Consider the following 576,716-nt stretch of genomic DNA (forward strand, 5'->3'; position numbering starts at 1 on the left):
AGTCAGTTGGTGTAATAGTAGTGACTGCTTTTGTCGTTTTTGTATATAGCTTGACTAGCTAAATAAACGATATTATTATTATTATTAATTACATTTAAATTATACTTTTCGTCGAGTTGATCGATTTCACTATCTGAAATTTCAGAATTAAAAATGTGTTCTAACCTTAAAGAAGCCCTATTTTCAAATAACTTTTTTCAACTTTTTAGACATGAAACAAAATGGTCATTTCAACGACTTACATTATGGTAGAACCCATGAGGACGCTTTGTCACTGTCTGGTGGTAAACTTCTGTATTTCCAGCACTGGCATGCAGAGGCGTGTGCTGATTCTCTCAGGCTGACGTGATGCAACACTTCCAGTTGATCCCGGATTGTTATCCTCTTTCCAGAAATCGGCTCGGTTCGATTTGTGGCAGATAGCGCGATAAAGATTTTGTAAAATCACTTCCCGGCAACGACAACTCGATGAAGACGGATTTGCACTATCCTACCGGCTGCGCCAATTAAAGCTCAATTCTGATTGAAGATGTTTTAAAAAAACGATAATTTTTTTAACATAAGGGCACTAACTAACTAGTGAACGAACTAGTTAAACGGCTACAAATAGTTAGCTTGGCTTTGACATAAGTACTGATGCTGATGCAAGCGCAACAAATGGTTTTATATAAACATTATGCTTACTGTAGCAGTTTGTAGCTTATTCGATTGGATTTAGGGACATTTCTCGTGAATAAATAATGGTTTAAGTCACTTATAGTATCAATAACGATTTAACAATACGAATTTCTGTTCGTGACAATATGTCTACACTTATAAAATGAAAACTTTTTAAGTCACCGGGATATACTCAAGCTGGAAACCATGAAATATCAAAGAAAGTATTTGAAAGTAATCTAAGACACGAGTGAATTTCAATATGACGTCAGAATTAATGTCGTCATTGCCACGTCCCATGGGACAAAGAATACTTTTTTAATTAACATCCGGTTCACGATACCACAATAATGCTAAAATTTCCATTCCACATTTCCATGCACAAGTGTACGGATACAAAATTGTGTGATGCATCTTTGGTGTACGGTTTGCCTTATGAAAACGCCAAGAAACTTGATTGTTTAGTAGAAAACGAAATTGATCTAGAGTGGCAAAAGTTTCACTTTATGCTTTCAATATCAGTGGCCTCAAAAAAAAAACTATCTAAACAGGATGTTTGATTAATTTTTATTAACTGACTAGATATAAATACATCAATACATAGACAAAAATAAAAAATGCAATATATTATACTAATAAATTTATATAAAAGACGTACTTTTACTGTATTTCAAAACATAACTGAAAAAAACTTTCTAAAATCAAGCTTGGAGAATCTGTTTTACTTTCGTTGCCTTTTAGGACAATATACAAAAACGCAATACAATTAAAATTTTAATCACATCTGATGCATAAATGTCTTTCCTGGACAATTAAGATGAACAAATTACAAACACAAATTTGCGATACTATGTCTTGCAAACAGCCTGCGGGGCATATTAAAGATTAAATAATTATTATTATGGATTAAGCATGAGGAATGTAACAGAAATATGATACAGTTTGCTGCCAGTGGTATAAAAATAAGAAAAATAGCGTTTGCAAACATTTCGTCAATTCACTAAAATAAAATTACTTGATATTCTAATATCATTTACATCACACCGTAAATGTTACTTTCCACGCATCACAAGTGCAGTCTTTAAAATTTCCGACTTCCCGGAAGAAAACATAAACCGCAGTACATTGAGAAAAATATGCTCAACAGTCAACTAAATTCTATATTTTCTACTCACCCTATGCAAGCACAGAAGCTAAAGCCATCTACACAGAGAAAAACGGAACATCCTACAATTCTATAATATTTATTTAGTAGTTGATAAATCTGAATTACTACCAAAAGTTGTTATCTCTGTCAGTATTTTTTCACGTCTAGAATTGATCTTCATAGTAAACACAGGAGATTCTAAATTTGTTGGACGGTTTCTCAGTACTACTTTTGACGCAACTAAAACGGTAAAAACAGTGCTTTTATCCTATTTACGACTAAGTACTGCTGTCCATTTCGGGATCGCTTTCTACGTCGGATCCGGAACTGACTGCCAAATCGCCGGCCATTGCGACTCTAGCGTATTCGTCTTTATCAATCGACTTGCAAAAGTGGATGGCATATTTTAGTTTTTGCTGCAGCACGTGCTGGAAAAAAAATACTCTTATATTCTCCAATAATAGATTAAAGTTTTAAAATTGTGATAATAGCTTTTCTTAATGCCTGGTTTATACCTCCAAATAAAAAAATAAATTAATTTAAATTGCATGTAAAATTAAAAGAAAATGAAAATTAATGTGGTTTATATGCCCAGTTTATACCTCCAAATTAATACGTACAATCTGAATTTAGCACTAATCTGATCAAATGGAGACTCAATTTGGAGGAAGAGATCGCAACTTTACGAAAGGAAATCATGAGTATTCGCGAAGAACCGTAGAAACCAGTCGAGACATCTCCGGCAAAATTCAACCGAATGCGATACTGAAACATTATAAGATGCCAAAGTTTGACGGGGAATCTTCGTGCGATTTATACAGAAGACAATTTGAAGTTGTTGCTATGGCTAATGGGTGGACTGAACATCAAAAAGCCACCGAGTTGGTACTGGCGTTGCAAGGTAAAGCTCTCAAAATACTTCAGAACATCCCGGGGAGTAACTACTACTCCCTTACAAATGCGCTGGAGCTAAGGTATGGGACCAAACACTTGACACCGGTGTACCAAAGCCAACTGAAAAGTAGATTGCAAGGACCATCAGAAACCCTACAAGAATATGGGACTGAAGTTGGACGGCTAACTCGACTGGCATATCCACAAGCACCCAAAGAGTGTCTGAATCAGATTGCTGTGCAAACCTTCATTGATGGTTTCAGATCTACAACTGGCGCTTCGCCTTGGCCGTTTTAACAACTTGACGGATGCCTTAGTTTACAGTCTGGAGTTCGAAGTTGCAAAGAACCTCTCCCATAAAAAGATAGTGTTAATACGCCAAATTTCCGGAAGATCAGTACCAAACGGGAAATGTAGCTGCTATGGAGTTAATTGTAAAGAAGTTTAGATGAACTTTCTCATCGTCTTAACCAGAACATCAGAATAAATCACCGGTACTCCTCTGCTAAAAGAAACATTACGTGTTATTATTGTGGACGTAAAGGACATTACCACTGGAATTGCAAACAGCAGTATCGTTTACCGACCCCGCAGAACTGGCGTAACAGGAGCAGGAAATGAAGAACCCGGAAGGACAATTACCACGATATGTAGAGGATCGTCAAGCTTTTGATAGTGTCTTAAGGCACCGGAAAGGACAAATTTATGATGGTTGGTCAAATTGCGAAGGTGACAGACAAAGAGGCTACGAAAAGAGTGAAGAGCAAGAGTAAGGAAGATATAATAAAAGGACAGCGCTCAGACCCTGATTTGAAAGTAATCAGAATATGGTTGGAGAAGAATTTGAAACCGGATTGGCAAGACATTTCCAGCCATGCACCAACACTAAATGGTTGCAATGGGATTCTCTAGACCTGCGAGATGACTTAATTACTCGAAAATGGGAAAGTCCAGACGGAAAATGCTTTGTTTACCAAATAATAGTGCCAAATTTCTGCAAAGAGAATGTGCTGCGAGAACTACATGACAGTCGCGGAGGAGAACACTTTGGAGTAAACCAGACTTTGGCTAGAATAAGAGATCGATTTTACTGGATTAACTTCAGAAAGGACGTTGAGGAATGGTGTAAACGATGTGACCAGTGTTCGTTACAGAAGGGATCAAGCACAATTCAGACAGTGGCGGCTCGTAGTAAATTTGAAAGGTAGTGCAGTAAACCAGGGCCAATTAGCGCCGCAGGCGAAACATTTTTTGAGACCACGCCCAAAATTTTAAAATATGTAATTGTTTTCAAATATTGCACACTAACGTTAGGAAATACTGGAGGCATTTTAAAAAGTCGCGAAGAAAAATAACACGTGACTGATAAGAAAAACCCCGAGTGCACGATCTAATTGTGCACACGGGCCAGCTTAAAACATCGACTGACTCTAGACAGTCGCGGGGTACAGAGGGGGCGGACGGCGGAAGTTCGACCAATCAGATTTACTATACCCATGAGCTGTGCACTTGATTTTACCACGGCACACGGTGCACGGTGGCGGCGGTGATCCGTAATTCGTCCAGATTTCGTTTATTTATTAATAAAAGCTTATTTATTTCCAAGATTAATACTTGGTATTAATAGAAAATTATTTCAATCATTATAAGATTTATAATTAAAACATGCATTTTTGGACTCAAAATTTGGGAGTGCACGTGCACATGTGCACTTATTGAGGAGCCGCCACTGAATTCAGAAACTTGAGAGGGAGAAGACGAAACCAAACAGCGACCGTATGAAGATGAGACTGGACCACAGACCAGCTGTTGGCAAATATAAAGAAGGGGATGCTGTGAGGTTGTATCAACCCAGCAGAAAGAAAGGATTGAGCCCAAAATTAGTAAAATTACAACGACCCTGGGAAGGACCATACAGGATAGTGAAGAAAATAAACGATCTAGTATACCGAATTCAACTTTCAGCAAGATCTAAACCAAAAGTAGTTCATGTGGAGAGACTAAGTCCATACAGAGGAAGGAATCCGCCATCTTGGAACCTTCAGAATGACGCTATCCGGGACGAATAGCTTTTAAAGAGGGGGGCAGTGTTACAAAGGCCTCATAACCAGATTAAGATTTCCTGAAATTTAGAGAAAAAGTGCACAACTTGGCAACACCGCATCCCAAACTTGCCCCCGTAATACGAAGTCTCAATCCTCTAGGCCTTAAAATAAGGGAGTTACCCATTTAACCCCATGTAAAATGCAAATCCACAAAACAACTACTTTTGGACATGTCCCGGTATCATTAAACTTGGATCGGCGCATCGGATGGAATGTTCGCGATCATAAATAATATGACACTGTCACTTAATATTTATGAAACCAGTGCTAAATTCCTAACCAAAATCAATGTAAACCAACGGGGAAATAACAGCTGGAATGCCCGAAACTGTTTTCAAAACTGATCACCAGAGGGAGTATCTCTTATCTTGAGACGCCAATAGCGGGAACATTCCGTACATACAGGAAAGTTCGAGAATCGATCATCCACACATTTACAGGGTGTCTCTAAAAGGTCTGTACAAAATCCTATGACATATTCCTGACATCAAAATAAGCCGATTTGAAGCAACTTACCTTAGTCCGAAATTGCTCTGTCTTCGAGATACAGGGTGGTAAAGTTAAAAAATATTTTTTTAAATATAATGTACATTTTGTAACGTATTACTTTCAAATCTGGTACTCATTAGGGGTTTTTTGTGATGCGAAACCCGAATTTGGACACATTTTTACTGCGGCCGGTAGAGGGCGCTTTACAGTGTACTTCTGATGGTTTTAAGTGACCGTAACTTCTTTCTCGGTGTAATTTTCTTATTTATTTTTTACGGAAATGATGTTTTAAACATTTTAAAGCAAAAAAGGTACTCCTGCTAAGTTGTTGTTGTCGAGATATTTCGGTTTTTAGCGTTCGATACTGTACCGAAATACTGTCACCTGAAATTTGTTCAAATTGCAAGTGTCTAAATTAGGGTTTCGCATCTCAAAAAACCTCTGGCTACCAGATTTGAAAGTAATATACAAGCTACAAAATGTACAATAAATTTAAAAAAATCGATTTTTATTTTTTAACTTCACCACGCTGTATGTCGAAAATGGAGTAATTTCCGACTAAGGTAAGTTGCTTTAAATCGGCCTATTTTGATGTCAGGAATATGTTATAGCATTTTGTACAGACATTTTAGAGACATCCTGTATAATAGTGACAAAAACTACCTTCTTCTGACATGTAATCGACTACTATATTATTCGAAGGAACAATAAACGATTATATTATTGAAAAAGTACCCAAATTACAATGCCTAAAAAATAGAGTAATGATAATGCCACTATTAATATACGGCAACCCGGCCTTGCTATCGCAGATTTCAACACAAATGAATTTTTCATCACAGACCCCTTTCGCAATGAGATCTACAATTACATATAATAATTTTTTGAAATTTTTTTCAAAATACCATCAGGAAGAAAATTTATCACTTGACAAAGATGGAAGCTTGGTTTTAAAAATAACTCAACTGAAAAAGACTCGTACAACTGTGGCGTTTATGTTGCAGACTTTTTTGCAACAAACAAAAATTGCAATCCACGTAAAATAATTTATTCGGTCCGAGTAGACCACCCATTAAAATTGTCTGGTTTTGCCGACAAAAACTCTTTGATCTCACTTCGTCTGCCCCTCCAAGTGTTGCTATTTTAAGGTTCGCGTGCCCGACCGGCCGGGTAGGGAGAGACATAAGTTAACATTTTTTAATCGAAAAGAGTACGCAATTAGAATTGGTAAGCGAGGCATCGCTGACACCGGACACCGGCACTTGTTTTTTACGTAAAACTTTCTCATTTCTGTTGCATCTCTGCAAGGAGTGAATTTATTGGTTTACCCTGTGTCAAAATTGACACGGGCCCCTATACTCTCGCATTCCTGAGTTGCTGGACATAGAAGTGACTGTCCTGTTGGTGATTGAAGCCACAACCCCTTACGCAGCCCACAACCCTGACTTGTTTAAGGGTTTGCACTATATTGGCGTGCTTTGACGGGCACAACGCTCAGGGCAGGAAAAAATCTGGTTAGCCAGGACCGGCTTGGGAATTTAAAAGGAAAAAATTCTCTGGGGGCTGACGCACGGACGGAAGACGGATTGACGTTTGACGTCAAAAAGCTGTAAGTTTTTGACTCACTTTGTGTTGACAGAAAAAATGTTCATCAAAAACTGATGGAAGTGTTGTGTTAGAAATAATATCATAATTGATTTATCATTTTCATCCCTATTTTAATTTTAAGATTTAAGGTAATTTTTTTTGTGATTTTGCGTTGAGAGGATCACTGGAGAACGGGTGTTTTGTTTATTTTACAAAATGTTGATTTTATTTTAATATATGTTATCAAAGGACGGTGCAAAATAAAACCACGGTGGAAAAATAGCCGCTTTTATTAAATTTTGGTTACGTCACAAGGGCAAATTGTGCGTCCCTAGGTAATTCCATTGATAAGTGTCAACACTGTCAAACGCGAATTAATTCAGTTTATGTAATATACTTTTTAACGCTGATTCTTTCAGAAAAGAGTTTTTTGACTTACTCTTAACTAATTCGGACGATGTTGTGTTTCTACTGCGGAACATTTGCAAATGACAGCAAACCGACCTTGAAATGTAAAAGTTTGCCACAGAATAGAACATCAAAACCAAAGATGTGCGGAACTAAATGAATTTAAGTACGGTTTGTGCGCCATATGTCAAAACTATTAGCTATCAATTTCTCCTAGATTTTTCAAATAGCCGTTATAGTCACTAAATTTTATTGTTAGTAGTATTGTAGTAGTAAAAACCCATCTAATATTAAAAAAGCGCTCCTCTTAAACTAAACATTTTACAGCCTGCCACATCCCAGGTTGAGTTGCTTAAAATTTTATTTTATTTTTTTGGAGGTTCTTGTAGACCGCGACAATAAAGTATTGGTACTTCTGAAGGTTCCTTAGGAAGTAACCAACCCATCTGAGAATATTAGAAAAGCGCTCCTCTTAAACCAAATATTCTACAGCCTGCAACATTCCAGGTTGAGTTGCTTAAAAATTAATTTTATTTTTTTGGAGGTTCTTGTAGACAGTGAAGTGGTACCCACAAGTACCAAACTTGTGGGGTATCCACAGGAAATGCCCGCCCCACCTCCGCGATTGGTTGGCCGTGTGATATATAGTAGTCTCTTATTGGTGCGGATCGAAGTGACACATTTTATGGCTGAACATTTATGGATAAGTTCACGCTAATAACAACTCATTTAAAAAAAAACAAGTACCTAAGTATACTAGGCATAATTTTTTGACAAGTGTGGCATATCATTAGTTTCGGGAGGTCTCTAGCTACTAAAAAACGAAATAAAAAGTCCAGGTTCGTATTTGAAAATTTGTAGTTGATGATGGTATCTAAAAAACGAAACGTCGTAGCTAAATACTAACATTATTTTCTTGAATAACATAAAAAGGTGCCTCCAGAAGGTGCCATTGATTTTCCAAAATAATCAATAATAAAGTGGTAAAAAAATAAAATATAAATTTATCTTTTTCGGTTTTTGTGAGATATCCTCAGATGTAATGAAAATATTTTGTATTTTTGGTTTACCAAATTATTTAGCAATGAAATGCGCAACTTTGCCTCCATTCAACTAAAGCTCTATCAACTATAGTTTCTGAGATAGCAAGCAATGCTAATGCATCGAATTTGTAACACCCTGAATAGGTGGTACCAATGCATTTTTTATATTAAGCACAAACACATGAACAGCATAACATGTTTAAAATAATGTTCTCACCTTGCACGAATATCTTGGCATTTTCAATAAAAAGAAGCAGGTGTAGCTCTCTGGCAAAAAATGATCGGGTGGCGAGTACTTGTCGATAATTTGGATCACAAAATCTCGACCACGAAAATCGGCAATCGTTCTGGGCAACCTAGTTCTGCCCCATACAAAACGCAAAAATAATGATCGCTCCTGATTTGTGAAGTCTTCCATCACTTCCCAGAACCACTGTATCAACGGCGCTGTACTGTCAATTCCTAAAACACAAAAAAAGCAAATTTTGTACTACTTTTATATATTAACATTTTTAAATTTTCTAAAAATAAACAAAAGTGCAATATTATTTTAAGTAGTTCATTTTACCAGTACCTTTGTAAGTGGCAACCGACTTCAACAAAAATAAAGGAATGTCCGGTGATCCACACACCATTGTTTCAAGCTCGTACCCACTAAAAAGACTCAACAAAGGAACGGGTACCACTTTAGACATTCCATCTCTCACAGCCTTGACTTGTTCGTCAAATTCGTGAAGTCTGTACAATGAAAGAATAAAATATTAGCTCAGTTGGAACATCGAATATGTGAAATGTCGTAGTTACCTAAAGTTTAAAGCCAGTCTCACATATTCGAGTCTATTTTCGTACGTAATCTCTTTGTATTTGGTACTCAAAGGAACGTCCGCTCCACACGAAGACGGAGTGCTAAATGGCATTTCCAGATTCTGGAAGAAAGGCTCGTTTGGACACGCATCTCTGATACAGAGAAGTCCAGGAACGTAGTCTCTATAACAATTATTATGTAAACTTAGGATTGGATTGTTTATTACTAAACGGATTAAGTTATTTTATTATATTTATAATAAAACCTTAGACATTATTGAATGGTGATAATAGTAGGTACCTGTCAATTTCAGTTAAATCAGCTGGTGTTAAATCCATTCCGGCCAGTTGCTTCCACACAGGTTCAGCTAAATTTAGGCTGAGAGGTGAGCCAGTTCGAATGGCAATACCCATTAAAACTCCCAAAAATCTGTAATAGGGACAATTACACGATAAATATGATAACAAATTTCGATGAAAACTACACCCGAGAAATTAAACATGTTCAGCAGGGGTTTCAATACCGAGATACATTTCTAGAAGCTCAGCAACGGTAAATTATACAGTGTCGGTTAAATTGAGCCTCTTTCGCAATGGACGTAAACATAATGTTTCAGTTATTTTTTTAACGCTATGTATAAGTTTTGATAAACTAGAATCTGTCAGGAAAAGCAGCATTTAATTGGGAACAAATTGCTATGTTTTAGTAAAATTATCTTATTCATTTACGTTCATAGTTATGTGGTTTGTATTACGTTTACGTTCATTGTGAAAGAGGCATCAACATTTATTAGATTCCAGTGATATCAAAAAAATACAACATTTTGGTAAATAGTATTGTTACAAAGGCCTCATAACCAGTTTAAGATTTCCTGAATTTTAGGGAAAAACGAGGGGGTCACTATACAGAATTTCCCTAAATTTAGGGGAAAAGTGTACAACTTGGCAACACCGCATCCCAGGGGTGTCCCAAACTTACCCCCCTAATACGAAGTCTCAACCCTCTAGGCCTTAAAATAAGGGAGTTTCCCATTTAACCCCATGTAAAATGCAAATCCACAAAACAGCTACATTTGGATATGTCCCGGTATCTTTATACTTGGATCGGCGCATCGGATGGAATGTTCGCGATACGAACGAACGTTGTTATTGGACGTATAGCGGGAACATTCTGTGCATACAGGAACATTCGAGAATCGGTGACCCACACATATACAGGGTGTCTCTAAAAGGTCTGTACAAAATCCTATGACATATTCCTGACATCAAAATAGGCCGATTTGAAGCAACTTACCTTAGTCCGATATTGCTCCGTCTTCGACATACAGGGTGGTAAAGTTAAAAAATAAAAATCGATTTTTTTAAATATAATGTACATTTTGTAACGTATTACTTTCAAATCTGGTACCCAGGGGTTTTTTGAGATGCGAAACCCGAATTTGGACACATTTTTACTGCGGCCGGTAGAGGGCACTTTATAGTGTACTTCTGATGGTTTTAAGTGACCGTAACTTTTTTCTCGGTGTAATTTTCTTATTTATTTTTTAAGGAAATGATGTTTTAAACATTTTAAATCAAGAAAGGTACTCCTGCTAAGAACCGTTAATGTAAACCGTTGTCGAGATATTTCGGTTTTTAGCGTCTATTTTAGTGTAATATCTGACTGATTCAGATTCTGAAAATCGGCTTTTCAAACCTTCCAATGCTTTCAGAAGGAGTTTTGTGTGCAGCATTTTGAATGGCTTTAAAAGAAAAAATAAAAGATCACCATTCTCATCAATCTGATATTCTAGAACCTGGACGATAACATTTTGTGTAAGCCCCAAATACAATTCGGCAGTTATATTTACCGGCTTTACAATTCGGTTTTTTAAAATTTTTGTCCAAACATGATATTTTTGTAAATTTTTCACCTCAGTGCTTAAATTTACATTGCTCGACACAGTTGAATACAAAATTCTATCTCTATCGCTATGAGGTAGATTGCGATTTGATATTTCAAAGCAAAATTAATCCCTATTTCAACCGTCGTTCTTTAAGCTAAGCTAAATTGGCCAATTAAAACTTTTTTACAACAAATACGGCACGTCTCTTTCGACGAATGATGCTAGTATCTTGGTTATGAGCACCATTTTGTAATTAATAATTTTCACACATGCATGTATATTGAGATTCAGATGAATCCTGTTTTTCAAAGTCGTTGCGTTATCAAAAAGCAATATGACGAGTAGTTACGGATAAGTTAATAATCAAGACAATACAAAACTAAAGCACGAGTTTTACAAAATTGTAAATAGTGTAAAAATCGAAATTCAGTACGAGTATAATAAATATATCATACCTAAACATGTTGAGATGCAGACAAGTTTTGGCTGTTGGATTCAAAATGAAGCAATCGCGATTGGCACCCGCTTCGTCTCTTCCATTTGGTGTGGGAATCAACAAAGGTAAACAACCATTTTGCAATTCATCGCACATTTCAGCTATAGATTCACTGTAACCTCCTCCGCAGTCATCTACACTTTCACCTAGATAAAAAAATTTAATAGTAATTTACAAGTATTACCAACAATGTAATTCTTAAATAATAAACTAATTAATACTAAAGATACCTACCTACAAATTCAACTTTCCATACTCGATGAGGTAGGGCAAGAGCCTCTGATGTTAATAGAGGCAGTTTGGTAACCATTTGTCCAAAAACTGATTTCATGCCATCAACTCCAGCTAATCCACCTCGTGATCGGTATTTCTTAACTTGCAACCTTTAAGTATGAAACATATATTTAACAAAAGATATAAATTTGACTTTTCGGATAAGTTAACTGTTGGCTGATGGTACAGGGTGACCCGTTTATGATTGGCCAAAAAATGATAAGGTGAACAGAAGAGGCTAAAATATGAGTATCTAACAAAATATGCGTTAGTAAAATGTCGCTGGTTTTTTTTTCAAAAAAGCTACAGCGCGGTATTGTTTTAAAATATTTTGAGAATTAATTTGATTATTCAACCACTATTATAGTTATTGAAAATGGACTAAAATTTGATGCTTGGGATTTTAGACAGTGCAAAATCATAATTAATGCGCTTAGTTTTACGATAACTAGTAGAGGGCGCCACTTACGCATATCCTTAGAGCCTAACCTAACCTTACAACTGTTTTATACGCAGTCTGAATAGAATTTTGACCAGTCATTTTGACAGATTGACCAGTTTAAAAAAACTAAGTAAGTATACATGTTTGAAATGGATACAACGAACCGTTATAGAGATATACGCTTTCATACAATTTTCTGCGAGACTACGGATAATTTAATATGGTGTTCACGGCCAACACGGATAGTATTTAACAAAATTTAAAATGAATTATGTATCCATGATACATCAATATACCAACAAGTCAACATTAGATGTACTGGAGAAAGTAAAAGAAATCAGTAGACATCGCAGTGGGTTAGAGAATGACCAAGCGCGTCAAAATAGTGGCTGAAAGAGCATGCTCTATGTACCTCAATTTAAAGAGGACAATGCCAATGGCAGGAGAAGCGAGCTTAATAGAGACAATAAACTAATTCTCGTGAGTGCAGTCAGATCAGCCAAGACATCAGTTGCTGGACGATAAATGACAGCACTGAACACCCGACTATGACCTCACCCGGATTTGACAACACCCGATCATGACTTTAACTTCAGTTTAGAGTAAGTTATTACTAACATTTTCTGTTTTTATGTTTCAGGTAGCAACCATGACCAATCTAGCCAAGATAAAGAAGACCACCCACACCAATGACTTTCCGCCGGGTGGCGAGATTTTATTCTCAAAACTTGGGTATAACCCAACCGTAGCTAACTCGGTGCTAACCGGGTCTGGCTACACCTCCCAGATTTCCCCCCTCCTGCCTACTCGAATGATTGCTGCAAACATCATTCTCAGAGGATAAAAGTCATGGTTTGCGCGCTTAATACATAAATAACTATTAAACTAGTTTGAGATTCACAAACTACCTTTGCAAGCACTACATTTTCCAAACACATACCTGTTTAACTCCACCACGGGTCCATGATGTTTTTCTCGAACCATGGTCGCCTGCACAACTTTTCTAAACGTGGCTTCTTTGATGTAATATATCAAAATATTCCTTAAGTTGTGCAAAGAATCTTCACCGGTTATAGGAAACATCGCAATACAAGGACAGATCAGTTCAGTAAAATGATGCAAAAGTACCAGTCGTCTATGCAAGACCCAAGTGGGAATATCTTGTAAAAGATCATATTCGATTGGGGATACTGATGGCAACCGCGCACTTGCCGAACTGTCAGTAGACCACGCCAAAGTGTGGGCCGAACCACAAGCAACGTTTGTAATTTTTTTCACGTTTGCCTGAAGAGAAGTTATCAATCGCGGCCTCTGTATTCCATTCGTAGTGCCATCTCCTAACTGACCTTCATCGTTATCACCCCACGTGAATACCTTGAAATAATAAGTTTATCATGACGCAGGGTGTCCCGTACACACATAATGAAAAAGGCACTTTAACATACTTTAGATCAAAGATTGACGATTCAATTTAACTGTCATTAGAAAAAAGTCTCTGGTCATACTGCTACAGAGTGTAATAAATGTTCTTAAAAAACAGTTCCTATAGCCTATTCGCGTTCTTTTTGGATCCACTCTATCCATGGAATTTTCCCTTTATAATATATTGGTTCATGATTCAAGTCACCCTGAACGTTGTTACCAGAATTGTCGATACTTGGATTACTTTAATTGGGAAATGTAATTCAATTACTTTCTTATTTAAGTAATTAAACTACTATGTATAATTGAATTACTTTTCAAAAACAATATTTTTTTAATTACTAAACAAGTATTTTCTTTTGGTAATTGATGTTACAGCTCTTTTAGTGGTTCAACTACTTTCACAGTAAGTAATTCAATTACTGTTATCATTAATAAGTTTTTCGAGCCTTATAGTATATTATTAACCAAGGTTTAGACAGAAGCTTTTATTGACCGTATGTCAAGAATCATTTTTTCCACTATTAACCATATTTTTTATGGACCTTTTATTGAACATTTATTATATTATATGAATGTAGTTTATTACCTTAAAAATAACTTCACTTACTTCAGTACGGAGCCACAACTATAAGAGCATAACCTACTCGATTATTTTGCATATTAGAATGATGAAATATGAAAGTTATCCGGGCTTATAAGCCGTGGTCCAATGGAATTTTTTCCTAACGTTTCGTCTACATGTGCGGCGGATATTATCAAAGGATGACGTAACGGTCGTTGCACATAACGGTTACGCATCGGATTTAACAAGGTGATATCTTCCTTTCTGTTGATGATGTTCTCGTGGTTAAGGATCTCAATGGGTTCTCTAGTTAATCTAGGGTAGTAACGTTGTGATCGATGTAAAACCTCCACCTGTTCAAAACAAATATTGTGCCCTCTAGAAAGTGCATGTTCAGCCACAGCTTATTTCTCGGTCTGTCCAAGTTTGCAACTTCTCTTGTGCTCTACTATTCTCGTATTGACACTATGTTTAATCGTTCCAATATATACGGATTCACAGCTGCATGGGATCCTGTAAACTCCAGAAGCTGGTAAAGGATCCCGTTTGTCTTTGGTCGATCTGAGACTCTGTTGTATCGTGCGTGTTGGTTTAAAGACCGTCTTGACCTTGTGCTTCTCTAAAATCCTTCCAATCCTATTCATGATCTTGTGTATGTATGGCAAGCAAGTCCAACCAACTTTCTCTTCAACATCCCCCGTTTGTTGTCTACGTAGTTCGATGTTTTTTGGGCGAGTGGCTCTGTTGAATTGTTGTCAACTGTACCCGTTCCATCCGAAAACCCTTACCAGTTGTTTAAGCCAACTCTGATGGTCCGCAAATCTTTCTTGTCCGCTCCGATAGGATTTTAATCACTCCTCTTTTTTGGCTAGGGTGATGATTAGATCCACTATTGAAGTAACGATTCGTGTGTGTTGGTTTTAGATACACCGTGTGGGACAGTGTTCCATCAAGTTTCCTTGTCACCATAACATCTAGGAAAGGTAGACGTTCTTCTTATTCAATCTTCATAGAAAATTGAATTCTTGGATTTATGGAGTTTAGATGTACCAAGAACTTCTGCAGTTCGTCTTTACTGTGGCTCCAAACTACAAAGGTATCGTCAACGTATCGAAATTAGCACTTTGGTTTGTTTGGAACGGTGACGAGAGCATTATTTATTTCGAATGTTTCCATAACATAGTTTGCTATTACCGGACTGAGAGGGCTTCCTATTGCTACACCATCATTCTGTTCAAAGAATTCACCCTGCCATTAGAAGTAAGTGGTGGTTAGGCATTGTCCAAACAATTTGGCAATGTCCAGTGGAAAGCTTCCCACCGGTATAAATACGACCAACGCTCCAGCAGTCGAGCCTAGAGAAACAATTTCAGGAGAACGACATCGACGACGATGGCTGCCGGACGACCAGCCAATCCGGCACGCAACGTCAGAGGAGCTACAGGAAATCCTGCGGCACCTCAACATCAGAAAGGCACCTTGGGAAGAGTGGCAGAAGTTATCATCCTCAGGAGGCTAAAGGAGCAAGAAGAGGACCTGCACGTCATCCCCGACGAGCAATTTGGATTCCGGAGGACACTATCAACGGAACTCTAAGTCCTGAGGATGACCGAGTACATTACGGAAGGATTCAACAGGAAAGAAGCGACAAGAGCCGTGCTGCTAGACGTCTCCAATGCCTTCGACAGGGTTTGCCACAGAGGACTTCTAATAAAGATGCTTCAGCTCGTGGCTTTCGAGTCAAAATCGACAGCGTCCATTCAAGTTATACGGAAATGGAAGCAGGAGTGCCGCAAGGTGCAGTACTGTCGCCATTTCTCTATAACATTTATGTTTCAGATCCGCCTAGAACTCAGCGAACCAGCTTAGCACTCTAAGCGGATAACACTGCGATCATGGCCCGGAGCAGGAGCGGCCGACTCCTGACCCGATACCTGCAAGAGGAGATCACAGCATTGGAGAAATGGTGCAACACATGGAAGATTGACCTAAACGCGGAGAAAATGCAGACCATAATCTTCAAAAGAAGACTAAAGTTGAGGATAGAAGGCAACGTCAGGTTAAAAGACGTGGACATAGAGTGGCGCAACGAGGCGACGTACCTTGGGGTCAAGTTGGACCAAAAACTCACGTGGGGTAGCCACACAGAATACGCCAGACAGAAAGCCAGAGCGACCAGAGCAAAACTGTACCCCATGACATGCAGGACATCGAAGCTGGCACTTCGGAGCAAAGTGACGCTCATCAAGACGGTTCTTGATGGGCCTACGCGGCCAAACCGCACCTGAAGAAACTCCAAGCTGTGGAAAACATTGCGCTTAGGACAGCGGTGGACGCCCCATGGTACGTCAGAAACGTGGACATCCAGCGAGACTTGAAATTCATCACCGCAACTGAAAGGATCAAACAGAGCGCAGTGAAGATATTCCAAAAAGCGGAAAGCAGCGAAAATCAGTTACTGCGAGAGGCAGTAAACTACGACCCGGAGCTAGAAGCACCCCACAAACGACCCCGATACCAGCTACTGCATAACGGGTAACGGTATTAATAATAATAAGTTGTCTTTCTGTTTCAGATAGATAACAATTCAGGACCAACCAGCCAAGAAGAGGACCGCAAATTCCCCCAAGACCTTCCCCCCGGATTGCGAGAACTCATTCTCAACAACTGGGTAGAACCTTTCCGCAGCTAACCTGGTGCTAACTAGGCTCTGGCTGCACTCCCGGCATTTTCCCCTGCTTTGCTATGCAAAAGGGGGAAAACCATCCCCCACTCACCAGACCCTAACTCCCCAAAACTTTAGAATGTAAAAACAGACGGACGAAAGCCGGCTGTTTGGATGCGGATGTAACTCTGGGAACTTCCCGAAAGGGAAAATTCCTGGACTTGCAGCGACTTCCTCTTCCAGACCTATCTTTTGGTCTACGGCGATGGGAGGGTAAAAAGCAGTAGTCTTGCTTGACCCGTCTATCTGAGGCCGTATTCCCTGCCAACGAATACAGGCGCGCGCGCACAGTCGAGCCAGTCATCGTCGAGAGGTACGGAAGAGCACTTCTACCGTTACGCCATCGCCTTTGATAATGTCCGCCCCAGATGTGTACGAAACGTCAGGAAAAAATTCCATTGGACCACGACTTATAAGCCCGGATAACTTTCATATTTCGGTTTTGACCGGGCCTGAAGCCCTTCATAGTATATTAAAATGATATGTTAGTAATTACGGAGAATAAAGGTACAAAAAAAAGTAATTAAAACCACGCTCAGTATATGAAAAGTACGAGTATATATTAATACATCATCTGAAAGGACAATGCATGATTTTCTACAAAACTAATATGGTTTTGGGTCAGCAAGTTGGTGCAAGACACAAGACCTCAAAAAAGGTTACAATAATAAATAATAACAAACATGTAATAAACACGACGTTCTTAGTGGCCGTTTTCTGAGCCCTACCTTTAAGAGTTTCTTGAGCTTTTAAAAGCTTTAAAACGTTTTAAAGCTTAGTTTTAGGGTGAAATTTATAGGAATCCATCTTGTGGAGAGTTTTAATTGCCAACCATCCCCGAAGCACTTGATTGGTTACCTTCGGAGACAGGTCAACATAAGCACTTTAAAATGGGTCGGTGGGTTAAAACATTCTATTTTAACTCATGTATTGGAACATACCTAGCCGATCTTAGCCCATTTATCCCCAGTAGTGCGTTAGCGAACCAGGACAATTTTTTTTATGTAAATATTTTTATTTTTGTAAGCTAATTTGCCAGTAATACTTCAAATTACTTGCAAAGTATTGAGAAATTATACGTATATTAAATGAATATTACTAATTTTAAGAACTTATTGTCTTGACTAAATGTTACGTCATAGAGCCTTCTGCTTGATTAAGGCCGCATTTGGTTTCACGTTCGATGGAGCGAACAGAGCTTTTTTGACGTCACAATGACGTAATTTGACAATTGGTCAAATTATGGTTTTGCCAAATTACGCCATCGTGAGGTCAAAACGCTCAGCTCGCTCCATGGAGCTTGAAAACGAATCCGGCCATGCCGGGTTTTTTCAATAAAAAATTATAAAATTATGTCAATTTTTATTGCCAAAACCTCTCGTAGCTTCTCGAAGCTCTAAATTGCTTCACAATCAGGTTTAATATTTACTAAGTTGTCGTTTTCTGTGTTCCGCCAGTGTTTTTATTTTTTAAATTCTCTGAAGACGGTGGTAGATTTTCCACCGAAACGTTAGGTTTTTTAGGTATCAAGACCGAGCCTAAGTAAGTGGTCTTGTGTTGGGACGACTAGTTGAAAATAGTGCAAAATTCTATATACCTATATACAGGGTGTCCCACGACGAAAGACATCGATTGATATTGGAAAAAGTATAAATAGGAGAGTTTTGAAAATTTGGCAGGATACTGATGTGGGCATGCCCAATCCAACTAAAATATTTTCAAGATGGTTGCACTTCCGTTTATACCGGAAGTCGATCACAACTTTCTTATTTTAAATAGAACATCCTATATATTATTACATATTTGGATTCCTCACAAAATTCCACCAACTTCATTCAGACCAACTTTTGTATAGAATGCCCTATGCCTATCTCTAGCCGTTTTCGAAATATTTGATGTTTTTCCAAAAAAGTGACAATTGCAACGCTCAACATATTTTTGTACTATGTTAAAACCGTATTTCATTTTGTAATGAAACTTTGGGTTATTGTAAATAAAGGATCGTTTTATTAAACTGAGGGTGCGTAATGACTCATTTGTATACAGGGTCGTCAAAAAAAAATCATAAACTTGCCACTAAAAAAAATGAAAAATCTCAAGTTTTTTAAATAGAAGCCCACATTTTTTATGACGGAATCATTTTGAGCATTAAAAATTACTATAAGTTTCAATTTACTTGCCTATACCTAAATCCAACCCATTTCGTTTTATTTGAGAATAAATTTTTTTTTATTATGCTGCACGGTTGGGATTATGTGGTGTTCTAGTTGGTCATGCTTTTGACATACGGTGATATTGGAGACCTGCAGGGCATGTTAATAACACTAGTTTTGAGTGTTTTGACAACTGCAAATATGCCGTCGCGGTTACGTTATTCAAACCAAGATTACTTAAATCAGCAGTCGGATTGCGAACACTCGATACGAAACGAGTCTGTCTCGAATCATGATTGTAATTGCTGTTTTGTGATACTCTGTGAACTCAACTGAAAACAAGTCAGACACTAAAGAGAACGCTTTATCAAATATGCTATCAAATATTTCACTTTGTTTCGAACTCACAAAGTATCAAAAAAAATCATTTAAAATCACGATTCGATACCAACTCACTTCGAATCGAGCGTTCGCAATCCGACTACTGTTTATTATTTACGGAGAATTTGATAAAGTTGTGAGTAGAACATGTGAGGTATTTGCCGCTCGTTATCCAGAAAAACCAAAGCCATCACCAAAAGCTGTCAAGCAAATAATTGAAAATTTTAAGAATACGGGATATGTGAAGATAAAAGCTATTAAAACAAAACCAATCCTTAATAATACAAATGTAGAAATTGCAATTTTGGGCTATTTTGTTGCAAATCCAACTTTAAAAATGGTGAGGTTTTGTTTTTTGTTTATCAATCCCAATCCTCTGACCGGTTTCGCCGTATTACGGCTCATCAGAGAGGCTATAGGGCTTGATAACCAAAGAACAAAACCTTCGTTCCAGTATAGTCAACTGGATGCCAGAAATGATAGTTGTGTGCAACATCTGGTGACATCTGTACTCAACTCTATGAGTTAGAAAAAACAAAAGAACAATAAAAAATTGTATATTTGTATTTTCTCTCTGATGAGCCGTGCAACTATCTTGAAAATATTTTAGTTGGATTGGGCATGCCCACATCAGTATCCTGCCAAATTTTCAAAACTCTCCTATTTATACTTTTTCCAATATCAATCGATGTCTTTCGTCGTGGGACACCCTGTATAGGTATGTCATGGCAGTACAGATTATAGAGTAAAGGTGAGTTGAGGTGAACCTTGCGGTAATCCCTGCTCAGGACTGAAGGAAAAGGAGAGTGTGTTGTCTATTCGAACGTGCAGTTGTCTGTCTTCCAGTTAGTTTCTGACAGTGTAAAAGTAGGTATTGTGGTGTGTTAAGTCTATGTAGTTTGTAGAGTAGTCCCTTATGCCAAACACTGTCAAAAGCTTTGTTTATGTCCATGAATAAACAAGCCGATTTATTGTTGTTGAGGTGTGTTTTTTGTATGTTGTTGGTTAAGATGAAAAGTGGGTGTATAGTCGAGTGCTTTGGTTTAAAACCAAACTGGTATGGTGGTATATGTTGTCCGATCTGTTCTTGAAGTCTATTTTTAATAATAAGTTCAAGCAGTTTACTAAGTACTGGAAGTAGTGTGATGGGTCTGTAATTTTGTGTTTGTGTGTTGTCGTCCAGGTTTTGGAATGGGTATTATTATATCAGTTTTCCATGTATCCGGAATTGTGTTGGATTTTATGCAGTCGTTAAGTGAGTCTAGTATGAGTTAGTGGGTTTTACAGTATTTCCATGTTTACATATGAATTGCCAGTCTCTGTATGTTGGTTTTTGTTTCTACAAACATGCAGCAGTCAGTTTCGTTACGTTCAATGTAATTGTAGATTAAATGTTTCTTGTTGTTCAGTCCGTTAATGTTGACGTAAAGTAGTTTTAGATTGAATGTTCTATGTTCGTAATTGTTTGTCTGAGTTGGTCTTGGGGTTCTGTCGGGGAATTTTTGTTAGGGAGGAGCATATCAAACATAAGTATATACATGTGATTGCCAAAGAAGACAACCGAAGTGTAGATGTCATAATCTTCCACAAACCGTTTGAGCATTTTTTTCAACAGTTCTTCACGATTGATATTAGTGGGTTTGTTTAGTTCATTCAGAAAGTACATCTGACACCTCGACTGTCCGCTTATTAAGACACTTAATTTTGACGTTGGGTATAACGTTGATCGGTGTGGTCGACCTCTTTGGATACTTCATGCTCCATGCAGAATGATCGTCAGATTGGCAGGCAGCACATTTGGGGGGTAGTGGAGACTTACAAGAACCGGTCGCATGCGGCCCAAAGCATTTGGTGCATTTGACCGGCGTCCTGCAGTTCTCCGTCCGGTGTTCAAAGGAGTTGCACCTGCTGCACGGAGCAGGAATCGGGGCTGGTGGTTTACTTTCTACCACTCTAAATACGCGTCCAAGAAAGTGTACCGAGCGGTCATTCATGAGCTTCTCATAAGTAGTGAGGTCGCCAGTTATGAGTCGCATCATCAGAGTTGGGCTGTTTCTCTCCCTAGAGATTATACGTTTGGAGAATCTGACTTTCAGACCCAAGTTGTCCAGATGTTTTAAGAACATTTCGTCTGTAATATTTAGGTCTACCCCAGTAGCCACCACAGAGTAGGATGGTGTGATATTACGGTTGGTTTTTTGATGTTGAAAAGTTGCTGGGTTGTCAGTTAATAGTAGTTTAAATGTCGTGATTAGATTGTCTTGTTGGAGATGATGTAGAATCTGAATTGATTTGTCTTCGTCGTTCGTTTTGATTACGAAACAACTTTCCTGTTTAATTATGATGTCCTTGTTGTTGGGCTTCAGTTCTCCCCACTTTAATGCGAGTTGAACCCAGGTAGTTGTTGGTGCAGCATTAACAATGAAGGTGTGGCTGAATACCGGATGTTTATTGTGTGGAGCTCTTGTAGTTGGTGGTTGTATTGTTGTAGGAGTTTTGGTCATATTAGATGTTCTCTAAGCGCAATTCTCTTGGTGTCCTGAGTTGGTGTTGTGGGAGTAGGGACTGGATTTTTTGGTTTCCAACCACGTTTTTTAGACGCTGGTTTAATAAAACCACCGTCCTGGGAGCCATAGTCCGACGACTCGGAATCCTGGGAGCCCCCAGAGTGCATCCTTCTGATTATTATAACTTTAGTTGCATGTCATCAAGGTGAAAATGAGCGGCGTTGTCAATGTTATAAAAAACAAACCGAAATTGAAGAATATGATTTTACTTTCAAATGTGACATGGAATGTCAGAACCGTGTTTGTTTACATTTTGAATTGAATTTGCAGAAAGGTCTGAGTGGTTTTTAGTGTTTAAATTAAACTTTTGGGGTATTGAGAATGAGGGAAGCATAGTTTAATCGTGTTTAGAAGACCCTGAGTTGAGGGGTTTCAGATCTGATGTGTTTTACTCGGCATCTGTGTTTAAACTTTGAATAATGATGACTCGTTAGACACGTTTATTTGCGTAGATTTTCAGGTAGGGGCTTAACAATTCAATATTTTTTATTGGTTGAATAAGCTTACTCATGTTAGTAAATAAATGGTAATACACCATTTTTAGATCAAACTATAAACGTAAGCTCCACACAAAAATCTAATAGAATAAAGTTGCTTGGAGCCAGGATTCGATGATATTGGTATAACAGACAACTACGTGACAGGTTGTTTATCCACAAGTAAACCGGTTAATGACAGGAACATAAAACAGGATTACAAGTCACAACAAATTTCGAAAACGCTGATATTTACGTCAAACACTTTGAGACGTATAACGATCGGGTGAGATAATCGGTGATCGGAATAGACCGGTATCAAGAAAATCGAAAAACAGACGACAACATTGCGCACTATTGCCAACATAAGATGGGTAATTTAAATTTCCGTATCTATGCAATGTTATTGTCCAGTGAGTTCGGTTGGCAATAGAATCACCTGTGTTCTGACGTGCAACTAAAGTTATAATAATCAGGGGCTAGTAAGATATTGCTTATGGGATAGATTTTGGTAAAACTACAATAGTTCCATCTGCCCGCAGTTTACAGAAGTCAATCTACTTTAAGCTCGAGAACGAATGACAATACAGGTTTCTTTTATATCGCGGCAAGTGTTTTTGCACTAATTTTTAAAAATCAAAAAATCAGGTTCGACTTTAAAATTTAATCGCCACTACAAGGTCAACTGCAAGCGCGGCTACCGACTATTCCAGTCGACCGAGTTGACTTAAAATATATTATATTATATTATATATTATATTTTAAGTAACAGATGTCGCCACGTTATTCCGCGATGTTCTACGATGGAAAATTTAAAAATAAAGGAATGGTTTAATTTCATTTTGTTATATGGCTCAGCGCATGCAAAACAAGTCGATGTCGCCCTCAACGAGACAAGCAGAATCATCACCGGATGCTTGAAGCCGACTCCCCTGAACAAAATCCACCACCTAGCTGGCATCGCTCCTCCTGCCATCCGTAGGGAAGCAGCTGCACTCAAAGAGCGATCCAAAGCAGCAACATCTAAACGCCACCCCCTCTACGGCCTTCAACCGGCCCACCAGCGACTAAAATCAAGGCGAAGCTTCCTGAGATCGACAGAAGATTACGAAGAACCTAAAACCAGAGTGGACCTCTGGAGGAAGACCTCAAATCAACACTGGATGAAGCCGAATGAAGAGCTGGCACCAGGAGGCGGTGAAAACTGGGAAATCTGGAAGGCGCTGAACAGACTGCGGACGGACACGGCGAGATCGAAAGTCACCTTAAATAAGTGGGGCTACCCCGTGGACTCCGATCTCTGTGATTGTGGAGAACTGCAAACCACGCAACATATGTACACCTGCCCGCTGTGCCCCGCTAGATGTACCATAGAGGACCTTATGGCAGCAAAGCCGAACGCAATTGACGTCGCCCGCTTCTGGGCACAAAGTGTTTAGCTCACGTCTGTGATTATAGACATTTGATATAATGTGTTAATTAACTAGTATGTATTTATTGTTATATAATGATGCTTCTGACACGAATAAATAAATAAATTTTGTTATACAAGGCCTATATCTATCTACAACGGTTTTCGAGATATTGAGGTTTTGAAAAATGACATTTTTAGATTTTGGAGTGTCATAGCCCTTAATCAGAATGAGATAGAGCAAAACGGCTTGCATGTTCCTATCTCAACCTTTTGGGGTCGACCTCTACCTTTCTGGGGTAAACCTCTTCAATTGGGATGAACAAACTGAATGCGAAACAAAACGTTTGCCTGATTTTCATTTCATGTCTGAATGCCAAACACTACTTCTGTTAAACGGCGATACGCAGTTCTATTTCAAAAGTAATAATATAGAAATTTAGCACCATCGTTAATATAATAAGTAAATTAATTTCAATGTCAAAACTACAACTTTTGGTAATTGGAAATGCGGATGGGCGTGGTTGTTTCAACAAAACATGAGCGTTAGTTAAAAACAAAATCACAGCAAGTTTCACTAAAATCGGTCAAAATAAAGTTCAGTCACATCAAAAAATGGACTTTTTTTCAAGATCATCAATAACAGAGTAGAATCAGAGACCAATGACGGTTACCTTCCCTAAATCGTCTTCTTTCGATCTAGAGTTGATCATGTGCATATTAAATTCGCAATATTAAAAGTAACCATTATTATTGTCAAAAAGCAATTCTATAAAAAAAACAAGATAAAGAAATATTTTTATTACCTCTCCATCATCGGAACACGCCACACAATGTAACGACCCAGTAGCTATTGAAACTATCTTCTTCCCTTGCAAAGCGGCTACTTTTTTAGGCCGCCGTATATGATCGGTAGTGCCATGACCCAAACGATGATAATCACCCTTGCCCCAAGTATACACACTGCCGGATCGAGTCAGCGCTATCGAAAATTGAGACCCACATTCCACTTTGACCACTCCAAGACCTGCTAGGCTCTCAATTTTCATAGGTATTTTACATCCGTCTGATCTAAATAGAATATAAAAGTCAGAAAGAAGAGCTATGGACAAACAAAACACAAACCCTCCTCTTCCCAGTTTTCCATAATCGCCATCGCCCCACGACCATACGTTGTCATCATCCGTGATGCAAAGGGTCTGAGCGTCGCCTGATCCGCAAGCGACTCCCACTACTTTATAACCGACTAAAGCTTCCACAAGTTTGGGTTTCAATTGGTCCTCGCTGTCTCCATGTCCCAACCTACCATATCTCCCTTTACCCCACGTGTATAGGTGACCGGAAGCTGTGATTGCGGCTGAATGTGCGCCTCCGCAAGCAACATCAATGACTTCAAATCCTGTAAATGTATTTAGAGATAGTTAATTTTAATTTTAGAGTAAAAATACTTAGGATTCACTTTTCAATCCTATTATTGGATAAAACAAAATTGGCAAGTTTTCCATTAAGGGGGACACTCACGATACTGCGGCGTCGCACAGTGGTAGCAGCAATATTATTCCGCTGCCAAAAGTCAAGTAAAAATAGTATATTCTATATTAAGAGCGGAAAGTATATATTTGCCGCTTGCACATGAAATTTGCAGCTTGAGGCGAAGCCGAACGCTGCAATCATGTAAAAGCGGCAAAAGTACTTTTGGCTCGAAATATAGACGATATTTTTTCGACGACTGCTGTGGGGTGGATTAGAAGGACAACTCACATCATTTTCGTCGCTCGAACTCATTGTCACCGATAAATCACTTTGACGGAATGTGGTTATTTCAAACAGGTATGTCAAGCGTTGTTATGGAAACGCCGAAAAAAGTTGGTGAGTAGATTGTTAGTAGAAAGCGAAAACGCTCTAGAGCAGAAAATCTCTTTCTGCTCGCGCGCGGCAAATAACCCCTTTCTGCTTCTAAATGGAAGCGTACATGAGGTACTTTCAAAGTAAGTCGTCGAAAAATTATGTTTAAATTTTAGTTTTTCTATAGTTCCTATTAGAAAACTTTCCTAGTAAACTAAGAATACTGAACAAAATATAAAAAAATACCTTTTTGTTCAAACGGACGTGAAGTACTCACTTCACGTACAGTTTAGCGGCCGTAAAATGCACTTTTACGGCCCTACGTCCAAAAAAAAATACAGGGAAAAAGTAAATTAACAATCACTATGTCACCGTCTACGCTTATTATTGCTTGCTGGTTACGATTTCTCTATGTGACCACTGTGTGCACCAATTACAGCAGTACACCCATCCATATCAGTACAGCAATCTTCGTCTCCCAATTTCATTTTTGCGTACCTAAATGAAAAAATGGAAAATATTTCTGACAAGAGTCAGTCTATTATTTAACGTCACATCAACAATGCATAACCAGCAAACTTAACGATAAACGTCACCGGGATTGCTAGACCCTTCTCATTTTATTTATCAAAAATTAAGAATTTCTAAATAAATATCGTTTGAACAAAAAATTTTGTGTACAGGGTGCTGCATTTTCGATGGTTTTACGGGATACAGAGAAAACGGTAATAGATAGAAAAAAAGTAGCATACGTGTTCCGATCTCATTTTCCGAGCTGAGATGACTGGCGAAGAGTGGGCTGCGCAAACTTCTTTTGTTTCAAAGATACGGGGGGTTTTTGAAAAATGGTCATTTTGGAACCTCCTCTGTATTTCATTTGCTATAAAAGTTATTAAAAAAATAAAAACGGGATCTGGTAAAACTTTTCACGTAGAATCCAATGACGTAGCCGGTTTTTTTTCTATTACGTTTAGTTTTTGACATATGGCAGTAAGTTACATATTTTTAAATGGAACACCGTATATATTTGTACGTCATTTAATTCTGTTAATTTTTACCTTTTCAACAGTGTATTACAACATATAAGTTTGTAGAGGTTAATCCTCTTATTTAAAAAAAAGTCGTTTGCTAAGTTAAAAAAATGCCAATATCTAAAATACGAAACAAAAACAATCGGAAATCATATAAACTAACACATCAGAAAATTCAATATTTTTAATAAATCCTATAATTAAAAAAATCTAAATTACAAACAGTTCTACCGTCGCTTTAATAAGAAAAGTGAACATTTTTATTTTCTACTATTTTTAAGGTTGAAGTTAAAAAAACACTGTTTATAAACGACATGTAACATGTTAATATGAACATAGCCAAATTTTGTTTCGACTGTGGGTATTTTTATACATATTATTTAGCCCGTTTTTGTTAAAGAAACGTCTTTTTTCTAATTACCAAGATTAACATTTACAAACTTATATGTTTTAATACACCGTTGAAAAAGTAAAAATCAACAGAATTAAATGACATAAAAATATATAGGGTGTTCCATTTAAAAAAATATAACTTACTGTCATATGTCAGAAACTAAACGTAATAGAAAAAAACTGACTACGCCATTGGATTCTACGTCAAAACTTCTACCGGAAACCGTTTTTCCTTTTTTGATAACTTTAATAGCAGATGAAATACAGAGGAGGTTCCAAAATGACCATTTTTCAAAAACCCCCTGTATCTTTGAAACAAAAGAAGTTTGCGCAGCCCACTCTTCGCCAGTCATCTCAGCTCGGAAAATGAGGTCGGAACACGTATGCTACTTTTTTTCTATCTATTACCGTTTTCTCTTTACCCCGTAAAACGATCGAAAATGCAGCACCCTGTACACCTCGGCCGTGAAATAATTTTTTCGTCCTCAAGATTGTTGTCCTCGGCCGTAAGACGGCCTCGGACGCCAAACTTTCTTTCGGCCGAAAAAATACCATTTCACGGCCTAGGTATACAAATAACTATTTATCTACTACTAGCACGGAAATGATCCATTACATAGCTTCCTTTGAGTTACGTAATAAGGGATTTTACAGTCACTAGTGCGATAATAATTGATTTCTTTGCACTAATGCGGTAAATAACTCTAAAGAGTACAATCATTATTGCACTAGTGACTGTAAAATCCCTCATTACGTAACTGAAAGTTAAAGTTAAAAATTGATAATTACTGTGTTAATCGTAGATAAAATTCTGTATAATACTCGTGTAAGTCGTGTGGTATGGCAAATTAATAGACTCGTGTGATCACCACAACTCGATATAATGCTTCTGGTGGCTATAAAAATGCTATATACCACACTAGTAATGTAAATAACTATTATCATATCAGCACATTTGTTATCACATACCTTCGCATTTCGCTAAAAACTTAAATTTCATTATTTTTGTGTATCAAAGAATTTGTAATTTTTTTATTATATTAGTTCAGAGGCGCTGATTAATAATTTGTTTTTTCTAGGATTGAAGCAAAAAACCTTTTCTTACAATGAAATAATATCACTTATAGATTTCCAAAGAAATAAACTATGGATATGTTTTTACCTCGAGACTTTGACACATTTAAAAAAATAAGTAATGCACAAAATAGCTTGCGACGCTTTACGACTCTTCAATTTTAGAACTGATGTAACCTCTAACCTTTCTCCGTATCTATCAATATTTCGGCAGTTGCCAAAATTTGCCTATTTAGATTTTATATCGTATTTAAGCCACTAATAAAGATATCCTGTATTAGAGAGATATGGTAGAAAACTTTAGTGACTGCTTTTTAATAACTCCAGGCTGTTAAGGTAAAAAAGGTCAGGCAGTGTTTATACAATTTTGTAGTACTATGGAGATGTCAACTATAAGGAGTTGTTATTTTAAATTCTAACCTAAGAATTGAAACGAAAATCGCCGAATATGATACGGAATTAACCGAAGTACAATAAGGACTCTTTAAAGCCAAGCATGACCAAGTCTTATTTTACGGCAGGCACAATCCCTATTAGTGGCTCGCCTTATTAAAATTGAAAAACGCATGCTCAGATTTCAACATAAGGAGGACACTATTAGGGACAAGGCTTGATTTGCACATCCATATCTCTCTAATCTCTGCTTGTACCTTACAACACAGATTTATCAAGCGTATGTGATGGAAAAAAGCTGTAAATTTTTATATGAGTGAGTAGTTTTTTTTTATATAAGTGAGTAGTAGTTTTTCATAAAACTTCTTGGTATTTAAAAAATTTGAGAAAATATTAACTAAAATTTAAGGTTTTATTGGGTTTTTGTAAAATTCTTTTTTTTTTCCTGAAATTAAATAGTGAATTACTAAAAATGTGGCCATGTTTTTTTTTACAAACAGATAAAATTATATTTTTATCAAATCTCAAAGATCCGAGCAAATTTTCACTTATTAAAAGTAGTGTTTTATATTATGACCGCGGGCATCCATAAGAACGTACCAATGTGCGTCGTACGACAGGATTGTATGACGCCGTTATACGATTTGATTGAATGACGAATAAGAATCAATGACATATTAAGAGAATGGACCGATCTTTTGTTTAACGAGTTGACGCCACCACTGTGCGACAGAGACAAGCATAGAAAGATGGAGATAGTACAGGACAAGGATAGTAGAGAGTGATAAAGGAATGATAAGGATTGCTCAATTCCATAAGCGCAACGTTGTCCGTATTGGGTTTGCCAGGTGACGATTTTGATGTTACCCATAGACCACGGATCACGTGATCGGGCCATCGTCTATAGCGCGATAGCAGACAATTGTTCACGAACATTAATAGTACGCTATCTTGCGGACATTATCTACAGGAAACTGAAAACATTTTCTGCAGATTCTTTGGACCGAGATTGCCGAGATATCAACATTTTTTTCTTGAAGCTCTGTGGGTAACTACTTACTACTAAATTGTTTATTAGTGCTTATTATGATTACTATTTTACCTTGTAGAGCATCTATCAATTTAGGTTTTTCACATAAAAGCCTGTTTCCATGTCCTAGTTTTCCATCCTCGCCTTCACCCCAGGAATACACCTCATTATCAGCTGATAGTGCCAAACAGTGCTGGAAAACAAATTTCTCATTTTACTTTACACACTAGGCTAAACCTGGACCTAAAATATTTCTCATGTAATTATTTCCAAACCAAACACAATCCCAAAATACAGGGTGGTCCACTTTTAAATCTCAATAATTCACCATTCTATAGCCCATCAAATAATAAGTCAACAAGCATTATGCCATTTTCCTGAAAAATGCCTCCTAAGGAATATACAGTCGTCCAAATTTCACCTTAAAAAATCGGATTTTTGACATGACAACTGTCAGACCGTTGGAGCAATTTTGATCAAATCTAGAACAAGCGCTTATGAAATTAATACTCCCAATTACGTATGTGATGTTAATGACGTTTGTCAAAATTGCCCAGTAGCGTAGATATGATATATATGGCTAATATGGTTTTCATTTTCCGCCCATATTTTCTACATCACTGGATACTTCATGATGATCGAAAATTACTGTTTCTTATAATTTCTTTTTGTAAACAACCTCTTATAATTTCGTGGTTCAATTTGCAAAAGAAAATATGTATCTCTTGTAAAATTCTGATTTGAAACTTCGTTTACGAAATAATTGAGTTGTACGGTTCAAAGCCCAAAACAAGACTGATATCTGGGCTGGCAGAAATTGGATAATTTATTTTATAAAAATTTTTACTGCAACAGTGATGGGTCCTTCAAGAAATAAGTCATAAGTAATCAGTAATCATTTAAAAAACAGCCCTTCAAAGTTCAGCCTCAAAAATAGTGTTTTTTTGTCATAATTCTGAGACCGTTGAGAGAATTTTGATCAAAGAATGAGTGAATTACAAGGTACAAGTACAATTTATGAAACTTTACACACGACGATTTTTCTGAACTGTAGAGGGCCTTTAGGATGAGTTCTTTTTAAAAATGACAACATGCATGCCAACTTATTTTTAGACAAACGTCATTGACATCACATAATGGGTAGTCATTTCATAAGTTCTTGTTTCAAATTTGATCAAAATTGCGTCCTTGATTGATTGAATTTTAACCACCCCCTTAACTTCCGTATTTTTGATTTTAGTAAAAAAAACTAGTTGTAGCAACAGTTATACATATTTGGGTATACTTTTACTCTTAGATAAACAGTTATTATACAGGCTGCCCCAAATTTGAGTAACTAAATTAACCCTTAATCACATAGTCGAGGAAACATTGTTAAAGTAACAGATGCTGCGGAAACAGTTGAATATCGATACAGACATTTTACATCAATTAGGCCTAGAATTTGACGTAGAATTCAAATATCGGATAAAAAGTTGGTCATCGTATTTAAAAAAAACATAAGTTTGGTTTATTACTCAAATTTGGGACACCCTGTATAATAACTGTTTATCTAAAAATAAAGTAGACCTAAATATCTACTGGTTTTGTATTTAACGTTTTTTGCTAAAATCAAAATTAAGAAAGTTAAGGGGGTGGTCAAAATTCAATCAATCACCCTGTACAGTTTTTAATAATAGTTATTTATGCAACAAGTGTAAAAAGTACATCTTTTTTGCAGGTAAGTAAAATCCAGGTAAATAAATTGCAGGTAAGTAATATCCATTTGCCCACCTTTTTATGAAATGTTCGAGCGAAGGAAAAATTAGTGCGGAAAAGTAACTTTTCCCGCACTAGTGTGAAAAAGTTAGCTTTTCTCAATCATTTTATTTTTCAAATAAAAAACAAACTTCCATTCTTAGATATTCTAATCAAAACAGACAAATAGATATTTAAACTACAAATCCAATCATACAATAATGGTAAAAAAAGGTATTGTAAAAAGTTTATTTGATAGAGCCAAAATTATTTGCAATAATGAACAATTTAATAAAGAAAAATTGTTCATTAAAAATGTTCTAAAAGAAAATGACTATCCTGAAACATTCATTAATAATAATTTATTAATAAATGTTTTAGGGATTTAGAACATCCAAAACCATCTGGAAATCAAAATCAAATTTTACCTTTTACAAACCTTTTTATACCTTACATTCCAGGTATTTCTGACAAAATCAAACGAATAGCTAAAAAATATAACATCAGAACAATATTTAGAACAACAAACAAAACACATTAAGATCACACTTAACTAAAACAAAATCTCACAATGAAAATGAATCTACAAGAAACGTGATATATAAAATTCATTGCCAATGCAATCAATTTTATATAGGTGAAACCTCCATACCTTTAAAAAAACGAATTAAAGAACATCAAAATTATTTAGGAACTGGAGACTTTCACAAATCTAATACCTATATGCCAACACGCGTTTGATAATGAACTCCTGTGTTGCGACATCCTCTATTAATATTGACCAAACTTGGTTAAATATTCTAGAGGAGCAGATAACACTTGGTCATATATATTTTGACTTTTGTCATATTGGAATGACAAAAGTCAAAATTTATGTCAATTTTCATTGACAAAACCCTTATTTTCAACTCAAAAACTTGAACAACCCTGAAAACATCGTTTAACGTTAAATATGTTTTTCCAACGACTTTTCTTTCTAGATTTGTTCTTTTTTACTCGAAAGGCATTTTGGACACATAACTACTCTATTTAAGACGACCGCGCTGTTTATCACGAAACTAATAAAAACGTCAAAATAATCTGACATTAATTGAACCGTCAAACTGGCAACAACTGGTAGTATAATGTATTATGATTGAAAATGGTGAGGTTTTGTTTTTTGTTTATCAATCCCAATCCGGTTTCGCCGTATTACAAAATATTATTAATTATTATTTTGATTGGTCGAAAACATTTATATTCGATCTTCGTTTAATGAAATGAACAAGGGAAGTGACGTAACAGTCAGAAGTCACTGAAAATTTTAAATACACTTCATTCAAAAATGATCAAATCAGCACGACCTACATAAAGAAATATTTTGATGATTTTTTTATTTGCAACATTTGATTAACATTAATTGTTGCAAATAACTAAAATAAGAAATAAACATAAAAATGTAAACAAACTTACCTTTCCGCCGGAATTTACGGCAAGTTTTTTCACAAAAACGTGCTGAATCGATTCCAAAAGTGTGGGAACCAATACGCTGTCACAGCCGCCAATACCCAAACGTCCTCCTGCTCCATAGCCGGTAGCGTATACCTTTCCGTCAGCGGTAACAGCAAATAATGTTTGTTCTCCACCAACCAGTTGCACAGGTCTCAATTGAGTCAGAGCTTCACAGGGCGTAGGTGTTTTTACTTTCGCTCCTTCGACCCCACCTAGTTGACCACGATGATTGTGACCCCAACCGTAAATAGTGCCTAAAATACAAATAAACTTGTTTAGAAACAGTGATTTAAATGAACTGAAAGTATAAAAAATTTACTTTAATATTTAATTGTGGTAGAAAATTTGAAGTGTATTTTAGCGTATGCAAGGTCAGTTATTTTGAAGATTTAAGTTCTGAGTGTGATTTCATTCTGTCTAAAATTAAATTAAGCCTTAAACCGTCAAAATGTCTGGTGGTGCATACCGCTGGTACGATGACCGGGTTCGACTTCGCTTAAGATATTAAGCCACTTTACACTCGAGGTTGTTGTGCCATTTGCCGCCATTTAGAATTTGAATAGTTTATTCTGTCTCTTGTGTAGTTTCCACATACGTTTTTAATTATTGCTGAAGCCTGGTTTTGTAGTGTTTTTATAGCAGCAGACGTAATCACATTGGAAAAAATAAGTTTATGGTGAAAAGAAAAAAGTCTGGTTCATCACCAAAAAAATTCAAACAATTTCATATAACAATACAGCAAACAACTCATTTAAGCAAAAAATTAAAATGAAAGCTAAACATTTCAAAATCCAAGTTAATTATGAAAAGTTCTATTCCAATATGCAAAAATCCAATATGAATAGGATGGTAACTAAGAACCGAAACGTCGGTTCTAAAATTTGATTTTTTCATGTTGAGAGGAGAAAAATTGGCAATGGTGAAGTGTCATTTATTTTCAGTGTTCTTAACCAATAAATTATTAAAAAATTTTCTTCGGATATTTCCGGAACAACTAAGAATTTTTATTTTTAAAGGGGCATTTTACTCGACCCCAAATTGCGCAAGTTTGCCCTAATTTAAACTTATTTGCATCTCTTTAAATAGCCAAAATTGCCATGTTGACGCTTGAAAAAGGGACACCCTGTATAAATACATTCCAAACATTGTGACCAGAACTTTTCTTTGATGGTATGGCACTTTCATTAAGATACAAGTTCATCTTCACCTAAAACCCAACGCAATAGCAGTTTATCGGAAGTTTCGTACCATCACCTTGGCTGTACAGGATCCATAAAAAACTGAGCTGGACCGCCTCGATGGTCAATAATGTAATTTTGACGCAAGTGGAATGCTCACAATGGTCCACATTAATTGTCGTAACCCGTCGAGCGAATGGCAAAATCAGACTCTGTGCTGTCTACTCGACTGGCCTCAACGAATTACTTTAGGACGACAATTATCCCATACCTAACATCAATTTTTCAAGGCACAATTGAAACTTGTCTATGTGGAATTGATGGAATTCTCGTCTACCTCGACAATACTCTTGTCGCCTGTGTCCTAACAAAGAACAACATGACAAACGGCTTCACAAAGTTTTCCAGCGTTTGCAAAATTGAGGTTTTCGTCTCAACCTCCCAAAATGCAAGTTTTACCCTACGCCTACGTCCGTAAAATACCTTGGAGTCATCGTCACAGCAAATGTAATCAGTGCTGACTCTGCTTGTGTGAAAGCTATCGATAATTTACGCCATCCAGCCAAAGGAAGTACGATTTCTCCTAGAATTGGTCAATTATTATGGCAAGTTTGGAAATCCGTTACATCGCATCAAAGGTCCTCTTGAAGAAGCAGCAAACCGTTTCTTCACATTACAAAAATAGGGTAATAGAACCTCTTCTGTAATTTCTCCTTCTGCTATATATCCCTTTTTTTTCTCCAGTTGTTAAATTCCACCAATTCTTTTTCGTATACACTATTACTTTTCGCTGGTAGCAGGCATAAGGTTGCTTCTTGATGGATTTCAGCAGGAATAAAGAGATTCTCACTCATTTTTTGATGATGCCGATTATGTAAACGATTTCAAGGCTTTGTACTGTTTAAGTAAGGTAACTTTTAACCTTGCCCGTAACTTGTTTGTCCGTGATTCAGAGTTAACATCAGCTGAATCGTCTTTAACATCTGTATACTTCCATGGTCGTGACAGTTGGTTGTCATTCTTGTCGTGCCGGTCAGTCTATGTCAATAGTGTCGATAGAGTTCAGGCAAAATGAGGCATCGCCAACTTGAAAAGTTTGTTCGCTGAGATTCTAGAATTGTGCAAGTCTATAAAAGGCCAATTTGTCATCTGGCCAGTTCTTTTTTCACGCTGACTATCGAGCGAGATCCACGAATTTGGTGTTCGATTTTGTGACACGCGTGTGTGTGAGGTTATTTCCGCCATTTTGGTAAGTTGCCTTAATTTGCTAGAAGCAACCCAGGTTTTAATGTTGGTTTTATTTAAGGGTGGCCGTATTCCAGTGGTTGGAAGCGGGCCGTTTTGCTTTTTCGTCCTTTTTTGGAAATAAAAAGGTAATTTTCTTGACATGTGTTAACCTGGGTATTTAAGGTTAGATTTATCTGAAGGGCCCCTCCTGGTTGTGGTCAAAGCCTGTCTCCTGGAGTCATCAGAGCAGGGTAATTTGCTGGAAACAAGCAGGGAGTGGTACTTGGTTGATTTGCCGTGGACGGAACCACGCGGTAGCTACGGAGAGCTAAGAGTTCGTGGATTGGTGGATTGGAAGGGAAAAAGATTCAGGCACCATTTTGTTTTCCTGCTGGATAACTGGCCAGTGGATAGCCACGTGCTAAACCACCCAGAGTGTGGTGGCTGTTTTGGAGGGAGCATTTTGCCTGGTTAGTGGGTTGTAGTTTTATTGTGACTCAGAAAGCAACTGGAACTGAACTTGATAGCATTTAGAGTAATAGTTACTGTTTGACTTTTAAGGTATTGACCTTGGCTTGGTTAACCCTTGTAGTAACCACTAGAAGTGGTCCCTTATTCTGGCTTATTGCCACTTAACAGATTAACCGACCGGGTCAAAGTCAGTTAGCTTATTGTTTTTGGGTGCTGTTTGCTGCTCTTGATTTCTGCCTAGGTATTCTACAACAACGACATTGGCCTGGAGGATCGTGCTGTAGCGCTGCATCCCGATTCGTCCCCGGCTCCAGTAAATCTGGCAGTAAGAGCGGTATGTTTTAAGTTAGGAGTTAGCAACAGCCCTAGAACTGTGTTCGAGTAATTTCCTGAGTGAATTTTAAGCCTTCAGCCTTAACTGTTTTTATTCTTTGTAATTTGTAAATATAGATTGTACATTTCACCTAGTTCAGTGTATGTTTTCGACTACCTTAAAACCCAAAAGTGTGGCTTAGCAGGGCTATCTCATGATCAATTATCCACGCCCGAGATAAGTTTAATTTTATTAACAATAAGTAAAAAGATTGTAACACACATTGTTGAGTTTAATATTATTTTTGTAAAAAATATTTCCGCCGGAACTGCGAGAAAACTGTTCATTCTATTGTGGTTTTCGATTGGACGTGACATTGACAACACGCAATTTTCAAATATTCAACAAACACACTTACCCTAGGCAACGACATTCTCATTTTTATAGTCACTTTTGTTACGCTAACTCTCAATAAAATGGCGGGTATTTAACTTTTTTTAAAAGAAACTCCTGCAGTGTGAGGAAAACCGTTGAACGGCACACCGCCGATACGTAAATAACGCACTCCGTTTGTTCCAAACATCGCTTGTTTTTTACCCGTTATCGGCCTTGTATCGTTAATAACTATTCTCGAAACAAATAAGATAATAACTATATCGTTGACTCACCTTGTATGTACAACTGTGTAATTTAACTATTATCACAAAAACTAAATTCATCTTCACATTAGTAACGAAGTTTCATATTATAAAATGAACATCATTAATTCTAAAACTTATAAAACAAATTAGCTTTCTCTTCGCCTTCGTCACTTTAATGAGCCATAATTAACTTCATATTTTGTAAAAAACGACGAGAAGTAAGGTTTGTACTTACCAGAACCACCCCAACTTAACGTCCAGTCTTCCGGTCGTCTATTCAACCAAACAAGAAGCTGCTCGTCGTGCTCTTTCTTAAATACACCATGATCTTCGTGCTCCAAATACTTTTCCGAAGGCGCGTCCAAACTTTCAGTATGACTGTCAGTAAATTTTTTACGCACTTCTAAGCAAAAATGCATGGGTAGAGGCGTACGATGTATTAAAGATTTTGCAACCCGTGCGGCATTACAATATCTCCTAAACCATACCCTGTAATTAAACGATACCTGCATTAAAGTAAAAAGTCTTATATGAAATAATGATTTACCACTTGTGATTATCCATAATATCGCTGGTTTTGTCCAATTCTAAATCACAGGCTAAAGCAACTAATACTTTAAAAAAATCGGAATGCATCAAGTGCAGGCCCGCTCTGACAGAACTATCTTCGTATTCAAACTGTCTTAACATGGCCTGAGGTAGTTCTTCTAAGAAACTGCCTAAAGTTCCATCAGGAGAGCTCAGTTTCTTGAGCTGATTTATAGCAGAATTGGTTTTGGATTCCGTCAGTAATCTAAACAACGTACACAAAATAACAATTAGCACTCTCAACTAAAATGAATTACTTAAGTTACACACTACCTATGTAACGTCTGAAGAGCCCACATCCGTTGGTTGCCAGACAAAAAACTTAACTGGGAGCAAGCGGATAAAGCAGCGGCCAATCGAGACATAAGCGTGGGATCAGCGGAAGTATACAGACGCCGATCTAATAGGCACATGACCATATCTATCGACGGTTGGCTGAGAATGGCCCTATCCGAGCCTATCTCCATAATTCTAGAAGTAACAAAAAGTATCACTATGTGAAATCAAAATGTTGCCAAAGGATGACTAACTAATTAATATGAATTCCAATTTTACTACTAAAGCCAAATTTATAAAAAAAACTTTAGCTGTAACTTTAGCATTAGTAATAAATATAGTATTAATTTTAAGAAAGAAGAGTGTCTATAAAACTCCTCAAGTAGCCTCTACAGTTTTCTGAAAACTAAAATCTAACATTTTGTTTTTTTTTTTCCTTAATTTAATGTTAATGCAACATTACTGCATTAAATCAATTGTAAAAGGTTAGATCTTTTATAAAAACACAAATTCAACCTTAACACACAGTCTTCAACATTAAGGTTTAACTTTAGTCTTAGCTGTAAAAAAATTTTGAATTTTATGTAAATCGAAGATCAGTAAAAGCTAAATCTATAGCTACATTAACAGTAACGTTTTGTTTATGAACATCTTAATTCTCAAAGTTCTAGTTCTAAATCTAATACTAAAGTTTGTGACGCGTTTTTAATATGCTCTCTTTCACAGCTTAAAACTCGGGCGCCACCTACTGAGTTGTTGAGTGCCAGTAGGAACACGATTGCCTTTGGGGCCCCTTTGGCGCTTTTAAACAGTGGAGAACGAAGTTTCTGGGTTTGTGAGCTCTGCAAAGTTGAGTGAAACAAACTGGTAACAAATCTACTCTCTTTATTTGAAACATAACCACATATCTTGTAACGAAGTTACGAATAATTTTTGTTTTGTTTTCTAAGTCGTCCGTTAGTGCCGTTTGTTTTGCGGCGATATGCAGATAAATAAACTATTAATAGAAGTCGGTTAGCAAAGTAGCCAGTGCTAGTGCTTTGCCAAAATACGATAAGCCGTGTTTTTTAATTTATTACATTTTCTCAGGATTGGCTAGTCGAATTTTTACCGTTCTTGTTGGAAACAATTAGTAGAATTACAGGGTTTACAACAACGCTGAAGTATGATAGCGCGTAATAGGAAATTAATGGTTTACGGCTTTCCTTGTAATTATAATTCACGAGTTGACGTAGCCGGTTAGGTTGGCCGAAGCGTACCGGTTTCCTGCAGTACTGCGGTTCTGTACGCGTCACTTGAGTAGGGCCGTGTTTTCCACTACCCGAAAGTGGGGGACCGGACTGTCTATAAAACTGGCGTGCGCCGCCAGTTCGTGGTCTGTTGAGATCGCCAGCTTTCCCAAGCAACATCTCAACCTCCCAGCAGCACCGCCGCACCATAGTAAGTATACCTGTTTGGTGGCTAGCCCTCCTTAGTGCACTGTGTTCCCCCCTTGTTACCGGGACTACTCGTTAGTACCGAACCGCCCCCTTCACCCCGTACTGCTGTTTTCTGCAGGCTTCACACAAACGCTACATGGTTCGATAGACCGGGCGTTTGTGTCATTTTCCCAGTCCGGCCATTCTACGGCCCTATTAGTTTCGTAGCGTCGAGGCTCGACAAGACCGGGCGCTACACGTTATTTCCGCATACAACACAAACGCTACATGGCTTGATAGACCGGGCAATTGTGTTTCCTGGTTCACATTTCGAAAACTCTAACTACTTTATTGAAACCAGGTGGCGCCCGAGGCAACTCTCAATAATTTTGGTTCTAAAACTCACTTTAATTAGAACTCCCGAATAAATAGCGTCACAATCTTACATACGGGAAAACTTAAAACAGACTTAAAACTTCGCACAGTGCAAGAAACTTAAGTAGCATTCACATAACATGCAGTGCATTTGTACTGTTAATGGCAAGTGCACTCCAAGAAGTAGACAAATGACATCATTCACAATAAACTTAAACCTAAAATAAAAAAATAGGAATCAGGTTAGGATTTCAGAAACACAAGACATAAACGTCATACTAATAATAGTAACCATCCCCTAGACATCGAGTATTTGTTTCAAAAACGATAATTAGGTATAAACTAAACAGACATTCATAAACAAATACAAAAAAGCATTCTTTCAAATTTTCGAATAGGAAAAAAAGGTGGGTTGAAACAAATGCCAATGAAATGCGAGTATTTCTTGGTACTTTATTGCACATGGGACCTTGTACTTTTCCTACAATTGAGCATTATTGGTCACAAAACCTTATGTACAGGATGTCATTTTGGGGACAAGTAATTAGCAGAAACCGATTTCAATTATTATTGCGCTTTTTGCACTTTGCCGATAACTCGTTGAATGCCACCACCGAAGATCGACTGTTCAAAATTCGACCGGTTTTGAACCATTTCAATAAACTTATGCAGGAGCAATATGTTCCAAATAAACACCTATGCATCGATGAAAGCATGGTCCTTTGGCGCGGCAGACTATTTTTCCGCCAATATATAAAAAATAAAAAACACAAATACGGAGTGAAACTGTATGAACTGTGTGAATCCAATGGAATGGTGTTGAAAATAAAAGTATACTGCGGAAAATCAGAAGTCACCGAAAGTGCAAATGGGTTTGGCCATGCTTCAAACGTTGTCCTTCACTTAATGGAAAGTTATTTAGACAAAGGATATGTTCTGTTCACAGACAATTTTTATAATTCAGTGTCTCTCACTCACATGATGACATCCAGAAAAACGTACATCTGCGGTACTCTACGAGCTAACCGAAAAAAAAAATCCTAAATATGTGACTTCTAAAAAACTAAAAAAGGATGAATTTGTGTGGCAGAGAAATAAATCCGTTGTTGTGTGCAAGTGGAAAGACAAACGGGAAGTCTTAACAATATCGAACATGCACAAAGTGGGAATAGTCGAGGTTCAAAATAGAAATAGAAAGGTGTCCCTAAAACCAAATATTATCAAGGATTACAACGCTGAAATGTCAGGAGTCGACCAATCAGACCAGATGCTCAGCTATTACAGTGCTCTAAGAAAAACTGTAAGGTGGCCGAAGAAGATAGTTTTACACATTTTCGAAATATATATACATAATGCATATTTGCTGAATCGCAAGTCCAATGGAAACCAAATGAAATCATTAAAATTTCGAGAATTATTTGTTGCGTCACTTATTGGCAATAAAATGCCAGTAAATGACCAAAAGTACAAAAGCCAGCAAAATAATTTTCACTATTTAGAAGCTATTCCACCAACTGAAAAAAAACAGCGACCAACTAGGGCCTGTCGTTTCTGTACCACCCAAAACCGCCGTCGAGAAACACGATATTTTTGTCCTATTTGTGTAGAGAAGCCTCCATTGTGTGTGGAAAATTGTTTTAAACAATACCACCAAAATTAGAATCTCAATGAATAATGTGAAGATTAGTTTTTTTGTTGTAAACAAACCTTAGACTTTGTTTCTTGATTTCCAGTGTTGAACTATAATAAGAAAAATAAAACTGTATTCTAGTGCCACTCCAGTATTTACTGATCCCTTATGGACGCCCCAATACTAAAATTTCAACGAATTTAGCACGAGGGAACTCGTGGCTGGCACCGTCAAATTAACCTTTGAAAACGAGATAACTCGTGGTAGGCGTTTCTGAGGGGAGGCCTTACCACGAGTTATCTCGTGTTTGGCAGTCAACGTGTTAGGTATAAACTGAACAGACATTCATAAACAAATACAAAAAAGCATTCTTTCAAATTTTCGAATTTTGAACAGTTAATTTAACAACAAAAACACGCAAGTGTCAAACGTCTGAAATGACTCACCTTCTTGGTTGCTTGTATTAAGGTGGTAAAACTTAAGAGTAAAAGCGTAAATCTATAGTTGGATTTTTACCTTTTGAGAATGACGTCATCTTTTTACATCTTTGTTTCTCGCATATCAAACATGTGAAATAAACAATTTTAGCAAAAAAGGCACGTTGTTAATTTTGTCTTCCTGTCAAATTAAAAACGTTGATATTTGACGCACTAATTTTTCAAAGCATTTGTAGGTTAAGACTTGTGATCTAATTCCAGACATGCCTGTTTTTTCACCTGCTTGACGTCATTCTCAAAGGATAAAAATTTGACTATAGATAGGTTTTGCACTACTATTAAGTTATTAATTCCGCAGTATACAAGTGTGAACAGTACATTAATTTATAATGTATCTAACCTTTAGCAGAACACATACCTTAGCATTGCAATAGCCATAAAGTTTATGTGAATGATGCTTAAGAAGTACCCCTTAACCATAAACTTCCGGACTCAACCTAGTGAACGCGTACTTAACCTACGGTGCAGTCTATCCTAAAACTAACGTCTTTCTCATTGACCTAACTTTTTCACCTTTTTAAGATTATTTTCCTTTTTAAACTTGGGACAAACTTTTGAATTGGTTTTTTGAAAAGTTTCATCCTGAAAAACTATAATTAAAATTTTTTAAATGGGTTTTTTGAAATGTTTTATCCCGGAAAAACTATATATATTTTTTCATAACACTACCCTAGGTCTGCTGTCCCCTTGTTTAAAATGACAGCCAGCTGTTAGGCTGTTTAGTAAGGTAGGCTTCCTCTTGATATTGTATGATGTACGTTATACTTATTTGAGCGTTCTTCTAGCCCCTGATGATGAGTAGCTATTGCACTATTGCACTCGAAACATGTTGGGCGTTTTCTGAAGGTTTAAAGACCAATAAATTTTTTATGGAGACGATTGTGTGTTACTCAGCTACCCCTATCTACTACAACTCCACTGGGTGACTATGGACTACTACTTTACTCTTTTAATTGGGTTTCCAAAGTATAAAATTGTGGAACTGATAAGAATCGAACAGATATTTTTGTGGTTAGTATGCCGAAAACGATTTGGTCGCTAGCACGCTGTCCAATAGCATGGACAATTTCCATGACTTCTTCATCAGAAGAAGAGGAAACACTGAAACATTTGATAACGAATTAACAACACAGAAAATCTATTTAGAATATCTGTTTAGTTTAGCCGTCAATACACGTGCGTCACTATTTGTGGATCAGATATCTAGTCGTTTTAGCTGAGATATCTTTTCTATAATTGATGAAAGCGAAAGGTGTGTTCAGAAACCGGGCATTAAACCTGTTATTAGGTTAAAATCTTGACATTGATAGTGACAAGACAGTTATTGTTATAAAATTGATGCAGGTAAGTAGTCGTCATAGAAAACCTAACATAAATAGAACTAAATCTGCAATACTAAGCGGTGAGTCACTGTTTTGCCAGTTCTTTGAAGAATTTATCGTCGCTAGATGGCGCCAGCACCACATATTGATTAAAGAGCCATCTACTGGGTGGTAAAAGAATTATAATGTGGCAGGAAATTTAAACGGTTCTCTTTATAATTTATGACGTTAAATTTATGGTATGATTTTGCGACTTTCTTACGTCGATGTCGATTTTTGCGTTGAATCTATAAGGTAAATCAACACAGATCTATAGCATCGACGTATAAAAGTTACAAAATCATACTTAGTAGGTAAGTATGTAATTTCAGAGACATTGACTGCATTTTCTGTCACATATGTAGCAACTAATGATAGATATAAATGTATTTAGTAAAATAACAGGAAATAAATAAAGATAGCAGAGGATACTGCAATATAATATTGACATCTTGATTAACACTGTTGTTTTAATTTAAAAAATCTTTGTTTGGTTGGGAAACGTAAAGCTGCTACCACAACTGTCTGGTTTGCAACCAGGAATCACAGAACCAGCTTTTCCCATGTTTTTAAAATAACCCATTAAGGAAACACTCACAAAACAGCAAAAAATTACAACCAATACAATTGCTTTCCTTAGAAACGCAGGTTAGATGGTTAGAAATAGGAAATAGGGTTAGGATTTAGAAAAAAAAAATTAAACAGGTTGATTTTGATGTATGACATGACAGTACTGACACAAGTAAAATCTGACTGGCCCTCTTGCGGTCATTTTTTCTTCAAAGAACCTTCATATGCCTGGCTTCAGGCTACTCTATCTCAGTTTAGTGTCTATTTTCAGGTTGTCTATGGTAGTTGTCGTATTATGACATTTTATGTGAAGCGCACTGGAAGAATGTCAATGTGTTATAACCGATTTAAGCTGCAACGAGCTCATATTGTAGCATAAAATGAGCATATAAAATCATTCCATATTGGATAGTAATCTAACACACATTTTTATACAAGAAATAATACGTTTTTGTTAGCGCACCGGAAAACCCACCAGATAAAAACAGCGCACCGAAAATGGACATTTTCGTGCGTCCTCACGGAAAAGATACATTTTCTCGACTATGAATCAGTCGAGAAATAGATAGTTTTCAGAGTCGTATAATGAAAAATGCATTTTTTAATTTTTTAACGTTACGTTTTTCTAATAAGAGAACACCATTTAAGGCTTTAAAAAAAATCCAACACTTTTGTGTTTAACTTTTCTAAAGGCACCTGTACTGCACCATCATACTTAAACCAAGTTTGAAAATTAAAATGAAAAAAAAATGAACGTCTGAACTGACCTTAACTCCAACTTGGTTTAAACTCAGCTTAAAGTCGACGGTGCAAATGGCGGTAGCGATTTCATGATTATGTAAAATAACAGGAAACTCACCCATGATTTGGCACAACAGGATAAACAGTAAACCGCCATCCCCAACCATTGACCGAGCTGTCACTGCAAAATGTCCAATTCAGTTCGTCACCGGAAATGCGCAACTCGGACGACCAATCGGACCACTCTCTGCCACTGCGCATAGCTACCACTCTACCAGAGCCATCAGTAATTGTCAACGGATCGTGGCGACGCTCCGTAGAACATCTTCTATCGAATTCTACTCTTAAAGCTTCTGCTCCAGGAAGTCGAACGTGTCCGCTCAATTTTATATCATCAAAATAGGGATGATTCGATTCCTGAACGACAGGGTGAGGACTGGCTGAATACGGTTGAGTACTATTGGTTGTGTCTTCCAGTTCTGTTACGCAAAGTTCCAGCAGCATGGAACCAATGGAAGGGTTTGCTGTGCCCATGGTTACCAGCGTAGATGCTAATATCTAAATGATAAGTGTTATCCTGAAGTTGTACTAATATTCTCAATGACTGTCTTAGTTTGTCAGGATAAATTAAAATGAGATAATGTGCCTTCAGAAATGATTTAGAACCGAAATGATAAATCACTTATATACAAATTTTACTTTACGCAGCTAAATAGTTGCGTAAAGTAAAACTTGGAAAAATTTGGTTATTCAACATTTAATTAGAAAACCTTTGTTGTCAACACTTCTTGATACGATTTTGTTAAAGTAGTACTTTAAGACTTCTTACTTCTTTAGATTGGTCGTCTTCAATCCGGTCCGCCACCGCCAATTTCAACAGATCAACAAGCAATCTTGAATCGTTCTCCGATAACAACGAGGTGAAATCATCTAATCCGGCTAATCCACCATCTCCGCAAACCTGTACATATTATTTGAATCAGAGATTATTTCAACACTCGAGAAAATGTTATAAAATATTGATTCAAAAAAAGTGATAAGTTATTTCGCGAAGAAAGAATCTGTCTCGCGAGTGAATGTATGTACAGGGTGGCCAACTAAGAAGGCTAGCTACAGTATCTAGCAATATCTGAAACACTATCCATGGTAGAGGCTTGGGGTAAAAAAATGGGGTTCTGAAATGGTCGCTAGTGAGCGTAACTGCAATCTTGAATAAAAAAGTGATTTTCTGCGAATTTGACTACCTAATAAAAAATACCTGGTCATTAATGTATCGAATAAGCTGAACCTTGCTTGTTGGACACTTTTTAATGGAGAACATAAATAACACCCTGTATCTTTGAAACCTGGTAAGCCGATTCAAAGTTGATCTCGTTGAATAAACCTATTCTTGGCTACAAATAATATAATTTTTTGTATTAAGTTTTGTTTTGTTAGTGAATGTGTTTATTTCAAACAGGTATATCAAGCGTTGTTATGAAAACGCCGAAAAAGTTGGTGAGTAGATTGTTAGTAGAAAGCGAAAACCTTCTACAGCAGAAAATGATTCACTTTCTGCGCACGCGCGGCCAGTAATCACTTTCTGCTTTTAAATGGAAGCGTACATGAGGTACTTTCAAAGTCAGTCGTCGAAAAAATATGTTTTCTATGTAAAAAAGGTATACTAGTTGTAGATCTTACAAGTTGACCGTTTTCGAGATATTTAATGTTTTAATATTGCATGTTAAAGAGTAAAGTGCATTTACGTAATTCATACAAATTCTAAAAAAACTAATTAGAAGACCTTTTAGCTAAATCACAGAACACAAAGGCCGATGAAAATAAATGAAAAATCCATACGTATTTTCAGTAAACTTTGTGAAACAACTTACACCACAAACCACTGGAAATTAAAGTCTTAGCATTAAAAAAAGGTTTCTTTTGGACAAGTGTTCTACAAAGACAAAATAAAATCTTACTTTGATAAAAAAATATTTACTAATTTGAAAGTTGCTGTATGCAATATCAAAATATCGGATATCTCAAAAACGGTCAACGTTTAATACTTAGAACAAAGTATACCTTTTTCACGCAGAAAACATATTAGAATCATATTTTGAAGTCGTGTATCTATTTCAGTGGCGTTGAAAAAAGTTTCAGTCTTTTTAAGCAGCTGAAAAGGTTGCAGATAGCGCCCCCTATCAGCTACTATAAAATAGATGAATGAATCGTAATAAAATAATCGTGCAAAAATACAGACTTTTCCGCACTAGTGCGTAAAGAAATCATTTATCATTTTCCGGCACTAGGGTGGGAAAAGTAAATTATGTTAATTTATGTATCATATTCTAAATAGTTATTCCATATAATAATTGTTCATTTATTAATATTAGTAAGAAGTAAATTAGAGGTAATGCATCACATTAATAACTCATTTATGGTAATCAAGTTTGTAGGTTGTAATCATGTTTTATTTTTGTACTTATTATTTTTAATATGCGGTTATATTTTAGTTACATACATATGAATATTGTTACGGTTTGGGCCTACTATGCTCGATACTCCATGAAACCGATGCGCCGCAATATCTGGCCGGGCGCGTATTAAAGTAGGCCACACAGTTAGGAAGCGCTACCTGGAATATTCTTGAATGGTCAAGGCAACCCGCGAAGCGTTTCGCGGTCATTCTAGAACGTGGTTTGCGAATATAAAAGAAGCGGAGTTGACGACGGCGTAGTCAGTTAGTAGAGTTGTGTAGTAGTGAATTTGGGAACGCGGTAAAGTTTAAATAGTGGAATAATTGTGGAATTGTAGTAGTGTTTTTAGTAGCTGTGTTAATTATTGTACGGAGTGTTTTGAAGTGTAATAAATTTATTAATTGTTGAGTTAAACTGACTTTGTGTGAACCCACGGGAAAATCGTAACAATTGGTGTCAGAAGTGGGATCAGACGTTAGTGCGACGTGAATTGGAACTAAACTTCGGGTTAGAGACTTGTGTTCAGAACCGGACTAGAGATTTTCGGAACAGTGGTGTGTTAAATTTATTTTATGACAATAACAAGACGTCAAAGTGCAAACATGGAGGCCCAACTTGCAGCTATTATGGCAATGCTTGGAAAACAAGAAGAGATTCGACAGCAAGACAAAGAAGAACAAGAAAGGATTCGACAAGAACAAGAAAGGATTCGACAACAAGACAAGGAAGAACAAGAAAGGATTCGACAACAAGAAAAGGAAGAACAAGAAAGAATTCGACAACAAGACAAAGAAGAAAAAGAAAGAATGAGACAACAAGATATAGAAATGCAAGAAAAACGTAACGTAGAAATATTGAACGGTCTAGCGGGGACCAAAACAGAAATCCAAGAGTATGTAACCCATAGTCTTAAAAAGATGGAGTGTGATGTTGAGGAAAAATTAAAGGATGTTCGGGAAGACATTAATGATGTTCGGGACGACATTAGTAAAATTCAGATTGATGTTCGGGAGGACATTAATAAAATTCAGAATGATGTTGAGATAAAGCTACGCGACTTAGAGCAGAAAATTGACAGCAGAGGAGCCAGCTCTACAGTGATCACCGGAAACGGGCTCAACAAGATCAAGCCTCCCACATACGACGGTCAAACTTCATGGGCAACGTACCAACTCCAATTTGAGGCCGCTGCAAATGCAAATAGATGGAGTAACGAGGAAAAGGCTGTAGCACTAGTAGTGGCATTACGAGGACCTGCATTGGAGCTGTTACAGACGGTGCCTATCGCCCAACGAAGCAACTATGAAGCATTAGTAGCTGCATTAGAACGTCGTTATGGGGATCAACATAAGAAAGGACTGTATCGAACGCAATTAATGTCAAGACAGCAGAAAACTGGTGAAAATCTAGAAGAGTTTGAAACCGAAATTCGTCGCCTTGTGCATCTGGCTTACCCAGCCGTCCCGGATGAAATCCAAGAAGAACTTGTGGCACAGTATTTTGTAGATGGGATTCGAGATCCGGAGGTAAAGAAATGGCTGAAGATGTTCAAAGGGAGCAACAACAGCGAATTACTGATTCGAGCGCTGGAAATTGAAGCTGCGTGCAATGACTTTCAGCCAGAGACTATTCAAGAGGAGAGAGAACCGCCAGCCGATCATGTTGCTACATCAATAAATAAAATTGAATCAATGGTCGGCCAATTAGTGCAACAAATGGCAGCATCAGCAAATGGCCAGTCCACACAGTTAGAACGGTCACGCCCGATCACGAGAGTGGAGTGTTATCGATGCGGACGTACGGGACACATTAGAAGGAATTGCAGACAGCGGTCTTGTTCTCCAAACCCACAGTGTCGACGAAATCAGGACATCAGAACAAATCACCGGAACTCCTCTGTTAAAAGAAATATTACATGTTATATTTGTGGACGTAAAGGACATTACCAATGGAATTGCAGACAGCAGTCTCGTTTACCGACCCCGCGGAACTGGCGTAACCAGGAGCAGGAAATGAAGAATCCGGAAAGACATTTACCGCGATATGTAGAGGATCGTCAAGCTTTGGATAGTGACTTAAGGTACCGGAAAGGACAAATTCATAATGGTTGGAGGATTGGTCAAATCACGAAGGTGACAGATAAAGAGGCTACAAAAAGAATGAAGAGCAGCGTTTCTAAGGAAGACATAATAAAAGGGCAGCGCTCAGACTCTGATTTGGAAGTAATCAGAAGATGGTTGGAGAAGGATTTGAAACCGGATTGGCAACAGATTTCCAGATATGGACCAACAGTAAGGGGTTACTGGTTGCAGAATTCGCTTCGACTGCGAGATGACTTAATTACTCGCAAATGGGAAAGTCCAGACGGAAAACGCTTTGTTTACCAAACAATAGTGCCCAATTCCTGCAAAGAGAATGTGCTACATGACAGTCGCGGAGGAGGACACTTTGGAGTAAACCAGACTTTGGCTAGAATAAGAGATCGATTTTACTGGATTAACTTCAGAAAGGACGTTGAGGAATGGTGTAAACGGTGTGAGCAGTGTTCGTTACAGAAGGGATCCAGCACAATTCGGGAACTTGAGAGAGAGAAGATGAAACCAAACAACAACCGTATGAAGATGACACTGGACCACAGACCAACTGGTGGCAATTATAAGGAAGGTGATGCTGTGTGGATGTTTCAACCCAGGAGGAGCAAAGGATTAAGTCAAAGATGGCAACGACACTGGGAGGGACCTTACAATGTGGTAAAAAGGTTAAACGACGTCGCCTACAGAGTCCAACGCAGCCCCAAAGGCAGGATGAAAATTGTCCATCTGGACAGACTCAAGAAATACCAGGGATTAGATGAAGCGGATCGGGACGATCAGCTTTAAGAGGGGGGCAGTGTTACGGTTTGGGCCTACTATGCTCGATACTCCATGAAACCGATGCGCCGCAATATCTGGCCGGGCGCGTATTAAAGTAGGCCACACAGTTAGGAAGCGCTACCTGGAATATTCTTGAATGGTCAAGGCAACCCGCGAAGCGTTTCGCGGTCATTCTAGAACGTGGTTTGCGAATATAAAAGAAGCGGAGTTGACGACGGCGTAGTCAGTTAGTAGAGTTGTGTAGTAGTGAATTTGGGAACGCGGTAAAGTTTAAATAGTGGAATAATTGTGGAATTGTAGTAGTGTTTTTAGTAGCTGTGTTAATTATTGTACGGAGTGTTTTGAAGTGTAATAAATTTAATAATTGTTGAGTTAAACTGACTTTGTGTGAACCCACGGGAAAATCGTAACAATATGTATAAAAGAATAAGATTGTTAAATTCAATATTATTAAAAACTGCTTTTTTAATTTTAATTTATCATTTATTTTCAATTGTCGTTCTTTACAATTACATATTGAAAACGCTCGTAGAAAAACTTCAGTAAGCGTGCGGGAAAGTATCACTTTCCCCACTTGTTAGGTAATAGTAGTTTTCCTAACAAGTGTGCAAAGTAAGTTTTGAAGGCACGATGGCTAGATATGCACCAGACAAGTGCGGACAAGACACTTTGCACAAGAGTTAGGAACCATATTTTTTCTACGAGGAACCGCAGACTTAATTTATTTTGCAACACAAATATAAATTTTGCGTTGACACACGTTTGTCACGCACAGTTTTTTTTTAATCCATAACGAAACAAATGAGTACCTGTCCAAATTATTTTAAAAAATTGAAAAAAACGCCAAATGATTACTTCAAAATGATGAACAATCAAGCCAACTTTCATATGAGTTTTATTTTAGTTTATAAAAATGATATAAAAATTTGTTTATAAAGATTTATAAAAAACTATTTTATAAAATCGTGCAAAAAAGAACACTTAAAAAACGAAATGTCAACGAAAACAGAAATACAAGGAGTCAAAGTTATTTTTTTAAAATGGTCTTTTTAAATTTACTCAGGAATATCTTGGTAAAATTAGATATTCGGGGGTTTTTCAAGATAGCAAATTTGATTATTAACGCAGTTTTAAGCCAGCACGTAGAGGTCGCCACCTGCAGAAAATAATTCGCTTTAAAATCGACATGGTTGAAATGACTGTCTATTATTGTTCGAAAATGTCTCAACAGCATTTTATGTTGAAATTAATAACTTGCCTTGGTTATCTATTATTTCTTCATACACAAAATGCTTCAGGTAAACATCTGGAGGACCAATTTTCGAACTTGGTGCTGGTCATGATATTTGACTTCTCCGACCAATTCAACGATTCACAAAATTTTTGTTTAAGTAATTTATCACTTGTAATGAGAAATGATATTGCAAAAATTTTTTTTCAAAGATTTTAATTGCAAAAATATCTCGTAAACTGTTGATATTAAGGATGCCAACTAAGTATACCTTTTTTGTTAAAAAACCGATACTCAGATTTCAGTTGTCACTTCGCCTTACCAGAAAAAAAGTTAGAGTGATTTTAAAGCAAATCACTGGTTTTAGATGGCGACCTCTATAAGCTGGCTTAAAACTGACTGAGTAGATAATAAAATTTGGCACCCTCGAATACCTAATTTTAGCAAGAAACTCCAAGGGAAGCGCGTGTTAAGTGAAAAAAAGCATTTAAAAAAAAATAACTTTGACCCCTTGTATTTCTGTTTCTGTTGACTTTTTGTCTGAGGTAAGTTGTGCTAAATCGAATTATTTTGACCGCATAAATACGTCATTAAATTATTTACCATTACTTATGAGACACCCTGTATATTAATAGTTTTTAAACCGGCGCGGCGAGAAAAAGGCGAAGTAAGCGAACTCGCTCTAAAGCTAAGTTCTCATAACCGCGTTTTGCGTCTTGCGTCTGACGTCACTTATTTCCTATTGGTAGAAACAAAATTTGAAAATGACAGCCCGCAAGAAGCTGAAAATCTTCAACTTCTTGCGTCTGTTTCTAGTGTTTTGACATTTTGGACGACGCAGAGGGCAAAAGTTATATCTGAATGGCAAAACTGAAAAAAAATGAATAAACACGGCAGTCACAGCAGAAATGAGGTAGGTTCCCTATGTTTATATTCATATAAAATATAGGTTAATATCTCTACTTCATTTTTAGTTTTTATGTGGCAATTGCCATGGAACTTTGAGAATAGAAGATATTTTCATTCATCCTTGTTTCCAAGGCGACAAGAATGAAGCATACACTTCTGCAAAACATGTTGAATTAGCCTCGGAATTAGCTGAATAGTAGAATACCTATTTAAAACTGTAACAGTTAAGTTAAAAAAATAAACAAAATATTGACAAATTGTGACAACTGACAATTAAAAATATCGTGTTTAGAGGCAACTACTGCGAACAGGGAAAAAAGTTTTGCCAGATCTGTCAGCTGAAAATGTACTGTTGACCAATAGGAAATAAGTGACGTCAGACGCAAAACGCGGTTATGAGAACTAAACTTAACGCGGAAAAGTATTAACGCACTAGTGTGATAAAATCGCTCATTACGTAACTCAAAGTGAGTTATGTAATGAATCATTGATATGCCTGTAGTAGATAACTAACTATCACTATATCACGTACCTCTGCGTGGCTCGTAAGTGTGGCTGCAATAACACTCATAGCGCTGGTAGACATTTTGCTATGTTTTGAGGAAACGCTGGCCGAGCAACTACTAGCGGTCATTGATTGCAACAAAAGAATAGGATTTTCCTCCTGTTCCGGACTGATCTGAGCCGTTACATCAGCCAATTCCGAAATCGGAACTGGTGCTTCCCCGCCGCCCGATAAGGCGACTGTATCAATGAAATTGGGTGGATTGATTTGAACAGTAGACGATCTTCTTCTGTTACAGAATAAATAATGTAAACCAACTATAATAACAAATATAACTGATAAGTTATAACTTTAGTTTTTGCAAATGGAATAAACACTCCTTTAATAAAATCGTGCAAAGTACACTTTTTTAATGATTTTTAGGGCAACACGTAAGTGCAAAAAAGGCTTCATTCCACTATTTGCCCTAAAAATTATTGAAAAAAATGTACTTTTTTGCACAATTTGATAAAATAGTGATCTATGCAACAATTGTTTAAAGTACATCTTTTTTGCACTCAAGTGAAAGTTGTTATACGAAACCGAAGTATTATACAGGGTTATTCACGTTATTCGACACGGAAAATTGTGACTAAAGTATTCACTTTCAACAAACTTTTGATTCTGGGATGAATATAGACCTATTGGAGGTAGCTTTCAAAAATATTTTCAAGATGTACCGGTTGTCTCAAATGCAGAAAAAGTATCGGGGGCAATACCATAAGAGCTCAGATTTAGCCGGATAATTTTTGTGCTTGTCTTAGAACACTTTCTTTTTGGTGTAACTGCACGAGTCCTGTCGAGTTTTGTACCATAAAGAAAGTATGAGAAGACAAGCGGAAAAATTATCCTGTTCAAAATCTGAGCTCGAATGGTATGTGATAAGACAATTTCATGAATATAATCAATAATATAATAAGACTGTGACTGCCTTGTACTGGCAGAAATACATTTTTCTGGTTCTTTTGATTTTCTGCAGTAGAACTCTATCCAAAGCGAGCCATAACCAAAACAATACGAACAAAAATCAAAATTGACATTGCCAGCAAAAATCTCAAGGTGAGACATTGCAACAATAGAAGTGTGGTGAAAATCCGTGGAAACGATGAAATCAACAGCAAAATTTATCCGATTTTTTTATCCGCTAGCAAACTCTCTTCCTTCCTTATTAGCCGATAGCAAACCGTGTTTTGATGACGTATATATGGCATTTTTTGTACATGAGTGGAATTGTCAAAGTTATAATTTTTCAAATGGAATACCTAGTATTTTATTTGATTTTCAGAGTCTACGTTGAAAATAAAGGGTAATTACATTGACGTTTGGTACGTCTAAACTTTACAGTTTGTCAGATATTCGTTATTTTGTAAAAATTTAGAACAAATTTTAAGGTTTAATCACTCAACCTCTGTTTGATTTTTATTAATGAAAATTGGCTTGGGAACTGCCAAATGATCAAGTTTTAGGATCCTTGGGTGAGAAATTGTCTAGCTCATACAGAATGTCTCAAAATTTTTACCCAATAATTGCAACCTTTAAACTTTAATAACTTGTCAAAATCAAATTGAACACCACTTATTTAATGGTTAAGGTAGATGCAAAATTTAATTATCTATCGAAAATTATTGAGATCTCCTTTGGCTAACTATTCGCGTTTCCTTGGAAAGTCCACATTTCTCGAACTCGAATCGCGAATTAGAGAATTTTTAAGAGTATATCCATTAAGATACTTAATAATGTTGCTGAAGGATTCAAAAACGGGGCAGGTATGTTTGTGTTTGTAGTCGAATGGATGCCGTTTTAAACATTTTTATGAATTATTTTTGTAACTTGTATAGCAAATTTACAAAGTATTAAGCCACTATTTTATTCTAAGCTTTACTTAGATTAGAACGATAGATATGTAATTGGAAAGGATACCAAGTGATCTTTGAACGATATCAAAAATCAAAGTCAGCTCTAGTTTAAGAAATGTCGATTTTCCAAGAAAACGTTAACAATTAGCGGTATCAAACCTTAATAATTTTCGATAGGTAATTAAATTTTGCATATACTGTAACCATAAAATTAGTGGGGTTCCATTTGATTTTGACAAGTTTATACTACTTCAAAATTTTAGTTTTTGAGTAAATTTTTTGAGACCTCCTATATGAGCTAGACAATTTATCACTTTTGGATCATGAAACGTAATCTGTTATCAGCGCTCAAATTTTGGACAATAAATCTCAAATGAAGGTTGAATGTTTAAATGTTAATATTTGTTATATTACCTTTTCTTTTCAACGTAGATTCTGAAAATAAAGTAATATACTTGGTGTTCCATTTGAAAAAACTTTGATACTTTTTCTGCATTTGGGACAACCGGTACATATTGAAAATATTTTTAAAAGATTCCTCCATTAGGTCTATATCCATCCCAGCATATCTGGAATTAGATCACAAGTTTTAACCTACAAATGCTTTGAAGAATTAGTGTGTTCAGAAGTGACTGATGATCAAGTGCCTTGAAAATCACATGATCATGAGAGTTTCAGTTTAATCATCATTCATTCAGTGAATAGGTGTGCTTGCACTCACTGAAAGATCTCTTCTACTCCTAATAACATAATATATTATTAATGTTCATTGATTTTGTGTTGTGTTATTGTGCTGTGCACAATAAAGCGAAGATAGTAATTTGGCATACCAACTTCTTTGTTTTTCATAAAAGCGGTTATTTTGGTTTTACTGACCGACATTGTCTTAGAAATGTTGGTAAAATAGGAGTCGTCAGCTGGAATTCCAGCCTTTTTCATTCGGCATAGAGTAGCAGTACTCACTTTTAAAGCCTGTGATGCTCTATCATACACATTGGAATAATCAATTGGAATGACATCTGGAAACTGTTTCTTTTCGTACTCCAAAAAAACCAGCACATTTCGAATTAGCATTTGGGCTTGCTCATTGTAGCACAGCATTTTTATATCTTTGATATTTGTTTATATCAAAGTGACAGTAAATGTCAACGTTTTTAATTTGACAGAATGAATGATGACAAAAGTAACAACGTGCCTTTTTTGCTAAAATTGTTTATTTCATATGTTTGATATGCGAGAAACAAAGATGTGAAAAAATGACGTCATTCTCAAAAGGTAAAAATCCAACTATACAGGGTCTCCCACGACGAAAGACATCGATTGATATTGGAAAAAGTATAAATAGGAGAGTTTTGAAAATTTGGCAGGATACTGATGTGGGCATGCCCAATTTAACTAAAATATTTTCAAGATGGTTCCGTTTATACCGGAAGTCGATCACAACTTTCTTATTTTAAATAGAACACCCTATATGTTATTACATATTTGGATTCCTCACAAAATTCTGACCAACTTTTGTATAGAATGCCCTATGTCTATCTCTAGCCGTTTTCGAAATATTTGGTGTTTTTCCAAAAAAGTGACAGTTGCAACGCTCAACATATTTTTATACCCTGTCAAAACCGTATTTCATTTTGCAATGAAACTTAGGGTTATTGTAAATAAAGGATCGTTTTATTAAACTGAGGGTGCGTAATGACTCATTTGTATACAGGGTCGTCAAAAAAAAATCATAAACTTGCCACTAAAAAAAATGAAAAATCTCAAGTTTTTTAAATAGAAACCCACATTTTTTATGACGGAATCATTTTGAGCATTAAAAATTACTATAAGTTTCAATTTACTTGCCTATACCTAAATCCAACCCATTTCGTTTTATTTGAGAATAAACATTTTTTATTATAAAAATTCCAGATTTCTTGAAAATTTCTCTCTCTAATTACCTACGTGTGGATTTATGTCACACCAGTAGTGTGAATTATGTCTATTGAACATTTTTAGTGAATTTGGCCTCGTCGCTCCAAATAATATTATTCAAAAACAATTCATCTCCATAGTGACTAGTCAGCAAAAACTCACTAAAAACAACTCTCTTCGGAAAGTCAACCTCTTTTAAGTGTTGCACTAATTTAAATGAAAAAGGGTGAAATTTATGTTTCTTCAGGATCCTCTGAATTGAGCTTTTGGATATGCCTGATTCTACGGAAACTTGTCTTATTGACAAAGTTGGATTTGCAACAAAATAGCCCAAAATTGCAATTTCTACATTTGTATTATTAAGGATTGGTTTTGTTTTAATAGCTTTTATCTTCACATATTCCGTATTCTTAAAATTTTCAATTATTAGCTTGACAGCTTTTGGTGATGGCTTTGGTTTTTCTGGATAACGAGCGGCAAATACCTCACATGTTCTACTCACAACTTTATCACATTCTCCGTAAATAATAAACAGATTTAAGTAATCTTGGTTTTAATAACGTAACCGCGACGGCATATTTGCAGTTGTCAAAACACTCAAAACTAGTGTTATTAACATGCCCTGCAGGTCTCCAATATCACCGTGTGTCAAAAGCATGACCAACTAGAACACCACATAATCCGAACCGTGCAGCATAATAAAAAAATGTTTATTCTCAAATAAAACGAAATGGGTTGGATTTAGATATAGGCAAGTAAATTAAAACGTATAGTAATTTTTAATGCTCAAAATGATTCCGTCATAAAAAATGTGGGTTTCTATTTAAAAAACTTGAGATTTTTCATTTTTTTTAGTGGCAAGTTTACGATTTTTTTTTGACGACCCTGTATACAAATGAGTCATTACGCACCCTCAGTTTAATAAAACGATCCTTTATTTACAATAACCCAAAGTTTCATTGCAAAATGAAATACGGTTTTAACATAGTACAAAAATATGTTGAGCGTTGCAACTGTCACTTTTTTGGAAAAACATCAAATATTTCGAAAACGGCTAGAGATAGGCATAGGGCATTCTATACAAAAGTTGGTCAGAATTTTGTGAGGAATCCAAATATGTAATAATATATAGGGTGTTCTATTTAAAATAAGAAAGCTGTGATCGACTTCCGGTATAAACGGAAGTGTAACCATCTTGAAAATATTTTAGTTGGATTGGGCATGCCCACATTAGTATCCTGCCAAATTTTCAAAACTCTCCTATTTATACTTTTTCCAATATCAATCGATGTCTTTCGTCGTGGGACACCCTGTATATGCACAACAAAAAACTGTTAATAAGTCAGAAACGGTTGAAGTTAGTTATAAAAAAAGTATACATAAATTTGTTTCGGTTGTTCATTTAATGTTCTTTTATTACAAACCATAATACATTGGGGGTTCCATTTAAAAAAAGAACTTCTGGCAGTTTTTCGATCTGTCCGACATTTAACATACCATCAGCGTGAATCACCCTGTATGTAGATAACTTACAACAATTAAAGTAACTTCGTTTTCAATTTATAATGAAAAATATCGTTCATAATTCGTCCAAAATTAGGTTTTCCGTGATTGCATCACACGTGAATTGGTCATACGCGCACGGGAAAAGCCTTATTTTTGTCCTCCTAGGGCCGGTATTTCCATCTGCTAATAAAATTCTTCGTAAATATATTAGAAAAATAAAACTTAGTTGTGTATATCAATCGACAAACATACTTTATTTGACCAATAACCCAGTTTATTTGAAGGTTTTTTTCATTTGTCACATCAAAAGCCTGTATTTTGATCTGCTAATAAACTTTCCTATCAATACATTAGACAAATAAAACTCAGTTGTGTATATCAAACGTGGAATAAGATTTATTGGAGGAATAAAGCAGTTTATTTGAAGAATTTTTATTTGATACAGGCGTCCAGAAAATGAAATGTGTCTTGCTCATTTGGTTTGGGTCTTCAAAAAATCATCAAAATCAAAAATGGGTTATTAAAATAAACATTTTAACAACCCTTCTATTGTATCCATCTGGATGCATATTACTTTACTGTAGGAGATTTTGAAAAAATCAATCAGGTACTGGCAAAGCAAGTAAAAGTAAAATTACAAAACCAATTAGTTCCATTTACAAGAAGTATCTAAGTATATTTGTTTACTCACAACAGAAAGTTAAATTGCATATAGATAACCGTTTTATAAAATTGCTTGGTTCGTTTGATTTTTTTATTGCATTGAATTTTCTTATTAATTCGGACAATATTAAAATTGAAAGAACATTTTTAAGATACGAGTACATTGAAGAAGGTTTATGAGAATGGATGTCAATCCTCTTTCAATTTTATAGTATCCTAATTTGTTGATACATTTTTCTCTAGTAAAAAAGAGGGTTATTTCCTTCTTCAATACATCATATACTTCCTTTCCAGAACTTAATCACTTTTTTAAATAATAATTTTGTACAATTTTTGAGTAATTCTAAACTGATTATTCCTCAAGCTTCGTTTTTGGCTTGCAAGTTTTTTTTTAATTTCTAGACTTGAACATAGTTGGACAAGTACTGTGTCTCTAATAATTACATAGGGACACCTGATAATGATAAATCTTCTAAGTTACTTCTTCTTATTTGGTTTTCCATTTTATGTACACGAAAAACAAGTCTTTACATTTTTCAAAGATTATTATTTATTTAGATTGTCTTTGGGGGGCTTAATTAAGACAGATTCCGAGGAAATGACAAATCAGACTAATCTGACAATGACAAAACTTCTTTTTTAATACCAATTCATCAAACAACAATTCGACAATTCTTTTGTTCTTCAACAGTTCTGCTTCCGTAAAATATAAGGACGTAAAACATAATGCTACGGTTTTCCCGTGGGTTTACGCAAAGTCAATTTAACTCAACAAGAAATAAAGTATTTACACTTCAAAACACTCTGTACAATAATTAATTCAGCTACCAAAACCACTACTACAAATCCACAATTATTCTCCTATTAAAACTTCACCGCGTTCCAAATCCACTACTCGTCCACCGTCGAGACCGCTTCTTTTATATTCGGTAAACCACATTCTAGAACCACTCTGAAACGCTTCGCGATTTGCGTCGAACCTCGAAGATGCTTCTCGGTGTATCGCTATCAAACGGTGGCCTACCTTAATACGCGCCCGGTCAGATATTGCCGCGCATTGATTCCATCCCGAATCGAGTGCTCGTTCAGAAGTATCGAGCATAGTAGGCCCAAACCGTAACACTGTCCGCCTCCCCTTAAAGCTGATCGTCCCGATCCGCTATCTAGTCCCTGGTATTTCTTGAGTCTGTCCAGATGGACAATTTTCATCTTGCCTTTCGAGTTGCGTTGGACTCTGTACACGACGTCGTTTAACCTTTTTACCACATTGTAAGGTCCCTCCCAAACCGGTATTAATTTCGGTGATTTGCCTTTCTTCCTCTGAGGGTTAAACAACCAAACTTTCTGGAAAGTAAAAACTTTCGCCAAACCTTCTGGAACCCTCCCGAATTGGCCCTAAGATCATAACGAGCTTTCATCTTGTCGCTAGCTAGATTCAAACGTTCCCTGACCAGATCATGGATGTTCAGTAATCTGTCTTGCAACTCGTCAACGTAGTTCTCAATGTTCGTGCTTTGGCCTGTTGGAGATCCGAACACCACATCACATGGAAGTCAAAGTTCTCGACCAAACAGAACTTTAGATGGTGACTGTCCCGTTGAGTTATGGACTGCTGCTCTATACGCCATCAAGAAGAGCGGAATATGCTGGTCCCAATCTTTCTGATGCTGATTAACAACCTTTGAGAGATGTTGCTCTATGGTCTTATTAAATCTCTCGACCATTCCATCCGACTGAGGATGAAGCGGCGTTGTTCGGGTCTTCCTAATGCCTAGCAGGTCACAGAGCCTCTGAAAGAGCTTGGACTCAAAGTTTCGTCCCTGATCAGAGTGTAACTCCAACGACACACCAAATCTACTGAAGACATTTTCGACGAGAATATCAGCGACTGTGCTGGCTTCTTGATTTGGAATCGCAAACACCTCAGGCCATTTGCTGAAGTAATCCATAGCAACAAGAATGTACTTGTTGCCTCTGTTGGTCTCAGGAAAAGGCCTAGCGACGTCTATGGCCAAACGTTCGAATGGCAATCCTACGTTGTACTGCTTTATAGGTCCCCGGGATCTCGTCTGTGGTCCGTGGCTAGCTGCACAAATGGAACATTGTCGACACCATGATTTCACGTCTTGGTAGTAGTTCACCCAGTAAAAGCGTTGCCGGATTTTGTCCAAAGTCTTATTTACTCCCAAATGAGCACCAGTCTTTCCATTGTGCATTTCCTCCAGTACGTTGTTGACCCTTCCTCTGGGAACTACCAGCTGCTTCCTTATCTCTTTTCCATCGGCACTCTCCCAAGCTCTTTTTAGCAAGCCGCCTTCAACCACAAGCGAGTCCCACTGAGCCCAAAGGGCTTTGAACGTCAGGCCTTTGCTAGAGATTTCTTGCCCTGTTGGTCTTGGCTCGCTTTGTTCCTTTCTCAACAACAATGGGCCTATGTCGCTGTCTTCTAGTTGATCCTTCCTAATTTCATCGGGACTCCATTCATCATCGGTCTTCAGCTGAACCATTCTGATGGACACAACTCCTTCACGTTCTTCCGCTTTCTGGCAATGTTTGCATTCTTCGGCGCAAGGTCTTCTTGATAGAGCTTCTGCGTTATTATGCAGCTTCCCGGGTCGATCCTTGAAGTTGAAATTATACTGCTGGAGTTTTTCAAGCAATCTTGCTACTTGCCCTTCCGGTTGTTTCATTCCAAGGAGCCACTTGAGTGCCGCATAGTCAGTCCTTATCAAAAATTCCTGTCCGTACAAGTACTTGTGAAAGTGATCGACTGATTTTACTATTGCCAGTAGCTCTTTTGTCGTTACACAGTAGTTCCGTTCTGCTTTGGTAAGTTTCCTACTGAAGATTTGAGACAATACAGCTCCAATACCAGAATTACTGGCATCTGTGTCTAAAATGAACTTTCCTTTTGGTTGTGGATAACTGAGGATGGGACTGGAGCAAAGTGATGCCTTTAACCTTCTGAACGCCTGATCACATTAGGTATTCCAACAGTAGGGTGTTTTGTCCTCAGTAAGTTGATGTAGCGGAGCTGCGATGTTGGCAAATCCTTCCACAAACCGTCTGTAGTAGGTGGCAAGTCCTAGAAAGCTTCTGAGTTCGTGTTTATCCTTGGGTACTGGCTGGTCTCTGATTGCTTGAATCTTCTGGTCGTCCGTCTGAACTCCGTCGACCGACACCACATGCCCAAGAAATTCGACTTGCTTTTGGAAGAACCAACACTTTTTGGCGTTCAATCGAAGATGGGCGCACCACCTATTCTAAAAATCTCTGGTCCGCTTCTGAACACAAGTCTCTAACCCGAAGTTTAGTTCAAATTCACGTTGCACTAAAGTCTGATCGCACTTCTGACACCAATTGTTACGGTTTTCCCGTGGGTTTACACAAAGTCAATTTAACTCAACAAGAAATAAATTTACTTACACTTCAAAACACACTGTACAATAATTAATTCAGCTACCAAAAACACTGCTATAATTCCACAATTATTCTCCTATTAAAACTTCGTCGTCTACCGTCGAGACCGCTTCTTTTATATTCGGTAAACCACATTCTAGAACCACTCTGAAACGCTTCGCGATTTGCGTCGAACGTCGAAGATGCTTCTCGGTGTATCGCTATCTAACGGTGGCCTACTTTAACACGCGCCCAGCCAGATATTGCGGCGCATCGATTCCATCCCGAATCGATTGCTCGTTCAGAAGTATCGAGCATAGTAGGCCCAAACCGTAACAATAATTACATAAAACGAGAAACATAAAAAAAGCCTTTCATTCATAGTTTTGCCGTAAATCCGTAAAATGTAATCTGTCATTTTGCAATAGACACTTTAAGTGGCAAGAAGACGTAATACGTAATACTTAAGATGACGTACGTATTTAAGAATTTTGAGTTTATGTTAAAATTGACTTTAAGTTCGTTTTAAGTTTAACCTTAAACGGTATACGCTATTTCAAATATCAAATGACAATATAAGTCAGGACATCTGTCAACCTCGTGTTTTCTCTTAAATTTTCTTTGATATTTACTGTTTATGTGTACTGTAGGCGTTCTTGTTTTCTTTGTATGTTGTATACTTATAACACGTATGCTACATAATTAATGCCATTTTTTTAAGTTGCCATTCTAGATTTCGACTCGGAAGATGAAGACGACTTGGATGATTTCATGCTTATGCACTTGCATAATGAAAATAATATAGTGATAAGAAAAGAGCTCTATGGCTCTCCCATCTCTTGGAGTGTTTACATGGCTTTTGCCCATACACTTCTCTTGCCAAAAAATGTAAATTAACTCTTTTGTAAATCTAAAGCGCAATGATTGTTCCATGTTTTGTTTGAAAAATGACATGAATCATAAAACGTTGATTGACAGAAACCTGTTTGCGGGTTACGTATAACGTACACGTTATAGTCCGTAAAGTTACGTTACACCGCAATACGTTAAAGCCGTTATCTGTTATTGTTGCATGTGTAGGTGGTGAAATAACGTATTAGATATAAGGTTTTGCTGCCACTTAAAGTGTCTAATGACTTGTAACATTTGGCAGCCAATATTGGTATAGCGTAGTGTTGAATCAAATTAATGAGTAGGTGGTCTACCTCTCCTTCCATTTTGTTACACAATTTAACACAAACTTAACTTCTTAAAACCCACTACCAAAGTAAAAAAAACAACGCGCAACATTGACATTGACGTTTCGAAAACATACGATTGACGACCGACGGTATCCGATTCGTAAAAACGTAAGAACATTAGCATAAGAAATGAAAATGGTTCATTTCTTATGTTTTTGTGTTTAACGTTATGTTTTTGTTTACGTTTCAAACTGTGAATTAGAGCATTACAATTCCATGTTTTAATTTTACGTTTTTATGTTTTACGACTGTATGTTTTACAGAAACAAAACTATCAATCCACCTTTATTCGACAATTAATCTTTGGGATAACCTTTAGTGGCCAAATAACTATTAATTGCTACTTTATAAGGCGGACCCAGAAACACTTACTATTGCTATCATAATCTACTATTGCTGACCTTTCTTGCTTCTTATTTCCATTTTAAGGTTACGAAATACGTCCCTTCTGCTTATTCAAACAGATTGCCCTTAGAGGGCTTAATTAACCGTCACGAATTCCAAAGGAATGACACATCAAACTCATCTGACAATGACAAGACATCTTTTTGAATTTAAATCTATCAAATAACAATTTGACAAATAAATTTCCAATAAAATAGGGATGCAACTTATTCGACAATTAATCTTTGGAATACACTTTAGTGACCAAATAGTTATTAGCCGATGGAAATACCGTCCCCTAATGAAATACACTATTCATATGTAATTATTCAATTTAACACAATAAAAAAGTGTACAACAAATCTAGTATGTGTTCGTTTCTCTTGATAACTCCCTTTCCTCATTTAAAGAATTTAGGGCCAGACTAGAAGTATGGTTAAAATATTCTATTTCAACCATTAGCATTATATCTACTGCATTATCCCTACATTAGAGAGGAACATAAAAAAATAAGTAAAGTTTAATCGAACCTGTCTTTTTCCATCTCGAAAGTGCCACCTGATTTCAGCGATTGATTTTTGACGTTAGTGTGGCTGCTCAATGCTTTAACTATTGCTTGACGCAACTGTTGAATATGCATGGCATTTAAAACGTGCTGTAATGCTTGCTGTTTAGCTGTGTTACTCTCTAAGGACATTACAATGCTGCTTAAAGATGGATTGTCGTCACTACTCGGTTTGGTTGGCGTCTAAGTTCAACAAAAAGTCACAACTAACACCATACCCAAAACATATTAAGTTAACCTACTTTTTCTCCGCTGTAAAGACCTAAAATTGATGAACCGAGTGGATCCTTAGGCACTGAAAATATTACGGGTTCCACCTAAAGAAATAACAAAATCTGCTTACTGCAATTACCTAATTGTTTTCTTTCTAAATACCTTGGTCACAGTTTGAGTATCTTGTAGCGTCCAGGCAATAGAATGTGAACTACCACAGGCTACTCTATTAACATGAACGTCTTCCAGACCTTGTACTAAGGCTGGCTTTCTGTTAACGACAGTAGTACCATTGCCTTGCTGGCCATGGTCGTTATCACCCCATGCATATACCTGCAAAGTTGTTTTTTGTCTAAGTAGTCAAACTAAAAGAAACTTGCTGTCTCTAATTATGCAAGAGAGGGGGATCGACCTATCATTAAAATCTTGGAAACGGTAATAGTTACAGGGATCTTTAAATAGAAAAAGTTATATGTATACATACAAGGTACTTTCAGATGTTATCGAATTATTTCAACACTTTGAAACCTTGAATTCTATATTTATTTGTAAATATTCTGTCACCAACCGTTGACATTCCAAGAAAATACCAAATACAAAAAACATATGGTACCTTTCAAACTATATCCATCTTGTATAGTGTAACTTGCATTTTCCACATGCTTATACAATAAAGTAAAACGGTTATGAAGACCTACCTGACCAGTATCGGTGACCGCTAAACAGTGTAAAGCTCCAACAGCAACATGTATAATTTTCCTGTCTCTGAGACTTTCAATCAAAGTGGGCTTTCTAACGTGTTGATCAGTACCATGGCCTAACCGAAAGTAATCGCCTTTTCCCCAAGTCCAGATATTTCCTGATTTTGTCAGAGCCAGCGAAAATTGTGCACCACATTCTAGACAGAAACAAAAAAATATAATACAACTTGTCATGGTGAGAAACAACAGTGAGAAATAGTTGATTACAAAAGGAAGGGAATGACACGCAGTCGTCTCCACAATACTTTAAATCTTCAAAGGGTAAGGTCTGCTCTACTAGTTTCGGACATATAACTGGCCATCTTCAAGAGCTCAACTCAAAAATCAATGCGCCGGCTGTCTTTTTAAAAGGGGAGAGACAGTGACCCATGTTATAATGAATTAGTGAATTTAAAAAGTAGTTTAAAGGGGTGGATAAAGCTCATTATGGAGAAAAAATCTGACACTACATATTTAATGACATTAAAATTAAATTTCCTTAAATTAGACCCAATTTTAAGGGCTGGGTGAGACCCTATGGGGAGAAAATGATAACTTCAGATTTAATCCACCATCCACGGCAGAGGCGATCAAACAGGCGATCGAACTGCTTGAGCTCCTGAAAATGGCCATTTATATGTCCAAAACTAGTAAGGCAGAGCTTACCCTTTGAAGGTTGAAATAAAGTATTGTGGAGACGACCCTTCTTTTTGTACTTGTACAAGTCCACTGAAAGAATATGGACTACTACTTCTTTTTGAAAATACTTATTTACCTAACAAGTGCGAGAAGTGACACTTTTCCGCACGCTGATTGCAGTTGACCGAACCACGCAAAGCGGAGTTCGGTCTGCTATCGAGTGCGGAAAAGGTACTTCCCGCACGTATTAGGTACAATATTTTTCCTACGATCCTGCAGAAAACTACAATACGAACATTAGCATTGAATTAGTATTTATGCCATGCAGCACAGCGTAAGTCTCTTACGAAATGCAATTTATAGATTTGATTTTATGCCGTTACAACACAGGAATTTTAACGATTTGGACATGTGACAATTCTTCAGTTTTTGCTGTTTCGGGTTTTAACCCTTTGACATGGTTTTAGCGGTAAATTTAATGAAAGTCTATATTGAAGAGATATTTTAATTTGATTGATTTCACTCTTATAATTAGTTTTCCTTTTGATTTATCCTGCAGTGTCTATTGTTTGATGATCTAAAAGTGTTAATAACTTTAAATAGGTAAGTTTAGTTATCATCAACAACAGGTTTCTTCTTTACCCAGAAAAATAACCTATTTTCATTGGCTAGACGCGAGGTGCACAGCGTAAGCGTAGCGTAAAAGTTGAAAATTACCAAGTCTTGCGCTGCGCTGCGTTGTACTTATGTTGTGCTACGCTTCGCTTGGGCATCTATACAGGGTAATTCAAATTCGACCCTCACCATTGGGATCTCGGAAACTATAGGAGATACGAGAAAGTTTAAATTGGGGCAAAGTTGCGCAATGTAAAGCTCAACCAAATGCAGTTTTAAAAATTTCGATTTTTCGACTACTTCCGAAGATATCCGAAAAAAACTGAAAGTTTGATTTTTTGTTTTTATTTATTTCTAATCTTATTTGAAGAGATATTCCAAAACTAAAAGCACCTTTTCATTGCCACTTTTTCTCAGCTATTCGATGATGGATTCAAATTTGCCACACGACGTTTCGTTTTTTGGCAGCCATCATCAACTTTCTTTTTTCTTATGGGCGCCATATTGGATTTTTAGCCCACCAAATAGTACGTTTTATTCTGATTTTAGTGATGTATAATAACTTATGATTTGCTTCACAAATAACAAAATAATTCAATAAAAACTATTTTTACTTTAGTTATTGGCTTTGAGTTAATGGGCCGTTTCATAAAATGTCATTATTTGACAGTACTTGTCAAACACGATAATTCGGACGATCATTAGAGCTTTTAGAGATTTTACCTTAGTTAGCTTTGAGTTAATGAGACGTTTTATGAAGATTACTTGGTAGTACTTGTCACACGCAATTGGCCTGAACATACTTAGTCACAAAAGTGTACACGTGACTTAAACCGGTTTATTCACTCGAAGAGCTTAGGCCACTCGCTACGCTTGTGGACCTATTTGTTCTTTTCGTGAATAAAAAATGGTTTAAGTCACTTGCTGTATAAATAGCTATTAAATCACTCTGAATGACATTCGCCTATTTACAGATGTAAACAAACAAACATCAATGTTACATCTACGGGGCGCGGTGCAAATTTAATAGAACTGTAATTTTAGTTTTTTTTTAATATAAGAAGTCGAAATTTAATAAAATACTGTATAAGACACGTGACAAACCGGTTTATTCACTCGAATAAATATGAATGAATAAAAAATGGTTTGTCACTTCCAAAATAAATAACTATAAACTAGCACTTAACATTATAAAAATTGAAATTTGGCAAAAAATGAAGTTCCTAAAATGATGATCTTTCTGTTGGAAACATAAATAAGCCTTTTAAGTTAGAGATAATGCTAACAAATCTCTTTTTCTGATTAACCTAAATAGTTCAGCAATGCTTGTATAATAAGAACATTTTCTGCGGGGGTTTCTTTTCTAGATACATTTTTAACTATAATTGACTCTCTAATGATCGTCCGAATTATCGTGTTTGACAAGTACTGTCAAACAATGACATTTTTTAAAACGGCCCATTAACTCAAAGCCAATAACTAAAGTAAAAATAGTTTTTATTGAATTATTTTGTTATTTAGGAAGCAAATCATAAGTTATTATACATCATTAAAATCAGAATGAAACGTACTATTTGGTGGGCTAAAAATCCAATATGGCGCCCATAAGAAAAAAGAAAGTTGATGATGACTGACAGAAAACGAAACGTCGTGTGGCAAATTTGAATCCATCATCGAATAGCTAGGAAAAAGTGGCAATGAAAAGATGCTTTTAGTTTTGGGATATCTCTTCAAATAAGGTTAGAAATAAATAAAAACAAAAAATCAAATATTCAGTTTTTTTCGGATATCTTCGGAAGTACTCGGAAAATCAAAATTTTTAAAACAGCATTTGGTTGAGCTTTATATTGCGCAACTTTGCCCCAATTTAAACTTTCTCGTATCTCTTATGGTTTCTGAGATCCCAATAGTGAGGGTCGAATTTGAATTACCCTGTATACTGGGTAAACGAGAAAGTTTAAATTGGGGCAAAGTTGCGCAATATAAAGCTCAACCAAATGCTGTTTTAAAAATTTTGATTTTCCGAGTACTTCCGAATATATCCGAAAAAAACTGAAAATTTGATTTTTTGTTTTTATTTATTTCTAACCTTATTTGAAGAGGTATCCCAAAACTAAAAGCATCTTTTCATTGCCACTTTTTCCTAGCTATTCGATGATGGATTCAAATTTGCCACACGACGTTTCGTTTTCTGTCAGTCATCATCAACTTTCTTTTTTCTTATAGGCGCCATATTGGATTTTTAGCCCACCAAATAGTACGTTTTATTCTGATTTTAGTGATGTATAATAACTTATGATTTGCTTCATAAATAACAAAATAATTCAATAAAAACTATTTTTACTTTAGTTATTGGCTTTGAGTTAATGGGCCCTTTTAAAAAATGTCATTGTTTGACAGTACTTGTCAAACACGATAATTCGGACGATCATTAGAGCGTCAATCATAGTTAAAAATGTATCTAGAAAATAAACCCCCGCAGAAAATATTATTATACAAGCATTGCTGAACTATTTAGGTTAATCAGAAAAAGAGATTTGTTAGCATTATCTCTAACTTAAAAGGCTTATTTATGTTTCCAAGAGAAAGATCATCATTTTAGGAACTTAATTTTTTGCCAAATTTCAATTTTTTATAATGTTAAGTGCAAGTTTATAGTTATTTATTTTGGAAGTGACAAACCATTTTTTATTCATTCATATTTATTCGAGTGAATAAACCGGTTTAAGTCACGTGTCTTATACAGTATTTTATTAAATTTCGACTTCTTATATTAAAAAAAAAACTAAAATTACAGTTCTATTAAATTTGCACCGCGCCGCGTAGATGTAACATTGATGTTTGTTTGTTTACATCTGTAAATAGGCGGATGTCATTCAGAGTGATTTAATAGTTACTTTGCAGCAAGTGACTTAAACCATTTTTTATTCACGAAAAGAACAACTAGGTCCACAAGCGTAGCGAGTGGCCTAAGCTCTTCGAGTGAATAAACCGGTTTAAGTCACGTGTACACCTTTGTGACTAAGTATGTTCAGGCCAATTGCGTGTGACAAGTACTACCAAGTAATCTTCATAAAACGTCTCATTAACTCAAAGCCAATAACTAAAGTAAAAATAGTTTTTATTAAATTATTTTGTTATTTATGAAGCAAATCATAAGTTATTATACATCACTAAAATCAGAATAAAACGTACTATTTGGTGGGCTAAAAATCCAATATGGCGCCCATAAGAAAAAAGAAAGTTGATGATGGCTGCCAAAAAACGAAACGTCGTGTGGCAAATTTGAATCCATCATCGAATAGCTGAGAAAAAGTGGCAATGAAAAGGTGCTTTTAGTTTTGGAATATCTCTTCAAATAAGATTAGAAATAAATAAAAACAAAAAATCAAATTTTCAGTTTTTTTCGGATATCTTCGGAAGTACTCGGAAAATCGAAATTTTTAAAACTGCATTTGGTTGAGCTTTACATTGCGCAACTTTGCCCCAATTTAAACTTTCTCGTATCTCCTATAGTTTCCGAGATCCCAATGGTGAGGGTCGAATTTGAATTACCCTGTATACATTGATCAACATATTCTGGATTCTGGATGATTCAATTTTCTTACGCTGCGCTAGGATTGCGTTGTGTTACGCTACGTGAATCTATAAATCCGGCTTTAAAGTCATGGTTTGCTCGCTTAATACATAAATAACTATTTGACAACGTCTAAAATCTCAACTGACAACCCACCTGCAAGAAATTCAATTTTTTATATTGTAACCCCTTCATCTACAAATAGCATGACATAAACACTAATTGTAAAATGCGAATGTTCTCATTATAGATTTCTGCAGGATCGTAGGAAAAATATTGTACCTACTACATGCCGGAAGTGTATTGTTCGCACTTTTATATTTTTCACAAAAATACATTTAAATCAAAAATAAATAACTGTATACAGGGTAACTCAAATTCGACCCTCACCATTGGGATCTCGGAAACTATAGGAGATACGAGAAAGTTTAAATTGGGGCAAAGTTGCGCAATGTAAAGCTCAACCAAATGCAGTTTTAAAAATTTCGATTTTCCGAGTACTTCCGAAGATATCCGAAAAAAACTGAAAATTTGATTTTTTGTTTTTATTTATTTCTAATCTTATTTGAAGAGATATTCCAAAACTAAAAGCACCTTTTCATTGCCACTTTTTCTCAGCTATTCGATGATGGATTCAAATTCGCCACACGACGTTTCGTTTTTTGGCAGCCATCATCAACTTTCTTTTTTCTTATGGGCGCCATATTGGATTTTTAGCCCACCAAATAGTACGTTTTATTCTGATTTTAGTGATGTATAATAACTTATGATTTGCTTCATAAATAACAAAATAATTCAATAAAAACTATTTTTACTTTAGTTATTGGCTTTGAGTTAATGGGCCGTTTCATAAAATGTCATTATTTGACAGTACTTGTCAAACACGATAATTCGGACGATCATTAGAGCTTTTAGAGATTTTACCTTAGTTAGCTTTGAGTTAATGAGACGTTTTATGAAGATTACTTGGTAGTACTTGTCACACGCAATTGGCCTGAACATACTTAGTCACAAAGGTGTACACGTGACTTAAACCGGTTTATTCACTCGAAGAGCTTAGGCCACTCGCTACGCTTGTGGACCTAGTTGTTCTTTTCGTGAATAAAAAATGGTTTAAGTCACTTGCTGCAAAGTAACTATTAAATCACTCTGAATGACATTCGCCTATTTACAGATGTAAACAAACAAACATCAATGTTACATCTACGGGGCGCGGTGCAAATTTAATAGAACTGTAATTTTGTTTTTTTTTTTTAACATTGTAACGAAGTTTTTACCGTTTTCTTAATTGAATCGATCAACCGGAATCCTAATTTTAATTGCTAAGGTTCCCACAGTCGGATTTTCTCCGTTCTTGTCAGTTTAGGATCGGGACGTCGGTTACTTTTCGTTCGGGTCATAGCGATGTGTCGCGGAAAACCGCTAATTGATAATTACGTGGCTAATAAGTTTTGCGCGGCCGAATGTTCAGCGGCTCTAGTACCGCAGTTAACCTGCAAAGGCGTCCTGCCGGCACCCAGTGTGTGGCAGTGCGCGCGGTTCCGGTCCCCAATACATGGTACGTAGGTGAGTGGGAGATTGCAGGAAATAAAACTGGCCTGCACGTGGCAAAGGGCCTCTTCCACCTACGGTCAGCCGGTCAGCGTCCGAACCAGTCAGCCTGCTCCGACTCGACCAGCAGTAAGTACCATTCAACCACGTGTACCGGTCGGCATCTGTTCTGGGCCTATACCGCAATACCTGTCCGTTCCTTTTGATTTTTTCCCCGTAGTTAGTATACCGTAGTTAGCGGTAGTTTGGACTCGTATTGACCCGACGGATTTTTCCCTGTATTTAGTACACCGTAGTTAGCTGTCGTTTGGACTCGTATTGACCCGACGGATTTTCCCAGTAATTAGTACACCGTAGTTAGCCGTCGTTTGGACTCGTATTGACCCGACGGATTTTCCCTGTATTTAGTACACCGTAGTTAGCCGTCGTTTGGACTCGTATTGACCCGACGGATTTTCCCAGTAATTAGTACACCGTAGTTAGCCGTCGTTTGGACTCGTATTGACCCGACGGATTTTCCCAGTAATTAGTACACCGTAGTTAGCCGTCGTTTGGACTCGTATTGACCCGACGGATTTTCCCTGTATTTAGTACACCGTAGTTAGCGGTCGTTTGGACTCGTATTGACCCGACGGATTTTTCCCTGTATTTAGTACACCGTAGTTAGCTGTCGTTTGGACTCGTATTGACCCGACGGATTTTCCCAGTAATTAGTACACCGTAGTTAGCCGTCGTTTGGACTCGTATTGACCCGACGGATTTTCCCTGTATTTAGTACACCGTAGTTTGCCGTCGTTTGGACTCGTATTGACCCGACGGATTTTCCCAGTAATTAGTACACCGTAGTTAGCCGTCGTTTGGACTCGTATTGACCCGACGGATTTTCCCAGTAATTAGTACACCGTAGTTAGCCGTCGTTTGGACTCGTATTGACCCGACGGATTTTCCCAGTAATTAGTACACCGTAGTTAGCCGTCGTTTGGACTCGTATTGACCCGACGGATTTTTCCCTGTATTTAGTACACCGTAGTTAGCTGTCGTTTGGACTCGTATTGACCCGACGGATTTTCCCTGTATTTAGTACACCGTAGTTAGCCGTCGTTTGGACTCGTATTGACCCGACGGATTTTCCCTGTATTTAGTACACCGTAGTTAGCCGTCGTTTGGACTCGTATTGACCCGACGGATTTTCCCTGTATTTAGTACACCGTAGTTAGCCGTCGTTTGGACTCGTATTGACCCGACGGATTTTCCCTGTATTTAGTACACCGTAGTTAGCTACCGCTGTACCATTAGATATTAACCACTAAACAACAATTATATATCTTCTAAGAAACTCTCTTAATATTAAAGGTAGTTGAAACGATCAACTGATTTATAACACCGGGTGTCCCATGTTTTAATCGGGAAATTGCAATAAATAAAGTGCAAAAAAGAACATGTTGGTTTTAGATCTCTATAAAAGATTCAGGTCAAAATTGTATGCCACATTTGTTTTTTTAGCTATTTTAATTCTGGGTCTTCGACTATACGGTCTTTGTCCTTTAGTTTTAGAAGCACTTACACAAATTAGTTGTCATCCATAATCGGCTGTTTCAAGCTTCAAATCGGTCAGTTTTATAGACAGAGAAGCAACAGTCAAATAAATAGATACTGTTATGTGAGCAAATCAACGTACAATATCTTTACAAACAGAAATATTGAACGGCCTGTATGTACAATTTGATATGCGTAATATTGCTGGTTTCATATCTTCCACAATTTGCAGAAAAAAGTCGAAGTTATAAACTCTTTTTTACTTATTAGTACACCGTAGTTAGCCGTCGTTTGGATTCGTATTGACCCGACGGATTTTTTCCTGTATTTAGTACACCGTAGTTAGCTGTCGTTTGGACTCGTATTGACCCGACGGATTTTCCCAGTAATTAGTACACCGTAGTTAGCCGTCGTTTGGACTCGTATTGACCCGACGGATTTTCCCTGTATTTAGTACACCGTAGTTAGCCGTCGTTTGGACTCGTATTGACCCGACGGATTTTCCCAGTAATTAGTACACCGTAGTTAGCCGTCGTTTGGACTCGTATTGACCCGACGGATTTTCCCTGTATTTAGTACACCGTAATTAGCCGTCGTTGGACTCGTATTGACCCGACGGATTTCCCCAGTAATTAGTATACCGTAGCTAGCACCCGAATTTCTCCTGTTCTTGACCGCCAGGACAGCTGCCGTAGACACCGTTAACGCGTACACTTTTTATTTGACCGCTTTTATTGGTACGTTTAACTGCTTTGTCACCCGCGTCCCGACTTACACGCTTTAGGTGGAAATTGATCACTTAAAACAAAGTTACACGCTCTCTCTCATTTTTACACTTGCTTTTGTTTCTGTTTAAGACTTAAGATACCGTTAGGGTTCCGACTTTTGTTTCTCCGATTGGTTCTGTTCGTTAACCACCGTAGGTCCGTAGTCATAATTTTGGTTAAGTGTTTCAGTGTGTTAATTTCTGTTTAGTTTATTTGGAAACACGACCCGGTGAGTTTGTAAATTTACTTTTGTCTTTCATTGGGCCTGTCAGCCTTGCAAAACCTTAGCGCCCGCTTACCTTCTTCGACTGTCTTAAAAGTTACCCCGGTAGACGGAGCGTTTTCCTGGTTTACGCTCCGCGGTTGTTTGAAACCAGGTGGCGCCCGAGGCAATTAAAATCAGACTAGTGTCAAAAGGGGTATTTCCTTTGCCCCCAACAAAAGAGCGTCACAACATAAGAAGTCGAAATTTAATAAAATACTGTATAAGACACGTGACTTAAACCGGTTTATTCACTCGAATAAATATGAATGAATAAAAAATGGTTTGTCACTTCCAAAATAAATAACTATAAACTTGCACTTAACATTATAAAAAATTTAAATTTGGCAAAAAATGAAGTTCCTAAAATGATGATCTTGGAAACATAAATAAGCCTTTTAAGTTAGAGATAATGCTAACAAATCTCTTTTTCTGATTAACCTAAATAATTCAGCAATGCTTGTATAATAATAACATTTTCTGCGGGGGTTTCTTTTCTAGATACATTTTTAACTATGATTGACGCTCTAATCATCGTCCGAATTATCGTGTTTGACAAGTACTGTCAAACAATGACATTTTTTAAAACGGCCCATTAACTCAAAGCCAATAACTAAAGTAAAAATAGTTTTTATTGAATTATTTTGTTATTTATGAAGCAAATCATAAGTTATTATACATCACTAAAATCAGAATAAAACGTACTATTTGGTGGGCTAAAAATCCAATATGGCGCCCATAAGAAAAAAGAAAGTTGATGATGACTGACAGAAAACGAAACGTCGTGTGACAAATTTGAATCCATCATCGAATAGCTAGCAAAAAGTGTCAATGAAAAGATGCTTTTAGTTTTGGGATATCTCTTCAAATAAGGTTAAAAATAAATAAAAACAAAAAATTAAAATTTTTAAAACAGCATTTGGTTGAGCTTTATATTGCGCAACTTTGCCCCAATTTAAACTTTCTCGTATCTCTTATGGTTTCTGAGATCCCAATGGTGAGGGTCGAATTTGAATTACCCTGTATACCAGGTGTCCAAGAGCACCCTGGACATAGAAGATTAACATGGGAAAATAATTTTGATTTTTTTGGCGCCTGTACGGTTCATTTAATGGAAAAACGCTTTTGATAAAAGTTGTAGAGCACATTTGCCGCTATCAACTTGTAATTTTTTCAATACCGTAGATTTGACCATTAAGACGAAAAACGGATCTAAAATTCGGAAATTTTAAATCTCGCACCAAGCGGTCGTTAAGGAAAGTTTATATCCGGTCGTGCTAGCAACCTTTCAAAATCATAATAAATCGCTGTCAGTCATTCTGTAATCAAAACATTCAAAACAAGTTTATTTAGTAATAATTTTGAGTTACTACCCACATAATGCAAAGAAAATACAAATAAATCGTGATAAAAATACTTTATCAGTAGCCACAGCCCAAAAATCTGGTAAGTTGCGTTTATAACCTCATTCAATGTCTCTACTCAACTTATTTACTTTGTAGCAAAATTCTTTAAGAAAACACTGGTTTTGCTTGTAAATATTTAATGAGGATGACGGAATCACCTATCTCAAGCCTCTTCATAACACTACCAAACGATTTAAAGTGATAAAAACAATGGACTAGGAAGCCGCTCTGCAGGCCAGATGTTTGAAGAAAAGTTGCTTTACTATACAGGGACCACAAAAGAGGACAAATACTTCCCTCAAAAGTGATGCAATTTAGTGACCTATGAGACTGCTAGTTTTATTGTATCCTTCTGTTTTCCAGGGTTATCAACACACCATAGTGTTTAAGTGGTTTTATATTGTATGATGTTAATAAAAAGGCATTTTTTATAACTGATTATCAATGTTTTTTCCCTAGTTCTACAGGGTAAGGTAAGTACTGATATTTAATTAGCTCCATTATGTAGTGGTTTGGGATATGTTTTTTTTTTCTGTATATGAATTGTTATTGTAATGCTACTTGCGGGCTCCATGGAAGAACGCTATTGCGAATGGCCAGCCTTTTGTGTAAGATGTAGATATATTTTGCACAATAAAGATTATTATTATTATTATTATTATTAGTTAACTTGAACATCATTCACCTACAAGGATACTTGTAAAATGTCTACTAACCAAAAATAGTTTATTTGCAAGTAAGGTGTAACTCGAGTTCACATTTGATTAGTAAAGGTATGTCCTGTGAAATGGTGTATTGAATTAGAAGCAAATTGTTTCTCTTTAGAGACTTTCAATCACTACATTTCACCTACCTTTGCTAATTTGGAACTCCACTATTAACCAAACAAATATTAGGTTAGTAAGACAAAGTTGTTTTCAGCATAGCTTGTATGGTAAAAGGTACACCCACTCACACTCAATCTGTGGAACAATCACTGTTTAAGTGGTAAGACCACTTTTCTTTGCTACCTATTGTACCTAAGCTTTTCACTTGAAGAAAATGTGTACTACCTTACCTACCATACCTTGAACTGTGAATAAATAATTAATACAAACGTTCAGTGTACAAAGTTTTATTTGGAACAATTGAGTGTGTGGAAAAAAGAACACAATTATAATGTTAATAAACCTAGAACAGCTCATGTAGATAGCGCAATTGAAAAGTTGGTTTTTTGACAATACCTACCCATATACAAAAACTTTTGTCACCTGACTGATAATTTGACTGTGTAAGTCCATATTCTGTTCCTAGAAGGGATTTCTCAGAGGTTTTATAGCCAGTTTAAGATTCTTCACATTTCAGTCAGAACAAATTTTGAGATCTAAGTCAGATATCAACACTGAATCATTTTAAGTTTTAGTTGCAACACTGATGAAGACCCTCACTGGTGATAGTCCATGAAGTTAAGCACATTGAAGCTAAATCACACCACTTTTGAAGGAAGTATTTGGCCCCTTTGTTGTTGTCCCTGTACAGTAGGAAACTTATCTTCAAAGATCTGGCTTCATTATCCACTGTTTTTATCACTTTAAATCGTTTGGTAGTGTTATTAAGAGGTTTGAGATAGGTGATTCGGTCATCCTCATTAAATATTTGCAAGCAAAACCAGTGTTTTCTTAAAGAATTTTGCTACAAAGTAAATAAGTTGAGTAGAGACATTGAATGAGGTTATAAACGCAACTTACCAGATTTTTGGGCTGTGGCTACTGATAAAGTGTTTTCATCACGATTTGATTGCATTTTCTTCCCATTATGTGGGTAGTAACTCAAAATTATTACTAAATAAACTTGTTTTGAATGTTTTGAGTTTTGATTACAGAATGACTGACAGCGATTTGTTATGATTTTGAAAGGTTGGTAGCACGGCCGGATATAAACTTTCCTTAACGACCGCTTGGCGCGAGATTTAAAATTTCCGAATTTTAAATCCGTTTTTCGTCTTAATGGTCAAATCTACGGTATTGAAAAAATTATAATGTGATGTGAATGTGCTCTACAAGTTTTATCTAAAGCGTTTTTCCATTAAATGAACCGTACAGGCGCAAAAAAATCAAAACCGTTTTCCCATGTTAATCTCCTATGTCCAGGGTGGTCTTGGACACCTGGTATTTGATTTCTCAATTAAGAATACACTTTTAATCATCTTTGCAAACAGGAGCTTTCCTTCCGGTGTCGGACTCTTTCGCCACAAAAATATGAAAATAAACTCATGCAGTTAAGAGATAACAAGTTTTCATGCAAAATTATAGGTAATTTTTATGCACTCGTCCAATTACACCCGATAATTATATCTGATGCTCAAACGCAGCGAGAGAGGGTCTAACACAAAAAATAACAGATAACTACAGTCAGCTTGCTGAAAAGCATCACTTTCCGCACTTGTTAGAAAAATAATTATTTACATACCGATTTGCATTACTCCTAAATGGTTCAGTCTTTCAATGTTGTGTGGCACATTGCATCCTTCTGAACCACCGCGACCTAAAATAAAACAACAAACAGTAACCGTTGCAATTTCATTCTTAATTATCAGATTCTGATGTACTGATTTAGCGGGTTAAGAACAATAATTGACAACTTCTCTAATCGAAAAATATGCCGACGTTGCAACTTTTAATTTAACAATTTTAAAAATGAGATTGACCTTAACTTTAAATTAAAGCCGAAACGTCGGCATATCTCTTAATTAAAAAAGTTGTCAGTTATTGTCGTTAACCCGCTAAACCAATATTTCAACATATATTTCTGGTTATTATACTTTTGTTATTGAGTATCTATCTATTCACAATTGCGTACCTAATTTTCCAAAGTCTCCATCTCCCCACGAAAACACCATTCCTTGATCGGAAAGAGCCAGTGTTTGAGCATCACGGCTACCACAAGCCACTTGAACTATACGGTGTCCCACTAAAGCCTTGACCTGAAAACTAGTTGTTACTAACTCTTCTCTTCTAATTTGCAGAAAAAACATATTAAACACACCAATTTAGGTTTAAGCTGGGTGATATTATCCCCATGTCCTAGCCTGCCATATTCACCTAAACCCCAGGTGTAAAGCTCACCACTGCTGGTTATAGCAGCGGAATGTGAACTGCCACAAGCAATATCCCTTATCTTTTTGCTTTTTAAAGCTTCAATTAACTTCGGTTTATCGAGATTTAATCTATTTCCATGACCTGTGAATTAAAAAAAAATCTCGATTAGCGCCGGAAAATTTTCCCCAAAAATACGTACCTAGCTTTCCGTCTTCACCTTCGCCCCAAGAAAACACTTTACCGTCCAAAGTTAAAGCCATCGCGTGTTTGCCACCTGAATGAACCGCCACTTTCTTAACAACGTACTGGCTGAGAAACGGAACAGGACGCGGATGGGGAACGTTCAAGCTGTGTCCTAATCCTAAACGTCCGTTGGTTCCTTCACCACATGCATAAAGCTGTAAATAAATACAGAATTAATACAATTAAAGAGTACAGAAAATAGATCAGAAACACAAATAACATTTTTGTGGGAATAGGAAAAACAAAGTTTACAGTCTCAGATTAATTACCACAGTAATATGATGAGAACTATTTTTAGCTATGGCATTGTAACTAATTATTTTGTTATACGTCATTTAGTTTGAAAGGTCTATATCATATAATAAGTTATGCCCAATTTTTACTTCTAAATTAAGAATTAAACTAAATTTGCATTAAAATCAAATTAATTTTATTTACAACCATATACAGTGTGACCCATTTAGAATGGAAACACCCCTATAAAATTTTAGGTTATTAACCGATTTCAACGATTTTTTTTTTAAATAATTAGGAATGAAATGTCTATTACGGGAGAAAATTTTAAATATTTATTTCAGTTTTCAGATCATATTACGATACTTTTTCTTGATAGAAAATGGAGAATTTTTATTAGCGATTTTTTTATTGAAAAAATTACTACGCCACTGGATCTATAGTGCTTTCAAATAGCTGTGACGAGAAACTCTTCCCACCTCGGTGTGTAATATACTATTGTTTTCCCCTCATTCCCTATTTATTGGTCTTACCCAATTTCTCCCAATCTCCCAATTTCTTTTTCAACGTTTTATCAAGGATACACTAATTTAGTAGTGTTAGTAGTTTATTATTTTAATTTTACAAATAATAATTTTAGAGCTGAACTTTTTCATGAATGAAATCATAAATTTTTCATCCTCTTTAGGTTAGCAAGAAAAGTATAAACCGCATTAATTTTCAATTAATTTTACATGCAATTTATCCTCAATTCTGTAGTAAGTAAGTATTATTATGTGCTTGTTTCAATGTGACGTTTGCGTCTTTATTTGTTTGTCATATTCAAAACATTTACCTTTCTAGTACATTTGTCGACCGCTATCCCATTTTACTTTATTATTTGCCTTAATTATGTCACATACCAATTCAACACAACAATAAACTTACCTTTCCTTCCTGTGAAACAATAAACAGCGACTTTGAACCTCCCGCTATGTGAACAGGTCGAAGTTGAGAAAGGAATTCTGACTGAATAGGAAGTTTTACTTTCGAACCCTTCATGCCTCCTAAACGAACAACATCAATCATATTCAATATTCTACTTACATTAATACTTCTTACCCAATTGATCTTTGTCATTTAATCCCCATACATACACTTTACAACCAACTATATTACTAGAAGTACAAAAATCATCCTGAGAGACACTAACAACCTGTAAAACGGGATAAATTAAAAAACGCCTTTTTTAAAAAACTGAACATATTCTTCTCTAGCTAATGATTGACTTGCTAAATAAAATTATATAAATACATCACAAAAAATGTATTTTGATATATCTGTCTTCAAGTATCTTCATAATTTGTAAAAAAATGTTTGGAAAATTAAACAAAAACAAAAAGGCGTAACAATGAGACAGATAAATGTTTTGAATGTGATGGTTACCTCTTTATTTGTCACATTCAAATAATTTACATGTGTATTACATTGTTATGTCATTCCATTATTGTCTGATTTTCCGCATATGTGCTTTCTCCATTTATTGATCTAATTTGATTTTAACTTTTTTATAGAGATGTAAATATTTCAGAATTCTACTGAGTTTACACATATAAATGACACATAATAAAAACACACATAAATGTGTAGTACACTTACAGCGGGACCGGAAATTGCCTCCTGATTTAAGTCCCAATCGTTCGCCAAAAAAGAAACAGACGTCCTGAAGTCGCCGCAAATTTGACGTTTTATCCCAACAATATTAACTCCATGAATTTTGCAGTCGATGCCATTATTGCGACATTTAGTAATGTTGATTTCAATTATGGGATAGTATCGGTCCACATTTGATAAAAGTACTACTGATGTTTCGTGACTTTTTACTGACACTGAATTAAGCTCAGTAAGTGATCTTACATTGCTTCCACCTTAAAAACAAATACAGTCATTATTTTTATGAAGTATAAGTGTAAATAAATTACTTTTTTGCTCTGAGAGTGATATTTGTCAATCAAAAAATAATGCTCTATACGTCTATAATTTAATACACAACTATGTAAATTTAATATCGAAATCAAACTGATGACACTGACATTTTCATTTTTTATTTGCATTTTGGTCTTTTCTATACACAGCAAGCAATTATAATATAGTAGATCTAACAATTCAACCGTTGCGCGTCATTGACGTTTAATTTCAGATTGCTGCACAAAGTTGGCAAGCCGAGCAGAACAAATAATTTTTATGGAAGTGAGGGATTATTTTTATGAATTTTCAGGGAGTAAGTTATTTTGACTACTAAATGTGTACTTTTAAGTGGTTTAAAATTAGAAAACTACATTCGCTACAGTGATCATAGTGAAAAACTGTCATCATCAGAATCATCTCTTTCTGCGTATGTCAGATGAAATTTCTCAAAGACACAGTGTGCCTTTGCCCACATACTAAAAGCTTTTAATAGATCTAAAATTGGATTTTCACCATTTAAGATAAATAAAACTTTCCGGAAATCATCTCAGTGTGCGGATATAATAATATACATAATGTTGGTTATACATATAATCGGATTTTTTTAGCATTAAAGCTAGATACAGAGACAAAAGATTTCCACTTTCAGTGTGAATGAACGATGAGTGGACCTACTTCTTGATGCGCCATTTTTTCGAAGCACTTGCAGGTTTAAAATTTTGACTATATCTGATCGTTTTGGATGAAATATCTTTCTCATAATGTATGAAAGCGAAAGGTTTGTTTAAGAAACCCAAATTGGACAAATTAAACATTTTATCGAATCGACATTCTTATGTGAAGGATATCTATTGGTTCAGAAACCAGGCATACAGGGTGTTACAAAGTTGATGCATTAGCATTGCTATCTCAGAAGCTATAATTGATAGAGCTTTAGTTAAAAGTTGCGCATTTTATTGCTAAATGGAGAATTTCAGCAGGGGAAAATTCCAAAAGTTAGGGCTATTTGGGATAGAATAAGATATTGTACACATACAAATCTTATATTTTTGTCTCCCCCTGGTGTCGGCCGATTTGCTGGAAAAATGTATAGTTTCTTTCAGAGATTTGAATCTTTCATTGATAGGGTAAACAGAGTATCTGATGGGCAAGTATTGCTTCTTAGAAATGCTCGTGACGCAAGAGGGAATCTTTGGAGGAGGCGTACAGTGGGTCTAGTGGTGGCAAGTTTAGATTTGATAAAACATAAGGTAACGGGGAATCTGATTTTTGTTCTTACGGTGGACGGAAGTGAATTATTTAGAAATGCTAGTGAGCATGAAAACTCTGACATTACTGAGACTATTGAAGAGTCTGTTCGGATAGATATGCTACCGGAGGAACGCAACTCGGATTTTTTGTCCCCAAGAGTAACAATGACTGTATTTCCTTAGTTTTGATAAACCTGCAGTCATGTAGAAATAAGCTGAACGAATTGAGTATATTGTTAGATAGTTTTAATTTACCGACGATACTGTGCATGTGTGAGCACTGGTTGAAACCGCATGAAAAGCTTCTTAGCCAATTATATGGTTTTAGATATTTTTTGCCGCTCAGAAGGGTACGGCGGCGTAAGTATTTTGATTCGTGAAGACTTTTATTCGGAGAATTTATTTAAATCAATTAATATTTTTGACAATCTCAAGGTAGAGCGCTCATTTGAACTGTGCTGTGTATTGTTCTAGAATAAGACTGTACGTTATTTGTGTTTATCGTTCACCATCTGGTGATGTGACCAACTTTCTGATAAAATTAGAATCAGCTATTTCTGTTCTCCCTCCGAAGTCAAACATTATTGTTTGCGGCGATTTTAATGTGGATTTCCTCTGCTTTGGATCCTAATAGTAATGTGTTACACAATTTAATTGATTCTTATGGCTTAAGCATGCACGTTGAGAGGCCTACACAAGTTACATCTCATTGTTCAACACTGATAGATTATGTTATCTCCAATTTTGATAGGGAGAGTGTCAATTCTTGTGTATCAAACAGTGCAATCTCTGACCATGAGATAGTGCACTGCGGTTTTTTAATTGATAGAAAAAAGACTAAAATAGTGAAGCGCCGTGGCAGAATGTTTACTAAAAAAAGTTATGATAGGTTTTCGCGGCTGGCGGTTTTAAGGGATTGGAGTGCTGTGTTGGGCTCTGAAAGTCCTTTGGAGGGTTATCATGCTTTGTTGACAGATATTTTTAATACTTGTTTCCCTATCAAATCTATAAAGCCAAAATCACGAAAATCTTGGATTACTAAGGGCATAAAGGTATCAGCCAGGAACTTCAGGTCGCTCCCCTACATTAGAAAATTTAATATGCAGAACCCAAACTTTATTACATATTTTAATTTATATAGGACCACATACCGTAGACTAATAAAAACCGCGAAACAACTTTATTACAAAAATAGAATTGATTCTTCTTCTGACAAACAAAGAGAAGCCTGGCGTATTGTAAATGAACTAATGGGGAAAAAGAGTAGCAGTACAGTAATGGATTTTAAACACAATGCAGATGACTTGAATGATTTTTATTGCAACGTGGCCCAACACTTATCGGGACAGATTAAAAATGATGTAAATTTCCAAGAGTTTTTGAGAGGTGGATATGTGCCTGATACATTCTTCTTTGCGCCCACTAATGAACATGAAATAAGAAAAATTATTTTAGAATTGGACAGCAAAAAGGTTCCAGGCTGGGATGGAATTTCAGCCACAATATTTAATAAACTTTCAGATAATACTATTAGAACTCTGGCGGAGGCCGTGAATCTCTGTTTTGTTTCTGGCGAATTTCCCAGTTGTTGTTTGAAAGTTGCCAATATAGTGCCCCTGTACAAGAGTGGAGATGAGGAAAACTATAGACCTGTGGCACTGTTGCAACGTTAGCGAAAGTGATAGAAAAGCTGGTGAAACAACAACTAATAAACTTTTGTAAGATAAAAAATATTTTAACTCCGGTACAGTTTGGCTTCCAAGAGAGGAAGTCAGCTGGCGACGCTATATTTGGATTTTTGGAAAGCCTTTACTTGCGCGTAAATGATCGGCAGGCTGTCGCGGCGGTGTTTTGTGATTTGGCAAAAGCCTTTGATTGTGTCAATCACAGAATACTACTGCGGAAATTGGAGACTTACGGGTTCCGAGGTACGGGCCTCAACTGGATCCAGTCTTATTTGGACAATAGGGTCCAGTTTGTCACATGCAATGGAGCAAGGTCAAACCGACAGGGCTTGAGCAGCGGCGTGCCGCAAGGTTCGGTTTTAGGACCCATTTTATTCTTGCTTTATATAAATGACGTTGTGAATCTTGACATGTATGGGCAGTTTACACTGTTTGCGGATGATGCAACTATTCTGTGGAGTGGCACGGATGAGCAAACATTGACTCAGCAAATAAACCATGACTTGTGTCTTATGAAGAACTGGTGTGACGCTAATAAATTGTCGCTTAATATTCTAAAGACAAATGTTATGTCATTTAAATGTAATTTGGGTCCTGTGTATGTTGAAAACCAATTATTGAAAGAAACAACTCTTGGAACCGGTGTCCCTGATGCATAAGAAGTACGGCACGACCCTGTATGAGAGTTTGTCTGCTTATGTCACCAGGCAGTCATATATGTTGCCATTACCTATTCCGGTGACCTCTCACGTGCTTACTTAACTCATTGGTGTATAATGGACGTGGGCTGTTCAATCATTTGCCTACTGGCATCAGAAAGATTTCTGAGGGGTACAGATTTAGAAAGGAGGTCAAGATGTTGCTCATTGAGAGCCTACTATAATGTTAGTGAATATTATGCGGAACGGTTTTAAATTTCTAATTGTCTTTATGTGCATATGTACCTCTAAGTTATTGAAATTGTTTTTATACTAAACTTTTATACTTACATGTAATTTGTTAGTGATAACGTGACTGTGGGTTGGTGAATTTGTATTTTTATCTTTATTTGTATATGTATAGTATGGCTTTGTTTACAACTATTTTTAGTTAAAAAACAATAAAGCGTATTTTGATTTGATTTGATTTGATTTGAAATAATTTGGTATAAAAAAGTTTTTATTACATCCGGAGATATCCGACAAAAACCGAAAAAGTAGAATTTTTATTTTATTTTTTACCACTTTTTTACTGATTTGATTTGAAAATCAATGGCACCTTATGGAGACACCTATTTTGCTCTTCAAGAAAATGGTTTTAGTTTTCAGCTCCGACGTTTCGTTTTTTGGATACCATCATCAACTTCAATTTTTCAAATATGGACCTGTACTTTTTATTTCGTTTTTTAGTAGCTACAGACCTTCCGAAACTAATGATGTGCCACACTCGTCGAAAAATTATACTTAATGTACTTAGATAATTGTTTTCTTTAAAAAAATACGCATTTGAAATTCATATGTTGTCATAATAAGAGTAGATAATTTAGTTTGATATAATTTATTAATTAGGTTCATTCCTCCTTCAAAAAAAAGAGAGAGAGTTTTTTATGGTACTTTTTTTTATTAATTTAAAAAAAAATATGCTTTTGATTAAATATTTGTTTTTTCAGATACTCACATGTTTAAATTCCAGGTTGAGATTTGATGAAACAGCTTAAACTTTATTTCTAGTGTTAAAAAGAGCAAAACCTAATTATTAAATATATCAAACTAAATTATCTTTTCATTATGACAACATATAAATTCCAAATGCATATTTAAAAAACAAAAACAAGTAATTTAGTACATTCACAAGCTATAATTTTTTGACAAGTGTGGCACATCATTACTTTCGGGAAAAATGTATGTATTTGAAATTGATGATGGTATCTAAAAAACGAAACGTCGAAGCTGAATAGCGTAATGCCTCCAAAAGGTGCCATTGATTTTCCAAAATAATTAATAACAAAGTGGGAACAAAATAAAATAGAAATTTGACTTTTTCGGTTTGTGTCGGATATCTCCGGATGTAATAAAAAAATTATGAATTTTTTACCAAATTATTTAGCAATAAAATGCGCAACTTTCCCTCTTTTTAACTAAAGCTCTATCACTTATAGTTTCTGAGATAGCAATGCTAATGCAACGAATTTGTAACACCCTGCATATTATCAGACTATGAAGGCTTTTACGGCCGGTTAAAACTAAAATCCCAATCGTCTTGACCTTGTGCTTCTCTAAAGTGGAGGGGGCAAGAAGGATTTGCGAACCATCAGAGTTAGAAAAGGAGCTTAAACATCTGGAAAGGGTTTTTGGATGAAACGGATACAGTAGACGACAATTCAACAGAGCAACTCGCCCAAGGAACAACGAACTACGTAGACAACAAACGGGGGATGTTTAAGAGAGGGTTGGTTGGTCTTGTTTACCATACATACACAAGGTCACGGATAGGATTGGAAGGATTTTAGAGACTTTAGAGATTGGAACGACTAAACGTGGTGTCAACACAAGAATAGCAGAGCACAAGAGAAGTTGCAGACTAGGACATATCGACAATCAGCGGTGGCAGAACATACACTTTCTAGAGGAGATGATATTCGTTTTGAAGAGGTGGAAGTTTTGGATCGATCACAACGTTACTATCCTAGATTAACTAGAGAAGTCATTGAGATCTTTAAGCTCGAGAACATCATCAACAGAAAGGAAGAGATGAAAGGAAGAGGCTTATAAGCCCGGATAACTTTTGTATTTCACCCTGCATATCATACATCGTGCGACATGAAACCAAAAAGTTTAGTTCTACTCTCGTTCAGTTATAAAATTAAGTTCTTTCAAAATTCGTAAGTGAATAATCCAAAAATCATAGTGTTGAAAAAACCTTTCAATTTCTTGCATTAAAAAACCGTGTCCAAAAAATACGTTAAACTCAGATTAGCGAAGTAGAACTAAGACGTAGGAATCGTACCGTACCTAGCTGAGAATTATCCATATTTCTGGTTCGTGAATAAATGTTTGAACCGAAATTGGTAGTTGTTTAGATAAGGAAAAAGTGCTTGCCCTTAGAAACCCAAAAAATAGGCCTGTAAGACTCAAAAAGTGAAAGAAAGAATTTTCTGGCCATTACACCACAGTGCAAACAGATTTAAAATGTGAGTGTCGCCAGTTGTGATTCAGTTTATCGAGCTTTTCGTCACTTTTGTATGGTCAAACTTCATTCTTAGAGCATAAGTCGTACTTTTCGCACTTACAATTTTTACAACATAACAATTTTTTAATTCTGACTATAAATAACACTTTTGCATAGTATAAAGGGACTTACCATTTACAACTATCAATGAAGGCATGTAGCTATTATCCGAAGGATCCACTCCCACGTTTAAACTCTTAATAATGACATTCGGTAATATTTCCAGTCTAATCCAGTGTTTTCCTTGCGACCCGTTACTCTGCCAAACAGATCCTGGTAAATCGAATCTCGCACCATATTTGGACGAAACAGTCACACTTTTCACTATTCTATTCCATTCCGTGACCACTTCGCCTTCCATTTCGGTAGTGTCCTGTCTATAATACCTAAAATACATTACAAAAATAGTAGCTTTAACACTTGACAACAGCGGTTAGTACCGACCTTCCTGCTTTTCCTGCGTAAACTTCAGGACTCCCAGGCTCTTGGATCCGAACAAAACTATGTCTATGGTTCTTTTTCGTGTAGAAACAGTTATCGCACAGATCGTATCCTTCGCAAATCTTACACTTGAATCGGGGACCTAACACAATAATTATTGTTCAGTAAAATAAATATTTTGCATCACAATAAGGAATACCATATAGAAAAAATGTAGTCCTCAGGAATGTACAAAATAACGATAAACGGAAATATTTAAAAAAAATAGTTGAATTGAATTGTTAATATGTAAATAACCAACATTAAAAATAAATAAATAAATAAATAGCCAGGTATTTCCAACAGGCCTCAGGCTCCAAGGCTCACATCCAGGAAATTCAAAAAGAAGTGATTATATTTTCTGTAGAAACTGAATATAAAAAAGGAAAAAAGAAATGAGATAAAAAAACTAAACGTAATTCAAATTTTATAAAAAAAAAGTAATAAAAATGATACAAATACAAGACAAATACGAAGGGGAAGGTTGGTGAAAAGGTATTATCGAGAGTATAATAGACAAGGAGTGTGATAGTGGACAACAGATTTAGCAGAAAAAGCCAGAGAAAGTGCGAAATTTTATTAACAAAAACGAAAGTTACTTGTACATGGTGTTTCAAGACTAAAATTTAAGACTTGATATGGAAGTCACCAAACTCAACGTTTTTCGATTATAAAATTTGCTCCGTATTTCTGTTTGCACGTCATTATCATATTTATTGACTTAAATTTTAGTTATATATTCACTTACCTCGAATTGGCTGTACGCAACATCCGTTACATGAAACACCTTCATGGCACGATGGAACAATTTCCATCTCGGACAGCAATCCGGTCCAACTTTGTTGCTTAGGAAAATCAACAGTGACGTCGTGCCCGTTAGATGAAATAGCAGTCACAATGCCAATACTATCGTGTGTTACGTAGCCCCATTTATAGCGAGGAGTTGTAACTGTGGGTTTAACGCGCACTTTGTCTCCAACCTTGATAGAAGCGGGCGTGGGCATGGATGGAGGAAAACCAAGAAGTTCAACGTGAATAAATCTGACCCAATACGTGCTGATCTTGTGTTGCCAATTAACCTAAATCACAATGATTACTAAAACCTTAACAAACAGGTTGAGGGGTTCTACCTGTAGATTAAGGTCATGAAGTCCTTCACGGTCAATTTTAACCACTTTGCCAATATCGCCAAGCTGCACTTCCTCGTAATTTTTACAACATCGCACGAGCATTCCTACTTCTACGTTGTCCCTCACGTACATCGCATACTCATCGTTTGATAAAAATTGCGAACGCCTACAATATTGCGCGTTCGCATCTTGATCGTCGCCCTGAAAATCTAACTATGTTTAGAAACTGTGGGAAATGTTTGTGAATTTGATAGTTTTTTGGACAATGTACAGGGCCTTTCACTGGGGACTGACCAACGCCCTTTTTCTGTCTCGAAAAAACTGAAATAGCCATTTAATGTAGTTTAAAAAGTTGAATCCAAAAATGACCACAAAATTTTCAATTTTTTTTTCTTTTATTTCTTAATATTTTATTTTAGTTTTTGTAAAATTGTAAAGCATCTCTTATATTCTACACATATGGCTATGATTCCAGAGTTATAATTCAGGAATGGTCCTCTCTATAACTTTTTAAACTACATCTCAATCTCAATTTTTTTAATTATTACATACAGGGAAGCCTAAAAAGGGGGGTTGGTCAGTCCCCAGTGAAAGATCCTATACAAATTAAATGGTTTTACAGGGGGTATCACCCAAACTAGCACAGATAGAGCGATGCGGTTTTCGCACCTGTGCTATACTCGATTTTTGTGAAATGAATGAGGAGCAGTTGTACTTTCCACAGTTGTCCCCGTTTCTGAGCTACAGGGTGATGAAAATATGTCATTTGGTATTTTCACAAATTTTCTTTATTGTTAGCGACATACACGAAAAATTACGAATGGTTTCCAATAGACTAACTCAGAATTTTCTGTTTTAGGCTTAAACATTAAAAAAAAATCAAAATCGGCTAATGACTTTCCGCTTGTATGTGGCATTTCTGGTTATGGAGGTTTAAAAAAAAATAAATAATCATCCTAGAATAGGTATTTACTTAATTACTAAACCAAAAATCCATCCATGAACTGAACTTTCCAACGATATAACTACTTTGCTTGACTGGTCGAATGGTTTAGCCGCTAAAGGGCGTCAAAGTTGACCAATGTTTCGTGTTCAATTTTCATGCAGTGTTTGATTGGAACCTCAATAACCATATTATTTGAAAAATAGGCTTTGTAAAAATATGACAACTTTGGTTAATTGGATTGATGGTTTGGCCGCTAGAGGGCGTCAAAGTTGATGAATTTATTTTCCACTTTTTTTAGTGCAGTGTTTCATTCAATCCTAAATAACTCGCTTATTTAGTACACACTATATAAACTTTTGTACGTCAATAGATAGCCAATGAAATGGGCTTTATAAAGATATGACACCACTTTGGTAGGTTAAACCGTTTGGCCGCCAGAAAGCTTCCACCTTAACCAATTTTTCTCTCAACCTTGAGAATCTAACCAACTGAAAACAGTTTTCAAACTGCTCGTGACATTTTAAAAGATCAGAATCCACTAATGCGATTTTGCTATTTTGGTGTTTCTGACCTGCAAAAAACGTTTGAGAACCTCTGGTAATACTTTCAAGATTCAGAAGACAGTTTGAATGACACTGGTAGTTGGTGACATTTTGGTGTTTCTGAGCTACAAAAAACTATTTGTAGTCCTTCTGCATTGCTAATAATAAAAAAATACGAGGGGGTTCCAATCGGTAATAGTTTCAAAATCATCCTGCAGCTCAGAAAAGGAGGCAGTTGTGGAAGGTACGACTCCACAACTTTCTTTCACAATAATCGAGAACAGGTTCGCAAAAACCTTATTGCTCCACCATTGCTACTTTTGAAGATACCTGGTAAAACCATCAAATTTGAGACACCCTGTACATTCTCGGCCGTAATTTTGATCTGTCGTATCTAAATCAAAAAACAGTACTTACATAACAAAGACATTGTCCAAGGGCGTTATCATATGAAATTGACTCCGTATCCGATTCGTATACAGAACTCATTGATTCTGTGTCTTCAGCTGCTACTTCCGGATGTTCCAATAACCATCCTACTATTGATTCAGGGCTCATCAAATTATCAGGACTGATTGCTAAAAAATTACACAATTCATTTTATGAAAATAGAAATCATCAAAAAACATGCCAACCTAAAGATTTGATGGCGCATTCCACTGCCTTCCTAGTAAAGCCCATTTCAGATATTTGATTAACCAGAGGGTTAACCGGAGCGTCATCTTCCAGTTCCATTCGCTTGCTAGTTCTCTCACTTACAACACTTTTAATTGAACACTCGCTATTTGGAGTAGCAATTTCACTTGCTGCAAGCAACAAAGAATTATAAATGTTCACAAACATGTTTCTCTAATTCAACTTACTAGCTTTCACTAGTACATTAGCCGCGTTAGGTTTATCATTATTAATGCCACAAGGAATTTCAAAATTGCCTTCTGCCGCTAAATATTGACTCAAATTTAATGCAGCCAATTGCATTTCTTGCAAACTGAAACCGGGTTTTAATGGACTAGGCTGAGTGGCTTTTGCCAGAAGCTTTTGTATTAAGAGTACTGGCTGTTGATTCAACTCCTCTTCGATTGACTGCTGTTCCTGGGATTGGTCCATGCCATTAACGGGGTATTTTAAGACCTAAAGGTTTTTGGAAAGTAGATATTATTTCACTTTTAAATAAAAAAACTACCTTTCGCAGTCTGTGCTGGTTACTGTGGAGCACTCTAGTAGCATTAAGTGCGCTTAATATATTTTGCTGTGTTCTCAAGTAGGCCAAATTCACTTGCCCATGGTAAGATCTTCTATCGTGAGCGTTTAGAGAGCTATGTCTGATCAGAAGCAAGTTGGCCCATGTTTTCACAGAACTGTCGTTCATGGGCATTTTATCAAAGTTGAATTCCGGTGATGGCAATAGCTTCAAGTCACTGATCGACACCTGATAACAATAATTATTTATACTATACAAGTGAATAAACAGGTCTTAAGTGGTCCTCACACGATCAGTATTACTAATCGTTTAAGGTCAAATTTTGACATTACAAGTATACTGGCGAAAAACCTTAGTATTTTACATTCAACTTAATACTGATAAAGCTCGCTTCAATTTTGACCGTTTGAGGACAATTTCTATAAAATGATGAAAAACTGGCAATATTCAATACTGACTGTATACTGATTGTGTGAGGGCCGTCTAAATCACGTGTTCTATACAATATTTTATTAAATCTGGATGTCTTATATTACAAAAACTAAATTTATAGTTCTATTAAATTTCTACCGCGCCCCGTAGATGTGACGAAGTTTGTTTGATTACATCTGTAAATAAGCGAATGTAATGTCATTATTCACTAGTGAATAAAGTTTAAATCGTTGCAAAGCGTTGAATAGTACTAATACAACTAATAAAAGGACAAAATTTAATAAAAAATATTAATACTGCGCGTGGCAAATGTTTTGAACAAATTTATTTAAAATTCCGCAAACCGTTTATCAAAAAACTGCTAGAGGACACGTTAAATTTTATTTTTGGCTTCGGTTTTACAAAATGAAAATTATATATTAATATTATTAATAATTAATAATATTTTTTATTATATAATTTAATAATTAATAATATTATTAATTATTTATTACTTAAAATTTTTTCTTTACAGATTTTATTATAAAAAAGTTGCAGAACCATTATGGAAATCAGCTGGTCAAAACCAGTAGAAAGTAGTCTGCTTTCGCAATACTGAATACAAAATCTTGTCCCAGCAATGGTATAAATCCAAAAAAGCAAACGATGAAGAAGAACGAGCTGACATCCGAAAATCGTTTTCTTGACCTATCTCACTGAACAGTGTAATGATTTACGGAAATACTGCACATGTAAACCCTCATGCTAAGACTACATTTGTAATGGTAAGTCCACACGTGCAGTATTTGCGTAAATATTAGCACAGGGGTAGTTTGTGATTGGTCAAAAAAGCAGCTTTTAGCTTTTTTTTTATCAATAACAAAACTACGGACAGTGCTGTGATTTACGCAATAACTGCACATGTGAACTTACCATTAGCATGCAATTTTTGACACAAATTACTGCGGTTAGGCGAATTGACAATTTAACTGACAATTCAGTTCAAAAATATATATTTTATGTTATTTTATAATGTTTTTGTCGCTTATTTATATCATTCTACTTTCCGTGAAAGCATCAATGCACACTGACGAAACCGAAAATAAGGTTTTGTCAGACAACCAAACTACAATAGAAACACATACAGAAATCAAAGAAGAAAAAGACGGTGTTCTTAGTACAAGCACCGATATGCAAGAATTGGAGTCAAGTCAGGAAGGTGAATCTTCTGCTTCACTTTTTACAACTTTACCAATTGATCATCATGCTGAAACTGGTGCGCTTGAATCTTCTGTAGAGACGAATACATTAGAAACCCTTTACGAAGACGACTTAAGTGAAGAAAGTACTAGAGTCACCGATATTGACGAATCTATTTCCTCTCACATAAATCAATATGAGAAAAACTCCCATGAAACGTTTCCTACCAATGAAAATTTTCCCACCGAAGAAACAACCAGTACTATCTTATCCACGGAAATACAAAGTGCAACAGAGGAAGCTGAAAACGAAGATGACACTGAATCCACTAGTAACGAAAACGGAAATGAAAGCATTAATTTCAATAGCAGCAAGTCTACAAACAATATAACAAATGAAGAGGCATCGGAACATGTAACTCTTAGTACAGCCAATAAGAAGGAAGATTTAACCGAAGGACCAAACGCAGAATCAGAAGAAACTGCTTTGAATACAGAGTTAACGAACAAGCATAATGAAAGCACCACACATACATCACATGTAAGTTTTTTATCCATTTAAATTTTAAACTATAAGTGAATTCCGTAATTCAGTCACAGATCTCTGAATATTTCATCTTTTCACCTTAACAACAACAATTGAAACAAAATATGTCTAGACCAGTTGGAATATATTTACCAAACTCAAATTTTGTGAAGGAAAAAGATATCTTTTGACGTAAGAATTGAGTGTATCACTGTCATTCTGAAAACTCGGCTCTATTTATGTCAGAAATTTATTAAGGGCCTCCTTAAGAAGTTATAAGGCAAAAAGTGACAGGGTGTAACAAACTGTTTTTTTAAACTAACTCCGTTTCGACTGAGCGTAGCTCCGTAATTTGACAGCGCTGTCACTTTTCCTCCTCTACAACGTGGCAATTTCATTTGAGATCCGACGTTTCGGTTTTGGGTTACCAAAGATGATGAATATTATTTTTAACATACTTTAAGAGTTTATATGCAAACTCCACGATGTGCAAAATACCACCAGAGCAAAACGTGGCAATGGTAATTTCGCGGCAATCACACTAGTCGTGCTTTGCTATAATTCGTTCCTGATTGGTCATAACTAGGCGTTTAAAAGTGAAATGCATTGGCTATTACCTGATTGAGTAATATGATCCATCAGTTATCACTCGTGCATCAAAACGTACTCAGTAAATGATAACATTCAAGCAGGTTGAACAGTTGCCATTTTCACTTATCGTCCAACGTCAGATCTGGATAATACGACAGACATTGATACTCATTCAATCCTTCTCTACACTATTCATCTCCCTCATACTCATTCTATCATACCAATCCGTATAGACCAAATATTCTCTCTCTGTCCACCATTTTCCTACGTTGGCATATACCTTTATTTTCTTTTCTCTATGAGCCTTTCTTATTAGAGCCTTCAGTCTGCATCTTCTTTATAATATTTCAGTGTATTCGACTATTCATTGTCTGCCCTCTTCTCACCCTTTAGCTCATTCATAGTTTCTCAAACATTCCTTCTCAGACTGACAGTGACATGTTCAATTAATACGTGGAAAAATAAAAAATAAATAAAAATTTGAAAAATAAGTTGGTATCAATGCATTTTTTAATAAACATGATAGATCTCAAGTTATTTAGGACGACTTGTTTCATCTGGAACGCACTTATGTTAGCACAAACGCGTTTCAGGCAGAACATCATCAAGAAAAATTAACTAGCCATGTTGAGGCATCTTCTGAAAGCAATGAAGAGCAAATCACATCAGAAGAACTTACAACGTCCACAAATTTCGAAGAAAAAGAAAATCGCACAACCGGAAGTACTGAAGAAAACAGTTCCTCAGAAAACCTAACCAACCAACTAAATGAGCATACAACTAAATTAGAAACTACTGTAGTTAAAACAGAAGAAAACAATACCGCAACCAGATTGGAGCATTACAACGAAACATCTGAATCAACAATCGAGGAAATTAGTGAAGAAACAAGCAGTGCAACAGCTTCCACGCTATCAACAAACAAAGAAACAGAAGATTTATTTAAAACAAGTTTAAATTCTAGTTATAATGAAGAAACCTCTGAAACAACCACAGAAGAAAGTGCAGAAAACGATATCAATTCAGAATCAATCGAAAAGTTGAATCAAACCGAGGAGCATTCGGACAAGATTCATACTACAGCTAGTTATAGCAGTGAGGAAACTGTAGGGACCTTAGAAACAAGCGTAGAAGAATATGAAGAAAATAAAACAACATTGGCCACCCATGAAAACAAGTCAGAAAGTACGAGTGAAGGAACCAATCACGACTTAACGTCAAGCTTAGAAGAAGAAACCGCAGAATCAGCTACTACAAATACTCCCAACAAAGAAGTAGAGACATTTCAAACCACACTGGAAATGTCAGAAAACACTTTGGAAAGCATTTCAGAAGAAAGTCACCATAAAGAAGTAACTTTAGAGACAACAGCAACTACAAATGGAAATCTTATTAACTCAGAAAGTGCAAGTGAAGAAACTGAAGTAACAAAACCACAAGTATCCAAAATGGAAACTTATCCAGTTACAACAACAACAGAAGAAAATAATGTAGAAACAGAGTATAGCGAGGAAGTAGCAGCACAAACATTAGAAAGTTATAAAGAGTTTGAGATAAGTACACTGGAAGACCAAAAGTCAAAAAGTGAGCATCATGAAACTTCCACTACGCATACAAATATCGGTTCAATCCACACTGACTTAAACTCTCTGAATATGTCGCATGGAAGTGATACTACCCCAATTACGGTTGCGGCAACTCATGAAATTGAAAAGCAACCATTAGATTTTGAAACACCGGTATGTGATTACTGCGATCAAATATCTGATCTATTAAAAACTAAACTTGACAATGCCAAAAATAGCGAGAGTTCCAACGAACTTAGTACAACTATACAGCATACCGTATTAAAAGCAGAAAAGACCACTGAACATTCTGTCAGTAACGTTTTAACCACAATCGAAATGGAAAAAAATGTGATGGAAATGGAAACTACCCCGTGTTTGTATTGTACAACACATATTTCAGAAATTACCAAAGAAAGCCAACAAACAGCAAAGCACAGTAGTCGAAAACCCGTAACACATTCGGAAATCGCACAAACAACTAGCGAAACTAACTCTGTAGAGACTTCAACTCTAGCAGAACATGGATGTTCTCCTGAAGGCGGCACCAGATATGAAACACATTCAGAAAAGGAAAAGCAAAACCAATCAAAGCACAGTACTACTATTACTACTAAGGAATCTTACGGAACGCAAAAAAGTTCTAAAGTCACGGAACATGGACATTCTACCAAACATACAAGTCAAATGGCAAACGTCACAAAAGAACAAAATGAAGGATCAAATACACCTAGTAGAGAACAAGCTAAGGAAGCGGAAAGTGAGACAACAAATGAGAATATATTCACATCAACTCAACTTTATCAAACTACAAACCCCAGCCAAATTGTAAGCAAATATTGTATTTAAATAGCTCTGGTATTCAAGAGTTTCATGAGGGAAGGGCAATATTTAGAGTTCTTATTCTGCGCCCAAAAATATATGAACACTTTATTATGCAGGGTGTTCTTTTGCATTTACAGCCTATTAGGCTAAAGTCGATTTAGTGTATCAGTAAAATGTAAAACTTAACACCGCTAGACCATTACAAGTAGTGTAATTGTATTGTAAAAATAACGCTCTAGGGCATTATTTCTTAGATAATTGACCTTAATAGGTGTCATTATTTAAATACGAATAATAGCCCTGTTGGACATTAAAGTCTTAAGTCTTACACCTGAGTGTGTGTACCTAGTGATACGGAACTATAAATCGGTCAGAGATCAAAAAATGTTCAGAATGACTTTCTGCACCCACTGGACTAGATTTACACCCACTCAAAACCGGATAGACAACTGGCAGAGCATTCCAACTGTATTCTGCTCCAATGAATTAAGTTTGCACCCACTTAGAGACGGCTAAACGCCGTCACAAGTGATGTTGAGTGTTTACCGTAACAGGATTGAGCATATCCAAGATATTTAATTTTAATTTTAGCTGTTTAACTCTAGCTGTTTCCGGGATATTCAACTTTTCTTATTTGATTTTTTTTGGACAATTGCATCAAAATTTTGAAAATTCCGTATCTCTGCAATATTTAGGATTTTAGCGACTGTAAAAAGCTCAAAATGTTTATTTTGGGGTGCATAATGTCATTCTAAACATTTTTGGTCTCTTGCAAAAGTTTCGTAACTCTAGCCGTTTCCGAGATATTTGACTTTTTTATTATTTCTTTTAGAACATTGCATACAAATTTTGAAAATTCCGTATCTTCGCAATTTTTGGCAATTTCAACGACCTTAAAAACTCAAAATGTTTGTCTTGAACTGCTATTTCATCTTTTGCTAACTGCAACCCAATTGAACATATACAGGGTGTTCAAAAAACAAAAAAGTCCACAAGCAAATATTTCTGTTTGGTTAACTTTTTAAGGAAAACGAACTTTCATCGTTATTTTTCGTCGTTCTTCAAATATCACTTACAAACTTTCTGACAATCTTAGTCGATAAGATTGGTTGTTAACAAGATCGTCTATTGAACAATATGTCAGAACAAGTCAAGAACAAGATAGGTGTATCGAAAACGCGATAAGATTCGATTTTGACGGATACGAGATTAAAATATTGTCCCTTCCTCATGAAACACCATTGTGTTTTACAAAAGAGCAATTTGTAGGTCAATGAAACGAATCATGAAGCTGCAAGCACCGAAAAAATACTCTCAACCTCAAGAAAAACAGAAGAAGAATCAACTACCGGATCTAGCGGACCATTTAAGAGTGGTGAAACGACAAGTAAAATTACAAAAGAAGTCAAAAACGGTTTTCACAATCCTATTATCATTGTGGTCAAAGTATACAAAGAGCAAAAACTTAACAAGTCCATCTTGGAGAACATTCTCAGTTCACCTCTTCCCGAAGTTAGCATTGAATATGCTGACCTAAGAACAGAACGAAATTCTTCTGACCATACGGAACAGTACTCAAATAATGCTGAGATTGATAAAACTTCTAAAGAAATTAACACTCAAAAACATGTTGAATTGAAAAACGAGTGTACTAAAGATGATTTTAAAAATAGAAAACATTGTTTCTGCAACATTTCTGACTATTTGACAACTTTAGAACGTAAAATTGAAAGTAGTGAGAACATTAAATCAAAAGTTAATTACTGCAACAGTTTCTTTAAGGTGAAAAAGCTGGTGTTAAAAAAAACTTCCAGTTCTAGAACATACAGAAGTTTGATAGCATTGGATCACACAAAACCTATCGGAAATGTAGAATTTGAAGGAATAGAAGGAATTTTTGAACACAACTTTGACTTACCCCACAAAGGTAGAAATTTCTATAACTTACCTAGCGAAACCATAAAAATACCATGTACTAACGAGTCCACATATTCAAGCGACTTGGATAAAGAAATTGCGTATACTTGGTCATTTCATCCATTATCTGCTGCAACCAGTGAAACACTGCCCGACAAAAGTAAAGACATTACTTTACACGGACTATCATTAAGTAAAGCAGGTAATTACACTTGCACTATAATGAAAAAGGAATCTATAGAAGGCAAGGTGTGGCACAAATTGGAAATAATAACATTTCCAATTTATGAAATTAAACTGAATATATTCTACAGAATCAATGACTCGTGTAGTCTACAAACGGGAGACGATTTAAAGACGTACCTTCCCAAAGTTATGAGCCCAATATTGTGTGCAAATAAACGTGAAATATGTCATTTAGATATGGAAAGACCTCGATGTTTAACTCGCGAGGATGATAATTACTACAATGTTTCCATTCAAGTAAAGACTAGCGCAGATGTAGTTTTCCTAATCGAGTCAAACTGTGATATAAACTGCAAACTTGCATTTTATGAAAATATCGTCAGTATGATATACCGCAATGCAGAAATGGTTGAGCACATATCAGTCCGTTCGGAAATTAACAATCTGGTACAAACTATTTTTACACCCCACTTGGAAGGTAATAACAAAAGCGCCGTTACCACTAAATCTCCGCAAGTTGCGTCCATTTGCCCTGCTGGATTCGGATTAGAAAGAAGTAAACAAAGGGTGTGCGTTATTTGCCCAAAAAATACATTTAGCAGAGAAAATCAATCTTTTTGCAGAGTGTGTCCTAGTGGACAATATCAGCCTAATGTGGGATCGGAGTTTTGTATTCCCTGTAACTCACCAGTTGACGATACAATGTGTCTTCGCATGCTGTACACATCTACTGCTATATTTAAAATATACGTTGCCGCTGCATTTGGCATTGTGACTATTCTAATTATTGTCATCATAATATGGACGTCTGGAATGAAAGACAATCCAGAAGAAAAAGGCGATTATTTTGAAGATTCTTTGATACGAAGACCAACCAATAAGCATGGAAATCGAGGAGCTAATGCAAGAGTTCCGCCACAAATTCCACCGCCAGACTTCTGACTACAAAGTTCAACTAACAAGTAATTAAGGGAAAGTCATTATTATATAAGATTAACTGCACTGAGCACGTGGCCAAGTATTATAAAAGCATTTTGTATTACGCTAGATTAAAAAGAAAATGTGCATGTATACAAATCTGAATAAAGATAATGCAAATTCTTCAACTGTCAATAAACAATATCCCATCAACAAGTTTTATTTGTTTAATTTACAGCTTATAGGTATACAAAGCGATTTAGAAATTAAATACCGGGTGAGTTTTGTAAGTGTAACACTGAAATGTTCAAAACAAATAATATTATTATGTGAAGAAGAAAATTTTTGACGTTACCACAGTTTTCATGTTATCTTCACCCAATAAATCCATCCAGGTTTAATTAACGTTGATTTTCAATTGATTTGACGTTACACGTTAATTTTAACCTTTTAAGGATTATTCGTTCAATAGGACTTGATTTTTTTATTTCATTTCTAAGTATGGAGATTAAAATGGTTGGCGTACATTTTCAATTTTTTGGAAACTGTTTAAAAAAAAATTAGATTTTTATTTTTTTGGTGCTAAAGCGCCTTAAATAGTTAAATAGCAAACTAATGTAGGTAATCAAAACCACACATTACAAAACAAAATACTGTAAATTAATGATTCTTCCAACCAAAGAGTTATGATTTGCTTAGAAGTCTTATTTAAATTAAAGAGCTTAAAAAATCCAATCCCGCTGATTATTACCACAGTTTCCACTTACTAGACACAATATAACAGAAAAAGATTTATTCTATACACAAACAATTTTATCACAATCTCAAATTCAATGAAAGCAATAAAAATAAACAAATGCTTTATTGTTATTGGCGTTTCAAGTTAAGATTGCAGCACCAGTTGAACTAAAATCGGGCAACCCCCCGTTTCCTAACCTAACATCATAAATAATATGACACTGTCACATCATATTTATGAAATTAGTGCTAAATTCCTAACCAATATCAATGTAAACAAATGGAGAAATGACAGCTGGAATGCCCGAAACTGTTTCCAAAACTGATCACCAGAGGGAGGAGTATCCCTTATCTTGAAACGCCAATAGTTATGTTTTTTTGAAATGTCAAACTGAAAGCGCAAACGTCAACTGTCTGCAGATTTGCCAGCTAATGCAACATTTGATTGGCTATGGGCACGTCGACGTCATGTGGTGTAGGGCAAAGCATGATAATTTTAAGTTTTTAATATATTTAAAACAAGAAATGCTCAACCAAAACACATTCTTACCATTCTCGAGAGCTATATTTTTTGATGGATACCTCATCCAATGCAAATGACAGGACATACAGTGTGTCCAGGATAATGAGGGTCACTATGGCAATCTTGAAAACGGTTAGAGATACTGATTTGGTTAAACTAATTACACTTCTCCATAGCAACTTTTTTTAAAGTGGCAGTATCAGCTTTTTATTCCGACACGTCTCGCGTTTGCGGAACCATCATCAACATGATTTTTTTAAATGTTCTTAAGTTTTCTTTACAGCAAATTTTGAAAACTCTTTTTATTCCGAATTGAATAAAGTATTTTATGGTTTAAATGCGTTTTACTCTGGTTTTTTGACCTTAATAAAGAAATGTCCTATTACGTATCTGTAAATTATTTTTTTATTGTTTTTATTTTATAATTAAATCGTTCATCCAAAGAAATCTGCCTGGTCAAAGTGAAATAAAAAATTTTGATTTTTTTTGAAAGTTTGCCAGGGATGCTCCTTTGGAAAAATTAGAGAATACGAATATTTTTACAGCCAAACGGTGCATTTTACAAGAAAATTGTATACCATGTCCAAGAGAGCACCCTGAACATAGGAGATTAACATGGGAAAACGATTTTGATTTTTTTGCCTCTGTACGGTTGATTTGATTGAAAAATCGTATTAATGAAAGTTGTAGTACCTATCACGGACCAGTTTTCTGTATTTTTCAGATCTCTAACTTGAGCCCTTTCGTCGTAAAACACGGACAAAAATGAGAAAATTTAAACTTTTAGCCTGCACTGTATAAGCGGTTATCGAGCAACGGATAAACAGGTCATTGTTGCTGATACGGTACTCTACAGTAATCACCGGAAACGGGCTCAACAAGATCAAGCCTCCCACATACGACGGTCAAACATCATGGGCAACGTACCAACTCCAATTTGAGGCAGCTGCAAATGCAAATGGATGGAGTAATGAGGAAATGGCTGTAGCACTGGTGGTGGCATTACGAGGACCTGCATTGGAGCTGTTACAGACTCTGCCTATCACCCAACAAAGCAACTGTGCAGCATTAGTAGCTGCATTAGAACGACGTTATGGGGATCAGCATAGGAAAGGAGTGTATCAAACACAATTACAGGCAAGACAGCAGAAAATTGGTGAAAATCTACAGGAGTTTGAAGCCGAAATTCGTCGCCTTGTGCATCTGGCTTACCCAGCCGTCCCGGATGAAATCCAAGAAGAATTTGTGGCACAGTATTTTGTAGAAGGGATTCGAGATCGGGAGATGAAAATGCTGAAGATATTCAAAGGGAGCAACAGCAGCAAATTACTGGTTCGAGCGCTGGAAGTTGAAGTTGCGTGCAATGACTTAAAGCCAGAGACTATTCAAGAGGAGAGAGTACCGCCAGCCGATCATGTTGCTACCTTAATAGATGAAATTAAATCAATGTTCGGCCAATTAGTGCAACAAATGGCAGCATTAGGAAATGGTCAGTCCACACAGTTAGAACGGTCACGTCCGATCACTAGAGTGGAATGTTATCGATGTGGACGCAAAGGACACTATAGAAGGAATTGCAGACAGCGGTCTTGTTCTCCAAACCCACAGTGCCGACGAAATCAGGACATTAGAACAAATCACCGGAACTCCTCTGTTAAAAGAAACATTACGTGTTATAATTGTGGACGTAAAGGACATTACCGCTGGAATTGCAGACAGCAGTCTCGTTTACCGACCCCGGAAGGATATTTACCGCAATATGTAGAGGATCGTCAAGCTTTTGATAGTGACTTAAGGTACCGGAAAGGATAAATTCATAATGACTGGAGGATTGGTCAAATTGCGAAGGTGACAAATAAAGAGGCTACAAAAGGAATGAAGAGCAGCGTTTCTAAGGAAGACATAATAAAAGGACAGCGCTCAGACTCTGATTTGAAAGTAATTAGAAGATGGTTGGGGAAGGATTTTGAAACCGGATTGGCAACAGATTTCGAGATATGGACCAACAGTAAGGGGTTACTGGTTGCAGTGAAATTCGCTTCGACTGCGAGATGACTTAATTACTCGCAAATAGGAAAGTCCAGACCGAAAACGCTTTGCTTACCAAACAATAGTGCCCAATTCCTGCAAAGAGAATGTGCTGCGAGAACTACATGATAGTCGCGGAGGAGGACACTTTGGAGTAAATCAGACTTTGGCTAGAAAAAGAGATCGATTTTACTGGATTAACTTCAGAAAGGACGTTGAGGAATGGTGTAAACGGTGTGACCAGTGTTCGTTACAGAAGGGATCTAGCACAATTCAGGAAGTTGAGAGAGAGAAGATGAAACCACACAACGACCGTATGAAGATGACACTGGACCACAGACCAGCTGGTGGCAATTATAAGGAAGGTGATGCTGTGTGGATGTTTCAACCCAGGAGGAACAAAGGATTTAGTAAAAGATGGCAACGACCCTGGGAGGGACCTTACAATGTGGTAAAAAGATTAAACGACGTCGTGTACAGAGTCCAACGCAGCCCCAAGGGCAAGATGAAAATTGTCCATCTGGATAGACTCAAGCGCCACACCTGGAAGAATCTTGGACGTTCGATGCAAATCGCGAAGCGTTTTGCGGTCATTCTAGAACGTGGTTAGGGAATATAAAAGAAGCGGTGTCAGACGGCGGGAGTAGTGTAGTAGTGAATTTGGGAACGCGGTAAAGTTTAAACAGTGGAATAATTGTGGCATTTGTAGTAGTGTTTTTAGTAGCTGAATTAATTATTGTACGGAGTGTTTTAAAGTGTAAATAAATTTATTAATTGTTGAGTTAAATCGTAACAATATTATTTATTTTCGAATAAATAAAACGATGCAGAAACAATGCTCAAAAATCGACTTGCCCAGCTTTGTTTGGAGTAACTCCGCTAGGGGACGCCGCACAATTGTCTTTGAGCAATTGGTGAGCAATAAATAATTTAGGTTATTATTAATTGAAATGTAAAATAATGACAAAAAAATCTATTTTTCTCCAATACCAAAAGTAAAAAAGTATAAAGTTTCATACAAACAATTCAGAATTAAAAGGGCTCTCACAATCTAACATAAAAACATCAGGACCGTACTTAAAAATAAAAAAGTTGATGATGGTTTCACAAAGATGTAACGTCGGAATTTAAAACCGACAACGCCAGTTTAAAGAGCATTAAAAGTGGCTGTAGAGAAGTGTCATTAGTTTTGAGCTAGGTTCAATATTAACGTCACAAAAAATTAAAACGTAAAATAAAAAAATATATTTTTTCCAAAATATGTATCTCATAAACCGAAAAAAATTCAAATTAGATGTTTTCTATCTCTAATCGTTTTCAAGATCCCCTTGCTTATACAGGGTGTCCCACGACGAAAGACATTGGATTGATATTGGAAAAAGTATAAATAGGAAAGTTTTGAAAATTAGGCAGGATACTGATACTGGTACTGGCTATGCCCAATCTAACTAAAATATTTTCAAGATGGTTGCACTTCCGTTTATACCGGAAGTCGATCACAACTTTCTTATTTTAAATAGAACACCCTATACAGGGTGTCCCACGACGAAAGACCTCGATTGATATTGGAAAAAGTATAAATAGGAGAGTTTTGAAAATTTGGTAGGATACTGATGTGGGCATGCCCAATCCAACTAAAATATTTTCAAGATGGTTGCACTTCCGCTTATACCGGAAGTCGATCACAACTTTCTTATTTTAAATAGAACACCCTATATATTATTACATATTTGGATTCCTCACAAAATTCTGACCAACTTTTGTATAGAATGCCCTATGCCTATCTCTAGCCGTTTTCGAAATATTTGATGTTTTTCCAAAAAAGTGACAGTTGCAACGCTCAACATATTTTTGTACTATGTTAAAACCGTATTTCATTTTGCAATGAAACTTTGGGTTATTGTAAATAAAGGATCGTTTTATTAAACTGAGGGTGCGTAATGACTCATTTGTATACAGGGTCGTCAAAAAAAAATCATAAACCTGCCACTAAAAAAAATGAAAAATCTCAAGTTTTTTAAATGGAAACCCCCATTTTTTATGACGGAATCATTTTGAGCATTAAAAATTACTGTAAGTTTCAATTTACTTGCCTATACCTAAATCCAACCCATTTCGTTTTATTTGAGAATAAACATTTTTTTATTAGGCTGCATGGTTGGAATCAAGGACGGTAAACAGTAAAGGAGTGCTTAATCCCATAAGCGCAATCTTGCCGGTATCGGCTCGGGCCGGTGACGATTTTTACGTCACCATGGGTCTCTCGCGTTCGCGCGATTGTTTTGCGCGATGCGCGATTGCAGTCGATCACTCACGAATATGATCTCGTACATAGCATCTCGGGCGAATATTAAGCGTATTGTGCACCCACTGTGACGTCAGAATTCATTCGCCGCCGGGAAACAAAATCGGCCGATCGAGCAATCCTTGACTGTTTAATATCCTTGGGTTGGAATTAGCTGGTACTCTAGTTGGCCATGCTTTTGACACACGGTGATATTGGAGACCTGCAGGGCATGTTAATAACACTAGTTTTGAGTGTTTTGACAACTGCAAATATGCCGTCGCGGTTACGTTATTCAAACCAAGATTACTTAAATCTGTTTATTATTTACGGAGAATGTGATAAAGTTGTGAGCAGAACATGTGAGGTATTTGCCGCTCGTTATCCAGAAAAACCAAAGCCATCACGAAAAGCTGTCAAGCAAATAATTGAAAATTTTAAGAATACGGGATCTGTGAAGATAAAAGCTATTAAAACAAAACCAATCCTTAATAATCCCAATGTAGAAATTGCAATTTTGGGCTATTTTGTTGCAAATCCAACTTTGTCAATAAGACAAGTTTCCGTAGAATCAGGCATATCCAAAAGCTCAATTCAGAGGATCCTGAAGAAACATAAATTTCACCCTTTTTCATTTAAATTAGTGCAACACTTAAAAGAGGTTGACTTTCCGAAGAGAGTTGTTTTTAGTGAGTTTTTGCTGACTAGTCACTATGGAGATGAATTGTTTTTGAATAATATTATTTGGAGCGACGAGGCCAAATTCACTAAAAATGGAATGTTCAATAGACATAATTCACACTACTGGTGTGACATAAATCCACACGTAATTAGAGAGAGAAATTTTCAAGAAATCTGGAGTTTTAATGTTTATTGTGCTGTGAGGAATGACCAAATTGTTATGATACGTTTTTATGAAGAAAATTTAAACGGTATATCGACGATGTTAAACGACAAATTGTGAAGTTCTGAAACTTAATTTAATGCTATGTTTTTATTGTAGGTGATCGATATCTAGCTATAATTCAAGATTTAGAAAGGGAATACTTGGATAATTTACCTCTAGCCGACAGAAGACGGGTAATTTATCAGCATGATGGCGCACCTCCTCATAATGGTCATATTGTCAATAATTTTCTACAAGCTACGTTTGACGACCGGTGGATTGCTAACAACGGACCGTTTCACTGGCCACCCCGCTCGCCAGACATGTCAGTTTTAGATTATTTTGTATGGGGGGCAATTAAAGATGAAGTTTACAATCTTCCTTTAACAACAAAGGAAAATTGTATTGAAAGAGTGAGAAACGCGTTTCGTGGTTTAAGCCCAAACGCAATAAGAGCAGCAACCATGAGCAGCTGATCCTAAGGTGCGCAAAGTGTCACGAAGCTGAAGGTCGAAATTTCGAACATTTGTTAAATTAATTATTAATATAAGTACAAAAATATGTTGAGCAATGCAACTATAACTTTTTTGGAAACACATCAAATATTTCGAAAACGGCTAGAGATAGGAATAGGGCATTGTACACAAAAGTTGGTTAGAAATTGCAATTTCTACATTTGTATTATTAAGAATTGGTTTTGTTTTAATAGCTTTTATCTTCACATATCCCGTATTCTTAAAATTTTCAATTATTTGCTTGACAGCTTTTGGTGATGGATTTGGTTTTTCTAGATAACGAGCGGCAAATACCTCACATGTTCTACTCACAACTTTATCACATTTTCCGTAAATAATAAACAGATTTAAGTAATCTTGGTTTGAATACGGCATATTTGCAGTTGTCAAAACACTCAAAACTAGTGTTATTAACATGCCCTGCAGGTCTCCAATATCACCGTGTGTCAAAAGCATGGCCAACTAGAGTACCAGCTAATTCCAACCATGCAGCCGAGCATGCAGCCTAATAAAAAAATGTTTATTCTCAAATAAAACGAAATGGGTTGGATTTAGCTATAGGCAAGTAAATTGAAACTTATAGTAATTTTTAATGCTCAAAATGATTCCGTCATAAAAAATGGGGGTTTCCATTTAAAAAACTTGAGATTTTTCATTTTTTTTAGTGGCAAGTTTTTGATTTTTTTTTGACGACCCTGTATACAAATGAGTCGTTACGCACCCTCAGTTTAATAAAACGATCCTTTATTTACAATAACCCAAAGTTTCATTGCAAAATGAAATACGGTTTTAACATAGTACAAAAATATGTTGAGCGTTGCAACTGTCACTTTTTTGGAAAAACATCAAATATTTCGAAAACGGCTAGAGATAGGCATAGGGCATTGTACACAAAAGTTGGTCAGAATTTTGTGAGGAATCCAAATATGTAATAAATAATATATAGGGTGTTCTATTTAAAATAAGAAAGTTATGATCGACTTAACCGACCGGTATAAACGGAAGTGCAACCATCTTGAAAATATTTTAGTTAGATTGGGCATGCCCACATCAGTATACAGCCTAATTTTCATAACTCTCCTATTTATACTTTTTCCAATATCAATCGATATCTTTCGTCGTGGGACACTCTGTATATACTATTACAGATAAGCTTGAATCGAAAACGCCATTATTTATCGATGAAATACAATATCAAACATTAAACTTACCTTCTTTAGTTCTCCACTATCATGAAGCTGCACACATAATTTTCCTTTAGGCGTCACTCTTGTTACGGTACCAGGAACACTGTCAATTTCAGTCAGAGCTCCAACTCTTGGACGAACATCCCATGCTCCGATAACATTTAAGCAAGCAACTACCATGTAGTGTTGCTGGTCTGAGTTAACAGCTTCATGCATTGTTGATAAATCACTGAGGAAGTAGCTATAAGTGATAAATTAAAAAAAATCATTAAAACACGAGAAAACTCTGTCATGGTCTTATTATTTAAATCGGTATTAGTGTCGCTAAAGGTTGTGCAATAACAGTATTACATACTCAGGTGGAAAGTGTTTGATTTCTGTCAACAAATTATGAAGTTCGCCGAGATCTCGGGACAAAAATTAAACTTTCTACCGTGCTTTGTAATACTATTTTATTGTGAACCTTTTACCAGAATCTTATCTAACTTTTAATAAATCATTCAGTTGAAATATTGATCGCTAATATGTCTCTAGCAATAAGGTAGTATAGGTACGAGTAGTTATGACTTCAACCATATTAAACTGGTGATTTGTTTACAATTTTGAAAACGTCATTTTTCTGTCTTTAATATTTAGGCCTGATATATTCCTTAGCATGTTTTTAACATGGAGATTTCTGAAAGTTGAGGTTGCGCAAGAAAGTCTTTTACCTGTAAAAAGAAAGCCCAGATACGAAAAAATATACATTTAGATTCAACCGGGTGTAAAAGACAAGATTGTTCACATAAGCAAAAATCTAAGAAATAAATCAAGCCGTTTACCTACTATTTTTTTTTGGACATTTCTGGAAAAATTCGTGGAAAATTATTTTTTAAATTCAATTTCCTATTGGCGTTTCAAGTTAAGATCGCAGCGCCAGTTGAACTAAAATCGGGCAACCCATTCCTAACCTAATATTGTAAATAATATGACACTGTCACTTCATATTTGTGAAACCAGTGCTAAACTCCTAACCAAAATCAACGTAAACAAATGAAGAAATGACAGCTGGAATGTGCGCAACTGTTTTCAAAACTGATCACCAAGGGGAGTCTCTCTTATCTTGAAACGCCAATAGGTTATGACTCTTGATCTATCGTTTAAAGGTGGTATCAAGTTTGCTATTTTAAAAGACATCCTGTATATTATTGTACTTTTCGATCCACTATTTAATTTTAATTATTTTTGCATCCTTTTCCTATTAGCCCTTTAGTAGTCAATTAAAAAAAAAGTTTCGGGCATCCTACCTATCATTTCGTTATTTGTTTACGTTGACTTTCTAAAGTTGCCAGATTATGAAATTTTTCCCAAAAAATAAGGGATTTATTTCTTTGGGAATATTTTTTCCGCGGAATTTCTCCTGGCAAAAAATATTTACCAGGTTAATAACTAGGAAAACCACCCCTTTTGGGAAAATTGAAAGTTTATGAGGAACGCACTATACCTTCCAAATCTGTGGAAGAGAGAATACTAAAGTTTTTTTGTTCAAACGATATCCACTTAGAAATTATTAAATTTTGATAAATAAAATGAGCGGGGTCGAGCAATCGCGGTGACGTTTATTGTTATGTTTGCTGGTGACGACGATTGATGTGACGTTAAATAATAAACTGACTCTTGTCAGAAATATTTTCCATTTTTTCATATACGCGAAAATGAAATTGGGAGACGAAGATTGCTGTACTGATATGGATGGGTGTACATGGTGCACAGTGGTCACATAGAGAAATCGTAACGCAACCATAAGCGTAGACGGTGTCATATTGATTGTTAATTTACTTTTTCCCTGTATTACTTATTTTTTCCTTTTATTTTTATGTTTCACCTTTACGTTATGAATACGTAATACCTTGGAAACGGTGTAGGTTATAGTGTTCATAACAACCTAAGGGCATTATAGGCGGGCGTTATCATAACGCCCGCTTATAATGCTTTGAAACCTCGTTTGAAACCCTTTCTATATTGGCAATGGCATTTTTATTCTTTTATGCCATAAAAACTACGTATTCCCTATCTTAGGATGCTCTTGACTTTTAGGTAATAAACTTTCGTTAGCTTTTGCTTGCTCTTTTCTTTCTTTTTGCACGAGCTACTTGACGTTTAAACTAACCTTCTAACTGTTACAGGGACCAAGTTATGAGCTGTCAAATTATGACATCTTCAAAAACTTGTTTACTTGTACAGGGTTATTCACGTTATTCGACACGGAAGATTGTGACTAAACTATTTACTTACTTTCTGGGATGGACCTATTGGAGATATCTTTTAAAAATATTTTGAAGATGTACCGGTTGTCCGAAATGCAGAAAAAGTATCAAAGTCATATTTTTTCAAACGGAACACCTAGTATATTACTTTATTTTCAGAATCTACGTTGAAAATAAAAGGTAATTTTATTGAGGTTTGATAGGTCGAAACTTTACAGTTTTTCAGATATTCGTTATTTTGTAAAAATGTAGAACAAATATTAAAATTTAAACATTCAACCTTCCTTTGAATTTTATTGACCAAAATGGGCTTGGGCGCTAATAACAGATTAAGTTTCATGATCCAAAAGTGATCAATTGTCTAGCTCATAAAGGAAGTCTCAAAAACTTTACTCAAAACTAAAATGTTTAAGTAGTATAAACTTGTCAAAATCAAATGGAACCCCACCTATTTTATGGTTACAGTATATGCAAAATTTAATTACTGATCGAAAATTATTAAGGTTTTATGCCGCTAATTGAAAACGTTTTCTTGGAAAATCGACATTTCTTAAACTAGAGCTGACTGACTGATTTTTGATATCGTTCAAAGATCACTTGGTATCTTTTCCAACTACATATCTATCGTTAACTAATCTAAGTAAAGCCTAGAATAAAATAGTGGCTTAATACTTTGTAAATTTGCTATACAAGTTACAAAAATAAATCATAAAAAATGTTTAAAACGGCGACCATTCGACTAGAAACACCAACATACCTACTCCGTTTTTGAATCCTTGAGCCACATTATTAGTATCTTAATGGACATACTCCTAAAAATTTCGCTAATTTGCTATTTAAGCTGTCATTTAAAACAGTTTGAATCTGTGGTAATTCCTTAAGGGTATTAAAAATCACTCAAAATCGGTGCAAATTCGAGAAAGGTTGACTTTCCAAAAAAAAAGCGAACAGTTAGCCATAGGAGACCTCAATAATTTACGATAGATAATTAAATTTTGAATCTACTTTAACCATAAAATAGGTGGTGTTCAATTTTATTTTGACAAGTTATTGAAGTTTAAAGGTTGTAATTATTGGGTAAAAGTTTTGAGACATCCTGTATGAGTGAGACAATTTCTAACCCATGGATCCTAAAACTTGATCATTTAGCAGTTCCCAAGCAAATTTTGATTAATAAAAATCAAACAGAGGTTGAGTGCTTAAACCTTAAAATTTGTTCTAAATTTCTACAAAATAACGAATATCTGACAAACTGTAAAGAACGTTTAGACGTATTAAACCTCAATGTAATTATCTTTTATTTTCAACGTAGATTCTGAAAATCAAATAAAATACTAGGTATTCCATTTGAAAAAAATACAACTTTGATACTTTTTCTGCATTTGGGACAACCGGTAAATCTTGAAAATATGTTTGAAAGATACCTCCAATAGGTCTATATCCATTCCAGAATCAAAACTTTGTTGAAAGTGCATAGTTTAGTCACAATCATCCGTGTCGAATAACGTGAATAACCCTAGATGTCAGAAAAGTAAACCAACCGTCTCCCTGCTACAGCCTTCCTAATATTTAAAATTTGAATAAAATAACGGTAAATATCTCGAAAACTATAAAATTTAGAGAAATACTTCGCTTGTGTTTCGAAGTGTTTCGCTTGACCCTTTTAGTTTTTTTTTGCCGTAAGCCTCTATAATGGATAATTTTCAAAATACTGTACCTCGGATTCTTAGTTGACCACCCGCTACAAGCACAAAAATAATTTCGTGATATATTACTTACCCTGCTAAGTTTAATTTCTGGTTCAGTATGGCGTTCAGTACTTGATTCCAACCTACGAGGTTATGTAAACTTCGTAATAAGTTGATTATTTCCTGAGCTAAAGTGCTGCTGTGGCTTTGAGTAAGTGACACTAGAGACTTCTTAGTGGAGACTGGCTTATTGCCCACATCATATGAACACGTTATTATTATGCTACCTAAAATGTATTTTACATGTTGAGCTATAATATGACAGGGGTTTCAAAATCGAGGCATATCATCAGGGTCGCAGCAACGGTAAAAATACAAGAGACTCGATTGTTGACAGTTATAGAAAGAGAAATTGGGCGTGTCCCTCTTGTAATCGATTAGGTGGTATTCTTGATCTGTCTTCTATTGAAATTTCGTAGAACCTGGTCCCCGGAATTGTTCGACTGGTATTTTATTGGGCAAACTCGAGTTTTATTAACATTTTAGCAACTAAAAGTAACAAATTTAACTTTATTTAAGCGTTTTAGCATTTTTTGTTGTGGGATGTATACAGGGTGTCCCACGACGAAAGACATCGATTGATATTGGAAAAAGTATAAATAGGAGAGTTTTGAAAATTTGGCAGGATACTGATGTGGGCATGCCCAATCCAACTAAAATATTTTCAAGATGGTTGCACTTCCGTTTATACCGGAAGTCGATCACAACTTTCTTATTTTAAATAGAACACCCTATATATTATTACATATTTGGATTCCTCACAAAATTCTGACCAACTTTTGTATAGAATGCCCTATGCCTATCTCTAGCCGTTTTCGAAATATTTGATGTTTTTCCAAAAAAGTGACAGTTGCAACGCTCAACATCTTTTTGTACCCTGTCAAAACCGTATTTCATTTTGCAATGAAACTTTGGGTTATTGTAAATAAAGGATCGTTTTATTAAACTGAGGGAGCGTAATGACTCATTTGTATACAGGGTCGTCAAAAAAAAATCATAAACTTGCCACAAAAAAAAAATGAAAAATCTCAAGTTTTTTAAATAGAAACCCACATTTTTTATGACGGAATCATTTTGAGCATTAAAAATTACTATAAGTTTCAATTTACTTGCCTATACCTAAATCCAACCCATTTCGTTTTATTTGAGAATAAACATTTTTTATTATAAAAATTCCAGATTTCTTGAAAATTTCTCTCTCTAATTACGTGTGGATTTATGTCACACCAATAGTTTGAATTATGTCTATTGAACATTCCATTTTTAGTGAATTTGGCCTCGTCGCTCCAAATAATATTGTTACGGTTTGGGCCTACTATGTTCGATACTCGATGAAATCGATGCGCCGCAATATCTGGCCGGGCGCGTATTAAAGTAGGCCACAGTTAGGAAGCGCCACACCTGGAAGATTCGAAGCAAATCGCGAAGCGTTTCGCGGTCATTCTAGAACGTGGTTTGTGAATATAAAAGAAGCGGCGTCGACGAGAGAGAGAGTAGTAGTGTAGTAGTGAATTTGGGAACGCGGTAAAGTTTAAATAGCGGAGTAATTGTGGAATTGTAGTAGTGTTTTTAGTAGCTGTGTTAATTATTGTACGGAGTGTTTTGAAGTGCAAATAAAGTTATTAATTGTTGAGTTAAATTGACTTTGTGTGAACCCACGGGAAAATCGTAACAATATTATTCAAAAACAATTCATCTCCATAGTGACTAGTCAGCAAAACTCACTAAAAACAACTCTCTTCGGAAAGTCAACCTCATTTAAGTGTTGCACTAATTTAAATAAAAAAAAGGTGAAATTTATGTTTCTTCAGGATCCTCTGAATTGAGCTTTTGGATATGCCTGATTCTACGGAAACTTGTCTTATTGACAAAGTTGGATTTGCAACAAAATAGCCCAAAATTGCAATTTCTACATTTGTATTATTAAGGATTGGTTTTGTTTTAATAGCTTATATCTTCACATATCCCGTATTCTTAAAATTTTCAATTATTTGCAAAGAAAAACCAAAGCCATCACCAAAAGCTGTCAATTTTGGTGATGGCTTTGGTTTTTCTGGATAACGAGCGGCAAATACCTCACATGTTCTACTCACAACTTTATTTAAGTAATCTTGGTTTGAATAACATAACCGCCACGGCATATTTGCAGTTGTCAAAACACTCAAAACTAGTGTTATTAACATGCCCTGCCGGTCTCCAATATCACCGTGTGTCAAAAGCATGACCAACTAGAACACCACATAATCCCAACCGTGCAGCATAATAAAAAAATGTTTATTCTCAAATAAAACGAAATGGGTTGGATTTAGGTATAGGCAAGTAAATTGAAACTTATAGTAATTTTTAATGCTCAAAATGATTCCGTCATAAAAAATGTGGGTTTCTATTTAAAAAACTTGAGATTTTTCATTTTTTTTAGTGGCAAGTTTATGATTTTTTTTTGACGACCCTGTATACAAATGAGTCATTACGCACCCTCAGTTTAATAAAACGATCCTTTATTTACAATAACCCAAAGTTTCATTGCAAAATTAAATACGGTTTTGACAGGGTACAAAAAGATGTTGAGCGTTGCAACTGTCACTTTTTTGGAAAAACATCAAATATCATCGTCATCAAAAACATCGTCAGAATGTTGTGAGGAATCCAAATATGTAATAATATATAGGGTGTTCTATTTAAAATAAGAAAGTTGTGATCGACTTCCGGTATAAACGGAAGTGCAACCATCTTGAAAATATTTTAGTTGGATTGGGCATGCCCACATCAGTATCCTGCCAAATTTTCAAAACTCTCCTATTTATACTTTTTCCAATATCAATCGGTGTCTTTCGTCGTGGGACACCCTCTATGTTTAGACTAAGTAGCAAGTTGGTTGTGATTTTATGATGCCACTAACAATATCTCTGATAATAATTAATCCAACAAAGAGCCTACAGTCACAGTAAAATTAACCCAAAATATCACTCATCATCTAGAAATACAATTTCCTGATCATGTGAAGTTTTGTACAATTATGATTGATGAAAAACACCACTGTGCGTATTTTTTTATGAAACGATCCCTCTTTCCGGTTCCAGGAATAAAATAAATTAAAATGTAAAGCTATAAATGGCTCTTGTTAAAATTTAAAACCCACTAGTGTCATAGATAATATGGTAATGGTAATGGTAGGTGTGGATGGTGACAGATGTACTGCGACCTGATTAGATCTATTGTACCCCATCTTCTTCTGCTATCTCAAGGTTTGCTTGTTCATAGCAGCCCCTCAAGATTTAGTTCCTTTAGGAATTTCAGAATCTTGAGTGGGTCTGTTCGAGGTATTTCTTCCACAGCCAGCTGGGGTAATCCCAGTGTGTTTAATCTTCTGTGGCGTACAGCATAACACTCCAGCAAGATGTGGCCGGGTGTTTCTGGTTCTTCTCCGCAAAACCTGCAAGTACTGTCCTCTGCTAGGCCTAGCTTCCTTAGGTGTTCTCTGAGTCGACAATGACGCGTTAGAAACCCCGTTAATGCCTTGAGACTAATTTTTCTGAGGTTCTTCAGTGTCTTCGATCTTGCTCGGTTAAAATTGCCGAAGAGATCTTTGGCCTGCCTCAGTCCTGGAAGTCTTTGCCAGTGCGTTGCTCTTAGTCCTTCTTCAGCTTTATTAAGTACTTCCTGGACATATGCTTTTCCAATGCCGCAGAATGGTTCTGGCCCGATCAGTGGCGCTGATGCTCCTTTTCGTGCCAGAGTATCTGCTTGTTCGTTACCCTTTACTACGACGTGCCCCGGATTCTCTGCTCCAATCTCTTTTGGTGCTCAGTTCCGTTAGAAATTGTTTTTCGAAACTAAACTTTCTAATGATTTCGTCGGTTGGGCGAGGTGTGCACTGCCAGTAGGCAGTGAGTCCCTTGCACTGTGTGCTCTCCTTTTAAATCCGGCCTTATCCAACCTGAGATGTGCTCCCCAAGCAGTTCTTCTCACCATGATGTGGAGCGGTGTGAGGTCGAGAATTACCTCTAGTGCTGCCGTGGGGGGTCGATCTCATTGCTCCCGTTATTCAAAGACATGCATGTCATAGATAATATACAAGGTGTCCGACGACGAAAGTACCAGTTTTTATATCAAACAGAAGTTCAAAACGTTATAAAAATGTCTGTTTTGGTTCATAAAATCCATTGTACGGGAAACAGTTAACTTTAGAGCAATGAACCAAGAATATTATATTTCACCAGTTCAGAAAAACGGTTTTCCCGTGGAAAGCGAAGCCGACACGAGAAGTCATGTCAGAGAACGGGAAAAACCATTTCAGACGAGTAATGAACGTGTGTGTGAGGTTATTTCCGCCATTTTGGTAAGTTGCCTTAATTTGCTAGAAACAATCCAGGTTTTAATGTTGGTTTTATTTAAGGGTGGCCGTATTCCAGTGGTTGGAAGCGGGCCGTTTTGCTTTTTCGTCCTTTTTTGGAAATAAAAAGGTAATTTTCTTGACATGTGTTAACCTGGGTATTTAAGGTTAGATTTATCTGAAGGGCCCCTCCTGGTTGTTGTCAAAGCCTGTCTCCTGGAGTCAGAGCAGGGTAATTTGTTGGAAACAAGCAGGGAGTGGTAGTTGGTTGATTTGCCGTGGACAGACCCACGCGGTAGCTACAGGGAGCTAAGAGTTCGTGGATTGGTGGATTGAAAGGGAACAAAGATTCAGGCACCATTTTATTTTCCTGCTGGATGACTGGCCAGCGGATAGCCACGTGCTAAACCACCAAGAGTGTGGTGACTGTTTTGGAGGGAGCATTTCGCCTGGTTAGTGGGTTATAGTTTTATTGTGATTCACAAAGCAACTGGAACTTAACTTGATAGCATTTAGAGTAATAGTTACTGTTTTGACTTTTTAAGTATTGACCTTGGTTTGGTTAAGCCTTGTAGTAACCACTGGAAGTGGACCTTTATTCTGGCTTATTGCCACTTACAACACAACAGATTAACCGAGTCAAGGTCAGTTAGCTTATTGTTTTTGGGTGCTGTTTGCTGCTCTTGATTTCTGCCTAGGTATTCTACAACAACGACATTGGCCTGGAGGATCGTGCTGTAGCGCTGCATCCCGATTCGTCCCCGGCTCCAGTAAATCTGGCAGTAAGGGCGGTATGTTTTAAGTTAAGAGTTAGCAACAGCCCTAGAACTGTGTTCGAGTAATTTCCTGAGTAAATTTTAAGTCTTCAGCCTTAACTGTTTTTTATTCTTTATAAACTGTAAATTTGTAAATATAGATTGTACATTTCACCTAGTTCAGTGTATGTTTTCGACTACCTTAAAACCCAAAAGTGTTGCTTAGCAGGGCTATCTCATGCTCAATTATCCACGCCCGAGATAAGTTTTAATTTTATTAGCAATAAGTAAAAAGATTGTAACACAGACTCTGAAAAACGTTTACATCATTTAAACATGTTATTAGGAAAATACTTTGACATTGATAGTGACAAGTTGTTATAAAATTCATGCAGGTATTATGACATTTTATGTAAAGCACACCCAAAAAATGTCAATGTGTTTTAATCGATTTTAGCTGCAACTTGAGCTCATGCTTTTAGCATCAAATCATCATAGTAATCTAACACATCAGACTCTTAAAAAAATGGTTTTTATGGAAGAAATAACAAGTTTTTACCAGCGCGCGGGAAACCTCACCAGTTAAAAACAGCGCACCGAAAATGTACACCTTCTCGCTTTCGTGCGTTCTCGCGGAAAAGGTAAATTTCATCGACGATAAATCAGCCGAGAAATAGACAGTTTTCAGAGTCGTATAATGAAAAACTCTTTTCTTAACTCTTAGCTAACAATCTCTCAAATAAGATACGAATAAAACAAAAACATCTCTAAATATAATCGGAAATTTTGAATGTTTAAGGTGAATTAGTGAATTCCAAATTTGTCCCAATTTAACCGGCTCTATATATCTCTTACCGTTGCTTAGATCTTTATGACGTGCCTCAAACATTCTGTACAGTAACACAATTTTTAAAATCTCTTTGTTAAAAAATAAGTCTAATTTTGAAAACTTACCAAGGATATTCAATAATTTATCCAATACTGTCGTTATATCAGGATTGTCCATATCCCACGAATATAATACTGTTAGTAACAGTCTTATAGTTAAAATCTAAAAATTGATAAAAGAATAGTATTAAGTAAAAACCAAAAAGTTTGTCACAATTATACCTGTTTCGGTAAGTTAAACTCATTTCCGCCGCTAGTGTTGGAGTGGGTCAAAAATCCGAGCAACGTGTTGATCCAAGGCTTGGTGCTGAACGCTTTGCACAGTTGGTGAGTTTGGCAGATGGAACGAATAAGCGTCAAATTACACCAATCCGGATTATTCGAGTTTAAAACGGTACAAAATAAACTGCTGAGCCCGTGGAGTGAAGTGAAGTGAAGATTTTCATTTGATAAACCGGCGCTAATGGTCAGGTTGCGAAGAAAGTTGATGCTAGCATCTCGAAGTAGTTTTATCAGTTGATTATCTTTAACTAGTTGTGAACCTAATTAGAAAAAATGCATAAAAAACAACAAAAGCCTGCCAAAAATTATGCTGTAACGATATTTTTCGTGCGCAGTTGTTGTTCTTGGAAAAAAATAAGGCGATCTAGGCAAACTTACCTATATCCGTTAAGTTGCTTTATTTTGCCGCTACAGGGCGCCAAAGTTCTCAAATTAATATCGATTTTTCCAAATAATTTATAAAGGCGCTTATCAATTTTCACGAGATTTAGGACCAAAAATTACTACATAAATTGACATGTTTTGACCTAAACGAAATATTTTTTCAAGAGGAAATAATAACAATTACTTTAAAAAATAATAAAAACTACTGTTGAGATTGTATTTTTGTTATCCCTGTATCAATTGCTTCAATATTTTTTATTAGCTGACTTTATTTTGAAAAGTTGATGTTAGGATTCGGGAGTTGGATCATCAATGTTTTGAAATCAAAATTTTTACATTCGAAACAAAGAGACTCAGAGTTCATATTAGATATCAAATAAAAATGACAAAAATAAACAAGTATACAATACAAATTCGACGCATTAGCATTGCTATCTCAAAAACTATAGTTGATACAGGTTTAGTTAAATAAAAAAAAGTAAAATTCAAAACATTTTCATTACTTCCGGTGACATCCGACAAAAACCGGAATATTCAAAGTTCTATTTTATTTTTTTACCACTTTATTTCTGATTATCTTGGAAAATCAATGGCACCTTCTGGAGGCACTTTCTTATGCTCTTCAAGAAAATAGTTTTAGTTTTCAGCTCCGACGTTTCGTTTTTTAGTTACCATCATCAACTTCAATTTTTCAAATACGGACCTAAACTTTTTATTTAGTTTTTTGACCAAAAAGCTGTGAAAACCATCTTTTAAAGTGATTTAACAGAAATATTCACTTTCATAGCACCTTGTATAAACTGTGACAACGACATGTTATGATGGATGTCGCCCATATGTTTCTACGGAAATGCATAAAAACAGGGAGTGATGAAATGAACTATGACGAAAAGTATCACTTTATGTAACTAGTTACGAAAAGTAAAACGTTTTGTCTCTCTAATCAGTTTTGAAAAGTGTCACTTTATATGCCAAAATTAGAAAAAAGAATTTTACACATTTTATATAGTAATTTAAGTTTTAAATGTGTAAATAGTGTGAAAGTTGTGTAATGTGTTTTGTAAGTTTAAAAATAGAAAAAGTAACAACCTCGTGTATGTCTCCAAATGTAACAAAAAAAAAACGATATACGGAATCAAAAACAACAGCTTGTAGTGTGTTTAGTGATGAGTTGCAAAGTATTGTATTTTTTTAGAAAAACAATAATGTTGTAAAAGGCGAAAAAATTTCAAAATAAAGTCAGCCAGTAGAAAAAACAAATTATTAAAGTAATTGATCCAGGAGTCACAAAAATAATAACTTTTATTTACGAGCCACAAGTAATTTTTACTATTACCTCACAAGTAAATAATAAGTAAGTAAATAGTAGTAATAGTAGTAATTGTTGGTCCCAAAACTCGTGAAAATCTGTAGCGACAAAATTAAGCAACTTTGGACTTGTAAGTCTGCCTAGATCGCCTTATTTTTTTCCAAGAAATTTGTGGTTAAGCGTTGTACACTCATTTCAGGGACACCCTGTACAGGGTGCGCAAATTTCGATGTTTCTATAGGAGATCTCGAAAGCTACAAGAGGTAGAAGAAAACTGATATCCAGGTCTCGATGTCTTTTTTTGAGATATGTTTAATGCTGTATTCAAAATTTTTTAAGAAAAATTAGTTTTTGAGTTAATTGCAAAAAAACGATTTTTGTTGATTTAAAAATAACATTTTAATTTCGTTATTTTGGATTGTAGCTAAATATAACTGTTACATTATTAGGACACTTTTTCGCATAGATTCCAGTGACGTAGATGAAATTTTTATAAACTAATTGTTTTTTGAGTTATCGCAAAAAGTTGTATTTTTTCAAATAAAAGGTATAACTTCAAGAAGGGATTTCAAGAAGGCGCGCCCTAAATATTCTTAAAAGGCCTAAATTCAAGCCTTATGTTATTAGGAAGCGACACCATCTTCAGCCAACAGATTCTCAAAGAAGATTGGAGTTCTGCCAGTGGTTTTCTCAGAAAGTTCGTCAAAATCCAAACTTTTCGCGAAATATAATTTGGACAGATGAAAGTTTTATCACCAGTGTCGGAATTTTTAATAGGCATAATGCTCATTATTGGTCCGATGAAATCCACATCAGGCAGTCTATGTCCGCGTTTTAGCATATCAAAATCTCAATGGCCAAAGATATTTAGACATTCTACAACAACATATTTTTGAATATGTCCCCCTACCATTAATCGAGGCGAGTAATTTGTTCTTTCAACAACATGGTGCTCCAGCCCATAATACCAGAGCTGTTATAGATGGATTAAATTTAAATTTTGGACGTAATTGGATTGGAAATAAGGGACCCGTAAAATGGCCACCACGGTCACCTGATTTGACCCCGCTTTTGATTTCTTTTTTTGGGGACATATTAAAGACAAATTATATAGAAAATGCAACAACAACCTTGAGATACTTCTAATTTATGTCAGACAAATAACGGACTACAATTTGAGTATTTACTTTGAGTTTTAGTATACGATCATTTAAAAAAAAATAATGTAAGAGTTTTTGTTTGTATTTCCTAGAACTAAGTTGTTACATTTCCTAGCCTTAAGTTTTTTTGACATTGACAGTGTTTTACAAATCAAGAATGATATATTTTATTTTTTATTTTGCTTCGTTGTTTTTCTAAAATTAAGTTTCTTAAGTAACAGTTTTTTCAATATAAAACCCTACTTGTTATAAAATGTAAAAAAAATGTCTTTTTAATCATGTAAGAAAAAGTTATACCTTCTATTTAAAAAAATACAACTTTATGTGATAACTCTAAAAACAATGAGTTTATAAAAATTTCATCTACGTCACTGGAATCTATGCGAAAAAGTGTCCTAATAATGTAACAGATATTTAGCTACAATTCAAAATAACGAAATTAAAATGTTTTTTTTAAATCAACAAAAATCGGTTTTTTGCACTTAACTCAAAAACTAATTTTTCTTAGAAAATTTTGAATACAGCACTACACATATCTCAAAAAAAGATATCGAGACTTGGATATCAGTTTTCTTCTATCTCTTTCACTCTCTCTAGTTTTCGAGATCTCCTATAGAAACATCGAAATTGGATGTATTTAAATGGAAAGTGCTTTTATTTATAGAGATAGGCAAAAACTGATGTCGGTGTCTGAAGCTCAAATTTGATAGAAAACCTAATGGCGAAAACCGTTGGTTAATATCTGTCACCGTTTGACAGGTGCTTCTGAAAGTTCGTACTTTTCTTCAAAACTGTCTAGCGTCTTCCAGGTGCATTGTTTTTTATTTCTGAAAATACATTTCTAGAGCAACTTTTTGCGTAGAATCCAGTAGTGTAAATAGTTTTTTCCTATTGGACACGGTTTTTGAGATAGGCACATAAAAATTGTTTTTTTTTTTAATGAACACCCTGTATATTATTTCATTTTTAAAAAGATCTTAAAATTACCATCCTAACGACATATAAAACTTGATATTTGAAAATTGTTTCTTTTTAACGATTCTTTTGTGCGTATCTCAAAAATCGTGTCTAATAGAAAAAAACTATTTACACTAAAAATGTATGTATGTATTTTAATTTAATGAAATATAAAATAATGCACAAGAAAGTTTTTAAGAAAAGTACGAGTCAAAAGGTGACAGATATAGTCAGACTTTTACCCTTTGAGAATGACGTCAAGCAGGTAAAAAAACACGCATGTCTGGAATTAGATCACAAATTTTAACCTACAAATGTTTTGAAAAATGAGTGCATTCGGAAGTGACTGATGATCAAGTGCCTTGAAAATCACATGATCATGAGAGTTTCAGTTGACATCTGGAAACTGTTTCTTTTCGTACTCGAAAAAAAGCAGCACATTTAGAATTAGCATTTGGGCCTTCTCATTGTAGCGCAGCATTTTTATACCTTTGATATTCGTTTAAATCAAAGTGACAGTAAATGTCAACGTTTTTAATTTGACAGGACGACAAAATTAACAACGTGCCTCAGTGCGACATCAGTTTTTGCCTATCTCTATTAATAAGAGCACTTCCCATTTAAATACGTCCAATTTGGCCCACCCTGTATAGTGAATCTATTGGTATGTAAAATATAGCAGAGCAACACAGTATGAGAAAAATAGGCCATTATCACTTACTTTTTTCATAAGAATCATCAGTAGTATCGCTTTCAGATGACACTGGTGAAGGGGGCGCTGCTAAAGTTAAATCGTATTTGCCTTCGACGCCCATTCGGTAACTGTTTGTAGTCCCATTGGCCCACTCAACGCGGATCCAACCGTCTTCACCTAGTTCCGCAATGACGCGACCTTCAGCAGGCGGACTACCATCCTGTGCATCATTTATTATAGATTCAGTTTGATAAAACAAACACGCTAAAAAAATAATACCTGGTCGCCCCATTTCCAGTCAGCACCTCGAATAACTTTAGTGCCCACTTTCATATAGCTGGCCAATTCTGGGCCACTTAAGGACCTCAAGCTAGGTTTATTTGAATCAACGGCGTCCGCGTAAAGTACGTAAAATTCCGAAACTTTCCTAACTATTGTTTGGTCACATCCAGTTTGCTTTAGCAAGGCTAAAACTGACGATATGACCCCACTGTTTATTAAAGGATTCAGTTCCAGAGCGTTATAATAATCGGACGCTAAAATTCCCAATAAAGCTAGTAACATCCGCGCTCTGGGTATGTCTCTCAACAAAGTGTACGTTCCAAAATTTATTGAAACTTTCGAGTTTCCTTTCATTTTTGCCGATTTTGACGAGATATCTCTCAGAATATAGTTTCTTAAATTTTTTATACACCATTCGGTAATCTTCAGTTGAGCTAGGAGCATGTCAGTTTTTATAAAAGGAGTAACAAGCTGGATATTTTCTAAACAGTGTTTAACTTGGGTTTCTTCTTTCGTCAATCCCAAATAACCGTTAATTATTGAGTATTTAACAGATGTTAAAAGAGAAGTTTCATCGAATAATTCCTTTATCATGTTAAGCCCAATTTTTCGAATTTTTGACCGTTTAACCTAAAACATTGTTATCCAAACAAGTATTTAGATATGTAGCTTAAACTTACCTGAAAGTACATGACTTTTCTTAAAATATCCACATCGCAATTTGAATTAATTACAAAATCCAGGATCGAGCTCATTAAATCTAAATTATCATTACAAACTTTGGTCATTTGTTTTTCCGTTAGTTTTGAAACTATGCCTAATAAAATATTAAATAAACGTAACACTGCATTAAACTGTTCAAGTAACTAACCTGATAAAACAACTTCAGCTTCGAGTTTTCTCTCTTTCTCTTCTTGGTTGGGTTCAATCCTTACAGCGTTCTCCGGCTTTTCAATGTTCCATTTCTCATCTACTTCAGACTTTATTTCGTCAACGGGATTTTTTGACGAATTTGAGGAAAAAGACTCGGTTAAAACATTTCGTGCGTCACCTACAAGAGTCTATTCGGTACTAGATTTCGTAAGTTGAGGGTGTCTCAAAATCGAGGCACATCATTCAACAGTAAGAAGTTCAGGGTCGGTTTAAAGCTTAGTTCTCATAACCGCGTTTTGCGTCTTACGTCACTTATTTCCTATTGGTCAACAGTAGATATTCAGCTGACAGATCTGGCAAAACTTTTTTCTCTGTTCACAATAGTTGTCTCTAAACACGATATTTTAATTGTCAGTTGTCACAGTTTGTTAATATTTTGTGTATTTTTTTAACTGTTACAGTTTTAAAAATAGATATTCTGCTATTCAGCTAATAATTGTTTTGCAGGAGTGTATTCTTTATCGCCCTCATTGTCGCCTTGGAAAGAAGAATGGATGGAAATATCTCTGAAAGTTCCATGCTGCATTCCATGAGTGCTGAATGTGCGTGTAAAGAAATAAATCTTACCGTACGCCGGCCGTTAAGTACTCTTTATTGTGTCTACTTTGAGGTATGTTAAATGCAAATAACAGTACAGTGTGATAAAAACGTATTAAAGAAAGCATCAAAATGAAAAAAATAAATGGAGAATCCAAATTTTAAGTAAATACACTAGACCCAACTTACATTTCTGAGCTCCATTTTTTATCTCATTATTCATATCGTCCGTTTCGCTTTTGCTTTCCGCAATTTTTCCTTCAGATGGTGCTCTTTTCATCGCCTGTTTCACTAAGTCTTCATGAGATTTCCTTTCTATACTCTGAGACTGAATGGTTGCGTTAACAATGTCTTCAGGTTTTTGAATATCCGAAGTGTGACGACCACACTTTAACTCTTTAATGACCTGCAAGTATTGCTATGAAACATAATCTCAAGGATTAATTCAAAAATTGGTAAAACCTTTTTGACCAACGTTCTAACACGTGGTTCTTTATACAGTACGTTGACTTTTCTAAATGCTTCCATTTCAACACTAACAGCAGGTTTTACTTCATACAAAAGGAAACGGCACTTTTCCAATAATGGAATGCAAATTTCCTTGTAGCTTTTGTTCGCTTCCTGTCTACTTTTTATAAGACCCCACTTGCTTTGATGCACTAATCGAATCATTTCAGAAATTGCTCTTGGTACTTTTAAATTATTCGGCTGGGACGCATCTAAAATTCGTTGTTTCTCGTTTTCAATTAAATTCATTAACAAGTATGCACCAGAAACAGTTGAATCTAATAAATCACTTACATGCGTCTAAAACTGGCAAAAGAACATAGCCCAATCCTAAATGTTTTATTAAAACAGCAAAAAGAACTCTTCCGATTTCCTCTACAGGATGTTCAAAAGAAAAGTCAACTCTAGTGAGGTAATTGTTGGCTTTTGAATGTTGCTCTACCACAGCTAGGAATGCTATAACGTACTGATCCTAAAACATAGAAGGAAACAAAATATATCTAGTATTTTAACATAAACTGTACTACCTAATACACGGAAAATAAAACTAAATCAGCAAATATGAAAAACTGGTGCCAACTAAAACTAAATATGAATGTCTGAAACATGTCGCATTCTAATTTTTCTATTCGCTTTTTCTTTTTTCCAATCTTTGACAAACAACAAATTGGTTCCACAGGTATCGGGATCTCGGTAATGGTAAGAGCTACAGAGTCGTTTAAATGAGGAAAGTTTTAGAGAATTTTATGTGAAACTTATTCCCGATTTACAAATTAAATTATCTTTCTCCGTTTTCCAGAAAATCTGAAAAACGTCAAATGTTGCATTTTAAACAATTGTTTATAGCTTGTTAACAAAGCCAAAAAGCGTTTTGAAATCTAGACGTTATTAGGGCACTTTTTTACGTAAAACACGATGGCGTAATTAAAAAAATCTATCGCCATTGGTTTCCGAGATATGGATGATAACTTTGTAAACTCTTATGGCCGCCATCTTGAAATTTTGTAGGTATTTTCGGAAAGCATATTTAAAGTCTATGTATGTTATTAGCTGAAATTGCCTTCAATCTCATTTGCAATTTTTTGGGAGTAGTACCTCTCTACAAAAAGTTGTCTTATTATAAAAATTTAGAGATATAACCAAACTTATAACAAACAGTGTATTATTTGTTTTTCATAATGGCGGCGACATTTTCCAAGACTATTTATGACAAAAATAAAAAAAAAATTCTGCACTTTAGAAACTAACTAATACTATCATCAAATATATAATTGAAAATATTTTTTTAAGCGCGTTCCAAAAATGCAAAATCTCAAAATGGGCGGCCATAAGAATTTACAAAGTTATCATCCATATCTCGGAAACCAAAAACACGATAGATTTTTTCTAAATACGCCATCGTGTTCTACGTTAAAAAGTGCTCTAATAATATCTTCGTTTCAAAACTCTTTGCCATGTTAAGGAACTGTAAGCAATTGTTTAAAATCGAGTAAAACCGAGTAAGATAATTCAATTTGGAAACAGGGAATAAATTTCCCATAAAATTCTCTAAAACTTTCCTTATTTAACCGACTCTGCAGCTTTTACGGTTACCGAGATCTCAATACACACTGTATGTGACAAATGCCCGGTTTCTGAACGGATAGATATCTTTTACATACGAATACCGATTCGATTAATTATCCTACTTGTCCAATTTGGGTTTCTGAACAAACCTTTCGCTTTCATAAGTTGTGAGAAAGATATCTCGGCCTATCTACAGTTTTGTATTTAACGTTTTTTTTTGCTAAAATCAAAATTAAGGTAGTTAAAGGGGTGGTTCAAATTCAACCAATCACTCTGTACATATTCAATTTTTTTCATATTCATATTTTTCTGTGTATATTCAACTAAATTAACTATATTTTGGTTGATTCTTATTGCCCAAGAAATGCTCTTTTCAACAATACCGAATTTGTTAAAATTAGTCAAACCGTTAAGAAGTTATTGCAAAAACAATTGAAATTGGTTCGCTTTAAAAATGAGGAAAAAAAACTCCAGTTTATTGTGCAAAATTTATAGAAAATGCAATTTAAAAAATTTAAGATGGCAGTTACGGCCTCTGGTGGTCATTTTTAGAACTTGAAAATATTTTCCAGCGATTCTTCATGGCCGATTTATCTAAAAAAAATGTTACCCCAAAATCATACGACGAACGGTTCCCGAGATATGGTCGAGGAACAGTCTTATTGGGTCACACGGTACCTGGGGTTGGGTACACAAAAGCCACAAATGGGCTCAAAAATTCGGATACTGACGATCCAGAAAAAATGCTAAACTTTGCTAATTTAAACTATTCGATCAAATCAAAATTAACGAAGTTAGTTATCACCCTGTACAACACTATTAAGTAACGGGTGTTCAATAATTGTTATGGTCAGGTCGCCTATGGATGGCAATTGTCACAAAAAGCGTATGTATTAGATAACTTTGCAAACAATTATTATATGACAGCTGTCAATCCGCCGGTTTGATTTCAAACCAAATACGAACTTCTCAACGGCCCTACGTTCATGCTAGAACGAGAGAACCACAGCCAACTACAACCATAACAATTATTGAACACCCGTTATTAATAATTCTACAAAAACAACGCAAACATCTATTTTAATAACTATTTCTCTCTAGCGGGAGTTGTAGAGCATGATAATAACTGTATTTAAAAAATATTAACTATCATTCGGAATAATGGAGAACAAGAAGATCTAAAGTTTACCTCCAAAATTCCCTAAAAAACTTCTCTATCCTTTTTTCCTTTGCTTTATGCTTATTTGTCCATTCATATTTTTTTTACGCAAACTACAAAAAATGTACACACTTACCGATAATCTGCTTTCAGCTAAGGCATTAATAAACGAATTGATTCTCTCTATTGGCAACCGAAAATTCTTCAAAATTTTCTGAGAAACTTTACTTCTGTTCGGCTCAGTCGGGGTATTGTCAGCAGTAGAATTTGTACTTCTCGACTCTCCTTTTTCTTCTTCATACGGATTAGGCGGCTGATCGACTTGTAAGCCGCCAGAAAGAAATACCGCAGCATTCCATTGTTTAGACTGTAGTTCCTCTTCCTTTGGAGGTATACTTTGACGCAGATTAAAGGCATGCAAACCTATTTTAGCGTAACGTATAACACACTAACAAAATTTTAACTAACTACTTACCCAACAGAAATCCTAAATGTCTTTCACAGTCCAACAACATAAAACAAACATACATATAGTCCACGTTTCCACTAAGAGAAGGTTCAGGTTCCGGAAGACAGTAATTTCCAACTAAATAATGTTCCATTAACGAAATCAAATGCGGATAAGACGTGTTAATCACGGAACTAGCATCTTTTCCGGTATATTTTTGAAGAATATCAGTGATTGCAGGATTGTCGCTACGAAAATCTTGCACGTCATAGACTCGATTATTTAACACAAGCCATCTTCAATGCAAAACAAAAAAGTTAAATACATTACAGTTAAAATAAAATTATCACAAGTTTAACATACCTCCCACCATCTAAATTGTGATTTTCCAAATCCGCTTTTCTGATCAGAGGTAAATCATCATGCAACTTATGAGACACATTCTGCACTTTTGTCTGCAAGACGATTTCCGTAAAAACAAAATTGCAACTTGACTCAACAGTACCTGTGATACTCCCGGCCAACCGATATCATCCAAATCAATATTTTCTATCTCCGGAGAAACTCTGCATAATTTGTCCAAATACTTAAGAGTGTCTTTGAAATAAGCTAGCCAATCCATCGACGCTAAGAACATGGTTAGTTCTTGTTCCAGAAGGATAAGACTCACTACTAGTTCAGGAAGTAAAGTACCTAAAATACAAATACCGTATTTGTACTTTGATAGATTATATTTTCTGTTTTATTTTATAAATTACATAATTTTTTTTGTATATCTAACTGTGGTGAGTTCTTGGAGTGTGGTCCATTGAAAGAAAAACAAGGTTCAAAAGATTAGATGCTTGAAATTAAACGTTTGGAATCTGGTTGGCTTCTTAATTAGTAAGATTGTTAGAAAATGTCAGTGCCACCAGATTGATTCCAATATTAAATTGTACATGGTGTCTCAAATTCGATGATTTTATGGGGTAACTCCCAGTAGCAAAGCTACAGTAATGCGGTTTTCGCGAACCTGTGCTCAATTTTTGTAAAAAGAACGATGGGGTAGTCGTACCTTCCACAGCTGCCTCCGTTTTCAAGCTACAGCCAACCAATAAATCAACCAACCAGTGTTGCCATATCGTTAGAAAGAACATTTTATTAGCTGTCCATTGATGTATAAAAGTTTACACAGAGTGTACCAAATTGGCGAGTTATGTATGCAAAGTAGTTATTGGAAAGCCCATTGGCCATCCATCGACATATAAAAATCCATACAATGTGTGTCAAATAAGATAGTTATCCACGATTGAATGAAAGAGTGTATGAAAAGTTTTAAAAAATGTAAATTTGGCAAAACGTGTCACGAGTTCTAGAAAATACGTGGAAAAATTGACCGGCAAAAAAAATCACGTAACCTTGGAAAAACTGGTTGGAATAAAGCAATTAAATCATGTCAAAATGGCGGAAATGTCACGTGATCTTGAAAAAAACTGGTCATAACCATTGTCAAAACCGGTTTGAACATAAAATTTTGGTAGTTCATCCAAGTGTAACTCGGTTATTTAGAAAAATAAGAAAAAAACGTAAAAGGAAAAAGTTGTAGGAATTTCACTCTTTACCAGATTGCATTAGGTCACTTTTGCCATAAAGGGTCTTCTCAGGGAGATATTTTAGAAAAATTGTGTTAACGCACAAAAAGTGCTTTAAAAGACTCTAACCAAGTTTAACTAAGCGTTACACAATTATTACAATATCAAAAAAGTGTACGACAAGAAAGTTGCATTGCATTTCGTCCTCAAGAAGATTGCATTAGGGCACTTTGGCCCTAAAGGGCCATGTCAGGGAGACATTTTCTAAAAATGTGTGTTAACGCTCATATGTGTTTGTATTATAAGTTTGGCAACCGCTGCAACGTATGTAATCGTATCCCAAGCTTTGCCGCCGAAGAAGACGACCGTGGGGGAATTCGGCATGGCGAATTCGTTGCGAAAGGTGTAAAAAAGTGTTTATGGAACACGGTGTTGTTTTTGGGTTTTATTAAACCGTTTGAAATTCAATGCATGGTGTTTTAATTAGCACGTTGGAAACGTTAATGTGTAGAAATGTCAGTCTTCGCCCTAGAAGCTTTGACAATGTGTCAAAACACAAAAAAGTGTTTTAAAAGACCTTAAACAAGTTCAACCAAACGTAACTCGGTTATTCGGAAAAATATTAAAAAAGCGAAACAGGGAAATTTCTACGTTATATTTCAACGTAGAAAAATGTGTATACTCGGTAACATGAAGAGCTAGAGAGGCCAGTTCCGGCTCATTTTGTAGTACTTTTTATCCGTACAGGGTAATTCAAATTCGACCCTCACCATTGGGATTTTGGAAACTGTAAGAGATAGGAGAAAGTTTAAATTAGGGCAAAGTTGTGCAATTTAAAGCTCAACCAAAAAAAATCATTTCTAATTCAAGTGCTCTAGCAGGGTGAAAGCGGGGAAAAGGTAACAGGATTGTCTGATCTGTGTTGTTATGCATAGTGGATTTACAATTGTCCAGTTGTTTGGGTTAGTTTTCCACTTGGTCTGTAGTTGTAGGAGTCTGTCAGTTATTTTGGTCATGCTCGTACGTTCGTAGAGAAGTTGGTAAGATGAGTTGTGTAGTGGGTTTGCAGGCTGTCGTATTTCGGTTACCTACTAGTCCGAGCAATCTGTTCTGTAGTTTGCGTGTCTTTATTTTGTCAGTAGCGTTTACTCTGAGTATGTGCCCGTAGTCCAGAATGTCTACAGATGGATCTGTATATTTTAGTTGCTGTTTTCGTGCGAATACCATTGTTTTTGTATGTTAATGACCTAAAGTGTTTTGTCACTTTTAATAATTTCAGTCCGTGCATTTTTAAGGTGTTTAGTAAATTTTAGCTTTTAGTCCAGTGTTACCCCTAAATAGAAAAATGTGTAATTTTTAGCTTTGCCCAAATCTACATAAATACAGGGTGTTACAAATTCGATGCATACAGTTGATAGAGCTTTAGTTAAATGGAGGCAAAGTTGCGCATTTTATTGCTAAATAACTTGGTAAAAAAAATTCAAAAAATGTTCATTACATCCGAATGTATCCGACAAAAACCGAAAAAGTCGAATTTACATTTTATTTTTTTACCAATTTATTATTGATTATTTTGGAAAATCAATGACACCTTCTGAAGGCAGTTTTTAGTTTTTTTGGGGGTACAACAGCAAAGTGTTTACAAGATGAAAAATAATCCGGAGCAAATTCAAAGTAAAAATATTTGGTCCTCATCAAGTGCCGTCATTTGTCACTAGTCTAATTATTTGGTCCTCGTAGAGGAGTAAACGTAGTAATCGCAGATTGTTATGAAAGGTGTATATTTTACCATATAAAAGGTCTTTTTAGTGTTACCAGTGTTACCACAGGCGCGTGTAACAGCATATTTTATATCATTTTACTACAAAGCATCGCTTTTGAGTAAAGAAGACAAAATTTACTTCAAAAATTGAATATTAAATATGTGTACGATTTATGAAGTAAAATCCAAATAAAAAATTATAATTATAAAAATATTTTCATTACACGTCGTGTACTTACCGATTATGTCGTTCTTTAAGACTTGCATGGCAGAAATGAAATTCTTAGGATGTATGATGCAAATATCATTGGCCAGAATTAATGTTGCGTTGACGTGAGTGCTGAAGCATTCAATGTACTTTTCCAAAAGCGTTTCAGCTGCTTCCCGAGAGTCACCATTTTCCAAAATTTTTCCTGAAAATAGTAATTGAAATAATAGCCACTAAGTACAAAAAAATTCAAACATTTTGGAGTTATAAAGTGAGCGACTTATGTATTAAAAAACCAAAAAAAATTTATAGGGACCAGGTGTCTCATTATAAACGGCTCCCCTTTTAACTGCTTTGTTTATGATTTTAGAAAACGCAATTTGAACACAACTTACATGAATTATACAGGATGTACCAAAAAAGTGTGACAGACCAAACTTATGTTTTTTTTAAAAAGGAACACCCTGAATATTATTCAACTGTTGAATAGGGCACGTCGAGACGATTTCAACGATATATGATTTGTTAAATTTATCTGTAATACTTTTCCCAAAAAACTGAAATAAAAAACGAGTCTTAACAGACGAATCAACATATTCCATAGTGAAAATACCTAAGTAAATGATATAGATGATGTTTATAGGTATAGTAGGCTGTTAATCTGATCGACAAAAACCGGATTGAATTAAGGATTATTCAATCGAGTATTTATTATGTTTTACTTACATTTGATAGTTTTGGATTATTGGATGCATTCGAAAAAACCCTAAGGATCGAAAAAAGATCACTATTCAAGCAGAACGAGATAACAACATATTCGTAATCTATCAGCAGTGTCACAAATGTTACAGAAATATAGGTATGTATTTTACCTATAAAAAATCCACCTTGTCAGCAAATCAACAAATCCCCAAATCTGTTTCGCATTAACGCAAACAAAACCCAAAAAGTTTGGTAATTTGAATTTGAGATTAATGATGGGTTTATGCTCACTTAACATTTAAGATTTATCACTTAAAATTTAAGATTTATGCAGTTAAATGTGAGGTTAACCTACTGAATCCAATACCCTTTCATGGTCATTTAATATTTAAAATTTATCATTTAAGGAATTGCCTTGAAGTTAACTAACTTTTAACTTAAGATTTAAAATTTAAAAGACCCAAAATGCTTTTGGAAAATTTGATCTAGTTAGATATTATTTGATGTTTTTCATTTAGAAATCCGTGTAGTTGATAGCACTAACACATTTTGAACAGTTAACTTTCAACAGTATTTTCTGTTTCGTTATTCCCAATATAATTGCAAGTAACCCAAGTGCACCAGTGTATTTTACTTTACCATTTGTGAAAATCATGGGATATTAGGTAAATTTTTATTAGCTGCTCTGTATGTTTAAGCATAAACGGACTGGATACTGAAAAACGTTAAATCTTAAATGTTAAGTGAGCATAAACCCACCATAATAGTACACTTCAAATAAAAAATGCCAACCGTCCGTTAAATTAATGTGTCAATGTCAAGTCAATCATCTGTTTACATCAGACATCCATGGCATGGACGTCACCGTTTCCATCAGATAGAGCATTTCAATCCTGTTATTTTTTAGGATTGACTAGTCAATCCGAACCGTTAATAATAAAAAATAAAATAACCCCGTCGTTTATATCGAGGATTTTATGACGGTTTACATGATCGGATTGAATAAGCGGATTCAATTTGCTCGATATAAACGTAGTCAATGAATTCAATGTTATTCATTTATACAGTGTTACTTACCCCCGTCTTTACTGAAAAAAGAATTTTTTTTATAAACAAAATAGTTAATAATAGTTATTAATAGCCTTGTTAATATCTAAACACTTGATTTGCTTTTTCTCATTTTTTGACAAAAGTATTACAGATAAGTCCAACAAACCGTATATCGTTGAAATCGTCTCGACGTGCTCTATTCAACAGTTGAATAATATACAGGGTGTTCCATTTAAAAAAACATAAATTTGGTCTGTCACACTTTTTTGGGACATACTTTATAGTTCAAGTTGCGTTCAAATCTTTAGAACAAATTCTACAACTATTGTATAAACATTTTTTTTTCTAAAATCATAAACAATAAAGTGAAAGGGGGGACGTTTATAATGAGAGTGTTTTGACAGGAAAACCCTATTTCCCGGATGGATAGGAAAAAACGTATAGAGGTCGATTTTTGAGAACAGATTAATAGCAAAAACCATATTTCGATATCTTGTCAGTTCGCGGCGTTAGAGGGCGTTTTTCAAATTTTGCCCATTTTGACAACCCTACACAACTTTTTTGTTTATTAAAATATCAAAGTGAAACAAAAACATTCTTAAAGCACTTTTTTTTATGTGATTTCAGTGGTGTGCTTGGTTTTTTGCTAATGTCTTCCGTTTTCTCAAAAATTTACCTCTCTTTATTATTTTAAATGGAAATGACAGTTGGCTTTAACTTCAATAAAATGTCCAATTTATGCCGTTTACTACAATGCAAGTATGTCTATAGTTAATCTTAAAAATAACTGAGATATTATACTTTTTTGTTTTTATTCAAGTTGGCTTTGACTCAGGTTTTGACATCAGCTGTCAAATGTGACGTTTATTTATAAAAAGTAATTTGTTATTGGGTCTATATCTGTTACTTATTGTAAGTTAGCTTCATATTTCGGTTATTTGTAGGAATAACTATATACATACTTACATCGTAGTAAATGTTTAAAAATAGACATTTTTTAAAGTTATATTCGATTATGAGTTCCATTCCAGGTTTTGGCCATTAATCTTTTTTCAAAAATTGAACTCTAGACATGTATACTAGTTTTTCCTTATCTAGCCGGGAAATGGGGTTTTCCTGTCAAAACACACTACCCTGTACACGCAGTGAACAAAAAAGTTATGATAGCAAGGCCGACCTTTTTTAAAGAGAAACATTTCTTCTTTATAATGTCATTGAATGGCCTATAGAATTCTAATATTTTTTAATTTAACATACATTATTTATATCTTTAAAGATTTTCTAGCAAATGGCCTATAAGGGTGCATAAAAATACTGGTATGCACAATTCTTAGTATAAAGATATAATACTTAAATACTTAAAAATGCGAAGAACTAGGTAAATCACATTCAACGGACTCTGACGTTACCTACTCCTTGGATATTTGACGCCGGCAACATTGTAATTGTATTAAAAAAGGTTAACAAGAAGCTTTTCTATACGATTTTCAGACGTCATTTTCTGAAAAACGATCTGAGAAAAATTACGTCACGGAATATGGTACAGTACAAAACTATTCGTATTAGAATCACTATAATACTTCTTTTACAGGTTTTTTACTTTGTGGGTAAACTAGTACTTACCTATAAGCAATCGCTGAAACCGCTGAAGCAATTTCAAACTGGGCGAAGCCATGCACTTCTGATTAATGTTCTTACCACCCGACGCGTATTCCTTGAGGGATGTTTGAGTTGTAATGCAACTATTTCTACAAATCAACGAAAAATGTTAGTTAACTTTGATGAAAAACGACTTATTGCAGACAAAGTTATTTTTTTACTATTTTAATATTATTACGTTTTTCGTAAATAAAATTTATATTTCTATTCAAACTTAAATTTTACATAGTGGTTATTATTATTCTCTATTTTTCACTAAATATGTGTTACGGTTGGTGCTGGGTATGTAGACGACGGTTGTTTCAAGCTGAGTGAAAACACAAATGACATACTGTTCTCGCGAAGTGAGTTTACCTGTGCGTCATCCCCCTGTGATATACAGTGTGACCCATTTAGAATGGAAACACCCCTATAAAATTTTAGGTTATTAACCGATTTCAATGATTTTTTTTTTGAAATAATTAGGAATGAAATGTCTATTACGGGAGAAAATTTTAAATATTTATTTCAGTTTTCAGGTCATATTACGATACTTTTTCTTGATAGAAAATGGAGAATTTTTATTAGCGATTTTTTTATTGAAAAAATTACTACGCCACTGGATCTATAGTGCTTTCAAATAGCTGTGACAAACATTTTTTTTTGATTTTATTTTTATTTATTTTTTTGATTTTTTTGTTTTTTTTTTATAAATTAATCAATTAATAATTAATAATAAACAAGTAAATAGTAACACCATTTCTAAGGCAACAGTTGATGCAGGGTGTTCTTTTGTGACCGTTAGCTTAGAGGATTTTTGAATTTTAATTTGTCATAACTTGTTTTTTTTGTTATTAATGAATGGATTTTCATGAAATTTTCACACCTATTTGAAAGCACTATAGATCCAGTGGCGTAGTAATTTTTTCAATAAAAAAATCGCTAATAAAAATTCTCCATTTTCTATCAAGAAAAAGTATCGTAATATGACCTGAAAACTGAAATAAATATTTAAAATTTTCTCCCGTAATAGACATTTCATTCCTAATTATTTAAAAAAAAAATCATTGAAATCGGTTAATAACCTAAAATTTTATAGGGGTGTTTTATTATATTTATATATATTTTATTTTATTATACCCATTCTAAATGGGTCACACTGTAGAAGTAGACATGCATTATTGACTTCATCCTTGTCTATTGTTAACTTTCAAAAAAGAAATCATTAAAATGGATGTTCGAAATACATTATATGATATGTACAACGATAGTATGTTAATAATAGTAAAATAGGTATATCTACTTTTGTAAGAAACATCTATAAACATTTAATTTTTTCCAGAGACTAAGATTTTTGGGTTGCATTATAGATTTTTCATAAAAATTTCTTGAAACATATTAATAATAAAGTCATAGAAAAAATAAAATAAGCGTCTAAAATGTTTTCCAACGGGTTTAAAATAAAATAAGTGGATTGCAACCTGAAAATGAGATATGAGATACTACAGCATCACTCAGAATGTCTTATTGAATTTTTAATTTGTAGTATATGTATTTATTTTAGAAAAACATGTAACCATCAAGAACCTAAATCAAGAGCTTAAGGTTAAAAAAATACTACATATTGGTGATACATTTCTGCGAATTTTGGTAAATGAATTAGGTTTCAAATTTAGAGGGAATTCTATGAACCAAACGGAGACTTCTCATAAATAAAAAATATTATTTCGCTCAAGATATTTTTGATTCGCTTTGGTATAAGGTAGTTTTAGTTCAAATTTGCAGCCAAAAATCTCTACTTTCTGACTGATAATACAAGCAAAATTTTAAACGTGACGAAGCTTTAGACACGCCCGTTTCTATAATATGAACACAACAGCGTGCGTATTCTTGAAACGAAGAAGGGGAATTATCAAGAGAAAGACCTGTAGAATGTGACCAGAACCCGCCATGTGTCAGCTTCTTCTGCCACATTCTATCAACAATTCTCACAAAGTATGAACACAACACAAAGTATAGTAGGTAAGACGAAATGAACTAAGACTATACGAAGTAACACAAAATAACTAAGTCCATTTCGTAACACTGTCTCCCTCCTAAAATTGATCTTCCCGATCAACACTTGGACCAGCTTCGGGTGGTCAGAAACGTTTAATCTAATATATGCACTTTTTTTTTGAAAAAGTTTCTTTATCTATGATACTACATTCGTTCCATTTGACTCTATGATCATTATCAAAGGCGTGTTGGCATATATTAGGTTTGTGAAAGTCTCCAGTTCTTAAATAATTTTGGTGTTCTTTAATTCGTTTTTTTAAAGGTCTGATGGTATCTATATAAAATTGATTGTATTCGCAAGGAATTATATCACGCTTCTTGTAGATTCATTTTCATTGTAAGGTTTTGTTTTAGTTAAGTGTGATCTTAATGTGTTTTGAATTCTAAATATTGTTCTGATGTTATATTTTTTAGCTCTTCGTTTGATTTTGTCAGATATGCCCGGAATGTGAGGTATAAAAAGGTTTGTAAAAGGTAAAATTTGATTTTGATTTCCAGATGATTTTAGATGTTTTAAATCTCTAAATCATTTATTAATAAATGTTTCAAGAAAGTCATTCTCTTTTAGAACATCTTTAATAAACAACGATTGGCAATATACTGACAATAAAAAAAATCTGTCATTATAAATATTATTAAAATGTGTGATAATAGTTATTTACATTACTAGTGGGGTATGAGCATTTTTATAGTCACGAGTGGAAGTGTTGCCACGACGAGGTCGTAGACCGAGTTGTGGTGATCACACGAGTACGTTAATTTGCCATACCCCACGGGTGATGTACAACATTTTATCTACGACCATCAGAAGCAGCGTAAAGTAAGAAAAAAATTCATATTTTGTGCAATGTGAACTATTTAGGAACGTCTCGTATATGCTTGCTACGGGTAGTTATTTGTTACCCTTAAATCTTGTCATCTACGCTGTACTGTTTTGGTGTTGTTGCTATGGTGGCCATTTGTTTCCACATATCACTTAAGCGACAATTTAACAGTGTCAGTCACAAATTTTTAAAAGTGCATTTTGTTATGAACATGTCTGAAGAACTTCCGTCAGATATTGAAGAAGCTGCCGCAAACGTGGTATCTGGCTTGTTGCATGCCAAGTCAAAGGAGAAATATGAAAAAATGTATCAACGTTTTGTCACCTGGTGCGAGACCAAGAACATAAAGAGTCCCTTTCAAGAAAAAGTGTTACTCATGTACTTTGAAACCTTGGCAGCAACCTATAGTTCATCCAGCCTTTTTTTTTGTGTAAATTCGATCCAAGAACTTTCTAATTCAGGAATTCATTTCACTTTTAATATTTAAAATAGGTCTGTTCATGGTTTTATCAAAGTTATGTTTAAATTCAATAAACAATTACAGCAGAAATTTTTATTTAAAGTTGTTTTATCGCACTAGTGCGATAAAATCGATTATTATCGCACTAGTGCGGTAAAATCGCTCATTACGTAACTCAAAATGAGCTATGTAATGAATGATTACCATGCTAGGAGTAGATAAAAATATTTTTGCAATATTTCTGTGCTACTAGGGAAGGTAAGCAACAACCCTCTGTATGTCACATGAAACATCTCATATCAGCCGCAAAATCAGCCACTGTCTGCCCTCACTGAATTGTTTACACATTTTCGGTTGCCGAAAGTATCAAAACTTGAAAAACACAAATTCAACACACATAAAATAATAACCTAATAGATAAATTTAGGTTGCAACGAAAAAAGTTCGATAAAACTATCAACAAACGCCAAACAACAAAAATTATAAATTTTACGAGTAAATGGCGTTGCAGGCAGCGTCAACGCCGAATTTCGGTTAGTTAAAGATCATACGTTAATGACGTCAAAATTCCGTCTTGCTCAGTTCACAATTAAAAGAAAAGGAACGACAATAAGTGAAGTACATATTGTTGCGAAAAGGACTCTTTCTTAGAGTAAGCAGTAGGTAGTTATTTCGTGTTACCTCGTATAGTATTGATTCATTTTTTGTTACCCCGTATTTTGATTGTTTATGTTCTCGAACGTCGTAGTTCAGCTGTTTGTAAGAGAGAGGGACTTATGTCATTGTTTGAGGTTTAAAAGAAAATGCCAATTTCATGAATATTCTCGAATTCCCTCGAATCCATGGAAGCCTATATAAACAACTGGGCTAGGACTGGTTGAGTTAGTTGTTGTGATTGTTAAGAGAGTTGTCAGTTCGAAGTTAGACAGAAATTGTCAGTGTTTTTTTGTAAACAAACGATAAATATACGGTGCGAGTTAAAAGTAACACGTGGTGTTTTGTGTGAAAAATCGTTACAATATCTTTCTACCTTGACTTAAAAGTGATGTGATATGAAACTTTCCTTTATACATATATTATTTATATATTTTGTCTACTTTCCGGAACAATCGTGTATCATCTGTAGACCAATTATTAACTACACTTAGGTAGTTAACAAGTCACTACACATTTGACCAACGCTGTATATCATACCGTTTCCGAGATCCCCATTCTTACACACAAATTTATGGCACCCTGTATAAAAATACAGGGTGCCATAAAATGCACATACAAAATCATATAAAGTGGAAAGATGTTTCAAAGTTTGTTTTGCAAAACATGACATATCTCGAAACGGTTAATCGAAGAGACTTCGTTTGAGGGGCATTTTAAAAAGCGTTTTTCAGACTGTCCAAAAAACAAACGTTCCATTTAGTTAATTAAGTTTCAGTTTCAGTTATTCGGAAGAGGATGTTTTTCCAAAATGTACGCTTTCATCCTATCTATCTTAAAAAAATCGAATGCAATGGTAGTGCTTTCTATTGCCTATTTTTTAAAGTCTGATTTTATCTATCGTGGTGTGAAAACTGCTGTAGGTACTCTAACTCATCTGTGACACGAGATTCAGGAAAAAATCGTTAAAAAGACCTTTCTCTAGTTGAAAACATTGCTTTATTGATTAAATAAGATTAATATATGTTTTAAATAAGGTGGTATGTACCCCGGCTTCTCTATAAGATGTTTACATTATGCAGGATTACGGCCATACACTAAAAAAACAAATATGCTTAAAAACGAAATAGAGTTGCATTTACTAATTACTTTACTGCCATTATAACCAGCCAATTTGAAACATATAGCAGTCTCATTTAGTCAGTAATATAATGTTTACACCTGAAAAAACACTTTTTTAACGATTTTCGCCCCACAATAGACAATCGGATTCTTTGTGAAATAAGTAATAGAAACCAATGCAATTGCATTTGATTTCTGGCGTAAAATTTGTAAAAACGCCCTCTACCGGTAGACCGAAAAGTAATTTGAAGATGTTTCGGGGCAGAACAAGGACAGAAAATGTTCTTTAAAATGCCGCAAAAACGAGATCGCTACGATTAGCCGTTTTCAAGATATTTCATTCCTTTCAAAGCAAACTTTGGACCACCCCACCACTTTATATGAAGAAATAGATAAAAAAGTTAAATAGCATAATAGTTCGTCGAGAATGAGCAATTATGATCACCGAATTTTAAAAGTTGGTATACTTTTTGAATGATATTGCATACTTGCGAACCTCATGTCACACTTTATACCTCATCCGCTGTTAGATAATAAATTAAACGCAAACTTTGAGAAAAATTAAATTAATAGTTTAGAACGAGATATTTGCAATATTCCAGACTTTTTAGACTTTGTATGTATTTTTACTTACCTAATCAGTTGCCGAACTAAATAGAGAAGAGGTATGCTGAGGGGTGAAGATCCGATGTCATAATTTTCATCTAAGTTGCCTACTTCAGTAATATCAATACTAAGGAACTCGTCCAAAGCACTTTCTAACCCTCCGTCGGCCATTAGTGACCAAACCAACAGATCGGTCATAAAACGGTGACCGGATTTACACATTTTCGATTCCATATCTGTAAATAACACTGTGAAGTAGTAGAGAAAAGGTTATTTTATAAAAATTATAAGGATTATCAGTAACGTTTGACGTTTTTAAAAATTGCTGGGGATGGTTGAAGATAATATTCTTACCTGAATTAAGCAATAGAGTGGACAAAGTTCTTGCTCGACCATTTGGAGTTGGCAATAAAACTGACCATCCGGCTTGAAGTACAGCCTGGGCCGCAGTTTGGACAGTTGCCAATATATTTGCGCTGCTAGCCAAATGCACTACTTTGGACTTGATTGAAGCAAGCAATTTGCTATTAGGAGACAAACCTTTATAAAAAAACAAAGTCAAGAACATTTTCAAAAGTATTATCATCAAATAACTATTTACCAGCACATTTCGGGTCGATACTGTTGCTTATTATACTGTAAAGTTGTAAGTGTAAAAGATTCAATGTTGAAACAGCAATACATTCTTTATCCTGGGTAGATGGAAATCCAACGGTGACTACGCTAAGGAGCTGATCTAAATATCTAAAAAAACTATGTTTTGGTATTTTGACTTTTTTATTAAATATCATACTGACTTGAAAGTATTTTCTGAAAGATCCATTACAAAAGCCATAGAAGTTAAAGGTGTAAAACTATTTAAGTCAGTCCAAGCAAAACTCTGAATTGGTCCACAAGCTATTCCTACGATTCGTTGACTTTTTATTGCTTTCACCTGCCTAGGTTGATGTATAAAAGGTTCACTGGTGTCGTCTAAAATTGAATACGTTGAAACTTAACACCCACAAAAAATATTGTGTGGGTTACCAATTTGCCTGTTTTCATTTTTGCCCCATCCCCACACTTCCCCTTCTTTTGTTAATGCTAGACAATGCGAGATTCCAACTGAGACAGAAATAACCTGTTTATCTTTCAAAGCCTCCACCAATTCAGGTGTTCTAATGTGATCTTCCGTCGGATGACCTAACTTCCAACCTTCGCCCTATTCAAGTTTATTATATGACATCAACTGTTTAGATACTAAACAGTTACAAGTTGTTTATTTAACTTACCTTTCCCCAACTATACACTTTTCCTTCTTTACATAGGGCAATACTAAAATGTGGACCACACCAAACGTTAGTAATTTCAACCTAGAAAAAAAAATTGTTTTTAACTTTGTGATTTTCCAATGATGCTTGTATAAAATCAGATAATTGACTTTCGTAGAAAATGTGAAATTGTAGATTATCTCAATATTGCTCGGAATTATTTAAAAAAATTAGTTTAGGTGTAAAAGTTTCTAATGAGCCTCGAACTTTCATTATTTATGACTTTTCTCAATCAACATATCAGCAATATGTTACAAATCGGCTTCAAAAATGTCTTTTGGGTGATATTTCACTAAATTATTTGGCTTCCAAACTGAATCTCAAGCGAGACGTACTCTCTGTTCAGTGACTACTGACTGTTGCGTCACATCCCTTATCTCGCTTTATCAGACAAAGATCGAATAAAAACGGGTGCATTATAAGACGATAGTATAGTTTATACGAAGTCAGTTGGGACAGGTCAAAATACGGGGTTCGATCAACACACCACATAAAGCATAGGAAAAAACGAGCAAATTTGTATGTGATTGTTCCTCATAGTAATTTACGAGGAGTCAACGTGGACTTGACGAGTAGGTGTCACAAATAATTTTAAGTGTAAGCACCGTAAGACCGTTTAATTGGTCACCCCACAGTTCTTATTGGTCGGCGGCTTAAAATCTGTTTTTAGTTTCTTTCTATGCTTTAAAGGCAGTGCAGTCCGGTGTTTATAGTTTGCATTGGAGTAAGCAATTAATAAGCGTTTATGTACAGAGTCCCTCAATATGTTTTATTTTCACGCCGCCCATGTTCAACAAAGACGCCGACTATTTTGGTTTTTTCAGTTGTTTCAACTGACTTCGTATATACTATACCAGCTATTGTCAATTTGACGATTTAGCAATGTCATCGTATTTTGATACGTTATTTCAACCGCATCAAACGAGACAAAACTTGTCCAAAACAGAGAAAATCATTGGATTCAGGCGAAGTTTTTACTACCATTGACGACATGTAAGTGCAAAGTGCAAATGCAGACAATGGGGTCATCAACCAATTTTTTTTTATTTTGTTAATCGATAGCGCTTCAAAAAATATTTAACACGTATTTTTTGTTTTCGGCTTTAGAAGCATTTAAACCTAAAAAACCTGACAATAAAAATTTTATTTGGTTGTTTCGCCCTATATACATTTAATCCCGTTTGACGTCATAAGGGGACTAGTTTTTGACGTAAAACGGTGTTCGCTGTTTCTTTTCAGCTTAACGATCCTCGAGCGAAATAGAGCATATGAACGTACGTCAGATATTAGCAGTGGTCAGTCGACAATGAAAGCACTGAAAACTGACACTACCGACAGTGGCGACAGTTCTCTTTTTCTCTCTCGGATTTCCTTCCTTCAAATAAAATGTTACTTACTTCTTGTAATTTCTCAACAAGTCTCGGTACTTTACTACCTTCCGCACCACCTCTACCGAGCTTGCCATAATCTCCATCGCCCCAACTAAAAACCCATCCTCTAGAGGTTACGCAAAGTGTATGGGCATCTCCGGAACCAAGCGCAACTCCTACCACATGCTGACCCGACAATGCCGTAATAGGAGTGGGAATAAGAACATCTTCGAAAGACCCATGGCCTAGACGGCCATAATTGCCACGGCCCCAAGTGTAAAGAACTCCATTCGAAGATATGGCAGCACTAAAAAATGAGTTAAAAATATATTATACGCAGAAATAGCTCTGTAATGTTTTTATCACGCACATAGAAGTATTTGACCGGAAAACTTTTTGGTAAAATGTAGTGGTCTTATTGATGTTTTTCTAATCAATCATCTCAAAGAAAAGTATAGAGGGAAATGTTTGGAACACAATTGTTGACTTAAACGTTGTAACTTTGTTTGGACTAATTAGAAAGTGAATTCAAATCAATATCAAAAGTTTCCGGCCGTAGCCCTTAAGCCGGATTGGAGGAGAACTTTTAAGTATCATTTTTCGGGTTTTTATTAATATATCCGAAACTATGTGTTCTGATTAAGCTAAAGCTGATTCAATTTGCTACAAGTTTTACTCCGTCAAGTTTTTCCATATCTTTTATAGTTTTGACATTCGCTTTGAACGTCGGCAATATTGAAAAAAAATGTTGTTTCACATGTTTGCTCCTTTGGATCGAATAACTCATAACTCAACTCAGTCTCATTTCTCGATTTTCTGCTTATATTTCGGAAACTATGCGTTCTAAACTATAATCCTCCTAATCCTGGTAAAGTCAGAAATGCACTATTTTCAAAATCTGGGGACTATGGCACTGAAATTTGCTGCGTAACCAGTAAATTGACCTTAAAATCCACTGTATTTTTTCCATAAACAAACCTTACTTTACGGAAACTGTGACCAGTACCATAAAAAATGTCAGTTAAAATGCAATGAAACACAATTTCAGTCCAGCTAAATTTCCTAATTTCGCACTTGAAGTCAGAATAGTTTCGGTCTAATAACAAAGGTATTAAAAAATTAATTGAATACCTGTTTTATCAAAAAACTGTAGGTATAATAAAGTTGCGCAGATAGGCATATTTTATAAAATTTACTTTTGGCCGGGGTTTAAGGTCAGATACTCTTATGTGCGACTTAGAGCTTTCAATCATTTTTACGCCCCGTATCACAGGACAACGAACGGTGAAGCTACAAAAAAGCCCGTTGTCATTGATAACGGGCGGTAAAGTAGAATTGAACCATACCAAAACCAAACATCGAAAACGTGGTATGTATATCATGGGCCGAAAGAAGGACTACACCTGTGGCTAAAAAAAAAACCTTCACTTCGTGTCCCATCTTAAACTTCTTTAAGCCCTTGTACGTAAATAACTATTACAATGTTTTTCTTAAATTCATTCAGATAGAAGTTGTAAGTTACAGAATCTTAAGTAAAGGATACAAAAACACTAAACTATCAAAACTTACAGTAAAAATAAAATAAACAATATGACTACCTACATACCTGTAAGTAGCGCCGCACTCTATAGAAACGATGTTTTTATCCAGTAATGCGTCAATACGGGTAGGTTCATCTTTTGCCATTGTATCCCCATGGCCTACAGTATTAAAAAGCGATTAATTATTGTAATAAATAAGGATTGTCAACTTTCATTACTTTTGATGTAAAGTTGGACTGAATAACAAGGCAAGGTAATTTTTTCAAAAAAACACCATGTGAGTTTTATGCTCTCGAATGATTGCTGCGCTCCACTTTGTGTCGCTCAGCAAACTTCATTCTCAGAGCATAAAAGTCATGGTTTGCGCACTTAATACATAAATAACTATTTTGTTCAAACGGACGTGAAGTACTCACTTCACGTACTGTTTAGCGGCCGTGAAATGCATTTTTTTTTTTCGAGATGCAGAAGAAACGGTTTTGCTAGCATATTTTGCAAAACTCGCTGCAGAATATTCTGCTTCGACCTTAGAATTGAAGGAAAGAATGGAAATCGACAAATACAGCACTTTAATATGTTTTATCAAGAAGAAAAACGTCGGATATAGAGCAAAAAAGGTATTTACAAGAGAACAAATCAACGAATTTGTACGATCTGCTCCAGACAAGGAGATTTTGATTTTAAAAGTGGCCTTTCTAATTGGAATTGGAGGAGCCTGCCGAACCAATGAACTAACCAAGAAGTCCACGGATGATGTTGACGTTTTAGAGCACAAGCTGATTGTTACTATTCCCGACTCCAAAACCCACAAGAAACGGACGTTCGCGATAGTATCTGAGGGCGAAGTCAATCTTGTGCTTCTATTTAAAAAGTATGCAATGTTAAGGCCAGCCCATGTTACTCACCGAAGAATGTTTCTATCATATAGAAAAGGAAAATGTACAGTACACCCTGCGGCATTCATTTCTTCGCTAAACTACCTCAAAAAATAGCTGAGTATCTTTCACTTGAAGATCCTAATATGTATACTGGTCACTGCGTTAGAAGATCTTCGGCAAGTTTTCTTGTTAATGATGGAGGGGATATATTGGATTCACAAGAACTTGGTGGATGGGAATCAACAAAGGTTGCTAGAGGGTATCTAGAAGAAAGTGTGTCCAAGAAAGTTTCCATTGCTCACAAAATTCAAATCGGCGATGTCTCCGGCAGTGGATTAAGCCGCCCTAGGAAACCGGATGAAATGGAGAGGAATGCATACTCGGCCATTAATCAGCCTTCAGAAGACATAAATATGATCGTGGACTCCAAAGGCAGTAGAGTATTCGTTAAGTTTGAAAACTGTCAAAACATTGTTTTTGTACAGATGTCACCAGATGTTGCACACAACTATCATTTCTGGCATCCAGTTGACTATACTGGAACGAAGGTTTTGTTCTTTGGTTATCAAGCCCTATAGCCTCTCTGATGAGCCGTAATACGGCGAAACCGGTCAGAGGATTGGGATTGATAAACAAAAAACAAAACCTCACCATTGTTTTGAATATTCATGAAAAGTCGTTGTAATATTATTCTGTTATCGAACCTGTTGTCCTTCGTAACTAACGTATTATTAGTAACTAAGGTTTTATGAAGGAATTAGTACATTTATAATGTTGATAATTATTAATAAAGATTTCATATAAAATCGTTTTAATCTTCAATGATACGATAAAAATGTTTAAAAAGTTATCTGAGATACGGGAGGTACCTCAAAAGTGATATTTTTCAACTTTCCTGCATCGCGAGATATTCTACAAAAGTGTCGAAAATGGGACACTGTACACCTGCCGTTGACAAACTTTAAGAATTTGTATTTGTAATAGTGGTAAAAGTATTTACATAATCCGGTGTCATTTGTTCTGTAAAAAATAAATAATGCTCTTACCTAATCGTCCGCCGTCTCCATTTCCCCAAGAATAAACGATCCCGCCTGTTTCCAAAGCCATAAAGTGTTTACCCTCAACGTGGGTAGCAATCGCTACAATCTCTTTGCCCTGCAATGACTCTATTTGCTGGGAACACTGAGTTTCTGAAGTGTAGTACATGAAGTGTACAGCTCCTGACCGAGTTAAAATCAGGACACCTAAAATTATAGTTACTATAGTCACATTCACACATTATTCTGTGCTATAGTCGGTCAATAATTCACATACAGAGGATGTGCAAACAGAACATTTTGTAACATATTTTTCTAATGCAACTTTCAATATAATTCTGATAATTTTGTTACCGTTAGCATACAATGTGTATGCTCTATCATACACATTGGAATAATCAATTGGGATGACATCTGTAAACTGTTTTTTTTCGTATTCCAAAAAAAGCAGCACATTTAGAATTAATAATGTGCCTTTTTTGTTAAAATTGTTTATTTCACATGTTTGATATTGTGGTAAACTCGTAGGTCAAATTCTATTGGACCTACGGTTGTTCAATGAAGGGTTCTATAGTTCCAGTGCATAGGGCTAGATTCAGTGAAACTCGAAGTACAACAATAACAACAACTTTAATAACTCCGCCATTAAGAACCGCACATAGTCACTCTACAGCAACGCGTACCGACTGTACGCGTGCTCGCGCGCTGCGCGAGCTGTTCTTTTAACTCCCCGTTACTACGATCAATCGCTCTTTTATCTACTCAGTATGTGTTATCTTACATCAGGTTTTTGGGGTCGATTGCCTCCTAAAACCTTCAACAACATAACCCATTATCCTTTTGCTTGAGCGTTGACCGCATGGAGAATCACGTACTCACTTCTTAAACGTGCTTTTGAAGTGATTCCGTGACTCGACCAATAACCCAGCGAATCGGGTTATACCCTTGCCTGGGTCATTCCCTTACAATATGCGAGAAACAAAGATGTAAAAAGATGACGTCATTCTCAAAAGGTAAAAATCCGACTATACCAAACCGAACAACAGTAAAAAAGTGGAGGAAGGAAGGGAGTGACCAAGAAAAAAGTATAAAGAATGTGACAGAAACCTGCCATTGTCAGCTTCTTCTGTCACATTCTATCAAAACTTCTCTTGAGAGCCTTGATCCCTGCTTTCAACAATTAGGACCCAAGTGGTAACAGGTGTTAGGGAAACACTGTGTCACCTACAAAATACGTTGAGCTGTACGTGCTCTTAGAAAACGAATATACCAAATTAACGTAGTGTTCGATTGTTACGTTATACCATTTTACATTCTTTTTGTCACAGCAAATTGCAAAAAATAGTTATCATAAGCTTAGATACCAGACGAGTTTGGCGTGGTAACAAAAGGTCTAAACTCAAGAAAACATCACTCTGTATATGTCTCTAATGATTGAACAAACCTATCCGGGTAGAACATGTCACATGCATATGTCCTTCAAGAACTGAAATCTATGCATTAAGTCGCATTCAAGCTGTAAACCAGGCAACGCTTACCAAATATAGTATTTTAATGATATTAAGACACTAATTATGAAAGCGGTTTAAAGCTGACGTTAACTCTTGTGAAAATTGACCATTCAGTTGTAGTTCTGTTTCAGAATTTCAATACCAAAATGGTGCTACATCAAGTCAAAAAAAAGTATTAAATAAATTGTTAAACTTACCTCTTTCAGAACATTTCATTTGTTTAATACCGAGTTCTGCTAAAGTCTCACATAACTGTGGTGTTGGATTAGAAACCCAACTCAACCAGCCCCAAGCCCACAACATTTGTCCATTTACGTAAGACGATGTCTGCAATAAGATACATCAAATTTGAGAGTACGTAAAAAAGAAATACACTTATTTACCTTGTTAAAACACAGCGGTAACATATGAGGAAGAGCAAGTCGATCCAGATGACACATAACAAAAACCGAAGCTTGTTTCAAATCAACTTCAATTTTATCGTCGAGCGGCAGGTCTAGCATGTCAAGAAATAGTTTTGTGCAATTCAATTTTTCGTTATCTGCGCTGTCTTGAAGTTGACGGTGGTTGGGTGGAACCGCCTTAACTTCAGAGAAACGATGTAGAAATGGAAGCAATGGAGCGCAAACATGTTCCACCGATGCTCTATAAAAACAAAGCTGTAAAGTTAAAGCAATTTAATTGAGGGCTGCTCTATAAAATACCTGTTATCTAGTTGGTGGACGCGCCTATCCCACAAACTCAACATTAACAAAACCATCTCTAACACTCCACTCAGAGTACCTCTTTGAAGAGCAAATTCAAGAAGAATATTAAGAGATGTGTGCTGATCTTCAATGGGAATAGTATAATTCTGTCTATTAACCGCTGACATTTCTCTTTAATTGTTAAACAATTATTTTAAGTTGTTTATTTCAATTAAAACTTATTTAAAAAAAACGTACCCTTCAACGACTTGTCTTAAGAACTTTGATGATTTTTCCACAACTTCGATCCAAACTGGAGAAACATTATCATGTTCATACAGAGTACATATAGGCAATATCCTTAAAGCTTCTAGAGATTCAGTTAACAGTTCGCTACACAATTCAATATCTTCGCCTAAAATTAAGAAAATACCTGTAATAATACTGCATTGAAACAGCTGAATTAAACATACCATTGAAACAATTTTTTAACAAAAACTTACAGTGACATTCGTAGTTCGTATTTTATACCAATAATTTTACTAATCATAGGCGCTCTTTGCTAAGAAATAAAATGCTGGCCAAATAAATCAACAACATAAATGTACTAATTCCTTTATAATAAAAAAGTCTAAATTTATGTCAATTTTCATTGACAAAACCCTTCTCGGAGTTCCAAATTGAACATTATCAGGTTTAATATTTATTAAGTTGTTGTTTTCTGTGTTCTGCCGTTGTGTTCTTTTTTAGATTCTCTGAAGATTTTCCACCGAAACTGTGGTCTTGTGTTGGGACGACTAGGTTAATGTTATTTTCAACTTAGTTAAAAATAGTGCGAAACTCCATTTTCCCAACAAATCTTTTTTTGTGTGAGACAGAAGACCCAATAAACAAAGGAAAAAAAAATTGAAAAACGTGCTTGATTGAAAAATTGCCAGAATCCTCTAGAGCCAGAGGCCTCTAGAATCATTTTGAAAGTGTCAAGGACCGCTAACTGCTACTGAAAACCTTCTTCAAAGTGCGAGAGAGTTCTACAAGCTTTTTAAACCTTCCTAGAATTGTTTTAAATTTCCATAGGTCTTTATAGCAGCATCCAATGCTCTGCAAGCTCTATAATGCGTGCCTGACCAGTAGAAGAACAACTTCCCAGTGGGATCGAGCAGTAATAACAATCATGCACAAGAAAGGTGATATAACAAACCTAAACAATGATCGTCCCATTAGTCTGCTCTCCCATCTGTACAAGTTGTTTATGCGAATAATTACCAAGCGAATCACAAATAAATTGGACTTCTACCAGCCACGCGAACAAGCAGGTTCCCGATCGGGATTTGGCACCAACGACCATCTCCAAGTTGTTAAAGCTCTTATCGAGAAATGCATTGAATATAACAAACCCCTGGTTCTCATCTTTGTTGATTAAGAAAAAAGCATTTAATATAGTATATCAACAACAAATACTGTACGCACTTGCAGAATGCCGTATAGACTACAGATGCGTTAATATCATTAAAAACGTATATGAAAATGCCAAGGCTTGCATAAAACTGCATGACTATACGGAAGATTTTCCCATTGGAGGAGGTGTGAGACAGATTGATGTTATATCTCCTAAACTTTTTACGACCCTATTGGAATACATGTTTAAAAAGATCGATTTTGAGGATATGGGACTAAACATAAATGGAGAGAGACTGAACCACCTGAGATTTGCGGACGATATTGTCTTGGTTACAAACAGAATTGACGAGGCGAGGGAGATGCTCAGGCGATTGAACGATGCTTCGGAAACGGCAGGTTTAAAAATCAACTTTAGTAAGACCCAGTTTATGACCAACTTGGTAGTGAGTGAACGAATTTCCCTGGGTTCAAGTCATATTGAACAAGTAGTCTCATATAAATATCTGGGACATGAAATTCTTATAGACAGAGACAACAAACCCGGGAGATAACGCGAAAAATCGGCTTAAGCTTTTGGAAAGCTAAGCAACATTCTAAAGTCGGACATTCCAACCTGTCTAAAGAGGAAGGTCTTCGACCAGTGTGTGCTTCCTGTGCTAACGCATGGAGCAGAAACTTTAACACTAACAAAGAAAACCATAAATAAAATTAGCGTAGCACAGAGAGCCATGGAGAGAGCAATGCTGGGAATATCATTGAGGGACAGAGTCTCTAACATCAGACGTCGCCGAATGTCTGGAGTTACCGATGCAATTGACCGAAGTGGAACTGGGCCGGACATGTGGCGAGGGAGGCCTATGTTCAGCAGTGTACGCAGCTAGGCTGAATGATGATGATGATAAGGTCTTTATAGGTCTTTTAGGAGCGTTTTGAATGTGCCAGATCCTCTAAATTCTACTGAGAACTTTCTAAAAAGTGCATCTAAATTCTACTGAGAATCTCCTGCAGTTGTCTTAAACCTTCCCATAACTGTTTTAAATTGCCAGAGGCCTCTAGAACTATTTTGAAAGTGTCAGAGACCTCTAAATGCCTGTAGGACCGGTTTGAATGTGCCAGCCCCTCTAAATTTTACAGAGAACAAAATGGTATCTAAAAAACGAAACGTCGGAGCTGAAAACTAAAACTATTTTCTTGAAGACCATATAAAAGTGCCATTGATTTTCCAAAAAAATCAATAATAAAGTGGTAAAAAATAAAATAGAAATAAGACTTTTTCGGTTTTTGTCGGATATCTCAGGAAGTAATAGAAATTTGTTGAATATTTTTTTACCAAATAATTTAGCAATAAATGTGCAACTTTGCCTCCTTTTAACTAAAGCTCTATCAACTATACAGGGTGGTCCAGTTTTAAATGTCAATAATGCACCAAACGATAGCCCATCAAAAAATAAGTTGACATGCATTATGTCATTTTCCTGAAGAACGCTTCCTAACGAAGACACAGACCTTTTAAAGTTCAGTATAAAAAATCGTTTTTTTGCTACAACTGTCAGACCACCAATTTTGAAACAAGTAATTATGAAATGAGTACTCGTATGTAATGTGAATTAAATTTTTCAAAATTGTTTAGACGCGTCGATATAGGAGGATCGTCTTTATTTTATACGCTCACTGGATATTATTCAAAATTGACAAAAAATGTTTACTTGGGTTATTGTATTTTTTACTTTAAAATGGTTCAAAAGGATTCAAATCTGGTCATCTGTGAGGTTTACGAGTTTTAATTTTTGACACTGAAAATAGTAAAAAAACATGATTTTTGGACTAATGTTTACTGGCGTTCAACTTTTTAGACTCATCAATGAAGAGTCTGAAACTTAACTTTTACTATAAAAAATAGCTTAAAATTAGATTTTTCGGTCTTAAAGCACAGTGAAGCGTCTAGAAGTCAATTTAATACTGACAAAGCGTGAAATGGCATGTTTAAGCCTATGGAAAATAGTTTTTAAGTCAGCTATGTCAAAAATTAGGTGAAGATAACCCTAAAACTCGATTTTCCAAGCTGAAAGCAGTTTTAAAGCCCTAAAAATAGTCCAGAGTTATAAGAAAATGAAAAGCAAAGTAAAAAAACTTGAAAAGTTAGTCTTCAAGTCAATTTTTATGAATTTAATGTCAATATTCTGTATTTAAGACTATTTTCAAGACTAAAATATTGAAATGTATTTTCAAATTATGCAAACTTACTTCAAATACAAATTTTAAGCTTTTGATGTCACTTTTCATTGGTTCAGAGTCACTTTTTGGTGTCCAAGTCAATTTCCAAGGTTGACATGTGTGAATTTGTAGTCAAAAATTCTAGATAAAGTAGTTTTTCCACCTTGTCCAGTGTCCACCTTGTATGTATAGGCATAGACTAAATGATAAGTATAGACAAACAGTGGCAATGGAACTGAAAATTAATTTAAGTAAGCAGCGTGAGATGGCACCACTGAACGCATATTCCCATAATTTTAAAGCCAGACACAGCAATCCGGATCTTTTGACTGTTGGAAAACATCAGTTTTAATGCGGCGTTGTCTAGTTGACAAATCACATTTTTTGTTTTGTTTCTAGGCAAAAAATAACAGATTTTTGTGTGTGTTTTCTTTAATTATTGTGTTTCACTTTGTTGTATTTTTAGTTTAGTTATTTGCTATTAGTATTTTTAATATTCATCAAAGTTTTATTTTATACGTAATACATTATGAATTCCATGTTTAATCTTAAAACAGTCACGTGACCATTTGTACCTTAAAATGAGTCACGAGATTTAGAGTTTAAAACTAAAAAACGGTCACGTAATCTTTAAAATTAAATTTAATTATTGAAAATAGTCACGTGACCCGTCAAATAATATTTTGTCATTTACAGTCACGTGAACTTCAGGGTTCCGTTTTGGCATTAAATAAGAGTCACGTGACCTTTAAAAATAAAATTTGAGTATTGAAAATCGTCATGCGACTTTATGAACTGTAAAAAGAGTCACGTGACTCTTCAAATAATATTGTTACGGTCTGGGCCTACTATGCTCGATACTTCTTAACGAGCGCTCGCCTCGGGATAAAACCGATGCGCCGCAATATCTGGCCGGGCGCGTATTAAAGTAGGCCACAGTTAGGAAGCGCTACCTGGAAGATTCTTGAATGGTCAAGGCAACCCGCGAAGCGTTTCGCGGTCATTCTAGAACGTGGTTTGCGAATATAAAAGACGCGGTGTCGACAGTAGAGTGGTAGTATAGTAGTGAATTTGGAAACGCGGTAAACTTTAAATAGTGGAATAGTTGTGGAATTGTAGTAGTGTTTTTAGTAGCTGTGTTAATTATTGTACGGAGTGTTTTGAAGTGTAAATAAATTTATTAATTGTTCAGTTAAATTGACTTTGTGTGAACCCACGGGAAAACCGTAACAATTGGTGTCAGAAGTGGGATCAGACTTTAGTGCGACGTGAATTGGAACTAAACTTCGGGTTAGAGACTTGTGTTCAGAACCGGACTAGAGATTTTCGGAACAGTGGTGTGTTAAATTTATTTTATGCCAATAACAAGACGTCAAAGTGCAAACATGGAGGCCCAACTTGCAGCTATTATGGCAATGCTTGAAAAACGAGAAGAAAGAATTCGACAACAAGAAAAAGAAGAACAAGAAAAGATTCGAAAACGAAACAAGGAAGAACAAGAAAGGATTCGACAACAAGAAGAAAGAATTAGACAAGACAAAGAAGAACAAGAAAAGATTCGAAAACGAAACAAGGAAGAACAAGAAAGGATTCGACAACAAGAAGAAAGGATTCGACAACAAGAAGAAAGAATTCGACAAGACAAAGAAGAACAAGAAAAGATTCGAAAACGAAACAAGGAAGAACAAGAAAGGATTCGACAACAAGAAGAAAGAATTCGACAACAAGACAAAGAAGAAGACAGAGAGCGGCATGAAAAGCGTAACGTAGAAATATTGAACGTTCTAGCGGGGACCAAGACAGAAATCAAAGAGTATGTAACCCATAGTCTCAGTAAAATTCAGAATGATGTTCGGGAGGACATTAATAAAATTCATAATGATGTTCGGGAGGACATTAATAAAATTCAGAATGATGTCAAGATAAAGCTACGCGACTTAGAGCGGAAAATTGACAGCAGAAGAGTCAGCTCTACAGTGTTCACCGGAAACGGGCTCAACAAGATCAAGCCTCCCACATACGACGGTCAAACTTCATGGGCAACGTACCAACTCCAATTTGAGGCCGCTGCAAATGCAAATGGATGGAGTAACGAGGAAATGGCTGTAGCACTGATAGTGGCATTACGAGGACCTGCATTGGAGCTGTTACAGACTCTGCCTATCGCCCAACGAAGCAACTATGAAGCATTAGTAGCTGCATTAGAACGTCGTTATGGGGATCAACATAAGAAAGGACTGTATCGAACACAATTAATGGCAAGACAGCAGAAAACTGGTGAAAATCTAGAAGAGTTTGAAACCGAAATTCGTCGCCTTGTGCATCTGGCTTACCCAGCCGTCCCGGATGAAATCCAAGAAGAACTTGTGGCACAGTATTTTGTAGATGGGATTCGAGATCCGGAGGTAAAGAAATGGCTGAAGATGTTCAAAGGGAGCAACAACAGCGAATTACTGATTCGAGCGCTGGAAATTGAAGCTGCGTGCAATGATTTAAAGCCAGAGCCAATTCAAGAGGAAAGAGAACCGCCAGCCGATCATGTTGCCACATCAATAAATAAAATTGAATCAATGGTCGGCCAATTAGTGCAACAAATGGCAGCATCAGCAAATGGCCAGTCCAGACAGTTAGAACGGTCACGTCCGATCACTAGAGTGGAATGTTATCGATGTGGACGCAAAGGACACTATAGAAGGAATTGCAGACAGCGGTCTTGTTCTCCAAACCCACAGTGCCGACGAAATCAGGACATTAGAACAAATCCCCGGAACCCTTCTGTTAAAAGAAACATTACATGTTATACTTGTGGACGTAAAGGACATTACCAATGGAATTGCAGACAGCAGTCTCGTTTACCGACCCCGCAGAACTGGCGTAACCAGGAGCAGGAAATGAAGAATCCAGAAAGACATTTACCGCGATATGTAGAGGATCGTCAAGCTTTGGATAGTGATTTAAGGTACCGGAAAGGACAAATTCATAATGGTTGGAGGATTGGTCAAATCGCGATGGTGACAGATAAAGAGGCTACAAAAAGAATGAAGAGCAGCGTTTCTAAGGAAGACATATTGAAAGGACAGCGCTCAGACTCTGATTTGAAAGTAATCAGAAGATGGTTGGAGAAGGATTTGAAACCGGATTGGCAACAGATTTCCAGATATGGACCAACAGTAAGGGGTTACTGGTTACAGTGGAATTCGCTTCGACTGCGAGATGACTTAATTACTCGCAAATGGGAAAGTCCAGACGGAAAACGCTTTGTTTACCAAACAATAGTGCCCAATTCCTGCAAAGAGAATGTGCTGCGAGAACTACATGACAGTCGCGGAGGAGGACACTTTGGAGTAAACCAGACTTTGGCTAGAGTAAGAGATCGGTTTTACTGGATTAACTTCAGAAAGGACGTTGAGGAATGGTGTAAACGGTGTGACCAGTGTTCGTTACAGAAGGGATCCATCACAATTCGGGAACTTGAGAGAGAGAAGATGAAACCAAACAACAATCGTATGAAGATGACACTGGACCACAGACCAACTGGTGGCAATTATAAGGAAGGTGATGCTGTGTGGATGTTTCAACCCAAGAGGAGCAAAGGATTAAGTCAAAGATGGCAACGACACTGGGAGGGACCTTACAATGTGGTAAAAAGGTTAAACGACGTCGCCTACAGAGTCCAACGCAGCCCCAAAGGCAAGATGAAAATTGTCCATCTGGACAGACTCAAGAAATACCAGGGATTAGATGAAGCGGATCGGGACGATCAGCTTTAAGAGGAGGGCAGTGTTACGGTCTGGGCCTACTATGCTCGATACTTCTTAACGAGCGCTCGCCTCGGGATGAAACCGATGCGCCGCAATATCTGGCCGGGCGCGTATTAAAGTAGGCCACAGTTAGGAAGCGCTACCTGGAAGATTCTTGAATGGTCAAGGCAACCCGCGAAGCGTTTCGCGGTCATTCTAGAACGTGGTTTGCGAATATAAAAGACGCGGTGTCGACAGTAGAGTGGTAGTATAGTAGTGAATTTGGAAACGCGGTAAACTTTAAATAGTGGAATAGTTGTGGAATTGTAGTAGTGTTTTTAGTAGCTGTGTTAATTATTGTACGGAGTGTTTTGAAGTGTAAATAAATTTATTAATTGTTCAGTTAAATTGACTTTGTGTGAACCCACGGGAAAACCGTAACAATATTTTTAACATCTAAAACAGTCACGTTACCTTTAGGATTCCGGTTTGACGTGAACACGTTTTTAATTGAAAATGCATTATAAAGAGAGTAACGTGTGTCTTTAAAAATATCAGTTTAAACTGAAAACGATTACGTGATCCTTCAAATGACATTTAAAACTGTCATGTGACATTATAAATTCCATTTTTAATCTTAAAAAAATCACGTGACCTTCAGGATCTGTTTTGACTTTAAAAAAATCACGCGATTTGAAAACAAATTGTCTAAACTCTCACGTGACGTTAAAACTGATATTTTAATCTTACAAATAGATACGTGATTTAGTGTATCAGTTTAAAACTAAAAAACGGTCACGTGACCTTCAGGATTCTGTTTTGACGTTAAAAAAGAGTCCTGTGACTTTTAAAATAAATAGAATCTTTATTATCGATACCTCAAACCAGAAATTCTTATCTTGTTTAGTTTTAAAAAGACGAGTAATTTAACTAAAATTTATTTGAAAAAATCAAGCTTTCTTACGCAGTTCAGATGGGATAGCAAAAGAAAGCGGATTAAAGGAAATACTGCAAAAGTTGGCAACTATGTCTGCAATGACGAGCTGTATTAGCACCGTCTCTTTAGACTTTACCTACAACTGAAGCGGCCGAAATACATTAGGAAGCCCTTGAAGCGTAAACGGCTTCCTTTTTGGGTGCCACTTTAATTACATTGCGCTGGTTGTCTGTACTTATCATTCAGTCTATGGTATAGGAAATGCCATTAAAAAAACAAATTTTGGATCGAACCTGAAGAATCTAGTCGAGTTTAAATAAAGTACCTACCTACACCAGTGGACACAACAAAAGTTGCTATGAAAAGGTCTTTTAAAAAATAAGAAATAACGCACGTGGGAAAAATTAGAGGGCAAGAACGAAAAGCGCAGATTTTGACAAAGACCCTGTATCTGTCAAATGGTGTCGCACATCAACAAACCGTTTTGCCCATTAACTTTGTCATAAAATTTGAGCGTTAGAGACCAACCTCAGTTTTTTTCTATCTCTTTTAGAAAATGGTGTTTACATTTAAAAACATTCAATTAGGCCCACCCTGTACAAGGATACCTATTTATGCACGACGCTGAAAGTTGTGCCTATATTTCGTTTCTTACTCTAGTGAACATCGAGGAAATACATATGATTACATTAATTAAAGAACAATAAATTAAAAAACATCCGTGACGTATACCTGTTTAAAAGTATCGTAAAACTGTGAAAAGTATGTTGAAATATCTAAAAAAAGACTTACCTAATCGCCATGCGCGTCTTAGAAATGCAAATGAAAAGTTTAGCGCAGCCCTAGATCCTACTCTAGCTAATCCTATAGCTGGGTTAAAATCGGGTGTCTGTAACAACAAAAATTCCTTCAATAATAACTTTTTCTAATTTTGGCATATAAAGTGACACTTTTCAAAACTGATTAGAGTGACAAAACGTTTTACTTTATGTAACTAGTTACATAAAGTATCACTTTATGTAACTAGTTATGAAAAGTTCATTTCATCACTCCCTGTTTTTATGCATTTCCGTAGAAACATATGGGCGACATCCATCATAACATGTCGTTGTCACTGTTTATACAAGGTGCTATGAAAGTGAATATTTGTGTTAAATCACTTTAAAAGATGGTTTTTACCGCTTTTTGGTCCAAATTAGAAAAAATTATGTATGCAACACGTTTCGAAAATGTCTTATTGTGTAACTCATTCAAATTGTAGGACCTCGCTGGGCTCGCCCTACAAACATTCATTCATTACACAAAATCGATCTTTTCGTAACTGGTTACATAAATAGCTATTATGCAATTTCAAAGTAGCAAACCGCACTGACCTTTTTATCATTGTTTTCTTGACGTTTTTCATTGATTGGCTCTTTCGCATTGATGCCTTCATCTGTCAATCTCATACTTTGAGTAGTGACTCCTTTTTCATAATCAATATTGTATGGCACTCGATTCAGTGCAATAAAATACCTCTTCAAGATTATTAGTTTGTAATAAAGAAATGTTGAAGATAAAGTGGTGTAGGCTGCCTCAGAACATAAAGAAGATTGTTCGTTGTTTAAGCTCTGGATACACAGTCTCAGTTGATCAGGAGCTAAAAGAAAACAAAAGTTTAATAACTAATAATAGTACAGTTCATACACAATAAAGCTTCCTTATAAACTGCTAAGATGAGCTTACTTGGTTGTGGCCCCCAGGCCCATTGATTTAAGAGAGTATCCATGTGAGGAACTTTCTCCTTTTTACTTGTCTTCTGTTCAGCTTTTTCCACATCCAGTTTCTGGCAAGGTAAACAATTACACCCCGTCTGTGGTCCGCAAATTCCATCGCAACAAGTGCAAGTCAACATCTTTAAATTGAAATTTAAGTCAACATTTTTTAACTGTTCATACAAATACTATACTGAAAATAGGACAAAGTCAGAAACATTAAATCTACTCCAAGTTAATCAACAACAAAAAGAAAAACATTGTTCCCAGTAAAATCAAATTGTACGTAGAAGTGCATCGTTTTTCACGTGTGTGTGCATGTTCCTATCTTATTTTTCTGAGATCTGTATTATGATAGCATTTTCAAAGTTTTGAATTTTTTTGAATAGGGATTATAAGATAAGAACATGCACACCGTTTTGTCCTAACCGTTCGCCTGCAACAGCCTTCCAAATATTGAAATTTTCAATGTTTCAAACTGGGTTTCCAATTGCAAATCCATGAATCACCATTAAAACAGTGTTCTGTATTAACAAATGTTTGACTCTACTTTTAGAAAGCCGCATCTCGCACTGCAAGGCTCGCTCGCTCATATACGCAAGGAAAGAATTGTAAAATCGGATATCTTAAAATCGGTTTAATGGTAAATATCTCAAAAACTACAAAATTTAGAAAAAAACTTTTCAGAACAAATATTGAATTTTGATGCCTTCTAGCGGCCAAACCATCTAACCTTCGATCCGAGTAGGGATATTTCTAGAAAGTTTATTTCAATGGCCATCCATTGACATATAGAACTCTACAAAAAAAGTAGTGCAAATAAGCGAGATATTGAGGATTAAACAAGAGAATGCATCAAAAAAGTGTTAGAAGAAATGGTCAACTTTAACGCCCTCTAGTGGCCAAACCGTCTAACCTCTCAACCCAAGTTGGTATATTTTTGAAAAGCTTATTTTATTGGCCATCCATTGACATATAAAACTGACTCTACTAAAAATGCTGCAAATAATGAGTTAATCAAAATTGAACAAAAGGATGCACCAAGAAAGTGATTAAAAATTGGTCAAATTTGATGCTCTATAGTGGCCAGTTGGGATACTTTTAGAAAGCTTATTTGACGCCCATTGACGTATAAACCTCTATTAAAAATTGTTAAATGAGTCAAACAAACGAGTTATTCAAGATTAAACAAAAGGATGCACCAAAAATAAAATGAAAAAATTGGTCAATTTTGACACCCTCTAGCGGCCAAACCATCTAACCAATCAACCCAAGTAGGATTATTTTTAGAAAGCTCATTTCATTGACAATCCATTGACGTATAAAACCATATCAAAGGTAGTGTAAATAAGCGAGCTTTTGAAGATTAACCGAGAGGATGCACCAAAAAAGTGATAAAAAATGTGACGCCCTCTAGTGGCCAAACCGTCTAGCCTGTCAACCCAAGTTGGAATATTTTTATAAAGCTCATTTCATTGACTATCCATTGACGTATAAAACTCTACTAAAAATTGTGCTGCAATATCTCAATGCAACAAACTGAAATTATTAAACTCCTTGATCTTTCCTATTGCCACATATGCCTCTGAGACCTGGACTTTAAAAATGGCCAATTGAAGAATAATAGATGCTTTTGAAATGTGGGCCTACAGAAAAATGCTGTGAATATCATACACAGGACATCGTACTAACGTGTCAATCCTTAATAAACTAAAAGTCACCACAAGGCTATCAACGAGTATAAACCATACCTACGATATTTTGGACACATCTCAAGGAGAACAAATGGGCTGGAAAAACTTATTGTGGAGGGAAAGAGTAATGGTAAACGACCACGAGGAAGATCAAAGAAATCATTGGTCACGGTCTGCAAGAAGCTTCTCTTGCAGCTCAGGACAGAGGAGGATGGAAAATACGATCCGAGCTATAGAAACATGATGTCACCATGCTCTCCCGAGAGCAAAAAGGACAAGAGAGAGAGGAAAATTGTGCAAATGTACAAACAAGTTATTGCATCAAACAAGTCATAAAAAATTAGTCAACATTGACGCCCTCTAGCGGCCAAACCGTACCACTAACCAGTAACCAATCGACTTTTATACGTAAATGAAAAGCTCATATCATTGACCGTATTTAAAATATCTAAAAAAAAATATGTGAGGCAGGCGAAAATTTTTCAAGATATAAGGCATTTACGAAAATTATACCTGCTAATTCCACCGTTTACCACAATCGGTGTAACTTTTAAGGATCTGGTTCATTACGGTTGAATGAATTTTAGAACGCGATTGGTAATCCTATGTCTTTGAGATCTGGCATCCAGATGTTCATTGTTGAAATGTTTTATAATATCGGCATACTCTCCCTCCATCTCGCAAACAGAACATATTCCAATATCAATTTTAATTTAACAGGTCACTCTCCTAAGCTTGCTAAACTGTGGAACAAACCGCCAAACCGTCAACCATAAACTAATTTTTGAGGTTATGATTCTAAATTTTAAGGGAAAACCTGTCACAAGTCACTTTTTTCTTAATTTACCGACGGAACTTCTCGATCCATAAATCATAAACCGGGTACATATATTCGGTATATGGGTAAAATTTCAGAACGGCAATGGTAGTTACCAAAAACAATTTTCGAACGCTCTAGGTTAAACGGGTATCTACCGGTATCTACCGGTAGAATATTCGTAAATGCCTATAGTTCAAATGGTTTTGATGGCATATAGTACTCTACTGTATGTATACAGGGTAATTCAAGTTCGACCCTCACCATTGGGAACTCAGAAACCATAAGAAATACGAGAAAGTTTAAATTGGGGCAAAGTTGCGCAATTTAAAGCTCAACCAAATACAGTTTCAGAAATTTCGATTTTCCGAGTGCTTCCGAAGATATCCGAAAAAAACTGAAAATTTGATTTTTTGTTTATACATATTTATTTCTAACCTTATTTAAAGAGATATCCCAAAACTAAAAGTATCTTTTCATTGCCACTTTTTCCCAGCTATTCGATGATGAATTCAAATTTGCCACATGACGTTTTGTTTTTTGACTGTCATCATCAACTTTCTTTTTTCTTATGGGTGCCATATTGGATTTTTAGCCCACCAAATAGTACGTTTTATTCTGATTTTAGTGATGTATAATAACTTCTGATTTGCGTCATAAATGGCAAAATAATTAAAATAAATAGCAAATTTCTTGAGCCCTCTGGCAGCCAAATAAAGGAACCTATCAAAACAGGCAACCAAAAGCCCATTTTATTTTCCATCAAATGACATATAAAACTCTACACAAAGTGTTGCAAATAAATGGCCACATTCATAAGAACAAATCGATTAGCAATCAAAAAATCACATTTTGAATTTGCTGAGCAAAATGCTTTTTCGACCAGTAAAGGATTTATGTCAGTGCATTCATAACAAAATTGCCTAGGAATTGCTAATGGATGAGTTCTAATGAATGCGGCCAATGAGTTATTTACAGCAAGTTATTTGACAATACAGTTTTGACTGAGTTTGACAGCTACCACTTTAACCTTCAATAACTCATCATAAGGTGGTTCAATGTATTAATTTAAAGAATGATTGTTTTAAATAAGTGACCCAATACAAACTTAATTTTGAACAAAGAATCAGACAAAATTATAAGAATAAGGATCGCGGGTTCCATTTGAAAAACTAGACTTTCTGTCTTTTTTAGAACTGATTTTTTAAGCCCATTTTTGACCACCACATATCATGTATTTTAAAGTTTTTCTGCATCAATTCTTAGAACAAATCTTGTTTAACAGGACAAAACACAAACACCAAGAAAAAAAATGTTTTCCAATACCTATGTGTAAATTAAATTTGTTATGGAGACTGAAAATATCAAATTTCACATAAAATGGTAAATATCTCAGAAACGGATACAGATATGACATTCACATTGTGAAACATAAAATCAAAAATTGCAAAAATATAAGATGTCCCATTAAAATAAGTAGCAGTTGATATCTACTTCCAGTTAAATCTTTGCACCCACTTTGCTTTTAACTTCTTTTAAAAAAGACTTTTTTAGGCTCTCCAGTTGTGGTAATTCAGAAATGACTGGACAAAGAATTAGTGCCATTAGTGGGCATTATTGGCATATTAGGAATAAGTGTACAACATTTTAGCAAACATTTTAGGCAGCGTTTTACCCCTTGAGGAAAAACTTTTTTCACTTTATTATAAGATTGGGACTTTTCTGATTTTTGTAAAAAACCCTTCATTTTTTGAAGGAAGGAGACTGATACTGGTAATTTGTCATACAGAGTATATGAAATGTTTTATAAGTATAGTGGAAAACTGGGCATTGTCCCGATTATCTAAATTATACATGAAAGACCTCTCCTAACAAAAAAGCTACAAAATATATAATTAAGAGTAATAATATTATTTGTTTTGCTAGATATTTACTTTATTTTACACAGACCCCCAAACACCTGACATAGATACTGCTGTTAGACTATTTAATTTAATACATACCCTTTGTCCACAATAGTATTTTCCAAATTCACCTTCTTTAGCCATAACGCCCGCGCTGTTAAGCAGCCCAGTGGAAAAATTTCCTGTGATTTCTCCATCAGTAATAAGAGTATTCCAAGTGTTCACCAAATTTTCATTGGTAAAATAGATGTTCTCTATGTTGGTCTTCAACCATTTTATATCAAGTCTAGGCTGCGCTCTCAAGTGAGTGTCCCAATGGCCCATTCTAAATTGTAAACTATTACAACACTTTTCTTTCAGAAAAAATCATTTCTCTACTTATTTGTAATGTAATTTGTATACAATATAAAATGAAGATGGATCAAACTATTATTATTTTTATTCAGTTTGATAGATGTCAAATCTAACAGTTGACAGCATTTTCACAGTGATCAGCTGATTTGAAGTTTTTAACCATTGTAATGTATACCTGTATCCTAGATCTGGCACGTACTAATTGAAATGTTGGCACGGGTGGTAGCTCAGAGGGATGATGAATACACAAGTTCCACAGGTAAACCAATTTATTCAGATTAGGAGTGTTTAATTACAATGATTCTTACCCCCAGATAACCAAGATGGCTAGGATCATGACGGAGGGGGTTGTAGGGTGCCTGATGTGTGCATGAGGGGCATACGTTATATTGGAGATGAATGCAACCCTAGACTTCTGTCCCAGGGCATTCACCAAAAAAAGGGAGATAAGTCGCACGCCCGTGCTATTTCCCTTTTTTCAGGCCGATTCCCGGGTTATTGCACTTGGTCACCAACTGCTTCGTTACACAGAACGCATACCCAGACTAACCCAGAGATCAGTGACCTTCCCCTGGGAAGGACCCCAGAGTTCGGTGGTTTTAGAGAGAGTCATCTTTTATATTCGTCATCAACCCCATTATGCTAACTATGCTGGTTACTGGGTGTGCACCATAACTACTCACACGATATTAGTGTGACAATATTAGGCCCTTTTCGCAAAAATGCATATTATAGCTATTCATGTACCAAGATCGTTAGAGAGAGAACATAATGTCCTGAAGGCCGAATCAGTCCATAAGTAAAGTCCGTAATAAGCCCATAATAAACTCAGCTCATAAATGATTCATTTGCTACTGTGTGTTTTTGGTTGATAAATTGTGCAACCGATTTTTGTAATGCGATTGTGGAAGGGCTGGCCAACATTTTGTCTGTCCTTTTTATACTTTAGTGTGAAGTGTGTTTGTAATCTGAAATTTGATTAGAGTTCCCTTATTGCATTTGCACGCGCCTCTTCAACCGGGAAAGTGACTGTGAGCCAGATAGAAAACTTATAATCGTCTGGGTTTCATACTTATTTTGGAATGTCTAAACGATTCTTATGCTTAATGTAAAAATAGCAGACATTCATAAACATAAATTGCATGTACTGTCATTATATCCAGACTCCACAACTCACCCTTACAGCTTTCCAGGTACTTTTTTTTCTTAACTATTCTTACAGCACGTTTTTGTGTTAGAAAAACGCTTTGAATCAGTGAATGTCGTTCCCAAAAATTAACACCATACTTCATAACAGACTTAAAGTTTGCCAGATACACCATTTTCAGGATTTTTTCTTCCATGTACTTGCCAATGACCCACACCAATTGAATTGCGCTATGGAACTGTTTACACCCTGTAAGCAAGTTAATGTCGTTTGCAAAATGTGGTCTCAAAATACTACCCTGCGCCTGCGCTATTCCTGTATCGTTCTGCAAAATAGCGGAACGTTGAGTTATTCCATTTTTAGGTACGCTAATACATTGTTTTCTGTTTGTTAAATAGCTACTCAGCCAATTATTTGCGTTGTTTCTAATACCATTTACTTACAGTTTCAGTTTCTCAATAAGTATACGTCTATTCAAACAATCATAAGCTTTAGACAAATTAATGAACATACCATTTGCAAGCTCATTTCTTTCTAGGTAACTTAATATACGCGTAATAAATTCAAAAACAACCGTCTGAGTTGATCTATCTTTAATACCTAAAGCCGTGTTAACAATTCCTGAAAGCATCACATTCACTCAAACTAGGTGACAAACTTAAAGACCTGTAACTGTATAGACTTTCAGGATCGCCAATCTTATACCTATGTATATGGGTTTTATGTGCAATTTTGAGGTTGGGGTATTATACCTATATTATCACAGGTGTGGCCAGTATTACTATACTTGTTGGAAGGTCATCTATCCCGCTACAATATACTATGTTTAATTTTTAGCTTTTTCTTGTCAATCTCTGATTCAGACCCCTCTCTCTATTAGTTTACAGCGATGGGAGGGTAGTCTTGCTTGTCTGAGAGCATTCTTATTTTTGATAATCAATAATATAGGCACTACGTTTTAGTGCAAAACTAATGTATTTGTATCCTGCTCTAACAAATGTCATTGAAACAGTATGTCAATACACTGGTTTTGCACTTAACATGCCAATCAAAAACTCCATAAGCTCGGCAAAGATTGCCGGGTGAAGTTTTGCCCGGACAAGCGAATAATATGCTGAAAAACTATAGAAATTGTAAACGATCACCTGGTTGAACTTTTCGATGATAGATATTTAGGTAACCTTTGTCCTTACTCGAATTAGGGCTAATTACACCGACATACCTATTTAAGGGCACCCTAGACTAGGTTTTAATTTGACTATGATATTTTACACATGATCTGTCACAGTCAAATCACAACTTAGTCTAGGTCTAGGTGAACCTTAGGGTGTCCTTTATTACGTCGGTGCAATCCTCCTTAATCCCTTAACTAGATATTTATTTTTCATTCAGGAAAATGCAATGTGGCTGTCCAAGCTTGTTTAGCTGTTTGCAGAGCTGGTCAAACCCAAGAAAAACAACAAACTGAAAAAGTATGGCAGATTTGTAATAATTAAAATGGTTAATTTTGATAATAGTTATGAATGTTATAATAGTAATGAAAACGCCGGTTTTTGGTATTCTAATACTTCAAATTGTCTAAATCGCGGTGTAAAACTTTGAACGCCATATGCCCGACCCGATCCACTCCGTGTCTACTACAGAAAAGAACGCACCCCTACGAAATAGTAAAATAGCTAGTCGCCATTCGTCGGAAAAAGAAGAGAGTAACACTTTGGCTCTAACCCCACTTTTGGTTTGACTGATTGTGATTGTTGATGTTGAGGCTTGTCAGTATTTTAAAATGTTTTTAAAAACCATTTTTAATTTATAAAGAAACTGGTGAAATAACTGGCTCGTTAATAAATTTTAGCTTAAAAAGTGTAACTGAAGGACTGTTAGTATAAACTATGGATTCCTTTTATGATGCTCCTAGACGTCCACCACCTCAAATTTCTAGAGAAAAGGTAATTTGTTTTATTCTACATTTTGTTGCCTTAAAAATCCTGCTATAATAGGTCTGAACAATGTTGAATATAGTGTTATAGGTTTCCCTGCCATTATAATGAAAACAAAATATAAATATAAGGATGAAACATGGAATCAGATAAAAGTCAATAAATCCTTTCTGTCTGTTTGGATAGATTGGACTAAATATCTAAAAGAAAATTTAGAATTTTATGTAAAACCAAGATCAGCAGTTACAGCTAAATTTACAGTTAAAATTAAAGTTAAATTTTGTTTATGAACATCACAATTTAAAACCACTAGCTCTATTCTTAATGCTAATACTAAAGTTAAATTTTGTTTTATAAACCAGGCTTAAGACAACACCTAAGATTTATAAAGTTTAAAGAGGTTAAACGGTTAAACCATTAGGTAATAATCATTCAGTTATGTTAATGTTTACTAAGTTCACTTAAAACATACCTATGAGAGAGAACTTCAACTTGACTAAATAATAAAATAACTAAGCATATCAAAACTCTTAGGCTCGGTTTATGCAATTCCATAAACTTAATTAATAAATATAAATATAAGCTTAATCATAAAATTATTCCTTAATTTACTACATTTACGAGAAAGGTGTTTATGCAATTTCTTAATCTTAATTCATAATTTTTTTTTTCTGTCAAATATCAATTATCAATTAATAACACAATATTATTCATTTTTTGGTTATGAAACTGGTCCTGTGGGGGATTCCTATGTTGTTTTTGTTTTAACTATTCAAAATATAAAAAGTTTGCCATCTAACCAAAAAATTTCTTCTTTTTCTTTTCTTTTAGTATTTGACAGATTCAGATTTATTTCTTATTGATAATTGTATTCTTAAAGTTGAAATTAACGATCTTTCAAGGTCATTAGTTATGAATATGTTTATGGATATAATTATAAATTTTGTATAAACCAATACATTGCATTAGGGACTTTAAACTTTAAGGTTACAACAAGAAAATGTGCTTATGATTATGAATTAAGTCTATGTAATTGAATAAACCCAGCCTTAGCATCTGTGACAATAGTAAGTTGAACAAAACAAAAACAAAAGAATAGAGAAGTTGTATTTTTTCATTGTCCAAAACCCGCTACTCTGTTCAACTTAATAACTAAGCATTTCTGAGCTTGATAATATCGTGCATTTGCCACAACTTGTCAAGGTTTAAAACTATCAAATCATTCAATCAAATTGTACTTTATTGTCTACAAAAGCGAGTTCTAAACAAACATCTAGGTATTATTGGTTTAGACTGTTGTTCGGTAAAATAGTTGTTCATGTTGGTAATGTTGATATAATCGAGGAATTTGAGGATGTAATTAAAGGGGCAGTGGGAGTTGATATTTTAATAATAATGCTCAAAATCACAGGACAAAAAACTCATATTGTTTAGTTTAGTCTTTGTTCTTATCCTGGCTCCACACATTAAGGCCAATGTTGGCCCCAACAGTATTCATCCAATGTGTGGGCCAAGAAAATTGTGTTGGTGCCAATGTTTTTGTTGCTGAGGGCAACATTGGAAGTTGGCTGCCTGTTGTCAGTTTGTGACCTGCTTCAAAGAGATACAAAGGGTACAAATGAATGAATTCGGCAACGGCAACTTGTCCCAATATGTAGATGCTATACAAAAAAATACCACAAAGATAAGCCAACATTGGCCCCAATGATGCAGCCAATGTGTGGAGCCTGACTTAAATAGAACTCTGATAGGCCTGCAGCCTGTAGCATACACTGGTTCTGATGAGTGATTCTTAAGTCAAAGATTTTGGGTGTAAAGTCTCAGGTGATTTCTTAGTTAGCATCAAAACCACCTTTAGTAAAAAAAATACACATAAACATGCATTTTTTTAGTAATACAAAAAATATTTGTTTTTTGGATACTAGCACAGTAAAGCATTTAGCATAATAAAGACTTTCAGTGGCAGCAAAACCTTATACAGTGAGCAGCAAATGCATTGCATATACATTTTAAAAAATCAGGTATTTATTTTTGTTTTTAGTTGCACATTTTTGAAAACAATTTTTATTTATACCTACGGGTACCCAAAAAAAGTTATGAAAAAAAGTTTTGATTGTCAAGACCAACTTTTTTAAGAAAGAGAACCCCCCTTTTTGTAATTTTATTCAGTTCTCTACAAAATTGTAATTCCTAATAATAATAAATAATAAAATCTTATTTTCAAAATTCTATTATTATTTCTTCTATTTCAAAATTATGTTATGACAACACAAAGTGAAATAGCGTCAAAGAGACAAAGCATGCTCTTCTTATCTTCTATAAGTTGCTGTAAAAGAGTAAAAGTCTACTAAACTATATGGTTCTAAATCAATCAAGTATTGACTTAGTTGTTTTTTCAATGGTTTGGACCCCTTGTAATAATAATAATAATAATAACTAGTTTATAGTTTATTTACATTGTTAAATAATCATCCGGAGTATATGGCTCCAGGCTAATAAGCAACTTTTTTAAAAGCAGCTACACTTTTATTTTGTCTGAGTTTTAAAGGCAATTTATTGAACAGTTTTACGCAGATATACTCTGGACTCTTTTGACTCAAGTGCAGTCGGTGCCTAGAGTAAGAAAACAAGGCTGATCTTGTATTATAATTCTCAGAACCCAATGTTTGAAACAAGTTTTTATTTCTACACAGAAACATGAGACATTCAAATATACAGGGTGTCCCACGACGAAAGAACTCGATTGATATTGGAAAAAGTATAAATAGGAGAGTTTTGAAAATTTGGTAGGATACTGATGTGGGCATGCCCAATCCAACTAAAATATTTTCAAGATGGTTGCACTTCCGCTTATACCGGAAGTCGATCACAACTTTCTTATTTTAAATAGAACACCCTATATATTATTACATATTTGGATTCCTCACAAAATTCTGACCAACTTTTGTATAGAATGCCCTATGCCTATCTCTAGCCGTTTTCGAAATATTTGATGTTTTTCCAAAAAAGTGACAGTTGCAACGCTCAACATATTTTTGTACTATGTTAAAACCGTATTTCATTTTGCAATGAAACTTTGGGTTATTGTAAATAAAGGATCGTTTTATTAAACTGAGGGTGCGTAACGACTCATTTGTATACAGGGTCGTCAAAAAAAAATCATAAACTTGCCACTAAAAAAAATGAAAAATCTCAAGTTTTTTAAATGGAAACCCCCATTTTTTATGACGGAATCATTTTGAGCATTAAAAATTACTATAAGTTTCAATTTACTTGCCTATACCTAAATCCAACCCATTTCGTTTTATTTGAGAATAAACATTTTTTTATTATGCTGCACGGTTGGGCTTATGTGGTGTTCTAGTTGGTCATGATTTTGACACACGGTGATATTGGAGACCTGCAGGGCATGTTAATAACACTAGTTTTGAGTGTTTTGACAACTGCAAATATGCCGTCGCGGTTACGTTATTCAAACCAAGATTGCTTAAATCTGTTTATTATTTACGGAAAATGTGATAAAGTTGTGAATAGAACATGTGAGGTATTTGCCGCTCGTTATCTAGAAAAACCAAATCCATCACCAAAAGCTGTCAAGCAAATAATTGAACATTTTAAGAATACGGGATCTGTGAAGAGAAAAGCTATTAAAACAAAACCAATCCTTAATAATACAAATGTAGAAATTGCAATTTCTAACCAACTTTTGTGTACAATGCCCTTTTCCTATCTCTAGCCGTTTTCGAAATATTTGATGTTTTTCCAAAAAAGTGACAGTTGCAACGCTCAACATAACATGCTTTGCAGTTCTCCAATATCACCGTGTGTCAAAAGCATGGCCAACTAGAGTACCAGCTAATTCCAACCATGCAGCCGAGCATGCAGCCTAATAAAAAAATGTTTATTCTCAAATAAAACGAAATGGGTTGGATTTAGGTATAGGCAAGTAAATTGAAACTTATAGTAATTTTTAATGCTCAAAATGATTCCGTCATAAAAAATGGGGGTTTCCATTTAAAAAACTTGAGATTTTTCATTTTTTGTAGTGGCAAGTTTATGATTTTTTTTTGACGACCCTGTATACAAATGAGCCGTTACGCACCCTCAGTTTAATAAAACGATCCTTTATTTACAATAACCCAAAGTTTCATTGCAAAATGAAATACGGTTTTAACATAGTACAAAAATATGTTGAGCGTTGCAACTGTCACTTTTTTGGAAAAATATCAAATATTTTGAAAACGGCTAGAGATAGGCATAGGGCATTCTATACAAAAGTTGGTCAGAATTTTGTGAGGAATCCAAATATGTAATAATATATAGGGTGTTCTATTTAAAATAAGAAAGTTGTGATCGACTTCCGGTATAAGCGGAAGTGCAACCATCTTGAAAATATTTTAGTCGGATTGGGCATGCCCACATCAGTATCCTACCAAATTTTCAAAACTCTCCTATTTATACTTTTTCCAATATCAATCGAGGTCTTTCGTCGTGGGACACCCTGTATACAAGCCATACACCGTTAAGATACCCAATTGCTTAAATACTGTTACGATTTTCCCGTGGGTTCACACAAAGTCAATTTAACTCAACAATTAATAAATTTATTTACACTTCAAAACACTCCGTACAATAATTAACACAGCTACTAAAAACACTACTACAATTCCACAATTACTTCGCTATTTAAACTTTACCGCGTTCCCAAATTCACTACTACACTACTCTCTACTAACTACGCCGTCGTCAACGCCGCTTCTTTTATATTCGCAAACCACGTTCTAGAATGACCGCGAAACGCTTCGTGATTTGCCTCGATTCTTCCAGGTATGCCGCTTCCTAAGTGTGGCCTACTTTAATACGCGCCCGGCCAGATATTGCGGCGCATCGGTTTCATGGAGTATCGAGCATAGTAGGCCCAAACCGTAACACTGCCCCCCTCTTAAAGCTCATCGTCCCGATCCGCTTCATCTAGTCCCTGGTATTTCTTGAGTCTGTCCAGATGGACAATTTTCATCTTGCCTTTGGGGCTGCGTTGGACTCTGTATGTGACGTCGTTTAACCTTTTTACCACATTGTAAGGTCCCTCCCAGTGTCGTTGCCATCTTTGACTTAATCCTTTGCTCCTCCTGGGTTGAAACATCCACACAGCATCACCTTCCTTATAATTGCCACCAGTTGGTCTGTGGTCCAGTGTCATCTTCATACGGTCGTTGTTTGGTTTCATCTTCTCTCTCTCAAGTTCCCGAATTGTGATGGATCCTTTCTGTAACGAACACTGGTCACACCGTTTACACCATTCCTCAACGTCCTTTCTGAAGTTAATCCAGTAAAATCGATCTCTTATTCTAGCCAAAGTCTGGTTTACTCCAAAGTGTCCTCCTCCGCGACTGTCATGTAGTTCTCGCAGCACATTCTCTTTGCAGGAATTGGGCACTATTGTTTGGTAAACAAAGCGTTTTCCGTCTGGACTTTCCCATTTGCGAGTAATTAAGTCATCTCGCAGTCGAAGCGAATTCCACTGTAACCAGTAACCCCTTACTGTTGGTCCATATCTGGAAATCTGTTGCCAATCCGGTTTCAAATCCTTCTCCAACCATCTTCTGATTACTTTCAAATCAGAGTCTGAGCGCTGTCCTTTTATTATGTCTTCCTTAGAAACGCTGCTCTTCATTCTTTTTGAAGCCTCTTTATCTGTCACCTTCGCGATTTGACCAATCCTCCAACCATTATGAATTTGTCCTTTCCGGTACCTTAAGTCACTATCCAAAGCTTGACGATCCTCTACATATCGCGGTAAATGTCCTTCCGGGTTCTTCATTTCCTGCTCCTGGTTACGCCAGTTCTGCGGGGTCGGTAAACGAGACTGCTGTCTGCAATTCCATTGGTAATGTCCTTTACGTCCACAAATATAACATGTAATGTTTCTTTTAACAGAGGAATTCCGGTGATTTGTTCTGATGTCCTGATTTCGTCGACACTGTGGGTTTGGAGAACAAGACCGCTGTCTGCAATTCCTTCTAATGTGTCCCGTACGTCCGCATCGATAACACTCCACTCTCGTGATCGGACGTGACCGTTCTAACTGTCTGGACTGACCATTTCCTAATGCTGCCATTTGTTGCACTAATTGGCCGAACATTGATTCAATTTTATTTATTGATGTAGCAACATGATCGGCTGGCGGTACTCCTTCCTCTTGAATAGGCTCTGGCTTTAAATCATTGCACGCAGCTTCAATTTCCAGCGCTCGAATCAGTAATTCGCTGTTGTTGCTCCCTTTGAACATCTTCAGCCATTTCTTTACCTCCAGATCTCGAATCCCATCTACAAAATACTGTGCCACAAGTTCTTCTTGGATTCCATCTGGGACGGCTGGGTAAGCCAGATGCACAAGGCGACGAATTTCGGTTTCAAACTCTTCTAGATTTTCACCAGTTTTCTGCTGTCTTGCCATTAATTGCGTTCGATACAGTCCTTTCTTATGTTGATCCCCATAACGTCGTTCTAATGCAGCTACTAATGCGTCATAGTTGCTTTGTTGGGCGATAGGCAGAGTCTGTAAGAGCTCCAATGAAGGTCCTCGTAATGCCACCACCAGTGCTACAGCCATTTCCTCGTTACTCCATCTATTTGCATTTGCAGCGGCCTCAAATTGGAGTTGGTACGTTGCCCATGAAGTTTGACCGTCGTATGTGGGAGGCTTGATCTTGTTGAGCCCGTTTCCGGTGAACACTGTAGAGCTGACTCCTCTGCTGTCAATTTTCTGCTCTAAGTCGCGTAGCTTTATCTCAACATCATTCTGATTTTTATGAATGTCCCGAACATCAATCTGAATTTTATTAATGTCCTCCCGAACATCAACCTGAATTTTATTAATGTCCTCCCGAACATCGTCTAATTTTACCTGAACATCACACTCCATCTTTTTGAGACTATGGGTTACATACTCTTGGATTTCTGTTTTGGTCCCCGCTAGAGCGTTCAATATTTCTACGTTACGCTCTCTATCTTCTTGACGCATTTCCATATCTTGTTGTCGAATCTTTTCTTGTTCTTCCTTCTCTTGTTGTCGAATCCTTTCTTGTTCTTGTCGAATCCTTTCTTGTTCTTCCTTCTCTTGTTGTCGAATCCTTTCTTGTTCTTCCTTGTCTTGTTGTCGAATCCTTTCTTGTTCTTCCTTCTCTTGTTGTCGAATCCTTTCTTGTTCTTGTCGAATCCTTTCTTGTTCTTCCTTCTCTTGTTGTCGAATCCTTTCTTGTTCTTCTTTGTCTTGCTGTCGAATCTCTTCTTGTTTTCCAAGCATTGCCATAATAGCTGCAAGTTGGGCCTCCATGTTTGCACTTTGACGTCTTGTTATTGGCATAAAATAAATTTAACACACCACTGTTCCGAAAATCTCTAGTCCGGTTCTGAACACAAGTCTTTAACCCGAAGTTTAGTTCCAATTCACGTCGCACTAAAGTCTGATCGCACTTCTGACACCAATTGTTACGATTTTCCCGTGGGTTCACACAAAGTCAATTTAACTCAACAATTAATAAATTTATTTACACTTCAAAACACTCCGTACAATAATTAACACAGCTACTAAAAACACTACTACAATTCCACAATTACTTCGCTATTTAAACTTTACCGCGTTCCCAAATTCACTACTACACTACTCTCTACTAACTACGCCGTCGTCAACGCCGCTTCTTTTATATTCGCAAACCACGTTCTAGAATGACCGCGAAACGCTTCGTGATTTGCCTCGATTCTTCCAGGTATGCCGCTTCCTAAGTGTGGCCTACTTTAATACGCGCCCGGCCAGATATTGCGGCGCATCGGTTTCATGGAGTATCGAGCATAGTAGGCCCAAACCGTAACAATACATTTCTGCAAGATTGGTTAAAGTCCATTTTCTTAACAATTATTCTAAGTACCCTTTTTTGAGTTACAAAACACTCCTGATTGCCTGCATCCCTCCCCTAAAAAATTATCCCATACTTTAATCTGGATTCAAAGTTTGCAAAATCTTCTAGATGGGACTGTTTGGTTCTGAAAAATAGTACCGTTGTTTTTTGAGAGTTTAGAATCAGTCTATTTTTTACAAACCATTTGTATACTGTCTCAAGAAAGTGGTTGGTGTCATTCAAAAAGTGAGAAACATTCTTGTTTGTAATTAGCAGATTGGTGTGGCCCATAGTTAATTATTATTTGACTGGGACTTTTTCTAACAGAATATATGTCGTTTATAAAAATTACAAACAAGAGGGGTCCCAGTATACAGGGTAATTCAAATTCGACCCTCACCATAGGGATCTCAGAAACCATAAGAGATACGAGAAAGTTTAAATTGGGGCAAAGTTGCGCAATTTAAAGCTCAACCAAATGCTGTTTTAAAAATTTCGATTTTCCGAGTACTTCCGAAGATATCCGAAAAAAACTGAAAATTTCATTTTTTGTTTTTATTTATTTCTAACCTTATTTGAAGAGATATCCCAAAACTAAAAGGATCTTTTTATTGCCACTTTTTCCTAGCTATTCGATGATGGATTCAAATTTGCCACACGACGTTTCGTTTTCTGTCAGTCATCATCAACTTTCTTTTTTCTTATGGGATCCATATTGGATTTTTAGCCCACCAAATAGTACATTTTATTCTGATTTTAGTGATGTATAATAACTTATGATTTGCTTCATAAATAACAAAATAATTCAATAAAAACTATTTTTACTTTAGTTATTGGCTTTGAGTTAATGGGCCGCCGTTTTATAAAATGTCATTATTTGACAGTACTTGTCAAACACGACAATTCGGACGATCATTAGAGCGTCAATCATAGTTAAAAATGTATCTAGAAAAGAAACCCCTGCAGAAAATGTTTTTATTATACAAGCATTGCTGAACTATTTAGGTTAATCAGAAAAAGAGATTTGTTAGCATTATCTCTAATTTAAAAGGCTCATTTATGTTTCCAAGAGAAAGATCATCATTTTAGAAACTTCATTTTTTGCCAAATTTTAATTTTTTATAATGTTAAGTGCAAGTTTATAGTTATTTATACAGCAAGTGACTTAAACCATTTTTTATTCACGAAAAGAACAACTAGGTCCACAAGCGTAGCGAGTGGCAAGTAATCTTCATAAAACGTCTCATTAACTCAAAGCTAACTAAGGTAAAATTAGGGTTTTTTTAATCATTTTGTTATTTATGAAGCAAATCATAAGTTATTATACACCACTAAAATTAGAATAAAACGTACTATTTGGTGGGCTAAAAATCCAATATGGCGCCCATAAGAAAAAAGAAAGTTGATATGGCTGCCAAAAAACGAAACGTCGTGTGGCAAATTTGAATCCATCATCGAATAGCTGGGAAAAAGTGACAATGAAAAGGTGCTTTTAGTTTTGGAATATCTCTTCAAATAAGATTAGAAATAAATAAAAACAAAAAATCAAATTTTCAGTTTTTTTCAGATATCTTCGGAAGTACTCGGAAAATCGAAATTTTTAAAACTGCATTTGGTTGAGCTTTACATTGCGCAACTTTGCCCCAATTTAAACTTTCTCGTATCGCTTATAGTTTCCGAGATCCCAATGGTGAGGGTCGAATTTCAATTACCCTGTATAGCATATCCCTAAAGGCGCTTATCGATTTTTACGAGATTTAGGACCAAAAACTACATAAATTGACCTAAACAAAATATTTTTCTATTTAGGTGAGGAAATAATAAAAATTACTTGTGTAATGTGTATCATAAATAAAAGTTTATATTTTTGTAGTAGCTTTTTCTTTTTTGGAAGTTGGATTGGGTTCACCTAGAATCAAACTACAAACAGTTTAGCCGACGTTTCAACGAAACATTCAAAAATTTTGACTAGGATTTACCAACCAAAAACAGCGTGCCCTGATGATGCAAAAATAATTTTTCGAAACGTCGGCTAAACTGTTTGTAGTTTGATTCTATGTGAACCCGATCCAACTCCCAAGAAAGAAAAAGCTACTACTTACTACCAACCGAAGATCGTAAACCAAAAATCTTTATATTTTTGTTAACCCTGTATCAGTTAATTCAATATTTTTTTTGCTACTAACTGACTTTATTTTGAAACTTTTTTGTCACCTGCAAAATTATTGTCAGACATACGGTTTTCCTAAAAAGAAGTACAATATCTTGCAACTCATCACTAAATTTTTAACCAGAACAAACAAAAACATACACAATAATTACCAAATAGCTAGACGAAAAAAAATTGAAATTCTTTTCAGCACATAGTAAAACAGTGAACATTTTGAATATTTATTATAAAGTTTAGCTAATTGGAAGTTATTTCGTATGTTTTTGTGGTCTCGGTTTAACGTTTAGTGATGAGCTGCAAGGTATTGCATTTTTTTAGGAAAACCGTATGTCTGACAATAATTTTGCAAGAGGCAAACAAATTTTAAAGTAAAGTCAGCTAGTAGCAAATAAATTATTAAAGTAATTGATACAGGGGTAACAAAAATACAAACTTTTATTTACGAGCCAAGCCAAAAGTAATTTTTATTATTTTCCCTAATTGAAAAAATATTTAGTTTAGGTCAAAACATGTCAATTTATGTAGTAATTGTTTGTCGTAAAAGATGTAAGAAAGTGTAATCTCGTAAAAGTCGATAAGCGCCTTTTATAAATTATTTGGAAAAATAGATATTAATTTGAGAACTTTGGCGCTCTGTAGCGTCACTGTAATAAAACGGGTGTAATAAAAGGGTGTCCCTGAAATGACTGCACAACGCCTTACCACAAATTTCTTGGCCAAAAATAAGGCGATCTAGGCAGACTTACCTATATCCAAAGCTTAAAGTCTGCCTAGATCGCCTTATTTTTGGCCAAGGAATTTCTGGTTAAGCGTTGTGCAGTCATTTCAGGGACACCCTGTATACTCTCACATCTTATCTCTAATGGTTTTTCAGAAAATGGCGTGTAAGGAAATTACTGTTTTGCAAATTCTTAGAAAATTGAGGTATACTTAAATGCAGAGAAATGAGTAAATTACTGACTTTGAAGTTACCTACTATAGTCCAAATTTAGTTTTGACTATAGTAGGGGTTTTGAATGCAAAAGTTGAGTTAGTAGCGATGTTTTAGTATGTTGTTAGGCTTGGGGCCCTAATAAAATATATGTATGTGTATGCGGATTTCCGGCATATTTCCACAAGATTCTCTAGTCCAGTTGCCACACACAACCGAACACTTAAGTCCAGCCTTTCGGCACCTGCCTGCCCCAACACACCCCTTTTTGCAGTTACAAGATATGGATTTTAATAAAGAATCGGGAGCTGGTTTTTCCGTCATTGCTATGGCGCCATGCTTCCGACCCCAGTGTTCAGGATTGTTGTCTATTCCTCTCCATTTCTGTACTTAGTGGTACGTTCTAAAGACGTGGAATTCCGCCGCGTATTTTCTAGGTGGCAAAGAGGCAAGATTAAATTTGCTTTTCAGCGTAGATTTGGCGAAGCGTTGGAAACGAATCTCTTCCGAACTCTCTATATCCATGTTGTCACCATATAAAGCGACAAGAAAGCGTATTCCGGCTTCGGCAATCTCTTCTGGCGTGGCATCTACTTGGTTGAACATTTCAATTATTTCATGAACTGCTCTGTTCTGTTTTCAGCTTACAAAAAGAACATCGGCAGATAGTGCAGATACGTGCTTGTTTTGATCGACGGATTCTTTCTGCGGTCTTTGTATTATTTGTATTGCCACCATCAGTTGGATATCCATCAAAAACAACAATTGCATGGGAACCAAAATGATCTTGCACATATCGAACTTTGTGTAGGAGGTATCTCCCATCCACCACATTGATTCGGTTATCAATGGTTCTGATAGTTCAACTTCACGGAGCTGTAACTCCTAACATAGGTATGCTATAAAAAAATGTAGGAAATTTTGTCATTTTTAAATTTGAATATAGCATTTTTTTGTCGTGAAAGCCACCAATTGTGAGTTAGTATCAAAAAACCAAATTTTTGTACCTAAAATTCCAGATGGCGGCTCGAGCGAGAAACCATGACTTTTATGCTCTGAAAATGAAGTTTCAAGAAGAATCATTCGAGAGCATAAAAGTCACATTGTGCGCGTAATACATACAATATTTTTTCAACAAACATCGCTAAATATCTAATACAACTAAATTTACTGCGTAGGTACTCAAAAACAGGATCAAAACTATACACAATTGAATACTGATATCAAACTGATGGTGACACTGACATTTCCAATAATGGCATGCATTGTGGCCGTTGCTCTGGACAGCAATCGAAAAAATGTGTATCGCTCGCTACCCTTGGCAACGCGCGATAAAGTAAACTCTCAGTAAAGGGTAAATTTTCGTCTAGATTATTGTAGTCACTCTCATAATGAAGTTTATTGTTGCTTCGTGTTTTGCCGGCTATTTATTGTAGTCATTGTGTCAAAAGACTAATTTTGCATTATGATTAATTTTTTTGACATAAACATATACATTTGACATGACATATTATATATTTTTTTACATTAAATTAAAATATTATGTTTTTGTAGTTGTCTGGCGAGCCCGTGGTACCAGAAATATCACTTTTAGTTCCACCGAATTTGCCTCAAAATAAATTCACTCCGTATTCACAGTGGAAGCGACAGCAAACAAACCAAAATGGACTATTCATTCAGAACAAAGAAAATCTAACCAGTAACATTCCAAACAGTATTCAAAATAATTCAATTTTGAAAAAAGTCAGATTTGAGAATCACCATCTGGCACAAACACAAGATAACAACAAAAATGCGTACTGTATACTGCGGGAACACAATATTAACAAACCTATTCCTGCTAAAGTAGAAGTACCATTTGAACAAATGTATATGGCTAATATACCAAGTAGACAGTTAGACCTTAGCGTAATAGATATCCCCAAAAAACCTGCAAGTCCATGTCTGGAATCTCAAGCACAACATACCGAATCTAAATGTAAAGAATCACCAAAAACATACAGAGAGTATCTGCAATCTCAAAAGAAATGCAGAGAAGAGCAGAAAAAGATTGTTTTAGAGGACACAGTGACAGATATTTTTAATTACAAAAGAAATATTCCAGATAATTCTTTTGGCGATAGAGATCCAATTAATCCTGGTACTTCAATGGATGTTTTCAAAAGTAGAGAACAAAGTGATAAATTTATCATGAAATCTACACCCGATAAAGTGAATTATATTGACCATGTGACTTCTGTGCGACCAGATTTTGTGTCACAGAAGAATCAAGTAAAAGAACTACCTCAAAAGGAAAATGTTAATAGAGTAGATCATAAGAATTTTTATGAACCATCCCCTGTCATTCATAAAGAAGTTAGTTTGCTGGCATCTCAAAAAGATGGCTTTTACTCGTATAATAAATTGGCTCAAAAAGACACCAAAAACAATACAGACATTGTATACAAAAATCAAAGTTACGAAACTCACAATAGTCCTACTTTTCAACAGAAAATAAAATATGATTTTTCACCTAAAACTCACAACAGTCAAGACGCTTACTGTAAATGCTATTGTTGTGTAAAACCTGAGAAAAAATCTGAAAAAAGTGATGACAACTTAAGCACCAGTGATCTACTAAAAATAATATCTCAACAAAGTCAGCAGATTGCGCAACAGAATAATCAACTGATGCTGTTGCAACAACAGGTTTCTGAGCTGGTTTCCATTCACAAGAACTATGAAAAAGACAGACAGCAGTTTATGTTACGCGGACCACAAGATGAAAATGTAATTAAATGTATTGAAAGACAGCCTTGCTGTCAACATGTCTACCATGAAAAAGTTGCAGACCATGGGAATGTTCAAGAAAGATATGTGACCAGTACTCAACACAACGTCGCTGAACCTGACTTTTTTGACCTTGCGAAGAAGAATAGGAATCACAGGCCTAATTTTTCTATTGGTCTCACAACTAGTCTTGAAGTTTCATTTCGGAGACCTATGGTGAGTATTTTAAGAGATTGTTATTGCTTATTTAGTAACTTTGTAGTGCAAATAATTTTATACACCAAGTTAATTAATACACGGTCTGGCAAAAAGACCTCCCATATTTTAATCACTAATGAAAACTCTTTCTGAAACTTTCCACCACTCGAGCAGTAATTTGAGGCAATATTCTTTGAATTTTTTGGCATATTGCTGCTTTCAATTCTTCAATGGCTCGGGGATGGTGTTGAAAAACCTTCGCTTTCAGGTAGCCCCAAAAAAAAAGTCGCATGGTGCATGATCGGGTGAACGCGCAGGCCATCCAAGATGTCCACGTAACGAGATTACTTGTTCTGACAACATTTTCCTTAAAACGTCCATTGTTCTTCTTGCCGTATGAGCCGTAGCTCCATCCTGTTGAAATTGGCAAAGTGCGAGCTACCAACCAAATACTCTAAGCTCTCCCTCTCTCCAGTATTTCGGGTACAGTGGCGTTACAAAATGTGGGAGATCACATCATCAAAGTTTTGCCGGACCCTGTATTTGTGCTGCAAGAAGCATAATATGTAGGCTAAGATTGGGTTCAAGCTTAGAGTTAGTCACAAATTTTGAGCAAACACCGCAATATTATCATAACATCGTTTCCTTGCAATCGAAACATGTCGACCACAAGCTCTAATAAAGAAACATTTTATTTGAAAATACATTAACAATAACAAAAGTGTGGTGAAGACAAAATTCAATCGTAATACCACCCACAAGAAAAAAGAAAGTTGATGAACGTCGGGCGGCGAATATACAGGGTAATTCAAATTCGACCCTCACCATTGGGATCTCAGAAAGCATAAGAGATACGAGAAAGTTTAAATTGGGGCAAAGTTGCGCAATTTAAATCTCAACCAAATGCTGTTTTAAAAATTTCGATTTTCCGAGTACTTCCAAAGATATCCAAAAAAAACTGAAAATTAGATTTTTTGTTTTTATTTATTTCTAACCTTATTTGAAGAGATATCCCAAAACTAAAAGCTTCTTTTCATTGCCACTTTTTCCTAGCTATTCGATGATGGATTCAAGTTTGCCACACGACGTTTCGTTTTTTGTCAGTCATCATCAACTTTACTTTTTCTTATGGGCGCCATATTGGATTTTTAGCCCACCAAATAGTACGTTTTATTCTGATTTTAGTGATGTATAATAACTTATGATTTGCTTGATAAATGACAAAATAATTCAATAAAAACTATTTTTACTTTAGTTATGGCTTTGAGTTAATGGGCCGTTTTATAAAATGTCATTATTTTTGACAGTACTTGTCAAACACGTTAATTCGGACGATCATTAGAGCAAGTCAACTAACCTAACCTAATCTAACTTAAACAGCTCATTTATGTTTCCAAGAGAAAATCATCATTTTAGGAACTTCATTTTTTGCCAAATTTCAATTTTTTATAATGTTATGTGCAAGTTTATAGTTATTTATACAGCAAGTGACTTAAACCATTTTGTATTCATTCATATTTATTCGAGTGAATAAACCGGTTTAAGTCACGTGTTTTATACAGTATTTTATTAAATTTCGACACCTGATATTAAAAAAAAAACTAAAATTACAGTTTTATTAAATTTACACCCAGCACCGTAGATGTGACATTGATGTTTGTTTGTTTACATCTGTAACTAGGCGAGTGTCATTCAGAGTGATTTAATAGTTATTTATACAGCAAGTGACTTAAACCATTTTTTATTCACGAAAAGAACAACTAGGTCCACCAGCGTAGAGAGTGGCCTAAGTTCTTTGAGTGAATAAACTGGTTTAAGTCACGTGTACACCTTTGTGACTAAGTATGTTCAGGCCAATTGCGTGTGACCAGTATTACCAAGTACTCTTCATAAAACGTGTCATTAACTCAAAGCTAACTAAGGTAAAATTTGTTTTTATTGAATTATTTTGTTATTTATGAAGCAAACCATAAGTTATTATACATCACTAAAATCAGAATAAAACGTACTATTCGGTGGGCTAAAAATCCAATATGGCGCCCATAAGAAAAAAGAAAGTTGATGATGGCTGCCAAAAAACGAAACGTCGTGTGGCAAATTTGAATCCATCATCGAATAGCTGGGAAAAAGTGGCAATGAAAAGGTGCTTTTAGTTTTGGGATATCTTTTCAAATAAGGTTAGAAACAAATAAAAACAAAATCAATTTTTCAGTTTTTTTCGGATATCTTCGGAAGTACTCGGAAAATCGAAATTTTTAAAACGGCATTTGGTTGAGCTTTATATTGCGCAACTTTGCCCCAATTTAAAGTTTCTCGTATCTCTTATAGTTTCTGAGATCCCAATGGTGAGGGTCGAATTTGAATTACCCTGTATATCCATCATCGGATAGCTGGGAAAAAAAATCCCCAATTTAAACTTTCTCGTATCTCTTATAGTTTCCGAGATCCCAATGGTGAGGGTCGGATTTGAATTACCCTGTATAGAAACACGGCGCAGCACAGACCCATTATGTCGTATATGGTTGGTTAATCTCGCCATCAAATGATTCATCGAGGGCCATGCAAATATTGGGTGTTCCATTTAAAATAAGAAAGTTATCCTATATAAATTTCAATAATTAAAAATTACAGATTTCAAATCCTACTACAATTTTTGTATTCAGCTTTTTTTTTTCGGTCGTTCAAAGTTGACGAAATAAGAGGATAAGCCAAGATAAATTCGTTACCATGTACAGGATGTTCCAATAAGCCGTGCACGCGTCTGTTTCTCGAAAACTATACATAGTAGCCCTTCAGGAAAAAAATCTGTATAGTAAATGTGGCTACGAGAAAATACTGGAAATATATCGGTTTCTCTCTAAATGTCGTCGTACTCGAGATTGACTATTAATCATTGCAGTTTACATGTTCCCTATCTTACTTTTTTAAGATCTATCTTGCATAGTATTTTTAAAATTTTCAGTAAAATTAAAATTTGGAGTATTTTCTGTTTTTTTTTGAAATTTTTTAATATACCATCATAAGTTAGATCTCAAAAAAGTATGATAGAATCATGTAAATAATTTTGCTCTATCTTCAACCGTTCGTCAGCTTTAGCCCAAATAGTGAAATTGTAATGTGTGAAAAGATTTTTTTCCGGGGGACTTACAGGTGCATCCAGGTGCGCGACAGTTTTGTCTAATGTGTCCTTCGGGACCACAATTGTAGCAGCTGGACCATTCCATCTCTTGATTGACGAGCTCATGATTCTCTGTTTTGCTCGACGTGTACTGATTTGATAATAACTTCAAGTTGTTGAGTCAAGTTTTGATGTCCGGGTCCGTCGCCTTCGTCAACAAACTTGACTTCCCTGATCTTATTCTTTCAAGAACTGATGGCTTTCTTCGCCGCCTCAAACTCAAAAGTGTGGATAACCGCATCAAGGTAGGAAAAATTACGTAGGAGAAGCGCGGGCTGCATTTCTCTGACTAATGCCAGCACCAAACGGCTGGACACTGAGTTGTTGCCCAAAATGTACTAGTTTATACGAGTCTCACCATGCTTTCAATATTTGTTTGGGATTCAAGTGCTCCTTTTTGAAACTATTCGGTTGTTAATTGCCTCGGGCGCCATCTGGTTTCAAACAACCGAGAAGCGTAAACCAGGAAAACGCTTCGTCTACCGGGGTAGCTTTTAAGACAGTCGAAGAAGGAAAGCTGTCGCTTTCCTTGTTACAATAAAAGTCAGCAATTAGTTTACAATTTAACCGGGTCGTGTTTCCAAAAAAAAAAAAAACAAATAAATTCCAACACATTAAACTCTTAGGTCTCGTTCATATTGGCACCGCTGGAGCAATAAGCGTTGAGCGGTGTCGCTGCAGCGGCAACGCAAAATTATTTAAACGATCGTATTGTTACAGTTTTCCCGTGGGTTTACACAAAGTCAATTTAACTCAACAATTAATAAATTTATTTACACTTCAAAACACTCCGTACAATAATTAACTCAGCTACTAAAAACACTACTACAATTCCACAATTATTCCACTATTTAAACTTTACCGCGTTCCCAAATTCACTACTCCCGCCGTCTGAAACCGCTTCTTTTATATTCGCAAACCACGTTCTAGAATGACAGCAAAACGCTTCGCGATTTGCCTCGAATATCAAAGATGCTTCCAGGTGTCGCTTCCTAACTGTGGCCTACTTTTACACGCGCAGAAAATCCGTCGGGTCTTACGAACACGCAACGGCTAACTACAGTATACTAATTACGGGAAAATCCGTCGGGAACGGAGCCTTAAAAGGAACGGACAGGTATTGCGGTATAGCACTAAGACAGATGCCGACCAGTATAGGCGGTTGGACGATACTTACTGCTAGTCGACTTTCGAGTCAAGGCAGGCGGACTGGTAGAAGAAAACCTTTTCCACGTGCAGGCAAGTTTTATCACCCGCAATACCCTACTCACCTACGTACCATGTATAAGGGACCGGAACCGCGCGCACAGCCACACACTGGGTGCCGGCAGGACACATTTGCAGGTTAACTGCGGTACTATAATCGCTGTGCATTCGGCCGGGTGAAACTTATTAGCCACATAATTATCAATTAGCGGTTTTCCGTAATACCTCGCTATGACCCGAACAAAAAGTGACCGACGTCCCGATCTTAAACTGACAAGAACGGATAAAACCCGACTGTAGGAACTTTAGCAATAAAGTCAATGATTCCGGTTGATCGATCCAATTAAGAAAAATGGTAAAAACTAAGTAACTTCGTTACAAGGGCCTTGTGTATGGCTCTTTAATTGGCTTTGGTAAATTTTGCTAAGGTGTTGGTTGCCAAACCTAAGCTTTAGCATGTTCATGAGCGTCAAATAATCCGGCTGGCTCTTCTTAGACCACACACCAGTATGGTTGCTTTATTGTTGTTCTATCCGTTTAAAATTGCCGCCGCTTTCAACTGATGCTTATACATTTTCCGGGTGGTTTCAAGTTTGACCTGGGCTTTGATTGGCTACTAGTAATTCCCGTCTTCCCCTAGTCTTCTCCATCATCTAGTCCCTGTTGTCGAAAATCGGCCAATAACTGCTGTAGTATTTTCTGATCTCTTGACTTTCTTTTCTTCTTCTTCTTCTTGACTTTCTTTCAGTATTCGGTCTTTTTGTCTTTCTCTTTTTTCAGTCTTTAATCTTTTTGGGCATCCATCTTTTGTAGTATTGTCGCCAGTTGTTCCTCCATCTTTGCCGTTTGTTTCCTGATGTTCACTGTAAAGCAGCTTCCACTTACTTATTCCACTTCTGGCACCAAATCCTCCACTGGGATCCATAAAATAAGTTAATAGTAATTAGTACGTAAAACAATTTAAACGATTTATTAAATACTTATATTTAAAAATTAAACAAACGTTAAATTCAAATGTTCGCTCACGCACTACTTTCTTATTTTCACCAGCGCAATTCACTTTATTCTACTCTCTCTGCACGCCGCTGCGTTTACCTTATAATACAGGAAAGTGTCTGCCCTGGTCCTGAATTAACTCGAACATTCGGGCAAGTCCCAGGTCCCAGGCTCTTCCTCACAAGTCACAACACGCGCTGTTCGGTCCTCTCACTCCGAAGAACCAGATAAGAAACCAATATTTTTTTAAATCATCAATATCAATCGAAAAAGCAAGATTAGGGTAAAATATGACCTTGTACCTTTTTATTGGACAAGAACGTGATGAACTACATGCGTTTAAAATTTGAACTAAATATCTCAAAAAGTGTAGTCGCTATGGAGAAAAATTAAAAAACAAATAAAACTTTCACGCTCTTTATTTTGGTAACAAAGCAGTTTGTTCTAGCCTAATTCTAAACTGCTTCAATATTGAATAGAATGACATTTTTCATTTTCAAATTCACAAAACATTTATTTTTTTTTATTTCCAGCTTGCTGGGAATTAATTCCTGAAAAAATTCTTATTTTAAACATTTTGCTAAGAATTTGAATAGGTTCTGACTTTTTTATAATAGAAAACTTATAACTAATAAAATGGTGGGAATGGACACGTTTGCTGGCATAGGTGACTAAGCTCAGGCTATAAAATTTAATTCAGTATTGTATAATATCGCTGTCTTAAATCGCTTAATTTATTTGATTTGTATTTTCTTTCGCAGACTGAAGCAGAATCGCAAAATAATAAAGTGGTCTACGAATATCAACCTCCAAAGATTCAAGAAGTTACAGAAACTGAGTTGACTCAGTCTAACGTCGCAAGTGAGAACCGACACGCAAACAGCGGCGAGAAGAATAGTTTTAGAGAGACGTTAATAGATACTTCGATGGTATTTAAAGAACCTATTAAAGTAAGAGAAACATGTCCGAGTCCAGAACCTAGCATCAATATCAATATGAACGATTTTGAGGACACTGATTCGTAAGTTTCTATTCACTTTCATTACGTCATTATTGTAAGCTGGGTTTTTATAGTGATGATGAAAGTTCGCAAATTGGAGCAACATTCTATAGGAATCTTATGGTAATACAGTTTTATCACCATCATCTGCAATAATTGTTAATTTAGGCCATTTTACAGGCACAAGTGAACAAAGTTCTTCAAAAAGCTCAAATTGATTCCATGGAGAAGATAGTTTATGACTCACCCGGCAGTTATTTAGATAACAAAACAATGCATAAAGTGAAAGAAGCAACTTTAAAACATTTAAAGAGGATTGGAGTGAATTTGCCAAATGAAGGAAATATTTACAGTGAAAGGTAAGTGCTATACTCAATAAAGGGCAGTCCTCCGGGAGCTGCATCAATCGATTATGGAAAACGTAAAAATATTTTCAAGATGGAGGCAAAGTTCTAAACGTATTTTATGAAACGTTGCATATATCGAAACGCTACGGTTTTCGAGATAATAATGATTAAACAAGCTGATCTAAGTATAATACAATTTATGCAGACGGTGCAAACTATAAAATGATAAATAATTCAAATTAAATGTTCAAACTGATATCCACCAACTTATTGATAATAAGCAACCTATATGAATACATTTTTCTTCTTAAACATGGTGTTCCAATAAGCCGTTCACTAAACCTACACATACATGTTGCGACAAAGATGATACAAACGATTGGGAATAGAAATTTGTCTCATAAATGTGGCCACAAGAAAATGGGTTTCAGGTTTCTAAATCCACGGCTAGGGGGCATTTCTATACCACCAAATCAAATGCAGTGATATTGCTTTCTATTACCTATTCCTTAAAGTTTGATTCTATCGTGGTGTGAAAACTGCAGCACTTTGTCTCTTCTGTAATCTTGTGGTATCTATCAGTGAAAAATCGTTAAAAAAGACATTCCTATAGTTATAAATACTATAGAAACCTAATAATACTAAGATTAATAAATGTTTTAAATATGGTGGTTATAATGTACCAGGATTTTTCTATAAGATGGTTACTCGCTCAAAATTAGGCTCATAAACTCAAAAAACAAACAAAAATAATTCGAAACGAAAAGGAGTTACGTTTAGTAATCACGTGTACTGCCATTATAACCAGCGTATTTGAAACATACATGGTGCCCAAGTACCTTAGACATTTAAAGAGATCAGAGCCTTAATTCTTGAAAACAGGAAACGGAATTCTCAAGTGAAATGTTGATAGAATGTGACAGAAGCAGCTGACAATTGCAGGTTCCTGTCATATTCTACACACCTTTCTCTTGATAATTTCCTTCCCTCCTTTCAAGAATACACACCCTGGACGTACCGTCATTCAGAAAATTTGAGTGTTTAGGTAATGAGTAACGCTCTAGCCATCTAAAATGTATATCGTTTTATCATTGCCACGTTGCCGCATGTTTTACAAATAGCAGCAACTTTGTTATTTTAAATGGAACACCCTCTGTAGATTTTTATAAATTCTGAACTGCAATAATTTTTTGTTAATACGACTTTAGGTCTATCTTTTACCGTTTCCGAGATTTTTCAACATTTATTGTTTTTTTTATTACACTGCATCAATAAAATTGTTTTTGTTATCTTGATTCGTAGAAAGAAAACAGTTTGGTCGCAATTTAATAAGGAATAACGAACTAAACTACGCGCCACGTTCACCGGGACAGTCGTTTTTAAAACCTCGCCATTTCGAAACAAATCAACGGATTTAAATGCGATTTGGACTGTTATTGGGCTTGATTTATTGGCTTTCTGCTGACGTGAAAACTATTACCGTAATGCACTGCAACTGCCCTATACAGGGTAATACAAATTCGACCCTTACCATAGGGATCTCAGAAACCATAAGAGATACGAGAAAGTTTAAATTGGGGCAAAGTTGCGCAATTTAAAGCTCACGTAAATGCTGTTTTAAAAAGTTGGGTTTTCCGAGTGCTTTCGAAGATATCTGAAAGAAACTGAAAATTTTATTTTTTGTTTTTATTTATTTATAACCTTATTTGAAGAGATATCCCGGAACTGAAAGCATTATTTCATTACCACTTTTCCCCAGCTATTCGATGATGGATTCAAATTTGCCACACAACGTTTCTTCTTCTAGATTTTTAGCCCACCAAATAGCATGTTTTATTCTGATTTTAGTGATGTATAATAACTTATGATTTGCTTTATAAATGACAAAATAATTCAATAAAAACTAATTTTACTTTAGTTGGCTTTGAGTTAATGAGACAAGTTAATGAGAAAAAGATCATCATTTTAGGAACTGTCTTTTGCCAAATTTCATTTTTTTATAATGTTAATTAAGTGTTAATTAAGTTAAAAAGAGCTGTACACCTGGAAACACAGAGTTAAAATCCAAGCCTTGGTTGTCTAGTAATGCCGTCAGATTACTTGAAACACGAAAAAACCTAAATGCCTTACCTACAACAACATCTGACAAAGAGCTGAAATTAAAAAACATCAGTAAAGAAATAAAAAATAGCTGCAGAAAAGATAAAAACACACACATACACAAAATCTGCAAGAAAATAGAAAGACACTCCGCAACCAACGAGTCTAGGAAATTGTTCAATAAAGTAAAGTACCTCTCTCGCGAGTTTAAACTTCGCACACAAATCATACAGGATGAAAATGGTAAAACGATTACTGATCCAGATGGCATTGCTGAGGTCTGGCGTAAATACTGCAACAAACTATACAGCGATGATGAACACTCTAACAACATTAACCATTCAAAGTTTATTGAACATGAACCTGAGATTGTTAAATCGGAAGTAGAACACGCCTTAAAGCGACTCAAAAACAATAAAGCTCCAGTCATAGATGGCATAGCTGCAGATACTAAAGGCAATGGGACAGCCAGCAATTGATGTGTTACATTTTCTGTGCAATCGGGTTTGGAAGACAGGAACTTGGCCAGACGAATGGTGTAGTTCACTCTATATTCCATTATATACAAAAGGTGATCCGACAAACTGCAATAACTACCGCATGATTGCATTAATACCCCATGCATGTAAAATTCTCCTACAGATCCTTAATAGTAGACTCCGACAATATCTACTACCCCAGATTGCAGAAGAACAAACGGGCTTTATGCTTGGTAAGGGAACAAGAGAACAAATAGGGAACGTACGACAATTAATTGAGAAAGCCCGAGAATTCAACATAAAAACGTACCTCTGTTTTGTCGATTACTCTAAAGCGTTCGACATGGTAAAATGGCCAAAAATGTAGCAAATTCTCAAAGAAATGGGAGTCCCTGACCACTTAATCCTACCTATCCGAATTCTCTATGAAACCAAATTATGGCCTTATAAGAACAAACGAGGTCGCATCAAACAAGCTTCAAGTAATGAACGGTATTAGACAGGGATGTATTCTCTCGCTGCTATTGTTAAACATATACACCGAGTACATAATGCGTGACGTGCTCGATAACTGGCAAGTTGGTATATCTGTGGGGGGAAGGAAAGTTAACAATCTGAGATATGTCGATGACACACTAATTATAACATCTAGTGTAGAAGAAATGTAATTTATTATGCATTGTCTACACTACAGGAAACTAGTGCAGAGTTTGGATTGAAATTAAATCCCAATAAAACTACAATCATGATTGTAGACCGACAAAATAACAACCAACCCCACGTAAAAAACATAGCTGGATATATTGGTTAGGTTAGGTTAATAAATACCTGTATTTGGGATCTATCATTGAAAACAGCGGTGCATGCAATGGTGAAATAAAACGAAGAATTGCACTATCTTGAACAGCTGTAACTAAGTTAAGCAATATCTGGAGAGACACAGCCATCACTAAAAACACCAAATTAAGATTGTTGAATTCACTTGTGTTCCCGATTGCCACTTATGGAGCAGAAACCTGGACAATGAAGAAAAACGATAGAGAGGTATAGATAGATAGATCGAAATGTGGGCATATAGACGGCTGCTGCGGATACCCTGGACGGCCCACCGTACAAATGAGTTTGTTCTTCAAGATTAAAATACTGCTACAGGAGCATCATAGTCACTAATCCCTTCTAAAGCTACGTTTTCCTCCACGGTCGCCAGTCGTCAGCGACCGCGACTCGGTAGCGACGATTGATTCGTTCACGATTTTCGCTCCGGCTTCTGTTTGTTTCAGAGAGAGACATAATGTTAAGTGCAAGTTTAAGTAATTTAATATTGAATTTTTAAAAACACCAAATTGAGCCATGTTTTGGTTTTGGTTTTTTTTTAGCTTTAAGTTTTAACTAAACAAAGTAATGTGGCTGTTGGCTTACTGATTACAGTTGGCTTGCTCCATATACTAAATGATAAGTATAGACAAACAGTGGCAGTGGAACTGAAAATTAATTTAAGTAAGCACCGTGAGATGGCACCACTAAACGCATATTTGCGTAATTTTAAAGCCAGACGCAGTAATTCCGATCTTTTGACTGTTGGAAAACATCAGTTTTAATGCGGCGTTGCCGTTGTCTAGGTGACAAATCACATTTTTTGTTTTGTTTCTAGCCAAAAAATAACAGATTTTGTGTGTGTTTTCTTTAATTATTGTGTTTTACTTCGTTGTATTTTTAGTTTAGTTATTTGTTATTAGTTTATTTTTAATATTCATCAAGGGTTATTTTATACTTAATACATTATGAATTCCATGTTTAATCTTAAAACAGTCACGTGACCATTTGTACCTTAAAATGAGTCACGAGATTTAGAGTTTAAAACTAAAAACACGGTCACGTAATCTTTAAAATTAAATTTAATTATTGAAAATAGTCACGTGACCAGTCAAATAATATTTTGTCATTTACAGTCACGTGATCTTCAGGGTTTCGTTTTGGCATTAAATAAGAGTCACGTGACCTTTAAAAAAATAAAATTTGAGTATTGAAAATCGTCATGCGACTTTATGAACTGTAAAAAGAGTCACGTGACTCTTCAAGTAATATTTTTAACATCTAAAACAGTCACGTTACCTTTAGGATTCCGGTTTGACGTAAACACATTTTTACTTGAAAATGCATTATAAAGAGAGTAACGTGTGTCTTTAAAAATATCAGTCTAAACTGAAAAACGAGCATGTGATCCTTTAAATAACATTTTGACATTAAAAACTGTCCTGTGACATCAAATCAATTTTTAATCTTAAAAGAGTCACGTGACCTTTAGGATCCGTTTTAAAGTTAAAAAAGAGTCACGTGGACTAAAAATTAAACTTGAGTATTGAAAATCGTCACGTGACCATTTGCACATTAAAAGGAGTCACGTAATTTAAAAATAAAAAACTCAGTTCAAAATGAAAAACGGTCACGTGACTCTTTAAACATTATTTCGCTATTTACAGTTACGTAACTTTTAAAAAAAATGTTTGAATATTGAAAATCGTTATGCGACTTTATGAACTGTAAAAAGAGTGACGTGACCTTTAAAAATATATTTTATTTTTGAAAATCGTCACGTGACCATTTGCACATTATAAGGAGTTAGGTGACTGTTCAAATAATACTTTGACATCTAAAACAGTCACGTGACCTTTAGGTTTTCGTTTTGACGTTAAAATAATTGAAAATTGTCACGTGGCCCTTTGCACTGTAAAGAGGGTTAAGTGTCTTTAAAAATATCAGTTTAAACTGAAAAACGATTACGTCATGTGACATTATAAATTCCATTTTTAATCTTAAAAGAGTCAAGTGACCTTCAGGATCTGTTTTGACGTTAAAAAAGTCACGCGATTTGAAAAAAAATAGTCTAAACTGTCACGTGATGTTGAAAATTATATTTTAATCTTACAAATAGATACGTGATTTAGTGTATCAGTTTAAAACTAAAAAACGGTCACGTGACCTTCAGGATTCTGTTTTGACGTTAAAAAAGAGTCCTGTGACTTTTAAAATAAATAGAATCTTTATTATCGATACCTCAAATCAGAAATTCTTATCTTGTTTAGTTTTCAAAATACGAGTAATTTAACTCAAATATATTTAAAAAAATCAAGCTTTCTTACGCAGTTCAGATGGGATAGCAAAAGAAAGCAGGTTATAGGAAATACTGCAAAGGTTGGCAACTATGTCTGCAATGACGCTGTTAGCGCCATCTCTTACAGTTTACCTACAACTGAATCGGCTGAAATACATTAGGAAGCCTTGAAGCGTAAACGGCTTCCTTTTTGGGTGCCACTTTAACTACATTGCGCTGGTTGTCTGTACTTATCATTTAGTCTATGCTTGCTCTCATATTATTAATTTTGTATCAAATTTGTGATGAAGCTTAAAATAATATTGCCTCGGTTTTCCTCATTGTGACTGAAGTATGTTCAGGCCAATTGCGTGTGACAAGTTCTACCAAGTAATCTTCATAAAACGTCTCAACTCAAAGCCATAAGTTATCGCTAAAATCAGAATAAAACGTACTATTTGGTGGGCTAAAAATCCAATATGGCGCCCATAAGAAACAAGCAAGAAGATGATGACTGCCAAAAAACGAAACGTCGTGTGGCAAATTTGAATCCACCATCGAATAGCTGGGAAAAAGTGGTAATGAAAAGATGCTTTTAGTTTTGGGATATCTCTTCAAATAAGGTTAGAAATAATAAAAACAAAAAATCTAATTTTCAGTTTTTTTCAGATATCTTCGAAAATCGAAATTTTTAAAACTGCATTTGATTGAGCTTTAAATTGCGCAATTCTCGAATCTCTTACAGTTTCCGAAATCCCAATGGTGACGGTCGAATTTGAAACCCTGTATATTTAATTTCGGAACAGGACAAACAGCAAATCGCGAACAACGAGAACTACAGAGTTTATTTATTACTACACCAAATCTTTAGATAAATAAATATAATAATAAAATATAGATTTTGTTTTTGCCAAACTTTTTCACACCCAGGCCATGTGAATTCTCATCAATACTGTTATTTTTTATATCATTAATGTTTGTTTAATCTTCACTAAATATTTTTTTAGTTCATCAGAAGAATCAGCAGGAGTATCTTACACCCAAGACGATGTTAGTTTTGCTGTAAAGCAATTACTAATGAAATATCTCCCATCTGATCATTTGGCAAAACTGGCTTCAAAAAAAGAACATAATAAAGACGAACTGGATCTCACTCCCAAACAAAATATTGGAGCTATCAAAAGTCGACCAGAATTTTCATTTGCCAGTGTTCAGTATATGAAGAAGTATAATTTGATTGCAAATAGTCAAAAAGGTAGGAATACGGTTGTTACAAAATGAGATAAATTTGATTATTATTGATTTTGCAGAATTTCCAGGAGCTCGCCGGCAAGCAGACACTCAATCACCTAAAATATTAGACATAACAAAGTTGAGGCAGCAACCTAAACTGCTTTAACATCTCCACTTATGTTGGATAGGGTTATGACAATAAGAAGAACTAATGACACGTGACTTTATATGACTTTATGTTGTTTATTCGAACAATGTACACATTTTGTAGTTATTTTAATAAATAACAATCTCTTTGCATTGGCAACTCCTTTGAAACAATTTGCAAATGTCGCAGCACTATATTTTTTGGTAAACCCCACTGAACAGTTTCAAACCGCACTAGATTTGAAATAAGCCTAATAATAATTTAAATTTACTACATCACTCTAACACAGCTATTCAAACATTATCACACACTAAAGGATTCACCACAGCCACAAGTCCCTTTTATGTTTGGATTATTGAATACAAACTCTGAACTTAGCTTATTTTGAACATAGTCCATTTCTGTTCCAAGTAAAGTAAGTTGCGCTTTTTTATCTATGAACACTCGAACACCATCTTGGGTTACTTCTTCATCTAGCTTTTCTGCAAAAAAAAACAATTTTGAAGTGGAGTTCTTAAGGCGGCTCCAGACTCGCAACATTCGCGGATCACGAGCGTAAAATTTGAACCGGACAAAAATACGCAAAGTACGTGCGCACGTACATGCACTCTGTAAAGAGACGGGGTATGATTCACCCCAGAACGGTAAGCAGTAAAGGATTGCTTAATCTCATAAGCGCAATGTTGCCCGTATCGGCTCGGGCCGGTGACGATTTTTACGTCACCATCAAGTCAGAGATCGCGCGTATGCGCGATTGTTAACCGATCATATTTAGTGTATTGTAGTGATAGTGATAGTGTATTGTAGTAAAATTCAATGTGACAGGAAAATTTACCAGTAAATTTACGGGTCTAATTGAAATTTGCTTGAAAAATATCATTTTTCTAATTTTGGCATATAAAGTGACACTTTTCAAAACTGATTAGAGTGACAAAACGTTTTACTTTATGTAACTAGTTATGAAAAGTTCATTTCATCACTCCCTGTTTTTATGCATTTCCGTAGAAACATATGGGCGACATCCATCACAACATGTCGTTGTCACAGTTTATACAAGGTGCTATGAAAGTGAATATTTGTGTTAAATCACTTTAAAAGATGGTTTTTACCGCTTTTTGGTCAAAATTAGAAAAAATTATGTATGCAACACGTTTCGAAAATGTCTTATTGTGTAACTCATTCAAATTGTAGGACCTCGCTGCGCTCGCCCTACAAACATTCATTCGTTACACAAAATCGATCTTTTCGTAACTGGTTACATAAATAGCTATTTTCCTGTCCTGACTGTCATTAATTTGAAAAGTCATAAATCTGTATCACTATACTTTTCATGCACCCCCTGTATAGTAGCGGCACTGACGGACTGTGAAACTCCAGGGATGAGTTTAGCAGTTCTTTACGAAAAGTTCTGCTTTCTTTCAAATTTTTCGAGTTATTTAGGAAAAACTGGTTTGGTGCAACAAATTTTCAAATCAGTTGAAATTCTGGTTTAAAATTTGAACAGCCTGTAATTCGGTTATTTTTTGGGAGTTCAGGGAAGTTGTATCGCTTAAATTAGCCGTCTTGAGCTCCTCTTTCCAGTGGTGTTCCAGGGTGACCGAAAACATTCAGTCACCATACTTTTCATGCACACCCTGTATACTGGAAGCTATAATGGTCCTGCAACCTAACGGTGCTAAGTTAAGAAGTTGATTAGGAACATTTTTGGTCTCCTGCAATTTTTTTTTAACAGTCACAATCTGTTATTAATCTCAATTTTTTAACACATCAATAATTGTGATCTACATTTTGAAAACGGTTTAAAGGACTAAATTGCCTGTAAAACCCACTTGGAGTGACCGAATCATATTTTTAAGCAGATTTTTCTAATTCTCATTAAATTTCAGTCAGGGAGAAAAGAGGTGTGAAAATATAAAATGCCAGAGACACAATTTGAAAGAAAAGTCACGGACAAAATCGCATGTAAAACCCACTTGGAGTAAGAAAATGACTGTTTTATCCAAATTTTTTAAATCCTTATTAAACTTCCTATCTGATAACATAAAACAACACTACAAAATTTAATACAGTCAGGGGAAAAATGGGTGTCAAAGTTTGAACACCGTTTGAATAAACAGTCACGGACAAAATGGCTTGTAAAACCCACTTAGAGTGAGAAAATGACTGTTTGAAGTACATTTTTGGAATCTTCATTAAATTTCCTATTCAATAACATACAAAAAATACCACAAAATTTGGTACAGTCAGGGAGAAAAGCGGTGCCAAAGCTTGACCGGCCAGAAACACATTGTTTGTAATTTACAAAAAATTTTCCTGGTAATGTAAAATATTTACTTTATCGGTAATTTACCCATCACTCCGAGCCCGAGACTTTACTGTGACGTCAGGATCCATTCGCCGCGGGGAAACAAAATCGGCCAATCGAGTTTCGAGATCGCCTTTACTGTTTACCGTCCTTGAGTATGAAGTACGATTTTATACGCACTTTAAGGAGAAACTGCTGATAAGTCAGAAACGGTTGAAGTTAGGTATAGGAAGAATATACAGGGTGTTACAAATTCGATGCATTAGCATTCCTATCTCAGAAACTATAGTTTATAGAGCTTTGGCTAAATAGAGGCAAAGTTGCGCATTTTATTGCTAAATAATTTGGTAAAAAAAAATTCAATTTTTTTTTATTACTTCCGGAGATATCCGACCAAAACCCAAAAAGTCAAATTTCTATTTTATTTTTTTACCACTTTATTAGCGATTAGCAAGCTGTTTTCTTGAAGAGCATAAAAAAGTGCCTCCAGAAGGTGCCATTGATATTTCAAAATAATTATATAAACCATTTAGTCAAAAAAGCCGAGAGCCACTTTTCATTTGCACACCCTGTAGAAAATACTGGAACTAGAAGGCATTACAATATACCTATATTAAAACAGTATGGTACAAATGTATAGAACTTCTTCAGTTTAAATTTAGCAGTTAGCTTTTTAGAAAACCCTGGGGCAAGTCAATTATTGTCATTTTTGACTGCTTGTTCTGATAAGAAATTTACATACAGGTGTGGTAAATCCAAAAGCGACCATAGGAAAACCGTGTAACGGACAGAGAAAGTAAGTAAGTTTGTCGAGGGTATTGAATACTTACGGCGTTTGGCAACAGCGCGCTAAAAATATGGCCTTGATATTTTTTTCGTTTTCTGTCTTTCTCCCGCGCATGCAATTACCTACGTTTCTCTGTCCGTTACACGGTTTTCCTATGGTCGCTTTTGAATTTACCACACCTGTATACAGGGTGTTACGATCATCGACAAGTTCTTCAAATAGAAAGTCTATTTTTTATTTCATTTTCGAATTTTGCTTTGAATCTTAAATAGGTCTCAATAGTATGATTTTACTTCTAAAAAGAAAATTAATTTGTTACAAGACAAGAAATGCTCAAACTGATGGCTTTAAGCAATTATGTAATGGGGAATGGGGCATACTATAGCATTTCTCAGAACTTGATTTATTGGTTTTTTCTGATTTAAAAAAACATAAAGGAAGTGTCGTTTAGGTCAATATTTTCAGATGTTTTTGGGTGTTTCACTAACTTAAGTATGGAGGATGAACAAGGAAACTCAGTTATTTAAACATACAGCAGAAAACATGTTTTATGAACACTTCTCTTGAAATCCCAATAGCAGTTGATATTTTAATGAGTTTTATGAAAGTAGTCACTAAGTTCTTGTAGCACTAGATAGAAAGAAGAAGTGGTGTTTTTCGAAGTATGTTAAAGAGAACTTAAATTAAAAATGACACATATGTTTACATTGATACTACTAAGGGGTGTTCAATAATTGTTATGGTCCTAGTTGGCTGTGGTTCTCTCATTCTAGCATGAACGTAGGCACCGCCTTCTATACAAGAAAGCCTAAAATGTCACTTTTAATGGCGGCGTTAGCGGTTTTTGTTTTATACACAAACGTATGCAGATGCAGTAAAAAATATGTTTTTTTATTGTTTCGTGTAGTTGATGTAGTTGTGAAAAATCAAAAAAAGGTTAATTCCTGATTCAGATATGTATAGAAAGAGCTTTTTTATACACAATCACGTCCAGCCTAAACAAATTGGTTAGAACATTTGTCCTGGAAAGTACAACACACAGCAAACTAGTTTAAACCCTGTTCAATACAAGAAAATCTGTAAATCCTTGAAACTAGGTAAGCAAACCTGGTAAATGGTTCTTATGTTATTACCAAGAACCTTCATTCAAAACTATTTTTGTTGCTCTCACAATGAAGGATGCTTTAAAATGTAACTCACATACCTGTGCATGTAACAAGTACCTAATAAGTTTACTGTACTAGAAAGCACTTGTACCTACCATTGAGTATAGTGTTGGAGTAAAATCAAAGTGTTCAACCACTGTTGAGTGAGATCCGGTTTTTTGTAAAGTAAAAAACTGACACAGTTGGGCGTTTTCCTGAATTGCTGTTACATGTGGCTTGAAAAACTTATGAACGGCAGCAAACAAAAATAGGCAAATAACCTCAAGCCTTGATTTTAAACCGTAAAAATTCGTCTAATCTTTAAAAAACTCAATTTCCACAATACAAACTGTCACCACTATTTCCGCCATATTGGAATTTTTGACAATCAGCTTTCTAGTATAGTAGGCGGTGACATAGGGCCATTGATAAGTTTGTATATGGTTTGAAATATAAAATAAACATATAATAATTGTTTGCAACATTACCTAATGGCGAAGTCGACTGGGAAGCACCAGTTCAATTCACATTTTCTCAGTGCCATGTAAAAGTTGCTCTAACTCGGATTAGGTGCAGTTAGCACGCGGCACTAAGAAAGTGCGAGCCACACCAGTGCAGTTATTAAAACGAGGTTGATTCGACTGGGATTGACAATTGACAGAAAATTTATCTAATTTATCAAATTGTCCCGAGCAAGCTAACCACTCTTCATCCTTGTAACCACTCTCTCTGCTAGATGACGTGTTTAATAAAAAATCTTCAAGTAAAGCCCTTGACACCATTTCTATTTATTTGTTTTGTTTGTTTTTCTAGCCAGAACTGAACTAGAACTATACTAGCAGCACAGTTCTAAAATTTTAAAAATTTAAAATTTTTAAAACACCGCACCGAATGCAAGCCAGCCGAATTCTCACAGACCGCACTAAATTGGTGCATTTCCGAGAAAACATAAATATTTTCAAAACCAGTGCAGAACTTTGTTAGTCGAACAACCAGCACCAAGCGAGTGCGCTTTCAGTGCAGATTAGTGCGCACTAGTGCCAGTCGAATTCGATATAAGACATACGCTTTTTGTGACAATTGCCATCCATAGGCGACCTGACCATAACAATTATTGAACACCTGTTAGTTTTTAGAATGTATGGGATTCCTTTATCAATGTACTATAGGTACCTACTTGTTTAGTAGCATAATCTTTCATTTTAAGGTATATAAAATACAAGGAAACCGGTATATATCAACTTCATATACCTAAAGTCTAAAGTAGACATCCTGAAGAGATATAATTTGCACACCTTAGAAAGTCGTAGATCTGTAGCATATTTGGTGTTTTTACACAAACTGATTAATAATAATATTGAAGACCCTAATTTGTTAGCTTTAATAAGTTTTCATGTGCCAAATTATCGAACCAGGAATCCAACAAGCATGTATGTTGATACTGCATGAACTAATTTTTATTTTAATTCTCCCATTATAAGTATGTGTAAATTATATAATCAAGTTAGGGACCAGTGTGATATTTTTAATATAGATTTGAATAGATTTAGAAAGATGATTCAAGAAATGCTGTAAACTTATTGCTTGTTACTTTGTATATTTGCTATGTACATTAATAATTTGTCTTTAACCAACCTACCCTATAATTGGATGTATTTCTGTGGGGTTTGTAATCAAATAAATAAATAAATAAATTTGAGCCCTCTATGGAGAAAAAGAGATAATAATTTTTTTATACTTAACACCATACTAAACATACAATAAACACCACCAGTTCTCCTTTTAAAAAATCATAATAATTTTGTTGCCATTTTTAGGTGAAAGCAAAAGACATATTTGTCAAATGGTATTCCAAAAATCCATGAATGGGGGTAAAGACCAGTTGTCTATGCTGGAAGCAGTAAGGAGCACAGTATGAAATGAAAATGATTCATTTCTTGCTGTTTACTGCTTGTGGTTTATGTGACTTGCACTTATTTGCCCAATTATGAATTAGAGTATTACAAGTATATTGTTTATTTTTACTGCAGCTTACTGATTACTTCTTAGTTCTTGCAGAACTAGAACTCTGAATCCAGCTTTACCCCTTAAGTGCTTAGAACTCACCTTTATTTGTTGCATAATCCAAAGTGTATGAAAGACCATTACATCCTCTTTGTCTCACACCAATTTTTAGTCCTATCTGAAATTTCAAATAATTAATGAAAAAAACAAATTTTTAGCTACAAAACAATTTTGTTTTTGTTTGTTTTTACTTACATATTCGTTCCTGTCCTTCAAAAGTTCTTTTATCCTGTTTACAGCAGCAGGAGTCTACAAAACAGTGGCCAATGGCCAAATATTAACAAAAACAAAGTTAGAGGTTAAAAAGGATTTATATAATTTTTCTTTTGGAAACCTACCAAAAGCAATGCTTGCCTGGTTGGAAGTAACTTTCTTTTCACAGCCCTTACTGTAGCAGTAGCTACAGTCTTTGCTGCCATTTCAACTTAACTGAAATTTTCTCCACAAAATTTACAACTCAAATATTGTCCTAATTTGATGTTTATTTTTAAATTTCTGTTAACAGCTGCAAACATCACGTCAGGACGTCACTGCACCATATGATATTGATCAAAATAAATTGAAATACGGTCCTGTCCAAAGTACAAAATGACGTTGACAGCGTTGACATTTTTCCAACACCTGATTTTTAGGGCTTTTTGGAAATGGAAAGAGTGATCGAATGAATCAGCAGTCGGCCGGCACGAACTAGAAACAATTGACCCCCTATAAATCGTAGGCTTAATCAAGGCGCTTGAATATAAGCGGCTTGAAAAACTGCGATATATCAAGCTGCTATCTCAAGCGGCTTATTCAAGTCAAGTCAAGTCTCTTTTTGAATAGGGTTGAACTTACCATGTCTATTTGAAGCGGCTTAGAACAAGAAGACAATAATTGCGTTGAATACGGATTGTGAAGTTTTTAAATCTTTCTTTTTTTTTAAGTCTTTATATTTTTCCAATCTTCAAAAAAGCTGCGATAACTACGAGGCTTAAAATGGCTTAACCATTGTCTTTGCTTAACTGAGCCGACTTGGTGAAGCGAATACATCTACGATGTATAGGGGGTCATTTTCGAGCACTGTCATTTAATACTACCTGTTATTACTTTTACATATTTCATATTTCACTCGATTTACAATAATAATGGTGCGTGTAGTCATTGTCTATACCATTGTTCTATACTGTTCATGGCAGATTACAAAGTACAGGTTCGTTTGATCACACTCTCCGAAAATACCTAAAGTAATGTCAATTGTCAAATGACCCTTTAAAATCTGTCAATATTGTGACAAGAGTGACAAGTAAAGTGAAATAACAGTATCTCTATCTCTGTCAGTCTGTCAGAGTCTGTTTCCTTAGTCCAAACAAAAACCCATTAATTATTAATTTAAATTTCATACTTTGTAAAGGTGTGGGGCTGTTTGTACTAGTTTTATTTTGTGTTTATGTTTTTTTAACTTACTTTAAAACCAGTATAATAAGAGTTTCGTTCACTTTCGCTTCAGAATGCCTACCCAACTAGTAGAAGAGAACAATAATGAAATTAGGGCAAAAATCGCCTACAGTGGGGAGGTTCTGATCATATACATCAACTGTAACATAACTCTGGAGGAGTTATGCCACGAAATACGAGAGATATGCAGATTCTCACAGGATCAAATATTTACAATGAAGTGGGTGGATGAGGAAGGAGATCCTTGTACAATTTCCACTCAGCTTGAGCTAGATGAGGCTATAAGATTGTATGAAATAAACAAAGACTCTGAGTTGACTATTCACGTCTTTCCAAATGCACCAGCCCAACCTGGAATGCCTTGTCAGGGTGAAGACCGCAGTATATATCGTAGAGGAGCCAGACGTTGGAGGAAGCTCTATAGAGTGAATGGTCATATTTTCCAAGCAAAAAGGTTTAATCGAAGAGCATTTTGTGCTTTGTGCAAAGTTCGAATATGGGGCTTAGGAAGACAAGGGTTTAAATGCATACAATGCAAACTACTAGTACACAAAAAATGTCATAAAGCTGTTAACATTCCATGCTCAATTGATCACAGCAGAGATACTTTACCACATGAACATGCATCACAAGAAAACAATGGAGATATGCAGCATGATGTTACTCAAACTATAAAGAGTAACCAGCATCAAGACTCATTAAGAGATAGTGAGTATAATGAATCACCCCCAGATGTTACAGGTGAGGCAGTGCCTGTTGAGGATCCCAACAGGCCATTAGAAGACCTAGAGCCAGGGTCACAAAGACAGTATTCTTTGAATGATTTTGACCTATTTCGAGTTATTGGGCGAGGCTCCTATGCTAAGGTTTTAATGGTAGAGCTAAAGAAAACTAAAAGAATATATGCTATGAAAGTTATTAAAAAAGCTTTAGTAACTGATGATGAAGACATTGATTGGGTTCAAACAGAGAAACATGTTTTTGAAACAGCTTCCAATCACCCATTTTTAGTTGGTCTACATTCCTGCTTTCAAACACCTTCAAGGTTATTTTTTGTAATTGAGTTTGTCAGAGGTGGAGATTTAATGTTCCACATGCAAAGACAAAGAAAGTTGCCAGAAGAACATGCCCGATTTTATGCAGCTGAAATATCCTTAGCATTAAACTTCCTACATTGCAGAGGAATAATCTACAGAGATTTGAAACTTGACAATGTTTTGTTGGACCACGAAGGACATATCAAATTAACTGATTATGGCATGTGTAAAGAGGGAATCAGGCCTGGAGATACCACTTCAACTTTTTGTGGTACACCAAATTACATTGCTCCTGAAATACTGAGGGGTGAAGAATATGGCTTTTCTGTTGACTGGTGGGCTTTGGGAGTTTTGCTGTATGAAATGTTGGCAGGTAGATCACCATTTGACATTGCTGGTGCTTCTGAAAATCCTGATCAGAACACTGAGGACTATTTATTCCAAGTGATTTTAGAGAAAACTATTCGAATTCCTAGGTGAGTTAATTGAGAATTAATTCTTGCTATTTATGTTGTTCTATTGTGGTCTTTAATGTTATCTGGTTTACAGGTCATTAAGTGTAAAAGCAGCTAATGTTTTGAAAGGATTTTTAAACAAAAATCCAGCTGACAGATTGGGATGTCACAGTACTGAATCTTTCATTGAGATTACAGGTGAGTTCCCTAAATCTTTTTTTTTGTATCAAGCCATTGTTTTATTTTCTACCTAAGACCTCAGTGTAAATAGCTAATTAGGCATAGTTTTCCTTACCCACCAGTTGTTGTTTGCTATTGGATATAAAGTAGTGTGTCCCAAATTGGTTCTACATGTATTGGAGATTCGGTAATCGTAAGCTAAGAGCTATACAGTCGGTTAAATGGGGAAAGTTTTAGAGAATTTTATGTCAAACTTATTTCCAGTTTCCAAATTAAATTATCTTTCTCCATTTTCCAGAAAAACGTCAAAGGCTGCATTTTAAACTACTGCTTACAGCTTTTTAACAAAAAGAGAGTTTTGAAACTAAGACATTATTAAAGCACTTTTTTACGTAAAACAGGATAACATAATTAGAACAAATCTATTGTCATTGGTTTCCGAAATATGGATGATAACTTTGTAAATTCTTATGGCCGTCATCTTAAATTTTTGCATTTTTGGAAAGCGCTTAAAAAATCCTTTTTGATGATGTACTTGATGATGGTATTATTTAGTTTCTAAAGGCAGAAAAACGTTTTTTAAAGTTTTGTTATAAACTGCGCGCCACCTCAATGGAGACAGTGATTTTTTTGGGGCATTTTTAAAACCTTGCAATTTCTAAACAAAACAACAGATTTCGATGCAGTTTGGACTATCACTGAGCTTAATTTATGGGATTTTAGTTGATGGAAAAAACTGAGGGGTAGATCACCAAGGTAATTTGGTGTACACACTTGAGGTATTATGAGGCACTTTCCCATTATTACGAAGCATTGTGAGGTATTACAAGGCATTCATAAGGCATTTGAGAGTATTTTGAGGCATTGTCTGTATATTTCAAAATGTAGTGTATCAATATAACAAAATTGACTGAAAATTGATCAGAACAGCATAGGCACATGTAAATATTATGGTAAAATCTTTGTTACATGATATTAAGTTGAAACAATGTTCATTACAAATTATTATAATAATTTACCAATTTCTCAACATTTAAACTACATTTTTAAGGTCACGTGACTGTTTTTGACAGGTGTCAACTGGCTTTTACAGTGATGCAAGTTCAAAATTGTATTATTAACGTCACGTAACGTGTATTTTACAAATTCAGCTTTTATATTTGTCTAAATTGAATTTACCAAATGATCAACATTTAAATTACATTTTAAAGTCACCTGACTGTTTTTGACAGAGTCAGTTGGCTTGGGTCAGTGTTGCAAGCTCTAAAACGGCATTATCAAAGTCACGTGAATTGCAATTTTAGCTTTTATAACTGTCTAAAAGAGTCTAAATTTAATTTACCAAATTTTTAAATTTTAAATCACATTTAAAGGTCACGTGACTAATTTTGACAGATGTGAATGATGAACATGCAGAATTGCATTTTCAACGTCACGTAACGTGTATTTGGCAATTTAAGTTTTGACAACTGTCTGTCTGTCTACCATTTTTTAAAGTTTAAACTGCGTTTTTAAGTTCACGTGACTGTTTTTGACAATGTCAACTGGCCTTTACAATGTTGCATGCTCAAAAATTGAATTATCAAGTGACGTGACCTAGTTCTTACAATTTTCCTACTGTCTAAATTTAAATTACCAATTTTTCAACTGTTTTTTTTTTTAATGATAAATGTCTTTATTTGACACGTGCTAACCTGGTTACTAGGACAGTTAGAAGATTAGTGCAAACGTCAAAATATAACCCGTAATTTTAGGCAACCGTATAAAAAATTTTTTTTGTTTGTCAGAATTTGGAAAAAAAGTCACCTGCCTTAGAAAATCAATTTAAAGCTTTGGGTACAAGCTCAAATCAAGTGTCAAAAAACCTTTACTTTGTCACCTAACCTAACCTAAATACTGTCACGGGACCTTTAAAAAAAATCAATTTTAAGCTTTTGGGTCTTTAAAAATTTGGAAAAACTGTCACGTAACCTGCGGAAGTCATTTTTATTGAATCATTAATCCTTATCGACATTTTGACAATAGTCAAAAGTCATGTACCAATTGTAAAAGCTCGGAATAGTCCAGGCAGCTGAAGGCCGTAAAACCAAAAAAAAAATTGTAAAAGCAGGTATGCTACTTAATCCAACCTAAAAACTGTCACGTGACCACAAAAATTGCATTTCAAGGGTGTATTTCATCAAGATTTATCATTATCTCAATACCAGGGGACTTACTAAATTAAAGAATGACACAAATGTGTAAACATTTGAAGGTATCCTGACTCTCCTGAGGCAGTTTAAATAATTAAGGCATTTTGATGTATTTCAAGGCAGTTTTAAGGCATTAAAGCAATAATAGAAGCATTGCGAGGTATTATAAAGGCATTTCTAGGTATTTGTATCCAAAAAGGCATTTTGGGGTACAAAAAAATATCGGCGGTCTACCCCTCGGAAAAAACTCTGACTTAAATGCATGGCCACTGAAGTATAAAGGGTGGAAAAGAAGTGCGTGTAAAAAATTTTCAAGTAGTCCCCAATTGATCAATAATTTGTTTTGGGTTTGTCTTAACTTAAGGAAGTGTTGTTTAGGTCAATATCTCGGGACATTTTTGGCCGTTTCCCAATTAGCATCCTGTGACTCAAGAAATAGCGATGTATCCAAAAAATGCGACATAGCAGTGCTCAATCTTGAATTAAGGCAGTAGCTTTGAACTGTCATATTAAGTCACGTGTAGGTCCCATATTATGTGTTGCATAATTTTTAAGTCAACTCTTTTAACCGATAGAACCATACATGGTGTTTAGACAGTTAAAGTGGAAGAACAATTTGTGCAAACAATTTCAAGTTTCACTCACTGTCGCTGGACACCTTGTAAGGTCTTACCAAATATGGGGCTTGTCCTGAAAAGTACTCAGATTATGTAACAGAAAATGTTGAACATACAACGGCATTTGAATGATATCCATTTTCCGGAAAAATCGATATTTCTTCGGACACATGACGTTAATTAAGAAACGCCCAAAAACGTCCCGAGGTAATACCCTAGAAACAAGTTCCTATGTAAGAAAAAAGTTAAAATTATTTATTAGTAAAGTGGCTGTAATTTAACTCTTTTTTTTGCGCACCTTCTTGTCCCACTTTGATTGTCTTTAGCAACCCTGTATGGTCTCATTGGTCATGCTGTTGCTTCAAAAATTATGTTAAAGGTAATATTGGATCTACAGCCAACTAAAATGACACATAAAAAGCTGCTGCCATAACTTAATTCGAGCTTGAGCACTGTAATGTCGTCTTTTTTGGATAAATCAATATTTCTTGAGACATGGGACGTTAAGGGAAACGCACAAAAACGTCCCGAGATATTGACCTAAATAATACTTCCTTATGTAAAAACAAAACAATTTTTTTTACTACTTGAAAATTTCACTTTTTTGCACCCACTTCTTTCACACCCTGTATAGGGGAGTTAGAGTGCAGTAAAGCAAAAGTTTTTTACATCAGTAAAGAGCCAATAAACCAAGCTCAATGACGGTAGAAACCGCATTAAAATCTGTGAAATGCTACTAATGTCTGCTAATTCGTGAAACCTTCCTCACTTTTCGTTGGGATAAAATGTGAAACTTTATTTTTCGACTACTGACTTTGAAAGTACCTCATGTACGCTTCCATTTCAAAGCAGAAAGTGGTTATTTGCCGCACGTGTACAGAAAGTGAATCATTAACTTTTTCGGCGTTTTCATAACAACGCTACGACGACATACCTGTTTGAAATAAAGCCATTCCGTCAAAGTGATTTATCGGTGACAATGAGTTCGAGCTACGAAAATGATGTGAATTGTCCTTCTACTCCACCCCACAGCAGTCGTCGAAAAAATATCGTCTATATTTCGAGCCGAAAGTATCTTTGCCGCTTTTACATGATTGCTCGTAATATTGTTTTTTTACTTCATCCCTTGTTTATCGGTCTTACTCCATAATAATTTAATAATATTTTAATTTATTTTTCATCGTTTTGTCAAAGATACACCAATTCCGACTAGTGCGGTAACCACAGCTAAAGAAAACTTCTTCCATTGTTTATTATTTTTAATTTTAGAAATGATTATTTTATAGCTGAACTTTTTTATGAATGAAATCATTAATCTTTCACCCTCTTTAGGTTAGAAAATACGTCAAAGTCGATAACACATCAACGTCATTTAATTTAGCATATCTTGAAAAGTATACTGCCCGGTTTATACCTCCAAATTAAAAAAAAATATTAAATTTAAATTACATGTAAAATTAAATGAAAATTAATGTGGTTTATACTTTTCAAGATATGCTAAATTAAATGACATAGATGTGTTTTTGATTTTGACGTATTTTCTAACCTAAAGAGGGTGAAAGATTCATGATTTCACTCATGAACAAGTTCAGCGATACAATAATCATTTGTAAAATTAAAAATAATAAACAATGGATGAAGTTTTCTTTGGCTGCGGTTACCGCACTAGTCGGAATTGGTTACTTGCCTCAATCCAAAAGTCAATAATTTCGGAGATACAGAGTGTCAAAAGTTCAATTTGGTTTTAGTTTATGTGTATTGCCACAAAATTTGGCTGAGGGGTTTTGAGGTGTGAAAAATTCAAATCTGCTCCCGAATAACTTTTTTGAGTAAACCTGTATTTCATTTTTCAATTAAAATTTTTATTCTCCAACGTCTTTTACCTAAAAAAGGTATACGTGGTAAGAGTTGATTTGAGCAGCCGTTTTTGATGATGACAATGTACTTCATGATGACTAGGTGTTTAATTAAAATATCTCATTAAATAGTAAAAAAAAATACATTAAATGTGTTGTTAATTTTATTATCTAGTAAAAATGACACCCAATTTATCAACAAAGAGAGAGATTTATCAACAACAAAAATTTAAACATTCTAATTAAAAAAAAGCTTTCAACAAATGTTTAAAATAACTTCCCATTTTCGTGTCTACAAAGATAAATATGTTTTAAAAAAATACATTGAATTTTCTGTAGTGTAGTGTATTCATCATTTTTCATAACGTCAATTACAGTTTGAATACGTTTCCTTAATTCATCTTCTGGACATTAAATCCAGATATCACAAAAACTACTGCCCAAATCAACTCTTACCACGAATAAGTTTTTTTAGATAAAAGACATTGGAGAATAATAGTTATTTATACAGCAAGGGACAAACAATTTTTTATTCACGAAAAGAACAATTAGGTCCACGAGCGTAACAGGACATAAGGCAGGTAGATAACAAAATACAAAATTGAACTTTTGGCACCCTGTATCTCCGAAATTATCGACTTTTGGACTGAGGTAAGTTGGACTATATCGTCATACTCTCTTTCCCAGTGACGCAATAAATGGTGACAGATTGAAATTCACTCATGTCTTAGATTAGTTCCAAAGGTTTTCATTGATATTTTGCGGTTGCCAGTTAGAGCGTTTCAGATTCCCGGTGATTTAAAAAGCTTGATTTTTGTTAAGCCAGACATATTGTTAAGTTCGGGTATAGAGCATTTAAAAAAAAATATATATTTTTTTGCTATCGATAGATGAAGCCGTATCCAGATTGATCCGTGTCAGTGCAAGAAAGATGTTTTCTCTATTAATACCTTTTTTACGAGAGCATTCGGCAACATGGCATCAGTGTGTTTTTAAGGTTAGCAAAGGACAGAAACAGTAGGCAATCCAGCAAAACAGCTAACTTACGTCAAAATTTTAAATTTTAAATTTTAGCTACTGCAAACACCGTATAATTCAGTGTGGTGTCTTATGAGTTTTATTTGCAGCCTTCTTGAAATTTTGAGCTTTTTAAAGCAGTAAAAAGTGATTTATATATTTTAATCAGAGAGAGGATAAAGATGAGTAACTATTATGTTAAATTATGCTCCGATTACCCGGATGTAGCCGTTAGGTACAAAGAGAAACTAAAAGCTGTTAACAGTGTAGATCCATTTGAGCTGGATGGGTAATACGAAATTTAGCATCAATCTAGCAAATTTTACTCAATATTGATAGTTCAATTAATACACGTGGAATGCGGAAAAATCTTACATTGCCCCTGTTTTCTCTGCTTCCATACTTAAATCACACAACAAAAACAACTCACACAAAATAATAACCTAATCGATAAATTTAACTTGCAAGGGAAAAAGTTTGAAGAAACTGTCAACAAACGCCAAACAACCAAAATTATGAATTTTTAAATGGCGTTGCGGACAGCAAACACACATTTTGTATTTCAAATATACACTCGGTGTATTAAGGCGGGTACTCATTGGCAAACTGTGACCGCATTCGTTTTTACGCTTCAATCATCTTGTAAAATAGACCTTTGAAGAATGTGTTATTTCAGCATTGTACGCATTCTAAAAAACATCTTTTTACAGGACATCAATTTTTCAAGAGCATTGATTGGGACTTGCTGGAGCAAAAACAAGTACCGCCTCCTTATAAACCCCGACTGGATTCTGACAGAGATTTGGCCAATTTCCCGCCCGAGTTTACTGATGAACCCGTTCACCTCACTCCTGACGACCCGAGAGTTATTGAGAAAATTGACCAGTCAGAATTCGAAGGTTTCGAGTACGTGAATCCCCTTCTGATGTCACTCGAGGACTGCGTGTAACTTACCTGGGAATTTGGTGGTTGGTTTTTCAATCTCTTCTGAGATGCCTTTTATAACTTTGGTATGTATGTTAGTTTTTACGGCTACATTGAATGTTGATCGTTCTTCAAATAGTGTTAACAGTGAACACTTCTGGTCAAAGTTTACAATTTTTAATTCTAAAAGGCCATACATTCCAACAATAAAGTGCTTTTTTAATTTCAGCTGAGAATTTATTATTATTATTTAAAGTTGGTTTTTTACAAGTTACACTGTATAAGAAATAATTATGTCTGTTAATTTAGTTCAATATCTTAAATGTTTTTTACGTTACGGTGAAAGTATAATATATTTAGGCAATGTTGCTTTAGACAGGAGTTTATGCACCATTTATATTTAATATGAGACTCACTCACTGACACTGAGCAATACAGGGTGTCACAAATTTTGAAATAATTTTTTTTCTGATTACGGTGGTATGTTATGGTTCAGTGGAAAGAACAAAAACTATATTTTTATTACTGTGGAACTAATTCAAATTATTTTAGATAGTAATTGAAGATACTTTTTGATTATAATGTTAGATTTGTTATTTTGAAGAACTGTCACACTTTTTTTCGAATTCTAACCTAACTCTCAAACAAACAAAATAAGTGTTGTACATCATTTAAATCTTTTTACAATAACAATACTACTTTCAAAGTCACTTATATTTATTGTACCTTCTTAAAAATATTCCAAAAGTTTTCCAGTTAAAATTTGACTAAAAATACGAATTTTAGTAATCTACCGATTTTCCAAACATCAATTTTGTGGCCTAAATTTACAAGAAACAACGTTTCTAAGGATATTCCAGAAATTTTTCTCTTGAAATTTAGCCTTAAATGACTAAGTTCGGAAATCTTACTTAGGTATAGGCATAATACCCACTTACAAATGTGCGTTAAAACATTCAAGGCACATTTGTGGTTGGCCAGGGCATTCAGAGCAGAAAGTTTGCACCATTTTTCCGCGATTTCGCGCAGTTTTCCGATCAACTTTTTTCTTGAGGGCAGCATAACAAGAAACATACTTTCTTCTTATTTTTCTCCCTTCAATCACTCTCTGCAGAAGGTGATGAGCAGTATTCATAGATTTGCTGGTGGATGCGGTAGGTTCATTTGTAGTTTCAGTATTGTTGACACTAGCTGGTCTGAAAAATTAACAATTTTTATTTTTTATTTGTAGCACGTCTGGACAAAATTCAGGCATTTACGACTGCTGTTCCCAGCAAACAATGAAATGCTAGTTTACGATACCACTTTACACCTTTTCGTAAACAGGACGCGTAAGATGTCATTTGATCTGAGATATCTATTCCTGCTTTTTCCTTATTGTATTCTAATATTTCGAGCGGCTTCTCAGTGGCTTCAAGACTGACACTTTTGGGCTTTTTCCTCAATTTCTGATACAATTTGGCTTGAAAATCTTATGAACAGGAAGCAAGCAAAAATAACTTTAGGCAAGTAACCTCAAGTCTTGCCTTGAAAACCGTAAGAATTCATCTAATCATAAAAAAACTCAATTTCCACAATACAAAAAAATTGCAAACTGTCACCGGTATTTCGAACATATTGAAATTTTTGACAAGCACCTTCAGTTCAATTGTCTTTTGTAAAATCGGTAGATTACTAAAGTTTGTCTTAAAAGGTCAAATTTTAAGCAAAATACTGTTTTGATAGCTGATATGCCTATACCAAACGCTTTTCCGACTTGGTTTGCTAGATCAAACCACACTGCCTTTGCGACTAGGATTAGGATTGTGATTATTGAAAACTTGAATAAAATTACATCACTTTCAACACACATGGGCTTTATCTCGAAGGTCAACACAAACGGGCTTTACAGTAACGTGATTAATAGACGAGTCGCCGTCCCGGTAGCGGGGTAAAAACGGAACTGATTTGTTCTGATTTGAATTAATAATTTGCATTTCTTAACAAATACTTCTGAAAATAAGGCCGGTTATTATTATAAACTTAAGCAAACCTCTAGTCTAGGCAAACCTCTCCTCAGGACGAATACTCTCGAATAGTAAATTTAGGCCACTAAATTGACATTTGTAAATTCGCTAAATTACTAAAAAGTACCATTTTTAGGCCAAATTTCGAGTGAATATTAATTTTAATATGGCGTCCATATGAAAAATGAAAGCTGATGATGGTAACACCAAAAACCAAAATGTCAGATCTCAAATATGACACTACCACGTTGTAGAGAAGGAGTCAATGGCTGTATTCGTTTTCAGGCTCCATGGAGCGAGCAGAGCTTTTTAGACGTTACAATGACGTAGTTTGACAATTGGTCAAATTATGGTTTTGCCAAATTACGTCATCGTGACGTCAAAAACGCTCTGCTCGCTTCAAGGAGCTTGAAAACGAATACGGCCAATAATATCAGTCACTCTTTAGGTGATTTATCTCCGAATGAAATTTAAAAAAAGTTCTGTAAAAAAACATATTTTAAGACGGTATATTATTAAACTCCAAATTACGCAATTTTGCCACAATTTAACCATATTCTGTATCTCTCACTGTTTTCGAGATCCCCATGCCTACACATGAATTTGTGGCATCCTGTATATCTTTTAGATTGACTGTTATGCATTGTTAGATAATTTCAAATGGAATTATTCTGATGAGCAACGTGTAATACTTAATTTTGTATATTACTTTTTGTATTCCACATTCCTAGCTTATAATAGGAGTCTGTGGTGCCTTAATCTAAGACTGTGCAATGACTGATTACTGGCAATAGGACATTATTTGTTATAGCCACCTTTTTGGTGTTCTTATAATATTTGTTCTGTTACATTCCAATTTGTTATTCCGCAAGTAGAATAAAAATTCCATAATCAGTATATTCTTTCCATAAAAGTGTGTATTAAAATTGATTTTAAAATATGAAAAGTTGTTCTATTAACCTCCTCAAAAAAGCTTCCAGCTACATACAGTATGTCCAAGATTCGATTCTCTATACAGGGATCTCGCTTCCCGTAAGAGCTACTGCAAAGGTTAAATGGGGAAAGTTTTATAGAATTTAATAGGCAATCCAACATTGTTTTAAAAATATTTAATTTTTGCTTCTTTTTTGAATTATTTTCCAAAAAGCTAAAGCTAAAAACAGTAGTTTTTAAGATTACGTTAATGCAAAATCTAAACGATTGGAAAATGGTGAAAATGTAGTATGTAATTAAGAAGCTATTTAACTAGCTTTCAATCTAACTAAACGTAACTTAATCTTAATCTGGTAAATTTTCAAAATGTCTCCCGTTCGCTCGTGGACACTTTTCGCAATTCTTTAGGACCCTACTTATGACTGCCAAGTGTATTTCGGTTTATCATTGCAAAAGTATTTATTACCCTTTCTCGGAGAACATCAACATTTGTAGGAGGTTCAAACTCATAAATCTCATTCTTAGCATGACCTAAGAATGAGATTTATGATTGAGATATGAGAAGATAAAAATATAAACGGGATAGGTCTGGTGATCTAGCTGGCCATGGGATTGAACCGTTTAATGCAATGACATTGTTTCCAAAATTTTCTCTAAGAAAATCCGCAACGGGCGCTGTGATGCGCAGGACAGCCATGAAACCATAATTTTCTAAAATCAGCTTTTCTTGACACAATTTCTCGAAGAGCTGGTAAGATCTCGGCTCTCAATGAATCCAAATACCTCCTTCCATTAAGATTATAATCAAATGTAAATGGCCCTATTAAACGATTTCCTAAAATAAGAAACATTGCTCAGTTACTGAATCGCAACTTTATTATATTAAAAGTAATATTTTATTTGCATACCATTGATTCCACACCAAATATTTAAGCCAAATCTTGTCTGCATCGGTCTTTGAGCAACCTCATGGGGATTCTCTACAGCACAAAAATGTCTGTTGTGCTTATTAAAAGCACCACAATTAGTAATCCTGCTTTCATCGGTCCATACAACAAAATTAGAAAATTCTGGGTCCTCATTACATTTATTAATCTACCAGTTCGGGAAACGCAGTCTTCTGGGATAATCGGTCTCCAAAAGTGCTTGTACAACTGTTGGCTTATAAGGATGATATCCAGAAGTTTTAAGAACTTGGTGAACAGTTGATTTTGGTAAGTTTACATCTTGTCTTACCATTCTAACAGATGCGGTTTGCAAAATATTGCGATTTCGGATTTCATTATGAAGACGGTATGATCCCCTCGGTTGTTCAAAAGCACCGTATTCTAATAAATTAACAACTAGATTTCTAAAGTGGGTCTTGTGAGGTTGGCGTCGTTCTGGATACGTCTCCAAATACCTAATTGAAGTCACGTCTGCGTTTCTGTTGGACTGAAGATACAGTGTCAGCATGTCAAATTTCTCTTCATTTGAATACTTATTTTGTGGCTTTTTAATACAAGTATTAATTACAACCACGAACGAAAGCTTATCTGTGCAACAGTTTTGAAAAACCAAATAAAAAAAAAATAATGTCACTGTCATATTCCACAATGTATTTTTACGGCAAATGGCCACCTTAGAATCAAACTGTTTTTTAGCTTTTTTTTTGTAACATGTAATAGGTACATCATTTTAATGCAAAAAACGTGCTCTTTGTAACTAAATAAAAAACAAAATGGCGTCCATAAGAAAAAAAGTTGATGATGAAATCTCGAGACCGAGACTTCGGAATTGAAAACGAAATACACAGAAAGATAGTCCTTAGAAAGTTGCTCTAACAATGTTCAAGTCAAATTTTAAAATTTTTAAAATTAGCGAAAATACAGCACTTTTTTGAAAATGGTCGTTTTGGTTTTTCGAAAATAATTCAAAAACGAAGCAAAAATTTAATATTTTTAAAACGGTGTTGGATTGCCTATTAAATTCTCTAAAACTTTCCCCATTTAACCTTTGCAGTAGCTCTTACGGGAAGCGAGATCCCTGTATAGAGAAACGAATCTTGGACATATTGTACTCATTGCATTTGATCTACGACCTCGTCGTGGCAATACGTATTCAAAAGTGGACGATTTAGCGCGCGTTTGAATTGGCTAATTGTTTTAATTTGATTATTGCTCGGATTATTGTCATTAAATGAAAATTTAAACAATAAGCGCAAAAAGTATGACTTTATTTCGCTGAGAATGAAGTTTGCCGTGGGACGCCAAGCGGAGCGCAGCAATCATTCGAACGCATTGTTGAGATTTGGAAGCGAATGCATCATTATTGAATATTTGTAGAAAAAAAATTACGCTGTGTATTTAACCGAAGTATTACTAATTAGAGCAAGAAAACCAGAGCCTTTATGCCAAATGTACGAGCTTTGTTTGTTGGTTTTTTTTAATTAAATTTACATTTCAGTAAGGTTATAGTAAGTTCAATCAAACTTTTCTTAATCTGTAAGTTTCAGTAGTTGTAGATACGATTTTATATTCTTATATACACTTTTAGTAGTTTATGTTGCGCCAACAAGTTTTCTGTATGTACTTATGATATTAAATGACTAGTATTGATTTGTTGGGCTTACAGTTTATAAACCTGGTCAAGTATTGAGTTTATATTTTTTATATGGTGAATATAATATATTGATGCAGTTAAATTTTTACTGTTTTGTTTCTTTTGAATTTCCTCGATTATACCACTCGAATCCGTTGAATTGGTCAATAAGGCCAGTTTATTTTAGCGATTTAAGGATGATTCACATGACACGGCCAAACATCTATAGAATACATTTATATGAGCTAATTCACAGTTGACCGAGCCGAGTTTACGACCGGTGACGACACGTTGTAATTCTTCTTCTGAGTCCCGTTTTCTCCAAGCAAGATGTACACCCCATTGTCTTTTTCTGGTTTCAATTCGTATTTCCAATACTTCCTCAACAAGAGCAATTGCAATAGCTACCAGCTCAAGTTGTGGGAATTTTATTACACCATACTTTTCTCACTCAGGCAACCAACGACTTCTAGGCAAACGCGTAGATTTGGCCAATCAGGAAAAAATATACTGAAAGCACTACTAGTGGAATTGTCGGTCCTCTAAATGTTGTAGTTTTCGAGATATTGACTATTAAACATTAGATTTTTCACTATTTGGAAGACTGTAGCAGGCGAACAGTTGAAGATAGAGCAAAACGGCTTACATGTTCCTATCTTACTTTTTTGAGACCTATCAAAAAATACTCAAAATTTGATTTTTTTTAAATTTTGAAAATACCATGATGAGATAGATCTTAAAAAAGTAAGATAGGAACAAGAAAACCGTTTTGCACTATACTATCTTTAACCGTTCGCCTGCTATAGGCTTCAAAATAGTAAAAAATTCCAATGTTTAGCAGTCAATATCTCGAAAACGACGAGTTTTAGAGAGATACTGATCAGAACAAAAACTCACTAGATTAAGCAACAGAATCAAGAAATAGCATTAGTTACTATAGGGTTATTGATTTCGAAGCTCCCTCCGGGATCGGTTGCAGGCTCTGATCGCTGTTTTAAGAAACACTGGTGAGCTTGACGTGGCGGTGGAACGGCTGAACACCGTCATTTTAGAGGCCTACCACAGCTGTTCACTCAAGGTAAGACACAATGACAGGGACAATGACTCCTTGGTGGAACAACACCTTGGAAAAAGAAAGAAGGAAGGTACTCTTTAACCGTGCTAAGCCAACAGGCGCCTGGAACACTTACCGTAGTGCTCTAACTGACTACAACAAGCATATCAGGGATGCAAAGAGGGTTTCGTGGAGGAAGTTCTGTGGAAGGATAAAAGACCTACCGGACACACACAGAATCCATAATCGTATCACCATAATCCATCGGTAATACAGGACCCGGGCTCGATCAAACGACCCGATGGTTATTACACCGCCTCTAGGAAAGAAACGTTAGAGCTCTTGGCACAACATCACTTCCTAGGTTGCCTGTTTTTGACTGGAGATGACCGCCCTTCAGAGTGGGTCCGTAAAAGCCGGCCTTCTCCTGAGGATTGGCGGACCTCCAAAACTACAGTCAACGCCAGTACCCTTAAATGTGTCATCGTCATCGACACATTTAAGCCATACAAATCTCCAGGGCTGGATAGCATATTCCCGGCGCTGCTCCAGCAGGGCGACCGACCCTGCTTACGATTCTCAGAACCAGCTTAGCCTGGAAACATATACCGACAAGCTGGTGCCGGGCAAAGGTAGTGTACATCCCAAAAGTCGGAAAAACAGACCGGAGCCCGAAATCCCTTAGGCCGATTAGCCTAACGTCTTTTCTGTTGAAAACCATTGAAAAGCTGGTCGACAGGCACCTGAGGGGCAAAGCTCTGCTATCAAATCCTCTCAATGCCGAGCAATATACATACCAAGCGGGCAAATCAACAGAATTAGCCTTGAACAACTTTTTTGGGAAAATAGAAAAGACCATCGATAGTAAAGGAATAGCAGTTGGCATCTTTCTAGATATAAAATCTGCCTTTAACAATGCACTCCCCTCATCACTCACGGCGGCGGCCAAGGCGAGGGGAGCAGAACCCAACGTTTGTGGACGGATCGAGGCTCTGCTAACGCAAAGGACTGTAACGTCCGAGCTGCAGGGAGAGATGGTCGGCTTCTGTTCTGTGAGGGGTTGCCCGCAAGGAGGGGTTTTATCTCCCTTGCTGTGGTGTCTCTTGGTGGACGATCTGCTGGCCAGCCTTGCTCTTTGAAACGTCGAGGTCCAGGCTTATGTTGCCGATCTAGCCATACTCATAAGAGGACTCCGGGATGACGACTATTTGCCCATCGTACAGGAGGTCCTCAAGGTGACACAAAGCTGGTGCGAGAAGAAGTGCCTTAGGGTAAATCCGCTCAAAACAGTAATTATACGCTTTACCAGAAGGAGGAAGTTGGAATTTCTTAAACCGCCCTCCCTCTCTGGTAAGACGAGATATGCGGTGCAGGTGAAATATCTGGGGGTCATTCTAGATAAAACACTCACCTGGAACCCGCATGTGGACAGACTAGTCAGTAGAGCTAAAATCCTGCTTGGATGTCCTGATGCAAAAGCATCTGCAGGAAATCCTAGGGTCTAGGGCCCCAGCAGCTGTACTGATGGCTTTACACCAGCACAATTATATCTGTGCTGACCTACGGGGCCTTAGTCTGGTACGGCAAAAGCCGCCAGAGCTCCGTAGCGAAGAAACTGTCTTCAATACAAAGACAGGCATTTTAATCATAGGGCGTTCAAGACAACGCCCTCGTCCGCGTTAGAGTGCCTCTTTAACTTACCCCCCTTCAGCTCCTGCTGAGGCAAGGATGGCCTCCTACCGGCTCTTTCATATTATATATACAGGGTAATTCAAATTCGACCCTCACCATTGGGATCTCAGAAACCATAAGAGATACGAGAAAGTTTAAATTGGGGCAAAGTTGCGCAATATAAAGCCCAACCAAATGCTGTTTTAAAAATTTTGATTTTCCGAGTACTTCCGAAGATATCCGAAAAAAACTGAAAATTTGATTTTTTGTTTTTATTTATTTCTAACCTTATTTGAAGAGATATCCCAAAACTAAAAGCATCTTTTCATTGCCACTTTTTCTTAGCTATTCGATGATGGATTCAAATTTGCCACACGACGTTTCGTTTTCTGTCAGTCATCATCAACTTTCTTTTTTCTTATGGGCGCCATATTGGATTTTTAACCCACCAAATAGTACGTTTTATTCTGATTTTAGTGATGTATAATAACTTATGATTTGCTTCATAAATAACAAAATAATTCAATAAAAACTATTTTTACTTTAGTTATTGGCTTTGAGTTAATGGGCCATTTTAAAAAATGTCATTGTTTGACAGTACTTGTCAAACACGATAATTCGGACTATCATTAGAGCGTCAATCATAGTTAAAAATGTATCTAGAAAAGAAACCCCCGCAGAAAATGTTATTATTATACAAGCATTGCTGAACTATTCAGGTTAATCAGAAAAAGAGATTTGTTAGCATTATCTCTAACTTAAAAGGCTTATTTATGTTTCCAAGAGAAAGATCATCATTTTAGGAACTTAATTTTTTGCCAAATTTCAATTTTTTATAATGTTAAGTGCAAGTTTATAGTTATTTATTTTGGAAGTGACAAACCATTTTTTATTCATTCATATTTATTCGAGTGAATAAACCGGTTTAAGTCACGTGTCTTATACAGTATTTTATTAAATTTCGACTTCTTATATTAAAAAAAAAAACTAAAATTACAGTTCTATTAAATTTGCACCGCGCCCCGTAGATGTAACATTGATGTTTGTTTGTTTACATCTGTAAATAGGCGAATGTCATTCAGAGTGATTTAATAGTTACTTTGCAGCAAGTGACTTAAACCATTTTTTATTCACGAAAAGAACAACTAGGTCCACAAGCGTAGCGAGTGGCCTAAGCTCTTCGAGTGAATAAACCGGTTTAAGTCACGTGTATACCTTTGTGACTAAGTATGTTCAGGCCAATTGCGTGTGACAAGTACTACTACCAAGTAATCTTCATAAAACGTTTCATTAACTCAAAGCTAACTAAGGTAAAATCTCTAAAAGCTCTAATGATCGTCCGAATTATCGTGTTTGACAAGTACTGTCAAATAATGACATTTTATGAAACGGCCCATTAACTCAAAGCCAATAACTAAAGTAAAAATAGTTTTTATTGAATTATTTTGTTATTTATGAAGCAAATCATAAGTTATTATACATCACTAAAATCAGAATAAAACGTACTATTTGGTGGGCTAAAAATCCAATATGGCGCCCATAAGAAAAAAGAAAGTTGATGATGGCTGCCAAAAAACGAAACGTCGTGTGGCAAATTTGAATCCATCATCGAATAGCTGAGAAAAAGTGGCAATGAAAAGGTGCTTTTAGTTTTGGAATATCTCTTCAAATAAGATTAGAAATAAATAAAAACAAAAAATCAAATTTTCAGTTTTTTTCGGATATCTTCGGAAGTACTCGGAAAATCGAAATTTTTAAAACTGCATTTGGTTGAGCTTTACATTGCGCAACTTTGCCCCAATTTAAACTTTCTCGTATCTCCTATAGTTTCCGAGATCCCAATGGTGAGGGTCGAATTTGAATTACCCTGTATATGGAGACTCGAGGGCCACTTGCGGAAATTCTACATCGCGAGTTCCTTGCTATGCCTTCCGATGTTCTGCCGGGCACGGCTGCCACCGATTTCTACTACAGGACCCTCGTACCATCGAGAGTGGACTGGGCAGAACGGGCCGATGGGGAACGATGACCTACTCCGAGCAGATATCTGCTGGTTTACGGACGGCTATTGGAAAATCCAACAGCGTTACCCTGATGTGGATTCCGGGTCACTCCAAATTCACAGGAAATGCTAAAGCCGACGAACTGGCTAAGCTGGGTTCGGAGGCGGCCTACATCGGCCCAGAACCGGCACTCGGTATGGCGCACGGTGAAGCAAAGAAAATCATCACGGAGTGGTGTTATCAGGAACACTCCGACCTATGGCTAAGAACTACAGGGTTGGCTCACTCCAAGGAGTTTATTAGGGGCCCTCTACGAACAGAACCAACAATCTCCTGCAACTCAGCAGACCACACCTGAGGGCAGTGACGGCGCTGTACACCGGTCACTGTCAGCATTGAAATAGAGCAGTTAGAAGGAAAGTTAAGAAAATCAGACAGACAACTGGTCAATATAAAAAGAACAACAACAGCACTCTCATAAATGAGCGACAGCAAATTCTTAGTAGCACAGAAGAACAACTACAGAAATGGAAAAAATATATTCAAAATCTCTTTGTAGATGGTAGGAGTTTTTCACACAATATTGCTCTGGATGACGGGTTAGATATTACTAAGACATAACTTTTACACGCTATAATAAGTGCAAAGAACGGAAAGGCACCAGGACCAGATAGAACACAAATAGAGGTTTTAAAAATATTGGAAGAAGACAGGGCACTTCCACTTCAATTAAACTTACTCAACTGTAATACAAAACCGGAGTAATTCCTAAAGACTGGCTCAAATAAACATTCGTTACTACATCAAAAAAGACTAACTGCAAGTATTGTAAAGATTACAGAACGATCAGCTTAATGAGCCATGTATTAAAGAATTTTTCCTGAAAATCGTTCATTCCAGAATATGCACCAAATGCGAAGCAGATGCGATATAGCAGGTCGCAATTTGGTTTTAGAGGCGGTTTCGGTACAAGGGAGGCGCTGTTTAGTGTCCAGGTTCTAATATAACGATGCCGAGATGTAAACGTCGACGTATATGCTTGTTTCGTAGACTACGAGAAGCGATTAGATACTGTTCAACACGACAAGTTAATAGCTATACTGGACGATATAGGCCTGGATGGACGGGAAATTAGGATAATTGTATTGGAATCAGACAGCTGACATTAGAATTAACGGTCAAACATCTGAAGCAGTACCTATTATGAGAGGACCCCGACAAGGCTGTGTGCTCTCCCTTCTTCTGTTTAATTTATACGCAAACAAAATTTTTAGAGAAGACCGAACAGAGGGTATAATTGTTAATGGAATAGTCACCAACAATCTAAGATATGCGGACAACACGGTCTTGCTAGCAACAGATAAAAATGATTTGGAGGCACTCTTGGCAGAGCGGTAACAGACCATAGCCAACAAATAGGTCTACGTTTAAATATAAAGAAGACCAAATGGATACAGCCGACAACTTAACAGATATCAGCATAAATGGACAAATAGTGGAGAGAGTACAGAAAAAATGGGACAAGAAATCAAAAGCAGAATAGAACAAACATATCCTTCAAGAACTTGTAAAAAAGTGCTTACCAACAGAGACATCTGTTACATATTGTTCTATAGGATGGAAAGCATGGACTGAAGCAACGTGCAAAAGGATTGAGGCTTTCAAAATGTGGACTTACCGAAGAATGTTGAGTATATCGTGGATGGACAGGGTGAATGAAGGGGTTCTACAGCGTATGAGTAAACAAAGAGAGGTACTTAACACCATAAAGAGAAGAAAGCTGGAGTACTTTGCTTATGTAATGAGAAATCCGAAATATAAATTGCTCCACTATTCAAAGAAAAATAGAAGGAAGGAAGGGACATCTTGGCTCAAGAATCTTCGCCAATGGTATGGAGTAAACACCACGACACTCTTTAGGTCGGCTGTGGACAAAGTGAAGATCATGCAACTGGTTGCCAACGTTCTAGGAGGACACGGCACTTGAAGAAGAAGAAGATAGAGTCAGGCAGATACGTTTAATGTTTCTGAATTTTTTATGTTAAAAAACAAACTATAAACTTCGGTTAAAAGCTCGGTTGATTTCAAAAACTTTTAAAACTATTTAAATTATAATATTGAATCACTGTTTTGCCTTTTTATGCGCCGGCTCATCTGTATCCATTTCTTCGCCGCCATCATCGGAATCAATTAAAATAGGTTCAGTAGTTTCCATCGATTCAATATTCTCTACAATCATTATGGATTTACCATGGCGTCGCCCTAAGGCATTTAGAGTAACTTTCCTAAAACAACATTAACATATAATTAAGCCACAGAGTACAATCTTAAAAAAAATACCTTGGATGGAACAAGATCGAGTTTTTGGATTGCAACGCACTTAATCCAAACAGGAAACCCAAACTGATAATATCATAAGGACTCCTAAATAACATAGGATTTTCTGCACCGCTCGAAAATATGATATTTTTAGATTTGCCGAATGTGTGATAAAGATGCGATAAATGTATTAGGTTCTTCCTTTTTGATGAATCTTGAATAGCAGGACCATAAGTTAGTTCCATGTGGTAGCCTTTGTCAACCAACTGCGTATAGGTTCTAATAAATAAAATCCGTAAAGCCCTAAAATAGATACAACCAAAAGTGGAAAACCTACTTCCGATTAAGCTTAAGGCCGAATTTATTTTCAGGATCAAAACTTAAAATATCAGCTTCCAAGGTTCCGCATACAAATCCTAAAGCCTGCACTGTAGTAGGAATTACCCCAAGTATGTCATATTTTTTATAATTTATTGATTTCACATATTTTTGTAAAGTATCTTGACTCGAAAATATGATAGTTAGTCTGTTAATAACAGACACATTTTCGAAACCAAGGCTTTTAATTTTCTCATTAATTTTAGTAAGGTCTACGGGGGGTGGTACACATTCGACAATATCTCGAGATTCTCCTTTCTTTTTCTTCTTTTTGGTGTCATTATTGGCGTTTGCATCTACATCTACCACCTGATTTACAGCAATGGTCCGATATCCTAAAATATAATATATTGAGATGTAAATTTGCATTGTAAAGGATGTTTAATTTAAATGCGTACAAGCGAAGAAAGTATAATATTATGGATCTACGCATATTTCTGCCTTGCACTGCGACTATACGTTTTACTTACTTCAACTAACAACTATTTCTACAATATGACAATTTATTTTTTGTATGACTTGTATAATTTTTAGTGTTTAAAGCACCTGTTTTGAAGGCAGGAAGGACTAGTTTCTGGTTGCTACGGCTAACAAACCGGGAAGTATATACCTGCTGTACTTACCGTTCAGCTGAACAGGAAGTAACATAGAGGATTAAAGGGAATTAGTTAGAATATTTTCATTTTATTTAATAATTAGGATGATTTTGTTGTCAAATGTCTATGGGTGTTAGTTCCCATTGGATTGAAGTGAGCGAGAGAATGACAGGGATGGCGCATGACGTTGATGTCATGTGGACTTGCCGACTTGCCTGGGGCGTGTTGCCCATTGACCGATAAAGTGTGTTTCGTCCGGGGAGCTGTCTTTGGACTCGTCGGTAAGGCTTGACAGCTCCGTGCCTTATACACACTATTGAAGATGACTTGTAACTGCTATATGTAGTTAAATCGTGACAGGCGATGCGGGTTTGATGTTAGTAGGGTTTTTGATGCGTGGTGCCATCTGTGTGAACGTGTGCAAAGGGAGTCGCCACAAGTCGTACAAAAAATAGTTTGCTTCGCTCAGCCTTCAAACAACCGTCCAAACTTTGTCATCGATCAGTAAAGCTTACTTACTCTTCTTGATACTTAATATACTACTTTCGGCTGTGAACGAATCCTAATTTAGATTGATTTTCCATATAGTTATTCTTAACCTAGTGCCAAAACAAATTTGAAATACTATAAGACTTATAAGAGCCGGTATTTCTATCTGCTATTAAACTCCTTTATAAATACATTAGACAAATAAAACCTATGCCTGACTTATAGAGCAAATAAAATGAAACAATAAATAAAATAAGAGTTTGAGGTTTGTTCACACATTTTTAATATAACCGTTCAGTGGAGAAAGATCACAAATTAGCTATTGCTAGGTAGTACTCTAATTAGCAAACCATGTAATTAGTACACTAACCTTAAAAACACTCTATAACATGCTTCATATTTTTTTCTCTAGGAAGTATGTCATTATTCAATGTAAATAAAATAAATGAGATGTTTCTAAAGGTTTGTAAGCATCTACAAATTTATTAATTTGTTTTTTTAACTCCTGTAAATTTAGGCTTTTTGGAGTTACAGGGATTGCTAATTAGGGTAAACAGTAAGTAATATAAAATTTTTTTTTTTTTTCCTCTGCCAATTGGCGTCAGGTTTAGATAAGTTGCATTACATTTTTTGGCACTTTTTTCGTATCCAGATAAGCTTGGATTACAATTTTATGCTCACTTTAAGGAAAAACTGTTAATAAATAAGTCAGAAATGGTTGAAGAGGTATAGGAAAAGTATACATGGATTTGTTCTAAATTTAATGTTCTTTTAATACAAACCATAAAACACCCATAAATTCATTTAAAAAAACAAACTATTGGCAGTTTTTCTATCTGTTTGACTAAAAGGTAAACATTGACCACCCTGTAGATTTTTTTCATTTTCTGTCTCTGGGCTTTTCAACTATGTAGTATTGTCTAACTAACACCAAAAGGTCACATCAGCAAACCTTTCAGAACTTGAGAATTTAATTATTGTTTAGACTACCATTTTGCTGACAAATTCACCATTTTTATAAAATATCTAAGAAATGGTGCAAAATAGGAATAGGGAAGTATTAACATTAATTACTAGCCTTCTTGCAAGGAATTCAAAAATAATTTTAGAAACAGGGTGTTCCAGTTGAAAATCAAAAGTTGGTGTTTTTTTGACTGATCTGACAACACCGTTAAGTCCAAAATATTTTGAAAAGAGAGTTTGGATCCAACCTAGGCTACACTCTAAATTTCAACAACAAATATTAATCAGTTCTCTAGATACTTCTAATATACCATCAGGGTGAATCACCCTGTCTAGTTGATAACAAAATGTCTAAGTATTTCTTTTTCAATCAGTAATTAGTAATCCATTTATTTCAGTGCAATCAGAAAAAAATTGTATAGCAATTGCTAATTGCTGTATTCTCATGAATGGGGCCATTGTTTTTCAATACTTGATTGTTTCTTGAAGTGTATGCTTTAGAAACTAGACCACCCTGTATAGTAGCAATAATCTCTGATTTATATTATTGGTATGGTATTATAATTATAAAAAAAATAAATTAGAAGTAAAAAACTGTTCTTACCTAATTTAAATAAAGTTTCTAATGTAAATTCACAAACATCACTTTGAAAACAGGATTCTTGTACATTTAAATCATAGTATCCGATTTGATTGAGTTTCAACATATTTTCACTCTTGCTTTTTCTACTAAACGGTACATCAATTACAAAAAAATATATTTTTAAACTGTTTAAAGTGATTACAAATTTTACAAAACTTTAACAAAAATGTGTTTTGTTGATTGTTGTGTTTTGGTTTTGAGGATTTGAGGTTAGGTCGTGTTGTTATTGTTTTCATAAGAAGTAACTCACGTCATGTGACTGCGGGTCACGTGATAGTAATTGCAATTTGCTAATGATAGTCATGTGTTAAGTAATCAAATGACGTAACAAGTTACCATAACACAATCAATCTCATGTCTCTTCTTTCCTATATTTGTGGGGACTGTTACTGCGGGGGCCTTTGACCAGGGCATATCATATTTCTCATTACATTCTGATTGGGCACGATTTTTCTTGCAATTTCTTTAATTTTTTTTGATTTGGTCCAATTAGTCTTACAACTTTGTAAACTCAACTTGAAATTTTAAATAGAAATAGTAAAATAGAGCAATAATATACAGGGTCGGTTTATAAAAGTGAGGTTTATGTCATTTCGTAATTTGTCATCTAAGTGACGACAGGTTGCACTCAAACATAATGTAATAAACAAAGACAACGTGCTTGGGAGTTGGTCGTTACTTGTAGCAACGCTGGCAACTGTTATTTTTTTCCTGTCCGACTCCGACATCAAAACAATTGAACATCTGAGAAAGGTCATTGATTTTGGCTAGAACAAAATTAATATTCGGCTGTGAACCGCATTTTTGGCCTTTGTCTTAAATCTTTTCGTTTTTCATTGATTTGTGCGACTGTTTCAGTGTTTGTTTTTCAGGAATTCAACGACAAAGACATGAGCTTTCTCTTGTAAGTATGAGTCACGGTAAATGTCCGTAAAAAGTGGAAATTTCAGATTTTAGTACTATTTTTAGTGCACGGTACAGTGTAGCATTTCGATTTCTATAGGTTTTTATCGAATTAATTTACGCTACAGTTCCTAAAGTATTACGGTGTTAAAACGTGTCGGAAATGCAATGATAATAGTCCATTTTTCTGAAGGTGTTTAACAAGATTTGTGGTATTTGTATTTGTTTTTAAAACAAGTTGACCATGAGTGATGATTATGATGACTTGTCCAGGTTGTTATTATTTAATTTTTATTATTACTATGCTTTTCAACTTTAGATTTGCACTGTGGTGTGTGGAAAAACAGGTGGTAATTTAGGACCTCGTTTAGGACAGAACTATAGGTCAGTTTATGCTCACCTAAGACTTAACACCTAAGATTTATAAAGTTAAAAGTGAGGTTAATCCATTACCTTGGGGTGTATAGGTTTATGCTCACCTAAGACCCAAGACCTAAGAAAAGTTGGTTAACTTTTAACTAACACCTAACACTGCTTGAATGTTTATTCCTGGGTTTAGTCTGTTTATTCCTTCAATCTTAAAAGTAATAGTTTATTGTAGTTGAAACTGTCTCAATAGGTAAAAGATGACTAGGTGGCATTTGGCTATCTGTTGAATGAAATTTTAGTGTATTTTTAAAGAGGGGTAGACTGCTGATAATTTTGTTGTTCACCAGAATGCCTTTTTACATACAAAATACCTTGAGATGCCTTTAAAATGAGGGGTAGATTGCAGAAGTATTTTGGTGTACACACTCAAGGTAATTTGAGGTATTATGAGGCACTTTGCCAGTATTACCAACATTTTGAGGTATTTATAGGACATTTCATAGAATTTTTAGGCATTGACTGTATATTTCAAAATGTTTTGCATTATTTTCATTGGAATTTTGAGCAAAATAAAGCCTAAATAAAGGAAATTTTGCCATATTTTAAGGAAGTTGGTATAAGGTTGTATAGGTTGTTGTTGTTATAGTAGACCAAGCATTAGACAATACAGGGTGGTTCAAATTGATTGTAGAATAATTCAAGAGTGGAAAGTACATTAAAAATAAACTCCAAAGTGTCATATAAACTGTAGTTGAAAAGTGCCCTCTAGCGGAGTTAGAACACCTTAAAGGTGAGCCACTAAAACCATTTTTTTATTTTTAATTCATAGGCAAAAAAAGTTACCCAAATGATATGTGGCATGCATGTTTACCATTTTGAAATGGTCATTTAGAATTTTTTTCAGTTTTTTAAAATAATCTGGACACATACGGGGGCTGTTCCAAAAGTTTGACAGCTTTAAATTTCTTTAAACTGTAATTTTAGATCGTTGTAATGGAACATTTCTTTTCATTTTGCATAGTTATTAAGATACTGTCACAAATTAGTACCTGTCCAGATTATTTTAAAAAATTGAAAAAAACGCCAAATGATTACTTCAAAATGATGAATAAGCATGTCAAATTTCATATGAGTTTTATTTTCGTTTGCTAATTAAGATAATTTTTCTTTCTTGGGGCATATACTTAGGGCCCGCTAGCTCCAAGAGGGGACACTTTTCACCCATAGTTTATATGACACTTTGTCGTTTATTTTTTATGTACTTTCTACCCTTTAAGTATCCTACAATCAATTTAGACCACCCTGTACCTATAGTGTATAAATATTACAAAATTGACCACACATGTAATTATTATGGTAAAATCTTTGTTTCATGATATTAAGTTGAAACAATATTCATTACAAATTATTATAATAATTTACCAATTTTTCAACATTTAAACTACATTTTCAAGGTCACGTGACTGTTTTTGACAGGTGTCAACTGGACTTTACAGTGTTGCAAGTTCTAAAGTCACATGATGTGTCTCTTACAGTTTCAGCTTTTACAACTGTCTAAAATTAATTTATCAAGTTTTTAAAGTTTAAACCACATTTTAACGGTCACGTGATTAATTTTGACAGATATCAACTGGCCTTTACAGTGGCGCAAGCTCAGAATTGCATTATCAACGTCAAGTGACGTGTACTTTGCAATTTAAGTTTTTACAACTGTCCAAATTTTATTTATCAATTTTTCAATGTTTAAACCAAAGAATAGCTATTTAACAAGAAGAGACAGTTCAAAAGAGACAGTGAAATAGAGAGAGATGGACTCTTCCTAACCAAAGTTAGGAGACAATTGACTGATATTGGCTTTGATCCTTGAATATCAGGAGTTTCATTGGTTGGTCATTCAGGTTGTTGAAGAATGTTGCCATATCTCAGACCACATCAAATATTTCTTTTAAAACATCAGTGTAAAGTTAATAAGGATTGATATCTTCCTATGATTAGGAGGCGAGCTGAAAACCCTTTGACTCAAAAGAAGTAAACAATGATTATAAGAAATTAGTTTATATTTGCCTCTGAAAATTGGATGCAATTTTTATTTCAAAATGAAATAAGATAAGAGACAACCGGCAACATGATTCCTACCAAAGACAAACCCAGGGCAGCCAAAAACATCTCCCCAACATTAAAGGAATTATGCTGGCTGTCCCTTCTTGTTAAATAGCTATTCTTTGGTTTAAACTGCGTTTTGAAGGTCACATGACTGTTTTTCTCTCTACAGTGTTGCAAGCTCAAAAATTGAATTATCCAAGTCACGTGACGGGTATTTTGCAATTTAAGTTTTTACAACTTTCTAAATTTTATTTATCAATTTTCCAAAGTTTAAATTGCGTTTTACTCACGTCACTGTTTTTTACAATGTCAACTAGTCTTTACATTGTTGCCTGCTCAAAAATTGAATTATCAAAGTCACGTGACGTAGTTCTTAGAAATTTTACCACTGATAAATTTAAAATACTATACAGGGTAATTCAAATTCGACCCTCACCATTGGGATCTCAGAAACCATAAGAGATACGAGAAAGTTTAAATTGGGGCAAAGTTGCGCAATATAAAGCTCAACCAAATGCTGTTTTAAAAATTTTGATTTTCCGAGTACTTCCGAAGATATCCGAAAAAAACTGAAAATTTGATTTTTTGTTTTTATTTATTTCTAACCTTATTTGAAGAGATATCCCAAAACTAAAAGCATCTTTTCATTGCCACTTTTTCCTAGCTATTCGATGATGGATTCAAATTTGCCACACGACGTTTCGTTTTCTGTCAGTCATCATCAACTTTCTTTTTTCTTATGGGCGCCATATTGGATTTTTAGCCCACCAAATAGTACGTTTTATTCTGATTTTAGTGATGTATAATAACTTATGATTTGCTTCATAAATAACAAAATAATTCAATAAAAACAATTTTTACTTTAGTTATTGGCTTTGAGTTAATGGGCCCTTTTAAAAAATGTCATTGTTTGACAGTACTTGTCAAACACGATAATTCGGACGATCATTAGAGCGTCAATCATAGTTAAAAATGTATCTAGAAAATAAACCCCCGCAGAAAATATTATTATACAAGCATTGCTGAACTATTTAGGTTAATCAGAAAAAGAAATTTGTTAGCATTATCTCTAACTTAAAAGGCTTATTTATGTTTCCAAGAGAAAGATCATCATTTTAGGAACTTAATTTTTTGCCAAATTTCAATTTTTTATAATGTTAAGTGCAAGTTTATAGTTATTTATTTTGGAAGTGACAAACCATTTTTTATTCATTCATATTTATTCGAGTGAATAAACCGGTTTAAGTCACGTGTCTTATACAGTATTTTATTAAATTTCGACTTCTTATATTAAAAAAAAAAACTAAAATTACAGTTCTATTAAATTTGCACCGCGCCCCGTAGATGTAAGATTGATGTTTGTTTGTTTACATCTGTAAATAGGCGGATGTCATTCAGAGTGATTTAATAGTTACTTTGCAGCAAGTGACTTAAACCATTTTTTATTCACGAAAAGAACAACTAGGTCCACAAGCGTAGCGAGTGGCCTATAAGCTCTTCGAGTGAATAAACCGGTTTAAGTCACGTGTACACCTTTGTGACTAAGTATGTTCAGGCCAATTGCGTGTGACAAGTACTACCAAGTAATCTTCATAAAACGTCTCATTAACTCAAAGCTAACTAAGGTAAAATCTCTAAAAGCTCTAATGATCGTCCGAATTATCGTGTTTGACAAGTACTGTCAAATAATGACATTTTATGAAACGGCCCATTAACTCAAAGCCAATAACTAAAGTAAAAATAGTTTTTATTGAATTATTTTGTTATTTATGAAGCAAATCATAAGTTATTATACATCACTAAAATCAGAATAAAACGTACTATTTGGTGGGCTAAAAATCCAATATGGCGCCCATAAGAAAAAAGAAAGTTGATGATGGCTGCCAAAAAACGAAACGTCGTGTGGCAAATTTGAATCCATCATCGAATAGCTGAGAAAAAGTGGCAATGAAAAGGTGCTTTTAGTTTTGGAATATCTCTTCAAATAAGATTAGAAATAAATAAAAACAAAAAATCAAATTTTCAGTTTTTTTCGGATATCTTCGGAAGTACTCGGAAAATCTAAATTTTTAAAACTGCATTTGGTTGAGCTTTACATTGCGCAACTTTGCCCCAATTTAAACTTTCTCGTATCTCCTATAGTTTCCGAGATCCCAATGGTGAGGGTCGAATTTGAATTACCCTGTATATTTAATTTATCGACTGTTTCTTTAAGTGATTGGTTTCTTTATTTGACAGGTGTTTACTTGGTTACTATGACAGTTAGAAGATTCGTTTAAACGTTAAAATATAACCTGTAATTTCAGACAACCCTACAAAAAATATTTTTGTTTGTTAGACCTTGAAAACCTGACCTCAGAAAATCAATTTTAAGCTTTCGGCACAAGGTCAAATCAAGTGTCAAAAATTTGGAGGTATTTCAAGGTAATATGAGACATTTAAGGCATTATTACTATGAGGCATTTTGAGCAATAATGCTCGCTTAACCTCACCATGTTGTCTGAAAATTTAGACAATGGTAAAATTGTAAAGAATTACGTGACGTGACATTGATAATTCAATTTTTGAGCTTGCAACACTGTAAAGACCAGTTGACATTGTCAATAACAGTGACGTTCCCTTCAAAACACAGTTTAAACTTTGAAAAATTGAATGTGGTTTAAACTTTAGAAACTTGGTAAATTAAATTTAGACTATTTTAGACAGTTATAACGCTGAAATTGTAAGAGACACATCACGTGACTTTGATTATGCAATTTTAGAGCTTGCAACACTGACTAAAGTTCAGTTGACACCTGTCAAAAACAGTCACGTGACTGAAAATGTAGTTTAAATTTCTGAAAAATTGGTAAATTATTATAATAAATAATGAATATTGTTTCAACTTAATCTCATGTAACAAAGATTTTACCTTAATAATTACATGTGCGGTTAATTTGGTTATATTTGGTTATACTACAATGTATTCCTTAAAATATCGCAAAACTTCCTTTATTTAGGCTTTATTTCGCTCAAAGTTAAAATATCGCAAAACATTTTGAAATATCAGGTGTCTAAGAGCACCCTGGACACAGCAGATTAACATGGGAAAACGGTTTTGATTTTTTTACGCATGTATGGTTGATTTGATTGAAAAATCGTATTAATGAAAGTTGTTGTAGTATCACAAACTAGTTTTCTGTATTTTTTTCAGATCTCTAATGCCTGCTTTATACCTCTCAATTAACAATTAAACTAAACTTTCATTTAAACTAAAATTAATTTATCAAAGCTGAAAGTGAACTTACAAGCGAGCCCATTTATACTTTCAATTTACACTAAACTAAAATTAATTTTAAATTAAAGTTAAACCAACTTTATTAAAGTTCGGCTTAATTCGTTTAAATTCGTTGACTTTCGAAACTATCACTGTCATACTTGTCATCACTCATGATGTAAATTGCTGTCTTCTATTGCGATACGTAGTCTATTAGACTTGAATCGTCTATTTCCATAATTGGATTTTTTACCGAAAAAGTGGTTTAAGAACAAATTTTTTAAATTATTTTAATAAAAATTTTCTTTATCCACAAAACACGCGTAATGACGATGACAATAGAAACGTCAACGTCAAACGTTCAGTAAGTCAACACAGTCATTTATTTTTCTAATTATTAATTTGTAGTATAAACCTAAACAAGATTTCTTAGTTTAAATATTAATTTTAGTGGAAATTTAAATTTAATTTAATTCTTAAATGGGAGGTATAAAGCAGGCATAACTTGAGCTCTTTCGCCGTAAAATACAACAGCAACTGTATCAGCAACAATGACCTGTTTATCCGTTGCTCGACAACCGCTTATACAGTGCAGGCTAAAAGTTTAAATTTTCTCATTTTTGTTCGTGTTTTACGACAAAAGGGCTCAAGTTAGAGATCTGAAAAAAAATACAGAAGCATGTTATTTAAATTAGTATAGGTACAGGGTGTCTGAAAATGGATGTTTACAATCTTCCATTAACAATATTTTTGGATCTACGCTATCCATGGAATTTTGACATTTTACCCCTTATATTTTAGAAAATTTTATGTCAATCCTGTTGTCAACTAGTAACAAAAATGTTACTTTCTAATGATAAGTTAAATATGATGAAGTCTCAAGTGAAGTCTGCTTTTCTCTTGCAAAACTATAAAATCAAAATCTGTAATGAGTCTTTTTAGATATTTGTGTTCTTATTACCAAACTAGTTGTGAATCAAAAGTATTTATAACTGTTGTGTTAATAGTTTATCATAGGGTTTAAAAATCCATTTTATATTATAGTTTAAGTATACCTGTTTTTCAAACTAGATCAATGCAAATTTGCTAGGAAATTAGACTAGAACTGGTTCTGGTCTAGTTCTGGTTCTTTTGGAATTATTAACCCCTATTTGCACCATAGTACTTTACGCCTACCTAGCTTAAGTAAAGTTTGGTTCAGACTGTGACAATACAAGTGGAAAAAGTACACTTCTTAGGCTTGGTTTTTAAAGTACAAATGGCAGTTAGAATTCTTTGGAAAGATGTGCATTCATTGAGACTTAACATTTAACCAAAAAATATTTTAGTTGTTTAGTTGTTGTTTGAGTTGTAGTAGTAGTCCATGCTCTCAAAGTGGAGGTAAATGAATACAAAAGGGGGGGTGAAGAACACTCCAGCCTTCAGCCAACTCCACAACAAACTGTATTAAACCTCTAGTCAAAGAGGGTACGCTCGACTAGTTTTAAATACATAAGTACTCATCTTCAGGAGCTAGAAGCTATACAATCTACAAAATAGATCTTAAAAATTAGAGAAAACATACCTTATGATGTAATTTTTTTTTTCTTTCTAAATAGGGGAGACCGCGACACCCACGTTAAATTAAATTCAGACGCAGAAACATCCCTGGATGCGTCTAATAGTAGTTGAATAAAACTGTAATTTAGTTAACAATGTCATTTATAAATTATTTTTATCATAAGGTATGCGCCTATTTTACATCATACGGTATGTTTTCTCTATTTTTTAAGATCAATTTTGTAGATTGTATAACTTCTAGCTCCTGAAGATGAGTACTTATGTACTTGAAACTAGTCGAGCATACCCTTTTTGACTAGAGGTTTAATAAAGTTTGTTGTGGAAAAGGCTGAATGTTCTTCACCCCTCTTTTGTAAAAAAATATTAGTTTTGGTGCTTGAGTTTTTTTTTGGTCATTTTATTACACAGGTGTGGAAAATCCAAAACTGGCCATAGGAAAACTGTGTAACTGACTAAACTGACAGAGAACAATACTATATCTAGTAGGCTTTATAAGGTGCTATAACTCTGCTGCAGCATTGCCAGATTTGAACGCATCAAATGGATTAGTTACACTCAGTTACAGTTACATAATTTTATTATTGGACTATTAGACCGATCAAAATTATTTCGATGAAAGGAAGTTTATGTTTGGTTTGGTTACTGCATTTATTTAAAAAAGAAAAGAATAAATATTTGCTTTTTAGCTGCACCAATAGCATTCTAATTGCGCGTTTGCAACAGCTCTCTAAAGCTTTAATTTTTATCTGTCAAAAGTAAATAAATTCTAACAATCTAACGTCACAATTAAACAAAGCTACAAAGCAACCTGTCTTTTAACCAACTTTTTGACAAAACAGCAATAATTTGCCCTACCAAAAGTGACTCCAGAGAGTCCAGGCCCACCCAACTTAATGAAGTCGAACTGCTGGGGGGCCGACAAGGTATTAAGAACTTTTTTTTAAAATTAAAAACCGTTATTTTTTATTAAATTTATTTGTATGGTAAAACATTTGATTTTTAACTTGTGATTGATGTTTTAACCCACCCTGTAAAACGTGGTCTATAATAATTAATGTTCACCTAAAGTGAGTAAATTGAAATGTAATTTTACTAATCTCATTTTGATGGCAAAAAGAACTTACTTGTTTTAAATTCAACAATTGCAATAAGGTTTGTAAACTGCCAAACTGTCGAAAACGTCTACAGATATGAATTTGATTATTAAATAAATAGTGTTCTTCTTTCTTTATCGAATATCATTATTTTCCATTAAAATCACTGAATGTGCTAAGATTTATGATAAAACATAATATGCTTTTGTTTTAAAAGTTTTTTTGAGTCACTTAGGCCGCATTCGTTTTCGCGCTCCATGGAGCGAGCAGAGCTTTTTTGACGTCACGATGACGTAATTTGGGAAAACCATAATTTAACTATCAAATTACGTCATTGTGACGTCAAAAACGCTCTGCTCGCTCCATGGAGCGCGAAAACGAATGCGGCCCTGTTTATCGCAGTTTTTACTTAAATTGAATAGTTTTACGTGTAACCTTGCTAATCCCTTATTTCTTCCCGAAAGGATCTAAAAATTGTTGAATTGGAAACAAGAGTAAAATAAACCACATTTTAAAAATGTTGCAATAAATTTTGGTCTTTAATCGTCAAACTGGCGAAAACGTCTATAAATATTACCCACAAGACTTGATAAAGCTTATTGTGAAATCCAAAAAATGTTTTAACGACAAATGGCGTTAGAACGAATTTTTCATTGTTTGACTACACCTCAGTCACACCCTGTATCCGTGGCAACTTTTAAAAATATTATTTAGGTTTTTAGAAAAAAGAGGAAAAGATTTTAATCCTCAAAAAAATTATTAAAATCGAGTGAATCAATTTGAAGAAACAGCCGCTTAAAAAAGACCAAAAATTTTGCTGTCCCATCTTTTTTGACGAGCAGTTTAGTCTCCAAATGACCAATATATTTTTTTGGTTTTCTTTTAACATAAGGAAGTGTTGATTAGGTCAATATCACGGGACGGTTTGGCCGTTTCCCAATAATTAACGTCCTATGAGTCAAGACACATGACGTTAATTAATTAAAATACTTTTCTTTTTTTGCACACAATTTTCTCTCACTTTAATTATCTTTAGACACCCTATATGGTCTTATCGGTCATGGGGTGGCTTTCAAATTATGCAGCAGATCACATTAGACCTACAGCCAACTAAAATGACACATAAAAAGCTGCTGCCATAACTTGATTTGAGCTTGAGCACTATAATGTTGTCTTTCTCGGATTAATTAATATTTCTTTAAACACGGGTGGTCAATTGAAATTATATTATTTATATTTATTTATTATTAATTATTGCCCAAATTCGTGCCAAAATCGGTTGTTAAAACAAAACCAAAAAAAAATATTGGTTAAATTTAGTAAAGTAAAAATTAAAGTAAAAGTTCTTCACATTAGCAAAAAGCCAATAAATCAAGCCCATGGTTAGGTACATTGACGTTAGCATTGATGAAATAATACTGTTCAATAATACTGATAAACTAAATGCATCTATTCAATAAAGTAAAATTATAATTCACTTCATAGTTACATTGAGCAGACTTTCTGTTCTTTCAAACTAACTGTTCGTTTTAATAAAATGCGAGTGAAACGTAGTCACTCAAGTTTTAAAATTACGTTATCTTTGACGTGAATGCAGAATTCGTTGGCGTTTCCTATATCTTAAGAATTTTACAAATTTTTTGGATGTTTATTTTTATTTTGTTATTTCTTACAGTGGTAGCAGATCATCAAAAACTTTTAAACCAAAAAAGAATATCCCTGAAGGAACTCATCAATATGAACTGATGAAACATGCTGCCGCGACGTTAGGATCGGGAAACTTAAGACTAGCTGTCATGCTGCCAGAGGGTGAAGATTTGAATGAGTGGGTTGCAGTAAACAGTAAGTAAATTTATTAAGTATACACAATTTTTCTATGTTAGTTAGATCTATTTGAAGTTTTCATTAATATTGACATCTGATTGACATTCCTTAACGTTTAAATAATCATTTTTCAGCTGTTGATTTCTTCAACCAAATTAATATGTTGTATGGCACCATAACAGAGTTTTGCACTGAAGACAGCTGTCCCATAATGTCTGCAGGGCCAAAATACGAATATCACTGGGCTGATGGTCACACCGTTAAGAAACCTATTAAATGTTCTGCCCCTAAATATATCGATTATTTAATGACATGGGTTCAGGATCAGTTAGATGATGAAGCTTTGTTTCCTTCTAAGATTGGTAAGTTAAGAAACATACGAAACATCATAGGGCGCTTCCAGGAAATTGCAGCGCTTTAGCAAATGGAGTTTGTTGATTGGAAAATAAGTCGTTTTTAAACAGGTATGCTGCGGTTTCCCTACTGTCTAAACTAAAGACGCTGCTTTATTAGTATTTCCGGAAGTTATTAAATTAACTACTATCGCCGCCCATTATCATTATGTAAAAGCACTAAGTAATTGTTTACGTGTTTTATTCTTAGATACTTTTTCGTTATTCTACCTTAGTGTTATTAGGCATTCGATGCTCTGTTGAATTTTTTAATAGTTTTTACGGTTATGTATTTTAATGAGCACGTACGGCAGAACACGGTGTGATGTGATCGTACGTCACGGGTGATTTAGATTTACGATCAACGCACTCAATGTATAAAGTGTAAAGTTTTTCTAAAAGATATTCATTAAAAGGAAGTGTAAATCTTATTTAAAAGCTTTGAAAAACTGAAATGATACGTATGATCAATCACACTATAGTTATTTAACTAGCATGTGCGGAAAGTGGTAGTTTCCCACACGAGACTGCAGTTGCCCTACCGACGCAACGCAGATTTAGCAATTAAAGGGCGGTTTGTCCCCTCATATTATTTTTTTTAAATATACATTTAATTAAAATGTAATAAATGACCAGTTCGGCTTCGCCTCAAGCTGCAATTTTCATGTGCAACGTGCAATGTGTACTTTCCGCTCTTAATATAGAATATACTATTTCATTGCCACTTTTTATCAGCTATACGATGATGGTTTCGTATTTGACGCCCGACGTTTCGTCTGTCGGCAGTCATCATCAACATTTTTTTTTCTTCTTCTTCTTCTTTAGCCTATGTCCATCCACTCCTGAATGTAGGCCTCTTCCAATGATTTCCATGTCCGTCTATCCAGGGCAGTGTGAAACCAGTTTCTTCCTGCTATCTTCTGGATGTCATCCCGCCATCGCTTTGGGGGTCTCCCTGCATTTCTTTTTGTGGCTCTTGGGCGCCACTGCATTATTTTATTAGTCCATCTAGATGGATCCTGCCTTGCAACATGACCCGCCCATCGCCACTTTAGTTCGGCTGCTCTTCTCATAACATCGGTTACCCTTGTTCTTTTTCGGATCTCTTCGTTTCTTATTCGATCTCTGAGGCTGATTCCCAGCATGGCGCGCTCCATGGCTCTTTGAGTTGTTCTGAGCCTCTCTGCACTTCTCTCTGTAAGTGTCATAGTCTCCAGTCCGTATGTTGTTACGGGTAAAATGCAGGCCTCATAGACTTTCCGCTTAAGGTTGATTGGGATACTTTGGGATTTCAGAATGTAGCCTAGCCTACCGAATGCTGCCCAGCTGAGTCTTTTTTTTCTTATGGGCGGCATATTCAATTTTTAAACGTCAAAATAGTACGTTTAACTCTGATTTCAGTGACGTATGACAACTTATGATTTGCTTCATAAATGACGAAATAATTCAATAAAAACTAATTTTACTTCAATAAGTTGGCTTTGAATTTTTATGAACATTACTTGACAGGATCTGACAAACTCGATTATTTAGACTGCACTAGTTTCAATTAATTTTTTTTTCAAATGAAAAGTTTTACTACTCACTTTTACACATTATTTTTATTTTAAGATCTATTAAAAATTTATAACAAGCACTTTAAGAGCAAATCAACGGACTTTTAGGTTTCTAAGTGAAAGGTCATCATTTTGAAAACTTCAGTTTTTATTAGTTTTATTTTTTCTATAACGTTAAGTGATTAACCACCAAGATTAACCTTGGTTTTTTAGAAAACACCAAATTTTAGCAGAAATGAAACTTTTTCCTAGGATACTATACTGACCGTCGCCATGTTGGATTTAAACCTGTCAAGGTGGCCATTTTTACTAATTTTGGCATTAAGAACACGAATTCGGTGTACGTTCTGCTGTAACTGCCGCCGTTTTGTCACCGACTTTGAAATTATAGCATTTTGGCAGTTTTCAAACATGGCACCCATAAAAAATGACATTTTGACAAATGACACTTTGCCTCACATATCTACCGTTATCCTAAACTAATAAAGGCAGTTGAAGGCAGCAAAAGAAGATGATTTTCAAAATTCAAATATTTTCCAAAAAAAAATGTTGGGTACTACCTATAAAAACGTCAAAAATAGTATATTCTATATTAAGAGCGGAAAGTACATATTTGCCGCTTGCACATAAAAATGATTCATTTTCTGCTCTCGCGCGGCTAATAACCACTTTCTGCTTTTAAATGGAAGCGGACATGAGGTACTTTCAAAGTCAGTCGTCGAAAATCTTGTTTTTTTATTTTTTAAGGTCAGCCGGTGAGTTGTATGAAAAAATGTTATATTTAATAAAAAGAGCGTCTCTTTGAGGGGCATACATTGTACAAATTTCACACTGCTCACTGAAACCGTTTTCGAGAGATTTAGCCAAATGTCCGTAAAAAGGTAATCAAATTTGACGCCCTCTAGCGGCCAAACGGGGCAACTTAACAGTGCGCGCTCAACGTCACGTGATAGCTCCATTCATTAGCTATCTACGATCATATGATATGTCTACGGAATGTTTCAAATAATCAATTCATTTTTGGAAAAATGCACCGACATTTTCTTCAAATGAAGGGTTTTCTTGGCCTACACTGACCGCCGCCATATTAGATTTAGACGTGTCAAGGGGCCATTTTTAACTAATTTTGGCATGGAGGACATGAATTTGGTGTCCGTTTTGCTGTAACCGCCGCCACTTTGTCATTGACTTTAAAATTAGGGCATTTTTGACGGTATTCAAAGACAGTTAGTGCAAAATTAATTTTTATTGAATTAATTTATCGTTTATAAAGCAAATCATAAGTTGTTGTCACTGAATACACACATCACTGTATTCAGAATAAAATGCTGTAATTGGTCGTGTAAAAATCCAATATGGCTCCATAAAAAGTAGCAATGAATTTTTTTTTCGGTTTTGGGATATCTCTGCAAATAAGGTAAATAAATAAAAACAATAAATCAAAATTACTTAAAAGAAAAGAAAGTAAGAAAAAAAGGAAGTACTTGGAAAATCGTAATTTTTAAAACCGCATTTGTGCAACGTAGCCTCAATTTAAACTTTTTCGTATCTCTTATAGTTTCCGAGATCCCAATGGTGAGGGTCGAATTTGAATTACCCTGTATACCTATACAGGGTGTCCCACGACGAAAGACCTCGATTGATATTGGAAAAAGTATAAATAGGATGTATATGCCACTAAAAAAAATGAAAAATCTCAAGTTTTTTAAATAGAAACCCACATTTTTTATGACGGAATCATTTTGAGCATTAAAAATTACTATAAGTTTCAATTTACTTGCCTATACCTAAATCCAACCCATTTCGTTTTATTTGAGAATAAACATTTTTTTATTAGGCTGCATGCTCGGCTGCATGGTTGGAATTAGCTGGTACTCTAGTTGGCCATGCTTTTGACACACGGTGATATTGGAGACCTGCAGGGCATGTTAATAACACTAGTTTTGAGTGTTTTGACAACTGCAAATATGCCGTCGCGGTTACGTTATTCAAACCAAGATTGCTTAAATCTGTTTATTATTTACGGAAAATGTGATAAAGTTGTGAGTAGAACATGTGAGGTATTTGCCGCTCGTTATCTAGAAAAACCAAATCCATCACCAAAAGCTGTCAAGCAAATAATTGAAAATTTTAAGAATACGAGATATGTGAAGATAAAAGCTATTAAAACAAAACCAATTCTTAATAATACAAATGTAGAAATTGCAATTTCTAACCAACTTTTGTGTACAATGCCCTATTCCTATCTCTAGCCGTTTTCGAAATATTTGATGTTTTTCCAAAAAAGTTATAGTTGCATTGCTCAACATATTTTTGTACTTATATTAATAATTAATTTAACAAATGTTCGAAATTTCGACCTTCAGCTTCGTGACACTTTGCGCACCTTAGGATCAGCTGCTCATGGGTTGCTGCTCTTATTGCGTTTGGGCTTAAACCACGAAACGCGTTTCTCACTCTTTCAATACAATTTTCCTTTGTTGTTAAAGGAAGATTGTAAACTTCATCTTTAATTGCCCGTCATACAAAATAATCTAAAACTGACATGTCTGGCGAGCGGGGTGGCCATTGAAACGGTCCGTTGTTAGCAATCCACCGGTCGTCAAACGTAGCTTGTAGAAAATTATTGACAATATGACCATTATGAGGAGGTGCGCCATCATGCTGATAAATTACCCGTCTTCTGTCGGCTAGAGGTAAATTATCCAAGTATTCCCTTTCTAAATCTTGAATTATAGCTAGATATCGATCACCTACAATAAAAACATAGCATTAAATTAAGTTTCAGAACTTCACAATTTGTCGTTTAACATCGTCGATATACCGTTTAAATTTTCTTCATAAAAACGTATCATAACAATTTGGTCATTCCTCACAGCACAATAAACATTAAAACTCCAGATTTCTTGAACATTTCTCTCTCTAATTACGTGTGGATTTATGTCACACCAGTAGTGTGAATTATGTCTATTGAACATTCCATTTTTAGTGAATTTGGCCTCGTCGCTCCAAATAATATTATTCAAAAACAATTCATCTCCATAGTGACTAGTCAGCAAAAACTCACTAAAAACAACTCTCTTCGGAAAGTCAACCTCTTTTAAGTGTTGCACTAATTTAAATGAATAAGGGTGAAATTTATGTTTCTTCAGCATCCTCTGAATTGAGCTTTTGGATATTTGCAGTTATCAAAACTAGTGTTATTAACATGCCCTGCAGGTCTCCAATATCACCGTGTGTCAAAAGCATGGCCAACTAGAGTACCAGCTAATTCCAACCATGCAGCCGAGCATGAAGCCTAATAAAAAAATGTTTATTCTCAAATAAAACGAAATGGGTTGGATTTAGGTATAGGCAAGTAAATTGAAACTTATAGTAATTTTTAATGCTCAAAATGATTCCGTCATAAAAAATGGGGGTTTCCATTTAAAAAACTTGAGATTTTTCATTTTTTTTAGTGGCAAGTTTATGATTTTTTTTTGACGACCCTGTATACAAATGAGTCGTTACGCACCCTCAGTTTAATAAAACGATCCTTTATTTACAATAACCCAAAGTTTCATTGCAAAATGAAATACGGTTTTAACATAGTACAAAAATATGTTGAGCGTTGCAACTGTCACTTTTTTGGAAAAACATCAAATATTTCGAAAACGGCTAGAGATAGGCATAGGGCATTCTATACAAAAGTTGGTCAGAATTTTGTGAAGAATCCAAATATGTAATAATATATAGGGTGTTCTATTTAAAATAAGAAAGTTGTGATCGACTTCCGGTATAAGCGGAAGTGCAACCATCTTAAAAATATTTTAGTTGGATTGGGCATGCCCACATCAGTATCCTACCAAATTTTCAAAACTCTCCTATTTATACTTTTTCCAATATCAATCGAGGTCTTTCGTCGTGGGACACCCTGTATACACACGACATACTTATATTGTAGTAAATGTTTAAAAACAGAAATTTTTTATAGTTATACCTATTTGATTATGAGTTCCATTTAAAATAAGAAAGTTAGGTCAATTTTTGAGAAAACGGAAGGCAGTAGCAAGAAACTAAGCACGCAACTGGAATCACACCGAACAAGTGCCTTAATATTGTTTGTGTTTCACTTAGATATTTCAATAAACCAAAAAGTTGGGAAGAGTTTTCAGTTGGCGAAAAACGCCCTTTAGCGCCGCAAACTGACAAGAAATCTAAATACGGTTTTTGCCATAATTTTTTTTTCAAAATCGAGCCCTACACCAGCATACTAGTTTTTTCCTATCCTCCAAATTTATTTGTAAGATAATTTTAATAGAAATGGCAGAATTGACCAATAGTAGCGTGGAATTTCACGGTTTTCATGAAAATTATCTTTGGAATAAAATTATTCGGAACTGAAAATACCGGCTCTAAGTGATGTAAACGTTTACATCGCTACAAACAATTACGTTTTCGGTACTGGTAATGAAAAATACTATTTTTTTCTGCTGCCTACGCCAAATCTTTCCAAAAACTCCAAATGGCAGAGACACAAAACAGGATGGCCCTCAGTCCGGGACACCCTTTAAATGGCGAGAGGGTGCAAAGAATCGCCCCGTTGAAAATTTACAGAAATAATCTACGCATTGCGACATGGAACGTGAGAAGTCTTTTTAGTCCAGGAAAATTGTCAAAAGTCGTACAAGAAATGCACAGACTAAACATAGACATACTGGGCCTTAGCTAAGTGAGATGGCCTGGATCAGGCACACAAAAAACAAACAATGGACGCATATATTTTTCTGGAGGAACGGACAGAAAGCACCAATATGGTATTGTTGTGCTCTTTACGGACAAAGTGTCACAATCAGTCAAGGACTTTTTACCTATGAATGACAGAATTATGATGATGAAACTAGAAACAACTCACAGAATGATGAACATCATTCAAACTTATGCCCCCACGAACGACAGACCCGACGGTGAAATTGAGCAGTTTTACAGCAATCTAGAGGAGATCATGCGCACTACCAAAAAAGGGGGAAATAACAATAGTACTTGGCGACTTAAATGCCAAAATAGGTGAAGGAGCGGATGGCAATCACGTGGGAGCTTATGACCTTGCCGTGTGAAACGAGAGGGGTGACAGATTGATCAGTTCTGCAATGAACAGAATCTCATAATAACTAATACTTTTTTCAAGCTACACCCTAGGCGACTGTATACATGGACCTCCCCTGGACACCGAAAAGAATAATATAATCAGAAACCAGATAGATTACATTATGATCTCACCAAATTTTAAAAATTATATTAAGTCTGTAAAAACGTATCCCGGTGCAGACATCGGCAGCGACCACAATCCGGTGGTAATGAGACTCAAAATGCAGCGCTTTCGAAAGGTACAAAAAACACAGTCATGCAAAAAGATAGATGTTTACAAACTTAAAGACCAAGACATAAAATGTGTTATAAGAGAAAGACTTGAGAACAAGATGAAAAAAATCGAAAAGTCAGCGTCAGCAGAGGTGAAAAAGGTTTGGGGCAACATAAAAACTGCTATAATAGAAACTCAAGAACAAGAAATTGGTCACGTGGCATACAGTAAGAGGCAGGAATGGATGACTTCTGAAATATTAGATCTAATGTCAGAAAGGAGGACACAAAAACAAAATCCAGTGAACTACAAAAAACTTGACAGGGCAGTTAAGAACAAGTTCAAAGAAGCAAACGAAAAGTGGCTATCAGAGAAATGCTCTGAAATCGAAAAACTCCAAAGTAAACACGACTCTTTCAACTTACACAAGAAAGTCAAAGACTTGACCAATCGAAACAAAAAACAATAGATCAGATGTGCAATCAATAACGAATGATCAAATAAATGAAAAAGGACCCGATATAACAAAAGAAGAAGTCATACATGCTACAAAAGCCCAAAAAGACAGAAAAGCAACTGGTTCAGATGGGACTCACGCAGAAGTATTAAAATTTATAGCAGACGAAGAAGGAGCCGGAATTAAAATATTAACTTCATTACTTAACACTGTTTATAAAACAGGCATCATACCCACAGATTGGCTCAAGTCAACGTTTATAACAATCCCAAAGAAAAACAACGCATCAAAGTGTGACGACTATCGATTAATTAGCTTGATGTCTCATGTTCTGAAGGTATTTCTGAGAATTATTCATACGCGCATCTACAAAAAATGCGAAAGCCAAGTGAATCGTTGTCAGTTTGGATTTCGGAATGGTGTGGGTGCACGGGAGGCACTGTTCTCTTTGAACGTCTTAACTCAAAGATGCAAAGATATGAACGTGAATGTATATGCATGTTTCCTTGATTACAAAAAAGCGTTTGACTGCGTTAAGCACGACAAACTAATAGAGATTCTTCAAGCTACGGGAATAGACAAAGAAGAAATCATAATTATTTCACAGTTATACTGGCATCAAACGGCAGAAGTTAAAGTTGAGCAATCAACATCAGAGGCAATAATAATAAAAAGGGGAGTGAGGCAGTTATTCTGAAACTATTTTTAGAGAAGCGCTGCAGGTGATCCAAAGAGGAATCAAAATCAATGGACTCATTGTTAACAATCTGAGATACGCCCATGACTGTGTTGTGCTGGCAGATAACCTGGCCGATTTACAAGACTTAATGAACCGTATAGTAAGCCACAGTGAACGGCAAGGACTATTCACGAATGCGTCCAAAACTAAGCTTCTTGTTTTTTCAAAGACGAACGTAGTTGCCAATTTGTCCATTAACAATATACAGTTAGAACAAGTAAATTCATTCAGATACCTAGGGACTATCATTAATAATCAGTGCGATCTCAAGATCGAAATAAAAGCACGAGTTGAGCAGGGCAGAAAAACATTTATTGATATGAAGCAATTTTTCACGAGATCCGAACTGAGCCTAGAACTTCGAATGCGCATGATCAGATGTTATATATTTTCAACCTTGTTATATGGTAGCGAAAGATGGACTCTCGATGCGACTACAGAGAAAAAGCTGGACGCTAATGAAATGTATTTATACCGCCGTATGTTAAAAATATCGTGGGTGCAGAGAAACTTGCAAGTCCTTGCGCGGATGGAAAAATCAAAAGAACTGATGCTGATCGTTAAGGAAAAAAAAACGGGATACATAGGCCACATAATGAGAGGCGAAAAGTATGAACTCTTAAGACTGATCATTGAAGGAAAAAGATCAGTGGGAAGAAGACAAAACTCCTGGCTGAAAGACTTAAGAAGATGGTTTGGATGTACCTCAATTGAAATCTTCAGAGCTGTTACATCCAGAATAATGATTGCCAATTGGATCGCCAACCTCGGGCGGGAGACGGCGGATTAAGAAGAAGCCTTCGCCACCATTCGTATCAGTCACTCATTCATCCAATTAATGACAATATTTGGTTGGTAGCCTCATAAAACACTTATAAAACACACACACGATTGTCATTCTGAGACGTATTATTTTCGATTTAAAAAAGTCGTATTTTGTACAGGGTGGGTCAAATTGGATGTATTTAAATGGGAAGTGTTCTTATTAATAGAGATAGGCGAAAACACTGGACTGGTGCCTGAAGCTCAAACTTAATGGCAAAAACCGTTTGTTAATATCTGTCACCGTTTGATAGGTGCTTCTCAAAATTCGTACTTTTCTACAAAACTGTCTAGCGTCTTTTAGGTGCGTTATTTTTTATTTCTGAAAATATATTTCTACAGCAGCTTTTTGCGTAGAATCCAGTAGTGTAAATAAATGTGTAAGTAAATTTTTTTGTGCGTATCTCAAAAACCGTGTCTAATAGAAAAAAGCTATTTACACTACTAGATTCTACGCGAAAAGCTGCTGTAGAAATGTATTTTTAGAAATAAAAAATAATGCATCTGGAAGTTTTTAAGAAAAGTACGAATTCTGAGAAGCACCCTATATCTGTCAAACGGTGACAGATATTGACCAACGGGTTTCGTTATTAAGTTTTGTATCAAATTTCAGCTTCAGACACCGACATCAGTTTTTGTCTAATTCTATTAATAAGAGCACTTCCCATTTAAATACTTCCAGTTTGGCCCACACTGTACGGGTGTTTCAAAAGCCGTTTACGCGGCAGTTTTTCGGAAACTATACATAGTAGGACTTCAGGAAAAAAAATCTGTCTAGTAAATGTGGGCACGAGAAAATGTTGGAAATAATTTTCAATTTCCTATATCCAGCGCTAGAGGGAGTTTCGATACCACTAAAATGAGAAGTACCCAAAAACTCTGAAAATTTAAATGGAATGATATAGCAAAAATACGATGAACATAATTGCCTGTTCTCGACGAACAATTTTGCTATGTAACTTTTTTTTTCTATCTTCATATAAAGTGGTGAGAGTGGTCCAAAATTTGGTTTGAAAGAAATGAAATATCTCGAAAACGGCTGATCGTAGAGGAGGCTTCGTTTTGGCGGCAGTTCTAGCCTTTTCAGTGTAAACAGTGGTGTATTAAGCTAGTTCACTTTAGTTTTGGTACTCTTGGAAATGTGTACCGAACATTTTGATACGACCAATTGCTCTGTGGAGTGGTGTACATACTTTAGTAGACGAATAGAAAATCGATAAGTAATAATATTAATAAATAATAATCGATAGAAAACCTATACTATAAGCTGTGTTTATTTGTTTAATGTTTATTACAACTTTGACAACTGTCATTGACTTTTTCCTTGTTTAGTCGGCGTTGCGGTCTTTCCGGTAGAGGTCATTTTTCCAAAATTTACGCTGGTAAAGGAAGCTTTGGCTAAATTTCAGCCAATGCTTCGTTATCCGTTTTCTAACCTGTTAAGCAATTAATCAATATACTTGAAGGAACAGAAAAAATATAGTACTTGAAATGTACCTGAAGAAATAGTATAGTTTATACGAAGTCAGTTGGGACAGGTCAAAATACGGGGTTCGATCAACACACCACATAAAGCACAGGAAAAAATGAGTAAATTTGTATGTGATTGTTCCCCGTAGTAATTTACGAGGAGTCAACGTGGACTTGACGAGTAGGTGTCACAAATAATTTTAGGCGTAAGCACCTTAGACCGTTTAATTGGTCACCGGACAGTTCTTATTGGTCGGCGGCGTAAAATCTATTTTTAGTTTCTTCCTATGCTTTCTTAAGACAATCCTATCTTGTCCCATGCTCAACAAAGACGCCGACTATTTTGGTGTTTTCAGTAGTTTCAACTGACTTCGTATATACTATACCTTGTAGGAAAATCATGGTCGGTGCTTGTTCAATCAATTTGCATCGTCGCGTTTGCCTGGTTGGTGTAGATCGCGCATTAAACACAATATTAATTGCTATTTTAGAACAAATTGAAACATAAAACGTAAAATTCTGTGTTACATTTCATAAAAATTATTTGCAATTACACAGCATTAACTATAGGTTTTTCGTTTCAGGTGTGCCTTTTCCCAAAAACTTCCAGTCAATCGCCAAAACGATTCTGAAACGACTTTTCCGCGTTTACGCGCACATCTACCATCAGCACTTCAGCGAAGTGGTTCAGTTGGGCGAGGAGGCGCACTTAAATACGTCATTTAAGCATTTTATTTTTTTCGTGCAAGAATTTAGTCTAATAGAGCGACGAGAACTTGCGCCGTTGCAGGAACTCATCGACAAATTAACCGCTAAAGAACAACGATAAAGTTGACACTGCGGCTGAAACCATTAATTTATTAACTTTTTTTTCTCGGATATTACTCGTTATTGGAGGGAATTTTGACACTGATTTTAGACTGCAATGTAGGTAAGTTGTTGCAAATTACAATTGCCAGTGTATTGTTGTCCTAAATTCTGACTTATTTTAATTCTAATTTAAACGGCTTTTTAATCAATCTTTTTTTACCTTCTGTTAGTATTTTTTGGTAACAAAGTAGGTATCAAAGCGACTTGACGAAACATATGAAACGAATGCGAGTTGGTACGCTTCGTATATTTAAAGTAGAGCACATACAGGGTGTATCGTTTTGGTCTCGTAATTAGGTGTCTTATTAATAAGAATGTCTCTCCATTTTAGTGTTTAAATTATGTTCTCTATTGGTCCATAACCTAAACCAAAGGAAACATTTGCGTTTATTCATTAAGTATAATTACTTGCAAAGGGAAGTAGTAACAAAAAAAATCATAAAAACGATGTAATATAAATAAAGAAAATGCACCTTACAATTGTAAAATTGTACCAATAATTGTATTATAAATGTATTTTCATACGACTGCTTTCACAAAGACCAAATATTTTTGACACATCATCTTGTATTAAATTAACGTAAATGCATAGTCGACTATGTTTATCACTAGATACTTTGAAGTGGAAGTAAGTGTGGTCATAAGCAAGCAGTAAAGCAGCCTTATATTTGCCCACTCCGAGTGATATTTTTATTGTATTTTGCAATATTTCGCTGTAGGGACATATATTTTTAAGTTGTACGCATAGTGATATATTTCATACGGTTTTTAAGTTAATTTGTGTTTTTATTAACATTTCAATTAGGACATTTTGGATTCTGTTAAGCTCGCATACATCTTATGCAGAGCAACGGTATTTTCGTTGTTATTATTTGTATATACATATTTTATTAAAGTCTTTTTAGAAGTATTTTACTGCGTGTTTGTTACCTGTTTATTTTAAGGCTATGCGCGCACGCGAATTTTGGAATCTTTAATTTGTTTCAAAATTACGTGTCAAGGGCTGTAAGAGATACTGTCACGTTTAGGGGTGCGTAGTGAGGGATGGTAGAGAAACTACTCAGGTCACAGGTAAGCCTCGTTTATTGTAAAAGTGATTAAATTAAGGAATATAGTGGAGTTAATCTTACCCTCAGATTAGAAGGGCCAATACTGCCGTATTCACCGGCGTCTTCATGAAACCACGGGGAGGGCGAGTCTAATTCAGCCGTTCAGCTACACCGTAAAGGGGGACATGCAAGGTGTTCTTGTACGGTGTGACCAAAGGACCAATTAGTAAACTGATAGGGTTAAGGGTTCTAACGGTCACTTTAAGTTGCGAGAGAACCCTTCTCTTCTCAGCCTGGGATCCTAAGAGGGTAGCGAAAATGCGAGTGTTCATCTATTACATCTTCATTCCGAAAAAAACGTTAATTACACCTTTCGACAGGCGCCTGCTACACCTACAATAAAGACCACCTGAGATATGAAAATAATAATCTAAGTGATTATATCGAAATTTTGTGTAATAGTTTAGGCCTACCTATAGCTAACAGCCACTTGGAATCATCTACTTCTTTTAAAAACTAAAATGTTTTCTCTGAGTAAACACATTAGATTTCTTCGCCTTATACCCATCGCTGCATCTTTTTAAATACGCAATCAAACTGCAATAACCTTTAATGTCTATGCCTTTCTTCAGAGACAGCTCCGCTCTCAACATTGTATAAAGTGACCATAATGTTGAAGATTTAAGATACCTCTTTTCCTCGAAGTAAGCAAGCATAACTTTTTCATTTATGTGTTTCACCTTTTTTGATTTAAGCCATATTTCAAATTTTTCGTAAGCTGTATCGTACAGCGACTTAGATCTCTCGGGAATGAGAGTCAACACAAGTTTTCTTGCAGCCTCTTCGATATCCCTGGGTAATTCTGATTCTAAATTGTTCATTTTTCAGTTAAATTATCGCATCACCATAGATATTTCATTTGGAACAACTGGTGTGGGATTGGGAGGTAGGCATAGATGTTGGATGTGGATCTATAATTTACTTAGTTTGTACCACTTTTGACTACCATCCAAACTTAGAAAAAATCATGTATAAAACACGTTTCAAAAATGTCTAATTGTGTAACTCACTTAAATTGCAGGAACTCGCTCGTTTGCTCGTCCTGCAAACATTCATTCGTTACACAAAATCGCACTTCGTAACTGGTTATATAAATAGCTATTGCTGCTTGTACTAAAAAGTAGCAGCAGCAAAAGTTTGTTATTTTAAATGGAACACCATGTAGTTTCTTATAAATTGAGAATTGCAATCTGTTTCTAATCATTTTTTGTTAATACTGTCACACCCGTGTTAATAGTTACGGTGCACACCCAGTAACCAGCATAGTCAGCAAGGTTAACAAAATGAGGTCGCTGACGAATATAAAAGATGCACCGCAGCTCGACTAAATCACCGAACTCTGGGGTCTTCCCCAGGAGGTTACTGACTGACCTCTGGATTAGTCTGGGTACTCTTGTTTAACGTAAACGTGGAGCATTGTGTGACCAAGTGCCACACTCGAGTATCAGCCCTAGCAAAGGAAATAGTGTGGGCGAGCAGGAAGAATTGCCGCACCTACTTACCTCCCGTTGCTATAGTACCACAACGTCTTTACCGGCCCGGTGAATGCCCTCGGACAAGAGTCTAGGGTTCATTCATCCCGCTAAAGCGTTCGCCCTCCGTGAACCCTACCACTTTCTCTGTCCAGCATCCCCCATCATGATATACGCCGTGTTGGCAATCTGGGGGTAAGAACATTGTAACTATTATTGTCTTAATTTCTTAAATAAAGTGGGTTACCGGTGGATTCCTTAGTTTTCTTCCCTTTGAGCTACCCCTTAACGCGACAATACGAATTTAAGTCTTTCTTTTCCGCTTTCCGAGTTTTTGCTATATTTATTGATTTTTTTTATTGAAAACACTGCAGCAATAAAATTGTTCTCTTTCGTTTCTATTCTCTTCTTGATGATCTTGATTCGTAGAAGAAATAGAAGAAAACATGTATACAAGGCTATGTGTATACGTGAAATCGTTATTCTCTTATCTCAAAACTTTGAGAACGGTATTACGAAGGCGTAGAAGGGCCACGAAATTAAAAAAAATTACCAATACTGTTTTGTTTGATACAATTTTAACCTATAATTGCATGTCGGAGGTACAATAGAAGGTAGGATAACTGCAGAAGCTGAAGAACTTTTCGAAAGTAGTTTTAATTTTTTTGCTAATTTGTCTTATGAGATAACTGAAAATAAATGACACTTTGACATTGCTACATTTCCGCCTCTGCAATGTGGAAGCATCATATTTGATATCCAACGTTTCGTTTTTTAGTTACTATTGTTACAAAGGTCTCATAACCAGATTAAGATTTCCTGATTTCCTGACAAAGTGCACAACTTGGCAACACCGCATCCCAGGGGTGTCCCAAACTTACCCCCCTAATACGAAGTCTCAACCCTCTAGGCCTTAAAATAAGGGAGTTACCCATTGATTTTAGTGTTTTAAAAGTGATTTCTAGTGTTGTAAATTATTGTGTATTTAGTAAATAAAGTTTGTTGAGTTTATTCAAACGCTCACTTATCAAAAAGAACCCAGTAAAGTGTAACACTATCTTTTTAACTTTTAATTTTCTTATGGGCGCAATGTTAGATTTTTTTATAATTGAATTGGAAGTTTTAGTAAATCAGGAAAGACTCAGAAGAGTGCCATAAAATAACATAAATCAGTTAGGAATTTAGAACGAACGCTGTGACGTCATTTGACAGTGTCACATTCTATTCGGTTTGAAAATGACAATGATGGCATGTAAATAAAAATCGATTTGTGCACGACGCGACGTTAAAATAAAATTAAGGTAAACTAATTTAGTACTAAGAAACATCAACATGTGTAATGGCATGTGGACATTTATGCAACCGAATTTTCTATTAAGTTTAGTTAAGTTAAATTAAGAAGTTGGTCAACTTTCTTAACTTAATATTAATTTTGATGCTTGTAGCGCATGGCCGGAATAGGATTTGGACAAATGTTTTGCGACATGCCCAATTACAATTAAAAAATTAAAAAATTAAAAATTCTTCTCTCTTCTTCTTCTTTCAGCAGCCCTTTTGCATTCACTCCTGGACATAGGCCTCCCCTTGCTGCTTCCATTCGGATCGGTTCATTACCATCTGGTGTCATTTTCTTCCCGCTATTTCTTGTATATCGTCGATCAATCGTTTCTGTGGACGCCCCTTCTTTTATGTCGCCCTGGACGCCACTGTACTATACATCTTGTCCATCTGTCATTGTCTTGTCGTGCCATATGCCCCACCCAACGTCATTTCTGACGTGCGATGTGCTCTATAACATCGTCGACTTTTGTTATTTTTCTAATTTCCTCGTTCTGTATATGATCCCTTAGGCTTACCGCCAACATAGTTTTTTTGATTGCTCGTTGTGTTGTTCTTAGTCTATTCGCGCTTTTAACTGTGAGAGTCATTGTTTCCATACCATAAGTCAAGACTGGCAATACACATGTGTTGAAAAACTTTCTTTTTTAGGTTGATAGGAAGTGTTGGATTTCTTAATGTTGTTCCCAATTTTCCTACAGCAGCCCATGTTAGTCAAATACGCCTTGTTATTTCGGCTGTTTGATTTTCTTTGCCCAGCGTGATGGCGTGTTTTAAATATATGTAGGTATTCGTTTACTTTCTCTATTTGTTGTCCTTCTAAGTTCGCCGGGATCTGGAGTCAACAGTTTGGTTTTATCGATGTTCTTGTTTAAACCGATTTTCCCGACTCTCTTTAAGTCTGCCAACATTTCGTTAAGTTCTTGCTTCGTACTGCTGATTAAAACTATGTCGTTGGCGAAGCGTAAATTGCTCAGATATCCATCATCCACGCGTAGACCGTTTTTGTCCCAATCTAGTCTTTCCCAAAGCTCAACAGAATCAAAAGCCTTGTTAAAATCTATAAAAGCGAGATGAAGATGCTCTACGGTGGTATGTCCCTTGCGAAAACCAGCCTGATCCACTCGACTGATGTTGCTGAGCTTATAAAGAAGGGACAATAAGCTTATTGGGCGAAAGTTGCTGAGATTTAATTTGTCTCCCTTTTTGTGTAACAAGATGACTTGAGCATTTTGCAATGTTCTTGAAATATTACCGATGAAGACATTTGTTCATTAAGATTTTCCATTGTGGTTGTGCCTCCCAGTTTTATCATTTCACTAGTGATTTTATCTTCACCAGGAGCTCGACCATTTTTTAGTTGGCTTAGGGCTTCCTCAGTTTCGATGGAGTTTATGTCAGGGATTTCTTCTGAGCCGACGTTCATGATCTTACATTGAGTACTAGCGTTCTCTATTTCCGGTGCAATTGATGCATATAGGTCTTTATAATATTCTTAGATTATATTTACTATCTCGTCACTTTCGTTTTTTTTCTTCGCCGTCTTTGTTCTTCATTTGATAAATGCGTGCTTGTCCATTTTTATCAAGTGATTTCAGCACTCTCATATTTTTATTGTTTTCTATTACGGACTCTATCATGCTGTCGTTGTGATCCCTTATGTCTCTCCTTATACTCCTTTTAACTTTTATGTTAAGTTCTCTATAGTTAGGGTCACTTCTATGTGTGTTTTTTCTTATATTCATGAGGTCTATTGTTTTTTTTTTAATTTTACTGCATTTTGGTTTTTCCCCCGAACAAATCTGTTTTGTCGCTGTCTGCATGCGGTTTCTTATTTTTTGTTCCAATTCATCCAGGTTCATTTCGGTCATCTGGGAAATAGAAGAGAGTTTGCTTTTAATGTTCCTTTGATAGGTGTCGATATTTTGTTGAAGCTCCAGAATTATTGGAAATATTTTTTGATGTATTAGTTTCTTCCTTTCCGTTCCAAGGTTAATTTGAATTTTTGCCCTTAACATTCTATGGTCACTGCCTGTATTGAATCTATTGCTGAAACATCGGTTATTATGTACCTTTTATTCGTTATTATAAAGTCAATTTCGTTTTTCGTTTTTGAGTCTGGGCTATGTCCATCTTCGGTTAGCTGGCTTTTTGAAAAAAAAGTTCATGCAGAAAAGATTTTCTGTTTGGAGATAGTTAATTAACGTCTCACCTCTCAATTTTTCTCTGTTCGGAATATTGTGTATGTTCGTATATCCTATCTTGGAATTAAAGTTGCCCATTATTATAAAAAAGTGCGTCTTTTCAGATTTTCTTGCTGTGGTTATATGCTCATAAAGTTGATCTATTTGCTGTTCTTCTGCTGTACTTGTGGAGGCATCACTTGGATTATCTGCAGCTTATATCTTTCTGATAATTTTACGATTATACAGGGTGTCCCACGACGAAAGACATCGATTGATATTGGAAAAAGTATAAATAGGAGAGTTTTGAAAATTTGCCAGGATACTGATGTGGGCATGCCCAATCTAACTAAAATATTTTCAAGATGGTTGCACTTCCGTTTATACCGGAAGTCGATCACAACTTTCTTATTTTAAATAGAACACCCTATATATTATTACATATTTGGATTCCTCACAAAATTCTGACCAATTTTTGTGTACAATACCCTATGCCTATCTCTAGCCGTTTTCGAAATATTTGATGTTTTTCCAAAAAAGTGACAGTTGCAACGCTCAACATATTTTTGTACTCTGTCAAAACCGTATTTCATTTTGCAAAGAAACTTTGGGTTATTGTAAATAAAGGATCGTTTTATTAAACTGAGGGTGCGTAATGACTCGTTTGTATACAGGGTCGTCAAAAAAAAATCATAAACTTGCCACTAAAAAAAATCTCAAGTTTTTTAAATAGAAACCCACATTTTTTATGACGGAATCATTTTGAGCATTAAAAATTACTATGCATTTCAATTTACTTGCCTATACCTAAATCCAACCCATTTCGTTTTATTTGAGAATAAACATTTTTTATTATTAAAACTCCAGATATGTCACACCAGGTGTGAATTGTGTCTATTGAACATTCCATTTTTAGTGAATTTGGCCTCGTCGCTCTAAATAATATTATTCAAAAACAATTCTTCTCCATAGTGACTAGTCAGCAAAAACTCACTAAAAACCACTCTCTTCGGAAATTCAACCTCTTTTAAGTGTTGCACTAATTTAAATGAAAAGGGTGAAATTTATGTTTCTTCAGGATCCTTTGAATTGAGCTTTAGGATATGCCTGATTCTACGGAAACTTGTCTTATTGACGAAGTTGGATTTGCAACAAAATAGCCCAAAATTGCAATTTCTACATTTGTATTATTAAGGATTGGTTTTGTTTTAATAGCTTTTATCTTCACAGATCCCGTATTCTTAAAATTTTCAATTATTTGCTTGACAGCTTTTGGTGATGGCTTTGGTTTTTCTGGATAACGAGCGGCAAATATCTCACACGTTCTACTCACAACTTTATCACATTCTCCGTAAATAATTAACAGATTTAAGTAATCTTGGTTTGAATAACGTAACCGCTACGGTATATTTGCATTTGTCAAAACACTCAAGTCACTAGTGTTATTAACATGCTCTGCAGGTCTCCAATATCACCGTGTGTCAAAAGCATGACCAACTAGAACACCAGATAATCCCAACCGTGCAGCCTAATAAAAAAAATTTTATTCTCAAATAAAACGATATGGGTTGGATTTAGGTATAGGCAAGTAAATTGAAACGTATAGTAATTTTTAATGCTCAAAATTATTCCGTCATAAAAAATGTGGGTTTCTATTTAAAAAATTTGAGATTTGTCATTTTTTTTAGTGGCAAGTTTATAATTTTTTTTTGACGACCCTGTATACAAATGAGTCATTACGCACCCTCAGTTTAATAAAACGATCCTTTATTTACAATAACCCAAAGTTTCATTGCAATATGAAATACGCTTTTGACAGAGTACAAAAATATGTTGAGCGTTGCAACTGTCACTTTTTTGGAAAAACATCAAATATATCGAAAACGGCTAGAGATAGGCATAGGGCATTGTACACAAAAGTTGGTCAGAATTTTGTGAGGAATCCAAATATGTAATAATATATAGGGTGTTCTATTTAAAATAAGAAAGTTGTGATCGACTTCCGGTATAAACGGAAGTGCAACCATCTTGAAAATATTTTAGTTAGATTGGGCATGCCGACATCAGTATCCTCCCAAATTTTAAAAACTCTCCTATTTATACTTTTTCCAATATCAATCGATGTCTTTCGTCGTGGGACACCCTGTATTGATTGCTAATAGTCTCTAACAAGTCTTCAATCATAATAAACGACTGGTGATTTGTTTACAATCTTTCTTAAAGTGCTTTTAACATGGAGATTTCTGAAGACGCAGATGTTACTCATCATCAAGTGAGCTGCGAGCTGTTGCAGAGGTGGAAGCACAGTCTCTTAACTATAAAAAGTAAGCCCAGATATGACAAAACGCATATTGACATTCACCCGGGTGGAAAGTGACATTTAACCGAGTGGAAAGTGAGTACTTCCACCCGGGCGGAAAGTAAAAGCAGGTAATTTTCATCTTTCCACCTGGTTTACACATAAGAAATAACGTTATTACATACCTGGTTGAAAATAAAATAAAGAATTACGCTCACTGTCCCAAGGCGAAACAGTATTAGCCCAAGTAGAGTGTACTAAAGTACGCAAGTGATTTACGTGTTAAATTTTTAAGCCCATGTTAGACCATTTTATTTTGGAACTGCAAGTCTATAACTTGACGGGTGTGTCTTTAGTACTCTGAAGCTTAAGTAAGTCTACCAATTTGGTCTAAAAAGTGATTAAAAACTGGAAAAAAAATCCTTTTTTTTTCGAAAAGATTTTATCGTTCCTACTCCCTGTATGCATTGTTGTTCCTTGTTGTTTTTATACTGGCAGTGCAGGTAGCAGGTAAAGTGACATATTTTGACTGCATCACGACCCGACATCTTTTGAACGTCAAAAGGGCATTTTATGATTGTTTGGAATACTGTTTGGCTTCAAACGGAGGTCACTTTGAACAATTCACTTATAAAGATACTTCTTTTGTTTTTAACTTTCTTGATATAAAGTTAATGATCACCTTGTTTTACTTTCTACGCCAAATTTTACCTGCTACCTGCCGTGCCAGTATCAAACACAACAAAGAACAACAATGCATACAGCGAGTATGAAACGATAAAACCTTTTCGAAAAAAGATGATTTTTTGCAAGCTTTTTAACACTTTTTAGGCCGAATTGGTAAACTTTGGTAAGCTTCAGGGTACGAAACAGCCACCCGTCAAGTTTTATACTTGTAGTTCCAAAATAACATGGTCTAACATGGGCTTAAAAATTTAACACGTGAAATCCTATGTTGCGCGTTAAAAAAAACGCACTGTATATCTACAATAATTAATTATTTTGTTATGCTGCAAGCCGGATGACGATTAATTTGTTATTTAAGTCATTGCGGTGAGTATAAGAAAAAACTGCTGATGAATAATAATCACGCACGATCCAGCATACGAGAATAATTAATAAATAGTCCGCGCGAATGTTAAGAATTACATATTGGTACGTAAAAAGTCGAATATGTAGGTACATATAAAAAAGGGGGGCATATGAAAGAAAAAATTATATTAGGGCAAAAAGTACAGTACGAGTACATGCAGTAATTAGGTACCGCAATCTAAATATAGAGCGTTAAAATACACGGGTTTTCAATTACAAAAATTATATGAGTTGCTTAAATGTAATTTGAAGACTTTATAAAAGTCAAATGAGGCACGTAAGAAAAAGAGTACAAAGTTCAAAATTAGGACGTTAACTCTTTTCACACGAATCAATACGAGCAAGCAGTGATAATAAAATAAGTGCAATATAACCAGTGGTACCCAAAAGGATAATTTACGATATACGTTTATATTATATTGTTACGGTTTGGGCCTACTATGCTGGATACTTCTGTACGAGCACTCGATTCGGGATGAAATCGATGCGCCGCAATATCTGGCCGGGCGCGTGTTAAAGTAGGCCACAGTTAGGAAGCGACACCTGGAAGCATCTTTGATATTCGATGCAAATCGCGAAGCGTTTTGCGGTCATTCTAGAACGTGGTTTGCGAATATAAAAGAAGCGGTGTCGACGACGGCGTAGTAGTGTAGTAGTGAATTTGGGAACGCGGTAAAGTTTAAATAGTGGAATAATTGTGGAATTGTAGTAGTGTTTTTAGTAGCTGAATTAATTATTGTACGGAGTGTTTTGAAGTGTAAATAAATTTATTAATTGTTGAGTTAAATTGACTTGGTGTAAGCCCACGGGAAAACCGTAACAATATTTAAGGAAAACAAAGGAATTCGAAACTATATCTCGACTTAACCCTTACGCCACCCGAGATAGGGTATCGCCGGTTATGTCAATCATTCGCCCCATCAGAGACTTCTATGCCTCATAAATCTAGTGATAGGTATACGTTAGAACCTTTTTAAAGGAACCTTTAAGATTAGACTTCGAGTAATTCGATATTTTACTTAACGCTTTAGAAAATAATTGTGACTATTGATATATTACACCAGTGAGGGAGGACATTTTTTTTCAAAAGTTTTTAAGAAAAGAAAGAGTTTATAGCTTAACTAAGGGTAAAATCGATATGTATTATTCAAGGGATTTTATTATTATAACGGGAATGTGAGACATTAAGATTAAAATAGCAGTAGGTAATAATACGTTTTTATTGTCTAACAATGCCGGGGGTAGCTACGCGAAGAAGCCAAAAGGAAGCCACTACAAAATGAACAGCAAACAAGGCTTTGGATCAGGCTCGGCGAAAAACTATACACGCCACTGGAATTGGATATTGGAATCAGCAAAAGCTGAAAACGCTGACAATGGAGAATCCACCATGGGGCACCAGACCGCGACCACATTTGACTGTTGAGTCTGTGATCGTAGACGTGATAGCTAGACCTACATTGGGCCGTGGTGACGTGCCGCGGAGATGATGTCCAATCGGCTCATTTCTCACTCTTGCGTCTGTTTTACTTTCCTGCTGAAATTACTCCAGTTTGACAATTAGTCGTGACAATGGGCCAGCCACTAGCATAAAGTTGGACTCAAACTGCCTCATTGAAGTCAGTACTCCGGGCAATGATAGGAAGAGCCGACATCGAAGGATCAAAAAGCGACGTTGCTATGAACGCTTGACGCATCACCACGAACAACTACTGTCTTTAACTGCCATCCAGGATATAATAAGTATTATTAACCCCCGGGGTCCAATGTCTAATGGACCCCGCAGGATAAACGGATTGGCCGGTTGGCCGCCACATGCCAGTTATCCCTGTGGTAACTTTTCTGAAACACCTCTTGCTGAAAACTCTTCAAGCCAAAAGGATCGATAGGCCATGCTTTCACAGTCCCGCTATGCGTACTGAACATCGGGATCAAGCCAGCCCTTGCCCTTTTCAATATTGTGCTCGCGGATTTTAAGCATGGCTACCAAACAATTTTACTTTGGAATTCAGTGCACTTGGCAGAAATTACATTAAGTCAATATCACGTTAAGACCATCGCAATAATTACTACATGGTTACTACCACTGCTGACCCAAAATTGATCGAATCGGTTAATGTTAATAATAATTTTAAATAAAATACTATAAAATCGAAAGGTGGTATTTATTGTGTGATTCCGACTACAGCCTAAACTGGTCAATTATAGAAAAGTGAAAGCGAAGCGAGTACAGGAGGGAAAACATTTTTTCATAAAAATTGGTTTTGACTTTGCAGGTAGTAAGCGTAGTGTTAAGAGTTGACACATGACAGTGTATTAGAAGGTCTTTAATCCACCCCAAACAGACGTATTAAACATTCATAATATACCGGTTGTGGATAAAGTCATATGTTATGCGATTAATACATATATAGTTCGATTTTTACCTTTTGAGAATGACGTCATCTTTTTACATCTTTGTTTCTCGCATATCAAACATGTGAAATAAACAATTTTAGCAAAAAAGGCACGTTGTTAATTTTGTCATCCTGTCAAATTAAAAACGTTGACATTTACTGTCACTTTAATGTAAACAAATATCAAAGGTATAAAAACGCTGCCCTAGAATGAGCAAGCCCAAATGCTAATTCTAAATGTGCTGCTTTTTTCGGAGTACGAAAAGAAACAGTTTCCAGATTCATCCCAATTGATTATTCCAATGTGTATGATAGAGCATCCATCACAAGCTTTAAAAGTGAGTACTGCTACCCTATGCGAAATGAAAAAGTGTGTAATTCCAGCTGACACTTCTATTTCACCAACATTTCTAAGAAAATGTCGGTCAGTAAAACCAAAATAACCGCTTTTATAAAAAACAAAGAAGTTGGTAATATTGGTATGCCAAATTACTATTTTCGCTTTATTGTGCAAAGCACAATAACACAACACAAAATCAATGAACATTAATAATATATTATGTTATTAGGAGTAGAAGAGGTCTTTAAGTGAGTGCAAGCACACCTATTCACTGAATGAATGATGATTAAACTGAAACTCTCATGATCATGTGATTTTCAAGGCACTTGATCATCAGTCACTTCTGAACGCACTAATTTTTCAAAGCATTTGTAGGTTAAGACTTGTGATCTAATTCCAGACTAATGCCTGTTTTTTCTTCAAAGGGTAAAAATTTGACTATAAATAGCTAAAGGAAACGCCAGCAAAAACTGCATCACGTCATCGATAACGTAATTTTAAGATTTGAGTGACTACACAAATTACTTTGAGCGTATAATATGCAAAAAAGCACACATTAATGTAACTATGAAGCAAATAATAATTCACTTTACCTACGAGTGTAAATAGCTAATTACGCATAGTTTTCCGTTACGTAATGTCCCTCTTTACGCACAGTTGTTGTCAATACCATAAGAGCTCAGATTTAGCCGGAATTTCCCTCATATCTAAAATCTCCCATATGAGGAGGGGTGTTATCGAAAACTTACAGCGAATATTTCCCTCATGTGTTAAATGTCCCATATGAGCAGTGCATTTTCACCAGAATGACAGCGAATATTTCCCTCATGTGTTAAATGTCCCATATGAGCAGTGCATTTTCACCAGAATGACAGCGATAATTGCATTCTAAAGTGATAATTGCATTTCGATAATTGCACTGTACGTATCTATAACGACTGCATTGTTGTAGAGCCTATTGCTAGTACACTAATTGTTGTCCATGCGCATTTTTTTGACTTTTTATAACCAAAAAATGTCAAACGCGATGTCTACAAAAATTAATAAACGGTTTGGAACTTGCTCATTGAGCTCCATTGAGCAATCTACAGTTGCAGCAAAACCAAAACATTTTATTTATTCGGGAAATATTCCCCAAAATTACATTCGTGCCTTAAAAATGACCTGATAATTCTGCGTTCAAACTTGTTATCTTTGCAAACTGCATTCGGTCATTTTCATATTTTTTTCTAAAAAAGCCCTCCACCTTCGGTGTCGGGCTCTTTCGCCAGAAAAATATGACAATAAACTCATGCAGTTAAGAGATAACAAGTTTTCATGCAAAATTATCGGTAATTTTTATGCACTTGTGCAATTACCCCCGATAATTGCATTCTAAAGTGATAATTGCACTGTACGTATCTATAACGACTGCATTGTTGTAGAGCCTATTGCTAGTATACTAATTGTTGTCCTTGCGCAGTTTTTTGACTTTTTATAACCAAACAATGTCAAACGCGATGTCAACAATAAATTAATGAACGGTTTGGAACTTGTTCATTGAGCTCCATTGAGCAATCTATAGTGGCAGCAAATCCAAAACATTTTCTTTATTCGGGAAATATTCCCCAAAATTACATTCGTGCCTTAAAAATGACCTGATAATTCTGCGTTCAAACTTGTTATCTTTGCAAACTGCATTCGGTCATTTTCATATTTTTTTCTAAAAAAGCCCTCCACCTTCGGTGTCGGGCTCTTTCGCCAAAAAAATATGAAAATAAACTCATGCAGTTAAGAGATAACAAGTTTTCATGCAAAATTATCGGTAATTTTTATGCACTTGTGCAATTACCCCCGAATATTTCCCTCATGTGTTAAATGTCCCATATGAGCAGTGCATTTTCACCAGAATGACAGCAACAATTCCACTCATGTACAAAAAATGCCATATATACGTCATCAAAACACGGTTTGCTATCGGCTAATAAGGAAAGAAGAGAGTTTGCTAGCGGATAAAAAAATCGGATAAATTTTGCTGTTGATTTCATCGTTTCCACGGATTTTCACTTCACTTCTATTGTTGCAATGTCTCACCTTGAGATTTTTGCTGGCACTGTCAATTTTGACTTTGTTCGTATTGTTTTGGTTATGGCTCGCTTCGGATAGAGTTTTACTGCAGAAAATCAAAAGAACCAGAAAAATGTATTTCTGCCAGTACATGGCAGTAGTTATTGATTATATTCATGGAATTGTCTTATCAAATACCATTCGAGCTCAGATTTTTAACAGGATAATTTTTCCGCTTGTCTTCTCATACTTTCTTTATGGTACAAAACTCGACCTGTTTGGCAAAATCACTCGAGCTGCGCTCTCGTGATTTAGTTACAACAGGTCTCGTACAGTTACACCAAAAAGAAAGTGTTCTAAGACAAGCACAAAAATTATCCGGCTAAATCTGAGCTCTTGTGGTATTGCCCCCGAATATTTCCCTCATGTGTTAAATGTCCCATATGAGCAGTGCATTTTCACCAGAATGACAGCGATAATTGCATTCTAAAGTGATAATTGCATTTCGATAATTGCACTGTACGTATCTATAACAACTGCATTGTTGTAGAGCTTATTGCTAGTACACTAATTGTTGTCCTTGCGCAGTTTTTTGACTTTTTATAACCAAAAAATGTCAAACGCGATGTCAACAAAAATGAATAAACGGTTTGGAACTTGCTCATTGAGCTCCATTGAGCAATCTATAGTTGCAGCAAAACCAAAACATTTTATTTATTCGGGAAATATTCCCCAAAATTACATACGTGCCTTAAAAATGACCTGATAATTCTGCGTTCAAACTTGTTATCTTTGCAAACTGCAAAATAAACTCATGCAGTTAAGAGATAACAAGTTTTCAGGCAAAATTATCGGTAATTTTTATGCACTTGTGCAATTACCCCCGATAATTGCATTCTAAAGTGATAATTGCATTTCGACAATTACACTGTACGTATCTATAACGACTGCATTGTTGTAGAGCCTATTGCTAGCACTAAAGGCGGATTCACGTTCGTACTTACAAAGTCATTGTCGTAAAAAGTCGCACACGTAAAAAGTTAAATTGCATGTAGTTATATGAGGCAGTTTTCAGTAGTGCGTGGAACGGCGCAACATAGAAGTTCGTAATACGGCGTACTTCTACGTGACGTAAAAGTATGTACGATTTCAACTTTTGATGTAGAAATCGGTACGTTTTTACTCTTGATTGAAGTTGACAATCGACTGACAAGTGGTAATGAATACAAATTTAGCGGCGTCGGCCGGAAATCTATCGCAATTAAACCTAAATTGTTTTATTGTTTTTTGAAATGAATGTTATGTTTATATGTATAGTGAAGGGCAGTGTTCATTGTTTAAAAAAATTTTACTTGGCACATTTCAAGACTTGTGCGACAGACGTTCCGCGTACCAAGAGAAACTCCATTTGTTGCTTTAATAATTTCTACGCATATCTATGTTATAGTGTTATACGACTTTTTACAACAGAGAAGTCTCAAGTGTGAACGTGAATCCGCCTTAATTGTTGTCCTTGCGCAGTTTTTTGACTTTTTATAACCAAACAATGTCAAACGCGATGTCAACAAAAATTAATGAACGGTTTGGAACTTGCTCATTGAGCTCCATTGAGCAATCTACAGTTGCAGCAAAACCAAAACACTTTCTTTATTCGGGAAATATTCCCCAAAATTACATTCGTGCTTAAAAATTACCTGATAATTCTGCGTTCAAACTCGTTATCTTTGCAAACTGCATTCGGTCATTTTCATATTTTTTTCTAAAAAAACCTCCACCTTCGGTGTCGCGCTCTTTCGCCAAAAAAATATGGAAATAAACTCATGCAGTTAAGAGATAACAAGTTTTCATGCAAAATTATCGGTAATTTTTATGCACTCGTGCAATTACTATAAATAAATAATTACAATAATAGCCCTGTCGGACTATATATATTACGTAACTAGTGCTGTAAGAAGCATTTTACGCACGATATGGAAAAAGTTACGCACGAAGCCGCGAAGCCGTTCAGCTATTTACACTGAGGTCGTAGGTAATAGTATTGTACCGTCGTACTCCTTAATGACACACTTCTTGTACAACACTGTATATTGTTTACAAACAATAAACTGACACTGACACTTAACCTCGTAATCTGACAACTTCGACTTCACTACAACCATCAACTCAACAACAACTAACTAGGCCTGGTTCAGCTGCTTATATAGGCTTCCATGGTTTCTAGAAAGTTCCCAAATATTCATGAAATTGACTTTCTCTCTCACACTCATTAAGCTATAACATAAATCTCTCTCTATAGAACGTAAACAAAGCAACGTAACATACAGGGGTAACAACAAATAACTAAAGAAATCCTAACTAATAATCAAAAGTTCGCTTCGCAACACTGCCCCCCTCCTAGAGTTGATCGTCCCGATCATTAACTTCACCAGCTTTGGGTGGTCGGTAAGGTGCAAGTCGATCCAGGTGAACTATTTTCATTTTCGCCCGATGTCCTCGCTGTATTCTGTAGACGACGTCGTTCAGACGCTTTATAACGTCGTAGGGTCCCTCCCATGACCTCTGTAGCTTCGGTGACTTTCCTTTCTTTCGAACATGATTGTATAACCAGACCTGATCACCGGCTTGGAATCCGCTGCTGTTGGCCCTTTTGTCATATCTTGTCTTTAGTCGGTCGCTTGCAAATTTCAACTTCCGCCGGACTTCCTCATGGATCACGTGCAAGCGTTGCGCCAATTTTTCTGAATAGCTATCACAAGAGGCTGGGGATTCTTCCGGTCGTCCAAAAAGAAGATCCATTGGCAAACGAAGCTCCCTTCCAAAGACAACACTAGCTGGTGTTTTGCCAGTGGAATCATGTACTGCCGATCGATAAGCCATCAGGAACAACGGAATGTGCTGATCCCAATCTGTCTGATTGTTATCGACGACTGTCCTTAGGTAGTTGTCTAGTGTCCGGTTGAAACGTTCCACCATTCCGTCTGACAGTGGGTGTAATGGAGTAGTTCTGGTTTTCCTAATTCCCAATCGGTCACACATTTCCGTGAATACTGCCGATTCGAAATTACGCCCTTGATCCGAATGCAGCTCCCTCGGTACTCCAAATCTGCAGAAGAAGTTATCAACCAGAACTTCTGCTACAGTAGCGGCTTCCTGGTTTGGTATTTCGTACACTTCTGGCCATTTACTGAAGTAGTCCATTGCGACCAAGACATAGCGATTTCCGGAATTAGTTTTGGGAAAAGGTCCAGCTACATCAACGGCAATCCTCTCAAACGGAGCTCCGACATTATACTGCTTCATACATCCTCGGCTCCGAGTTTTGGGACCCTTGCTACTGAAACAGTCTGCGCAACGCCGACACCAATCTTCTACATCTGAGCGGCTTTGTAGCCAATAGAACCTTTCCCTAACTTTATTTAACGTTTTGTTGATGCCAAAGTGCCCTCCACCAATTCCACTATGGGCTTCTTTCAGTACGTCACTAACTCGGTTTCTTGGCAGAACTACCTGTAGTCGTTCTTCTTTCCCATCCGGACTTTCCCATTTTCTTTTTAGTAAATCTCCATCAATAATAAGGGACTCCCATAATGCCCAATATCCCTTTAATGTTGGAGACTTAGCGGAAATCTCCTCCCAATTTGGTCTTTCTCCACGCTCTTTCCAGTTAATTATCTGTCCTAAATCGGGGTCTTCTCGTTGATCGGCAGCCAAGTTTTCCCGATCCCATGCGATGTCATTTTTCAGAGCGATCCTTCGACAAGGCTTTCCAAATTCAGCTATCTCCAGGCGTTTACAGTGATTGCAACCTTCCACACAAGGTCTTCGTGACACTGCGTCCGCGTTTCCGTGCAAACGTCCCTTTCTGTGTTCAATCTGGAAGTCATATTCTTGAAGTCTTTGCAACCATCGAGCTATTTGTCCTTCTGGATTTTTGAATTGAAATAGCCATTTCAGAGAGGCATGGTCCGTCCTTAGTCTGAATCGTTGTCCGTACAGGTATTTGTGAAACTGCTCGACTGTTTTCACTACGGCTAACAGCTCCTTCCTGGTTACGCAATAATTTCTCTCTGGCTTTGATAGTGATTTGCTGAAATAGGCGATCACTCGTTCTTCACCATCTTGGATTTGAGATAAAACTCCGCCTAAACCAATATTACTAGCATCTGCGTCCACAATAAACTCTTCCCCAGGTCGTGGAAAAGCCAAAACTGGTGGAGAACAAAGGGTTACTTTCAGTTCTTCCATGGCTTCCTGACATGTTGCAGTCCATTCGAAGGGCTGGTTATTCTCCGTCAATTTGTGTAGGGGTCTGGCTATATCAGCAAATCCACGAACAAACCTTCTGTAATAGGAACACAATCCCAAAAAACTTCTTAATTCATGCTTGTCTTTCGGAACAGGCCAATTCTTTACAGCTTCAGTTTTCTTCGGGTCGGTTTTTACTCCTTTTGACGATATAACGTGTCCCAAGTATTCGACTTCTTCTTGGAAAAAGCTGCACTTCTTCGGATTTAATTTCAGATTTGCCCCTCTGAACTTCTTGAAGATTTCTTCAACGTTTTGCAGGTGTTCTTCAAATGTTTTGCCCATAATAATGATGTCGTCTAAATAAACAAGACAGGTTTTCCAAGTCAATCCTCGTAGAACAGTTTCCATTAATCTTTCGAAGGTTGCCGGAGCATTGCAAAGTCCAAAAGGCATGACGTTAAAATGCCACAAGCCATTTCCAGTTGAGAAGGCAGTTTTCTCTTTGTCCCGTTGATCCATCTCCACTTGCCAGTATCCACTTTTTAGATCCAAGGTGGAAAACCACTTTGCGTTAGCCAGAGTGTCTATGGTGTCATCTATTCTGGGCAAGGGATAACTGTCTTTCTTAGTAACTTCATTTAGTCTTCTGTAGTCCACGCAGAATCTTGTCGACCCATCTTTCTTAGTAACAAGTACCACAGGAGAACTCCAAGGGCTGGTGGATGGCTCAATGACGCTGCGATCCGCCATGTCATGTATAAGATTTGCCACTTCTGCCTGCTTAGCCAACGGGAGTCGTCTGGGTCTTCGTCGTGAAGCAAACGGCCAAAAGTCTGTTTTTCTTGATCAGTCAAAATTGAGCTCGTCTTTTTCATTAAGTGCACCAAACACTCAGGAAGGTCACTGTCGGGGTTTGGTTTTGTTTCGTGCGACTCCTTAGTCACCATAAGTACTGGTTCGGATTTGGCTATTATATCGCCTTTTTTTCAATCTTTGACCACATTCCTTCAAATTGGCGACTTTTACGTATGCTTGGCCGTTTTTCTGCTGGACTAAAGTGCGGGCTACAAGAACTCCCTTCTTCACAGCATCATCTTCCTCTTCATAACTCGGTTCTATCAGCTGAAGTTTGCTCAATTCCGTTTTCCCATCCAAATTAACTTTAACGATGGTCTCTGATCTTGCAGGTAAGTTGACATCTTCTTGCAACGTGACTTTCCTCACACGCATATCTTGTTCGGGTGTCATCATAACAATCTCGTCTTGTCCAGTATTGATCAGTCTATTCTCCAAATCCAGCTGGAACTTGTGTTGCTCCATAAGATCTAAGCCCATTAAGACGTCATCAGTTATGTTGGCCACAAAAACGGTATGGTTGAAAACATGCCGCCCAAGCTTCACTTCAGCTTCATGGATTCCCAGAACAGGCATTGACTCACCAGCGGCAGTTTCCAATATAAACTTGGTACCAGTGTCGCTAATCCTGCAGTGTTTCACTATGTCCGGCCTTACGATAGTATGACAAGAACCGGTATCAACAACCATTTGGCAATCCCGGCCGCAAATCTTACCGGTCACTATTAAGCTGGTGTTTTCGTGGTGAAGACGGGCTACTTTAATTATGGTTGGTGGGGCTTGACAGTGTTGCGTAGCCAGCTTTTGCCCCGGAAAACTGGCTACTCTTCGTTTTCCTGGTTCTGCATTCTTCTAGGTTTGCGGCACTGCGATTGAATGTGCCCCTTTTCTCCACAGTTCCAGCATTCCAATGACCGAGTAAACGTGGTGGTTTGAGCGTTTCGGTTGTTCTGACTTCTTCTATTTAACGCTCCCATTAGTTCTTTTCGAAATGTCTCCAGCTGACGATTCAAGTCTGACTGAGTGATTGTGTGATCTGAATTGGAATATCGGTTTCTCGGTTCCGGTGTAAGGCTTCTGACTTGACGCACTCGAATATGTCCTCGTGAAACTTGCTTGACCGCCTCAAACTCCAAAGCGTAGGCAAGAGCATCATGCAATGTTTGGCATCTCGCTAATCGTATTGCTTGCTCTGTGTCACAATCTTTAAGTCCTCGTACAAAAGCCCGTACTGCCATTCGCTCTCTAATGTCGTGAGAGGCCGTTGGATAGGCCAGACAAACTAATCGAGCAATGTCGGCTTCATATTGTTGAAGTGTTTCCGTGCTTCTTTGGGTCCTACTACACAACTGAGCTTCGTATACTTGTTCTAGGTGCTTATTTCCAAATCTCATCTCCAGATGTTGGATTAAGTCGTCGTAGTTTTTGTACTGGCTCCCGTCCAAAGTCTGCAAAACCTCCAGTGCTTCTTCTCGAAGTGACAAAACCAAGGCAGTGGCTTTGTCACTTGATGTCTAATTGTTGGCCTCTGCGGCAGCCTCAAACTGTTTATTGTAAACCTGCCATGAGGTCTTACCGTCGAAAACTGGTGGCTTAATATTTGAGCAGACACTAGAACTGGCGACTACGGTTGGCTTTGAAGACTTTTCCTGTAGTTTGTCAAATTCCTAAAAAGGAAAGAATGTAGAACGTAAACAAAGCAACGTAACATACAGGGGTAACAACAAATAACTAAAGAAATCCTAACTAATAATCAAAAGTTCGCTTCGCAACAGTATATTGTACAACAAGGGTGAAAAAGATGTCCCTATCGCACGAGGACGAAAAGTTGCAATCGGACGAGGGCGATATGGACAATTCGCCCGAGTTTTACAGGCTATTTTTTCTACGACTATTTGGAATTACTCACCAAATTTCACACAAATAAACTCTCAATGTTTGAACCGTTTCCGTGTTTACATTATCACTTTTGACGCAGCCAAAGTTTGACCGGTGTCTCGGATTGTCATCGGGTGACAGCTGATTAACTTCGTCTTTTACGTTGAGGTGTTGAATGGATTTGATTCATTGTAAATTGTAAGTTTGTATCATTTGCTTTATCATATAATAAAGTTGATGTTTTTAGTCTTTAATTGAACACTAACTGAAATTTGAACGGCTTTTTCATTGCCTCAAAACATAAGCCAAAATGCAATGTTTTGATGCCAACTGTCAGTGAGGATGACAATCAGAAGAATTATTTTGTTTACGTTCAAGATTAGCTGTAACTGGTCTATTTCTTTACGCACGCTGAAGATTGTCTGTGATTGGTCTATTTCTTTACGAACCCTGAAGATTGTCTGTGATTGGTCTATTTCTTTACGCAGGCTGTAGATTGTCTAGGATTCTGTATTCGTTCAAACGTTGGCCATTGCCTACTTATCCGTTCTCTAAACTGTTAAGGAATGAACCAATATCCCTGTAGGAGTATATACATATAAAGTGACACTTTTCAAAACTGATTAGAGTGACAAAACGTTTTACTTTATGTAACTAGTTACATAAAGTATCACTTTATGTAACTAGTTATGAAAAGTTCATTTCATCACTCCCTGTTTTTATGCATTTCCGTAGAAACATATGGGCGACATCCATCATAACATGTCGTTGTCACTGTTTATACAAGGTGCTATGAAAGTGAATATTTGTGTTAAATCACTTTAAAAGATGGTTTTTACCGCTTTTGGTCAAAATTAGAAAAAATTATGTATGCAACACGTTTCGAAAATGTCTTATTGTGTAACTCATTCAAATTGTAGGACCTCGCTGCGCTCGCCCTACAAACATTCATTCGTTACACAAAATCGATCTTTTCGTAACTGGTTACATAAATTAATAGCTATTTCAAGGTTGTAAGTAGTTTTTCGGATATCTTCGGAATCTAATTATCGCAAATGCTCGCTCCAATTTAATCGACCTGGCATGGAAAAATCCACATACATTTTAGTCAGTCTTTTAACTTTTCTTATGTATTGATGTTGCATTATCTGCAAAATTAAAAAAATGTGACCTATGTAGGTTAAAAACCTGATTTCATTAAGATAATAATTGTGTGTAAAGGTTTAGCAAATAACCCTTTCACCGCCAAATTGGTCCGAGTTAAATTGCTTGAAATAGAAAGTAGAAAGGTGGGTCAGTTAATGTTAACACCGGAGTAAATTGACTAAGCTTTGGATAAGTATCTAGAGCAGGCTAAATGTAGACCAAGTTCAACCTGTCAGACGGTCAATTTCAGGTCCGAGTTTTTTCACCGACTAGTCTGTCGTCAGAAGTTGTTGGCATTTATTGTGTTCGTATTGTGTTCTTAGATTAAACAAGGTAAGTCCAATATGTTTAAGGTCTTCAAAACGAATATCTGCTAATTATTTATTATACATTTATATTTAATAGTAGATTTTCAATAGTTAGTGTAAAAATTAGAATATTTCTTATTAGGCGCAAAAGTTAAATTAAGAAACTTTTAAGGTTCTTACATAAGCCATCTGATGGTTCTTTTGACTACCTGTAACGGTTCAAGGACAACTGACCGTCTGTTTGTGTTTGATGATTCAACCGAGAACCCAAAATATTCATTCACAATTTAATGTACCGCACGGTAGGTACTACGTGCTAAATAACAGGCAAAATTCGGATAATTTCTTTATACTTACGTGTTTTAAAGTGATAGGCACCATGAAGACTTAAGATGTGACCCACGTAGTATATATTGCAAATATCATCGATGTATGTTTTAAAAATAATTGGTGGTGATTCAGTTACATTGAAAATAGAACAAGTTATCAGTTTTTTAGATAAACATTCGGTTATTAAGTGTAATCATTTGCAATGAAAGTGCGAGTAATATCAGTTTACTAAAACCAATTTTTCAATTAAACTGTATAAGTTACAAATTTCAATAGTTGAGACAAACTTAAACCGTGATGGCAAAGAGCATTTGGTACCTTAGTGGATTAGTGCTGGTGTCGAGTATAATTGTTGCTGGAATCTTCAGATATTGGAATATCGACATTCAGGTTACAATAGGATTTCCACCAAAATGGATTACTCACCTTAGTAAAAACGGTAAATTAACTTAGCTAGTGTAAGCCTAAATTATTGTTTCATTATTATCTCATATCTGATATGGAAAATTTGGTGAAACAGGTTTTTTCTGGGGTGTCTGGGAATTCACTGAAATGAGTCTACTTTCGCAAGACGTTTCGCAAATATATTGCCATCCTAAGGGTAGACTGTAAAAAACGACATAGGCCAATAATACAGTGTGTCCAGGTCAAGGAGGACCACTACATATGTTGATTTTATATTTTATTTTTTTGTGTCTTAGACCGAAACTAATAACACTTCCCCACAGCAACTTTTAAAGCTCTTCAAAGTGGCATTATCAGTTTTTCATTCCGACGTTTCGTCTTTCCGGAACCATCATCAACCTCATTTTTTTCCCAAGACCATCATCATCAAGTCATTGTTTTTAATATCACATTCTGAAAGCACTTTATTCTGAATTCAATGAGGTATGTCACTTTATGGTTTAAATGCGTTTCACTCTATTTTTTGACTTTGAAACTGCTTTAGAAGCATACGGAAGCTTTTAGACTGCCTTGAAATTTTTTAAGAGCTTCTAGACTAGTGGAAGATTATTTGGAATCTCTTAGACTGTTCTAAATGCTTTTGGAAGCTTCTAGACTGTTTTGAAAGACTTCCGACTGCTTTAGAGGTATTTTGGAGTTTCTGAAGTGTTTTGAAATCTTTTTAGACTACTTTAGGAGCATTGAAGGTTCTGGACTGCATTTAAGACCTGTGAATTTGAACTTTTGGAAGCTTTTAAACTGATCTAGAAGCACACGGAAGCTTTTAGACTGCCTTGAAATTTTTTGAGAGCCTCTAGACCAGTTAAAGATTATTTGGAAGCCTTTAGAGTGTTCTGAAAGCTTTTGGAAGCTTCTAGCCTGTTTTGGAAGGCTTTAGATTTTGGAGTTTCTGTAGTGTTTTAAAACCTTTTTAGACTAAAAATTGTGAGGTTTTGTTTTTTGTTTATCAATTCCAATCCTCTGACCGGTTCTTTTTAGACTATACTTTAGAAGCATTTGGAAGGTGTTTGCCCAGTTTAAAGAGCCTTGAAGGTTCTGGACTGCCTTTAAGATATTTGAAATCTTGTAGACGGTTTTAGAAATTTTTGGAAGCTGGTAAACTGCTTTAGAAGTATACGGAAGCTTTTGAGAGTTTCTAGATAAATTGAAAAGCATTTGGAAGCTTTTAGACTGTTCTAAAAGCTTTTAGAAGCTTCTAGGCTGCTTTGTAAGTTTTGCAAGGCATTTTAGAGGTTTTATAGTGTTTTGGAATGTTTTTACAATTTTTTAGACCTCTTCAGGAGTATTTGGAAATGATCACACAAACACAAAAACATGTTTTTGTCGTTCAGAAGCCCTCAATCCCAATATAGCAATTTTTTGTCAAAGCAATTATTAGTTTAGTTTATTTTTAAAAAGTTGAAAAGCTTGTTTTGTAAAAAACTAGTTAAACCAAACAAAAATAGCAGTAAATAAGCACAAAAAACTAAAATAAGCACAAAACGAAGAAAAAAGCAAAAAAAGCATCGACAAAATCTGTCAAACCACGCGTTTTTGCATAAATCGTTCACATTATATGTCAAAGGTTGGTTATTATTATTATATTACTTTCAAAAATCAAAATTTCTAGAAATCCGGACTCTAGTTATTATTAATTTAAATTTAGTAATAAGACAAGAAAAAACAGCTTTTTTTTAAATCCCAAAAATAAAAATTAAAAAAAGTCAAGTTTCATACATTTTTTTTCAAGTTTCATTGAATTCGGAATAAAAAGGGCTTTTAAAATCTAACATAAAAACATCAGTACCGTATTTGAAAAAATAAAGTTGATCCGCAAATACGAAACGTCGGAGTGATAAACTGATAATGCCACTTAAAACAGCTTTAAAAGTTGCTGTGCAGAAGTGTCATTAGTTTTGATCTAGGTCCAATATTCCCGTCACAAAAAATGAAACGTAAAATCAAAAAATTCACTTTTTGCAAAATATCTCAAAAAACAAAAAAAAAGGTGGTGTTAATAATAATGTATTTATTTAGCATAAGTGCTACATCCAATATACCAATATAAGTTATAAATACTACCTATATAAGATTTTAAATAAGAAACAGTTTAATACTCAACGGGTAATCACATGTTACGATCAAAACAGTGAGTTATAAAATAAAAGAACAAAGAAACACTAATTACTATACAATCATCTGGATAAAATATATTTTTTCAGGTGGTATTTGAACTCATTCAAGTTGTTGCAGTTTTTCACATTCACAGGTAGTTTATTAAACTCGATCAATCCCCTGTATAATACCGAGTTTAACATCTGCATGGTGTTGCATCTATTTAACAAAATAAAATCTGTACAATTTCTAGTGCTGTAATTATGTACATCCTTAAAAAGTTTAAAATTATCGCAGATATATTGAGGTAAAAGGTTATGTTTTAGTTTAAATACAAACAAATTAACATTAAACATGATTTTTTGACTGACAGACAACATATTTAAAACTTTCAACATATATGTAATAGGTGTATAATAGTGTTACGATTTTCCCGTGGGTTCCCACAAAGTCAGTTTAACTCAACAATTAATAACTTTATTACACTTCAAAACACTCCGTACAATAATTAACACAGCTACTAAAAACACTACTACAATTCCACAATTATTCCGCTATTTAAACTTTACCGCGTTCCCAAATTCACTACTACTCTATACTCTGTCGTCGACGCGACGCCGCTTCTTTTATATTCACAAACCACGTTCTAGAATGACCGCGAAACGCTTCGCGATTTGCCTCGAATCTTCCAGGTATGGCGCTTCCTTCTGTGGCCTACTTTAATACGCGCCCGGCCAGATATTGCGGCGCATCGGTTTCATCGAGTATCGAGCATAGTAGGCCCAAACCGTAACACTGCCCCCCTCTTAAAGCTGATCGTCCCGATCCGCTTCATCTAGTCCCTGGTATTTCTTGAGTCTGTCCAGATGGACAATTTTCATCTTGCCTTTGGGGCTGCGTTGGACTCTGTACGCGACGTCATTTAACCTTTTTACCACATGGTAAGGTCCCTCCCAGTGTCGTTGCCATCTTTGACTTGATCCTTTGCTCCTCCTGGGTTGAAACATCCACACAGCATCACCTTCCTTATAATTGCCACCAGTTGGTCTGTGGTCCAGTGTCATCTTCATACGGTCGTTGTTTGGTTTCATCTTCTCCCTCTCAAGTTCCCGAATTGTGATGGATCCCTTCTGTAACGAACACTGGTCACACCGTTTACACCATTCCTCAACGTCCTTTCTGAAGTTAATCCAGTAAAATCGATCTCTTATTCTAGCCAAAGTCTGATTTACTCCAAAGTGTCCTCCTCCGCGACTGTCATGTAGTTCTCGCAGCACATTCTCTTTGCAGGAATTGGGCACTATTGTTTGGTAAACAAAGCGTTTTCCGTCTGGACTTTCCCATTTGCGAGTAATTAAGTCTTCTCGCAGTCGAAGCGAATTCCACTGCAACCAGTAACCCCTTACTGTTGGTCCATATCTGGAAATCTGTTGCCAATCCGGTTTCAAATCCTTCTCCAACCATCTTCTGATTACTTTCAAATCAGAGTCTGAGCGCTGTCCTTTTATTATGTCCTCCTTAGAAACGCTGCTCTTCATTCTTTTTGTAGCCTCTTTATCTGTCACCATCGCGATTTGACCAATCCTCCAACCATTATGAATTTGTACTTTCCGGTACCTTAAGTCACTATCCAAAGCTTGACGATCCTCTACATATCGCGGTAAATGTCCTTCCGGGTTCTTCATTTCCTGCTCCTGGTTACGCCAGTTCTGCGGGGTCGGTAAACGAGACTGCTGTCTGCAATTCCATTGGTAATGTCCTTTACGTCCACAAATATAACATGAAATGTTTCTTTTAGCAGAGGAGTTCCGGTGATTTGTTCTGATGTCCTGGTTTCGTCGACACTGTGGGTTTGGAGAACAAGACCGCTGTCTGCAATTCCTTCTAATGTGTCCCGTACGTCCGCATCGATAACACTCCACTCTCGTGATCGGGCGTGACCGTTCTAACTGTCTGGAGTGACCATTTCCTAATGCTGCCATTTGTTGCACTAATTGGCCGAACATTGATTCAATTTTATTCATTGGTGTAGCAGCATGATCGGCTGGCGGTTCTCTCTCCTCTTGAATAGTCACTGGCTGAAAGTCATTGCACGCAGCTTCAATTTCCAGCGCTCGAATCAGTAATTCGCTGTTGTTGCTCCCTTTGAACATCTTCAGCCATTTCTTTACCTCCGGATCTCGAATCCCATCTACAAAAAACTGTGCCACAAGTTCTTCTTGGATTTCATCCGGAACGGCTGGGTAAGCCAGATGCACAAGGCGACGAATTTCGGTTTCAAACTCTTCTAGATTTTCACCAGTTTTCTGCAGTCTTGCCTTTAATTGTGTTTGGTACACTCCTTTCCTATGCTGATCCCCATAACGTCGTTCTAATGCAGCTACTAATGCGTCATAGTTGCTTTGTTGGGCGATAGGCAGAGTCTGTAACAGCTCCAATGCAGGTCCTCGTAATGCCACCACCAGTGCTACAGCCATTTCCTCGTTACTCCATCGATTTGCATTTGCAGCGGCCTCAAATTGGAGTTGGTACGTTGCCCATGAAGTTTGACCATCGTATGTGGGAGGCTTGATCTTGTTGAGCCCGTTTCCGGTGAACACTGTAGAGCTGACTCCTCTGCTGTCAATTTTCTGCTCTAAGTCGCGTAGCTTTATCTCAACATCATTCTGATTTTTATGAATGTCCCGAACATCAATCTGAATTTTATTAATGTCCTCCCGAACATCAACCTGAATTTTATTAATGTCCTCCCGAACATCGTCTAATTTTACCTGAACATCACACTCCATCTTTTTGAGACTATGGGTTACATACTCTTGGATTTCTGTTTTGGTCCCCGCTAGAGCGTTCAATATTTCTACGTTACGCTCTCTATCTTCTTGACGCATTTCCATATCTTGTTGTCGAATCTTTTCTTGTTCTTCCTTCTCTTGTTGTCGAATCCTTTCTTGTTCTTCCTTGTCTTGTTGTCGAATCCTTTCTTGTTTCTCTTCTTGTTTTTCAAGCATTGCCATAATAGCTGCAAGTTGGGCCTCCATGTTTGCACTTTGACGTCTTGTTATTGGCATAAAATAAATTTAACACACCACTGTTCCGAAAATCTCTAGTCCGGTTCTGAACACAAGTCTCTAACCCGAAGTTTAGTTCAAATTCACGTCGCACTAAAGTCTGATCCCACTTCTGACACCAATTGTTACGATTTTCCCGTGGGTTCACACAAAGTCAGTTTAACTCAACAATTAATAACTTTATTACACTTCAAAACACTCCGTACAATAATTAACACAGCTACTAAAAACACTACTACAATTCCACAATTATTCCGCTATTTAAACTTTACCGCGTTCCCAAATTCACTACTACTCTATACTCTGTCGTCGACGCGACGCCGCTTCTTTTATATTCACAAACCACGTTCTAGAATGACCGCGAAACGCTTCGCGATTTGCCTCGAATCTTCCAGGTATGGCGCTTCCTTCTGTGGCCTACTTTAATACGCGCCCGGCCAGATATTGCGGCGCATCGGTTTCATCGAGTATCGAGCATAGTAGGCCCAAACCGTCACAATAGCTACATTTCAAAATCACTCTTAAGGCTCTATTTTGGATTTTCTCTAACTGGTTTATCCTGTATTGGGGCAAATTATATAGCAAAGTTGAACAGAACTGCAAGTGGGGTACTGCAATGGCGTTGTAAAGTAACAATCTTGTTTGTAGTGACAGTGGCTTACTTACTCTAGTTAAAAACCCAACTTTTTTTGAAAATTTTCTCATAACATAGTCTGCGTGTGCATGAAAATTTAGATTGCAATCTAATATTACCCCGAGATATTTAATCTCTTTGTCATAAGTAATTTTTTCTCCATTTACGGTGATTTTAATGTTATTAATATTCACTGAACTCAACTTTAGTTTTTTCGCAATTAAGCAATATTTAGATTTATTAGTATTAAGACTTAATTTATTATCACAGAGCCAGCTAAATAAATTGTTAAGTTCGTGATTCATTTCAACTTGCATTTCAGTCAAATCTTTGCCCACCATATACAGCATTGTATCGTCCGCGAACATAACAATCTTACATTTATGTTTTCTAAATCTTATTTTATTAAGGTCATGATTATGCAACTTTTTTCCCATTTAACCAAATCTTCAAGGTTCCTATAGTGGCCCTCCTTATTTTGGGCACACTGTATAAATTGACGTTAATTTGACACCCATTGACGTTAATTTGAGACAATAATAAGGCAAACTTTTTTTTTAATACAAGTCACAGAAACACAACTAGATAGATTAATCTTAATGTTAATTAACCCTCAAAAGACACTGTATTTATTTGATTGTCTTTCGTGATCATAAAATGGAAAAAATAAACGAGAAGGGGTTACAATAGTAGATCATCAGGTGTCCTTATGTAATTGTCAGAGAAATAATACTGTAATTAAGTCCCCGTCTAAAAAAATGAAAAACGGATACAGCAATTGGTAAGCAAAAAAGCGAAGCTTGGGAAAAGATTAGTGCTGGAAATAAAGTATAACGAATTCATATTAAAAAAAATAGAGCCACAAATTAGGATATTATAAAACTAAATGAAGATATGACATCTCATTCTCACAAATCTTCTTTAATATACAGGGTATATACAGGGTGCTCCAGTTTTAAGTGTCAATAATTCACCATTTGATAGCCCAACAAAAAATAAGTCGACATGCATTATGTCATTTTTCTGAAAAACAATTCCTAAGGAAGATACAGTCCTCCAAATTTCGAAAATTCAAGTTTGAAAAACCGTTTTGTTGCTATAACTGTCAGATCGTTGGAACAATTTTGATCAAATTTGGAAATATTGGTTATATGGTGTGAATGACGTTCAAAAATTGTTAAGTGGCGTCGATACAGGGAGGTGGTCTTCATTTTCCTGCTCTATTTTGTACGCTCACTGAGTTTTATTCAAAAATTACAGTTTTTTGATATCTTGGTTCAATTTGGAGAAAGATGTATCTCTTGTAAAATTTTGATTTTGACCGGGTTAATACGTTTTAAGTCCCAAAAAAAACATACCTATATAAATATAAATATGGATATCACCCCACTCACTAGCTTTCAGTCCTGATAAATCAAAAACTTTGTGAAGATAGTCTTGAAACTCGATTTTCCAAGCTAAATGCAGTTTTAAAGCACTAAAAATAATCCAGAGGTGTAAGAAAATGAAAAGCAAAGTAAAACAACTTGAAAAGTTAGTCTTCAAGTCAATTTTGATTAACCATATTATGTTAAGATCCTATATTTAAGACTATTTTCAAGACTAAAATATTGAAATTTGTCTTCAAGTTATGAAAACTTATTTCATATGCAATTCTTAAGCTTCTGATGCCTCTTTTCATTGGTTCAGAGTCACTTTTTTATGCCCAAGTCAATTTTCAAAGTTTAAATGTGTGAATTTGTAGTTAAAAATACTAGAAAAAGTAGTTTTTCTTGTCTACAAGTCAATTTTCAATACTAAAGTCTTTCAATTTATCTGAAAACTATGACGACTAACTCCAAAGACAGACAATTTTCTCAGTTTTCAAGACTAAAGCCTTTCAGTTTGTCTGAAAACTGGTACAAAGATAATTTTTAAGCCTCTCAAGTCAATTTTCACCGTTCCAAAGTCAATTTACTGGTTTCTAAGTCAATTTTCATTTTGTCTGAAAACTATAAAAACTGGTCACAAAGACAATTTTTAAGTTTTTTAAGTCCATTTTCACCGTTTCCAAGAAAATTCTTAAGTTGAGTTGGGTTGGTTTTGGGTCTTTGAACGTAATAACTCAATTAGCTCGTAAACGAAGTTTCAAATCAGAATTTTATAAGTGATACATGAAAATTAAAGAAAATTGTTATGTTTGAAAAATATCCAGTGACGTAAAAAATAAGACGGAAAAACGAAAACCATCTGCCTGTATCTACGTCACTATGGACAATTTTGACAAACGTCATTAACATTACATAATGAGTATTAATTTCGTAAGTCCTTGTTCAAAATGAAAAATGTTTGTTATGACAAAAAACCGATTTTTTAAACTGAAATTTGAAAGGCTGTGTTTTCCTTATAAAGCATTTTTCAGAAAAATGACATAATTCATGTCAACTTATTTTTTGATGAAATGGTGAATTATTAACATTTTAAACTGGACCACCCAGTAGATATAAGTTATGATACATAAAAGATACTTGAAACGTGAAACCGTTAGGAGAGACGAAAAATATAATAATATACAGGCTGGTCCATTTAAAATAGTAAAGTTGACAGAGTATTCAAACTACATTTCTTTAGTAGGTTGTAATTGACGCCAACAGTTTTTTTATTTAGAATTTGGCGGTAAGCCAAAATATAGGTATGTTCTAGTTATCCATTAGAACTGGCCACATGTGTTGTCGGCCCATTCACAAATAAATAACTATTCATTTTGTTGATCTTGGACTATTAAGTTCCTTGAACTGTTATACAGGGTGGTTCAAATTGGCTGTAGGGTAATTCAAGAGTGGAAAGTACATTAAAAATAAACTCTAAAGTGTCATATAAACTGTAGTCGAAAAGCATTAAATACTAAAACCGGAGGACGAAACTGGACGCTTTTAAAAGAAAAGTGCCCATTTCAATAGAGATAGACAAAATCACCTAAATATCAAGTGTACGCTTGTACGGAAAGTAATAAAATCCTTTTCCGCATGCGATTGTAGTTGATCGAACGACACGTACCAGAGGATACAATATTCATTCGTTATACCGGATGACCGAATAACACTTCGGCCATATCTCGGAAACCGTTCGTCGTATGACTTTGGGGTAAAAAAAATACTGGGTAAATTGGCCATGAAGAATCGCTGGAAAATTTCAAGTTCTAAAAATGACCACGAGAGGTGCCAACTGCCATTTTAAATTTGAAAATTGCATTTTCTATAAATTTTGCATAACAAACTACAAAGTTTTTGTTCACATTTTTAGAATTTTAGAGAACCAGTTTATCTAGCATTTTCGTAAAACAAAAATTTCAGTTATTTCAAAAGCAAAGTTGGTGGGGGGTGTTCAAAGGTTTTTGTAATAACCCGCTTTAACTTCTTAAAGGTTTGATCAATTTTAACAAATTTGGTATCGTTGAAAAGAGCATTCCTTGGGCAATAAGAATCAATCATAATATAGTTAAATCTTACTCTGCCAGGGGGCTAGTTTTGATACCATGAACCAAATTCCAAATTAATCAAAAAAATCAAACGGAATGATATGACTTTTCTTTTATGAAAAAAGTAACATCCAAATAGGCTGGCGAAAACCGTTTTTTTAAATTTCGTTCATAACCTCAAATATTGGGAAAATCAGGTTAATGGATCTTTGAAGGCCAAGAATCGCGCGGTAAATGTTCTAAAACTATTAAAAATTTAGCTACAAAATGAATAAGATGTTAAAGAAGGAATTGTGAGTCTAAATAGACTTAATTTAAACTTTATTTAAAACAAATATATATCGTCAGGGCATTCATGTTGCTCGAAAGGGACGAAACGCATGATAAACTTATAACTTTAATATTACTCTCGAAATTCTTACTTTTATTATAAAAAGTAAGCCTAAAACCCAAATAGGTACATTATATCCAAATTCCACATATTTCGGAACCATTTAGAAATTTTTTTTGTAAAATTTGTTGCCTCAAATCTAGCATTTTGGGTAAAGTGTTTCTTTATTTTTTTGCCATATGGTTGAAAAATAAAAAAATGAGAAAAATGTGGAAGATGCATATACTTAGTATACTTATTTGGGTTTTTAGGCTTACTTTTTAAACTAAAAGTAAGAATAATATTAAAGTGACTTCTATATAAAGTTCAGAATGCGTTTAGTCCTTTTTTGAAGCAACATGAATGTTATGATAATAAATATTTCTTCATAATGCTTAAATGAATTCTATTTAGACTCACAAGAGGCTTAACATCTTATTCATCTTGCAGCTAAATTGATTTTTAGTTTTAGGAAATTAACTGCGCGATTGGCCTTCAAAATTCCATTTATCTGATTTTGCCAATATTTTAGTTTAGAAACAAGATTTTGAAAAACGGTTTTCACTGGCCTATTTGGAAGTTATTTGGCTACTTTTTCATACAGAAAAAGACATATCATTCCATTTGATTTTTTTTGATTTTTTTGGAATTTGTGTCATCACTAACTGGCGACAAAGGATTCAACTAAATGAACTATATTTTGGTTGATTCTTATTGCCCAAGGAATGCTATTTTCAACGATAACAAATTTGGAAAAATCGGTCAAATCGCTAAGAAGTTAGAGCAGGTTATAACAAAAACAATTGAACACCCCCCACCATCTTTCTTTTTGAAATATCTGAAATTTTTGTTTTACGAAAATGCTAGATAAACTGGTTCTCTTTAAAAATGTGAACAAAAACTTAGTAGTTTGTTATGCAAAATTTCTAGATAATGCAATTTTTAAACTTAAGATGGCAGTTGGCACCTCTGGCGGTCATTTTAAGAACTTATTTTCCAGCGATTCTTCATGGCCATTTTACCCAGTAATTTTTGTAACCCCAAAGTCATACGACGTACGGTTTCTGAGATATGGCCGAGGAACAGTTTTATTGGGTCACCTGGTACAAAGTCGATCTTTTCGTAACTGATTATATAAATAGGTATTTTTCAGGTCAAATTAGTTTTTTAAATTTTGCACAGTAATACTTTCGTATTATTTGAGATATAGGAAAAATCTGCTTTTCATTGCGTAGCAGGGTCATACAACATCAAATCAGCAAGTGGTCTGATAAAACTGTTTTATATCAGCTGTTGGTAATAAATTTGCCTTATAGATATTGTCTGGCAACGTTCACATATTTTATGTTAGATACAGCTTAATTCGCTAAATACTTTTTAACGACAATGAAATTACCTACTATAATCTACGGGCTGATTACTATACCTTGTAACTCAGTTGCGCGTCATCAAGGTGAAAATAGGCGGCGTTACAAATAACCAGCCTAAGTAGAAGAATGCGATTTTACGTTTATATGTCAGAATTATGAATGTTTGTTTATATATTTAATTTTACATTGTATTTGGAAAGGTCTGAGGGCATGTCGCGCAACGGAATCAAGCAATGGCTTTTCCACACCAAAAACTGTATTTACTTCCAATGATTTTAATACAAAATTCGAAGAAAAGAACAAAATTAAAAGTAAAAACCGTATCAACTTAAAAATCTACCTGTCCTACCTATATCAAGGTACGGGAAATGATCATATGAATAAAAAGATCTACACACCTTTTGGATGAGGGAAGCTGCTTAGGAGACCCTGAGTTTAAGTTTTTTTTTTAAGCAATACAGTTGGTTTGGTGAAAATACCGAGAACTTTCTTCAGCTGTCTGAAGGCTATCCAGGCAACGTAAAGTGGACCTTCAACCACTCTAAATAACGAAGGTGTTTTATTAATAGTTTAATGTAGACATAACATTTGTGTCAAATAGAGAGATAGATATCTTTCTCACAGCTTATATGAAAGCGATAGATTTGAAAGGATTCTTTTAGAATCCCAAAATCGACGCGCGGTATAAACTGAGTAGTTGTAGTTCAGAGTATCAGAGTTCTGCCGCGGTGCCGAAGCCGTTCCCAAGCCTGGATAAAGTGTGGAGGGTTCTTAAGCTAGGTTGGCTCCCTGATTAAGGTAAAAACACTCAGGGCTCACGGCTCACAGAGAAGGAGGCCCGTCTTGGAAAATGGGCGGATCACTTTGGAAACAACCCACGCGCGGAAAAGGATAAAGCAAAAACGGAAAACTACTAGCCTGCTGGTATGTTATCGGAACGGAAGAGAGGAGAGGGGATCAGGAAATAATATTGGAGATGATCAAGCACAAGATAGATATGTGCGGACTACCCGCGACAAAACGTAAAGGTCAGAGCCCGACAAATATATCAAGTACAAAACTATAGCCTCCTTTAGAGTGGAAAATCGAAACAAGAACGAGTGTACTCGAGAGTCGGTATTCTTTTACATATAAGGTACACTGACATAAAAGAAAACGTCGACTACGTAAGCGACAGAATATTGGAAGTCACACTTATCTATTTATCCCGGACATGTCCAAATCAAGTAAGGAATCAGACAAAACACCATTGAGCAAATAACCCACAATGGAAGAGCAATCTTATTCGGAGACTTCAACGCGAAAATCAGCTCAGACAAAATTCCCGGAGTTAAGCAAATATTTAACGAGCATACTAAATGACATCGGAGACCAACTGAACAATTTCTGAGCAAGAAATGAACTGCGGATAAACAACACTTATTTCACTCACAAAGACCAACATCAATACACTTACCAAATACCAAATAGATATATCACACAGAATGAAATATGTGGCATTAGAGTTCTAACCTCGTCGTGATAAAATAATATAATGAATTAAATATAATAAAAAATACAATCTAGAATCATTGGATAACGACTGCACCAAATACTATTAATGCAGGCTAAGTAGAAAACTTACATCGGAAAATATAACCGATACGAATATGGAGAACAACTGGGATATAATATAATTAAGAGATGCATACAGGAATCGGCTAACAAATCCATAAGGAAAGGAATCCTAAACTTAAACTGGAAAAACTTCCTTAAAAACCACGCTTTGATTTACACAGAAGGTAAAAAGCCTGGCCGATGAAAAAAAAAGGAAAGCTACTTGCAATATAACACCAAACAGAGGCAAACTGTAATAACTATAAAAAAACAAGAAATATAGTTAACGCGACAATCAGAAGAATCAAAAGAGAATACTGGGAGAAGTTCTTCACAGATATGGAACACGATTTATATGAAGCTCAGAGGAAAGTTTAGAAGATGCTCAAAAACAGAAAGAAGCCTGCAAACGAATACATCCAGACCAAAAGGGTCCTGAGCGAGTAAGAAACCTATATGACAACACTGCCAATACGGTAGAACCTCCATCACAGAAAGCACGGGAAGAAATAACGAGTGGCTTAGTAGTTACAGAGGAGGAAGTTAGTGTGAAGAATAAAAATTTTAAAGGGACGGGAGCTAGCAAGAAAATTAACGGAACTGTTTAACAAAATAATATCCACAATTCCACATCCAGCATACCAACAGAGTGGCATAAAAGTATCACCATTCTCGGAAATCTCTCGCTTCAGACTTCAGGGGCGCAACCAATGAATAAAAAAATATAGCAGGAAGGAGCAATAGCAATCAAAGATAGGAACAAAAATGGGGGACAGAAGGCGGCCGTAAACTGTCAAAAAATCAGTGACGATAATCAATCTGCTGTTGCCTACTATTCACAAATCCACTCGTCAATAATAATTCAACTAATTTAAGTTTGCAAAAATTAACCTTTAACGAACGGCCGAAAAGCAAAACAAACAAAAACACCAAATCTTTGCGGTTTTTAGCTAACTTCACATACCTGAGCCAAACTTTTAATATGGAGATTTCTGAAGACGCAAATATTACTTGTCACCATCTGAGCTGCGAGCTGCTGCAGAGGTCGCGGAAGAACTGTAAAAAGTAAGCCCAGATATGACAAAAAGCATATTGACATTCAACCGGGTGGAAAGTGAATACTTTCAGAAAGTAAAAAGTAAAATACTTTTCTGAAAGTATTCACTTTCCACCCGGTAAATGTAACTTTTCACCCGGGTGAATGTCAACATGCGTTTTGTCATATCTGGGCTTACTTTTTATAGTTAAGAGACTGTGCCGCCACCTTTGCAACAGCTTGCAGCTCAGGTGATGATGAGTAACATCTGCGTCTTCAGAAATCTCCATGTTAAAAGCACTTTAAAAAACGTTTCAGCTCAAAATATTAAAGACAGAATAGCACAATAATGACGTTGTCAAGATTGTAAACAAATCACCAGTCTTTTATTGTGGTTGAAGTCATAACTACTCGTACCTATACTACCTTATTGTTAGAGACTATTAGCAATCAACATTTCGACTGAATGATTTATTAGAAGTTCGATAAGATTTTGATAAATGGTTGAAAATAAAATAATATACAAACCACGGTAGAAAGTTTAATTTCTGTCTCGAGATAAAGTTCACCTCGACTTCGTCTCGGCAAACTACCTAATTTATCGACAGAAATCAAACACTTTCCACCTGAGTATGTAATATACTTTTTCGACGACTGACTTTTGAAGGGCGGGAAAGACGACGTTCAACCCCGCTTTGCGTCGTTCGGGCAACTTCAGTCTCGTGCGGGAAAGTACCACTTTCCGCACTTGTTAGGTAAATAACTATTTCCACGCTTGACTGCTGCTAATCGCGTGCAAAAAAGTATCGTTTTTCGCTTTTATTAGGAATATAGCCATAAAATTATAAACTTAAAATGATAAAATGACTTAAAAAAGGTGAATAAAAACATACTTACGTTTCCACAAAAAAACACTGAGGGTTCCAACTTCCAACTAAATATTACTATATGTACTTAAAAAGGGCCTCTTAAGCCACTTAATTTACACTTATTGATATTCTTTGGATGATTATTTCACATAAAGTTACCTAAATACCTATATTTGAAGAAATCTTCTGAAAGCTTCAAATAGACGAATTAAAATCAGTGGGAGTCGGACAACACCATTTTGTCAGGTTTTTATTAGTGATATAATGTGATAATAATAAAGATTGATGACTTAGCTTTACAAAAGAGCAATGAATTAAGTTTACAGTACATATACTGCTCACATTAACGTTACATCATGAAAGATCATCAAAACCCTGATAAGCGTGACTTATATTTTCCTCTAAGTAAAGTACTCACTTAAACTTAAAAATAAAAACGTACTGTAATAGCAGGCGAATAAGTTGTTAATAAACTGGATATCTTAATTTTTTGATTTTTAGATGAAATCTGATTAATGTACTGATTTAACACTGTATTTGTCTAGTTAAGCAGTGTACAATACCATGAAATTGTCGAATAAGTAGATCTAATCGAACTCGTTCTCTCTCCTAAATGAAATACAATAACATTTACTATATAAAGATAGTGGGTTTTACGAGAGATAACTCTCAGTCGAGCTTTAGTCTTGAAAATATAACGTCTAAGGTCAGTGGGTCGTGGTACAATAGTTTAATTTCAAGGTAACTTTACTTATTGTTTTATTAATATTTATTTTTAGAAATACTTGCCTTTACAAACTTTATTTTTACAAAATTATTATAGCTATTTATGTACCAAGGGCGTTAGAGAGAACATAATGTCCTTAAGGGCCATAGGCCCTTGGGCTGTTTCGGCCTGATGGACATTATACTCTCCCTAACGCCTGTGGTATACAATGTTTTATGTTTCACCTAATTCATCAATTATTTACTGTTTCTGCCATTGAAAAGTAAAGGTATACTTTTACCGGTATGTGGCTTAGTGTTTATTTTACCTGAATGTTGTAACTTTGATAGTCCTGTCAGTCAGTGAAAAGGGTAAATGTTGGACGAAATTTTAGAAAATATAAAAGAAAATGCAGTGAAAGCTAACGAAAGTTTATTACCTAAAAAGTTAAGAGTATGCTAAGGTAGGGAATATGTAGTTTTCATGGCATGAAAGAATAAAAATGCCATTGCTAATATTAATGTAAATTGCTAAAATAGTGTAAAGCCGGAATATCCTTACTACTTACTTACTATAAGGCAATTTGCATACGTACGTAAATTTTCAATTCAAAAATAAAACCAGTTAATAAATTAAAGTGTTGCCACTTTTAAAATACAACAGAAAAGCAGTTAAACCCCCAATCCATCTTTTAACGTATTATGATTTAATTCACGAGAAATAGATAAAAAAAATCGATAATCCCGGTATGTAATATCTAATAAGTAACCAGTTAGAACGGAAAACATTCAGTCAGTTTTGTTTTTCAGGAGCCGACCAAACCAGCAGCAAAATGCCAAGTTTAGAACAAGAAGTGATTTTCAAAAAAGCTACCTTTGGTATGGGATGCTTTTGGGCCAACGATGCACTTTTTGGGGCGCAGAAGGGTATCCTGCGTACCAGGGTGGGCTATTCTGGTGGTACATCTCCAAATCCTGTCTACAAAAGCATGTGAGTTAATTTCGATCATAATTTCAATCCAAATCTGGGTTTTTTGATAAATAACTCTACCTGTTTAATATACAGGTTTAGCTTATTTTACGACTGGAATTTTATGAGCGTAGACCTTCAAACTATTAATTTCGGCATATAGTTGCAATTTAATTTAATTTTGAAATTATTTGAAAAACTATTCTTCATGGGAATTACAAAAAAAACATCCCAACTTTGGTTCCGACAGAAAGATACAGAAGGACAATATTAGATCGTCATTTTCGGTGAGCTGTTTTTAATTGGTGTGTTTTTCCGTACGCTGACAAATACGTGTTATTTCTTGCATAAAAACCAGTTTTTTAAGAGTTTGGTTTGTTATCATCCATTATGGAATTAATTTTTATGGTGATTGCTGATTTTATGCTACAATATAAGCTAAAGCTGCAGCTAAAATGGGTTAAAACACATTTTTCGACTGTGCTATACATAAAATGTCATAATACGACAACTACCTACCTGCATGAATTTTATAATAACAATAACTATCTTGTCACTATCAATGTTTTTATTTCTATTAACATGTTTGATATACATAAATATTTTTCAGAGTTTGATAATGAAATGTTTCGTTTATTACACGTCCGAAATTGCTTTTCCGTTCTCGCATAACTGTCACGGAAAATGCCTTTTTTCTTTCTCGACTGGTAATAAAATATACTATTTTGACTAATTTTGATGTTCGTATGAGGTTGTCCATAAATACAGGATGCCCGTTTTACGAGCCCCATGGGGATCTGGGTTATTTGAACAGATACAAGGATGTTTAAATTAGGGCAAAATTGAGTAAATGGGAGTCGATTAAAATGCCGCTTTAAAAATATAAAAATTCTTAGTACTTCCGGAGATATCTGAAAAAAAAACGAAATTATGGAAATTAGTTCTATTTTTGTACTAATTTATTTGATAAGATAACTGAAAACAAAAGATACTTTACCATTGTCACCTTTTTTCCTCTACAACAAAGTATTTTCAATTTTGATATTCGACGTTTCATTTTTTGTCACCATGATCAACTTTCATTTTTCTTATGGGCGCCATATTGAATTTTAGCATATTTGAATAGAGCCTATTTTTCTGGTTACGATGATGTAGCATGTGTTATGGTTCAATCTTGGTATTTCGTGAAAATTACAGAGCGCCTTGAAAATGACATCTCAAAAATCTGTCGATCGGTGAAATTACCATTTGCAAAGGAATGTCCGGATTTAGAGTGTTTTGACAGGAAAACCCAATTTCCCGGCTAGATGGAAAAAAACTAATATACATGCCTAGAAAAAAAAAACTCTATAGAGTTTTTAAAATGTGCGAAATTTGTAAAACGCCCTCTAGCGCCGCAAACTGACAAGATATCGAAATACGGTTTCTGCCTTTAATCTTTTTTCAAAAATTGAGCTCTGGACATGTATATTAGTTTTTTCCTATCTAGTCGGGTAATGGGGTTTTCCTGTCAAAACACACTAAATCCACACACCCTGTAAAATATTGAAAATGCTCTCCTTGCTCTGGAGATTATTTCACAGAGTAATTTCTTTTAGAGAAGAAAACACTTTGGAAGCTGGTTCGTCAAATGCTGATTCTGTACCTAGTACCAGCGGCGCCAACCCAAGGTACAATAAGAGCAAATATATTTTTTCATTGGATAAAATAGCGTCAGCTTTTAGTTTTCTCAATGCGTCTTTTTTCAAAAATTACTAATTTAGTTTCTATGAGCATTATTTTAAATGAACGTCTTCACCTCAATTTATTACTAAAAGACTTAATTTAACCCTGACCATGCATAAATGACTCGATTTTTTTTAAATCTAAGTATGTATCTCAAAAACTGCTGCTCTTTTGATTTAGAGTTATTGGAGTTAAATGGAAAGTGTCTCTACATTTATTTCTACTGGTTTCTACTTCTACTTTCTATTGGTTGCAGTTTCCGTCTCACCGCACTAAAAAGGTTTGTGTGGAAAATAGAACCACCCTATTTGCAACTAAGTTGAAATAGTATATTATTCAACGAGCATGTAATAATAGCTATTACTCACGAAGATAAACTTTGCGACACGGGCCGAAGGCTAATACTGTATAATCCTGGCTTTCATGGTCAAACATGGCAGTAGTCAGTTTCATTTCATCTGATTGATAATAGCCAATGTGGTACACAATATTCAAATTTTAAAGAGGCACCCGCATTTAAAATAATTTGCTTATTTTGTTCTGTTTCCTTTGGAAATTTCGAAAACGGTTAGAGATACCTCCGAAAAAAACTGGAATTTTGGAAACTCACTGTTATTTTATGAGATAACTGAAAATAAATGACTGAATTAATTGACTTTACCGTTGCCATTTTTCCTGCTCTACAAGGGCAATATCGTATTTGAGATCTGACGTTTTGGTTTTTGGTTATCATCATCAATTTCCTTTTGCGCGCCATACTTAATTACAGTGAAGTATCAGGTGATATGGTTTAGTCTTTCAATTCTCTAAAACGATAATGTCGCACTTGAAATCTGTCGTTCTATTCTATCACCGCCACAAAACACAATCATCGCTACTATTTAACCTCTATCGCGAAGCTATTGTCACGGGTCAAAATCGTCACTAAAACATCTCGCTGTTTGCTACGCCTATGGCGCCCGAATCTCTGTAATTTACTACGCTTATGTCGTCTGATCTGATTTCAAACAAACGAAAGCTGTTGGACCAATGCGTCCTCCCGGTATTGACATATGACTCGGAAACACTAACACAAAAAACTATCTCTATACTCTATATGATGATGATGATGTCGTCTGATCAGGATTTGCTGAACTCATTCAAGGTTTCGCGTTGCTGTGTCCGATTGGTCAGGGATTCAGTTTGGCGTTGTAAGCCATTGCGCGGCATTTCGGGAAGGTTTGAATTTTGAACTTTGGCTGTCCTAATTTTCGATAAGGGTAAATTTGGTTACTTTTTGAACCATGAGGTGTTAGCAAGCAATATTATTTCTGCCAGCGTAGTGCTTTATGGTTATTTATGGAACCCAATACTTAATACCAAACATTCAACATTCAAATCGGCGCCATCGGACCTGGCCGATTTTCCCCACCTCACTTCCGGAATGTACTTCTTGGCTAGATTTGGCACTGCCATTTTCATTAGATTCATTTTTCCTGCCGACCTTCAAGCCTTGAGAAGCCTTCTTATTTTCATCCGCGAAATCCACACATATTTCTACCAGTATTTTGGGCTTTGACATGTGGTTTCGTTTTACTTAAGTACGGACTAAGTTTGGCGTTTTACATTTCTTTTGGTGGTAGTCTGCACTGTCCACTTAGTGGTATTTTAGGATTGATTGACCGCTTTCGAGGGGGTCGCTGCTTTTCTTGTGATGCTAGTTGTTGCCGAGGGGGGTTTTCAAGCTCTAATTTAAACAAAAATGTAATATGGATTCCCCGACATGTTGAATGAGTTGGGGATGACAGCAACACTGAAGCTCTCGAATGGGCTAATCGTGGGTCCAGCATATAACTCTCGGGCGATTTTGTTCTTTTTTCGATTCTCCAACGTTCATTTCCAGGATTCCAGGACTTTATTTCCACTGGGCGCAAAATACCAGTGTTGCGGTCGTTTCGAGATACAGCGACATAGTTATCTGCAAGCGCATAAGATACCTAGGATTGCACCGACGACAGGAGCGAGCAAGAGCAAGTCTTAGAGCAGTAAGATTTAGTGTAGTAGTTCGGAATTAAAGTCTTACATCTGAGTTGCTACAGCACGCATATAAGCGTATTTTGCTTCTCCCCCAGGAGACCGAATATTAGAGAACTCTATAGAATACCTTTGGGGTTTCTGATTTGGCCGAACCAATCAATGGCGCCTATTTACCCATCCTACTCACCGAGCATTTGAGCTAAGGCCACTAATTTGCCACTACTTCAGAGTGGCTCTTCTTTTTTACTTCATTCAGTTCTTTAGTATTCAGGATACCTTGTCTCAGTTTCCAATATTTAATTTTTTCTGAAATCTGCGGCACTTTTTTTGGAAAACCCTAAAAGATGAGTTAGTGGGAATTATTATAAATGGAGAAGTAATTATTAATAATATGAGGTAGGCTGAAAAACCGTCTTGTTAACGAGCAATTCTGAAGACACACAACAACTTTTAGAAAAATGAAATACGCGATGTAATAAATACGGACTAAAAATTAACCTTAAAAAAACCAAATTAATGCTAGTAAAAAAAATTCCCACAGATCAACCACCACGATTCCATAGAGAATGTGTCAAAATATAAATATCTAGGAACATGTATAGAAAAATCGGGTGACCAAACAAGAGAAATAAGAACGAGGATAAAGATAGCAAGATTTTAACACAATATACACTAGCGGAAGTCTCTCCATTGATTGGCTACAGTCCACCTTTACCCCGCCAATACCTAGAAAACAACACTCAAAAAGATGCGAGGAATACCTGCTGAAGACCTTCCTCAGAGTGATGCATGCGCGAAAAAGAACGAGATGCAAACTAGATTTTGATATGCAGAATGCAGCTTGGTGGGGAGGGCGCACATGGATTTGGAACTGGAAAGGCCTGGTTCTCTCTTATTGTACTACTCCAGAAGTGCAGAGATCAACACAAGGACGTATTATCCTGATTTGTTGACTACGAAAATGCGTTCGACTGTACTCAACATGAAACATTTATTGAGGCACTGCAAAGAGCGGTAATTGGTCAGAGAGATGTCCAAATCATAAGAAATTTGTACTGGAATCAGACGGCAAATATGGCAAACATACGAGTTGATGGGAAACCGAGCAACAACGTGGGGATATGTCGGGTTGGACGCCAGGACTGTATTTTGTCTGCTCTTTTATTCAATTTGTGATCGAATGTTATTTTGAAGAAAGTGTTGTTGACTGACAGATTAAGATCAATGGACTTCCTATAAAAGACTTAGATACGAAGGAATCATCTGTACGCAACTGGAACTGAGTGGGGAACAGATAGAAAAAGTCAGAAATTTTAAATACCTAGGCTCTCTTATAACAGATTTAGATAGCAAGCTCTACATTCTGTGCGATGAAGCCACCCACTATTTTGTAATAATTGCTTAAATATGACTCTCCGATAACGAATAATTTTGAATAATACGTATGGCCTATTCTTATGTATGGAGTTGAATCATGGACACTAAAGACCAATACCTTGAATTGCCAGGAAGCATTTAGATGTAGATACTGCGACGAATTCTGAAAATTTCTTGAGCTGCAAGAATGACCAACGACGAGGTGTCAAGAATCTCATCATAGTAGTAAAACGTAGGAAGGTGGTTTATCTAGGGCACCTGAGCGTGGCGAAAATTATTCCCGTCTCAGAACCGTAAGTGAAAGCAAGATAGAAGATCGACGAGGAGTGGGTAGAAAGCTACGTAACTTTCGCGACTGAACTGAAGTCCGAGCTGCAGGAGAACTCTCCAAACCGGCCGAGATGCGAGACAGAGATGCGTTTTCCCAAGTGGTTGCCAACGTCAGATAAGTCTAAGAAGAAGAATAGAGATAGCCAGATTAACATTTCTAAAAACGGAGAAGTTATTTACGAGACAGGATATTAGTATGCAACTCACAATGAGGATGCTGCGTTGTTATCTTTTTTTTCCGCGCTGTTCTACGGAGGTGAAGCATATGGACTATCAAGAAGAATCACATTCACAAGTTAGAAGCATTTGAAATGTGGTGCTACCGTAGAATGTGGCGTATTTCTTGAACCGATAGAATGACTAATGCCGAAGTACTGAACCGAATGCAAAAGGAGTGGGAAGTGATTAACATCATAAAGAAAAGAAAGCTTCAGTCTTCTCTGTGGCCTCTCCGTGCCTCTTCTATTTTTCACGGTCTTGAGCAATTCAGAACCAGCTTTGACCTTCTTCCTTGATATCATCTATCCGGAGACTTTGTGACCCATCTCGACTTCTGGTTGTTTCTCTAGATCGCCAAAGTAGAACCCTGATGGTCAATTTTCCATTGTTCTGGCATGTAACATGCCCTACCCAGCTTTACTAACTTGGCCACTCTTGATTGACGTCTCTGTAACTCTGGTCCTTCTTCTAATTTATTGATTTATCACTCATCATCTCTAAGGGAAATCTCCAACGTTCGGTAGCCTCTGAGCCACCCTAAAGCGAGCAGCATTCGGTTTAGTCAGTGTTGTTGTCTCCAATCCGTACGTTTCACCTGCACAATACATTCATCATAGACGAGAAGCAGCCTACGTGAGTCCCACTCACCTAGTTATCTCCGCTGTTTTATTTTCTTTTCCTACTTTGATTGTATGACCTAAACGTGTTCTTTGATATTCTCAACTATCTGATCGCCTATGGTGATATTAGCGTTGTCGGAGTTGATTGTTTTGGTCTTGTTTATGTCCATTGTCAGCCCTTTAATTTTAGAAGCTTCATTCATTTGATGCAAAATTTCTTTTAGTTCGCATAAGTTTTTGGAAATGATGGGGATGTCATCTGCAAAGCGCAGATTATTTAGAAATGATCTATCAATCTTTATTCCCTTTTGTTATCATTGAAATTTTTTAAAGACGTCTTCCAGAGCTACAGCTTTAATACCTTGCTCATAATAATAAAAGGACACAAATACGCACTTTTCCAATTCACAGTCCAAAAAAAGATTAGTGGAAAGCGGGTCATTGGCAGAAGATGTGTATTCTGGCTAAATAACCTAAAGGTTTGGTTTAACTGTAGTAATGTACAACTGTTCAGAGCTGCAGTTAATAAAACCCGGTTTGCTGTGATGCTAGCATACCTCCGATTGAAGATGCAATATGAGAAGTTCCTGTATTTAATAATTTATTATCATTTTTTTAATTCGGCCGTATACTTTTGCATTTTATGAAAATACTATTTGTCCTTATTTAAATGATGATCAACACTTGTTTGTTTGAATTTTAAGTTAAAATTAGCATTTATCAAAAATTAGATCCTCTGCGTCTATCTTTGGAAATACCCTGTTGCCATCTTTTTTAAAAATTTATTGAACATAAAATTTAACAATAGGTAGGTATAACCATTTTATTGCTACTTTTGTTATTCTACATCTTCAGCATAGGTACATACTATTATATTAAATTTAATTAAAAGATGTTTTGCCTTGGAGCAATATCAATTAAATCAGGACATACTGTATTTTCAGAATCTTCGTTAACAAAGTAGGTATCAATATCAAGTGTGACGTTATTATGTTTTAGAGAGACAAGATTTGCTGTGGTTGATACGCAAATCACTGATAAATTTAGCTATGGTTCGACAACGGTGCGTTTGGCTATATGAGTTTATTAAATGTTGGTCAATTTTCCATCATCTGTATACCTTGTATAAGTGTGCAACACTTATTCGTCAACACCCTGTACATGTATATTTTGATTATTAGTCTAATTTATCTACGTTTCCTGCCACTTTAATGTCGTATAAATTACTGACAGCCATAAAGTTTTCTTAGAAAATAAATTTACTTAGAAGGAGGCGAGAATAATAATTTATTTACGTTCTAATGTGCAATCAAATGCAAATTAAGTACCACAAATTGATTTTATACGAGACCGCATTATTCTTCAAATAATGACTAATGAATATTGGAACAATAAAACGTTTCATAAAATTTAATCACTTTTTGTATTTATGTAAAATAATAACAATTTGATGAAGCGCAATAAAGTATGTAATTAAAAATACCGCATTGTTGAAACGTTTTAAGAGACGAAATGAAAACTAGAATCTGACGTCTATATGGTTTATATGGTTCGTTGTAAAATATGTGTCAATAGATGTATTCACTGGTTTATAACTTATGATGTATAATTGTGATGATTATCCAATTAAATTTATATGCTTATTAGACACATTAAATGCAGTTAGGCCGAGATTACCCAACTTCATAGCTATAGTCACAGTCATAAACTTAATTTTTGTCTGTAACAACACATAGTAAACAAAGTAGTCCAGGTTACTTATTTACTATGTGTTGATATGGACAAAAATTAAGTTTATAATAACTAAGAAGTTGGATAAATCCAGCCTAATAATAATAAATATGTGAATCACAATTACAGTGAATAGGTCTATCAGTGCATGCTGAGGTAATGGGAGTAATGCAAATTTGTGAAACACGAAAATAAACTACATATGAGGTCGTCTACCATAGTAGAATTTAAGGTTCAAAATATAAACCTAATACAATTTAAACCTTAGGTCAGGTTTACCCAGCTTTTAAGTCATAGTCATAATCAAAAACTTAATTTTTGTCTGTAGCAACACATAGTAAACAAAGTAGTCCAGGTTACTTGTTTACTATGTGTTGATATGGACAAAAATTAAGTTTATGATTACGACTATGACTAAGAAGTTAAGTAAACCCAGCCTTATAAAGGTACCTAATAATAATAAATATGTGACAGAATTTCAGTGAATAGGTCTGTCAGTGCATGCTGAGGTAATGGGAGTAATGTAAATTTTTGAAACACGAAAGTAAACTACAAATGAGGTCGTCTACCATAGTAGAATTTAAGGTTTAAAATACAGTTACAGACAGTAAACCTAATACAGTTTATACCATAGGCCGGGATTACCCAGCTTTTTAGTCATAATCATAAACTTAATTTTTGTCTATAACAACACATAGTAAACAAGTAACCTGGACTACTTTGTTTACTTATGTGTTGTTATGGACAAAAATTAAGTTTAAGATTACGGCTATGACTAAGAAGTTGGGTAAACCCAGCCTTATAAAGGTACCTAATAATAATAAATATGTGAATCACAATCTCAGTGAATAGGTCTATCAGTGCATGCTGAGGTAATGGGATTAATGTAAGTTTTTATAACACGAAAGTAAACTACAAATGGGGTCGTCTACCACAGTAGAATTTAAGGTTCAAAATATAAACCTTACAGTTTATACCTTAGGCCGGGTTTACCCAGCTTTTTAGTCATAGTCATAATCATAAACTTAATTTTTGCCTGTAACAACACATAGTAAACAAGCAACCTGTTTGTTTACTTATGTGTTGTTATGGACAAAAATTAAGTTTTAAGTTTTTTTTTTAAGATTACGGCTATGACTAAGCAGCTGGGTAATCCCAGCATTACAATGTGCTATTAAGTCTTGCTTTTCAATATGTTCCAATGAGCCTGGTACTATTCCCCGTGACGTAATTAGAGACTCTTCAATTCCGTAACCTAGATGGAAAGCTATAGAGTCGGAAGGCAAATTATTTATTCTTTGTAACCAGTGCATTGTTACCAAAGTTGCCTAACAATGTAACAATCAACGAATTTTTGTTAATGTTCGCTGTTAGAGTATGAACGATTGCAGACCTAAAAAACTAAAAAAGCTACAAATTAAAATATTTAAATCTATGAAACACTGAAACCAAAAAACAACAAACATTCTGTATTTTAAAGTGAATATGGCAACCTGCCGCCTGTAACGACATTAGAATGTGATTCAGTGAATGATAGTTGACAACAAGTTGAAACTCTGACATTTGCTAAAAATTTATGTAAGACAAACGTCCATAACGTCCATACATATTTTGTTTTGCTCAGTTCTGTCATTTTCACCAATGCATTTTCAGTTGCTCCAGCTTTAGCCAAGCTAGTCACTCTGAAATGATTTGTAAATTTAAAATTCAACACATCAAGGCCTGCGTTTTCTGCTGAATATATCTTGTCTGCTTTGATATCTCTTTGCGTCCCAATGGAGTATGTTTATATTATACTAGTGAACCAATTGGGATTTGGCATCACGAAAATGCAATTATTAGTTACATTTTAAGTCTTTTTTAAATCATCTTTCTGAATAATTGCATCAAAAATAAAACTTTTGATTAGACAGAAATATGCAATATTCCAGAATTCTTCAGATATAATTGGCTCCGCGAGAACAGTAGTATTTTCGCATTTTTCCAACTAGTGTGGTAAAATCAGTCATTACGTCATTCAAAATGAGCTATGTAATGAATCACTGCCATGAGGCAATAGTTATTTACATTACTAGTGGGGTATGAGCATTTTTATAGTCACGAGTGGGAGTGTTGCCATTGTGGTGATCACACGAGTACGTTAATTTGCCATACCCCACAGGTGATGTACAACATTTTATCTACGACCATCAGAAGCAGCGTAAAGTAAGAAAAAAATTCATATTTTGTGCAATGTGAACTATTTAGGAACGTCTCGTATATGCTTGCTACGGGTAGTTATTTGTTACCCTTAAATCTTGTCATCTACGCTGTACTGTTTTGGTGTTGTTGCTATGGTGGCCATTTGTTTCCACATATCACAAGCGACAATTTAACAGTGCCAGTCACAAATTTTTAAAAGTGCATTTCGTTATGAACATGTCTGAAGAACTTCCGTCAGATATTGAAGAAGCTGCCGTAAACGTGGTATCTGGCTTGTTGCCTGCCAAGTCAAAGGAGAAATATGAAAAAATGTATCAACGTTTTGTCACCTGGTGCGAGACCAAGAACATAAAGAGTCCCTTTCAAGAAAAAGTGTTACTCGTGTACTTTGAAACCTTGGCAGCAACCTATAGTTCATCCAGCCTTTTTTTTTTTTTTGTGTAAATTCGATCCAAGAACTTTCTAATTCAGGAATTCATTTCACTTTTAATATTTATAAAAAGTAAAATATAGTTATTATTCAACCCATCCAACCAACTTCTCTACGAACGTACAAACATGACCAAAATAACAGAGAGACTTATACAACTACAAAACAAATGGAAAAATAATCCAAACAACTGGACAATAATAAACCCACTGTGCATAACAAGACAAACCAGACAATCCCGTTACCTCTTTCCCACTGCCACCCTACTAGAGCACTTTAACTAAGACTACTTTTTTTTTTGTAAATAAATTGTAAATAATTAGAATAAGTTAACTACTATAAAACCAACCTAACTATAAAACTATAAAAAAAATCCCACTGTAAACATAGGCAGAAAGACCAAGTGGTCGATAGCCTTTTTTCTGTTGAAAATAAAGATTATTTATATACAGGGTGTCCCACGACGAAAGACATAGATTGATATTGGAAAAAGTATAAATAGGAGAGTTTTGAAAATTTGGCAGGATACTGATGTGGGCATGCCCAATCCAACTAAAATATTTTCAAGATGGTTGCACTTCCGTTTATACCGGAAGTCGATCACAACTTTCTTATTTTAAATAGAACACCCTATATATTATTACATATTTGGATTCCTCACAAAATTATGACCAACTTTTGTATAGAATGCCCTACGCCTATCTCTAGCCGTTTTCGAAATATTTGATGTGTTCCCAAAAAAGTGACAGTTGCAACGCTCAACATATTTTTGTACTATGTTAAAACCGTATTTCATTTTGCGAAACTTTGGGTTATTGTAAATAAAGGATCGTTTTATTAAACTGAGGGTGCGTAATGACTCATTTGTATACAGGGTCGTCAAAAAAAAATCATAAACTTGCCACTAAAAAAAATGAAAAATCTCAAGTTTTTTAAAGAGAAACCCACTTTTTTTATGACTGAATCATTTTGAGCATTAAAAATTACTATAAGTTTCAATTTACTTGCCTATATCTAAATCCAACCCATTTCGTTTTATTTGAGAATAAACATTTTTTATTATAAAAATTCCAGATTTCTTGAAAATTTCTCTCTCTAATTACGTGTGGATTTATGTCACACCAGTAGTGTGAATTATTTCTATTAAACATTCCATTTTTAGTGAATTTGGCCTAGTCGCTCCAAATAATATTATTCAAAAACAATTCATCTCCATAGTGACTAGTCAGCAAAAACTCACTAAAAACAACTCTCTTCGGAAAGTCAACCTCTTTTAAGTGTTGCACTAATTTAAATGAAAAAGGGTGAAATTTATGTTTCTTCAGGATCCTCTGAATTGAGCTTTTGGATAAGCCTGATTCTACGGAAACTTGTCTTATTGAGAAAATTGGATTTGCAACAAAATAGCCCAACATTGCAATTTCTACATTTGTATTATTAAGGATTGGTTTTGTTTTAATAGCTTTTATCTTCACATATCCCGTATTCTTAAAATTTTCAATTATTTGCTTGACAGCTTTTGGTGATGGCTTTGGTTTTTCTGGATAACGAGCGGCAAATACCTCACATGTTCTCCTCACAACTTTATCACATTCTCCGTAAATAATAAACAGATTTAAGTAATCTTGGTTTGAATAACGTAACCGCGACGGCATATTTGCAGTTGTCAAAACACTCAAAACTAGTGTTATTAACATGCTCTGCAGGTCTCCAATATCACCGTGTGTCAAAAGCATGACCAACTAGAACACCACATAATCCCAACCGTGCAACATAATAAAAAAATGTTTATTCTCAAATAAAACGAAATGGGTTGGATTTAGGTATAGGCAAGTAAATTGAAACTTATAGTAATTTTTAATGCTCAAAATGATTCCGTCATAAAAAATGTGGGTTTCTATTTAAGAAACTTGAGATTTTTAATTTTTTTTAGTGGCAAGTTTATGATTTTTTTTTGACGACCCTGTATACAAATGAGTCATTACGCACCCTCAGTTTAATAAAACGATCCTTTATTTACTCCATCCAATCGATCCAAAGTTTCATTGCAAAATGAAATACGGTTTTAACATAGTACAAAAATATGTTGAGCGTTGCAACTGTCACTTTTTTGGAAAAACATCAAATATTTCGAAAACGGCTAGAGATAGGCATAGGGCATTCTATACAAAAGTTGGTCAGAATTTTGTGAGGAATCCAAATATGTAATAATATATAGGGTGTTCTATTTAAAATAAGAAAGTTGTGATCGACTTCAGGTATAAACGGAAGTGCAACTATCTTGAAAATATTTTAGTTGGATTGGGCATGCCCACATCAGTATCCTGCCAAATTTTCAGAACTCTCCTATTTATACTTTTTCCAATATCAATCGATGTCTTTCGTCGTGGGACACCCTGTATATATATATAGTTATTATTTAAGATAGGTCTGTTCATGGTTTTATCAAAGTTATGTTTAAATTCAATAAACAATTACAGCAGAAATTTTCATTTAAAGTTGTTTTATCGCACTAGTGCGATAAAATCGATTATTATCGCACTAGTGCGGTAAAATCGCTCATTACGTAACTCAAAATGAGCTATGTAATGAATGATTACCATGCTAGGAGTAGATAAAATACATTATTATCATTGATTCCGTATCTACATATAGTTTTAAAATTTATAAACCTGTAGAAATAATTATATTACGAATTAATAAACTATTATAAATAACTTTATGTTCGTAGGGGTGACCATACTGAGGTGATTGAAATAGACTACGACCCCAACGTGATCAGTTACCTCGACCTGCTGAAACTATTCTGGGAAAACCACGAATACGGTTTGACTACTGTCATCAAAAGACAAGTAAGAATTTTTTTTCTATGGATTTTGCTGTAATACTGGGTGTCTCTAAACTACGGATAGTCCATTCATAATATTGAGAAAATTTTTTTTATATAAACGTACCCTTCTAGATACTCTTTCTTCGAAATACTGGATGTCATAGTTAAAAAAATAATATTGTTTGTTGAAGATATGCACTGAGAGCAACTTTTGCAGAAACTCCATTTTTATAGTGTAATCGATGGATTTTGCATAAAGCAGTGGCAGTGATTTTGTTTCCTTCAACTTCTGCGTCACTGGAAAGTTGGGTGTTTTAATAACACTTTTGAAAGGTTTGGAGTGTTCTACGTCAAAAATTACTTTTGGTATTGTCACATAATCCGGGTCTGTGCTTTTCTAAATAAATCAACATACTCCGTACCTGAACGTTTCAACGCTTATTAGTCGGTTAATTAACTTACATTTAGCCGGTTAATGTTCTTATTACGATTGTCCTCCCTAGAAATTTGAGCTACTTACATTGTTTTTTAATTAATGTTACCTGTTTTGCACTTAGTGGAACTTCTGCACTCTGACTCTATTTATTTAGTATTGACAGACCAGTTTCCTTTCAATAATAATTAAGGAACAAGCAAAGGGAGAATTAATAATTACACTACAAAGACAGGCATGCCTTTTAATCACGGGGACGTTCAAGACAACTCTTTCATATTACTCGTGTCCTGGCCACATACATGGAGCCTCGAGGACCACTTGCGGAAATTCTAAATCGCGGGTCCCTTCCTATGCCCTCCGATGTTCTGCCTGGCACGGCTGCTACCGAATTCTACTACAGGACCCTCGTACCATCAAGGGTGGACTGGGCAGAACGGGCTGATCGCCTACTCCGAGGAGATATCTGCTGGTTTACGGACGGCTCAAAGTCCTCAAAAGGGACTGGAGCCGGGGCCTTCTGTGTCAAGGCGGGGGTCTGTCTGACTGAGGGACTGGGATAAACACCGACGGTCCTGCAGGCTGAACTCTACGCCATCGAGATCTGCTCTAGGGAGATGATAAATAAAAACCCCCCTAGGTGGAAATCGATACAAATCTTCTCAGACAGTGAGGCCGCTGTTCGTGCCCTCTTCTCAGGTCGCTTTGTGTCAAAGGCGGTCCTAGACTGTCATGAAGTCCTTAACACTCTTGGAAAATCCAACAGCATTACCCTGATGTAGATTCCGGGTAACTCCAACTTCACAGGGAATGCCAAAGTCGATAAAGTGGCTAAGCTGGGTTCGGCTGGCCTACATCGGCCCAGAACCGGCACTCGTTATGGCGCACGGTGAGCAAAGAAAATCATCACGGAGTGGTGTTATCAGGAACACTCCGACCTATGGCTGAGAACTACAGGGTTGGCTCACTCCAATTTTATTAGGGGGCCCTCTAAGAGCAGGTCCAACAATCTCTTGCAACTCAGCAGACCACACCTGAGGGCAGTGACGGCGCTGTACACCGGTCACTGTCAGCTAAGGGCTCATATGCACCGGATAGGCCTGGCGGAAGACGCCGAATGCCGCTGGAGTATGGAAGATGACGAGTCGGTCGCGCATCTACTGTGCCGCTGTCCGGCTCTGGCCAACTGCAGGTCTTCCATATTTGAACGGGCGGATGTACGCCCAGGAGACCTGGACAACCTCTCATCCAGAGCAGTTATTCGGTTCCTCAGGGAGTCGAGTATTCTGGATGAGCTTTAACTTATGTGTGAGCCACAATAGACCTGCGGCCGCTGTGGAGGGCAGAATATGCCCACTCACGGTACATAACTATCAACTATCAATTACACAACAACAGACAACATCACAAGCGCTAAACGCGGCCGATCTGACACGTGCCTCGTGACGTCACATGACACTTAGATCGAATTCCGTCGTTTTAGCGCGCTTGATTTGCGTTTAAACTTCAATTGCTGTTAAATTCGTTATACCTAGTCAGAAATAGAAAAAAATTACAGAGCCGTTTTTTCGGGGGTAATATCCCTAGTGCATTTAATTTTTCCGGAAAAATTCGGAAAAACGAGTTTCTAAGTAATTTGTTTTAACAAATAGTTAAACAAATTACTTAGAAACGAGTATTCCCTTTTAAGTTCCATGTTTTTGGTCATAAAATGTCAACATTAATGCTTTAGAAAACGTGTTTAAAACATCTATTTTTGTTCAGTGACGTAGAAGTTTGGGAATTATATTTACAAAAAAAAACAATATTATTATTTTAACTTTTTTTTGTATCTAGCATTTAAGGGAGAAAGTTTAAAAAACTTTTTCAAATTTCTGGATGTACTATCTCTCCTTAGAGTTGGTGACACCAATTCATGGACACCCCTGTATATAAAAAAATTCTTCTTTTAGTACATGTCGCTGATACTGTACCACGAAGAAGAACAGAAACGTATTGCTGAGCTAGACATTGAAGTAGAAGCCGGTAAGAGGAATGAAAAGTTGGTTACTGAAATAGCCCCTGCGGGAGCGTTTTACCCGGCGGAAGAGTGAGTATTAAGACACATTTTTAGTGATTGCATGATAGACCAAAAAGTATTAAGTTTAGCACCCTGACAGTGTCCAGTTAAAATAACGTACGTATGGGGATATTGGAAACCGTTAGTGATTACGATAGAATTCATGGCGATACATAGCCGGTTTCATAGCGTTCTGCGCTTTCCGGTTCCTAGCCTCCAGCTTCTTCTGTCTTCCCAGTCCCCTGGTTGCAGGTTTCGTTTCGACATAGCTTTTTCTATATTGCGCCGGTCTATGTCGCCTTGGGTCTTCCTTTTTTCTGTCGGCGTCCATTTGAGGATCTGCTTAGGTATTCTAGTATTTTCCATCCTCTCCACATGTCCATACCATATTAGTTGTCTACATTGGATCTCTTCTACTATAGTTGTCCTTACCTTAATACTTTCCGTTCGTTATTTTTTCCAACCTCTACCTTCCTGCTGATCTACGCCAAAAGTCAATTTCTAATGATAGTAGTCGGCGCTCTAAATTTGTTGTTAATTGTCAGGTTTCACATCCGTACAGCACTATACTTTTGAATATTAAGTGGTATAAGAGGTGCTTCTTTTGTCGAAAAATACATTTGGACCACAGGATCGAGTTCAGGCAGCCTATCAACTTTTTCCCTTTTATAATTCGATCCTCTATTTCTTTCTCTGTACGACCTCCATTATCAATTTTTGTCTAAAGGTATGTATATTCTACTGAATATAGCAGCTTATCGTTTCGTTTTCTTGTGGGTGAAGGTCATCTCTGTCGTTTCCAATACATAGATCTTTGGATCTTTCTTGTCATATACTCTAAGTCCTCTTTGTCTTGTGCGATAACAACCTGATCATCTGCAAAGTGCAGGGTGTATAAGATTCTGTCATCACTTATTTGTATGCCCATCCCATTACATGATCTTCTCCATCGCCTCAAAGTTTCGTTCAGATAGATTTTAAATAGTGTGGGAGAGAGACAACAGCCCTGCCTTAAGGCCTTCGTAACTGGAAAGCTGTCTGAGATTTTGTTTTTCAATTTGATGACCGCAGCTATTAACGTGACATTAATTCGGAACCTCTCTAGTACTTGCCATAGTTTTTAAACGGGTACGGTGTCGTATGCTTTTGTAAGATCGACAAACAGAAGATACGTCCATCTGTTCCTGGCGACTTTCTTTTCATTTAGTTGGACAAGGCTAAATATGTGGTCCAGAAAAGAGCGGCCGGCTCGGAAACCAGCTTGTTCTTCAATTTCCAAAGGAATGTACTCTTCCTCTATAAAGTTTCTGAGAACTTTCCCATAGAGACGGCTGATTGTACTGGTAAGAGATATACACCTATAGGTAGAATAATCTTCTTTGATTCCTTTTTTGTGAATCGGGGTAATCTATGCTTCTTTCCATTTAGAGGGAATTCTTTCCCCGTTAATATATCTGGTAAACAGTTCCCTTATATGCTTTATAAGTTTTGTTGTCCCAAATTTCAGTAATTCCGCTGGTATTCCTATTTTTCATCGATTCAATTGCTTTTCGTATCGACGGTTCGCTAACATCCACTCGTGGGCCCTGTGCTTGATACGCTTTTGGAGAGTTTGTAAGATATGGCACTCTATCTCCTTTGAGTTGTTTTGAGTAATGTTGGAGAAAATGAATTGGTTGGAAGTTTACTTCATTTACGGTGTTGGATTTTAGGTTTCTGGTTAATTTCCAGGTTTCCGATGATCTTGTTCCTCCTATGTAGCTGTTCACTTCAATACATTTTCTTTCCCAGTTGTCGTTTTTGTTCTTCTTTATCATGTTTTTAAATTTAGGCTGTTCTCTCTTGTAGGTTGTACTATCATCTAGGTCTTTCGTGTTTAGCCATTTCTGATATGCTTTTTGCTTTGTTGTTCTTTGATGTTGTAGTTCTTCATTCCAGGTTATGTCATTATGTTTTTTAAAGGGACAGGTACCGTTCATACCCAAAACTTCATTTCCAGCCGATTTTACGGATTCGATTATATGTGAGTAGAGGTCCTCAGTTGGCGATATATTAGAACTTTAAAATGCGCAATTTTGCCATAACTTAACCAACTATTTATCTCTATGTTACCATTCTTGAGATCCCCATACTTAGGTACACATGAATTTGTAGCATTCTGTATATTAAATTGTTAAACTTTGATACATCAATCGTTACTCTGTAAAATTTAATTTGAGAATAATTATAAACAGGGGCAGAAAAAATATAGGAAAATTCTACTCGTTAGATAGAATAACTCTACTTTGTTGGCCTTCTGCATTTCAAAAAAACTAATCGCAAAAAAATAGCCAATTGGACGGATTTTTTTTATTCCTAATGAACACTCTTCTCCAGGAAAAACTCTGTCTTTACTTATTATTTTAGCCTAGAGGTAAACAGAATTCTTTTTTATGATTTACTAGCATTTATTGTTGTTGCGTCGTGGCAGAGGAAGTAGAGTAGAGGCAGAATGGATAGGAATATCTTTATTAAACGACTGACTTCCGCACCAGCACTCACAAGGTGCAGGTGCAGATCCAACAATTGTGACATTAAACAATTTTCTTCTGATCGTTAATATTTTATTTCTTTTGCAGTTACCATCAAAAATATCGGTTGCAAAAGCACAGCTGGATATTGGAGGAACTGAATCTTACCCCGGAGCAGCTACAGACGTCCACTATTGCTGCAAAATTGAACGGTTACATCGCTGGGGTCGGAAAACGCCAGGATATGGAAGAAGACTTTAAACTGCTAGGCATTCCCGAAAAGATTGCCAGCTTTGTGAGAATTCAATACACAGAAAACGAGGGTGGAAACTTATACTGTTAAAACCTAATGGTTAATAATGCCGAAATTAATCATCATTTTATTGGCTAACCCTCGTTCTTAGCTTTAATACTTCAGTGCGTCAGCACGTTTGTGGAGTAAGGTTAAAGCTGTAAATGGCTGTTTTAGGCCGTATTAGAGTTTTCTACGCCAAAGTTTGAAGAACTTTGTTACATCGGTTTTGGCAAAAGTTTTTATGTTCATTGTGTTTATAAGTTTATCAACACTACATCGTTAGAATGTTACAAAATAAGCTGAAATCAAGATATCTTCTATAGTTATATTTTGTTTGGTCTATAAATAGTAAATTTCGGATGAGGGAAGGTAATAAAAGCCAATTTATACGGTAAATGTGTGTTAATTTTATGGTTGTCATATTCTTACCATCCAAATAGCAATTTAAGTTGCCAAACACTTACTTGACAAAAAGGACGACATCATCTTTTAAAGTATCCTTGTCTATTTATACTTAATTTTCTATTTTCCGAAACATTCAGGTTTTTTTACCCTAAAATTTTCGCCGTTTTTGGGGTTTCAGTCACTGTACAAAGTTCAAGATGATCGTGTTAAAATAGTTCTTCATTTGAACTGCTATTTTATCTCGTGCTAACCCCAACACAATGGGGAACTCCAATTTTTTTGAAATCCAATAATATGATTAAGCAAAGTCTCAAAAAAGTAAATTCCAAGTATTTACGCTAAAATTAAAAATAACTTGTTAATAAACATTTAAAGTACCGCGCCCTTCTAAAGCAATTTAAACGGTCCCGAAAACACCTTTTACCTCATACAGTAGGATACAGGGTGTTTCAGGTTTTAACCCTACGTCGAGCGCGCGTCTATCAGAATCTTCGAGAATAAAGAATAAGTATCAGGAGGTAACATATAAACGGAACAAAACGGAAGTCGCCATCTTTGTCCACGACATTCGCCTACTGCGCAATAGGGTCGTTCAGCATTATTTTTTTTATTTTAGTTTTTGAAACTTTATGCAAAGATAAGACATTTCCGAAAAAAATATTTTTTTCCGATGTCTATAAATGACTTAAATCTGTCTACAAACTTGGTGAGCGGCAAAAAGGGGCGGCTACGCGTTACGTCACGACACGGAATACGCGTATAGTATAGTACTATACTATTATTTACGCATCAAACTATTATTTGGTGTTTTGACTTTTTTAGTGAAAACTGTGCGTTTATAAAGATTATCTATTAAGAATAAAGCTGTTTGTAATTATCGTGTTATACCAGATTGTAAAAAACACATCGGACAATGCCCCTGAAGAACTTTGAATATCTTAAAGCCTTGCCGAATAACGTAAAGTTTAAGAAGCAGTGGCAAGTTGCAATAGAAACACAAAAATACGCTGCAGAGAAATCTCGACTAAAATTGACATAATCAGGTTACCTAAACTGTATTTGCAAAATGCTTCTTTACAGAAATAATACTTATTTATTTAAAAAAATAAATAAAAACCGATTTTATGTTGAAACCGTTTGAGATATAGAAGAAACATATTTTGCAAGACAAAATGTTTTCAGGTTTGCTAGTGACGCGTAAAGTGGCACATGAATGGTTATTTTTAAGCACAAAAGTCGCATACTCTTCCGATTGTCAAAAAATAAAAATTATATATTTTTATATTATAACAGAAAAAGTATCTGGGCTTTATTTCTTTCCTGTAAACCTAAACCAAATGTCAACATAACTCTTTTGTAAATCTAAAGCGCAATTTGAAATTGGATTGTTCCATGTTTTGTTGGAAAAATGACATAAATCATAAAACGTTGATTAACAGAAACCTGTTTGCGGGTTGCGTATAACGTACACGTTATAGTCCGTAAAGTTACGTTACACCGCAATACGTTAAAGCCGTTATCTGTTATTTTTGCATGTGCAGGTGGTACCATGCACCTAACGGAAATAAATATAATATCATAACAAATAACGGAAATATAACGTATACGGTTTGGCTGCCACTTAAAGTGTCTAATTAGAGATACGTTCTATATGTTTGTTGAAACACTCATTTCTTTGTTGCTAGTTGGGTTTACTGTCTCACCACACAAAAAAGGTTTATTGGAAAAATGTAATTTCGCACTATTTTCAACTATTAGGGTTCTTCAGCATGGTTTAATTTCAAATTGGTTTACTTATATTTTGATAATATTTAATACTAGAACGCTTTGTCCAAAATTTGAAGCCATCAACTTCAACCGTTTTTAAACTATACAAGGGTTTGAACTTTGTAGCGCGGGAAAATACGGAGATTTGACCGTGACGTCACGCCACGCGATGCCCGTATTCTATAGTACGCGGAACGCCTATACTTTAGCATTTAATTTATTTTTTTTTCCTGTTCGGACATGGATGAGAACTTAATTGTTAACAGCGGCTGCCAGTGCATTAATAATTATTGTAAAACAGGAAAAAAAGTTGCAAAAAGACAGTGTTGGATGTCAAATGTTTATAAAAGTAGATCAAAATACAGTGGAAGTAATCTTCTTCATGATTTTCAAACAAATGGAATGTTTTTCAATAACTTTTGTCGCATGAGTAGTACCGATTTTGTACACTTAATTAATTGAGTTGGCCCACGCATAGGAAGAAGAAATACTAGTTTTGGAAAAACTATTCCAGTGAAGGAACGACTAGCAATAACGTTAAGATTTTTTGCTACTGGAGACTCGTATACTAGTTTGAGTTATTTATTTAAAGTGTCCAAACAGAGTATTTCTAAAATAGTGCCAGAGGTTTGTGACAGCTCAATTGAAGATCTTAAAGTTCACATAAATGTAAATGAAATGTAGTGTTATTGTCTTGATATGAAACTCAGTTTAATTATGTGTACTATTCTTCATTATTTTCCTTTTTGGTATTAACAATGGTTTATTCTAGTTATTATTTATTGTTTATTCTTGACATACCTATACGGTGTTTTACTTATACTTGTTGAGAAGACATTTGAGTAGATAAAGTAGCGCTTTAATATTGGTAATAAAAAAATATTGACAATAATTTCAAATAGTTATTTGTATACCTAGCCCGTAAAATGGTATTTTTTCGGCCGAAAGAAAGTTTTAGGCCGAGGACAACAATTTTGAAGACGAAAAAATTATTTATTTTACGATATTTATTTAGAAATTCTTAATTTTTGATAAATAAAATGAGAAGGGCCTGTTGGAATTCACTGCCGCTAAACAGTACGTGAAGTGAGTACTTCACGTCCGTTTGAACAAAAAATGTTTTTGGTTAATTATTTATTTCTCAGATAAGTGTTAAAAAGAGCAATGAAATTAATTATTAAATCATTGTAAATTATATTATCTACTCATTTTGACAACGCATGAATTCCAAATGCATTATTAAAAAAAAAACAAGTACGTAATACACTAGGTATGTTTTTTGACAAGTGTGACAAATCACTAGTTTCGGAAGGTCTGTAGCTACTAAAAAACGAAACGTCGGAGCTAAAAACTAAAACTATTTTTTTGAAGAGCATGAAAAAGTGCCTCCAGAAGGTACCACTGACTTTCCAAAATATTCAATAATAAAGTGGTAAAAAAATAAAATAGGAATTTGACTTTTTCAGGAAACACAGGAAACTAGTCCGTGATAGGTACTACAACTTTAATTATTACGATTTTTCAATCAAATCAACCGTATAGGCGCAAAAAAAAAACAAAACCGTTTTCCCATGTTAATCTCCTATGTCCAGGGTGCTCTTGGACACCTGGTATACCATTTGTGTTCTTTTTTAGATTTTCTGAAGACGGTGATAGATTTTCCACCGAAATTTCAGGTTTGTTGGTATCAAGACCGAGCCTAAGCCTAATAAGGTCTTGTGTTGGGACGACTAGGTTAATGTTATTTTCAACTTAGTTCAAAAGAGTGCCAAATTCCATTTTCCCAACCAACCTTTTTTTTGTGTGGTGAGACAGTAATGCAAGGAAACTAGCAACAAACAAAGAAAAAACAATTAGATTTGAAACACGCTTTGCCAGTTGAGACCACGTTTACGCGGTCTAAATGGATGTAATCCTAATTCAGAAGGTGCAGAAAGTCATTTTGAACATTTTTGGTACGTCTCCGAGAGATTGGAGTTTTTTTTTTGACATCGCATCAAAATTTTGAAAATTCCGTATTGGTCATTTTTGGGGTTTCTGCAACTGAAAAATACTGCTACTAATAGTCACTATTACAGGCCAGACGGACATTGTGACAGACCGGACAGTTTGTTCCGAAATGAAGAAAAACCATAAATATATTCATAGTATCCGTGTTATGTATGTTTAATTTTCAGTCTTTACGTCTTTCTTCTTCTTAAGGTGCCTATTCGTTTCGAATGTTGGCTACTAGCATGGCTATTCTGATCTTGTTGACTGCTGCTTTGAAAAGTCCTGTGGTGGTAAGAGAGAACCATTTTCACAGGTTTTGAAGCCATGAGATTCTCCTCCGTCCTGGGCCTCTTTTCCCAAAAATCTTACCCTGCAGAATAAGCTGCAACAGATTGTATCGTTGTTCGTTGCGCATAACGTGACCTAAATACTCCAGTTTCCGCTTCTTTACGTTGTTTACAATTTCACGTTCCTTGCCCATTCTGCGAAGAACCGCATCATTGGTGATTCTATCAACCCAGGAAATTTTCAGGATACGCCTATAGCACCACATCTCAAAGGCCTCCAGTTTTTTCGTAGACGCCTCTGTCAATGTCCAGGATTCAACTCCGTAAAGGAGAACCGTGAACACGTAGCATCGAAGCAGACGGATTTTAGTTTTTAGTGGTATAGAGTGACTTTTAAAAATGTTGTTCATTTTAGTGAATGCTGATCTGGCCCTTTCTATTCTCTGTCTGATTTCAACTGAGTGATCCCATCTGTCATTAACCATGTCATTAACATTCGTTCCAAGGTAAACGTAGTTTGAGACGCGAATTACTGGTTGTTGATTGACTAGTAGTTGTCCAGGTGGTATGTTATTCTTGCTGATAACCATATATTTCGTTTTTTTAATGTTAAAGTCAAGGCCATACTCTTTGCTGAAGTTTGCGATACGTGTAATTAGCGACTGCAGACCCTCCAAGCTATCCGCGAAAACGATAGTATCGTTTGCGTACCGGATATTATTCAGCCGCTCGCCGTTTATGAGGATTCCCTCATCCACGTCGTCCAAAGACAGATTCATAACGTATTCGGAGTAGACGTTAAAAAGTAAAGGGGATAGTACACATCCCTGTCGTACTCCCCTCTCTATCTTTATTTCCTCGGTCAATTGGTCTTAGATTTTGACAGCTGCTGATTGATTAAAATATATGTTTTCGATTATTCTGAGGTCTTTGTCATCTAGTCCGACTAACTCTAAGATCGACATCAATTTGTCATGTTTTACTCTGTCAAAGGCTTTCTGATAGTCGATGAAGCAGACGTATATGTCACAGTTGACGTCCCTGCAGCGCTGAAACCGAACCTGAACCGCGAATAGTGCCTCGCGTGTGCCCAATGCGTCTCGAAAACCAAACTGTGTCCGAGTTATGTGTTCCTCACATTTCCTGTAGACTCTCTTATGGATTATTTTTAGGAAAGTTTTAAGAAGGTGACTCATTAAACTAATAATTCTATAATCATCGCACTTTCTAGCGTTTGATTTTTTAGGCAGAGCGATAAAGGTTGACTTTAACCAGTTTCGAGGAATTTTTCCTGAATTGTAGATGTTGTTAAATATTGTTGTTAGCCATTTTATTTGTTCCTCGTCCATTAGTTTCAGGAATTCCGAGTAAAAGTTGTCGGGACCCGCTGCTTTACCATCCTTTGTGCATTTAATAGCCGTCTTTACTTCTTCGTACATGATGGGGGGCCCTGTTCTGCATTCAGTATTGAGTGAAACCCTGTTTCTGTCATCCTTAAAAGTATTCTCTACGTAATGTTTCCAATGGGACTTCAGTTGTTCTCTGTCCATTATTGGATGTCCTTGATTGTCAGTCATGCAGCCGGGTATTTTAGGTGTATACATACCAGCAGCTTCCTTGACTTTTTTGTGTAGATTAAACGAGTCATACTTGTTCTCTAGGGCTTCAATCTCACTGCAGCGTTCCTCTAGCCATCTACTTTTAGCTTTTCTAATAGACCCTTTTATCTCTTTATCGATTTGCTTATATTTGGTGGTATCCCTATCTTTAGCTTTCCTTCTACTTTCCATCATATCTAATATGCTGTCGGTCATCATGATTTTTTCTTTACCTTTTTTGGTTGCAGAAATTTATCGACTATATCTTGACTGGTTTCTTCCAGCTTCTGGATGTTGCTTTCTATATTGGGCTCCATTTCCGTATAAGTAATTCTACTTTTTATATATTGTTTTACGTTGTTCTTTGTGTCCTCGTTTTTCAGCTGTCGAAGGTCATACTTCTTAACTTTTTTCTGTTTTATCCTCTTTAGTTTAAGCTTTAATGTGGCAACAAGTGGGTTATGGTCTGACTTAATGTCGGCACCGGGATACGTTTTTACTGAGGTCACTGAGTTCCTAAATCTTTTGTTAATCAGGATATAATCGATCTGATTTCTCACCAGGTGATCCGAAGAGTCTTGTGGTGATTTCCAAGTGTACAGTCGACGTAACGGTAATTTAAAGAATGTATTAGTGATTACCATCTGTTCTTCTGTAGCAAAACTACATAGTCGATCTCCGCGTTCGTTTCTCTCTCCCAGTCCGAAGGATCCTATCACTTCTCCACACTCTCCCTGTCCAATTTTGGCGTTGAAGTTTCCAATGATTAGGGTTATATCTCCTCTGCAGAGGTTCTTCAGTGTCTTGTTAAGATCATCATAAAACAGTTCAATTATTTCTTCGGATTTTTCTGCTGTCGGGGCGTAAACTTGAATTATGTTTGTTTTGACAGGGAAGGAGTTGATTTGAATGACCATTATTCTCTCCGATATTGGGGTAAAGTTTGTAGCATATTTAGCGATGCTTTTATTTAGTATAATCCCTACTCCGTTAATGTGTTGTCCCGTGGTGCTTCCTGAGTAATATATTTTATGATCTTCTATCATACATTGACCGGAATCGGTCCAGCACATCTCACTGATTCCCATGACGTCTATCGAGAGTCGATCCATCTCTTTTATGGCATTGTGTATCTTTCCTGCCTCATACATAGTTTTGACATTCCAGGTACAAATCTTAATAGGCAACCCGGGGATTCTTAGCAGCCTCTGACCATCTAAAGTCTGCCGGGGACTGAGGCCCATACTTTTATTTGTCTTTGCCATGTTAGATTTATACTAGGTATTATGTTTCATGGTGGTTTACCATTGCCTTCCATGCGCAGTATCCCAGCCGGTGAAATCGTGTACCTGATTGTCGCCTCGGAGTTTCTGGTGTTGAACCTTTAGTGAAGTCATTCTTCAATAGCCTCAGTCCAGTAATGACACAGCTGCTGCCCTATGTCATGTCATGCTAGTTTTGGTCCGCCCCGGGTATTTTATTTCCCCGGTACCCAGCATATCTGCTGAGCGTTCCCCTATCCGCCACCTGGGGAGGCGCCCAATGGGGGACTAGCAACCCCACAAGGGCTTTACGTCTTTAATAATTACTATTACTGGACAGAAAGACATTGTGACCGACTGGACAGTTTGTCTAGGTCTAGAAACCAACAAAAGCCATCAGATCAAATCAATTCAAATTATGCTTTATTGTCCAAAAAATCAAGTTCCTACTGACAAAGCCAAATTAAACACTAGATAATATTGCAATCATGCAATTTCACATAAGCAAAAGACAAAAAAAAAGAGAAAAAAACAAAATAACAATAAAATAAAATAAAGAAAACATTAATTTGTTAAAATCTAGGACTAATAATAAAATTGAACATACATTGTTAAAAGACATCTCTAAAAAACTCACCTAAACTGTAGTACGGACGGGATAAAAGTAGACTCTTCACCTTACTCTTAAACAAACGCTCACTAGCAGTGACTCTCAACTCTTTAGGCAGCTTATTAAAGACTCCCTTACCGCCACAGATTATTGAAGTATTATCCTGAGTAGTTCTAGGTATTGGTAGTGAGACAGTACTCGTCGCTCTGGTCGCCCTCAGCGGGGTGCGGCACACATTCTCGCGAAACTTTTGGAGTATCAGACACGCAGTCTCTAGTATAAAAATACCAGTTAGAGTAAGAAACTTTAATCTTGTGAAGAGGTTCCTACAAGATTCTCTAGTGCCAACCCCCGAGACATATATTCGATTCGAGAAGCCGCCCAGAACAGCTACCCCAAAAACAGATGCCATACCGGAGATGCGACTCCACTAGCCCAAAATATGCAATTCTGCTTATGCTCTCACTATTAAGCTCTCTGGCTATCACTCTAAGGACATAGCAGCCCGATGAAAGCTTTCTGTCCAAGGCGTTGATGTGGCTAACAAATTTTAGATTTTTGTCAATGCAGATGCCGAGAAATCTGTTCTCTGTCAAAGATGAAATCATCTGTCCAGACAGTTGTACCTCAAAAGAACACTTAAAGTTTATTACGCCCGTCTTACCATGGTTAAGTCGAAGGCCATTTGCAGAACACCATTTGCCCACCAAATTCAGATCATCCTCAATAACACGCTTATAAGAGCAGCCGAATCCGTGCCACTCCAAAGAATGGTGGCATCGTCGGCAAAAAGCGTAAGTTTACCCCTAATATCCAAAGAACATAGGTCATTTATAAATATGAGAAACAAAATAGGGCCCAGCACAGAACCCTGTGTGGCACTTCCAGAGTATTAGGCAACATGCCAGAAACTATCTCGCCGCAGTACACTCTCTCGGTTCGACCGCTAAGATAGGATGCAAACCAAGCACTAGCCACCCCTCTGAAGCCGTAACCCTCCAATTTGTAGAGCAGAGCCTCACCATCGACGCAATCAAAGGCCCTAGAGAGGACACAAAATACAGCCGACGCAGACTCGCCCTCATTGAGAGAAAGTAACAAGGATTCCAAAAACGAGAAAATTGCGTCGTTAGTGCTTCTTGAGGGCAGAAAGCCAAACTGTGCACTGCTCAGAATATTATGTTTTTGCACAAAGATAAGCATGCGGTTCTTCACTGGTCGCTCTATTATTTTTGATAAGGTAGGCAATAATGCAATTGGCCTAAAATTTGAATAAGCGTCTCTCTCTCCCCTTATACACTGGGGTAATAAAGGCCAGTTTAAGGCAGACGGGAAACCGACCTGAAGAGAAAGACAAATTAACATATTCGGTAAGAACTTCGAGGGCTATACCGTTCTTGGATGTCAATAGGATAAAGATAAAATGATTCTGATACATTTCCAATGCTATCAAAGTAATCCCTGTACGTTAGTCAATTCCCGATCCGACAGTGCTGGGATAAGGGATGAAATACTACAATAATAATAGTCGTTAAGTTAGTCACAAGTTAGATTGGTTTGTATGTGAGACCAGTCAGAACATCCCTGGAGCTGGCCAATTATCCTCCAGATTTCCCTCTGTGCGCCTTCGGACCTCCGTATTCTAGCACTATAATAGATTTTCTTGGCTGCTCTTCTATAAATTTTTAGTATTTTAACTATATTTTAAACTATTAAAATTGGTTGAATAGAATTTTCTAATATAGTGGAGACATCGCATGTTCCGGGCAGAAACTTTTAAACCGTTTGTTATCCAACGCTTGCGACTTCTCGACATAATCAGAGTCAAGGGAAAGGCTTGATTAAATACTCCACAAAGCAGCATGATATCAATTTAAGATGCATAGTAATGCTATTAAAATAGTTAAGTTTTATTTTTAAGTCCCTACAGCATGCAAAGACGAGGGAGTAGTACCAAAATGTGCCTATTAATAGACACTATTGCAAGCTAGAAGGACATTGTGACCCTCTAGACAGTTTTGCCAAAAAACAAGAAAAACCATCAATAAATGCATAGTACGTAATAATACTAATAATGCTATTAAATATGTTGAATTTTTCCTAGGGCATGCAAGGACGAGTGAGTGATACCACAGTGTACCTACTAATAGTTACTACTATAGACCAAAAGGACATTGAAACACTTTGCTTTATTGTTTTGCTGAGGGTCAAAAAATACAATTTATAATTGACTCAGTTTTGTCGATGTTCGAGAAAGCGCCTGTAAGTGGATGTGAACCTTAGCCGCTTTCCAGCCGACCATTTTATGCACATTGACGAGCATATGTGCACCAAACTTTTTCCGATGTGCGTTCCCAGTTCGCATTTTTAGACGTGAGCTTGGTACGCAAACGCCTTCTCTCTTTTCCCCTGGTGCACCACCCGCAATATTTGGGCTTCAAGCACAAGTCATTGTTGTTTGAGGTTAAACACGAAATAATTGTTTTGGTTTCTGCACTTCCGAGTTAAAACATTATTATTATAATATTATAATATGGATTGTGGTAATTTGGAAAGTGCCAATAGCCGATTATATTCAGATTATCGCAGGAGGTTAGTTAAAAACACTTTAATTTTTTTAATTCTCAACTTTTCTTCATCCATAGTTGATTCTTAAAAATCTACCTTAACATCTGTAAATAATTTCACTTAAACTTAAAAAACAGCACTGAAAATTTGTAGTTAATTTAAAAAGTTTAACGACAAAAGTGACACTGGCACGAATACTTGACGCAAAACCGCAAAAAGACAGTTCCAGGCTGCGAGTTCCTGTTTCGAGAATTTGCGCTTCATGCGTGGGGTTTGGCGCTTTGACAAAATGTCGGCTGGAAAGCGGCTCTTTTGTATTTGCTGTCATTTCGTTTCCGGGACCGCGTCTTTCGTTTTTGTTTACGTAGGACAACCCGTTTTTATACTGCATTATGCGACTAAAACAATCATCTACGAGACAGAAAACGGACAACGGACTTTCTCAACGAAGACCTCACTTATATTACAGCTATAACTATATTTTTAATTCAAAAAGCTTTGGAAATCAGCAAACATACAACTATTCTAACCTAACTTTATCCTATGTCGCCTATGAAACAGCTGTGAATGAGCAAACTGTCATCATCAGCTGTCGGTAATAAACAAAAGTCCCTAATTCGATTAGTTTATAATATTAAATTTATTTACTAAATTTTTACCCTGTTGAAAGTGCATTTTTAAAAAGGATGAAGTTAAAGGGTTAAAGGGTTGTAATACAATCAAAACATAATGATTATTACTGACTTTAAGTGTATTGGAATTGGAATGGTTTGCTCAAGTTTGCTGCCTTTACACCAGTTCGACAAATGACGACTTTGGCAATTTGCTAATCAAAACGAGCGGATTGGTGGAAATTCGGACATGTAAAAGCGTTGTTGCCATTGTTGCTACGTTCATTCATAAACGTCCTTCCATTTCGTCCTTGTGATAAGCCCCTTTAAATATTCTGAAGAAAATATTTTTTACACCGAAAAATCATTAAATCACCGCTGTTGTAGTATTATTAGCATATTAACCTTTGTACACTCGAAAGAGTTAACCCTTAAATTTGTGCTGTCAGGTCGGTTTTACGGCTGGATCAATACATTTACCTTGCCCATTGTATAAGGAGGAAGAGTGTGTTTCATTGAATTTTTATTGTTATTAAACAAATTTGTAGAAAACCTTTTAGGAACCAAGTTGAACTTTGGGTTATCTCCTTTTCGTGTAAGTATTATAAAATTTCCTAATAATATAGCATGCTTTTAAGATATTATACTGGTAAAGAGACGTATAAGTTTCGTTTCTAAATTTATTTACCAAGAAATTATAGTATTATAAGTGAAACAGATATTTTTTAATTTAAGTTAAATTTACTGCTATACCTGGCATTTATTACTAATAATACATTACAATTATTGATGTCACTCACATGATCACTTATAGTAATGGGAATGGGCAGTTATGAATAATATAATCGAAATATTTTGATTATGGCAGAATGATAGATCAATTGATTATTATAACTGAGCAATCTAATAATCAAAATTTTTGTCTAATGAAATAATTGAAAAGTTTTATTCATTCACTGTTCAAACTTCAGACAAAGATAAAAGATTGAATATAGGTAATCATTTAAGTCATTTTAGAGCTATTCCTTATTTCAATTTTAGATAAAAATTTTAATCATATTGTTTTTTGGAATACACATTTTACTTTTCTAGTTTTGATTTTTCTATTGCCTTAACTAGTCTATATTTGAATTTTAGGTTGTTTGTGTCTTATATTAGATACACTATTATTTCACAATGCATCAATCAAATTTTTATTTGATGGTCCAAAATTTAAAGCAATTATTCTTTTGCTTCATTCAATTATGAATAAGTATCAATAACATCTGGCACTTTGCACCCTGATTTTTTCATAATCTATCAATTAAATGATCATTTATTGGTCTATAAAATGTGCCTAGAAAGCAGCCTAAGTGTCTTCTCCAAAGAGAGCCCAACACAATATAGAACATAATATGTATAACATATTTTGCCAAGAAAGAACAGAAAATGTTACTGAAGAGAATAGTAAATTATTAATAATCTGAACATCATATATTGTACATTTTATCTCTCAATATGTTTTACTTTTCTTTACACAATTATATGTAAATCATTAGCAAAATACATAAACCATAAACACTATTTAGTAGTTTTTTCTCAAGTTTTTCTTTTCCAACTGCATACACATATGGGCATTTATGTAACAACCTTTACAAGGTGAGTCAATGATAAGTAAAGTCTATTTTCTCTTAAACCTGCATAAAGAATCTAAAAATGTGTTAAAAATACGGAATTTAATTTTAAAAAAATTTAAACCATGCATCTCAATATTCTCTAAAACTTTTTTTGTATTTAACATTTTTTTAAAAATTTCATAGAGGATCAAAAAATGTGTTAAAAAGTAGAGGGTTCTATTAAAAAACTATTAGTTTATCTACCACGCCTTTATGAACCACCCTGTATGCCCAAAAGTAATATTTCACATGTGACAATGACAGCTTTTTAAAAAAGTTTAGAGTCTGTTGAAATTTCAATCAATTTAAGGAAATTTGGTATATTTTAGTACCTAAGTACACTACTGTTCTCGCGGACTGAGTTTACCCGTGCGTCATCCCCTTGTGATTTAGAAGTAGACATGCATTATTGACTTCATCTTTGTCCATTGTTCACTTTCAGAAAGGGTAATCTAATATCTAAGTGAATGTCTTCCAAAAAAAACATTTACTGATTAGCGCTTCTATTTCAGTCATTGTCAGTTTGACAACCATCGAAATTTATTTGATTTGTTTACTATTAATTCTTTTCCATTTCTTTGCGTTGTTAATCATTTATAAAGTTTTCTATTTACCACACCACCACAGTTCTTTTAAGAGCTATTGTTTCTACGCTTTTAACTGTAAGTACTTTCATAATATTATTATTAATATTTTTATTTTTTTTATGTCGGCTGTCACGATCTAACCAAAATTGGCACAATTACTAACCTGTTTTGAAAAAAAAGTGGGAGTGTCTATTATGGTTTTTATTTAGCCATTTGGTTTTTCCTAAATTCGGAATTACTTACTATTACAGTATTTTTTTAGAAAATGCCTGGAAAAATCCTCCACAGACAAGCCCAGCAGTTAATTCTTAACCTTTGTGAATATTTTGAATTGGAAAAAACCAATGGAGGACTTTTAGAAGCTTTATCATCTGTTCAGGAAGAAAATAAGAAATTTTAAGACCTTACATATTCTTACTGATGTATTTTTTTTTGATACTAGAAGGTTGTAGCTGCTTTGAAAATTTCCCGCAAAACTGTTTATTCGATTCGGAAAAAGAAAGCAAGTAATCTTATGATTTTCTCACCTAGAAAACGTAAATCGAGATGTTATCGACGGGCCAAGACCACTGATTTATCTGAAAGCATTAAAATGGATGTTCGAAATACATTATATGATATGTACAACGATAGTATGTTAATAATAGTAAAATATATCTACTTTTGTAAGAAACATCTATTAACATTTCATTGTTTCCAAAGACTGAGATTTTTGGGTTGCATTATAGATTTTTCATAAAAATTTCTTGAAACATATTAATAATAAAGTCATAGAAAAATAAAATAAGAGTCTAAAATGTTCCAGCCAGTTTAAAATAAAATAAGTGGATTGCAACCTGAAAATGAGATATGAGATACTACAGCATCACTCAGAATGTCTTATTGAAATTTTAATTTGTTATATTTATTTTAGAGAAACATGTAACCATCCAGAACCTAAATCAAGAGCATAAAGTTAAAGAAATACTACATATAGGTGATACATCTTTGCGAATTTTGGTAAATAAATTAGGTTTCAAATTTAGACGGAATTCTATGATCCAAACGGAGACTTCTCATAAATAAAAAATGTTATTTTGGTCAAGATATTTTTGATTTGCTTTGGTATAAGGTTGTTTTAGTGTAAATTTGCAGCCAAAGATCTCTACTTTCTGACTGACAATACAGGCAAAATTTTAAACGTGACGAAGCTTTAGACACGCCCTTTTCTATAATATGAACACAACAGGTTTGTTGACGAAAACTTGATTTGATTCATATGATTATAAATGACGTAGCCTTCGTGACGCACGGGTAAACTCTCTCCGCGAAACACGAACGAACAGTAGGTATTATTTTAATTTTAATTTTTGACAAGTGTGGCACATCATTATTTTCCGGAGGTCTGTAGCTAGTAAAAAACAAAATAAAAAAATCAAAACCGTATTTAAAAAATTGAAATTGATGATGGTATCTAAAAAACGAAACGTCGGAGCTGAAAACAAACTATTTTCTTGAAGAGCATAAAAAAGTGCCTCCAGAAGGTGCCATTGATTTTCCAAAATAATCAATAATAAAATGGTAAAAAAATAAAATAGAAATTTGAGAGACTGAACTGACTAGAAAATTGAAGACTTTTTCGGTGAGATATCTCCGGATCTAATTTTACCAAATTATATATAAATATAAATAATCTTTATTTTCAATAGAAAAAAGGCTATCGACCACTTGGTCTTTCTGCCTATGTTTACAGTGGGATTTTTTTTTATAGTTTTAGTATGCATGTTAACTTATTTCTAATTATTTACAATTTACTTGCAAAAAAAAAAAAGTAGTCTTAGTTAAAATGCCCTAGTAGGGTGGCAGTGGGAAAGAGGTAACGGGATTGTCTGGTTTGTCTTGTTATGCACAGTGGGTTTATTATTGTCCAGTTGTTTGGATTATTTTTCCATTTGTTTTGTAGTTGTATAATTCTGTCTGTTATTTTGGTCATGTTTGTACGCTCGTAAAGAAGTTGGTTGGATGGGTTGTGTAGTGGGTTTTCTGGGTGTCTTATTTTGGTTATTAGTCTTAGAGCAATCTGTTCCATAATCTGAGTATATCTTTTAGTTTTGTCAGCAGCGTTTGCTCTAAGTAAGTGTCCCTAGTCTAAAACTGGTCTACAGATGGATTTGTATATTTGTGTGGCGGTTTTCGTACTAATACCTTTGTTTTTGTATGTCAGTGATCTAAAGTGTTTTGTCCGTTTAATAGTTTCAGTTCTTGCATTTTTTAAGTGTTTTGTAAATTTTAGTTTTTGGTCCAGTATTACGCCTAAGTATTTTACGTCATGTTTGGGTTCAGTTATGTGGCGTTCCGCGGTTATGTTTGGGGAGTCGTCTTTGATCTTATGGTTTGGTAGTAAAAGTTGGTTTTTAGTTGCGTTGGGGGTCAGTCTCCATCTGTAGAACCATCTCATAGTATCGTCAGTAAGTGATTGTAGTTTTGACACTGCTTTTGACGTAGTTTTGTCGGGTCCTATAAGTGCAGTGTCGTCTGCGTATTGTAATATGTATGCGGTTTTGTCAAATAGATTTTTGTCCTGCTTGTTGTGATTGTGTCGTGGCAGTATAGGTTGTAAAGTAAAGGTGAGAGGGGTGATCCTTGGGGTAGTCCTTGTTCAGGACTGAAAGGAAAGGAAAGTGTGTTGTCTATGCGAACGTGCAGTTTTGGTTTAAAGCCAAACTGGTATGATGGAATGTGCTGTCCAATCTGTTCTTGAAGTCTGTTTTTTATGATGAGTTCGAGTAATTTGCTTAGTACTGGAAGTAGTGTAATAGGTCTGTAATTTTGAGTTTGTGTGTTGTCGAGTCCATTTTTTGGAATGGGTATTATTATGCCCGTTTTCCATGCATCCGGTATTATGTTGTGTCGAATGCAGTTTTTTACCAAATTATTTAGCAATAAAATGCGCAACTTTGCCTCCATTTAACTAAATCTCTATCAACTACAGTTTCTGAGATAGCAATGCTAATGCATCGAATTTGTAGCACCCTGTATATGGCACCCTGTGGTAGGTGTCCGGATTTAGTGTATTTTGACAGAAAACCCCTCTTTTCCGGCTAGATAGGAAAAAACTAGTATACATGTTTAGAGGTCGATTTTTGAGAAAAAAATAATGGCAAAAACCGTATTTTAGACTTGTGAGTTTGCGATGCTAGAGGGCGTTTTTCGAACACAACTTTTTTGTCTTGTTTTGTTTATGAAAATATCGAAGTGAAACAAAAACATTTTTTCTAATTTTGGCATATAAAGTGACACTTTTCAAAACTGATTAGAGTGACAAAACGTTTTACTTTATGTAACTAGTTACATAAAGTATCACTTTATGTAACTAGTTATGAAAAGTTCATTTCATCACTCCCTGTTTTTATGCATTTCCGTAGAAACATATGGGCGACATCCATCATAACATGTCGTTGTCACTGTTTATACAAGGTGCTATGAAAGTGAATATTTGTGTTAAATCACTTTAAAAGATGGTTTTTACCGCTTTTTCGTCAAAATTAGAAAAAATTATGTATGCAACACGTTTCGAAAATGTCTTAGTTCAAATTGTAGGACCTCGCTGCGCTCGCCCTACAAACATTCATTCGTTACACAAAATCGATCTTTTCGTAACTGGTTACATAAATAGCTATTTAAGGCACTTTTTCAACGTGATTCCAGTGGTGTGCTTAGTTTTTTACTACTACCTTCCGTTTCCCAATAATTGACATAACTCTCTTATTTTAAATGGAATTTACAATCAAATATAATTTGAAAAAAATGTGTATTTTTAAACATTTACTACGATGTAAGTATGTCTATAGTTATTCCTACAAATAACTGAAATATGAAGTTAACTTGCAATGAGTAACAGATATAGACCTACTTCAATATTCACACACTTACACGTTAAAGTAACTAACGACTAAAGAACTAATTTTTTGAATGATAGAAAATAATTAAAAATAAAAGAAAGAAAAAAAGAATGAAACTTTGACTCCAAAGTTAAAAACGCAATAACTCTAAGTAATCAAGGGTTGTCATAGAAACAAGAAATAAATAAACGTCACTTTTGACAGCTGATGTAAAAACCTGAGTCAAAGCCAACTTAAATAAAAACAAAAAAGTGTAATATCTCAGTTATACGGTCAAAATACGGTTTTTGACATTAATCTTTTCTTAAAAATTGACCTCTAGACATCCGAACACCCTGTATATATTTATGAGAAAAGAATTTCAGTTTTAGAAGACGTCACTCACTAGATATGTAGCAAAAATCAAAATTTGCTTAATATTTTGCCGATTTCTTTTATTCAATCCAGCCAATTTATTATTGCTTGTAGAAAAAATGATGTCTAGATAAAAGTTGTAGATATTTATGAGCTGAACAAGATTATTTCTGATTCTAAGATGAGATTATTTCTCTCATTGGTAATTTTTGACATATGACATAAACTTATTTTTTTTCTAACGGAAAGCATGGTCTAAAATAACCTTTCTAAACAGGTCTAACTATAACAAAAAGTACATCATTATTTTTTTAAATGACGAAATTATAACCTTTTTTGATGCCTTGATTTACCTGACCTTACCTTTCACTGTCAATAGAAAGATTTAATAGGTAATGGAACTTCTTTAGGCAGATTAACACTACAGATGTCTAGAAGTCCTATCCAAATGTTTTGCTTTTCAGTATCAACTGGACGACTGAAAACAATGCACAAAAGTAAATCCTACTGAATTAATGAAAGCCTACTACATGTAAGCTACTTAATGCGGAATTGCTACTTTCCATCCCAAATTCATAATCTGTATCAATGTTCATAGTTCTATTCAAATTACTTGTTTTGGCTTTATTAATCATGCCTTAAAACAAATGTTTAAAGATATTTTAGGGTTTACCGTTAACAGGCTCGTCTTCAAAAAAGAAGAGCCCAATTATCCCTCGAGACGAAACTGCTCACCAGACCGTTAATTTTTGTGAAAATATCGAAGTAAAACAAAATAGTTATTTTGTACCAAGGGCTTAAAAGTGGTTTATGCCAGAGGTGCAAACAACATTTTTTGTACGAGGGGAATAATTAAATAATTATGTTTTTAACTTTTAAGGTGTAAGTATCACTTTAGTCATCCCGTATGTTGATTTTATTTCACGGTTTCGCTTTATTTGCTGGTGTCATTGTTTAAAAAAAGTGAAGAAAGTCATTAGCAGCCAGATCAATTTAATGTTGCCAAGACAATAATAAAAAAAGCATTTGTTTGTCAAAAATTATTGATTGTCAGTCTTCAAGTATCTCATGTAAGAAGAACCGATTCCGACGAAAATGATGGCAAATTTAGCTTAACTCGAGGAAACAGCCAGTAAAATATGCCTTCAGTGGTTGCCAAAAAGTCAAGAATATTGTTTGAAAAGTCATACCAAGATTTTGTTAAATGGTGTGATCTAAGGCAAGTGACGTGCATAAATGAAAGTGCTGTGCTGGTTTATTTCAATGAAAGAAGCCAGATTTTGAAGCCTTCAACGTTATGGCCAGTCTACTCAATGGTGAAGTCGATAATAATCTTTTATAGAGATATCGACATCAGTAAGTTCCCGAAAGTGATCGCATTTCTAAAACGACGTTCGGAAGGATATATTTCGAAGAAGTCCAGTATCTTTACGAGGGAGGAAATCCAGAGATTTTTTGCAACTGCTCCAGATGAAAGCTATTTGCTGCATAAGGTTGTTATAAGCTTCGGGATTGCAGGAGCTTGCAGAAGAGAGAAGTTGACGAATTTACTGTTTGGTGATATTACCATTATAGACTCATCTATTTTGGTACAACTGCGTCACACAAAAACGAAGATTCCTAGAATATTTACTATTGTAGACTGCAATAACGGAGACAATTTGAATTTCTTGACAGTGACGAAGAAATATGAGTGATACTGAGACCAAAATCTGCCAACAACCTGCGCTTTTTCTTATCATATAAGAAATGAAAATGCTCTATGCAACCCGTTGGGAAAAATACTATGGGTAAGCTACCCAGTGTAGTAGCAAAGTATTTGAAGTTGCCAAATCCGGAGGGCTATACCGGACATTGCTTTCGGCGTTCGTTCGCAACTTTATTAGCAGATTCAGGAGCAGACCTTTTGGCTGTAAAGCGTCATGGATCGGTTGGCGCTCGTCGAGTGTAGCTGAAGGTTACATTGAAGAGTCGGTGCAGAATAAAATTAAGATTGAGCCAGACGAATTGTAAGTTCCACTTCCATGGATGCTTCTGTCGCCACAAAAGAGGTTGCAGTCATTCAGGAAAGCGGATCGATTGAGAAAAGCTTTCCCGGTGTAAACGTTTCCAACTGTAATAATTGTACTTTTAGCATAGCATTGAATAAGTAGTAAAGGTTTTGTCGTTATTGGGTTATTTATAATAATATTAAAATTTAGTTTAAAATAAAAACTCGGCTAAGCGTTTTTTTTTTTAATTTTAAGCCCATAAAAGTGCTATTTTACGCCGGGAAGTACCAAAAAATTCTTAAGGCACTTTTTTGTTGTGAATCCAGTGGGGTGCTTGGTTTTTTGCTAATGTCTTTCTTTCTTTCTTCCGTTTTCTCAAAAATTTACCTAACTTTATTATTTTAAATTGTAATGACAGTTGGTTATAACTTTAATAAAATGCCCATTTTATGACGTTTACTACAATGCAAGTATGTCTATAGTTAATCTTAAAAATAACTGAGATATTACACTTTTTTGTTTTTATTCAAGTTGACTTTGACTCAGGTTTTGACATCCGCTGTCAAAAGTGACGTACGTTTATTTATTTCTTGTTTCTATGGCAACACTTGAATGCTTAAAATTACTGCGTTTCTTTGGAGTCACAGTTTCAATTTTTTTTCTTTATTTTATTTTTAATTATTTTCTACCATTAATTTAAAAATTAGTTCTTTAGTCATTAGTTATTACTTTAATTTGTGTGAAAATTGAGGTGAAAATACTTAAAAAGTAATTTGTTATTGGGTCTATATCTGGTTCTCATTTCAAGTTAACTTCATATTTCAGATATTTGTAGGACTAACTATAGACATACTTACATCGTAGTGAATGTGTAAAAATATAATTTTTTTAAGTTATATTCGCTTAAGGGTTCCATTTAAAATAAGAAAGTTATGTCAATCATTGAGAAAACGGAAGATAGCAGCAAAAAATTAAACACCCCACTGGAATCACGGTGAAAAAATGCCTTAAATTATTATTTTACTTCGATATTTTCATAAACAAAAAAGTTGTGAAGAGTTTTTAAAATAGGCGAAATTCGAAAAACGCCCTCTAGCGCCGCAAACTGACAAGATATCAAAATAAGGTTTTTGCCATTAATCTTTTTTATAAAAGCTACCAGAAAAAAGAAAAATGTCCCATTTAAAAAAGCTTAGATTTCTTAAGTTGAATTAGTCAAAGTATGTTGATTGAACGCCCTGTAGCATCTAACGCAAGTTTATTTGGATAAATCTTTTTTGTCGTCTCTGACGAACGTTTGCACCGAATGTGAGTATCCTATCTTTAAAAACAATGGCGATACAGACAATTTTCCATCATAGTAAAAACTAATATTTTGACCAAAAAATTTAAATATTAGAAAAAATTATTAGGTTTAGGTATATGACATTATTAATAAAAAAGTTTTAAAATTTCATAGGGAATCTAAAAATGTGTAAAGAAATAAGGAGTTCTATTTATAAAAAACACTATTATTTTATCTGCCACGCCTTTGTGAACCACCCTGTATATCTAAAAGTAATTTTAAACTATGCATCTCAATATTCTCTAAAACTTTTGCACTTAAATTTTTTTTCTGTTTTTCGAAACTAAAGAGATCTTTACTATCGTTGACTCACCCTGTACATACATGACTACATACTCACACTATCGTAAAAGCCTTCTTTTTGAAAAGGTAAAAAAATCAAAAAAGGAATAAATAAACAAAAATCATATAGGAATGTGACCATTTAAAAATTTCCAACCGCAGCAAGGAATAAAAAATACCATCAAAACTGTAAGTCATATTCTAGTGGTTATGACTTGAATTATGCTAGATGTGAATAGTTCTTACTATTGAAGCTATAAAGAAATGGAATTTTTATAGTTTAGGTTTTTTTCTAAACTTAAATACATATTATGGTTCATTCTGACTGCCTTTTAATGAAGAGTGTGATTATCGTTTCAGCACCTACAGTGTGATAGATTTGATAGTGATACTTACGACAGATTTTTTCTAATTACTTTATCGCGTTCTACGTGAAAAAGTGCCCTAATAATGCCTTAGTTTCAAAACTTTCTTTGGCTTTGTTCAGAAGCTGTAAGCAATTATTTAAAATGCAACCTTTAACGTTCACCCAAGTTTTCGGAAAACGGAGAAAAATAATTTAATTTTGAGACCGGGATTAAGTTTCACATAAAATTCTGATAAACTTTCCCCATTTAACCTACTCTGTAGTTCGTACGGTTACCAAGATCCTACTACATGTGGACCCAATTTGGTACACACTGTATTTAGAAGGAGATTTTGATTTCGAAACCTTGAACATCTTTTATGACACTCCAGGCTTACATCATGTCATTAAATGTCTACTTTCGCACAAATCACCCTGTAATCCTGTATTGTATGATACATTGTCTATAAACTGTCATTTAATAAAATACAAAATTTTAACCTCCCTGTATTGTATCCAGACAATATGGCAAGTTTTACCGCGCAAGCAGCATTGAGAGCCCGTTGGAGTTCTCTGGTGGAGGATCACTCCATTGAAGTCCCTCCAGAAGTAACCAGCAAAGTGACCAGTGTCGTGGGTTGGCTTAAACAGGTTATTAAATCGATGTTAGTCACTGCTTTTAGTCGTAGTGGTTTGTAGATGTTTTATTAGATTGGTTATCACGTCCTTGCAAATATGATGTAGTATAATAATTACTAGAAAATCCAAAGAGTAGTAATTAGTTCAAAAGTGATTAGTTAATTAATAAGGTCTTGCATCGATTACATTTTTAAGGCGCACCTCTTGCTTTCATCAACCATTTTTTATTTGAATTGCTAATCTGCCCACGTTGAAAAAAAAAGTACACCTGTGACACATAAATAGCTTGCGCCTGATATCTAATTAACATTGTATTTGATTCGGTTCTTTAATTATTTATAAAGTATTCACGCTTTTGGTTGTGTTAAAGCTTACTTAAAAGTAGAGTTTCTAAATGCGTGTGTGTATTGGTTTCGGTTTTAGGTATAAACTGTTGTAAGTATTGCATTCAACCTAGTTTTTTCTGTGAAAATTATAAGGGTTCCAATTTCTCTTCAAATTTCTTCCATTTGGTTGAAAGTTTGTTAGAAGTATGTGACTATAATGCTTGATTATTTATTATACAGCATCCGTTTATTTTAAGAGTCCCATGTCCTAGACGCCTAACCGGCCGGCCAAATCTATTTTGAGTGGTCTTGACCCCCCACAAATTGTTATTTGTGGAGTGTGTCCCCTTTTGCTTTAATAAAGTCTAATTCTACTACTAACAAACTTTTATAGCGGGCATGTCGTTGTTCTTTGCATGTTATCACTATTCGTGTTCTAGTCTGCGGTGAACAAAGTCTGGTAATTGAAAAAGGGATTATTAGAAATATTAGGGTGAGAAAGATCAGGACAGGAAGGCAATATTTTCTTTTCACGTAGACACTTTTTAAATTATCGTTAGGTCAACATTTAAACTAAGCAAATTACGTTTCCCAGGCTATCCGTGTGCCAATTTGATCGCTGGCGGTTTGTTGATTTGCGATCTTGGGAAGTCCCTATATTGATTAAAAATATTTAGACCGGATTGAATGTCGAAATCCGTCATTTAGTGAGATTTGCATTCCCGAAAGTTACGTTCGCATTCATTGCTGTGCTCGGTAAGAAGTTGTTTTATTATTGGTGTTTGAAATTTTTTTTTAGTTTTATAGCATTTTTACACGTATTTTATTTGAAAGGCATCCCTTGAAGTCAGAGCGGCAGGTCGTCGAGCGGTTAACACCTTGGCAGGGGCGAATATGTCGGACAGTTTGGTCATCCTACATTTCAACGATGTCTACAACGTGGAACCTAGGCAGAGCCCTGAACCGGTTGGGGGAGCCGCCCGGTTCTGTACCGCAATCAAAACTTTTCAGCATTTGAACCCTTTGGTTCTGTTTAGCGGGGATGCTTTTTCACCAAGCATGCGTAAGTACTTTATTTTTGTACTAATATTATCGTAATACGAGTACCTACATCACAATAATTGGTTGCTAAATATTTGAGATTTTAACATTATTACACCAGCGCACAAATAATACTGAAAAATCCGAGGGGTAGATCGCCGAGGTAATTTTGGTGTACACACTCCAGGTAATTCGAGGAATTATGAGGCACTTTTCCATTATTACAAAGCATTGTGAAGTATTACAATGCATTACGAGATATTATGAGACATTTTGAGATATTTATAAGGCATTTGAGAGTATTTTGAGGCATTGTCTGTATATTTCAAAATGTAGTGTATAAATATAAAATTTAATGAAAATTCAACAGAACAGCATAGGCACATGTAACTATTATGGTAAAATCTTTGTTAGCTACATGATATTGAGTTGAAACATATTTATTACAAATTATTATAATAATTTACCAATTTTGCAACATTTAAACTACATTTTTAAGGTCACGTGACTGTTTTTGACAGGTGTTGGACAGTGTAGCAAGCTCTAAAATGGCATAATCAAAGTGACGTGATGTTTCTTGCAACTTTAGCTTTTACAACTGTCTAAAATAGTCTAAATTTAATTTACCAAATTTTTTAATTTTAAACCTCATTTTAAAGGTCACGTGACTAATTTTGACAGATGTCAACTGGCCTTTACAGTGCTGCAAGAACATGCAGAATTGCATTTTCAACGTCACGTAACGTGTATTTTGCAATTTAAGTTTTTACAACTGTCTAAATTTAGTTTACCATTTTTTAAAGTTTAAACCACAGGTTTAGACTGCGTTTTGAAGTTCACGTGACTGTCAACTGGCCTTTGTAAATTACATTACAATGTCACGAGCTCAAATATTGAATTATCAAGTCACGTGATCTAGTAGTTCTTACAATTTTACTACTGTCTAAATTTAAATTACCAATTTTTTAACTGTTTCTTTTAAATGATAAGTGTCTTTATTTGACACGTGCTAACTTGGTTATTATGACAGAAGAGTCGGGCAAACGTCAAAATATAACCCGTAATTTCAGGCAACTGTACAAAAAATGTTTTTTGTTTGTCAGAATTTGGAAAAACAGTCACCTGACCTTAGAGAAAATCAATTTGAAGCTTTCGGCACAAGGTTACTCCAAGTGTCAAACATTTGGTAAAACCTTTACGTTGTCACCTAACCTAACCTAAAAACTGTCACGGGACCTTTAAAAAAATCAATTTTAAGCTTTTGGGTCTTTAAAATTTGGAAAAACAGTCACGTAACCTGAGGAAGTCATTTTTATTGAATCCTTAATCCTTATCAACATTTTGACAATAGTCAAAAGTCATGTACAAATTGTAAAAGCTGCTACTTAATCCAACCTAAAAATTGTCAAGTGACCATAAAAAAATTAATTTCAAGGGTGTATTTAATCAAGATTTATCATTATCTCAGTACCAGGGGTCTTATAACTAAATTTAAGAATACCACAAATGTGTAAACATTTGAAGGTATCCTAAGGCAGTTTAAATAATTTAAAGGCGTTTTGATGTATTTCAAGGCAGTTTGAGGCATTTTAGGCAGTTTTAAGGCATTTTCAATAATAGAAGCATTGTGAGGTATTTTAAAGACATTTCAAGGTATTTTGTATGCAAAAAGGCATTTTGGTGTACAAACAATTATCGGCTGTCTACCCCTCCGAAAAATCTTAAGCTTAGAAGAGAAGAGAACTGCAAAACTGTTTTTTCCTATCATTTATTGTTTTTTGCCATTGCTAATTTACAAATTACTTTCAATCTACTCAAATGAGCAAACAAAGCTGCACTTTACTGCAAAGGTTGATGAAATTACCCTTTTATAACAATGATAGGTGAAACAGTTTTGTCTTATTTAGCCCCAGTTTTATTGACCTCAATTCTAGCTTGTAGCAATATTGAAAATCTTGCTGATAAAGTACGACTTTTATTTGTCAATTAATTTTTTACTAGCAATCATATAGACTATATTCTATTCTCGATTCTAGTAGTAACTCGAGTCTATAGCAAATTTTACTTTATTTTTTATGCAACTTTGACAGCCTGTATTTTACTACTTTACAAAGCATTTTATGTTTCACCTATATATTATGAGCAAATAATACCTTGGAAACGGTGTAGGTTATAGTGTTCATAACAACCTGAGGGCATTATAGGCGGGCGTTATTATAACGCCCTGAAACCTTTTTTAATATTAGCAATAGCATTTTTATTCTTTCAAGCCATAAAAACTACGTATTCCCTACCTTAGGATGCTCTTGACATTGTAGGTAATAAACTTTCGTTAGCTTTTGCTGCATTTTCTTTTATATTTTCTAAAATTTCGTCCAGATTTTGCCATTTTCATTGACTGACAGGACTATCAGTCACAACATTCAGGTAAAATAAACACTAAACAACATATCGGTAAAGGTATACCTTACTTTTCAATGCCAGAAACAGTAAATAATTGCTAAATTAGGTGAAACATTGTATGCACCACAGGCGTTAGGGAGAGTATAATGTCTATCAGGCCATTATGTTCCCTCTAACGCCCTTGGTACATGGTCTTTTACTGGGGACTGACCAACCCCCCTTTTTGGGCTTCCCTGTATGTAATTAAAAAAACTGAGATAGCCATTTGATGTAGTTTAAAAAGTTGAATCAAAAAATTAGTACCAAAATATTCCTAACCTTCAAATAGAAGAGTTACAGCCAATAATGGTGTTTTTTCTAATGGATCACCCAGTATATTTAACTATTTTCGGAATGTGCTCGAAATTCTGCAAATATTTTTACAAAAAACAAATATATAATTTTAATAATTTTTTGAAATTTGGTTTTTTATGAACCTTGTATATTTATAAAAAAAATTATAGAGAGGACCATTCATTAATTATAATTCTGGAATCATAGCCATAAACAAATGAGGGTAGAATATAAGACATGTTTTACAATTTTACAACAAACTAAAATAAAATACTTATTAAGAAATAAAAAAAAAATAAAATTTCGTGGTTATTTTTGGATTCAACTTTTTAAACTACATTAAATGGCTATTTCAGGTTTTTTAATTACATACAGGTAAATCAGAAAAAGGGGGTTGGTTAGTCCCCAGTGAAAGACCCTGTACATAAATAGCTATTTTGACAACCAATGTCATATTATTATATGAAGGTTTTAACAAACATGTTTTACCTTTATATAAGCTTTTGCTAGTTTAGGATAATGGTAGATATAGTCAAAATTTTACCCTTTGAGAATGACGTCAAGCAGGTGAAAAAACACGTATGTCTAGAATTAGATCACAAATTTTAACCTACAAATGCTTTGAAAAATTAGTGCGTTCGGAAGTGACTGATGATCAAGTGTCTTGAAAATCACATGATCATGAGAGTTTCAGTTTAATCATCATTCATTCAGTGAATAGGTGTGCTTGCACTCACTTAAAGATCTCTTTTACTCCTAATAACATAATATATTATTAATGTTCATTGATTTTGTGCTGTGTTATTGTGCTTTGCACAATAAGGCGAAAATAGTAATTTGACGTACCAACATTATCAACTTGTTTGCTTTTCATAAAAGCGGTTATTTTGGTTTTACTGACCGACATTTTCTTAGAAATGTTGGTGAAATAGTAGTCGTCAGCTGGAATTCCATCATTTTTCATTTGGCATAGGGTAGCAGTACTCATTTTCAAAGCCTGTGATGATCTATCATACACATTGGAATAATCAATTGGGATGACATCTGGAAACTGTTTCTTTTTGTACTCAAAAAAAGCAGCACATTTAGAATTAGCATTTAGGCTTGCTCATTGTAGCGCAGCGTTTTTGTACCTTTGATTGTTTATATCAAAGTGACAGTAAATGTCAACGTTGTTAATTTGATAGGATGACAAAATTAATAACCTGCCTTTTTTGCTAAAATTGTTTATTTCATATGTTTGATATGCGAGAAACAAAGATGTAAAAAGATGACGTCATTCTCTAAAGGTAAAAATCCAACTGTAACCAAGCTTAATCTAACTTACACTTAACGTTATAGAAAAAATAAGACTTAAAAAAACTGAAGTTTTCAAAATGATGACCTCTCACTTGGAAACCTAAAAGTAAGTACTTTGATTTGCTCTTATTAAATTTCTAATAAATCTTAAAATAAAAATAATGTGTAAAAGTAAGTAATAAAGTTTTTCATTTGAAAAAAAAATTTATTGAAAGTTGTGCAGTCTAAATAGTCGCGCCAACTTTTTGAAATAAAATTAGTTTTTATTGAATTATTTCGGCATTCATGAAGCAAATCGTAAGTTGAGTTGTATGACATCACTGAACTACTACTACTATAATACTACTACTACTACTACTATTTTAACGTTTAAAAATTTAATATGTCGCCCATAAGAAAAAAGAAAATTGTTGATGACGACAGACAAAACGTCGGGCGTCAAATACGAAACCGTCATCGTATAGCTGATAAAAAGTGGCAATAAAAATGTTTTTTCGGTTTTGGGATATCTCTTCAATTAAGGTTAGAAACTTTGTCCCAATTTAAACTTTCTCGTGTCTCTTATACTTACCGAAATCCCAATGGTGAGGGTCGAATTGGAATTACCCTGAATACAAAACTAGTAAGCCTGCCTTTGTCATATTACTTTCGCCAATGTGGGTGTTTTTTATTATTTATTATTATAGTCAGTTGATAGGTCAAAATTTATAACTATCATGGCAAGCCTTCATGTGCAGTATTGGCGTACCTAAATCACCGCACTATTCGTAGTTTGAGATTGTTCAAGAAGCAGCTAGCTGACCGCTGCTTTTTTTAACCAATCACACACAAATTACCCATTGTGCTAGGATTTACGCAAATGCGGCTATTTGTAGCTGATGAAAAGCTCAATTGACTGACATAACAATATACAGGATGTCCCATTTAAATTAACGAACTTTTTGACGTTTTTTTTTTTTTTTCTGCTGAGACAATGACAGTCCACACCCGGTATATCTCCGAAACCCTCCACTACAGCAGTAACAGCACATAGTAGACCAGTTGGTCTCTCTCTCCAATGGCTCTACAGCCCAAATTGAGCCTTGGCCTCCTTTATCTTCCGCCTCCAACACTCCGCTCCAACGCCCCTCTCCTCCAGGTTCTGAGACCTATCAGGTTTTGCGCGTCTTCTGTCACTCCATCCTCCCATCTTTTCCGTGGTCTCCCTTTTGGTCTTCTGTCCTGCATGCTACTATTGAGGACTCTTGTAGCCTGACGAATTCTGAGATAGGTGCCTCCTTGAAAAGTTGGTAGATTTCATGATTATATCTTCTTCTCTATATCTCATTTTCATTTAGTGACCCAAAGATCCGTCTTAGTATTCTTCTTTCAAACACCTCCAGTTTATTCTGTGAGTTCTTTGTCATGACCTATGTCTCGCATCCATAGCATAGTATTGGCCTGATGATGGTTTTGTATATCCTGATTTTTTATTTTCTATATATGATTTTGGAGCGGAATATATGGGACAGAGCGAAGTAGGCTTTAGTAGTAGACAGACCAGTTGGTAGCTAAGGAAAATCTGAATAAAATGACATAGTAATATACGGAGTGTCCCATTTAAAATAATGCATTTTTTGACGATTGAATCCCCAAAAAAATGGTTTGACGCAGTTTTCTGCTAAGAACAATAACAATTACTACACTAGTTGGAATTTTACCTCTCTGAAAGGACGTCATTTTTTTACATCTTTGTTTCTCACATATCAAATAGGTATATGATATGGACGACAATTTTAGCTAAAAAGACACGTTGTTGATTTTGTCATTTTGTCTAATTAAAAACGTTGCCATTTACTGTCACTTTGATATAAATAAATATCAAAGTTATAAAAATGCCGCGCTACAAAATTGTACTACGTTTATATCGTAGACTCTTAAACCGATCGATAAAGCGGATTGAAGTAAAGATTATTCAGTCGAGTATTTATTGTGTTTAACTTCTATTTGATAATTTTGTATTATTGGAGGCGTTCGAAAGATCCGTAAGGATCGAAAAAAGATGATTATTTAAGCAGAAAGAGATGCCAACATCTTAATTGTTATCTATCGTTAGTGTTAGGAAACTTACCTTGTCGCAAATCAAAAAACAAAACTAAAAAAGTTTGGTAATTTGAATTTGAGATTAATGCGCAGTTTATACCTCCAAATTAACAATTAAAGTAAATTTCCATTAAAGTCAAATTAAAGTTAAAACTACACGTTTGTATATGACATGCTATACTTAAAATTTACACTAAACTAAAATTAATTTTAACTTAAAAGCCCAACTTTCAACTTAGGGTAAAATTCGGGCTAATTCGTGAACCTTTCGTCACTTTTCGTCAACTTTTCGTCACTTTTCGTCAACTTTATTTGTTTTTTCTCTCATTCCCTGTTTCTGAATGAATGAATATGAAAAAATTTGATGCGCCACTCTGGAGTAAACTGCTTTTTGCACCCTTGAACTTTGAAATTGTTCGCGGTAGCAGAAGTTGTACTTTCCTCCCTAGTTGCGCAAATAACTATTATATTTTTCCTTCATTCCCTGTTTATCGGTCTTACTCCATATACAGGGTAATTCAAATTCGACCCTCACCATTGGGATCTCGGAAACTATAAGAGATACGAGAAAGTTTAAATTGGGGCAAAGTTGCGCAATGTAAAGCTCAACCAAATGCAGTTTTAAAAATTTCGATTTTCCGAGTACTTCCGAAGATATCCGAAAAAAACTGAAAATTTGATTTTTTGTTTTTATTTATTTCTAATCTTATTTGAAGAGATATTCCACTACTAAAAGCACCTTTTCATTGCCACTTTTTCTCAGCTATTCGATGATGGATTCAAATTTGCCACACGACGTTTCGTTTTTTGGCAGCCATCATCAACTTTCTTTTTTCTTATGGGCGCCATATTGGATTTTTAGCCCACCAAATAGTACGTTTTATTCTGATTTTAGTGATGTATAATAATTTATGATTTGCTTCATAAATAACAAAATAATTCAATAAAAACTATTTTTACTTTAGTTATTGGCTTTGAGTTAATGGGCCGTTTTATAAAATGTCATTATTTTTGACAGTACTTGTCAAACACTATAATTCGGACGATCATTAGAGCTTTTAGAGATTTTACCTTAGTTAGCTTTGAGTTAATGAGACGTTTTATGAAGATTACTTGGTAGTACTTGTCACACGCAATTGGCCTGAACATACTTAGTCACAAAGGTGTACACGTGACTTAAACCGGTTTATTCACTCGAACAGCTTAGGCCACTCGCTACGCTTGTGGACCTAGTTGTTCTTTTCGTGAATAAAAAATGGTTTAAGTCACTTGCTGTATAAATAACTATTAAATCACTCTGAATGACATTCGTCTATTTACAGATGTAAACAAACAAACATCAATGTTACATCTACGGGGCGCGGTGCAAATTTAATAGAACTGTAATTTTAGTTTTTTTTTTAATATAAAAAGTCGAAATTTAATAAAATACTGTATAAGACACGTGACTTAAACCGGTTTATTCACTCGAATAAATATGAATGAATAAAAAATGGTTTGTCACTTACTGTATAAATAACTATAAACTTGCACTTAACATTATAAAAAATTGAAATTTGGCAAAAAATGAAGTTCCTAAAATGATGATCTTTCTCTTGGAAACATAAATAAGCCTTTTAAGTTAGAGATAATGCTAACAAATCTCTTGTTCTGATTAACCTAAATAGTTCAGCAATGCTTGTATAATAATAACATTTTCTGCGGGGATTTCTTTTCTAGATACATTTTTAACTATGATTGACGCTCTAATGATCGTCCGAATTATCGTGTTTGACAAGTACTGTCAAATAATGACATTTTTTAAAACGGTCCATTAACTCAAAGCCAATAACTAAAGTAAAAATAGTTTTTATTGAATTATTTTGTTATTTATGAAGCAAATCATAAGTTATTATACATCATTAAAATCAGAATAAAACGTACTATTTGGTGGGCTAAAAATCCAATATGGCGCCCATAAGAAAAAAGAAAGTTGATGATGACTGACAGAAAACGAAACGTCGTGTGGCAAATTTGAATCCATCATCGAATAGCTAGGAAAAAGTGGCAATGAAAAGATGCTTTTAGTTTTGGGATATCTCTTCAAATAAGGTTAGAAATAAATAAAAACAAAAAATCAAATTTTCAGTTTTTTTCGGATATCTTCGGAAGTACTCGGAAAATCAAAATTTTTAAAACAGCATTTGGTTGAGCTTTATATTGCGCAACTTTGCCCCAATTTAAACTTTCTCGTATCTCTTATGGTTTCTGAGATCCCAATGGTGAGGGTCGAATTTGAATTACCCTGTATAATCCAAACCTAACGGAATAGTTTTTGTTTCCTATTATTTGTGGGTTTTATTAATTTTTGCTTTAACTCATTCATTCAACTTTTTCCTTTTTTGTTCAGTGAGCACTTACACAAAAGGGGAACAAATGGTTGAAGTACTAAACGACGTAGGAACCCATTGTGCGGTGCTGGGCAACCACGATTTTGGTAACAAACATCTTTTAATCACACGTTAAAAGAAAAGCATTTTTGAAATATCTTGTGTAGACCACGGTTTGGAAGTTCTATCCCAATGGGTGGCACGATCTGACTTCCCCTGGCTAATGTCAAATGTTGTGGACAATGAAACGGGACGTCCTCTCGGGGAAGGCAGAATAACACACGTGGTGCACTGGGCTGGTCGTCAAATTGGCCTAGTCGGTTTAGTTGAAAAGGAATGGTTAGACACCTTGGCGACCATCAATCCAGAGGAGGTGACCTTTTTGGACTATGCCGAGGCTGGTCAAAAGTTGGCTGCACAACTGAAACAAGAAGTAAACACTTACTTTGAACGCACGTGTAACTCTAATAACGAGATAACATTCCAGGGCTGTGACTATGTAATAGCTTTGACGCACATGCGAACACCGAATGACATAAAACTAGCAGAAAACTGTGATGAAATCGATTTGATACTTGGTGGACACGACCATGTGTTTGAAGTCAGACAAGTTAACGACAAGTACATTATCAAAAGCGGAACTGACTTCAGACAGTTTAGCAAGGTTGTTGTCAATTTTGAAAAACAAACCGGTGGCAGGCCTGAAGTTACCGTAGAAGAGGTTAACGTGACTTTGCAATACGCGGAAGATTCTAAACTCAAGGAGAAGCTGGAGAAGTACACTAGTGAGTTAGTTATTTGGCTTGAAAGTTGATAGTGAGAAGTAAAACTTGAAATTGTAGGTGTAGTTCAGTCAAGAATGGACGACGTACTAGGCTGTTTCGCCGTGCCTTTAGATGGACGATTTTCGTCAATACGGACCTCAGAGTCCAATTTAGGAAATTGGGTAGGACAAAGGATTTTGACAAAGTTATATAAGTACTAACTTGCATTTGTGGGGTTTAGGTGTGCGACGTAGTTTTAGCCGCGACTGGTGCGGATTTAGTAATATTAAACTCTGGAACATTCCGTTCTGATCAGGTCCATCCTGCTGGCGATTTTACGATGCGCGACCTAACCAACGTCATTCCAATGAGGGATCCTTTAGTGGTCCTCAAAGTCTCAGGTAGGTAAATAGATAAATAGCTTCAGTTGATGGATTATAAACTGCGCGCCACCTCAACCAGAACACTGATTTTTTGGGTCATTTTTAAAACCTTGCCATTTCTAAACGAAATGACAGATTTTGATGCAGTTTGGACTATCATTGAGCTTAATTTATGGGATTTTGGTTGATGGAAAAAACTCTGACTTAAATGCACCGCCACTGTACTATACAAGGTGGAAAAGAAGCGCGTGCAAAAAAGGGAAATTTGTCAAGTAGTCCCTAATTAATCAATAATTGGTTTTGGGTTTGTTTTAACTTAAGGAAGTGTTGTTTAGGTCAACATCTCGAGACATTTTTGGCCGTTTTCCAATAGCATCCTCAAGAAATAGCGATGTATCCAAGAAATGCGAAATAGCAGTGCTCAATCTCGAATTAAGGCAGTAGCTTTGAACTGTTGTTTTAAGTCACGTGTAGGTCGCATATTATGTGTTGCATAATTTTAAGTCAACTCTTTTAACCGATAGAACAGGGTGTTTAGAGACAGTTAAAGTGGAAGAACAATTTGTGCAAACAATTTCAAGTTTCACACTGTCGCTGGGGAGACACCCTGTAAGGTCTTACCAAATATGGGGCTTGTCCTGAAAAGTACTCAGATTATGTAACAGATAATGTTGAACATACAACGGCATTTGAGTGATAGATACAAACCTGCTAATATGGCTTAATTCAAGATGGAAGAGTGTTTTATCCATTTTCTGGAAAAATCGATATTTCTTCTGACACATGACGTTAATTAAGAAACGACCAAAAACGTCCCGAGGTAATACCCTAGACAACAAGTTCCTATGTAAGAAAAAAGTTAAAATTATTTATTAGTAAAGTGGGTGTAATTTAATACTTTTTGTTTTTAGGGCACGTTCTTGTCCCACTTTGATTGTCTTTAGCCACCCTGTTAGGTCTTATTGGTCATGGGGTTTCTTCAAAATTTATGTAAAAGATAATATTGGATCTACACCCAACTAAAATGACACATAAAAAGCTGCTGCCATAACTTAATTCGAACTTGAGCACTGTAATGTCGTCTTTTTTGGATCAATCAATATTTCTTGAGACATGGGACGTTAACTGGGAAACGCCCAAAAACGTCCCGAGATATTGACCTAAATAACACTTCCTTATGATAAACAAAAAAAAAATTGGTGAATTGGAAACTACTTGAAAATTTCCCTTTTTTGAACGCACTTCTTTCACAGCCTGTATATGGCAGTTAGAGTGCATTAAAGTAAAAGCTTTTATTTACAACCATATATGTAATGCTGTCATTACTAACGTCATTGAAGGTTAGGAAGTATCATATTGCGCACCTCTACTTCCCGCCCTCACTTCCCGCCCTCATTTCCCGCCCTCTAAAATTGTGATTGTTAATATTTTTAAAAAAAAAAATGATGATTGAATCAAATTTTTTAAATGTGAGATAAAGTCGGATCGATATTCAGTTCGCAAATAATAAATTGAGAAAAATGTCCTGGATTACAACTCGAATTGTATGCATTCTAACGGTTATAATGCCTCCCCGCAGGAGGAGTAAAATTGGAGCGTTCTTGTTTACTGCCAATAAATACGGGGGTACCGCAGGGTAGTGTATTGGGACCTTATTTGTTTCTTGCTTATGTCAATGACCTTATTTCGGAGATAGGCAGTAGGATGGATACAACACTTTTTGCTGACGATTCTTCGTTCATTGTGGCCGATAATGCAGATGATATAGAGCACAGGTGTGGCTCGGGTTTGGAAGCATTCAGAAGTTGGTGTTGCAATAACTCTCTCTGTTTAAACATTCAGAAAACCGTCTTTTTGAGATTTCATACTTATCAGAGTAAGAGTAATCCTGCTCTGTCTTTGAGAGTTGGAGATGAATTAGTTTCACATTCTGATACTACAAAGTTTTTAGGGCTCATCTTTGATGACAAATTAAACTGGAAAGAACAGTGTGACGTCTTGTCGTCTAAACTCGGTAGTTTTTGTTTCCTTATCAGAAACCTTAGATCTGTTTTGTCCGCTCGGCAAATTATAAATGTGTATCACGCTTATGTAGGTTCACGACTGCACTACGGAATTTGTTTTTGGGGTGTGTCGCCGACTTCTGAGAGAGTGTTTATAGCACAAAAGAAAATTTTGCGATGCATTATGGGGGCGGGATATCGGACTTCATGCAGAGGGTGTTTCCGTAACCTGGGTATTCTGACACTCACGGGAATTTATATTTATGAAATTTGTAAATTTGTACATCAGAATAAAAATTGTTTCTCTGCCGGCGTGGACATGCACTGCTACTCTACAAGGGCTAGAATGGACCTTCGGCCTGCTAGATGTCGTTTGGAAATCAGTAAGGGCTCTCCTCACATCGCGGGCCTAAACATTTTTAACAGACTACCTATAAGTATAAAGTCTGAAATTAACTTCAGAAGATTTAAAATTGCGTTAAAGCGATACCTTATCGAGAGGGAATTTTATAGTATAGTTGAGTACTTTGGTGGATCTTAAATATGGAAAAGTCTGTTTAATTTGTTATTTTGTTGTCTGTCAAACTTTATTTTGTTAAGTGTGTTAATTGTTCGTATCTGACTTGTGACGCATTCCAAACATATTTGTATGTCAAATGGAATAAAGGAGTTTTATTATTATTATTATTATTATTATTATTAATACATTACAATACTAAAATTAACATGATCTAAACTAAAACAAACTACTTATTGAAATTAATGGTTACATTTGAATTATTATAAGTGTTTATAGAAATATTTAGGCCAGTACCAGCACTGGCGTCTCCAACAGTTGTCTCTTTGGTCGACAAATTAATTTGCTGCTGAATGACTGAGGTTTGTGAACTACTTGCAACAGCTTCAGAAGACATGGCACGTTGGGACAGCATAACAGAAAAGCAGAAGAAAAGCATATAGAAAAATGACTGCTTGGTAGTTTTTTGTTAAATGTAATATTCTAGATATGTTCAGAATGAAACAATGATTTGTAAATTTTGATAGAAATATGATGGTTGTAAATAAAATAGTATACAAACCTCGGTAGGAAGTTTCATTCCTGTCTCGAGATCCTAGCTAAACCTCGACGCTTCGCGTCTCGGCTATCTAACTAATCTCTCGACAGTAATGAAACTCTTCCCACCCCGGTGTGTAATATACTATTTACATCAGTAAAGAGGTAATAAACCAAGCTCAATGACGGTCCAAACCGCATAAAAATTTGTTGATTCGTTTCAGAATGACGTTGTTTTAAAAATGACCCAAAAACTTCACTGTCCCGGTTGACGTGGCGAGCAGTTTATATGGTAGGGTGGTCCCGTTTTAAGGGTCAATAATTTACCATTTGACAGCTTATCAAAAAATAAGTTGACTTTCACATTCCTAAGAAAGATATAGCTCTACAAATTTCAGTTAAAAAAAAACGTTATGAAATTGATACTTGTTTCGTGATGTTAATGACGTGTATGTCAATATTATCCAGGGCAATTTTTCCGCCTTATTTTCTACGCCACTGAATATTTTTTCAAAAATGACAGGTTATTTTAATTTTCTTGTTCATTGTGGAGAAAAAAGTTTAAAAGTTTTATTTATGTAAAAATTATTTTATAAAAATAGAGCTGCTAAAAGTGATTGGTTCTTCCAAAAATAAGTTAACAAGCATGATGTCATTTAAAATTTTATTTTTTTTTAATGTTTTGTAAAAGTTCTTTCAGCGGCTGTTATATACATACATACATACATATTATGTATTACAATAATTCGTTTGACGATTAAGGGCATATACTCTTTTCTTTCTGATAACCTAAATAATCTATTTGGAACTTTCCACTGATCCGAGTATACTGGGTGTGACGATATCACTTATATTGTTACAGTTTACGGGGTTCTTTTAAATACGTGAGACTTTGAATAAAGTCAACTTTATTTAATAATTACACAACAATACAGTCTGTCCCAAATGCGATGCTCACCATTAGGATTTCAGTTATTATCAAAGGTACAAAAATGTTTAAATTAAAAAAATGTTAAAGAATTCCATGGCTAATTCAAATCTCTTTTGAAAAATAACACAGCATTTTTTGTTTTCGAGATATTTGAACAAAACTGAGAAATGATGATTTTTTCTTTGGCTATTATTGTGCAAACCGTTTAGTGGTTAGTGGTTTTAGTGGTTTTTTGTAGTTTTTTTAGTTTGTTTTGTAAGTTTCCCTAGTTTTGTTTATAAAGTGATTGCACATAGCCTACTTTGTTTTCGGAAATAGACTGATGCTGAGCTGGTGGATAGGGCCATACTCATTTAGTTACATGTAATAATAATACTTTAATCTCTCATTCATGTTTATTAATATTTTTATACCATGCGATACATCATTAAAATGGTGATTTTTTGGCCAAATAGACGATAATAAAATTAGATATGGCTTCCATAAGTAAAACAAAAGTTAATGTCCTAACCTCAAAAACAAATAACGATAGAACATTTTTGGGACAATCAAATTATTCTCCAGAACAAAATGCCCTAACAATGTCGAAGTTTATCGGCTGTCCAATAAATAGTTTGCAAAATAATGGCCATGTAAGAAATCATCACTGTTCAGTTTTTTCGAAATATCTTGAAAACAAAAAATAATAGAATATTTTTCAAAAAAGATTTGAATTAGCCATATAATTCTTTAAAATCTTTCTAATTATAACATTTTTGTTACTTCAATAATAACTGAGATCCCAATGGTGAGCATCGAATTTGGGACAGACTGTATGTATAAAGGGTGGATGTATAAATTCACGCTGATGGTATATTAGAAGTATCTAGAGAACGACGCAACATTTTTTGTTGAAATTTGGAGTGTAACCTAGGTTGGGCCCAAACTCTCTATCTAAAATATTTTGAACTTTGCCATATTGCCAGATCAGTTTGAAGGAACACACAGTAATTAATGTTAATACTTCCCTATATTGCACCGTTTCTTAGATATTTCATTAAAATAGTGAATTTGTCAGCAAGACGGTAGTCTAAACATTAGTTAAATTGTCAAGTTTTGAAAGGTTTGCTTATGTGACCTTTTGTTCTCAGTTAGGCAATACCACATGGTTGAAAAGTTCAAAGACTGAAAATGAAAAAACTTTTTGCTTTTTCTAAATGGTTAATGGTCAGTTTTTTACATTTGCTTTTTATAAGAGGGAGCAAGGGTTTGATTTAAATTTTTCTTATTCTTATTCAGCTTTTGACTAAAATATAATGAACTAAAAATTATTTTTTACAAAAATAAATAAAGAAATATGCAGACGGTGAGCTAATTTTGTCCATCAGTGTAGTAATGTTAATTTTTCGCACAACTTTAACATCCTGCTTCTCGAAAACTAAAGCTCTGAGAAATGAATTTGATCTATACAACATTTTTTGCTATTTTTGCATTTCGGACATGGGCTTCAAATTTGTAATACTTATTCTGAAACACCCTGTATATATTTAGATGACGCTAAATTTTTAGAATTGTTCTCCTGGTCTTGTTGCCAAAAACCACCAACTTATCATATTACCACAATAGCTAATACTTATCTCTTGTTAGGTCAGCAAGTTCTAGAAGCCTTAGAAAATGGTGTCAGTACGTATCCAAAGCTGGAAGGCAGGTTTCCTCAAGTTGCTGGGGTTAGTTTTGCCTTTCAGCCAAATAAACCCCCGAGGCAACGAGTGGACCCCGCCCTCGTTCGTATTGGGGACGAATATTTAAAGTTGGATCAGTATTATCGACTAGCCACCAAAAACTACTTGCACAATGGCTGTGACGGTTACGTGATGCTTAGAGACGCTGAAGTGTTGGTAAGTTTTCATAAGGTCCAAGACCCCAGCTTTTTTATTGGTCTTGCTTTAGGTTTTTGAAGGGGAGTGCCCTGAACTGGGTTTAGCGATCCAAAATCACTTTCAGGCAATTAATATGAGACTGGGTAAAACGAAAAAACAGTCGAAACATCGACAAAGTTTAGTTACCCTCTCTAGAAGGTAATAATGTTATTAAATGTTTTGTACCGAGAAAAACCGATTGATTGATTATTTTTTAGGCATAGTTTAGTGAAAATGCTGGATGGAGCCGAACTGGATGGGCCTCCTCCTTTGAGAAGAGCGAGCACAGTGGAAACACCATCGTTCAACAATGTACACCACGCAAAACTAACCAGAAGAGCCTCATTGGATGATTTAGAGCAGGAAAGTTGCCAGTTAATACCAAAGATCGATCAGCGAATTATTGTGATAAATAGTGACGAGGTAAAGAATGGAAAAGTTTGAACTAATAGTTTGTTTTACTTGCTGTTTTTTTATTATTTTTAACCGTTTGTTGTTTTGCAGTATTAATATGTTTTTTATTATCTTTTAGTTTTTAACATTGTGTGTTGATTCCATTTTTTATTTGTGTTGTTTGCTTTAGTGCCTTTTTCTATTTTAATAAATGTGCTGTTGTAAACTACACTTAGTTTTACTTAATTTTCAGAAATTCTACGAGCTGATGGTGCAAAGACAAAGGTTCGAACAGGATTCTATTATAGAGGAAGTGGACGAAAGTTCACCCCAGAATTAAAACAACTGATTGCAATATTCTCATTTTAGTACAAAACAGTATTTTTTAATCACGCGTCAATTCTGTACAGTGAGCCTTAATACTAATAACTCGTTACAATTATATAGATAAAATATACTCGTTCTTGTAAATACTATAAACAATACGCCTCTTGTCAATTTGAAAGGCATTTTACCGATAATTCATATAAACTTAGTAGATAAGTTTTCCTTTCTGTTTTCAAGTTCGTGTGTGGCGAATCCAGTGTGTATGATGTTTTTATCTACAACAGTTACATAATATCGTAATTTCGCACTATTTTCAGTGTCATAATGACCTTTATTACCGCACTAGTGCGTTAATAATCGGTGAACAATTTATTTGTACATCTGGAGTTCTGTTGCCTCCACTATCTTGCTTCTTGTTAATATTAATATTAAAAGTAACTTTTAGTTAGATTTTTTTTAATTAAAAAACATGACATACAATTACATGAAAACTCAATTATTATTAGGATAAATATTAATAGTAAACTTTTTACAATTGGATAAATTAATGCCAGATGTTGACACGCCTAACAAGTTGCTGGAAATATTTTTATTTTTTTTATATTCTTTTTATTTATTTTTATTTTTTTATTAATCATTAAAATAATAATCGTTGTAGATAAAATGTTGTACGTAACACGTAGGATATGTTATTAACGCACTGTGTGATTACACGACTTGGCCTGCGGCCTCGTCGTGCAAATTTTCACATGCGTGCGTTAATAACATTCATATCCTACTTGTACGTAAATAACTATTATACTAGTGCATCAACCTGCCAGTACTTTTAGAATATCACAATAAACTTAGCAACAAATACTTTTCTAAATCGTTCTGTACAGCTGACGGCTCGGTTGACGGTCTACTAAATAAATAAAAAAAACAGTAGAAAAAATTTAGTTCGATGACGAAAATATGCACAAATTTAGTTACCACAAAATTTGGCACAAAACATATAATATTGTCATTTTATGCGGACTACAAATATAATTTAATTAAAAGTGTATGAAATTATCTTATAATGAGGAGTAATAATAGCAAGGGTATATTAAGCGCGCTGCAAAAGTTGAAAAAATAAACAAGAAATATTACATTTTGATCATTTTTCACTTAGTTTCTATGCTAGCTACTGAAGTCATGGTTTTTAAATAAATATTCAATAGTAAACGAAACGGAGTTGTGTGTACTAATTACTGCCATTATAACCACCGCGTTTTAAACATATAGTAATCTCATTTAATCAGTAATGTAATGTTTACAAACGTAAAAAGGCCATTTTTTAACGATTTCTTCCTGATATCTCGTGTTACAGCAGAGATAGAGAACTGCAGTTTTTCACACCACGTTAAATACTGCTCTAGCTAGTTTGCTCTGTACCACCCTGTACAGTGCGTAATATTTATAAATTTTAGTAAGCTTTCACACCAAAGTAGCATGCCACGTGCGACATATGCTGCCTGGAAGCAGAAAGCATGCTACTTATTGTAAAACCTATATAAATTAACGGTCGGTTTCATATCGGAATAGCATTGCATGTTGCTACTCCGGTATGAAAGAGAAGATTAATTTACATAGGTTTTAAAATAAGTGGCATGCTTCCTGCTTCCACGTGGCATGCTACTTTGCTATAAAAGCCCACTTAGAATGCATGTATGATCCTCCCAAGATGATACGGTACAGAACGTGTATTCTTGAAACGAGGGAAGGGAGTGGTCAAGAGAAAGATATGCAGAATGTGACATCCTGCCATTGTCAACTCTTTTGCACATTCTATAAGCACTTCTCTTGAGAATTCCGTTTCCTGCTTTAAGGAATTAGAGCCTCTGGACTGTTTCTGTGATTAGGAGGTCAGGGGGTGGTCCAAATATCCCTTTAAAAAATTGAATATTTGAACCCAAACAACAACAAACACGTATAACACGTTTAAAAACAATTTATGTTATTTATTATTTATTTATGACATAAAATTTGTAGGTAATATTAAAATATTGTCTAAGATAGCACGTCATATGTTTTTAAAGACTGTATAAGTTCAGAAAAATTTTTAATTGTATTAAAAAAATACTAGTTTGCGTTTGCTTCTGCTATTGGCGTTTCAAGTTAAGATCGCAGCGCCAGTTGAACTAAAATCGGGCAACCCATTCCTAACCCAATATTATAAATAATGTGACACTGGCACTTCATATTCATGAAACCAGTGCCAAATTCCTAACCAAAATCAATGTAAACAAACGGAGAAATAACAGCTGAATGCCCGAAACTGTTTACAAAACTGATCACCAGAGGAAGTACCTATCTCTTATCTTGAAACGGGCCCATAGTATTATAAAGACGATGACAATGTACAGAGTTATTTATAAGCACTTAAGCCCCCAGTGATGCCAATATAAACGCAAAAAGTTATAAATACACTCTGCTTCTAATAAATATAGATTGATTTTGTTGGGTATAGTTATGGCCACTGGTGGCTTATTATTGAAAAACGCAATTAAAAAAACTTGTTTCCCATATTGTTGAGGTTTTATTTCCATGTATATATTGTAAACCTGCTGAAAATTTGCATCACTGCTTTGGCTGGCTGAGGAAGATATTTGTATTGTATTTGTCCGTTTTTCGAGCTTTACATTAGGAAATCTCGGTCATTGAATATTTATTAATACAAGTGACTTAAAACCATTGTTCATTCACGAAAAGAACAGTTAGGCCCAGGGAGCGTAGCGAGCGGCAAAAGTCCCGAGTGAATAAACAGGTTTAAATGACGTGTTTTATACAATATTTTATTAAATTTCGTCTTTTTATTATACCAATATAGAAAATTAAATTTTTCTCCCTCGTTTGAGGGATGAAAATATCACTTTCACACTTTTACGCCACCAGAGAGACTGAAAGTATTTTCCTCGCTAGGGAGGAAAAATTCTTCTTCTTTCTTTCTAATATGGCTGTCTAAATTTAATTCTAATTTCTAATTTCTATTTCTGTCTAATATGGCTAATGCCTGTTTTGTCCTATTATGCCTCTTCGGACGTTGATGTCCAGCACTCTTTCCAGCATTTTGGAGGTCTGCTTTGGGTTCGTTTTCCGACAGGATTGTTTGTTTTTGCGATTTTTACAAGTCTTCCATTCTGTTTACGTGTTTATTGCAGTATCTTCTTCTGGGTCTTACTTATTTTCCTATGTCATGTATTTCACTCTGTTGTCTAAGGTCTTCGCTTCTGATTCTGTCGTGTAGTGTTTTCCGTGTATACTTCTTATTATTTTCATTTCAACCGTTCGCATCATTTGTAATGTTTCGATGTCTGGTCTTGTTTCGGCTGCATACATATATGTTTATGTTGAGGTATTTGTTTTTCCATACAATGTCTCTTAGGCATCCTGATATTCGAGACACCTTCATAGTTTGTTCTCTGACTTCATTCTGTAGGTTTCCATAACTTGTTATCTCAGCTCCTAAGTATATTTGAACTGATTTACTTGTTCTACAATTTTCTGGTCAATCTCCAGTTTGCATCTTGTTGGCTCTTTTCATGATACGAGACATTTGGTTTTGTCTGTGTTACTGACCATATTTAATTGTTTTGCTGATTGACTAGAGGAGTAAAGTAATCTCTGAAGGTGGGTTTCAGAATCCGCAATGAGCACCGCATCATCTGCGTAGTAGACAACGTAGTTATGTGTGTCCTTTCACCTGACTATGCATGTTTGACCGTATGAAATATTGCCAGCTCAGGAGTTTTGCGGCGACCATCCATCGGGCCCCGGAATCACCATTCAGAATTGACATAGACTTTAATGTACTAACATACAACTATAACTACAACTATTTTAATTTGGTAATTGTATTAATAAAGTAAAACTTTGTAACAAAAAAAGGTGTTACAAATAACCATTAACATGAAGACGTTGAAGTAAGTGTTCCCCATTTTGTATCCTGCCCTTTTAGGTAGATCTCCGACAATTTTCTCCCTAATCATGTCGAATATAAATGGGCTAAGTGAGTCACCTTGTCTTATTATTGTGCCTATTGGCACTTCTTCAGTTAATAGATGTCCTACTTTTATACTAGTCCGACAGTGGTTATTGATCTCGTATATTAGTTTTATGAATATCTGGTTCACTTCCTTTTCTCGCATTATTTCAATGATGCAAAGCACATATACGATACGCTGGTTTATTGAACTCTAGAGATTGTTATTATTTGCTTCACAATGAAAATAGCATCAATGGATGCTGTTTTTTCGAAAACCTTGCTGTTCTTCGCGAATTTGTATAGTGCCAGAAGAGGGTGGAGGAAAAGTGCCACCAGTAAAAGTCCCACTGTCTAAAGACAGTTTGTCATTTTTGTTGACAAATTGACAAACATATTTTTTGTAACAACACCTTCTTTTTCAGCCAGCTATGAACATAGTACCTATTTAACTGCTGCTTTTTTTCGTAAAACATAACATTGATTGTAGAAAAAGTTAGATGCGCAACTCTGGAGTAAACTGCTGTTTCAACACAACGCTTCAAACAACAAAATTGTTCTTGGGTGCAAAAGTTGCACTTTCCTCCCTAGTCTCAAAGAAGTCCCTATCTTCTACGTTCTAAAGAACTTTTAGCAGCTATACAATCGATTGTCAGATGTCGGATGTAGGTTATGTCAGGATGTAGGTTAGGTTAGGTTAGACTAGGTTAGGTTAGGTTAGGTTAGGTTAGGTTAGGTTAGGTTAGGTTAGGTTAGGTTAGGTTAGGTTAGGTTAGGTTAGGTTAGGTTAGATTAGGTTAGATTAGGTTAGATTAGGTTAGATTAAGTTAGGTTAGGTGAGGTTAAGTTAGGTTAGGTTAGGTTAGGTTAGTTTAGGTTAGGTTAGGTTAGGCTGGCTTCGAGTTCCGCCAGGCACGCCGTGCGAACCGGACGTGTTTTAGTGGTGCTCCGCGAAAATACGCTGTGTAAGTGGTAAACCAGTGAAAAATAGCAAAAACAATACAGGTATAATATAGACAATTAGACAATTAGACCGCGGGAGAGACTGAAAAAGGATCCGAGGCAACTCAGGCCTTTTACTTCTTCCCTGTTGGGGTGCAAAAATTTCTAATCAGCCAGCATTTGCCGAACCGAGTTTGGTGATTTTCCTGCTGACGCCGCGTCTGGTACCTGGTTGCCTGGTGACCTACTGACGGTGCGTTAGTGGCAATAACCTGGGCAGGGACAAACTGCACGGACATAAATTGGAAATCCATCCGGGCAGAGAAGAACAGTATGGATTCTGGGAAAAGCCAACAAACTTCTGGCGCAAATCGCTCTTTGACGTCTGACTCTGAGGAGCTGCCCCCGTGGAGACCAATGCCCAAAAAAACACCGAGCACAACAACATCCCCTTTATATTTATTATCATTCCAAACTACAAAAAAGATGAACTTTTCTGCAAACACGTCAGAAATAATACCGCCTCATAAGCGCAAAAACTCACTACCAGACAATCTGGCACTAAACAAAAACAACGCCGTTTTCGACCTCACACAGGACGATCTACGTACGTATACAGATGGAGACAGGAAAAGAAAACTAGCAGACACATCAATAAGCGGACAAGGAAGTGAAACAAGAGCAGCCAAAAGAAAACAAAACTCCGTAGTGTTGGAAATCAAGGAAACTATACAGTTTAGTGAAATACGTAAAGGACTTAGACAAAGTAATCTCAGAAAATAATAATACTAAAAAAGAAATAAAAGAAATAGGAACCAGACTGAAAAGAGTAGCGGAAAACTTCAACCGAGAGAGCATAAAGAACTGGATTAGAAATAATGTGCTCACATTACCAGAATGCAAATATATTCAAGACTTCGAACAAATAGAAACTAAAACCTGGACACAAACATTATACAAGAATACGGAAATAACAACGGGAAACCCACTAGAAACAGAATCAGCCACTGTTAAAGTTGTCATCATAAATCCGGAAGACCCTGACATGGAAACAAGCATACAAAAACAGTTCAAAGCAAGATACCCAGAACTAAAAGAGTGCCAGGGCCCTTTTGAAGTAATAGAACACTCAATTAGCATTAAATCAAACGCAGAAATACCAACATCCAACCAAAAAATAGTTAAAATAACAGCCAACACTAAAGAAGACCTTTGGACCAACCTCAAAAAACTAAGAGTAGAAACTGCGACTGAAAAACGGATTGCAGTTCACCACATAGAAGAATACAACATTCACCTCTTCAGGAAGATGCTCGAAGCAATCTTTTACAACTGCGACACAAAAATCAATATTTTCACAACAAACAAATACATGGAAAAAATAACTGACTCAAAAAAGAATATAAACAAACCAAAAACTAAAAACCTACCAATAAGCTACGCATTAATCGTAGACAAAAACAAAGATGATCATAGAAGAATTGTAAACGAAATGAAAACCGCAGTTAAAAACACAGATGAAGCAGATATAATAAAGTCCGTAAAAACCGCCAAGGATGGGAAACTAATCATAACCACAATTAATAACGACAACGAAGCCATGACCGCTCTAAAGAAACACATAAGTAAAATAATAAACGACGACACAAAAGTTAGAATAAGTACCAGAAACGCAAACAAGGTGTCAATACACATCAGGGGAATGGACATTGACACAAACAGCGAGGACGTTATTGAAGCAATCGAAAACGAAACAGGAAGACTAAGCGAAGGCAGCTACAAGCTGAGCGCATTAAGACCAAATGCCAATGGTACCCAAGCCGCAACCTTCACAGCTGAAGAGAAAATTGCAGACAAACTACTGGCTCAAAATTGGATGAGAATTGGACTTGTAAGATGTTCCCTGGAGAGTGTAACGAAGCGTTTAAATTCGTTACTAAATTCCACTGAACGGGTGAAACTGTGCACCGTGGATTATTGTAAATACGCTTCTGTGTGCGGTTTGACGAAATTGTGGAGGGGGTAAGCCTCGAGCAACGTACCGATCGGAACTGTGGCGCTCCTGTGTTGTGCGGCGGCGGCCCCACCACCGACGCGTCATTGTAGTGGGGGCCCGGCGATTAGTATAAATGAAGCTCCGTGGCACTAAGCCGGCAGTCTTGCACCGCCTTCGTAAGACTCTCTCCGATCTACCTAACCGAACCGTTCCGTCCGTCCGTAACCGTAAGTACCGTGGCTTGGTGGCGTAGCGTCGCCGGGCTTGCTCATCATGTAGGCGCATGTCGCATGATGCCCCTTTTCCCTGTGTTCTGGCGTATGGTCGAACACATCCGTTCCCCTCCTGTTCCCCCTGTTGGCGTAGGGTCGCAGGGATACCTAGTCGTGCAGGCGCATGTCGCACGACGCTCCTGTACCCTGTGTTCTGGCGCATGGTCGAACACATCCGTTCCCCTCCTGTTCCCCCTGTTGGCGAAGGGTCGCAGGGTTACCTGGTCATGTTGGCGTAGTTCGCATGATATTTTTCCCCCTCCGTAACACGTTTAGGCGTATGGTCGAACGTGGTCCTGTCCCGAACCGAGCGTGGCGTAGTGTCGTGCAGACGTTCGTCCTGTTCTTTCTTAAGGTAGTTCTCACCAAAGCGAGACGGCCGCCGAACATTGCCGCGTTAGTTATAGGCACCGTAGGTTAAGCATGCGCTCGCTAGGATAAGACCGGGAGTTTAAGGTTTAGGGGTACTTTTTAAGTTTCTTGCACCGTGCGGAGTTTTAGATTTGTTTTAAGTTTCACCGTTTGGTAACTTTCCCGAATAAAGAGAGTTGTTTTGTTACCAGTTTGTTTTACTCATCCTTGCGGAGCTCACAAACCCAGTAACTTCGTTCTCCACTGTGTAAAAGCCGCCCGGAGGCAATCGTGTTCCTACTGGCACGTAACGACTCAGTAGGTGGCGCCCGAGCTTAGAGCCGGTAATTAGAAGGATTTTAAAAAAAACGCGTCACAAATTTGGCGCCCGAGCAGGGACATTTTTTGTTCTGTTTTAGTAAAGGGGACCACGCGAAGTAAGTTCTTGAGCTCCGAAAGGTTTGAGGGATTAGAGAGTCCGTAGTTAGTCATTGCCCAGATCGTACCCGGTTCGTAGTTTGTAGTCTTTTGGCAGTTTAATCAGTTATTTGCAGGAACCTACCGTCCGTCCGCCGTAAGTGTCTCCACCAACATGGCAGAGGTTCCTTTCCTGTTGTAAAAGGTATCCGAGACTGGCGTAAGTCGTTAGTTTGTTTTTTTTTAGAGCTCCGTGAGGTCCGGAAGTAAACCACTGACCGTGCCTGGAGGATGCGCCGTGGCATCTTGGTAGGTCAGGTCTGACTGGGCCTGTAAGGATAGATGGGATATCTTGGAGAACCGACGGACCGTACACCTCCTGGAGGGTACATGGGAGTACCTTGGAGGACTTTGTCGGTGACTCCTGGAGGATATCCGGGACATCTTGGAGAGTCAGGCGAGGTTGTGTAAACGTTTTTCAGGGGCACCCGTTGAACCGAACTGACTGGCTGTCCATGGACCGTATACCCGAGTTCCAACTCCGTTGCAAAAGGGATGGCAGCCCAGGAAGTGGTTCTGTTTGTTGTTTGTTGCCTCGGATACCATACCAGCTTCGCATGATACTGACTGTCGCTTCGTTTTTTTTTTTTTTTTTGGGCAAACCGGACCGCCGCCGATCCGTTAAACTTAAGTTATTTGAGGAATACGACGTTATGTTTTCTTTTTTTTTTTTTGTTTTTTTTTTTTTTTTTTTTTTTCTCTCTGTTTAGTGGTTCTGGGATTTATAATTTTGTTTACCTGAACCGTAATTTTACAAGTTTAGTATGACGCCTTATAGATGCCCAAGGATTTTACCGTTCCGCCACGACAAGCGACCACTGGCCCGTTAGCTCGCCCGGTGTTAGACCGGCACCGGAAGCGCGAGAAGGATGCAAGGCGTACCAGGGCTGTGAAAATCCTGGCCCGGGAGGCCAAGCTACTCACGGCCACCTACCAGCGGGTACCGACCCGACCAGTACCGGCCAGAAAACAAGCTCCCAAGAGGCCCTCTCCGGAAGGGTCTCCTATCCGGTGGCCATCCCCGATACCACGGATGCTGTCGCCGATTCCGGACACCCCACCGCACCAACCAGTCCCGGACGAGGTCCCGGAGAGGGGCGATACTGCAGCCGCCCCGACAGCCGTGGGGGATTATATCCAGGGCCATCCAAACCCTGATAGTTGGGAGCCATGGGTGGTCGAGGCCCTACGGGCATTGAGGCCACAGGGCGTGGAGGGCCGGGTGCGCCGAAAGCTCCCCGTGTCCGGCGGCGGTTGGGTCCGAGTAACCTTACCGAAACCTTAATTCCCTTTCCCCTTGTCCTTTTTGTTGTTTTTTTTTTTTTTTTTTTTGTTGAGTATATACCGTTTAGTTGTTATTTTTTTTGCGTCCGTTGAATAAAGTTTGTTTTAGTACCGTTTCGCCTCGCTTTTGTGAAAACAAGCTGAATGGGGTATTCCGGGTATTATAGTATATTGTTCGCAGGTAACCGTCATGACCAACACCACCGAACAATTGGCTCAGGAGTTGGCCGAGGTCCTGGCTGTCGCCCTGCCTAGAGGTTTGAAACCAGCTGTCGAGGGGGAAGATCCCTTGAATACAATACCGGACCAGTCAGTCGGCCCGGTACCGTTTACTTTACTCCGGCATGAGTGGACGAGGCTAAGTCGGGCTACCCTCTTCATCCCGGTGGGACCGAACACCTGCTGGCGTTGCGGGGAGCATGGTCACAGCCGGCAGGGATGCCCAGCGCAGAACGCCGCCATCCTGTTCTGTTCAGGTTGTGGGAGACTGGGAGTCCTCTCCCGTAACTGCGCCTGCTCTCCGCCTCCGCCTCCAACCCGACGGCTGTCACCGGCTCAGTTCAGGGCGGCTGAGCCGTACCTGCTCCGGATCCGAGATGCCGACGCTAGCGGGAATTCAGCATTAGCATGCCGTTGTACATTTTGTAAATAAGTTTTTACCGTTATTTAGCGCTTAGGTCACCGCATTGTTTTAGTTTTCCGCATTGCTGTGGTGTTTCACGTTGTTTTAGTTGACCGCATTATTTTAGTGTGCCACGTTAGGTTAATTTTCCGCATTGTTGTGGTGTTCCACGTTACTTTGGTTGACCGTATTATTTTGGTGTGCCACGTTAAGTTCGTTTTCCGCATTGTTGCGGCACTCCACGTTGCTTTAGTTTTCCGCCTTACTATGGTATCTCACGTCATTTTAGTTTTCCGCGTCGTGTTTACGTTATACTTTCATATTTGGAATAAAGGTTGTTTTAAGGGAAGCCGGGGTGCTTTTATTCTTTAGCATTAGGAAAAAAAACAGCGATCAAGTAACTGTTTTTTTTTTCGAAAGAAGGAGGGGTGTGTAACGAAGCGTTTAAATTCGTTACTAAATTCCACTGAACGGGTGAAACTGTGCACCGTGGATTATTGTAAATACGCTTCTGTGTGCGGTTTGACGAAATTGTGGAGGGGGTAAGCCTCGAGCAACGTACCGATCGGAACTGTGGCGCTCCTGTGTTGTGCGGCGGCGGCCCCACCACCGACGCGTCATTGTAGTGGGGGCCCGGCGATTAGTATAAATGAAGCTCCGTGGCACTAAGCCGGCAGTCTTGCACCGCCTTCGTAAGACTCTCTCCGATCTACCTAACCGAACCGTTCCGTCCGTCCGTAACCGTAAGTACCGTGGCTTGGTGGCGTAGCGTCGCCGGGCTTGCTCATCATGTAGGCGCATGTCGCATGATGCCCCTTTTCCCTGTGTTCTGGCGTATGGTCGAACACATCCGTTCCCCTCCTGTTCCCCCTGTTGGCGTAGGGTCGCAGGGATACCTAGTCGTGCAGGCGCATGTCGCACGACGCTCCTGTACCCTGTGTTCTGGCGCATGGTCGAACACATCCGTTCCCCTCCTGTTCCCCCTGTTGGCGAAGGGTCGCAGGGTTACCTGGTCATGTTGGCGTAGTTCGCATGATATTTTTCCCCCTCCGTAACACGTTTAGGCGTATGGTCGAACGTGGTCCTGTCCCGAACCGAGCGTGGCGTAGTGTCGTGCAGACGTTCGTCCTGTTCTTTCTTAAGGTAGTTCTCACCAAAGCGAGACGGCCGCCGAACATTGCCGCGTTAGTTATAGGCACCGTAGGTTAAGCATGCGCTCGCTAGGATAAGACCGGGAGTTTAAGGTTTAGGGGTACTTTTTAAGTTTCTTGCACCGTGCGGAGTTTTAGATTTGTTTTAAGTTTCACCGTTTGGTAACTTTCCCGAATAAAGAGAGTTGTTTTGTTACCAGTTTGTTTTACTCATCCTTGCGGAGCTCACAAACCCAGTAACTTCGTTCTCCACTGTGTAAAAGCCGCCCGGAGGCAATCGTGTTCCTACTGGCACGTAACGACTCAGTAGGTGGCGCCCGAGCTTAGAGCCGGTAATTAGAAGGATTTAAAAAAAAACGCGTCACAAGAGACAAATAATTTTAGACAGATGTAACAAATGCTGGAGTTACGACCACGAAACAGGAAGATGCTCAGGAAAAGACCACTCAAAAAATTGCTTCAAATGTGGAAAAACGGATCACACCGCCAAAGATTGCAAAAACGCAGAATTCTGTTTATGCTGTAACGAAGCAGGCCACGCGGCAGGGTCAGGAAAGTGCGCTGAATTCAAGAAAGCGCTAGCCAAGGCACGAAAAAACTATAGAGCGTCAGTAATTACGCTCCAACCTCTTCTCTAATAAAAACAAAATGGCGGCATTTACAGTTTTCCAAAAAAAAAAACGTACTGAAAAGATAAGACAACCACAACAATGCAAAAAACATATAGACACCCAAGAACTACAAGAAAGCACAACAAACGATAAGCAACTACAAGAAACTACAAACAAAACACAGACATTCCACCCCCCACTGATGCAATGTCTCACGACGGTCCCAGGAGGGAACAAGGGTGAAGAGAGGGAAGGAGTTTAGTTGGTCCATTCTTGCTCAGTTGCCCACTAGTACTTTGACTGAAGCCATTCAAATTTATATGATTTACGGCTTATTACACAGGCGTGTAAGGAAAAAAGTGCCATGTGACAAGGTAACCTCATTTGAAGATCTTTTAACTCAAGCGGCTAGGAGAGGAGACTTTTGACATAACTGTTAGTCGTCATGAAGATATCCGCACTTTTACAGTAAAGGAAAAACCTGTACTGTGTGCATATTGTAAAAACCCAGGTCACATTAAAGAAGAGTGTCGAAAGCTTAAGTATTATTAAGACAGACATATAGTGATACGACCAATACACAGCCTCAGCAGACAACCACTAAGTTCACCACCCCTAAAATGACTACTACAGCAGGTGCACCACCACATAACAATTCTACACAAATTCTTTGTTATGGATGTGGTCCTTAGGCTTTATAAGAAGCAACTGCAAATGTTCTGGGGATAGTAATGGTGTCTCAAAAGAGTCTGTTGCCGCAGTAGAGCGGTTTCTATGCATCTCTTTCACTATAAATAACTGCTCACCATTAGTACCAATCTCTATACTGAAACAAGCTGGTTATGCATACCTAGACACAGGTGCTACTACCAATATAGCTGGAAGTAAGCTTACTCAAATCATGATTTAAGAACAAGTTCCCTACTTTGAAGCTAACGAGCTCGACATGGTTCTCTCTGATGGAGCTAAAAGAAAAGTCCAAGCCCTCATTTTTAATGTTCCGGTGTTCCTGTATGGCAGAACGGCCCAACAGTTTTTGTCAGTACCTGACCATGTCAATAGTCGCACGTTGCTAGGAGCTGACTTTATTCGATCAATGAAGCTTGTTTTAAACCTGAATAACAATGTCTTTTATTTATCCGACTACGATTGTACTACAAGATGATACCCCTATAGCCGTCATATCGCATGTCAAATGAAAAGAAGGAACAACTACGCAAAGACCTGGACGTACTACTAGAAAATGATACCATAGAAAAGTGAGTCGCCGTACGCCGCACCAGTCGTACTAATTCCAAAGAAAGATGCAGGAATCCGACTGACTGTAAATTACAGGCGGCTAAATGCAGTCACTAGATCAGACCGATGCCCACTGCCCCGTATTGATGACCTTATCATTGATTAACCTTGAAAACGAAATATATGACCACACTAGATCTGAAAAGTGGATACCATCAAATCAGTGTCAGATCGTCGGACCGAGACAAAACAGGATTTGTAACACTATTTGGCACTTTCAGGTATACTAGGATGCCATTTAGCCTTGTGACGGCTTCCTCTACGTTCCAAAGATTAATGGATCGTTTCAAATCAGGACTGACTGATGTAGCTCTCTTAGTCTACCTTGACGATTTAATACTTTTATCGTCCACCTTTTCAGAGCATCTCAGTGACCTACGACAAGTATTTACAACTTATTCAAATTGAAATTGAATCGAGCCAAATGCCATTTATGCCTCGAATCAGTCAAGTACCTTGGACACATTTTATCACCAGAAGATATTCACCCGGATAATGCAAAAGTAGCCGCCATAATGGACATGCCTGCACCAACTAACGTGAAGCAGTTGCTCAGCTTTCTACAAACTTGCTCATAGTTCCGACGCTTCATCGAAGGGTTTGGTCAAGTTGCTAAACTCCTTACCTCGTTGACCAAGAAGAATGCTAAGTGGGGGCAAACACCGCAAGTCAAGGCCTTTGAAAAGTTGAAGTTGCTGCTAAGCAGTGCTCCAATTCTCCGACAAGTTGATCCACGCGTACCTTACACACTTAGGACTTTTCGATTTTGACACTTTGGGTAACATAGTAATATGAGGCGTATTTCAGCCGACAGTTGTCATATAATAATTGTTTGCAACGTTATCTAAGGCATACGCTTTTTGTGACAATTGCCATCCATAGGCGACCTGACCATAACAATTATTGAACAACAAAACAAAAATGATTGAACAATAACTATAAAGAGAAACTTTAAAGATACGACAACATTGCCGCAGCGCATGCGCACTCCAAAATGTTGAAATGAACCTTTTTATGTGTTGTAATACAAAGGATAATTAATACTAAACTATTAATGAAAGTATGAATCCTGTATCCTGTAACCTTCAAGTTAGAATTGAACCACCGCCCTCTGTACAAGAAAGCCTAGAATGTCACTTTTAATGGCGGCGTTAGCGGTTTTCGTTTTGTACACAAACCTATGCAGATGCAGTAGAAAATACCAGGTGTCCAAGAGCACCCTGGACATAGGAGATTAACATGGGAAAACGGTTTTGATTTTTTTGCGCCTGTACGGTTGATTTGATTGAAAAATCGTATTAATGAAAGTTGTAGTACCTATCACGGACTAATTTTCTGTATTTTTTTCAGATCTCTAACTTGAGCCAATTCGTCGTAAAATACGAACAAAAATGCGAAAATTTTAACTTTTTACCTGCACTGTATAAGCGGTTGTCGAGCAACCGTACCAGCAACAATGAAATGTTTACCCGTTGCCCGACAACCGCCTATACAGTGCAGGCCAAAAGTTTAAATTTTCTCATTTTTGTTCGTGTTTTACGACGAAAGGGCTCAAGTTAGAGATCCGAAAAAAATACAGAAAACTAGTCCGTGATAGGTACTACAACTTTCATTATTACGATTTTTCAATCAAATCAACCGTACAGGCGCAAAAAAATCAAAACCGTTTTCCCATGTTAATCTCCTATGTCCAGGGTGCTCTTGGACACCTGGTATGTTTTTTTTTTATTTTTTCGTGTAGTTGATTAGAAGTTGTGAGTGAAAAATCAAATAACGCTTCATTCCTGATCCAGATATGTATAGATATGGCTTTTTATACCCAATAAAGTCCAGACAAAGCAAGTTTGGTTAGAACCCTTTGTCCTGGAAAGAACAACAAACTAATGTGAAAACTGCTCAATCAAAGAAAATTTGGAAATCCTTGAAGCTAGGTAAGCAAAACTGGTAAATGGGTTTTATATTATTACCAAGACCTTTCTTTTAAAATGTAAATGTGCCAATGGAACTTCTAAAAGCTGTCCTGTTTCTTCAGAGTAAACCTTTGTTGCTCTCAAAATGCAGGCGGCCTCAAAATGTAACTCACATACCGTACGAGCAACAATGACCTGTTTACCCGTTGCCCGACAAACGCCTATACAGTGCAGGCCAAAAGTTTAAATTTTCTCATTTTTGTTCGTGTTTTACGACGAAAGAGTTCAAGTTAGAGATCCGAAAAAAATACAGAAAACTAGTCCGTGATAGGTACTACAACTTTCATTATTACGATTTTTCAATCAAATCAAAAAATCCCATGTGAATCTCCTATGTCCAGGGTGCTCTTGGACACCTGGTATAATAACAAACAAAAATTACTTTGGCAAGTAATCCCAAGTCTTGACTTTAAACCTTAAAAATTAATTTAATTATCGAAAAACTCAATTTCCACAACACAAACAAATTTTTGGCATGCACCTTCTTGGCTTTCTTGTACAGAGGGCGGTGATTGAACCACAATAATGTAGAAAAATAGGGAACAAACGCAACTATTGGCAATACCGATGAAAAATATTGTTTTGACATAATATAAAGTTTCATTTCATTGGTAGGCACCGTAGCACGTGATGCACAGCACACTAGAATCAGAGGTAAGCTGCGCCCAAGGACGGTAAACAGTAAAGGAGTGCTTAATCCCATAAGCGCAATCTTGCCGGTATCGGCTCGGGCCGGTGACGATTTTTACGTCACCATGGGTCTCTCGCGTTCGCGCGATTGTTTTGCGCGATGCGCGATTGCAGTCGATCATTCACGAATATGATCTCGTACATAGCATCTCGGGCGAATATTTAGCGTATTGTGCACCCGAAGGCCCACTGTGACGTCAGAATTCATTCGCCGCCGGGAAACAAAATCGGCCGATCGAGCAATCCTTGACTGTTTAATATCCTTGAGCTGCGCCTGCGCAGTATCGATAATTCAATCAATCTCCAAATTCGCACTATTCACAGCCTACTAGAGGTCACCTTTTTAAAGAACGGTTGACTTCGAGCAAAAAGAACAAGTATCAGGAGGTAGCAAATACCCCGTTTGTGCATTACGCAACCGAGACGGAAGTCGCCATCTTTGTCCCCCACATTTGCCCCCTCCGCAATTGAATGAAACTTCCGAAGGTAGTCGTAAAACAGTTTTGTTTATATTTGGTGGTATGTGAAGTTAGCTAAAAACCGAAAAGATTTGTTGTTTTTGTATTTTTTTGCTTTTCGGTCCGTTAAAGATACATTTTTGCAAACTTAAATTACTTGAATTATTATTGACGAGTGGATTTATGAATAGTGGGCAACAGCAGATTGATTATCGTCACTGATTTTCTGACAGTTTACGGCCGTCATACTGAACGATTTTTGTCCCCCTCTTTGATGGCAATTGCTCCTTCCTGCCCTGCTATAATTTTTTATTCATTGGGTATTTGAGTATTTGCCTGAAAGAAGAATTCTTCCATTTTATAACGAATTTGGCAATAGCATTAACAAATTCAAGATTAAGAAGAGGTAAACATTACTCAAGAGTCAAATTATAGGTTAACTAAGAGCAGCATTTCGGCTTTCTGCATCCTTTCAAAGAAAATATTCTCAAAATAATCCCTAATTTCAAATTAAAATTAATTAATCAGGTTCTACTACAATTTCAGTATGCCCTTGTTACGAAGAATTAGGTGTTTTAAGCAGCTTCACTTGCATAGAAGGTGGATAAAATGCGATTACAGAAATTTTAGTGAAGGTCCTAAAACCAATCAAACTACTGTAAATTTCTCAAACGGGTAAGCCGATTATATTGAAAATATAACAAAAACTCTCCAGAACACGGTATTTGTTTGCAGTCGTAACTTAGTATTGTCCTCTGGTGAATATGCTCGATTAGCTGATGGTTGTGCTGTAGGCACTATAGGGGACACATCAGTAATAGTAACTGTAGTATCCAAAACCAAACCTAATTCTAGTAACTTTGTACCACTAGTCGTGGATTACAGACAAAAGTCTGCAGCAGCAGGTCGAATTCCAACTAATTTTTTCCGAAGAGAACTTGGACCTAGTGAAAGAGAAATTTTAACATCCAGAGTAATGGATCGTAGTTTACGCCCTCTATTTCCAGACAACTACTATTATGATACTCAGGTAATTACCATCAGTCGAAATTTGTGTCACAAAATTCACCAACAAATTTAGGTGGTTTGTAGTATGCTTGCAGTAGATGGAATCAACAATCCTGATGTAGTTTCAATAAATGCGGCGTCTACAGCTTTATCTTTAAGTGATATTCCATGGAATGGTCCTGTTGGAGCTGTAAGAGTAGGTCTGATAGATAATGAAGTTGTAATAAATCCCACTAGAAGGGAACTGCAAAGTTCTAAATTGAACCTAATTATCACAGCTGCCAAAAGGAATTTAGTGGTTATGCTAGAAGGCAATGCAGAGAGTATACTGCTTAATGATTTACAGAAAGCTATTAAGATAGGGACTAAAGAAGCTCAACATGTCATAACTGAAATAGAAACCCTACAAAAACAAGTGGGTAAACCAAAAAGAACAATAGAAAATCCTCCAGTTTTAAGTGAAGAAATCTCAGAAGCATTGAGATCATTAACAGAAATGAGAGTCAGGGAAATCTTACAAAACTACACCTTAGATAAAATTGCTAGAGATGTAGCATTAAGTGAAGTCCGGACTAATGCCCTGGAAAAAATTAAAGCATCATTCCCAGATGTGGACAATAACTTAGCTGTTGAAGGCTATGGCAAAGTTGTAAAGCAGATTTTTAGAGATTTAGTGTTTGAAAAAGATGTCAGGTGTGATGGACGGCTTTTAGATGAATTAAGGAATATATCTTGTAAGGTGAATTTGTACAAACCACTGCATGGCTCAGCTGTGTTTACAAGGGGCCAGACGCAAGTATTGTGTACAGTCACTCTGGATTCTCATGAAAGTGCCATGAGACTGGATCCTTTAAGTGTTGTAACAAGGTAAGTGAAAATAACACCAGTATGCAATTTAACTTATGCCAAGACAATAATTATTATTATTAGGTTGTCATCATGTATCAAAATGCCTTTTTGCATACAAAATACCTTGAAATGCCTTTAAAATACCTCACAATGCTTCATTATTGCTCAAAATGCCTTTAAATTATTGATTATTTAAACTGCCTCAGAATGCCTTCAATACCTACACATTTGTGGCATTCTTAAATTTAGTTATAAGGCCCCTGGTATTGATACCTTGATAAAATACACCCTTGAGATTTTTTTAAGGTCAGATTATTTAAGTAGCATGTCTGCTTGTACAATTTGTACATTTGTAGACAAAGGGTCAAAATGTCATAAGAATGAATGATTAAAAAAAAAATTAATTCCTCAGGTTACCTGATTGCTTTTCCAATTTTTGAAGACCCAAAAGCTTAGAATTCATTTTTTTTAAAAGTCACGTGACAGTTGTTAGGTTAGGTGACAACCTAAAGGTTTTTCCAAATGTTTGACCTTGTGCCCAAAGCTTAAAATTGATTTTCTAAGGTTAGGTGACATGTGATATTTTTTGTAGGATTGCGATTGCCTGAAATTACGGGATATATTTTGACGTTTAAACGAATCTTCTAACTGTCATAGTAACCAAGTTAGCACGTGTCAAATAAAGATACCTATCATTTAAAAGAAACCTTTGAAAAATTAAATACTGTTCTCGCGGACTGAGTGTACCCGTGCGTCATGCCCCTGTGATTTAGAAGTAGACATGCATTATTGACTTCATCCTTGTCTATTGTTCACTTTCAGAAGGGTAAATATCTAAGTGAATGTCTTCCAAAAAAAAACATTTACTGATTAGCGCTTCTATTTCAGTCATTGTCAGTTTGACAACCATCGAAATTTATTTGATTTGTTTACTATTAATTCTTTTCCGTTTCTTTGTGTTGTTAATCATTTATGAAGTTTTCTATTTACCACACCACCACAGTTCTTTTAAGAGCTATTGATTCTACGCTTTTAACATTCTGTAAGTACTTTCATAATATTATTAATAATATTTTTATTTTTTTTATGTCGGCTGTCACGATCTAACCAAAATTGGCACAATTACTAACCTGTTTTGAAAAAAAAGTGGGAGTGTCTATTATGGTTTTTATTTAACTATTTGGTTGTTCCTAAATTCGGAATTACTTACTATTACAGTATTTTTTTAGAAAATGCCTGGAAAAATTCTCCACAGACAAGCCCAGCAGTTAATTCTTAACCTTTGTGAATATTTTGATTTGGAAAAAACCAATGTAGAACCTTTAGAAGCTTTATCATCTGTTCAGGAAGAAAATAAGAAATTTTAAGACCTTACATATTCTTACTGATGTATTTTTTTTGATACTAGAAGGTTGTAGCTGCTTTGAAAATTTCCCGCAAAACTGTTTATTCGATTCGGAAAAATCAAGCAAGTAATCTTATGATTTTTTCACCTAGGAAACGTAAATCGAGATGTTATCGACGGGCCAAGACCACTGATTTATCTAAAAGCATTAAAATGGATGTTCGAAATACATTATAGATATGTACAACGATAGTATGTTAATAATAGTAAAATATATCTACTTTTGTAAGAAACATCTATTAACATTTCATTGTTTCCAAAGACTGAGATTTTTGAGTTGCATTATAGATTTTTCATAAAAATTTCTTGAAACCAGCGAGTTTAAAATAAAATTAGTGGATTGCAACCTGAAAATAAGATATAAGATACTAAAGCATCACTCAGAATGTCTTATTAAATTTTTAATTTGTTGTATTTATTTTAGAGAAACATGTAACCATCCAGAACCTAAATCAAGAGCTTAAAGTTAAAAAAATACTACATATTGGTGATACATCTCTGCGAATTTTGGTAAATAAATTAGGTTTCAAATTTAGACGGAATTCTATGATCCAAACGGAGACTTCTCATAAACAAAAAATGTTATTTCGGTTAAGATATTTTTGATTTGCTTTGGTATAAGGTTGTCTTAGTGCAAATTTGCAGCCAAAGATCTCTACTTTCTGACTGACAATATACGCAAAATTTTAAACGTGACGAAGCTTTAGACCCGCCCTTTTCTATAATATGAACACAACAGGTTTGTTGACGAAAACTTGATTTGATTCATATGATTATAAATGACGTAGCCTTCGTGACGCACGGGTAAACTCACTCCGCGAGAACAGTACATAGTACCTATTTTAAATTTAGACAGTGGTGAAATTATAACAACTACGTCACATGACTTTGATATTTCAATCTTTGAGCTTGCAACACTGTAAAGGCCAGTTGATATTGTCAAAAACAGTCACGTGACCTTCAGAACGCAGTTTAAACTTGAGAAAATTGATAAAATAAAATTTAGACAGTTGTACAAACCTAAATTGAAAAATACACGGTACGTGACTTGTATAATTCAATTTTTTAGCTTGCAACACTGTAAAGGCCAGTTGGCTTTGTCAGAAACAGTCACGTGACCTTCAGAACGCAGTTTAAACTTGGAAAAATTGATAAATTAAATTTAGACAGTTGTACAAACCTAAATTGAAAAATCCACGTCTCGTGACTTTGATAATTAAATTTTTGAGCATGCAACACTGTAAAAGCCAGTTGATATTGTCAAAAATAGTCACGTGACCCTCAGAACGCAGATTAAACTTTGGAAAATTGATAAAATAAATTTAGAAAGTTGTACAGGGTGATTGATTCAATTTTGACTACCCCCTTAACTTGCTTAATTCTGATTTTAGCAAAAAACGTTAAATACAAAACTAGTAGATATTTCGGTCTATTTTATTCTTAGATCAACAGTTATTATACAGGGTGTCCCAAATTTGAGTAACAAACCAAACATATGTTTTTTTAAATGCAATGACCGACTTTTTAATCGATATTTGAATTCTACGTCAAATTCTAGGCCTAATTGATGTAAAATGTCTGTATCAATATTCAACTGTTTCCGAAGCAGCATCTGTTACTTTAGCAATGTTGCCTCGACTATGTGATTAAGGGTTAATTTAGTTACTCAAATTTGGGACACCCTGTATAATAACAGCTTATCTAAGAATAAAGTAGACCTAAATATCTTCATCTAAATTGATGCAACAAGTTTTTTTACTAAAATCAAAACTAAGGAAGTTAAGGGGTGGTCAGAATTCAATCAGTCAAGGACGCTGCTGCGGAAACAGTTGAATATCGATACAGACATTTTACATCAATTAGGCCTAGAATTTGACGTAGAATTCAAATATCGATTAAAAAGTCGGTCATTGCATTTAAAAAAACATATGTTTGGTTTGTTACTCAAATTTGGGACACCCTGTATAATAACTGTTGATCTAAGAATAAAGTAGACCTAAATATCTACTAGTTTTGTATTTAACGTTTTTTGCTAAAATCAAAATTAAGGAAGTTAAGGGGGTGGTCAAAATTGAATCAAACACAAACTTAAATTTGCAAAATACGTCATGTGACTTGTATAATTCAATTTTTGAGCTTGCAACACTGTAAAGGCCAGTTGATATTGTCAAAAACACGTGAAAGTCACGTGACCTTCAGAACGCAGTTTAAACTTGGGAAAATTGATAAAATAAAATTTAGACAGTTGTACAAACCTAAATTGCAAAATCCACGTCACGTGACTTTGATAATTTAATTTTTGAGCTTGCAACACTGTAAAGGCCAGTTGATATCGTCAAAAAACAGTCACGTGACCTTTAGAACGCAGTTTAAACTTGGGAAAATTGATACATTAAATTTAGACAGTTGTACAAACCTAAATTGCAAAATCCACGTCACGTGACTAGTATAATTCAATTTTTGAGCATGCAACGCTGTAAAGGCCAGCTGGCTTTGTCAAAAACTGTCACGTGACCTTAAAAACGCAGGAACATTTGGAAAATTGATAAATTAAATTTAGACAGTTGTGAAAACTTAAATTGCAAAATACACGTCACGTGACTTGTATAAGTCAATTTTTGAGCTTGCAACACTGTAAAGGCCAGTTGACATTGTCAGAAACAGTCACGTGACCTTCAGAACGCAGTTTAAACTTTGAAAAATTGATAAATTAGATTTAGACAGTTGTACAAACTTAAATTGCAAAATACACGTCACGTGACTTTTGAGCTTTCTGTCAAAATTACTCACGTGACCTTTAAAATGTAGTTTAAATTTTAAAAATTTGGTAAATTAAATTTAGCCTATTTTAGAGAGCTGTAAAAGCTGAAATTGTAGAGACACATCAGGTGACTTAGATTTTGCAATTTTAGAGGTTGCAATACTGTAAAGTCCAGTTGACACCTCTGTAACGGGACCTTAAAAATGTTGTTTAAACGTTGCAAAATTGGTAAATTATTGTAATAATTTCTAATGAATATTGTTTCAACTCAATATAATGTAACAAAGATTTTACCATAATAATTATATGTGCTTATGCTGTTCTGTTCGATTTTCAGTCAATTTAGATATTTTGATACACGGTATCGTCTACTGCAAAGTATTCCTTAAAATATCGCAAATTTTTCTTAAAAGAGGCTTTATTTTGCTCAAAATTCTAATAAAAATACCACAAAACATTTTGAAATAATCAGATAAGGCCTCAAAATACTCTTAAATGCCTCATAAATACCTTAAAATGCTTCGTAATACTGGAAAAGTGCCTCATAATACCTCGAATTACCTCGAGTGTGTACACCAAAATACTTCGGCGATTTATCCCTCGGATGAAATGCTGATTAAATACGAGTACATCACGAAACATTTATCAATAAGTAATATTTTTTCAGACTTCAAAACAATAAAAATTGCGTTAGGTTACTTTATGGAAGTGCCTCTCCTTAATAAATAAATAAATTTTAAAAATAAAGAAGAACTTTGACACCTTGTATATCGAAGAGGAGCAACATTTTATTAAAGCATGTTTGGTGGAATCCTAATATTTTGGCGCATTTTTTACGGAAGACCCTGTATACATCTAGTATATCTTAAATTCAAATTTTAACAACAAAGATTATGAATTTTGTAATTTTTTAAAATTTTGACGCTCTCTAGCGACCAAACCGTACTACTAACCAATCAACTTTTAAACGTCAATGGAAAGCTCGTTTTATTGGTTATCTATTGACATATAAAAGTTTATACAATATTTTGGAAATAAGCGAGTTATTGACGATTGAACAATAAAATGCACTAAAAAAGTCATGGAAAACATGTCAACTTTGACGCTTGAAGTATAAAACTGTACTAAAAATGATGCAAATAACCGAGTTATTCAAGATGAACGAAACCAAAAAATTCGTAAACAAATTAGTCAACTTTGACGCCCTCTAGCGGCCAAATGGCACCACTAACCAATCGACTTTTATAAGTAACTGGAGAGTCCATTTTATTGGCTGTCCATCTACATATACAAGTTTATACAAAGTCTTACAAATAAGTGTGTTATTTACGATTTAGTGACAGGGTGCATTAGAAACACTTTTTGACTGATTAAGGTTTAATTTGACCCAGGAAAATTAGACAACATGGTCAGGTGACCTACTAGGTCTACTACGATGTAATGCTTGTAAATTTCGTGAAAAACTGTTTTTGCAAGTCACAATTTTCGTAAGGGTCAAATTTGCCTGAAACACTACTACTATTCTGTTCGGTTTCGATCGATTCACGATTTCACGTGTTACATTTTTAAGCCCATGTTAGACCATGTTATTTTAGAACTATAGGTGTAAAACTTGACGGGTGGCTGTTTCGTACCCTGAAGCTTAAGTAGGTTTACCAATTTGGTCAAAAAAGTGATTAAAAACTGGCAAAATCCATCTTCTTTCAAAAATATTTTATCTTTCCATACTCCCTGTATGTATGTGTTTGTGGTTTTTGATACTGGCAGGGCAAGTAGCAGGTAAAATTTGGCATAGTAAGTAAAACAGGGTGGTCAAAATGCGAATATTATCTTTATATCAAGAAAGTTAAGTACAATAGAAGTATTTTTTTTAAATGAATTGTTCAAAGTGACCTCCGTTTTAAGCCAAACAGTATCCCAAATGACCATAAAATCCCCTTTTGACGTTCAAAAGATGTCGGGCAGCGATGCTTCGAGACGCCTCAATAATGCGATCCTTCACATCTGGCACATTCGCAGGCCTTCCTTTTGAATTATCGTACACTTTCCCTGCAAGATATCCCCAATAAAAGTAATCTAATGGCGATATATCCGGATTTCGCGCTGGCCATTTAAAAGGTCCAAAACGCCCAATCCACTTTCCCGGAAATGTGTCATTCAAGAATTCTGTCACAACTGCGGCACTGTGGGCTGGAGCTCCATCATGTTGAAAAATTACTTCTCCGTTTATGTTTAATGCTTCAAGTACCGGGCTCACTTCAGTTTGAAGAAGTTCCAAACACTTCTCCACTGTAAGCAAGCCTTCTATAAAAATTGGACCGATAATTCTATAACCGAGAATTCCCGCCCAAACATTAACTTTTTTACACATTTGAATATGTGTTTGTGGGATTACGAAGGGGTTATCTCTAGCCCATATTCTAATGTTTTGTTTGTGGACTGTACCATTAGTACCAAAAGAGCTTTCATCAGTAAAAAGTATTTGGCTTGTAATATCTGGGTAAATATTAATTTTATCCATCCAGTACTCACAAAACTTCATCCTAGCAAAATAATCATGTGGTAATAGCTCTTGGACATTACGTATTTTAAAGGATTTGTACTTTTCTTTATTGAGAGCTTTATAGCAACTACTTCGAGATCTTCTATTATTTTCAGCCAGATACGTAAGAGTAGCTGATGGGTTCTCTGTGATTCCTAGACAAATATCCGTTACAAAGTTTTCATTGACTACAAAACTGCTTCTTTTTCGCTTTACGTGAGAACTGACGACAGCCTGTTGTCATAAATTGTTTGTACATCGGAAATACCGTTGTCCTGTTAGTATTCTGGTTGTTCTGGATAAGCGGCTGCAAAGTTGTCGGTAACTTCTTGAAAACTCATTTCCCTTACACAATTAGAAACCATTTCTATCCGCTTATTATACACACCGACATTTTGTGAGCCAAATCAAAATATGCCACTCTTCCTGCTACCTGCCCTGTCAGTATCAAAAACCACAAGCACCTACCATACTTTTTTGACCAAATTGGTAAACCTACTTAAGCTTCAGGGTATGAAACAGCCACCCGTCAAGTTTTACACCTGTAGTTCTAAAATAACATAACAAAAATTTAGCACTTGAAATCCCATGTTGTGCGTTAAAAAACACTCACTGTATTGGCCACTTAGTGCAAACGAAAATCGGCTTTAATGATTTTTTTAAATAAGTGATTTAACACCAACTTTCCTTAATTTTGAACCGAGAATCAGACAAAACTATGTAATTATTATTATTTGTTTAACACATTTGTTGTTATTGAAAAAACCGTTTGTGTAAATAATGTGTAAATTAATAGTTATTTTTATAAAATTGAGCAAAAATGTACACTTTATTTATTTGATTTTTAGTGCAAAAAGGTCTTTTGCATATATATATTTTTTATTATACTTCTTTGAAAACCAAGGCATTAAAACCAGACTTGAGAAAAAATGGCATGACTGACACCTAACTGATCATTTCTATGACTAGTTTAAAGTCATAGATTAACACACTAGATAGATGTTAATCTCCGTGTTAATAAGGTGAAGCAGTGTATGTATGAATTCTTTCGAGTCACAGGGGTCGCCACATGTTCACATTCGATGGTCACATTTGTCGTCAGATGTCATTTTTACGTCTCTATTGTCATGACAGATTTTTAAAAGCGCCATCTGTTGGTAGACTTGCATAAACTGGTATTGGCGGGCTTTTTGAATTAAATAAAGTCTTAGTCTTTCTTTCATGGTTTTGGTTCAAGAAATAGGTAAATAAAACAAAGTCCAGTGTATGCAAAATATATTATACCAGGTGCCCAAGAGCACCTTGGACATAGGAGATTAACATGGGAAAACGGTTTTGATTTTTTTGCGCCTGTACGGTTGATTTAATGGAAAAACGCTTTAGATAAAAGTTGTAGAGCACATTTTCGGCTATCAACTCGTAATTTTTTCAATACCGTAGATTTGACCATTAAGACGAAAAACTGATCTAAAATTCGAAAATTTTAAATCTCCCGCCAAGCGGTCGTTAAGGAAAGTTTATATCCGGCCGTACTACCAACCTTTCAAAATCATAACAAATCGCTGTCAGTCATTCTGTAATCAAAACATTCAAAACAAGTTTATTTAGTAATAATTTTGAGTTACTACCCACATACTGCGAAGAAAATACAAATAAATCGTGATAAAAACACTTTATCAGGAGCCACAGTCCAAAAATCTGGTAAGTTGCATTTATAACCTCATTCAATGTCTCTACTCAACTTATTTACTTTGTAGCAAAATTCTTTAAGAAAACACTGGTTTTACTTGCAAATATTTAATGAGGACGACCGATCACCTATCTTAAGCCTCTTCATAACACTACCAAACGATTTAAAGTGATGAAAACAGTGGACAATGAAGCCAGATCTTTGAAGATAAGTTTCCTACTGTACAGGGACAACAACAAAGGGGTCAATTACTTCTTTCAAAAGTGGTGTTATTCAGCTTCAATGTGCTTAACTTCATGTACTATCATCAGCGAGGGTCTTCATCAGTGTTGCAACTACAACTTAATTGATTTAGTGTTAACTTAAAATGATTCAGTGTTGATATCTGACTTAAATCTCAAAATTTGATGGGACTGTGAATAATCTTAAACTGGCTATAAAACCTCTGAGAAACCCCTTCTATGAACAGAATATGGACTTACACAGTCAAATTATCAGTCAGGTGACAAAAGTTTTTGTATATAGGTAGGTATTGTCGAAAAAACAACTTTTCAATTGAGCTATCTACATGAGCTGTTCTATTCTAGGTTTAGGTATTAACATTATAATTGTGTTCTTTTTTCCACACACTCAATTGTTCCAAATAAAACTTTGTACACTGAACGTTTGTATTAATTATTTATTTACAGTTCAAGGTACAGTATTCATTTTCTTCAAGTGAGAAGCTTAGGTACAATAGGTGGCAAAGAAAACTGATCTTACCACATAAACAGTGATTGTTCCATAGATTGAGTGTGAGTGGGTGAACCTTTCACCATACAAGCTATGCTAAAATCAACTTTGTCTTACTAACCTAATGTTTGTTTGGATAATAATGGAGTTCCAAATTAGCAAAGGCAGGTGAAATGTAGTGATTGAAAGTCTCTAAAGAGAAACAATTTGCTTCTAATTCAATACACCATTTCACAGGACATACCTTTACTAATCAAATGTGAACTCGAGTTACACATTACTTGCAAATAAACTATTTTTGGTTAGTAGACATTTCACAAGTATCCTTGTAGGTGAATGATGTTCAAGTTAACTAATGGAGCTAATTAAATATCAGTACTTACCTTACCCTGTAGAGATGGGAAAAAACATTGACAATCAGTTATAAAAAATGCCTTTTTATTAACATCATACAATGTAAAACCACTTAAACACTATGGTGTGTTGATAACACTACAAAACAGAAGGATACAATAAAACTATCAGTCACATAGGTCACTAAATTGCACCCCTTTTGAGGGAAGTATTTACCCTCTTTTGTGGTCCCTGTATAGTAAAGCAACTTATCTTCAAACATCTGCAGGCCTTCCTAGTCCATTGTTTTTATCACTTTAAATCGTTTGGTAGTGTTATGAAGAGGCTTGAGATAGGTGATTCGGTCATCCTCATTTAATATTTGCAAGCACAACCAGTGTTTTCTTTAAGAATTTTGCTACAAAGTAAATAAGTTTAGTAGAGACATTGAATGAGGTTATGAACGCAACTTACCAGATTTTTGGACTGTGGCTCCTGATAAAGTGTTTTTATCACGATTTATTTGTATTTTCTTCGCAGTATGTGGGTAGTAACTCAAAATTATTACTAAATAAACTTGTTTTGAATGTTTTGATTACAGAATGACTGACAACGATTTGTTATGATTTTGAAAGGTTGGTAGCACGACCGGATATAAACTTTCTTTAACTACCGCTTGGCGCGAGATTTAAAATTTCCGAATTTTTGATCCGTTTTTCGTCTTAATGGTAAAATCTACGGTATTAAAAAAATTACAAGTTGATAGCCAAAAATGTGCTCTACAACTTTTATCTAAAGCGTTTTTCCATTAAATGAACCGTACAGGCGCAAAAAAATCAAAACCATTTTCCCATGTTAATCTCCTATGTCCAGGGTGCTCTTGGACACCTGGTATGTAATAATATATAGGGTGTTCTATTTAAAATAAGAAAGTTGTGATCGACTTCCGGTATAAACGGAAGTGCAACCATCTTGAAAATATTTTAGTTAGATTGGGCATGCCTACATCAGTATCATGCCAAATTTTCAAAACTCTCCTATTTATACTTTTTCCAATATCAATCGATGTCTTTCGTCGTGGGACACCATGTATATTTTAAGGAATTGAACATACAAAACACATACTCTACAAAAATAATCAGCTTTTGGTTAGTAAGTTGGTGCAAAACTCAAGACCTTACTACTATAGTTAAGAATAGATCATAAAGCTACGCTTTATACATAAAACATTACTATTATAGATAACATGCACATGCAAATATCAACCATTGTATACCCATAGGTGTACCTCAAAGGTCTTTAAGAATGTTTCAGATATGGTTTTGGGTTTTTGTTTTTTTTTTTGGGTTGGTTTTTGTTTTTATTTTGCTTCTTTAAAACGTGAAACTTACCAGAAGACAGGGATTAATTCTTGGAAAAGATGGAGGAAGTTGGAAGCACATATTGATTAGGATTGCCTGTTGATGAAGTACTTTGTGAAAATTTACTTAAAAAAAATATACAGTGCGTTTTTTTTTAACGCGGAACATAGGATTTTACGTGTTAAATTTTTAAGCCCCTGTTAGACCATGTTATTTTGGAACTACAGGTCTAAAACTTGACGGATGTGTCTTTAGTACCCTGAAGCTTAAGTAAGTTAACCAATTTGGTCTAAAAAGTAATTAAAAACTGGCAAAAAATCATTTTTTTCGAAAAGATTTTATCGTTTCATACTCCCTGTATGCCTTGTTGTTTTTGATACTGGCAGGTCGGGTAGCAGGTAGATTGACATATTTTGACTGCATCAAGACCTGACATCTTTTGAACGTCAAAAGGGCATTTTATGATTGTTTGGAATACTGTTTGGCTTCAAACGGAGGTCACTTTGAACAATTCTCTTATAAAAATACTTCTTTTGTTCTTAACTTTCTTGATACAAAGTTAATGATCAACTTGTTTTACTTTCTACGCCAAATTTTACCTGCTACCTGCCGTGCCAGTATCAAAAACAACAAGCATCTATCATACATACAGGGAGTATGGAAAGATAAAATCTTTTCGAAAAAGATGATTTTTTGCAAGTTTTTAATCACTTTTTAGGCCGAATTGGTAAACTTACTTAAGCTTCAGGGTACGAAACAGCCACCCGTCAAGTTTTATACTTGTAGTTCCAAAACAACATGGTCTAACACGGGCTTAAAAATGTAACACGTGAAATCCTATGTTGCGCGTTAAAAAAAACGCACTGTATATATAAACCTAGGAATACTTATCAGGTTTATAAATATTATTCTACTGGATATGCACCGATACCTGTATGAGAATTTGAGGATTAAAGAGCGTATGTAATTTGATTTGGTTTGTGCATGTTTTTTTGTCAAACAAATGTTTGGTCCTTTTGGTGAATACGTGCCTAATAATTATAGATATATCAAATCAGTTCATTCAAACGTAATGTGGTGACGCGGGATATGATATAGCTAAACTTTTGAAAAAAACAAACTATACCAAATAATTATATGTATTCATATTTACCAGAAGTTGATGGTCTTTGATCTTGTAAGTTCTTTAATTTTTCATAGTCAATGGAGGGGATTTCAAGAGATTCTGTGAAACAAACATTTCAAATATTACAAGAACGAAAAGTATATAAGTCCATCTTCACATTCTTCACACAGTGGAGGTGTTAGGTAAGTGCAACGAAAAGCACTCACTCAATCTCCACAATTTTTTTTATTAGATTTTAAATGGAAATGCCCAACATGCTATCAGCAGTTTTTCCAGAAAACAAAACCTCAATTAAAAAAAAAATACTAATACTAACATGCGCGACATCACTGTATAGGTATATTTTTATTTGAATAAAATTACTTGGGGAATCTGGGTCCTTTGGTACTTGCTGGCAAGGACTTGGTAAGAACCTTGAAGGAATCACTCCCTTTTTTAGCATGCGTCTGTTATATGGGTTAAAGTCTTCAGGCAAAAAGTGCTTTTCACACACGTAATACCTGAAAATACATTTCAGTTTCATTTTTATCTACTGTACCTTATTTCTATTAAGTACTACTATTGGTAGTACCTAGGTATAGTGCAAAACTAGGGTATTAAAACAGATACATTTATTAGTCAGTGAATACAACAAATACACAAAGAATACATTAGTTTTCCACTATACTTACCAAAATAATCGTCATATACTCGTACTAAGGAGCTATGTTGAGTTCTACAAATCATTAAACCTATTTTCTCTTTGCCTCCTTGAAAACCTCTAATAGTAATCCTCTTACTACCTTAACATTATAACGAATAAAAATGAACTTTTCTTGAGAACTTACCTGCTATAAATTTCCATATTAGAACAAAGAAGTAAAATAAATAATCGTCCTAAAAATTGTTTCCACAGTGAAAAAGTAACACTGTCTTTTTCCGGGTTAGGAAAACGAAATCGTCGGGAATGTTTTGAAGGGCTGCAACCCCTTTATGGCACATCCCGCCTTGCCCATAGTGACAAAATGCTTTGTAAAACCCAGCCAAAAGCTAAAAAGAAAACTAAAAAAATCTATTGTGCAAAAATTGCACAAACGAAAGAAAAAACACCGCGCACGAATTAGCTAAGAGTATAAATCACAGCTATAAATTAAAAACTTCAACCGTAATATCAATATTTTAATAAATAGACTTGTCTAAAAAAATTTGAATTTGTCAAAAGTTGTTTACATCCTTTCATTTTGTTTTGCTTAACCCCAAAACCATCTACAAGTAAAAACAATACAGTAGCTCCCCCTGGGTCTCGAAAGAATACAAAACAAGGCTTCACATTGCCTATATGAGATTAGTGGGCCTGTTTAAAGTAGTTCAAAGGTGATTTAATTGTTGTAAGTTATCACTGTCAGGCAATGTCCATAAAACGTCAACAAATACTGCGGAAATATATCTAAATATTCCAGCATTTACATATTAAATGACAATGCAGGTTTGTGCTAAATATTTGTCTGCTTATTAATTGTCTTAAATTTAATATATTGTGCAGTACGTTTCTATTTTAAAGCCATTTAACAAGCATTTTAATTCAGCGCACGGAAAAAAATTCACACAAAAAACGCGTTTTTTATTACTCCTAATAGGGATAAAAATACAGTGTTTTCAAAGAAGTATAGTAAAAAGTCCTTTTTTGCACTTGTTGTATAATAATTATTTATATGATAGTTGTGTGCAACATCTGGTGACATCTGTACTCAACTCTATGAGTTAGAAAGTACAGATGGCGTTCCAAAATCTAGGAACAGCACCATTAATGCCGCATCATTCGGTAAACACCGATCTGATTGGTTGAAAATGGTGAGGTTTTGTTTTTTGTTTATCAATCCCAATCCTCTGACCGGTTTCGCCGTATTACGGCTCATCAGAGAGGCTATAGGGCTTGATAACCAAAGAACAAAACCTTCGTTCCAGTATAGTCAACTGGATGCCAGAAATGATAGTTGTGTGCAACATCTGGTGACATCTGTACTCAACTCTATGAGTTAGAAAGTACAGATGGCGTTCCAAAATCTAGGAACAGCACCATTAATGCCGCATCATTCGGTAAACACCGATCTGATTGGTTGAAAATGGTGAGGTTTTGTTTTTTGTTTATCAATCCCAATCCTCTGACCGGTTTCGCCGTATTACGGCTCATCAGAGAGGCTATAGGGCTTGATAACCAAAGAACAAAACCTTCGTTCCAGTATAGTCAACTGGATGCCAGAAATGATAGTTGTGTGCAACATCTGGTGACATCTGTACTCAACTCTATGAGTTAGAAAGTACAGAAAGGCGAAACCGGTCAGAGGATTGGGATTGATAAACAAAAAACAAAACCTCACCATTTTCAACCAATCAGATCGGTGTTTACCGAATGATGCGGCATTAATGGTGCTGTTCCTAGATTTTGGAACGCCATCTGTACTTTCTAACTCATAGAGTTGAGTACAGATGTCACCAGATGTTGCACACAACTATCATTTCTGGCATCCAGTTGACTATACTGGAACGAAGGTTTTGTTCTTTGGTTATCAAGCCCTATAGCCTCTCTGATGAGCCGTAATACGGCGAAACCGGTCAGAGGATTGGGATTGATAAACAAAAAACAAAACCTCACCATTTTCAACCAATCAGATCGGTGTTTACCGAATGATGCGGCATTAATGGTGCTGTTCCTAGATTTTGGAACGCCATCTGTACTTTCTAACTCATAGAGTTGAGTACAGATGTCACCAGATGTTGCACACAACTATCATTTCTGGCATCCAGTTGACTATACTGGAACGAAGGTTTTGTTCTTTGGTTATCAAGCCCTATAGCCTCTCTGATGAGCCGTAATACGGCGAAACCGGTCAGAGGATTGGGATTGATAAACAAAAAACAAAACCTCACCATTTTCAATTATTTATATATTACAACATTTTTCATAAAATCAACTTGATTGATGAGAAAAACACAAATAAAGAGAAACTTTCTGCACTAAAAATTATTGAAAAAAATGTACTTTTTTTGCACGATTTTATAATGAAAAAGTGAAAGTTGTTATACGAACGCGAAGATCGAGTCGAGAAAAAAAAAGGACTTTTTGCACTAAAAATCATTTAAAAAAGTGGAATATTTTTGCGCCATTTTATAAAAAATTGTTTTGGAAACTGAAAATATCAAACTTTACATAAAAGTAATTATCTCAGAAACAGATGTTTCGTACGTATTTTCTGTGTGACAGAGTCGATTCTTAACCGATTCGATTAGCTAGTATTGTCAAAAATTAAGTATCTTAAAAATTTGATACTTTTGTGCAGGGCAAAAGTTTGCCATTAGCATCAAATCATTACAGTGTAGAAAGTACAATCTTGCATGTGTGTTTCTAAGCAGAAACTAAGTACTCTCTGTTCAGCGACTTCTGACTGTTGCGTCACAATCACCAGCAAAAAACGTATGTCGGTAATTAAATGTGATATTGATTGATTGTCAAAATGATTATAGTTTTAGGTTATAACTTAAGGCAGGGGCTACACTAAATTAAATATTAAGCTGGTGTTGTACTTCTGCACTGACTATCGCACAATAAGCCCAATGGGACACACATTAAAAGAAGTTTTCCTTAAAGTGATTCACACAAGAATCCACAGAAAACTAGGTGTGGATATTGGTGATACTCAATTAGGATTTCGGAACGGACATGGAACAAGAGAAGCACTTAACGTCATGTGCCAAAGATGTCTAGATTTGAACCAAAAAATGTGCTTTATTGACTATAACAAAGCGTTCGATAAAGTACGTCACAATCATCTAATGAGCTGGTAGAAAAAAGCTTAGATAAAAGTGACATCAGGATTAATTCTAAGATTTACTATAACCAAAAAGCAAGTATTCGAATAGAGAAAGAGACAACGGAGGAAATCGAGATTAAGAAAGGCGTAAGACAGGGATGTGTACTCTCACTGATCTTATTCAACCTATACTCAGAAGACATCATAAACAGAGGACTTTTGGAGATAGATATGGGTATCAAAATAAACGGCATCTCAATGAACAACATGAGATATGCCGATGACACGGTTGTAATTGCAGAAACTCCAGAAGATCTTCAGATACTAATTAATAGAATAGTAGAATGCAGTGAGGAATACGGACTATTACTTAACATCAGCAAAATAAAAATAATGGTTGTATCTAAATCACCACAAAACTTTCCTGACATAACCGTACATGGTCAAAAGATCGAACGTGTGAGAAAATATAATTACTTGGGAACTGTTATCAACGAAAATAACGATAGCTCTGAAGAAATCAGGATCAGAGTGGAGAAAGCTAGAGCCACATTTACTAAAATGAAGAAGGTGTTTTGCGGACGAGATCTAAGCCTTAAGCTTAAAATTCGCCTTGTGAGATGTTACGTGCTGTCGGTTCTTTTCTACGGAATGGAAGCATGGACATTGAAAAAGATACCAATAGGATAGAAGCACTTGAAATGTGGATGTACCGTAGAATACTGAGAATACCGTGAACAAAGAGAGTAACAAATGTGGAGGTTTTGCGAAGAATGCGGAAATAGAAAGAACTGATACTTGATACTATTAAGAAGCGCAAATTACAGTACTTGGGACACGTTATGAGGGGGGATAAATTCCAGTTACTGCAACTTATTGTCCAGAGAAAAATAATGGGCAAAAGATCCATAGGAAGAAGAAGGAAATCATGGCTGAAGAACTTAAGAGAATGGTATAATTGCAACAACTGCCAACTGTTCGATCTGCAGTATCGAAAATACGCATAGCCTTGATGATAGCCAAAACTCGGAACGAAGACGGCACCTAAAGAAGAAGTACTTCTGTAATGCTGTAGATTAGCTTAAAATTGGAATTTTGATTGGTGTAAAATACAAAAAAAGAAAGTTTTCAATATCTTTGACGTGAGCATTGATTTTCGTTTCATACCCTTGATTTCCTATGAAATTATCATTCCTGTATATTTAGGTTTCGTTCAAAAAACCCACTGGATAGCAAGCGGCTTTGCTAGTTCGTTTTTTAAAGTTTTTACCTTTATTTACACCTTTCAAACTGATTCTTTGGACAGTAGATTTTTAAAACCCTTTTTAAAATGTGGCATCAATAGTCAAAAAACCGAACGTTATAAAAAACTTGAAAACAGCGTTTGTAGCGTTAATAATGTTTTTCCAGCCACCTTTTCCTTCTGTATTTGTACCTTTTCACTGTATTTGAAACGTATTTTGACAGAACTACTGCATTTAAGAGGAGTTAACTCGCATGGTTTTATACGAAACTGATAAAAACGTCAAAATAGCCTGACATTAATTGATACATTGGTTTACTATCGTCTCCTTACTTGAGAACAATGGCTTGGGTAGTCGTGGAATGAGGAGGGTAACAGAATCACCCAATTAACTGTGGTGCGACGTTTCGTGATCTGAAAAAGTGACGATTAGATCACGAAACGTCGGACCACAGTTAATTGGGTGTTTCTGTTACCTCATCCCACGACTACCCAAGCCATTAATTGATATCTCAAGCTGATAATAACTGGTAGTAGGATGTTATAAAACACACATTTTTTGTCAATCTTTGTCTCTAATGAACAACAAAATATTTTTAGTGGTGTAAAGGAGAAAAACTTCTTTTTACATTACGAATTTCCACCATTTGCGACAAAGGAAACGGGCCGTATCGGACCCATAGGTAGACGAGAAATGGGACATGGAGCTCTGGCTGAAAAAGGTTTATTTCCTACCATACCGACCGACTACCCTTTTACAATAAGGTTGACTTCAGAAGTACTGGAATCTAATGGTAACCTATATTTTAAAACAAGGGGAAATAACATTTATTAAACGAAAATCAAAAGGGTCTAGTTCAATGGCAAGTGTGTGTGGCGGAAGCCTTGCATTAATGGACGCTGGTGTTCCTATTAGTGCCCCAGCAGCAGGCGTTGCTATTGGTCTTATATCTAGACACGACGAAACAAAAAGTAACATTGAAGATTATAGACTTCTTACTGACCTGCTTGGTATAGAAGACTACATGGGTGACATGGATTTCAAAGGTTGAGCTTACTTAATCAGGCGTAGAGCGGACTTGATTGTCGAATGTAGTTGCAGGCACTGCCAAAGGAATTACAGCTCTGCAAGCCGACGTAAAAATTCCAGGTCTTCCACTAAAAATCGTTATGGAAGCTCTACAAAAAGCTGCAGAAGCCAAAAGAAAAATTCTTCACATCATGAATCAATGTATTGACAAACCAAGGATTGAAAGAAAAGAAAACTCTCCCGTTGTAGAAAAACTAGAAGTGGAACCGCATAAACGACACAAGCTGTTAGGTGTAGGAGGAATCAATGTGAAGAAACTTTTTGCGGAAACGGGGGTGCAAGTGTCTCAAGTAGCTGACACAACTTTTCAAATATTCGCTCCGAATCAAAGTGCCATGGACGAGGCCAAAGAAATAATTGATAAACATTTGACTAGCGAACGAGTACCAGATTTAGAGTTTGGGGAAATTTACAAGGCTACTATTGTTGAGGTAATAAACTCTATATTCTTAAGTTGTAAATGCTAATAGAAAGTTTCAGGTGCGAGATATTGGGGTCATGGTAACGTTGTACCCTGGAATGCCTCCAGCTTTGTTGCATAACTCTCAACTTGATTCCAGAAAGGTGAGTTGTCTTGTTGTTCTTCAATGATGTCACACTGACTATACTAAACTTTAGGTAGGACATCCGTCGGCATTAGGATTGGAAGTAGGCCAAGAATTGCAGGTGAAATACTTTGGAAGGGATCCAGTTTCTGGTCTTATGAGGTTATCAAGGAAAGTTTTAACCAGTGCTAAAGCTTGATTGGAAATGAGTCAACTGTTTTTATGAAAAATTGTCCTTTGGGGCCCTAATAAGACTGTGATCATTTAAGAAAAGTTATTTGTTTTAAAATAAATTGTACAATTTTTTCTTGTGGTTTTTCATAACAGCGGAGATTTGCAAACCTGCAAGAAGTAAAATATAAAATTTGTTTACTTAAATTTTGATAGTATTCAATACCATAACACTTTATTCAAAATTACAAGCAACCAACTTTAACCGTTTTTAAACTACAAGGGTTTGAACTTTGTAACCCGGGAAAATACGGAGATTCGGCATAAGTAATGGTAAATAATTTAATGGCGGCTTTCTGGGATCAAAATAATTTGATTTAGCACAACTTACCTCAGAGGAATTGTCAACGGAAACAGAAATAGAGGGTGTAATGGCCCAAAATGCCTTCTTCCAACTTTTGGGTCTTACAAGCTTATTTTTGGGGTTCGAGGGGCAAGCGCTATACCCTAAATGACACAACCACCAATCTCGGATCAAACATTTATTCAGGCTCCAAAAACATAGATACATACTCAGCTAGGTACGGTTCGGTTCCAAAGACTTATGTCTAGTTCTTTCTTATGTCAGTCATTCTGGCTTTAACGTACCTTTTGGACATGTTGAGTTAAGTTGAAGTGGAAGGCTTTAGGTCAAGCGGCTACGTGGTTTCTTTACGAGAATTTTGAAGGGTTTTCCAAACACTTTAGTTTCACAAATCTTGCACACTTAAGAATTTTGGTAGAACTTACTTTGCACTACTGAACATGACTAGAACTAGACCCTTTTGGGTCTTTTTGGACTTTTGGACCGAATTTTCACACTTGACTTTGCGACGTTTCAGTTCTGACTGCCCGGTTTGGCAAAATGGGGGAAATATTTATACTACGAAATCGTAACTTTAGGCTTAGTTAGTTAGAGGTTTGGCTTAGGATTTAAAGTCAGATTTTTCTTTCAAACAAGTTTTTCATTTAAGCGTTGTGTCTAGTAGTGTTCAGATGTGCCTCAAACTAATTCCGTAAGTAACAATTTAATTTTGATTTAAATTTTGATTTTGAAAAATAAACAAAAAGAAAATTGCTAATATTTTCCCGGTCATCACATCGGGATCAAAGTTATTTTTTTTAAATGCTCTTTTTTAAACAACTAGACATTTTTTGGTAAAATTAGATATTCAGGGATTTTTGAGGATTACAAAATTGATTTTCAACTCAGTTTTAAGCCAGCGCGTAGAGGTCGCCACCTGCACCAAATAATTTGATTTAAAATGACAACTGGAACCCGAATATCTGTTTCGCAATATCTTCTATCCAAAAAAGATATACTTAGTATCCCTAAAATCACCGGTTCTTGAGATATTTACATGTATATTTGCAAGTATTGCGCTCGAAGCATTTATGAGAAAAATTTAAGAAAATTTTGGTTGAAATAATTGCCTATGTTATTGTTCTAAAGTAATTTGATCTAAGTCGTATTATTTTAATCCCATAAATACATCATTAAATTATTTACCATTACTTATGGGACACCCTATACAGGGTGTCCCACGACGAAAGACATCGATTGATATTGGAAAAAGTATAAATAGGAGAGTTTTGAAAATTTGGCAGGATACTGATGTGGGCATGCCCAATCCAACTAAAATATTTTCAAGATGGTTGCACTTCCGTTTATACCGGAAGTCGATCACAACTTTCTTATTTTAAATAGAACACCCTATATATTATTACATATTTGGATTCCTCACAAAATTCTGACCAACTTTTGTATAGAATGCCCTATGCCTATCTCTAGCCGTTTTCGAAATATTTGATGTTTTTCCAAAAAAGTGACAGTTGCAACGCTCAACATATTTTTGTACTATGTTAAAACCGTATTTCATTTTGCAATGAAACTTTGGGTTATTGTAAATAAAGGATCGTTTTATTAAACTGAGGGTGCGTAATGACTCATTTGTATACAGGGTCGTCAAAAAAAAATCATAAACTTGCCACTAAAAAAAATGAAAAATCTCAAGTTTTTTAAATAGAAACCCACATTTTTTATGACGGAATCATTTTGAGCATTAAAAATTACTATAAGTTTCAATTTACTTGCCTATACCTAAATCCAACCCATTTCGTTTTATTTGAGAATAAACATTTTTTATTATAAAAATTCCAGATTTCTTGAAAATTTCTCTCTCTAATTACGTGTGGATTTATGTCACACCAGTAGTGTGAATTATGTCTATTGAATATTCCATTTTTAGTGAATTTGGCCTCGTCGCTCCAAATAATATTATTCAAAAACAATTCATCTCCATAGTGACTAGTCAGCAAAAACTCACTAAAAACAACTCTCTTCGGAAAGTCAACCTCTTTTAAGTGTTGCACTAATTTAAATGAAAAAGGGTGAAATTTATGTTTCTTCAGGATCCTCTGAATTGGGCTTTTGGATATGCCTGATTCTACGGAAACTTGTCTTATTGGCAAAGTTGGATTTGCAACAAAATAGCCCAAAATTGCAATTTCTACATTTGTATTATTAAGGATTGGTTTTGTTTTAATAGCTTTTATCTTCACATATCCCGTATTCTTAAAATTTTCAATTATTTGCTTGACAGCTTTTGGTGATGGCTTTGGTTTTTCTGGATAACGAGCGGCAAATACCTCACATGTTCTACTCACAACTTTATCACATTCTCCGTAAATAATAAACAGATTTAAGTAATCTTGGTTTGAATAACGTAACCGCTACAAGTATATTTGCAGTTGTCAAAACACTCAAAAGTAGTGTTATTAACATGCCCTGCAGGTCTCCAATATCACCGTGTGTCAAAAGCATGACCAACTAGAACACCACATAATCCCAACCGTGCAGCATAATAAAAAAATATTTATTCTCACATAAAACGAAATGGGTTGGATTTAGGTATAGGCAAGTAAATTGAAACTTATAGTAATTTTTAATGCTCAAAATGATTCCGTCATAAAAAATGTGGGTTTCTATTTAAAAAACTTGAGATTTTTCATTTTTTTTAGTGGCAAGTTTATGATTTTTTTTTGACGACCCTGTATACAAATGAGTCATTACGCACCCTCAGTTTAATAAAACGATCCTTTATTTACAATAACCCAAAAGTTTCATTGCAAAATGAAATACGGTTTTAACATAGTACAAAAATATGTTGAGCGTTGCAACTGTCACTTTTTTGGAAAAACATCAAATATTTCGAAAACGGCTAGAGATAGGCATAGGGCATTCTATACAAAAGTGGGTCAGAATTTTGTGAGGAATCCAAATATGTAATAATATATAGGGTGTTCTATTTAAAATAAGAAAGTTGTGATCGACTTCCGGTATAAACGGAAGTGCAACCATCTTGAAAATATTTTAGTTGGATTGGGCATGCCCACATCAGTATCCTGCCAAATTTTCAAAACTCTCCTATTTATACTTTTTCCAATATCAATCGATGTCTTTCGTCGTGGGACTCCCTGTATAGAGGGTGTTACAAATTCGATGCATTAGCATTCCTATCTCAGAAACTATAGTTGATAGAACTTTAGTTCTTCTTCTTCTTTAGGTGCCGTCTTCGTTTCGAAGTTTGGCTATCATCAAGGCTATGCCTATTTTCGATACTCAGATCTAAACAGTTGGCAGTTGTTGTAATTATACCATTCTTTTAAGTTCTTCAGCCACGAATTCCTTCTTCGTCCTATGGATCTTTTGCCCATTATTTTTGCCTGAACAATAAATTGCATTAACTGGAGTATCTGAAAAATAAATGATTAACCAAAAACATATTATACAGTATGTCCAAGATTCGATTCTCTATACAGGGATCTCGCATCCCGTAAGAGCTACTGCAAAGGTTAATTGGGGAACGTTTTAGAGAATTTAATAGGCAATCCAACACCGTAATTTTTGCTTCGTTTTTAAATTATTTTCGAAAAACCAAAAATGACCATTTTCAAAAAAGTGCTGTATTTTCGCTAATTTTAAAATTTGGCTTAAACATTGTTAGAGCAACTTTTTAAGGACTATCTTTCTGTGTATTTCGTTTTCAGTTCCGACGTTTCGGTCTCGAGATACCATCATCAACTTCTTTTTTTCTTATGGACGCCATTTTGTTTATTTATCTAGTTAAAAAGAGCACGTTTTTTGCATTACATGTTGCAAAAAAATGTACTTTTATGTTAAAAAAGCTAAAAAACAGTAATTCTTAAAATTACGTTAACGCAAAATTTAAACGATTTCAAAATGAAGAAAATGTAGTATGTTGTTCTAATTATTAAGGTCTAAACTAGCTTTCAATCTAACCAAACGTAACAAAATGTCTCCCGTTCGCTCGTCGACACTTCGCAAATCCTTAGCACCCTACTTATGACTTTGCCAAGTGTATTTCGGTTTATCATTGCAAAAGTATTTATCACCCTTTCTCGGAGAACATCAACATTTGTAGGAGGTTCAAACTCATAAATCTCACTCTTAGCATGACCCCAAAGGTAAAAATCTAAAGGGGATAGGTCTGGGGTTCTAGCTGGCCATGGGATTGAACCGTTTAATGCAATGACATTATTTCCAAAATTTTCTCTAAGAAAATCCATAACGGGCGCTGTCTTATGCGCAGGACAGCCATCCTGTTGAAACTATAATTTTCTAAAATCAGCTTCATTTGGCACAACTTCTCGAAGAGCTGGTAAGATCTCAGCTCTCAATAAATCCAAATACCTCCTTCAATTAAGATTATAATCAAATGTAAATGGCCCTATTAAACGATTTCCTAAAATGAGAAATATTGCTCACAGTTACTGAGTCGCAACTTTATTATAAAAGTAATATTTTATTTGCATACCAATGATTCCACACCAAATATTTAAGCCAAATCTTGTCTGCATCCGTCTTTGAGCAATCTCATGGGGATTCTCTACGGCCCAAAAATGTCTATTGTAACTTATTAAAAACACCACAATTAGTAATCCTGCTTTCATCAGTCCATACAACAAAATTAGAAAATTCTGGGTCCTCATTACATTTATTAATGTACCTGAAAGTAATGTAGACACGATTTTTTAGCTTTTGTGACATAAGAAAAAAGAAGTCCGAGAGAGAGAGAGAGAGACATAGCCCGGGCAAAAATTTAAGCTGCTATCTGGTCTAAGTAGCCCAGGAAAAGTTGACTTTTACTTGAAATTGGCTTAATAAAAGTTTAATAAAAAACGAATATACTTCAAACTTTTATTGATATCGTAACAGAATGTACTACATGCAAGTTCTAGCAATATAAAGCAATAAAATTGAAAAAGTATCGAATGTATCAGGTTTTTCCTTTTTTAATAAAATAAATACAACTAGACGCATTTTAGTATCAAACTGGCTAAAGATTTTCAATGTTAATGTTAAAGCACTTTTCTTGTATACGGTGTAACAAAAAAATTATTGTTGGTTACCCAAACATATTAGGCACATATGGCATATCATACCTATACAGTACGTGATTAATATTATTTATTACCCATGCTCTTTAAAAACAAACATTTTTATTAAAATCATTTCAGTGTATAATTTATCATTATATCAATAATTATATGCCTTAAAGGGATAGTTTCACTTGCTCGGTTTCAATTCTTGTTCAATTTTATTTCCATATTTTAAATTCTCGTTTCATTAAAAAAAAAAAATGTAACTTTTACCTTGTTAATTTAAAATTGAAAAGGTAAAAAACGAAAACGTACTACTCATGACAGAAAATTACAGTTTTAGTGAGTTTTTGTCTAATTCTATTTGGCACTTCATTTTTACAAAAGTTAATGGTGGTGTTAAGGTGGTGTTTAACAGTAAAGTAGTTTTTAAAATTAATCTAATCAGTTGTAAAATATGACAATCTAACGGATCTTGATCAGTGCAATGATTGTCCAAAGATAAAAATACTTCTTGAATATTTAATTTTCTAATTTTCAAAGAAACAAGTTTAATCTACACAACATCGTACAAGCTGAAGAAAATTGTTAAAACGATTTAATGACAACTTTCAGCAACAATGCAAACTTTAACAACATTCTTAGATGGTTTACAAAGGCTTCCTCTATTTTTTTTTTATTTAAGAGAATGGACATAGAAACATCACTGATTAAAGAAGCAGAGCAGACATTGCGATTAATAGTTTTTATTAATTTTCGGCAGACACAGCCTGCTATACAGAGTGTCCCACGACGAAAGACCTCGATTGATATTGGAAAAAGTATAAATAGGAGAGTTTTGAAAATTTGGTAGGATACTGATGTGGGCATGCCCAATCCAACTAAAATATTTTCAAGATGGTTGCACTTCCGCTTATACCGGAAGTCGATCACAACTTTCTTATTTTAAATAGAACACCCTATATATTATTACATATTTGGATTCCTCACAAAATTCTGACCAACTTTTGTATAGAATGCCCTATGCCTATCTCTAGCCGTTTTCGAAATATTTGATGTTTTTCCAAAAAAGTGACAGTTGCAACGCTCAACATATTTTTGTACTATGTTAAAACCGTATTTCATTTTGCAATGAAACTTTGGGTTATTGTAAATAAAGGATCGTTTTATTAAACTGAGGGTGCGTAATGACTCATTTGTATACAGGGTCGTCAAAAAAAAATCATAAAGTTGCCACTAAAAAAAATGAAAAATCTCAAGTTTTTTAAATAGAAACCCACATTTTTTATGACAGAATCATTTTGAGCATTAAAAATTACTATAAGTTTCAATTTACTTGCCTATACCTAAATCCAACCCATTTTGTTTTATTTGAGAATAAACATTTTTTTATTAGGCTGCATGGTTGGGATTAGCTGGTACTCTAGTTAGCCATGCTTTTGACACACGGTGATATTGGAGAACTGCAAAGCATGTTATGTTGAGCGTTGCAACTGTCACTTTTTTGGAAAAACATCAAATATTTCGAAAACGGCTAGAGATAGGAATAGGGCATTGTACACAAAAGTTGGTTAGAAATTGCAATTTCTACATTTGTATTATTAAGGATTGGTTTTGTTTTAATAGCTTTTATCTTCACAGATCCCGTATTCTTAAAATTTTCAATTATTTGCTTGACAGCTCTTCGTGATGACTTTGGTTTTTCTGGATAACGAGCGGCAAATACCTCACATGTTCTACTCACAACTTTATCACATTCTCCGTAAATAATAAACAGATTTAAGTAATCTTGGTTTGAATAACGTAACCGCGACGGCATATTTGCAGTTGTCAAAACACTCAAAACTAGTGTTATTAACATGCCCTGCAGGTCTCCAATATCACCGTGTGTCAAAAGCATGGCCAACTAGAGTACCAGCTAATTCCAACCATGCAGCCGAGCATGCAGCCTAATTAAAAAATGTTTATTCTCAAATAAAACGAAATGGGTTGGATTTAGGTATAGGCAAGTAAATTGAAACTTATAGTAATTTTTAATGCTCAAAATGATTCCGTCATAAAAAATGGGGGTTTCCATTTAAAAAACTTGAGATTTTTCATTTTTTTTAGTGGCAAGTTTATGATTTTTTTTTGACGACCCTGTATACAAATGAGTCGTTACGCACCCTCAGTTTAATAAAACGATCCTTTATTTACAATAACCCAAAGTTTCATTGCAAAATGAAATACGGTTTTAACATAGTACAAAAATATGTTGAGCGTTGCAACTGTCACTTTTTTGGAAAAACATCAAATATTTCGAAAACGGCTGGAGATAGGCATAGGGCATTCTATACAAAAGTTGGTCAGAATTTTGTGAGGAATCCAAATATGTAATAATATATAGGGTGTTCTATTTAAAATAAGAAAGTTGTGATCGACTTCCGGTATAAGCGGAAGTGCAACCATCTTGAAAATATTTTAGTTGGATTGGGCATGCCCACATCAGTATCCTACCAAATTTTCAAAACTCTCCTATTTATACTTTTTCCGATATGAATCGAGGTCTTTCGTCGTGGGACACCCTGTATATTCTACAACATCACATATTACTTGTATATGCATATTATTTATTTTATATGGTATGCATAAAGAATATGAATAGCAAAGGCCATGATCGTAGAAAAGAATATGTAATGCATATTCTACTGAGGAGATACATGACAATTGCCATGCGGAACGAGTTTCTTGGGCAAGTTCATATCACGTGCATAACATGTGATTAAATTCACGTGCTGCACGAAACGTATTCTGCGTCTGAATATCTCGTACCAAAAAGAAGCAAATCCGAACTTGAAAAGCACATGAACGGAACCTTAATGCTTACTGAGAACTTACTGAACCCACCACAGGCATTATAGGAAATAATATCCACGGTCGAAGTAGACCTATCGACCTTATGCATTATTGTCCTTATAATGTCCTTGGTATCTTAATTACTATAAACAATCTGAAACTTTATCATCCTGTATCTCGGTAACAACGCATTTTCTGCTTAAAATTCTCTAGGTATGGTATAGGTTTGGCCGTTTAACACTGAATCACCCTGTATACATATTATGGGTCAATAACATTTTGGTGAAACATAAGTTAGAGTATAGTAAGTACACTCTCCGTATATTAGTCGAAACATTGTTTTTTAGGCAGTACTAACAAATTTTAACAATGAACTGCTTTTCGATTCTTCAGGTAGAAAAATAAAAGTAGAAAAGAAAAAATCAAGAAAAAGGTTTAGTAATAAATGCGAGTAAAACCCACAAACAGTTGCTTTTGCATAATAAATGTATATAATTTATTGCTGTCTTCTAACAAAATCCCAAGATTTTTAATCATCCGTGCACCACATGGCAGCATCGCTCGGACACAGCCCTCATCTGTCGCGCCCTTAAGAGGGCGCCGACGCAGCATCCCTTTAGACGACGTCGCCGTCGTGGCGCCGACATCAACCGCTCCCATTTCGCCCTCGCGCGTCGTCCCGTTCGTATCGAAAACGCGTAAGAGCGACCGCGATGCGCCGGCCAGGGGCGGGGCGACAATTGGTCGCCCTTGCCTGACAATTCGTGATGCCGCGAGTGCCGCCCCAAAACGGGAACTGAAACGGTAATTATTCAAATTTTGCCACTTAAAGGCATCTAATATTGTTGCACAGGTGTTGTTCGTTCTGGAATGCACGCAGGTGTTTAACCTGTCTTTCTGTTTTTTTTTCTTTTTTGTTTACGCAATGGGCTTGCCACGCAATGTTCGGGTTTGTTTTTGAAATGATTTTTCTGAAGTGTCGCATGAAGCAACTGATTTCCTTTATGTTGGTGGTTCAAACAGGCTAAGCTTTTGTTTATGTCTTGACCCAAATAGTGTACTAGCCTTTTGACTAAACTGAATGCTTTGAAAGACATTTTGTTACACTTGCTCTATTTACTAGTGACCAGTCAAGTCAGCGTGTGAAAATACATAGACTGGTAAATATTGATGAACTACATAGATTGACCGGGGCTAGGAGTTTCTAAAATTTGTAAACAATGAATAGTCAACAATGTCAACCAACATTACACCATAAAGCAGAACTTTTTAGATTCTTTTTTGAACATTGAAAAGAGGATGTCATCTTTAGCTCCTACCTACTTACATTTAAACTACACATTTTTGATTTATTATTAAAATGATCTCCGTCCTTTGCCTGTTAAATTGTAAGCCTCTATGAATACTAATGATGTTTCATCCGCTACAAAAGGATAATTCTACCAAAGTACAGAAGGTAAGTGATGTTGAACTCATTATCATTATTGTCAAGGTGACATTGAAGAAAGTATCCTCCTTGACATCAAAATAAATAAATTGTAGCTTGAGTATCTAGATTGTAAGTTTCTAGACAACTTATTTGAACGCTTTTCATCAGCTGATTTTTTTGTGAAGGTGTCTAGTAGACATTGACCACCCCATCATTGTATATAATTTCTATGTTGTAAATATCTTGACAAAGTTGCTCAACAGTATACAATCTAAACTATTAGATGTTCATAATATGTATTGTATTCGTAATTATCAGAACAACTATAGGGGCCATTGGCAACACTGCCGTTTTGCGCATTCGGGTAGAACAGAGAAAACAAAAGCTAATTATGCATCATGCATGGTTGCCACTTTGTCATCAGTTGTTACGAACTTTTTCTAATATTGTTTTAATGCCAATGCTAATATGTTTATTATGTTAATTTGCGGTACGTTATTGTTTGTATAACATTTCAAAATTATACACAGAATTTCAATGCTAATGACAAGCAAATGTGTCAGTCTGCCAAAAAAGGCTGTGACGTCATTGAACACACAATGACCACTTTATCGGGAAATTTTGAGCTGTCAAACATCTGCTTTGGCAGACTGACACATCTTTGTTGGGAGCTTTGATTACCAATAGTTCTCTCTCCTTAAAGTGAGTTTTTATGTAGAGAAAGTCCATCAAAAACCATTAACCATAAAAAATAAAAGCAAATGGATGCTTAAGTGAAAGGTTAATTATTAATACAAAACTAACTACTCTATGAATAAACACCAACTAGTTTTCAGTTTAATGGATTTTATAAAAAGTTTAAATTTTTTCGACAAGAGCATTTAAAGCTTACATTTTAGCTCCCTAGTGTTAAGTATTAATAATTGCTTGGTAAAGTACCTACGTGATGTTTTACAAATCAGACACGTAATCAAGTAGTGTTAAAGTAAATGCTTTCAAAATTTCCGCGTAAAGTTGAATAATAATTAACAAACAAGAGCATATGAAGGGTGCACGGGAAAAACAAGCTAAGTCAAATTTTGAAGTTTTTGAGTACAGCAGTTTTATCTCTAAAATCGTTGTTAACTGGTCACCTATACGCATTAGAAACATAAATATTTTTTTATATACAGGGTGGACCATAAGTAATGGGACATAGAGCTACAGCATATTCCTGACATCAAAATAATACGATTTAGCTGAATTGTCCTATACCGAAAGTTAATATTAAGAAAGATACAGGGTGTGAAAGTTGAAATTTTATTTTAGCTTTTTTGTCATATCTTCACGGTCTTTTGATATAAATTACTGAAAGTTGGTATAAAGGGGTTTTGGCAGGCGTAAAATACGATGCTTTCATTTGTTTTGTAGTAGCTGATAGGGGGCGCTAGCGGTAACCATCTCCGTCCCTTCAAGAGGTTCAAACTTTTTTTTACGGAACTGAAACGGCCATATGACTTTAAAATATGATTCTAAGATGTTTTCTACGTAAAAAAGGTATACTTGTTGTAAGTCTTAAAAGTCGACCGTTTTCGAGTTATTTAATCTTTTATTATTGCATGCATTTACATGTACAGCAGATTTTAATTACTATTTTTTTTTAAATTCTAAGTAGGATTTGATACAAAAACAAAAAGGGCGTTCATAACAACTAGCTTTATTTTAAAGTTTACAAACATTTTTTAAACGGTCAAATTTACATACAGAAACTGTTATGTGTGTAACTTAAGGGTATACCGCACATATCGTATTAACATACGACAATGCATGCAATAATAAAACATTAAATAACTCGAAAACAGTCAACTTTTAAGACTTACAACAAGTATACCTTTTTTACATAGAAAACATCTTAGAATCATGTTTTGAGAGCATATGGTCGTTTCAGTTCCGTAAAAAAAAGTTAGAGTCTCTTGAAGGAACGGATATGGTTGCAGCTAGCGCCCCCTATCAGCTACTACAAAACAAATGAAAGCATCGTATTTAACGCCTGCCAAAACCCCTTTATACCAACTTTCAGTAATTTGTATCAAACGACCGTGAAGATATAATAAAAAAACAAAAATAAAATTTCACCTTTCACACCCTGTATCTTTCTTAATATTAATTTTCGGTATAGAACAATTTCGCTAAATCGTATTATTTTGATGTCAGGAATATGCTGTAGCTCTATGTCCCATTACTTATGGTCCACCCTGTATAAAGTAGCATGCTTTTTTATTTAATATAATAATTACAAGGTTGTTGTTGAAGAAGATACAAAAATAGGTCTTGACTTAGCCTGTATTTCACCAGATTTATATTATAAATATTAAATTCGTCAAACTTAAGTAGCAAACAAGGTAATTCATAAATTAAAATGTATGTCAAAAAATAATTAGTTGAAACCTTGTTTTTTTTTTGTTGATAAAAAATTATTAAACTAATTAGTTACTAAAAAGATTGAAAGGTAAGTAGGTCATTCCCGTGTACGCCTATCCTAAAATATGTTCTATTAGATGACGTAGCTCGTTTTTCTTCTGACTGAGTTTGGACCCTGTATAGCATCGCTATTGTCTATCGGGTGACGCTGTTTTCTCAATTTGGCCAAAAATTGACTTAGCTTGTTTTTCCCGTGCACCCTTCATATGTTAATCTTTATTAACATTCATTATTATATGAACAAATAGAATGAAAGGTGTTACAAAAGTTGCATATTACATGAATCTCCAGTACAGTAAAGTTTATGATTAATCAGAAAAAGCAGCTTGCTGTGCTGCTGTGCTTTACGCAAATGATGCTTATGTAGACTTACCTTGATACCAACTCGTGTTGATGTCGCTTGACGTCTAAGTGCGAGTCGTCAGACAAAAACGGTTAAAAAATCGATATCTGTCAAACGACGGAGAGAAAAAGGAGAGTGTATCAGGGTAGTAGCCAGAGGAAAAAGGAGAGAGCAATTTAATTACGAGGAAAGAGTGAAACTCAAAGTCTTAAACTGTGATCTATATTAGGAGGAAAAAGAGACCTTACAGACAAAAACAGATTGATGAGAACTGACCTGTCTAAACACTTTTAATATTTAAATTTTTGTTGCTTTTAAAATAGTTTTGAATCCGTTAGTCTCAGTAACAAGTAGTTGTTTTTAATCAAATATTACATAAGTTATTTTATTTCAGCTGAAGCAGAGTTTAAGCTAGTGCGGAAGCACCAGAGACACTGTTCGTTCGACTCGTGTTATGTGTGATGGTTATTGCTAGTTCAATGGAGTTGTTAAAAAGCCCCACTTAAGGGTATGTATACGTTTTTTTTTAGATTGTTCAAAACAAAAATTAACTGTATTATTTAAAAGCATGTCTTGTAGAAATAGTTGCAATTTTGAGATATTTAACTCGTTTTGACAAATAGTTTAGAAAGTTGACAAATGCTTCCATAGAAATTGTCACTTTTTAAGAAGGGCAGGCACTATTTAAAAATCAGCCGTTTTCAGGTTTTTAATTTTTATTTGTAAATTGTGAAAAAAAATTGTATACTATGTGGAAGGTCAATTTTAGAAGTCTTTCTGTTGAAATGATTGCTAATTTCAACACTTCCTCTCAATCATTTACCTTTACTTGTTTCACACATTAAACTAATTTTAACATTTCCCTAAATTTAGAAAACAATGTATATTCTAAATGCTTAGTCAATATATCTACAATTTGTTCAGTTGTACAAACATATTCAATCATAATTTTCTTATTCTCAACTAAATCTCGAACAAAATTATACCTCACGTCAACATGCTTTAAGCGTTCATGTTGATGATGTTTCGTTAAACTTATACAAGGTTGATTATCTTCAAAAATTTTAAATTTTGTACCCGTATAACCAAAATCATCTGACAAGATCACCAACCACATTCCTTCACGTACACATTCTGAAAGAGCAACATATTCAGCCTCAGTGGAAGATATAGCAACTGTGCTCTGCTTCCTAGTAGTCCAGGAAACTAAAGATCCAAAAATTTGAAATAAGAAACCAGAAGTTGATTTTCTGTCATTTCTGGCACCAGCCCAATCAGAATCAGCATAAGCAATCAAAACATCAACTATATTCTTCTGTCTGTTGTACCTCTGAGGTACCTGAGAATCCTTTTGATATTTTGCCAAAGTTTCTCTGTTGGACAGCTTTGGTATCGACTACAGATGTTGACAGCTGCAATTATATCTGGTCAAGTTCCCAACATCAGATACATTAATGATCCTATAAGTTCTCGAACTGGTTTATTTCCTTTGAATTTTTCCAATAACTCAACATCCATGTCATAATCTTTATTCAGAGGTGTCTTTACTGGATGACAATTTACCATATTAAATTTCTCTAAAATTTTCTCTACATAATGTCTTTGATTCAAATACATTCCATCTTCAGTTCGTCTAATTGTTATTCCCAAGTAAAAGCTAAGTTTTCCAAAATCTTGCATTTCAAAATTCCTAATTAGATTTTGTTTTAAAATCTGAATCATTTTCATCTGATCGCTTGCTATAATTATATATCATCCAAATAAAGCAAAAGATACAATTCAAAGTCTTTATCCTTACGAACATATAACCATGGATCATCCTTGGATCTGATAAGCTGCTGAGTTAAGACAAATTCGTTAAATTTTTTATTTCAGCTATAGGGGACCTGTTTAAGTCCATATAAAGCTTTAAGAAGCTTGCAAACTTTGTTTTTGTCTTGATTTATACCCTCTGGAATATTCATATACATACATTGTATATGTCTTCATCAATGGTACCATGTAAGAATGCTGATTTTACGCCCATTTGTTCAGCATACAGGTTCTGATGATTGATTATGGCTAAAATAGTTCTTATAGTCGTCCTTGCTTGCAACCTTGCAACAGGTGCGTATGTTTCATCATAATCAAAACCCTTCTTTTTCATGAATCCCTTAGCAACTAGACGTGCACTACTTTACTATTTCTCCTTCTTGGTTTTTCTTGACGGTAAACACCCATTTACAATCAACTACTGTTCCACTTTTAGGTCTATCCACTAAAGTCCATGTCTGATTTTTCACTAACATTTCTCTTTGGCCTCTCGCTAAACTGCAAAGTCATCTTTTGATTTAGCTTCCTCTAAACTGGTAGGTACCTCTTCGACAAATGAATTAATATTTAATACAGCATGATAAACTTCATAATCTTGTTCCTTTCTCTATGTTGGTTTTTGTCTTTTTCTTCATTATTTCCATATTTTTCTTCCCTATCAATAATCTCATCAGTTTTTCCTTCCTCTTGTTCCTGGCTTCGTCACTGTGTTTGTTTTTCCATATTATCAATCATACTCACTCACATCTTCTATGTTTATATCAATAATTGTTTCTTCTTCCCTTGCTTCTTGTAAATCAATAATTCTTTTACTTTCATCAAACACTACGTCCCTACCAAATTCCACTTTTTGTGTTTCAATATTCCACAGTCTATAGCCATTATTAGCCTATCATAATGCAAACTGTCCCTCTAGGATCTAACTTGCTTTCCTGTTTTGTTTTGGTATGTGTTTGTAAACTACACGTCCAAAAATTCTTAAATTTGATAAATTTGGTTTTCTGCTGTAGAAAATGTCTGCAGGTGTTATTCCATTCCCTAAAGCTGCTGTAGGACTTCTATTTGTCAGGTAAACTGCACAAAGTAGTGCCTGCCACCCCACATGTATTTCTCAAGTTTTGATTCCAAAATCATTGCTCGTGCCTTTTGAAGTAAAGTCCTGTTCAATCTCTCTGCTTTCCCATTGAGCTGTGGTGTGTAAGGTATGGTGGCTTTAATTTTTATACCTTTTGACCTACAAAAATTAGTGAAATCCATGGAAAAATATTCCTTTCCATTATCACAACAAAGAGAAGCAATTCTAGTGTTAAGTTTAGCAGAAACATCAGCAACAAATTGCTTCCAGCAGTCAAATCATCACTTTTATGTCTAATTAGATATACAATACAAAAATGTGAAAAATCATCTAAAAAGGTGACAAAATAACGTTTCCCATCATGGGTCTCAGGTGTTAAAGGGATTCACATATCAGAGTGAATCAATTCCAAAACCCTACTTGATTTTGGTTCACTTTTCTTATTAAAAGGTAACTGTCATCTTATTTTTTTCCCTTGTTTATTGGGTCTTCTGTCTCACACAAAAAAGGTTTGTTGAGAAAATGGAATTTCGCACTATTTTCAACTAAGTTGAAAATAACATTAACCTAGTCGTCCCAACACAAGACCACTGACTTAGGCTCGGTCTTGTTACCTAAAAACGCTGACGTTTCGGTGGATAATCTACCACCGTCTTCAGAGAATCTAAAAAAGAAAGAACACAACGGCAGAACACAGAAAACAACAACTTAATAAATATTAAACCTGATAATGTTTAATATGGAACTCTGAGAAGGGTTTTGTCAATAAAAATTGACATAAATTTTGACTTTTGTCATTCCAATAGGAAAGGTTATCTATTGTTGTAGTGAAAGGTGGGTTTTATAATGAAAACAAAATTACAAGAAATTTCAGTTTCGTTTGATATGACCAAGTGTTATCTCCTCCTCTAGAATATTTAACCAAGTTTGGTCAATATTAATAGAGGATGTAGCAACACAGGAGTCATGGTTTAATCTAATATATGCACTTTCTTTTATTTTACGTCTTTTTGAAAAAGTTTCTTTGTCTATGATACTACATTCATTCCATTTGACTCTATGATCATTATCAAACGCGTGTTGGCATATATTAGATTTGTGAAAGTCTCCAGTTCTTAAATAATTTTGGTGTTCTTTAATACGTTTTTTTAAAGGTCTGGAGGTTTCACCAATATAAAATTGATTGCATTCGCAAGGAATCGCAAGGAATTTTATATATCACGTTTCTTGTAGATTCATTTTCATTGTGAGGTTTTGTTTTAGTTAAGTGTGATCTTAATGTGTTTTGAGTTCTAAATATTGTTCTGATGTTATATTTTTTAGCTATTCGTTTGATTTTGTCAGAAATACCTGGAATGTAAGGAATAAAAAGGTTAGTAAAAGGTAAAATTTGATTTTGATTTCCAGATTGTTTTGGATGTTCTAAATCCTTAAAACATTTATTAATAAATGTTTCAGGATAGTCATTTTCTTTTCGAACATTTTTAATGAATAATTTTTCTTTATTAAATTGTTCATTATTGCAAATAATTTTGGCTCTATCAAATAAACTTTTTACAATACCTTTTTTTACCATTATTGGATGATTGGATTTGTAGTTTAAATATCTATTTGTGTGGGTAGGTTTTCTGTATACTTTTGTTTCAAATTTGTTTATGTCTTTTTTGATTAGAATGTCTAAGAATGGAAGTTCGTTATTTTGTTCAGTTTCTGTTGTAAATTTGATTGTGGGTTCTATTGAGTTTATGTGAGTTAGAAATTGTTGGAGATGATCATTACCAAATGGATATATTGTGAAAACATCATCAATATATCTCCACCAGATTGTTGATTTATAATTAAAATTATTAATGTTATTTTCTTCGAAATGTTCCATAAAAATATTACTTAATATTGGAGACAATGGAGAACCCATTGCCATTCCAGAATTTTGTCATCTTACTTTTAACACGCACTTCACAAATTGATTGAAATTCCTTATTTGTAGTAACATTTTTATCATATTCTAATATCCTATATGCCCTAAGCGTTTATGCCAAGTAATCAAATCAGTTTATTTATTCAATGTTAATGCTGAACATTGACAATTGCTTGCTTCAAACTTCTTTAACTTGAATGTCAATTCATATAAACCATTAATTCTGTTCCCAATGGCAATGTTCTGCATTCCCTTATTAATAAACATTTTTCCTGCTCTAAATAATATATCAAACCCAGATCTTTCAATTTTTTGTACTGACATTAAATTATGTTTTAAATCTGGCACAAACAAAACATCTTTCAACATCTTTCAATGTTAAATCTACATAACCAGTTTTACTTTTTAACATTCCTTCAATATTTCCTATCTCTGTGGCAAAAACTACGACTCTATTCTTAGCAATATTAATCTTAAGTGGTTTGTCTAACTTACGGCCTTCTTTTAAATAGTTTGCTACTGTAACCATGTGATCAGTTGCTCCAGAATCCAAGTACCATTTAACCTTCCCTAGAGCAGCTTCTCCACTTGTCACCATTCATGCAGAGGTCAGGAATGCAAAACCATCCTCCTCTTCTTGATCCTGCTTAGCTTTGTCCGCATTATGACCTTGTCGAGTACCCCCATTGTTGTTTTTCCAGCAATTTGACCTTTTATGTTCAGCCTTCCCACAGTTATGACAGTTGAATTTAAAATGTTGTCTCTGACCCATATTATGACCATTCCCTTCAGTCCAACTATGCGCTCTCTTCATATAATTTCCATGAGGTTTTCCTAATCCCTTTCTACGAGTATTAAAAGCTGAACTTGAATTTGTAAATTAGTTAATGTGTGAAACAAGTAAAGGTAAATGATTGAGAGGAAGTGTTGAAATTAGCAATCATTTCCCTTTAAGTTTGCACATCTCTAATTAAGTTTAGAAGTAAAACTTAACCTTGTGTCTGTCTGTTCGTCAGTCAGATGTTAGTTGTTAGGAGATTCTTTTGTTATTATTCTGTTTATCTTGTCTTCTTTGATTGTTCTTGAATATAAAAAAGTTGTAAAAGTTAAAGTGTAGAATCAGTCTGAGTAAATTTACAGAAATTGAACAAGGAATTGATCATATAGCTGTATTACGCATCTTGGTTATCGATACTCATTTAAATAAGTAAAGTTTCAAATAATTTTATGAATAACCTTGTTGAGGAGATACTTCAAAACTTTATTCCAAAAGAATAAATCTTATAATCTGAACCTTCTAATTGCGTTTTCGTTTACGAAAATACTCACTAAGGACAAGGATTTTAGAGAATTTATCTACACTGACACATCAGACTTTAAAGATAAATTGGATTGAACGGATTGGGCAGAAAGCTTTATGAGGTTATATTATTGTTCCTAGGCGTAAGCAAATATTTGTGCGTAAAAAATATTGTACAAAAACTGTAAAATGTTACTTATAAGTTTCATTATTTTACTAATATTGCTCTGTACTTTTCAACTTCAGTTTTAACAAACTATTTACATTCATAAAGTGTTCTGCTGCATTGCAATAATGGAATATCTATAGAGCACTTCCGCATTCAAAACTTTATTCATAGACGTTATGAATGCTGCTACAAGAACCAAAGCTTCTACTTCCTCATTGACTTAGTCCCCAACTTGTTACAAGCAAAGTCCAAACTTCCTAGCGGTCATTAAAAGCTTATTCTTGGCCAGGGATAAATACAATTCAAAAGCAAGAGAAGCTAAATTAGAACTGAATCTCTTATCGTGTCGGTCATTACTGTCTACCCCTTTAAGACGTTGGGTTTTTGGATAAAGCGTTTTACGAGGTCCTCTTTGTGTTTTGGGATGTAATCAAAGCAGGAAACAATAATCAGTTGAAATAACCACTTAGGACAATCCTATAAATTTAAATATAGACTGTCTTTGAATTGCTTAATATTAGTGCTTTTAGCTAATAAAAAAATTATCTTACTATAGCATTATAATGTCGCGGTTTGGAGTAGAAACAGCAAAAGATATGGATGAAGATATTCAAACATTTACGTTCTGTAAACTTATAACTAATTTGCATTCAAGCAAACTGAAAACAATTGTTAGTTTTCTTTGTTATATCACCATGATATCAATAAGATGTTCTTTTTAAACTTGTACAGGCTTTTCCAATAAGAGGTGTGGTTTTGATATTCAAAGAAAATGCCATTTTTTGAGATAAATGATGGGATAGGAATGCCGTTAATAATGGAAAACATCAGCCAAATGACCACCACGACCACGCCTACAGGATAATATCCTTTTCTTAAAATTGTAATCTTTGAGGGCTTGAATCGACGATGGGCTGATGATGGCGTAGACCTTATCTTTCACGTGGCCCCAAAGAAAGAAGTCACACAGTGTTAAATCATAAGATCTCGGTGGCCAATTGTGATCACCTCTTCGAGAGATAACACGGTCCGGAAACTTTTCCTCCGGAAAGTAAACGTTGGTCAGATCAACATACCATCCAATTCCGGCCATAAAAAATCAACTTATTTTTCTTCAACACTTTCGGCTAACTTCTTCTTCTTCTTTATGGTCCGCCAAAGTGCTTCATGACGACCCAAAAATGTTTGAGTTTTACTAAACTCTGCCAAATTTTCACCATTTTTATCGTTCTATTTTTATTAATGGCGTAGTTTCTACTACATCTACCAAAATAGCCGGCTATTCAAAATAACACCTCTTATTGGAAAACCCATTAGTAGAAGAGTAATAAAATAGGATAACCCAATTTTAAACTATTGTACCGTCGTACTCCTTAATGACACACTTCTTGTACAACACTGTATATTGTTTACAAACAATAAACTGACACTGACTGACAACTTCAACTTCACTACAACCATCAACTCAACAACTAACTAACCAGGCCTGGTTCAGCTGCTTATATAGGCTTCCATGGTTTCTAGAAAGTGCACAAATATTCATGAAATTGACTTTCTCTCTCACACTCATTAAGCTATAACATAAATCTCTCTCTATATAAGCAACGGAGCCAGGATTTTCTAGAACACAGACAAAAGAATGTAAACAAAGCAACGTAGCATACAGGGGTAACAACAAATAACTAAAGAAATCCTAACTAATAATCAAAAGTTCGCTTCGCAACACTATGTTTAATTCTAACTAAATTCATGGCTGAAAATACTGAGCAGATATTAACAATAAACAAATGTTAATAAAACCAGGTTTTACATACATGTCAAGAGCACTTATTTAATTTCTGTTTAATATAACTTCACCTAGGTGAATCGTAGTTTCAGGTTTCTTGACTGCTATTGAAATTTGGCTTTCGGATTTCCATCATTATTAGGAAAGTTTGCTCTTGACACGGCACCCACTGTTTAAACTTCATCTTGCGCGCCTCGCTTCATAGAGAGCGAGTTATTGAAGTGTACAAATTTAAGACACTTTTTCAAATATTTCCTACAGGGAAATTCAGGACATTTTTTTGCTTTTTATTTGCATTTTTCGAATATTAACGTCGGAAGTATTTACCCAATTAGGAACACCTTAGGTTTTTTATTTTTTCTTGCTTTTATAAAATTCTCGGCAATTGAGGCAAAGAAAAAACTCCAACGTAAAAAAATTTATAATGCAAAGGTTACAAAGTAAATCATATTAAGCTGAATTTATTTTCTAGCGTGCAAAGTGTATCTACTTTACGTTTTTTTTACACATAATGGTATCTGTTTGGTGTCGGTGAGTAATGACTCATTACTCAGAGTAGGTAGGGGGTGTTATGACCTACTCAAAACTACTGATTAATAGGCATATTCTTAAACAGTGATTGAACATTGAAACTATTTTATCTACGACTAGCATGGTAATGATTCATTACCTAGCTCACTTTGAATTACGTAATGAGGTATTTTACCACGCGATAGTTATTGGTTTCACCGTACAGTGTGATAAAGCATCATAAGAATACAAAAAAAAGTTAATTAACGCACTAGTGCGATAAAATCTCTTATTACGTAACTGAAAGTTAGAGCTAAAAATTGACTAATTTCTGTGTAGAACGTAGATAAAGTAATGTACCAGGTGACCCAATAAGACTGTTCCTCTGCCATATGTTGGGAAACGTTCGTCGTATGACTTTTAAGCTAAAAAAAATAATGAATAAATTGGCCATAAAGAATCGCTGGAAAATATTTTCAAGTTGTAAAAATGACCACAAGAGGCGCAACTGCGATCTTAAATTTTAAAATTGCATTTTCCATAAATTTTGCATAATAAACTAAAAAGTGTTTTCCATATTTTTAAAGAGAACTAGCTTCTATCTCTCATTTTCGTTAAACAAAAATTTCAGTTATTTCAAAAAGAAAGATGGTGGGGGGTGTAATTGTTTTTGCAATAACCCGCTTTAACTTCTTAACGGTTTGACCGACTTTAACAAATCTGGTATCGTTGAAAAGAGTATTTCTTGAGCAATAAGAATCAACCAAAATATAGTTAATTTAGTTCAATGTTACTCCGGCAGGGGGCCAGTTTTGACAACATGACCCAAATTCCACCACCAAATTTAAGATGGCAGTTACGTCCTCTGGTGGTTATTTTTAGAACTTGAAAATATTTTCCAGCGATTCTTTATGGCCAATTTACCCCATAATTTCTGTTACCTGAAAGCCATACGACGAACGGTTTCTGAGATATGGCCGAGGAACAGTGTTATTGGATCACCCGGTACATTACTCGTGTGGTCACCACAACTCGGTGCACGAGCAATTCTTCCCACTCGTGACTGTGAAAATACTGCTATAATGCAGGTGTTTTATTTATTACTAGAGTCCGGATTTCTAGAAATTTTGCTTTTTGTAAATAATAAAAGCAACCAACCTTTGACATCTAATGTGAACGATTTATGCAAAAACGCGTCATTTGACAGATTTTTTTAATTTTTTCTTCGTTTTGTGCTTATTTTAGTTTTTTGTGCTTATTTACTGCTACTTTTGTATGGTTTAACTAGTTTTTTACAAAACAAGCTTTTCAAGTTTTTAAAAATCAACTAAACTAATAACTGCTTCGAAAAAAAAATTGCTTTATTGAGATATTGAAGGCTTCTGAACTCCAAAACCATGTTGCAAAATGTATAAGTATCAATTTACAAATTTAAACTGACCAAAAAAGTTCCAAATACTCCTAAAGTAGTCTAAAAAAATGTAAAATACATTCCAAAACACTATAAAACCTCTAAAATGACTTGCAAAGCTTACAAAGCAGCCTAGAAGCTTCTACAAGCTTTTAGAACAGTCTAAAAGCTTCCAAATGCTTTTCAATTTATCTAGAAACTCTCAAAAGCTTCCGTATGCTTCTAAAGCAGTTTCAAAACTTTCAAAAGTTCAAATTCACATGTCTTAAAAGAAGTCCAGAACCATCAATGCTCTTCAAAACACTACAGAAACTCCAAAATGCTTCTAAAGCAGTCGGAAGTCTTTCAAAACAGTCTAGAAGCTTTCAAAATAGTTTAGAACAGTCTAAAAGATTCCAAACGCTTTTCAACTAGTCTAGAAGCTCTAAGAAGATATTAAAGCAGTTTAGAAGCTTCCAAAAGTTCAAATACACATATCTTAAAAGCAGTCCAGAACCTTCAAGGATCCTAAAGTAGTCTAAAAAGATTTCAAAACACTACAAAAACTCCAAAATGCTTCTCAAGCAGTCTAAAGCATTTCAAAATAGTCTAAAAGCTTCCAAAAGCATTAAGAACAGTCTAAAAGATTCCAAATAATCTTCAACTAGTCTAGAAACTTAAAAAATTTCAAGGCAGTCTGAAAGCTTCCGTATGGTTCTAGAGCAGTTTAAGAGTTTCCAAAAGTTCAAATTCACATGTCCTAAAAGTAGTCCAAAACCTTCAATGCTCCTAAAGTAGTCTAAAAAGATTTCGAAACACTACAGAAACTCCAAAATGCTTCTCAAGCAGTCTAAAGCATTTCAAAATAGTCTAAAAGCTTCCAAAAGCATTTAGAACAGTCTAAAAGATTCCAAATAATCTTCAACTACTCTAGAAGCTCTTAAAAAATTTCAAGGCAGTCTGAAAGCTTCCGTATGCTTCTAGAGCAGTTTAAGAGTTTCCAAAAGTTCAAATTCACATGTCTTAAAAATAGTCCAAAACCTTCAATGCTCCTAAAGTAGTCTAAAAAGATTTCAAAACACTACAGAAACTCCAAAATGCTTCTAAAGCAGTCGGAAGTCTTTCAAAATAGTCTAGAAGCTTTCAAAATTATTTAGAACAGTCTAAAAGATTCCAAACGCTTTTCAACTAGTCTAGAAGCTCCCAAAAGATATTAAAGCAGTTTAGAAGCTTCCAAAAAATTTTGTGAACCGTGTAAGAGATTCCAAATGCCTCTAAAGCATTCCAGAACCTTCAATATGCTGTTTAAACAGTCCAAAAACCTTCCAAATGCTCAAGTAGTTCAAAAGACTTTTGAAAGTTTTTAACAGTATAAAATCTTCCGGTTGCTTCTAAAGCAATTTGAAATCTTCAAAAAATTTCTAGAAGTTGAATTGAAAAAAATTTGCATCTCTGAAAGAGTTTTGTGCTTTTTTAAAGCTTTTTTACAGATTTTTATGCTTTTTTGAAGCAAATTATTTTGCTTTTTAAGCGCTTTTTTCATGATTTTAGTGCTTTTTAATCCAGACTCCATTTATTACTATAAATCGAATAAGGTCAGTTACACGAACTGAATATCTAATTCGTCCCATCGTGGATTCATATTTTCGTTTCAAACTCCACTGACTAATATGAACAAATAAAATGTTTCCACATCTACAGTAGATTTTAACTGGTTGGAAAAAAAGACAGAATACAATTCATCTACCAAATAGGGGTAAACGTTTCGGTATATTTCATTTACAGAATATCCGAACAGTCACAGCCCGAAGCCGCGGAACAGAAGTGCTCGGTTAGGTGCCGAACAATGCATATTTTTGGCATCAAACCAGAAATCCCAGTTCCAAATCCACGTTCATAAATAGTTTTGTGCATGGAAATTTTGACTGTTTGTGTTCGCCGGAAACGAGTATCGTTTTAAAGTCGCATTAGGTTTCCCTGTATCAAATCCATCGTTAAATGATTGCGTCCGTAGGAAAAAAAGTCGATTAGCTTCATTGACGGGTCTATTGATAGACATATTTTGGGTTAAGAGAAAAAAATGATATATGATCGGAATGACGGTTACTCGACATTATGGTGTACCATAAAATGTTTCTTAAAAAAATTTACCAATTTTTTGAAATTATGCTTTGTTAAACTACGGTCACTGTTTTATTTTAGATTTTTTTGTTCTGATTCGTTGTAAGAACAAGCGAGACGCAATTTCTAATGTAAACCTGAAATGTAGCTTTGATGGGACATTTGGTTAATGTACAAACCAAGATTAACATTTTGCTAAAATCCGTTTTAGGTTTTTAACTGAGTTTAAGATTTCTTCTGCACAAAGTTAATTAACTAAGTGTTCATCAAAAGTCTTGCTACATATAACTTCATGAAAATCTCTAATAATTTTGTACCTATATTTTCGTCCATTTTCTAAAAGAAAAAAGTTACAAGATTTGATTACTTTTATTTAAATATTATTATAGACAAAGATACTGATACTGTGTAACCACTCTATCTTCCAATTTGTACAACTATAAGTATCTTTCTTATTTACTTAATATTGTCATCTTGATTTGTAAGTTTTGTCTGAATGTTTGCTCACTTGCTGTTAGTTGGGTTTAAACTAAACAAATTATAATGTTTTCCTCATTCACAGTCAAATCTCTATCCAAAACAACTTTTAACTCAAAGAATAGTAGCTAACATTACATATTACATAACTTTCTCTCATTCATATTTTCATATTTTACACACACACACGTGAGCATGGAAATAAACTGTAAAAGTCCTTAACATCTTATTAAATTCACTTTCGTGAAGTTTTAGTTCCAGTGTCAATTCTCGACTAGTTATGGGATCAACCTAACTTTTTTTTATAGAAGTCATTATAAATCTGATTAAATAAGCGTACAGGTTTTTTTGCAAATTATCATTGTGTCGCTTAACTACCCTGCTCTACGTTCATTCAGATAGCTTTGAATCATTCGAAACCAATGCGACAAATTTAAACTCGAATCCACTTTTAGCTAATTTATCGATCGAACTCTCTAATGTATTTTAAGCTCTATTTTACGCTAAAAACTGATAATAAACTCTGTTAATTTGTTATTACATCACAATTTATTTCAGGTGATTTGGAGGATTGGGCCTATAGTTTGCCTCCAGCCATCGCTCCCGACTCAGACGATATGGTAAGTCTTTTTATCATCCGAGTAGCAAGACCTAAATATTAGGGAGAGGTAAGTTTGGCAACGCAGGAAAGGGCCAAATGAATTCTCTTGCTGCAAAGCTTGCTTTAATAGCCTTCTGCCAACCGAATCGTCTCTTTATCCCGCACATTTAAATTTAGATTGCAAAGCTTTGATTTTGTCCAGATGGATATTCTACGGGATAGAATACGACTAGCCGTTAAGGTGAACTAGACCGATTTTCCCTTTTTGGTTATTCCACGATCGCCAACAGACGTTTTATTTAAATTCGACAGAATGGGAAAAGAGGACATTGCCTGGCGAGTCTTTTGATATTCAATGTAACTTTGATTTGAAAAGTTGTTTTTTATGTTATTGCCCAAGAAAATTGAATTTTTGTTGTATAATAAAATGGGACCGTTTCATTTTTTTTATTCCATTTTCTATAAGAAAATATTAAAATTGGTCGGGGTTTCAATCGAATAAATAGTTTTCACATTGTTGGCAAAAAATTAAAAATATTTAAAATAGCGAATATATGGCAACGTCGGGTAACTCCAAAAATGACGGTTCTGTTTTATTTGCAAGTATTACCAGTGTAATTTAATATAACCGCAAAGCACGTGACATAAACACTACATGCGATTTTAGGGTCACATGATCACTCAATGCTGATGAAAAGGTTTGCAATCATCTTCGAAATTTTGTTTCTAAAGTAAGCACCGCAAATAGAAAATTATGATAAGTCTACATGTGCAGTAGTTACAAGTTGGTTAGAACATTTGTCGGAAAGTACAACAAACTAATTCGAAAGAAATTCTGCAAATCCTTGTAGCTATAGGTAAGTAAAACTTTTTTAAAAATTATTTTTCTTATTGAAATCTCCTATGAACAAACAAAAATTAGGCAAGTAACCTTAAGTCTTGATTTTAAACCGTAGAAATTTATGTAAATCTCAAAAAAACATCCCTAGTTCGGCCATATTGGAATTTTGGGCCATCTAGGCTTTTTAATATAGGAAGCTCTGGTTCTGGACACGCCGAAGTGAACATAGTCTATCAGGATAGTAACAAATTTAAATTTTAAATTCAGTTTTTAAATTATCTAGACCATTAAATGCCCAACTAATTATATTTTCTAGGTCTCAATTAAATTTAGAATTTTAAATACCCGTTAAGGGGGAAGGCCTCATTGTCCAATATCGGTTTTTCGCATCATTCAAAGGTTTACGGAATCAAAGGAAAATAGTGATTAAGGTTGCATTACTTCATTTAAAAAGGCGATTAAGACCTTCTTTCTAGCGTAACTAATAGGGTAAAGAAAACTCATTAAAATTACTCTAAAATACGACCACGAGAAAGTTTATTTCTTATCTAGTTTTTTGACACTAAAAACTGTCGGAATGTAGTGAAAACTATGATAAGTGTAATATAGCTAAAAGTGATCTGAAAACAGTAAACAATAGATTTTTATTTTCAACCAGGTATGTAATAACGTTATTTCTTATGTGTAAACCAGGTGGAAAGATGAAAATTATCTGCTTTTACTTTCCACACGGGTGGAAAGTACTCACTTTCTACCCGGGTAAATGTCACTTTCCACCCGGGTGAATGTCAATATGCGTTTTGTCATATCTGGGCTTACTCTTTATAGTTAAGAGACTGTGCCGCCACCTCTGCAACAGCTCGCAGCTCAGGTGATGATGAGTAACATCTGCGTCTTCAGAAATCTCCATGTTAAAAGCACTTTAAGAAACGTTTCAGCTCAAACTATTAAAGACGGAATAGCACAATAATGACGTTGTCAAGATTGTAAACAAATCACCAGTCGTTTATTATGGTTGAAGTCATAACTACTCGTGCACCTATACTACCTTATTGTTAGAGACTATTAGCAATCAATGTTTCAACTAAATGATTTATTAAAAGTTCAATGAGATTTTGATAAATGGTTGAAAATAAAATAGTATACAAACCACGGTAGAAAGTTTAATTTCTGTCTCGAGATAAATCCTAAATCTCTCGACAGAAATCAAACACTTTCCACCTGAGTATGTAATATATATAATTACGTATCAAGGGTTGAAAGAAGAAGATTACGCCTGCGGCCTGCGGTTTTGAAACCCGAATCAAAGCGGAGTTTTCATTTAGTCAAGTCCTTTTTTCGGCTCACTCGGGTAAAGATTACCCATACTAGTTGTTCAAACTTAATAAGTAGTAATATTTACTTTATCACCCGTTATTAATGACGTCGGGATTTTTTGTCCTGAGGAAAAGTTTAAGAAAAATTAAAGATATTTGAAACATATATTCGATAATAATAATAATAATAGTATTTATTTAGCGATAATGCTACATGAATAACAAAACAATACAATGCCCACATGTCCCAAAAATTAACCAACAAGCAAATTACATACAGGGTGGTCCAGTTTTAAATGTCAATAACTCCCCAATCGATAGCCCATCAAAAAATAAGTTGACATGCATTATGTCATTTTCCTGAAGAACGCTTCCTAAGGAAGAAGCACACCTCCAAAGTTCAGTTTAAAAACTCGTTTTTTTGCTACAACTGTCAGACCGTTGGACCAATTTTGAGCAAATTTGGAACAAGTAATGGGCCTATCCCACATATCATAAATTTTTGTTTTAATGACTGGAATCGAAAGAACACGATCAAAAAACTAATTTTTCATATTCTTGAAGAAAAAATTATGGTCGTAAATGTTCCTACATTAGTTTGAATTTGTCCATTAAATTTAAAAGATCTGTTTTGGCGCGCATGTGACGTACGTAATTCTTGGCGATTTTATTGGCTGTTTCACTTCTTGTCGCTGATTGGTTGATAGTGTAGTACGTCACCGGCGGCGGGCGTTTTAAACATGAGGTTAATGTAGTTTTTATCATCATTTTTTTTCTATTTAGACTTAATATTTTTGAAAACAAAAAAATACGGGTATAATATTTTCAATCCGTCATTGAAGTTATGAAATAAAAAAAAATTGTTGGACAGGCCCATTATGGAATGAGTACTCGTTATGTGATGAGAATGACATTCTTCAAAATTGTTTAGACGCGTCGATATAGGGGGATAGTCTTTATTTTCTACGCTCACTGGATATTATTCAAAATTGACAAAAATGTCTACTTGGATATTGTATTTTTTACTTTAAAATGGTTCAAAAGGATTCAAATCTGGTCATCTGTGAGGTTTACGAGTTAATTTTTGATACTGAAAATAATAAAAAAACAGGATTTTTAGACTAATGTTTACTGACTTTCAATTTTTTAGACTATAGGTATTGTAAAACGGATTTTCAAATTATTTTTTTGTACTCAATTAAATACTGGTAACACTCCGAATTTTCGAAGTAACTTAATTCTAAAAATTAGTGTTCAACACTAGTATCGTCACTAGTATCGTAGCATTTAATGCCAAAATTGTTTAATTTCGTCAATGAAGAGTCTGAAACTTAACTTTTACTATAAAAAATAGTTTAAAATTTGATTTTTCAGTCTTAAACACAGTGAAGCGTCTAGAAGTCAGTTTAATAAGCGTGAAATGGCATGTTTAAGCCTATGGAAGATGTAAAAATAGTTTGTAAAAACTTGGTAAAGATAACCCTAAAACTCGATTTTCCAAGCTGAAAGCAGTTTTAAAGCCCTAAAAATAGTCGAGAGTTACAAGAAAATTAAAAAAAATTGAAAAGTTAGTCTTCAAGTCAATTTTCATGAACCTAATGTCAATATCCTGTATTTGAGACTATTTTAAGACTAAAATATTGAAATGTATTTTCAAATTATGAAAACTTACTTCAAATGCAAATTTTAAGCTTTTGATGTCACTTTTCATTGGTTCGTAGTCACTTTTTGGTGTCCAAGTCAATTTTCAAGGTTGAAATATGTGAATTTGTACACAAAAATTCTAGATAAAATAGTTTTTCATGGCTACAATTCAATTTTCACTACTAAAGTTTTTCAACTTATCTGAAAACTATAACGACTGACTACAAAGACAGTATTTAAGCCTCTCAAGTCAATTTTCACAGTTTCAAAGTAAATTTACTGGTTAATAAGTCCATTTTCAAAACTAAAGTCTTTCAATTTGTCTGGAAACTATAAAAACTGGCTACAAAGACATTTTAATTAACTTAAATGCTTAAGCATTTTAAGTCTCGTCTTTATAACTCAATTATCTCGTAAACAAAGTTTCAAATCAGAATTTTTTAAAAGATACTTATTTTGTCAAATTGAACAAGTAAAGTAAAAAAAAACTGAAATTTTTGAAAAATATCTAGTAACGTAGAGAATAAGGCAGAAAAATTCCATCTTTCTGTATTTACACCTCTGGACAGTTTCGACAAACGTCATTAACATCACATAATGAGTATTAATTTTATATGTATTTGTTCAAAACTTGATTAAAATTGCTCCAGCGGTCTGACAGTTATGACAAGAAACAGATTTTTTAAACTGAACTTTTGTGGACTGTATTTTACTTGAGAAGCATTTTTCAGAAAAATGACATAATGTATGTTAACTTATTTTTTGATGGGCTATCGAATGGTGAATTATTGACATTTAAAACTGGGCCACCCTGTATACATTTTTTCTCGAATGTGTTTCCGCAGTTCTACTTTAAATAGTTGTACATTAGGCGATTCCTTTATATTGACTGGCAACCAATTAAATCGAAGAAGTCCCCTATACAGTAATGAATTAAAACCTAAATTTGATTCACATTTTCTACTAATTATGAAATCTTTACAATGTCTTGTATTATAATTATGTACGTCAGAGAAAATTTCTATCTTTTTACAAATGTAATCAGGCAATAATTTTTTCTTTAGTTTGTACACAAATACATGGGTATCAAACGATATTTTTTGTTCTACAGGGAGTATGTTGAGTGTTTCCTGCATTGCGTGTATGGAAGTGTACCTATTGCATTTTAAAATTGTTCTCATTGCTCTGTTTTGAACCACTTGAAACTCACGTATTTTGTAGTCGGGTAGGCTATAGAGAAGTGTCTGCAGATGCGGTGACGCAATACTATTGTTACGGTTTGGGCCTACTATGCTCGATACTTCTGAACGAGCACTCGATTCGGAATGGAATCGAAGCGCCGCAATATCTGGCCGGGCGCGTGTTAAAGTAGGCCACAGTTAGGAAGCGACACCTGGAAGCATCTTTCACATTCGACGCAAATAGTCGGAAATTTAGATTTGGATCGAAAATTACTAAAAGATACTTTATGTTTTTTTCATACGTTATTCTACTTCCGTTCATTTCAATGTATATGTTGTCCACATTTATATTACTAACTCTCTGTTTTCTCCCAAATACGCTGAATTTAGTCTTAGTTACCTTTTTTACTTAGGTTATTTTTACACAACCAAACAAACAATTTTTTTAAATCATGGTTCACTTCTTGTTGCATTTGCCCCAAATCATCTCCAGTTATGTAAATCATAGCATCAGCAGTTCCATCTCACATCTCTCAACCACCCCGACCACATCATTGATATACAATAAAAACAAAAGAGGTCCCAAGACAGTCCCCTGGGATACTCCATATTTAACATCAATTAGATCTGATAAACAATACCTATATTTGACTCTTTGTTTTCTGCCATCCAAGTAAGACTTAAACCACCCTAACACATTATGTCTAATGCCCATTTTTTCCATTTTCTTTATTAAAGTATTTCTGTTTACAGTTTCGAATGCTCGTCTCAACTCCACAAATATTGCCAGTACAAGGTTACCACCATCTATACTATTTACCACCATCTATACTATTTACAAAATTATCACAAACATTTATAACTACTGTTTCACAAGAGTGGTTTTACTTTATTATTATTTTGTTTATATTACAGTGACGCAACAGCTGTGTCTTAACCACCACCTCTAATACCTTTTCATACACTTCCACCGTATTAATTGGCCTAGACTCACTGTGCAGCTTTGTATTTTGTACTTTTGGTACTGGTATGACAGTGGACTCCTTCCATTCCTCCGGAAAGGTGCCAGTTGACAAGGACGCGTTTATAATTTCCAGAAGGCGATTACCCGCCACATTACATACATCACTTAACACTCTATTTGAAATACCGTGTTGACCGCCTCCAATATTTTTTAAGTCCATAACCACCCCTTTTAATTCATGCATTGATATTTTTCGAAACTCAATAAACTCTTCAAGTATGGGATATTGTAACATAAAGATTACACTAGGTGCCGTTACCTTAAGTTGCCCCGGTCTCCTCCAGTACAATGTCTGTGTAAGCAAGATTGGCGAATTGGGGTTATGATGTCAGTATAAATACTGCACCGTAAGCACGTACAGATTACTGATCTCTGGGTGAGTCTGGGTACGCCTATTGTGCAACGCAACGTGGAGCAGTAGGTGACCAAGTGCCACACCCTAGATCAGCCTTAGCAAAGGAAATAGTGTGGGCCAGCAGCATAAGTTGCCGTACCTACTTACCTCCCTTTGGTAGGTTCTCCACGACTTTATCGGCTCGGTGAATGCCCTCGGACATAAGTCTAGGGTTCATTCATCCCCGATAAAGCGTCGCCCCCGTGTTCCTCCTGCCTAAAACCGGACCACATCATGGTCCCCGCCATCTTGGCAATCTGGGGGTAAGATTATTGTCTAGCCATTAAGTCATTGCGTTCTAATAAAAGTGGGATACCTGTGGAAACCGGAGTATTCTTCAACTACCCCTTAACGTGACAATATGTCATTACAACATCGTCATGGCTGGTATACTTTGGAATGCTATCGATAATGTCTACAATGCTATTTATAAAATACTCGTTGAACTTCCTGCCAATCACATTTTCGTTTACTATTATTACATTGCCAAATTGAATCTCTTCTGGTACGCATTTATTTTTTTCCGATAATAGGGTTTTTAAACTCTTCTTGATTTCTCGCTGATTGTTTTATTATTATCAATAATTTCTTTAAAATATTGTTCCTTCTAATTGATCCTTCTCCTATTTAATTTGCGAAACAATAAAATTTCGCAACCGTTTATAATCTCTTCAACATATAGTCTGTCCCTCTGTTGCATATTTTGTTTAATTTCATCCGAAATCCATTTCTTATTAGCGTATTTTTTTTCATAAGTTATTTTTTTTAATGGGCACAGCGTATTAATTATATATTTCATATCATTAACAAAATTATCTGCCAAAATATTAACATCGGTAACGTCACTGTTCCATGGCCAATCAAAAAAAGTCATATATTTTGTTTGGATCATATGTTTTTTGGGATCTTCCATAACAAGTGATCGTTGATTTTTTGACACGTTTTTGGAATAGACTAAGAGAGAGTACACAATGATCACTAACTTTAGGTGTAAGGTGGACTTTATGCTGTAATAATTTGTTATTTGTAATTATGTAATCGATCAAAGTTTGACTTCTATCTGTAATACGTGTTGGAGACTGAACTATCTGTACAAAGCCATTCAAGTATACACTATCCAGTATCTAAATGAATGTTTCAGAATAGCAAAATTAAAATCACCTAGAATTAACTTTATTCCGTTAAAAGTACTGACCCTATCAAAGGGGGAAAATTCAACAAATCTTACGTCTTCTTTCTGAGGAGGGTGATATAAGACCGTGCAAAGATTTCTCAATCCGGATTCAGAAAATTCGATGGACAACAACCACACAAAATTTTGTACATACTCTACTACTTTTCTTATCAAGGCTCCATTACTCCCCCAGATCTTTTGTTGTCTGTAGTGAATTGCTCAATATTGTAACCGTCCATTATTACATTATTTTGTGGAGATCGACTCGAGTTTTGTTTTCGCTTTCACTCACTACTCCACTGTGGGCATATGGACTAATACTTTTCGAGATCTCAAAAAGTTAAGATACGAACATGCAAGCCGTTTTGCTCTATCTTATTCAGATTAGGAGGTATGACACTCCAAAAATTAAAAGTGTCATTTTTCAAACGTCAGTTATTTCGAAAACCGTTGCAGATAGCTGTAGGTTATGATACATCAAACTTATTTGAAATCGATAGGACTATTCAAAAATCCAATAATATACAGGATCTTCTATTTAATTTAGTACTAAAAAATTCAAATCAACTAACACGGTTATCCAGACATTGGATTAAAAAAAAACCAAACTGCTATTGAAAATGTCCACAAAATTAATAAAATCACTCACCAAATTAAATAAACTGCTCGCCCAAGTAAATAACCACTCACGTTTCGTTCATTCGTCTAATAAATTTCGGGGGTGGAAAAAGATAAAAATGTCAACCTTATTACCCAAATATATCTTGCTTTATTCAAAGTGGCAGAGGATGGTCGCTATTTACTACTTACATTTTGACGAGAAACACAAAAGGCCGACGGCAGAAAGAAACCAAATGAAAAACAATGCTGGATTTTGGTCAATTTGGGTTTTTTACTGGCGAAATGGACTTAAAGGATTTTACCGGAAATGATGATATAGTGACGATAGGCTAGTTTATTTTTGGGATATAGTATATAAATGAGAATCTCGGCGAGATCTGCTGTATTTGTCCTTTTCTTCTCGACAATAAGCTCATATCTTTTTGTTGATTTGACACCGCTTTTCATGATAATAAGTGCTTTTTCAATTTGTTAGAGTGTAAATTGTAATGACTATGTGATAGTTTCTGAAGGGCTTGTATTGTCATAAACTTTTTAGCTTTTTACAACATATCAAATAGATAAAAGCTCGCCTATGGGTGTTTTATTACGACAATAAACTTCAGTTATGAAAGACAAAATCAACTCTAAAGTCATATAAAACCATCTCGTCAGTTTTCGTTTTCTAAAAAAAAAATGGAACTAGCCAACTCGATTCGAAATATCGCGTCGGTTTGGGAACATTCATCAAAACAGCAATATTATTTTTAAAATGGACATGGTGGGTGTAATTGCTTGCATGGCAGTATTTTTCGAACGTATAATGCGTATGCTAACAGGGTTGGCAAACTGCCATTTTGACGAAACCAATCAATTAAGCAACAATAAACTAACATAAATATATTCGGTAAGGGTTTTGCTCGCACAACAGCCGATTTATCATTTTTGAAATTGTGTATATCCCAGTTATTTGTCACATTACATCACGCATGTTTTTCTGGAAAGAAGGGATCGAGGAAAAGCGAATTGCAACAATCCAAAATGTCTGAATAATGCAGTAGGGTGGTCCCTGCGGAATATCGTCGAGATGGTTTCGAGTGGAGATACGTAACCGATAAAATTTTAGAAAAGAGGTTTTTGATGCGTTGAAAGGTTTACTTAAGTGGACGGTTTTCAAAGCCGTTTTATTCCAATAGCCTTTACAGTTCAGCTACTTAATATAATCAAAGTTTTTTTTTATTGGCGCACCTATTACGTAAAAATTTAAAATTACTTTTACTACTATACCATATAATGCATACAGGTGTGGTAAAACTAAAAACCATATAACTGACAAAGAAACATTGAGAATTTCACACGCGAGACAAGGACAGGAAACCTAAAAAAAAGTCCAATAAGTCAGAAATTTTTGCTGCGGTGTCAAACGTCTCTTTGAATTTTCAATCATTAAATTTAATTTTGAAAGTCACGTAGCTCTTTTAAGATTCAAAATGTGACTATTTTATATGTCAAAATGTTATTTGAAGGGTCACGTGACCGTTTTTTTAGTTACGTGAGACTTTTCAAATATCAAAACGAATCCTGAAATTTACGTGACTATTTTTAGGATATATTATATATTAATGAAATTCATGGGCAATTACGTCACATTCAAAGTTTGTCGCCATCTAGTTAACTGATTTTTAACGGTTTAGTCCTTCTTGTCAGTGGTCTGTTTAGATAAATAACTGTCTTTACTGTACAGGGTGTCTCATTATAAACGGCCTCCCTTTTAACTTTTTTGTTTATGATCTTAGAAAAAAAATAAATGTTTATACATAAGTTGTAGAATTTGTTCTAAAGATTGGAACGCAACATACTTGAATTATGCAGAGGATGTTCCAAAAAAGTGTGACAGACCAAACTTATGTTTTTTTTTAAATGGAGCACCCTGTATATTATTCAACTGTTTAATATAGCACGTCGAGACGATTTCAACGATATATGATTTGTTGGATTTATTTGTAATACTTTTTCCAAAAAACTGAAACAAAAAACGAGTATTAACATATCAACATATTCCATTGCAAGAATACCTAAGTAAATGAATTCAATATTATTCATTTATAAAGTGCTATTTACCCTCATCTTTACTGACAAAAGAAAACTATTATTATCATTATTTTCAAAACCAAAACTATATATTTAAAAAAATATAACAGATTGAAAACTAAGTTTGGTAAATGCTGGAAATGACCACCATTCATTTCAATACAAAATCTATATCCGTTTTTTAACTTGTCCTTTTTTTACTTCTCTTCTATCTTATCCTTTTTTTAATTCAGTCGGCATGATTTCTATTAACTCTATTCACTTCATTTGTAGTGGCATTTTGAATTATGTCAGAGTGGTTTGAAAGGTTTGGTTTTTTTCATTTTTTGAGAAAAGTATTACAGATAAATCCAACAAACTATCGTTGAAATCGTCTCGACGTGCTCTATTCAACAGTTGAATAATATACAGGGTGTTTCATTTAAAAAAACATAAGTTTGGTCTGCCACATTTTTTTGGGACATCCTGTATAATTCAAATAAGTTGCGTTCAAATCTTTAGAACAAATTCTACAACTTTTGTATAAACATTTTTTTTTTTAAATCTTAAGCAAAACAGTTAAAGGGGGGCCGTTTATAATGAGACACCCTAAAAGTACACGAGCATAACTGAAAGCAAATTCAATGGCCAGATTTTGGAATATGGTATTCTAACACCTATGGTATACCGTTAACTTTATATCATTTTTATGTTTAGCGACAAAATTACTAATTTTGACACCAATTGTATAAGATAGAACAAATTTTCTCACTCAAAACCATTGGAATCCCTTAAGTTACTTTTATTTACATTTTCTAGTAAACGCAGTGGCGTAATAGTAAAAAGCATATTTTGTAAATTATTGAGGACGTTTTTTTGGGATTTACAGGGTGTCCCTGAAAGGTCTTTACAACGTTCTGCCGCAGTTAGCTGGGGTCAAAATAAAGCGATTTAGCCATATTTGCCTTAATCCAAAAGTTGATAATTACAGAGCTACAGGGCGGCAAAGTTAAAATTTAAAAATCAATTTTAAATCGTAGTTTTTATACCCAACCATTTAAAATTATGAAATTAGGTATCAGGGGGTTTTCTGAGATGGGGTATTCATATCTGCCAACGATTGTAGAGGGCGCCACATAGGGTTTAAGCAATTTGTTTAATTCCTTTGTATTTTTTTTCTCGGTAAAGGCGTATTTGCCTGTTATTTTTGCTTAGAAAAGGTATACCTTAGTCATGTCGCTATGGGTAACCGTTTTTGAGGAAAATGCTTTTGAACTACTAAATGTACGTTAATCTGTCTAAAACAGTCTCCAGAAGTAACTCTGTAATTATCAACTTTTGGATTAAGGCAAATATGGATAAATCGCTTTATTTTGACCCCAGCTAACTGCGGCAGAGCGTTGTAAAGACCTTTCAGGGACACCCTGTAGAAGGTTAAATTCATTTAAATTGACAGCACATACCCATAAACCAAACCATGCAATTTATTTCTAACAAATCGTTAACGAATACAATAGCAGTGTTAAACGGTAAATTACTTTTTGGTTAATCGTTCTGTTAGAGCCATACTGATTATTATTTAATTACACTAAAACAGAATCCCGGTACATTTGTAAATCGCTATTAATTTACTCTATTCAATAAACGATTATTTCACATTTGATATGGTCATTTTCATCGTTTGTTTATAGCGATTTTTAAAACAAAAGTTCTCTTGAACCACGCAAATTTAATACAATTGTCATCAAAACATTATCAATTAGTATTTCGACGTTTATTAGCTTATACCATATTTAATTTTGAGTCATTAGGTAATATGTAATGTTACGGTTCAACAACTTATTTCGATGGAAAGTTAATGAAATAGTTATTTATGTGTTAAGCGCAAAAAGTATGACTTTAATGCGCTGAGAATGAAGTTTGCCACGCGACGCGAAGCGGAGCGCAGCAATCATTCGAGCGCATTAAAGTCACATTGTGCGCGTAATACATACAATATTTTTTCTACAAACATCGCTAAATAACTAATACAACTAAACTTACTGCGTAGGTACTCAAAAACAGGATCAAAACTATACACAATTGAATACTGACATCAAACTGGTGACACTGACATTTCCAATAATGGCATGCATTGCGGCCGTTGCTCTGGACAGTACGCGAAAAAAATTTTATCGCACGCTTCCATTTTTCATTTAATGGAATGAATATGAACTTCTAGGATGAACGAAAAGAGTGGGATTTATGATATTAATTTTTTTTTATGTATAAGGATTTTCACTACAGTTTTGAAGAATCAACAATAGTATATTACATACTCAGGTGGAAAGTGTTTGATTTCTGTCGAGAAATTAGGTAGTTTGCCAAGACGAAGTCGAGGTGAACTTTATCTCGAGACAGAAATTAAACTTTCTACCGTGGTTTGTATACTATTTTATTTTCAACCATTTATCAAAATCTCATCGAACTTTTAATAAATCATTCAGTTGTTGATTGCTAATAGTCTCTAACAATAAGGTAGTATAGGTGTACGAGTAATTATGACTTCAACCATAATAAACGACTAGTGATTTTTTTACAATCTTGACAACGTCATTATTGTGCTATTCCGTCTTTAATATTTTGAGCTGAAACGTTTCTTAAAGTGCTTTTAACATGGAGATTTCTGAAGACGCAGATGTTACTCATCATCACCTGAGCTACGAGCTGTTGCAGAGGTGGCGGCACAGTCTCTTCACTATAAAAAGTAGGCCCAGATATGACAAAACGCATATTGACATTCACCCGGGTGGAAAGTGAGATTTACCATAAATAAATTAATTTTCATCTTTCCACCTGGTTTACACATAAGAAATAACGTTATTACATACCTGGTTGAAAATAAAAGATTTTATAGGCACTATCGACAATCAGTTCAAATGGGGTTAAATCCACTAACACAAACATCGATAAAAACCGGCTAATAAAAGTAAAAAGACCTTTTTGTGAACTGGTGAATAATTCTCGTAATAAAGCCCTCGCTGTCGAAGGATTTGCCAGTCTCTCCCTTCAAGAATATTTATCTTTGCCTTTGTTCCACATTACGTCGAACAATCGAGGTGTGGTCCACACTACCAAAAACATCGATATTTCTCGGCAGACCAACCCTGTACCGTCAGAGTGATGATTTTGCTATAATTCCATAAAAACTAGACCGCAGCTTATCGTTTTAGCTTTCAGCTCGTATAAAATGTAGTAGATGTTTAAAACATATTGTAAACCCAAATACCCAAGAAACACCCTTTAGTGCAGGATGTTTTCAAACTCGTTCAGGAAAGTTGGAGAGAGATCACAAGACAAATTAATAGTTATGTTACGTAGTGAGTGGACAATGGACCTATCCCACAAATTTTTCAAAAATAAAACTGGCTTACATTATATTTTTACATAACACAGTATTATGTTATCCAGATGTTGCATGGAAATTCCCAATCCCCAAATACCAAAAAATGTAATATTTATTGTCTTCTATCAAAACCAGTTTTCCAGTCATATCGCTTTGAAGTCCGAGTGACCATACGAAAGCGGTAAAAGCTGTACGCATAAAAGCTCCCCTTATAAAATTCACTAATGACCGTTAATTCACCTCCAAGGGTAGAAGCAAACCAGGTGCGACACTTTTGATCTGACCTTATAATTGAGCAATTTAAAAATCAATTTTTATTACGTGATGGGACTTCCAGCTTTCAGCGAATCGTCGACTGTAATTTGTCAGTTTATTAACATTTAATGTCGTTTATAAATTGTTTTTTTTAGATACGCATAGGAGGAAGTTCTACTTTAGAAAAAATTTGGAATTACTTCACAAAAGCGTCCAAAACGGCAATAAAATTATAACCACGAAATCAGACTAACATATAAAGGCTGACAATAAAATATAAATTATTATCATTTTTATGCCCTGGAAATGAGCAGCGCTTGGTGTAATATGCATTGTTTCACTGTCACGCGGTTATTTTATTGTTTATATTTATTGTTTTCGTAATATGTGTAGTTTACGTTCTGTGTTTTATTAAAATATTATTTATGAAGGGCATTGTGTCGTTTAATTCTGCTTGGTTCTAACTCCCAGAATTATTTATGTTTGTATTAACTTAGAATTCGGTTTGTAAATACAATTCTGCCAAACAAAGTAACATACTTAAAAATATAATATTTTATTATTTTAAAATTAAATTAATTAAAGTCTTTACTGTCCTGAGTAATTATATTAATTTGACCTTAACTCTTACATTGACCTTTAGTAAAAAATCACTCAAAAGCTGATTTGACTTTTTGACAAATATTCAGTTCACCATCATAATTAACACAAGATGAAAATAAGGTCGGTTTTGGCTCAGAAATTTAATAGTATGACCAACTCAATAAATTATTGTGGAGCTTAGGATATTTATTGGATAACAGCTGGCTAGGCAAGAAATACAAGGATACCTTTAAAAAGTGATTAAGTTAATAGATTAAGTGATTAAGTTAAAGTTACAATAAAATTAAAGTTTAGGAAACAGGTTTCCTGTCTGATCGCCCCTGCTGTGGATGGTAGATTAAATTTAAATTTATTATTTTCTCCCCATAGGGTCTCACCCAGCCCTAATAAAATGGGTCTAGTTTAAGTAATTCCCTTCCTTTCGTACTCATACAACTCCACTGAAAGATTCTGGACTACTACTCATTTCTTTAAAAACTACTTTGAATACCAATCAAAATTAGCTATAATTTGACAATGACAATTTTAGATAATTTCTAGCAAGAGTCACATAATATCAACAAAGTTAGTTTTTATGAGTCTACTAACAATTGCCAGAAACTATCTGGCATAGACAACAACTGAGAATATCCAGAAAAATAGTTGTTTTGAATGTGACAAATGGTATGTAAAATGTCACAGTCTGTCCTAAAATATGTTGATGCAATCGGCCATTATTGGCATTGCCAAAAACTGCATGGCCTCTTAGAGCCCCTGTCGAAAACAAATACAATATGTAAAAATAAAACAAATTGACGAAAAGCTGACAAAATTTTACCACTGTATTAAAATTTAATTTACTAAATGCACTTTATTTCAACTATAAACTACTATATCACTTGAAACTGAAGAGAACATCTTAACATTAATATAACGAAAATAGTTCGCAACTTTCTAAACGTTTTAATTTAAAAGCCGAAATAATAAAATCACCTTTTCTTTTCCGTACTCATTGCAAATTATATTATAAGCAACGAACAAGCTCATAAATAAAATTCAAGTAGTGAAATTAGTTTTCCCCCGAGCCAAGTGAAACTCTTAATTTAAATTGGACAGTTCTAAGTTCCGGAATTAAGAAAACTCCGTGGGACGAGACAATGGTTGACGTTTTCATTAAATCTGGGGCATCTGAATAAAAGTTGGACCACGAAATCCGCTCCAAAGTTGATGTTGAAGAAAAAAAACCGAATTAGCCTATAAGATTGATTGCGCGTCCATCTAAGAAGATTTATTAAGACTTTTTTTTTCAACAACAATGGCTGTATAAAGAGATTTTTATTGCAAAGCTCCGGGGTGGCCCTGTTGTGGAATTACCAGACAAAGTAGAAAATATGGTTTCAACTTTAATAGCATTGTCAGAGGCAACGGGTTTGTGTATTTCTCTTTTGCGCGGGCTATCAGATAATGAAGGTTTTAAGGCAATCGTTATCGTGATTTATGTGTTTGGAAAAGCACTCCTTGAACAAGTTTGATAAGTACTCTAGATTCAAGTGACGCTCCTATTTCGATGTGGTATTGATGCAAGTTTTAATGCGAACATAAATGATTTTGTAGCCGGTTTTATGTTTTAATTCTTTAGTTATTTAAATAACTATTTACAAATTACATTTAGAATTTTGCTTGTATTAAAAGAAATTAAGTTTTATAATTGTTATTGTTATGTGAACCCAGATTTATACCAGCATGTATGGTGAGCTGCATAACTAGTATCTACAATTTCAAATATTTATTACTAAATAAGTTACCAAATACTATTACCAGTACAAGGTGCCGGATTAAAGCTACATTTACATTCACTTCAAAGTCAACTTTGTTAAATTCCAATTTGACTTCAAAGTGCACTTCGAAGTGCGTCAAGCAGCTTGGCAGATGCAAGCAAAATGACCAATTTATAGGTTAGATCGATGTTTTGTTTACTACATTTTAAATTTTCCACGGATTTTTGTCTTTTAAACTTAAGATTTGTATTAGATTGACTAGATATTACGTATACGACAACAATCACACTTTAAATGCTGCTGTATTTACATGTATCTAACCTAAAATTATACAGATTTTCCATGTCATTGAAAATGGTAAAAGTGATTGTAAATGTAGTTTTAGAGTGTTTTGACAGGAAAACCCTATTTCCCGGATAGATAGGAAAAAAACTACTACTAACATTTTTGAGATAAAACTTAATGGCAAAAACCTTTTCGATATCTCTGTCAGTTCGCGGAGGCGAACTAGAGGGCGTTTTTCAAATTTTGCCCATTTTGAAAACTACTCACAACTTTTTTGTTTATTAGAATATCAAAGTGAAACAAAAACATTCTTAAGGCACTTTCTTGATGTGATTCTAATGTCTTCCGTTTTCCCAAAAATTTACCTATCTTTATTACTTTAAATGGAAATGACAATTGGCTATAACTTTAATGAAATGCCCATTTTATGCTACTATGCAAGTATAATATACAGGGTGTCTAAAAAGTCTGGAATATTGCAAATATCTCGAAAACTGCTGATTTTATTTTTCTCAAAATTTGCGTCTTGTTAAAGTAAATAACAGCGCATGACGTGAGGGTGAAATGAGGTTCGCAAGTATACAGGGTCAGTCACAAAGTATACCAACTTTCTTAATTCAAACCTAACACACTGTATATTACTTCAGATTTTAAGAGTACTCATAAAGGCCAATTCAACGATATACGATTTTTTTTTTTTTTTGTACCTACCTATAACAATGATAGGTGTAACAATGACAGCTAACGTCCATATAATGTTAAATTAATTGTCAAATTTTCCTATTACTTAAAATGGTGTTTTTGAGTGAGAAGGATACTTAAGATGTCAGTCTTTTCCTTTTCACTCAAAAACACCATTTTAAGTAATAGGAAAATTTGCCAATTAATTTAACATTATATTGACGTTAGCTGTCATTGTTACACCTATCATTGTTATAGGTAGGTACAAAAAAAAAAAAAAAAAAAAAAAAAAAAACGTATATCGTTGAATTGGCCTTTATAAGTACTCTTAAAATCTGAAGTAATATACAGTGTGTTAGGTTTGAATTAAGAAAGTTGGTATACTTTGTGACTGACCCTGTATACTTGCAAACCTCATTTCACCCTCACGTCATGCGCTGTTATTTACTATACCAAGACGCAAATTTTGAGAAAAATAAAATCAGCAGTTTTCGAGATATTTGCAATATTCCAGAGTTTTTAGACACCTTTAAAAATAACTGAGATATTACACTTTTTTGTTTTTATTCAAGTTGGCTTTGACTCAGGTTTTGACATCAGCTGTCAAACGTGACGTTTATTTATTTATTGTTTCTATGACAACACTTGAATGCTCAAAATTACTGCGTTTTTAACTTTGGAGTCAAAGTTTCAATTTTTTTTTCTTTATTTTATTTTTTATTATTTTCTACCAAAAATTTACAAATTAGTTCTTTAGTCATTAGTTACTTTAATGTGTGTGAAAATTGAGGTAAAAATACTTAAAAAGTTATTCTTTGTACCAAATGAGTAACAATCTTATAAATTTTTTCTAAAAAAAATGTTCAGCTTTTTGTCACATTTTTCTATTATCTAAATTATGACAAATAATATGTTTTTGAGGTGAGAAAAATAACGCGAGTTACAGATATCACGTGGTTTTTGAAAAATAATTTAGCTAGGCAGTCACGTCACCACTGTCAAAATAACTGTCATTAATCTCAGAAAAACGTTTTGTATCAAATACTGCAAGAAAACTTTTAATTCTAAACCTCGATTTTTGCAACTTTTAAGCACAGTTTGACAGTAAGAGACAAAAAAGCCTGTAAAAACCACAAAATCACGGAGTAATAAAATTACTGTTTTAAGCACATTTTTGGAATCCCTATTAGATTTCCTATCCAATAACCTGAAACAAAACCCTAACCACCTCAAACCAATTACACTACAAAATTTGGTAGTCAGTGAGAAAAACTGTGTCAGTTTGACTGCCAGAATCACAGTTTGAAAGGATACTAGGAACAAAATTGTCTAATAAACCCACTTGGAGTAAGAAAATGACTGTTTTAAGCACATTTTTGGAATCCTCATTAAATTTCCTATAAAAACACCTGAAAAACCATACAAAATTTGGTACAGTCAGAGAGAAAAGCAGTGTCAACATTTTGAAATTTTCAATTCTGAACCGAACCTAATTTAAACACCCTGTGTTACCATTGATAATTGCCAACAATTTAAAATTATCTTAAGAAATGTTACGAAAATGTTTGATGATCACAAGACATAAGCAGGCTTTTAATGGAAGGGTCATGTGAGTGTGAACTATCAAATTAACTTTTTTAATTATGAATTTAGTGTATTAATTTGGGACTTCTCAAAAGTAAAAATTAGTAAGGTAGGAAACCGAATTTGAATGTGACAGTTTATATGTAAAATGTACAGTCAAAACAATATTCTACTAAAGCAATTTTTTACGAATCTCTTCTAGAAACAATTTGATAGTTTCTTAGTTTACGCGCTACAATGAACAAGCCCAAATGCTAATTCTAAATGTGCTGCTTTTTTTGGAGCACGAAAAGAAACAGTTTCCAGATGTCGTCCCAATTGATTATTCCAATGTGTATGATAGAGCATCACAAGCTTTAAAAGTGAGTACTGCTACCCTATGTCAAATCCAAATGGAAAAGTGTGGAATTCCAGCTGACGACTCCTATTTCACCAACATTTCTAAGAAAATGTCGGTCAGTAAAACCAAAATAACCGCTTTTATGAAAAACAAAGAAATTGATATGCCAAATTACTATTTTCGCTTTATTGTGCAAATCATGTCGTTGCTTCACGGTTAAGTGAATTACGCCCTCAATACTAATGAGTGAAAAATAGAAAACAGCACTACAGAAGATGTAACTTTATTTTTGTTTAAATAAATCTCAAAGGAAGACGTGGTTAAGAACATGTTAACCCGAACAAGAAGTGAAAAGGCGGCAAATCATTACTTCTGTCTAACAACTTAATCTTGACTAGACTTATGATGTTTGACATTTGTCATGAGTCACTTAACAGTAGACATTACTAACTTATACATATACACATAGGTGGTTTTATTGGTATTTTAACAAATCACAATAACACAGCACAAAATCAATGAACATTAATAATATATTATGTTATTAGGAGTAGAAGAGATCTTTAAGTGAGTGCAAGCACACCTATTCACTGAATGAATGATGATTAAACTGAAACTCTCATGATATCATGTGATTTTCAAGGCAATTGATCATCAATCAGTCACTTCTGAACGCACTAATTTTTCAAAGCATTTGTAGGTTAAGACTACTTGTGATCTAATTCCAGACATGCCTGTTTTTTTACCTGCTTGACGTCATTCTCAAAGGGTAAAAATTTGACTATACAAGAAAACCATTACAAATCAATTGGCGTTTCAAGTTAAGATCGTAGCGCCATTTGAACTAAAATCGGGCAACCCGTTCCTAACCTAACATTATAAATAATATGACACTGTCACTTCATATTTATGAAATCCTGCTAAATTCCTAACCAAAATATGCCAAAATCAACGTAAACAAACGGAGAAATGACAGCTGTTATGCCCGAAACTGTTTTCATAACTGATAACCAGAGGGAGTATCTCTTATCTTGAAACGCCAATAGGCTAGACAAAGAAGAATACAAATTTTGTGACAGGTGTCTGCTGGGGCAAATGTAGCTTTAACAGGTCACACGATATCAATCAGACTTCCTAATAAGGCGATCATGTGACCAACTGTCAAAATCACACTCACACACTTGTTTTTCTCGATTAGGTGTTTGGTTACGTTCTCCCTTCGCAATTACGTTTCATTCTAAAAACTGAAATATTTTATAGTAATATTACCTTACTCATCGAAAATCAGAAAGTATGAAACTTTAAAAGCAGATTTCAATCTAATCATGGAACACCTGCACTAAATGGAGAAATAAACTGGAAACCGTCCGAACGTCAAAAGTCAATTGTCATCGTAGGCTAGACGCGGAAATTAAGAGGACAAACGATCTGTTTAGTCCTAAGTCAAGAAAAATCGCCTTTATTCTCGACGAGGGGAAAAGGACTATTACAGTTTTAGGGCGCAAAATTGGAACGCGTCTGAGAGGCTGATGACCCTGAAGCGACGCGCTTCGTCACGACGCTGCTAGTCCGCGTCTCCATTGCCACGCCTCGCTCTCTGACGTGGATATTGCATTTTTGCTCTTCTGCAGTCAATTTATTTCGAAACACAGCAACAAAGAAGAAAGATGCTTGTTTCTATTACTTTTTAGTAAGATAGAACATAAAAAAATTAAATTTTTAGACTGCTTATCTGAAGTATTGTTGTTAGTCCAGTTTGTTCAAAGTTCAAAGACACCATATAGTGTGATATAGCTGTTTGGTTTCTGAACAAAATGTCTGTTTACCTTTATAACTAATAACTTATAATTAGAATCAGCAGTGAATTTAAATAAGCATGTGAAATTACGCGTATTTCAAAATAATTACCATGTGATGAAATAAAGCAAATCGAGTACTACTCACAACGAACAAGAGCCACTCGATGTCAAATGGAGGAAATTAGATTTCGTAACATGAGTGGAATGAACCGCACAATAAAACTGTTAATTAAATGAACTTTCCAACTCGGAATATCAAAGTCAAACTGACAATAATCCCAGTTATTCACACAGATCTAATTAATTAAATTACGACGATAATGAGAAGTTTGCCATCGACTTTGTTTTACTAAGAATAGTGTAAGATTGACTAAATCTAGGTACTATATTTGAAAAAACTATTTATAAACTTCATTCATCATAATGCTCGCCAGTATGACGTAGTAAGCTATTGATCAATCATCGGTAAGAGATTGCTTTGTAAGAAGGAGGAAGCAATAGTTTGTCGTTGTCACTTTATGCATTCCTACCTACCTTTAGCATAATAATATCTATATGAAAATCAAATACATTTGAGATAATATACCGTTAGTTTTTGGCGCTGCGAAGTATTTGATTAAAATGTATCCTACTAGTGCTTGTGTATCCTTTTCAATCAAACGTCATTGAAACATGTATAGCAATACTCTAGATTTGAACATAACCCTACAAATGCAAAAGTGAACCTAACCGCAATTGGGACGTCATCATCGTAAACCATGTCAAAAGTCAATATCTAATAGCAACGCACATAGTTGTTACGACACAGTTATGATTAAAACTAAATTTTTCTACAAATGCATTAAAAATTCAACTTTTGACACGCTACTGAACTACATATTAAAAATACCGTTTTAAAGTACTAGTGATTTAAAAAACCATTTTAAAATACTAACTAATACTAGGTACTGTTAAAAGTAAACAAACAAATGCTATTTAGTACTATTGTTGGGACTTCTTTGGTAGAAGGCCCAGCTGCAAAAATATGTTTTTACTGTATCTGGGTTAAATTTAAATCGGTGAAGCACTGAAACTAAAAAACAAACATTCTGTATTTTAAATATATGACAACCTGCCACCTGCAACGACATTAGAATGTGATTCAGTTGAGAATTTGATGAAAGTTGAACCTTTGAGATTTGGTAAAAATTCAATACGTCCAGACGTATTTTGTTACCAAATAAGCGTGGGTTTTATTATATTTTTTGCAGTAAATATCTACAGCAAAAAAGAAAAAACTTTGTAGTCTCATGTTTTTCCTAGTACTACTAATTTTCACAAAAAAATGTCTTGGTAGACGAGTAGACGACGTTATTTGAAGAGATACAAGGAAGTTTAAATTGGGGCAAAATTGAGCAATTAGGAGTCGATTAAAATGCCGCTTTAAAATTTCAAAAATTGTTAGTAGTTTTGGAGATATCCGAAAAAAAAAACGAAATTTTGGAAATGAGTTTTTATTATTTTACTAATTTATTTGATAAGATAACTGAAAACAAAACACTTTTCTACGAAGGCGTAGAAGGGCAACAGACGTTATTTTTCTTAAATTTTTACTTAAAACTCAGAAATTAACTCAATTCCGACTTCGAACTCGGAAATTAACTAAATTCCGACTTCGAACTCGGAAATTAACTAAATTCCGACTTCAAACTCGGAATTTAGTTGCAATGTTGTCAAACTGGCAAATTCTACTATTTTGGCTCAAGAGTGTTTTTGCAATGTTGGCAAATTAACAAATTCTACTAATTAAGATCAAAGTGTGTTTGCAATGTTGCCAAACTGACTAATTTTACTAATTTGGGTTGAAGAGTATATGCAATGTTCATCATCATCAAACTGACAAATTCTACAATTTATTAATTTGGTAATTTGGTTCAAAAGTGTCCTTGCAATGTTATCAAACTAACAAATTCTACAATTTTGGTTCGAAGAGTGTTTGTAATGTAACCAAACTGACAAGTCCGACTAATTTCTTTGAAGTGTGTTTGCAATGTAGCCAAAGTTAACAAATTTTACTAATTTGCTTCGAAGAATGTTTGCAATGTTGCCAAGCTGAAAAATTTTCTAACTTAACTTTAACTAAATTCCGAGTACAGTCGAAATTTAAATTAGTAGTTACTATGATCAACTTTCATTTTTTTTATGGGCGCCATATTGAATTTTTGCATATTTGAATAGAGCCATGTTATGCTATATGTTATGGTTCAGAATTCGTAAAAATCACGAAAATTATGTTTTTGCAAAGAGCGCCTTAAAAATGACATCCCAAAAATCCATCGATCTGTCAAAGGACTACCCACGTGATATTACTGTCATTTGCAAAATAATGATCATGTGACAAACTGTGAGATGATGACACAAAACGCGCTCTAATCAAAGAAATTGTTGACTGATATCATGTACTACACTCTCTACATTCTTTATTGTAAACTCTAACAAAATACATTTTAAACAAGTAAAATTCTATCTAATATGGCGTTCCCAAAACAAAAACCTAAAAACTGATGATACGGTTGTCAAAAACTGAGACTTTTTATGTCATAAATGATAATGCTACGATATAAAAAGACAAAAAATGACAGTAAAATGTAATTCATTTTTTGGTACCTCCATCAAATAAATCAGGAAAGACCCAGAAAAGTGCGATAAAATAACATCAATCAACAATTGATTAGAAAGAAAGTAGGGAATTCCGTGACGTCATTTAACAGTGTCACATGCTCTTTGGTTGGAAAATGTCAATGATGTCACGTGAAGAAGTGTCAAGTGACTTAACAGAGACCCTTATTTAAAACATAATTTTCGTTATTTCAATAAACTGCCAATTTGAACCATATCATTATAAAACCGTAATCAGAGAAAATAGCCCATCATTCAAAAATTTAAAAATCCATCATGGCGCCCATAAGAAAAATCAAAGTTGATGATGGTAACTAAAAATCGAAACGTCTGAACTTAAATTTGATATTATTACGTTGTAGAGGAGGAAAAGTGACAATAGTAAAGTGTCTTTTGTTTTCAGTTATCTTTTCAAACAAATTAGTAAAAAAAATAAAAACTAATTTCCAAAATTTCGTTTTTTTTTCCGGATATTTCCGGAAATACTAAGAATTTTTAAATCTTTAAAGCGACTTGAATGCTCAAATTTGCCCCAATTTAATAATGAAATAATCGAGTTCCCCATTGTGAGGCTCGTAAAACGGACACCCTGTATATTTTTAATAATACTAATTTCTCTTCTTGACAATATGTTTAATAAAACAAGCAAATACCTACCAAATAATTTAATCTCCAAATCAGAAATAAATCAACGTATTTCTGCTATTGGTTGAATTGGCTTCTCTAACGACTGTATAGGCGAAATGATAATAAAGCCGTCTTCTGGGTGTAAAGAAGAATAATAGATCAACGTAAAGTATTGGAACACACCCAAATGACAAATTTCGTGGTAGAACAATATTAACCCGAATTCCATCTTGTCTTGTAGCGGTTGTTCCCTCATTCCGTTTCATTAAAATTTATCCTACGATTTGCTTGTACCGATAGAACGCCATCAATCTAGTCCCATATGTGTTTATGATGTGCTTACGCTATGAAAGGGGTAAGTTTACTTGCACCGATATAATTGATGGTTCGACCAAGCTATTTTCCTCATGTCAACCTTAACACACTCAGGTTTAACAAATTGGATTCAGAAAAGTTCTCCTGGCAAGGTTTAAAACTGAAAACTAATAAAAAATTCAATAGCCACCCAACAAGGTGTCGCCTTATATTTTAACTATCAATCACTTCCTCAAGTGAGAAGGCTGCTGAGCTTCAAAAATGCACTTTTAAAAGCCATTGTCGCTTCTGACGTTGAAAAATGCCCGGAAAAGGACGATGGAAAATATTTTTTCGATTTATTTGACGGAAAATTGCTTCGTCTGTTTCAAATTTTTCCCGAGAGATCGCAAACTACCTAGCAGCCGGAATAATCGTGTTGTTCGGAATGCCGTCATTTTATGAGAACCAGCCTGAAATTTTAAATTAAATTAATTTAAAAATTTGTATTAGTTGTTAAAAAAAATTTTGTTTAAAATAATGTCACGTTTATTAGTTTATTGTTTTATTAAACGCCTTTACCGAAATCTGTTTTAGAGGTAGAATGAAGAAAGAAAAGAATATAATTTAAGAACAATAAAAAATCAGTGTCAAAAATGTTGGTTTATAAATTTAGCCAAGTCAGTCAAGTCATTAAAACTTAATCTTTCTCCATATCTAAACAAGTGTCGTACTTTCGGTTAGTGATATTTATTAATTGATTGTGCAACTATTTGGATATGAAAATTTATAGGTTTATCTCAAAACAGGGGTGATAACGTTCTTATTAAATCCGGTTTAAACTATCCAAGTCACTTTTAAATTATTAATAAAACAATAATTACTTTGACTTTTGCACACACTTTCTGCTTTTCAATCACATTTCAATTATTATCAACATTAAGGGTTTCTTTCGCATAACACAATTGTACGTATCCCGGTAATGCAAACTGTAAACTTTTTTGGTGCACTTGCCCACGTCATTATTCATTAATCCAAAACACACCGAAGAAAATCCCTCGCTCGACGAATCAAAAGTGGCGACGCAAAAATCTGGTTTTAATTAAAAACCATCTGTTAATATCCGGTTACGTATTCCGAGTCCGCTAGTAATATGACAAGAATCCATTAATCGTTGTTGGTATAAATTTGAATAACAAGATATGAATCCGGTGTATAATTTAAAACTTGCTAAAAAATTGCTTTCGATATTAGAAGCGGCGCTTTTAAAAGAAGGAAAAACCATTTTTCTCTGCTAGACGGTTTTGTGTAAACGGTTTCAGCTTTTTAATTTCTTTTAGAGTTGAGCCTATTAATCGATTGTTTACATCATAACAATTTTGTCAATATTTGTATATTATTCAACGAGTATGTAATATTAGCTATTACTCACGAAGATAAAATCTGCACCGCGTGCCAAATGCAAACAACTATTTCTCGAAGATAATCTGTACAGGGTGTCTCAATTCAATAGTTTTATCTCCAAAACTAACACAAACCTGTGCTCGATTTTTGTGAAAGGAACGATGGAGTAGTACCTTCCACAGCTGCCTTCGTTTCTAAGCTACAAGGTGAATTTGAAAATATGACAATTTGGAACCCCCTTTTGCAGTTCAGAAACAACAAAATATTATTAGTCGCTCCAAAACTGACTTTTGATCCTTAAAAAAATCATTAGAAGCTTTAAAACAATTTTTGCAGCTCAGAAACACCAAAATGTTACCAGTGTCTTTCAAACTGTCTTCTGAGTATTAAAAAAAGTTAAAATGGCAGAATTGTGTGTGCGTGTACACGTGACATTGACAGAAAAGTAATAGTATATTACATACTCAGGTGTTTGATTTCTGTCGAAATATTAGGTAGTTTAGCGCAACTTTAGCTCGAGACAGAAATTAAACTTTCCACCGTGGTTTGTATACTATTTTATTTTCAACGATTTATCAGAATCTTATCAAACTTTTAATAAATCATTTAGTTGAAATATGGATTGCTAATAGTCTCTAACAATAAGGTAGTATAGGTGTACGAGTAGTTATGACTTCAACCATGATACATGACTTGTGATTAGTTTACAATCTTGACAACGTCATTATTGTGATATTGTGTTTTCAATATTTTGAGCTGAAATGTTTCTTAAAGTGCTTTTAATATGGAGATGTCTGAAGAGGCAGATATTACTTGTCACCGCCTGAGCTGCGAGCTGTTGCAAAGGTCGTGGAAGAACTGTAAAAAGTAACGAAAAGTAGTAATATGCCCACAGTGGAGTAGTGAGTGTAAAGCTGGATTCATAGTTCTAGTTCCGCAAGAAGTAAGAAATAATCAGTAAGCTGCAGTAAAAATAAATAATATACTTGTAACACTTTAATTCATAGTTTGACAAATAAGAGCAAGCCGCATAAACCGCAAGCAGTAAGCAGCAAGAAATAAATCATTTTCATTTCTTACCTTGCTCCTTACTACTTCCGTCATAGATTACTAGTTTTTACTCCCATTCATAGATTTTTGGAATATCATTTGACAAATATGTCTTTTGCTTTTGCCTAAAAATGGCAACCCACAAGATAATAAATAAAATTTTGATGGTTTATAAGACTTTGGGGTTATGTTATTTCCTTCTTACTAAAGTCAAACTATGAATTGACATGGCTACTTTTTACTCCTACTGCTTGCTGCATGCTGAACTGCAGAACTATGAATCTAGCTTAAGCGATAACAAAACTCAGAGTCGATCTCCACAAAATATTTATTAAATAAGTTGTTATCTGCCTAACATGTTTCGGGTGTATTCAGACACCCATCTTCAGAGGCTGCAAGTTGTACAGTATGTCAATTAATTACTTACAAAACTAAGGACATGGAAGCCTACTTTAACTAGATCACTAGTCTGCTGGCTGTCATTCTATAAGGGGGGACAGCTGAACCCAGATGTACTTAAGGTGGTGGTTGGTTTTTTTATTCTACACAGGGAAAAAAAAAACTTAATCAAAACCCAATGTTGATTTCAAAAAAGCAGGTTGCTTGGTTTTTTATTATTGAAGGGGGAAAAAACTTAATCAAAACCTAAGGTAGTTGAATGATGTCAAAACTGCATGTTTATCTGTAATAGAAAGCATGAGTAGAAGTAAAATATACTGGAAAAGTCTGTGTAATGGGGGGTGGCAGATAAGTCAAAAAGAGTAAAACTGCATTCTTACCTAAAGGAGACCAAGTAGTCACGAACGTAGACGTCACACAACAAAAACCGCGCAACCAAGCATCTTAAAACCAAAACTGGGTTTTTTGATCAAGGTTTTTTTCCCCTGTGTAGAATAAAAAAACCAACCACCACCTTAAGTACATCTGGGGGTACTCATGCTTTCTATTACAGATAAACATGCAGTTTTGACATCATTCAACTACCTTGGGTTTTGATTAAGTTTTTTCCCCCTTCAATAATAAAAAACCAAGCAACCAGCTTTTTTGAAATCAACATTGGGTTTTGATTAAGTTTTTTTCCCCTGTGTAGAATAAAAAAACCAACCACCACCTTAAGTACATCTGGGTTCAGCTGTCCCCCCTTGCAGAATGACAGCCAGCAGACTAGTGATCTAGTTAAGGTAGGCTTCCATGTCCTCAGATTTGTAAGTAATTATTTGACATACTGTACAACTTGCATCCTCTGAAGATGGGTGTCTGAATACACCCGAAACATGTTAGGCAGATAACAACTTTTAATAATATTTTGTGGAGATCGACTCTGAGTTTTGTTTTCACTTGTAAAATGTAAGCCCAGATATGACAAAAAGCATATTGACATTCAAGTGGGTGGAAAGTACTCACTTTCCACTCCGGTGGAAAGTAAAAGCAGATAATTTTCATCTTTCCACCTGGTTTACACGTAAGAAATAATGTTATTACATACATAGTTGAAAATCAAACCGAGAAAAATATTACGTGACTCTGGAAACAAACTGGCTGGAATAAATCAATTATAACATGTCAAAATGCTGGTTAAAAGTCACAACCATTGTCAAAATCAGGTTGAACATATAATCTCATTTTTTTGGTAATTCTTAAAAATATGAAAAAAATAATGGAAAACCTCCAAGTTCAGCAAAGCGTGACTCGATTATTTGAAAAAATATGAAAAAAGTTTAAAAGGAAAAGGGGAAAGTTGTAGGGAATTTCACTCTTTACCAGACTGCATTAGGGCACTTTGGCCCTAAAGCGCCTCCTCAGAACTCGTACTGCATAGATGGCCTATCTATCCCACAGATAAAATACCATAATAATACAAGTAAACATTGTCTTTGCAGGGCCCAAATAGCAAATATAAAGTAATAAGCGCTCGTTTCCGACAGATTTAGAGACATAATTAATTAATTTCTAGCTGAGTTTGTCGGTATACTGAAATTACCACTGGTGCCAAATTTATCGCCATATAACCAACATCATTACGTACTTTTACTATTTGTTTATGCAATAAATTATGTCAATACGTGTTAATATTTAATCCTAACACTTGATATAATTTATACTTTATAATCTACTTTCCGTTAATAACTAAACTGTTTATGTTATTACAAAAAGTATGATTATTGTTAAATTAGTTTTGAATTACCATTGTTAAAATAATATTCCAATAAAATCAATTTAGACTAAAAAATAATAAAATTGAGTAATACTATATAATAAAGATTTGGTGACGTGTTTTCACTCAAGCAGCAAGTAGAAATCTAAGAAAAAAATTGTTGTGATTAAACGTTATTTTGAAAGTCATAGTTAAGCACTCCTCTCTAGAATTCACTTTTATACAATTCTTACCATCTTTCAATGTTCATTCTTATCACTTTTAGACCAAATCTTTTTCAATTATTACCCTCGGCAACTTCGTAATCCTTCTTATCTACCACTTCAAGCAAAAATTTGGTTACAGATGATTGATGCACGTCAATATCTTTAGCAAGTTGGCTTGAAAACTGCTTTTAACATTTCAAGGTTTTCTTTTTATTTTCTTTTATAGCAGATACCGCAACTCGTTCTTTCACTTTTAAAACAGGGAAAACCTGTTTTGTTGCAAGCATCCACTAAAAAATTCCATATCGTTATAGCAGCCAGACGTTATTTCATAAAGTATAGTTGCCGTCAGGTAAAGTTGTACTCTCAATTTAAGTAAAACTGCCCGTTTACCTTTAACTCCTGTTTATCTATTTTTGCTGTTATAGGAAAAGAACGTCAGTTTTACTACACTTTTTAGTAATTTATTTAGGATGCCACATTTTATCAGCATTCGAAAAATTGGAGTAGAAACTATTTTAAGTATCATTTAATATAATATTTTCTTCTAATAAGAGTTTTGGTTTTGCCATAGTAGAACAAGACAAAAACGTATCGTAATTTTGTGTGAAAAGGGCTTTCAAGAATCGCAAATACCACTGTAATATCTACTGTAAAAATGACCAATTTTTCAGCTTTATGTTGAACCAGTTTATTATTATGTTTTAATTGCTTAATTACCAAAGACATAATCAAGCACTTTATACCCGCACAGGCATTAGTTGTTAAACCTATCACATGCATTCCGCAAGTCAAGTGCTTTTTCATCATTTCTGTATTATACTATCTATATGAAAGCTACTACTGTGCTTTATACAACATTAGCTCTATATCAAGTTTGAAGAAAGTTTAACAATTACAAGCAAATGCTTTCAGATCAATTATTAAATATATGACTTTCCTAACATAAATAACGTCGAAGAGTTAATGCAAATTTTGAGTTCAAGTTCCGCAATAGATCTTTTGAACTTTCTGAAGTTGAAATTACTTGGACCACTTATTACAATAAGGTTGAGTGTCTGTCGCTCTCGCATTTAAGCGAAGACAAAGGAAAATACTTAGAGACGATGTCATTATAATACAAGAAAGTTAACTTTATTTACGTTCACTCACTACACACCCTATGCGTCATTTAATAACAACTGTACAGTTTACTAGTGCATATTACGAAAATTTATAGGGGATTTTGCGGGGGCGAAGAGACATAATGCATAAATAACGTGGTTGGGCCTTAAACGACTATAACTCCTTCAACCATCTTGATTGCCAGAATGGTAATAATTCAACTCTAAGAAAGCTGCTTTCAAACTGATATAAGTTTCATAGCATCCCCGATAGACGCCCTCTATCTAGCGACAACGCTATCACTGCGCTCTCCTCGATTATCGAAAATCGTTTTGGGCGTCTCGACGTCGACAGAAGTGGCGCCCCAAAAACCGATCCGACGTGGGATTTCATCAAAACTACTGTTCCGGATAGCAGATGGCGCAGACTTATCCAAACAGCAATTTATTTCTTATCCTCTTCTGAAAATAATGTTGATTGAGGTGGTATAAATTTGCATGAAATTGAGTTTCTTAGATGGTAAAGGCAGACCGAAGCTGGATTTTATTATTTTTTTGTAGTTTCTTTATTTAGTAATTCAATTTCCGAATTAAATTGATTTCCAAACAGACACATCGGGAGAATAATTTTCAGGAAAATAAATAATTGAATGAAAATTTTCTTCAGTTTTGTAGCCAACTTTTTTGTAAATAAATTCATTCAATAACTTAATAAATAAAATAATAAATTAGTGATTATTTGGTTTTTCTTACATTAGATCTGTTTTTATATTGTAATCTTTTTTAACACCCCTTTACTTGTTTTGAACGTTATTTGGTGGTTTGAACAAAAACTTTTGTATTTATTTAACATTAGTTTGTTTGTTTTTTGAAATACACTTTACTATATTGTTGACTCACTTTGTACATACGTTCTTAACAACAGGTTTGTGCACGGTTTTCAAAAAATGTAGTTATAGTTTGTTCAGTAATCACTTAACATTACACTAAATTATATAGTTTATGACCATAATCAATGTTTATACCATACCAATAATTAAACAATTTTATTCTTAGATGGTTTAGAACACTGGTAAAGGCATCTGGCATTTGTTAAAAGGTTTTTAAGAGCATTTAGAGGTCTCTGACACTTTCAAAATGGTTTCAGAGACCTTTGGCAATTTAAAACAGTTCAGTACAGAAAAGGTTTAAGGACTTTGGCACTTTTTACGGTTTTCAATAGCATCTGTAGGTTTATAAATCTTTCAAAACGTTTCTAGAGGTCTCTAACAATTTAAAACAATTCTAGGATGGTTTAAGACACTTGTACAACCTTATGTCACTCTTAAGAAGGTTCTCAGTAGCATTTAGAGGTCTCTGACACTCTCAAAATGGTTTGAGAGGCCTCTGGTAATTTAAAACCGTTATGGAAAGGTTTAAGACATTTGTAGAACCTTCTGTAACTGTTAAGAAAGTTCTCAGTAGCATTTAGAGGTAGAGGTCTCTGACACTTTCAAAATGGTTCCAGAGGCCTCGGGCAATTTAAAACAGCAATGAGAAGTTTTAAGACAGTTCTAATGGACTTTGGCACTTTTTAAGGTTTTCAATAGCATTTAGTTAGGTAGGTTTATAAATCTTTCAAAATGTCTCTAAATTATAATTCTAGAGATCTCTAACCATTTGAAACAATTCTAGGACGGTTTAAGACACTTGTACAACCTTATGTCACTCTTAAGAAAGTAAATAGCATTTAGAGGTCTCTGACAATTTCCAAATGGTTCCAGAAGACTCTGGCACTTTTTAACGTTTTTAATAGCATTTAGAGGTCTATGGAACTTACAAAATAGATTTTTGGCCACTTAAATCAAGCAACTAACTACAATATTTAAATAGATTACTAACACTCGGTAAGTTGGGCTTACGCCAATTTTGTTTAAACTGTGATATTTTGCATTTATTATGTCACACTCAAATCTCAGCTTAGGTCCATTAAACAATACCACTGTGTGTCAGGAAAACAAACAATAAGTATCTAGATTAAGTTTTTCATATCCTTACAAAAAACTTACTTGCCTCACCCAAAATTTAATTTTCTTTGCTTTATCAGAAAAGTTAGTTAACGTTAGTAATCTACTTAATTCCTATTATCTATCACTTCAAATCATTTTCGAATATACCATATAATTTGGAAGTTTTCCTTTATTCCAGAGAGGAAACCTCTCTTCGTATATTAAAAGTGACACCAACTTTTAGCTTGTAAAGTTTACTTCATGTGTTGTTGTGCTTCTAATTCTTAAGTGGAAAACTTTCTCTCGCAGTGTATTTTAATTAGATAAAGAACTTTGAGAGGACTTTTTAAACTAGTTTTCTTTTTTGCTTGGAACAGTAAATCAGACAGCAAACAGTTAAACTTAAATTCGATAAGCGATCATATTAAAACATAATTAAAGCACTCGTGCCCCCCATCAATTTTAAGGACCATCTTATCTTTAGGTGAATGTATTAAGGCGATAAAATCTCGACGAAGCTATTCATTCGACGACCTCAAAATCGAGTTAGCGCCCTTGCGATAACAAAACTTAAACCTAATTTTATTACAAAAGCTGTGGAATACATTATAATACATCAGCCTTCACTCTAGGGAAATTACGGCATAAGAAAGTCAACTGCTATACTAGTTTTAATCGTTGCCTGCTTTCATCTGTGCTATGATTACATGCAAAACTGCTTTAATGACGCTGACACACAATATGTAAATTAGATTATACTCGGTGAAAGCAGCTTTGGTGATAATTATGCGGCCTTGCACTATGAAAAAGAACTTGCCTTTGATAAAAATATGAAAGACATAATTTATTTCTGGATTAAAATTTCAAGCTTAATTATAAATGACAGAATGTTACAAACTTGGTTAAAGTTGTAATTTGTTGAGATATTACTGGATTTTAATGTGGATTATCAAATCAGTTTTGCTAACTGCAATGACGGTGTCTCATGATTTTTCTTAAATATTTTAGACGGTTCTAGAAATTTTTGGAAGCTTTTAAACTCTTATATATATCTAAGATACTCTCTAAGACTGTTTTGAAATTATTTGAGAGTGTCTAGACTAGTTAGACTACTCTAAAAGCTTTTGAAAGTTTTTAGATTGTTTTCTAAGCTTTCGACTGCTTTGGAGGAAGGAAAAGGAAAAGGAAGTATTTTGGAGATTCTATAGTGTTTTTGAAGCTTTTGAAATCTTTTTAAACTACTTCAGGAAGGTTTTTGGACTTTTTTAGAGGCAGTTGGAAACTCTTAGACAGTTCTAGAAATTATTGAAAGTTTTTAAATTGCTCTAGAATTATACGGAAGCTTTTAGACTGTTTTAAAAGCTGTTGGAAGGCTTTTGACTGTTTTAGCAGCATTTTGGAGTTTCTTCAATGTTTTAGATTTTTTTTAATTCTTTTTAGACTATTTCAGAAGCTTGAATAAGGTTTTTGGACAGTTTAAAGAGCGTATTGATGCACTCATACTTTCCATTTCAAATGATAAAAAGTAATAATTTAATTTGTGAAATAGGCTCATTGGATTGCTAAAAAATTAGCCAGTATTCCTACAGAAGCAAGTAATAGAAAGTAAACCTTTATTATATTTTATAAACCCTGATAGATTGTTTACACATTAATTTCGGTATATCCGAACCCTTAACCCAACTTGTTTTACTTGTTAGCGTAAGGTCAGCGAGAAAGGGCATTTTTATCTTTGTTCATCATCTGGAACAGCAATTTCCTCTCGTCAGCCTACACAGCATTCCACGCTACAATTTATCTTGTCGACAAAAGGTCGGACCTGACCGACGAAGGAAAACTAATAGCCTAGGAAACGGTTTGTTCAAATATTTGATTGGCTCTGCTTTTTGTTTCAGAACAGTATCAACGCTTTTCATACATCCGAACTTTAGACTATTGATTTCTTCTATACCATTTGTGCTAACTTTTGCTTTTCTATGGTACTGTAGCAACGGTTAATTTATTTTGAGGTTATTATTGTCTCTATTGTTGTCAGAATGCTAACTTTGATATAGACTGCTAATACTAAGAAGTTTGTTTTAGAAACTTGGTTTGGGCGTATTGATCAAATTTGTATTGTTTCTGAAACAATTATGCTATTATTTTGCTGCGTAGTAGAAGACAATCATTAAAAGGTAAATAAGAATTTTCTTTGCTGGCGTTTTTCAGGAAAATATAACATCTTCTCGCAAAAAAACGCGATTATCTGTCTTGACATGAGATTTACCATACAAAATTGTAGAAATTGAGACACTTTATACACTTTAATATGACACTCTGTATATTCATTTTAACAATTAATTACGTTGTAGCATTAGTAATAACTATGACACTCAACATATTTACATATTAAACTTTCTTCACTTTGTTTCAGGACACAGTATGGCCTCAGATAACCGGCACACCTCAAAGGGAAGAGTCGTACTGTCGATTTTTTGTCTCCAAGCAATCTTTTTCCAATTTATTATTGGTAAGTGCACAAAAAACCTTTTTCAGTTTTATTACAGTACTGGAAACTTTTCAAGCAACAATTTTGCCGGTAAAAATATTATAAACTTCTGTAATCCTCCCTCGCTTGGCCTGATCAAAAAATACTCTAACTGGTAATTGAAAAGAAAAACTATAATATTTTACAAAGTAATAGACTCGAGAGAATAACCCTAATCTAACCTAACCTAACCTACATTTTCTCTAAGAGGTTAACTAGATTTACAGCGACATTGTTTCTTCCAACTTTAGCAAACCATATGTGACTTGTACAGTATAGAAGTTTCCAGTGACCAGCATCCAGGAATCTAGGCCAACTTGTTTTGATAAATGAATAAACTATGATATTCGGTCAGGCTCACCGACAAAAAAACACCAAAAAAACTCTATTAAAACTTCAAGTGTTATCTGTATTTATGATTTATTGCTTTAAATATCTTTCATCCGTTAACATGACAATCTAGAACCATTTATGAATTACCGTTAACGGGTTTATCTGTTATCTTTATTTTCATTTTGTTTTATGAATTTTGAGTTGTTTAGTACTCGTTTATTTCAGTTGTGTTTTACGTTAATGATTTATAATTGCAATGATTTACAATTGCAATTTATTGATCATTTTTTAAGCAAAAAACTCATAATGAGTTAAACATAAAAATGTTTGTAGTTTCATACATTTCGCTTGTCAATTAAATTACAAACATGATTGATATTATTGAATTGATTAAAACAGATGATGTTCTGTTTCATGCAAAACAACGACTTGTAATTAAATCACAGAGCTATTCTATTGGTTGACGATGACAAATTTACAATTTCTTTAGGTGATTAGCCGTTATTTTTAGACTCGTGTTTCCTTTCAATGGCAGACCGTGCGCCTTAAAGTTGATTGTTTTCAGTTGATAACTCTCTCCCCTGCTTTAACCCATTTTGTATCCAGACTGAAAGCGAGGGAATTGCGTGACCTAAAAGTGCAGAGGAACGTATCCATTATACTTTAGAATAGAGGAGTTTAAACCAGAAAGCGCTTTTAGGTTAGTTGAGCTGACTTAATCCAAACCGATGTATTACCATTTTATATCTTCCGTTAGATATTGTAATCGTAACGCATAGTAAATCAGTGAATAATGAATGAAATCAAAATTTATTTTCAACCAGGTATGTAATAACGTTATTTCTTACACATAACCAGGTGGAAAGATGAAAATTACCTGCTTTTACTTTCCACCCGGGTAATTGTCACTTTCCACCCGGGTGAATGTCAATATGCGTTTTGTCATATCTGGGCTTACTTTTTATAGTCAAGAGACTGTGCCGCCACCTCTGCAACAGCTCGCAGCTCAGGTGATGATGAGTAACATCTGCGTCTTCAGAAATCTCAATGTTAAAAGCACTTTAAGAAACGTTTCAGCTCAAACTATTAAAGACAGAATAGCACAATAATGACGTTGTCAGGATTGTAAACAAATTACCAGTCGTTTATTATGGTTGAAGTCATAACTACTCGTACACCTATACTACCTTATTGTTAGAGACTATTAGCAATCAATATTTCAACTGAATGATTTATTAAAAGTTTGATGAGATTTTGATAAATGGTTGAAAATAAAATAGTATACAAACCACGGTAGAAAGTTTAATTTCTGTCTCAAGATAAACTTTCCACCTGAGTATGTAATATACTATTACGTCCGTGACTACCGGCTATAATAAAGTGTGAGGTTATGTAAATTGTCAGATATGTTGTGAAATTTTAATGCTGTGAAAGCGTTTTTGTTTTCTTTCAAAAGTTTATACACGGGAGTAAGTGATACCTTATCCTCCTTTAACACACAGAAGCATAAAAGGTGTCATAGGATCTTCAAATATTTTAGATAAATTTCTCTTCTTGATATTATGTCATTTTCTTCTGGCATAGTTAGATACTTTCTGGCAATGGCAGTTAATATCAACAAAGTTAGTTTTTCTGAGTCTGTCTGAATTTAGGTTATTTAGCTACATAGGCATGTACTAGTAGAAGTTCCATATAGGTATACTCATTGGCCTCGTACTGGCCGAATTATTCCTTGACAAGCCATATACAGAGATTTAGACATCTACACTTCCTTCAATTGTATGTTCAGAACAGACTGATTTTCTCGCAAAATCAGTCGGTTTTCTTATTTATGAAAGTTTTTTTTAGTAAAACCTCAGCCAACAGCAGTACAACCAAGTAACTGCTGCTGTCTTTAGATTCTACTACTTGTCCAGATAATAGTTTATGTACCTGATCAGTTTCCTTCTAAATATTGTCGTTTAAGAGATATTTATTACTATACATTGACATTTTTTAGATTGAAACAACTCTAAATTTCAAGTATTTTTTGTTTTTATCAAATAAAATGTTTGGTTCAAACTGCATTTGCAAATTATTTTTACAAAAGGGGGTGAGGAACACTCAGCCTTCTCCACAACAAACTTTATTGAACCTCAATTAAAGAGGGTACGCTTACTAGTTTCGAGTACATAAATACTCATCTTCAGGAGCTTAAGATGTAAAATTTGTACCGGCTGTCCTTTTTAAAAAAGGGTGAGACAGCGAGACCCAAGGTAAATTAAAGATAAAAGCATAGAAACATCGCTCGATGTGTCCAATAAAGGGTTAAACAAAACTTGTGATGGAGAAAATAGGAAAAAATTGACAAAATTCACTACATACTAATACAAATGTTTAAAAGTTTGTTAGTTACACATTACCAAAAAAAAATTTATTGTTGGGGTGACCCTTAAAATTTACGGTTGACATTATCAGGAATGTCTAACTGCAGGACTGCCGGGAACAAAGTGTAATGAAAGTAAATTATTTTTACTTTCTAAATACAACCGATGTCCTGTCGTAGGTGATCACCCAGTACCTACACAGTAATGTTATTGACAATTGTGAACAACTATCTAGCAATGCGATCTATCTGGCATTGCCAGAAGCTTTCTAGTCTTGCAAGAAACTGACAATTTTCAGAAACTATTGGGCAATGCTAGAAACTAGACACTTTTTGGCATATTATCTGGCATTGCTCAAACTATCTAGAAATTGTCAGAAACTATCTGGCATTGCCAAAAATTATCTGCCAGATTACTAGATTGTACGCATTGCCAGAAAAATGTGCAAGACTACTGAGAACCAACGTAATAAAACCAATACCTACATGTGCAGGGTGTGTTTGTAATTAGATGCAATTTTAAAACATCCTGTGGAGAGTATCCAGTGTTTGTGTGTCAATCAACGTAAACATTTATGAAAATCATATGTTTTTTAAATCACGTTAATGCAAACTGACAATAGATAAACTATAACTCAAGTTAATTTTCACAGACACTATACAAGGTTAGCCACCCAAACCATTCATTAAAAGTTTATCAGGTTCCAATATTAATAGAAATTTTAAATTTTTTAATTAAAAGAAATTTGATTGGTGCTATGTTTTAAAAATATTTTCATCTTTCTGTCACTTCCGGTTTAACCTAGATGTCCTTGCTTATTTTAATTAAAACGCCCTGTATATTATCGTAATTTGGAATAGTCCTATCAATTTCTTTCTCTTTCACTTTCAGGTTTACAAGTGTCATAAACTCCTAACCGAGATAGAGCAAGACAGATTGCATGTTCGTGATCTTAACTTTTTGAGATCTATCATTTGGTCATATTTTTAGTTTTGACAGGTGTCAAAAATTTTATATCAGTAAGAAAATTGTACAATAGATCTCAAAAAGTTAAGATACGAACATGCAAGCCGTTTTCCCGACACACCAAAAACTGAAAAATGTCATTTTTCAAACGTCAATATTTTGAAAACCGTTGCAGATATCCATAGGTTATGACACACCAAAAATATTTGAAATCTATTGGCGTTTCAAGATAAGAGATACTCCCTCTGGTGATCAGTTATGAAAACAGTTTCGGGCATTCCAGCTGTTATTTCTCCGTTTGTTTACGTTGATTTTGGCATATTTTGGTTAGGAATTTAGCTCAGGTTTCATAAATATGAAGTATCAGTGTCATATTATTTATAATGTTAGGTTAGGAACGTGTTGCCCGATTTTAGTTCAAATGGCGCTGCGATCTTAACTTGAAACGCCAATACGACTATTCTAAAATACAATAATCTACAGGGTGTTCCATTTAAGATAAGCAAGTTGACATCTACTTCCGGTTAAACCGGAAGTGACAAAAAGATGAAAATATTTTTAAAATATAGCACGCATCGAATTTATCTTACTTATCTTACTAAATATTTGATCCTAATAAACTTTTAATGAAAGGTTTGGGTGGCTAACCCTGTATAATAGTTCCCTAGACACAATGACGTCACACCGATTTTTCGGCCGGTCGAATTGTTTTCTATAGTAGGCGCTAGAGTTTTCCCTAATCAATATTTCATCTGCGAGTTTCGGCGCGCGCTCCAACCCCAACATCGTCTCATAGGACCGGGACTCCAGTTCCTCGCTCCCCATTCCAAAACGGACATGTTACCCTGCCGTTTTTAATACTATTCGCGATTTTAATTGAGTTTTCTGTCGCTATTTTCCTCCCTTTGACGGCATTACTCAAATCTTCCGTCTCAAGAGGAATCAATCACAGCCTCCCTCTTATCACATCCATTTAGAGATTGGAGGCGTATGCGAGTGAATTTGAAGTGCTGTTATATAAACGTTGAGAGTCTTCTTGGTGCAGAAGCCGACTATTTGGAAAGTTTTATTACCATCCTCGATGTGGAACGTAAAATGGCGGCTTCCGTGAAACTGGTTGCTACTAAGTTAAACCATAAACGACTTCAACTATCAGAACAGCATTTCCTCATCAGTGCCAAAGTCAACTCGTCAAGTTACACAGTTTCTTATCCAACACTTTTGAAGGAACGTCTTATTTAAAAAATTAGCAAAATGGCAAGTAGTGTAAAAGAAGCATGCATCTGAGTGCGTGGAAAGACATCCATTTTGAGTGTGGAAAAAAATTGTCACAGTCCTTTGTAACCTGTAAATCAGGCTTCAACGCTTTTCCAAGATGGTGGCCGTAGCTGTGTGCTGTATTTTAGTGTTTTTGGCTGTGTTCATAGTGATAATCATTGTGGTTGGACAGAGCGTCGGAGATCAGCATCCCGAAGACTAAAAGAACTATGACACAACAATCTTCGTAGGCAGTGAGAACTCAACTTTGAGTTCTTTATTGTTTATTGTATAAATTGGCACTGTAACTGCATGAGGTTAGTAGACATTTTCATACTCATTTACAATACATCTCTACTTGCCAATAAGCATGGTTAGTAGAGTGCGTTTTATAGTCTTCCCCAAAAATGGAGCGGATGCTTTTTCTCACCATCTGCTGCATCTTTTTGTTTCTAGCCGTCTTGATAGTCACTATAGTTTTAGTTGGATTTAACATTCATTAAAAAGCATTTTTGTATACTCATTCAATGTAACGCGATATTGATACTCACTAACGTATTTAATTAAAGCAATTATAAAACAGGAAATGGAGGTGAAATGAACGAAGACTGACCTTCACAACACTTCCAACAGCAAAGTACCCGAATGTGCTTTGTAATTTCTACTAGCACTTACCTGTCGATCTGAAACTCTTCAGAGCACTACTAGTACTAAGAAAATGAAGCTTCTGGACACTATCACTTCTCTTTCTTCAGGCAAATCTTCTTTTCCTGCACAAAATGCTTCTAGTGGCAGTGTGTTGCATATTCATTTTCTTAGCTGCTTTTATTATAAGTATTATAGTAATTGGACAGCACCATGGAGGATCTAGTTCTAGAGAGCAAGCTCTACATTAGCAATCCTTCAATCGTAGTAGTCTATAAATGCGTGTGACTATACTAATAATACTGTAGTAGTAAGTGATAGACTTTTAGAAAGATTTCGAAATACTATCGTATCTTCTACCTGTCTAGAATCTAATAATTATGTATATGGCTGTTGGATCAAACGAATCTATCCATTTTAAAAGTTGACATTAAAACTAAAAAAATTTATATTTAATTGGGTTTATGTATATTTGTTAGGTCAAAACCGTTGTGATAAAAATGTTGTTAATATGTCCATATTGCCTGTGACTTTTTTTAACTGTTCTTATCTACTGCTTCGACTTTTAAAGAAGGAATAAGCGCGTGATCTGTTGGCTGTGTCATCATCTAGGTTAAAGTTGTTTTTTTTTTCCAGCACTTGATAGTAAAAGTAATGTAAATTAAGGACATTTCGTTTATTTGACACTAAAATTTTACATGTTTAAGTGTGAGCTAAAGTTTTCTTCTTGTTGTTAAACAAGTCAATTACGAGTGCAAACCAATCAAATTTCAATGCAATAAAATGAATATTTTACGGGTTGCTAAACAAGTTATGACTTTATGTACAGTGCATGTCTTAATAATTACATTTCTAGCAAACAATAGAATAAGAACAAATTTACTTGATTAAACTGCCAACTATGATCAATGCTACTCAGGACAACTCTCAGATACAAGTTTACTGGTACTACTTGGTTTTGTTATTTTCGTGACTTTTATTAAAATGAGTTAAATAAGGCAATCATCTAAACTAAAAGACTCATCAGAACGTAAAGATGCTTTGTACCATCAAATTAGTAGTGCTTAACCACATTTCTATTAGATTCACATTAATCCAGAAAGTATGGAAATTAAAATTAAATGAGAAGTTAATCTACATACATACACCAATATTTTATAAAAATACTTATGCTCAGATTATCCAAACAAACAAAAAAATCAATATTAAACAAAAGTATATTACTAACATATTACTAACCTATTAATTCATTGAAATGATAGCTTTTTCAAAATCGACATCATATCATTTGACTCCTATAAATTAAATCTTCTTAATAACAGCTAAATAGACCTCCACGTATTATAAAAGGGTGCAATTATGAAGGTGGATATTAGTAACCCACTTAAGGGCTTATAACCCCTCTTTTTTGTTGCAGCCATGTGGTATTTAATATGACCCTTTTAAAACTGCTTCCTCGCAATTATAAAGGTTCATTCAAAAAAGTCTATTATTCTCTAGAGGATTAATATACCACGCCATTATAGTTGATTTTTTTTTGATAAAATACTTTATTGATTCCTTTACTTACTATTAAAATATGATGACTGAGGTCTTTCAAAAGTTCTAGTAGCCTTTTGTACAAATAAAGCACAATGATCCTTTTTAAACAATATTATGCCTTAAATCCAAACCATAATTGGGGAAATACCTGAAAATAACGTGCCAAGCATTAATTTGACAACGCCCTTTAAGATCGCGAAATAAGGGTGGAAAAAGTGTACTTTAACCTCTAACAGAGCATCCGCCCCAGGGTCCGATCGATCGTTGATGGTGGAAGCTCAAAAACCCCTTAAAGCTATTTTCTTGTTCGCGACGACTAGAATTTTTAAACGGTTTGAAAACCTTCTGGTATTCAAGACTGGCCTCGGCTTTTTCGCACTTAAACTACTCCATAGAGTGTTTGACTCATTTATTTAATTAAGAAAGCTGTATGGAGAATGTGCTTTTTTCCAGAAGTAAACGGCTGTTCTGTAAGAACAACTTTCTAAGCAGATTGTAAAGTTGAGGCTTTTTTCTTTGGTAAACCCTATTTGAGTTTTTGATGGTTAATTGAGAGTTGTTTCTATGATTCAGCTAAGAATTACTAAAAACCATTCCTTTTTAAAAGTGGACGTAGTATGGTAGCAGTTAAAAGTTAAACAAAATTCAGCAGCAATGTAACAATATTCGATGAACAACTGATAGTTCCGTTGAAACAAATTGAGGCCAAGAACTGACTCTTCCAGAACTGCACTACATTCCCCATAATAAAGAAGTTGTCTACCTCGATCTCCCCTTGAGATACACAGAATAAATAAGACCTGAAAGCGTTTACCGGCAACTTTTCTGATTGCAAAAGTCCCAATGGTATTCAGAATCATCCGATGATTCATCATATCGAACGCTTCAGAGATCAACCTAGTCTGTAACTCCTGTTTACTGGGAATGTTATTTCAAGTGCAACAACCTAAATTAAATAACGAGAATATTCCTAGATCTGTAGATCCACTGCCATCACTACATAATACGTCAAATTGATGTTATTTCTAACAATTCAAGTGAAGATTAGTGATAGTACAGCGAAACGCATTCTATAGTTCCTTCAAGCTTGCATTATCCGTAAGTGACCCCATTAGAATAGATTATTTTCCACATTTTAGTATGTATCAAACAGAAAACCTTTTTCTTGTATTCTTGCATGACCGAGCTCAATCTTTCCAAATTAATTTCCTTTCTATCCCTATTAATACGCAAACATCCAAATTGTTAATCTGAATTCGGGACTTGTAAATGTACACATAATGTAATAGTTGTTGAAGTTATTTACTGTTGATATACTCCTAAAAATGATAGATTTAAACGCTTGACGTAAGTATGTAATGTTCCAAGTGTAACTAATATGTAACCTACTAGATTATAGTAAATCGTTGTTGTCTGTTGTTGTTAAATAGCTTCATATTCGAGGTGCTAGTTTATCAAAAAAACCTTAGCATAGGGAATCGTTATGGTATTATACATTTAAAATAGGTGGTCATTTAAATCGTATACAAGAAGCATGCCTCTGCCCTATAACGGATATTTTAATGAATTAGCAACCCCATAAGTGTTTTAAACTACATTTAGTGGCTTATCCAACCAATTAGACTTGATGTTTAGACTGTAATGATACAGGGTGTTCGATATGATTTTGTATAGTTTCGTTTTATCAGTAATTAAATCCACTGAATATTTTTTTGTTTTCATTTATTATCTAAAACCGTCAATTGAGTATTAAACATCCTGTACTGTGCTAATCATATAAATGTTGTATTATTTGTTACGTTGACAATATAGATGACATAATATATGTAATTGTAAGTGGCGACAGATGTGAGTGTATTATTAAGTTTTATTTTGAGGTCGGTAGAAACTTGCTAACGATATAACTAACCTATAAAATGATAAAAGAAATTCCTAAAACGAATAAAAATTGTTCCTCTAAAATGTGTTAGTATTTGGGATCTTAAAACAATTTGAATCATATCGATGTTTAGTTTCTGTCGATAAAATTAGTTGCGTTTTATATTCTGTCGTCGTCGAACTTAGAGTCTGACTTACTCAGTATAATTTGTAAATTTTATATTTGTATGAATATATAAACGAGTAGGATCGAAATATAATATTTTGTAGCAAGTTGTGTTTCTTTTTTATTACTATTATTTTCAGAATTGCGAATAGCTTTTTCAAGAATTAATTTTAATTTGATTTTTAGTAACATCAACCTTATAACTATACTACTGCGGTTTCCTGGTTTTAACTTGACTCTTATTCTTCTTAAGTCGCCGTCTCCACACGAAGGTTGGCCAATCCAAATTGCTAACATGGTCCTGGATACTGCATCTCTGAAGATGTCTATTGATGAGTATCCAAACCATCTTCGTTTTATTGTCAATAGGAGTTCTTTTTGTTCTCTTTGTACACATGGTATGCAAAGTATTCTTTTGTACAAGTACATCTGGAAAGCTTCCAGGCCTCTCTCTAGACCAGGGTTAAGTCCAAATTTCACAGCCGTACAGTAAAACCGACCACCTGGCCATACGGTGAGATCTGATTTTGTGAAGAATGTTTTCATTTGTGTAAACACTCTTCTAGCTTATGACAGTTGTTGTGCAGCATCTGGTGACATCTGTACTCAACTCTATGAGTTAGAAAGTACAGATAGCGTTCCCAAATCTAGGAACAGCCCCATTAATGCCGCATCATTCGGTAAACACCCATCTGATTGGTTGAAAATAGTGAGGTTTTGTTTTTTGTTTATCAATCCCAATCAGAGATCCAAGAAAGAAGACTTAAATTAACTTAACTAACTTAACTTTAATTAACCGGTCAGAGGATTGGGATTTATGAACAAAAAACAAAACCTCACTATTTTCACTCTTCTAGGTTATTCAGTTCTGTAACTTACTTCTTTCTTTGGGTCGATATGATTTATTTATTCCGTATTAAGTAGGATACTTGTTGTACGATATTTCCCTTAATTGACAGGTTTGAATTCGTGTTAGTATTTTAAAAAACGTGCACTTTGGTTTTTTCAATGCTTATAAGCAGTCCATATTGCTCGCTGCGTTAAACAACACGTCCGACCATGCTCTGCAGGTCTATCAATCTATCATGTTACCTGCCATAATCACAGTGTCATCCGCGCACCGAATATTATTATTCTTGATGCCATTCACCGCGATGCCCCCTTTTACTGTATCTAGCGCCTCTCTAACCTCTTAATTTGATTACAAAGACCAAAATGTTTACTTACTTATAATCTTATCTCTCTTGACTCTATGAATGATTCTCTGGTCCATCTATGATTCAGTGTCATTTTGAATGATCCAAAAGCTATTGGAAATGCTTTTTCAAAAAATTCAAAGCTTTTTCATCCCGTCCATGATACCGAACAAAATTGTTTATTTTGTGTTTTTTTTTGTAGATGGTTCTGGTTCTTACAGATACTATTTATAAGCTGGGCAGTTTTCCTGCTTTTTAGACATTTGCAGGATTGAAGAAAGTAATGTTCATCTTATCACTGCTCTACATACTTATTCGTACAAATATTGTTTTCTTCCAATTCAAGTGACGTACCGTTCTATTTTACGTTGCTACGAACGTAAGATAACAGTTAATGTACCTGGTGAAAAAATGTGTAGCTTCCTGTTTTAGATGGTTTTTGTAGGACGGAAATTAGGTTATAGCATATCGTTGGTACAGTTTATACAATGTCTTTTAAGAGTGTTGAGTAACCGATTCATAAAAAATAATAGCCAAAAATTAGAAATAATATTGTATGAAACACAATTTAAAAATGAAGGGCTAAAAGATTTAAATGTATGTAACTGTTACATAAAGCTGTTTTGTTCAATTTTAATGAAAAAGTACTCAATTTTCAATATATTAAAATTTTTCACTTTGGTGGTTTGAACATGTCTCAGTAAGTATTTTCTAGTTTTTTATTGGTTTAATGAATTGAGAAAATAGTTGCTAGTAGTCAATGTAAGTTATGATCAAAATACTCGGTGGTGCTACACAATTTTTTATGTGGAATTAAATATTAAAGGGTTCTTAAATGTGAAAGGTCTTTACAAAGTAGAGTTATAATAAGTACCGAACCCTTATAATAAAATGTTATTACGTCTAAAGTAGCTGTCACAGAAACTGTTTTTAGTGTTGTTTTATTTTAGTTCCATACTTTCAACAAAAAATGTTACCAGAAATATTTAATGTATTGGATCTTTTTTAGTTAGGTTATAATATTCCATAGGAAATAATTCCTAAGAAAGAGAGAGCATTATGATATTCAGAGCATGATTATTTAACAACAACAAATTAAAGATGAAATTTCTGATCTCTAAACAAATAAATCTCTCCCGAAACAATTTAATATGTTCGAAACGCAAGCCTCAACTGAACCGAAAATTGTCTACTATCAGTTACAGTGAGATTTTGGTGTTTAAATATTTCATAAAGAAGCAAAAGCAAACGTAATTTAAATCCATCGGCTACGCCTTTGTTAAAAGGATTTATCGAAGAACTCGGAAAAGCTCGATGCAAAAGTTTCAGCGGCTGACGGCGTGTTAGTGACAGAACACAAAGCAGTTGTTACCCGGAATTTAAATTTTCCACGAAAATGCAGTGAGTTCTTGCTAGATTACTAAAAGTGCTTGAAATGTCGGAGAGTTATTTGGAAATTAAAATTTGCGTACCTTTCTCCTATGTCTTCATTTTCCAGGTTTAGCGTAAAGCAGTTTTCCATGCTTGACGTGAGAGATAAATTTATAGGTGCAAAACTACTTTATACTTTATTTATTGTCGTTTTTGCTTTACAATACATCACAAGAGACTTAAATTATTAATTTGATAGTAAAAAAAAAAACAGTAAAATAACTTTACTAATGTATTATAGCATAGCATTGAAAAATACATGATACTATAGTAGATCGCATAATAAAATTAAATAACCTGTTTATACCAGACAAATAAAATACTTCCTCCAGGTTTTAAAACTTTAAGTTCATCGTTAATGCGTTTCTCTATTTAACAAAAATTGTTTTAATAATAATACTAGTCTTTATTTAGCACGAGGCTATAAGGAAAAACAAATACATGTCAAAGTAAACTTAAAACTACGGTACTACAAGTTAAAGAAAATAAAATATCAATCAGGTATAGTAAAACAGATTAAAATTTTAAAGACAATACATAATTACGAATTAATTTTTTAAAAACATTCAAATCTTTACAGTCCTTAAGAGCAGTAGGCAGCATATTAAAATCGAGCAAGCCTCCATACAGTACAGAATTGTGCATGTGACTGGAATTACATTTCTCTATTAATGCAAAATTTGAGCAATGTCTTGTACTGTAGTTGTGAATATCCCTGAAAACCTTAATCCTGTCACAAATGTAAGAAGGCAACAGATTGTTTCTTAACTGAAAAGCAAATACATAAACGCTAAACACAATTTTTTGTTTGACTGATAAAAAGTATAAAACAATAAGCATTGTTGCAGTAGGGGTATACCTACCTATTGCACTTTAAAATTGTTCGCATTGCTCGATTTTGCACAACCTGAATTTGATCAATTTTAAAAGACGGCAAGTTGTACAACAGAAAAGAGCAGAATTCCAGATGTGGGGCAGCTATGCTATTATACAATAATAATCTGGTACCGAGTGATAATTGACCCACCACTCTGGCAATAAAGCTAACTTTTTTCGCAAATTTGCGTGTGACACAATCAGCATGGGCGTGGAAGTCCAAACACGATCCGAATAAAACACCCAAGTACTTGATCTGGTGAGCGTACTCAACTCTCTGGCTGTTAATGGTTATGTTCAAATGTTCAAAATTCACTCGCCTCAAGTGAGCTTTTTCACCAAATACACAAAATCTTGACTTTGAAGCATTAACACAAAGCTTATAGATACATAACCACTTGAATAACTTGCCCAGTCCACAATTTATAGTGATCTGCATAAAGTCCAGATTCTTCCCAGCCAAATAAAGCATAGTGTCATCGGCAAATAGTTCAATTTTACATTCATTTACACAACTAACAATATCATTGACATACAATAAAAATCATAGAGGACTCAATACGGTCCCCTGAGGAACACCATGCAGAACCTTCAGAGAATCAGATGTACATTCTTTAAGTTTAACCAATTGATGCCTATCAGTGAAGTATAACTCAAACCAACCCAAAACCATATCCTTCACGCCCATGCCGCTAAGCTTGTGCAACAACAGCCCCCTATCAAACGTTTCAAATGCTCTTTTAAAGTCCAAAAAGACTGCCAGGACATAATTACCTATTTCTTTTTTAAAAATGTCATACAAATTTACAACCACAGACTCGCACGAGTGACGTTCACGGAAACCAAACTGATTGACCACCAAAAGACTGTTGATATCCCAGTGCTCTTGTACCTGTTTTTTTTACCGCCAGTTCCACCACCTTTTCGTAAACCGGAACTGTATTGATAGGTCTAAATTCATTATAAAGAGTCGTACCTGAAACTTTTGGCACAGGAATGACAGTTGATTTCTTCCATCTTTCAGGAAATACACCATTACATAACGACGTGTTTACTATATCCAACAAGCGATTTCCAGCCACACAGCAGACATCACACAAGACCTTCTTCGAAATTCCACTTTCGCCCCCTCCGACATTTTTCATATCGGATAAAATATTCTTCATATCTTCTAGACAGTTGTTTAAATTTGCTAAAATGAGCAGATACCTTAGGGACAGTCAGAAAAACCTGTTCAGGTGGTATGTATTTAGGAATGCCATCAATGTCATTAATACTTGTAATAAAATATTTATTAAATTCTTGCTTTGATGCTTAAATTTGATATCATCAGGTGTTGTGTGCTGTCTACCGGGCAATGGCAATTTTAGTTTCTTCCACATTACAATAGAATTTTTGTTATTGTCATCAATCATTTCTTTAAAATATCGTTCTTTTTCATGTTTTATCTGTGTCACTATATAATTTATCATTCTTTTGTACTCCGCCCAAGCATCTTCACCGCCGCCCTGTCCAATTGCTCTAATATACAAATTATCTCTAATTTGCATATTTTATCTCACACCCTCTGTTATCCACTCTTTATTCAAATAATTTGGTTTAAAAGCGTAATCATTTATTTATTTTCACTTTGAAAATACTTTCCTTCGAATATAAATAATCCAACAAAGGCAAATATCTGGCGCGAGAACTATGTCACCATCAATAATTAATCCAAACGACCCCGCTAAAACCAATCCAGCAGGTACAATAAATTTCCTGTATTTCTATTTCCAGTCTATTCGGACGTCAAATCGTCCTGTAAATCAAGTTATCAATTATTAAGGTTGATCTTGACTGGCGGACGCCTATAAAAGTTGTATTGATTTACTTCCCTTTGCGTTCGGATAGGAACTACAAATCTGTTTGCTTTATTTATTTTGACTTACTGACCGCAAAAGGCAGTGTAGTATTTGGTGTGTCAATATTAATACGTTCCACTGCTGGATTAGTTAATAGTAAAAAATTAATACAGTTTGACCTATCACGACGACAATAATATAATTAATTTCAAGCTTTAATAGCATATTAAATAATAAATGTAAGAGACATTTTACTAGGACCAATATATTTCATATGGTTCCAACAGTGGGTGTAAGTGTCTTATACAGGGTGTTTCAGAACACGTATTATAACGAATTTATAGGACATGTCGGAAATGCAAAAATGAGAGAAAAATATTTTTATTTCCAACCAGGTATGTAATAACGTTATTTCTTATGTGTAAACCAGGTGGAAAGATGAAAATTACCAGCTTTTGCTTTCCACCCGGGTAAATGTCACTTTCCACCCTGGTGAATGTCAATATGCGTTTTGTCATATCTGGGCTTACCTTTTATAGCTAAGAGACTGTGCCGCCACCTCTGCAACAGCTTGCAGCTCAGGTGATGATGAGTAACATCTGCGTCTTCAGAAATCTCCATGTTAAAAGCACTTTAAGAAACGTTTCAGCTCAAAATTATAAAGACAGAATAGCACAATAATGACGTTGTCAAGATTGTAAACAAATCACCAGTCGTTTGTTGTGGTTGAAGTCATAACTACTCGTACCTATACTACCTTATTGTTAGAGACTATTAGCAACCATGCATTAACCAGAACAGATCTTAGTCTACATCTTAAAATCAGAATGCTTAAATGCTACATATTTCCAGTACTATTATATGGAATGGAAGCCTGGACGCTTAAGAAGTGCGACACTGACCAGCTTGAAGCGTTCGAGATGTGGGCATATCGAAGAATCCTCAGAATAAGCTGGGTGAGCAGAACAACGAACAAGGAGGTGTTGAGAAGAATGGGAAAGGAGAAGGAAATAATCAACACAATCAAAATCAGAAAATTGCAATATCTGGGCCACGTGATGAGAGGGGAGAGGTACACACTGTTGCAAACTATTATACAAGGAAAAATACAGGGTAAAAGAAGTATAGGAAGAAGACGCATCTCCTGGTTGAACAACCTAAGGCAGTGGTACAACAGTAGCTCTGTTGATTTGTTCAGATCCGCAGCTTCAAAGATAAAAATCGCCATGATGATAGCCAACCTTCTTAAAGGAGACGGCACGTAAAGAAGAAGATTAGCAACCAATATTTCAACTGAATTATTTATTAGAAGTTCGATGAGATGTTGATAAATGGTTGAAAATAAAATAGTATACAAACCACGGTAGAAAGTTTAATTTCTGTCTCGAGATAAAGTCAAGAAATCAAACACTTTGCACCTGAGTATGTAATATACTATTATTTACAACCATATATGTAATGCTGTCATTACTAACGTCATTGAAGGTTAGGAAGTATCATATTGCGCACCTCTACTTCCCGCCCTCACTTCCCGCCCTCACTTCCCGCCCTCATTTCCCGCCCTCTAAAATTGTGATTGTTAATATTTAAAAAAAAAAAAAGATGATTGAATCAAATTTTTTAAATGTCAGATAAAGTCGGATCGATATTCAGTTCGCAAATAATAAATTGAGAAAAATGTCCTGGATTACAACTCGAATTGTATGCATTCTAACGGTTATAATGCCTATAATACATTACAATACTAAAATTAACATGATCTAAACTAAAACAAACTACTTATTGAAATTAATGGTTACATTTGAATTATTATAAGTGTTTATAGAAATATTTAGGCCAGTACTAGCACTGGCGTCTCCAACAGTTGTCTCTTTGGTCGACAAATTAATTTGCTGCTGAATGACTGAGGTTTGTGAACTACTTGCAACAGCTTCAGAAGACATGACACGTTGGGACAGCATAACAGAAAAGCAGAAGTAGGCAATTGCCACCGGCTGAACGAATATGAAATCCTAGACTTTCCACAACTGTAGGATATGAACCAGACCAATCACAGGCAATCTTAAGCGTGCGATATGAAATAGACTATAATTACTAGGGTCCGGATTTCTAGGCTTCTTGCTTTTTGTAAATAATAAAAGCAATCCACTTTTGACATCTAATGTGAACGATTTGAGGGTTATCATATTGACGTATGATGACAACCCGATGAACTGAAACAGACTTTTTTTTATTAATGTCCTAATTTATTTTACAAAATTAACCAACTGCTCAGAGAAACAGAAGGATGTTATTTATTAAGGCAAATCCATCTCACTTTAATAGCAAAATAAATCTGTCTGGGGCGAAAGTCAGACCCTTTCAGCGTAATTGATATCCTGCATTCTGAAACAATTTGATTGACGAATTGGTTAGGATGAGCAACCCAAGCGGGTAGGAAATTTATCGAGCCACTCGGATGATATCCAGGAACGATTGTGTCCAGGGGGGTGCTTGTCGAAATACGTCCATATTTTTTGGCATATATGAATTGTTGGTATGCAACGTGAGAGAATAATTATTATTGGTCAAAAATTAAACGCAAAGTGATTAAGCAAATCGAATATTCAAACAAAAAAATGAAATTTGAAGTAGAAATGTATTATCTCGCTGTAGTCGAGGCGTATGAATACCAGAAGGCTTACTACATTGAGATTTTTATTATTTTAACAAAATTGTAGGTCTGGACAAAGTAAATACTGCCAACTATATTTACTTAGCCATATTCAGTTTTAAATTAAAACAAGTTTTGAAATGTCAGCATAAAATCAGAATAAATATACCTACCGTCTTTGTGCTTTTTAGTAGGAAATTAGGAAATCTCGTGCAAAAGAAACGTCACTAACGTTAAGCGAGTTAAGTGCTTGACAAATTATTGGAAAAGGTATCTTTAGTTACTAGTAAGCAAAAGGGGAAAGTAGAAATGATTGGATGAAATCCAAAGAAAAGGTCGGCAATGGTCATTATCTGAGCAGTATTGATTGGAAACATGTTTTCTGATTTCGATTTGGTACTCAGTGACGGATTTAACTCACACACCACTGGGTAGTAAATTTTATACTTGACCTTATGAATTCCGTTTTTAATCTTAAAAGAATCACGTGACTATTGGCACCTTAAAAAAGTTAGATGACTTTAAAAATATCAGTCTAAAGGTAAAAACTGTCCGGTGACGTTAAGGATGATATTTTAACCTTAAAAATAGTCACGTTATTTAGTGTTGAAAACTAAAAAAACCGGTCACGTGACCTCTCAAATACGATTTTGTTCCGACGTTAAAAAAAGTGTCAATAGACGTTTAAAAAGAAATTGATGATTGAAAATCGTCACCAGACCAGTGACTTTAAAAATATCAGTTTAAACTAAAAAACGATTACGAGATCTTCAGAATCGGTTTTGACCTTCGAGCAAAAAGAATCAGAAGGTAGCAAATACCCCGTTTGTGCTTCTTCCTTACCTTTCCTAACTTCCGAAGTTAGTCGTAAAACAGTTTTGTTTATGTAACAGTTTGGTGGTATGTGAAGTTAGCTAAAAACCGCAAAAGTTTGTTGTTTTTGTTTGTTTTGCTTTCGGTAAATTAGTTGAATTATTATTGACGAGTGGATTTGTGAATAGTGGGCAACAGCAGATTGATTATCGTCACTGATTTTCTGACAGTTTACGGCCGCCATACTGAACGATTTTTGTCCCCCTCTTTGATTGCTATTGCTCCTTCCTGCTATATTTTTTTATTCATTGGTTTTGACATTAAAAAAGTTCACGTAATCTTTAAAATTAAATTTGATGATTAAAAATAGTCACGTGACCGTTTGCACCTTAAAAGAAGTCACGTGAAAAATAAATTTAACGAGTGAAAATCGTGACGCAAATGCGAATGCGTCATGTGACTTTGAAAAACATGAGTTTAAACTGCAAAACGGTCACGTGACTTTTCAAATAATATATATAACATTCAAAAAAGTGACGTTAACGATGGCATTTTAATTTTAAAAATAGTTTCGTGAGTTAATGTATCAGTTTAGACTAAAAAACGGTTTGTGACTTTAAAATTATCAGAGGTATTTACGAAAATTATACCTACTAATTATACCGTTTACCAAAATCGGTGTAACTTTTAAGGATCTGGTTCATTACGGTTGAATGAATTTTAGAACGCGATTGGTATTCCTATTTCTGATATGTCTTTGACATCTAGCATCATGATGTTCACTGTTGAAATGTTTTTTTAATATCGGCGTACTCTCCCTCCATCTCGCAAACAGAATATATTCCAATATCCATTTTAATTTAACAGGTCAATCTCATAAGCTAGCTAAACTGTGGAACAAACCGACAAACCGTCAACCATAAACTAATTTTTGGGGTTATGATTCTAAACTTTAACGGAAAATCTGTCAAAAGTCACTTTTTTCTAATTTACCGACGGAACTTCTCGATCCATAAATTATAAACCGGGTACATATATTCGGTATATGGGTAAAATTTCAGAACGGCAATAGTAGTTACCAAAAACAATTTTCGAACGCTCTAGGTTAAACAGGTATCTACCGGTAGAATATTCGTAAATGCCTCAGTTTAAACTGAAAAACGGTCACGGGACCATCCAAATAACATTTTGACATTTAAAACTGTCACGTCACATTAAAAAATATCAGCGTAAACCTAAAAACGGTCACGTGACCTTTACGATTCCGTTTTGACGTTAAAAAAGAGTCACTAGACCTTAAAAAAATAATTTGATGATTGAAAATGGCCACGTGATCATTTTCACCGTTAAAACAGTCACGTGACTTTAAAAACCTTCAAGTATTAACTTTAACAGTCAAGTAACACTTCAAATAATATTTTGACATTTAAAACGGCCATACTTTTTAAAACTAACTACATTTCGACTGAGCGTATCTCCGTTATTTAAGGAGCTACAAGCTGCAAAAGAGCTACAAAAAAAGTGTAAATAAGGAAAGTTCTAGAAAATTGTATCCTCTACAGGATTGTATTAAGGAGTTTTTGCTTTTAAAAGCATCCCTAAGGAGTTACAAAGCAAAAAGTGACTAAAAGTCCTAACCTAATTTTACGTAAATTGAAATAATGAATTACTCACGCTTGTTGTTAAAACTATCGTAAACTTCAAACTCTCCCGGCCAATCATTTATCACTTATTTGGGTTTCCATTATTAATTATTAATTGGTTATATATTATAAATTCCATTTGAACACAATTATCCAAAAATATTATTCTCAATAATAAACATGGATATCACACATTTTTGTCCCTCCTTTTACAGGTTACATCCGTATATGTTTCACTGTGTATGTCAGTTGGTTTTTGAACCTACTTTCATACAGATGGAGTTACATGCCTGTTGAAGCCAAAAAGCAGAAACACGTGTCGCCGGGTTATCATCCTTGTCCCTCTCTGGTTCACCTTTTTGCGGAATTGGCCAATAAACTCATTACATCCGCATACATTACACTCCATATTCTCAATAATGTTTGGAATTTCATTCCAATTTAAATCATACAAATAAATGCGTGGTTTAGTTTTAGTCCACAGTTAAACATGCAAAAAGGAAAAATTTTGCTTCGAATCTAAGATCAATCAAGTTTAGATTCCCTTAGTGATATTCAAAGTATACCAGGGAGCCTATTCTTGAAAGCAGGGAACGGAACTTTCAAGAGAAGTGTTGATAGAATGTGACAGAAGAAGCTGACAATAGCGGGTTCCTGTCACATTCTACAGGTCTTTCTCTTGACAATTCCCTTCCCTCGTTTCAAGAATACGCACCCAGGTGTCCAAGAGCACCCTGGACATAGGAGATTAACATGGGATAACGGTTTTGATTTTTTTGCGCCTGTACGGTTGATTTGATTGAAAAATCGTATTAATGAAAGTTGTAGTACCTATCACGGACTAGTTTTCTGTATTTTTTTCAGATCTCTAACTTGAGCCCTTTCGTCGTAAAACACGAACAAAAATGAGAAAATTTAAACTTTTGGCCTGCACTGTATAGGCGGTTGTCGGGCAACGGGTAAACAGGTCATTGTTGCCGGTACGGTTGCTCGACAACCGCTTCTACAGTGCAGGTAAAAAGTTAAAATGTTCGCATTTTTGTTCGTGTTTTACGACGAAGGGGCTCAAGTTAGAGATCTGAAAAAAATACAGAAAACTAGTCCGTGATAGGTACTACAACTTTCATTAATACGATTTTTCAATCAAATCAACCGTACAGGCGCAAAAAAATCAAAACCGTTTTCCCATGTTAATCTCCTATGTCCAGGGTGCTCTTGGACACCTGGGTGCGTATTCTTGAAACGAGGGAAGGGAATTGTCAAGAGAAAGACCTGTAGAATGTGACAGGAACCCGCTATTGTCAGCTTCTTCTGTCACATTCTATCAACACTTCTCTTGAGAATTCCGTCCCCTGCTTTCAAGAATAAGCCCCCTGGTATACTAAAAAGGGTAGCTTGTAATTAAAGCCATTCGACAAAATAGTCTAAATATAGAATTCAGTCAATAGTTACACTCGCTAAACAAACCACTAAAGGATATCGAGTGTGATAGCTGAGGTTGTGATAACAAAGCGTTAATGAACCGAAATTAGTCACGATATTCTTGCTGTGATTAATTAGGTTAGTGTTTGGCAAATAGCTGAGGTTTTCCCTTTACCGATTATTGAAAGACGATTAAACTCTGACTTTAATCGCATTTTGATTATATACGATTGTAGTACGTACTTCTTAGAGCAAGTTAAGATTATTTTGCCATGACAGAAAGTTCGTTTTCTCAAAAAATTATAAATTACTACACTCCTAAAAGCTGTCCACTGTCCATTTAAGTCCCTGTCATCAATCTCAAACAATACACTTTATATTTTGATCTGTGCCATCGGATAAATGTGTGGTCTATACATCAAGTCTTATAATTTATATTCCAGGAATGTTCATTAACCAAAGGTTTAACTTTGCTTAACAAAGCAATTTACCGAACTTTCAGTTAAAGTTGAAAAGTCTACTAAAGAAAGAGAGTTACACTAGCATTCTGTCCACCTCCGCCCTTTTAAAGATATAAATCGATATTTTATCCCCGACTATGCCCTACGTCCTTTCAATAGAGCAGCTCCACTTTTTTATTCAATGCAAATATGTGTGTACCAACCTTCGGAATGATTGAATTATTTCATCCAATCTTCTTGAAACTTATTTATTTAATATCAGATTGACATTATTGGAGTGTTATTTTCTTACAAATAAAAACAAAATTGATTTATCTCTATGGGAAATGAATATTAAATTACGGTTTTCCAAATCATTTTCAGAAGTTTGATTTTATCTGAATGTTGTTCCGAATAAAATTAAGTTTATCCTTGGCCGATAACAGCTCCGATGCTCGCTAAGCCCTCGGCCAATTTAGGTGATTGAATCTGACGATCTCATCTGAGAGAAAAAACCGGAGGAATTATTCCAAAATGGCCTAAAGCCAAAAATCGGGTCATCGATCCTTTTTAACAGCACACAATGGTGGAGAGAAGCGAATAATTCTTTTGTAATCTCTCCCTTTTAATGGCAATTTATAGCTATAAGCTGTAGTAGATAAATCTAATGTGACCCACCAGATTCTATAGCTATGGTTTGCAAACACTTATTCTGTGTTAAAATTTACAAATTCCAAAACTAAACTAACGAAAAACATCAAATTTTCCAGTACATATTCACGTTTCTATATCTAGTCTCTGAGTTTGGACGCTCGTTACGGTAATTTGCATTACAGTTCCAACCACACATTATGAAACAATCAATCATCGGGGTCTGTTTCGGTATGGCACATGGCAATTTAAATTAGCATTGAGCAGAATAATATCAGTTTAACAAACCGCTTCTAATTACCAATTTTCAAGGAACTGCGTTGAAATTAGAGGGGGCAAACTGCAGAACAGGACAACAGTTCTATGAGCAATTAGCAGCTGCTCAAAGTTTCAATTAGTAAGCATTTATGAATCAATCGTACCAATAATCTAGCCTGCTACTTCAATCATTCCCTGTTTAAATAAGTTGGCAAATCCTTGAGTTCGATAACCGGATGTTCCATTAGGTTAGTGTGCCTGATTGGTTTTATAGATTAACTTGATATTAAGTTCAGATTAATTTTATCGCTTCAAGTTGTTTGCAGCTGAATTTAGACAGCTTAATAAACTCTGTTTGATTGATTTCTGAATATCTATGTCGATTAAATATCCGACACAAAATTATTGCTAAAAGAATATTTTTTAGAATTAATTATCGCTTCCACTAGTAGTTTGTAATAAATTGACCTAAGAGAAAACACCTTAATATTCATGATGGCAGCCTAATTCCTCCAGAAGCAGGTCTCAGAATTTCGAAACTGCGGTTCTCTAAATTCCTAGGAGTTAATAAAACTCGTGTCGTCGCATAATTTTAAGCACTTAACGCGATATATTAGGGGCAATTTTATTACTTTATTTGTCGTCCTGGATGCTAAGGATAACACGTTCTTACAGCTGATTAAAACAGTTTGGTGCCCGGATTATGCTAATACTATTGACATACATGGATTAAAACAACAATCTTACAAGACGTTTCATAAGAAGATTTTGGTCTATATTTACATGACGAATTAAAACGACTTCTATAAAATACATGCAAGGCGAGAAAATAGGATATGCCAAGTGTTAAAAGACTGTATACTCCCTTGAGAAATACATGAGAAACTAAAAAGTAGGCAGATTCTCCAGCATTAGTATTTCAGCTATAGTTAATATTGTTCTGTAAAATTATACCGGTGTCATTTAATGGATGGTGTGTATTGTAAAAATATACGTCATACTTTCTGTTCAGTGACTTCCCTTATCTCACTCACTCCATTAGGAGTGATATCAAGACTTTTCATAGACTACTTCCAGAAGTAAAAAGTGCCTTATTACCTCTAAACGCTGTTTTTAGTAAACTTTTTGGTTCAATAACGCTCTTCTTGTTGGTTACTGTTGTCACATTTTAAAAAGGGTTTCAGATGCTTTAAGCATAAATCAGCCTAAATCATGTAAATAAAGATGAAAGTTTTAAAAAACAAACTAGGAAAATGGCTTTTATTTTCAACCAGGTATGTAATAACGTCATTTCTTATGTGTGAACCAGGTGGAAAGATGAAAATTACCTACTTTTACTTTCCACCCGTGTTAATGTCAATATGCGTTTTGTCATATCTTGGCTTACTTTTTACAGTTAAAAGACTGTCTGTTGCCACCTCTGCAACAATTCGCAGCTCTGATGATGAGTAACATCTGCGTCTTCAGAAATCCCCATGCTGAAGCACGAAGAGCACTTTAAGAAACGTTTCAGCTCAAAATATTAAAACACAATAGCACAATAATGACGTTGTCAAGATTGCAAACAAATCACCAGTCGCTTATTATGGTTGAAGTCATAACTACTCGTACCTATAATACCTTATTATTGTTAGAGACTATGAGCAATCAATATTTCAACTGAATTATTTATTAAAAGTTTTGATAATTGGTTGAAAATAAAATAGTATACAAACCACGGTGGAAATTTTAATTTCTCAAAAAATTGAAATCAAGCACTTTCCACCTGAGTATGTAATATACTATTACAACTGTGTATAAACTTTGATTGGTTGGTCATGTACTATGACTTCTGCAGAATATAAACTTAAAGCTTCCAAGAATTTAGATTACCTCTAGGACCATTTCGAAGGTTCTATAGACCTGTTAATGCTATTGGCAACCTTTTAAAAAGGTGCCACAGCTCTTAAACCTTCCTTAGACTTGTTTAAAATTGTCATGGGCCTTTAGCAACATTTTGAAAGTTCCATAGATCACTAAATACTATTGAGAACTTTCTAAAAAGTGCCAGAGTCTTCTACAAGTGTTTTAAATCTTCCCAGACTTGTTTAAAAGTGTCAGAGGCCTTTAGGAGCATTTTGAAAGTTCCATAGATCTCTAAATACTATTGAGAACCTTCTAAAAGTACCAGAAGCTTCTACAAGTGTCTTTCTCAAGAGGCCTCTCTAGAACCGTTTTAAATGTGCCAAAGACCCCTAAATGGTACTGACAACTTTTCAAAGTCTTTTACAACTGTTTTAAACTTTTCCAAAGCTGTTTTAAATTATCAGAGGCTTTTAGTACCATTTTGAAAGTTTCATAAACTTTTAAACGCTATTGAGAATCTTCTAAAAAGTGCCAAATGTCTCTACAAGTGTCTTAAATCTTCCCAGATTTGTTTTAAATTGTCAGAGACCTCTCTAGAACCGTTTTGAATATGCCAAAGACCCCTAAATGGTACTGACAACCTTCCAAAGTCTTTTACAACCGTTTTAAACTTTTCCAGAGCTGTTTTAAATCGTCAGAGGCCTCTAGGACTATTTTGAAAGTTCCATAGACCTCTAAGGGCTATTAAGAGCCTTCTAAAAAGTGCCAAAGGCCCCTACAAGTGTCTTACACCTTCTTCTAGAAATTGTTTTAAATTGTCAGATGCTTCTTAAGCCATGTGGAGGTGCCATAAATAATACTATTTCTATAAATAATACTGGAAACTTTCTAGAAATTGCCAAAGGATTCTACAAGTGTCTTAAACCTTCCAAGAATTGTTTTAATTTGTCAAATGCTTCTGGATCCTTCAACAAAGTGCCCGTGGCCTCTAAATGCTACTGACAACCTTCTAAAAAGTTGATTGGTTCGTCATATGCTATGTAATTTATTGTAATACTTGCTGGTTATTGTGACGTAACAGTCAGAAGTCACTGAACAGAACTACTTTTTCGGCTTCACACTTAGTTCTATAATTTTTATTTTTGTCATTGAAAATTCACTTTGCGGAACATATATTTATTTCAAACGTGTCAAAAAATCGGATAGAAACGTCAAGAAAGCTGAAGCCTAATTCTTGAAATTAGAGAACCGAATTTACAAGAGAAGTACTAGAAGTTGTTAGAATGTGTCAGACTGATTGACAATGGCAGATCTCTGTCATAGTCTGTATACGTTTGTCTCGGTAACTCGCTTTCTTGTTTTCGAAAATAGGCACATTCCTTCAGATTTATTTTTTTTGTTCTGTGTATCTTTGCGACAAATTTTTAATTTTAAAATCTTGATTTTAGGTTGTCATCAGACCTTCGTGAGCCGGCCTGGTGGTCCTATGAACGGAACATTCACGGGACCTGAATTCACAAACTATCGCGGTTTAACCCTTAGCTGCGTTTACACATTTCTGGGTGGTCCAGGTCAACGAGTTCAAATTACCTTCGACACGTTTCGTCTACGAGGTGCTCCACCAGAGTGAGTATTAGTGTTAAATGGACAGCTCCGTGCGCGCCTAAAAGATTGCCTATGGTTTAAATTGCATTCGAGTTGGTAGCATAATTCTTCTGTGTAGTTGGAAATAATTGGCTAGAGATATTTGTATATTATGATTTACAAATTCCTCAAATAAGCTTTTTAAAGATGCAAAAATTACGTTAACTGCTTGCGCACAAAAAATGTGTAGGAGGTTGTAGCATTCCAAAGAATATCTCACAGATAGTCAGGCAGCTAAATAATGCATTGGAGCTGTTGAAACCACTACTACTTGAAGCAACTTTTGTTTCAATGTTGAATTAAAAAAATTAAGTGACTTTAAAAGTTTGACAATGGCTATTAAATTCTAAATGACATGATAGTAAATTTAAAAGGTTTTATTTGCATTCACAACTTTGCATATAAATGTTATATCATGGTCACCCACCAGAGACGGACACTGACCCATAAGATTGCCAAGTCAGCTAAACGGAAATCGTGTTCCAATTACAAAACCATAGCTATAGTAAAATTGTGCAATCAAGCTGTGTCAGCATAGGCTAATATTATAAATTAGAGGTGTAGTGTAAAAATCGCGTCTATTAATATTAAACTTTTGCATAAGTAGTTAATAGTACCATTATTTTATTATTCCAATATAATTAAGTGATTTCTTGAAATAAATAATTTTTTTTAAAAAGTGCTTCATAAGAAGAAGAACCCAACAAATTGGCGCAGTCGCAGTAGGATTCGTAAACGTTGCTAGAACACGAGTATTCTAACTAGTAACGGCGGATTCCAATCCCTTAACGAAGAAAAGAACCTCAGACTCAGAAGTCAGAAGCAATCCGATCATCACTCGTGAAAACTACGTCCGGAAAGTCCAGTAGCAGCAGCGAGAACACGACGGAATGTTAATTTTTATGTAAGTAAAGAATCATCTCGATTTACTTTACAATTTTACATTTTTGTGTGAAACTGTTCGATTTTCCAAATATCGCATTTCCTTACACCAAACTATTAATACCCTATCCTATCTTTGGTTTAAGCTATAAGAAAGTAAACTTAAACTAAAAACAATTTTAATACTAGTTATAAAAAAAAATTATCTTAACATATCAAAATGCCAGATACAACAGCAACAGTTGTAGAAGTAGAACCTTACAAACTATCAGAAATTTTTTCAATTATTCCTGAATTTGATGGTGATCAAATCTTTCTAGGAAATTTTATTGATGCTTGTGATTGTGCTTTTAATATGGCTACAACACAACAGAAAGTTTTTCTTTTAATTCACATAAAAAATAAAATGAGAGGTAGAGCCGCTCAATTAATAAGTTCTAGAAATCCAGGAACTTATGCAGAACTTAAACATTTACTAAACTTACATTTTGGAGACTCAAGAGATCTCTCATCGCTAATTCAAGATTTACAAAGATTAAAACAATTGCCAAACGAATCACCCCTTACATTTTATAATCGACTTCAAGTATTAAATTCAAAATTACTTGCTAATATTCAAAAATCAGGCTTATCTAGACAACAAAAAGATGCTCAAACTAGTTTAATAGAAACTATGGCATTGAACGCTTTATTAACCGGTTTAGATTTTCGCTTAGGACAATTAATTCGTGCTAGTAATCCACAAACTTTATTAGAAGCTCAAAGCAGAATTCGAAGAGAACTTCAATTGTCTTATTTTGAACAACAAAAATCAAGTAGATTAACTCAAAATCCTAAACCACAAACCAAACCCAATTCGATTCCCAGATGTAACAATTGTGGCCGATCTGGTCATATTTCAAGTCAATGTAGACAAACATCAAATCAAAGACCTCCACAATTTAACCAATTTAACCATAATTTTCAAAGACCAGTTTTTGATCAAAGAACAAACTCTTCTCCTATGCAGCGACCTATTATTAATAATAATAATAATAACGCACACTCAAATCGACCAACTAATTTTACCCCTAATGAAAGTAATTTTCAACCTAGATCAAGTTCGTATCAACGTCCTTTTAATTCTAATGGAGCACAAAGAACTTTACATGTCCAATATGAAGATTTTCCTAATCAATCATTTAATGAACAAATTGAAACTGAAACGTTTCATCAACTCCCAAATAATGAATTGTACCAAATAAATGAAAATCTTGTTGACACATCATATTCCCATGAAACTGAAAGCAGTCAGGATTTTCAGATTGCTACGTCAAGCAACCATCCCCCAGAAAATTCTACAATCTCAAACCCAGTTTCACAAATCCAATCTCAACTTCAAACATTGAATTTCGACGACATGAACCCGAACATGAACTTCCCGGAACAACAGTTTCTTTAAGTCCACTACTAACAGTGAACTCAAAAAATCTTTATTATATTTACGACGCTTCGCAAACATTTAAATTACTTATTGATACCGGAGCAGGAATCTCAATATTTAAAGCAAACACAGTGAAAAATTATTCTCGTAGAAATCCCGAACATATAACAGTTCAAGGAATAACAGATCAAAAAATTTTAATTACTGAATCTGTTTGTATACCTTTTGTAGCTGGAAGTGATCATAAAGTTTATATCTACGATTTGGATATTGATTTTGATGGTATAATAGGTTTAGATTTTCTAGATCACTATAATTGTATTGTCGATTTAAAATCAAAACAACTTATTACAAATTTTAAAACTATTCCTTTACATAAAGTAACTAATGATTCAAGTAACAATTCAATTTCAAACTCTCCTTATCAAAGTCAAGAGAACAATTTTTGCAATAAAAAATGTAATAATAAAATTTCTATCGAAGGCCGAATCGAAAAAATATGCAAATTAAAATGCAATCTAGCTAATACAAGTGCAATTCTCTATGCCCAAGAAAAAGATAAGGTCCGATTACCTAACGCCTTAGTTAAAGTCAATGAACAAGGTGAATTTCTTACATCTGTTATAAATGCTAACGTAATTAATAAAACTGTCGAGTTTTCAGACATAATTATAGAACCATTTGTCCCGGAATGTAAGAACAACGAACTTGCTTATTCTTTGAATCCCGATAATTATACTGACCAACCACAAGACAGACACGCGCTAATAAAAAAGCAACTTAGAACAGATCATCTTAATGACGAAGAAAAATGTGCAATTACTGAACTTTGTCTTGAATTTTCCGATATATTCTATTTAGATGGCGACATTTTATCTTTCACTAGTGAGATAAAACACTCAATCGAAACTAATGGTGCCAGACCTGTATTTTCAAAATCTTATAGATACCCGCAAATTCATAAAGAGGAAGTAAAATCTCAAATTAATAAAATGCTTGATCAAGGTATTATTCGTCATTCTACATCTCCATGGTCTTCCCCTGTATGGGTTGTCCCAAAGAAGCTAGACGCTTCTGGAAAACAAAAGTGGCGAGTTGTAATAGACTACCGCAAACTTAACGAACTGACAGTTGACGACAAATACCCACTGCCAAATATTTCTGATTTACTAGACCAATTAGGTAAGTGTGAATATTTCACAACACTCGACCTTGCCTCTGGTTTTCACCAGATTGAAGTAGATCCTAAAGACATTTCAAAAACAGCTTTTTCAGTTGAAAATGGTCTTTACGAATTTGCTCGTATGCCATTCGGACTCAAGAATGCACCGTCCACTTTCCAACGCGTCATGGACAACATTCTTTTAGGCATTCAAAATGAACGATGTCTAGTTTACATGGATGACATTATTGTCTATTCACCAACTATTCACGAACACATTACCAGATTAACGGAAGTCTTTAAACGTCTACGTAACGCAAACTTAAAAATTCAACCAGACAAATGTGAATTTTTAACGAAAGAAGTAGCTTATCTTGGACACCTTATTACTCAACATGGTGTAAAACCCAATCCAGACAAAATTAAATGCATTGAAAAATTCCCAGTCCCTACTTCACCTAAAGAAATAAAATCATTCTTAGGTCTTTCCGGTTACTACCGACGATTCATCCCTAATTTCGCAAAGATTTCTAAACCATTAACTAAATTACTTCAAAAAGATGTTACTTTCCATTTTGATGAAGAATGTGTAAACTCTTTTAACACATTGAGAAAAGCTTTAACTTCAAATCCCATTTTGATTTATCCCAATTTTGACGAAACATTTTTGCTTACAACAGACGCAAGCTCCTTTGCGATAGGTGCTGTTTTATCCCAAGGTCCTGTTGGAAAAGGTTTACCAATTGCTTACGCCTCAAGAACTCTATGTAGTGCTGAAACAAAATATTCCACAATTGAAAGAGAACTCCTCGCAATTGTATGGGCAGTAAAACATTTTCGTCCATATCTTTTTGGTCGTAAATTCATTCTCATTACCGATCATCGTCCTTTAACATGGCTCTTTTCCATTAAAGACCCCGGAAGTCGCTTAGCACGTTGGCGTCTAAAGTTAGAGGAATATGATTATAAAATCGAATACAAACCCGGAAGAATCAATAACAACGCTGATGCATTATCAAGAATAAGAGTTAATCATTTTCAAGAATGTGTGAAATTTCACTCAAAAGTTCGAAATTTTGCTTTAAACGAAGAAGCTGGACCATCTATTAATAATGAAGATCCACCTTTTGAAGACAACAGTTTTATGAATGTCGAAGAAATAACTAACGAATACAATACATTTACGCATTTATATAAAACCACATCTATGAATGACTACTCAAAAATAGAAATATCTAATTTACAACTTTTAGATAAATCTCACAAAAACATCGTTACATTCTTTTGGCGAAATAAACTCGAAGAACTGCATGAGAAAATCATTGACGATATACTAGAAAAAGATTTCGACTTTCAATCTAAAACGATTAATATTGTTTCTAGTAAAAGTGTCAAAGATCGTAAATATTTGATAATACCACTACCTTACGATAATGACTCCGTAGTTCCAATTCTCTTTTTAACTTTATATAAAGATCGTGAAAAATTTGAACCTAATAAAACATATTGTATAGAAAATAATTTACAGTTACCTATAACTGAAATTCTATGTTTTATTTTGGCCGACAAAGATGTTCATTTGAAAATATGCCAAAATATTGTCAGAACCCCAGACGATGACCAAATTCCAATCATTTTGGAGCAATACCATAGTGGAAAAAACAACTTACATCGAGGTATAAATGAAACTATTAAGCGAATTAAAGAAAAATATAATTGGCCAGGTTTAACCAAGGATGTCGAAAAGTTAATTAAAAGTTGCGAAATTTGTCAAAAAGTGAAAATTTGTAGGAAAAATCTTAGTACACCTTTAGTCGTCACAGAGACACCAAAAACACCTTTTGAACGAATTAACATCGATCTGTTTGAATATCCTACTCGCAATTACGCACTGACCATTCGTGATGAATTAACAAAATTCACTCAAGCTTATCCTCTATCTGATAAGAAAGCTTCAAATGTTGCGAATACTTTATTAGTATTTTTCCAACACTATGGAACTCCTTTAAGAATACATTGTGATCGTGGCAGAGAATTTGATAACGTCCTCTTAAGAGACCTTTGCCGTCTTTTTGAAATAAAATTAACTTTTTCAAGCGTTAGTCATCCTCAATCTAACGGTTCGTTAGAAAGATTTCATGCTACATTAAATGAAATGATAAATATCCACAAAACAGAACATCCCGATGAACATGCTTTTAATATTCTTCCATATGCTGTAATTTCTTATAACAACACAAAAAATAAAACTCATGGTTTCAGTCCTTACGAATTATTATTCGGACATACGTCTATTAGACCTCCTGAAACACTTTACAATCAAAAAGAACTAATCTCAAAATACATTCGAGACCTAAATAATCGTATGGAACACTATTACAAAATAGCAAGATCAAGATCAATCGCGCAAAAAGAAAAAGCTAAGGTGAGATTCGATAATTTAATAACCAGAAATGTCCCTGAATATAAAGTAGGTGATAAAGTGTATGTAAAAGAATCTCAAATTAAAGACAAGTCCCATAATAAATTTAATGGTCCGTTCGAAATTATTGAAGTTTATGAAACATCAGCTAAAGTTAGAAATTTAGATACTAATTCACTTTCAAAAATAAACTTTGACAGAATGAAACCATTCTATGATTAGTTTTTCTTTCCAGATTCCTCGGAATTACATCGCAAGTCATCGCTCAATTCAACATATCACCAATTAATAATACGATAGGAATATTTTACCATGAAGCAGGTACAGTCAAAATATCAAATGACAAATGGACGCTTCTTGTATACAAAGACCTTCACGAGATTCGAAATACTATACGTGACAATAATAAGATACTCGATAAATTAATAACATTGTTTGACGATCCTTCACCTCGTATGACATCATTTAAAGTTGAAATTCAAACTCATGTTAGTCTTATCAGACAAACTGCAACATCAGTAGAACAAAAATATAAAAAAATTCTAGCTGATACAAACAATTACGCTTTTCGTAGTAAACGAGGTTTAGTCAATGGCATAGGTAGTATTTTTAAATCTATTACCGGAAACTTGGATTACGCTGATGGCGAATATTTTAATGAATGCATTAATAAAGTTACACGCGACGAACGTGAAATAGAACAATTACTTAAGAACCAAATATCGGTTACAAGTTCCGTTCTAAGAAACTTTAATTCTACTATTCAGCAATTTCAGATAGACGAGACAAATTTCAACGAAAACATTGTAACAATTCAGAATGCACTAAACAGAATTTCCGATGATGTAGCTTTTTATGAGGCACAAGTAAAAGTATTGAATTTTTGCCAATCATTAATGGAAAGCTATGTATTTTTGGAAAACTATCTTGATGATATTTTAAATGCCATCACTTTTGCTCGTTTAAGAATCTTGCACAGCTCAATAATCACTCCTATCGATTTAATCACTTCTCTCCAGGAAATTTCAAGAACTTTAACTAGAAATAATTTTCCCTTACCAACTTATACTTCAAGTGTTGCTAAGTATCTTGATATAATTGAGTTAGAAGCCTATCAATCCGAAAATCAAGTTGTATTCGTTCTTCTATACCCTTAGTAGAACCTGAAACCTATACACTTTATAAAACATTTCCCATCCCAATTTTGGATAATCGTACAGGTTTCTTTCACATTCTTCCAACAACGCAAAGATATATCGCGAGAGATGATGATTCTTTATTGTACGTATCACTTCAAAATTTAGAAAGCTGTAAAAACCTTCAGACAAGACTGAAAATTTGCTCAAACATACTCCAGTATCCAATTGACAGCGATGCTATATGTGAAGCACAACTGTTACGGCAACAGAAAATTCTTCCAAGGACATGCCAAACATCAATTCTAGCCGCTACAGACTACAACGTTCAAGAAATTGACTACAACTTATGGTTAGTAACAATCTCCGAACCACTACCTGTCACTGTAAGATGCGGAAACCGAAATCCAGAGTCGCAGATACTGAAGACGAATTCAATCATCAAACTCCAACCTAATTGCAATGCCTTCATTGGAAGTACCAGAATTCCATTCGAAATATCTCGTTCAAAACTTCAAAAACATTACATATCAAAGCCATCCTGTTAAGATCCCCTACGAATGCTGTAACCATTTACCAGAACGATACAATGTCCCTGATTTGAAGCCTCTAAAACTAAGCAAAATCAATTACGACGATTTAAGCGTGGCTCAACACAGATTAAACCAATACTCGGAAGAATTGGACAAAATCATTCAAGAACCTTTTGTTACTAAACATTATCATTGGTTTACCACCGCTTCAATTGTAATTATTGTATTAATTCTTGTTGTACTCATCTTATGCAAATGCAGGAAAAAGAAGTACCCTAAACTTTGCCTAACCGGAAACAGTGGACCACCGCCATCTCCAAGATCTGAACGCAGCGAGTTAAAACAAACCCAATGGAAGAAGCTATTACCAAGAAGAAGGACTAGTATCCACCCAGAATCCATCTTTTGATGAATCCTTGGAACTTCAAGCTAATCCATAAAAGTTGTTGCATGGCTACAACTTTTTCCTAAAAAGGGGAGCTGTTATATCATGGTCACCCACCAGAGACGGACACTGACCCATAAGATTGCCAAGTCAGCTAAACGGAAATCGTGTTCCAATTACAAAACCATAGCTATAGTAAAATTGTGCAATCAAGCTGTGTCAGCATAGGCTAATATTATAAATTAGAGGTGTAGTGTAAAAATCGCGTCTATTAATATTAAACTTTTGCATAAGTAGTTAATAGTACCATTATTTTATTATTCCAATATAATTAAGTGATTTCTTGAAATAAATAATTTTTTTTAAAAAGTGCTTTATAAGAAGAAGAACCCAACATATATATACAGGGTGTCTAAAAAGTCTGGAATATTGCAAATATCTCGAAAACTGCTGATTTTATTTTTCTCAAAATTTGCGTCTTGTTATAGTAAATAACAGCGCATGACGTGAGGGTGAAATGAGGTTCGCAAGTATACAAGGTCAGTCACAAAGTATACCAACTTTCTTAATTCAAACCTAACACACTGTATATTACTTCAGATTTTAAGAGTACTTATAAAGGCCAATTCAACGATATACGATTTTTATTTTTTTTTGATTTTTTTTTTTTTTTTTTTTTTTGATTTTTTTTTTTGATTTTTTTTTTTTGATTTTTTTTTTTGTACCTGCCTATAACAATGATAGGTGTAACAATGACAGCTAACGTTAATATAATGTTAAATTAATTGGCAAATTTTCCTATTACTTAAAATGGTGTTTTTGAGTGAGAAGGATACTTAAGATGTCAGTCTTTTTCTTCTCACTCAAAAACACCATTTTAAGTAATAGGAAAATTTGCCAATTAATTTAACATTATATTGACGTTAGCTGTCATTGTTACACCTATCATTGTTATAGGCAGGTACAAAAAAAAAAAATCAAAAAAAAAAAATCAAAAAAAAAAAAAAAAAAAAAAAATCAAAAAAAAAAATAAAAATCGTATATCGTTGAATTGGCCTTTATAAGTACTCTTAAAATCTGAAGTAATATACAGTGTGTTAGGTTTGAATTAAGAAAGTTGGTATACTTTGTGACTGACCCTGTATACTTGCGAACCTCATTTCACCCTCACGTCATGCGCTGTTATTTACTATAACAAGACGCAAATTTTGAGAAAAATAAAATCAGCAGTTTTCGAGATATTTGCAATATTCCAGACTTTTTAGACACCCTGTATATATATGCATTTCGACATATACACCTCCGACTCGCATAGTTTAACATTCGCACACGCCTCCAAAACGGAGGCGAATTCGAAAAATCGGAGGCCAATACGAATCGACCTTAATAGTTTCTCAGGATGTCTCTCTGGCCTCCTGGAGACCGTACGCAAAATTTATGTCGGAGGCCATTTTAGCAATACACATATACAGTTATACAATGCAGTTCACGAAAATTCCACCACGTGCCGTAGCGATCTCATACGTTTATACAAACGACACATGGCCTGTGCGGCATCAACTCCGCATAAAACACCGCTAACCCGACTCAAAAAAGCGGCAACACCGCGGCATTACTCACTGGAGGCCAGTTGATCGAGAGCATATACCAAATTTTGAAGTTGCATATAAGAGTGAGGGGGTTGGAGGCCAAACGATCGAGAGCACATAACCAATTTGAAGGCCACTTAACTTATATTAATATATACTGGGCGTCCTAACTAGTTTGCTATCTTATACAGAGTGTCGCACCAATATCGGCTTCATTAATTGAATGTGTGATCTTTTAAAAAGTTATGTCTCAAACTAAAGCTGAGTTGGCATACTCATTTAGAATATTTAGAGAGAGGCACTTTTATTCGTGTCGGAAGTAGAGATCAACTGGATGACTTAATTTTTTTAATTTTGTGCTATTCTGTCTATTATAAGTTTTCGATTTTGATTGATCTTGCGCTAACTTGGAAAATAACCAAAAATTTAAATATTTCCGACCTTCTTTTAAAACAGCAAAATTTCTAGTTATTTTGAACGACCTGAATCTCCAATTTTGGATTTTGGACGTTTAATAGCAAAGAGGGGTTCGAAAAAACCGTTTCTTATAAGATGAGATGCACAGATTGATTTTCAATAAAAGTAATTCCTTTATTAATTACAGAATGCAGGGTAAGAAATATTGTACTAGACGTTTTTGCATACAACCTAGTTTATTTAATAGCTGGGAACATTTTAGAACTTTAGTTGTGTCATATACAATAATAGGCCTGAACGGTATCTCAAAACACACGTTTAGAGATTTTTAAAATTTAATTCACAAACTTGCAAGCGTAATGTCTATTTTAATATTACATTTTATGGTGTTGCACCTTAGTTCGAACACTTCCACCATTAGAAGAATTGACTAGTAGGAGTGCAGTTTTTGAAAAGTAACTTATAAGAATAACCAACTTAAACTTATCTAACTAATTAGCTTTTACTAATTTAAAGTCTTAGTTCAAGCTTTCTAAGGGTTGTGAAAAATGTCAGTATTTTGTTGTACAAAAATGTCAGCCAAAAATGTAAAAATTTTCAAATGGACTGAAGTCATTTTTTACATTTTTACGTTCATTTAATTTGACAGTAATTGTGTACTAGGTTAAGAGCCAGTAAAATAAAAGTATAGTAATAAAAGTATACCATTCTTGAATGGAGTGCTATAAAAATGTAAGACAATATTGTTTGAATAGTATTTAGTAGCTAATATCAAAGAATAGCTATGTAACAAGAACAGACAGTTGAAAAGAGAAAACGAATTAGAGAGAGATGGACTCTTCCTACCAAAGTTTAATTGACAAGCGACTGATATCGGCTTTGGCCGTTGAATATCAGGAGTTTTATTGGTTGTTTATTCAAGTTGTTGAAAAACGTTGCCGTATCTCAGACCACATCAAATATTTGTTTTGAAACATCGGTTTAAAGTTAATAATAGTTAATAAGGACTGATATTTTCCAATGATTAATAGGCGAACTTAAAACACTTTGACTCAAAAGAAGTAAACAATGATTATAAGAAATTAGTTTATATTATATTTGATTCTGATAATTGGATGCCATTTTTATTTCAAAGAAAGAAACAACCGGCAACATGTTTCCTACCAAAGGGAACTCGAGGTCAGCCAAAAACATCACCCCAACATCAAAGGAATTATGTCCCTTCTCTATATGTTAGGCATTTCACATTTTTTTTGCATGTTGAATTTGTATTAGCGCCATCCGATGCAACAACAAATTACAATAAGCTACAAATAAAAACGTTTTAAGACAAGTTAATATACAGTGTGCTGTATATAAAATAAGTGTCGGTTGAAACAGGCTTTCCCAGAAAATTGTGGTATAGAAAATATTTGCTTTAAAATTGAACACCCTGTATACTAAAGTAATCATTCTTATATGTGGTACTCTGAAGATAAAATGTAAACATTTAATAATAAATACAGTTTTAAATTATTATGTTTTTAAACAAATTGTATGCACTAATTTGCCATAGCCTTTTTTATCGACCTATGTAGCAGTTTTTTTTATAAAAGGTTCGACAACCAATTTATAACTTTTATTTATTTTGAAGTGTGTTTACCCCTTACATAAATATGCCCAGTTTGCTAAAAGATGGCATGAGTTTTAAGCAATAGACAACATGCTCTACTAAAAGATGACATGGCCATCTTGCCAATAGATGACACTCGCAAAGTTACATTGGTACTCAGTTTCTTCCAAACATAGCTAATTCTCTCTCTCTCTCTCTCTCTTCACACTGATTTCCGGCTGCCATACTCTAAATAGTTTCATTGGGAATAACTTGTTTTTGGACATACTACTATACTGATTTACATTTTCTCAAATATTTTGACCCTTCGTCTGGGGGTTCATTTTTAAGTTTTTCAGACTTTTTATAGGTCGTCATCTATTGGTAGTTTTACCTTATTACATTTTGTGAATAGTTTTATTTCTTTATAAGAAGGATTAGTTATATGCTGTATTAAATTTAAATTTAAAGCAGACATTTTATTCCAAACTTTGTTAAAACATTTTTTACCCGAAAAGGATCACAAAAAGCATTTTGACATGGTGCAAAAGGCATTTTAAACACGGTGCTCGCTAGATGTGTCATTCATTTAACAATTAAAATAAAATAAATTTCTGCGGCACTCTGTAAAGTTGACCATGAATTCCACGGATTATAGTTATATGATGGTATTTTTAGGCACAATGCCTGATATTAGACAGTTATTGGTAAGGTTACGTTTTTAAACTTTTTCTTCATATTGGCACACGAATATAATGTATTAGACTCAGCAAATAGTTTTTGTCTACAAGCATCAAATAATAATGTATTTTTTTACTTTGGTATTAAGAAAATTACATTTGTGCCAAGTTGATTTTTTTGTAACCAATCAGTTGACAGACTGAAAATACGAATATTTTAGTTTATAGACTGAACAAATTATAGGCAAGGCTTTTTTACGGTAACATTTAAGTGACTTGGTTGTCAAACAAAAATAACAGGCATTTTTAATATACCGGGTGATTCCAAAGTTGGTGCTTTCCTTTCACCTGCGAATAGGGCTTCAAAAAATAAGGTTTTTTTTCCTTTGACGCTTTTTCGAAATATGAACAATAACGAAGATACAGGGTGTCAAAATTTTACTGAAAAAAAAAACAAAATAAAAAATAACTTAAATTTAATTTCAACTATAGGTTATTCTTTATCAACAGACATAAACATAAACAAAAGATTTCAGCCGCCTTTGAACTAAGTTTTAATAATTTGACATTTTAAATTAAAACAGCATTTAATTTTAGGCACGCATTAAGACGGTTTTTATTTTTTTACTCAAAAGCGGTGCGTCGTAGCATTTTTAGAATTGAACAAGGCATTCCATAAAACATTTTATGTTGAAAAAAAAATAGTAGGGTAATATTTTTTTTCGAAAATGTTTTTAAAAAATTATACGCGCGCCACTGGTAAACGCAAAAAAATTGTTGTTTCTTGGAAAATCTCCTTTCCACGTAGCTACTGACACCTACAAAATTTTGTTTAATTACTTCAAGTGGTTTGGCCAAAATCATTAAATTTTTATTTTTTCAGTGAAACTTTGACACCCTGTATCTTCGTTATTGTTCATATTTCGAAAGAGCGTCAAAGAAAAAAAAACTTTATTTTTTGAAGCAATATTCGCAGGTGAAAGGAAAGCACCAACTTTGGAATCACCCAGTATAAGCGTTATAAGTTAGAACGTTCTTTAATTTGCCACCCTAAAAACTATAATTTGTTTCGGCCAAAAAACTAGAATTTAAAGTTTTAAACAAACAATAGCAAAATTTCCTTTTTAACGACCTATTGAAAAATTGAGGACACTGAAAAATGACCCAACTCAATAAACATTGTTAAGTAAGGAATAAATCACGTATATAAAATAATAACAATAGTAATTTTAAATTCTCAATGACTGGTATTATAATTATAATGAGATAGTCTAGAAATGCAAGTCAAAGTGAACATAAATTAATAAACGATTTATAATTATATTGCAATGTTTGACAAAACTTGTTCAGCCATTTATTTTATCAATTTGCTTGAGTTAATGAATTATTAAAAAAGAAACAAAAATATTGATGTCATTATATTCAGTTATTGTCAGACATGTGTCTAATATTAGAATGAATAACGCAGAAACTATACGAGCAGTATATAATATAGGACACCAAAAACTATCTAATGTGGCTCCTATAGCGATCGAAAAAGAACGAAAATACGGCTGGACTGAATATTAAAATAAGTTTCCTGTTCCAAGAAATCTATTTTTAGCTGTCAAGGCCAAATCAGTCGGCAAACCAGACAGATAAAATGGGCAACTGTGTCGGTGACGCCTGCGTCGGTTCCACATGGCGCTGTATATTGCGCGGAGGCCAGTAAACCGCCGCATCGTGGAGGCCGGTTACATTTAAACCCATACCGTATATACAACTTTTTTCCTTATAGTTTTTCCTTACCCCTCTGCTGTGACCATGAAAGACCTTGAATTATGAAGCGTAATCATGCAAAATACACTCCTGTAACTATGGCGGTTATAGTGGAGGCTTGGGCGCCTGTGTTATGTATGGAGGCGACTAATATATATATATATATATATATATACAATCTTTATTCTCCAAAAGAAAAGGCCAAACCAAAGACCAAATTATTTAACAATAAAATGCGCAACTTTGCCTCCATTTAACTAAAGCTCTATCAACTATACTTTCTGAGATAGCAATGCTAATGCATCGAATTTGTAACACCCTGTATTTGTGCAGCTGCAATGTTTTTTTTAACAATCCAATACTTAATGAAGTTAAATTTTTTGATATTTTGATTATTTGAGCTTTTGTGCAGTTTTAAGTGCATATCGTGCAGCCCGAGCACCCTACTGTGACGTCACGCGGCTTATCACTTTGAGGAAACAAATTCAGCTGATTAAGCCATCTTGCATCTATTGTTATGTCAACTAAAGTTCGAATTTGTCACTTTGCTTTTGTTTTTATTTTGTTATGTCAAACAGATTCCCATGCAGCTAAAATAGTTATATTTTTAATTTTAATACAATATTTCAATTTTAGTTGAAAATTATACACTAAAATCAAGTAAATGTATATTTTTTGAAGGACATAGCGCCTGCTGGTCCAGGTAAGATTACAATGCCAATTTCATACTTAACCTATGTATTTAACCCTGCTGATGCATCATTACTACACATTTTTCTAGTCTGGATTTTTTAAAGTATAGTTCAAGTAACAAATTAGGCCTCTCTTACAGAAATGTATCTGGTATATGCTGAATACTTCACTACTTTTTCATGTGGGTGAGAAAGCATAACTTTTATGAAGAAATTGACTTAAACAAGGCTCAAATTACCCACCAAGAAGTACTAGATTAGAACAGTGCATAAAAGAGCAAGTTTTAATGTTAGTTAACTATTTTTACTGAAATTGACATTAAAATGAACAGCATTGCAGTTTTCATTACTGTTTTATGTTAACACAATAATCTCAACAATAATCACCATTATTCACTTTAGTAAATTGCATTGTTGAACGTCAAATCAATATGTATTATATTTAGTGTTATCTAAAAGCATGTTTAAAGTAATAGTAATAATGAGGTAGTTTGCAGTGAGTACAAATGATGAACTCAAGACACCGCTTGCATGATACATCTTATGAGTACTATGATTATAAAGCACACCTTTGTGTGGTTGCAGTGTTTTTAAAACCAAGTAAATTCTTCTGAATTTTTAGATAATTTCATTATTCAAGCTATTTCCTTTCTATAAATAATATCTCACACTCAGACAGGAATTAACATTAAGGTTGATTTGATTATTTTAATCAGAGTAATTTGGGTAGCTACAAAAAGTATCTTGTAAAACTGTGACAGTCCAAATTTTCTTTGTTTTATAATGTAACACCCTGTATATTACTGAATCTTGTTTTTTTATAAGCTATGTGATAATATCAGTTTTAATTTAAGCTGGGCAATTTTTTTTAAAACAAAAATTAGAAATGTTTTTTTTTATTTGACTATGCAGGGTAAAGCATAAATTTGTGGAAGATAAAATATTAGTATTTTTAAATAGAACAACATTTTTTAATATTTTTTAAATTCTACACTTAATTCTAAAACTTTTACACTATATACAGGGTGTTACAAATTCGTTGAGGCAACGTTGCGCATTTTACTGCTAAATAATTTGGAAAAAAAAATTCAAAAAATTTTATTATATCCGGAGTAATCTCCGGATGTAATGAAAAGTTTTTGAATTTTTTTTTAGGTATTCAGCTGAAATCGGTTAAAACACGTTGACGTTTTTATGTTCTTGTCGTAATATTATTTTCGTTGTTTCAGATATTCTCTCTTGGGGCTCTTGGTGAAGCGAGATGCATAAAAAGTCGTACAGGGGAACGCTAGAATTCTTATTTATTTTACTAATAAACTAAAGATTGGGGCGCGGGTTGTGTGTAGTTTTATTTGCTATTTCGATTTGCTGTTATGTCATACGCAGCATTGTTCTATCCACAATATTTGGCCGCATAATTTTTATATAATGTCCGACTAAATGGGTATGTATTAAAAGAATTGTAATTCCTTTAAATGTCAATCTACGCATGGCGAACTGAGTAACTGTGCAGAAGTTGACATTGGAATTGAACCGGATCAGCAATCAGTCATTAATATGTATCAAACGTACAATTTATTTTCCAACTGATTAACATCCTACAGCAAAATTAACTTTTTGTGTCTGCCCAGTTCCGATTTATATCGAAGAATCAACCTTATATCACAGTTTCTTCATATTTGTTAAAAAAACCCGACAGACCCTGGGTGGAAGGTGATCTATAGATCACCCCAAACACAGTCTTTATCTGATTAGCTCTAACTGAAAACCAAACTTGTTCGGCATGATTGGGTAGAAAATTACTGACAACCCTATGCAGGAGTTCTGTTTTTATATAAACTAATATACCACCACCACGTCCCTCACTACGGCCTCGTCTAATAAGTTTATATCCATTTATAAGTAAAAAATCATCAGCAATATTCGGGGTTAACCAAGTTTCAGTAATGCCAACAATATCAATGTTTTTCCCTAATATATAATCTCTGATCCCTATTTCCCTTAAAATACCAACTCGACAATCCCGCTTTACGTCTCCCTACTCCACTCTGTTGGAGCATTTCAATTAAATGTAAAAAACATCTGTATGTATGTAAATATTAGTGTATGTAGACATTATTGTCAATATTAAGTGTATTAACCAGAATTTTTATTTTTTTTTTCAAATGTATCATGGGCAGAAAGGCAACGCGGCCGATTGCCCTTTTTACTGTACCTTGTACTGTAAAATAAATATTATATATGTTATATCATGGTCACCCACCAGAGACGGACACTGACCCATAAGATTGCCAAGTCAGCTAAACGGAAATCGTGTTCCAATTACAAAACCATAGCTATAGCAAAATTGTGCAATCAAGCTGTGTCAGCATAGGCTAATATTATAAATTAGAGGTGTAGTGTAAAAATCGCGTCTATTAATATTAAACTTTTGCATAAGTAGTTAATAGTACCATTATTTTATTATTCCAATATAATTAAGTGATTTCTTGAAATAAATAATTTTTTTTTAAAAAGTGCTTCATAAGAAGAAGAACCCAACAAATTGGCGCAGTCGCAGTAGGATTCGTAAACGTTGCTAGAACACGAGTATTCTAACTAGTAACGGCGGATTCCAATCCCTTAACGAAGAAAAGAACCTCAGACTCAGAAGTCAGAAGCAATCCGATCATCACTCGTGAAAACTACGTCCGGAAAGTCCAGTAGCAGCAGCGAGAACACGACGGAATGTTAATTTTTATGTAAGTAAAGAATCATCTCGATTTACTTTACAATTTTACATTTTTGTGTGAAACTGTTCGATTTTCCAAATATCGCATTTCCTTACACCAAACTATTAATACCCTATCCTATCTTTGGTTTAAGCTATAAGAAAGTAAACTTAAACTAAAAACAATTTTAATACTAGTTATAAAAAAAAAAAATTATCTTAACATATCAAAATGCCAGATACAACAGCAACAGTTGTAGAAGTAGAACCTTACAAACTATCAGAAATTTTTTCAATTATTCCTGAATTTGATGGTGATCAAATCTTTCTAGGAAATTTTATTGATGCTTGTGATTGTGCTTTTAATATGGCTACAACACAACAGAAAGTTTTTCTTTTAATTCACATAAAAAATAAAATGAGAGGTAGAGCCGCTCAATTAATAAGTTCTAGAAATCCAGGAACTTATGCAGAACTTAAACATTTACTAAACTTACATTTTGGAGACTCAAGAGATCTCTCATCGCTAATTCAAGATTTACAAAGATTAAAACAATTGCCAAACGAATCACCCCTTACATTTTATAATCGACTTCAAGTATTAAATTCAAAATTACTTGCTAATATTCAAAAATCAGGCTTATCTAGACAACAAAAAGATGCTCAAACTAGTTTAATAGAAACTATGGCATTGAACGCTTTATTAACTGGTTTAGATTTTCGCTTAGGACAATTAATTCGTGCTAGTAATCCACAAACTTTATTAGAAGCTCAAAGCAGAATTCGAAGAGAACTTCAATTGTCTTATTTTGAACAACAAAAATCAAGTAGATTAACTCAAAATCCTAAACCACAAACCAAACCCAATTCGATTCCCAGATGTAACAATTGTGGCCGATCTGGTCATATTTCAAGTCAATGTAGACAAACATCAAATCAAAGACCTCCACAATTTAACCAATTTAACCATAATTTTCAAAGACCAGTTTTTGATCAAAGAACAAACTCTTCTCCTATGCAGCGACCTATTATTAATAATAATATTAATAACGCACACTCAAATCGACCAACTAATTTTACCCCTAATGAAAGTAATTTTCAACCTAGATCAAATTCGTATCAACGTCCTTTTAATTCTAATGGAGCACAAAGAACTTTACATGTCCAATATGAAGATTTTCCTAATCAATCATTTAATGAACAAATTGAAACTGAAACGTTTCATCAACTCCCAAATAATGAATTGTATCAAATAAATGAAAATCTTGTTGACACATCATCTTCCCATGAAACTGAAAGCAGTCAGGATTTTCAGATTGCTACGTCAAGCAACCATCCCCCAGAAAATTCTACAATCTCAAACCCAGTTTCACAAATCCAATCTCAACTTCAAACATTGAATTTCGACGACATGAACCCGAACATGAACTTCCCGGAACAACAGTTTCTTTAAGTCCACTACTAACAGTGAACTCAAAAAATCTTTATTATATTTACGACGCTTCGCAAACATTTAAATTACTTATTGATACCGGAGCAGGAATCTCAATATTTAAAGCAAACACAGTAAAAAATTATTCTCGTAGAAATCCCGAACATATAACAGTTCAAGGAATAACAGATCAAAAAATTTTAATTACTGAATCTGTTTGTATACCTTTTGTAGCTGGAAGTGATCATAAAGTTTATATCTACGATTTGGATATTGATTTTGATGGTATAATAGGTTTAGATTTTCTAGATCACTATAATTGTATTGTCGATTTAAAATCAAAACAACTTATTACAAATTTTAAAACTATTCCTTTACATAAAGTAACTAATGATTCAAGTAACAATTCAATTTCAAACTCTCCTTATCAAAGTCAAGAGAACAATTTTTGTAATAAAAAATGTAATAATAAAATTTCTATCGAAGGCCGAATCGAAAAAATATGCAAATTAAAATGCAATCTAGCTAATACAAGTGCAATTCTCTATGCCCAAGAAAAAGATAAGGTCCGATTACCTAACGCCTTAGTTAAAGTCAATGAACAAGGTGAATTTCTTACATCTGTTATAAATGCTAACGTAATTAATAAAACTGTCGAGTTTTCAGACATAATTATAGAACCATTTGTCCCGGAATGTAAGAACAACGAACTTGCTTATTCTTTGAATCCCGATAATTATACTGACCAACCACAAGACAGACACGCGCTAATAAAAAAGCAACTTAGAACAGATCATCTTAATGACGAAGAAAAATGTGCAATTACTGAACTTTGTCTTGAATTTTCCGATATATTCTATTTAGATGGCGACATCTTATCTTTCACTAGTGAGATAAAACACTCAATCGAAACTAATGGTGCCAGACCTGTATTTTCAAAATCTTATAGATACCCGCAAATTCATAAAGAGGAAGTAAAATCTCAAATTAATAAAATGCTTGATCAAGGTATTATTCGTCATTCTACATCTCCATGGTCTTCCCCTGTATGGGTTGTCCCAAAGAAGCTAGACGCTTCTGGAAAACAAAAGTGGCGAGTTGTAATAGACTACCGCAAACTTAACGAACTGACAGTTGACGACAAATACCCATTGCCAAATATTTCTGATTTACTAGACCAATTAGGTAAGTGTGAATATTTCACAACACTCGACCTTGCCTCTGGTTTTCACCAGATTGAAGTAGATCCTAAAGACATTTCAAAAACAGCTTTTTCAGTTGAAAATGGTCTTTACGAATTTGTTCGTATGCCATTCGGACTCAAGAATGCACCGTCCACTTTCCAACGCGTCATGGACAACATTCTTTTAGGCATTCAAAATGAACGATGTCTAGTTTACATGGATGACATTATTGTCTATTCACCAACTATTCACGAACACATTACCAGATTAACGGAAGTCTTTAAACGTCTACGTAACGCAAACTTAAAAATTCAACCAGACAAATGTGAATTTTTAAGGAAAGAAGTAGCTTATCTTGGACACCTTATTACTCAACATGGTGTAAAACCCAATCCAGACAAAATTAAATGCATTGAAAAATTCCCAGTCCCTACTTCACCTAAAGAAATAAAATCATTCTTAGGTCTTTCCGGTTACTACCGACGATTCATCCCTAATTTCGCAAAGATTTCTAAACCATTAACTAAATTACTTCAAAAAGATGTTACTTTCCATTTTGATGAAGAATGTGTAAACTCTTTTAACACATTGAGAAAAGCTTTAACTTCAAATCCCATTTTGATTTATCCCAATTTTGACGAAACATTTTTGCTTACAACAGACGCAAGCTCCTTTGCGATAGGTGCCGTTTTATCCCAAGGTCCTGTTGGAAAAGATTTACCAATTGCTTACGCCTCAAGAACTCTATGTAGTGCTGAAACAAAATATTCCACAATTGAAAGAGAACTCCTCGCAATTGTATGGGCAGTAAAACATTTTCGTCCATATCTTTTTGGTCGTAAATTCATTCTCATTACCGATCATCGTCCTTTAACATGGCTCTTTTCCATTAAAGACCCCGGAAGTCGCTTAGCACGTTGGCGTCTAAAGTTAGAGGAATATGATTATAAAATCGAATACAAACCCGGAAGAATCAATAACAACGCTGATGCATTATCAAGAATAAGAGTTAATCATTTTCAAGAATGTGTGAAATTTCACTCAAAAGTTCGAAATTTTGCTTTAAACGAAGAAGCTGGACCATCTATTAATAATGAAGATCCACCTTTTGAAGACAACAGTTTTATGAATGTCGAAGAAATAACTAACGAATACAATACATTTACGCATTTATATAAAACCACATCTATGAATGACTACTCAAAAATAGAAATATCTAATTTACAACTTTTAGATAAATCTCACAAAAACATCGTTACATTCTTTTGGCGAAATAAACTCGAAGAACTGCATGAGAAAATCATTGACGATATACTAGAAAAAGATTTCGACTTTCAATCTAAAACGATTAATATCGTTTCTAGTAAAAGTGTCAAAGATCGTAAATATTTCATAATACCACTACCTTACGATAATGACTCCGTAGTTCCAATTCTCTTTTTAACTTTATATAAAGATCGTGAAAAATTTGAACCTAATAAAACATATTGTATAGAAAATAATTTACAGTTACCTATAACTGAAATTCTATGTTTTATTTTGGCCGACAAAGATGTTCATTTGAAAATATGCCAAAATATTGTCAGAACCCCAGACGATGACCAAATTCCAATCATTTTGGAGCAATACCATAGTGGAAAAAACAACTTACATCGAGGTATAAATGAAACTATTAAGCGAATTAAAGAAAAATATAATTGGCCAGGTTTAACCAAGGATGTCGAAAAGTTAATTAAAAGTTGCGAAATTTGTCAAAAAGTGAAAATTTGTAGGAAAAATCTTAGTACACCTTTAGTCGTCACAGAGACACCAAAAACACCTTTTGAACGAATTAACATCGATCTGTTTGAATATCCTACTCGCAATTACGCACTGACCATTCGTGATGAATTAACAAAATTCACTCAAGCTTATCCTCTATCTGATAAGAAAGCTTCAAATGTTGCGAATACTTTATTAGTATTTTTCCAACACTATGGAACTCCTTTAAGAATACATTGTGATCGTGGCAGAGAATTTGATAACGTCCTCTTAAGAGACCTTTGCCGTCTTTTTGAAATAAAATTAACTTTTTCAAGCGTTAGTCATCCTCAATCTAACGGTTCGTTAGAAAGATTTCATGCTACATTAAATGAAATGATAAATATCCACAAAACAGAACATCCCGATGAACATGCTTTTAATATTCTTCCATATGCTGTAATTTCTTATAACAACACAAAAAATAAAACTCATGGTTTCAGTCCTTACGAATTATTATTCGGACATACGTCTATTAGACCTCCTGAAACACTTTACAATCAAAAAGAACTAATCTCAAAATACATTCGAGACCTAAATAATCGTATGGAACACTATTACAAAATAGCAAGATCAAGATCAATCGCGCAAAAAGAAAAAGCTAAGGTGAGATTCGATAATTTAATAACCAGAAATGTCCCTGAATATAAAGTAGGTGATAAAGTGTATGTAAAAGAATCTCAAATTAAAGACAAGTCCCATAATAAATTTAATGGTCCGTTCGAAATTATTGAAGTTTATGAAACATCAGCTAAAGTTAGAAATTTAGATACTAATTCACTTTCAAAAATAAACTTTGACAGAATGAAACCATTCTATGATTAGTTTTTCTTTCCAGATTCCTCGGAATTACATCGCAAGTCATCGCTCAATTCAACATATCACCAATTAATAATACGATAGGAATATTTTACCATGAAGCAGGTACAGTCAAAATATCAAATGACAAATGGACGCTTCTTGTATACAAAGACCTTCACGAGATTCGAAATACTATACGTGACAATAATAAGATACTCGATAAATTAATAACATTGTTTGACGATCCTTCACCTCGTATGACATCATTTAAAGTTGAAATTCAAACTCATGTTAGTCTTATCAGACAAACTGCAACATCAGTAGAACAAAAATATAAAGAAATTCTAGCTGATACAAACAATTACGCTTTTCGTAGTAAACGAGGTTTAGTCAATGGCATAGGTAGTATTTTTAAATCTATTACCGGAAACTTGGATTACGCTGATGGCGAATATTTTAATGAATGCATTAATAAAGTTACACGCGACGAACGTGAAATAGAACAATTACTTAAGAACCAAATATCGGTTACAAGTTCCGTTCTAAGAAACTTTAATTCTACTATTCAGCAATTTCAGATAGACGAGACAAATTTCAACGAAAACATTGTAACAATTCAGAATGCACTAAACAGAATTTCCGATGATGTAGCTTTTTATGAGGCACAAGTAAAAGTATTGAATTTTTGCCAATCATTAATGGAAAGCTATGTATTTTTGGAAAACTATCTTGATGATATTTTAAATGCCATCACTTTTGCTCGTTTAAGAATCTTGCACAGCTCAATAATCACTCCTATCGATTTAATCACTTCTCTCCAGGAAATTTCAAGAACTTTAACTAGAAATAATTTTCCCTTACCAACTTATACTTCAAGTGTTGCTAAGTATCTTGATATAATTGAGTTAGAAGCCTATCAATCCGAAAATCAAGTTGTATTCGTTCTTCTTATACCCTTAGTAGAACCTGAAACCTATACACTTTATAAAACATTTCCCATCCCAATTTTGGATAATCGTACAGGTTTCTTTCACATTCTTCCAACAACGCAAAGATATATCGCGAGAGATGATGATTCTTTATTGTACGTATCACTTCAAAATTTAGAAAGCTGTAAAAACCTTCAGACAAGACTGAAAATTTGCTCAAACATACTCCAGTATCCAATTGACAGCGATGCTATATGTGAAGCACAACTGTTACGGCAACAGAAAATTCTTCCAAGGACATGCCAAACATCAATTCTAGCCGCTACAGACTACAACGTTCAAGAAATTGACTACAACTTATGGTTAGTAACAATCTCCGAACCACTACCTGTCACTGTAAGATGCGGAAACCGAAATCCAGAGTCGCAGATACTGAAGACGAATTCAATCATCAAACTCCAACCTAATTGCAATGCCTTCATTGGAAGTACCAGAATCCATTCGAAATATCTCGTTCAAAACTTCAAAAACATGACATATCAAAGCCATCCTGTTAAGATCCCCTACGAATGCTGTAACCATTTACCAGAACGATACAATGTCCCTGATTTGAAGCCTTTAAAATTAAGCAAAATCAATTACGACGATTTAAGCGTGGCTCAACACAGATTAAACCAATACTCGGAAGAATTGGACAAAATCATTCAAGAACCTTTTGTTACTAAACATTATCATTGGTTTACCACCGCTTCAATTGTAATTATTGTATTAATTCTTGTTGTACTCATCTTATGCAAATGCAGGAAAAAGAAGTACCCTAAACTTTGCCTAACCGGAAACAGTGGACCACCGCCATCTCCAAGATCTGAACGCAGCGAGTTAAAACAAACCCAATGGAAGAAGCTATTACCAAGAAGAAGGACTAGTATCCACCCAGAACCATCTTTTGATGAATCCTTGGAACTTCAAGCTAATCCATAAAAGTTGTTGCATGGCTACAACTTTTTCCTAAAAAGGGGAGCTGTTATATCATGGTCACCCACCAGAGACGGACACTGACCCATAAGATTGCCAAGTCAGCTAAACGGAAATCGTGTTCCAATTACAAAACCATAGCTATAGCAAAATTGTGCAATCAAGCTGTGTCAGCATAGGCTAATATTATAAATTAGAGGTGTAGTGTAAAAATCGCGTCTATTAATATTAAACTTTTGCATAAGTAGTTAATAGTACCATTATTTTATTATTCCAATATAATTAAGTGATTTCTTGAAATAAATAATTTTTTTTTAAAAAGTGCTTCATAAGAAGAAGAACCCAACATATATATACCAGGTGTCCAAGAGCACCCTGGACATAGGAGATTAACATGGGAAAACGGTTTTGATTTTTTTGCGCGGTACGGTTTTTCTGTACGGTTCATTTGATTGAAAAATCGTAATAATGAAAGTTGTAGTACCTATCACGGACTAGTTTTCTATATTTTTTTCAGATCTTTAACTTGAGCCCTTTTGTCGTAAAACACGAACAAGAATGAGAAAATTGAAACCTTTAGCCTGCACTGTATAAGCGGTTGTCGAGCAACGGATAAACAGGTCATTGTTGCTGATAGGGTTGCTCGACAACCGCTTATACAGTGCTGGTAAAAAGTTTAAATTTTCGCATTTTTGTTCGTGTTTTACGACGAAAGGGCTCAAGTTAAAGATCTGAAAAAAATACAGAAAACTAGTCCGTAATAGGTACTACAACTTTCATTAATACGATTTTTCAATCAAATCAACCGTACTGGCGCAAAAAAATCTAAACCGTTTTCCCATGTTAATCTCCTATGTCCAGGGTGCTCTTGGACACCTGGTATACAGGGTAATTTAAATTCGACCCTCACCATTGGGATCTCGGAAACTATAAGAGATACGAGAAAGTTTAAATTGGGGCAAAGTTGCGCAATGTAAAGCTCAACCAAATGCAGTTTTAAAAATTTCGATTTTCCGAGTACTTCCGGAGATATCCGAAAAAAACTGAAAATTTGATTTTTTGTTTTTATTTATTTCTAATCTTATATATATATATATATATTCTCCAAAAGAAAAGGCTATCGGCCCTAGTGGCCTTTCTGCCCATAGTAATAACATCATTTAGAGATTAATAATATACACTATTTATAAGCTATCTATATGTATGTACAATTTCAATAATACAGTACTTATATCTAGAGTTAATGTATGTCTTGTTCTAATCTTATTTGAAGAGATATTCCAAAACTAAAAGCACCTTTTCATTGCCACTTTTTCTCAGCTATTCGATGATGGATTCAAATTTGCCACACGACGTTTCGTTTTTTGGCAGCCATCATCAACTTTCTTTTTTCTTATGGGCGCCATATTGGATTTTTAGCCCACCAAATAGTACGTTTTATTCTGATTTTAGTGATGTATAATAATTTATGATTTGCTTCATAAATAACAAAATAATTCAATAAAAACTATTTTTACTTTAGTTATTGGCTTTGAGTTAATGGGCCGTTTTATAAAATGTCATTATTTGACAGTACTTGTCAAACACGATAATTCGGACGATCATTAGAGCTTTTAGAGATTTTACCTTAGTTAGCTTTGTTAATAATGAGACGTTTTATGAAGATTACTTGGTAGTACTTGTCACACGCAATTGGCCTGAACATACTTAGTCACAAAGGTGTACACGTGACTTAAACCGGTTTATTCACTCGAAGAGCTTAGGCCACTCGCTACGCTTGTGGACCTAATTGTTCTTTTCGTGAATAAAAAATGGTTTAAGTCACTTGCTGTATAAATAACTATTAAATCACTCTGAATGACATTCGCCTATTTACAGATGTAAACAAACAAACATCAATGTTACATCTACGGGGCGCGGTGCAAATTTAATAGAACTGTAATTTTAGTTTTTTTTTTTAATATAAGAAGTCGAAATTTAATAAAATACTGTATAAGACACGTGACTTAAACCGGTTTATTCACTCGAATAAATATGAATGAATAAAAAATGGTTTGTCACTTACTGTATAAATAACTATAAACTTGCACTTAACATTTTCTGCGGGGGTTTCTTTTCTAGATACATTTTTAACTATGATTGACGCTCTAATGATCATCCGAATTATCGTGTTTGACAAGTACTGTCAAATAATGACATTTTTTAAAACGACCCATTAACTCAAAGCCAATAACTAAAGTAAAATTAGTTTTTATTTAATTATTTTGTCATTTATCAAGCAAATCATAAGTTATTATACATCACTAAAATAAAGAGAATAAAACGTACTATTTGGTGGGCTAAAAATCCAATATGGCGCCCATAAGAAAAAAGAAAGTTGATGATGACTGACAGAAAACGAAACGTCGTGTGGCAAATTTGTATCCATCATCGAATAGCTAGGAAAAAGTGGCAATGAAAAGATGCTTTTAGTTTTGGGATATCTCTTCAAATAAGGTTAGAAATAAATAAAAACAAAAAATCAAATTTTCAGGTTTTTTCGGATATCTTCGGAAGTACTCGGAAAATCAAAAATTTTAAAACAGCATTTGGTTGAGCTTTAAATTGCGCAACTTTGCCCCAATTTAAACTTTCTCGTATCTCTTATGGTTTCTGAGATCCCAATGGTGAGGGTCGAATTTGAATTACCCTGTATAATCTCTGATAATATTTATTTTTGCTAAAAGCGACCGAATATTTGTGTGCATTATTACAATATTTTACTTACATTTAATGCCATTGAAAAATGTGATGTGTTACTTAAGTATACGAATCAGTAAATAGGGATTTATTTGTTGCTTATGTTCATCATTGAGTGAATTTGAGCTTCGGTGGAGATTTTCACTACGGGGTCGCCATCATTCGCTCTCACTAACACACGTCCCATTTTGCACATTCCGATAACCATGATTCTTCAACTTACGTGCTTCAGAAAAGAGGATTGATATATATCCTTCGATTACCCTCATCCAGACCACATTCAAAAGATGACAGGTTGTAGTTCTTGCGCTTCAAATTCCATTAAGTCAGATTTCAGCTGGGGTGTCGCAAACTCCACCAAAACCGGCTTTCGCTGAAGCTCACTCCTCAGCGAGTGCACACTATAATCTGCAGTCCCGGCGACAAAGTTGAGCTTGGAGAAGACCTTTAAAACTTCATCGTTGCACTTCTCGCCACCCTCTTTTTTTAATTTTTTATCCTTATCCGCAGACTCCCTAACAGTAGCAAGTTCCCCCTCCAATAAAGTCAATCTAAGAGCAATATTTTTTTTTAGTGTTTTTTGAACTTTATCTACCAGATTGTTATTGAAATGAATTGAAGTTTCAAGCTCGTCCAGTCTTTTGATAAGAACAGTTATTACATCCCTATTTGACGGGCTATTCTTAGACAACTCAACGTTCTTGGCTTTAGACAAAGATCGCCGACTCTGAGAAGCGACAGGCTCCTCGTCAGAGTGGTCCGAATCCGATGATCATCCAGTTGAATCCGCAGCATCGTCCTCACGAAAGCTGTCAAGTCGCTCACTGCATACTAAACAAGTCCACTTGTCCAGCTTCGTTCTGTATGTTTTATATTCCTTATGACTCAACTTGGTACAGCCTCTATGTTACCATCCAGCGCAGTCTCCATGACACAAGATACTCTCTTGGTGATATTATTATTGCAATATTTGCATTTAACTAATTTGTGTTTACTTTTATTTCCTATGGTTTAGATAAAAAGAGTAAACACTCAGCAACTGGGTGCCAAGTAAACAGTGCCGAATAAATCCAAACAAACAGTTTTTATATTGAAATTCCTTCAACACAATTGCACCGATAACGGATATAACGCTTAGGAAAATGTGGCTATTTTCTTCCTTATCACAAGAGAACGATATAAGATTTCATTACGTCCGTAATCTTCGGCATTCGGCGCGTAGAAAAGTATAAAAATCACAAAAATAATAGTATATTCTATATTAACCCTGTATCGGTTTCGGTAACCATATGGATACACTAATTTTTGTACCCCCTAACGGGCCATGGTGCTTGAGAGCCTCATAAAATTATACTATTACCATAGCTATCTTAATACCTTTTCCCAAGGTCATATATAGTGTAACTGTTTTATAATACACCATATTTATCAAGTTACGTATTGTAACCATATGGTTCCAAAGTCCACTAAAAGCAAAATTGATAGTATGCAATGTCTTACTGAATATTTTTATCATTAAAACTACGGTTTACAAATCTTAAAAATATGTTATTTTTTGTTATGAAAACATATAAAACAATTTCTGTTTTCGGTAAGGCAGAGTCTGGTGTCACATTTGTGACACTTGATGCGACTTGTTCCCTTGGTACAAAATCTGCATCTTCCTTTCGTTGTGTGAACAGGCCAATGGGCATAACAATCACCTCTTGATGCAGTGTCAGGTCTTTCAACAACCGGATGTCTTATAGTTGGTACCGCAACTTCGGAAGTAGGGCGCCCTTTTCTGGATTCTTTGCAACGTGACAAACTTTTTGCAATTCGCAACCTAAATTGTTTGAGTGGCATGTGTTTCTGTTTCAGAACAGCACTGCAATCTGTTCTATACAACAACCAGGCATTTATTACGCATACATCCAAAAGATACATAAATATGGGAAAGTACCACCTCCTAGCTCTATGGGGAGTTTTGTAAAGACCCATCAAGGCATTAGCAGTATCCACCCCTCCCATATGTTCGTTATAGTTTTTCACAATTGCCGGACAGTCTACATCTATCTTTGCTTTAGCAGTTTTACTGTACCTTTTCACGGATTCCTTAGGTTCTATACCATATAAAGTGCTACCTAATAGAACCGCTTTATTGTCCACCCATTTTACTATGATTACGCCCTTGCCTTTGTCTGTCTTATAATCATATTGACCCCTTCCTTGCTTGAGTAATATTTTGTCTGTTTCGATTGGACATCCAGCAATTCTATTGCTGCGTAATGCTCCTAAACTGTATATATTCATGTTATTCTTCAAGTATGTGAAAAGTGGCAAACTAGCAAAGTAGTTATCAAAGAAGACAGTTGCTTTGTTTGCATCATGAAGGGACTTCGACAAGGCAATGACAATTCCAGCTCCAACACCCATGTCGCATTCAGATTGTGAGAATTCGTTTACTGTTCCCTTTAGTTCCCTGAATGTACCGGCACCTTGATATGGAATGAAATCTAAAATATAGCCCGAAACACCCGCAATAACAAAAAATTTGTACCCCCACTTATGAGGCTTATTTTTTATGTATTGCCTAAGATTTCCAGCCCGAGTCCCTATACAGTGCGTTTTTTTTAACGCGCAACATAGGATTTTACGTGTTAAATTTTTAAGCCCATGTTAGACCATTTTATTTTGGAACTGCAAGTCTATAACTTGACAGGTGTGTCTTTAGTACCCTGAAGCTTAAGCAAGTCTACCAATTTGGTCTAAAAAGTGATGAAAAACTGGAAAAAAAAACCTTTTTTTTCGAAAAGATTTTATCGTTTCATACTCCCTGTATGCATTGTTGTTTCTTGTTGTTTTTGATACTGGCAGGGCAGGTAGCAGGTAAAGTGACATATTTTGACTGCATCAAGCCCCGACATCTTTTGAACGTCAAAAGGGCATTTTATGATTGTTTGGAATACTGTTTGGCTTCAAACGGAGGTCACTTTGAACAATTCACTTATAAAAATACTTCTTTTGTTCTTAACTTTCTTGATATAAAGTTAATGATCACCCTGTTTTACTTTCTACGCCAAATTTTACCTGCTGCCTGCCGTGCCAGTATCAAAAACAACAATGCATACAGGGAGTATGAAACGATAAAACCTTTTCGAAAAAAGATGATTTTTTGCAAGATTTTTAACACTTTTTAGGCCGAATTGGTAAACTTACTTAAGCTTCAGGGTACGAAACAGCCACCCGTCAAGTTTTATACTTGTAGTTCCAAAATAACATGGTCTAACATGGGCTTAAAAATTTAACACGTGAAATCCTATGTTGCGCGTTAAAAAAAACGCACTGTATAGGAGATCATTGTTTCATCTATGGAATATTGATTTTCGGTATGGTGTCTCCGAAAATTTTGCCTCACTTTTTCAATAAATGGGCGAATCTTGAAATATCTATCTGTGGTATCTTCTGTTATATTATCGTTATTGTTGAAGTGAATGAGCCGTCTTAGACGTTTGAAGCGCTTCACTGGCATCAACTCTGCTATTTGCTCAATTCTAGTGTCACTTGCCCAATAATCTTCATAAGATGGCAGATTTATGACTCCCATAAAAAGCAATATAGAAAAAAAATCTGTAATTTCTTTAGGATTGGTGTTAAGGCCCCTACCCATTGCTTGGGTGTTGTAGATGTTAGTCTGATCAACAATATCATTTATTATATCTAATGATAGAAATTTTGTGACGTATTCTAGTGGGTCCAATACTTCACTATTACTAGAAGGCTCAAAAGTTGTATCTCTATTTATATGTGGAATGTCTTCTTTTGTCCAATTGTACGTCGTAGAAGGCGTTTTCTTTTTCCTTTTTGGAGTTGGTTCATCTTCTGGTTCTGACGGAATTTCGCACTCCGATTCAGATTCGTCGCTATCTAAAAATATAATAATATAAGGGAAATAGAGATACAATTCGGATTTACTGAAAAAGTTTACCTATTTGATGATTCCTATTTTGTAACAACTTTTTCCTAATTTTATCCAAAGTCATATTTTCCTCATCATCGGAAATATCAGAATCGTCTGAAACTGCAGGAGGGGGTGGTAACTTGCATTTACTGCGACTATAAAACGAGCATGAAGGTATTTCATCAAATTCATTCATATTCGCGAAACTGATATGATTTCCGAATTCTAAACATTATATCATAGGTAGGTAATATTGATTAAAATACCGGGCATTGTAACCAAATGGTTACATATACATTTTCGAACAAAAATATATCAAACTACACATATCTAAGCTATAACAATAACATCATAAGTTACCTGATACTCTTCAAAAGCTGTTGTATAAAATCAACAGTTTCGTTTATACCCTTTTGTCGTCAAGTTCACTATTATTCACTGGCTTATCACATAACCTAAGAAACACGCCGGTTTGAACTGCCAATTCCTTGGAACTAAACTTGTATTTGGCGCATGCGCAAAGTGTAGTATATGCCAACCAATAAAGTAAGACTGTAGCCACTCGGTTTCATTGCCTGGCGACGTTTGAACTACAAGGAACTCGGCTAAATGACTTTTGAAATCAATGTAACCATATGGTAACACCGTCTATTATACAATATAGTGACGGTTCGACAGTTGCCCGATACAGGATTAAGAGCGGAAAGTACATATTTGCCGCTTGCACATGAAAATTGCAGCTTGAGGCGAATCGGCAAAAGTACTTTCGGCTCGAAATATAGACTATATTTTTTCGACGACTGCTGTGGGGTGGAGTAGAAGGACAACTCACATCATTTTCGTCGTTCGAACTCATTGTCACCGATAAATCACTTTGACGGAATGGCTTTATTTCAAACAGGTATGTCAAGCGTTGTTATAGAAACGCCGAAAAAGTTGGTGAGTAGATTGTTAGTATAAAGGGAAAACGCTCTAGAGCAGAAAATGATTCACTTGCTGCTCTCACGCGGCGAATAACCACTTTCTGCTTTTTAAATATTTAAAATATTAATTTAAACTATCTCCCAGTAATTGGTACACTTTTGCCTTAAAACTAATTTTTTGGGCTGCAGACAACACCTTCATGTCTGCAGCAAGACTCTTTGCCCAGTGAACATCTGAGTCATCCTGGCCACTACATTGTTCCGCAAATTTCTTTACGGTGCTTGTTAATGACTGGCACATTTCTTCTTGGAGTGTTTTTTTTTAACCTTACTTCTCTGGAGGGAGGCGTCAGATTCCAATAATCTTTTTGGAGTGGGAGCTGTCGCTGTCACACTGTGTTCTGAGGGTTCTTCATTGTCGCCATTGTCGGATACCATCATATCTGCTTCCTCTAGAATTGTACTGGGTGTCACGACCCTCCTACTATGCTGCTACTACCCACAGAAACACGACACCCTCTGTACATTTGATATAGTTCTGCAGAATCAAAGTTTAAAAATGTAAAATCTAGTACCCAAATCATTTTTTTTTTTTCAATTACTTTCTGGATGCTATAAATGGGTCCAAAAAGGCCATAGCCTCAAAGTATGGCCAGTTGATGTTGTGGGTCCCTGAGCCAGATGGCAGTTCCCTCAATTCCTTCTTGAGGTGAGTGTATTTCTGTCTGAGTGATTTCCATTGTGTTTCACACTCATCCGCTAAAGAATTCTTTCACATTGTAAGCTTTCATTAATATTAATTTAATATCTGTACTTACTGGAACATTTTACATTGGAGGCAATTGTGTTCCCAGCCGCTTCTTTGGCCAGTTTTTGAAACGCACATCCTTCTTGTTATATAGCGCGGGAAAAAGCGACTCTTGCCCTATGAGCAATCCGTCATCCATACATAAATTCAAAATTCACAAGAAAAAACAAATATATCAAAAAATACATGTGTAATTGCGTCAAGCCAACAATGAAATGATTTCTCTTTGTGCCTTATCCAGGGTTGCCAACTCCAGAAATTCTAGTACCCTCAAATATTTTCAAATAACCCTAGAAAACCCTAGATAGGAGATTGTGACGTTAATGACAGTAGTCATTTGACTCATTTGTAGTGCTCGGGCTGATCTGTGAGGTAAATTTAGGAACGCGCCTACAATAATGTCAAGCTAACGGGTGTTCAATAATATTGTTATGGTCGTAGTTGGCTGTGGTTCTCTCTTTCTAGCATGAACGTAGGGCGGAGATAATGGTTAGATTAACAGCTGATTCTGATAATTGTTTACAACCTTATCTAAGACATACGTTTTTTGTGACAATTGTCATCCATAGGTCACCTGACCATAACAATTGAAGAGTCGGCGCGAACAACGTTGTAACTTACATTTTATAAATTTTTTAGGAAGGGCAAAAAACTGGTATATCTTTTATTTATACTTCAAAATGGAAAAACGTTGTGCGATCGTGAAAGTTACAACCTTCTTTTATGTTGTTGGCAAACACTTGACGCAATTTACCCATAGTTTAGGCTGTATAGCCTGTTACACACAAAATACGTGGAACAACGTTGTAACTGCGCTGCAACTTACAACGTTGTTCCATGTTTTTCCATTAGTTTCGTATTTTTCAATACGCAATCTGTGGTATTTAAAATAAAAAACGTGTACGGTTATTAGTATTTTTATTTTTAAGCTTGAGTATAGTAAAAAACAACTTACTGATGAAAAAACTAAATCTAATACAAAATGTAAATAAAATGAAAGTAGAGGTATACAAATTAATAGGCAAAATTAATTCATTCTGATAAAACCAAAATAGTCGGCGTCTTTGTTGAGCATGGGCGGCGTGAAAATAAAAAATATTGAGGGACTCTGTGCATAAACGCTTATTAATTGCTTACTCCAATGCAAACTATAAACACCGGACTGCACTGCCTTTGCCACCTGTGCGGAAGATAGGATTGTCTTAAGAAAGCATAGAAAGAAACTAAAAACAGATTTTAAGCCGCCGACCAATAAGAACTGTGGGGTGACCAATTAAACGGTCTTACGGTGCTTACGCGTAAAATTATTTGTGACACCTACTCGTCAAGTCCACGTTGACTCCTCGTAAATTACTATGAGGAACAATCACATACAAATTTGCTCGTTTTTTCCTATGCTTTATGTGGTGTGTTGATCGAACCCCGTATTTTGACCTGTCCCAACTGACTTCGTATAAACTATACCTAGTAATTATTAATAACAAAGACAAAACACAACAAATCATAAGCCTAAGTAAAAGTAATCCAAATCAACATGTACTTTTAAAACTTAGAAAAATAAAAAAAAATTGGTACGTTTCTGGAAGACATAAAATAAAAACTTAGGAAATTAGAACAACAAACCACATTTTTTTGAGTTAGATTTTAGTATCACAAGCTGCAATGGTTAGATTAACAGCTGATTCTGATAATTGTTTTGATCTTGATAATTGTTACTCGGATACGTATTCCTTTGACCACCTGGACCAAAATTGTTGACGACATTGTTCTAGCAATTGGTATCTGTTCAGGCGTCCTGGAGGTAAATTGCTAAGGTCCGCTTCTGGTATGCAAGTCAGCAGTCTTCCGACCACGAAGTGGGCGGAAGTTAAAGGATTTAGGTCGTTGGGATCAGCAGTCAAAGGGGAAATCGGACGTGAATTTAACAGTGAGAATATTGACACCAATTACGCGCTTTAGATGGTATTTACTGGATTTGATCCCAGCCTCCCAAAGGCCACCAAAATGAGGAGAATTGGTAGGAATAAATCGCCACTCTATATCGTCATTAGCACAGGATTTAATGATTTTTTGCTCATTATTTCGCAAGAATTCAGCGAGGTTCTTCAATTCCGCGTTGGCACCTAGAAGTTGGTTCCATTGTCAGAATATATCACGGAAGGCTTGCCTCGTCTGCTGATAAACCTTTTTAAAGCAAGAATAAAAGCATCGGTAGTCAAATCGTACCTCCATAATCCACACCGCACACTATACTACTGTAAATGGAAAATTTGCTTCTAAACGTCTTTTTGGTAAATCGCCCATGATGGGAAATAGTCCTTTCGGATTACACTTAAAACATGTTATGCATTCCCTAACTGTCCATGATATAGGCCACAACGTTTCACGAATAGTACTCAGTAGTAGTTGGGGTCCGGCATGTAATAATCTGAGGTGTTCATGTTTAAAAATCAATTTGCAAAGAGGATGAAATGATTAAGGGATGTTTTTTATCTTTATGAAACTCAGAATTTTCTAATCGGCCACCCACCTTTAACGATCCATTCTCATCAAGGAACGGATTTAAACTGAAAAGCTTGCTTTTTGAAGTCAATTCTTTTGCTTCTAATTTTATTTTAATTTCTTCTAGAAAAGAGTCATATTGAGATATTTTCACTAATTGTAAAAATGCCTTCGCAAGTTCACTGGCTGTCAAACTATCGCGCTCTCTATTTTGTTTATATTTACAATTTTTGACAAACCTGAGGACATATGCCATGCAACGTTTTAATCGAGACAAACTAGAAAATCTGGTGAAGTCTATAAGATAATTTTGATCTTTAGGGATCAATAAAGTGACTGTTTTCAGCTCAGGAAGATCGGTGGTGCAGATCACAGGATTAGGCCAATAGCTCTCATCACATTTCAGCCAGCTTGGCCCTTGCCACCACAAATCACAGTTTTGAATATCCTTTGGTGACATTCCTCGTGAGAGTATGTCAGCTGGATTATCTTTGGTTGATATATGCCTCCAAGAACAATCAGAGGTCAATTCCTGAATTTCCGCGACTCTGTTTCCCACGAATATTTTTAGAGTACTAGGAGGTTTTTTAAGCCATCCTAACACTATGGAAGAGTCACTCCAACAAACAACACGGTCTAACTTGATTCGTAAAGAATTCCTGATTTTATGCGCCAGTTGTGCAGCTATCAATGCGCCACATAATTCAAGCTTTGGAATTGTGATAATCTTGAGTGGTGCAACTTTAGTTTTTGAGCAAATTAGATGCACGTGTGTAACTCCGTTACGATCTTCCGATCTAATATATGCACAAGAACCGTATGCTTGTTGACTCGCGTCTGAGAAACAGTGGAATTCTATGGACTTACGATTTGTACAACTTACTTTGCGTGGAATGGAAATTTTGTTTAAAATTGGAATTTCGTTCTTAAAATTAAGCCATGATGTATGAATTGCAAGTGGAACGAATTCGTCCCATGATAGTTTTTCTAACCAAAGTTTTTGAAGTAGTATCTTGACAGATATGATACATGGACTCAACAGACCGAGAGGGTCAAATATTTGACTGACACAGGATAGAATCACGCGCTTAGAAACTCTACCGCATTTAGGAAATTCTCCTATATTGAAAATAAGTCTATCGTTAGCACTGGACCATGCAAGGCCTAACGTTTTTGTAGCGCTATCTGAATCGATTTGTAAAATTCCGGTAGAAGACATCTCGTTTAATGTGATACCTTTTATTATATCAGCGGAATTGGACTGCCATTTTCGAAGCTCAAAACCACCAGAAATTAACACTTGACATAATAGTCTTCCTAGTTCAGAGGCCTTCTCAATAGAGTCTGCTCCGAATAAGACGTCGTCCACGTAAAAATCATTTTTTATTATTTTGCTTATTTCGGGATAGGTATTTTGACAATCCAAACCGAGTTGGAAAAGACATCGTATAGCCAAAAATGCTGCACTGCTATATGTAACAGTTTGCAGTTCGTATCAATCGGTTGAGAAGAATCATATCTCCAAAGAATTATTTGAAGAGGAACTACTGTTCAGGGCTTATCAGTACCTGTCGGTACATTTTGGCAATATTGTCACGTTAAGGGGTAGCTCAGAGGAAGGAAACCACAGGTGTACCGGTAATCCACTTTTATTCAAGATGATTGATACAATGGTCTTACTCCCAGATTGCCAAGATGGCGAGGATCATGATGTATGGAGCGTCTGTAGGGGTTCGCGGAGGGCGCACGCTTACCGGGGGTGAATAGAACCCTAGACTAGTGTCCCAGGGCATTCACCACGCCGAATAAGACGCTTTGGTACTGTTAAAGGGAGATAAGCCTGTACGGCAACTAATGCTGCTCGCCCGTGCTATTTCCTTTGACAGGCTGATTTCCGGGTGCTTGCACTTGGTTACCAACTGCTCCACTAAAAGCTACACAGATGGTAAACCCAGACTGTCCCAGAGATCAGTCAGTGACTTCCCTCTGGGGAAGACCCCAGAGTTCGGTGATTAGTACGTGCTTTGAAGCTGTATTTATACCCACATCATGACCCCAATTCGCCGATCTTGTTTACATAAGTTTGGTATTGGGGGAGACCGAAGCAAATGCAGGTACGGAACATAGTGTAATTACTATGTTACAATATCAGAAGCTACCACACATGCATGTACCCTGAATCTTATCAAAATGGACAGGAGATCGTTTTGTATGGTAGGTCCAACCATTTGTAAATTGTTCATAGAAATTCCGGACGTTGTAGCGGCACTACAGTCAAAAAAAACGCGCAATTGGCATGTAATAAGCGGGCTGTTGATTATCAAAATTAGAGACCTTACGCATATGACCTAGCACTTCGTATTCACGCATAAATTTAACGTATTCGTTTTGTAGTGTTTCATTTCGATTGAGTTTTTTCTCTAATAACATAAAACGTTTCTCCGCTTGTGATTTCGAATCGTCTAATTTTGATAAAGAATCTTTGAGAGGAATCGTGACAACAAATCTACCATTTTCCCGTTTTGTATGGAGCTGAAAATGTTCTTCGCATAAAATTTCTTCTTGAGACCACAGCTTTCTAGTGGTGCACTCCTCCAGCGCCCAAAATTTAGCAAGCTGCGACTGAACATCGATTGTCTTAGTAAAAAAGCTGTTGGTATGCTCAATTGAAGCTTGCCCTAGCGGACCCGAAACTACCCAACCGAATACAGTTTTTTGTAAGACTGGAAGGCTACAACCCAGCTTAATTTGACCAATTAATAATGTATCCCAAAAGATATTAGCTCCAATAAGCATGTCAATTGTTCCTGGTTTGTAAAATGAAGGATCTGCAAGTAAAATATTTTCGGGGATTTTCATCATACTTCGATCAATTGAACAACTCGGCAACAATCCTGATATGCTATCAATAACTAAGCAATGTAAACTTGTTTTAAAATTATTATGTTGAGATTGGATGCTTACTTGACACTGAAACTTGATATTTGACATTACGTTATTTATTCCGGAAACAGCAATCGAAATTTGTTTAGTGTGTAAATTTAATCGACGACATAAATCTGTAGTAATAAAGTTTGACTGCGACGCTGAGTCCAAAATCGCACGAATAGTGTGGACCTGGTTGCGATCGTCTATGATTTGTAAGAGAACTGTAGACAACAAAGTTTGACCAACAGTTGCATCAGAACTAGTTAGTGACGTTAATATTTCAGCAGTATTTTGAGTATTATGACTGGGTTCAGAATTTCGATCGGATCTAGTTAGGTGCAAAAGCGTGTTATGACGCCCATTGCATTTACGACAATTTGACAGCCAGCAAACAGTATTCTTATGGCCATATCGCAAGCAATTTGTACAAAGATTTAACTGTTTTGACTTTTCCAGTCTACCGTCAGGAGACAGTTTTAAAAAATCGGGACAGTTACGAATGTAGTGATTGTCAGCTTTACATAGTGGACAATTTGATATAGGATTACCGGTAAAACGATTGTCTATTGCTTGCGTATTGTCACTGTTACTATTTGACTTGTTAACTAACAGAGTTCTAGTATTTTTATTCCTATTTGGAATAAGAGTTCTATTATCAGTTTGCTTTAGTTCTAAAGTCTCAAGTAGGTCAGCCTTTGATTTTAAAAATGTTTTGAGATCATCAAGGATAGGTGTCAATTTATTGGAAATAAATTCTTCCCAGTCGCGTGCAGTGGATATATCTAATTTCGAGGTAATAATGTATATTATAAGAGTATCCCAAGCCTCAGTAGGTTGATTTGAATGTTTAAGAGCTTTGAGATGTTTTGACAGAGAGTCTATAACACTACGGATTGATTCGGATGATCCTCTGCCGTAAATATACAGGGTGTCCCACGACGAAAGACATCGATTGATATTGGAAAAAGTATAAATAGGAGAGTTTTGAAAATTTGGCAGGATACTGATGTGGGCATGCCCAATCTAACTAAATTATTTTCAAGATGGTTGCACTTCCGTTTATACCGGAAGTCGATCACAACTTTCTTATTTTAAATAGAACACTCTATATATTATTACATATTTGGATTCCTCACAAAATTCTGATCAACTTTTGTGTACAATGCCCTATGCCTATTTCTAGCCGTTTTCGAAATATTTAATGTTTTTCCAAAAAAGTGACAGTTGCAACGCTCAACATATTTTTGTACTCTGTCAAAACCGTATTTCATTTTGCAATGAAACTTTGGGTTATTGTAAATAAAGGATCGTTTTATTAAACGGGGGTGCGTAATGACTCATTTGTATACAGGGTCGTCAAAAAAAAATCATAAACGTGCCACTAAAAAAAATAAAAAATTTCAAGTTTTTTAAATAGAACCCCACATTTTTTATGACGGAATCATTTTGAGCATTAAAAATTACTATACGTTTCAATTTACTTGCCTATACCTAAATCCAACCCATTTCGTTTTATTTGAGAATAAACATTTTTTATTATTAAAACTCCAGATTTCTTGAAAATTTCTCTCTCTAATTACGTGTGGATTTATGTCACACCAGTAGTGTGAATTATGTCTATTGAACATTCCATTTTTAGTGAATTTGGCATTGTCGCTCTAAATAATATTATTCAAAAACAATTCTTCTCCATAGTGACTAGTCAGCAAAAACTCACTAAAAACCACTGTCTTCGGAAAGTCGACCCCTTTTAAGTGTTGCACTAATTTAAATGAAAAAGGTTGAAATTTATGTTTCTTGAGGATCCTTTGAATTGAGCTTTTGGATATGCCTGATTCTACGGAAACTTGTCTTATTGACGAAGTTGAATTTGCAACAAAATAGCCCAAAATTACAATTTCTACATTTGTATTATTAAGGGTTGGTTTTGTTTTAATAACTTTGCTCTTCAAAGATCCCGTATTCTTAAAATGTACAATTATTTGCTTGACAGCTTTTGGTGATGGCTTTCGTTTTTCTGGATAACGAGCGGCAAATACCTCACATGTTCTACTCACACCTTTATCACATTCTCCGTAAATAATAAACAGATATAAGTAATCTTGGTTTGAATAACGTAACCACAACGGCGTATTTGCAGTTGTCAAAACACTCAAAACTAGTGATATTAACATGCTGTGCAGGTCTCCAATATCACCGTATGTCAAAACCATAACTAACTAGAATACCAGATAATCTCAACCGTGCAGCATAATAAAAAAATGTTTATTCTCAAATAAAACGAAATGGGTTGGATTTAGGTATAGGCAAGTAAATTGAAACGTTGTAACGCCTTTACGTACCGGTTCTGGTACGGTTTTTGCCACACCTAGGGGTAGGTGCTTCGAAACTCGGGCGCCACCTTAGTTTCATTTGGAGAAGCGTAACTAAGGAACTCGCTTCGTATACCTGGGGAGCTTTTACACAGTCGAAGACAGAGTTTACGTTTATCTGTAGGATAAACCATGTGTGTGGATGAAGGGAGTGGGACAAGAATGAGGAAACACAGGGTTGTCAGCAAAACTAAACAAGTCGAGTTAACCAGGAAAATAACAGATAACAATCATTCATATCCTTACTTATTTAAAAACTCTATCACAACAGAACAAACGGAGAACAACATAGCCTCGTGTTCAAATCAATAAACGGTACAGTCGGACCTGGAGATGGGTGATTGCGACATTCTTTGCCTTAAGACGGAAATTAAAATGAGAAGTCGGTTGACTTAATGTTTAATCGGAAGCGTTAATTCTTATATCTACTGGCTAGGAAAACGGAAACACGCAAACACACAACAGGAGAAAAAAAACTTTAAGGCACATTTATATAAAGTAGTTGCCCCGTTATGGTTATAAGTCTTTTCCGCAGTCTTTTATGCGGAGGGCAACCTTCCGGGCGGAGTTTGGCCAAAGCGGCCTTTAACCATGGTGGCCAAAGGTTTGGTCTGACGCCATACCTCGCCACCTCGTTAGCCAACTCGATTTCACTGGTAGGTGTTGGGATCATCTGTGGTGTAGCCGGCTGCGGTGGTTTTCTGGTTGGCTGTGGCGGTTTTCTGGTCGGCTGTGGCGGTTTTCTCGCCGGCACCACCACAATGTTGGACATAATTTTAATTTTCGGCCTTCGCGCAATTTTTGTCAAATCTCTGGCCTCCTGTCGGATCTTATTTAATCGAGCGTTGGCGGCTAAAATCTTTTGCTCATAATGCCCCTTGATACAAATTGGCTGGTCGGCCACCGGCGCACCAAGCGGTGGTTCGCCAGGTAAGCGTCTTTGCGAAGTCGGTATTCGGCAGGGCATCTATATAAAGAAAACCAAACGGACTATAAGCATTAGAAATTACAAAGTTTTGGCATTCGAACTGTCATCGGCACGTTTCAGGTCTTTAATGTGAATTCGTCGAAGTACTTTTCCATAAACGTCTTTCAAATTATATACAACGGGAGAAACAACTGTAGTAACGGTGTACGGTCCGGAATATTTTAGTGCCAACTTGGCAGCGAAACCTTTTTCAGCAGACGATAAGACTACTTCACGACGGAAAACTTTATCTCCCACGTGACATTTCCATGGGCGACGACGCAGGCTATAGTATTTACTTTGCACTGAAAAAGCTTTACCTAAGTGAAAACGGACAAGCTCCTGAATATCATACAGAGCTTTAGTGCGCTCATTATGAGCGGAAAAATCAGTCGGTTGTGGGTCACTATGTGTCGGGGAAGAAGAAGTTGCAACGGATGACGGTTTTAAACGGTACAGAGCTTTTGGAGGCTCTAAGTCCCTACCAAAATTTAAGAAAGCCGGGGAAAAACCTGTGGAATCATGTTTGGCGGTATTAATCGCAAAAAGCAAATCGGGTAAACGGACATCCCATTTTCGGTGGTCGGTTTCACAAAATTGAGCAATCATGGTTTTTAAAGTTTTATTTGTTCTTTCGACAAGATTAGCCTGGGGTGTATACGGAGGTGTAAAACGATGGGTTACCCCTAGATCTGAGAACAAATCTTTCAAAACATGACTAGTGAACTGGGTATCATTATCAGAAATGACTATGTTTGGACAGCCAAAACGAGTGACGATATTCTCGTAGAAAGATTGACTTACTGCTCGCGCGGTTGCTTTCCTAATGGCTCTACATTGCACCCACATGGTAAAACGATCCTGAAAGACTACCAGGTAATTATTACCTTTGGCGGACCGCGGTAACGGACCAACTAAATCAGTACTGACAGTTTCCCAAGGGCGGTTGTTTCGGGACGGTTGCGTAAATCCAGGAGCGGCTTGTTGAGAACTCTTGAAACGTTGACATGACGAACAGTTTCGTATATACTTGGCAATCTCCCTAAACATGCCGGGCCAATAATATCGCTTGGCTACTCTAACGGTTGTTTTCGCTATTCCTTTCTTAGCTTTGTACCAAGAGCATTCTTCAAAATCTTCCAGAAGGGTTACTTCTGCGCAAGATTGTTGCTCTAAATTTGTCGGTAACGGTTCTCGGGACAGCGCATCAGCTACTTTATTTAACACTCCTTTTTGGTACTTAATGTCAAAATCATATTGTTGAAGGTATACCAGGTGTCCAAGAGCACCCTGGACATAGGAGATTAACATGGGGAAACGGTTTTGATTTTTTTGCGCCTGTACGGTTGATTTGATTGAAAAATCGTAATAATGAAAGTTGTAGTACCTATCACGGACTAGTTTTCTGTGTTTTTTTCGGATCTCTAACTTGAGCCCTTTCGTCGTAAAACACGAACAAAAATGTGAAAATTTAAACTTTTGGCCTGCACTGTATAGGCGGTTGTCGGGCAACGGGTAAACAGATCATTGTTGCTGGTACGGTTATTATTCAATAACATATCATAAACATTTTAACACATTATCATAAAACTTTCCAACCATAAAATTGTTTCAGCAGATGGTCAAAGAACTACCCCTAAAAATGACATTAAATATTTAGGAATGACTATAGACAACAAAATGAAATTTACTAAACAGGTAAAAAATACAAGAACTGAACTCATTAAAAGAACAAAACATTTTAGATCACTAACTTACAAAAATAAAGGTATCAGTACCAAAACTGCGACACAAATTTACAAATCCATCTGTAGACCACTTATAGACTATGGAAACTGCTAATGGCAAACTCAACTCCGAAAACTAAATAACACATACAAACAACGGAACAGATTGCTCTAAGACTAATAACCAAAATTAGACACCCAGAAAACCCACTACACAACCCATCCAACCAACTTCTCTATGAACGTAATCAAAATAACTGACAGACTCGTACAACTCCAAAACAAATGGAAAAACAATCCACACAACTGGACTATAATTACTCCACTGTGCTTAACAAGACCAACTAGACAATCCCGTTACCTCTTTCCCGCATCCACCCTGTTGGAGCACTTCCAATAGAATTTTTTTTTTTTATCTATAATTGTAAATATTGATTAGAAATAAGATTGTAAATAACTAAAAATCTGTAAACATAGGCAGAAAGACCACGTGTGGTCGATAGCCTTTTTTTTCGTATGAAAAAATAAAGATTGTGTATCTATCTATCTATCTAAAAAATTAATACAAATCACAATAAATGTTCGTAATGCCCACCTCCTGTCTGTATGAATCCAATTAAAATTTCTTAGAAAAAACAAAGATTAAATTTTATTTAAATGTTTAAATATTATTTAAATATTTAAATTTTATTTAAAGAATAATCATAGCTGCGTTCTTGTAACTGCTCATCGGGATTGGTGTTTGCTAACGAATTTCCTGATGGTTCCCAATGTGATTGATGTAAAAATGTCTGCTGAAAACTTGGTTGGAAAGTTGTTGGGTGCAAATTTTTCAAACTTTCGGTTTTGTGCTGTTTGAGCTCGTGGCTGGAAGTTACAAGAGATTTCCGTGGCTTCCTGTGCAGGTCGGTTTTCATTTCTGATCAAAGTCTTATATTCGTACTCTGATACAAGGTTATAAATTTTGTTTTGTCATGTGACGCTGGTTGGTGAGAGAAGAGTGTGCTCGATCTCAGGAAGATCCACAGATTCCGAGTCAATGATAATGTCTTTAGGAGAATTCTGGGATTCGTCTACAGAAAGATTAGATCTTTGATTTCTCTCAGCAAAAAAGGGAACCATAAACGACATGATATCTTCAAATTTCCATTTTTTTTACTGGAACATTTGCTTGTCCGCTTCTGGTTTGCCTGTTTTTCAATGCCTTCCGAAATCCGTCTCTCAGTAAACCCCATCTTTTTTTACATTCTGAAACTAGAACAATTAATTAGAAAAAAATGGGAAAACCAAGTCTCAACCAAATAATTATTTCAGATATTAATTTTGATAGTGCTTATTTCGAGAAACGTGCTTTAGGAATTATTTATTTATTATTTCAGGTTTTTGGGACATGGAGATAGTTTTTCTTCATTAGCGTTCAGCTATAGACTAGGGGAAACTACGGTGAGAAGAATAATTTACGATACTTGTGAACAAATATGGACCATTTTGTCTCCTTTGGTAATGCCTAAGCCTACGAATGAACAGTGGACGAAAATAGAGGAGGGCTTCCGAACAAAGTGGAATTATCCAAATTGTATCGGAGCCTTGGACGGAAAACATATTGTGTTTGAAAAACCGCCAAACTCTGGATCACTATACTATAATTACAAGAAAGAGTTTAGTATTGTTTTAATGGCTTTGGATTCATAGCTGTCGACGTTGGAGCCTACGGTCGAAATAGTGATGGTGGGATATTTCGTTCTTTCCAACTAGGAAAAAGCCTTCAAACAAAAACGCTAAATATTCCTGAAGACAAATTTTTGCCTGAAACAAATATTGCTTTGCCAAATGTTTTTGTAGGAGATGAAGCATTCCCTTTATTGCCAAACCTTATGAGGCCATACCCTGGAGCTCAGGCAGCAAATGAAGAAGCAAAAAAATTTTATAACTATCGTCATAGCCGAGCTAGACGTGTCAGTGAACATGCCTTCGGAATAATGACTAAAAAGTTTCGTATTTTCTACAAAAAATTCAATATTTCACCGGAGCATCTTGATATAATTACTCTAGCATGTACTGCTTTACATAATTTCTTAAGAAACGATTCCTGTTTTTGGCAACCTGGAGAACTTGACAACGAAATATTGGTGGTAATTTCCAACGGGATGCCTTTGAGATAAGAGAACAATTTAAGCAATATTTTGTCTCTAATCAAGGAAGAGTGCCATGGCAAAATGAAAAAATTAATGTAGGGAGGATAAATTAAATACCTAGTTATACAGGGTGATTGATAGTTGATGGTAGGTATTAGTCGTTTAGGAAAGACTAGACATGTACATTTTTTGAAAACTTGGCTACCTAGGTTATGACTGCTGATCTAACGATCTAAAATATTTTCAAAGTTGTGACACTTTCGGTTATATCGGAAGTATAAATGTGTCATTTTGCTTTATTAGTTCAATAAAATGAACCTTTATTGACCATAGCTCAAAGTTTTAGCCAAAAGTAAGTAGGCATTTAGACACTATACAAAATTATGTTGAGCAAAGCAATTGTCATTTTTTACTGGTAACTTAATAAATATTTTGAAAATTAATACAGGTATAGGTATAGGACATTGTACATAAAAGTTGTTCAAAGTTCTCCGTAGAATCTAAATATGTAATATACTGGGTGTTTCATTTAAAATAAGAAAGCTATGGTCAACTTCCGGTATAACCGGAAGTGTTACAACTTTGAAAATATTTTAGATCGATAGAAGACTTATCATAACCTAAGTAACCAAATTTTCAAAAAATGTTGTGTTTTCCCTAAATGTCTAACCTACCATCGACTATCAATCACCGTGTATATCGTGTAAAATATTATAATTAAAATAAAAAAAATACTTACCGGACATTCCAGGTTTTTTCTGAATTTCCATCCACGCGTTTTCCTTTCGCATGTTGTCATGATAAAAACGATCTTTTGGATCATATAAAAAATTATAATGCCGAACACTTTCAATTAGCAGCTCGTCTGTCATTGTGGTAACGTGTTGTTGCTTGCTTTGTTACTGCTCAAATGGTCTCAGATTGTCGGACCTACCGGCAGTTTTTGCCCCTTGCGGTGGCGGGCCGGAGCGGTGGCGGGTCTGTGCGTGCTGGCCGGCCGGTGCCGACTCGATGGGCGCTTGCTTACGTGTTTAGGTACATATTAAAAATTGCCGGTCGGTCTGTGCCGATTCAGTGGGCGCCCTGCTTTAAGGCTCGCGCGCACTAGACCGGCCCGGCCCGCTACAGCCCGCACCGCTACGGAACGCGAATTTTGGTCTCCGCGCTCACTAGTCGGCAAAATGTTTCAATTTTTCCGGTCAGTATACAAATTTTGTTGGAGATGGACGTAAACATCATAGTTGTTAGTTTGCTCTGCGAAGAAGAGGAACGCAATCAAGAAAATGCTAAGAGAAAGCGAAAATGGGTTCACGAAATTTGCAGAAAAAGGAAGAGAGACGGTGAATTTGCAACTTTATTCCCGGATTTAATCACGCATCAGGAGAAATTTTTTCAGTATTTTAGAATGACACATGAAAAATTTCAGGAACTGTTATTCTTATTAAAAACTGATTTAACAAGGCAAAATACCAATTTTAGAAGCAGCATCCCACCCGAAGAACGATTAGCCGTAACTTTGCGGTAAGTTTTTGTTTTTAGCTAGGCATTTATTATAAATCCTATCCTAATGATTCAAAATAAAAGTTAATATGAATTAATTTTTATTAAATGCAAAGAAAAGAAAGTAGAACAAAAATACAAATGCAAGTAAGATTTATAAACAATAAACATAATAATATTTTTAAGTCATATCAAAATTAAAATCAGTTAGTTTATCAGTATCATTGGAATAATTTTGGAAGTTGGGCTGCGTAGGTGGCTGAGGCCCTTGCGGATAAGGAGTCTGAGATCCTTGCGGATAAGGTCTCTGAGATCCTTGCGGATGAGGTGTCTGAGATCCCTGCGGATAATTAGTGAAGTGGGAGGAGTTTTCATCTTGAAATCCAGAATGCGAAAACCCGTAAGAAGAAGAAGAAGGCTGTGGCGGTGCATTTACTTTCGGCTGAAGGCACTTGATTTCAGCTTCCTCTATTATTTTAAATACTTTGGATTTAACTTCTATCTGTATTTCAGGGGGAAAGGTCTCGGCAGTATCAGCCATTGCAATAAAAAACTGTCTTAGACCTTTTGGTTCTGTATTTACAGCAGGTTTTGTTGCCTGAGATTCCAAGTACTTTTCCAGCACGTTGGCTACTGTATCGTCTATGCTGAGATAATTAAAATAAAAATTATACAGCCATTGATACTTAGTTGTTAAAACATTTGAAAACAATGAAAATTTAACGATTAGACGAACTTACCTGTGAAGTTCAATCGTAATTATAGGAGGTGCCTTGTCCGAAGAGATCATATACTTTTTATACTTGTAGTAGTGCCTTTTGGACAATACATGTAGCTACCGATGGTGTAGTTTCAATACTAGTTACCGATGTAGGTGTTGATGGCTCTGATTCAACAAAATTATTGCCATCTTGTGTGTCATCATTACTCTCTTCTTCTTGGGAATGTGAGCTCAAGTTGGATTTTTGAATACGATCAGACAAAAATGGCTTTAAAAATGACAACTCCTGTTCGTATTTGTATGCTTTAATTTTGGAAGCAGCGTCTCCACTTTTCATTGTCTAAATTTTAGAGCTTTTCTAAAATTGTCCCATATTCTGTACCACCTTTGTTTGCATTCGGAAGCTGGAAAAAAATATACTTGATAGTCTGCGATCCGTGTAATATTAGTGGGTGTGTGTTTGTACTAATTTTAGCTCTTAAAATGGAAAAATATGCAAGTTTGAATATGTCAAAAAAATGTATTGTAAATTTATATTAAATCATTTTACTGCCTTTATCCTAATATATATTTTTTTGTTATAGGTTTCTAGCTACCGGCGACTCTTTCAAAACAATAGCCTTCAGTTACACAGACTTGGACACACCACGGTACGAGAGATTGTCCATTCAACCTGTTCGTCGATTTGGAAAGTCTTGCAACCTCTATACATGCCCACTCCCACAGAACAAATGTGGAAAAATATTGAAAAGGATTTTTCTGAAAAATGGCACTTTCCGAATTGCGTGGGTGCAATAAACGGCAAACATGTCGTAATTCAAGCTCCACCCAACACTGGATCGCTCTATTTTAACTACAAAAAAACTTTTAGCATAGTATTAATGGCGTTGGTGGAATCTTTTCAAACTCTACTATGGAAAAAGCTTTACTGCAAGGAAAACTGTCAATACCACCGAACAAAATTCTTCATGGTACTGATACTGCTTTCCCGCACGTAATTGTGGGTGACGAGGCATTTCCCTTGCACAATAATATAATGCGTCCCTATCCTGGGACCCAAACAGGAAATGATAAAGCAAAGACAATTTTTAATTATCGACTGAGTCGCGCACGAAGGCTCTCAGAAAATGTGTTTGGTATTTTAACCCAAAGGTTTAGGATCTATCAAAGACGGTTACAAATGTCCCCGGAGCACATAGATGATGTTATCTTAGCAACATGTTGCTTGCATAACTTCCTCAGGAACGATATACCCCAAATGAAATGTGGGAAAAAGAAAATAAAATAATTTGGATACCAACGCATCTACACTTCAAGAGCTGAGAAACATTGGCGGTAGGGCCACTGACGAAGCAATGCGCATTAGAGACGAATTTAAAAATTATTTTTACACTACAGGCACTGTAAACTGGCAGATGGACATGGTACAAAAGGGCTTTAGAAACCAATGTTAAAAATATCTGTAACTTTTTATAGTTTTAATATTTTTCTTTAGAATAATAAAACATTTTTTCTTTGCAATAACTTACCTGGTTGACATATCGCTTTCCCAATTTCCTTCCAACAATTATTTTATGTCTAGATTAGAGTAATTTTTATGACTTAAATCATATAGTTCGCTGTACTCGCTAACCAGCAAAATAAGCCTTTCTTCATCTATTTTATGACCTAATTACGTCTTTTTTGTCGAACAATCTAGCGCCCACTACTCCACGCTACGACGGAACGCAACGGACTATCGGCAAAAGAATTCTCACCCGAGATTTCCGTCGACGACCAGCCGCGACGTTGTCGATAAGTGCGCGCTGCTCGATATACGTACCAAGTAAAAATACATTCGCGTTCCGTAGCGGTGCGGGCTGTAGCGGGCCGGGCCGGTCTAGTGCGCGCGAGCCTTTATGTACGTAATTTGAGAATCGAGAACGGAAAGGACGGACACAGGCAAGCCTGAAGTGGTGGTCGGCAATTCCTGTTCGGTATTCATCGTAGACAGAAATTGGCTTTCGGTAAAAACGGAAAAACGGAAAATTCAGAAAAACAGTCCCTCACTCAAATCAGAAAAACGGTCCCTGCTCGGGCGCCAATTTGTAACGCCTTTACGTACCGGTTCTTGTACGGTTTTTGCCACACCTAGGGGTAGGTGCTTCGAAACTCGGGCGCCACCTTAGTTTTATTTGGAGAAGCGTAACTAAAGAGCTCGCTTCGTATACCTGGGGAGCTTTTACACAGTCGAAGACAGAGTTCACGTTTATCTGTAAATGGATGAAGGGAGTGGGACAAGAATGAGGAAACACAGGGTTGTCAGCAAAACTAAACAAGTCGTGTTAACCAGGAAAATAACAGTTAACAATCATTCATATCCTTACTTATTTAAAAACTCTATCACAACAGAACAAACGGAGAACAACATAGCCTCGTGTTCAAATCAATAAACGGTACAGTCGGACCTGGAGATCTCAACTAAATTAATACGGTAACTTTGAAACGGAAAACAAACGGACAACACAACCTAGTGTTCAGATCGGGGAACGGTTCGGAGAACTAAGACGGTTTCGAAACGGTTTTTTCCCAGCCAGGGTAAACAGACGGTTACGGCAAAGTTTACAGAATAAAATATAAGTTCCGTCACTCCTTGTCGGCACTTTGAAGTTCGGCGATCTTAATCGTGCCGACTGCCGGCAAACGCGTCAAAAGGACGTGCTTACTGCCTGGAAAACCGCAGGGGAAGACGGAGTAATAATGCGCACCAAAATTTTATTGGGGAAGGTGGAGTTAATTTTGGAATATCTGGGGTAAAAATTATTGGAAGAAAAAAATGAATGTTTTCGTATAGCATTAAACGAATTTAATAATTCTTATTAACTGAATGTGGTTAATGATTATTTAGGTTATGTTATGATTGCTAACATGCGCAATTAAAGAATTAAAACACTTATTCCGGAGAAAAAAATGGATAGATATGGTTGAATACATACCTTACTTCATCTACGGGACATCTAAAAAATGATAACCCAGTACCTCGTTTTGTAACACAACTTTCAACCGAACAAAATTCTACAGGCATTTTGCGCAAAATATTTGGTCCACCTAGTTAGATACGCCGATATTAACACTGCGCGTGCCGAAAATCCACTGTGTATGCTCGGGCGCTGGGACCGTAGGCCTGTGTGACCTGAGAGGGACGAGGAGCGCGGAAAAGGTAAACCGGCGCTTTGGCGAGAGTGACGGAACTTATATTGTATTCTGTAAACTTTGGTTACGGTATGATGACAGATTCGGACGGTACGAAAACTGTGCTCTGGGGGTACAGACGGGGTCAAAGAATCGGTATCAGCTTTCAAAAGGTCGACCATCGGAGTTGACCAGTTGGGGGTTAAAACGGCCGGAGCTGACAGTCCGAAGAAATCAGTTCGGAAAGACCTGGGTGAGATCAGGTTTGGTTACAGTATTTCGGAGCCGTGGCCTTCGAAGTTAACCGGCAGTGTTATAACATCCAGTACCGGCGGTCCGAAGGAAACGGTTCGGAAATACCTAGGCGATAGTGAGATTGTTGCCTCCGAAGTTGACCAGCAGTGTTATAACATCCGGTACTGGCAGTCCAGAGGAAACAACTCAAATCACCGGGAGGTTTTCGGAGTCGTGGCCCTCGAAGTTAACCAGCAGTGTTATAACATCCTGTACTGGCGGTCCGAAGGAAACGACTCTGAAATACCTTCACCTTCAAAGTGTAATACTTTATTCACTTTAGTCCGCCTCCTCTAGTCAGGACTCCCGAATAGTAAGACAACTCTTTACTTTGATAACCTAGTTTATTCTGTCCTAGTCATGTTTTACAATACATTCACCTGGCTCGCGCTTACTGCTGCCTCAGCGAGTTTTCAATTATCGCTATGTAACACTAATAACTAATAACCACAATATACAGGATGTCTGCCACATACTGCATCTCCCCCGGTTAATTGAAAGAATTTGCATTTCCTTAAAATGAAAATTCTTTCAAAGATCCCTTTCATGTGATATAATGTTTTAAAAATACTTAAATATACACCCAATAATCCAATTTAACTACAATTTTTATTAAACTTTGAAAGTATAAACTAAAATAAGTATATAAAAAAAAACTGTATATATAGAAAAAGATAGTTAGAGAGAAAAGAGGCCCCTTATCTAACTTACTCATAATATTATAACGTCCTATTGAATATATAACTTAGTTCTATTTTTGTGAACTACATGTTCCTTATTATCTTTCAAGACCACTACATTTGGAGTGTCTTCCTTAACAACGACGTAGGGACCCAGAAAGCAAGGCGTCATTAATTTATTACCGTCCTCGTTTTTAAGTAAAATCATATCCCCTGGCCTATACTCGATAGGGTTGACTCGTTTATCATATATCTCTTTTCGCTTTAATTTCGAATGTATTAAGTTGTTTTTGGCGTCCTCGTGAGCTCTTTGTAATCGATATTTTAGCTCAAGAGGGTAACTTTCAAAATTATAAATAGGCTCTACAATATCAGTCAAATTATTGGGAATTTTACACTCTCTGCCAAAAATTAGTTCGAAAGGTGTGTATTTTGTTTCAGTGTGGACCGTTGTGTTATATGAAAAACACCAATAGGGAACCCATGTACTCCATGTGTCATTTAAATTTTCGGTTTGAATTCTTAAGTACGCACCTAATACTTTGTGCGAATTTTCTAATGCCCCGATACTTTCGTGATGGTAAGCTGTAGAATTAATCTGTTTTATATTTAAAAGTGTGCATATTTCCTTTACGGTGGAAGATATAAATTCCGATCCCCTATCAGTAGCAATCTCCTGTGGAATCCCGTATCGTAAGATAAAGTTTTCCACAAAAGATCTTGCCACAGACACAGAATCCTTGTTTTTTAAAGGATATGCCTCAACAAATTTAGTAAGTTCACATTGGAGTGTGAGGATGTAATTGAACCCGTCTGAATCGGTTGGTAATGGTCCTACAATGTCCAAATACACCTTCTGAAATGAAAAATTGGCAGTAGGAGTAACTACCATAGGTTCTCTGATATAGTGATTAGAATATTTCTGTTTTTGACATTTGTCGCACTTTTTAACAAAGTTATTAACGTCTATGTCTAAACCCGACCAGAAATAATATCTCTTAATGTTGTTTATCATCCTGTTTATACCTGCGTGACCACTAGTGGGAAGTAAATGGAAATCATTTAAAATAATTCTTTTTTCGTCCATATCTATTACTTTCTTAACTCCTTTTATTACTAGTATACGGGGGCCCCTCCAATTTACTGTATTTTTTATTCCATTACCTATTTCTTTAATAAACTCCATACTCGTACTGTCTTTCAAAATAAACACTTATTTTTGCTTTATTACTTATTCCAATCAGATCCGTCAACATTTCGTCTCGCGCCAATGTTGATCCGGCTTTCTGATAATAAAACAAACTAGACTGTGATTTAACAAAATAAAAATTCCCAAAGTGTTCTGTCACGTATTTTTGTATAGATATTATTTGTGCTTGGGTCGCTATAATTAGTTCAACACCGATTTTTGGCGGTTTGAGAATTTCTACAATGTTCGGTTGATCAGGCCTAACATTTGCAGGATTATTCTTATCCCCTTCAATTTATTGTTCTTTTAAACCCTTAAACTGATTTCTAGTCATAACAGTCACTATATTATTGCTTAGACTTTTTAATTCCTCTGAAGTTAAATTAATCCTCGATAGAGCATCGGCAGTTACGTTTTCACTACCTCTTACGTATTCTATATAAAAATCGTACTCTTCCAGCCCCAAACGAAATTTTGTTAATCTACTCGAAGGGTCAGCTAAGCTAAATAAATACAAAAGAGGCTTATGGTCCGTTGGTATCTTAAATTTTCGACCATATAAATAAGGACGAAAATGTCTTACTGCCCAAAAAATCGCTAATAGTTCTTTATGCATAGTGGGCTAATTAATTTCTGCTTTGTTTAAACTTCTACTTGTATATGCTACCGGTTTATTATTTTTATTTGATAAAACTGCACCGATTGCAAAATTGGATGCATCAGTCTGAAGAATAAACTCATTTTGTTCAGAAAAATCGGGATAATCCAAAATTGGGTAGTTTGTTAGAGCGTTTTTTAACGTTTGAAAACATTCGTCGCATTCCACTGTCCATTCAAATCTTGCATACTTCCTACAGAGCTTGTTTAGGGGTACCGATAATTCCGCAAATTTTGGTATAAATTTCCGATAGTAGTTAGCAAAAGCTACAAACCGTTTTACCTCGTCAGAATTTTTTGGAGTTGGGTATTCCTTCAATGCGTGAATTTTATCTGGATCAGGCGATATCCCTTTTTCGCTAATGATATGGCCCAGATAAAGTATTTCTTTTTTTAAAAATTCGCATTTTAAAGGACTTAGTTTCAAGTTTACTTTTCGTAGTCGGTTAAAGACGTCTGTTGAAGATGTTCGCTCAAATTTCTCCCAAACACAATCAAGTCATCTAGGTAAACAAAGCATTTTTCGTAATTGAGACCTGCCATGGCAACTGTCATTAGCCTAGAAAATGCACTAGGGCTGATTTTTAACCCCATTGGAAGCCTTTTCATTTGCCACTGGCCGCGATCTGTTGTAAAAGCTGTAAATCTCCTACTTTGCTCGTCTAATTCAACCTGATAATAGCCTTGACTTAAATCTAAATGAGAAAAATAGAGAGCGCCTGCCAACGAATCTAAAATATCAACTACATTTGCTATAGGAAATTTAATGTCTACCAAAGTACGGTTTAAAAATCTGTAGTCCATCACAAGCCTAGAACGCTTCTCTCCCGTTGAATCATTCTTTTTTGGCACTAACAAGACCGCAGAAGACCACTCGCTTTGAGCACTTTCGATAATGTCGTTTTCAAGCATTTGCGAGACTTGATTATTTATTTCGTCTTTTTGGGTCTGCGCTAGCCTATAAGGTTTTACGTATACTGGTTGCGTATTTGGTTTAATCTGGATTGACTGTTTATAAATATTTGGGGGTATACTTCTGGGTTAGTATTTTTGTAACCATGCCGTGTATGTGCTCCCAGTTTTCTTTGGACAATGTCATAAGCTCTACCATGTTGTCTGCTGTTATGCTTCGGTCTACTTCGATTTCTGCCTGCCTTCTGTAGTCCGTCCACCTGTTGCACTCAAAAATAGTGTGTTCTGCCGTATCCAGTCTCTCGCAATACAAGCAGTTTCCGTCGGTTAACCTAACCTAACCTAACCTAACCTAACCTAACCTTTTTTTTTTTTTTTCTTTATAGAGGATTAGAGAATGCTTATCTATGCAGACCTAGCGCATTGATGTTCTGATGTTCTGGCGCCCTAGGTACTGTTGGACTCCGGCTACTAGGCCGACCAACTAAACTCCTTCCCTCTCTTCACCCTTGTTTCCTCCTGGGACCGTCGTGAGACATTGCACCAGTGGGGGGTGGAATGTCTGTGTTTTGTTTGTAGTTTCTTGTAGTTGCTTATCGTTTGTTGTGCTTTCTTGTAGTTCTTGAGTCATTGTCAGTTCACTCATCTACACAGTAGTGTGGGGGTGGCGATGTTAGTGCCGTCCCACTAAAAACCTCCGCTGGTGGGGGCGGAGCCCTCTACCACCCTTCCTGGAACCGCCTTTCGGCATTACTTCAGGGTATCATTTTTTGGGGTATCGCGTCTGTTTGTTCCCTTGTTTTTATTCTCCGCTAATTCCGGTTTCCGCATTTTTCTGCTCCGCTCTTTTTTCTTTTAATATTGATGCTGACAGACTTTTTATTTCTGCCAGATGTTCTCTCGATGTCAGAAGTAGTTTGGAGATATTATTTTCATTCAAATTGCCACACGTCTTGACGGTTTTTTGCCTGAGCGATGCCCAGCTTGGGCATTCAAGGAGAGTGTGTAGCGCGGTTTCTACGGTTGGTAATTCGCAGTAGTTACAGTATGGGTTTTCGCCTTTTCCTATTCTATGTAGGTATTCCCCGAAGTCCCCATGTCCCGTCATAAATTGGGTTAAAAAATGGTCCGTGTTTGACCATGTTGTTTGGCACCACTGTTCGGCGTTCCTTATAAATGTCTTTGTGTGTCCCTGATAATTTTCCCATTCCAACTGCCATTGTGTGTTTCTCTGTTTTCTCGCTTCCTTTCTGTAACTGTTTCCGTTCTGGTAGACTTCCCTTCTTTCTTGTACCAGTAACTTAATTGGAGCTATTTTGCTTATAACTAAGATGGCTGTCGTAGGGGCTGTACGGTACGCTGCGGTTATTCTCAGGGCGGCTTGTCGATTTATGTTTTCAAGCAGGTTTTCGTAGTATTTGTATTTTAGGATGTTTTGCCAGATTTGACATCCGTACGTGATGATGGATATAGCGGTTGTCATTAGCATCCGTCTGCTTCCGTATTTTGGGCCCCCCTCGTTGCGTGTGATGCCGGTCAGTCTGTTTAAGGCATTTTTTGCTTTTACCGTTGTGTTTCTTATGTGTGTTTTCAAGTGGAAGTCTTTGTCGATGTACAGGGTGGGCAAATAAGCGAGGTAAGCGGCTGTACCTCCGAAACTAATGATCGTAGAGAGTTACGGTAAAAAAATTTATAGGTTAAGTAGGCAAGGGAAAATGCAGGAAATTATTTTCAAGTTTCCAAGATGGCTACCAGAGGGCGTTTGCGCCATCTTGAATTACATAAAGTTACGTTTCTTGTGATTTTCCCCAATGAATGTAACAAAAAAGTATTTGCGTTTTAATGTTAACTTAAAGTCGAACATTTTTTGAAAAAAACATTTTTCTCTATCTTTCGAAATAAAGTGGTGGGGGGTATTTGAATGTTGTTTTAAATAAATGCCTGTAACTGCGAAACGTCTTTAATACATTTGGATAAATTTGGTATCATTGAAAAGAGCATTTCTTGGGCTTTTAGGTTTCTTCTGATAATGACAGTTGTGACCTAAACGGCCGCCGATAGAGGGCGTTATTTGATATTATAACCAAAATAATGGATTTTCTCAAAAAATTTAAATGCAATGATATGACTTTTTGTAGACTAGAAAATAGACAAATGACAAAAAAAAAATAAAAAAAAAAAAAATATTAAGATGCGGTTTGCGCAGGCTTATTGGTTAGTTGTGCGTTTAATTCGTATGTTATGTAATTATGTCCGCTGTGGCTATCTATTTCTTGTACTACTCTCCATTCGGCAATTTGGTGTCTCAGCTTTGTTGATGCAGCTGTAACGTCAATTACTGAGTTTCCGTTTGCATTTGAAAAAGTGTATGCATTTCCTGCATTAATTGGTGCTAAGTTAAGTGCTATCAGGTATTCCTCGAGAATCGTTCCCCTTGAGTTTTGAGTTGGTGATCCAAACAGAGTCGATTTTGCGTTTAGGTCTCCTGCTAGTAAAATTTCTTTGTCAGCGCTGTTTATATAAACTTGTAGGTCCTCTAGATATTTTTCAAAGTCCTCTCTGGTTTTATTTGGAGAAAAGTAGCACGAAATAGCTATGAATTGGTCGAGTTCTAGTGCGATGAATCCATGCCCTTTGTTTATTTTGCTGAATGCTAGAGAGGGTGCCGTCCAGATGAAACAGTCGTTGTATAATGTTTTTTTTTTAGTGTGTGTTGGTTCTTGTCCCAAAATTAAGTCTATTTTGTTCTCGTACTTAAACTGTGTCAGGAGGTCTCGTGCGCAGTGTTTTCTGTCTATATTTATCTGTAGTATTTTTATTAGTCTCTCGTTTTTATTTGGTCTGTGCGTATGCTTTATTTTTTTTTTATATCATTGTCCGCTTTTGCCTCTGTGTTAAAAGTGCTTCCTTGTATTGCGGGCAGGAAAAGCTGTATGTTTTATGGTAACTATCTTTGCAGTTTAGACATTTTGGACGTTCCTTACAGTCTTTGGCCACATGCTCCTTGGAGGTGCAGTTAAGACATGCTCGCTCTCGTCTTTCATTTGTGCAATTTTTTGTTAGGTGACCATATTTATAGCAGTTGTAACATATCATTGGATTGTTCACTTCCTCCACTCTGCACAAGTTCCAGCCTATTCTTACTTTTTTGAGTTCTATCAAAGTGTTTGCTTGGTCTGTTGTCAGTTTGGCGAAGGCGTACAGCAGGTTGTTATTGTTTGGTTTTTCCGCCATTCTTATTTCGACTTCGGTTTCCGAGATCTTGAGGGCAGTTGTTAGGGCCTCGGCCACTTCGTCCTTTTGCGTCATGGAGTTTATGTCTTTTATAAAAACTGTCTTCAGGTGTTTGTCTAATAGGACTTCCATGTTTGGTTCCGCATGTGCTTTGATTGCCGCAAGAAACTTGTTTTCTTCTTGTGTATCCCCAGAAAATTTTATTTTTATTTCGTTTTTGTTGTCGTGGATTATATTTTTCACTTTTATATTCATGTCGTTGATGTTTATATTCTTTTTCAGGTTGCCTAGCACTTCTGAATATTTTTGTGTGGCGACTCCTTTTATGGTGATTGTTTCCGATCTGTTTTTTCTTTGGACTTTAGTCCAGATTGGGGGTTCATCAGTCTCTGTGTTTGCGGTTGAGGTTCCGGATTCGGCAGCAGTTTGTCTGGGAGCTTCTGGTTTGGGACGTCTTATGTCGCTGGAGTAGATTATTACTGTCATGTCCAGGTGTTGTACGATTTTCTCAGTTAGCCTTCTGATTTTAACGATGTCCGTGTCAGTAGTGTTGAGAAGTGTCATTAGTTTAGTACCCTTCTCTGCTTCTTTTTCCATGATCTTCTTAAGTCCTTCATATATGTTTGTCCATTTTTTGGTGTTTTCTGGTTTCTGTTCGTCTGTGGTGGAGCTGCCGCCTAACAAATAGACGGTTTTTCCATGTTCTGCGTCGTTTGGTTCCTCGGAGCTGATTACAGTGTTAATTTGTATAAATTTTCCATTTTTTGGCATACCTGCATTTATTAGCGTGTCAGTATGCGGGTATAATTCTATAACTGTCTTTTTTGCCTTGCTTTTTGTTTCGTCCGTCGGGTCTATTATTATTGTCGTATTGTTTTTAGTCGAATGTGGGTTTCCAATCCCCGGTCTAGTTTTAGGGTATCCTTGGTGGTTCCATTTGTAGCTCATGGCTTTTAGAATGCTGGCCATGTTGTCTGCTTGATACAGTTGAGCAAGTCCATTGTTTGGGCTTAGTTCTTCAATTCCTTTAATAAGTTTTTTGACCCTTTTTAGTTAAAAAAAAAAAAAAAAATTTTAAAAAATTTATTAAATTATATTATTATTTATTTTTTAAATTTATTTTTATTTATTTTTTTTTTTTTTTTTTTTTTTTTTAATTTTTTTTTTTTTTTTTTTTTTTTAATTTTTTCCCAATTTTTTTTCTGTGTTCTGCCGTTGTGTTTTTTCTTTTTTAGATTCTCTGAAGACGGTGGTAGATTTTCCACCGAAACGTCAGCGTTTTTAGGTAACAAGACCGAGCCTAAGTCAGTGGTCTTGTGTTGGGACGACTAGGTTAATGTTATTTTCAACTTAGTTGAAAATAGTGCGAAATTCCATTTTCCCAACAAACCTTTTTTTGTGTGAGACAGAAGACCCAATAAACAAAGGAAAAAAATGAGTAATTCGTCTCAACAAACATATAGAACATATCTCCTTTTTAGTTGTTTATGTTTTGCCTCTTTTTGTACGTCGCTTGTTTCCTCTGATTTGTCTGTGGGTCTTTTCCGTTTCTTTACTGATCTGGTCTCCTCCTCGTCCCAGCACAGATCAATACAAATACTTTTGTTAAGGGGTGTTCCGCTTACCGATTTGTTGTCCACCTGTTGGTTTGACCAAGGCGGTGATGTTGTCGTGCTCAATTTTTTTGGCATGGTTCTCCACGGGGGGAGCTCCTCAGAGTCACTCATTGGAGAATGAGTTGAGCCAGGTGTATTTTTGTACCCTCCGGAATCCATGTCGTTTAGCTCTGCCCAAACGAATAATAATTTTTGGTCCGTGCAATTTATCCCTGACCGGATTGTTGGATTTATTCGCTATTGTATTGATATCAAGCATACACAGATGATGATTCTTATCACAATATGTTCAAACAGAAAAACAGACGCCTTATCGGTAAGGACCCGAGATAAGGCGTCTATCGATTGATATATGTGCTATTTACAATATTTTATTTACAATATTTATAGGTGCTTATCTTTAAGAAAAATCAAAAAAAGCTGCCTACTCAATTCAACAGTAATTAATTATTCTAATCAAGATTCGTCTCACCTCTTAGGAAGTAAAAGGATTAGCCAATCCGAGTTGCCCCGGGTTTATTGGCGCACCACTTCACTAATTTGTCTATTGTTTCCCACTTTCACAGCGCAATCCGCACGGAGCGAAAACGAAACACGTCCGGTCAGTACGCTGTGCCGGTCGGAACTCCAACCTAACCTAACCTTTTTTTTTTTTTTTTTTTTTTTTTTGCTATAGCGGATCAGGAATGCATTTACGCACTACCCCAGGCCGTTGTTGTTCTGTTGGTGAATTGACCTGGGAGTGTGGGGCTCCAGTCCTACTCTAGTAGCTAATACCCACTACCGCTCTTCACCCTTTGTCCCCCCCGGGACCGTCGGAAGACATTTCTTCAGGGAGGGGGTGGTATGTAGTACTGTTCACCTACTCTCTAGGTAATCCTTTTTTATCCGCAATCTTTTGATTTATGATTGTGTTTAAGAACTCAAGTTCTCTCAGTTTTATGGTCGTCCACGTCTCCTGGTTTTTGAGCAGAATCGTTCCAATGTTTGCTTTTTTAATTTTAATAACTCACAGATGTGTTTCCACGTTTCTTTATTCGTTATCATAAGATTGATCATGGTTTCTGGTGTAATTTGTCCATTCAGTTTGGTTTCCGCTTGCCTTCTATACTTGAACCATCTCTCACATTCAAACAGTGTGTGCTCAGCTGTATCGGGTTTTCCACAATAAAGGCAGTTTCCATCTGTTTTTCCGATCTTCTGTGTGTATGCTTTGAAACAGCCATGTCCCGATAAAGCCTGAGTTAGGTAGTAGTCCGTGCATTTATGTTTACATTCGGTCCACGTTTTTATATTTGGAATGAGTCGTTTTGTCCATTGTGCTGTCTTTTCCTCCCTGTCCCATCGTTCTTGCCATTTCTCCTCTATCCACAGTTTTCGTTGTTCTTGTACTCGTGGGACTAGTTTGGATGTTATTTCCAAGTCTATTAGAGCAATGCCTGCAATGACTTGCGATGCTCCAGTAGAAATCGTTCTATACGCAGATATTATGCGGATAAGGGCTTTTCGGTGTACGCATTCAGTCATTTCCCTATATTTCTTCAAAGCTAGCATACCTCCCCATATTTGCGCTGCATACATGAGTGACGACTGTAGTACACCGTATAATAGTCTTCTTTTTTGGTAGCTTGGTCCTTTCATGTTCGGCATGATCGCGCTGAGGCTCTGAAGTCTCTTTCCAGCCTTCTCCACTACGTCCTTGACATGCTGAGCCAAATAGAAATTTTCTGATATGCTTACTCCTAGATACTTCAAATGTTTGGTTGGGGCAATGATTGTTCCGTTCAGCTTAAATTTGAATTGTCGCCGAGTACGCGGTCCATACAATATTACTAGTCCCGTTTTCTCTGGAACAATGGATAGTTTATTTTGCTCCATCCATCGGTGTATCGAGTTCATCGTCTCGTTTACTCTGTCTCTCAATTCGTCTCTTGTTCTTGCCACTATTGTTGCTGCCAGGTCGTCCGCGAAACCTATCGCTTCTACGCCGTCCGGGTATTTTATTTCGAAGATTGAGTCGTACATTATATTCCACAACAACGGGCCCATTACAGAACCCTGTGGGATGCCAGCCGTTAGTGTGTAGCTGATACCAGCGTCCACTATGGTCCTTTTGTAAAAGTAGTCCCTGATTGTGGCAATCAAGTAACCGCTGATGTTTTTCATTCGCAGCCTGCTGAGTATCTGGTTCCATGAAGCGGAGTTGAACGCATTTATCACGTCCACGGTCAACAAGGTGCACCATTTGTCCCCTGCCCCGTGGAATTTGGCATTTTGTGCAATTTCCTTGACCTTGCTTAGCGCATCCAGAGTACTCCTGCCCTTCCTGAATCCGTACTGGTTTGGCGATATGTTCCCATTGTTATTTAATTCCCGGTCCAGTCTGTCGCGAAGCATGGTTTCTAGTAGTTTTGCCACAGAGTTAATTATGCAAAGGGGCCTGTAGGAGTTCTGTAGGCCCGTGGGTTTGCCTGCCTTGTGTATTAACACCAATTTTGCTTCTTTGAATTTTTCTGGTATCTTCTGAGCAATCAGAAGCTTGTTGAAGATTGCTTTAATGAGCTCTGGTCGTAATATGGCTAGTTCTTTGACGACTTCAGTTGGAATTCCGTCAGGACCAGGGGCTTTTCCAGTTTTTAGTTTGCTAGCTGCTGTTTTTATCTCTTCCGTTGTGAAGAGCGGGGGATTTGTGTATTTTTTGGTCTGTATCAAGGGTTCATTTGTAGACGGAAATAGATTTTCTATTACGCCTTTTCTGAAATCTTTAGTCATTTTATAGGGTAGTTGACTACTTTTACACTTCTGCATTACTATTTTATATCCTTGACCCCATATATCTGTTTCCAGCTCTTCACACAGTTTTTCCCAGCACCGTCTCTTGCTTTTGCGAATACCGTTGTTGAGTTCTTTCTTTCTGGTTTTGTATGTTATTTTTAGTTCTTCCACATAGCAGTTGTCCGTGTCGTGGTTTTTTACTTGTCGCTGGTATTGTCTTCTAGCCGTCACGCATGAACTGCGCAGCACGTCTATTTCGTCAGACCACCAATAGGGGGCACTGTTTTGGCTTTGAGGTTGTCTGGTCTGGGCGGCCTTGTAGCACTGCGTTAATATTTGATTTAATTCTTGGGTACTTGTGATTTCTTTCCCATCGCAATGTTTGACCACTGCGTTTTTAAATTTGGTCTTGTTTATGTGCACTTTTCCTTTAAATGTTCGTGTAGTATTATCAATTTTTCGTCCTACTTCGACCATTATATGCTTCTGGTAGGTCAGCGGTTCGTTGTCCAATGTTGTCCAGTTCTTTACTTGTCTCGCGAGGTTCTTTGTCGTGAATGTAACGTCGATATATGTTTGTGAAGAATTTCTGACAAATGTTGGGTGTCCTGGTTTGTTGTGTGCTATTAGATCTATGCTAGCTGCTGCGTCTGCCAGTATTTGTCCACGAGGGTCGTTCACTGGAGAACACCATTCTTCTGATTTGGCATTAAAATCACCGACAATCATGGCTTCTCGGTTTCTGGCTCGGACAGCTCGTATGATGAAGTCTATTCTTTCATCGAATTGGTTCTGCGTGACGCTCGGAGGCATGTAACATGCGTACATGTCAAAGTCCTGCATTTGCAGTATGACAATTCCGCTTGTCTTAGTAATAGCGCTTATTTCCACGTTTTTGTTTCTTATGTAGACCGCTACTTCCTTGTTTAGATCAGAGACCCATCCAGCACTTTCGGTTTTTTTCTTATTTGGTTCGCTGGCTACTATTAGGTCGATATCCTCTTTTTGGGCTGTCAAGGTGGCCATGTCGTGTGCTCCGTGAGCTCTTCCGAGATTTGTTTGCAGGATCTTCATTGTTCTTCTGTATTATTTGTTTGCTTTTTGTAGTTGTTTACTGTTGTCTTTTGTGGTTTGTTGTTTTGTTTGTTCCTGTTGTGTTTGTCTTAGTTGTGTTTGGTTACTTTTGGCTTGTGTGGTGTTGTCTCCTTCTTACTGAGTCTATCGCTGCCTTGTATATCTTGCATTTGCCCGAGCTTGCTGCGTGCCCACTTTCTTTGCAGACGAGACAGTTTTCCTCGTCTTTGCAGGTTTTTGCGTTATGTCCCGTTTTGCCACAGCGGTAGCAGTTTGTCCTTCTGTCCTCCCCGTTACATTCACTGGTGTTGTGATCAAAGGCCCAACATTTGCGGCATCTCTCCAAATCTATGTGCTTTTCTAGTCTACATCTGACTAGTCCCACCCTGATTTCGCTTGACACCATCAAGTTTTCTGCGTATTTTCCCGCCATGTGAACCGTTATTGTTTGATTTCCTCTGCCGTACGGTCGTAAAGGGCTAAACTTGATTTCGTCTGCTTCGATAGGTCCGACTCTGTCCACGAGTGCCTCCATCACTTCGTCGACAGTAGCTGTCTGGTCGAGTCCACGGATGTATAATATCTGTGCGTGTTCTTTTTTCCCTTGCTTTTTGACCCTGCCCTGTCCAAGGCGTTTTCAATCGCCTTACTTAGATCGTTTATTGCTTGGTCGTCCTTGTCTAAGGAGATGACTATTTTGCCTTCTTTGGATGTTCTAATTTGTTTTATAGCTTTGTTGCTCTGTATTCCTTGCAATCCTATTTTTATTTTGTTAATAGGCTCCTCGTTGGCTTCACCTTCCGTTTCGCTGACAACAATGGCATAAGACTTTGGTTCTTTTGGTATTTTCTCTTTTAGAATGGCTTCTTTTTCCACTGCATCTCGGTTTTTTGTCGTGTAGATGGTAACTTTTTTGGTTTTTGAGCCGTTTTTGTGGCGTTCCTTTTCTAATTCCTGTATTCTTTTTTCCATTTTTTCTAGCTTTGCTTTCAAACTTTCGTTTTCTTCCAAAATGCCGTCGGCTTGGTCTTGTTCTTTTCCCCCTTCTGCCTTCTTAAGTTTTTTGAGGTTTTCGGTTTGCTGCAACAGTCTTACTACAGTGTCTTTCAGCTCCCTCTTATGCACCATGAGAGGGCCTTGGTGCCTCTCTCCAACAACTGAGAGATATCTCAGTTGTTGGGCGGCCCTCCCGTGTGTGGGGCTCGGCGTGCTAGTCAGGCCACTACCCACTAAACCACTTCCAACGGCGGGGGGCATGCGCAGTTCGCAACCGCCCTTCGTCCCCTTTCCACCGGAACCGCGTGAGCATCTCTTCGGGAGGGGGGCGGATAAGCTTATCTAGCTTGTTCTCGCCTTTCGTCGGTTTCCTTCTGGGTTAGTATTTTTTTAACCATGTATGTGTATGTGCTCCCAGTTTTCTTTGGACAATATCATAAGCTCTACCATGTTGTCTGCTGTTATGTATCAAAAATAGTATGTTCTGCCGTATCCAATCTCTCGCAATACAAGCAGTTTTCGTCGGATTTCCCTATCTTCTCTGTATACGCTTTGAAGCAACCGTGTCCCGTCAAGGCCTGAGTCAGAAAGTAGTCGGTTCGTCTATGCTTGCATTTTGTCCACGTGCTTATATTGGGTATTAACCTCCTTGTCCACTGGGCGGTGTTTCCTTCGTTTTCCCATCGTTCCTGCCACTTCTGTTCAACCAACACCTTTGCGTCCAATTGTTCACGTTCCGCTGCTTCCTGTGCCAGTATTTCGAGGTCTATGGGAGCGATGCCTGCGATGACTTGCGAGGCTACTGTTGGAATTGTCCGGTATGCCGAGGTAATGCGGATAAGAGCTCTTCGCTGAACGCTTTCGACCATTTTTCGATACTTGTCCATTTTTACCATTCTTCCCCATATTGGCGCTGCGTACATTAGTGTTGATTTTAGTACTCCGTAGAACAGTCTTCGTTTATGAAAGCTGGGCCCTTTTATATTTGGCATTAGTGCACTGAGGCTCCGCAGTCTTTCGCCTGTTTTTTCAACAGCGTCTTGGACATGCTGGCTCAAGTATAAATTTTCTGAAATCCTCACTCCTAGATATTTGACATGCTTGGTTGGGGTTACGTCTGTTCCGTTCAAGTTGAATTTAAAATGCCTGCGGGCGCGCGGTCCATTTAGTATTACTATCCCAGTTTTTTCAGGAACTAAGGACAGCTTGTTTGTTTCCATCCAATTGCTTATCTTCTTCAGCGTACCGTCCACTCTTGTTCTAACCTCGTCTCTTGTTCTAGGAACCACCACTGCTGCTAGATCGTCTGCAAAGCCTATCACCTCTACGCCTTCGGGATAATCTATTGTCATGATTGGGTCGTACATGATATTCCACAGCAGAGGCCCCATCACAGATCCTTGAGGCCAGCCGTCTGAGTAAAAACGGTCCCTGCGTCGTTTATGGTGCGCTCGTCGAAGTAGTCCCTGATTGTTGCTATTAAGTACTTACTTATCTTCCTCGTTTGCAGCCTATTTAAAATCTCGTTCCAGGAGGCAGAATTAAACGCGTTCTTTACGTCGACAGTCACTAATACACACCACCTGTCACCAGCCCCATCGAATCTGACATTTTTTGCGATTTCCTCTACTTTTCTTATTGCATCTAAAGTACTTCTCCCTTTCCTGAATCCATATTGATTTGGCTACAGATCTTCGCCCTCCTGTACTTCTTTGGCCAGTCTATCCCTAAGGATCGTCTCTAGCAATTTTGCCATAGAATTAATCAAGCAAAGAGGCCTGTAAGAGTTTTCCAGGTCTGCAGGCTTCCCCGTTTTGTGGATGAACACCAGCTTTGCCGTTTTAAATTCTGGCGGAATATTTTGGGCACTTATAATTTGGTTCAGTACATTCTGGACTAACCTAACCTAACCTAACTCACATAGTGTCGGGTTGGCTTTCCCTCCAGGGATCACCGACCGACTAAACTGCTTTCCTCTCTTCCTGGAACCGCCTTACGGCATTACTTCAGGAAAAATTGCTTTTTTCCGATTGTCTAGCTTTCTTCTGCGTACTGTTTGAATGTATTTTCTTCATCGAATATTTTGGTCTTCATAATTTGGGCGCATAGGTTTTTAATAGCTTCGAAGGATGGTTGGTTTTTAGTTAGGACACTGGCGATGTTACCTGCGCTTATGGTTATGTCACACTTGATGTTTGTCTCTAGGCGGGGTTTTTCCCATTTAGGGCATTCGAATAGGGTGTGGGTGGAGCTGTCGGGTTTGTCGCAATACCAGCAGTTTTCAGATGTTCTTTTTCCGATTCTTTTCAGATAGTTAGAAAAGACACCGTGTCCTGTCAGTATTTGTGTGAAGTAGTGATCTGTGTTCGTCCATTTCGTATTAGTCCATTTGGCTACGTCCGTGATTTACGTTTTTGTTGTCCCTTCGTACTTGTCCCAGATTTCTTGCCAAGATTTCTTTGTTTGTTGCGGCGGTTTTTTTGAAGGCTTTGCCGTTATGGAATAACTGCGTTTTCTCATCGATTTGGGCTTTCACTGGTGGTATTTTTGCAATTAGTAATGTTACGATTTTCCCGTGGGTTTACACAAAGTCAGTTTAACTCAACAATTAATAAATTTATTTACACTTCAAAACACTCCGTACAATAATTAATTCAGCTACTAAAAACACTACTACAATTCCACAATTATTCCACTATTTAAACTTTACCGCGTTCCCTAATTCACTACTCCACTACTCCCGCGGTCGACACCGCTTCTTTTATATTCACAAACCACGTTCTAGAATGACCGCGAAACGCTTCGCGATTTGCTTCGAATATCAGCGATTCTTCCAGGTGTGGCGCTTCCTAACTGTGGCCTACTTTAACACGCGCCCGGCCAGATATTGCGGCGCATCGGTTTCATCGAGTATCGAGCATAGTAGGCCCAAACCGTAACACTGCCCCCCTCTTAAAGCTGATCGTCCCGATCCGCTTCATCTAATCCCTGGTATTTCTTGAGTCTGTCCAGATGGACAATTTTCATCTTGTCTTTGGGGCTGCGTTGGACTCTGTACACGACGTCATTTAATCTTTTTACCACATTGTAAGGTCCCTCCCAGTGTCGTTGCCGTCTTTGACTTAATCCTTTGCTCCTCCTGGGTTGAAACATCCACACAGCATCACCTTCCTTATAATTGCCACCAGTTGGTCTGTGGTCCAGTGTCATCTTCATACAGTCGTTGTTTGGTTTCATCTTCTCTCTCTCAAGTTCCCGAATTGTGATGGATCCCTTCTGTAACGAACACTGGTCACTCCGTTTACACCATTCCTCAACGTCCTTTCTGAAGTTAATCCAGTAAAATCGATCTCTTATTCTAGCCAAAGTCTGGTTTACTCCAAAGTGTCCTCCTCCGCGACTGTCATGTAGTTCTCGCAGCACATTCTCCTTACAGGAATTGGGCACTATTGTTTGGTAAACAAAGCGTTTTCCGTCTGGACTTTCCCATTTGCGAGTAATTAAGTCATCTCGCAGTCGAAGCGAATTCCACTGCAACCAGTAACCCCTTACTGTTGGTCCATATCTGGAAATCTGTTGCCAATCCGGTTTCAAATCCTTCTCCAACCATCTTCTGATTACTTTCAAATCAGAGTCTGAGCGCTGTCCTTTTATTATGTCCTCCTTAGAAACGCTGCTCTTCATTCTTTTTGTAGCCTCTTTATCTGTCACCATCGCGATTTGACCAATCCTCCAACCATTATGAATTTGTCCTTTCCGGTACCTTAAGTCACTATTCAAAGCTTGACGATCCTCTACATATCGCGGTAAATGTCTTTCCGGATTCTTCATTTCCTGCTCCTGGTTACGCCAGTTCTGCGGGGTCGGTAAACGAGACTGCCTACTGCAATTCCAGCGGTAATGTCCTTTACGTCCACAATTATAACACGTAATGTTTCTTTTAGCAGAGGAGTTCCGGTGATTTGTTCTGATGTCCTGATTTCGTCGACACTGTGGGTTTGGACAAAGTTTACAGAATAAAATATAAGTTCCGTCACTCCTTGTCGGCACTTTGAAGTTCGGCGATCTTAAGCGTGCCGACTGCCGGCAAACGCGTCAAAAGGACGTGCTTACTGCCTGGAAAACCGCAGGGGAAGACGGAGTAATAATGCGCACCAAAATTTTATTGGGGAAGGTGGAGTTCATTTTGGAATATCTGGGGTAAAAATTATTGGAAGAAAAAAATGAATGTTTTCGTATAGCATTAAACGAATTTAATAATTCTTATTAACTGAATGTGATTAATGATTATTTAGGTTATGTTATGATTGCTAACATGCGCAGTTAAAGAATTAAAACACACCGCGTTTTGTAACACAACTTTCAACCGAACAAAATTCTACAGGCATTTTGCGCAAAATATTTAGTCCACCTAGTTAGATACGCCGATATTAACACTGCGCGTGCCGAAAATCCACTGTGTATGCTCGGGGGCTGGGACCGTAGGTCTGTGAGATCTGAGAGGGACGAGGAGCGCGGAAAAGGTAAACCGGCGCTTTGGCGAGAGTGACGGAACTTATATTGTATTCTGTAAACTTTGGTTTGGAGAACAAGACCGCTGTCTGCAATTCCTTCTAATGTGTCCCGTACGTCCGCATTGATAACACTCCACTCTCGTGATCGGGCGTGATCGTTCTCATTGTGTGGACTGACTATTTCCTGATGCTGCCATTTGTTGCACTAATTGGCCTACCATTGCTTTAATTTCATCTATTAATGTAGCAGCATGATCGGCTGGCGGTACTCTTTCCTCTTGAATAGTCTCTGGCTGAAAGTCATTACACGCAGCTTCAACTTCCAGCGCTCGAACCAGTAATTCGCTGTTGTTGCTCCCTTTGAACATCTTCAGCCATTTCTTTACCTCCAGATCTCGAATCCCATCTACAAAATACTGTGCCACAAGTTCTTCTTGGATTTCATCCGGGACGGCTGGGTAAGCCAGATGCACAAGGCGACGAATTTCGGTTTCAAACTCTTCTAGATTTTCACCAGTTTTCTGCTGTCTTGCCATTAATTGCGTTCGATACAGTCCTTTCTTATGCTGATCCCCATAACGTCGTTCTAATGCAGCTACTAATGCTTCATAGTTGGTTTGTTGGGCGATAGGCAAAGTTTGTAACAGCTCCAATGCAGGTCCTCGTAATGCCACCACCAGTGCTACAGCCATTTCCTCGTTACTCCATCTATTTGCATTTGCAGCGGCCTCAAATTGAAGTTGGTACGTCGCCCATGAAGTTTGACCGTCGTATGTGGGAGGCTTGAGGGCGTTTTTGGAGTGTATGACGGTGTCATTTATGTTGATTGTTATGTTGCTTATTTTTCGTCTACCATTTAGCAGTATGAGTTCTGTTTTGCAAACGGCGATTTCGATGTTTAAGTTATGTAGCGCTCTCTTCGTCTCATTTACAGCAAGTTCGGTTCTGATTTCGAGGATTTCTTTAGTCTTTGCCACGGTTATGATTGCAAGATCATCCGCGTATGCCACCAATGTTGTTTTTTCCAGGTTTACTTCTTCAAGGACTTTGTTGTAGAAGAGGTTCCATAAAAGAGGGCCGATTATGGAACCCTGTGGAACTCCACAGCTCATAGGCATGATCCTGCCACTGGGAAGTATGATCGTACGGTTTTCCAGATATTCTTGTATTATCTTGAGTAAGTACGGCTTGGATTTTGCTTTCTGTACAGCATTAACGATTTTGTTCCATGGTGCCGAGTTGAAAGCGTTCTTTATATCTATGGTGACCATTGATGCATAACTTCTGTGCCCGTATGATGTTTGGTTGATTCTGTCTGAAATGTCTTTAACTTTTTGTAAAGCATTTAAGGTGCTTCTTCCTTTCCTGAAGCCGAATTGGTGGTTGTGAATAATACTTCTGGCGTTAAGTTCTTCTTCTAGTCGGTTTTTTACTACTCCTTCTAGAATTTTTCCTATGACATTAATCAGGCAGATCGGTCTGTAAGTAATTGCATCGTTTAAGTGTTTTTGGGGTTTTTCGATAAGCAGAAGCTTTGCCGTTTTCCACTCGTCTGGGAAAGTGCCCGATTTGACGTAGTTGTTTACGACGTTCACCACATTGTCTAGAAAGATTGTGTTTTCGGATAGTTTTTTGATGATTTCGCAGGTGATATTGTCTATGCCCGGGGCTTTCTTATTTTTTAGCTTAGTGAGAACAGTTTTCACTTCGTCTGTTGTTGGGTCAGGGATTTTTTCTTCTTCTATGGCGGGTTTCGTCCAGTCGGTATTAGGGTGTACAGGAAACAGTTTCTGGAATTCGTCGAGTTGTTTTTGATCATCCATGTGAATCCTGGGTTTGTTACTTAGTTTAGAGCGCACAATTTTGTAACCGCTTCCCCAAGGATCTTGGTCGAGTTCGTTGCATAAGGTTTCCCATTTTGCAACTTTTTCTTTTTTAATCATTTTTTTTAGTTGCTGCTTTGCTGATTTGTAGTCTTGTAGTGCCCTGTCAGCGGCGGTTCTGTCAGTGTCAGTGCGATGTAGTCGTGTAGTTATTCTACAAAGTGAGTTGCATTCTCTCCTTTTCCGTCCGATTTCTTCGGTCCACCAGTATGCTGGCTTATGATTGAAGAGGTACGGTTTTCTTATTTTAAAGTTTGTGTTGCATATATGTGTGATGTATTCGGTTAGTTCTTTAGAATTGTTAGTTGTGCGTGGTGTGTTATGTTCAAAAAAGTGTTGTAGTTTTTTAAGTCCTGTTTCGTATATTTTCCATCCTTTATGATGAGTCTTGTTGTTTGTCTCTTGTTCTGGAGTGGTGAGCTGGATTTGAAAAGTAATGTAAAAATGGCCACTTTCGCTATCGACTTGTTCTAGGACCTGTCAATTTAAAATATGCTTGCAGAATCTGGATGTAGTTGCTGTAAAGTCGATGAATGAGCATCCGTTTGCGTTTGAGAAACTAGGCGTGTTGCCAGTATTAACTGGAACAAGCCCATTTGCAATCAGAAGTTCCTCCAGGAGAGTGCCCCGCTGGTTTTGGTTTGGTGAGCCAAAGAATCCTGATTTAGCGTTCAAGTCGCTTCCAAGTTGGAAAGGGAAGGCCTTGAGGTCCTTGTTAGGGGAGAAGTAGCAAGTTAGAGCGATAAAGTTTTCAAATTCGGCAGCCAAGAATCCGTGTCCTCTATATATGTTAATAACGTTTAGTGACTTAGATATCCACATAAAACAGTCATTGTTGAGGTCGTAGAGTAGGTTTTCTTTTTGTTTGTGTTAAAATAACCCCCAAATTAATTATAATATTCTTAACTTACATGCAAACTTATCAACATCTAATACCTTTTTTGTTCATCACTATAGTCCCTTGGTAATTAATTATTATAATATTTCTTTTCCTAGTTCATCAATTCATTATTCCATTGGAGTCTCCATTAATTACATGTCTTTCTTTCCATTTATCCTAAAAAAAAAAAAATCCTGAAACTTAAACTTCTTCCTGGTTTTGATTCAAGGCGTCAGTGGATCGACGCAGCATTTCCCTGGTTATTTGTCGTCTTATAGTCGTCCTTAGTCCCTTACGACACCGCCTGACTACCAAATAAGTAGCGCCTGCTACTACGGCTACCACCAATCCAATTAATAGGGCTTCGGATAGCGTAAGTCCGTTTGTTGAAATTTGGCCTCTCGCGTCCCCATTTGATGCCTGGTTTATTACAATTTCCTCCTTGGAATTAGCTTTTCCCATTGTTCATAGCGGTGCCGACGTCATGTAATACTTTATATTTAGTCCGCCTCCTCTAGTCAGGACTCCCGAATAGTAAGACAACTCTTTACTTCGATAACCTAGTTTATTCTGTTCTAGTCATGTTTTACAATACATTCACCTGGCTCGCGCTTACTGCTGCCTCAGCGAGTTTACAATTATCGCTATGTAACACTAATAACTAATAACCACAATATACAGGGTGTCTGCCACATACTGCAATATGCCACCGGTAAATCTTTATTATTTACTTCTTGTGATAAAACTGATCCTATAGCGTAATCTGAAGCATCTGTTGTAAGAATAAATTCTTTACTAAAATCTGGAAATTGCAAAAGTAAATCGGTGGTTAAAATATGTTTAAACTGATCAAATGATTTTTGTTGTTCTGGACCCCTACTGAAATTTGAGTATTTTTTTAATAACAAAGTCATGGGTTTTGCAATATCTGCAAAATTAGGAATAAAACGTCTATAGTATCCCGTTAGACCTAAAAATTGTTTTATATTTTTTGATGATTTTGGAATTGGAAAATTAATAATACTTTCAATTTTTGCAGAATCCGGCTCAACTCCATTTTGTGACAATTTGTGACCCAAGTAAATTATTTCTTTTTTCATAAATTCGCATTTATCAGGCTGCAATTTGAGATTGTTATTTGATAATCTTTGGAACACTAATTTTAATTTTTCTTCATGGTCAGATATGTTTGAGCCTACGATTACTAAATCATCTAAATAGACAAAACATTGATTTCCTTGTCAACCAGTTAAAATATTATTCGTTAATCTCTGAAATATAGCTGGTCCACATTTTAGACCAAAAGGCATTCTAAGGAATTCATAGTGGGCATTTGGTGTAGAAAAAGCCGTTTTTGGGATATCGTCTTTATCCATTTTTATTTAGTGGAAACCAGAACTCCTAACTGATCTAAAATTTAATCGATTCTTGGAATTGGATAATACTGACCTACGATGACATCGTTTAGACGCCGATGATTTACTACAACTCGAAATTTACTTTGTCCTGACGCATCCATTTTTTTCGGAACTACCCATGATGGTGCGTTATATGGGGAAACTGAAGGTTGTATAATTTTTTGTTTCAGCATTTTGTTGATTTGTTTAGAAACTTCTTCTTCATGCACTTTTGAAAGCCTATACATTTTTGATGCGATTGGAATATCAGTTGTTGTCTTTATTTTGCACTGAATTGCATCTGTGTACGTAAGATCATCATTCGGTAAATGAAAAATATGATTGAATTATCTACATAAATTGAGAACTGACTCTATTTCTTCAAGGTTTAGATGACTTAATCTGAGATTTGCTTCTAGAATTGAATTTCGATATGCTGAATTCATTTTATTCTCATGGAAAACCTGCGATTCGGTTTCATTAAAAGGAATTAACTCGAGATTTATAAAATTAGCTTGCACAGCTTTTTCAAGAGTGTTGACTTGCCGTCAAGGCGGTATTATTTTCCTGAACCTTGAGAACTGCTTTAGCTAGGAAAACAATAGCTTTATCGCAACAATATCCTTCCTTGAATTTATGACTTGCAAGACGTATATTTCTGCATCGTTTGCTTTTGAACAAAAATGTATTTTGATTGGAAATGGAATAGATTTAAGTTTTATCTCATTTTTACTGTAGGAATCTCTGTTTCTTCAGCTGTTAAAATATCATTACCTATTAAACCATCAAAAGGAATGTTTGTATTATTTCTGATTATATGGAACTTCTTTGGATTGATCTCGTGTTTGTCATGAAATTTGATACTTAATGTTATGGTACCTGCAGTTTCAATAGGCTCACTTTTGTTTATGCCATGCAATAACATTTTTTCGTATGGATTGGAATTTAAATCAGTAAGTTTAAGTTTTGGAATTTTTATTAGAAATGCTTTGGCACCGGTATCAATTAAAAATGTAAAATAAAATAATTTACCGTTTTTGTCGAGATGAAGCATTTTGACAAAAGACATGCATTAATCGCTATTTACGGTATAACATGGAATAGTTACAGATTCTTTGTTTAAACTGATTGGATTATTAGTAGAATTGATTTGTTGTAAGTATTGAGATTCAGAGTTAGAGTTAGTATTTGATGTGTCGACTAGGATTTTGTTTAGTCGATCAGAGCGACACTGGCTGTGGACTGCTCCCAATTTAAAGAATTGGAGTTTGGATTTGAGGATTGATCAACTAGATTAACATGACATGATATGATGTTTTGCGGTGGACAATTGTTTGATGAACGAACTCTATTATTATACTCGCGTTTCCTGCATTCGTTTATTAAATGACTTTGGCGTTTGCAGTAATTACAAAATTTGGGCTGATGACCATTATTTTGATTTTGTAGCTTGTTATTGTAATTTATTGAATTAAAGTTTCGGGAATTGTTAGAATTTGAAAAGTGTTGAGAATTGTTAGAATTTGGAAAGTTTCGTGAATTGTTAGAATTTGAAAAGTTTCGGGATGCCTGCGAATTAAATGAGGTTCTGGAATCAGATGGACGCAATGAATTGGAGTTGTAAGAATTGTAATTTCGATTTTTAGAATAACATTCTCTTAAAGTGTGTCCTTTTTTCTTACAGTTAGAACAATAACTGTTTTCAAATGAATTATAGGTTTTCGGCAAATTTTGTTTTCTAGCTAAGAGATGCTTTTCCTCTAAAAGGGCTTCAGAAAGAGCTGCATTTATATTTTTCGGTTTAGATCTTCGCAAACAAGAAGATGTGATGAAGATGTCTTCATTAGAATGTAAAATAAAACGTTGCAAAGCTATTTCTTTGATCATGGCTATTCTTCCCATTGATTCATCTTCATCTTGAAGTGAAGTAGTATTTAAAGCTAATGTTTGCAAAAGTTCGATACGACTGAAATAACTTTGAACGGATTCCATTTTTCCTTACCTTAGTGTATTTAATTCTTCAAGAATTTGAGATAAATCACGTCTATCACCGAATAATTCAATTAAACATTCTTTAATGTCATCAAAATCGTAGAATCTTTTAAATCTAGTTTGAACACGAGCTGATCCTTTTAATTTGGATTCAATATATGAGATTAAAAAAGTTTTTTGTGAACCTACACAGAGGCTCCATGCTTGACCACAATCTTGTAAGAAATCATAAAATTTAGAACGGTCTCAATCGAAATTATCTTGAATTAATGACCTTATAACAGACATATTATGTATTGGAACATGTTCATCTAGGTGGATAGATGAATTGACTGGAGGAAGAGGAGAAGTAGTAGTCATTATGGAAACACAACCAAAACCAGATAATACTTTGTGTAAAAAAAACTTGTCTACTTACTTTGCAGATGCAATTTCTAGCTGGTTTCACCATACAAAGAGTTCAACGGTGTCGGGAATTTGTAGATTCTGCCAATATGAAGTTCTCGGATGATCGATATGGATTATCGCCTTATCGCCGGTCTTCTTCACTTATTGCACAACAAATGTCCCTCGAACACAAATAATCTTATCAAAAATTATCCTACCGACTGCGCCACTTGTTAGGTTCGATGTTGTTGAACAAGTAAAATTCGCGAGTACTGGTTAGGTTAGGTTTAATGACTACGCTCTTAAACTGAAAATCTATGATGAGATGTGGTTGAGAGTCGAAATGGTAATTGAATGCCACAGTAATGCTTGCGGCCTAAGACTTAAACTAGTAAGCGAAAAAGAATTGCGATTAAAGAGAGAGATGGAATGAAGTGGGTCTAGAGCTGATTAAGTATAAATGTAATAAAATATAGGAATAAGCGTGGGAATATAACACCTGACTTTGAGGGCCATTTTCTGCAAGTGGCTTTGGAACGTCATCTGTGATGTCCAGGTCGACCCCGGTAGCAACCACTGAGTAGGACGGTGTCACGGGGCGGTTGGTTCTGGATTGTAGAGTTGTGGTTTGTTTATCAGTTTTTTGTTGTTTGTAAGTTATGATAAAGTTTTCATTTTGTAATTGTTGTAATGTTTTTGTCGCTTGCTCTTCGTAGTTTGTTTTTATTATAAAATGGTTGTCATGTCTGATAATTATGTCTCTGTTCGTGTTGATTTCCTACCACCTTATTGCCAGCTGCACTCTGGTAACTGTGGGTTTTTCAGACACCATGAACGAATAGGAACACGCCGGGAGTCTGCGTTGAAAGTTAAGTGTTGGTGGTGTGGTTTTTGCTGATGTTGTTGATGTGGTTGGTTTTTTATACACTGCCTTTCGTTTAGCCTCTGGTGTTAGTGGGGTTGATGATATTGAGGTTTTAGGTTTGCGACCCCTTTTTTTGTCTGGGGTTTAAAGAACCCTCCATCCTGGGAGCCATAGTCCTATTCGGACTCTTGCGAGCTCCCAAGGTGCATTTTTATATTTGTAGGACTCTGTATCTATCCCGACAAATCCGCACATAATACACAAAATATTTACAGTTTTTAGCCAATGTTTTGTTTTGAACATGGTTTACTTTAACACACACTATCGCTAGCACGTCCTATCAATACGACGATTCCGAGAGATATAAATAAGATAAATATTATATATATACAGTGTGACCCATTTAGCATGGAAACACCCCTATAAAAGTTTAGGTTATTAACCGATTTCAATGATTTTTTTTTTTGAAATAATTAGGAATGAAATGTCTATTACGGGAGAAAATTTTAAATATTTATTTCAGCTTTCAGGTCATATTACGATACTTTTTCTTGATAGAAAATGGAGAATTTTTATTAGCGATTTTTTTATTGAAAAAATTACTACGCCACTGGATCTATAGTGCTTTCAAATAGCTGTGACCAAATTTTTTTTTTGTTTTTTTTTTTTAAATTAATCAATTAATAATTAATAATAAACAAGTAAATAATAACACCATTTCTATAACAGTTGATGCAGGGTGTTCTTTTGTGACCGTTAGCTTAGAGGATTTTTGAATTTTAATTTGTCATAACTTTGTTATTAATGAATGGATTTTTATGAAATTTTGGTCACAGCTATTTGAAAGCACTATAGATCCAGTGGCGTAGTAATTTTTTCAATAAAAAAATCGCTAATAAAAATTCTCCATTTTCTATCAAGAAAAAGTATCGTAATATGACCTGAAAACTGAAATAAATATTTAAAATTTTCTCCCGTAATAGACATTTCATTCCTAATTATTTAAAAAAAAAATCATTGAAATCGGTTAATAACCTAAAATTTTATAGGGGTGTTTCCAGGCTGAATGGGTCACACTGTATATAAACTTTATTTTTATAACATTGGCAGAATGACCATTGGAGGTCAATAGTCGGTTTCCTCGGAAATAGACTGTTTTTTATATATACAGGGTGTTCCGCGAGGTAAGGGACAAAATTTCAATACGTGTTCTTTAGGTAAATTCGAGTCAAAAATGTCTATGAATATGGGCCCGCAAATGCTTTCTTACCAAAATACGTTTTTTTTTATTTTTTTTGAAAACTAAAGTAATGCCAAAAAATAATTTTATTCATCAAAAAATTAATACTATTGTTAAAATAGCTTAGTCCACCTTCACATCGGAAGCATAGTGTAGCCCTTATAATGATGTGGCTGGTAGCTTTTCCCAACAACACGGTGGTTATTACTTAGGTCGTTAGCGATATTATTGAATTTTAAAATATCATATATTGGTAAGGAAGCATTTGCGGACCCATGTTTATAGGACATTTTCGATTCGAATCTACCTAAAGAACACGTAGTGAAATTTCAAAAAGGTGAGCCTGAATGTTGGGAAATCCAGACATATAAAAACTTGCTTATTTGGAAATGCCGACTAATAAAATGTAAAATAGTAGGTGTGGCTCAAGTTTCAAAATCAAACTTTCTCTTAAACAAATTTTTCATTCGATCGTGATATCTAACTTGGTTCTGTAAGTATTTATTTTATTACATACAAAAAAATCAAATTACTTTTTCGGGTCAACACACTAATTAAATGAAAGCGGTCGGACAATACAAATACACCAGTTTTAATGCCGTCATTAGTAACTTTAGTTATATCGAACCTATGCAAGTACCCATCGTTTCTAATCATATTAATATGATAAATGTCGATTTTAATGTGTTTCAAACACTCTTAACCAATTAACAATTTATCATGTCAAGTTAATCAGGTAATCATAATGCGTATATTCAAGTGCATGTTATTGGAGTTTCCATTAAATGCCCATTAATAAAACAAAACCGTTACTGTGTGTATGTCATACAACTTCCGGTTCCGGTTAAATAACCTTTTTAAAGTGTTCTTAATGAAGATCCAAAAGCTAATAAACATAAAGAATGTTTGGAAAATTATTTTAGAGCTGGCTCATTGGTTGTTAGTAGCACCAAAAGAAAAACAAACTCTACAGTGTTATCATTATACTACGATTCTCTTAGCTAGTTTAGCACAAAGTGTGCTATTTGCTGTATCTCAAATAATTTATTTCAGTAAAGGTTTATCAACGTGTGATGCAATAGCCAAAACTCTGAGCGGTTGTCAAATATCAGGATTTTTGCAAGTTATGATTATGTTTATTGGTTTTTTAAATTTACTTCTGAGCTACCATACTTACACAAAAACCAAGCAATGGCATTTGTTGTATTTTATTTTAAGTAAGCCGAAGAAGTCACGAGCTGCTAATGCTGAATTAGTTTGGTTGTCACTAACGCTAATCATACATTTCACTTTTATTTTCTATTTGATTTTTACTATTATCACTTTTCGTTTCATGTTGGATGTTTCCATATTTTTACGACTTGCAGTCCTTGTAGCGGCTGGGTTCCAGGTTTTTTATACTTTGACCATAAGCAGTTTAATGATTTTAATCATTCTTGGGATTCACAAACATTTAACACAAATAAAATTTACTTCAAAATTTGGTCAAACTCAAATCGTTCATTTAAAAGTGCAGTTTTATGATACCTATCAGTTGATGAATTTGTTTAACGAATTATTCGGTTATCATCTACTTGTAATACTTTGGCAATGGATGGTTCATATTGTAAGCTTGTATATTAATATCTCTTTTATGGACTACCTGAAAGGGTTTTATTCTTTTACCACACTGGAGATCATAGTGCAAGTTGGCACCAGTATCATTGTAACAGCGGTAAGTTTTAATTATTACTCGGTACAATAGGCGTTGAATGGAAAGCAACTAAGAAGTCAAATTGTGAAGGAGTAATTTGAGTGCTCATAAATACACAAAATCGGTTTAAGATAGTAGGCAGTCGAATTACTAGTGTCCATTGATTTAGTTAAAACTGTGCACAACATGTTTTTTCCACATATGGCAAAGTTTCTTTACAGCTTGTTTACCTTAGAATATTTTTTATTAAGTAGCTTAGAGTCTAAACTCAATTATTTGGATTTGCATAATTTGTAGCATAACGCCAAACTTAGACTTGTTTGTGGCCATTTTAACTAAAGTCACTGCTGTGAAAATAATATTTTGTAACAACAATCTCAAAAGCATCCGGCAACAGGTCGAGCACACAGCAACAGGTCGAGGCTATCGCTGTTTACATTCTGATTGGATCAAATGATAGGCTTTTTCTTATTTTGACGTCGTTTGTCAACTTCTTGAAAGCGCCTGAAAATATGCTTGATAAATTCTCTAACAAGTTAATTTTTTGTTGAGGCTATAATCTCGATTAAAGTCGCTAGATTTTCCCGTAAAAATGAAAAATCTGTACTCTCAAATTGGGATTAGAATTTTTTTTCGGCACACACTTTGTTTTCTAAGGTTAGGTTAGGTTAGGTTATCTCCTTTGTAAGTAAAGGTAGTAAAAGAACGCAAGAAAGATAAGTTCAATATCTACAAGAATTAAAAAGCCAATTTATAATTTTTTGTAAGCTTTTTTTTACTTTTAAAAACGATACACACAATTAACCTTTATTTGATATGACGGTAGTTTGCGTACGATATGGTTTCCCATTTTATTGTATCTGCACAACAAATGATATTAACTGTTGATTTTTTCTATAAATAACAGCTGTTCGCTTTTCATATAGTTAAGTATCTCAATAGCATTTTTTCTGCTACATAATAGCAATAATCACTTAAGCTTGTCGGCGTTAAGTGATAGTGCTCAAAGCTATAACGTATATGTGTGTACATATAATTGATGTTAACGTAGGAATTGCCAAAAGATTGTTTTCAGAAGTCAAAGTTATCCATTTGCCTTTGGCCGAATTGTTGACTTATTACTTTTAAATTTAGTATTCATTGCTTACTTTGTAGGTATTTCCTTTTTCATTGCACTTTTTTATTGCAAGTTATTCATAGAAATCTTTTTCTAATATTCGATTTTCTGTTTTTGTTGGTACCAGTTTGGTCCTTCTGTAATTGCTTTCGCCTGCGATGCCGTCACTGAAGAAATCGATAAATTGCTAGCAATATGTTTGGAAGCACAGGAAAAGTTTGATTATCGCTCTACAGAGTACCAGGAACTGCAATCGTTATCGGCATACATTGGCAGCAATGTGATTCGATTTACCGCTGCAAACTTTGTGGAAATCAAGAAGTCAACACTAATTTCCATTGTGACCACTGCTACAACTTACTTTATTGCGTTGGTGCAGTTTTATTAGTAGGGTTAGGTTAAGCGTCTTGGATGTAACAAAGTGTCACAGACATTAATTGGATGAGGTGAGCGAAAAAAAGTATAACTTCAAAGTCATACTTTTGAGAAGAACGATATAATAATATGTTTTGTGGGAAAAGTGTACATGTTACCATAAATAGATGTACACATAGAGTTTTAACTAAATATAGAGTCCTTCATTTACATTTTGCCTTCAGGCATCATTAAACAGACCCAATGCGGCATTGCCAAACCTACGAGACTGGAAAGTAACACTTCGAATGCATATTATATAAATTTACAGTATTCAAGTCAATATTCGGCTGACAAAATGTACAAAAATTCATCTATTCTTATTACTAATGAAAAGACTCAGATAAAAAAAAATATTCCGGTCATTTGTGGCAACATGCGTTTCTGTATTAGTGACTCACTCATTTTGGAAAACATAATTGAATTGGCAACACTGTATTAACGGTATCTCTCTATTTTACTAAGATTTTAGAATTCGGGCCGTTTCCCGCACTTCGGTTCCATTCATATTTTCTGTGGTGGGAGAAGTATGTATTGTTTTTATTCGTTTATTTGCTGTTTTATATGTTTTTTGTGCAACCATGGTGAGACAGTGTTACACAGGGTGCCCGTTTTACGCGCTCAACCATGAGAATCTCGGTTATTTGAAAAGATACCAAGTCAAACAAAAATTACAAAGTTCCGACTACTTCCGGAATTATCTAGAAAAAAGCGAAATTTTGTAAAAAATGTATTTAGTTTTTTCTGGACTTATTTGAAGAGACAAATAAAAATGACTGACACATCGTCACAGCCACTTTTTCTCCTCTACAAGATGGCGGAGTCAAATTTGGAATCCGACGTTTCGATTTTCCCAAACCATCATCAGCTTTATTTTTTCATATGGGCGCCATCTTGGATTTTTCATTTTTAAATTCAGCTTTTTTTCTGGTTAAGATGATGTATCACATGTTAAGATTCGGACTTGCAGTTTAAAGGAAATATGAAGAATACTTTCTTTGCGAAGAGGACAGAAAAGACAACTCTCGTCTGTACTTACAGCAAATACTTACGGCGACGGTCACTTTAAGAAACTCAACCTATATTGTTCGGTGGTTCGGGCGTGTAACGGTGATAGCTACGGACCCTTCACTACTGTTTAACCTGACTACTGTTGGTTATGTCTGTTTAAAATACGGTGCTTGTACGGCGGTACGGTACTGTTACGTAAAACTGGCTACTCGACGCCGGAGTTCAAAAAGGAGACTCCAAAAACCCAAAATGGTCCAATTACGTTACCGGCGGTGTTCCAGTCGGTGTTTCCGTCACTCGACCTAATATCTATATGTCGCACCAGTTTCCCCGGAGACCGAAAACAGAGCCCCCGTTGCACACTAGTTCCCCAGAATCATACAACAGAGGTTATAAGTCTCGTGACGTTGCCACTCACACAGCCGCTAATCCCCCAGTTCCCAAACTTGCTTACCACACCGATTCCCCGGAGCCAAGTAAACGAGTTACGGGATTCGCCGTTCCTGCTTGCTCCACCACTTCCCTGGAGTCAAACAAACACGAACAGGTCCGGAAAGGTTACCTGACTGTTTTCAAAAAGTTTACTGTAACCGGCGTCGATTTACCAGAACTACCCCAAACGGAAAACCATGGAAAAATACTGATAGTGCCCCAATTTACAGTTTAAATTTTTACTACGGTTATGCATCCGAGGGATTTTAGGTGCAGCACACTGTATATTAACTTGTCTTTAAATGTTTTTATTTGTAGTTTATTGTAATTTGTTATTGCAGCAGTATGCAATATACGTAGCGGATGGCGCTTACAAATTCAACATGCAAAAAAAATGCGAAAAGCCTAACATATTTTAACAAGAAGAGACATAATTCTTTTGATATTGGGGTGATGTTTTTGGCTGACCTCGGTTTCCCTTTGGTAGGAAACATGTCGCCGGTTGTCTCTTTCTTTTAAATAAAAATTGCATCCAATTTTCAGAATCAAATATTATATAAACTAATTTCTTATAATCATTTTTTACTTCTTTTGAGTCAAAGTGTTTTAAGTTCGCCTATTAATCATTGGAAATAACTGTCCTTATTAACTTTAAATCGATGTTTCAAAACAAATATTTGATGTGGTCTGAGATACGGCAACGTTTTTCAATTAAGACTTAACATTAAGAACTCTATGGTTTCTCTCGCTTCCACCTATGGACTGACTGTGATACGCAGTGCTAGTTTTATGCGGCGTATTTAACATTTTTGCTAAACTTTCAAAAATTTTATTCTTGTATTCTGTTCCTAAATCAGTTCTTACTTCTTTTATAGGTCCATATACTAAGATAAATTTTTCAAAGATAGCTCGTGCTACTGTGGAAGCTTCTTTATTGGGTATTGGAAGTATTACGATGTATTTAGTTAGTTCACATTGAAGCGTCACTGCATAACAGTTATTGTGATTTGATTTTTGAAGTGGTCCTATTGTATCTATACAGACAATGTCAAAAGCTTTTTGAGGAGTTGGAGTCAAAGTTAAAGGTTCTATGTGTTTAACGGCGGCTTTATTTACCTGACAGTTATGACACTGCCTAACATATTTAGCGATGTCACGTGACATATTTTTCCAGAGATAAAATGACCTTAATTTTTTCAATAATCTTTTCTGGCCACAATGTCCACCTAACATGGGATCATCATGAAATTGTTTGATTAAATTAAGTTTCTCGTCATTGTCTATGATTAATTTTCTTTCTTTACATAAAACAATTTTAACTTTTGAAAGTATTTTATGCCCTACTTCCTTTAATTCATTTACGGTGCACCGTGTGAAAATCTTGTCATTTAAATTCAATCGCAAATGTGTAAACTTACTATCACCAGCCATGTTATTCAGCTTAGACAATAATTTCGGTAATGAAAAATTGCCATTAGTAATTGAAAGCCAACAACGAGCGCTCTTTTTGCGATAATTAATAATAATGTGAATTCATTCTTTATCAATTTCAAATCTTAAGGAAGGAAATTTCAATACATTATAATTATTAAGGGCTTCATAAATCTGAGGTTCTTCAGTACGTGATAATTGTTTATCCCCAGTAGTAGTGTGTTTATTAAAATTTTGGTTTGTCTTAGTCATTGATCTGGTAATTGCTAATATTTGAGCCGTGTTTCTGATTTCCTGCAAATCCGAAATATTTATTCGAGATAAGGCGTCTGCGCCTACATTATCTGTTCCTTTTATATATTCTATATCAAAGTCAAAGTCTTCTAAATCCAATCGTATTCTGGTTAATTTGGACGACGGGTCTTTCATAGAGAATAAGTAAACAAGAGGTCTATGGTCTGTTTTTACTAAAAATTTTTGTCCATATAAATAACAACGAAAGTACTTTATTGCCCAGTGAATAGCTGTGAGTTCTTTAAGAATAGTTGGTTTGTGAGACTCGCCTTTTGTAAACATACGAGATGCATAAGCTATAGGTAGTTCCTGACCATTAAAATTTTGTGAAAGAACTGCACCACAAGCAAGTTGGGATGCGTCAGTAACTAAAATAAACTGTTTTGAGAAATCCGGATATTGCAAAATGCGAGGACTAATTAGTGCTTGCTTTAAGCGGTTAAATGAACTTTCGCATTCGCTTGACCATACGAACTCAGCATTTTTCTTAGTTAGTGAATTTAAAGGTAATGTGATAGTTGCAAAATTTGGTATAAACCTTCGATAATAGTTGCAAAAGGCAACGAACCTTTTTACCTCATCAGCAGCTCGCGGCGTCGGATATTTGTTTATAATATCGTACTTAGTTTCATCGGGCAAAATACCTTTGTCTGTTATTTTATGACCTAGAAAAGTGACCTCTTTTCTAAAAAAATTGCATTTCTTGGGATTTAATTTCAAATTGTACTTTCTGCAAGTTTCAAAAACGCTTTTTAAATTATTCAAGTGATGTTTTTCTGAACAGCCTATTACTATTAAATCGTCCATATATAAAAAAGCTTTTTCTGGAGTTATTCCGGCAAAAGCAATAGACATCATTCTTTGAAAACTGTTGGGACTGACTGAAAGTCCAAAAGGCAATCTGGTAAATCGATATGAACCCTTATCGCTGCTAAATGAAGTCAAATCTCGCGATTCTTCATCTAAAGATATCTGATGGAATCCTGATAACAAATCGACTACTGAGAACCACTTTGCTCTACCAAGTTGATCTAAAATATCGTCTATGCGATTAATCGGAAACTTGTCTCCTATAAGTACCTTATTTACAGCTCTAAAGTCAATACATAATCTCCACGCTTTCTTATCAGTTTGCGATTTTTTAGGAACCAATAGAACCGGACTATTGTATGCTGAGCAAGATGGTTCGATTATATTATATGTAACAATTTTTCAACTTGTCGATTTGTTTCATCTTTAAGTGCTCTGGGAGCTCTATAATTTTTAATATAAATAGGTTTTTTGTCAATAACTTTTAATTTTTGTGTGTAAAAGTTGTTAAATGTTAATTTATCTGTTTCTAATCCAAACACGTCTGAATAATCTTCGCAAAGTTGTAGCAGATCTTTTTTAACAAAGTCTGGGACATCTTGATTAAGTTCTTTTAAGAGTTGAACATGTCTATCTTGATTTTCTGTTTCTATGTTGTAAATGTTAAATTTATCGAGACTGATAGTTTCAAGATTAGATATGTCTACAGTTACATTTTCAAATGTTGTGTTTAAGATTTTTACAAGCGGATGTTTTTGAGATACTATACTACGAGCTAAGTATACACCAGGCTTTAATTCTTTATTTAACACCACAACGTCGTGTGTCAAATGTTTCAAAACGTCAATCTCTCTAATAACTTCACATCTAGAAGGAATATGGAACACATTCTTTTCAGGACTGCTTAAAATTGGAATTGTTAACTTTTTGTGTTTTAAGTGTACCGTCATATTCCAGTTAGAATAATCTATTATTGATTGGTAAGCAACTAAAAAATCTCTACCCAATATTCCGTCACATGGTACACCCTTGGATAAAAATATTTGTGTTTGCAACACCTAATGAATAGTTAGGTCTTCTGTGATACCTTTGATGCTAGTGGCTCGAGAAAAATCAACTATTTGATCAGGATTTACTGATAAACGTTTAAAAATTGATATGTCAGCTCCGGTGTCTACTAGTAGCGTACTAACTGAACCAGTCATTTCTAACTCAACTTTCACAAAATTTGAAAATGTCAGACTAAAACTATACAGGGTGTCCCACGACGAAAGACCTCGATTGATATTGGAAAAAGTATAAATAGGAGAGTTTTGAAAATTTGGTAGGATACTGATGTGGGCATCCCCAATCCAACTAAAATATTTTCAAGATGGTTGCACTTCCGCTTATACCGGAAGTCGATCACAACTTTCTTATTTTAAATAGAACACCCTATATATTATTACATATTTGGATTCCTCACAAAATTCTGACCAACTTTTGTATAGAATGCCCTATGCCTATCTCTAGCCGTTTTCGAAATATTTGATGTTTTTCCAAAAAAGTGACAGTTGCAACGCTCAACATATTTTTGTACTCTGCCAAAACCTTAATTCATTTTGCAATGAAACTTTGGGTTATTGTAAATAAAGGATCGTTTTATTAAACTGAGGGTGCGTAACGACTCATTTGTATACAGGGTCGTCAAAAAAAAATCATAAACTTGCCACTAAAAAAAATGAAAAATCTCAAGTTTTTTAAATGGAAACCCCCATTTTTTATGACGGAATCATTTTGAGCATTAAAAATTACTATAAGTTTCAATTTACTTGCCTATACCTAAATCCAACCCATTTCGTTTTATTTGAGAATAAACATTTTTTTATTAGGCTGCATGGTTGGAATTAGCTGGTACTCTAGTTGGCCATGCTTTTGACACACGGTGATATTGGAGACCTGCAGGGCATGTTAATAACACTAGTTTTGAGTGTTTTGACAACTGCAAATATGCCGTCGCGGTTACGTTATTCAAACCAAGATTACTTAAATCTGTTTATTATTTACGGAGAATGTGATAAAGTTGTGAGTAGAACATGTGAGGTATTTGCCGCTCGTTATCCAGAAAAACCAAAGCCATCACGAAAAGCTGTCAAGCAAATAATTGAAAATTTTAAGAATACGGGATCTGTGAAGATAAAAGCTATTAAAACAAAACCAATCCTTAATAATACAAATGTAGATATTGCAATTTCTAACCAACTTTTGTGTACAATGCCCTATTCCTATCTGTAGCCGTTTTCGAAATATTTGATGTTTTTCCAAAAAAGTGACAGTTGCAACGCTCAACATAACATGCTTTGCAGTTCTCCAATATCACCGTGTGTCAAAAGCATGGCTAACTAGAGTACCAGCTAATCCCAACCATGCAGCCTAATAAAAAAATGTTTATTCTCAAATAAAACGAAATGGGTTGGATTTAGGTATAGGCAAGTAAATTGAAACTTATAGTAATTTTTAATGCTCAAAATGATTCCGTCATAAAAAATGGGGGTTTCCATTTAAAAAACTTGAGATTTCTCATTTTTTTTAGTGGCAAGTTTATGATTTTTTGTTGACGACCCTGTATACAAATGAGTCGTTACGCACCCTCAGTTTAATAAAACGATCCTTTATTTACAATAACCCAAAGTTTCATTGCAAAATGAAATACGGTTTTAACATAGTACAAAAATATGTTGAGCGTTGCAACTGTCACTTTTTTGGAAAAACATCAAATATTTCGAAAACGGCTAGAGATAGGCATAGGGCATTCTATACAAAAGTTGGTCAGAATTTTGTGAGGAATCCAAATACGTAATAATATATAGGGTGTTCTATTTAAAATAAGAAAGTTGTGATCGACTTCCGGTATAAGCGGAAGTGCAACCATCTTGAAAATATTTTAGTTGGATTGGGCATGCCCACATCAGCATCCTACCAAATTTTCAAAACTCTCCTATTTATACTTTTTCCAATATCAATCGAGGTCTTTCGTCGTGGGACACCCTGTATATGGTTACATATCGCCCAACCGAGCCGCTTCTTGGCTCGATTGGTTCTCCAATCCGTTTCCCGACTCCGAAAAGCCAACAAAATTAGGACTAGAGCCTCTATAGTACCTAGCAGATGTGTTACCACGATTAAAACCTCTATTAAATGCGCCTCTGCTTCTATTACTGCCTCTAAATTGTTCTCTATAATTATTAATATTGTTTCCAAAATTATTAGAATTTCTATTGTAACTGTTAGAATATCTATTGAAACTCCTATCGAAATGCTGGTTATAATTATTATTACGTGGACCTGTGCCCCTAAAGTGACGTCGCGCATTATGAAAATTGTTTTGCCTAAACTGAAAAATATTTGCCGAAGACGGTGCCAACGAACTAACATTCACAAACTTAGTAATAGTTTCCTGTACCGAAGAAAACGTGCCAGCCTCCATTATTAATCGAACTCTTTCACTACTGACATTTTGGCTAAATGCTCGCACAGTATTTTCAACCGTGTACCGTTGGGCAACTTCCGCTGGTACGCCCTCTGTAATATAGGCTGATTGTAATTTTTGCGCTAATGCGTCCACTTCAGAAGCATATTTTGCGGCTTCTTTATCGTTTTGTTTCAGATGTAAAATTTTTGCAGTCAATAATTGTGAAGTTTCGCCTTTAATCGAATTTTGAAGTTTAATAATTATGTCGTCAATTGTATTTACATTCGTAATAAGACTTCGCGCTTTTCCGGTCAAACGAGTTTTCACGAAAGCTACAGCGTTAGCAAGTTGATTTTCGCAATTGTTTTTAAGTAAAGTTAATGCATCTAAAAATGACTGTAAATTTTCGGAGTTACCATCGAATTGACTTGGAACTAATTTACTAGCCAAACTAAAAAACTCTACAGTGTTTGTCGACATTTTTGATATTTCAACGATACTTTTTAAACGTTCTAGCAGTGTTTGTCTGGAATTAAAATTTAGTTTTTCAGTTTCTTTTATATAGGGCGCTGCTGCTGCCAATAATTCCTCTGAGCTCTGACTCTCTTTTAAAAGTTGAGTTTTAAAGTTGCTTAACTCTTTTTCAATTAAACCTATCTGTACAAGTAATTTATTTACTCTGTCTAAATTTTCGCGTCTCTCGGTAGATTCTTTATTGATATTACTTGAAAAGCTTTTTGCAGTTTCGTAAATTTTCTTAACTTCTGTTAATCCTTTACTAGTCATTTATCAAAAATAATAAAATTGATCCAAATACTGCAGTTTAAAGATAGTAACTACAGAATAGTCATATAGACCATAATACCTATAATAACATTTTTAAACGCCTGAATTGAAATCAACTTAAAAGTTCCATTATAAAACCCAGTTTAATAAACTATTTACTACGACTAATTATTGCTTACTTTTCTTTTGCACAGTTACACATAAGAACTTAACACTGAAGACACTTGGGTTTGTTGAGTTTGTGCACAATAAACAGCACATCACTATCACTGTACATACGCGTACGTCGCGCACACGCTTACCGGAACAGCTCTTACGTTTACTTACTCAACATTACGTTTCTTTTATAGAGGCTAAAGAGACTGCTGCCATGTCGCGGCGGATCTGCTTCTTCATATTTTTCTTGACAGCCCGAATAATTCTCCACAATAAGAGCATTGCCAACATAGCGAAAATAAGATACAGAACCACTTTGACGTCTTTAGTGATGTTGTACTCAGCTTCTTGTACTATAAAATTGGAGTTAACTACGCCATTTTCCGTTACTTCTTGCTTGGTATTTTTTGACTTGGTTTGCCCCATCTTAGCTCACATTTATACCACGCTCAGCTCCTAAGCAGATTTGTCGGCATCGGATACATTACGAAATTAACGAGACTGCGGCAAAATGGATCAAACTATAGATCACCAATGTACCACGCACCATCACTGTAAAATATCGCTCTTATATGGCACTACACTTTTCTTTTAACTTTTACTTTTTACTATTTAATTAGAAGTCCACGAAAAATTAGCAGGATCGCCATGTAAAGGTAGTAAATGATACTCCGGCAAGTTCCCTGTATTCAATATATATTTGCTGATTAAATCGCTTATATTTATCGTACTCTATTATGCCTACTCATACAATATAATATAGGTTGCTGTGTATACATAAAATACTTATAATAGCGAACCGATTGATGCAATACGATTAATAATAATACTTAGCTATGCATGTCAATGAACTGTTACAACTTCAACTAACTATGTTACAAACTGACCAACCAATAAAACTCCTGATATTCAACGGGCAAAGCCGTTATCAGTCGATTGTCAATTTAACTTTGGTTGGAAGAGTTCATCTCTTTCTAATTTGCTTTCTCTTTTCAACTGTCTGTTCTTGTTAAATAGCTATTCTTTGATATTAGCTACTAAATAGTATTCAAACAATATTGTCTTAAAGTTGTATAGCAATCCATTCAAGAATGGTATACTTTTATTTTACTGGCTCATAACCTAGTACACAATTACTGTCAAAATAAATGAACGTAAAAAAGTAAAAAATTACTTCTGCCCATTTGACAATTTTTACATTTTTGGCTGACATTTTTAGTTTATTTAATAGCTGGGAACATTTTAGAACTTTAGTTGTGTCATATACAATAATAGGTCTGAATGGTATCTCAAAACACATGTTTAGCAATTTTTAAATTTTAAAAATCTCTAAACGTGTGTTTTGAGATACCATTCAGACCTATTATTGTATATGACACAACTAAAGTTCTAAAATGTTCCCAGCTATTAAATAAACTAGGTTGTATGCAAAAACGTCTAGTACAATATTTCTTACCCTGTATTCTGTAATTAATAAAGGAATTACTTTTATTGAAAATCAATCTGTGCATCTCATCTTATAAGAAACGGTTTTTCGAACCCCTCTTTGCTATTAAACGTAATTTTGGAGATTCAGGTCGTTCAAAATAACCAGAAATTTTGCTGTTTCAAAAGAACGTCGAAAATTATATAAATTATAATAGACAGAATAGCACAGAATTAAGAAAATTAAGTCAACCAGTTGGTCTCTACTTCCGACACGAATAAAAGTGCCTTTTTCTAGAAAATATTCTAAATGAGTATGCCAAGTCAGCTAAATTGAGACTAACTAACTTTTTAAAAGAACACACATTCAATTAATGAAGCCGATATTGGTGCGACACTCTGTGTAAGACAGCAAACTAGTTAGGACGCCCAGTATATATTAATATGTTGAGTGGCCTTCAAATTCGTTATGTACTCTCGATCATCTGGCCTCCAACCCCCTTACTCTTATATGCAACTACGAAATTTGGTATATGCTCTCGATCAACTGGCCTCCAGTGAGTAATGCCGCGGTGTTAGCATGTAGTACGAGGAAAACCACGAACCAGAAAACCAATCGATTTGTACGTCATTAATAATCTGCAAAAGGCGGCCGCACTACTAGTGCAGTCACGCCATCTACCAGAAAAATGGATGGAGGTCCTCCATCCATTTTTAGTAACCAGCAGTGCTGCAATGGTACGATGGAGAATATGCCACTGCCTGGGGTACAAAGGCTAACTGATGACAGGCTCAGAAACGTCGACGTCTTAGCAGGAGCGCCCCATAGCTAACCGAAGAGAACCACGCGATTTGTATGTCATGATTAATTTTCATTATCGACCGATCTTCACCATACAATAACGTTGATTGATTATTGTTTTTTTTATTATACATATACAGGGTGTGTGTTTTTTTTATTATACGACGAAAGACATCGATTGATATTGGAAAAAGTATAAATAGGAGAGTTTTGAAAATTTGGCAGGATACTGATGTGGGCATGCCCAATCCAACTAAAATATTTTCAAGATGGTTGCACTTCCGTTTATACCGGAAGTCGATCACAACTTTCTTATTTTAAATAGAACACCCTATATATTAATACATATTTGGATTCCTCACAAAATTCTGACCAACTTTTGTATAGAATGCCCTATGCCTATCTCTAGCCGTTTTCGAAATATTTGATGTTTTTCCAAAAAAGTGACAGTTGCAACGCTCAACATATTTTTGTACTATGTTAAAACCGTATTTAATTTTGCAATGAAACTTTGAGTTATTGTAAATAAAGGATCGTTTTATTAAACTGAGGGTGCGTAATGACTCATTTGTATACAGGGTCGTCAAAAAAATCATAAACTTGCTACTAAAAAAAATGAAAAATCTCAAGTTTTTTAAATAGAAACCCACATTTTTTATGACGGAATCATTTTGAGCATTAAAAATTAGTATCAGTTTCAATTTACCTGCTTATACCTAAATCCAACCCATTTCGTTTTATTTGAGAATGAACATTTTTTTATTATGCTGCACGGTTGGGATTATGTGGTGTTCTAGTTGGTCATGCTTTTGACACACGGTGATATTGGAGACCTGCAGGGCATGTTAATAACACTAGTTTTGAGTGTTTTGACAACTGCAAATATGCCGTCGCGGTTACGTTATTTAAACCAAGATTACTTAAATCTGTTTAATATTTAGGGAGAATGTGATAAAGTTGTGAGTAGAACATGTGAGGTATTTGCCGCTCGTTATCCAGAAAAACCAAAACCATCACTAAAAGCTGTCAAGCAAATAATTGAAAATTTTAAGAATACGGGATATGTGAAGATAAAAGCTATTAAAACAAAACCAATCCTTAATAATACAAATGTAGAAATTGCAATTTTGGGCTATTTTGATGCAAATCCAACTTTGTCAATAAGACAAGTTTCCGTAACATATCCAAAAGCTCAATTCAGAGGATCCTGAAGAAACATAAATTTCACCCTTTTTCATTTAAATTAGTGCAACACTTAAAAGAGGTTGACTTTCCGAAGAGAGTTGTTTTTAGTGAGTTTTTGCTGACTAGTCACTATGAAGATGAATTGTTTTTGAATAATATTATTTGGAGCGACGAGGCCAAATTCACTAAAAATGGAATGTTCAATAGACATAATTCACACTACTGGTGTGACATAAATCCACACGTAATTAGAGAGAGAAATTTTCAAGAAATCTGGAATTTTTATAATAAAAAATGTTTATTCTCAAATAAAACGAAATGGGTTGGATTTAGGTATAGGCAAGTAAATTGAAACTTATAGTAATTTTTAATGCTCAAAATGATTCCGTCATAAAAAATGTGGGTTTCTATTTAAAAAACTTGAGATTTTTAATTTTTTTTAGTGGCAAGTTTATGGTTTTTTTTTTGACGACCCTGTATACTAATGAGTCATTACGCACCCTCAGTTTAATAAAACGATCCTTTATTTACAATAACCCAAAGTTTCATTGCAAAATGAAATACGGTTTTAACATAGTACAAAAATATGTTGAGCGTTGCAACTGTCACTTTTTTGGAAAAACATCAAATATTTCGAAAACGGCTAGAGATAGGCATAGGGCATTCTATACAAAAGTTGGTCAGAATTTTGTGAGGACTCCAAATATGTAATAATATATAGGGTGTTCTATTTAAAATAAGAAAGTTGTGATCGACTTCCGGTATAAACGGAAGTGCAACCATCTTGAAAATATTTTAGTTGGATTGGGCATGCCCACATCAGTATCCTGCCAAATTTTCAAAACTCCTCTTATACTCCTATTTATACTTTTTTTAATATCAATCGATTTCTTTCGTCGTGGGACACCCTGTATTGTGGAGAAGATTGCGTGTTTTTTCACCCACCACTTTCAATAAAATAAGAGTATATAAATGGACAATCAGACCTGCCATAACGTATGCAGCCGAAATAAGACCGGACACATCGAAAACATTACAAATTATGCGAACGGTTGAAATGAAAATAATAAGAAGTATACACGGAAAAATACTACACGACAGAATTAGAAGCGAAGACCTTAGACAACGAAGCGAGATACAGGACATAGGAAGGTGGGTAAGACAGAGAAAAAAATACTGGAATAAACACGTAAACAGAATGGAAGACAACAGACTTGTAAAAATCGCAAAAACAAACAATTCTGTCGGAAAACGAACCCAATGCAGATCTCCAAAACGCTGGCAAGAGTGCTGGTCATCAACGTCCGAAGAGGCATAATACGACAAAACAGGCATTAGTCTACCTATATAGACACCCATATTAGAAAGAAAGAAAAGAAGACGGTTCTAGAACGCTGTAGTTCAGCTGTTTGTGAAAGAGATTTATGTCATAGTTTGAAGTTTAAGAGAGAATGCCAATTTCATGACTATTTCTGAATTCCCTCGATTCTATAAAAGCTTATATAAACAGCTGAGCTAGGACCGGTAGTTAATTGTTGTGATTGTTAAGAGTAGTTGTCAGTTGGAGATTAGACAGTAGTTGTCACTGTTCTTTGTAAACCAAGTCGAATATACAATGTATGATAAAAGTATCCGTGGTGTTTTTAGAGTAAAAACGGTACATTTGGTGTCAGAAGTAGGATTGGAGATCCAGGAAGACAACGAAGACTTCAAAGAAAGAAGAATCCAATCAACCTGCAAGACCTGGTCTTTGATTGAATGCCTGTAAGTACACGACTACAAAAATCGAAAATGGAGGACGCAGTGAAACAGCTATGTAATGGAAATGAAGAAGAAATAAAAAGTAAGTCAAGCTGAAATGAAAACCAGCCAAGTAAGTCAGGACAGAAAACTAGAGGAAATGAAATCAAGCCAGGACAGTAAGTTGGAAGAAATAAAAGCAACCCAAGTGAGTCAAGATCAGTTTCAGGTGAAGTTGGGAGAAATACAAGCCAGCCAAGACCGTAAGCTAGACGACATAAAAGGACAAATAAAGAACCAGTTAAATTGTGTGATTGGTGAACTAAAAAGCGAAATGGAATACCGGATGGGAAATTTGGAAGAAAAAGTCGAAAAGAGAATAAGCAGAGGGAAGTTGATAAACTACAAGAAATGTCACTGAAGTGAAGCCAACTCTAGTTGCCAGTTCAAATGCTTGTTCCAACATTAAACCTCCAGTTTACGATGGTAAGACCTCATGGCAGATTTACAAGAAGCAGTTCAAGGCTGCTGCTGCTGATGAGAATAACTGGACATCAAGTGACAAAGCCACCGCCTTTATCACTTACAGAAGAAGCCCTGAAGGTTTTGCAGACTCTAGATGAAGGCCACTACACGACACTTCTACGACGACTTGATCCAGCGCTTAGAAATGAGATTTGGAAACAAACACCTGGAGCAAGTTTAGGAGGCACAGCTATCAAGCAGAAGCCAGAGAAGCAATGGGCTTATCTGAAGCATGTGGCGTAACGGTGTTTACGGCAGCTGTCCTGGTGGTTAAGGACAGGAGAAATCTGGGTGCTAGCTACGGGTAACAAGAAGAATCCGTCGGATCCTTACGAGTACACAACGGCTAGCTACAGGGTGCCAAAAGGAACGGACAGGTATTGCGGTATAGGACCAAAACAGATGCCGTACCGGTATAAGCGGTTGGACGGTACTTACTGCTAGTCGGCTTTCGAGTCAGAGCGGGTGGACTGGTTCGGGCGCTGACCGCAGGTGGAAGAGGCCGTTTGCCACGTGCAGGCCAGTTTTATCACCTGCAATGCCCCACTCACCTACGTACCATGTATGAGGTATAATTTTCAATTAGCGGTTTTCCGCGAGACATTGCTATGACCCGAAGGAAAAGTAACCGATGTCCCGATCCTAAACTGACAAGAACGGAGAAAATCCGACTGTGGGGACTTTAGCAATTAAATTAATGATTCCGGTTGATCGATCTAATTAACAAAACGGTAAAAACTTAGTAACTTTGTTACACACCCCCTCTTCGTACGGAAAAAAAGGTGTTTACTCCTTTTTTTTAAAAAAAAAAAACCCTTTCCAATAAACGGCCTTTTTTAACTTAAAACTACCCGGCAACTCGAGAAAACAATAACATAACAGCTTTAACTCTAGCGCTACAGTTAACAATAGAATCACAAAAATAAATCACAGACTCAATACATTAAAAAAAAATCACCGTCTCAGTACAACAAGAACATAATCACAGACTCTATAAAATTACGAAACAATTTCTCAATTTCAAGCAAACAACTCACCCTAGCCTAACTTAACCTAAATCGCGAAACCCGAAGAGACCCATCGAACGGAGAACTCACACCCCTGCCCGCACGCCGCACACCCTTCTCACTCCCGGTCAGACTCTTCTCGAACAGCCCGTCTATCAACGCTGCCCCATCGATCAGGAGGCGCCCAGTGAACTCGCCGTGGGCTTCGGACTCGGCTTCTGGAGGTTCGGACTTCACTTGGGAAACGGGAATGGAATGTTTCCCGACCCAAATCACACTGGATTCCGCGAGAAACCAAACGTTCTGCTAACATAAGCGAATTATGCTGTATTAATACAGCACCTAGCCCATGATCCGATACATCCGTTTGTAGTACAAACGGCCGGGCAAAATCTGGACAGACCAAAATGGGGGCTTCGGATTAAGCACTTTTTCAGCTGCTCAAATGCATGCTGCTCGTCCGCTGACCAAGACCACTTCACTCCCTTCTTTAAAAGTTGGATTAGAGGAGAAGCAATTTTGGAAAAGTCCTTGACAAAACGGCGGTACCAGGATGCAATACCGAGAAAACGGCGAACGCCTCTCACGTTGGTTGGAGCCGGCAGTTCCTGAATAGCCGACACTTTTTCTGGATTGGTACGGATACCACTGGACGTAACCAGGTGGCCCAGGTAACGGAGGGATTTCCGACCAAATTGACATTTATCCAGATTCAGGCGCAAGTTCGCAGTTCGGAGACGACGGAAAACCTCGGACAAATTGACGAGATGTTGTTCAAAGGTTTCACCCAGCACAATAATATCGTCGAGATATGCAAAACAATACGAATCCAGATCGGGACCAATCACTCGGTCTATTAGTCGCTGAAAAGTAGCCGGCGCAGAATGCAATCCGAACGGCATGACTTTGAACTGAAACAAACCCATGCCAGGAACCGTGAATGCAGTAATAGGTTTGCTAGCCTCATCGAGAGCTACCTGCCAGTAACCCTGCTTCAAGTCAATACTGGATATGTAACGGGCATGGCGGAGTTTGTCCAGGATGGCATTAATAAACGGTAACGGGTATGCATCTTTGCGAGTCACGTCATCTCCTGCATATGAGGATTGCGGGGATGGTAGCGTTGCTTAATCGGCTCGGTTTTCTCCAAATGAATGGTATGTGTGGTTAGTGGAGTTACGCCTCTAATTCGGTCAAACTTTGGAAGCTCGGTGTTTAAAAACTGTTGCAGTCTGACGTTTTCTGACTGTTTTTAGGCTTACTAATCTTACAGCCCTGGTTTGTAAATTCACGTGAAATGGGTGCTTTCCCAATATGTCCATACCAAGCACCATAAACACCGTTAATCCCGGTAAATAATACAACACCTCTGTTACAGACGGGTAACCCTCAAAAGTCAGTTTGACCCTGAAAGCCTCGGTGATATCTACCTTACTGCCGTTTGCAACTTTAGCGTTCTCAACAGTTGGACGGAGAGGTGTGCATTCGTGCCTAAGACACAACTGTCGTACCACGGCCCCTACGTATGAACGGGCAGCACCAGGGTCTACTAATGCCATACACTCTGTGTCAAACATTTTGACAGAAATGTGGGGTCGATTGTCAGTGGTCAGAAAAGCATTCAGGGCGATGACTGCTGGTATATCAGCAACAGATGGCGCTGGGACGGTCGGTACGGTAACGTTTGGTTGAAGATCGTGACCGTTATTTTGTCTAAACGTTTCAGCTAAAGTTTCGGTCGGTAAAGGGCTACTAGTAATAAACGGTTGGTGTAGTGTCTAGTTTTACGGCGGTGTTCTTGGGTACGGTACTACAAGACACAACACATTCTAGAACGTGGTTGGCGAATATAAAAGAAGCGGTTTCAGACGGCAGGAGTAGTGAATTTGGGAACGCGGTAAAGTTTAAATAGTGGAATAATTGTGGAATTGTAGTAGGGTTTTTAGTAGCTGAATTAATTATTGTACGGAGTGTTTTGAAGTGTAAATAAATTTATTAATTGTTGAGTTAAATTGACTTTGTGTGAACCCACGGGAAAATCGTAACAATTGGTGTAAGAAGTGCGATCAGACGTTAGTGCGACGTGAATTGGAACTAAACTTCAGGTTAGAGACTTGTGTTCAGAACCGGACTAGAGATTTTCGGAACAGTGGTGTGTTAAATTTATTTTATGCCAATAACAAGACGTCAAAGTGCAAACATGGAGGACCAAATTGCAGCTATTATGGCAATGCTTAAACAAAACAAGGAAGAACAAGGAAGGATTCGACAACAAGACAAAGAAGAAGAAGAAAGGATTCCACAACAAGACAAGGAAGAGCAAAAAATGATTCGACAACAAGAAGAAAGAATTCGACAACAAGACAAGGAAGAACAAGAAAGGATTTGACAACAAGACAAAGAAGAAGAATAAAGGATTCGACAACAAGACAAGGAAGAGCAAGAAAGGATTCGGACAACAAGAAGAAATAATTTGACAACAAGACAAGGAAGAACAAGAAAGAATTCGACAACAAGATATAGAAATGCGTCAAGAAGACAGAGAGCGGCAAGAAAAGCGTAACGTAGAAATATTGGACGTTCTAGCGGGGACCAAGACAGAAATCCAAGAGTATGTAACCCATAGTCTCAAAAAGATGGAGTATGATCTTCAAGTAAAATGTAATGATGTTCGGGAGGATATTAATAAAATTCAGAATGATGTCGAGATAAAGTTACGCGACTTAGAGCGGAAAATTGACAGCAGAGGAGTCAGCTCTACAGTGATCACCGGAAACGGGCTCAACAAGATCAAGCCTCCCACATACGACGGTCAAACTTCATGGGCAACGTACCAACTCCAATTTGAGGCCGCTGAAAATGCAAATGGATGGAGTAACGAGGAAATGGCTGTAGCATTAGTAGTGGCACTACGAGGACCTGCATTGGAGCTGTTACAGACTCTGCCTATCGCCCAACAAAGCAACTATGAAGCATTAGTAGCTGCATTAGAACGACGTTATGGGGATCAGCATAGGAAAGGAGTGTATCAAACATAATTAAAGGCAAGACAGCAGAAAATTGGTGAAAATCTACAGGAGTTTGAAGCCGAAATTCGTCGCCTTGTGCATCTGGCTTACCCAGCCGTCCCGGATGAAATCCAAGAAGAATTTGTATCACAGTATTTTGTAGAAGGGATTCGAGATCCGGAGGTAAAGAAAATGCTGAAGATGTTCAAAGGGACCAACAGCAGCGAATTACTGGTTCGAGCGCTGGAAGTTGAAGCTTCAAGAGGAGAGAGAACCGCCAGCCGATCATGTTGCTACATCAATAAATGAAATTAAATCAATGGTCGGCCAATTAGTGCAACAAATGGCAGCATCAGCAAATGGTCAGTCCACACAGTTAGAACGGTCACGCCCGATCACTAGAGTGGAGTGTTATCGATGCGGACGTACGGGACACATTAAACGAGATTGTCGAGTAAGGATACCGTCCCGCTCTCCAACGCGGGACGTACAACCATCCAGAAGGGACCAGGAAAACTCCCACTAGTCAACATTACGTGGCGAATGTTTACTAGCGAAGACAAAGCCCCCAGAATTATCTCCATCAGAAGCCTGGGTAGATCAATGGGAAACCTGAACGTAGATGGAAAGGTGGATGCGATGAACGTTACTTTTACTTTGGACACCGGTGCGGCAGTATCTTTGATCCGGTCAAACCTTGTGGATAAAAGTCAAATTAAGCCTTTACGAAGAAGTATTCGCCTGCGCACTGTGACTGGAGAATCGGCTAAAGTTTTAGGAGAAATAACAGTCAAGATTTGTCTTGGAAGGATTACGTTTTACCACACCGTGTTAGTAGCAGATATTGAAGATGAATTTATTCTGGGAATGGACCTGATTCGTCAACATGGATTTTCTTTTGATCCCGAGCAAAATGTCCTAAGGTTTGGAGGTGAAGAGTTCATCCTGTCAACCAATCACCGCTATGAGTCACCGATTAATGTTTTGGCATCTCAGACAGTAAAAATAAGCGGCAATTCCGAGCAAATAATCATTGGACAATTGGAGCAGAATTCTGGGAGCTGCGTTGGACTTGTACGAAACCCGGACCGACCAGGAAGATGCCTCATTGGGAAATCACTTGTAAATGGAGGAAGTGAAGTCCCAATAAGAGTTGAAAAACATTTTTCCAGGCGACGTCAAAATCAACAAAGGCGAAATTATTGCGGTATTCGAGCCTGTAATCAAAGAGACCAATTGCGATGGGTTACCAGAACAGGAGGAGCAGTTGGAAGAAAACAAACTCTTAAATGAACTTGAAAAGACCCTGAAACATCTGTCAACATCACAACTGAAGAAGGCTCGGAAACTGATATTGGATCATGCTAGCATATTTGGAACACCGAACAATATGGGAAAAACTACCATTGTAAAACACCGAATTAACACCGGCAATGCACAACCGATTCGACAACCACCTAGGAGACTACCAATAGCCAAACAACAGGAAGTGCAGGATTAGTGGACAGGATGCTTGACGACGGAGTTATAGAAGAATCCTGCTGCCCTTGGTCATCACCTGTTGTTCTGGTCACTAATAAAGATGGATCAAGCAGATTTTGTGTAGATTACCGAAAACTGAATGACGTGACCAAAAAGAACAGCTATCCACTTCCCCGTATCCACGACACACTGACGATTTTGGCGGGATCCTGTTGGTTTTCTACTTTAGATTTGAAGAGTGGATACTGGCAAGTTGGCATTGAGGAGCAAGATAAGGAGAAGACTGCTTTTTCTACTGGAAATGGGATGTACCAATTCAATGTGATGCCCTTCGGAGTTTGTAATTCTCCTGCTACTTTTGAAAGACTTATGGAAATTGTGCTGAGTGGCCTTAACTGGAAGACTTGCTTGGTTTATCTGGACGATATCATGATGATGGGAAAAACTTTTGAAGAACATCTGAACAACTTGAAAGAAGTATTTGCTAGAATAGGTGGTGCCCATCTTCGATTAAACGCCAAAAAGTCGAATTTCTTGGGCATGTGGTGTCGGCCGACGGAATTCAGACGGACGACAAGAAGATCCAAGCAATTAGAGAATGGACAGTACCAAAGGATAAACACGAACTCAGAAGCTTTCTAGGACTTGCCACCTACTACAGACGGTTTGTGGAAGGATTTGCCAACATCGCAGCTCCGCTACATCAACTTACTGAGGACAAAACACCCTACTGTTGGAATACCCAATGTGATCAGACGTTCAGAAGGTTAAAGGCGTCACTTTGCTCCAGTCCCATCCTCAGTTATCCACAACTGGTATTGGAGCTGTATTGTCTCAAATCCAAAACGGAGAATAACATGTTATAGAATACTTCAGTAGGAAACTTACCAAAGCAGAACGGAACTACTGTGTAACGAGAAAAGAGCTACTGGCAATAGTAAAATCAGTCGATCACTTTCACAAGTACTTGTACGGACAGGAATTTTTGATAAGGACTGACCATGCGGCACTTAAGTGGCTCTTCGGAATGAAACAACCGGAAGGGCAAGTAGCAAGATGGGTTGAAAAACTCCAGCAGTATAATTTCAACATCAAGCATCGACCCGGAAAGCTGCATAATAACGCAGATGCTCTATCAAGAAGACCTTGCGCCGAAGAATGCAAACATTTTCAGAAAGCGGAACAACGTGAAGGAGTTGTGTCCATCAGAATGGTTCAGCTGAAGACCGATGATGAATGGAGTCCCGATGAGATTAGGAAGGATCAACTAGAAGACAGCGACATAGGTCCATTGTTGTTGAGAAAGGAACAAAGCGAGCCAAGACCAACATGGCAAGAAATCTCTGCAAAGGCCTGACGTTCAAAGCACTTTGGGCTCAGTGGGACTCGCTTGTGGTTGAAGGCGGCTTGCTAAAAAGAGCTTGGGAGAGTGCCGATGGAAAAGAGATAAGGAAGCAGCTGGTAGTTCCCAGAGGAAGGGTCGACAACGTACTGGAGGAAATGCACAATGGAAAGACTGGTGCTCATTTGGGAGTAAATAAGACTTTGGACAAAATCCGGCAACGCTTTTACTGGGTGAACTACTGCCAAGACGTAAAATCATGGTGCCGACAATGTTCCATTTGTGCAGCTAGCCACGGACCACAGACGAGATCCCGGGGACATATGAAACAGTACAACGTAGGATTGCCATTCGAACGTTTGGCCATAGACGTCGCTGGGCCTTTTCCTGAGACCAACCGAGGCAACAAGTACATTCTTGTTGCTATGGCTTACTTTAGCAAATGGCCTGAGGTGTTTGCGATACCAAATCAAGAAGCCAGCACAGTCGCTGATATTCTCGTCGAAAATGTCTTCAGTAGATTTGGTGTGCCGTTGGAGTTACACTCTGATCAGGGACGAAACTTTGAGTCCAAGCTCTTTCAGAGGCTCTGTGACCTGCTAGGCATTAGGAAGACCCGAACAATGCCGCTTCATCCTCAGTCGGATGGAATGGTCGAGAGATTTAATAAGACCATAGAGCAACATCTCTCAAAGGTTGTTGATCAGCATCAGAAAGATTGGGACCAGCATATTCCGCTCTTCTTGATGGCTTATAGAGCAGCAGTTCACAACTCAACGGGACAGTCACCATCTAAAGTTCTGTTTGGTCGAGAACTTCGACTTCCATGTGATGTGGTGTTCGGATCTCCAACAGGCCAAAGCACGAACATTGAGAACTACGTTGACGAGTTGCAAGACAGATTACTAAACATCCATGATCTGGTCAGGGAAAGTTTGAATCTAGCTAGCGACAAGATGAAAGCTCGTTATGATCTGAGGGCCAATTCGGGAGGGTTCCAGAAGGATGATAAAGTTTGGTTGTTTAACCCTCAGAGGAAGAAAGGCAAATCACCGATATTAACACCTGTTTGGGAGGGACCTTACAATGTGTAAAAAGGTTAAACGACGTCGTGTACAGAGTCCAACGCAGCAGTACTTTAGTAACTGGAGTAACGTTACGTTTATGTCTACTAACGGTCGGTACGGTACAACAGGTTGCAGACACGGTCGGTACGGTAATGTTAATTTTGTCGGCGGTATTTTTGGGAATGGTATTACAGGATACAGGAACGGTAAATTGAGCTAAAGTAACGGTCGGTAAAGTGGGGTTTGTCGGCTGTACGGTATTGACAAGGGACGGCGGACGGGTGGTAACGGTCGGGATAAAGTGGGACGAGGCTGTTATGTCGGGCGATTGTGTGTGCACAATTACAGTGCCTGCACACCTTGTTTACCACACCTGGAACAGAAAAGCCTTGGCGTTCTATTACGTTCCGATCGAAAATGCCCGGTTTTCCCACAGCGCCAACACACTGGCTCTGCAGTGTTTTCCCGCATATTCTGGCGGTTATGCGGTCGGTTTGGTGCCCGAAATGGCTGTTGAAGTTCTCTGGGAAAAGGTGCTGCGGGCTGCTGACCCATTAGGTCTAGCCGTCTCTCTTCCATTGGCTGCGCTTGGTTAGAAATTGAATATCTAGGATCTTGACAGGCGCTGGTATATTCAGCATTTCTCAGAGCGGAGGATGCGGCTTAGCGACTCGGATTTACGGTGACAGTCTGTCTGACTTCTTGCAAAAGATGTTCCGCCTCTCTGGCCCGTTGGGACAACGTGAATACATTCCAAAAATCGTTCGTTCGGACCATCTGTCGTAACTGAGGGGTCATGTTTCGGCACAACCACCGCGACTCCTGCTCAGGTGTCATTCCACCATGTCTGCAGATCAGGGTCTGCAAGTCGGTAAAATAGGTGCTTACAGATTCGTCTTGTCGCTGTAACCTCCGGCTTATCTGAGCCTCTAAATCATCGGCATAATCCAGTGGAAAATAAAAAGCTCGAAAGTCTGCATCAAACTGCTGCCACGTAGACCAACGGTGACGGTTCTTGCGGAACCAAAGTAAGGCGTGGCCACGCAACAACGTGGGTAGTTGAGGAATCAACCCATCCGGGTGTATCTGTTGTGCGGTGCAGATCTCCAGCATCTGCTCCAAAAAGGCAACAGGGTCTTCCTTTTCGTGAAAGTGCACATGCCAGTCTTGCGACCGAAAACTTAAGATGGCGGTTTTGGCTTGCGAGCCAGTTGCTTCTACAGCTACCGAGGGCAGCGGTAAAGCCTTGAGCGGCGTCGACAGCAAGAAAGCGCCCTTGACTGACGGCAAATTTAGAGCCATGTGTGGAACGGTCGGCCTTACAGACGGAATGTTAGGGTGGTATTAAAATCGACTGGGTTACGAGCCGGAAAAACGGCTGGCGGTGCGGTGACAATGGGGACGCACGTAGTAACCGTCTGAGAAACTTTGGCGGTAACCATACAAGCTTCAGTATTAGCTACAGGAAAAACAAACGGTGCTGTCTTCACCACCGGAGTTGATTCTCCACCCAGCAAGCAGTTTACTAACCGCTTTCTCAATGTCTCCGTGGTGCCGGTAGTATCTAAGCCAAATTTAGACAGTTCTATATTCAAGGCATCTTTCCTGAGCTGGCAAAAGTACGCAATTTTGGAGTCCATCGGTTCGGTGCCGCTGGAGAAGGCGGCTGCAGTGGTGGCGGCGGTGACGGTTAACGGTAAACTATCTTTTTGGTCGGTATCCATGACAACCCAGGCTACACGGTATATTTAAACTCGGGTAAAAAAAAAACAAAGCCGGATTGGTTAAAGACAATTTTTTTTGGTAAATTGCAAGCGCAACGCGGGGATCAAGCTCGGTTAGTACAGTTATTCTAAGCTATTAACCACAACAAAGTTACACGTTTATATTGAAAAGGAAAAAAAACGGTTAATTGAAACACTGTCAGTTCAAAACTTAAAACGTAGTCCCTGCTCGGGCGCCAAATTTGTGACGCTCTTTTGTTGGGGATTCAAATCAAGTGCCCCTTTTGACACTAGTCTGCTGTTAATTGCCTCGGGCGCCAGCTGGTTTCAAATAACCGCGGAGCGTAAACCAGGAAAACGCTCCGTCTACCGGGGTAGCTTTTAAGACATTCGAAGAAGGAAAGCGGTCGCTAAGGTGTTGTAAGGCTGACAGGCCCAATGAAAGTCAGAAATTAATTTACCATCTAACCGGGTCGTGTTTTCAAGAGAACTAAATAGAAATCATCACATTAAGCAATTAAACAAAAAATATGTCTACTGGCCTACGGTGGTTAACGAACACAGAACCAATCGTAAAGTAAATGTCGGAACCCTAACGGTCTCTGAAGTCCTAAACAGAAACAAATGCAAGCGAAAAGATGAGAGAGAGCGTGTAAGCCGGGACGCGTGTGACAAAGCAGCTAAACGCACCAGTAAAAGCGGTCAAATAATAAGCGTACGCGTTAACAGCGTCTACGGCAGCTGTCCTGGTGGTTAAGGACAGGAGAAATCTGGGTGCAAGCTACGGATAACAAGGAGAATCCGTCGGGTCTTTACGAGCACTCAACGGCTAGCTACGGTGTACTAATTACTGGAAAATCCGTCGGGTTTTTACGAGCCCACAACGGCTAGATACAGGGTACTAATTACTGGGAAATCCGTCGGGTCATTACGAGCACACAACGGCTAGCTACAGGGTGCCAAAAGGAACGGACAGGTATTGCGGTATAGGACCAAAACAGATGCCGTACCGGTATAAGCGGTTGGACGGTACTTACTGCTAGTGGGCTTTCGAGTCGTAGCGGGTGGACTGGTTCGGCCGCTGATCGCAGGTGGAAGAGGCCGTTTGCCACGTGCAGGCCAGTTTTATCACCTGCAATGCCCCACTCACCTACGTACCATGTACGAGGGACCAGAAGTGCGCGCTCTGCCACACACTTGGTGCCTGCAGGACACCTTTGCAGGTTAACTACGGTACTATAGCCGCTGTACATTCGGCCGCGTAAAACTTATTAACCACGTAATTATCAATTAGCGGTTTTTCGCGACACATCGCTATGACCCGAACGAATAGTAACCGATGTCCCGATCCTAAACTGACAAGAACGGAGAAAATCCGACTGTGGGGACTTTAGCAATTAAATTGATGATTCCGGTTGATCGATCTCATTAAGAAAACTGTAAAAACTTAGTAACTTTGTTACAATACCTAGGTCGAAAACTGCGTCAATTAAAAACCAAAATAATGCTTTGCAACCGTGCTAACCCTAGTGGCCGATTCGTATAAGCTTGGTTTTGCCTTTTCATAAAAACATATTGTAACATAAAGATTACACTAGGTGCCGTTACCTTAAGTTGCCCCGGTCTCCCCCAGTACAATGTTTGTGTCAGCAAGATTGGCGAATTGGGGTCATGATGTGAGTATAAATACTGCACCGAAAGCACGTACAGATTACTGATCTCTGGGTTAGTCTGGGTACGCCTATTGTGCAACGCAACGTGGAGCAGTAGGTGACCAAGTGCCACACCCTAGATCAGCCCTAGCAAAGGAAATAGTGTGGGCGAGCAGCATAAGTTGCCGTACCTACTTACCTCCCTTTGTTAGGTTCTTCACGTCTTTACCGGCTCGGTGAATGCCCTCGGACCTAAGTCTAGGGTTCATTCATCCCCGTAAAGCGTCGCCCCCCGTGTTCCTCCTGTCTAGATCGGACCACATCATGCTCCCCGCTATCTTGGTAATCTGGGGGTAAGATTACTGTCTAGTCACTAAGGCACTATAATCTAATAAAAGTGGGTGACCTGTGGAAACCTGTGTGTTCTTCCCCCTCAACTACCCCTTAACGTGACATGGTGGGGGCGCCTCGTTTCATCCCCGTCTGCTAATCCCCACATTAGTGGACACGCCCTCGCAGACGCATTTAACGGCGCAGGAAAAAGGGAATGAATAAAGGGTACAATTTGAGATCCGCAAAGACCGACAGCCCATTTGCACCAAGGCACAGAAGTTCAAGTGTTGGGAACATAC

At 35.6% G+C, this 576,716-nt stretch overlaps 12 protein-coding genes and 17 long non-coding RNA genes across 46 annotated transcripts; 18 read left to right on the forward strand and 11 right to left on the reverse strand.

Annotated features, from left to right (window-relative positions):
- Positions 1 to 1,205: 1,205 nt before the first annotated feature.
- Positions 1,206 to 163,371, reverse strand: HERC2 (E3 ubiquitin-protein ligase HERC2). Its single transcript, XM_081974333.1, has 71 exons — positions 163,039 to 163,371; positions 158,496 to 158,664; positions 158,144 to 158,409; positions 157,563 to 157,659; positions 148,737 to 148,893; positions 148,497 to 148,670; positions 148,176 to 148,437; positions 147,990 to 148,119; positions 146,291 to 146,488; positions 144,432 to 144,525; positions 142,853 to 143,132; positions 141,417 to 141,497; positions 141,172 to 141,346; positions 140,943 to 141,117; positions 140,747 to 140,889; positions 140,500 to 140,685; positions 140,174 to 140,381; positions 134,407 to 134,531; positions 131,063 to 131,236; positions 127,996 to 128,183; positions 127,854 to 127,945; positions 127,518 to 127,786; positions 127,179 to 127,465; positions 124,612 to 124,789; positions 124,273 to 124,529; positions 124,000 to 124,216; positions 123,212 to 123,391; positions 123,021 to 123,157; positions 122,338 to 122,970; positions 122,086 to 122,278; positions 117,495 to 117,814; positions 117,339 to 117,435; positions 111,328 to 111,523; positions 107,327 to 107,543; positions 90,986 to 91,231; positions 90,666 to 90,933; positions 90,438 to 90,608; positions 90,220 to 90,380; positions 88,315 to 88,515; positions 87,933 to 88,263; positions 87,149 to 87,287; positions 86,837 to 87,090; positions 80,254 to 80,522; positions 79,717 to 79,810; positions 79,543 to 79,661; positions 78,338 to 78,536; positions 78,086 to 78,279; positions 77,900 to 78,023; positions 77,510 to 77,584; positions 64,667 to 64,866; positions 64,131 to 64,301; positions 63,998 to 64,072; positions 63,721 to 63,938; positions 52,213 to 52,474; positions 45,041 to 45,172; positions 44,330 to 44,769; positions 37,617 to 37,814; positions 37,303 to 37,548; positions 36,991 to 37,244; positions 32,887 to 33,179; positions 29,770 to 29,890; positions 25,057 to 25,330; positions 24,738 to 25,002; positions 13,172 to 13,605; positions 11,751 to 11,899; positions 11,476 to 11,662; positions 9,436 to 9,564; positions 9,135 to 9,317; positions 8,905 to 9,068; positions 8,548 to 8,792; positions 1,206 to 2,232 (listed from the first exon to the last, which is right to left on the reverse strand). The coding sequence occupies exons 1-71, from the start codon at positions 163,261 to 163,263 to the stop codon at positions 2,083 to 2,085; spliced, it is 14,415 nt and encodes a 4,804-aa protein (XP_081830459.1). The 5' UTR covers positions 163,264 to 163,371; the 3' UTR covers positions 1,206 to 2,082.
- On the forward strand, positions 35,014 to 36,268 carry LOC145725549 (uncharacterized). The gene is made up of 3 exons (XR_014177335.1): positions 35,014 to 35,352; positions 35,410 to 35,476; positions 35,531 to 36,268. It is a non-coding gene; the product is annotated as an uncharacterized LOC145725549 (long non-coding RNA).
- LOC145725582 (uncharacterized) lies at positions 92,565 to 99,357 on the forward strand. The gene is made up of 3 exons (XM_081974381.1): positions 92,565 to 93,154; positions 94,324 to 96,123; positions 97,390 to 99,357. The coding sequence occupies exons 1-3, from the start codon at positions 92,606 to 92,608 to the stop codon at positions 99,163 to 99,165; spliced, it is 4,125 nt and encodes a 1,374-aa protein (XP_081830507.1). The 5' UTR covers positions 92,565 to 92,605; the 3' UTR covers positions 99,166 to 99,357.
- On the reverse strand, positions 114,447 to 114,691 carry LOC145725553 (uncharacterized). The gene is made up of 2 exons (XR_014177339.1): positions 114,630 to 114,691; positions 114,447 to 114,596 (listed from the first exon to the last, which is right to left on the reverse strand). It is a non-coding gene; the product is annotated as an uncharacterized LOC145725553 (long non-coding RNA).
- On the forward strand, positions 115,514 to 116,562 carry LOC145725543 (uncharacterized). 2 transcript variants are annotated; one of them, XR_014177325.1, is made up of 4 exons: positions 115,514 to 115,635; positions 115,693 to 115,759; positions 115,814 to 116,081; positions 116,328 to 116,562. It is a non-coding gene; the product is annotated as an uncharacterized LOC145725543 (long non-coding RNA). The 2 variants fall into 2 exon arrangements; XR_014177324.1 differs by having other exon boundaries at positions 115,814 to 116,562.
- A 48-nt stretch (positions 163,372 to 163,419) lies between the features above and the next one.
- LOC145725554 (uncharacterized) lies at positions 163,420 to 165,276 on the forward strand. The gene is made up of 2 exons (XR_014177340.1): positions 163,420 to 163,552; positions 163,608 to 165,276. It is a non-coding gene; the product is annotated as an uncharacterized LOC145725554 (long non-coding RNA).
- An 894-nt stretch (positions 165,277 to 166,170) lies between these two features.
- Positions 166,171 to 194,273, forward strand: LOC145725533 (uncharacterized). Its single transcript, XM_081974334.1, has 7 exons — positions 166,171 to 166,386; positions 178,931 to 180,361; positions 186,485 to 186,744; positions 186,798 to 186,846; positions 186,904 to 187,082; positions 193,748 to 193,995; positions 194,051 to 194,273. Exons 1-7 carry the CDS (start codon positions 166,330 to 166,332, stop codon positions 194,137 to 194,139), a joined length of 2,313 nt encoding a protein of 770 aa, XP_081830460.1. The 5' UTR covers positions 166,171 to 166,329; the 3' UTR covers positions 194,140 to 194,273.
- LOC145725559 (uncharacterized) lies at positions 191,484 to 192,257 on the reverse strand. The gene is made up of 2 exons (XR_014177346.1): positions 192,209 to 192,257; positions 191,484 to 191,648 (listed from the first exon to the last, which is right to left on the reverse strand). It is a non-coding gene; the product is annotated as an uncharacterized LOC145725559 (long non-coding RNA).
- Positions 194,197 to 200,989, reverse strand: MagR (Iron-sulfur cluster assembly 1 homolog MagR). Its single transcript, XM_081974358.1, has 4 exons — positions 200,761 to 200,989; positions 200,618 to 200,671; positions 200,465 to 200,540; positions 194,197 to 194,603 (listed from the first exon to the last, which is right to left on the reverse strand). The coding sequence occupies exons 1-4, from the start codon at positions 200,839 to 200,841 to the stop codon at positions 194,425 to 194,427; spliced, it is 390 nt and encodes a 129-aa protein (XP_081830484.1). The 5' UTR covers positions 200,842 to 200,989; the 3' UTR covers positions 194,197 to 194,424.
- Positions 200,990 to 201,728: 739 nt separating this feature from the next.
- Positions 201,729 to 215,762, forward strand: LOC145725536 (atypical protein kinase C-like). Of its 2 annotated transcripts, XR_014177323.1 has the most exons (4): positions 201,729 to 203,369; positions 203,443 to 203,546; positions 209,921 to 210,220; positions 210,364 to 215,762. XR_014177323.1 is itself a non-coding variant. In XM_081974347.1 (3 exons), exons 1-3 carry the CDS (start codon positions 201,910 to 201,912, stop codon positions 210,157 to 210,159), a joined length of 1,803 nt encoding a protein of 600 aa, XP_081830473.1. In that variant the 5' UTR covers positions 201,729 to 201,909; the 3' UTR covers positions 210,160 to 215,762. The 2 variants fall into 2 exon arrangements, 1 of the variants encoding a protein (XP_081830473.1); XM_081974347.1 differs by having other exon boundaries at positions 209,921 to 215,762.
- A 6,623-nt stretch (positions 215,763 to 222,385) lies between these two features.
- Positions 222,386 to 225,974, reverse strand: Rpp30 (ribonuclease P protein subunit Rpp30). 2 transcript variants are annotated; one of them, XM_081974349.1, is made up of 4 exons: positions 225,731 to 225,974; positions 223,038 to 223,413; positions 222,722 to 222,979; positions 222,386 to 222,666 (listed from the first exon to the last, which is right to left on the reverse strand). In XM_081974349.1, exons 1-4 carry the CDS (start codon positions 225,831 to 225,833, stop codon positions 222,504 to 222,506), a joined length of 900 nt encoding a protein of 299 aa, XP_081830475.1. In that variant the 5' UTR covers positions 225,834 to 225,974; the 3' UTR covers positions 222,386 to 222,503. The 2 variants fall into 2 exon arrangements, with proteins under 2 accessions (XP_081830475.1, XP_081830476.1); XM_081974350.1 differs by lacking the exon at positions 225,731 to 225,974 and adding an exon at positions 223,702 to 223,741.
- A 482-nt stretch (positions 225,975 to 226,456) lies between these two features.
- mats (MOB kinase activator-like 1) lies at positions 226,457 to 249,435 on the forward strand. 2 transcript variants are annotated; one of them, XM_081974357.1, is made up of 4 exons: positions 226,457 to 226,673; positions 236,730 to 236,896; positions 237,013 to 237,240; positions 248,240 to 249,435. In XM_081974357.1, the coding sequence occupies exons 1-4, from the start codon at positions 226,660 to 226,662 to the stop codon at positions 248,482 to 248,484; spliced, it is 654 nt and encodes a 217-aa protein (XP_081830483.1). In that variant the 5' UTR covers positions 226,457 to 226,659; the 3' UTR covers positions 248,485 to 249,435. The 2 variants fall into 2 exon arrangements, with proteins under 2 accessions (XP_081830483.1, XP_081830482.1); XM_081974356.1 differs by lacking the exon at positions 226,457 to 226,673 and adding an exon at positions 226,742 to 226,945.
- Positions 249,436 to 249,650: 215 nt separating this feature from the next.
- On the reverse strand, positions 249,651 to 286,779 carry LOC145725556 (uncharacterized). Its single transcript, XR_014177342.1, has 3 exons — positions 286,553 to 286,779; positions 251,137 to 251,295; positions 249,651 to 251,084 (listed from the first exon to the last, which is right to left on the reverse strand). It is a non-coding gene; the product is annotated as an uncharacterized LOC145725556 (long non-coding RNA).
- LOC145725562 (uncharacterized) lies at positions 269,662 to 270,372 on the forward strand. The gene is made up of 2 exons (XR_014177349.1): positions 269,662 to 269,979; positions 270,029 to 270,372. It is a non-coding gene; the product is annotated as an uncharacterized LOC145725562 (long non-coding RNA).
- MsrA (methionine sulfoxide reductase A) lies at positions 271,160 to 307,372 on the forward strand. Of its 4 annotated transcripts, none has more exons than XM_081974355.1 (6): positions 271,160 to 271,260; positions 288,040 to 288,220; positions 289,798 to 289,869; positions 301,581 to 301,701; positions 304,065 to 304,201; positions 306,790 to 307,372. In XM_081974355.1, exons 2-6 carry the CDS (start codon positions 288,063 to 288,065, stop codon positions 307,022 to 307,024), a joined length of 723 nt encoding a protein of 240 aa, XP_081830481.1. In that variant the 5' UTR covers positions 271,160 to 271,260; positions 288,040 to 288,062; the 3' UTR covers positions 307,025 to 307,372. The 4 variants fall into 4 exon arrangements, with proteins under 4 accessions (XP_081830481.1, XP_081830478.1, XP_081830479.1 ...); XM_081974352.1 differs by lacking the exon at positions 271,160 to 271,260 and adding an exon at positions 271,570 to 272,004; XM_081974354.1 differs by lacking the exon at positions 271,160 to 271,260 and adding an exon at positions 287,106 to 287,265.
- LOC145725583 (uncharacterized) lies at positions 272,015 to 277,376 on the reverse strand. The gene is made up of 3 exons (XM_081974382.1): positions 276,854 to 277,376; positions 276,296 to 276,820; positions 272,015 to 272,029 (listed from the first exon to the last, which is right to left on the reverse strand). Exons 1-3 carry the CDS (start codon positions 277,190 to 277,192, stop codon positions 272,015 to 272,017), a joined length of 879 nt encoding a protein of 292 aa, XP_081830508.1. The 5' UTR covers positions 277,193 to 277,376.
- Positions 301,724 to 303,474, forward strand: LOC145725555 (uncharacterized). Its single transcript, XR_014177341.1, has 2 exons — positions 301,724 to 303,001; positions 303,095 to 303,474. It is a non-coding gene; the product is annotated as an uncharacterized LOC145725555 (long non-coding RNA).
- A 10,119-nt stretch (positions 307,373 to 317,491) lies between the features above and the next one.
- Positions 317,492 to 379,922, reverse strand: LOC145725551 (uncharacterized). The gene is made up of 2 exons (XR_014177337.1): positions 379,169 to 379,922; positions 317,492 to 317,774 (listed from the first exon to the last, which is right to left on the reverse strand). It is a non-coding gene; the product is annotated as an uncharacterized LOC145725551 (long non-coding RNA).
- Positions 318,077 to 347,973, forward strand: LOC145725535 (mannosylglucosyl-3-phosphoglycerate phosphatase). Of its 8 annotated transcripts, none has more exons than XM_081974339.1 (12): positions 318,077 to 318,671; positions 329,038 to 329,168; positions 330,317 to 330,545; positions 339,030 to 339,116; positions 339,177 to 339,442; positions 339,497 to 339,794; positions 339,852 to 339,955; positions 340,015 to 340,174; positions 345,771 to 346,021; positions 346,074 to 346,201; positions 346,261 to 346,465; positions 346,689 to 347,973. In XM_081974339.1, exons 2-12 carry the CDS (start codon positions 329,043 to 329,045, stop codon positions 346,773 to 346,775), a joined length of 1,941 nt encoding a protein of 646 aa, XP_081830465.1. In that variant the 5' UTR covers positions 318,077 to 318,671; positions 329,038 to 329,042; the 3' UTR covers positions 346,776 to 347,973. The 8 variants fall into 8 exon arrangements, with proteins under 8 accessions (XP_081830465.1, XP_081830470.1, XP_081830469.1 ...); XM_081974343.1 differs by lacking the exon at positions 318,077 to 318,671 and adding an exon at positions 330,078 to 330,238; XM_081974342.1 differs by lacking the exon at positions 318,077 to 318,671 and adding an exon at positions 330,078 to 330,238 and having other exon boundaries at positions 329,052 to 329,182.
- On the forward strand, positions 333,110 to 333,527 carry LOC145725561 (uncharacterized). The gene is made up of 2 exons (XR_014177348.1): positions 333,110 to 333,258; positions 333,300 to 333,527. It is a non-coding gene; the product is annotated as an uncharacterized LOC145725561 (long non-coding RNA).
- Positions 352,438 to 357,053, forward strand: LOC145725538 (uncharacterized). The gene is made up of 2 exons (XM_081974348.1): positions 352,438 to 353,930; positions 356,269 to 357,053. The coding sequence occupies exon 1, from the start codon at positions 352,753 to 352,755 to the stop codon at positions 353,731 to 353,733; it is 981 nt and encodes a 326-aa protein (XP_081830474.1). The 5' UTR covers positions 352,438 to 352,752; the 3' UTR covers positions 353,734 to 353,930; positions 356,269 to 357,053.
- Positions 362,060 to 377,652, reverse strand: LOC145725544 (uncharacterized). Its single transcript, XR_014177326.1, has 4 exons — positions 377,523 to 377,652; positions 377,059 to 377,195; positions 376,723 to 376,794; positions 362,060 to 363,224 (listed from the first exon to the last, which is right to left on the reverse strand). It is a non-coding gene; the product is annotated as an uncharacterized LOC145725544 (long non-coding RNA).
- PNPase (polyribonucleotide nucleotidyltransferase 1) lies at positions 363,308 to 383,667 on the forward strand. 3 transcript variants are annotated; one of them, XM_081974335.1, is made up of 8 exons: positions 363,308 to 363,563; positions 363,624 to 363,918; positions 363,970 to 364,763; positions 382,327 to 382,520; positions 382,576 to 382,773; positions 382,823 to 383,247; positions 383,297 to 383,380; positions 383,435 to 383,667. In XM_081974335.1, exons 1-8 carry the CDS (start codon positions 363,436 to 363,438, stop codon positions 383,558 to 383,560), a joined length of 2,244 nt encoding a protein of 747 aa, XP_081830461.1. In that variant the 5' UTR covers positions 363,308 to 363,435; the 3' UTR covers positions 383,561 to 383,667. The 3 variants fall into 3 exon arrangements, with proteins under 3 accessions (XP_081830461.1, XP_081830462.1, XP_081830463.1); XM_081974336.1 differs by lacking the exon at positions 363,308 to 363,563 and having other exon boundaries at positions 363,647 to 363,702; positions 363,761 to 363,918; XM_081974337.1 differs by lacking the exon at positions 363,308 to 363,563 and having other exon boundaries at positions 363,761 to 363,918; positions 363,981 to 364,763.
- On the forward strand, positions 368,333 to 381,619 carry LOC145725560 (uncharacterized). Its single transcript, XR_014177347.1, has 2 exons — positions 368,333 to 373,154; positions 373,211 to 381,619. It is a non-coding gene; the product is annotated as an uncharacterized LOC145725560 (long non-coding RNA).
- Positions 374,297 to 375,466, reverse strand: LOC145725558 (uncharacterized). The gene is made up of 2 exons (XR_014177345.1): positions 374,683 to 375,466; positions 374,297 to 374,626 (listed from the first exon to the last, which is right to left on the reverse strand). It is a non-coding gene; the product is annotated as an uncharacterized LOC145725558 (long non-coding RNA).
- Positions 383,668 to 391,906: 8,239 nt separating the features above from the next.
- On the forward strand, positions 391,907 to 445,206 carry LOC145725552 (uncharacterized). Its single transcript, XR_014177338.1, has 5 exons — positions 391,907 to 392,613; positions 396,436 to 396,549; positions 409,158 to 409,219; positions 444,032 to 444,127; positions 444,397 to 445,206. It is a non-coding gene; the product is annotated as an uncharacterized LOC145725552 (long non-coding RNA).
- LOC145725557 (uncharacterized) lies at positions 396,740 to 401,895 on the reverse strand. 2 transcript variants are annotated; one of them, XR_014177344.1, is made up of 3 exons: positions 398,353 to 401,895; positions 396,865 to 398,322; positions 396,740 to 396,814 (listed from the first exon to the last, which is right to left on the reverse strand). It is a non-coding gene; the product is annotated as an uncharacterized LOC145725557 (long non-coding RNA). The 2 variants fall into 2 exon arrangements; XR_014177343.1 differs by having other exon boundaries at positions 396,865 to 401,895.
- A 3,089-nt stretch (positions 445,207 to 448,295) lies between the features above and the next one.
- On the forward strand, positions 448,296 to 453,405 carry LOC145724760 (uncharacterized). The gene is made up of 2 exons (XR_014177078.1): positions 448,296 to 449,384; positions 449,651 to 453,405. It is a non-coding gene; the product is annotated as an uncharacterized LOC145724760 (long non-coding RNA).
- A 37,971-nt stretch (positions 453,406 to 491,376) lies between these two features.
- Positions 491,377 to 494,764, forward strand: LOC145725213 (uncharacterized). Its single transcript, XR_014177199.1, has 2 exons — positions 491,377 to 493,899; positions 494,341 to 494,764. It is a non-coding gene; the product is annotated as an uncharacterized LOC145725213 (long non-coding RNA).
- The last annotated feature ends 81,952 nt before the right edge of the window (positions 494,765 to 576,716 follow it).

This window comes from Ips typographus, linkage group LG2 (assembly GCF_016097725.1).
Source record: "Ips typographus isolate SLU linkage group LG2, UJ_Ityp_2.0, whole genome shotgun sequence".
Lineage (NCBI taxonomy): Eukaryota > Metazoa > Arthropoda > Insecta > Coleoptera > Curculionidae > Ips > Ips typographus.

Excerpts from the sequence above, each read along its gene's own strand:
- LOC145725582 (XM_081974381.1), top strand. The coding sequence starts at position 92,606 with ATGCAAGAATTGGAGTCAAGTCAGGAAGGTGAATCTTCTGCTTCACTT. Across the intron at positions 93,155-94,323 it reads GCACCACACATACATCACAT|GCAGAACATCATCAAGAAAA; the intron begins GTAAGTTTTTTA and ends AACGCGTTTCAG. Across the intron at positions 96,124-97,389 it reads CTACAAACCCCAGCCAAATT|GTCAATGAAACGAATCATGA; the intron begins GTAAGCAAATAT and ends AGCAATTTGTAG.
- HERC2 (XM_081974333.1), bottom strand. The coding sequence starts at position 163,263 with ATGGGCCATTGGGACACTCACTTGAGAGCGCAGCCTAGACTTGATATA. Across the intron at positions 122,279-122,337 it reads ACTGGAAATGGGGCGACCAG|GATGGTAGTCCGCCTGCTGA; the intron begins GTATTATTTTTT and ends AATGATGCACAG. Across the intron at positions 37,549-37,616 it reads GCTCTTCAGACGTTACATAG|ATTACTGACGGAATCCAAAA; the intron begins GTAGTGTGTAAC and ends TACGTTGTTTAG.
- LOC145725533 (XM_081974334.1), top strand. The coding sequence starts at position 166,330 with ATGGATTCCTTTTATGATGCTCCTAGACGTCCACCACCTCAAATTTCT. Across the intron at positions 180,362-186,484 it reads TTTCATTTCGGAGACCTATG|ACTGAAGCAGAATCGCAAAA; the intron begins GTGAGTATTTTA and ends TTTCTTTCGCAG. Across the intron at positions 186,847-186,903 it reads CATTCTATAGGAATCTTATG|GCACAAGTGAACAAAGTTCT; the intron begins GTAATACAGTTT and ends GCCATTTTACAG.
- MagR (XM_081974358.1), bottom strand. The coding sequence starts at position 200,841 with ATGGCAGCAAAGACTGTAGCTACTGCTACAGTAAGGGCTGTGAAAAGA. Across the intron at positions 200,672-200,760 it reads CCAGGCAAGCATTGCTTTTG|ACTCCTGCTGCTGTAAACAG; the intron begins GTAGGTTTCCAA and ends ACTGTTTTGTAG. Across the intron at positions 200,541-200,617 it reads TGAAGGACAGGAACGAATAT|ATAGGACTAAAAATTGGTGT; the intron begins GTAAGTAAAAAC and ends TTGAAATTTCAG.
- LOC145725536 (XM_081974347.1), top strand. The coding sequence starts at position 201,910 with ATGCCTACCCAACTAGTAGAAGAGAACAATAATGAAATTAGGGCAAAA. Across the intron at positions 203,370-203,442 it reads AAAACTATTCGAATTCCTAG|GTCATTAAGTGTAAAAGCAG; the intron begins GTGAGTTAATTG and ends TCTGGTTTACAG. Across the intron at positions 203,547-209,920 it reads ATCTTTCATTGAGATTACAG|GACATCAATTTTTCAAGAGC; the intron begins GTGAGTTCCCTA and ends ATCTTTTTACAG.
- Rpp30 (XM_081974349.1), bottom strand. The coding sequence starts at position 225,833 with ATGTTGAAACTCAATCAAATCGGATACTATGATTTAAATGTACAAGAA. Across the intron at positions 222,980-223,037 it reads GGCCTTAAGCTTAATCGGAA|AACCTATACGCAGTTGGTTG; the intron begins GTAGGTTTTCCA and ends TTTATTTATTAG. Across the intron at positions 222,667-222,721 it reads TCGATCTTGTTCCATCCAAG|GAAAGTTACTCTAAATGCCT; the intron begins GTATTTTTTTTA and ends ATGTTGTTTTAG.
- mats (XM_081974356.1), top strand. The coding sequence starts at position 226,917 with ATGAGTGATGATTATGATGACTTGTCCAG. Across the intron at positions 226,946-236,729 it reads GATTATGATGACTTGTCCAG|TGGTAGCAGATCATCAAAAA; the intron begins GTTGTTATTATT and ends TATTTCTTACAG. Across the intron at positions 237,241-248,239 it reads TTTGTTTCCTTCTAAGATTG|GTGTGCCTTTTCCCAAAAAC; the intron begins GTAAGTTAAGAA and ends TTTTCGTTTCAG.
- MsrA (XM_081974352.1), top strand. The coding sequence starts at position 271,863 with ATGGCAAAGAGCATTTGGTACCTTAGTGGATTAGTGCTGGTGTCGAGT. Across the intron at positions 288,221-289,797 it reads AATCCTGTCTACAAAAGCAT|AGAAGAAAACACTTTGGAAG; the intron begins GTGAGTTAATTT and ends AATTTCTTTTAG. Across the intron at positions 289,870-301,580 it reads ACCAGCGGCGCCAACCCAAG|GGGTGACCATACTGAGGTGA; the intron begins GTACAATAAGAG and ends TTATGTTCGTAG.
- LOC145725583 (XM_081974382.1), bottom strand. The coding sequence starts at position 277,192 with ATGCCAATAACAAGACGTCAAAGTGCAAACATGGAGGCCCAACTTGCA. Across the intron at positions 276,821-276,853 it reads AGGACATTAATAAAATTCAG|ATTGATGTTCGGGACATTCA; the intron begins GTTGATGTTCGG and ends AATAAAATTCAG.
- LOC145725535 (XM_081974339.1), top strand. The coding sequence starts at position 329,043 with ATGGCAAGTTTTACCGCGCAAGCAGCATTGAGAGCCCGTTGGAGTTCT. Across the intron at positions 339,795-339,851 it reads GAAGCTGGAGAAGTACACTA|GTGTAGTTCAGTCAAGAATG; the intron begins GTGAGTTAGTTA and ends TTGAAATTGTAG. Across the intron at positions 346,022-346,073 it reads TTAGAGACGCTGAAGTGTTG|GTTTTTGAAGGGGAGTGCCC; the intron begins GTAAGTTTTCAT and ends GTCTTGCTTTAG.
- LOC145725538 (XM_081974348.1), top strand. The coding sequence starts at position 352,753 with ATGGAAACAAGCATACAAAAACAGTTCAAAGCAAGATACCCAGAACTA.
- PNPase (XM_081974335.1), top strand. The coding sequence starts at position 363,436 with ATGCCCTTGTTACGAAGAATTAGGTGTTTTAAGCAGCTTCACTTGCAT. Across the intron at positions 382,774-382,822 it reads GGGTGACATGGATTTCAAAG|TTGCAGGCACTGCCAAAGGA; the intron begins GTTGAGCTTACT and ends TGTCGAATGTAG. Across the intron at positions 383,248-383,296 it reads ACAAGGCTACTATTGTTGAG|GTGCGAGATATTGGGGTCAT; the intron begins GTAATAAACTCT and ends AGAAAGTTTCAG.